The following is a 575,334-nucleotide window of genomic DNA, read 5'->3' as shown; positions in this document are numbered from 1 at the left end:
TATCAGTCTCCAAAGTCCATGTGTCTATAGCCACGCCAGGCAGAGGGGCAGGACTCGGTCTGCTTGACACAGCACTGCCTTTCACGCTGCTCCCAGACCTGAGCTGGTGTCTCCTTGTGGGGCTACGTCACACCCCCAGGGTGTCCCCAGGGTGGGTTCTGGGTGCTCCCAGCATAGACGTGGCACGGCTGTCCGAGAAGACCCCATGCAGCAAGCGCCGCAGCGGAGGAGATGAAATCAGAGTTTGCCCTTTGCAAACCAAAGGCCTGTGGCAGACTGCAATGCTCTGTCATCGCAGTTGTTCTTTGGAGGAAGGGCTTTAAATGAGGATCTTTGGTAATTTTATGGGTCCAGAAGGGAAAATTAATATGCGTGGAAGGCCTGGGAAGAGTGTCTGGCTGATGACGTGGTATCATTTAATCCAGCAGGATCGTGCTGTTGGGAAGACCAGAACACCAGTGCGGCCGGCTGTAAGCTGGCACGCACAGCAGGAGTCACGCGAACACCGTGTGGCTGGGTGATGTGGGAGACGGATGAGTGGTACATACCATTCCCACAGTTTGACAGCACAAATTGGCCTTCGCAGTTAGTCACCACATGCCTTCCTAAAACTCCTCTTCGATCTCATAGCTCCACTCTGCATCTGAGTCATGTACTACAGGAGAAAGTCAAGTGTTTTCTGGGGAGAGCAGAGACAGAACAACATTTTGTCTATTCTCAATCCTGTAACAAATGTCATTAAATCAATAGTCCTCACCTCCTCTGTGCGAAGCCAGTATTGTTACACACATTCAAAGATCAACATTTCTAAACTACACCTTGATCTCAAGGTGCCTTGTTAAAGTGAGAAAAGCATTTAAAAACACAGACCAACTGGGAAACTTTTTATTCGGTTGACTTGCGCGAACCCACAGCTGCAGCTGAGGCTTGTCCACCCAGACCGGTTACCACAGACCACTCAAACCAGTTGTGGTCCACTGAGGCTTGTCCACCCAAACCTGTCAGCACATGCTGAAGTCCTGCAGTGGGGCCCTGAGCGTCAGCCTGCTGTGACGAGGACACCCTCTCTCACCCAGCGCTCTGGATTTGTTTTAAAGCTTGGAAGTAACACGGGTGAAGCACTGTGATCCAGAGGGATGGCGTAGCAGCCTAATCCCTGATGAAAACATGAAGTGAAGATGGAAGAGGCAAAGGGCTGAGACACTCCCGTATCCTCAGGAGCAAACCAGTCCGACGTGGGCTTTTCGGGGGCACTCCTCGCCGTGTCCTTATGTGAGACACGCGTCCCACGCCTGTACAACGGGGTGTTCACAGCAGCGGGACTGCTTGTGTCCCATGGAGGTGATTCCCTGGGGAAGCGGGAGAGGCCTTCGTCTTCATCATCACCCCCTCTCTCACCCCCACCGTGAACTCATCTCCATGCCCTTCCCCACGCCCTGTTGCCTTCCATTCCTGTTCCCCCATCCCCATCCCATTCCCATCCCCGTCCTCATTCCCATTCCCGTCCTCATTCCCATTCCCATTCCCGTCCCCGTCCCCATTCCCGTCCCCGTCCCCATTCCCGTCCCCGTCCACATCCCACTCCCACCCCCATTCCCATTCCCATTCCCATTCCCATTCCCGTCCCTATCCCGCTCTCCCGCCCTTCCTCCCAAATCTGCCCCGTCACGGCCCCGCCCCCGGCGCATGACTCAGCCCGCCCTCTCCCCCCCGCCCCCGCCCCCCGGCCGCCGATTGGCCGCCCGCCTAGAACGCGCCGCAGCCGGCGACGGAGGGCGGGGGGCGCCATTGGCTGGGCCCGCCGCGACGTCATCCGCGGTGGCCGGGGCGGGCTCGGGAGCGTGACTCAGCACGTGGGCGCGGGCCGGGACGGCGGGAGGCGCATAAAGGCGGCGGCGGCGGCGGCGGCGGCGCGGCGACGCCGCCGCGTACCCGGGGCGAGGGTCGGCATGGAGCTCCCGGGGCTGGGCGAGCACTGCTCGGAGCGCACCTGCAAGCAGCTGGGTAAGGAGCGGCCTCGGGGCGCGGTGCAGGGCTCCTGCGCTGCCCCAGGGGAGCCGTGAGCGGCGACCGGTTCTCCGGGGCGGGGGGGGACTGGCTTCTCCCGACCCCGGGCAGCAGCCGTGCGGGTGGCCTTCGTCAGGGGTGGGTGGTTTGTGTACTGGGGGGGTCCAAATCCTGTACCCCGAGTCTGTACAGCGTGCTCTGGTTAGGAGCAGGCACCACTGCTGCTTCTGTAATGCCCCTCCACGTAGGTCTAGTAATAGAGTAATAGTTGAGCCCGGTGCGTTTTGGTTTCGTGCGTTGTTAAACTGTTAAGGGATGCCTTTTAAAGAATAAAAAGACTTCCGAGTCTGGACTTTGGGTTTGTACTCGAGTCCTAGCTCTTGGCTGGTGCCTCACTAAAGCGCCTGCACTCAAGGAGCTGCCGGGGTGTTTATGGCTTGTGTTAGTCTAACGCTGTGGATAAAAAGAGGGAAAACTTATCACTCCTAGTTTTTTAGTTTTAATGTTTGTGAAAAATGATGTACTTTCTCTAGAGGTAGTTGGATTGTGACTAGGCAAAAATTACTTGCTTTAGAATTTATTTGTAGTCTTTTCTAAGTACTCTTACAGCTCTTGGCTCTGCTCTGTGAGAATCTGTTTTTTCTTTTTTTTATTATTCTCCCAGACTTCCTTCCTCTGAAATGTGATGCGTGCGGGGAAGTCTTCTGTAAAGATCACATCCGTTACGATGACCACAAGTGTAGCTCTGCCTACAAGAAAGTAAGTTCCTATATGTGAGTCAGTAATTCACAGTGCAGAATTGCTAAGTCATGGATAAAGGCAGCTCTGAAACTTGACCTGTGGTTTCAATAGAAGCAGATGGGACAACCACAAGATGCAAGTTAATGATACAGCTGAATTTCAAATATATAGAAACATAACATTTCAGAGGTCAGTACTGCTAGATTCTAGTTTCTTTCACTTACACCACATCTTCCCAGAGAGGAGTGCTTCATATTTTAAGTAATATATCATGGCCTAAAACTTTCTGCAGTCCCAGCCCTTTAAGTTGAAGGGCAGCAAACGTGAACCTACAGAAGACATAAATAGAATAAGTCGGGCCTAACTTTGATCTCTGGGCTTTGAAGTGTTCAAAGGCTGTAATTCCTGAAACCCTGGAAGCATATTTAAAGTCAGCTTACCAAATACATTGCTACAAATTGATTTGGCAAAGCATGTCTGAGTCCTTTTTGGATAATGGTTTGCAGTTACCTTTGTGAAGTATATATTTAAAAACACTAGTAAATGAGTAGAACATAAACCACATGTGAATATACTGCTATCACCCTTGGGTAAGAGAAGGGGAAGGACAGAAAAATAATTGAGTTGGACTTCTAATCGGTGTTGTATGTTCTTAGAATGTGCAGGTTCCAGTGTGTCCGCTCTGTAATGCGCCTATCCCAGTACAGAAGGGGGAAATACCAGATATTGTGGTTGGAGCCCACATGGATCAGGACTGCAGATACAATCCAGCACAGCAGAAGCAGAGGGTAAGGAAATGGCTGCTGAAGTCTAAACTGCCTGCCTACTGCTTGTGAAGTTAGGTCTCCTAATGACAGAATGTGTAGAAGCTTGCTCTGTTTCATCTTAATTCAAAGGGCACTTGAGCATTCATGCTTCAGCTTCGTCATTACTTGGGAAGCTGATCGCAGAAAGCAAGCATTGCCAACTTCGTGTCCTCTGTTATTTAGATCTTCACAAACAAGTGCTTAAAGCCAGGCTGCAAAAGGAAAGAGATGATGAAGGTAGTTTGTGAACAGTGCGGTGGCAACTTCTGCATAAAACATCGGCATCCTCTGGATCATGACTGTAAAGGGAGCAGCCATCCCACCTCCAAGGCTGGGTAAGATCTATCTGTGATACTTTGAGCTCAAGCTGCAATTTCAGAGCTAGTGTTAGGGATTGGTGGGGAGCTCAGACAAATAGGGAATTGTGTGAACTGCTGGTCATGTCAATAAAATAGCCATTATTTCCTCTTTGTATCTCGGGCTTAATTTCTGAAAGTCTGTGAGCCAAGATAAAAGCTTGTCAAATGCTTTCCTAAAATTCTTTCAAGCTTACCTGTGTCAGCCTCACCTAATTAAGAATAGGCATTGGCCAACTCAAGTACCCTTTGGGGTCTGGATTTAAATACTAGAATCCTGAAGTTCTGCCCAGTGCATTGAAGTAACCAAGAACAATCAATACCCTGCCAAGCCAAGTTTAAATGTAGCTTTAATAAAAATCTGTCTCTTGCAGGCAGGTGTACCTTCATTGTTCTGTGCAATAGGATTGTAAGATTTGTGTGACAGATGCAGATAATTAAACCGGATGGAAGAGTGAAACTACTGGCAGTATGCATAAGAGATACTGAGCCTGGTTGTATTTCTTTGTAGATATGCAGCTCTGAGAGCCCCTCAAACTGCCTTCAAGTCAATGGGAGCAATTGGAGTGCCATCTAATGGGAGTCTTCAGCACAACAGGTATAAGCTGCAGAAGGAGAAAAGACAAACATTGTTTAAAAATAGTCTTGTGTCAACACAGTGTAGGAGTGTCACTGTCATACCTAACTGCTCTAGAGTTTGTAGTTGACCTTTAATTGGTGTTGGGAATGCTGCAGAGGGGTTCTGACAGCACAAGTAAATCTTTACTTCTTCGTACTGTAGTGATTAAAACAGCTATATAGACACAGGCATTAAGACATCAAGTTGTTGTAACAGCAGGTTGGTCTCCCACCTGCTCAGTGTGAGGCTTGGCCAAGTTCTGGAAAAATGATGTGTCATCAGAATGTTGAGGAAAGCATAGCAAGCATCTGAATTAACATAAATGGCCCAAGGCCTTTCCTGCTATGTTGTATCTCCTTGTGACTGAAAGTTTTAGTTGTGTAACTCTTACAGTGCATTCTTATGTCTTTCAGATGCAGATAGTAGAGACTCTTCACATCGGGATCAAACCTTTTGTCTACTTTAAAGTTAATCTTGTCTATAGCTTGTTAAAATTTTCTATGCAATTAACTTATTTTTGTATCATAATGTTGTATGCATTCAATAAACTGTTGCCCTTTCCAAGCCAACTTTATTTGTTCCTATACTTGGAATAAAACTTCTAATACTTTGAAAAATACTTGGTGGAGGAAACTAGGGAATGGAGGTAGGAAGAGTAAAATTACTATGAAACACAGCTGGCTTTGCTTAGGTCATGCTAAGTCTGAACTATGAGTCTCCTAAGATGAAAGTCTAAAATACAAGCTACTGTTACATGTCTCAATCCTGTCGGAAGTGAGCTGGCACACAGTGCAGCATTCTGCTTGACAGACAACATACATCAACATGAAGTGAGTTTTGTATAAGCTGCCTCTTGGTTTCTGAATGTCATTGGAAGTACTTGATTTATAAAGCCATACCTATTTTTTCTAGGCTCTCCCTAAGCAATTCATTGAAGGCTAGCGCTCACAGAGGCATGCACAGTATAATTCTTCATAATTTATTGCCCCTTAGATTGAAACCTGGATTGGTATGGTTATTTTTTGCAGTTGGGAGGAGGGGAAAAAGAAGCCAGAGAAAGTAGCATCAACTGTTTGTGTCTCATATAATGAGAATGAGGCCAAAATAGAGCATTGTCTAGGGAGGCTGTTCTTGCTGTCTTCCTGAAAAGCGTAAACAAGTGAAGATATAATAGATATGCTCCATCTATTATCCTGATCAGCTATCTTGGCTCTTTAAAACTGCATGAATATCCAGCTGCTTAGCTTGAGGCTTGAAATACTGTAGGTTGATGAAATGGAAATGTGCTGTTAATGAACAATGCTAATTCCCCAGCTGGGATCTAAGTAGACCTCTCATCCAGCTAATTGTGAGAAAAATGCCAAGGCTTACTGATGATGTCAGGGGGTCAAGACCTCAATTTCATGTGTCATTGGAGCTGTTCCTCTGCACACTGGGGCTGGTGGGCTGGAGTGTTGGCTTAGGACTAACTGAAGGGTAATTGCAGTCCTTTGAATCACCTGCAGCTATGAGTGCCCAATGCTGTTCTGCTGAGGTGGGAGGATGAGCAGTTTGCATAGAAGAGAATGTTGTGTTCCTTGACCTGGGAAAAATAATCTTTGATAATACTGTAAGATATGTGAGCATAAGTGCAGGTAATGCATATGCTTTATACAACCTTGAGGTGTACTGCAGTTGTGCAGACTGTTGTGTGTCTCTTGTTTCTCTTTGAAGAGGTAGAGTACAAATGCTGCCTAAAGAGGAAATGTGGATTTATGGTCCTTCACAGGGATAGCACGTAAACAATTGCCATATTGAGATGCAGGCTCTTCATCAGAAAGGGCAGAGAGAATGTGATTTCTGGCCAACGTGGAACAAAATACCCGTGCTATCCCATATTCATGTTTGGCCCAATGTGATTTCTTCTCATCCAGGGGAAGTTCTGGGGGAAGATCAAAGCTATATGGAAGGCTGTAGTTGGCCAAACTGAATATGTAATGTAGGTATGAGTTACCGCTGCTGATTCCATGTAGTCTAACCTTATGCAATCGTGATCAAAATTGTGATTTGACAGTATCTGTAATACTGTGTTTAACCACAGGATGTCACAATAGGATATGTAATAAAACAATCATTATTTTAGGAAGTCTAAACATCGAAAAAACATGCTTTCCCTATCCACATTGAAAGAAAAGCTTAAATTACAACTCTAATTTTAGATGCCACCACCTACTGATTATCCTGTGTGCTCTAATGCCATAACTCAGCCCTAGCACATTGCTACAGTACTATAGGACTTTTATAATCTCTCTGTATAATACATAACCGGCCACATGTCCCCGAATGATGCCGTGCACCCCACTGGTGGTCTGGGATGGGTTTTCCAGTGGAGAGCAACAGCAAGTGCTGACTGGCATGAGGACACAGACCAGAGCCGAGAGGCTCTGCCCAGCCCAGCAGGGATGGGTGGGCGACGGGATTAGCACCCCGCAGTGTGGGGAGGAGGTGGAAGGAGAGCGATGGCAGAAGGTGTGACCCTGCTTTGGGCAGGAGAAAGAGGCAGAGGTGTGAAGGTTTACCTCTGCCTGTCGGTGCGTATAGCGGTACAGGGGGTCGTTGGCACCAGCATCTGCTGCCACAGCCAGCAGCTCAGCTGCTACTGGGATCAAAGCAAATGGAAACAAAAACCCTGTTTCAGGTTGTCACAAAAGAGAAAATGCTCCATCTATGTGTGTGTTTGTGGTAAATATTCCTGCCCTTAAATTACCAAGGGAAAGGGAAATGGAAATGTTTGTGCACATGGTATTTATAGAAAATGAAAACACAGAAACCAATTTGTTCCCTGGAAACCTCGTGCTAGGAGATGGTTTTCTCGTCCCTTCAAACTGCAGCGTTTGCCTCTTCCCAGCGCATTCCCTCACCCCGATCAGGACAGTGGATAACACTGTCTCAGACACGGAGCCTTTAGGATCTGCTGGTTGAAAGGAATCACCATCATTCTCCAGAGAGCCGCATCTCACTGCGTTAGCAGCTGGCACGGCACCCACGGGGCAACATGTCAGCCTGCCGTGGCCAGTAGCACCCTGCCTTGTGTGGGGAGCAGCCGGGCTGGCCTTCCACCTGGTGTCCGTCATGGACAGAGCAGGGCTGGGTGCTGCCAGGCCCTGGGGGGTCCCTGTCAGCGCGATCCCTGTCAGAACCTGGGGAGTCCCAGTCAGAAGCTGGGGGGGTCCCTGTCAGAACCTGGTGGGATCCCTGTCAGGGTGCGGGAGGATCCCAGTCAGAACCTGATGGAATCCCTGTCAGGGCGTGGGTGGATCCCTGTCAGGGTGCAGGAGGATCCCAGTCAGAACATGGAGAGTCCCAATCAGAAGCTAGGGGGTCCCTGTCAGGGCGTGGGTGGATCCCAGTGAGAACCCAATGGAATCCCTGTCAGGGCGTGGGTGGATCCCTGTCAGGGTGCAGGAGGATCCCAGTCAGAACATGGAGAGTCCTAGTCAGAAGCTAGGGGGTCCCTGTCAGAACCTGGTGGGATCCCTGTCAGGGTGCAGGATTCCAGTGAGAACCCGATGGAATCCCTGTCAGGGTGTGGGTGGATCCCTGTCAGGGTGCAGGATTCCAGTGAGAACCCGATGGAATCCCTGTCAGGGTGTGGGTGGATCCCTGTCAGGGTGCAGGATTCCAGTGAGAACCCGATGGAATCCCTGTCAGGGTGCAGGAGGATCCCAGTCAGAACATGGAGAGTCCCAGTCAGAAGCTGGGGGGTCCCTGTGAGGCCCCGGGGGCGGTTCCGAGCCCGGCGGGGATCACCCAGGCAACGGGAGGCGGGGCACGTTCTGTGGCCCCGCCCCTACGCGGGAGGCGGGGACGTCGTCTTCCGTGGCGGCTCTCGGCGCACAACGGTGACGTCAAGCGCGCCTCCAAAAGCCGGCCGAGCACTCCTCAGCACGCGTGTACCAGGTGGGCGTTTGAAGTCCGAGCGTGACTTCCTATTGGTCGCCCGCCTGATTGGCATCCCGAGGACCAACCAAACGCCTCCGTTCTCTCCTTGTAGCCAGTGAGAGGGAGGGGGCGGGCTCCGGCGCCAAGCGTGGGGCTCAGTTAAATGTGCAGAGGCGGAAGGGCCGAGAGGTGCGTGCGGGCGGGGGGTGAGCGGCGGTCGCGTCCCCTGTGCTCCCACCCCACGGGGCCGCCGTTGGGCGCCCGGCAGCAGCCTCGGGGGGCGGCGGCGGGAGCCCCGGGGGTCTCCTTGCCCGGCTGGGGGCTGCGGGAGAGTCGGGGCGGCGGTGACTGAGGGGCTTGCTTCCCTCTCTCGATCCCCCAGCCGCCTGCCCCGACCCCCGCGGGGGGTGGGAGCTCGGTGCCGGGCCTGCGCTGCGGAGGAGCTGGTGGGAGGTGCTGGAGACGGGACAGTAACGTTGCTTTTCCCCTGAAAGACGCTCTGGTGGCTGCTCTTGAGAACCTACGGCTCAAATTTATGAACTTCTTAGTCACGAAGTTTTAACTCGCCCCTCAATAAAAGGAGAAGCAAACCCAGAGGTCTTGTGTTGGGAAGCCAGCGAGTAGGTGCCTCCCAAGTGCTGCCCGCTGGCTGAGGCGCTGCCTGCCCGCCCGGGGCCTGGTCGGGTCTGGGCCTGGCAGAGGTACGGCTAACGAGGTGCCACTGCGGCGGAGGCGTCGAGCACTTGGGTCCCTGTCGCTCTGTCAGGCGGCACAGGAGGCTCCTACCCATCGGTTGTGCGGGTTCAGCTGTAGGCGTGCCTACCCAAGTGGGTTGGTGGGTCGTTTTATCTTTCAGAGCATGTTTCAAGCTAAATATTTGTGATTGGGTCAACTGTTGCGCTTGTGCTGTTATCCAGAAAGTGACTGTGTTGGGGCAGCCGTTGAAAGCCACTTAAATCAGATTTTTCTCTTGGAGAAATAATACACACTTAGAACTAGACTTGGTTTCAGAACCAGGCTTTCTCCAACTCGCCTGATGCCTTCGCCCTTATGTCAGTGTAAAATGAAAGGTAAAACTCATGAGATATAATTCTTTAAGCATGGTTTTTCCACATTAATCTATATGAAAACAGGAAAACTTGCGGTTTAAACAGAACTGATCGTTTAAAACTACCTGTTTAGTAATGAAGTAGGCTTACTTTTTGCTTGTGGGCATGCACACATATGTATATTAATGAGATGACTTGAGAGTTGCATTCATGTCTTTTGAGAAGAGAGAGGTCTGATTGGTGTTAGCTGAAGTAGACAATTGATCAAACAGTTCAGTGTGGTGCGTTATAACCTACAGAAAGCACAGCATCAGTTATGGGGGATCACTACCAGGAGGGTCAGTGAAGCATTTTCCACAACGGGGCCTGAGAGGACAAGAGGCGTTGAGTTTTCTACAGGAGAATGACGTTTTAGTTTTACAGTAGCTTAACTGTAATGTATTGCTAAAGGAAGCATGATGAAAATTCTCCAAAATGGATCAAGATTCAGTGCAGACATACATTTCATAGTTAAGTAGTCACAAACAATTGTCATACCAGTATAATTATAGTATAACACTGTCTGTATATGAGACTGACCTTAAATATAAAAAAAGATTTTAACTGCAGTTTGCTGGTTTTTATTACAGAACAGTTCTATTTTAGAATGCCGAAAATGAATGTGGAAAAAAAAGAAAAGAAGGCGGAAAAAAAAGAAAAGAAGGCAGAAAAAAGAAAAAAGCTAAAGCAACGTGTCGCCCAAAAGGAAGAGCTGGAATTGGATACTGAACCAAAGAAAAAGAAACAAAATCTGCAGGTAGGTTCTCCTAGTTTTGACTGTTTAATTCAATAAAATGTGGATATATTGATACCCATGATGTGATGGGGTTTAGAGATTTAGTACTGAATCTGAATGTACAATTTGATTCAGTTACAATGATTCCTTGGATACGATGTACCTAGAGTGAAAGTTAAAAGGAGGAGATAAATTAAGCCAAATCTGGATATGATTGTAGCAGTCAGAGTACATGATCTCTGTTTGTTTTGGATGCTTCTGTGAAAGACAGAGAATGGGTGAGAGAATATGAGTGAAAGGCAAACCAAATGGCTTTAAGCAACTGTCATATGGCAATACAGGCATAGCTTAAGTCTTCATGTGATCCTGAGTGGTTGGAAAAACATGAAAGATGTTTTCTTGGAAATGCTCTTGATTTTTGGACAGAATGTCAAGTGGCCAGAAGGTGTCAGCAGTCTCTTTGTATTACTGAACATTTTATGAATTAATTTTATGAGAATGAAATTAGCAATATTGAGATGTTGTTTAAGTGGAAACCTACAGCTGTAGATTTTTTGTCATGGTAATGGTACATAAACAGGGTGATTCAGTTCTGCTGTTCTGGGTGGTTACTGTAGAAGGTGGACCAAAGAAATATGAAGCAGTTTGATACTGTTGAGAAGTGGAAAAGGAAAGGAAAAGGTTTTTTCCTCAGGAATTCTTGAGGTGATGTTAAGCCATGGTCTTAAAACCTCTTATGTTTCCTGGCCTAACATAAAATAGATGTGAAAGCTGCTTGCTATTTCATTTATCATGAGATGTATAGCTCAGTGGAGATCATATAATTAAAAAGTAGTACTTCTTATTTTGTTATTAGACTTTATTTAAGCTCATTGGTAAGAATATTTTTTGAGAGCTTTTGCATGCATAAGTGTCTCTAGCTATTACATTTAGAGTTTGTGAAGCATAATATAAGAAAAGCCAACCTATTGGCAGTAGCTATTCAGAGGTCTGTAAATTTCTGCAGTTTTGAACTCAGCAGAAACGTTCCTAACTAAAGAAGGGAAAGATTGCATCTTTGTCTGTATCAAAACAAAAATGGAAAATCTGGTATTCATGGCTTAATAAGAGGGAATGCTTCTCTTTTCTGTTGTAGGGTGTGTATTATAGACTTTATATTCACAGTACTATAATTCAATTTGAGTGAAAATAATTTTCCAGGATGAAGCTGTGAAATTGAAATGTCAAAATTAAAATTTTATTGCCTGTGACATCTGTATAATTTAATGTAAAAGCAGAAAAATTCCCAAGTGGGCTTCAAACCCATAGCAGGCAGGGCCTTTTTGGACCATCTGATGTCAAGTGATAAGTTTTTAGAACCCCCAAGTTTTTTTTTGTTAGCCATGCAGACTGTAGGACTCTGAAAGAAAGAGCAAATATTAAATGGAAAGAAGAATCCTTAATACTATTAGGGAATGCCACTAGGCACAACAGTTCTTAGAATTATTAAAGTTGGTGTCAGTGGGTGGCTTATACATGTATATAGTGTTAGTTTTAGGGAATACCATATAAGGTCTATGACAAGCCATTTTTTGGCATCAGCTTTCTAAACTGTAACTGTTGATAGTAGGAAAGTGTAAGTTAGTGGACCACATTTTTTGTTTGAAATGGCTGCTGAGAATGAAAAATGTGGGGCAGATCTTAAAAAAATTTTACTTCAGAAATGGTTAATGAAAGTTAGCTGCTTACCAGTTTGATTGTTATTCAGCATGTGTATGCCCAGCTTTGTGTAAAATACTTGGTTAAGTCACAATGGCATTTACACTTCAAAATGCTTTTCATCATCAAACCTTGTCAACATAGAAAATGTAGTAGAAAGGAGTGTAAAATTGCTTTGTGTGTACTGGAGGAACTCCGAGGCTGCAATGATGTGTTCAGTTAGTCTGTGTAGTTCTAAGAAGAAATTTGGAACAAAAATTAAGGCAACTGCTGAGAGTGTTTATTCTACAGCCTTACGTACTTAAATTTTATTTCTGTTACTTTAAAATAGGCTAGAACCTTGATAGATGTACAGAAATTCCTGAAGCATGATGACTGGATTCTGATGAGCTGTGATTGACTTTTAATGCAATAACTGAATTAAAGAAAATTTTTTTTTGGCATTCTTAAAGTAAGGATGGGTAGACTCCAGTTTCTCCTAAGGAGTCTCGTATGTGATGGCAAGAAGTCAAAAGATAGCTATATAACTTCCTGCTTTTGGTGGGAGAGAGGTTTCACTGGTTCATTAAGTCACTTCCCTGTGATTTACTTCTTTTTCTGTTCTAGTACAGCAATTTTAGTCTCCAAAGTGGAAAATGTAAATCTCTAATTGATTTTGTTATAGAGCCGCAGGCAGGCAAGTTGAAATGTGCCTTAAGTGACTGGATTTAGTGTACATTGATCATTCCTTCATGAAAGTTGTTTCAAAAATTCTTACCAGCCTAAGACTAAAGCATTTTTCCTTGGAACAACTTGACCTTTCAGAGTAATCTTGATGTTTTATTGATTTTCATCTACTTGGTTTCTTCTGTTTACATTAAATAACAATGAGCAATTTAAGACCAATATAAATGTTTTCATGAATGATCTTAGAACCACACATTTCTAGTGGAGCTGAGCAATAAAAGTTTTTAAACTTAATTCAGCCTTGTGGTTTTTCTGACAGATTTTCATAATGTTACTGTTTTATTTAGCTACTTGGCAATAAACCCTGCATTTTAAACATGGATTTTTATTTTTTTTAAAGGCCTGGACATTAGTTTTACTTGGGTTTTAGTGATTTTGTAGTTTACAAACATACTTCTGATAGTTTGAGTTTATTCTTTTGAATTGTCATGTAACATAGGCATAAGGAAAAGAGACTGGTGGTCTGAAGTACTGGAGGCTTAAATAAAAACTTTCTGAATAACCTTGTCTGAACACAAATTAATTTTGTTTCAGTTCTCTGAAAAAAATATTTACAATACTGTTAACAAATAACAGAAGCGTTAGAAGTGCTTGCTTGCAATTACCCCTGTCTTGCTTTTCTTTGTGAATTTCTTCACCCTTCAAAATTTCAGCAGCCTTAGTGCCACAAAGCTTATCGAAACAGCAGTACTGACACTTGCAACACTGTAGGTAGGGAACAACATGTTGTGGTTGCTTTGTTTATGAAGGCTATTTGAGTTCTACCCAGAATGACCTTACTGTATCAAAGGATCTTTTAACCTTGTAATTTCAGGGTAGATCTCGTTTCTCCAGTGCTGTTTTCAGAGCTGCAGGCTTTCTACAGAAGAGTAAGAAATGATTCCAGAGTTGAACATCTATTAGGCAAGACTCAAAATTCATAATCCATAAAAACCAATATTAATTTCCTGTTCCTTCCCAATTTAGTATAGTAAACATTGTAACTTTAAGGAAAATTACTATGACTAAGAGGCAATCAATCTTTATAAATTGAATCCTGTTGTTCATGGTTGAAGGGTACTTTAGGTAATGCTCATACAGTCAGTGGGTGTTTCCTTGTATGTTCCTTGTTATCTTCAGCATTGCAAATGGTTGGAGGAGGAGGAGGAATCAACATTTTCTCCAGATAAAGGCAAAATCAGTGGGAAAGGAATTTAATTTTTGAGATTCCATACAGATAGTACAAACAATGGCAAATAAACAAGTAGCTCATGGTGTTTCTTTAATCAGAGGGCTAGCGTGCAGGTGCCCAAACAGTAAGATCCGTTTACTAAAGGGAAAATGGCAAAATTAGCAGGGAAGAGGTTTTTATGTTTGGCTTTTTGGAGGTTATCATAAAGACCACTAAGGAGTTATTAAGCTAGTACTACAGCAAAGCAAACCACAAAAAACAATTCTTTAAAAGCATTGTTTGCTTGTAGTGGTGGAAAACCCCATAAAATTATGTTTAAGCTGTGAAGATAAATGTTTTGGCATGAGCTTAGGGGAATAGCTAGGAATGCTACTTTGATACGATCTCTAGTGCTGCTTGTAATCAGGTAACTGGGATAGTAATTTGAACGTTTAATGAATGCAAACCAGACATTCATGCTACAAAACCAATCAAGCAGATACTGTAAAGCTAAAGTATATTTATTTATTTGACAACCCACTAGTTCATACCAAAGCCTGTTGTTGAAATAATGAGTTGTGGATGATTTGCAACCAAACTCAGTAATCCTTTATTGTTCCATTAATTTATATTTTTTAATTAATAGGAAGCTTATCTTGTAACCATCAAAATAACTTGTTTTGCATTTTCCCATCCTAAAAAATGCCACGAAGTTACAACTTACCATGATGTTGCAAGATTTTCTTCTGAGTACCAGGCTACCAATATTAGCTGTATCTTAGATATATTACAAACGGAAACTGCTTGCATTGCAATTCCACTGTCAACTCTTCCTGCATTTGTTTGGTTTTGCTTTACTAGCTTAATACTCTGTTGTATGCATTAGTGTTATCTGGGGGTATTACTTTTTGTTTAAGAAATATGTAGAAAACCAATTTTAAATATTGAAAAAAGGAAAATAAATTCCAAAAAGTTAATTTTATTTAGCATAACCTCCTAAAATAAGAATCTTGTCTTGTACTGGGTTTTTGGACTGCTTTTAATGTATCTCTAACATGCAAATAGACTTTTGTCCATGTTATGAAGATGACATAATCTTTCATCTTCCCTCTATCCCTCAGTCTCCCCCCCCCCCCCCCCCCGCCCTGATGTAAAGATACATCAGCAGTTAGTAGTTTTCTAGTGATAAAGGAGAGGTGCTAGCTATTTCTCAAAATGGTGAAGTTAAATGTCAGTATGGATATTAGTGCGCTCTTTTTACTCTGCTGGTTTTGGTCAGTCTATAATTGAAATGTTGGGCCTACTTCTCTTTTCTTTGGGCTACCTTTCAGTTGAATGTTTATTTGTTTTGGTGTTGTGTTTTTTTTTTTTTTACTTGCACAAAGAGACAAATTTGCTGGCCCATTGGCTTCTTATTGCTTTGTTGTACGATGGCCTTCTGATAGTTGAAAAAAAATTATGAAGCTATAAACCCATTTGGCATTTATGACTTACTGTGTGACATCTTACTTGGTTTGTCTGCTTTCTTATCATCTATGCAATATTTCTCAAATTAGGAAAAAGAGGAGGAGAAAACCCCCAAACTTTGAGGGCAGCTGCTTATGGGACTGAAACATTTGTTTCCTGCTAACACTTTTTCATCAGAATATTGATGGAGTTTCTTTGAATTATTTCATTAAATTAACCATGCATTTATTTATTTTTTAAGAGGTAGATTAGATTGTGACACCATATAGTGTTTATAGAGAATAGTAGGCCTTTTGTAAACAGACATGTCTAAGAAGTTACAAAATAGTGTCTGAAATATGGATATGCATAGATTAGGCTGAATAATTTTACATTCCTTTGAAAATTATTTTTGTAATGGTAGGAATAGATTTCCCAGGAAAGAGTATTCACAGCTGGGAAAACAGTTGCTACTTTGAAGATGGTTTTCCCAGGCGAAAGGCTCACGTCTCCAACTGTGTTTGGTATAAACAATATGTGGTGTATTTCTTACTTTTGTTTAAAGGAATTGTGCATTCTTCATTACATATTAACCAGGAAGAGTTTCATGCTAATTCCATGTATTTGCCTTAATCTGTATATATTCGGTTAATTCCTTACTTTTATTAATATAGCCAGGGTATTAAAGTGATGGGCAGGTTGGTGGTGAAATGCAACCATACTTTCTTTGCTATTAAGAAGGGAAATTCTTCCTTCTCTTCTTGGAGCACATACTTGATGTTTCCTCTCAGTTCCCATTCTTTACTTAGTGGTGAGACCTTCCTTGATGGTTCTTGTTAGGTTTCCAGTATAAATTCTTGCTTCCATGACTTAGCAGCAATTACCTTCACAAAATTGAAATTCAGCGTAGGATTCCCACTTGTGGGCTGAATTTGTTGAGTAACGGTCTTTGAGCAGTTGTTGAAGTAAGGAGCAGAGGCTAGGTCTGCTTGACTACGTGTCACCCAGCTCCAGTCCAGTGAGAACACTGTTTTCTGCCCTTTGTCAATTACGATTTTTTCAGGTTCTATGTTAATGACTTCTAACTCATCATAGAGAGAGGCATCATAAATGAAAATTGCTGGAAAAGGCCCAAATTGCTGAATATAGAAAATGTGGCATAAAACCTCAAAATATGTAGAACTTCAGTTTAAAAAAAAAAAAAGTCCCATTACATGTTTGAATTCACAAAATGCATTCCACTTGGCAAGAAGTTAAGTTGTAAGCTTGAAAGGATATTTGCTATGTTTTGATACAGGGTAGAGCAGAGAAAAGCATTCAAAAGCAATTGTTCTTGACAGGGCTCGAAACTTGGAAATGCATGCAGTATAACATATTAATGTAAGCCTGATTCTTGTGGATTTGTTACTTCCTCTTGGTATTATTTTGTTAATGTTAATTTGTTCAAAAAGCTAAAATGGCACAGATTTGGATATTTAAAATATGTTTATTCTAAAAGCAGCACTTTTCCCTGTCCTTGACAGAATGCTACTGCTTTTTTAAACAACGTGGGAGTCTGGTATAAGGATTTTTATAAAATACAAATTATTGTGTGTTGATGGAATAGATTTAAAAACTTGAAAAAAACCAAAACCACTTTTGAGCAGAGAAAAGGGGGACGATGGCTATTTCCACAGTATGAATGAGAAATTAGAAGTATTTCACCAGAAATACCCTCCTCCAAAATATCTTGTGTTTCTGTGCAATATGGTGAACCACATGAAAGATTAGTGTATATTTATGTATGTTAATAAGTTACAACATAGATAAAATGGTTCTTGGGTATTAGATCAAAGCCACACAGATTAAAAAATACTTGCAAAGTGCTTGTCTGTTACATCCAACAGGTAATTAGAACAGAAAATTAATCTTTTGACTTTTAGAAGCTGCTTGAAATAACGAGGGTACAAGCATGAAGAGGGACCTCTCTTGCTTAAGGAACCAGACTCCGTCTTTGAATGCATTTACCTGTTTCTAATTGAATCCCACAAGAGTTCTGCAGGGCATCAAACAGAAGATCATCAACCAATGTTTTATTAAATTTCTCAGCATTATCTTAATAATTTGCATCTGTAAACCAGGCTTTCGCAAACAGCATATATACACATGGGAAGACAAAGCTCTGCTCCTGCCATCTGACGGTTTGAAACATGTCAAAACTGTTCAGAGAACGTACCAAAGACTTAGAGGTGCATTGCTTAAAAAGGAGCAGGGAGGTTATATGAAAGAGAATAGGAAATCTTAAGTATGCTTACATGCTTTTAAAAACTGTCATTCTGTCCTACCTTTACAATATGTGCTGAATGATAAATGGGAGTTACTCGTATTTACCCACTTGCAAAATAACTAGGTGGTTACAGAGCTGTTATACTGAACTGTAATGCAAAGCTCACTGAAGTTGGTCATGGCCTTTTTGTGGATTCAGAGTAGGCTTTGCAGCCTCCATGTCCCTCATTCGCTGGTTCTTTTTTTCTAGTTACCTTTGGAATAGACAAGTTTTTCCTATTTTATTATGAAAGTCCCATCTTTCATGGCTATTCTTGCATCCAAGTCTGCAGCTCCATGATTTTCTAAAGGCATTTTTAAGAAAATTGTAGGGGTTTTTTTTGTTTGTTTGTTTTAATGGTAAAAGTTTACCATGCTTCGTTTAAAACATGATTATCTTCTTTACAAAGATTTGTCTAGATTAAGTCATGGTCTAGTTTGGACTTAGGAGTGGCCAACGGTCCTGATCCTACAGGTCTTGTAATAAAATCTTCTGGCCCAAAAGGTCTCACTCAGTAGCAGTGAGACTCAAGAAGAGCACAAATCTAGCAAGGGATAGTTTTCCATGGATCCTTGTGGACCCCTTGTAATGGGCTGAGCGTGCAGCTGGGTTCTGCGTGATCTGATGTCACCTTTAGCAGCACCTCCGCCAGCAAGTTTGCCCTTCTGATCGCATGATACTGCAACTGTGTCATCTGTCATCAGGCATCTTTACATTAGAGTAAGAAAATAATGTCGCATCTCTCACTGTTCTAAGAGTAGTAAGCTTTTAATATCAGAAGTAATTCTTCTGACTTTATGCATTTGAAAGCCAAGCAAGTTTATAAATGAAGTTCCCACAGGTGTCACTATCTATCTGTATCTTCTTCCTGTCTTGCTAGTCAGTCATCAGATGGATGTTTGGAGTATCATCACATCTTTTAAGTAAGCTCTTTCCTTGATTTCTCTTTCAATTTGCTCTGTGCACTTCACTCATAACTAAGTACTGGAACACAAGAGTTAAAAGGTTTCTTATAGTCAGATAAACGTTATTTCTCTTCTGTAGTTCTGAATGGAGAGAGAATGAGTGGAAGAAAATCTTATTTGCCATTATATTACTGTTTCTAGTGAGACAATACCTGGGAAAGGAGATGTTTCTGCTGCTGAGGCAGAAAACAAATCTATTTCCACCACTACTAGGCAATTCTACCACTGAGCTCTTTCTGTAAAAAGAGCCTTAACTCCAATTTCTAAGGATAATTCAACAATATTCCAGTAATTTTCCTGTTTCTCTAGTATGTCTTTTTTTCACAGTTTTCCTAAAGTCCTTCCAGAAAACACATTCCATGCAATTTGAAAAGGTTTTAAGCCATTTCAGTGTTTTTGCTTGCAGGTCAAGTGAGTTGGGACTTGTAGGCAAAGCTGCTGCTTTGGAAAGGCTTACCCTGCTGCATTAAATATTTATTTAGAGTAGGTATATTTAAAAAGTTAGGTTTTACTTTTTGATAATGAACAGTTCAGTAGTTTGTTAATTTAGAACTTAAAGACTTCTGTATATACCTGTAGCAGACTGTTTGAACAATTTGAAAAAAGAAGTTGGAAACTTGCATATGGTTTTATCACCACAGTCACACAACTTCAAAAGCCATTCTAAACACACAGGTTGCTTTGTGAGACTCGGACAGTCATCTTTAAATTTTGTAGTGGAATTCACTGGACAGATGTAAAATAACTGAAGTAGCATGTAAGAGACTCAGTTGAAAGTAATGAGCTGATCCTGCACTGTCTGAAGTCCTGAGAAGGCATTGCTCTTTTGTTGTCATCTTGGGTGGCTGTCTCAGTATGCAACTGTTTATTCTTAGCTCCTGGCTGTGTCGTGCTGCTGTATGATGGAATGGAAGTCTAAAAGGAAGCCAAAAGCAAGGGCTAAAAGTTTGGTGTATCATATGTCAATGTGGAATAAATAATTTGGACAATATTCTTGAAGAAAGGACACCTAAATTATGGATGCGAATGGAGGGTGTTAAGATTTTCAAATCCAGCGTGTCTCTCTTTAAAACACAGCGCAGGCCGTGTACTGCAATGTACCTCCCTGAGAGCAGAGCTTAAGAGTATACAGAAAAGATGGTCTGTATGCATGTCTTAAAAATGACTTGTTCCCTATCGCACGTGGTTGCAGATTTAACATAAAAAAGATAAAGTGCAATTCCAAGGTGGAAATGGTTTATTGGTGACATATTTATTAAACAGAATGCAAAGATCATAATAATTTCTTAATGTAAACAGTCTCTGAATGAGGAATGGCTAGGTGTAACTATGTACCCATGGGCTGCTATAGATATAATTGGTAATGTAAGTGTAAACTTCTATTGCAAAGATATAATTCAATCTATTGAATTAAATAATGAATTTGGCCCTATGCTCTTCTATGATGAAAGTTTTAAGTATTTGTCTGATGGTCTGAATGGGTAAGCAAAGACTTTTGGAGTAGAAGGGAAGGATACTGTCCCTTAAAATCAAACCCTTATCTTTGTTGTTTTCAACCAAAATCAAATTAATTCATTGATTCACCTTCATGAATAGCTATTAAAATTCAAACCTGCCTTCTTCATACACTCACTTGTTTTTCCTACTTATGCAGAAACAAGTTCAAATGGAATTAAATGATAATCAGCGTTGAACTTGACATGCTTTTACTTACGGTAAACCACTTTTTAACACTTTTTTTATGTGACAATCCTAACCGTTTAAAATTGTCCAGACAACCTTTTTCTCTTTCACAATCTAGTCAACAGCTGAGAGAATACAGCAAAATCCTTACACGGGAAAAAATTCAGTTAGCTTCTAACATAACTTGATGGCTGGAAAAAAGATTAGAGCCTGCACTGTACAGCCAGTGAGTTTTGTTTAAAACACAGATACTTAGTCTGAAATGCTAAAAGCATTTTCTTGTTAAAACTTTGTGGTCTACTTTTTTTTTTAAAGATTGCCTATTTGCAAGTTTAGTAGAAAGGATTTTTTTATGCCAGATAAGCCATCTTCAATTAATAATATAAATGTCAGGTTACATTAGGGGAATATAAGATGAACCTGCATATTTTTCATTTGGTAGAAACAATATTGAAGAAAAACATGTTTTAAGAATTCTGTTTTTTCTTTTTTTAATATATTAATATTTTATAGTGTATGTTGTCTTTGGAATTGGTGGATTGACTGTTCTGAATGCTAGTGTTCTGATTCTCTGTGGAGCTGAAGGGGGAAGGGAGGGGTGACTTTTTTTGCATCTTGCCCGTATTATGTCAAAGTCTTGCACAGAATCTGGGATCGCTTGACTCATTGATTCAAATGCCCTGTCACATGCCCTCACATCATGTAATGCTTTTCTTAAATTAATCAAACTTTATCTTTAGGCTGACTGACTTTGCTTTTTTTATAGATGTGGATGTGTTGTGCTTGCACAGTTGGTATTTAATGTATCTCCTAAAACTGTTAAAAGAATGCAAAGTTACAGCACCTCTTTAACATATTAAAATGGTCTCGGATAACTATTTTTCTCATGAGGGAAGACTTGCTTTAAGTTGCATCAGGTTCAGCCTGGTGCTAGTTTGTGCTGTTTGGATTTGTTTTGTTACTAGATATTCAATAATACTCTGTGCATTCAAGACATTTCTGTGTTAAGGTATTTTCAAAGCAGTTAATGGTTTCAGGGATTCTTTGATTTCCCCCCCCCCGCCCTTGTGCTTCTCCTAATGCTAGACTTTTCTTGTCTGGAGACTTGATATAGATTATTATAGCAAAGATTGTAAGCATCTGTGATAAACAGGTTTTAAAATCTCATAGTTGTCATCAGTTCAGCAATTTAGAAAGGCATATGGAATCCTTTCCTTAAATTGAACAATCTGTGAAAGACCAGAGAGAAAAGTGAAGAAGTTGTATCAAAATTCTTACTCTCATTTCCCCTTTCCCCTATGCTCCAGAAAAGGTTTTGTTTGCTGATGATCACGCCCTTTCATTTTAAAGGAAACTACATAAAGCAGCGGTCTTTTTGGTTCATGGTAAGCCACGGTAATGAGTTATTGCAAGATGATGGGCTGCAGAAAGCATGTTGTATGTATAAATACATGAAAGCTGTATGGCATTTCTGTAAGTATTACTTTGTACATAGTTACTGTTAAAAAAAAAGTGTTAGGCAGAAGTGTGTAATTTTTTTCATCTGGGAGAGTATTTTTTATTTAAAGTAGTATGTTTAAATTTAGTCATTTCAGGCACAGTTCATAAGCCTGGACCAAAATATCAACAGTAGGAAATTCATCAGGTAGTTTAGATTTGTAATTTGGTTTTAAACATGCAATAGGTTGTTTCAGGTTGAGTAAATACAGTTTTCTTCATACTATAGTAATTTGATCTTTTCTAGATTTCACCATGATATCAGGATATTGCTGAATACGATCATGTAGAAACAAACTCTTTCATAGTATGTATGAGCAGGCATTTGCTATTACTGTCTGTTTATTATTATAAGCTTCTGAGCAAAGACACTTTCTTGATTTGTCTACAGTGCGATGAAACGGCTTCTACCATAGCCATGATCAAAACCCATATTCCTATATTGGAAGGGAGGAGGAGAGGAAAGGAGTTTACTCCTATAAAACCAAAATAAGCAACAACTACAATTGGGAAAGTGTATTCCTGTAACTTCAAATAAATTATTTATTCATGGCAAGTGTCAAGATTACACAAACCTAATATATCTGTAATCTCAGAAGTTGTGTCTTACTTCACAGAATTGCATTGCCAAGAGAATTATCCATTCCTTCCCTTGTGTTGTCTGAAATAGCTGTCTTTCAAGGTGTGATTAATGTACATTGGCAGTCAATAGGATATGAGTAATTGTGGCTAATTCCAGAAGTGAAGATAATGAAGAAAAAGGGCTATGTGTGATGTAGCACAATGGTGTGAGGTTTCTTGCTAAGTGGGGTTTAACAACTCGTTTTATACAGAGAAGGCATGGCAATGCTTGCATCTTTCTTGAGAGAAGATATATTTGGTGTTCTACAAGGAAGATGTGACTAAATAACATTTTTCCTTAGACTGTGATTAGCAGTCACTTGCAAATAATCAGCAGTTGCTGCAAACTCCACCCTGCAGTTCCTGTTTCAGTTGCAGGAATATCTAGCTATCTATTTCAAATTCAGCCATCATCTTGTGGCCTTTCTGTTTATGGGTCAAGTCTTTTGTGGCCAAAGCTTCCACTAGGAAGCTCGAAATATTTCATTAGAAATATGAGTGGAATCATTGTTTTCACTGTTTTCTTTATTACTGAGTAACTTCAGTCATTGTTTAAGTGTCTATGTTTAAAAATCCTTTAAAGTCCATTCATGTGCTAATTAATTCATATATGACATTTGAAAATAAGACAAAGCATCTTATTCTGCAGAGTTCTGGTGCTTAAGTCAATGAGCACAGAGGTGAAATTAGTTTGTTACCTTCAGAGATGCAGCAAGTGATGTTTTAATGATCTTGCATACTGATCTCTAGGAACTTTATAGCTTCTTCTGAACAAGTTCAGCAGTAAACTGTGCCAAAAATCAACCAGATTTAAAACCCAATTATTTTCTAGTAGAAATTAAAAACTATTGTTTTCAAGTATGTGGTGCTAACATTTGTTTTCTTAGTATAATTAATCTTCAAATGAACAAAGCAACCAAGATGCATCTTAAAATCTTGAAAGCCCAGTGGTTTCTGGAGGTGGGATGGACGGTGCACGAAGTGCAAATCTGGTAATAGCTAATCACACTCCCTATTACGCAAGTTCTTCCTTTCTAAAAACTAAGGCTTCTGTTGTTTTCATAAGCAATTTTTATACTCTTTTGTAGGATGTGACTTTTTTCTAAAGCCACAACACTTTGTTCTGGCAAACAAAATAGGCCTGCTAAATGTAAGGAGATCTCATGCAACCTGCATTTAAATCTGAAGGCAGATGTGAATGTACACAAATGTGCACAGGCATTTTTGACAAAAGGCCCAATTATGTCTGTCCTGGGAAAGATTGTCTTGGGCAATCCTTAGAAGACAGAATGAAGCATTACATTTTGCTTCTGTGAAGTTCTTTGAGATGAGCAATATAGTTACAGGTGATTTCAGTTTTGATCAAGTACTGCTGTAAACAGTAGATTACATTTGAGACGAAAACTCATCACCATGCTAGATTATATTAAGTTTTTAAAAAAGTTAATTGTGGAAGACATGCTAGAATACAGTGACGATAGTACTATGTAGTTCTTCTAAGCAAAGTCATTTATCTTAACATATTTGGATGAAAAAAATCAATGATTTCTGCATCTCCACATCAATACATTGTAATGATTTTTCCCCACTGCTATGGCAGCTTCATTATTTCATTGGAAGTGCCTTATATACACCAGCAAAGGTAGCATCTCTGATAATCAGGTTACATCTAGAGTCTTCCTAACTTGATAAAATTTTCTCCTATATTGTCATTCATACATGTATAATACAAAATAAAGCTCCTTCAGTGCTCAGCTTTTAATAATCCTGTTCATAATTAAATATAAATCTGACTAAAACATATTCTTCTACATTAAAGTCTTGTCATAAAAACATTTTGAATAAACCTTCAATACTCAGTAGAGCGATACTATACATATACAAACGCACTTTTTTCCGTTAGTAGCAAGCATTTTGTTCACTATTTGCACAACTTCACAGTCGTATGTTTTAGACAACAACTACTTAATCAGACTTCTGATTGCTCATTACTGTCAGGAATGACAGACGTTAAGGCAGCCTGACAAAAGCGATGTAATGTTGACATTTTTGTTTTCTGTTCAATATACAGTCGCAGTTTGTCTCTGAAGGTTTCCCCTAGAAAACTGTAAATTAAGGGGTTCAAACAGCTATTAGAAAAAGCTGCTAGGTTCACAATATGTCCTGTTAAAGGATAATCATGTCTGAAGGATGGGCTGCTTGAAGAGACAGGCTCGCTTTTCTTTTGAAGAAGTTGAACACTAATGAAGACGTTTTCAGGTAGCCAGCAGATAAAGAAAACCAAGACAACAACAAAAATCATTCTAAGAGCCTTTTGTCGCCGCAGACGAAGACTCCTATGCTTGTGTGCTTTTATAAGAACTCGAACAATTAATGAGTAACAAAGACCGATGATCACAAAAGGGATAATAAACCCCAAGGTTATTTCTAGCCACTGGATTTCTTTTACATCTGCAAAACAAAAATAGACCTCTCCGGTGTGTTGTAAATGCACAGCTGTAAATGGGACTAGTGCTGCAGAAATAGATGCCATCCATATGAGACCACAGCTTAATCTAGCGTGTTGCATAGTGCGAAATATGTTGGACCTCATTACTTTTGCCAGTGCTATGTATCTGTCAAAACTCATCCATGTCAGAAAGAAAATGCTGCTATACATGTTGATCTGAAGGAACAAAGACATAAAGGTACAAATAATAGTGATATCATAATACTTTTCATCAAGATTAAAAACCTCAATGAGAGAATCAGCAACTAAAATGAGATCAGCTACTGCAAGATTTATAAAGTAAAGGTCTGGAATAGTCATTTTTTCACGAAAGCTTATGTTGACAACCAGTATCAGAATGTTTCCTACAAAACCGATAGGAAAAAGAAATATCGTGTAAAGACATGATAAGAAAAGACCAATAACATATTGTTGGTGTTCTGATTTATCTGCTAATCTAGACGATATGCTTTCATTACACAAATGTGATCCATTTAGGTTAAAAGTTGTGCTGTTACATATAACAGGTGATATTGAGGCAGAATAAGTTTCCATGGTTAAAATATTTGCAGAAAAGTTATTAGTACTCACAGTTTGGTGGTAATGCAAAAAAAATCAGCTTTTTGGTTGCTTTCAGCTAAGTTCATAGTAAGCATTTTGATTGGAATGGAAAAAGATGTACACTTTTGTATAGGAATAAAAATTCTTTAGAAGTCAAATTAATTAGACTTAAAATTGACTGAAATATAGCAGTACAAATAGTAAGTTTCTTATTGTTTTTTACAGGACACTATATACATTGCAAATGAGAGAATTTGCAGTTCCTGTATGCCTTAAGATGTAGAAATCTTTTTACCATTATGGTACTTGGGTCTCTTTAATAAAAGCTTTTCATCAACAGTGTTTCTTCATGCAGGTTGGAAGGTAGTAGACTTTTAGCTCCATTTGCTTTCTTTTAATAATCAATGAACATCCTTGGACCTGCAATTTGTAAATGGAAAATGATTAATCTCATACTCCAGCATTGTACCATATGCTTCTGCTAACTTAACATACACAGCTGAGGTTGTAAGAAACATCATGTTTGAATATATATACAAAAGTTCAGTTAAAGGAATTTATATTTCTTCTGGATGATAATATAATGTGAAGGCAGATCTGTTAAAATTTTGTGTACCCTTGAGGGATTCAGTATTGGAAAATGAAGAAATATAGAAAATCAGATGACTGAGTTTAGCCTACTGAAGAAAACCTTCATTTTTTTAATATATATGTATAAAAATGTATGTATTTATTCCATCATCAGCTTGTAAGGCTATTAAGTAGCAGAGTCTTCGGCTGAGAAGGCAACGGAGATGAAAAGCAGTTTGTTCCTTCTGCTTTCAGTGGGAAGGAAAAAGCAAATTTTAGAAATGAAGGTATTGCAAGCAACATATTGATTTACACCAATGTTATTATACTCAATTTGCTTTTCTTTGTGATTAATTATATTGCACTGACTTCCGGATAGGAATGGAAAATATTGGTTATCTGATTTGTTTACTTATAAATGTTGAATGCTATGGACTTGAAGCATTGCTAAAAGTTTATTTAAAAGAAGAACAAACAAACAAAAGGCACCCAAACAAATAAAACAGCAAGAAAGTGATATCTCCGGGTATTTTGTGTTAAATTTAAATATTTTGAATTGCTTTAATCTTCATCTTACCACCAAAACCTTTATTTTAATTATACTAAAACATATTTAAAAAAAAAGTTAAATTGTTTACTAGTCAAGTTTATGCATATTCATGCATATTTTAGTGACTTTAATCCTGCTGATACACATTCTGGGGAGAAAAAAGGAGCAAACCACTAATAGAGTAGGGGTGTTAAAATATTTTCAGTTAGAAATACAGCTCTGAGTTTGCTTAAATGTGTTCAAGTTATTGGAAGTAGCTGGCAGATACTTAAATAAAGATATCAGTTCCAAAGCTTTTATTTCTTAATGAAATAGGCATAAGTACACAGTAGCTGTTGCTATGTTTTGAATAATTTTCATAATGTAAACCTTTATGCTAACATATCCGTATGAAATTACACTTATTGAAGAAGGTTCGGTGTTTGTTTCAAGCAGTTACGGAAGTCAGACATGAACTGTTGTCTTTCATGTAAAATCCTTTTATTTTTGAATGAGGCAGTAAAACTGCTTTAAATACAATAAAAGATAAGTTAACAGTCTAAGCAATTAATTTTAAAAGGTCGGTCTGTGGTCAGATTTTAATTTCATCTGAAAGGCCACCAAAAGCCAAGCAATTACAAGCATTACAAGTAACCATGTACTCTGAAACACTTTATTTTACCTTAATTCCATTTCTCCAGAGCTGATTTTCCTCCAGACAACAGAAGGCTGGTTCTTGCTCGGGTACACGCTTAATGGATGTGTCAACTTCGACTGTCGTGTCAGTAAAAACTTGTATTTAGGTGTGCAAAGCTGCAGTGAATGCCACCTGTTGACGATTCAGCAGTAAAAAAAATCATATAAAAGTCTATTCTGTTTTAAAACGTCTTAAATAAAGGATAGTTTACAACAGCAAAATGCAGATCTTGCTGCATGTCCTTGGCAATAAAACAAGCTTTATAGATTCCCAGGGTTGTTCTAATTTGTGTGCAGTTGAAGTGCTGCTGAACAGCCTTATAAGGCTAGAATTAACCCCGTTTCTGCTGGTTTCTTTTTTACTAGAACTAGTGAAGCATCTTTCCTCTCATTATTTGTCAGTTTTATTTTGCCTAATGTTCATTTCACCCTCTTTTCTGCCTCCAGCATTTTTTCAAATTATATAGTCCATTCGAACCTACAGCTCTGCTGATCAATAATTGAGATTTATTTGCAAATTGTAACTAACCATATTTTATAGAGCTATAAAGCAATAATTACTGTTATACATGGTATTTTTTAAAAGCTTCTGGACAATCTAAAGAGAAATACTTGATTGAGAGAAATCTAGCAGCTGAGAAGGGTCATTTGCTAAACTGACAATATAAATTTCAGTTTTCCTACCTTCAAGTCGATCCCATTTTGCCTGTTTGTATTAAAATTTTCAGGTACACATCATCATTCTCACACTTCTTAGAATTGCTCAGCTCAAAATCACATGGATATAATAAGCTTATTTTGTAGAGCATGTGGAGCCTCAGTCTTGCATAAAAACACCAGTATTGCAGGTGGAGTTTTGCATTTCATCTGTAGGGGGGAAAAAACTGCTTGACATTTCCAGAAACACCACCTACTGGTGGCCAGAATGCTTGGAACGGGAAGAAAGTTAAACCTTTCTCATAAGAGAAATATTTAATTTGTGTAAGTTGTTTTTTATGATTATATTGATCTGATACCTGAATGTTAAGTGGCATGACTGGATATGCTGTACATTGATGCAGCATTCTACAGCTACTGGAATAAGATGAATGGATCTCAGCATTCAGGGTTTTGAGAAGACAATGTTACAGCTTCAGAAGCGTGGAGTAAACAATTAACATGTCATTATAATGGATGTGTTGCACATGTTACAGTGGTCAAATATTTTTAGACTACAATAGATCTCGTATGTAGAAAAGCGAGCAAAACGTCTTTACAAAAGTGGCTTTGGGAATAGAAGGCACTTTGCCTTCTAGTGCCAGTGAGGCAAATGTATTATTTGCTGATTTTTTTGTAACGTGCTGTGCATAGGAACACAGGATTTTGGCAGTGTTACTCTGTTTTTTAAGATGTTCTTACATGATGGCTCTTCATAAATAGTTTTGGAATAGATTATTACTTAGCTTAAAGGAAAGTTTGCACAAATTAGTGTTGGTGAAGATTTTCTGGACTTCCACTGTGTGTGGATTGGCTTTCTGGAGTATCTTTCTACAGAGTTATGAGGGCAGAGAGCCTGAAGTGTTTTGCTTTGAAAGTGTACAAATATGATTGCGTTATAGGACTGGAATAATTGTAATGTTGGAAAAAATCTTGTGATACCAGCTTTGAAGGTCTTAATTTTTTGCTGTCCCAAAGAACAGGATTATAAAGAGTCTTTATTGTTGTTTGTTGATCATGTGGTTTTCCTGTACTTAATTCTGTCCTTCAGAGCTTTCACTGATCTTGTACGGGCCAGAAGGATTTTTTACTTTCCCTTATGTGTAATGTTAGCTTCCGGGTGTTAGTTGTTTGTAATTATGGGGGCCTGGATTTGTTAATCATCTGGTCTGTCTGTCCTTGTTTTCCTAGCTGTGAATATCAGCTGATTTGCTATTAAAATGTATAATTCTGAGTGCTAATTTTCTTGTTTGAATTAACGATAAGAAATATGTCACTGTGCCATGCTTCCAGAATTGTTAGGAAATTCTCTTTTGAAAGACCCACAAAGTAGCTGTTTTTCCTGCTAGTAGAACTACGAAATATAAGAGGACAAATTAGTATTATTATATTGTATTTTTGTATTGTAATCAGTGAGTTCTGTATTTCACTAAATGTATTATGAGAAGATCATGTGAATCCTGTTTCCTAAAACAGATGACAACACCTTCAGGCTCTTGCTTATGCAGTCAAATTATTGTTACTGATTAATCTGTCTTAATCTCACCGTTCATCACTTCCATATTCCATAAAATGCTTAAAACTAATTTTAGCAGCTTCTGAACATTGTACCCTTTTTCCCTGTCAGTTGCTGATATTCCATGGGGACTTTATAGGGAGTGCCTTAATGATCCATACTTAGTCACAGTTGTGAGAGTATTAAGTATTACAGTTCAGCCTGATGTACCTTATCTCCATTGTCGCTGAGAACGTGTGAAAGCAGCTGGTGCGATAGCATTCATATAATGTCAGACCTCAATAATCCAGCATTTAAAGTTTTCCTAGCAGTTTATTTTTAAATCTGTAGTAGTCAATATATACCTAATAGAAGATATTCTGTGTAATTTAGCAGACTTCGACATATGTGCCTGCTATTCTGTTGCAAAAGGGTGACAGCTGAAGAGGAAGAAAGTGGGAGGTGTGAGTACAGGAGAGAACAACGTCAGAGGTCTGGTGTATCACAGCTCTTGAGCCACCACTCCACGGCAGCCTCTCCAGCGGGACGATAAGCAGGATAAGCCCTGTAGGATGTAAGAGCTGTTGGATTCTGTCAGAAGTGTGGAAGTGCTTTGGGTATGAAGCTGTTGAGTCCTGGAGAAATTAGATCAGGGCCAGGGTGTATAAAGCTGAGAGAAAGTAAGGTACTGTATTGCTTGGAAGGGGAAGGAAGCATAAATTAAAATTGTGTTGGAATGCTTACAGTGTAACATAACCATGTGCAGAAGAAATAAGATGTGTTTAAGAATCTCTACTGAAATTATGTCCAGAGGAAATACAGATGCTGTTGTAATGAAGTTCATGAAGTTTTGCAAGCAGATTCATCTCCTCCTCCAAATTCTCTCAACTTTCTATTAGCGTGGATGCTGACTGTGACCTTTTTTAACCACTGAATGACATCTGTCTGCATCCATTACTTTGTTCTAAAGCACCCTCATACTTTATCCTGTCCAGTCTCAGTAACTTTCCCTGTCTTGCAAATAACCAAACTTAGTTTCAGTTGGAATTAATTGTGTTCTGTGCCTGCAGAAAAACTTGGATGGATTGTATTTTGTGTGTTTAGGCTTTTTAGTTGCCAATAATTCTGAGAATGCATTTTTTTACTAAAAATAATTTTTAAAAGTTCAGCCTTTTCTTTTGCAGGGACAACACCTGTATCCATTCAAACTAATCTGGTAAAAACTTTTAATTTTTCTTAAAGTGCAAATCACAAAACTCTTGGGATAATATAACAATTTTACAAAATTGGACCACAAAATGTTGTATAGTGAAAGATGATTGATCATAGGACTTCAGGCTCTATCCAAACGCGATTAAAAAATAAAATTCATAAAGTATCACTTGTTTTTACTTTAGTAGTTGAGTCTGGCAGTCCTTTGCTGGACACTTGTACCGTGGAAGTGAAATGTATTCTTTCATTCTAGCGATTAGTGAATCAATTTGTCATGCAACATATATGGTGTAAACTTTATATAGAGGATTTATTTTGGCTGAACTGCTTGAGCTTTCACTGTACCCCAGATATTCTGCAACTACCTCAAAACTGAGATAAATAATGCTGTAGCCCTTTCGGGGTCTTTAAGTTTGAAATCAGAATGTAACTAAGGCCAGGCTTAGTAATACATGTAAGGGTGTAGCAGCTTGAGTTATGATTCAAGTGTGCAAATCCAGTCTCTCTTTAGCTCAGATGTTGTTTTGCAATGGGATCAGATCAAATCTGAGCCAGCTGGTTCAGCAAAGATGAGTCCTTACTCTCTACATGTTCTTTTCCAAAACACGTTACCAACTCAGAAATTCATGCTTAAACTTAGGCAGCCTGCTGATTTCTCTTCTTTTACTGAATGGAAGGTTTTTTTCAAGAGCTGGCCAAAGTCTTAGAAAGATACGAATATTACCAGTACAGAAGTAAAATATTCTTCTTTGAATTTTCCAGTATATCCCTTTAGTTAATTTTGACAGCATGCCTATAAAAATATATGCTCTATTTCTGCTGGAACATACTGTTCAAAACTAGGTGAAGCCTGGAAGAAGTAAGTGTTCAACAAAGCTGTTGCTGGCATAGGGGGAAAAAAAAAAATCTCCGAGCAGGGAGATTTTATTTGGTTCTTAAAAATACACTTCAAATTATTAATAATTTAAAAATTATTACTTTTAATCTTAGCCAAAGCTGCTCTTTTCTTCCTCATATCAGACTATTTAGAATGCATTTTGGGGACTGTTTCTCTTCCTTCCCCTACTGCACATAGGGGCATTTGCCACCATATTCCATCTAGGTGGATGCAAGTAGATTTTCTCTAGAACTGCACATTCCTTGTCCTGAATTTTAATGTAAGCTCTGAATAAACTTATCAAGAACGATTTAACAAAACATTTCTGAATTACTGTAAGTTATATTAATAACTATCTGAATTACTGTTCTGCATTTTTCAACCTCTTCTCTCCCATTTACCTTTGTTTTCTCCTATTCAGTTACAAAGTCTTTTCATTGTACATTGAGATTCCTTTATGACTATATAACCAGCCATCCAGAAAATACTCTGTTTTTTTCCCACGACAGCAGCCGTGGAGAGGGAATAGACCAGAGTACATTCGCTCGGATTTCACAGATGGCAGCCAGAAGCTATACCCAGAAGTACTCACAGACTTGTACAAAGCAGTTCATTCTTGACAAGACGTACTCGTTCCCAAATCCTAGACCTGACAGTAGGCCCCTGCAGGTTTTATTTCTCTGAGACATTTGGTTATGGTTCTGCTTTAGCTGTGTACCGTGCTGAGAGTATCGTGAGGCATCCTTCCACCCATGTTGAACCTTCAGGCTCCTTACAGGTGCATTATTGTGATTCACTCACCATTAGACGAGTTTCCAAGTCCCAGCCAACATTAACTAGAGCCAACATTTACTGACTAGGTTTTCTTTTAGGCACCTTTAACAGTAACTCAGGACTCAGAAACAGTACAATATTTATTCTTTCATCCTCAAATATAAAATATATGGAAGCAGGGAATAAAGTAGAATCCTTTGTGCATAATTCCCGTACTAGAAGATAACCTACTTATCCGTGGCGCAGCTGAAGCTATGATACTCTGTCTGAATTGGGATAAACAGCTTGCATCTTCTGACACACTCTTTCACTCAGTCTGTCAGCTTTTTCACCGACCTACAGCTCTTGCAACTCTTCTCTTCAAACTTCTTTCTGCAGGGCTGATCTTTGGTCCATGTTGTTGAATCTCCCTCTTCTCAGGTACAAAACAAAACCTCTGATGCCAGCTGAGAATCCTTTCACAAGTATGAAATTGGCTCCAAAGAGATCATTCTTATCTATGTACTTCTTTTCTGACCAGGTTCTATAATGATCTGTTTATATGTAGTGTTCTTTAATAATCCATCTGTTCAGGCTGGCAGCAGAATAAAATTGAACTGGAAAACAGGCTGACATAATACAATGCAGACATCCTACCAGTTGAGTTTTACATCTTGCAGAAATGTTGATCCTTATGGTCATAGTCTACATATTGCCCTTTATCTGCATGTGATACAGTCATGGTCCATAAACTTCAGGACTTGGATGTATAAGACTAAATCCATATATCTAGATCCTAGATCTACATACTGTATTATTATTGAACAAATGTCCTTTATTCTTCCATTTATGCACTTGGCTGTTGTTTTGCGGAAGGTGTTCCTCTTGATCAATCAGTGCTCACTTTTCTCTGTCTTAGGCAGCCCATGCTGATTTGCACCACCCATCCACGCAAATCTGGACCCCGTCAGGAAGACCTTCCAAAGCACAGAACTGCAAAAAAAATCTAGCAGTTCCGTTAGCATCCAGGTGTCATGCAAAGGCACATATTTAAGCATTAAAGTGGCTTTTCTCAGAAGCCTTCCATGTCACATCACTGTGTTTTTATAACTTTGCAATCTAAGTCTATGTATTTATCCAAGATCTAGTACAATTTTGTGCCTTCCCTGTTGTTTCTGTTCTCTCCACCTCTATGAGAGGAAAAGCTGAAACTGAAGCCAAATGTGTAAGATGGCTCCTGGCCAAATTCGGTTACAGTAACAATGTGCTCAAAGCAAGCATTTAAAACTCTGCACCTACATCTTGGCCTGCGTTGGCTACTGATTCTGCAGGGCTACATCTGAACTTCTATCACAGCTGTTTTATTCTCCGATTCAGATTTTTTTCCCCATTTTGCACCATTTATGAATTCTCATCTAATTGTATGATGCTCCTATCTTGTCTCCAGCAGAGCCCTGATTTCAGTTTGGAACTGGGGCTCTGCTTTTGTTGCCTTCTTAAAAACATGCCTTAGTTATACCGTTCTGGGCTGGCTTTTCTGGTGCTGTTTGTTTGTTTGTTTGTTTTGTTTGTTTTTCCCCCGTTTTGTTTTGGTTTTATTTTAGTTAGTATATTATTGAATGTGACTCTTCCAAGGCATGCACCTTCATACTTCTGAATGAACTCATCAAGAATGGCTTAAATCAATAATTGCTGTAAGTCTTAATGCAAACTTGAAGCTGAGAGTACATTAACAAAAAGCTTTCATTCTTGCACAAAATTTTAATTAGCCATCCTGTTGATCGTTCCAGTTCAGTGCCTCACAAAGAACCCAAAGCTTTCCTTTATGGACCAGTGTTTCCATTAATTTGAATCTTTTTTTTTTTGGCACAAGAGTTGAGACAAAAACCTTAGGGGTTCAAACAAAAGTAGAAGAGGAAAATGGAAAAAGGGAAAAAATGCTCAGTTTGTGTGCATGTATATATATGTAATATATAAAAAAGTAAGAGCAGACTTACAGTATCACATACTATTTCAGAATCCTAATGGGTCTTAAGCCATACTTTGCTGTTGCTGCTGGAATTTACCAATGTTATAAAAATAAGTAGTTTGTAAAGTAAGAAGTCAAAAGAGGAAGCACACCTGGGAAAATGCTTTGGCTGCAGATTTTTACCTTTGTTCAAAGTTGCTTTCTGCTGTTTTTGTTTGCATCTTTGCTGGTGAATTGATATTATTACAAAAGCATACCTCTATGGCAACAGTACTTTTCTTTCTGCTTGGCTTTGAAGTAACACTTGCAGAAAATAGATGATTTAAATATATATATGGAAAAAAACCACACCACCGAAAACCAAACAACCCCAGACCCTGCATGTTTTCTCATAGATCACTGCAAATACTAGAACTAAATGTCTTTTTTTTTTTTTTTTTCTTCCAGCACTGCTAGCTGTAAGATAGCCCAAGTTTGGGTTCTAAAGAAGGAACAATTATCCTTTTTTGAAAAAGTAAAAAACCAAACCAAAAGCAAAAGTAAAGTGGATTGACAGTTCTTCAGAACAGGAAGTATTACTGAGACCCACTTTCATGGGTCATAGTTGTTACTGGTATTTCAAGGTGATTGTTGGCAGTGTTTTCCCTTCGGCAGTTCTGTATGACTTTAAGTATTTCATCCTTGCATGGTTTATGAAAACAAAGTATAAATACCAAACTAACACAGCTCTCGCAGAACAACACTATTTCTGCAATATTCATCACAAGCTCATTCTTTGGAGTTCCAATGCTCTTCTGTAATTTGAGCGTTGTCCTGAAGAGAATCATAATGTTATAAAATAGGTGGCATATAAATATTGTTATGCTTATAATGTACGCAGCAGGGTAAGTACGAATGTGTTGTTGTAAGGCTGGACCTTCAGCAGGCGCTTTTTTAGCGAAAAGAACAGTAAAACAGAGTATCTGAAGAAATGATGGGATTCCAAATCCAAAGGTGAATTTAATGATCTCATATTCAGGCCATGCAAATAATGGATCTAACTGGCAGTCTGTTTCCAAGTGATAGTTATCTGTGCCAACCAGTACTGCCTCAGTCAGTGACAAACAGAAGGCATATATAAGTACAAATCCAACACACAATATGGGTCTTTGCGTTGCTTTGCTAAGAGCAGTCCTTGCTGGAAATCTCTTGAGTAATAGTATGAGAAGCGTCAAAATCAAAACATACTGAGAATTGAAATAACTGAAGTTGAAAAAAAATGACAGCACGTTACATGTGTAGTGGGTTGCTTTTAAGTAGTCAGGTCTAGTAATGACAGTAAATGATAAAAAAATCATTATAATATTGCTGATGGTGAAGTGTAGAAGAAGTAAGTCTAAGTTTTCTATCACTTTGTACTGCAGATAATTCTTTATGAAAACAATCAGAATACATATGCCAGCTATTAATCCTGTTGGTACAAAAAAGGCGATATAACAGTGCATAAGTCTTGATATGATGTTTTGAGAAGCTATGAAGGCTTCAATTTCTTCTGGGGAGATGAAAGCCAAGTTCTTGCTTGGGTAGCTGATCCATGTCATGTTGTGAGAAGTCATCCTTCCTTCTACACTGTGCTTATTTCCTGTTCAATGGAGTTTGAAACTGAAATGGAAAAGGAAGGTGAAGCAGGTTTTCAAGTACAGTTTGTAATGTCTTTAATTTGTGCGTTAAATATTATGCGCAGCCAGGAGTATGAACCATTTGTTCAGAAGAAATGTAGTACTTTTTTGGGTGGATTTTATGTTCATGTTAATTTTAAGCTAGCTTGCAAAATATTTTTAGCTGGAGAAATCTGCCTTTTTATTTTTTATCTGGTTCCTGCTCTCACCACTACCCCCTTTTCTCACTTGATACAGACAGGACTTAACTGCAGCTCAGCTTTGTAGACAACAGCCAGGATTCAGTGCACTCATGTCGCCTGTAGAATAAATGGAGAGTTGGCTGTTTAGCAGGTGAGGAAGGAAATGGCTCTGTGATTAAGCGGAGCCGCTTTTCCTCACCATCTTGCCAAAAAAAGATAAGGCAGTACGCAGGGCAACTCCTGTGCGTGGGTTCCAGCTAGAGCCACAAAATAGCTTCACTGTACTGTTGCAAGGTTGGGAATTTTGTATAATTTGAACCCAGCTGACAGTCTCGGGGCTCACACCGCATATTGAGGAAAATGCAAAGATAATCACAATATGAGGCAAGAGTCACATTCCTTTCTTTGTTTTAGTTTTGCTTCCTTTCTGTTATGAAAAAAAGCCTTTCATAACTGCAGTCTGCACTGAGGAGCCCATATAAAATTAATGTGGATGTTTAAGAACTGTTATGAACAAACTGCTTTCATACTAAAACATCTTTATACATTAATAATACTGTCATTTTTAGATGTAGCTGTTGCATAAAACTGAAAAAAAATGCTTTTCTGCATACACGAATTTGAGAAAATGATTACTGGTGCATTATAAGCCTATTGATAAAGTTTTAGCAAGGGACATTTTTCTATAGCTGAGTTGTAAATTCCTGAAAATAGGGAATTTTAAGAGTAATATGGATAGGCTGTGAGCTGTAATGACGCTATGATATTTTGATATAATAATTCTGCTACTATATAAGCATTTGGAGGATCCTTTTTTTAAGCCAAAAAGCTTTGTAGGAGAACATAATATGTACTCATGAAAAACTTGAGTGTAATAGATACGGATATATAAATTTTACAGACCACCTAAAAGCATAATTAACTCAATTTCTAAACAAAACTTTTGTGTACCTTGTACTGATTGATGCAGAAAATAACATATTTTGGGGTTTTAGTTACGAAGGATAAATATTTTTAAACATAAGGTAATGAATTCACTATTCCTAATGAATTTTGAATGTCTGATTAAGGTCCTTAGTACTGGACTAAGTTAAATACATAGTCATTTTTACAGCGTAGAATTTTGTTCTCTGGCAAAAAAAATATATCCTTCTTTATTCACAAGGATTTAAGTTTTGTGTTAGATTTGAGTTTGGTGGTTTTACTTTGTTGTGTGCAAAGCTGGTCTGTACAAGCAATGTACGTAGACAGTACATCAGGCAAAGACAGAGCGGTGGAGTTCTTATAGAAGTTTCTATACAGTTGTATTAGTAACAAGACTGATATACTTAGTTGTACATGATGCATTTTCCATAAAGGGATTCTGGTGATGTTAACTCTTAAAGTGAAAGTAACTTTAAATTGGTAAAAGTTCATAAAGATGCATTAATGTTTTTAACCAGTGTTCATTATAGATAAGTCAGTGTCTTAATACTGTTTGACAGTTCATTTATGGTTGTTACCTCTGACACTACTTCATATTTCTGATATTTCTAATCTCTCCTCAAAATTGGAATTCTAATACTGGTTTTAATTAGAAAAGTTGACTTATCAAAGTGGCTTGATTAAGTGTGTATATATAATCCTATATAATTATAATTTCATTTATATAAAACCGTGGAGTTATGTTTTGATTCAGCACTGTTCTTTGTCCTATTTTAAAGGCACGGTTTCTTCCTTTCTAGAAAAGGTTATTTTTGGAGAGATTCCACTACAGGAAGGACTGACACACCGAGGCAAGATTTTTTTTTTGTGCTACAGGTACACTTGCAGGAGGGGAAAAGCTGGCTGGTCAAACTCTGGCTGTGTTCTAACCTCTGAGCTGGAGTACACCATGTAGGAAAGCATTGATGGGCAAAACTGGTGGAAGTCTCTGAAGCAAATTAAGAGTCAATATAATTTTGAAGCTTAAAAATAGATTGTTAAATATGACCACTCTTAAGAAAAGTGGAGTGACAATCTTTTCAAAGATGATAGGTGTTGGGAGGAAATATTGTTGTCCTGTTAATTGAGGAAATGTATCTTAAATGCTTGCAGTAGAGCTTTTGTTTCTGTTCAGCTGATTTTTAGTATGAACCACTAAGAAGGACTCAAGTTTGTACTAAAGTGCTTACATTGAAGAGTGAGAATAATTACAAAGAAAAACAAAAAAACCCCAAACCACACATGCAAAACCTGACAACTGTAGTCAACTGGCTGGCCTTTTGTATTTCTTCATACTAGTGATTTCCCCCTTCTAGATTTTAATTTCAAAGTGTCTCTCTTGAAATAAAGGTGATCAGTCTGATTTCTAAATTACATTTCATGCTTAATACTGAAACACTGGGGCGGGGGGGAATATTTGAATTTCTCATTAATGAAGTAGCACAAGTACTCTCTACTTCCCTTTGTCTCTGTGGCTGAAAGTGATCTACTGTGCTATTCAGTCAGCTGCAGCCATGGAGCTTGACAGACTTACTTCTTCTGGCTTCCTTCTGCTGCTTTGATTTCTCTTTGTTTCCTGGAAATCTAAAGACCATGAAATTCTAACTTCTACAATTGATCTCTTAAATACTCAGGAGAAATCTCAAGAATGAAGGAAACTGTAAGTAAAATTTTGGCCTTCTATTAGAAGAGAGGTTTGAAGCTTAATCTGGTGAAGGACAGGTACTTTGTGATGGATAGAGAAAGAGAATGTGGGACCACTTGAGCATCTGCAGAAAGCTTGTTGTTACCATCCTACACAGTAGTTTCAGGAGGTTAAGAAATATTTACACTTTGAGCTCTTCCACCAGAGTCTCCAGTGTAACCTTCTAGTCCCGTCAGGCCTTTTGCAGGGCTGAACATTTGAATTTAGTTCTGGTATTGTGAAAGTCTCCATTATCTTCTCAACAACTTTTACATGATGGGCCAACTAACCATGCTTGGTGTCCTTGCAGAGAATCTCAGAATAGCTTAGCAACATTGGACTTCTATGGTAGCATAATTGCAAAGGAAACAGAGGACATAGTTTAGGGTTTCACAGGAAACCATATGGCCTTACATCAAACTACAGGAAAAACAAGATGCCAAAACTTGGTTAAATTTGCTCAGGATCTGGCCTTGGTACTGATACTGGGTTCATCTTTAACCATAGCAAGGTATTTTTTTATTTTATTTAGCTACTCTTTGGGCATTTAAGACAAAGTAAGGACCATTAGACTTAATGCAGCATATTCCTGTAGTTGCAACGTGCTGTGTAAGTAAGTGCATCATCTTGGTTTCTCTTTCTGTACCTGCCAGTTTGCATGTTGTGATATTTAACGATGGACCAGCACAGTATGATAGAGATGCTACCGATGTGTTTAGGCCTCATTTGTCACAGGTGTCAAGGAATGCCTGGAATAGTTTCAGTTGGGTTACAACTCTTGTTTATAACTACAGATCATTATTTAACATTACTGTTAAATAATAACAATGTTAATGTCACTCTTGCTCTCCACGTAGACATTGTTATTCTAACTTAAGTGTGTGTCTTTTAACTTGCCTCATCTGGGGAGAGATTTAAACTGAAGAAAAGCTATTCAATCTAGAATTATCGTACTCACTTGGGGGGAAATAACAGTGCAACTTTATGTGTATGATTATAATCAGTGTAAGTATTAAAATTCTGACTTAGGGAAAAATTTCTATGTGTGCTGTTTTAAAGGGAACTTCCAGAAAATCACCTTAAGGTTACCCACACAAACAAAATTTAAACAAAACAAGCTGTTTGCAGCTATGCTATGGTTAGCCAGTATGAGCATAATGCTTGCTTGAATTCAGTAAAATGTTCATCACAGAAGAAAAAATATCTGCTAGCAGTTTGTAGCTCATTCTGAAATATTTTTGGTTTGGCAAATAAGATTAAAGTTAATGCTGTAGACATTATTTCCCCCCCCCCCCCCCCCCCCCCAATTATTCCTAGAAGTTTTTATTCTGCTTTAAAAAAAAATAAATCACAATGATAATGTCAGACTATTTTCTTATTAGGTTCTGGTGTCTCACTAAGTATTTGAAAGAGAACAAATGGCAATTTTGAGTTCAGATTGTGGTAGAAAAGGCTCATGTGCAGGTGGCTGCAATCAAATATGCCTAATACATTGTACAAGCTAATACATGTACATTCTTCTCTCTAACATGGTCATACCACCTAGATATATCTTTCTGACTTATGATCTTATCCTACAATCTAATTTTTTTTTGCAACGTTTTGTCTCTTCATAGCTATTTCAGTGAAACTTGAGGATATATAGCACTTTACAAGATGTATTGCTTATCACCTCATGAAGTCACTGCATTAGGGTTTTCTAGCTGAGATTATAAATTGAACCCAGTCAGAAAAGCCTGACTTCTTTGCAGCCTCTGCAGCTGCTTGATTGAATATAGTCACAGATGGCATAACCTCTCTATACATTTGTTTACATCAGAATGGATAGCTTTAGAAAGTCTTATGACTGTAAGGTGCTCATCTGTCATGTAAAGCAACTCTTAGAAATTGTAAGCCTTTACAGTTTTAAAACATTCCCAAAGTGTTACGTTCATTCCTTACACTAAAGTAAATGTATGCTTAGAATAATAATGGGATGAAGGAGCTCACAACTTTTGCTGTAGTAAGATGAACATATTTGCAAATTTTTATAGACTTTTGGTAGTACTAATTTAATTTAAAATAAAAAGATATGTTCCATGGGAGCAGCAGACCCCCGGAGAGTTGTTTATTTCTCACATCTTTTATTTCATAATCTCCATGCAGCCAACCACATTTTTTGTCAAAATACTTTGAGTTTCCATCATAAAAAAAATAAGGAATTTATTATGTCATTTTCCTCTGCTGTGAGAAAATCTGGTATTCCCTCAGTTCTTGCTGGTTCTTGGATTTACTGCAGGGACATAAATTTTATTTCAAACTGCATGTAATGTTTATGCTGTGCTTGGTGGGGGAGCTTGAGTCCTTTACTCTTTTAGTGGAATCTGCCAGCTTAGAGTGCAAACACCTCAAGACCTGAATTAATTTTCTTTTTCTCACAACATACTATGACATAAACTGACTTTGTTATTTCTATTTACTCACTGGTAACTGAGAGTAATATATAGTGTGTCAAAGCTCACATGTATTGAAGCTATGGCAGAAGCCAGGCCTATTCCTGTTTCTCCTAAGATTAATTAATGAGGGAAATTTGCAATATGCTACTTGCGTTATCTTTTTCTGTATTGTCATGTTCCAATATTTTGTCCCTTTTTTTACCTTTGCTCGTCCTCACTTTGTTTTAATTGACTATCATTCAAACATGAATCCTTAACTTCATGTGGCCCCACTTTTTTCTTGGTTCTTTTTTTTTCTTTTTCTGGCCCTGTTTCCCCACTATCATCCACTCTGCCTTTTGTGTCAGCAGTTGAAGCAAATACATTTCATTTTTACTTTCTGAAGCACAGCAGATAACATTATCCTTCACTTCCAACAGATGGAGCTGAGCAAATGAGCATAGTGTTCAGCAGGCAGTTTAAAAACAGCAAGTTGTGAAAAGACTACTTTCAGTACCGAGAGCACCTAGTCTCTAAGATTTCCTTGCTTTTGGTCCCCCATCCCCACTTTGATGGTTACCTCTTGCAAATGGAGAGCTTGGTTTCAAGGAAACTTTTGTTTATTTCAAGTCTAGAAAGAAGAGCTCCTAAAATGGGGAGTTTCTCCCTGGCAGCCAGAACTCTTCCTCTATAAAAGGTTTGGCAGGGCAGACTTTCTGCGTTCTGTCACCAGCCTTTAGAAGGAAAATATTCTTTCATCCAGTCATAAAGCAATATGCATAATATTGCTTGTGAAACTCTGCTCTTGGTGGATGTGTCCTGCATCGACCCATGAAAACACTGCATATAATTTGGGGGGTGAAATTGTCCTTTCTGTTTGTAGTATGTCTGCCAAGTTAAAAGATGGGGGCAGCTTGCTGTATATGAAAGACTGAAATGTAAAATACTATATTCATCTTTCTTGTAATGTCAAAATTCCTACACGTGAGCAAGTATTTGCAGTTGTAAAGATTTAAGAAATCCTACCCTTAACTTCTGAAAAACTACCCGTTTCTGAGAAACCGAAAGCTTTTATTTTTACTTTTCCAGAATATAAATGAATCGGCAGTAACTGAACATAATCTCCAAGCAGCGTAGCTGACGTGTTTCCTGTCCTATACAATTCCTGCAGTGTGGTTAGGATTATCCAACAATGTCCATCCTTTAAAAGATTGCTCTTAGGCAATGGTTGGAGTCTTTTGTCCAGACCACTGACCAGTATTTCATCATCTAGCTATCATCAGTTCAATGGGAGTTAAGTACTTACCAGAAAACAGTCTTCACATTTACTCTGTTTAATGCTCACCTTTATTATAAATTTCAGCTTTTTTATAAATTTCAACTTTCTGAGGATGTTTCCCAGATACAGTATTTTACTTTGTGTACTTCAAATGTTGTTAAAGAACGGGTAACTAAAAACTTTAAATTATAGCCTTAGCTTCACAATTTGAGCCTCTTGTGATGAATAAAACATTGCATTTTCAAAGTAATATAAAGCACTTACCTTTTCAAGAAAACGCTCCACAGATACAATGGGCTGAGACTTCACCGTGAATAGTCAGATGAAATACAATTATTGTTTGGAGCATATAGCGCTTTTTATTTATGTAGAAAGCTGGGTGTATATATTACAGTAACTTCTTTAGCTGCCGTACATCAAGATGAAAAATCCAGACGCTCGCTGACTACAAAAACATACAGTTCTGTAAAGGAAACAGGAACTTGGTTTAAGTCATTCAAACCATACACGTTGCATGTTTAGCAAACCTATGGTTTCATCATGTGACTTTAAAGTTCAAATTATCCTCTGCAGTGAGATATTTTAGAACAGAAAAGTAGTGTTTATCCCTGCCATTTCTAAGTATGTGAGGCCATCCAGTGGATTTTTTTTCCCTGTTCATGAAGTAATCCTACGCGTATTGGCCAGCCTTTGCAATTACATTTTTTTCTAGTGTGCTGTTTTAACTGCTAGAGGTCTAGGAAAGGAACAGCCTGTTGAATAAATACCAAGCAAGGCCCCTTGCTTAATAAGACAAAAACTCGACACAAAAGTAGTGCATGTCAAAAATATTAGGATCCCTTCTTAAAAATAGGGTATATTTCTATTTTTCCATGGGTCTTGGCACTTAGAGCGCTCCCAGTATTGTACATATGCAATAAATTATTTTTCCAGATGCTCTGCAATGACCATGAGGTGTTAAAAGACAGGATTTTGAGTCTGTAGTATGTTTTGGGTCTGGCTCAGCGTCAGTTTTCTTAGTGACTATGTTGAATAGTGTTCTTAAAACCTCAGATATAAATGAGCAAGAAAGGGTTTGCTCATGTTTGTTGGTTTTTGGGTTTGTTTTTTTTTTTTTTTTTTTTTTAGTGCATGCAGCCTTGCTGTCTGGAATGCATTGGTAGCATCATGTTTTCTCATACCAGCACATGGGGAAGAACAATTTTTATTGTAATCTTTTAATAATCTGCAGTGACTTTCATAGGTTGAGAAGGTAACTTGTGAGCAGTGTTTGATCAGTCCTCTGTTTTCACAGCAACTAACTTGTTGCACTTTAACAAGCTTCACTGAAAAATATGTGGAAAGAGCCAAAATGCTTCAAAGAAATGAAATAAGACAAATGTGTGAGTCCAGATTTCAAAATTGGAGTTGTGGGTTACCTGGAGAAAATATTTCAGCATTAGGTCTACATTTCCCCCTGAAGTTTAGCATTACTGCTCCAAATACTTTTTTTGAAACAAGAGATGCACGTGGAGGATCTTGGGTTGCCGCAGTGGCCCAGAGACATTTCTGCTTTCAGGCTGAAGGTGCGTGTTCTTTGTGAAGCAGCTGGGCTCCAAAACAGCTCTGCTGTAGCTCAGTGGCTCTCTGAAATGTGGTTTCCAATGCGCTTACACATGTTATTCAGAATACTGTAATTCCCATACTGACTTTGGTTTTGATCCTCCTAGCATAGTAGTTTGTTGGAGTCCGTAGATTGTTTTATTTACAGTAATTCCTGCAAACTGTTACTGAAAAAATTGGATAAAGCTGGCAGTGTAGTGTGTGTGTTTTGTATATACCATTCACTTTTGAGGTGTACCCAAATCCAGGTTTATTTTGTTGGTATTAATTTCTCATAGTTAAGAATGGTGAATTAAAAATACACATTGTAATCGTATGCAAGTCAGGTGATACTTTTTTTTTCTGTTGATTTTTCATGAAAGATGCAAATTTGAAGTGTCACCTTATTCTTTCTAGGACTTAGGGCTGTGCAGAGAGCACACTAAACTACGTAAGCATAGTCCAACGATTGTTTTTGAAATTGCAGTAAAATTTCAGAAAGTATTTGGTCATTAACTGGTAGATACTAACTTGACTTTTTAGCTTCCAGAATGGATGAAGTGTGCACGTGAGGCAATGCTAAACAGTTACGGCGTCGGTTTGTTGCTGTACTTTCCACTGAAGTGGGCTGAATAGACACTTGATTGATAACCATGGCTCTGCTGGGGGGCAGGGAGGGAGTAAAATTATTTCTTGGCTGAGGGCCACCAGCAAACAGCTGGGTTTTGTCCTTTTTTTGAAGTTGCATTGGGTGGATGTACACAAGGTTATCTGGCTGTGCCCTCTGTGATTGTTAGTAAAATAAAAGCAAATCAATGGCTGCACCAAAAGTTTAAGGAATATTCAAACCACTCTTTACAAAGGTTTAAATTTTTCTGAGTTAATTAGCAATCAGTGAGCAAGGAGTAACTGAAGTGAAGATAAACTCTTAACCACAGCAGTGGTAAGACTCGCTTCCTGTTATTGAGCCACCTCCTTTGTGACAATGCAAGGTGTAGTAAAGCAGAGAGCTCCCAGGGAACTTACCCTCTAATGAGAAAAATTATATTAATAGAACCAGAAAAGCAAAAAGAGGAAAGCTATTTCTTATGCCTCCCATCTTTAAAAGGAAAAAATAAGCTTAGAGAGAGTTCCCATCTTCAAGATTATATTCACATTTACAAACATTGTATCATACTTTGACTGAAATCTGTATTAAGCCTCATTATTCAGTGGTATTTAGAGGGCGAGAACATTTATCATACTTTGAATCAGGAACAAGTAGCACGTTACAATTCCAGAATGTGTGAAAGTACCCCTGTTTTACAGGGAGAGAAACGTGGTTACTGAGAAATGTGTTCTTCAAAGTGGATGGAATAAATTGGAAGCCAGAGGAGAAATAGAGGTTAGAAAATCAAGGTTTCCCAACTCTGGATTCTTTATTCTGTTTAGACCGTGCTGATTCCCATCTTGATAGCTGCCATTCTGCCTCCTCTGTGGAAACAGACAAAACTTAGTCTGAGGTATCTTAACAGCTATATGGTGTGGTTTTGGCAGCAGCTCACTGTGCTGTTATTGTCACAGTTAATGCGTTACTAAAAGCAAAGCAAGATATTGCTGTTGTGTGACCAGCTGTGTCTTTCCTTAAACAATAAAACAGTTTAGTTAATTTACTTAAACGATCACAGGGTGCAAGTCATGTGAGGACAGCGGCAAACAGTCTACTGTTTCGTTGTAGAAACGTTTCATAAAACTGCAAAAAATGGCGTTTAAGGGACTGTGTTGGGGATGATGCATAATTTTACTATTATGTTTATTAGTGATTTATGGATTTATTTCATGGTGATTAGTATGTATTAGTATACATGCTCTCAGTGGAAAAGGTTGATGTATGATAATGATGTTCTGGATAGGGCAGAGGCAGGAAAGGTAAAAGTTGCAGAATTTAAATAATTGTGAGATGCTGTGACAGTATTTAAGGATTGGATGATACCACATAGAATTCCACTAGCCATCTACAGTATGCTGTGGTGGGCAAAACTCTTGTTTATTTTTTAACACATCTTATTGTTCCTGTGGCAAAATAAATATATCTAGTACTGAGTGACAGATGTTGTTATAAAGAAAGCAGATGTGAGCCTCTCTTCTTCTGACCAAACCCAATAATTTCTCTTAATTGACCAATATTACTGATGTGTTTGGCAGAGTACAGATCCCTGACAGTAGGTTTCATTTGAAGGGAAGTCTCTTTCTCTCACATACATGTATGCCAGATGAGAGAAACTTCTCCCTCTTCCGTAACAAACATCGTTCAATGCTCCTGGCTTGTGAGATGCTGAAACCATGGAGATTTCAGTCTTTTTATTCTCTGGCTTAAAGCAGATCCGTCCAGTGAGGTATTATGGAGATGGTGATTCTGCCTTGCTCACCTTCCTCTTGAATTATCGTGGTCAGTTGTTCAGCAGAGAGTCACAACATTCGGGTGAGCGGAAAAGCTCTTGTTTGCTTGGGCGCAGCATCAAATAGCCACAGTCATCAAGGACAGAAACCAAAGGCTGCAGTAAGCTTGCAGTTAGTCTAAGGATTGGACTGGATTGCTCTAGGGTAATTATTATTGTTAGGGAGCTAATACTGCATGAGAAGCCTGAAGTCTGTTTTTTAGCCTATGCTGTTGTCTTCTGCTCTCAATCAGGATATCTTTTCTTGCCCTTTTTATGTAATGCTATTAAGAAAACTGTCCCTGTGTAGTACGATAGGATTGTTTTGGAATATGAAATGGCTGTTATTGCCCATTCCCCGGTGTATTATGATGAAAAGCAATTGCTGTGTTACTGGAATTTTGAATTGTGAAATAATCTACAATTTTTTTCAAAGGTCTTTCCCATAAACTACTGTGTATTTCCATCCTAATTCTTTCTCTAGTGTTGTTATGTAACAAAAAAACCCCAACTTGAGTGTGGGATATTAGCTACAGAGTTAGTCAAAGATTGCTTTGACTCTATTCAAGGGCTGAGCTTACATATTGGAAGCTTTTCTTGGTGGCATTTTAGCACCTTAAGGCTACTTGTATTAATGCAATAACTCAAAATTCCTGGAAAAAAAAATTTTGAGAAGAGCATCTATTCTAAGGCTTTTGTTACATTGATGCATAGTTGCCAGTCACTCTGTAAAATTGTTCTTGTGAAAGGTCTTGCTTTTAATTTTATACATGTTTAGTCTTTTTTTGCTTGACAGCAAGGAAATTTGCATCCTTGATTAAATCACCATGGAAGATTAGGCCTTTGACATAAAAAAATAAGGGGGGGGGGGGAGCAGGGAAGTTGTACATAAACCCAGGAATTGCTAGCTTGAAGAAAGTTAAAGGAATTTTCTTTATGGATGAATTTTAGAACAAAAAAACCTTGCAGTATTATATTCCCTGTATGTTTGGTTTTGGAGGGGTTTTTTGAGTGTTTTGTTTTTTTGGTTTTTGTTGTTTTTTTTTTTTTTTTTAAATGGAATTCAGGTGCTTATGCTGATTTGTAAGGTACATGGAGCTATGTGAATTTGTAACATTGGATAGTCTTACTGCCTCTGGTTGGAACTCTCTGCTTGGACAGGGTTAAAAAAAGCACAAGTTGGAAATGTGTATACATAAGCATTGGTATTAATAATTACCTATGCCTCAGAGGCTGGTTGTAAATCAACATTTCTTCCTTTTATTCTAGAACAGCCATGCTCTGTGCTGTGTGATTGCTGCCTTCACATCTCAGGGTTGCTTGCCCATGATTCGCTATTAGTGATTTTATACTGGCTTATTTGGGCACTGTTTGTAATGTAAGTTGTTTTATAAAACCCAGTATTTTATTATTATTACTATACACTAATATTTCTATCAATCACAAAATAAATTCCTCAGTATGGGTAGATCATCTACATAACTCAGCTATGAGAGCTCAAAAATTGCCTGTATTTCCAAATAATACTCTACTTCTATTAAAGGGTGGAAAGAAGCTTTTCCTAATGGCAAGTTTTATAAGAGATCTGATCTCTGCATAGCAGTGCAGGTGCTGGAATGATTATTTAACTGCACACAGGATGACCTGAAAAATTTCAGAAACTGCTGTATTAATTAAGTATGAAATCTATTTCATTGTGAACTAGTGAAACCATAACTTAATTAGAAAGAATTACAATGTTCTGGAGCTGAATAGGAATGGCACTTCCTTTGATCTTTGAGCATCTTGTCAACCACAATGACTAGTACCAGATGTTTCAGAAAACAATACAAGAAACATATGCTTTTTTGTAAGTATTTTTTTTCTTGTGAATAATCAGACCTAATAGCGTGGTTAAATATGATTCTGTGAGGTTCAAAACCAAAATTAACCATTGTTGAGATTTGTTTCTTGCAACAAAATTTTTCCTCTTACCTGCCTCATCCTCACAGCAGCAGTTTGTTGTAGAAGGTACGGTTTATTTTGTTTCTTCCTACAAATACTTGCAGCAATACCCTTACTGCCTGCAGACAGGACCAGCTAGTACGAATCTGTGTTTCACCAGAAACTGGGACTGATTTTTTTTTTCCTAATGATTAACTTAAATCGTTTAATTAGTTTTACTGATCTTGTTGCTTTTGGGAACTGCAAGAGTATTCCGCTAGTGGCCACCAGATGGAGTTTCTAAAACAGCTTTGATAGCCTAATACCAGAATTAATTCCAAAATGATCTTTTAAAGGTTTTGGAGATGAGTTAAGAAATAGTTGTGGAAATTCTACCAGCTTCAAGATAAATTTTAGCTTAAATTTGCAAATGCTGTTGCTAAAATTAGGCTTTTCAATTCATTTTGTAATTGGTACTTGTATTGGGTTTGTGCGGCAAGGGTTTGGTAGCGGGGGGGGGCTACAGGGGTGGCTTCTGTGAGAAGCTGCTGGAAGCTTCCCCCATGTCTGACAAAGCCAATACCAGCCGGCTCTAAGATGGACCCGCCGCTGGCCAAGGCCGAGCCCGTCAGCGATGGTGGTAGTGCCTCTGGGATAACGTATTTAAGAAGGGGAAAAAAACCCGTGCACAACTGTAGCCAAAGAGAGTGAGAACATGTGAGAGAACCAGCCCTGCAGCCCCCCAGGTCAGTGCAGAAGGAGGGGGAGGAGATGCTCCGGGTGCCGGAGCAGAGATTCCCCTGCAGCCCGTGGGGAAGACCCTGGTGAGGCAGGCTGTGCCCCTGCAGCCCAGGGAGCTCCACGGTGGAGCAGATCCCCACCTGCAGCCCGGGGAGGACCCCACGCCGGAGCAGGTGGGTGCCCGAAGGAGGCTGTGACCCCGTGGGAAGCCCGCGCTGGAGCAGGCTCCTGGCAGGACCTGGGGACCCCTGGAGAGAGGAGCCCACGCTGGAGCAGGTTTTCTGGCAGGGCTTGTGACCCCACAGGGGACCCACGCTGGAGCAGTCTGTGCCTGAGGGACTGCAGCCCGTGGGAAGAATCCACACTGGAGCAGTCTGTGAAGAACTGTGGCCTGTGGGAAGGACTCGCATTGGAGAAGTTCGTGGAGGACTGTTTCCCACGGGAGGGACCCCACAGTGGAGCAGGGGAAAAGTGCGGAGCCCTGCCCCTGAGGAGGAAGGAGCGGCAGAGACAACATGGGATGAACTGATCCCAACACCCATTCCCCGTCCCTCTGTGCTGCTGGGAGGAGGAGACAGAGAAAATTGGGAGTGAAGATGAGCCTGGGAAGAAGGGAGGGATTGGGGGGAAGGTGTTTTTAAGATTTGGATTTATTTCTCATTATTCTACTCTCGTTTAATTTTTTATCAAATCGGTTTCCCCAAGTGGAGTCTGTTTTGCCCATGACAGCAATTGGTGAGTGATCTCTCCCTGTCCTTACCTCGACCCGTGAGCCTTTCATTATATTTTCTCTCCCCTGTCCAGTTGAGGAGGGGGAGTGGTAGAGCAATTTTGATGGGCACCTGGCACCCAACGAGGGTCAACCCACCACAGTAATGCGTAGAACTTCCTATCGATATCAGTGAGATTTGTGATAAACCCACTTTAATTTAGGAGATTAATTCTGTGTTTTTGAAGGTTAACTTTATCCAGAGTTGAGCACTTTCTCTGCATTTTTATGGGAGAATTATTCCGACTGTTGGGCAGTATGCTTGCAGGTGCAGTTCCTGCAAGAGGTCTTTAATTGTAAATCTGTTTCTTTTCTTATTAGTCTTCTCTCCAGGTCTCTGAGTTGGGACTATTTATGCTGCTGCTTATTTATTTTTTTAATATAATGCATTATCAAGTACTTTTAAACTAGATAAAATGGATTGTCTTTCTGGTTACGAATTATTTGTTTTAAAGAACTTTTGGTAGGAAGTATTTTTCTTAAATATAATTGTATATTTAATTCATAAATAGTATATTAAGAATCTGGTGTTTTAAAAATCTTTTACTGTCATGATTTCTAATAATACAAGAATTCTGCCTGCTGTAGACTGTGAATAATTTTGACCATTCTTGTGAAAGTAATTAAAAGTGCCAGTTCTTTAGAAGGGAGGAATATAAGGAAATCACATGGACTTCCAAGGTAAGGAAAGGACTTGGTGGGAAGAAAGTGGAATGACAAAGTAGATAATAGATCCTCTTCTCTCCTGATGGAAAAAGAATGTATTCAGCATATGTGACAGTGTGCTGATATATACTGGAAAGCTAAAGGAAATGCAACAGAGGAAACATTTCACACTTCAAATTTGTTGCCATGGCAGTCTGCACAACTGGTTTGTATGTTTAGGTTGCTTTCACTTGGAAAAAGTATTGTGTGAGATAGTTAAGAAATACCCAAGGTTTCACTTACTAAGAAACTGGAAAAATTAACCTTAGAGCGTATGTTTCAGATTCATCAGTGCATTGAGCACTTTACAGCTGCAGAAACTTAGGCAAAAGTCAGTATTTCTCAAAGTCCTCGGCTAACAGCAGAACTGAGAGCAGCACTTGGCCAGATTCTGCTTTTGTTTTCTCTCACCAGTCCTGTGCTGCTGCAGTAAAGCTCATGAGAAGGTCTCTAGCCTGAGCACTGTACTGCTTTCATTTTTAATGAGCAATGATAAATGAGGTTCTAGCTATGTACTTATCCATAGCACAAACCCAATTTAATTGAATCTTTGTTTTTTTTTTTTTTAAAAAAAAGTGTCACTTCCCTTTGAGTTTTTTCTGGTAGCAGTGTCATATTTTCTTGGCAACCTTGGGGCCTGTTTTCCCATTATATAATGATAGTTAAATGTGTATTTTCTGCAACTGCTCCAAAATGTGGTTGTCTTCAGTGAAATCTCTTTGTATTGACAGAAAAAGGCAGAGTCTGATGCCATGTTGGCCTGGTTTGTACTAGTATAAACCAATTGACTTGGTTGTACCTGTTAACTTTTTTTACTTGCATTTATGTAGTTCACCCTTTGCAGACCTGTAGGCTTGTTAACTTCCTGCTTATTAACCAACTCTGTTCTCGTTAAGATCCTTCAAGTCTATGTTGTATGAAAGGGGTTTTACTAATCCAGACATAGCCTTTTTATGTATGATGGTTATATCTTAAAGCTTGGAGGAATGAAGCATCAGAAAATCACTACTGTCTTGTTTAGAGATGCTGGCTCTCCAATTAAAGCAATAGAAAATACTCTTTAAACCATTGTATGGAGGTACGGGCATCTTGTCAGATACTAGGCTTTGACTAAATGATATAATACTGCAACTTCCATTTTCACAGTTGCTATTTTCATTTATTTCTCACTGAAACTTAACACTCAGCGCCTTGGACTAAGTTTTTTTCTTTAAGGAATTCACCAATAACCATTTTATATAGAGTTTGCTTTTACTTGCTGTCTTCCAAGACTTTACAGAAAATTTAAAGGGAACAAATTAATGATTTTGAAAGTATAGCCAGGAAAATATTTTCATATGTGTGGGGTAAACTAACTGATCCATGGCGGGTTATCTTTTGGCTATATGCACTGGTTACAGCAGTAAATGTATTATGAGGTGCATTATATTCTTAAGGCTAAATTTTCTTTGGGATGCCAAAGGTATGGGTTGTTATGTTATGTTCTTCTGGGAAACAAGAGAAATTCTACAGGGAGCTGACTTCCGAGATCTCATTTGTGGCAGCACAAAGGAGAGGAAGTGACAAGGACGTGGCCGAAGTGCACATTAATCACCAGCCTTGTATTTCTGTAGTGCATTGTTAGTCTAGTCTATGCAGGATTCTTTATGCTGAAAAAGTTGGAGGGGATGCGCCTTCTTGCTTTCATCTCAGCTAACTTCATGCTGATGAATAATGAGATTTTAATGATGTCAAAATTATGGCCTGGAAAATCTGGTAACACGTCTCCTTTGACATCCAAGTCATGCAATTTGTTGTTTTGATTCAGTGAAGCAACACAGGTTTAACCTTGTCTAGAATATGTTTCTATCAAAGCCAAAAAAAAAAAAAAAAAAATCACACATCTTACTGACCAGATACACTTTAACACTTTTTATTAAGAATTATTATGAGTCAATAGTTCCTTTGTGAAGCTTTGCAGAAAGTCCATTTCTATAGTATTTTGACATAATATTGGAGGCTACATCTCTTCATTTTAATAGAACCAGAAATTTTCTAGTGGTTGATCACTTTCTTTCATTAACTGAAATTATGTCTTCAGAGACCAACTCAACTTGATTCTCAAATGGAAACTTTTGAAACGAGGACCTCTATTAGCTTAGTCAACAAGGACCTGTCTTGAGCTTGCTGTGTTAATAATTCAAGCAGAAGCAGAGCACAACATTATTTTAGTTCATTGATTTGACTTAATTGGCAGTTCAGCAAGAGGGCTATAAGCCATAGATCAACTCAAATATTAAGTTTAATTTTGTGAGAAAATAACACTGTTAATAATGGCACTTAACTAGTGCTTACTTTCTAGTATACAGTATATACATACAGGAACATACATTACACTTTACTGTTCAGAGGTTTAAATGATACACTTTAAGAAATAATTTAATAAATTCTTTGCAAATTCTTTTTACATCAGTAGGCTGATTTTTATCTTGCATATATACAGTATTTTATTCATATTTACTTAAATGCAAAATAGATAAGCCCCTATTTACAGTCATCAGAAACCTTCAGGTATTTGAAATGGAAGGGCCCCATTCTTGAGAACTTTGTATATTAAAGATTTGTTCATAAAAGTTCTTCCATATTTATGATGCCATGTATTTCATTAAGTATTTCACTGCACTTGCTCAGCTACCGTTCTTTACATAAATATTGGAAAGCTGTAGTTTTTTGGGATACTGCTTTTTAAGAGATACCATGTGAGGGTGCTGCAATTAAGTTCAGAATTTCCTTAAGAGAATAGCAGTCAGGCAGCTCCGTGGCACAGTTTCTTTGAGGCAGCTAATATATCAAATTAACTCCTAAAAGACGTTGAGCGGATATCAGTCTTGTTTATTAAATTATGAAAGTTGTCTATATGATTGCCATCACATTATATTATCAAGGATACACGCAAACGTACTTTGCATTAAAAAAATTAGGAGAAAAAATAAAAATTGATATTTCAAGTGTAAATTATATAAAAACTTGTTCTTTCTCCATCTCTTAAACAGCAGCTTCCATTTTACTACATAAATCCATTTGTAATGTCAAATCATTGAGTAAGATTTGGGTCATCATAAAGGAGTCAAGTGAGTGGTGAACGGTACCGAGTGTACAAGACCAAGCGTGGATGGAAACAGAGCAGCAGAATGAAAATTAAATAAATAGCACAGAGAAGTGAAAAGATAAAGAGAAATTATAAGAGCCGTGACCTGAAACTGGGAGTTTAACATGGAGAGAAAGGAACAGAAATAAATGCAACAGTCCTGTTAGAAAGTATGATGTCTTAGGAGAAGGGGGAAATGGAAGTAAGAAAGCAACGTGGAAGTTAAAATTACATTTAATGCTGCCTGTTCAGCCACACTGTTCTGGCAGTATTCCAGTTCTGGAAGCCTCTACTCACACCAGATAAGCCAGTTCCTCCCTGCTGGAATTTTTCCTGCATAATGGGACAGAATTTCTTTAACAGATTTTACATGAGAGATTTAATGTGGTGTATTAGGAAACCTAATTTTCTTCAGATGGGAAGAAGAGGAGCTTATTTGCTTGACAGCTGTAAGGAAGGATTTCTTTCTTAAGCACTTCTGTGTAGAAGTGAGCTTGAATGCTCAAGATGCATAGAAATCCACAGAACACCTCTCAAGGGGAAGAAAAACCAACCAAAGCAGCCAGTATCCTGTCAGCATGGAGGCACTCTAAATTAGTGTGTGAATCGGACACAATGATAAAGAAAGGCTTCGTTCCTTAACAGTGTTTTCATCAACAGGCTAAAACAATAAAGTAAATTGATGTAGTTGTGCTGGATAGTTTTTGTGTGGGGAAAGCGCCACAGAAATAGATGATTTACTGTATAGGGCTTAAGGGTTAAAAAAAAATCAATAAAATATGAAAAGCTATTAAAAAAGTAAAGATTAATGGAGAGTCTCCAACCAGGATGTTGATAACTTAAGAGATGCTTGTGTATGAAGAAGATAAGCAAAGATGGCTATGAGAAGAAATTACTTGAATAATATCAAAAAGAAGGGAAAAGATCTGAAAAGGCTATTCCTCACCTGCTTCCCATTTAGAACTTAGAACTTGCTGACAAATTAGGACCAATTATCAGATGAGATCGTGCTATAAGCAAAGGAAAAGGTTTAATTCTGGTTTTGCTCCATGTTTTTTCTATACCAGAGGCTTGAAAAGCCACATTTTTTGAGTAAAGTCATGCGGAATTTCAGTTATGACAGATTAAGCAATGAAATGATTCTGCTGTGTTGCAGGGCGAGTGACAAAGATGTCTTACTGCCCCAAAACCAGTGGGAGAATGTGAGTTTAACTTCTACCCCGCTCCGTCACTAATAATGCAACAACAGCATAGGAACAGGCAGTTCTTGGGTCAACGTTTCATAGTTTGCTGTTGTGGGTAACTGTTAATTTGCTTCCCGCAGCACATTTGTGTTTCTTACATATTTCATACACTCGGTAAAATTTGGCAATCTGGATTGGATTTCTTCATCCCCGCTGTGAAATACAGAAACTGTACTTTTACTGTGTATTCAAGAGTCACATTGGGAGGCACTCATCTCTAAGAGGTCAGCAAGAAGCTGATGCTGACTGGGATTCCTATATAATACGCCCATTCTAAAACCTTGTATGTGTTGAGGGATCTTGTATGGCTTCCAAACCTCCAGTGATGCCCTAGGTTAATGAGATTTTAATGTATTTGTTGCAAATATATCCCTTGAAAATACAAAATGTTAATCATAAACGTATTTATTTTTAAGATACTTTTAAGATTACTCTCGTTACATGAACATACGTGGACCATAATACTTAGCCAGACAATCTTTACTAGATAGATTTTGATTTAACTTTGTAAACCAGCGTCCTTCATTTTAATATGTGGAACAGACATCTCTCTGTTCCCTTAGAATTAGTTAATAAATATTTCTGAATTCTTGAAATGTTTTAGGATGCAAACAAAGTACTGGAAAAATAAAACATGTTTTTGTTAATTGTTATTTCTAGAAGAACTCAATTTAAACATTAAAACTTAGTTTAGCTTGTATGAGAAAATATTTTCTGGAAATGGTAAATTAGGCTTCTTTTAGAGGGGATTCAGTGATGGAGAAAGAAATTAAATAATTTATAATTAACATTTACTATTTGGACATGTATAATTGGATATTATGATCTTTAGTAAAGATCATCTATATCATCTTCATTGAAAAAAGGTATTTACTTCATCAAGGATAGCACTATTCCTTCTTTGTACAGAAAACAAGGCAATACCTTTTTCTATACAAGATACAAGGTGCTGTGTCTTCGGTCAAGACTTCAATAAACTGCTTAGTGATTTCTTCAGACAGGAATATTAGAGCAATGAAGACAGAGTTTATGCTTTGTAACTAATTCAGTGCACGGCAAGTATTAGATGTCACAGGTATTACAGCACATAGGCCAGAGTCTCACAAGGTTTCAGCCAACAATTAACTATTTGAAAATTAAGACTGTTTCATTTAACTGTAATGGAAAGCTCCTTCTAGCCTCTTGGTTGGGACTCTGACATTAATGACTCCGCAGCAGTATCACAGTCCCAGTACGAAGTAGGCGAAGTACTGCAGTAACAGAGCACCAGAGAGCGTTCTTTAATACCTACGTCATAACTTGCTGTACTACTGTGCGTTCATGAGAACACCCTTGATTCCCACAGTGTATCTTTTTAAGCAAGCGTCGTAATTTGTTGGGAAAGTTTTTGTTAATGTATCTGTAGAGCAGAGGCATTACAAAGCTGCTTGAGAAAGCCAAGAATTTTGATAAAATCTTGGTAAAATGTAATATTCGACTGTAGTTTTCATCTGCAATTCTTCCTTGTGCATTAGTGAATGTGCTTACCAAAAGAATAACGTAATAGGGTGTCCATAACGTGAACTGTGTACAGACTGTGGCAATCAAAAGCCTGTGCACCGATGGATCTAATCGTCCAGTGTCTTGATCCAGTGGTGTAGCCTCTTTGCGTATTCGCAAGATTAATGTAAGTGCATACAGTACAGCGATAGCTGGTACAACATACCCGATAAAGACCATAATGGCATCTGCTGCTTCTTTGTTCTGCATCTTGGAACATTCAATTATTTTAGTGGATACATGATTGCAGACGTAGAACAGGAGAGATGAAAAACTTGTAAGCATGGCACCACCCCATATGAATCCACAAACGTGTTTGGTGTTGTACACACTCGACATGTAAGTTCTAGGTAGAGCACGTTCAATGTAGTAGTCCAGACTGAGTAATGTAGTAGAGTACATGGTAACTAAAGATGAGACGTTGAACAGAATAAGTAAGGTAATATAAACTTCATTGTTGGAATTCCAGATGGCCCACTTCGTATTGGCAAGACCTAGAAGGTACACTGGTGCCAGAGCGTTGATGATGAGACCAGCAATGGCAATGTTGACAAAGTAAACATCTGGCATAGTCATAGTAGCTTTGTTATAGAGATTAACTAGGACCAGCAAGCCGTTGTAACAAAGGCCAATTGGGAAACATATAATGAGGTAGAGTAGGGAAAAGATGGAAAGCACAAGGTGGAAGTCATGGCAGAGGTGCTGGTCCTCGCTGTTCTCGGTACTGTTGTTTAAGGTTTCACAGCTCCACATAGTGATTTTAGCTTTTGTATCTTCTCCGCTGGTTACCAGCAATTCTGCAGAGAGAGAAATAGTGAAAGTATTGTTGAAATATTGTATTCTAAGTGAAAAGCAATGTAGTATGAAGAAAACATTTTAAAGATGGAGATTACATGCTTCACGTAAACTAATCAATTTAAGGTCAGTGACTGAAGTGCCGTTTGGTCTTGCTAGTCTAGAAGAAAGTAATCTGTGATTCAAAATTTCATGGCACTAGTAAATGTTCTGAAGTTTTAATTTAAATTAAATTAGTAGCAAATGAGTTGATACAGGACACTCAACAGAAGTAAATAATAAACTGTGTATCTTTAAAATAAGAACCAATGTAATATACATGAAGATTAGTACATTTTTAAAAAATATTAAACAATACCTTTTATATAGCTAATACTATGTAAGGGTAGCTGCTGAAGAATTGACAGACATAAGCTGAAGCACAAATCTTAGCAATAAGTTGGAGACTAGAGTTCTCGAAGGTGTTAAATAAGCTCTCTTAAAAAGATAGTTTCTTAGGAGGCATATCCAAGGCAGTAGGGTGGATGTATACTGGTCACTGATAAAATTGACAAAGACTAGAGGAAACTGGGAAATGAGGCGAAGGGGGTGTTTCTTATAGATCAGTTTGTATTCAGACTTCCAACCTATAACCATTTAGTTCTGAAAAAACAATGGACCTCTGTAGTACAGGGAACCTAATATCAGGGCAGCCTGACTTTCCAAAAAGGCAAGAATTATCTATCATTTCCTCTCAAAACAGCTTGAATTCTTTAAAAAGTATGCTAGTATCAGTAGTTATTGTCCAGCTATCTTTGCTTTATTGTCAGTAAAGAGATAACATTTTAAATGAAATCATTGATCTTCAAAGCAATCATGAAAAGTCTCTTTCCAAAATGCAGAAATAAGAAGTAATCTCTGAAGTGCAACTGAAAACATCCACAGCCTTAAAATCATGGTTATTCTTCCTGGCAGGCCATTTTTAGGACAGTGTAGAATTTATGCAGCAGGTGATTTCCCATGTTACGTGTACTCTGATACTGTCACATACTCAGCGTTGTATTGTGTGCTTCCCTTTTAGCACGTATGGGAAAGTATAAGTACACCTACCTGCATTCTTTCCAGAGAGACAAGATTTAATCAAATCCACAATAAATATTGTGCAATTAAAATGAATGTTACCAGACAACATGCTATACTCCATGAACCATATAGCTAAATTATACAGTGCGGGTTTTGTAAGCATACGGATATGTGCTTGCATCTCTCTAGTGCTGCCAATCCTTTGACACTTCAGCCATAGTACAGAATTTGTTCCAGAATCGTGTCAACTTCCATTTTTTTTTATCTTCCATTGCCATTGTTTTGTGCACAATTTTTCTAAATACCATAGCCCGTGCCAGAAAACAGGTTGAAAATACAGTAATTTTAGCTGGGCAAACAATTTTTTATTCCACTGTCGTATTTTGGATTTCCTCAGAGAAGCGGCTTCTGTGGCAGCAGCACAAGATGCAGTTCTGTTGTTTTCAAACCTTTTTTTCACCTTTGTGGAAAAACTTACTTTTTTTCTTTGTTTTCTCAAATCAGTTCTTCAGCTACAGTAAGTACTGCATATGAGTAGAAAGTATAGTATCTTTATGTTGCCCTTCAAACCTCATACTATTTTTGAGCACTGAAAACAACCCAGTTTTATTTTCAGGAAGCATCTGTTGTTTTAAGAAACAAAAAGAAAAGCTATTTTGCACACTCGAAGGCAACCGAAATCACATCTCATTGAACTGTTATGACTTGATTCGACCAAAGCAGCCGACTGGAACCAGATATTGCAAATGCATGCATTACGGTGAGTGCAAGGGTGACTAAGCACAGGCATGGATACGATCACGTAATTCCATTATGTAGGTTTATCCTTAAGCATGTAGCTTTGATTACTCCAGACTGAATTACATCAGCCGCAGAATACTTGCCTCTATATTGTCTCAGAAGATCAACAGTCTTTGCTACCACGCTTTATATTTTAGAGGGCAGGGGGCTGTCTGGTTTCCAGAGTGTTTTTAGTAATTACCTCTTTTTTTCTTTACATCCTCTAACGGCAGTGACATACGGCAATTCTATTTTAATGACAGCAATGGTAGGTAACTCATTGTGCTAAACAGTCATCTTACGAAATTACCAAACCTTACGAACACATCTTATGAAATCACAAAACTTACCTCCCAAACGAGCAGAACTAAACTCCGCAATGACACCATTTTCTGAAGAAATTTTGTTGACTGACTTCTGAACGACCAGGTGAGCTGGCTTTGCCCAACTCGCGTGGAAAGGACCCTTTTCAATTGTCACTTACCTGTGCCGGCACTGAACCTGTCCGCTGTGCCGTACGGGCCCGGCTCAGCATTCCTCGCGGGGCCGTGTCTTTTGTCATTTCGAAGGAAGTTTTCTCCCCGCAGACCGTGCCTGCCCCGCTCCTCCCGACGCTTCGGCCGCGGACCTCTTGCCCTCGGTCGCCCTCAACCCGCCCCTTCCCCAGCCCCGAGCCTCGCCGCCCCCGCTCCCCTCCCGTCAGCAAGGTAACGCCGCAGCCCTCCCGTTCTCTGTGCCCTGCCTCGGCCCTCCCTCACGCCTCCCCTCCCCTGCTCCCCTCCGCTTTTTTAACACTCGCGCCGGCTCCGAAAGCCGAGCTCGGAACGCGAAGCGCCGCCGGGCAGCGCGCCCTGCCCGCCGCCGCTCTCCCCCGGCCGGCAGCGCGCCCTGCCCGCCGCCGCTCTCCCCCGGCCCTTCGCTCGGCCCCGCGGTGCTGCCCAGCCGCGTACCTCCAGTTCCCGTTCTCCGCGGCTCCGCGGGCGGTTGCTAAGCGGCGATTCCGCGGCAGGCAGCCGGCTGCCGAGCCCCGGCTCGGTTCCCTTGGAAAACATGGTGATGGCCCCTCGGCAGCGCGCTGCTCGGCCGGCCGGCCGGCCTGCCTGCCCGCCTGCCTGCCTGCTGCGCTGCACTTGTTTTTCCTCTGGAACTTACTCACAAGTTTCTGCTTGGCTTGGCAGGCGGCAGGCCCCTCCCTTTCCCTGTTTACAGCCAGTTTCCAGCAGTGAGAGGCTGTGCTCGGAGGAGAGCGAGCGCGCAAATCCGGCTGGGATTAGGCTCCGCGGCTCAGATTTACTCCTTCGAATATCGGGGTTGGTGACGGTATTGTCAGCCGGGCTGGGCTTCTCCAGGGACGCTGGAGAGGCCGCTCCGTTCCCTGCAAGGCCGAGCGACGGCTCTCGTTCGAGAGCGTGGCTTTATTTTGAACGTGGGATGAGAACGCGTAGCTTTGAGGTTTCGTTTTTGCAGGCCCTACGTCCTAAACAACCGCTATTTAAAAATCGTCGTGCTGCGAAGCGCGCAGGTGCTTGCGCCGCTTGCGAAGGTGAGCCAGCTTGTAATACAAGCTAGGAGAGGAGTTTACTTTGAATTTGGAGATTTGGTTGGGTTGTTCTGAAAGGGCGTTACGATGCGAGCCTCATTTGGGGATGCTGTTATGGATTCCATTCTGTTGCCGTTTTTGAAAAGTTGAAAAGACGGCTGTTCTAAAGGGTGTTTGCGTGTCAGTGGCAATTAAGGGATGTGAGCGTCTATATTCGACGCCTTTAAAATGGATAATTCCTTGAAAGATTTCTTTGAAATGTAGGGTGATCGTTTATCCCGTACTGAATTTTGTACCGTGGTTGGTCTGGTTTTCGTACGGAAACTCCTCAGAACTGAAGTTACTACCTTCAAAATATGTTTTTAACTGATCGTCAACCAAAACCAAGAGCCGCCTTACTTTTTCAAAATAATTTGTCTTATATTTAGAGATTCTGAAGCTTTATTCCATAGCAAATAAACACCAATAAAAATCCCTCAATTAAAAATTCAGCAGGTGTTTACGGAATAAATACCAGAGAAGCACTAAAAATGGTTACTCAGTTCGTGTTGACTTACTCTATCTGACTCCAGTTTGGGTTTTTTAGGCACGGTCTGTGCTTCTTGGTTTGTATTTAACAATTCATTATGGATACTGTAAAACCCCTGCAACTCCCAAATGGCAGAAAATTCCTACGTTCCCATTTGATACATAGTCTGCAGACAGAATTGCATAGGTGCTATGGATAAATCTGTGTTACGAACTGTGGCATCAAATCTTTGCTGCCTCAAAACTGCAGAAGGACTTTAATCATCATGAGTTCATTGCAGAAGTAGCAATGTAGGAAAGGTGGGAGCGCAGAAGTACTTTTAGAGTTCTGATACTTGGCCGAAAGCCAATTTCATTACATGTCATAAAAGTTGAAAGGGGTTTTATTTAGACAAAAAATTTGCGTGAAGTGCTTAAGAAAAACTCCTTCCAACACTGTAGATAAAAGTTAAGAGCACTTGGTGGCAAAGATTATTTTAGAAAAGATGCGTAAGATGAACTTCAATTAATGAGAAAAAATGAAGTGCTGCTTAGTTGTATTACAGAGTCCATGGCTGCAGTCTGGTTTTTTTCAGACATTTTTATTCACAATGCAGCACTAAGTTGCAGAGCAGGTTGGTTAACAGTTTCAAGCATGACCATTCTATGAGCTGATTATTTTCTTTGACTTTAAAAAAACCCAAAGCTTTATCCAGCTGCAGTACTATCTCTTTTTTTTGTTTAGACAATAAATGATTTGTCTACTTGCTCTCCTATCATCTATATGTGAAAGAGGTTTTATCTAGATTATCTGACCTCCGAATATGTGTTTTCACAAGCTGCAATACCATTATAAACCACGCATAGCTAATAAAGCTGTTGCCAACAAGGTAAGTCTCTAAACAGGCCTAAGACTCCTACTTCATCAGGTGTTCTACAGTTTCCACAGATCTCTTAATTCCTAGAGAGACTGAAACCCGAGGATACTTACTGCATAGGGGAAGGCTGAGCGCTACAGAGAGCTTTGCGGGACTGCACAGGTTTGTTTCAGATCAAGACTGAGAAAACCAAAAAGCTTGGCCAGGAGTGTTGCATATATGCATAAACCACGACTTAGTAGATTGTCAGCTGCTCGTCAGAGTTTGCAAGGTGCTTTTTGAGAGTGTCATGCTAAATATTACTTATGGATTATTTCTTAAAACTTTCAATAATGGATGATTGGTATTTCTGGAAAACAGCATACCTGCAATTAGTTGTACCTCAAGGGGAACACACTCTGAACTCTCAAGTAGGAGAAAATGAAGTGTCACGCTGCTCTTACCTCTCCGTCTGGGTAACATGACATTTTTTTAGGCTTACTAGCTTATATACATACCATAGGGATTAACAGAAGACTTGTTGGCTGGATATACAGAGAACTAGATTGCCCAGATTGTATGTGAGGGGAAAAAATGCAGCAGTGCAGGCAAATAGGTTTCAGAATATACTTTCCTTATGCAGTTAGTTGCTGAGTTGCTGCTGTTTATAATGTAATGATACAGCTCAGATAAAGTGCTTTTAACATTAGTGGAGAAGAAAATCCTGCTTGATACTGGGTGCTGGGCTGAAAAACAGGCCCCTTCCAACCCTATCATTTATGTCTCTGTGGTGCAATCATTGACCAGTTTGGCAGGCGGTATGTTTATAATTGATATCACTTCCATTTTATAATGTAGTTAATTCAGTACAATATAATGTGAAAGAAGCCATGACTGAATAACAAGAGTAATTGATATAAAATAGCGTTGAATATAACCCTGTCTTGGATGTTTAATTTTAACGTGCAAATAAAAAAGCAAGAGGAGGTCAGTTGGAAGAGGGGTATTTTTTTCTTTCTACAGTAGCACTGTCTGTCCCTGGTCCTGTGAGAGGGAGCAAGGCGCTTGCCACCCTGGTGAGTGAACTGATGGGAAGAGCAGGTGCCCAGCCTGCTGGTCTCACTGGTTTTACCCTCATTAGGCTCAGGTTTTGGTTTTCTAAACCCATTCCCTCTGCAGTATGAACTGCCTTTAGTAGCAGCATAACATTAATTAAAACAAGCTTTAAAACCCCCCTTTGACTCATACCACCCAACTATTGCCTACTCCTGCTTAATTCGGCACAGTTTCGAGTGCTGTGAGCCCACTTCCAGTTTTATAGCTTATTGCCTCCCCTTGCTCCAAGTCCGGTGTTATTCCTGTCCAGACATAAATGCTTACATACATTTCCCCATTTTTTAAAAAAACTTTTTTCCACTCTGCCTGGCCCTTGTTTTTTCTTTATCTCTCCCTGATGACTCTATTACAGTTAATGCTGCACCCCCATCATCATTTGCTCATGTGACACATACATGATATCATATCAGACGTATCACAGGGTTTCCAAGTATGGCATTCTTTCCCTTCTTACTTCTCTGTTACTTTCCCCTGGGACATCTCGGGCTGTTCTTGGGCATGTTGAGTCAACAATAAAAACTGAATTTTCAAGAACTAATAAGGGTGTATTTGTTACAAGTGGAATGAGTACAGGGATACTCATGGTTCTGAAATCAGTTTTTGCATTTTGCTTTGGTCATCCTTTGAGGTTGCTCACTCTCCGATTTTCCAGAAATTCTGAATATATGTTGTCTTCAGAGCGCTTCAAAACTTAGCTCCTTCCTGTGGGCCCCTCTCTCACTTGCTAGGTGACTTTTTTTATTGTTCCACAGATGTTGGCAACCACTTGTCACTTGTTTATTCTTCCATTCTTTGTGGTGAGTCACCCGTATAGCAACTACCTGGTCATTCAAATCCCACTTGTGCCATAATAATCTGCTTACTGCCCCTGGCCTCTTGGCAACCTACTAAATAGATGCAAATTTTTTTTTTCCTGTTTTAACCTTTTGTTTACATCACCATCACTATTATTATTATTCTAATAATTTTCCATATAATATAAAACTATTAACAATGTCAGATGCACTCTTTGTTTCTATTTAGATTGTTCATCTCTTTGGGAATCTGAGTTTGTGTAAGGCCATGTCAGAAGTAAGTCTCTGCAAATTGCTGTCACAGATCAGTAAACATCAACACATGAGTTCAGATTCTCCTTTGGTTTGGAAGAAAGAGAGGAAAACTTGATTTTAGGTTATGGTAACTGTTTTTCACGAGGCTCATTTTCTGTATATTAGGTTAGAACTGAAGAAATTACTTCAGTCTTCAGAGTTCATAGAAGATGGCTCAAAACAACGTGTGTGAAACAGATAACTGGATTTGCTTTCTTTTCTTCCCCCCCCCCCCAATTTTTAAGCAGCTTAAACCTTATGAGAACAGATAATACACTCCAATAAAGACAGACAAAAAAGATCAACTACTCTGGAAACCAAAATAAAAACTGCCCAAGCGTGTTCTTAAGAGACTGTTATATCTGTTAGAAAGTGACGGTGTGGTAGTGGTCTGGCAGGTTGTAATAACCAAAGTGCTGTGGGGTAGAAGAGGCAAATGAAATTCCTGCAAAATGGGGAGACTAAGTTCTGTAGAGAGGAGATAGTCCGGCATTAAGGCCCCTAAAGGTCTGTGTGGAAGGAGTCCCATGTTCAGACACAGATGCTGTCTGCCACTCCAGAGAAATCCTTCTCCTTTTATGCTGTTTATTTCTTTGTAATAGAGCCTCTGCAGGAGTTGGGTTGCCGATGGCTGTGCCCTCCTCAGCTGCTCAGGAGCAGCTGCGCTGGGGGCTCTGCATGGGTTAACTCTATAAACTCGATCATGTTTTGTTAACTTCTCTCAGTGTCCCAGTATCAGATGAGAGTGACTGGTCTCCTGCTCCACCTCTTCCTGACTTAGCTTTATCTCTGAATTCCAAAAGAGCCTCTATATGGAAAACCTGACATATCTTTTCTTTTTTAACATTTATGCACAGCGAGAAAGGATTCAGCAGAGAGTGAACAGTGCAGCTTTTAATACATCGTAGGTGTTCTGATTTAAGATTTCATTGCTGCAAAAAGTGAAATATCTTATTTTTGTGCAGTTCTAAAGACAGGGTATTCCATCAGGCAGAATGGATTTATGCAGCCGTTACCTGTATTTGTCTACAAGCCTTAGCTGACTGGGTTTCTGAAATGAGATACAGTTTTGAGATACCCAAATATCCACTAGGTAAAACTCTTCTTAAAAAAAAGGAGTTATATGCAAAATAAACCCCCTGTTATTTTCCTAGTGTTGGTATTCATTTCCAGTAACTTACGAGTGTATTAAATAACAGGAATAATTAGAATGAATGTAATATTAGAAAATAGGCTTCGTAAGATGCTTCGAGTTCTGGATTTTGTAAAGTTGACTAATTGGAATACAAGAAGTGACAGCTTTTAAGCATCAGCAGAGCAGACAGTGCCGTTCAGGGTGGCGAATACGAACAGCCCATTAGCACTACGGTGGTTCCTGGTCCGTGTTTTCAGAGCGCTTGGAAGCTGATTTTCATGCAGCTATTCTACTTTAAAACTAAGTGGCAACAAACTTAAATAAAATTCAGTATCAGGATGATTGAAAGTTGCTATATATATTCAGGTTTTTAACTGATTCGGTGAAAAAAAAAATTTTAAAAAATTTAACCTGTGGCAGAATTTCCACTGTGCTTATAACTGGTGAGCCACAGGAACCAAAAGACTTAATTAAACCATGCAATTTCAGCTTCTTGGGGAGCACACAAGCCCATTAACTGTAGCAAATATTTTCATTCAATTTAAAACTGAACGTAAGTTGCGGTTTCTCTTCATATGAAATATTTCAACTCAATGGATCTCACAAGGATTACACACACCTTCAGAAAGCATTCCTACTATCGTGATGTTGATGTTCAGAGTAGCTGGGACTTAGTAGATTTATACACTAGATACACTTTGTCCCGCTGTTTGTAATGAAAGTATTTAGTTCATTTTTTCTGACTTAGGGAGTTGAATACACTAGGTGGGTGATTTCATTAAAGGCTTGACCTTATACGATAATCATCAATGTTTAACTACAGGGTGAGTATCTACCCAGTATCTACAGACATTTAAACTGTAGAACAAGTCAGTTAAGACTGGTTTTGGGGAAAAAATGTTTATGAAACTTCTACGTTCCTTTTTTTATGTAAAGATCATCAGATCATGGAGACAAATTCAAAATTTTCTGCTGAGGCCTTCTAAATATTTGAGAAAATACAAAATTACAGGATAGGGTTTTTTTTTATAAATTTCTTTGCTTAGCTAATGTTTTTGTTTAGATCATAGGTGCAAACAGATCATTTGCACCTCTTACTAGATGGCAAGTGGCTAGATCTCTGCATTTCCAGCATTTTGGAGTTGCTCAGGTTCCAGGTAAGGAAGGTATATGAACTGAACATTGTGCTTCTGGTCCACGTAAATCAGCATCACTCCAGTAAAGAAGACAAATTCTTGCCAATCAAAATCAATGGCAATTATCCCTATTCTAGATATTGCAGCCTGACTTTATCCCAGGGACGGAGCATCAAAGGTACGCCGACTCTGATGGAATCACTCTCGAAATGAGTTGGCTCGTTGCGTTGGCAGGGTGGAAACAGCAGCTCTTATCTTAACCCGCTGTTTGTTAGCTTCCCCCCTGCTTAGGACTTGTGGCAGGGAGCGTTGCTGAAACTTGGCAGTACGAAAGCATTCCCCACAGATATTTTGCTGCCAACTGTGAAGACTGACAGGAGACACAGATGGTAGTTTTCCTGGAAACTATAATGTAATGCCATTTCCTATTAGAAACATTGGTGAAAGCTGACCCGGTGACTTATCAACAAGCCATCACGCGGACCATGTAGGAAACTCTTGTGAAACAGACTCAGGCTGCAGGGACCAGGTTTCCAGTAAATGCAAAAATACCGACATAGTTCTTTCTCAGATAACATTTATAAGAATGAGTATAAAACTGGTTTGAGCTTAGAGTTTGAAGGGGAAAATTGGCCCTCAGCAGAGTTGCGCTAAGGCTGAAATGACTTCAAAATTTGTCACATCCGTTGGAGATAAACAGGTATCTTTCTGATAACTGTTCATAAGTCTGAAACATCTTGTTCTTGATACTCCTGTGGCTTTTAATTTCTATTGCTTGGTGAAGGAAATATCATTTTCTAGCTGCCTCTTGGATGAACTTGCATATTTACTGATTGCATCTTATTCCATTTATAATGTCTGAATAAAATAATTTTACATTCTAGGAGGGCTAATATAATATTAATTCTGATCTAAGGGTGGCTATTATTAGACTGTAAGATTTGGAGTAGGAATTTTCATTTACCAGGGGCTTGAAATTAAGAGGCATCTTACTGGTACGGATGGCTTCCGATTTTTCCATCTACTGCTCGTCATGTGCCACTCCCACTCCACTTTATCAGTGACAGGGGTTTTTTACCCCTTATTCATCAAAATTTCCTACCAATAATCTTGATTTCTTACAAGGCTCCCCATTGCACCTATATGTATGGAATGACCCTTCCATCAAACTTGAAAAAACCAGTAATAACCTTTAGCACTTTTTGGTCTAGGATGCTGGCAAAGAGTTTGACAGGTTTAAGTATTTGATGATTTGATTTGAGTCCTTGGCCATACTTTCACAGGTGTGTGTGTGGGGATGCTTCCTTAGATAGTCTTTAACAGGTGGTGTTTTTTCCAGCCCACTATGAGACTGGGCAAATGTTTCCAAGGGCAAAAAAACCAAAAGTAATTTTGGGGGAAGAAATGTGGAAAGGAGTCTGGGACCTCTATAAACCAGGACTCTCTAAACCTGAAGTCTCCTGTTACAAAAACATCAGTGAAGTTATACCTTGAGTATACTACCTGTAGCCACCTGTTATGCACATTCTGTCCAATCCACAGGATTTTGGGAAGCCATGGTTAGGATTTGTACAAATTCCTGGGACTACAGCCAAATAAATGACATTGAAATAAATACTAGTGCTTACTAATTGCAGCGTATTGACTCACATGCCATACAGCGATTACTGGTTGTTTTTTTAATTTGAACAGATTCTTTTTTGAAGATTTCTTAGTGTCCTTGATATGTACACACATTTTTAAAAATCTTGCACACCACAGCAAGAAAGCATGATTATGTAGCAGATTTTGTTACTGCAGGAGCTGTATAGAGCCTTGATATATAAAATAAATTTATAATCTGCTTCCTCCTGTGCTAATGGGTGGAAACCTGAGGAGTAATTAGTTTGTCACAGAGCCAGCTTCTTAGTAATGATTGATAAATGGTTGTTTTTACATAGCCCACACAGACACAGAGTGCATACCAAAAGTAAACCGCAGTTTGTAGGGAGGTCACTGGAGCCTACTAGCCTATCTTCACTTAAATGAGCCTTACATGTTTTAGCTGTTGTGGAAAATATGCAGAGTATTCTGATAAACTCTTATCTGATGTTCAGATCCTGCACGCAGAAGTTCAAATGAATCATTCTGATGTGCAGATCACAAACATAGACGTTCACATGAATCACTTTGTCCAGACATTTGATTAACTTTTTTTCATCCTTTCAGAATCAGTCCAACTTGGGTTGAAATCCACGGGATACTGCTTTGACTTAAATGAAGGGGCCAGTCAAGTACTCGAAGGATGTGATGCTGGCAAGAGAAATAGGGTGCTGCCTTTTTATGCTGCTTTAGCATTCATATAAAAAGGGCATAAAGTGCACCTGACAGAGCCCTAAAGGAAAGTAGGTCTTTTGCTAAGTAGAGTAGAAAACAGATTTGCAAATATCATGGTGATTAGCGTAGTTAAAAATGCTTATGGAAGCTGAAAAGGACAGCAGTCATTCTGCTTATTCAAAGCTTCTGCTGAAAGCAGTTAGGAAATTTTTGCTGCTTTGAAGTTTGCCTTTGGCTTACCTTCTTTTATAATATAAATGAAAATGCAGCTTAATTGTGATTAATTAGTTAATTAGTTACTGCTGTGTCTTTTAGCTGCTTTGCAGTAATATTTCACAGTATGGTTTGCTGTGTGTTTTATTATTATGCTGTGAATAGAAGATTCATAAGTATCTCAGTTTGAGAACTTTTTTTGCTTTATTAAAGACTAATTAGATTAACTTTTGATCAATTCCTCTGCTATACTTTGGCTATACTGTTATACTTCTAGATTTAATACACAGAAAAACTGACATTTCATCTATTCAGAGCAATTAATAAAAAACTTAAAAGCACATACTTAGTACGTAAAGATACAGTAAATGACAAATCCAGCCTAATGTGCAAGAGCATGAAAATTGATACGCCTAAGAAAAAGCCTACTGTAACTTTCTTTTGGACAACCAGAAAAAAGTAGGAGCATGACAGATTTAAACAATGACGGTTTTCCTAAAGAACTGTCATCTAAAAACTGAACATTGGTTTCTAACAATGGCACTATTCATTTTCACTGATTCAGGGTTTATATGCGTTAATGTAAATTGTTTCTAGGCTCTTAAAAACCAAAAGCAATCTAAAAGGTGAACTTCTTAAAATCTCACCTGGTAGGCAGTGCCTTGTTGTTCCTTGATGGTTGGCAGAACCATTTTGCCCATCAAGTCACACCCTTTTCAAAGCGAGCTCAGCAGAAACTCCAATATCTCATTTCTCTAGTAGGAGGAAATAATGGGAGAGCTTAGAAAAAGACCGCTGATGCCGCTGCGCTGCCCTCGGTAGTGGCACCGAACTTTGTGTATACATGTGACTTCCCCTGCACATAGATGCACATAATCCTTTAAGCTTCGGCTGCACGCTGGTATTGGCGCAGAGGGCTGTTGCAAAAACAGGGGGCCTGATCCCGTCGTAAGGACTATTCTGCGTACCACGTTCATAATTGTGAAAGGGGTTTTTAGGGGTCGATTTTTGGAAAGGACAGACTGAAAGGACGTTACTGTGGTTCGAGAACAGTTCAACCTTTGGTATAGTTACGTAACAGCAGACAAATAGTGGCTGCATCGAACAGAGAGAGCTTTTGGGTATGAAAAAAAAAAGAATTTTTACTATAGGAGTACTGTTCTGCAAAGCTGAGCATGTTAACAGAGTAATAAACTCGAAGCAAAATAAGCTAAACTGGCAAAAATATTATGTTAGTAAAACTTGATTTTCTTTGGAGCTACTCATCACAGCTGTGTTTGTCAGGAGTCATATCCCTTCCCGCCTTTGAAAAACAATGCTAGTTAGCAAAAGCCTGTAACATCCACTTGGTCTCTGGAGAGTTTAGACAGTAACCAACATTAGACCTGAAAAAGAGCCAATGTAGGCTTTAAAAAATACTTTACTGTAAACCTCAGAATTATTTTAAGCATTCAAAAAGAACGTTTTAATTAAAAGAAAAGAAAAAGAGTTAAGGAAGATGCTACTGCTATATCATCTTGTTTTAATGAGATGGTAGGTGAATGTAAATTCTTTCCATTTGAATAAAAAGCATGTAATATGATTCTGTCTACTTAGCTTGAATACAAATAGTCCTTAAATAATTTGCCTTTTTAAACTGTAATGAAGTACTAATTTATGTGTTTTCCTTCCTCCCCAAAGCAGTAAAGTGTAATATATGCTTTTATTTATCAAGCAAAAAGGAGTTGACCCTTAAAATGGATGAAGAATTTGTTATTCATGTTGGGCATGTATGTAGCATGTGTATTTTCTTTAGTGTATGTAATACACGTGTGTTTTCTTATTTTATACCATTACTTGCTTGTTTTTATTCTTACAGTATCTTATAAGCTAGAACTTCACAACAGGACTCTAAGATAAACTCTAGGGTTAATGCCTGGGAACTTTTTTCATTGTCAGTATTTACAATCTAAGTATTTCGTAGACGCACAGAATGGTTCGGGTTGGAAGGGCCCTTAAAGATCATCTAGTTCCAACCCCCCTGCCACGGGCAGGGACACCTTCCTCTATACCAGGTTGCTCAGAGCCCCATCCAACCTGGCCTTGGACACTTCCAGGGATGGGGCATCCACAGCTTCTCTGGGAAGCCTGTTCCAGTGCCTCACCACCCTCACAGTAAAGAACTTCTTCCTTACATCTAACCTAAATCTACCCTCTTGCAGTTTAAAGCCATGAGCCCTTGTCCGATCACTACATGCCCTTGTAGAAAGTCCCTCTCTGGGTTTCCTGTAGGCCCCCTTTAGGTACTGGCAGGCTGCTATAAGGTCTGCCCAGAGCCTTCTCTTCTCCAGGCTGAACAACCCCAGTTCAGCCTGTCCTCACAGGGGAGGTTCTCCGGCCCCCTCATCACCTTCGTGGCCCTCCTCTGGACCCGCTCCACCACGTCCATGACCACCTGATGTTGGGGGCCCCAGAGCTGAATGCAGTACTCCAGGTGGAGTAGTTGCCTAGTTCAGTTATTTTTTTTGTTGCCTAGTTCCGTTCTTTTTTTTGTTGTTGTTCCTTTTGGCTAAGCTTTTATCGTTTATATTAAAGTAAAAAACCCCCAAGTCTCTATTTACAATCTTTATAACATAGCAGCTCTGTTTGTAGGTCCTACGTTAATATTTCCATTAAATGTTCTATTGTTGGACTTTGGTCAAATTGTTAAATAAACAAGCACTTCTTTAATCTCAGAAGTAATATTTCTATGAGGAGACGATGTGGAGCAGCCCAGGATTATGCTTTTTCCTTTTTTTAATGGTTTGTAATATTTCATGCTTATCACTCGTTTGGTTAAGCCATTATGTATGGTTTATATTTTGAAACACAGAGCAAAACCCCCAAACTGTGTTGATTTACATTTGATAAAATACTAGTGACAGTTGGGCATAGAGTTTAAGGTGAAATGTGCTTTCCTTTTGAAATTCAGACCTCATAAACTTAAGCATATAGGCTTTTTGCAGGAGAAAAATGCAGAGATTGGGAGATGGAATAGTGCTCCTTCAGTCTCTAGGGAGAGCAGAAGGTAATAACGCGGCTCCTTCAAGTCTGGTGCTCTCTTGGTTTTATAGAGGTGGCTGCTTGCTCTTACAGGCCCCGCCAGTCCGTCACTTATTTCAGTTTGCAGTGCCCACAGCCTAATAGTTTTTACATTATCCTGGTCGGGTTTGTCTAGCACACTTTCCCCAAGGCTTGTTTGAATGTAAAGATCTATAATCACCTACACAATTATGTTGTGTAAGTATCACTTGTCCCTGATTGTCTGGAGTAACTTGGGGTAGTTGTGGGGCAAAGGAAACTGTCATGCTTTGACCAAAAAGGTCCAAATTTTAACGATATCCATACTTGCAGATCTAGCACAGGTATTTCTTGTGGCAGACCCAGGGGAATTTGTGCTGAGACTCAGTCCTGGCCAGACAGCTGCAAGGGGACTGAATGAAATGCTGAACAAGGATGTTTGAGGTTTACTTTGGTGACTTATTTTTTAACTCTGCCTCATTGCAAAGTAAGCAAGTGCCAGCCTCAGTGAAGATGGAGCCTCTTCTGTGACCTGCCAGGAGAATTAGCCCATACTTAAAACACCTTTAAACACAAGCCAGATATTTTTTCTGTGCACACGGTAGAAGTTCAGCTGGATAGGAGTCCAGTATGAGCATGAAACACATACATAACCCAGTGCATTTTTTCTTTACTACCACTAAGCATCAGGGATCACAGAAGCCTTGGGGGTCTCCTCACATGCTTAATTTTCAGAAGCAGTATACTGTTGCTATTAACTTGATTAATATGCTGAATTAAATACGGCAGGTCCCTGACCGTCCTCCCCCAAATACAGTTCTCATTGCTCATGGTTCTGTGAAGTTAACGTACAGTCCTGAAGTTCGTAATTACAAGTAAGTTTGTTAATATGAAAGTTGTATTTGAGCAGTGCAGGGTTTTGTTTACAGAAAAATTTGTAGTAGTTCAGATGATGAAGCCACCATGTGCTTGAGGTGCTGATGTTTCTGACATGCTGCTACATCTGATATGAATTGATAGATAATTCTGATAATATTTTTTTACTTACAGGAACTAGATAAGGCAAAACCTAGGAAGTTCTGTTCAATTTTGTTTGGCAATACAATGACTTTCAAAAGTTCATCTTTTAGGAGTGCTCTGTGCAGTAACTTAGACTTAGGTAGAGTTACTGATTCAGATGGATTAAACAAATCACAAGGTTAAAGTGAAAGTAGTTATTTAGGATTGTGGTTGCCAGAATATTATTTTTATGAGCTGAAGTGGTTTTGCTGAAGCATCACTATGACATTAGTGAATTAGTGGTGTACATTTGGGCCCTTCATACCCATGTGTAAATTGTCTATAAAGAATAGTTATTCCTATAAAAGGATTATCCAAAATACTCCTCAGTATACTTTTATCTTGAGCTGAAATGATGGTACCTTCAGAGGAATGCAAACAGTTGGTGGTACACGATAAAAAGACTGTGCTGTGGGCAAAGATCTCCTCGTTCATTGCACAGAATGCGGCCAGTCCCCACTGACATTTCTTCTTATTTTTCAGTACTGTTGTTTTAAGCGTAGAAGCAAGATGTAATATTAATGGGATTCATTCAGGACTGTTTATTTGTGTTTTATCTTAGCGTGAGTATTCAGCAAGTTCATATTTGGTCATAACATGCCCGAAAATGCTTTGGTAATTACTTAAAAAAAAAAAAAAGGAAATTGAATGTGCGAATCAGCTGAAGTAAGCAAGACTTACTTGAAAATTTCGGAGTAGTTGCTTTAGAACTGCCTTTTGTACGATCCCAGCTTTTAGTCCCTTTCATTTTTTAATCTGCTACAATATTTCAGGTTGTAAGAACTTCGATGGAAAACTTTAAAAAGGCGACCACAACTGTACCAGCGCTGCAATCCCATTAATCATACATTCATTCTTCAGAACCAGCGTCTCTGGTTTGAGAAATTCAACCAGCTTTCCCTAGGGGCCGTTCGCAGATGAGCCCAGGTGAAACTTGCTGCGGTAGCTGGATGCTCGGCGGCCCCAACGGTTCGAGGCAGCCTCCGTTTTGGTGAGGGTTACGGGGGGGCGCAAAGGTCTGCGCGCTTTTAAGGGGCGTTGCAGTGAACTCGAGCTGCTTGTGATTTTCCGCGTGTCACCTCCGTCGTTACAGGAGTGGGACCCTCCAGCAGAGGGTCGGTGGCAAACAGGCTGGGAGGGGAGCGATACCATCTGGATCCATTGCAGCTCCTTCCTCTGCTGACGTGACTCAGGATCCTCATGTGGTTTTAGCAAAAATCCCTCAGACCTGCTAACCCAGCTAATGCGGAGAAGCTTTCCAAAAGTATTCAGAGCTTGTGATTCACTTCAGTAGCATGCCTTTTATTTATTTGTTTTGAAAAGACCGTGATTCTGTTTCAAAAACATGGGTCTGTGCTGAAAACGTAAGATGAAAACTGATAGTTGCGTACAAATGGGAGTAATGATAATGGCGAGGCACGAGTGTTTGAGCCTTTTCTAGTCAGTAGGCTTTTTAACCTGGGCTTCTTTGTATTTGACCTCTCATTTGAACGGCCAAACTGCTGAAACTCACTGTTAGATCGTTGCTTGTGTGGATGTATTAGAGACGTATTCTGGTGCATCTGTGTGCATCTTTTGTCTCTGCATACTTTGGATAATTTTATTAGCTATTGTTTGAAAATGTCGTTAGACATTAAATCAGTTTATTTAGCTATTGTGGGCTAATCCAAACATACAGAATATAATACACTGCTCCTGACCTTTTCCTGTTACCAGGCTTTCAGCAGCTCTTCCCTTTGCAGACCTCAGGTGGTGGGGACGGAGGAAGGGCCTTAACCCTCTGGGTGTATTTGGGGAAGACTACAGGACAGGCTGAAGGCACTGCAGCTGACTTCACAGCACAGGAGAAACAGGAGAGGAGATGTATAAGAAGGGACAAAGTCCGGGGCCTTACTGTCTTCCTTACTAAATGCTTGGGTGCAGTCTCCCCACGCCTCAGCCCTTTTAAAAAGATGTAAAGCAGCAAGATTGCATGCTCAAGACTGTGGCTAGCTAGCAGGATTTCATAGCCAGCTGACCACGAAGCACTCCTATCTTCTGAAGTCTGCTTGACTGAACATTGCTTCTTGAAGCCTTCCAGATTTTGGTGAAAATTCTTGCACAAATATCTTTTAAGATGAGGTTGCATGGTTGAAGAACTATTTCTTTTACAGGATGTGGAGAATGGAAGTGGAGTTAGAACATCATTTCCTCTAGCTGTCCATTTTAACATTGCTACTTTTGATCTATGTTCATTTGAAAATACGATTTCTTAATAAATCTCTACCCCGACAGGTATTTTGATAGCATAAATCTATTGTGTTTGTTGTTAATAGCAAATTTTAAAGGGAAGAAGAAAAACAGAGGAAGAATGCAACAAAAATGTTGACCTCAATGAATAAAAATTGGACTGTTTGTACTGTGAGAAAATGAGGTAATTATGGCTATAAAATCCTGTGCTCAAAGAATGAAAATAAACAACATACACGCTATGTGGAAATGGGAGAGAACCTTTATATTAGGACAGATTCACTGAAATCTTTTCTCCATAATAATTCTTAATAATGTGGGGATATTTTTTTAGTTAAGGACTAAAACTATCCTGGAGAGTGTTCCTGGAGTTTGGCAGCAGTGCAATAGGATAGTTTACAAACATTCCACACCAGGAAAATATTTGGAAACCAGTAATGTGGTGTTTGGCCACTACTATTGTAAGCAGCATTAGATGCATTTTTTGTTGCACTAAAGCCATCTGGCAGGTAAGCAGTCCGTTTGTCTGTTAAAACACAAAGATTTCCTATTCAGTCTACTTTGCAATCATTCCATATAAAATTTAATTTTAAGCTTACTCTTCTTTTTGGGGGAAAAAAAGTCATAAAAAAAAAAAAAGGCATGTCAGAACAAAGGGTTAAACCATCAGTTAAATACAGCACAGTAGCACTGCAAAGTAGCTAGAGCCATTGTGGAGTTTGACTCTTTGTTTCTAGATTTTGAGAATGAATTCTTCCTTTAAGCAATAGCTAAATGCTTTTCTTAGATTGTTTGTGTGTTACACGAACCATATCAGATCCGTCTATAAAGTTCAGCATTTTCTCCAGTGTCTGAAATCCTACTACAAAGAGGACTTGCGTCTTAGAGTCTGACACCAAGGAGAAATAAAAGGCTGAAATAATAACACCACTAACTTGCTTTAATTAATTGTACGTTTCTGCATTTAAGCTGAAGGGTGGAAAGTATTGCTTTAAAGACTACCTACAAAACTGGTGAATGAGCAGCCACTTAGGGTGCCACTTCAAAGAGAAACACCCAAAAGAGCAACAGAAGGGAAGCTGCTTTTGAATTCTCTGTTCCTCCTGGCAGCCCAGAGCTTGCAAAGGAAAACAACCTCGAAATGGTTATTTTCTCTTGTGTTTGTTACATAACCAGCTCCCAGCAAATAAAGCTGGAGGTGGAGCAGCCCTACAAAGATCCACTTAATAACCTGGGCCTGCCGTAGCTGCTAGAAGAGTCTTACCTGACTTGAATAGTTTTTCCTTCCTGGCTAAGGGAGATTCTTCACCCTGTCTCCAGATAAAAATCTGGTAAAATTCAGGAGCCAGTTGTAGCTCTCAGTTGCACTGGTGCCTATTGTGGATTCAAGCCTTTGTGGTTACTCCAGATTTATACTTTATTGCTGAAGCAAACAGGTCTTCGTTTCTACCATTTTTTATTTTTCACATTTCTCTGTATGCAATATTGCTGTAGTTAATGCTGAAGAAGTAGAAAAAAGTATCTGAAAATGGAAACCTGATTTAATAATTTAAACCTGATTTAATTTTACAAGAGCACTTAGTCTTTCCTTTAGGGCCAGTTGAAGCTCCAAGAATTGCGCTTTCGTGCTAATCATCCTATGCTGTTTTTAAACTTTGCCTTTGCAGTCATGCTGTAGCTTCCATTAACCAGCATCCGAGATGCAGGCTGGTACTTTGTTCCTGTAGATGACAGCTCCAGCTGGTCAGCGTCCTTTGTTTTGGCAATTGTGCTTTTTGCCTCCCTGTTCGCGTCAGCCATCCTCCCTGCTACCCGCTGCACGCCATGCGTTGACCTAGTCAGCTGGCAGATTGCTGTCTCTGCCACCCTTGTTATTTTCTTCCCACAGCTCTACTAGTGGCCTTGTCTTAGCTTTGGGACTTCAGTTTGTGATTTACTAGTTATGAAATTCTGGGATTACTTGTGTGCTCTTACAGCTGACACCTGAAGACAATGAAACACCACTGCAGAGATGTTAAAGTATAGTGCCATCATTTAAAGGATGATTAGGAGACCTGTTTGAGGGTAGCTGTTACTGATGATATGACAGGTAAAAAGGATTGAGAGAATTTATGCAGTTGGCAGTTCTGACCATATTTTACACTTTATGTGAAATTAGACCTGGAAAGGAGGGACTTGTAAGAAGTATGAAATTCTAAAATGTCACCTGTGCTCAACTCTTATGAACTTTATTATTGTTACCTCTATAAGAATTAAAAGTCAGTTCATAGATGCACAGAATGGTTTGGGTTGGAAGGGACCTTAAAGATCATCTAGTTCCAACCCCCTGCCATGGGCAGGGACACCTTCCACCAGACCAGGTTGCTCAAAGCCCCATCCAACCTGGCCTTGGACACTTCCAGGGATGGAGCATCCACAACTTCTCTGGGCAACCTGTTCCAGTGCCTCACCACCCTGTTCATGTAGTCCAGAGCAGCAAATATTGTCAGACAATGTGTAATGGAAGTTTATAAGAGGCAATATTTAACATCTTGAAATGAGACGCAACCAGGATAATTTTTGAAATCACTTGAATTCAGTATATATTGCAACAAAATATGAAGGTCAATATTAAGGTTTTTTCATCAGATGGCTTTAATTTAATCTCGGGAATTCCTTTAAAAAAGGCAAATAAAGAACCTTTGAGTAATGGAGAAACAGGATACTCTTCACATGGCTATCACTCTGAAGTATGACAGTGAGAGAAAAATTACTTAGAAATAATTCCATTTCTGCGTTTATAGCTCTGGTTATTTGAGTCTAGAATGCTTTTAAATTATCTGTTTTAGGCCTTGATACTGCAAATTAACTTTGTATAGCTAGATGCATATATAGAGGCAGAACAAAACCCCACTGAAATTAATAGGTCTTGTGTGGCCTGGGGTTCTGTCTCATAGCTGTTTGCAGTGCTTTTGTTTATTTTTGAAGTGTTCTAGAATGCTTTTTCCAACTAAATATATGATGTTCCGTATATGACAGATGACTAGTACCAAACTTCAAACCATCCAACAAAGCAGCTTTCCTTTGCTTTGTTTAGGAAGATCTCTTTGATTCTGCTTGTATTTAAAGTGTGCTGCTGGGTAATCATGGAACATGTATCTGTTTAAACCAAATTCAAAGAGTATCACGAACTGACACCTGCTTAAGTCTTTAATTAAAAAGTGGCTTAATCTCTAACAATCTCTACATACATAAGCAGAAAGTATCTGTGTTTAATGTGTACTTTGAACTGCCATTCATTTAGAAATCAAAGATTTGTAAATGAAATACAGTATGCTAGACATGATGATGTTTGACTGGAATCCCTTCTTGTTGGCATAGCCTAGTTTTCCTGATGCTGTCAGCCCCTGAGAATACATTCTTATTAAAAATTATGTATGGAGGGAAAATATAAAAGGCTATCTTAAAAAAAAGTGTGTGTATCAACTTTATATAAAACATATTTCAAATAGGCAAATCTCTCTCGTGTAGTAGAGAATTGCTCTTCCTTGGAAGGATCAGCAGAGGCGATAGTGTTTATATTTCCAGATGTATATACCCTATAGAATGAAACCTATTTTCTGTATTTTTCCCCAACTGTGTGAATTTTGCTGGGATAATAGTTCTTAAAGACTGATCTTAGTTTAGTTAACGTTAATTAATGTTAGTTCATATTCTTGTTCTCAAATCTCTCCGCTTTCCTTTTCCGAAAGACCTCCCCAATGTTCGTGAAACAAATGTATAGACAATCTTGTATTTTCTTTCTTTTTTTTTTTTTTTTTTTTCCAGCTGGGTATGGTAAATGGCAGTAAGCGATAATAAGCATTGATTTTAACTATTGAAGAGTATTGGCTGTGGGTGGGAAGGTGGCACAGGTACCAAGCCAACGGGGTGAAACGGGAATGCGAGGGAATCCCTAGTACGGGTAGTGATCTCGGCTTGCGTGAGCTTAGAAGCATTGTAACTCTTTTGACATGCTCATCTTGTCTATCTTGAATTATTGCAGTGTCTGTGTTATGTATGTGTTGAGTTAAATTACTAGTAAAGATGTGTGGAAATGCATCCGGAAAGGAGATGAACATTCCTTGAAAACATTTCAGTGCTGATGTTTGAGAGTACAATGTTAAAAGCATTTGCTTTTGATTTGCTTTTGACCTCCTGCAGAGCTCACCAAACTAGTTTTGGGTAAGACAAGACAGCACGAAGAACTGTGGCTTCATTTAAATGTGGGTAGTTGTGCTTTTAGGATAGAGACTTAAATTCTGAAGTGTTAGGTGTTTGATTATTTTTTTTTTTTTAAAGAAACTTTCTTTTCCCCTTACACTATGCTTTGTTTGTAGTGCTAGTTTTAAAATATTTGGGATGTTGTTTGGGTCACTGTTACCTGCTGTTTGTAAGTACGTTTGTATTTGCTGGGGCCAGTTTATACCGTGTTACAAAGAATCCAATGTGACAATCAAAGGATCATGGTACTTCACCCTAAGAAAGATTAGACCTAGCGTCTCTATGAGCTGCATTCAGGGAAAGACAGCTGAGGTAATTTTAAAAAAACCACTCTTTTAACTGTGGCACTGGTATTTCAGTATGGAGTTTATTGATGGCTATTGTCATTATATGTCCAAAACTCATTAAGGTAAATCTTTGTTTGCCCTCTTTTCTCTTGTCTGAACTTTGCTTCAAAAAGCTATAGCGACCAGTGGAAGATTTCAATTAAGATTTCAGTTAAGAAATTGGGAGTCTGAGGTTAAATGCTATCCACAGCTGTTTTTCTATGATTATTTTAAAAAAATTATTGCACCACAGTATTAGCAAACCAATATGCCTATGATTATAATAGATAGTGAGAAAAAAATAAAAAGACAGTCTGAATAAATTCTGGATGCATGCTGTTTCTGGTATTTAAAATCTTAACTATTTTTTACTGGCCTGAATCAATCATAGAATAATTTGGCTTGGAAGGGACCTTAGGAGGTCATCTTTCCAAATTCCTGCCCAAAGCACGGTCAGCTATGAGATCAGACCACATCCTGAAAATCTCTGAGGATGAAGACTGTGCAATCTCTGGACAACCTGTTCTAACACTTGGCTGTCCTAATGGTAAAAAAAATATAGATATTCCCTTATATGTTGGAATCCCATTTGTTTTTCAACTTATGCCCGTTGCCTTTTTTCATCCCACCACGCATTGTTGTAAAGAGCCTCTGTCAGGCCTCTCAATAAGCCTCCTGTAGGTGCAACGTGGTGGTTGTTAGGTCCACCCAACACCTTCTCTTCTCCAGTTCCCTCAGCCTCTCATCACAGGGCGAGTGTTCCTGCCCTCTGGCTATCTTGGTGTTCCTCCATTCAACTTGCTCTAGTTTATTGAAAGCTTTCTTGTACCGGGGAGACCAAAACTATACAGAGAAGTATCAGGTTGGTCTTCATGCAAAAAAAGACCTTTTTGTAATTCTGTTACCTGGACGCTTAGGGAGGTTTTTGTACATTTCATATCAGGTCAATGGGATCAAACTTCTTTTAGTTGAGTGTCTTGCAGGTGTATACCTTAGAGGAGTCTTTTCTAGGCCTACTCTAGGTTTTGGGATAATGGACTTTTTTTTTTTTTTTTTTTTTTTAACAATGGCCCCTAAAAGGATGGCTGTCCATGGGGCTGCATACATGTAATGGGTTTATGATTGGCCTTCAGTGAAGAATTTAAACTAGAAGCTCGTCTTGCTGTAGCTGATATCTTACTTAATATATCCTTTCTGTCTTTATACATAGACTCTAAGATTAGTGTGGTTGAGTATATTGAAAGTAATAAAAAACAGACACAGAAAAATTGTTGCATGTTTAAAAAAATCATAAAATGAAAGAGGAAGTGCATCATTTATTATAACACCATGTAGACTAATGAAAAACATACTGCAGTCTGGAAATTTGTTAAGAGCTGAAGTCAAAAAGTTTCCATTCCCAAAAATGCCTTGGGGCCTCTGGCTGTAAGCTTGTGGCTAAAGAGGCCCTGTGGTAAACTGGCATAAAAAATAACTACTCCATAAACATTCAGCTCCTGTTTCACAATAGTTGGAAATAAGTTTTTAAAAAGTGTTACCTATTGATACTGACTGTACTTTATCAAAGGGAGGCAGTGCATTTATGACTAGAATATTAAATTGGGAATTAAACACTGGGGAGATGGGCACTGGGCACAAAAATGTTACGCTCATCGTACATAGGAGAACATGAAGAAGATGAAGCGACTTGCCGAGACCCACAGAACAGCACTCAGTACTGGCAGAGTTGGTGTTAACCTTAAATAATTCCTGGCTTCTAGTCCTTTGCTCGTTAACTAGACAGGGGTGAGCAACTCACCTACTCCCCACCACTCTGAGCAGGTGCCAACCCTTGCACTTGAGCACATTCTTCAGGCTGCATGAAAATACACCCTCAGAATATTGATGGTATTTGCATCATCAGTGCTCAGGTGAATGGTATCGACCGCGCAGAGAAGACCAGGTTTTGTGTGTGTCTCCTTTTAATCTGTTTGGCTTTGTTAAAGGTGCACCTTTCCTGCAGGGTCAGCCCAAGCTGATTGACTAGGTGTTGGCTTTGCCTTTCACCTCCTCCCTGATCGGCCCTTGTCAATCTGTGAAAATCTTTGATTCCTTCCTCACATGGGTTGGCGAGCAGTTTGCAGAAATAATGCCAATTAAAACTCCCGAGTGCTGATGTTCCTCCTGTCTGTTTCTGTGGTTTTTCTGGATGACAGAGGTTTCCCTGCCTGGCAAGGAGCCCTGGAGCGCCTTCAAATCATGGGATTCTTCCATGAAGTCCAAATTTCACAACCTGTAAAGATGTAGTAAATTGGATGTATCTTTGTGTCAGACTACTTAGGTGGCCAGTTTGTGATCTTTGAGAAGAAGGACAATCCGGGAGTAGATACTGCTTGCCTTTGCTAACTTTTCAGTGAGGATTCAGTAATCCAGTACCTTTTCACAGAAGTAAATAGCAGGGCTAGAAGTCCCAATTTTGGTAAATATTTGAACTGTTGTACATTGGTGAAATAAATGCATACAATACTGGTCACACTGTATTGCTATAGCTGTACTTACATGAGGTGCAGCCCAGGAGAATGTCAGTCTGAGATTGAGCCACTGGGAGGAAAACAGAAAAGAAAAGAAAGAAAAGGTGAAACAGTTGCTTGTAGGTGATTGAAAGAAATTAAAAGAAAATGTAATCAATTCTGATAAATACAGATAACTTTCATTTTTTGGTCTTACGTCTCACTGTATCATGCTCTGTGTAGCGTTTACAATACACAATGTTTTCATCCAGTGATTAGAAGAATCTATAACATAATTGTTCATAATGTTTGGTGTTGAATTGCTGCATGTACTGACTTGGCTGTTGCTGAAAAGTTGATAGAATTAATGCATCACAGTGGTGTTGATGGTTTTATTTACATTTGTAAAGGTGAATTGAGGATCTTGAATAAAAGCTGTACATTGATCTAAAAATAGAAACATAACTTTCTTCTCCTCATTGAAAATGTCATGCTTGGTGGGTTAAAACTGACACATAACAGTCCTGATAGGAACTATTTGTCATGTAATATGATACGATGATAAATGCCAGTTTGGTTTGTTATTGTAAAAAGTAGTGGTTTTGGCATACTGTGTTATGCTAATTTACTTTGGTTACTGAGTATATATTTGCTCCTTTGCACATTGTGGGGAAAAAAATGTGTGGAACAAGTATATTTTATTAAATTATAAAAAGAAAAGTGTAATACATCTGACCACTCAAAATTTGTAACCATATTTCAATAGGCAGATGTAACTTATCTAAAGGAGAAGAAAAATGAAGTAAAGCACTAATTTCCCTATGTCTTAGAGTGAAAAAAAATAATACACATACAGTCATTAAAGAGGTTTAAGTGTTTTAGCGTAGATAAATGACTGAACAGTAATATTGGGAGAGCAAGATAACTTTTAAGAATAGATGAGTTTTCCCCTAAAAAGCAAAATTAGCTAGTTCAAGGGTACTTAATTATGACTGAATTTTAAGGTAAGCAGAATACTTTATTTGGGAAAAAAATGGTTTAAGATAGCAGCCTGTGCCGCTTCATTCTTTTTATATTAAGGTTTTATTGAGAGGTGCAGTAACGGTCTGTAAAAGATCTGATCTCTTTCTGGTGCCCGTTTTTCCTTCCCCTTTTCTCTGCTATCGCCACAGGTTCTGGTCTGTACCACCACGTGTTTCGGTCAGAGCCACCCAGCTCCCCGCCCCGCTTGGCCTCTCTCTGCCCTCTCTTTCACAGATTGTGGCTGGCGTTTAAGGGCCCAAGAAAAATAAACAGCGCAACCAGTATTTTGCTTGCAATTTTAGTCTCATAACTTGATGAAGAATAGTAAATAGAAGCACAAACTGTTACTATTATGTGGTCTTGACCTTAAGAGAAAGGGATTTCCATGGCTAATGTGTATTTGTGGTGTGTCACAGGTGGAAATCGCCCAACGCCGGCTCTGCTGGTCTCCAAACTCTGCTGCAGTGGCTGGCTGTTTGGTCGCAGTCTCTGGCTGGCCCCTCTTCTCAAGAACAAAAATGAATGTGCCACTCATTCACGCAAAGAAACAGCGGGTCTTCTGTTTAGACTTTCATACAAATTTAAGTTGTGTTCAAGGACCTACTGCGACAGCTGCCCTGTGCATTAGAGGAGAAAATGGGCATGGATAACTCTCGTCCTCTGTGTTTTTAGGTGGGAAGGAGGATTTAGGTAGTTAAACTGGCTGATAGCTCTCACTGCCGAAGTCCCACCTGTGGAACAGCTGTAAGACCTTCTGGAGCTTTGGGAGCTCCTGCCGTGTAGGGACAGGCCGCAGGAGATGGCTTCTCCTGACTAATGTGGTCCTTCGGTGCCTTGGTTGGGGTCTGTGCCGTCATGTCCGTGTAGGTGTGGATATGACTGGAATTAGGCACGTGAATCGTCGTCGAATTCAGCTGGCGAAGTTGCACGAACTTATTTACGTGCATGGCAAGGTGCGATCCTGAGGTCTGCGTCCCGAGGACTGCTGTCGTGGGCTCACGGAGCAGTTGGGAGGGGGTTGGAGAAGGGTTCTGTCCACAGCGGTCAGACACCCAAGAGAAGCTTTGCTTCTGCTGACCTCCTCCAGATTGACAAGGATAACGTGTATCTCGTCGCCTTCCTCCTTAGTGATTCAGTACCTCTTCTGGATTGATCTGGTTTTCTTGCTTTCCGATCCTTGTTGTCGGAGTACAGTTTCTTTTATGTAGCAAACAAAGTTTCAGGAATGATTAAATCACAACATGAATCATAACTGAAATGCTGAGCTATACACACTGCTCTTCACATCTATAAAGCCTGTGGAGATGAATAACAAGTTTTGTAGTGACAGCCTTAAAGTGGGTTTGCAGTTTTGCTGGGAGCTGAACCTACTGGTTTTTGTCTTTTAATGTAAGCAACTTGAGGGGAATAAAAAGCTGGTTAATAAGTTTGAAATGAAGTTGTAGCACGGACAGAATGAGCATAGGTAGCTTAAAGAACGGAGTATGTTTTCAAGTGCCATATGTAATATATAATTTTATTCATGAGGCCTGTGTTTTCTATTCTATCAAATATAAATCATGTGTTGTATTAATCATGTATAATTCTGAATCACAACATAAAGTTTTGCAGTGCTATAATTAAGAAAAATGAAAGAGATAAGGAGTAGCAGCTGTATAGCTAATGAAGGAGTTAATTTCAACATGTGTTTTAGACCATTAAGTACTACAAAGCAAAAAAGCATTGCACTGCCAGCACAAACCAAAGGAAGGCGGTTAACTACCACTCCCTTCCCCGGACCAGCATCGCTGGGGATACCGTAGAGCTCAGGCTTCACTAAAATTGATTCATTAGTTCAGGCAGTAGCATGCACTAGAAATGTGGAAGAAGATATAAATCATTGTTGCAGATTGTCTTTTAGCATGGAAAAATCTTTTGTGTTCTGCATGTGAACATAAATTTTTCTCTATGAAAAGTTTTTATCCTTTCAGGTTGGAATACATTTTATAAACTTATTTAACAGTTTGAGAGCCAAGAGTTCAGGTGGGGTTTTTTTCTGCCTGGCAAGACTCTCCAGAGGCTGAGATCTGCAGGCCATCCAATACATCATTGTTCACATTGTACTTTTTTTTTTTTTTTAACAAGTCTGAAACGTTTTCCTTGTGTGGTTTCGCAACCCCATATTTTTTTTTTCCAAACAGCGTGAGTCCTATCACTAGATCAAATTTAGAATTCACTGCTTCCAACAATTGTCTAAAGGATCCACATGTTTACACAGCATGACATTGGCATCCAGATAGTGTCCTGAAAGTCTCCAATCAGCACTACTGTTTCATGCTTCCTCCCTGCTTTAGAGAAAAAAAAAAGGAAAAAAAAAAAAAGAAAAGCTACAGGCACAGTTATTCTGGTATTCAAGGGAGCAGTGAATGGTCCCTCTACTTCAGCCACCAGTATTGTCTTACAAAGTTTAGAAATCGAACCTTTTTCATCTGCTGTAAAAGAAAATGCCAACTCTTGGGTATCTTATCAATGCCTGTTGTATCGATAAATAGATCTTAAAATGATACTGAATGGGAGACTGGACCCAATCCTTTTTTGTGTTCTGAGATTCCCAGACTGAATGAAAACTTTCATCTGAGTATGCCCCTACTACCAGCACGTGTACCGCTGCCTCGATAAAGCTCCCAGCTACTTCTCCCTGCCGCTGTGTCTGTCTCTGTGGTGGTACTAGTGGTGAATCAAATCACTAAATCGATCTTTCTGAAAACTAACCTACCAAGCAGCAGGCTCAGTTGCTTGGCATTTGCACAGTATGGGAAGACCTTTTGTAATTACTTGCCCATGTATTTTGCAAAGTGTTTAATTCCTGTTCTCTGCGATTGGATGTAAATAAATCAGTAGGAATTACTTGGCAGCAACCTTCCACAGTCATTTTCTCTGAAGAAACTTAGTCCCTGGTAGCACTAAATGAAGGAAGAGGGGTTTGGCTAGGACACCAAAACCTTTCTTTTTTTTAATGCTCTCATGGGATCTTTCACTTCCACACAAGCAACTGCCTGAACTGGCCAAGTGGTCTTGATTTAATATTGCTTTATGAACGCTACTTGTCCCAGCTGCAGGATGTCATAACCTCTATTTCCTTAGCTTAGATTTGAAATCTGGAGCCATATGATTCAGACGAACCACAACTGCCCTAGCTTTAACTTGATGTATTTGTTTTGAAAATACTGTTGTTTGCTCCAAGTTTTAGCTGCTCAGCAAATTAAGCTGATCTCCACCGGTAAATGGGCAATACTTATCAGCTTGATTAAAAAAACCCTGAAAACCTGCAAATGAAGCTGAAGTTGTTTTTAACTCATCAGTGCCAATGAAGATACTTCATTAGTGTAAACTTAACAAATGCAAAACTTTTTAAAAATAAAAATACAGATTGTCCCTAAGATAAAAATACAGATTGTCCCTAAGATAAGCGTAGCTATGATGCAAAAAAAAAAAAAAAAAAAAAAAAAAAAAATCTTACAAATATAGTTGCATGTTTTTCAGTATTTCAGTGAAGGATAGTGAGCTCACAAAAAACTGTTGCTGCACACAGGATTCAGAATAGAGGATGATGAGCAGAACTGGGTTGGCTTTGCATTCAAAATTTCATTTTACGTGGGCTCCTGTTCTTGTGCAGCTTAGAAACGAGCTTTTGGATTTGAAGTAAAGCCAACTGGATTTGTAAAGATGCTTATCTTATTCTCTGGCCCTGTTCAAATCACCAGAAAATATTAAGGCTGACAAGCCTAACTCGATATGCTTCTCAATTAATATTTTTATGCTAGATTATAGTACACAGAGATCTGCACAAATGCTGGGTTTGTAGTCACTCAACTGGTATTTCTAAGTGGCAGATGCTTGCTGCCTTTGTTACTGTGTTGTAGCCCTGTATGTCTACTTTCCACAAATAAAGTCACTGCAAATATTAGTGTCAGTTTTGTGCCTTTGCATGTAACTTGTTGCATTACAGAAATCTTAATTTCTCTGACAGACAAATTTAATATGGCAGTAAACTTTTCAGTTCTAGGCTCATCTGTACACTGTGTGTCAGCTCCTCTCAACTCCCTGTTCTTTTTGGCGTTTTGCCTCCCATTGAAATGTATGCACTTATCGAGCAGGGCATTATTTGTTGGGTTTTTTAATAACTTTTTTTAAGAGTAACTTAATCCAGAGTAAGCAGGCAGAATAAATGCTGTACCACATCCTTTCTGAAGATACTTGATGGCATGCTTTAAAAACGTAAAATTAAAAAAAACCCTGGAAAAACAGTCTTTGCCATGGCTGTAGCCTGTTTAAAAAAACAAAACTAAAACAAAAAAAAAAACAACAAAACCCAAACACCCAGAAATAAAAACCAAAAACTTGCAAAAAACCCCTCCTTTTATTAAAAAAATTGAGGCATAGCAGAAAAAATGGAGAGTCATCCAAGAGGGTCTGCAAGTGTACCCCATTCCTGAAGATCAGTCTAAATTGCTATTATGTCCTATGAGGTTTTTGTCATTACTCGTTATATAAATGAAGATGTAGAAATCTTTTACAATTAAGCTTATAAACTTCATAATCTAATTACCTTCTTTCCTTTCACTTCTTATAATTGCCATTTTGTAGTGGTTATTTTGTGAATTTTCTTATTTATTTATTCATTCATAAATACTTGGAGAGACTAAACAGAAAGTTTGAGAGCTGGGGTGCTTTCCCAAATATCATTTCGAGCTGTTGGCCAATCAGTGAACTGCTTCTGCAATCTGAAACACAAGTAGCCCTCGCAGCACCTGCTAGTACAGCAGGATGCTAAGTTTGGCAAATCAAGATTTTTGTTCAGGTAACATGCAGAGGCGGGTCAGTCTTAGGCATCGGCAGAGTTGCTTCTACTTGTCAGGCATATCTTACGGATCGGAAGAAGTATTGAGGAAATTGCATTCAAATACTGAAAATGACCTTACAATTAAGATGCAGTTTTACTTGATGGATTTAGGCAGTTCTGCTTGCTGCCAAACTGCAGGGACTGAGTGAGGTTTTTCTTCCTCCTTTTATTTCCCCTCTCTCCCAGGGTAATGCAGTACACTGGTGTATTGGGTTTGTGCGGCAAGGTCAACCCACCACAACTGGTTCTGAGTTTGGTTTAAGACGGTGGAGCTATTCCGGATTTAAAAGCTGGTTTTGGTGTCTGAAGGCAGTGCTGTGACCCAGGGACATGAGCTGAACTCCTTAGCAGTGGCTACACGACCAGCCGGAGCGGTTTCTTGCACTTCGCTGTCTATTCTTTTTTGACAACGGGATTTTGCCCATCCCATTTTTATATTTTGCGCAATGTCCCGACCTCGTAGGCTGACCTGACTTTATTTATATTCGCACGCGTACACACGCACAAAGCTTCCATTTCACATCCGAGTCAGACCCGCAGAGCTGACAGCTAGAGGAATGTTTTCTCTAACCTCCCAGCAGCTGAGACCCGGCGGGTGCTGTTGGGCTCGACGGCACCATTGCTGGCCAAGTGGCTCCCCAAAAGGGAATATTTGCGCCTCCTGGCTCGCGAGCTGATTTGAACGTGGGTATGTTTTTGCCAAGCAGCTGGCCCATCTGAATTTGACCACCTCCTGACAAGCTGCAGCTGGGATGTCTGCATTGCCTGGCTTTCTGGTATGTGCCTGATGGCATGAGATTATTTCTCAGCTCACCTGCTGCTAGGACACGTAGCGAGAGAAGAGAGCTGTCTTTGTGTCTTCCATTAGTAATCAGTATTTACTGGAGGTAAGGACTGTAGAAGGGAGGCAGAAGAAAGCATGCCGAGTGCTGTAGTGCTGGTGAACGGAGAAGCCGGAGGTGGGCTGAAAGCGTTGTTCCGACAGAAAAGAGTGGGATTTTGCAATGAGGAGGAAGTAGTGTGGTTGATATTGCTGCACCACAGTTCTCAGTAGCCCACCCATTTGTTTTGAGATAAATACCTACTACTGAGCTATGGGGAGGCGTGAAGAGTAGATGCATACATTCAGACTTGTGGTCTCCGGGGTTTGTTATTACTCCTTGAAGCTTGAGCTTGATGTTCTAATATTTTGTGTGGAGACTTAAGCGTTTAGATTTATAATTCTGCCCTTCTAGCCATCTCCTTGATTTACCTTGCAGAGTGAACACGCTTTCGTTCTGTTTTCCAGACTTCCTTTTCCTTTTCTTTGCTGTTGGCTTAATTTTAAGATACAATATTCAAGTCAGAGGTAAGTGTCTCTTTGGGAGCGAAAGAAAAAACCAGCTAAGGATTTGAATGAGCGAACTATTTTCTCTGTTGAGAAGCAACAGCTTATTTTTCAGTATTCTGCAAGTCCTCAAGCACAGGTCCTGCCAAAGGCACTGACTTTAACAGCAGCAGTGCTTAGGAGAATGTGCTCCGGTTTTCTGGCAGCGCTTACAAGCCACTTAGGAAAAACAGGCATATTGCTTGTAGCAAGTGCCCCACGGTTTGGAAAGCACTGCTTAAGACGAATTTGTAAAGAATTTCTTTTTGTCATTATAGTTTTCCATTTTCATTTCATCTAGAGTGGGCCCAGTTTCCTCAGTGTTTGATATCGAGGATCTTAACATCAGATCTGTAATTAGTACAGCTGCATTTAGAGACTAAGACATTTGCAGTGTTTATAGCAATAATTCACAATGTGGAACTCAGCATGTTTTAAACATTCTCCACTTGTGCATGTACAGATTTTTATAGTTGAATTAAGATTTTATAACATGCTGAGTCTCATATTCCAGGTCTGTTTGTTTCTAAAGCTATACACAGAACTTGGACGAGGTCATAAATTTCTGTAGATGAAATGAAGGCTGATTAGAATTTTAATATTAAGGAAGGAAATGGCCTTGGGTAGTGCACTATGGAGCAGAACAGGCCTTCTGTTAATACACAAGAGTATTACTGTTTTCTTGAACTTTGCCTTCCAATCCAATTACCACTTGTGCCTAGAAATCATAACTCTGATGCCTCCCATTTGATAATGTTGAATGTTATCCTTGTCCAAGTTTATATAACTTCCAGTAGTAAAAATGATCTTGATTATAAAACTGCTAGATAATACACTCCTAACATTGAATTATGGGCAGTAGTGTGTGGTATTTGTTGATAAACAAAGCAGAGTCGTGACGGTATATCAAATTGACCCAGTTCTGTCTCTTTTTAAATTAAATGAAATCAAGAGGGTTTTCTTGTGACATGTTTTTCTTGTGATAACTTATTGTATATTGCACTCTTCGTGATATGAATGAAGACAAAGCTTTCAGTGTAAATGATTTTTTTTTTTTTCCGGTCAAGCAAAATAACAGGAATCTGTGCTGTCGGCTTTCATTTTAAGCACTTCTGTGATAGCATCATGCTCACAGTATGTAATGAGCTCATACAAGGAGTAGTTCCAGCCAGCTCCTTTATCAGCGTAAGCCATCATAGCTCAGTGTGTGTCCTCCTGTGTCCTCCTCCCCTGCCCTCGCTGGTAACTGGATTGGACTAGATGCTGCATAATTCTCTGGATCTGTATTACCGAGCCTTCACTGCACACATCTTTGCTGCACATTTACAGCAGAATGTTATTACCAAAGTGTGGAATCACATTCTGGTATTATTACATGAAAATTGATTCTGATTCCTCAGTATTTCAGAGTATATTATTAGCATAGTACAGCTAATCATTTTCTTACAAGGGGAATGACAATCGTAGCCTTGTTTAGATGCCGCATGTGTATTTATAGGATCGTGGTGCCCAAATATGGTGGCTAAACTTGGCTGCTTCTCCTGCTGGTTTCTGTGGTTTCATTTCATTGTCCAGAAAAAGTGACAACATTCTCAACTCTGTGGCATCCATCACCAGGATCCCTGTGATGTCGACTTTTGGCAGGAAAGGAAAGGTGTATATTTGTTTATTTGGTCCTTTAAAGGGTACAGCAGGCTTCACAGTTTATTATCTGTCTTTAAGAATTTTGGTTTATAGTTCTCACAGCATTAAAACATCACATTAGTGGTACAGTCTGAAACATTTATCCCACTCAAAAGACTCAACCGTTTATGCACAGTCTGTTATGCAAGTTGCTTTACTTTAGATGTCTTCCTTTTTCCCTTTGATCACTTGTGTAATGTGTTTGAAATGTATGTCTGATGTTGATTCTTTTTTTGTGTTCCGTTGGGTGCATTTGATTTTGCAGCTAAAAGGATTGAATACTAAATGTTCTTTTTGCATGTGTACATAACAGCATTTTAGTTTTCTTCTTTCAGACAGAGCAAGGGCATTCCTAGTATTTAAGGCCTGATAAAGTAATTAAAAAATACAGCAAAACCAAAAAGACTGAAATAGAAATGTATTTTTATCATTTGGGGGCTTTTATACTGTAAATTAGAGCAGAAGGAACAAACCGTATCAGGGATAATATTGAAAATGAAAAAATTCAAATCATTATATCATGTCACCCACATTGTAAAAACAGTATGGATAAACTCTGACTTCCTTAGTGCATTTTTTCCCCCTATATTAACCCACCAGTGTTTCAGTAACCAGCAATATACGGGTTTATGGTGACTTGGTATAACGAATCCGGTGCTGAGAAAGGGAGTTTTATTCAAAGATTTTTGTTTTGCCCTTCTTTCTTAAAGTAGAAAAATGCTAATGTTTCCTTTCCTTTCTGAACTTCCAGACTGGAACAGTATTTGATAAGCTGGCTCCCAGGGTAAAAGTGCCCTTCAGAGATCCTCTTTGTAGAGCATATGAATTCTTCTGTTTCATTTGTTGCAGTTTTTAGGCACGGCACAGCAAGTATACTTTAGTTTTGGTATCTGCATTAGACGTAGCATTTCAATAACGTTCCTGTTAAAGGGTTCTGTAGTGATTCAGTGCTGAATGTGCAGTGATTCTACAGCTTGGGAGAGACTCGTTTCTTTTTGGTCCCTGCTATCTTTAATCAGGAAACCGTTTGAACTGTGATGCCTTCAGATATAATATGAGCAAATACAGACGTTCAGACCTTACTAGACAGTTTTACAAACTGCAAGGGAAGATCCAGTTGTGGTTTTGCCAACAAACGCTTTTTATTTGTTGAGTTACAGTTTTTAATTACTCACAACTGTGAGTGATTTTATGTCAGCCATGCGAGCTGTATGAGCGTTCAAAACTGAATTATCATTACAAGTTTTCCATGTATTTTTACCTCTTCCCCCTCCTCAATTTATTTCACTGAAAAGCTGAGAAGAAGGGAGCACTGGCCTTGAGCGACTGGAGAGACACCTCTTCCTTCAGCAGACAAAAATGGAAAGCCTTAATGCAGTGATCCAGCTGACATCCCATACCCAAAGCTTCTGAAATGACCGAGGCATCATACAAAATGCTAGCATCAAACCAGCCAGTATAGCGATACTCAGCGCTACCAAAACTGAACAGTACTGCTCTTAGTGAAAGACACCGAGAAGCCCTGTGGTACATCACGTGCCTGGAGCGGTGTTCCTAGTGCTAACCCTGGAGATCTTCCCACCCACCGTGGGACCTGCCCTGCTGGACATGGGTATGAAACAACCAACCAACTGCAGAACCGACCAGGCACGTCTGTGCGGACCGGAGCGCTCCCACGAGCATCGGAAGAGTATTTGCGGCTTTGTCAAAGGAATCTCCATCTAAGAGTTTACAGAAGAACTGGTGGGAGCACAGATTATACCTTCACCCATCACTTCTTCCTGAAGGACGATGCTACGTCCAACGCTTGTTCTGGCAAAGCCATTTTAGTCTTATTGTAATAGTTTCTAATTACTCATTTCTGCAAGATCGCTGCCGGAGAGTCACCGCAAGCCAAATACTCTGTGAACAATTATCCCAAGAAGTTGTTAATTACTGTGGTGCCACTACAGCTCTTTAAAATGTATTGTCTGTACCAATACCATAAATCCACTTTCCTCTCCGCTTTTTATGGAGCCCTTTGTATTCTGGATTCTGTGTTAATGAAGGTACTGAAGTGCTGCTGTGGCTTACTCCTCGTGCTGCTGACGAGCATGTGAGATGGAGACCCAGCTACAAAAGACCCTGCTAACCAAGCAAGTTGGGTATTTCAAGGTCTAGTTTTTTTAATTCTGATTATCGCTCCAGAGCCACAAAAATGCTACAAAATTTTCTGTCTTTGTAGTGGATTTTGCAGCCTCCTGTTTGCAACATTTGTTGCATGTAAATTTTTGCACTTTGGCCAAAACAAGACTGTTTTTATGACTTTACTTGCAAATGTGTTGAAAGCATATGTTGCTGGATTATTTATTGTGCAGCACTTAAATAACTTTATATACTGAACATATGCTGAAGCAGAATTCACAAATGGCATCTCTGTCAGTGTAACTTTTGAAGTATTTCAGAGAACCTACAGTTGGTGTCCTGTTGTAACCATGTAACTTTATAAGGAAGACAGACCATTAACATTTTTTTGACAGAATTATGAAAATTATTAATATTTGAAATTATTACAGTACCAGGAACATTAAGCCTAATTTGATTGAAATCCAAATACAAACCTTATTCTAAAAAGCTAAAAAGAAAGCAATGAAAGTTTTAAGGCGTTTGTTATGGGTGAAAGATTTCAGAAGCCGTTAGAGGTCTGTGTGCTCTTTTATGTTTCTGACACCTCTCAGTGTGGGATTTAAAGCAGTTTTTTTACTTAAAAGGCAAGATAGACAAACAGTTTGGCAGTAGATCTACTCTTTGAACAGATAAAAATGCTTAAAAAACTTGACAATTGCATGTAAGAGGAACTGTATTAGAAAGTTATTTTTCTGCTTTTATTTCTAATAAATTTATAGGCTGAACAGTTTATTCATTTGGAAGTAACAGCTCTTTTTCAGTCTTTTGATCATGCTTCCAGTCTTAAACTGAAGACAAACCTTGAGATGATTATGCTTTTCGCTTCTTTAGACTTTGTCTTTTGCAGCCTGTCAGAAATTTTGCATAGATTTAAATATGAATGTTTCTACTGTCAAATGTTTCTTCCTTTCACCTAAATGGTATAGTGATGTATTCCACTGCAGTAAGGATGGGTGTTCTCTGGTTCAAAATTTAGCAAGTAGTAGCGTATACCCGTGCTTTAATAAAGCTTCAGGAGTACCTGAGCTGCGTGTTGTTAATTGCTTCTTTCATTTTTTTGTGGAAACGTTATAGGTTTGCACTTAAAGTGTTTACTTGTTGAGTACTGTATTGTTGAAAAAGATACTTATTTAAATATTATGGATAAAAAATGCCTAGTAGAATAGTAACGTAATAACTGATGTATAATTCCTTTTCTACTTGGGCCAAATCCCCTCCCTAGGAGGAGGTCGCCAAGGCGCTGGAGCCAGGCTCCTTGCTGAGATGCACAGCGGGAGAATGAGAAGTGGTCATAAAATGAAACAGGGCACTACATCTGAATATGAGGAAAACATTTTTCGCTGTAATTAAGCACCAGAGCGCATTGCCCGAGGAATCTCTCTGCTCTGGGAGGCATTCCACACCCAGCTGGAGAAAGCCATCTCGCCCGCAGCCAGCACTGCTGGACCAAGAGTGGGGACAGGATCCTGATTTCTGCACGCCCCTTGCTCAAATTCCCCGCGCGTCATCTCGCCTTCACACGGTTATTATCGAAACTGTCTTTAATGAAATCTTGTTGCGATGTAAAACTCTATCCCAAGAATTGGTCTGAGACCAAATTTAATTTTTTGTTCTTGGGATACTGAACTTTGCCCTGACATGAGGGGAAACAGATCAGCTGCACAGGTGGAGACAACCTGAAAGGTGTAAGAATATCATGGGTGTGCTTGGAGGGGAATTACAAGGAGCATAGAGGCTGAGCGTTTCTTTTAAACAAAAGGACAGATTTTACTTGTGGTCATGACTGGAAGACATCATGATTCCTCCAGATGTTACTTTTACAGCAGAATTCATCATGGAGAACAGCTCATACTTAATACCTATTCAGGGGTAAAACTAGTACCTAAATTAAGGGTAAAACTAAGCCTTGGTTATTTAAGTAGTAGATGAAGAGTGTTTTCCAATATCGGTTCTTATAGCATATCTGTTCTTTCCTATTAAAGCACTCCTATTCCTAAAGCATTTCTCATTTACCACTAGCGTCCTTACAACAATAATCTGTTAGGAGGGGTCTTATCTGAGAGCAGGTGAAATAATCTTAAAATTTGGTGAGCTCGATCTAACTTTTGTGCTATGGTGACTGAAGGGAAAAAAGTAATTTTAAATAAATGTGTTCTCTTTCTAAATAGATAACTAGTCAAATGCATTTCAAATATTTGCTCAACTGATCAAATATTGGTTTAGGTTTAGAAAACAAATTAACCTAATGTTTGAAGAATTAGACATTTTGTACCTGAACACTTTACGTGTCATTACTTCTGTACCAATGACCCTAAGTACTTTGGTCAAAATAAAAGACCCTTCTGCATTCACGTTAAATAGCACAGGTTTATGTTTAAATTCTAGTAGTTTCACTAGGGCAAGACCAGTCAAATTGTAGCGCTGTCTAATGCTGGTAATGTGGAAATTTCTTTCTGAAGGAACTGAAAATTGAAAGAATAGTTAAAATTGCAATGTTTTGTTAGTCCGTCAGTATTGGGTGAAATCAGTTTCATGTGCCTATATGTAACATTAAATGAGAAAACAAAGGTGTAAGATGGAGCAATTTTATAGCAAAGGTGAATAAAATTACTAAACTAGCTTGTTTACTGATTTTTCTTTTTTTAAAAGTTCTGCATAAAACAACTAAACTATGGAAGTTCTTACTCATTTTCTTTTACCCTTTTGCTTATGAGGAAGGCACATCAGTGTGTCAAATTTAAATTATTACTTCTGCTGTAGATACACTGATTCGCTGAGTTACTTTTATATTAGCTATATATTTTTGGCAAAAAGATAACTTCATAGTTGAACATCAAATTGATTTTGAGATAAACACACTTCTAAGTGGGTGGGTTAAGAAGGCAAAGCAGTCTTCTGTCCTGACACTAAATAAGAGCAGTTCCCAGGTGGAAATTCTCCATATTGTTTTTTTTAGAGGGGTGTTGGCTCTAGATGTCTTATTACCTTCTATTTCAGTGGCTATGCTTCAAGATCCTGGTAGTATTTAAATTGTTAGTATTAGATACCATTCCTCTTCCTATTCTTGAAGTAGAAGGTGTGAACTCCTTTTCCGCACTGGTAGTGTAAGACTTTGTACTAAGTAGCTAATAATGTGAGGGTACTCAGAGACACATAGGCATGTAAAAGACATTTTTTTCATGCTTCCCATGACTAAGAGTTTTAAGTAGACCAAATTAAAGTTTTTGCAATAAGATTTCAAATTCTCAGTTGATTCTTACGATTTCTGTGCTCTGTTCTGCTGGTAGTATAGCATATCACAGTGTGTGTCTGCTTCAGTGATTATTGTGTGTTCTGTTTACATAATTGTAAGTCTTTTTAAAAGGTTGCTAGAGTTTAACTTTGAACAGGGTACTGCTGCTTGCTTTGAGGAATTGCTGAACTGAATGATGTCTTCAGACATGGTGCAAATCCAAGAGGAAATGCAAAGGGAAGGACAGAGTGTGGTGATGCAAATTGCTCTCCTCTATCTTCAACTGCCTTGACCGCATCTTGTCATGTATTTGTACAGTATGTGAAGATAATTTATTTTCTCGATTAGATATCTTAATAAAGTTATGGGTATGGGTTATTATTAGTTGCCAGCATTTGTTTATTTAAGTAGCTAAATAATAAAAGCAAAATTTTTGTATTGAACACAGTCATCATCTGTTAAACTACTGGAGCAATTTAATAATTGACTGCTACCATTACCCATCCCAGAATTAGCAAGCAAAAGCATGAATTTTTGCAACAAAAGCAAAAAATTGCTTCTGATGTGTTTGTTGACCACTGATCACTAAGGGGATTTTCTTGCTCATTCTAAAATGCAGGAAACTAACCAGCATCTTCTCACTGCAGGTATAATTTGAAAAGGCTAGAAAACTTGACAACTCCAATTTTAGCCTGTCTGTTTCCCTGGCTGTTTGTTTCCTGGCTATGCTTCAGTTTTTGATGGGCAGGAAGTCAGTGTATGTGCTGAACAGTTAAACACGGAGGTTCAAGGAGGAACAGCTCTAGCAGCCAGAGAATGTCATCTGAAGGGAGAATGTAATTGAACAAGTAGCTCACCTAAGAGGATGAAGAACAGAGAGGGACTTCTCTTTTATACTTTCAGTATTGTGAAAATGTGAGTTCTGTACACTATAAAAATTTCTAAATTGCTATACTGGTTATCTGTTGATTTTTTAAAAATTTACTTTCTTGTGTCTCCAAGAAAAATATCTTTATCAAAATTATCAAATACCTAGTGAAGGTATTTGGTCCACGCTGTTACGGTCCTGTGGCAAATGCTCACCCTCTGTGTAGAAGGAAAATGGTTCTCTTGGATCCCCAATAGACTGATTCTTGCCTAACACATTTTGAATAATAAAAACATGAAGCATATGTTATTGGTAGCCTTGGGTTAGATCACAAATTGGAAATCATACATTTAAAAATACCACCTCATTGTTTGCTTTCTGGTTTGCTTAACTTTGAGAAATAGTAGCTGCCTTCTGGGTGATGTTCTCAGATTCTGTACTTGATGTTAAGTATCCATATCTGAGCAACGAGCAGGGAGAGCTGCCTGTTCTCCTTTTGAAGGTGTTTCTATTTACCTGCTCTGTCCTGTGCTTTGTCTGGGGAGATGTCATTTTTACTCTCGACCATCTCTCTAAACACAGAAGAACAGCAGCTATTCCAGTCATATTACGTATGTGCTCAAGGGTTTCATGTCCTCCACTTTCTCACGTGTTTACTTTTGCCTTTGTTTCCCTTTCTTCCACTGCACTCCCCCTTTGTGGTATTTCGTGTGGTTTAGCACATCCGTCAACCTTGTTTTGCTTCTTGTATTACCCCAGCTATTCCCCGCGGTCCCCCGTCCTGCCCCGCAGTGCCCTCCTGTGCAATTTCCAGATACTCCTCCTCCTCCTTGTACTTTCAGTTCTCCTTCTGTTCCTCCCGTGTATAAACATTAATTCTTCTGACTCCCTTCAGTTTCTTGTTCCTTTTTGCTAAAACCTTTCCCACTCCCTGCTGCCTCCTTTGTCTTAGTTTTTTGCAGCCTCTGCCTGAGGTTATTGGAAACGTTATCACCGGTCTCGACGACGGAACGAGACTCTTGGTGACTGACGTACCCTCATGCTTCATGGGAACAGCCTGAGTTCAGGCCCTCGGAGGCAAAAATTGTTTGCTGCCTTTACTAGGCCTCTACTGTCATTTTGAAATTAGAGGGAAATAATTGAAAGCCCAAAACCGTGCAATGCATGGCACTCCTGAAAAGCAGCAAATGCCAAAAGTTCTGTGATAATTTGAGAGTTGGCAAGCTGAAGTTCATCACCCCTATACGTAAAAGGTAGGGTACACATAGCAACATTACGTATTTTACACTTATATTTATTACACTATGTATTTTACACTTATTTATTTTAAGGAATGGTGCCTTCAGCCAGAGGCTGCAAAAAATGGGATCCCACAAGCAGCACAGGCACTTGCTTCCACCTTTCTATCACCTCCTCTTTTTACTGGCAGAAATACTCACAGTGAATCGCATTAAGGAACTGATTTGGTTTTAAAGTAACCTTTGCGGGGGGATAGAGAGGTAATTTTAACCTAGATGAGTTTACAAGACTGTACAAGCACTTGTGCCAACCCAAGGAAGAGGTGGGAGAAAATGGAGAGTGTGTCTTTTGGCAGCAGTACTAACTTACGCGGGTTTAAATTGTGCCTGAAACCATTACCTGAGATTCTTTTATTCCTGAGTGAAGCTTTCCTTAGAGCCTAAACAGAAGTATTTGGTTGTGTAGTCTTTCACTGTTAGCAAAATATACGACATCTAATTTATAATCATATTGTTTGTACTGCTACAGTCACTGTATTACTATATTTCTTCCAGTAAGTTAATAATTTCTATTATATATAATGTGGATATTCTAGTGTAGGGCGGGAAAGGAAGAAATCAGAGCTCTGTGTAATGACATTAAGCTTTTAGACGTATAGACAGCTTAAACGGACTCACAGCTGCTTAACATATGCCCTCTGCCTGAACTCGTTTTATCATTTGGTATCTGACTTCTCTCAACATATAAAAAGTTGATGTGATTGATAGTTGGTTATACCATATTTGTCAGGGTAAACTGAATCATTACGTGTATAGATTCAAGAATATAGAAAAATAAAGCTGAAAGAACAACAAGAAAAAAGCTGACATTTTTTCCATTCATTAAGCTTACTTAAAGCAACTCTTTTTGTTTGCTGGAGTTAGTGGTTGCTGGTTTTTCTAAGCAGAAATTGCTGAGTGATTTAGAGTACGTCTCTGCTCTTTTGTTTGGATTTCATTTGCGAAACCATTTAGAGTTATAAAACTGTCAACTTAAGAACATTCTATATATTTTGCCAGTGAGGGCCTCATGTATGCAGAGTTTATATTTTTCGCTCTATTTTGTGTGCTGTTTGAATTCTCCAGTATATATCACCATTCTTCTTTGGGCTGGTCATTAGAGTAAGTCCCATGGCCTTCTTTAGAGCAGCAGGAATCTTCACAGTAATTATGAAATTGCATCTCAGATTAGTCATTAGATAAACGAATGTATAAGATCTGCCAACCACAACATCTCGCCCTTGGCTAAGGCAAGCCTAGCAGTGTAGTAATAGAAGGCTCTGCTGATGCGTAACAACATATGAAAATTAGAAGGCCTGACTGCAACTAGAATTGTATCGTACCCCTAAGCTTTAGAAAGCATAGACCAGAACTGTTAGTTAAGTTGATTACCATAGTTAAAACACAGTATGGTACCTTTCTGAACTCTTGGATTCCCTAAAACCACTACCAGCTGAGAGCTGAAAAATGTAACGCAAACTGTATTACCTACTACTTGGAGTTTTGCTTGCTGTGTTTTACTCCTGCGGAATTCCCCTGGCAGCTAAGCTCAGCTTTACATTGGGTGGAAGTTGTAGGGCCCAGGTCTACCGTCATTCTGCACGAGGGTCACCTCTCGTGGCCTTCCTGCTGGGTCTGCGTGCAGAAAACTCTGCAATATTGTCCAGGTGGCTTCATGGATTTGTTTCAGATTTTCTAGTCCTACTGTTCATAAGATATGGCGGATTTAAGATATCAAGTTCTTAATCAAATTATGTAAATGTTGATATGACAAATCTAGAACAAGAGAGGAGCTGTATCACCTTTGGGGACAGAATAGCATCATAGCTAATTCTTTAAGGTTCTTTGATTTATTCTTTTTTTTTTAATTTTTAAAATTTTTTTTTAATCTCTGAGCAGCGTTTCCACCTTGTTGAAGAACTCTCTCTGTCGTGTTGCCAAGCACATCGGCACTGTAGGCTTTGTTGCCGTATTTCCTGAGCCGAGGGTTCCCTGCGAGGGACAGGGAGCGCAGAAGCCCCTGGGTGGGATGCAGGAGCGATGGCTGGCAGCAGTGTTTGCCACATCGGGCCATGCTAATTGCAGCTACGTCGGGCAGACACGTAAATGTGCAAAAGAGCTGACATGCAAAAATGTATACAAAACAAAATAGTTTGGGAATGTTTATTCAATTGGAGGCTCTAGGAGCTGTAACCCTTTTTGATTTTATGTATGTAAAAATGAATACATACTGTATGAAAGGAGAAAATGTTGTTCTGTGATATATTGTTTTGCTGAACATGTGCCTGAAAGCTAGAAATTTTTAAGCTGAGAAGTTCCACAATTGGTTTAAATTTATGTTACTTTGGACAAGTTGCAAAGTTTGGCTTAAAACTGCCAACATGAACCATACTTCCTGCCATGAAAGTTGACAAGAGTGTTTGAAGAATCAGATTATTATCTTTCATTTCCAGTTGTATCCCAAGTCTAATCATAGCAAGATCTGGGTGTAGAATTAAAAAAAACCCACAAAACTGCTGTAAACATTTTCAAAGCCAGGAAAAGTATGAATCATGTTCCTTCTTATAACTTGAAAGTTGGAATTAATCATGAATTTGCACCTCTTATTGTTACTGGATGCCTGGTTGGTCATGTACAGTAGGAGATAAGTCAGTGCTTCAAAACTGCTTTAGAATTTTTGGAGTCAATTAATAGAAGTTTTTAAGGGTCAGTGACAGATTTTATGAAAGCATTAAATAAATGAAGAGTTCATTTAGAGAATCTGGAAGAATCCTGTGCAGGAACTACAGTGTTTTGCCTTTGCTATCTTGAAAGAAAAATAGGTGCTGATTTTCCTGCCTTCTCTAACTTTTCCAGTGTTCCCTATTCTCCTTGACTTCACATTTCAGTAACTATGCTGCCTTCATCACTGGGAGGAGGTCGTCTCTCCATTTCTGCCTTATGACATTCCAGTATGATTTTAGCTCCTAGTATTCCAAGGGAAAGTACTCGTTTTTAAACAAAGTTTAAAGAAAGAAAAGGAAAAAATGAGAAAATTTCTTTGTCAAACTTGGTTTTGTTTTTTTTTTTCTTTTGGAGATTGCAATTTTATGTAAAGTGTTTTAGGAGACATCTTGACTTTAAATTTAAGCTTCAACAGAGAAGTGTGACATCTGCTTTCTCATTTCACATTCATAATACCGGAACATCTCATGTTAAGGTAGAATCTTCATTTTAATTTTGGTTTTACTTTGATTTTTCTGTTTCAAAGTATGTTGTATTGTTGGCAAGTAAAAAAAAAAAATAAAGCTTTTCTGTTGCCATTCAAAAAAGAATTCTGATGTCTTGGCTTTTTTCCAGACCAGTTAAAATTATTTAAAAATTTCCTGACGATCAGAATCTCCCTTGAGATGGACCTTCCATTTGCTATTAATCTCTCTTTTCCTTTGGTCTCCTTTCCTTCTGCCAAGCGTAAACTCCTTCACTTCGAAAGCTTTGCAATCTGTTCCCACCCTGGCCATTTTCCTGTATGCGCTATGGAAATCCTGACTCTTCTTTCACTAACAGTTCAAACATTTACCTTTGGCGGTCTGCATTTTCTAATGACCATCTCCAGTGCTTTTTGTTGGGCTGCCCTGTGTGCAATGAAGAGGTTGCTTGTTGGTCCTACCTTAAAACTTTCCTTTCTTTTGATCCCTGCAAAATGACATGGTAACAGAACAGGTATGTGATAAACTTAATCCTCCTGTTAGTCTGTTGGTCCGTGCTTTCTTGTATTTTACATGTTATTCCATCTGTAATTATCCACTCTATTTTATACTTAACTTTAAAATCATGTGGCCAACTGCCATTTTCTGTTGTGTTTATACTTGGTTTGTCAAAGATCTAAAATGTAACTTCTGCATGTAAGCTTGACTTTGAAACTAACATGAGTTGTAAATTCAATCCATGTAAATTATACTATGTATTTTACAGATATGTGTAAGCTACTTATTATTGAAATGTAAATTAATACAATTTTATTTTAGGATAACTTGCTATGTTCCTTAATTCCAAAATAAGCAAACACCAAACACCGTCTTTTGTGCTGCTTTTACAATGATATCCTTCAGTGTGGTCTGTTGAAATACAAACAGGTTTTATGGAGTATTTTTACTAAACAGTCGACAGGTTTTAATTTAGGGTCTTAAATCATAATTGTTTTTCAATTTTCTGCTCTGCCTCACAAAAGCATAATGAGGGCACACCTGATGCTATAAAAACCAGATGTCATTTCAGTATTCCAGGGCTGTGTGATAAATCTGGAGAGCTTAAGAGTTAGTATCATAGATGTATAGTTATCAGGGAGCTCACAAGAACAGAAAGCATGTAAAGCGTTGCTAAATAAATAGGATTTGGAGAATGGATTGTACTTTAATTTCAGCGACTTTCAAAATGATGAAAATATGGATGACATTTTCTTAAGGCACTTTCAGGAGACCATTTCAAACTGACAAACAATATATTCAAATTCTTTCTTCCTGCCAGTCATGTTTAATGAGACAGTACTACTTGCACTCGATCATTGTGATTGGAAGAACAGCAAGCAGACCCGAAGGAAAGCTAGATCGTGTAATTTGTGCCAGCTCTTAGAAACTTTATTCCTTTACCTTCCCCCTTGAGATTAAACTCCTTAGGATAAGATGTTCAGTGGGAACTGAACTGTACATGACATACAAGCGGAGCTTTAGAATAGTTTCTTGAAACAGGTTCAGATTCTGCACACAGGTGTTCAAAGGTCTCTTCATGTTAATTACATATATTTACAAGAATAATCATTTCACAGAAATTAACTGTCACAGTCTAAGTCACCCATCTCTGGTTATCACTGGGCATAAAGTCAAATGCAAAAATCTGTAATGTCCATCATATTTATTCCTTATTTTGTGTTAAGTTGTCTCTCTTTTCATAACCAAACTTAGGGTCCAATTCTCTGTCTCCCAAACCATTTATCCTATTGTAAAGCAAATCAAGCGGCAAACCGTGAGTTGAGGTTGTTGATACCCTTATGCTCGGTTGTCATGGTATGAACGCGCAGGACAGTTGAGGTCCTGCCTGTGTTCTGGGTGTTGCTGTGGTTGCCTATTTTAGGATCGCTGAATCATGAACACATTCTGCTAAAGAAATTAATCCTGCCCACTCCCTTTTATTGAGTGTCTCCTTTCGGGCCTTGTTCATCACAAATTGAAAATTGCATGTTCCTGCATACATGTGTGTGTGCAGTTGAGTGTATCTAAATGTAGGCATGTATGAAATACATTCTGGAATATTTAGCTAGTTTTTTTAAAAGATCTTAGTATAGCAAACTACAAGTGATGCTAGTTTTATTTAATAATAAATTAATGAATAGAAGTTTTGTTGAGGTCTCGGAGAATACAGAGGGTTTGAAAGTAGAGTGTATATACACCAGGACATTAATTCCCTCTAGATATACATCCTGTTGAACTCTGGAGCTAATGACAACTTCTTGGTAAAGAGGTCTGAAGTTTTTCTACAGGTTTTGATGGCTTTTTTGTTTTTAACAAAAAATGTCTTCCTAAGTCAAACATAAGGGTTCCTGTTTGAATTGTAAGGAAAGCCACCTTTCCCAGGGATTGATAACCATTTATTTGTTTCATTTAATAATTAGTCTTCTGCTTCACTAGTCTTTCCCATAGATGGGGAAAAATGTACCTTCTCCAACTGTATGCTTAATTGTGTTCCATTTTTGAGTCAGAATGAGTATGTTACAGAGAAACTGTCAATTTCAGCAGACTAAATATATGCAGCTGAATGAATCCAGTACTGTGAACATGAACCACTGGTGCAAATAAGAAGGGAGATAACTTGGAAGCTTTAGAGTATTCAAGAAGTGTCAGATCACGTTCATTTGAAAGGGATGGCAGCGCTTTTTCCACCAGTGCAGACACAAGTATTGTGTTTCACCCAAGATGGGCTATCCAGGTGTTTAGCAGACCCTGATGTTTGCACTTCTATTGTGGAATTTCAGCATTTTTTGAATAGCCATTCCACTTGTTTTGTAGAATCCCAGATCTTTCCCTTCATAAAGATTTAGATAGGCGAGATTAAAACAAAATGTCCTTCCACCTTTAGAATCATTTCATCTACTTTGCTGACTGTTACAAAACCTTATATACCGTTTTCAAGAAGCTTTTTTACCAACATGTTGCTGTGAGGACAATTGGCATGAACTATTAGGAGCTCTTGACTATGCTGAAGATGTGATTTGTTGTTGAGGATAAAGTACTCCTGATGGTAATGGGACTATCAAGACTAGTGGAAATGTGAGAAATAGGTTCCCATTAGTTCTGTTTTGTTGTATCCAACTCGGCAAAGCAACGTGGGATTCTTCCAGATCTCCATACTCTAAAGGAAGAGGCTGAAGGACTGGGTCGCTGTTCAGGGAGCCTGCTTTAATAACATCGGCGTAACTGAAAATCTCTGACAAGGCTTGCCTTGTGGTGTGACTGCTAGAATATCTGTGTTGGGTCAAAACTTCTGAATGAGAAAATACTTTTTTTTCTATGTTCTGTGTTTGAAAAGAACACGTTCCATTAACAGCAAATACTGTGGAAACTCATACTCCTTAGCTTCTGAAAAAATGCATTACTATGAACTAAAATACCCTGCACTCTGCTTTAAAGATAATATTTATATTTTCTGCTGAGGGAGTAATGGGGAGGAGTATCATTTGAGCTTGAGAGCATTGGTACGAATGATATGCATTGTCTAAGTCCCACCTAAGCTTTCCTTGTTTGAAATTTTAAGTAAAGGCTTCAGTGAGTTCCTCTGCATAGGGTTAAATTTAGCTTCAAGAGCAGTGCAAAACAGACTTGTTGATTGGTGTGGGAGTGATTGCTGTGATTCCTGAACTATGAAGGTGCTGTCATTTCTCCAAAGGATCTGTGCGGGGGGGGGAGGCAAAACACGGAACAGATTTTGAAAAGGTGAATTGTGGGTCTGTGGATATGCCCAAAACCTCATATCGGGCCGTATTCAATTATGAATCACAACTTTGCTTTTTTATTGTAAATTATTCTTCTTTAATTACATCTTCAGCTATAATTTTGCAACCGTTTTGTGTGAAGAGTTCAAAACTGGACTGATAAAATCAGCGTAAAAACTTCTTACTATTTAAATATTGCCTTAGCTATTTTCATAGCTTGATCTGAACAGTTCGTGCTTTAAAAATGCTTAAACTTCTGTGCAAAAATAGCAGTCCCTTACTTTTGCCATGGAGGTGTTCTCCAGGGCACTCTTCAAGTGTGTGGGTCATTTCCATTTCCATGGGATGCGAAAATAGTAAAATCACCCTTAAAAGGCTGCATTTTCCAAAGAAAGAGCAACATTGCACCTGCAGAAATACATACGCACTTGCTGTACTAAATTCTTGCGTTCTCTCTGCTGGTACTGAAATGGAGGAGATGGTGGGAAGTCTCTTCTCTCTGCCATCGGAGTCATCCAGACTACGTGCCCTACAGGTTTTGGGATAACGAGGTGCCGAAACATTGAGTGGAAGTGGAGGCATCCAGTCCCTCCCCAGCCTTCTCTGGCAGTGAGTGTGTGTGTTGCTGTCAACATCTGACGATGACCAGCATGGGGGAGCAAGCAGGGTTGCTCTGGCTCCACAGGCACCTATTTATTATCTGTTCCACTGAATTCCTGCCACTGCTGGAAAAAGGATGTAGCTATCATCGTTTTTGCTTGCCTTGCAAAAGGCAGGCTTCGATTTCACCTTTTGTGTCTCACTGAAGTCTAGATAAATCATCTGAAGTTGGCCAAAAACTTGAGAATGTTGTGATCGACAGCTGCGATCTGTGTCTTCCCTATTTTTATAGGCGCGTCTGTATAAAAACCATTTTATACATTAGGGTATACCTGCATTAGGGTAATGGCAGAATATACACGTGCTGGGTAAGCCTGTGTTGGTTATTCCTAAACAACGTGCCAGAAATCCCCCTTGGCTGTATTAACAAGTAATTGCAAAGTTCTTTTCGACAAAACAATCGGGCGAGCCCCTGTGCATGCAAGTTGCTGTAATTCGTAGTACAGATCAGCGCGTGGAACTCTGCAAGTATGTACTGTATGTGGCTGCTATGGTGATTAAAATACATAAATAAAATAGATAAATATGGGCCGTATTAGAAATTCATTACTGGCACTCTCTCCGATCACAGTCGGCTCCAGCGTGCGGTGTCCGCCGTGTTCCCTTGCTCCGAGCGGGTCCTCCCGGACCAGGAGCGTGAGCTCCTGGAGGGGCTGCACTTACGCGACGGCCCCGTCCTACCTTGTCAACTGGCACATTCAACGCAAAAATGGTAAACAAAGGGCCTTTGTGCGTGTTTTACAGTTCAGTGAGGATTAGCGGCCCGACACGATTTTCAGACGGGACGAGCTTAGTGTTAACTTGCGTGAGGTTAATGAGGAGGGACGTGGGGCAGTCTGCAGAGGCTGAGGCAGAAAGGTCTCGCCCTGATTTCGGACGCGGTACAGGGAATTGTTAAAAGCGGGTTCTGCTTACCTGGGTCGGTGCGTCGGTCACGTGTTGCCTGATGTTTTGGCCGCTTTAGGATGTGGATCGTGCCAATTTCAGGCATTTGCTTGCAGTCCTTCCCGCGGTTCCAGAGGTCCCCTCTGCCGGGGTGGGCATCCTAGCCTGTACGTGGGCTCTGGCTGAATCAGATTCCTGCTTTTTCTTTCCCCTCTCACCTTTTAGCGTTCTCCGACTGTAAAATCCATCCCTTTCCTGAAACGCAGAACGATGCACTTGTCCGATGAAGTTTTTCCAGGCGGGATTCAGATTCCAAACAAGCCTTTCATTTCCTTCGCGCCGGGGGCGGGGGGGCGAAGCGGGGAGGCGAAGGAAAGCGCTCGCTTCCTTTAAATCCCCACCAGCGTCTTCCCAGCGCTGGAAGCGAAGTAGCTTGTCATGGTGATCTTCGGAGTTTAACTTTAGGGGGGGAGGGAGAAAGTGGAAAGCAAACTGAATGCTGTAGCGGAGATTTCTCTCTTCCCCCACTGGGCCCCTTGCCGACTGTTTTTATTGATTTCAATCACTGGAGGCTAGCTGGTTCTCAGAAGAAACACTGTGTAATGTGTTCTTTCCTGGCTTTCATTAAAGAAACTCAATGCAGCGCGGTCACGCTGCCGAGCTCGCCTGGCAACCTGCCTACACCCTGTGGTACCTCTTTCATTGGAGGAGATCGAGCTCGTGGTTTGGGGTTGCTTTATTTTATTTATTTATTTTTTTTTTAATCCTCCAGCAAGGATTTCAGAACAGCCTATGCTCTGCTTCTACCTCCTCTTGCAGCCTCAAGCCTTTTTAAGCTTTGGAAGAGATCGTCGGCACCCCTGAAGGGGACGACTTTGGTGGCGATGAAAATGCCGAGCGCTGCGACTGTCTCGTGCTCCTTCTATTAAAATTCCTCTGTGCGTTTCTGGGGAGGGGTTGAAAGGGCTGTGTGTAAGCCACAGGGATGTGGATACAAATTATTTCCGAGGGGTTTCCTTTTTTTTTTTTAATTCCATCTTCTGCTGATTGGTTAACATGGTTTAATTAAGGGTAAGAGAGTAAGCAAAATCCTTCGACAAATATGTGAAAATTCCTGGCAGTGCTGTAGTTGCAAATGAAGCAAAACTGCATTCTCCAAGCCTGCAGTCGTGGTGTTGTCTTAAATATTTCTGTTGTACTCAGGACTGTGATACTGGTGAAGAAAAATGAGAAATAAAATACGGTACTAATTTATGCCTTAGAACTTAATCTACTACAGTATGTATTTTACAACAGGAGCAAACAATCTATAAAGTGGAATTCAATGAGCTAGGTTCTGTAAATCGTATTGTTCCGTGTACCTATAAAAGCTTTCATTTAATTTGGTAAATTGTTCAATTTCTTCTTATTCAGCAGTTCTTAATGATAACACTTTATGTGCTCTTCACAATTGGCTGTAAATCTATGAAATATGTAAAGATCACATACTTGCAAATTAAGCCCAGTTTCAAGCTAATAAAGGTGCATCTATTCTAAATTACAGCTGCAAATTTAGGGTGCTACCTGATACCTTGTGCTTATGAGATATTATAGCTGTGTACACAAGGCTGCTTTTTTTTTTTTTTAAAAAAAAAACACAGCATTTACACAAGCGTCAGGAGAATCCTTTCCTGGATCAGAAAGATAAAAAGCTTGTTCTTTTTTAAATCTGGCTTCTTGCAGAACTTGTCTGAGGCTTTTCTGCCTGGGTTGCCTCTACAGAAACCTTTCCAAATCAACTTATTGTAAGTTACTCCCAGTGTTTTTGTTGTGAGGAATTGAGATTCTAAAACCACCTAGCTTTTATGAAAAATTTTAATTTTTCCTTTGAGCAATGTATAATTTTTTAAAAAAATCTTCCTCTGTGAGTGCTACAGACTTGATGTAAGGAGGTATACTTCTACAAATCTTACTTTTCATTCAAAATTTTCTTTCTGCATGGTAATGAAATTTCATATGCCCTCTCTGGTCATACTGCTACTTCTCATAAGGTGCTAAATGATAGAAAATAGTTATTTAAATTCAATATGGCCATGAACTATTTTATGCAAATTCTATAGCTGTAGTTGTAGCACAGTTCTTTGGCAAGCCTCCAATAATAAATCATTTGTCAATCTTTCTTTTATGAACCTTGCATCTAAGGATTTGCCAGCCTTTCTTCTTTATAGGTTTTGAACTGTGTTTATAGATTCCGCTTTTTGTTTTTGAGCTGGCAGATGGCCAGTTATTTATCTGGGTTCGTATGTATTGTGTAAGACAGAAACAGAACGTTTTGCATGCTGATATCGTGCACGGGGCATTTTTGGGGCAAAAGGCTACTTGTAAGCAGAATCCATTATGTGACGGGTTGGTAGCTCTTCGTCAGCCCTTGGTCAGGGAACAAAGCACCTTTTGACATTTCTCTATGTTAAAAGTTATGAAATAACATGAGCTTAATGAACAAACAAGGCGATACAATGCCCCTACTATGAAATAAGCCGTATGATCCATTTCCCCATCTTTCTCTTTGGAATTCAAAAATTTGATGCCCTTTTTATACGTTTGTCGCTGTTAGTTGAGTTACAATTTATTCCTCCGAATTTCTGATGTTGCTTGCTTTGCTCTTGTACAGACTTGTGTTGCTGTGCTGGTAGAAAAGGACAAAAGCCTACTGGCTTTTGGAGGAGCTGGATTCACTGGTACTAAGAAATAGTAAATTTGGTGGTGTGGCTGATCAAGGTGCTTCAAGAAATCCTGTCTTGGGTACATCTTTCTGCCAGTTTCTCTTGCAGTTATAGTTACTTTTTTACTGTTCTGAATTGCTTTACACTATTAAATGCTGTACCTCTCTTTGAGATGGCTCCCCTTTTATGATGGGTAAGCTCATTTCTAAAGATCACTTACAAAATATTACAAGTTGTGCAATATTTCCAGATTACAAATAATAATGGAAAACTTTAACTGGTGTCTAAAACTGCCACAGCTGAAGCCTCGGGATATTTTGAGTCAGATGTCTTAGACTATTTACAGTATATTACTATGTTTACGTCCAATTCAGAAATTTAGAGCCTGGCATTGACGAAAGGCACTGTACGGGCAGTCACAGCGCTTCGCATGCAGACGGACATGGTGTGCTGTGAACTTTGGGAATTTGCTGGAAGATGTCTGAGCTCACATCTCCATACCCTTGCAAAGATGACATGGGTTTTTATGAGCATAAGTGTTAAAGACTTGGGGTTCTGTCTTTTACTCCAAATGTGGCATCCAGTGGCAATATGCCTTTTAGCACCTTTTGAGGCCTTCTGGAAAGTTTCCAAATAGAAGACTCCCACCTCCTTAATCACGAGAAAACACTGGCTCTCCTCTGAATGTCATTCATTCAAGTGTACTGACCTAGCCTGACCTTGTTTAGATTGAGATCTAATGAGCCCACAATCCAAGGTGGTGTGGTAGCTCTCAGCAGGCTTTGCAAATAAGCAAGTGTTGTGTTTTTCTGCATGCATGTGGTTTAAATTTATCACATCAATAAACAAGTGTCTCACACGCTCAAATAGGGACTTTACAATGTTGTAGTTAAGACTAAATTGTGGCACTACAAATTGTGATGTCACTTTATAAATATAGAAGGAGACAACGTGGAATATTTATGACCTCAAAACAATGAAGTCCTGTTGGTTGGGGTTTTTTTTAATTTAAATAATGGCATAATACTAAAACTCTTAATCCAAATGGCTCACAAACTCTGGACACATCTTTCAGGAAAACAAGTCACACTAATGGTTCAGGGAAGGAGAAATTAAAAAATAAGGCTGTTGATTTAAAGAAAGGAGAGATGCATCAGTAAAGTATCATAACAGAGGTCATCCGAGTTAAAATAAATACAGCTAGGCTTTGAATTCCAGTGGAAGGTTTGGTTTTGTTTTCTTTCGAGTCCCAGGTTTTGGGGAAGGTTGGTTTTGGTTGTGTTGGGGTTTTTTACGTTGCGATAAAACTACCCTCAGCTTCAGTGGAGAATATACCACCAAGTGTAGGTATTTTATGAAGCACGTAAAACTTGAGGCTTTCAAATTAGAACCCAGTCAAGGACAGAGGGTGGTGCGTACCACTAGATTAATCAAGTTGACGTGGCTGGATAAAAGTAGAGTTGCACCTAGAAGAGTTGTTTGAGCTGTGAGGTTGCGATCTCTTTCACGGTGTGTGTGCTGGGAGTCCCAAACAGAAGCCTGATGAATCCGATTTTCCTTGAATGATGCCGTGGACTAGCAGAAGGTACCTCCAGCTGTAAATCCTGACTTTTTCACGGCCGGGACAGCCCCAGCCCCGCAGGGAGAACAATGTCCTCGTTTCAGACAGCCGACGGTGCAGCAATTGCGATGCTGGAAACAAATGTTGTTAGGGCTCGGTATTTACGTTGGGACCTACAGGGAGGGAGCAACTTGTTTTGATTTTAATGGAGCAGCCGGGGAGGGGGATAAAAAAGCTTTTTATAATGCGAGGAATGTGGGGGGGAAGGGAAAGTACAGAGATACGCGTTTACTGTAAGTATGAAGAAGCAGAGGCCTCTTTATCAGACCGGCTCTAATGATGTGCTACAGTCACTTTATTTGAAAGCTTCATGGCTCACAGAAAAGTAAACAAATTCATTACATTATTTTTAAAGGAAGATTAACTGTAGTGTGTCGTCTGTTGGACAGCTGCTGTAGTAATCTTTTACAAACACTTTATAAATGACCACCCTCGGTGTTTTCCTGGGCTTTGTGTGGCTGGATTGTTATTTTAGTAAGTACCAGGGTGGCTTTTCAAATGGAAACGTCGTTTCCTGTGTAACAATTACGTACCTACCTTCACCCTAAATATTATTATATTCTCAGCATGTGTTACAAAACGTCTTCTATACAAATGCAACATATGTTGCTTTTTTGCATGTGTTTGCACATGAATGCTGGCTTTTCCACAGAAGTAGCTAAAAAATATTTTAAACAAAAAAGGCAAATCCCCTTTACTGTCCCACTCCCATTTATTCTAATTTCTGCTTTCTTGCCCTTTTTTGGTCTTTGAAAACAGCAAGTTGAAAAGATGAGTCACAGTAAACTTAGATGATACGTGAATTGACACTGAACAAATGTTTAGTCCTCAGCAGGTATCTTTGGCAAATAAAATTGTGTTCAGGTATTATCTTCTTGAACCATCCTTTGCTCGAATGTCAGCAAGAATAGTGTTATTTAGCACCATGTCTGGATTTTCATTTGAAAGCACTTGACTAACGTGAATTGATGTAACACTAAGGATTTGTGAGTTTGTAAAGCGGTTTTAACCACTCTTTCCGTAAAGCAGTTGATCTTGTGCATTCAGGTTTCGGTTATGGGTTCCTCGAACAGGTCAGGAGGGAGCAGAGAGAGGAGGAACGGCGTTTCTTCTGCACTCAGTTTGGCCTCCCTGAGTTTCCGATGCTCTAGCAGAGGACCTCACCTGCCAAGTACGGTGCTATATAGTAAAGCTGCTGGACCTGAACCAAGTCCGCTCTGTGAACGTCATTCTCGTTCTTGGGAATGTTGTTAGACTCCTTTATCTTCCCCAGCCTTGGGACGTGAGATGCTCATACAGCTGCCATAGGCACGGGTGGCCTCTCCGGACTGCCTTGTCTCTGTATACTCCACCTTCATCAGCTAATAGTTGAAGTGTCCGAGGGCATGCAGATTTGGCAGAAACATCAGAAAGCGTACTTCATTTATTTTCAGCGGAAGAATTATGGATTTAAATAACTCAACAAACGCTTGCATGCAATCTCCCATTTTTCTGTCCTTGTCATATAGGAGCCTGCTTCAAAGTCCACCTGGGCCACCTTAACATCCGTGCCATTTCCACTGCGGTCGGTGGGTGGGTTTTCCCTACCCAGAGACCCCATCTTCTTATAAATATAGCCTGGCCTTGCAGGAATCTGTTCCTTGCTCAGGTTGTCTTAACAAATTCGGTACAACTGTTGCTGAGGGAGTGGATTAATTAATGGAGTCATTCACAAATCATTACTGCTTGGGCAGCATCTCTATCACATTTCACTTTACTGCAAACACTGTTTCCACAGCGTTGTCCACAGCCCCATCTCTTCTCATTAAATGTCACGAGGACGATGTTTAAACCATCTTGACAGAAGGTGCTAAATAGGGTTAGGTAAAAAAATGGGAGCCTGATGACCTAGTCCAGTCTGAGCCCGTAATTTAGAAGTGCGTCAATGTTTGCAATTTTGAATTGGCTACAGATGATAGTAGGGAAGTAGTACAGCACAGCAAACAGGAGCTAAAAGCCCCGAGCTCATCAGAAGAGCTAATAGGTCTAGTATTTTTGCTACTGGATTTCGGTTCTTGGAAGAGAAGGTGATACCTAAATGGTCCTTGTGCGTACCTTTAGCCTGCATTTTATCGCAGTGCCTGACCCGGGGAGGTGGCTGAGAAGCAGCAGTTCCTTAAACCATGATGAAGGTATCTAAGTTTTATTTGGGACTGTGTGAGATCTGTAACTATAAGCTAAGAATTAGCACCACCTCTTCAATCTTGGACTTGGAAATATCTAAAAGCAAGACCAATACAGCGTAAGAGTCTTGTTTGCAGAATTTCATACTTTTTTCATTGCTCAGTTGTTACTGGGAGGTTGTACAGAAGAGGTGGCTTCATAGTGTCCAAATCCCTTCTGCTTCCTGAGGTACATTGGGGTTTGGGTACCCAGAAACTACTTTTTCTACGGTTTCATGAAGGTCTATGTATGATGATCATCAGAGTAGTTAGGGTTTTGTAAAGAGTGAATCTTTTATCTCAGGGAAATCTTGGGGAGGGCATTGAATAGACAGCCATCTAGTATTAGACCAGCTGCAATTTTTATGTTTCTAGTTGATACTTAACAATTTGGTGAGACTGTTTCCTGGAAAGATATGAATGAACCTCTCTCAAATGTCTAGGAGTCCCAGGAGTCAATCTCATCTTGCTATGGAACAACTTTTTATTTCTACACTGCGTGATCTCACACTGGATTTTCCCTGATAAACTCAGTATCTGTTTAATGCTCTTCATCTGTGTGTGAAATACTTTCATTAGGGGTATGCTTATGCATATATTTATGGTAATATGGTTTTAGATGTGAATAGTTAACTGTACTGTCTGCAAACCTAAAGCAACTTTAACTTTTGTGGGATATATGTGTGTATGTTTATTGAAGATCGTGCATATGTTTACCCAAGATTGCTAAAGGATCTCCAAGAGGTCTTGGATGAAAATGGTAGTTGTCACATCTCCTTTGGCATAATGGAGATGAAGCCCCTGTGTGGCAGACAGAGGTTTTCTCTGTCCAGGGAGGTGTGAGGTTACACAACAAACAGCCCCAGAAGCTAAGAATCTTAAGGAAACCCTACTTCTACTTAAATGTGTGTATGCTAAAAACAATCCACACCCTCCCTACACTATGAAACAGCCTCTGCTGTTCACATTCCCCCCCTCAGGTTTGAGTATGGGAGAACAAACAGCACAGCAAATTTGAGATACGATGTTTAATACATAGCTAGAAGGTGCTCACATTACTGTACTGCTGAGAGCATTATAAGCATCTACAGAGGGCAGTTCTACAGATTTCTGCAAGTGCAGTATTTACAGTTCTGTGAATTGAGCGGAGTAGAGAGGTGATGGAAGTATAGTGAACAGTAAAATTATGAAGCTTGAAGCTTCTGGTTTTAAATATTACCTGTACCTTTCAATTGCATTTATGCATATTTTGTTCACTTTCCTATAGAAATATAAACACTTTATTTAAATGTTGATTATTTCAGGTGACAAAAGAAGAGGAAGAACTTACCCCAGAGGAAAGGAGGAAACTGGAAAGAAAATTAAAAAAAGAGCGCAAGAAGAAGGAAAAACAGCTGATGAGGGAAGCTGGAATCTCTACTAAAAAGGTGGAACCCAAAAAGCAGTCGGGATCTGAGCTGGCTCTGGCCTATTTAACCAGGTAAGAATAGTAAAACCGCTGCAGGTGCTCCCTACGAATTAGGCTGTAAACCGTGCCAGAAATCCAGAACAAGCTGAACCAAGTAATAACACATTAAAGGAAAGTGCTGCAGTTAAGTGTTAAGTTAATGTTTCATCTCAGTTGACACCCTCGGGTACGGCTGATCACCCCATTGTATTTATATCACAGGAACAAGTGAGAGATGTTAAGTATGGTGCAAACATTTTATCGAAAGACAGCTCATGTCCTGAAGATCTTGTAGTTGATATATAAATACCGCTGGGTTAGCTGCACTTACAAAGATGAAAGGCACATGGCAGAAAAGATTGCATTGCGGGAGTTAGTTTTGTTTCTTGAGTACGCTGTTCTAAGCGAAAGAGTTCCAGTTATTCTTTTTATATAAGCAAATTGCATGAAATGGTTCAGCATTACGGAGTCTGAACTTAACCACCTGCATAGCGTTTGGATATTTGTAACTTGAGATGGGATTATGCCACTATTTTTAAGTTAATAGTGTACAATGCCTTATTTTTGCATACCAAAGTATATGGCAAGTATGGTGGCCGATTTCAGATCAGAAGCAATTACTTCCTCTAGTTAGTGCACTTATGTATAATACTTTAAAATTCCAACATAAAGCACAGGCTATGGTTAAACTAAAGAACTACAGGAAAGCATTCCTAGGACCCTACAGACAGTAAGAGGTCATGTATAAACAGGACGATAGTGTTTATTTTTTTCCAAACTGCAAAATATACCCTGTCTGTAAGACCTCCAGAAGAGGCGTGTTACAAATACTGGGTTACCACGTGGAACGATTCCAGGGTTGCATCTCTGGCCATGCTCAAAACTGAAGCATCCAGACTGTCTGAATTGTTACTTACCACTCTCAGTGGGGAGGGAGGAAATTAATTGCATTCCAGGCAGAGGGACATGTGCATTTTTGTTACATAACCCTCAGCACGCAGCGATAGCAAAATGACAATAATATTTTTGATCTGGAAAACAGCTGGAGTAGTTCACCACTGTTTTGAACTGCAAACGGATTGACAGTTAGCTTTGAACCATCTGCTCAGACTATACTCTGGTATGTGTTCTACTAAGTGGTGGATCTCTGGATAACGGTTTGGAAAGCAAAGGAACAAGCTATGGGTTTTTGCTCGATGTTCCACTGTTATCTGTATGGATTTTTGCCTTCTTAGGTGAGAGAATGTGAAACTACATTTGAACTAATATTTGAACCAATTTGACTCTAGAGTTTCACTTAACCTATACCAAATTACCTTGAAATAGTAAACCTGCAATGTCATTTGGTCTCACACAGAGTCCAAGGGCTATATATACAGCAGTAGGTTGTGAGGGTTTATTTCAGCAACAGACAATTTGAATTTTATAGACTTAACAGGGATAGTTCTAAGATGCTGAACTGCCAAGCAAACATAACCGTAGACACCATTCTAGCCTCAAATGTGCTGGAACCATCTTGCACCATTGTGAATTACAGAAAAACTGCTTAATTGTTTTACACCTCAGACGTGTTTTCAACCCAGCAAGATTGGAAAAAGAAACAACTGGATTTAAAGTAATCAAAGAAATAATACATTAGCTGGGGAAAGGAAACTAAAATCCGAGCTCTGGAAGTCCACTGCAAAATCCCCAGCAACTTTAGTGGGTTAAGGATTTCAGTCTACATGTTTTTGTAGGGCTACAGGTGTGAATAATATGTGGGAGGATAAGTTAATCTCAGCGATGCGAGAGATTAATATAATTGGAAGTAAACAAAAGGGTGCTGTGGATTTATGTTTTGACCCACCTACAATAAAAAGCCTTGCATGACATAAGGGTTGCTAAGTGAAGTGGCATCTTAATTCCCTGATGGCATGTGAATCTCCTGTAGGACAGGTGGAACTTGAAGTACCGTATGATAACTAAAACTGACATTTTTATTTATTAAGAGACTATTCGCAGTGTGAGAGCACAACTCTATCAGGCTTTAGCCTATGACAGGAAAATACTGGATTTGTTTTAGTGAAATTTTGTTCGATAACTTTTAAAGAAAAATGTTAGAAAGCATTCAGTGAAAGATATTTTGTAACACACCTAGACTTTTGATGTGCAAGGGAAAATTAAACTAATTTTGTAAGTCATTCGTATTTTAAGAGGTAGTAGTTCCCTCAGAGTGCAGAATCATCTTTTCTGGTATGTGGAATTCTTCGCCAGGAGAATAAATTTCTGTTTCAAGCAGTAAGGTCAGGGAGAAATAACAAAATTTTTACTTGGAGGAAATAAAACATAGTGAATAACAGTTACTGTTTTGTGGGGGTTCCTGTGCTTAGAAAGCCCTGCTTCTGCGACAGCCTTCTATGTTCCGTTTAAAAACTAAAATGGAAGTAGCAGGCAGCCCACAGGCAGCGCTCCTCTCTTCGCCGAGGCACAAGGTGACTTTCACAAAGCCGTGCCTCCTCCTTTTAGTGGAGATGAGTTAATGAGGAGAGCAGGGACGAGAGGGAGTAAGGCATGCAGGGTGCGGGGGGCAGGACCAGGCTAATTGCGTACTGCCCTTCCTGACGGCTTTAGGAGCGGCATCGCAGCAACGGCGCTAGAGTCGGAGCGATGCTTCGCGCGAGGAGCGGCGGCGGACGGAGGCACGTGGCTGCCTTTGATAGCGCTGCCGATGCCGGGGGGTCTTTGTAAACCTCCGTGCTACAAGCTGACCAGTTCTTCCCATTTTCCAGGTGCGTTATTTGAGTCTAAAACCAAATGGCCCCTGATGCTTTGCCAGCCTCCAGAGAGGTCAAATGATCGTTTTATGGGAGGGAGGACCACCCTAGCAATTGAGAGGTGCTTTTTTCCCCATGGGTATGGGATGGCCACAGGCAGCGGCGGTTGATGCCAGCTAGCAAACCGCAGCCCCCAGCTAGACCTGAGGGTGCTGAAGGGTTTCCCCCGTGAGCGGGGTGACCTTGATAGCCCAGGCTTTTCAGCGGCTTTCTCATTTGAATGAGACCAGGACAAGCATGCGCCAGGTTTTGCACTCCTGATAGAGGAGAAGCAGCCAAATGGCTCCTGGTTTTTTCCTCTCTCGCTTTCTACTGGCCTGTTGGGAAAAAGAAAGGGCGAGAAAAAAATGTCTTTGCTTCACCGATTTTTATCTCAGCTTTTCCCTCGATGGGATAAGCTCAGGCCGTTTCCCAGTGCTGTTCTGTCTAACGCAGCAATCACAGCATGCCTGGGGAAACAGAAGAAAGTCTACTACATCAGATTCTCCAGCTTGCTGGGGGAGCAGAGAGGAAGATCTGAAGTTATACAGAGGATTAAAAATAGGGAGCTAAAGCAAAAAAGGAAGCAGAAAGGTTATGAAACTGTGAGAAGGAAAAAAGAAAATGTGTAATAATGAAAAAAATCGGAGTGCTACTGAACAGAAGAGAAAAAAACCTGTAAAATTACTGCAGAGGAATAGGGAAAAGCAGGAGTGAGGAAGTATTAGTGGTTCAATAAACTGCACAAATCTCTTCCTTTTAATGATGACAAGCCTTTTTTCTTTATGATGGTAAGTGGTGATTCAGGTTTAAAGCCAAGATTAGAATGTCTCATTACTGTGCTGCTTGGAAAATATAAAATAAAAATTCATCCTTTTCTGAGCACTAAGCGCCTTCATGTGAAAAGTTGTTGCAATTCATGAGAATGGTAATTAGACTTAATTATAACCTAACTGACCTTCTGTGGTGTTAAAATGTTGGCAGAACTTGTTTGTCTTGGCAAGCCACTCTCTCCTAGAAACGCTTCTGTTCTTGTGTTTGGCTTAGAAAGTTCATTGCTATATGGATCTGCACATATGGTTTTCTCCATCACCCATCAAAGGAATAGACAGAGATCTGAAAAGATGTCACTAAAAGTCTGTGGAATTACAAGATTGATATCATCTGAAGTAGAAGTAATAGGTAATATTGTTATCTGGATATTGCCGTGAATTACCTAAGCCCTGCAATATTATTTATCACATGTTAAAATTTAAAAAATAAGCTGCTGGAGTACATTTGTTTTCTTTCTGTAATGATTTATGTTATAGTAGTAATATATGTCACCAGAATGTTTCCCAAGGCATTGTCTTTTCAGTTTTCTTTATAGATCTTACTGTCCTCAACCCTAATTTAAATTTAGGTGAGATTCAGAGAATGTCAGAGACTTCTTTAAAGAAAAAAAGATGCTTACAAGAGTAATGCAAAGCGAGGGGACATTACAGAAATACGAAAGTGAGAGACAGTCAGAATTGCCCATCCAGTGGGGAAATAGTCTGACTCTGCAGAACGCAAGGTGTTTTTTGCTGAGCGCAGTGGCAGTACTGCTGAAAGCAGTGTACAACCCAGGGCGGTTGTTTATCTGCTGTGTTTGCAGGATGGAAACAGATCCCAGTCCCCGGTCAGACTTTACTACAAACGCTGCCAAGCATGGGAGATTTTAAAGCTGAAACATTGTTCTTCCTTTCAAAGAATACAGAAATCTGAGCTGTGTTGCTGTAAGCATTTATTTCGATACTTTGATATTTTTAAATATATGTAATATATTATATTATCTATATTATATAGATATATATGATATTAATAAAAATAACATGTATAAAATATATCCAGTTTTCACTCCTACCGGAGCAGAGGCCAACTGGAGAAGAGCATTAACAGGTAGCATAGAGTTCACTTTGTGTTAGCATCTAAGAAGTTTCTGATTTTTGAAGGAACTGGGAGATGCTTTTTGCTGGGCTGTAAAGAGGGCAGCAGCATTTGAGGTTTGTGGCCAAACAGCTGAGATGACGGTGGCCCTTCAGTAAATCACAAAACCATTCATCCTACCGCATTTGGGGCCAAGTGACTCTATTGGGAGAGCTTCTGCGCAAATACAACCACACTCATTAACGTTGAAAAACAGTTTCTAAATTTAAAGTACATCGAGTGGGCTTGTGTCAGATTTAGTTTACTTTGTTGATCCATACCGTTTTGAAGCTGTTTTACCTTTCACAGGTTAAGTATTTGTTTAGCCGCGGTCTGTGATGACTTTTGATGTTTGGTTCTGAACTTATTTAAGTCACTCTCATTGCTGCTGGCCTTAATCTTTATTAACTTCAAACTTGGCACTGGTGTTGATGTTTCACCATCGATGGCTTAAGCTTTTAGATATTAAGAGTAACTGAAGCACTAGAAATCTAAACATACGCAGATTTTTTTTTTTCTTCCTCCAGAGACAGACTCCTTCGGTTTGATAGCAACTAACATTAGCACTTAGTGACATTTCTCCTTCCCCCACCCTCCGGGATGGAGAATCAGTTTCCTTCCTGATAGGGAGGTGCAGCATATATAAAAAGCTCATCAGTCATCTTGAATTTCATAAAATATTGGAGAGCTGCTCAAGTGATAAATCTCAATTAGCCAGTAGCAAAACCAGTATGTGAACTTAAGAGAAACCATTGTAATTAGACACAGAAATGTTGCTGAATTCCCTTCAACAAGTGGGGCTTTAAGGTGTCTTGAAAGAGCAGCTTTTCCTTGAAGATTAGGGGAATAGCGATGGAGGCTAGTTTTGCTTTAATAATCATAGGACTATTGGTTAAAGGTTCTGGGGCAAGCATTAACTATGGATGTAATTAATTAGTTCCATAAGAAGCCTCATGAATCCAGAGAGTCACATACAGCATAAATTTGCATTTGGTGTTGTTCTGTCGCTGTTTTATATGAACTCTGGCAGGCACTTGCTACCATCTGATTTCAAGGGCTTGCATGTTTCCTAATATTCTAGAGATCAGTGAATTTGTTTTAGTACTTCTCCAGCTTTCTGTGTTGCTTGGCTTTTAACTTCTACCAGGGCCTGACCTGCCTCTAAGTGGGATTCCTCTCCTTGACCTAAATCAGCGTGTCTGTTAAACTGAATGTTTTCTAATTGAGGTTAATAGTTGGACAGATCTTCCTCATTTTAAAGGAAGCCACTGTCTCTGTGGCAGAGAAAAGTAGTCTTGTCTTATTAAGAGAGAGTTACCTTATTATCCTACACTCCCTTGTGTAACTTAAGTACCCCATGGCATCTGATGAAGCCACCTCAGTTTGTTTGCAGTTCCCTAGCAGCCCCGGCGTTACTCAGAAACTCTACAAAGCTCTCAGTTGCAATGCCCACACCTTCCTATTTTTAGGGTGCCGGTATGCCAGCAGTTATTCTTGGGGGGGGGGGGGGGGATGTGGTGTAGGTGGAGAGGTCCTGTTCACTCTACAGATTTGGTGCTGCGTAGGGCTATTCCGTAAAGATACTCAAGCTTATTATCTTCTGCAGAAGGCAAAGCCTGCTGTTAGGGTATATGAAGCAGAAAAATTGTTCTGCTGTGTTGGATCTGTTATTCAGCAAGATTTTCTAGATCGTTGTATTGCCCCACATTTTGTAAATGACTTCTCCCTGTCCTGCTGTTTACATCCTTCACGTGGCTGTTACTCGTTTTCTCAATCTCACTGCCCCTTTGGTGAAGCAGTACATCTGTAATCCTTCATCTGTTGCTAGTCCTTCCAGACACTGATGTGTTCTATTGCTCTTCTTTGAACTCCTGTGTCTGTGATCGTTCTGGAAAGGCGAGACCTGGAAGCAAGCACGCTGTTTTACTGGAGGCACCTTCCAGCTTCACGCAGAAGGGACCGAGAGGCTGTGATTCCTTCCTGCTCCCTGTCACTCTGGCTTGGTTTATGATGGGCAACGACGCTGGATTCATCTTTGAGCCATAGCGCATTGCGATTTCACATTTAATTTGCTGCACACTAAAATACTTTACTTTTTTTCCTCCCCCCAAACTATTCAGTTTTGTGTTAATGACAGCATTGGCATGAACATGACAACTACAGCCATAATAAATTTTTCACTGACTGTAAAAGGGACAGTGCTTCTCATTCTACTTCAGCCTGGCTGCAGCAAGTCAGATACTCTGCTGTTTCAGAGTTGGCTTTATGATATATATTTCCAGATGTTAGTGTCCTCGTTATCATCTGATTAGTCCAACTATGCATTTAGGATTCTGTGGATGTCACGTTACAGTCTCGGTAATAGCAGCATACAGCTTTTGCCTGTTTAATCAAGATGTCTGACGGCAGCCCAACTCGATGATTTTCAGTCCCTATGATACACTCATTGACTTCTGGATTCACTTTTCTGTGTCTTGATGGCAAGTGATATGTTGGAGCCATGCCTGTGTTTTTCTAACCCCCGCGTGACATCCACAGGATGTCATATTGTGCAGGAATTGCTTTTAAACCGTTATTAACTTCTTGGTGGGTTAGCTTCTTTTTATGCTTCTAGTACAACAATTTCACTGCTGCGCAAGAAGCACATTAACATCTTACTCTTAGTGAGTTCATGCAGATTACTGTTCCTTATGTAGATCTCATCTCTTTTTCCAGCTATAAATATTACAGCTATCCAGACTGAGAGATCCAGGCTTTGCCTGACGAAGACTCACCAAAAAAAGGAAGGCAACAATTTTGGTCTGCAACTCTTCCATGCAAGTCCAGCTTTGCAATGCAGATGGTGAAAGAGATGTCTGCGCCGGTGCTGAGCAGCAGAAGGTGCCTGCACGGCACAGCGCTGTGCAGAACTACTGACTCGACTCTGGAAGCTGAATAACCAGGTCAACACCCAGATGAGCCTGAATTAAGAAGTCACGGCTCTCTGCAAATGAGCTCAGGCACTGCACAGAGGTCGTTTATAAGTTACACCGCTTCCAATGCCAGAGCGGGCACCGAGGCTTCTTTAGCTGTTACTGAAGAGAAACTTGTCAGTTAAAGTTAATGCTGACAAATAATAGTATTATTTACTACATAATTCTAAACACAGCAACCAAAAGTAAGAACAAAAAACAACTTTAAGTAGCTCAGAGCCAATCTTAGCTATTTTTACCACGAATTTCTGGGAAGAAAATGAACCGTAGGAATATATTCTGGGTATCTGTAATACTACCCTGGAAATGCTCCAGATGGACAGAATTACTTTTTTTTTTATATAATGTCAGTCATTTCTAGCAAGTCCTCTCCATAGTGGTGTATCAAGTCATCAAGATCCTAGGTACTTACAAGTGTTTTTGAATGTATTTTGGCATTTCTAGCTTGCTGGACTCTGGTTTCTAGAGACAAAACAGGTGATTGTTTTGAAGATACTGAAATGTCAGGTTCTAAGACTTTTAAGCTTAGTTATATGTGGAAGTTCTCAGATGTTGCAGATATTTCTGTGGTATTTTCAACTCATTCAGAAGTAGGAAGTTTTAGAAACATCAACGATTGCATGATTTCCCAGCCAAATTAGTAAACGCTTATGATGCAACTCATTCAGCTGAGCTTTGGAAAAGCAGCTGGACTAGCACAACTTTCCCTGAACCAAACCTCTTATGGTTTAGTTATTAATAAACTTCTTTCTACAGGGAATGGTTTTGGAGTAGCTTTCTTAACCCTTTGCTTAGCGCTAAGGTGTGGCTTAAGAGGAGGAAGCAAGGGAAGCTCGTGTCCGTGCTGAATTTGTCTCAGTCAGAGTCAGTAGCTGTTCTATCTTTCTAAATTTGCTCATTGTCCTATTTAGTTTATGGCGGAGGAAAGAGATTTCTTCTTGTAATTTCCATAACCATAAATGGTCACTAAATTTAACAAAAAGGGACAAGTAGATTAGCAAATTCTAATCCTGCTTTATGGCTCCAAATCAAATAATTCATCTTTCTAAATCTTTGAATTAATTTTATGGAAGGTCACAAGTACACATCTCAAAGCATATTTCAGTAAAAGCTGCAGAGTGATTTACTTTGAAATTCTCTGTCTCTTTGCACTTCTACCCTTTTTTCAGTGTGAAACAAAGCTGTCAAAATATTTACTTGGGCATGTGGTTCAAACTTTCTCATAGGGAAATACTGTATTTAATAGCATCATTAACATGAACTCACAAATCCTTTCATCTGACATCTATCATTTACAGGATCAGCTGAAAAATATGTTATCGACTAACCAGCCCCATCTTTAAAGGGATTTTAATTTTTGTTTTTTAAAAAATATTTTCTCTATCTTCTCCCCGTCATAGTAATGGTAATTTGCTTTTCCATAATACCTTTCCTGATAGCATATCATGACTGTATTTTGACAAAGTAAATGAAAAATATTTTGACGCTAATTTATTCACTCTTGTTATGACAGCTTTTGAGAAATTGTTCTATTACTCTGTTTTTCAGATGGATAAATTAAACAGTGATGAAGTTTGTCACTCACCCAAGTCCTTGTACTATCCAAAGGTCTCCTTTCAAGCAAGTGACATAAGGGAAACTAGACATAGCTTTCTTCTCATCTGAACACAAGCTCTTGTTTTCTTTGGCCCTATACCAATGTCTCGTCCCAACAGACCTGGAGGATTTCTCTCAATTCCTTATTTTGAAAGAGGAGTTTGCCTGGATTTTTTTTCTGTAGTGGCGTCTCGAGACATTCCTAAAGGCCACTAGCAACTCTACTAATCTCAGGGTGGGAATGCAATGTATGGGTTAGTATTCCAAAGCCTTTTAGCTACTTTGGGAGAGATTTCTGTCTTCCATGGTTGGGGTCTCCTTGCAGTTGTGGTCCTTTGTGGTATTGCTGCAAATGACCAGAGCAGCTTTGTTCCATCTTATTGCTGCTGATAAAACTAGGAACAAAAATTCCCGAGTTAGCCAGCCAGCACTTTCATTATTCTCAGTCACATATATAAGATTTTTCTCCTGCATGTGATCTTGTATCAGATGAGATTGGTGGCTCCTAAGACGGCTCGTTCTCACGTGCCTGAGGAGGCTTCCCATGCATTCTTGGTGAATTGGTTTTTTTCAAAGTTTAGTTTGCTTTTATTTGTTTATAATTTTTTCAGTAAGGTTTTTAAGATTCCTCATAAATTTTCACATATATGTTGTCACAGCTATAAATTGTATTAGTGGTAATTAACCATTGTGCTGTAAAGTGCTTCCTCAGATGGGGAAAACTAGATTATGTGTGTTAACCGCATAAATATTGGGGCAGAAATAGTTAAGGTTTCTTTGCCTGATTCTCTTCCCTGTAAAATAACATCTTTATTTCCAAACCTAGTTAAGAAAATTTAATGCATCCTTTCTTAATGACTCTCATTTCCAGTAAAATAAAATTTAGTATAAATGAATTTTCTTAACAGTTTATTAAATGTAGCCATTAGATATTTCTCGCTGAGATCCAGCTTTCATCTGTCCATAGTATTACACAAAAGAGATTGCATCTAATTGAATAATTAAGCAGTTTTAAGATATTATTTCATCTGAAATGACTTTTAGAAACCTTGTGAGATATATTAGGGGGATTCAGAAGCAGAAGTCATTAATAACAGGCCAGTCTGCTTCAGGACCGTATCCTGACAGTAACTAGACACCTTCATTTCTCACTGAAGTTGTGAGTGCTCAACACTTCACACAATCGCTTCGACCTTTTCCATTTGTCGTGAGGAAAACTTGTGCACTATTCAGGCCAAATAAAACCAGAATAATTAAAATTACCCGCTTCACATATAACTATTACAACAATCTACCTCTTGATATTTTTAAACTAAAAGCAGATTGCAGGGATTATTTACTTTATATTAGTAAAATTTCGTTTGCGGTGAGGCTTCGTTGAAGGAGCGTGAGGCACAGCTTTTTCGTCCCAGCCTCTGAAGCCTGCTTTCCCCCACCTCTCCAAACTCCTTGCCTAGCGCCTGGCTCTGAGCCCAGGCATCCCATCCTTAACCCATCTTCTGGATCTGAGAAAAGGCATTTTGTACTCACCCATCTTCTCCATGGCAAAAATGCAAAAGGAAGGGTTTATGTTTTCTCTGTGTCATAAAATTTAGACCTAGGAGAATTAACACTGCTGCTCACTTCCTCAAACACATTCAAACTATTCATCCAATGCCCAAATAATCAAAATAGTGGCGAGTAGTTTCATAGCTCTAGGGAATCATTTAGTCTAGTCAGCCAAAGCCAAAATTAAAATTTAAAATGCAGTTGGCAATGATTATTAATCAATTAGCTCCAGGGAGCCATCAAGGCTTCCTAGCCAGAGTTAGAATAACAAGCAATATTTTTGAAATAATAAAACTGGATCCTTAATAAAACTTGTCTCCTGCTCCACACATTTATTAATATGATGATGCCCAAAAAGGTATCAGTAATTACTTTTATATGAATAAAATTGAATTGGAATGAGAGCCATCTGCAGGAAGCAGTAATTGGCAGATCAGTTTCTTTAAGTGTAGATTACTTAAAACCTTAATAGTGCAATGCACGTGACAGGATATTAGAAGAGGAGGATCTGATGCTGTCCTGAATGCCGTAGTGCAGCGGCAGTTTTTATTATGCAATGAGAGATACCTGACATATCAGCTAAAGCAAGAAAATGCAAGTGGGCTGTCAACGGGTATGCGCTTTTAGGTTGATCTTGATATTTTCATTGGCTTGTCCCTCTTTAGAACTCTTCTGCAAAAAGAAGAGTAAATAATTCTGTAACGTTACAACTTAGGAGATTCAAATGGCCAGGAGGCTGTAACACTCTCTCTCCTTCTGCCTCTGCTTTACTTCTTAATGAATGCAGCCACCAGATGTCGAAATTGGGATGTAAAAAATGACAAGGATGGTTGATGGGTCTTTTTTTTTTTTAAAAAAAAAACAACAAAACCCTTATATATAGGTTCTTGCTGTTGGTCCAGAATAACCCTCAATGTGGTATCCTCTCAGATGCGCTGTAAGATGTCTGCGTGGTGCGTTATTTGAAGAGGGCTGTGCGGGGCTTCCTGTAACAAAGATGAGCTACGCCTAATTAGCCAGCAATAAAAATACTTGGATTTCATTTAAAAAAAAAAGAAGCCCGCAAATGTAATTTCTGTAACTGCGCCTCTAGGGCTGGTATCCAAATTAATAAATACCTGTTCTTCAGTAATGTCCTAAGAGAACTCAGGTACGTAAAGGGGCTAGGTAAGAATTTGACAATCCAGAATGACTTCTGTGTGCCTACAGAACATCGTCACCAGAACAGGCCAGCCTGTGGAAAAGAAAGGTATGGGGCCAGTCCTGCAGCACAGGCTCCAGGTTCCGCTTGCCTTTGAGGGAGGGATTTCTCCTTGCCTGGAGGCTTCGGCTAGAGCCCCTGGATACCCCAACGGATGGGGTTGATTTGAGGCCAGCTGTTTGTCAGCGTGAGTATCTCTGCTTGTCAAGGGAGGAGAGGACACGGGAGGTACTTCTTCACAGATGCTGCTGGCACTGGCCGTCCTCCAGGTCGCAGTGCGGGGGTTGCACCCCTTTTGCATCCCTCAAGTTCAGTGACACCGCGCTCCGCGGTCTAAGCAGCTCCCGTTCCTCAAGGATGCGGGGAAGCCCTGTTGGGAAGTCTTCAGGAGCAGGATTTGGATCTTGTGGGGAGGAAAGGAGGCCAGCTGGGCTCCATGCAACTGGGGCTAGATGTCCTGGGTGTTGAGAGTCAAACGGGAAGAATATGCATGGTGCGGGGACTTAGCGCAGGTGGGCATCTCGTTAGCATAATGAGAGCGCGTTTCTTTTTCGTATTATAGTCAAATGTTACTCTGGAGCTTGGAACTGCGGAAATGCACATCTGATCTTGCTGGCTATGGAAGTCCACGAGGTATTTGCAAAGGTAGAAAGAGTGCAGAAACACCCAACCTGAAATTAAATGAGAGACATCTGGTTACAAAAAAGCAACGCATTTTCAGCAGCGTTGCTCATCAGCAGTCCAGCTGGATTAGACACCTTCATAGGGTGCCAGCTTCACTTTGCAGCTTCAGGGCTTCCTGAAATAGCCCGTGCATAATAAGTAAATAACACAAACTTTCAACTCGGTATACTGAGCAATAAATTGGCACTTTGGCATCCTGGCTGGTTCAAAGCAAAATCGATCAGCCAACATCTTCAGTATTCAAATCCTTCTCCAAGTGGTCAGTTCTTCATCCCTCCTCAAAAACTTTCACTGATGAATTTTCACATGAAGTTGGTTTCTCTTCCACCATTTTCTTTCACCATCACTGTGCGGAAAACCATGACGCTTTCATACATTTCTGGTGTTTTCTCATTAAATTTAATCATTGCTAGCTTTGAGATAGGCCTTAAAATTTTTCAGACTTTTAAAATTACATTAGTAAATATTTGACTTCTCATAGCAGCTTTTTGTAGCTTGTCTAATTATTCTTTAATTAACATTGTAATATTCTAAGTCTGGCTAGTATACGTATGACCCAGCAGTGCTGAAACTATAGAATTTTTTGTATTGATACCCAGAGCAAGATTAGGGTACATTAATGCTCCGCGAGCTGTATATCCATGACTAGGTGTTACTGTTGTAGTTTTGTGGCACTGAACAATAGAATTGAATCTTCTAGATCTGGCTTGAAAGGACTTGCATTGCTTATGCTGGTGAGCAGTGAAATCCAGTGATTATTTGCTCTAGCTGAGAACTACTCCAGAACTTAGTCTTCTCCCAACAACATGGAATTACAGAGTCACAAGCAGTGATTTCAGCCTGATTTCAATCTACATGCTCTTCAAATCCCTCCTTTGAAATGCAACAATTAGTTTAAGATTAAGAATTTTTTTCATTTGTTCTTAATTGTTTAATCTTGTCTATTACTCTTTTCTTCTTTGAGATGATTGGGGGGGGAACCTTTCAAAGTTCTAAAAGCTGATTTAAATTTTTTTTTTAAAAAAAAAGCAATGAAAATGAGCTACTGGTTGCAACTTAGCTTGAATCCATGCCTTGGCAGGAGTATTCTGTACCACAGTTGGACTTTATGTGGTGTAACGGTAAGGCAGAAGAGAAGTGACTGTATTTTTTTTTCCTGGGTCTGGTAGCATATCCCACATCTGATCATCAGAAAGCATTTATATAAATGGATTGTTGCCAGCTTTTGAAAATTATTTTACTTGCAGCTGGCTTCTTACATGATTTTCATACAGACTATGGGGCCCTCTTTATCCCCTCATACCCCCCAGGATGTTCGTCATGGGAGGGAGGCATAACAGTTGTTTCCATTTTCTCTTTGCCTTATTTCTGGTCTGGGCATCAGTGTGACCAGAATTAAGTGCAAGAAAAGATGGACATCTGGAGAGGAGATGGGACTTCAGCACAGCATTGGGATAGCACTTAGTTGTATATTCCTTGCAGGAGCAGAACAAATTGGCTGTGAAGGGCTCGAATTCTGGTTTTTATTCTTCTTCTGTGATAAGTCAACTCCTGCTTTGCCTTCCTTTTCTGAATGTATGTAAAATAAAAAGCACATTTAGCGTAATAATATAGTAACATTAGCTGTGGGCTTTCAAGCCTACTGCTGACCTTTTTGTTATTACTGAAAACAACAGAAAGTTCTCAGCATATTATTACTGCTGAATATATATTTTCAGATCAAAATGCAATTTTGCTGCAGGCAGGGTAATACAGATACAGCAACTAAATAACTGTACTTGAAAAATAATTAAAAAAAAAATTGTAAAGTTTTTTTTCGCAGTGGAACGCTCTTGGCATTTGCAGGTGGGTTGGTGTCTATGAAAAGTTGACAAGTTGAATCACAGTAAGATACCCTACGTGTATTGTACCATATATAAGAGATAGGAGCTCTCCTGATGACCTGCTGTATGATTTTGAAGCATTGTTACAATTTTCTGGGTCAACTTTCCTTTCCACTTATCATCTGTCTCATCTGTTTATACTCGAAGCTCTTCAAGGAAACATCTCATGTTGCGTTTGAACAGTGCCTATAGTGGGGGAGGAAGGGGATTTCTAGCTTGGCTGAAGCTTCAGGATGCAAACACAATATCAAACGTTACAAATAATGGCAAGTGATAAAAGTACATATAATAAAAGATACACTGTGATAAACATTTTATGTAGATGTAATCAAAGCTTTGCTTTAAGGCACAAAGGCCCTTTCCTTTTGCTTTATAAATACTTTCTAAGAAAATTCTGTGACCTGTGTAGTGTGCTGTACAGACACAATCAGATACAATCTGTCCTTATATTTGACATCAGGACAAAAATGGGACACTAAAAAGCAAGTTTATTTCTTCCTGCATGTGTGATTCCTAAATTTAAAAAGATGAAAAATAAAAGCTTCCTCCCCTCGCCTTTTCGCAAGTCTTTAGTCATTATGCTGGTCTAAACCAGATGGAAGAATATATTAAAAATTGTTTTTAAACCACAGATTGAGAAATGGTGCCAGGATTTTCAACCAAAAATGTGGCACTGATTCTAAAATCTGTTGACGATTTTAGAAAGTTTTCTTCTGGCAAAAGAGCTCCATTAGTATCACTTCTTCTCTTCCAGGAAAATAAGGAAAATCTTTATCTGAGTCATAATTTAATTAGCTTCCAAACTGGATTTGAGAATATCAGTATAAATATATTAACTGTCCCCAGGAATTGGAGTTGGGAGATAAACAGAGTCATCCATAATGCGAGAAAAAGACAGTTAAGAATAAAGACTATGACTCTCTCTTACGTCTCTATCTTAAGTCCTGACACAGATTAGCGTGCCTAAGATTTTAACAACGGCCACTCCAGTCAAGTGTTTGAAAATCTATTTTGAATTTAAATTTTGGATATTTTTTTCCAAATGAGGAGAATCGGCATCACGCACACTTGAAATGAGATTTCTCCTTATCTTCCACTGAGCACTGAAGTGCACCACAAGGCGGCTTTCTGGGCACGCAAGTATTGACAAAGACAGACATTCAAAAACTATCTGTTAAAAAGTAAATTCATTTTAAATGCCTCTGAGAGAAATAGAAGAAATTCTGAATACCCCCAATAAAAATAAACACTTTTACATTTCCCTTTAAATAATTGTAAGTGTTATAACTGGACAAAAAATTATTATTCCTACTTCACTATATGCACTATTGGACATTATAAAACTTCCATCCACATCCATATATTTTTCATATATCCATATAAAACCTCCATCCATAAAATGGCTCTTCTCCCACAAGAAAGAGCTTATGCCAAATTTCTACTCCCTCCGTGCTGCTTCCAGTGGTTCCAGGCAGCCGCTTTGAGGTGCTGGGTTCCCGTGCTCACCTGTTGCCCATATGTGGCATTACACGCGCCGCCGAACCGACTTGATAACAGTGTTCAGAGTTTCCAAATTCGGGCCTTATAAGGGCAGTGAGCTTGCCTTAATCATAAGTGCATGGTATTTTAAAGTCGCTGCTATTGTATGTATGGCATTGTGAAATACTACAGCAAAGCGCTTGAGTGCCAAGTGTTTCAGCAAGGCTTTAAGTGTCTTTAAGGGAATTTTGGTATGGTCGTTCTTTATTGAGGAAGCACCTGTTATCCACATTTTAGGGATAGGGCAGTGAGGGCAGAAATGATACCTTTTACATTGTTTGCAGAGCGCTTGGGGAATAACGTGCTTAACTTAATTCCTGCAAGCCTTAGTCATGTGCCGTTACTTCTGTTCAGCCTTCCTTGGGGGGCACGTAGAAGAGCATAGGTGATCCTTAAAGGCAGGTTTCAGGGCGACGAGTAACTGAGTGCATCAAATCAGAAAAGTACCCAGATAAATGAGGTGGGAAGAATGGGACAATTTTTGTATAGTGTTGCAGTATGCTGCTTTTAACGTTTTCAGTAGATCTTTTCAATGTAGCCTTGAATGTGGTCTAATGGACCAGATCCGTTGCTCTGTCCATCCTTTGAGATTCAGTGAAGCTTGAGAGCGTGAGACCTACGGGTCCTCGTGGGTAAATCACAGGAGAGCAAGAGGAGGCTGCACCGACCTGGTCCTCAGGGCTGGAGAAACCTTGTCAAATTAATTCCCTGATGCTAAGCCTGGGCGGTATGCTGGAGAAATCTAAATTTGATGGCAGTCGACTTTACCTTGGACAGATAACCCGGGCTGGAAAGTGTATCCAAGGCGGGCTGGACCGTCAGCGGCACAAAATTGGAGCAGTAGATGTAGGGGAGTCTAGGTGTCCTTGCATTTGGCATGCAGCCGTGCCCTCGTGTCTTCTGGAAGGTTATCGGCAGTCACATGTCTGTCTGTCTGTCTGGTTTCTTGAGACTTGTCTCCTACCCAATAATCTTTTCAACTTGAATGAATAAAATGGTTGGTTCTCAGCACAGTGCTTTTCTACGCGTAAGACGTTATTTTATAATTTTGACAGCTTTGTAGCGTTTTGTCCTGGCCAGTAGTCTAAGCAAATGCATTGTGTTGTCTTCCTGAATCCAATTTGTAACAATAATGTTTTTCTCTTACTGTGTTTCTGGAACCAATTTGACTGCTTTCCCTTCCCCTTCTCTTTCTACTAGGACATCCGTCTGCCCTGCACGCTACCAGCTGTCACTGCCTACTTGCGCTGCCCGTATTCCCACGTTTTGGGAATAGATCTGGGTGAAATTGCTTTAATGGAGAGACTCAAAGTCATTTCTGAGATAGACCACTGAGAATCTTGGGCAGCTTTTCTACATGAGACTCGCATGCTAAAAACCAAAAGTCCAAATGTGAAATTCCCTAAGCCGCTTGATTAATTTGATTCATTTCCTCCGTATCTTCAATTTCAAAGCCATTTAGGAAGATCATTTGCGCAAACATAAAAGTTCTCTTTAACTAAAGTCAACCAATGTGTTTTTTCAATGAGCTAGAGCTCATAAGAAAGAGTCAAACATAAACTGTGTAAAGAAGGCAATTAGAGTTTGTACAATATATTGAAAATTAGCCTGAGGCATACTGGAAAAATACATGTTTTACACATGTATATTTTCCATCCAATTCCATAGTTTATGTTAGATCTGGACATAGATGCTTCTGAAGGCTACCAAATTAATTCAAACTGTGAAAGGGGTTGTGATTGTCTATAAAAAGTTTTTTTTAAACTATAATGTAGTTGGTCTTACTCTGTATATTTAATCACTCAAAGGAAAAGCCTCTTCTACTGCTGTAGTATGTCAAGGAAGCTTATCTGCATATAAACAGCAAAATGAGACCTCTCTCATGTTACAAAGCTTTAACTTTTGTAACTTAAAAGTTGAGCACTTCTAAAAAGGTACTCATTATGTCATTCTGATAAAAGGAGATAGCCCTCTCACTTTGTCACGGAGTGATACTTTCCATAGGTTTTAAAGCTGTCATAGGAGTAGGAAAAAAGCAGTCATAGGAATCGGTGGAAAACTTTTATTTTAATAACTGTTGGGGGGTCCAGTTGCAGGGAGCAACTGCCACGTTATTTGTCTTAAAGATTGTGCATCTCTTATCGTGAGTGGTTTGCCCACAGGTTGATAGGAATTAAGGTCAAGAGAAGGATCGTTTTCCTGAAGGGGGAGAAACAGGAATTGATTTAACCACGGATAGAGTACCAGTTAAAAACTTGGGAGCATTTTCTGAAAATATGAGTACACCCATAGCCTATTAAGGGAAATACTACTTTTTTTACCATACTCATTTAGCATTTGATTCTAATAGGACAGAGTGCAAACCAAAAGAAATGGATTTGTGAGGCTCCGGTGCTATAGTGAGCACAAATGTACTTTCTGCAGTTGATTATGTTAAAGTATTTGTTGTTTATATGAATTACTATGATGCATATGGAGTGAAACCTTTCAGGAAGACTAGGTGAAACTTTTGTTTGTTTCTACAAGAGAATTCGCTAGAGTGAGAGTCAACGTGGGATCTTAGATGCAGGAATATAATGGCTTGCCTTAACATGTAGAAGGGAGCATATGGTTTTGGTAATAGGCTAATAAGAGCAATTAACCTTACAGTGCACTCATTTGTTGGTCTCAGTTGTTTATAAACTAGGTAATAAAGATATTTTAACATCCTATAGCTTTATAGGAGATTAGTGAAATCAGGTTGTATTTTTCAAGTTAATGCCTAACGGTACTCAGGTGACAGCGTAAGTGATAGAAGCATAAAATTAGCAGAGACAAAAAGTATTCAGAGTACTATGTGGTGTGTCTAACCAATGAATATAATCGCAAATGTATAAATACATAGTATAGTTTAAAGAAATAAAAACATGTGTTAAAGGTTTTCATTAGAAGACGGACTGTTTTCACAGGATGCGGTCACGGATCTGTCATTCATCTTGTTCTTGTCACCTTGCAAAGATTATAATGTAAACTGTTTCCAGGCTTATTTAATGTCAAAAAGAATTTTAAACTTACCTTCTTCTTTGTACCGTGTAAATAGACAGCATTTCTTAAACATCTTCCATGTAATTTTTTCAGAAGGATGAACCATGTAAAAGAATGGGTTTCTTTTAACAGCAAGCACCATCATTATCGCCTTTTTTTTTTTTTTTTTTTTTTTTTTTTTTTAAGGACTTCTAGAAGTTAAGCCAATTCCTGCAGAAGTTACAGTTTCTCAGTTAGGAGCTACAGCATTCGCTTGGCAAACAGAGAGATTGGGTACAAATGAGCAAGTAGCACCCTCAAGAAAATCCCTTTTTACTTCATTCTTTGTCAGCTCCTTGCATTACAGGTTGTAATTTTGACAGTCATTGTCCGGTTGGGCACCTGGCTGCGAAGACAAGTGACACCAAGGGTTGAATGATCTTTATTTTGCAAGTACTTTGGTTGCTAGGTTGGTGGTGATGGGAGAAGGGTGGTTTCCCCATAATAATATTTTATTATTTGATTCTATAACTTTTGGCAGTCGGCTTTTGGGCTCCTGCTTTTGTGCAATATTTGTTTTGCAAACTCCTGCCTGTTTATTGACAATGTGCCAAAAGAGACATCTAAATCAGTTTGTTTGTGGATTTAACTTGAGCATGTAAAATATGATGTATTGTGGTTATTAGTGTTTTGTCTGTCCTTCTTGGTTTACTGTTATTTGCCTGATTTTTACTTTGTGTGTTGGTTACTGACATTTTTATTGAGTTTAGCTAGTCATAACCGTAATGAGTTGTTGCTGCTTTTTCTTTATCCTGAATTTGAAAGTCAAGACAGTATATTTTTTTTCTTTTGGGTTTTCTGCAGAGGCTTCTATGAAACCCTTCTGTACAAATTTGTGGTCTTTGTTTTTTCTCTTTCATTGAATTGACTGAACAATGTATTTGCTGGTGCAGCATTCACCGAATATGAGGACTCTTTTGCTTTATTAGACTTGACAGTGTTTAAACAATACTAATTCTGATACCCAGCTGGCTTTTCAATTGATTTCTGTGCTCTCTGTTGCTGTGTAAAACAAGCCAGAACATTAAAGACATCTTGCATGCTACCCTCTGGAGACTTGTTTTACTTTACAGAAAAACCAAATAAGTGTAAAATTTTCTGGGTTTTCTCCTCATATATTTTCTTCTGGTTCTTTAAATGATATTTCAGTGTACTGACAAATTTCGTACATGTTAAGATGCTAATTTTCAAGCATATACTTTTAAAACGCAGCGTTCCTTTTATAGTGAGATTTGCTGGTTTGCTCATTTGTTTATAGAAATAAATGTCTCTTTCTTCATCTAAAACAGAACACACCAGCTTTAAAATCATGTTCAAGATGTACATAAATGTGCCATTTTAACCCAGCTAAGATTTTGCATATTTAAAATACGTTTGCTAAACAGTCAAAGAATATTTGCAGATGTTAATCATTTGTTTTACCCGCTCACTTTTAACAATATTGAAGCAGCTTGAAGTTTTGAGCTAAATATTGGAATCAGGATTCCTGGGGAGACCGAGACATAAAAAGCATTTTTCTATCCTGTAAACGTCAATATTTAAGTCACACCTTTAGACAAATCCAAGCCTTAAAACATACGCTCCTGAAAAATGAATTTTCTCTGCTCTGGAGCAGGCAGCTGGGATGGGCTTCAGCCCGGTGACCGTCATAGCACAAGACTCTCCTTCCAGTCCTTGAGAGGCCGCTTAATTTCATATGAATTTCGGTTTATTGTGAAATACCAACTTTCTGAAACGCAAACTTGATTCCTCGTCCGCTCCACATCCCCAAATACTCGGACAGCCCTGCGGCCGGGGTAAGGATTTGGGGTGCTCGGGTGTTGTGGGTCAAATGAGGGCAACGACCCCTCATAAAGGGCTGGTCAAAGCTGAGGAGTGGGACTTGATTTTTAACTTCAAGGAATCAGTGCTTTCTGATGAAGATTTGTAACGTTCTTGGCCGCAATGTCCTCCTAGAATCTTTTCACTCTTTGCACAGAAGCCAGGTAGCTGTCCCTTGTGTTCTTTTTTGCCACTTGTACAAAATGTGTGCTAGTATCTGTTTCGCACAATGCCGTGTAACTCCGTGTCGTGCATACAAAGTCACTTGGAGTCATTGTAGGAAATATTGTATGAATAATGAATGTTTTGATCCCACGTATTTCATTTAAGCAATTTTTTTTTTTTTTTTTAAATTTACTACAGCTGGTCTGAAAACCCAGAAGAATGGAAGTTTCAAAAGACAAGACAAACCTGGCTTCTCTTGCACATGTATGATAAAGAGAAGGTTTGTATTAATGCTGCTTTTTGTCAGAACAAATATGACATAAAGTTTTGTACATTAGTTGTACCTATTCTTTATTAACCAAAAGTCGCTAGTACTAGCCATGCACTTTTCTAATATTTTTTTAATAGTTTATAAATCAGATTATTTTGGTTTTAACCAAAATGCTGAATTATTTTAATTGCTTGTAATTAATCTCTTTATTTTGTTGGTGACCATTCTCTTGTGTATGCTACATTTTTATACTTGATATATGTCAAGCATAAAGAAAGCAGATTCATGTTTTATATAAATCTGGAGCTTGCTGAGAATTTGAGTCATATCCCTAATTTGAATTTCTGAATGTGGAACCCAATACCGTAAACCAGGATTCTCATATTGCTTCAGATATCTCTGGCTCCATCTAAGACGTACAGCCATATTGCCAAGATGTTAAAATAGCTTTCTCATTAAAACATAAGTGAAACCTGATGTTGATTGTAAAAAGCATAAAGTATAACCAGAAGCTAGGCTTGCATCATTACTGAAATCCATTCATTTCATAACTTAAAGAACAACATAGATTGACTTTCCAATAAGCGTCTGACCATGGTGGTAGTGAATGGGGGTTTCAGGTCATTCATTTTGTTGTGTAATAGAACAAACATCTAGCCATTTGCACAGTGCCTTTCTTATTGATTCATTTAGTTGACATTCAGTTAGTTTTTGCTGATTTTTTGTGTGCACTTAAACACTTAAGCATACCAATCTTCCTGACCCAAATTACTCCGCAGCTCTTAAGCCAATCACCTGACATAGGGTGTTAACTTTAGATTAAAAATACTTTTAGAAAACCAGATAATTAAAAGCAGAGTTTCATGAAGGCAAAAATGTTCACACAGTATAATACTTTAAAAAGATTAGTTGCAGAATACAAATTTGATTATAGGTAACTAGGTTGTTTGCACGGTCTTCTATTTTTCAGTTTCTCCTTTAAAAGTCTATATCAACCTTTCAAAATCAATGTATGCTCTTTAAAGCTACCTAGAAATTGTTTTACAGGCAGAATGATGTTTTTACTTTTTTACCTGTTTACTCTGGGGTTTGTGTTGAAATATACTGGGAAATAATTAACTGTAAGTAGCATTTGTTTTATGTATCAAAATACAGCTTAACTCCTTATTTCTCAACACTAAAATGAAACTTCCTTTCCATTGTTTTTTTTTTAAATCTGATGAAAGTGCTATGATTTATTTAAATCACATAGTTTGTAGTTTAATAATCAGAGATGCACTGAATGTGAGCTTTCGATAATGATTAACATCTGCATCCAGATTCAGTAAAGTTAGTAGAACTGCTCAAGTGCTTATAATTAAGCATGTGATGAAGCCTCTTTCTTCATCAGGGCTGTGGGGAGGGCAGACCAGCTTCTTTTGAATATTTTTTTTATACCCAAATTCAACTTCCTGTCCATTACAGAATAAAATCTGTCGGATATCCAAGCATGACTAAAATACAAAAGGAGACAGGAGTTCTTTCCTTCCTAAGCCCCATCTTTGATCTCCTGGTGTCACTTGGATGCTTACTGAAAAGCCATGCAAAGGAGCGAACTGAGCTTCCCGTACTGATAGGCCTCCTTCTGTAAGAAATAAGTTGAGGTTTTAAAGTTCTTTGCGGCGTGGGTTGGTTTGGTTTTTTTTTTTTTAATTCCCTTTAATATCCATCTGGTGGTTGGCTGACAGCTTCCAAGCCGAGCCTGTGTACCTACCATGTACATACTTCTTCAGGACCCAGTATAAAATAATCACTAGATCATTTGTTGACCTTTGTCCTCTGGCACAGCATTTTTAGAGAGTAGCTGTATCAGCCCTCTTCAGCTTCTGGACTGCAAGGCCCTGGGGGGGTTTCTGAAGCTCCCTCGGAAGGTAACTGAGAAAAGCAAGCTGGGCAGCAGTAAGCTGAAGTTCTCCGTGCGGATATCTGTATTTGCTTTGCAAAAGATGTGGGGATCTGCAAGTCTGAAAAGTCGGAAAACTCTTGAGTTACATAGTATAATTTGAAAGTGGTAACTGTTCTTTTCCTGCTACTATTTTGCAGCGTGTTTCCCCTTTTCCCCACGACGGTAATTATTTCACTTGGGGATATTTCTGTGTTAGCTCCAGTGCACATTGGCTAGTTAGAACAGAGGCAAGGTTAGTCTGTGAGAGAGAAAAAGAAACAAGAAAAAGGTCAGAACAGTTTAACACAAGAATAATAATAAAATCCCGTAAGCACCACTTCCACTAGCCAGAGCTGTGGTGGGAGATCTTGATACCCGATTTCAAGCCAGCCCAAAAGGTGATATGAGAAGGATTGCGTTCCTTCTTGTAAAACCTCTCCAACGGTCCCTGAAATTTCAGCTCTTGTCCTACTGTCTTTGAAGAATTGAAATTTGGATTTCATTAACTTTTTGCTGGCACTTTCTATGTTCCAGTCCTTGCCATGGCTCTATTGTATGTGTAAGTTAGGAGGAAATATGATATTATCTTGCCTACCTGGCGCTGTATTGTAAACTCTTGCTGAAATAAACCTAATAGCTGTGTTAAAGAAAAAAATCAGACTTTTTTTTAACACTTGAGCACTTATCCTTAGAGCCAAATGCTAAATGTTTTCTATGCTTCAGGCAGCCACATGTCTGTCTGCACACTTAGTATTTCTAAGTTTAGAGTAGGCTTTTAATTGCTCCTTCAAGCACTTTGCTTAAATGATATAATAATAACTGTAATTCCACAGAGTGAGTTATGACTATACTATGAGGTCTGAGAATAAGAGGTGTAAATTACGTAGATAATTTGGCTGAGGTTTGAAACACAGAAATGTTGCTGAGCTTTAAAAACCTGGTACTGAGCATCTGCGCTGAAGGAGCACTGTCATGCTGAAATTCTGTCTGAATGTTTTTGTCTGTTATTAGTACCAGTTTACCGTGAGTAAAAAGGTTTCAAAACTATAAACATTTTTCATTATGTTTAAATGTGTTTGATTTGTATATTATAGCAACACTTCATATATCATCCATTTCAGTGTTAGTCGCCCTAAAATTAATATTTTTTTCATATCTGTATTGTTTCTTTAATGCAAGAGTGTTTGTGTGAAGAATTAGAAGGTTTTCTGTAGCGTGTAAGTTACGAGGCTGAATGCAGACTTCAGTTTTGATTTATTACTTTGTAATATCCCTGATTGATGAAGGCAGTGTTGGAATATTCTTTCTTCCTCTTCTTTTGGAGTGATAGAAGTTTTAGTGATCAAAGTTATGCTGCCAAATGTCAATGGAGAAATAAGTTGTAAATTAAGTATCTGTTGAAGCTCTGTCTTCTCTGAAATGTTGATACTTTGCAAAATTGAAACAGCCCTCGAATAATTAGTCTCCAATCCTTTAAATACTTACGTATGTGTTTAGCTTGACTCATGTCAAGTATGCCTTTTAAAGTTATATGTGTAAAGTTAAACATGGAGAAAAATACTTGCAGGACTAGGTCATTTTAACATCTCCTGATTCACAGCAAAAATATTCCCTTATTGGCTGAAACCTGTTCCACAGATATACAACATAAAATTAAGATACGCTTCAACCTGGTACTTTTGAAAATACATTGGTTTGAAATACTGAATAAATCATTCAGAAGTTTTTGCTAGGTTATTGCCAAGGTTATTTAATGTAATGATCATTTAAATTTTATATTGTACCAGATAAGCTGAAATTTAACATATGACTAGTTAATTAGAAAGGGAGTGAAATGGGGGTAATGCAACTGTAGATGACTAAACTGCTTTTAATGTTAGACATATTAGTAAAGCCTATCAGTTTTAGTCAGCATAATTTAAAAATTATTTCCATATGTCTGAATTCAATTTGTTTTTCAAATTAAATTCTATTCCTTCGTATAAGCATTCTGTCAAAGTGCTTGATGGTGGGTGGTATCTCATCTTAGCAAAGGAATAATTTTGGGTAGGGGCAAGGGTAATTCCAGCAAAATTCTTTCCTCAGACACATGCGTGCAATTCTCACTGACTTTAGCAGGTTTCCACACATATTTCCAAAAGTAGGATTTGGCTAGTGCTTTTTTTTCTTCCAGCATCCCTCACAGCCTTGAGCTCGCTGTCAGGGAGTGTTTGCATTTGCTGATCAGCATTTCCACATCTGCTTAGAATTTCCTTTCAGATGCTTTGCCCATCTGAGCACATGACAGTCTTCTCACCACGGTCCGTCCCTCCCGGCAGTTTGAACCTTGGCCAGAAACACTTCCACTCAGAGGTGGGCATTGGCAAATGCAAAAGCCCGTGCCGTTCTCCTAATGATCTTCCAGGTGGTGGTTTGACATGATTGTGAATGAGTATTGAGAGAGAAGAAAATAAAGCAGGTTTTTTCCTTCCTTGTTTTTTTTCTTTAAAGGTTCCAGACAAGTATTTCACCATTTTACTGGATTATCTGCAAGGGCTTCAAGGTGGTGCGCGAGACACAACTGTGCAGAAAGCTGAAGCTTTTATGAAGGAATTTGATGGTTCTGATGCAGAAGACCCAAACCTGTTGGAGAAGTGCGAGCGCATACGACAAGTTCTGCAGCTGCTGTCCTGAGAGTATTTTTGTGTTTTAATGACTGTCTGGTGGAGAGAAGAATAGGATGTCGTATACAGAGACTGTAAATTAGTTGTAAAGACATATTTTCTAATAGGAATCCTAATACTAAATTTTCAGATGTTCCACCCATATTTTTTTCCAATTGCAAATATTTATCATGTTTTGAAGTGATGAAATAAAAATAGCATTTGGTCCGTAGATGTGCTATTAAAAATAATCTTACCGCGTATCTTCAGAAAAATAAAACTCTCTTTCTTATTAGTTTTTCTCTACCTCCCTCTAATTACTGTTAAATAAGAGGAGCTTTGCAGTTCTTAATAGGAAGAGCAAAGGAACCAACAAAAAGCCTGGAGGGTCTTTTACAATGGCAGATTTTAAAATGAGCATACAGTACAGTGCTTGCTCAGCCAGCTGTAATCTATCACTTTCAGCTTTAGAAGTATGTCATTTGGATTTGGGAAAGATCATTTTCAGTCTGTTGAACATGGGTTGTATAACACAGTTGCTTATTAGTACTTCACACAGCGATCTGGAGATACCGTCAGCTTTGTTAGTTTTCCTTTTATATTTTAAAGTTTTCAGATGCGTTATGGCAATTGTTTAGATATTCGGATAATGCACGGATGGGAGCAGATCAAATCCTTTGACTATATGCAGCGAAATCATCTGGTTGTACATAAACTTACCGGACGATGCAAAGTGCTGTGCTGCAACGTTTCGTATCTAGCCTGCCGATACTGCATTTTCATCTTTCTCTTGTAGTTGGCATCCAAAAGAGTTAATTTGTGTTCATTCACTTTGACGTGGGACATTTGTCTCCTATGAACATGCTGAAAATGAGGTTTTCAAGTAAAAACCAAGGACATTAATTACTCAAAAGTCACATGATTGGCTTATTTAATAACACTTGTATTCAGACAATGTTCTTGACCTGATTCTTTAATGTTTCTGCAAACATTGTTCATACTTTATTAATAACAACCGTATAAATGTGTAGTGTTTTGGAAGAGTGGCTGTCTTGGGGAATTACAGCTTTAATTTGGATGGGTGAAGGAGGGGAGGATCTATGGATATGCAGGCCTAATTTTTCAATAAGAAGCATTTGAGTGGATTTGACAGCCTTCACAGTCGTGGATTACTACAAATCTTTAAAAGTATGAACCGTATTACTAGTAACAAATAACATGCTCTCTGACTTCTTGAAGATGATGTTTTCAGCCGGAAAAAAAACTAGACAAGAGCGTGCCCTGCTCTAACACCGTAACTGTGATGGGAGTTTAACGCCAACGGCGAGAGAATTCAGCAGCAGTGGCCAGCCTCTCCGCTGAGCTGCCGATGGCTCGTCAGCAGCTCGGGTGCTGGTCCTGTACCTCGGGTGCTGGTCCTGTACCTCGGGGCGATGGTTGAAGAGGGTTCAGAAGGTGCGTGCATGAGTGCCAAAGCCTTTCTGAGGCCCAAAGCTGTATAAAACTGATCTTGCAGTGTAAAAGCTGGTGAAAAGGCTCTGTAATAAAAAGAAGCGATACTGACATTTGGTGAACTCGTAAAAGATCATTGGATCCTATATCTTATGTCTGAGAATACGCAGCTGGGAAAAAGTACTGTCACTCCGAGCAGAAGCTGATCCTTTTTTCTTTCCATCAGGAAAAATAGGAATTTCTCAGGCATGAAGTTTGCAAAGTGTCTTTTTGTGACTTTATGATTCCATTTTAGGTGTCAGAGAAGAGTTTGTATTCTTTCTTAAGAAATTTGAAAATCACCACTTTTGATTTCTCTATCACACAAAAATGTGGGTCCTCATTGCGCACTTAATATACCCTGTAGTTTAAAAGCAAAAGCACATTGCAACTGTATTTTGGAAGAGACTTGTAAGAAAGAGTGTAAAGGTAAGGTCCGGGCAAAAAGATGTGAACCTTTTATGATTTTGACAGATTTGGCAAGATTTGCCTTTCTTGGACCTTGGTTCTGACCACGTGTAAATGTTAACAAATCTGTGAGAACAGAGGCTTTGTAGATCAAGAACGTCATATTTGTTTTTGTATCAATTAATATTAAAAGCACATAAGGCCTGCCAATCTGGAGTCCATGTGAACAATAACATTTGGAAAAGAAGTTAGAGACTCTCACCAGTGCAGTAATAGACCTCTGTGAGTGAGGTCCTGCTCCGCTCTCCTCTTCCTCAGCCACAGCTCTCACTTTCCCTTCAGTGTGACTGATTACTGGGTGAAGGACATGCTTCTTGCTGTTATGGAAAATTCAGAAGCTAAAAGCTAAGGTAATTGTTGCTATGGTTGTGCTTGGTAGAGAAAGCAAAGTATAATGTTTTCTGCCACATGTGTCTTGGTGTATGGTGCTGTTCAGTGGCCAGTGGTGTGTCAAAATTGGGTAAAAGGCTTGTAAAATTTCCACCTTTTATTGTTACTGTATATGTCTTGCGTTTCAAAGCTCAGTATGAAATATTTTAAGTGTTCTCTTAAACTTGATGTTGTAGTGCAAATAGGAAAGGACGCTTAATTGCATTTTGCTTTTTTACTTTGCCCCTTTTTCTTAAAGAATCTTCAACTCGTTGGCAAACAAGTCATCTTCAAAACACCCATGAAACGCAAAACCACTGTTTTGGGAGACATGTATTGCTGGGCCCATTTTAAGGACAAGATTGTGAGGACCCAGACAGTTTACTCAACACAGCGTACAAATGCAATAATGTCTCTGGCAGTCAAATTCTGTCTTTTCCATGTGCTAGCCACCAGGCCAGCTTCTGCTTCCAGCTCAGCTTGACATTTTAATCTAGGGATTTACATTGCGTGATGCATAAGTATAGCAAGATTTCCTCCATCGTGTATTTTAAATGATGTATTTTAAATTATTAAGTTTATAATCAGTTACTGAATTTCTGTAGCTGGTCAAAGCTGTACAGGAAGATAGAATCTGGCACTTCATTCACTTTGTTTTGTCATTTGGTCCCGTAGAATTCTCAAATCTCAACGTCGCTTGTAGCTTAGGCAATCATGGATACAGATAGGAAAAATCATGTCTCTGCCTCCGTTTAAATCAGTCTACTGTGTTAATAAAAACTGCATCCAAGGCTGGAAGTAACAGCATGTACAGACTGACAAATTACATCTTCATCTGCCTACTCTAATTGTCTTCTAGTTGAGTTAATCTGTATTGTGTAGCTTTGGCTAGAAGAATTCGTATCCTAAGAGAATGCTGAAGTCAGGACTTCTAGGCAAAATCAAGGAACATTAATTACTTAGAATTGCTTAAAGCTGGAACTGTGCCTCTAATGGAAGCACTAATTACTCAAAATTTGACGACGTAAAAAGTTCCCTTTAATTTGGCTGATGCTTGCTATGGATTGTGTATCTTCTTGGTTCTCTGCTGCCTGCCCACAATTTTAATTTGTTATCACCATTGTAAAATTACTGGGTAAATTAATTCTCTGTTGTTATTTGGAAAGGGTGTGTTGTAGTTGAATGGTGAATGTACAGTTTATTTCCTTATTTCCTCTCACTGGAGAACGGCTGGGCTGTGTTTCTGTTGATTTTAAAGCAAGGTGAGTCTTGACTCATCTCCCATCATTTCAAAGAGTTTAGAAATGCACTTTGGTTTGAGCTTGGGTTTGTTTTGTTTTGTTTCGTGTTTTTTAAACTTTTGCCACTGAGTAAGGCAAAGTAACGAACATTAAAACCTACTCACATTTCTGCAAATCAGTGTCAGAAAAAACAATCATAAAAGATTTAAGTTGCGAAGTCAAGCACTCAGAAAATTAGAAAACATAAGAATGGAAATTGTCTGTGTAATTTTAATTTTACTCCTTCACGCATATGTAGTAGGATGCAACTTCTAATTATGTCATCAGTGCTGTATTTTCCAGTGTGTATAACTGATAAGCCATTTATTCAGTGTTTTACTTGCAGTTCTGCTGCTATTGTCATTTTCAGAATTTAGGTCTACAAAGTAGTGCTAAAGCTAGAGAAAAGACTTTGCTGTGTGGATTCAATCCTGCACAGAAGAAATAAGTAGGAACTTTCCTATTCATTTGGTATAGGAACTAGTCATAGATGTTTCATCACAAATGTTCCCTTTAAAAGATGTTCTAATGTTCTGATTCATTTACAGTCAAAATACTGAATTCATGTTACTTAATTTAAATCCAGTTTTGTTGACATAAAACTTTCCAGTGGCTTATTCTGGTTTAGCCTTTGGTTTCCTTTTATGTCTTCCTTTCTGTACAGCTGAATGAGCTAGTTATTTCTGTCCCTGCAAATAGGAATATTAGTTGTTTACAGTGATTCCAGTCATACAAGGACACAATTAAATGCCCTTGCCTTTGCAGGACAAGCTCATTTTAGCAGCGATTTATAATTACGTTCTGTTTTGAATTCTTCATAAGAACATACAGAGTCAACAACTTAATATAGCAAAAATTAATTATATTTTAAAATATGTTTTTTCCCCCTACAAGGAGCAGGGAGTACCAAAGTAAATAAAACTAATGTGTAAATGGTGGAGGAAGGGCAAAGCAAAACAGTGGTTTATCTTTTTTTGTCAAAACAAAGCTGAATAAGAAGCTTGTGCTACTAAGAAAGTTTGACTGGTGTTACAGACACAGAGGGAGGGCCCTTCGGTTAAAAACAGAAGAACAGTCATACAGTTGCTCTTATTGATTTGTTTTTTTTCCCCTACATGCAGAAAATTTTTGGCATTCCCCAACAAAACCCACGAAAACACCTACGTCAAAAAGTTGAATAGGTTTCAATATGAAATCCGTAAAGGTCAAGAAATGCCACATGTAATTAAATGGCCAGAAGAATTCAAATTCTACTTCTCTGTGCCTCCAGCCTGGAGACTGAATGAAGGGGGATTGTGTTAGAAGCAAACAAGCAAAAACCCGTAAATTATGTGAGCACATAGTTAAAGATTACCGGTTACCCTCCTATTCATAGCAAGGTGGAATTATATTTCCTATTAGCTTTAGTTACTCAGCTTTTTTAAAGAAGGTTTGCTGCTAATTGAAATATCACATAGCCTTTTTGCTTAACAACTTACATCTATTCTCCTCACGGTCCCACGTGTATAAGATTGTAAGCCATGGGACGCAAGATCTGTCGCTCTCATTTGCTGATAAATAGCTAGACCTAGCTACAGCGCTGTGAAAATCATCATTTGCTGTCGAGTTCCTTTGGACCCAAAGAAGAATGTTGACACTGTGTTTCCCTGTACTGGTCCAGAGGTACAACAGGCTTTGGCAGCATCCTTTGTAACAGCCGGGCTTCCTTAAGCTCCGTGAAATTGCCCGAATCTGGTACATTGATGCTGCTTATGGAATTTGCCGAGTGAGCAGCGGCGTTTGTCTGTGGAGCACTTTGAAATGTGAGGCTGCAGGGTCTCGGCCGCTGAGGATGCTCAGCCCAGAGCTTAATGCCTCCCTTGGCCTTGCTGCCCGTTTTCAGTCCTGGGCTGCTGAGAGTTGCAACCGTTTGATTTGTCTACTTTCCGCGGGCTTAATTTGACTAAACAAAGTGTTTTAAAGCTATTTTGCCATATTGAAAGCTTAAGCTACGGCGACGGTGTTTCTCTGGTAGCATAGATACGTGGAAATAGACTTTATGGATTTCACAAATATAGTACTTTTTATTAGAAGCAGAAGCTCTCGCAGGATCCTGGAAATGACTGACCAGCACCCTGATTTACCTTGTTAAATAAGACTGGTATTTCCGTGAGCTGTCACAAATATATGCCAGCAGACAGACACGACGACAGACAGCCAAGAAACCATGTATGGGCATCAAATATACCAGAGGGCAAGGATGGCAGTCGGGAACGTAACCTCCTGAAGCTGCCTGGTTAAGGCAAAATGCCACCTGGCACAAATCCTGGCTGCTATAAGGTTAAAAATAACAAATAGTATCCCTATTACATAAGGAAATCTTTTGTCCTTCTTTAATAGGGCACTATGATATGCCGGAAAGAATAAATACAGAACTTCTCTGAACTCTTACTTGTGGTTAGTGCTTGGGGCCAAAACAGCTGAAAATACCAGCGTTGATTGTAAGCAGGGCCCCGTGTACAAACTGCTGGCGTTAAACAGGCAAAATCTGGGTGAAATTCCAGTGTCTAAGCGTGCTCTTCAGCAGCGTCCAACCAGTTCACTGCACCGGTGACATCTCAGCCCCGGGTGGACTTCTAGGGCCTTTTTGTGACGATTGTGTTACTGTAACGTGAATACAGAGTATCTGTGTCTTCCAGGCAGCCTGTAAACCCTCTGGACGGCTGCAGTCCATTGGCCACGTTCTGCTGCTTATTGCAATAAAATGGGTAATGGAGAAGCTGTTGAAGTTACCGTGGATGAACTTGAAACTCCCCCCCAGAAGCGCGATCTGTTTTCACCCACCTCCAGTCCCACGAAGGAAGTGCCTGCTTTGGTTTCAGTTAAAGGATTAGTCTGAAATGATAGTAATGCTCAAGTTTTCCTTCGACTCCTACTACCTTCTCCTCCTTCTGATCACGCTCAGGGTGAGACGCTGTCTGTAATGAATCTGCAGCCTGCGTCCAAGCCAAATTCTCCCGTTTCAGTGGCAGCTTTGAGGACTGCCACAGGCAACGCTTAACTTCCAGCTTGACTGCGCAGCTCTGCCTGTACCTGTCACCTCTTTGGGGGCTACGATGCCTTTTGGGCCAGTACAGGTGTTACTTGGTAACTCTTACCAAAATTTTTTGGAAGCTTCCAGCTGTAAGCAGGAGCATTCATCAGCAGGTGGTCCTCACGCTTCCCTTCTAGGTCCTCGGCTCTACTCACACCGTCTCCCTGCACCCAATGATCTTTTCTGTGAAAAAGTGTTTTCTGGTGCTTGCCACTTCAGCTGGGATAGCAGAAGGCATTGGGGATTTAAAGGCCTCAATATATCATAGACGGAAGAACTGAATTATCCTTAAAGTTCACCCCAAATTCTTTCAAGATGGCTCTGGATTTCCACCTCCATCAGCTCTTCCCTGCAGAGCTGTCCCATCCAGCAAATTCAGACCTTACATGTGGATGTATAGGGTGCTTTATGTTTGGAAGAGAAGATGCCAGCCTGAGCCTCATCCCAGACTGCGTGTGACTTGTAGAAATGGGGGGAGATGGCAGAGATTATTCAAGCACTTTTAAAACTGCCTTAGATGACTAAAAAAGAAACCTTCGAACAAAAGGTCGTCAGTGCCCAGATAACGCCTGTGAGCATCTGCCTCTTGCTTGGGCAGTGAGAGGTGCCGGTGCTTTCCTGCATTCAGTCCCTGCCTTTACCTCCCCTCGCTCCTTGATTCAGGTTTCCAGACAGCATCACCTTCAGGAGGATTGTTCTCTAGACTGTCCCTTCATATAAACGAACTCTCACTGGCCAAATTACCGAGTTGCTAATGAGACCACTCCTCCCCTTGTAGAGTTGGCTACAGCGGTTTGAAGGGTAAACGGGGCGAAGGTGCGGTCAGGGTGAAATGCCGCTCTTTGAAATGATGATCTCCTCGTACAGTTTGTATAGGGCACGCACCTCAAAGAACTCGGCCTATTGTCGGATATTTTTACTATCAGAAAGAAGAAAACCCTTTAGATAATTTTAATTTCCAGTGCTTTTAGTATGCTGTTTAATCTCAGAAATGGAAATTCTGCGCTGAGCGGCTGGTTGCATTATGAATATTGCGCCAGCATCCTTCTTTCCTTCCTGTACGAGCTCCTGAGCAGATTATAACTCACTTTAACTGATACACAGAACAGTTCAGCTGACTGAATTAGCAAACAAGATGAGGAGGAAAACAGCCCATCAAAGTTAGGAAATGCAGAAGTTAACTTTTATTTCAAAGTAGGCCAGGTATAGCTATCTGGATTCTGAGTCTGTGATATTTAAATAAAACGCATTCAAAAATTATCACCTATGCAGCAATATGGCATGAAATGGCTCTCTGCACTTTTTTATATTGTATTACTTTTCTTCTGAACAGCCAAGACTGCCAACTGTAGAATACAGTATGTGGAAGGAGAACTACAGTGAACTTGACAATTATTTCCAGAGATTGGTTCAGTCCTAGAAAATATTCCTTGGCTCTTTAAAAAACCCAGGGCTTCCCCTTTTGTTTTCTAAATCCTTTTTTTTATTATTTCAGCTGTCTTTGGACAAAGGGAGGGGAAAAAAAGTGACCGCAGAGAGATCAAGAGTACATCTTTGACATTGTTTAATGAGAAAATATGACTCTTGTTGAATTACCCTGTTAATGCAGAGCAGACAAAGTGTCTCAGTTCGGTTTTGTTTGGGGTTTTTTTTAGGGGGTCCCAGTAGAAGAGGAAAGCATGGCAGGTGAGTCTTGGTTTATGCTGCTCCCCGCACGAGTGTTACAGATGGTTGCTGCTTCGCGAGAAGAACGAAGGGAATGTGACAAATGCAGTCCTTCTGCAAACAGCACGTCTTGCACGCTTTTCTGCTTTACTTGTGCTGATGTTCCTCTCGCTTGTTCATAGAACGGCGTTTCAGCCAGCAGAATGTATCAATCAACCTTTATTTGCATCATTGCTGTGGCTGTGGGTCTTGTATACCTCATAAAATTGCTTTAATGGTCAAATTAAACTTTTGACCTGCTATACAGCTGTAAGCCACTGGTGGTTTGAATTGTCTGCAGGAACGCTTCGGAGGATCCTCTGTGGGCTCCAGCACTGGTCCTGGCAAAGGGCAACTCAACGCAGGTAACGGAGAACACAAGCTTCGGGCATTTTAGACTGGAAGCAAATTTCACTGGAATGTTGAACTGTGTGAACGGTGATTGAAAATGGCAACTACAGCATGCATGCCTTGATATCAGGTGCCATGTAAATTGCTGATACTTGTATTTTTCTTTTTTTTTTTTGAGAGAGAGAGAGCTGAAAGGTATTTCCAGTTCAGCCAGTTACAGGAAGATAATTATCGGTCCCACGAAGTTATTTGCTGCAGAGGTTTGAAAATGACAAAATACTGTGTCCTGTTAGTGCAGCCTCACGGATTAAAATGTGCGGTAGCGTTTCAGAGCGATTTTTTAATATTTGGAAATGATAAAATAATTGTCTCAGAGGAAGGAAGACAGATGTCTCAGCTGGCTTACCTAGAAAATCCTGCTTTCTCTCAGACATGACCTTTACATAGGTCATCTTATCTCTCTTGCAACTCGGCTAGATCATTATGATGGGCACTGGTTTGACATACCCTTGAAATGGATTCAAAATCCAGCCCAAGCTGTTTTGTGGATAGAAGAAAGTAAAATGCTTATAGTCCTGTTCTGATTGTCAGGATGCTAAGGCTATAATTCAAGTCATTAGGCTTAGTATATAAAGCCCTTCGTAATCCAAGTCTTAAGAATCTGAAAGGTCACTTGTGGTCCAATAATCCTGAACAGTAAAGGCGACGAGCTAGCGGTGACTGTCTTGATCCTAAAGCACCTCCTAAAATAAATGCTGGTCTCTGCCCCAAAAGCATATGCATGTTATTTCAGCATGCTCCAAGACGCTGTGCAAAGAATAAACAGCTTGCCTGTTGCACAGCGTCGTGCAACGCTGATTTTTTGGAAATAATTTTAATAACTGGACCGAAGGAATAGACGGGAGGATGCTCAAGGATTTAAAGACACACCCTCCTGCAGCTGCGGTGGTCCGGTGGATCTCTGCTGCAGACTGCTCATCACCAAGATCCCCCCCCAATCCTCCCCCAAATCTGCCAGTGCAGCTGCTCATGTAAACAAAATGAGCAAAGGTGGCTTAGCTGGTAGGAACAGCCGGGCTTTGCTCATCCCCTGGTCCTGACAGCAGCGTCGGAGATCCTTCATGCGAGAGAGCGTTCACACAGAGGGATGGGGAGGGTAACATCTGGCCATAGGTGCAGCAGTGGGCATTAAGCAGGCGGGGGACTGAGAAGATCTGGCAGATCCCAGGTAGCCGTAACCCAGCCGTGACCAGCTTGCAGGGATCCAAAAGGCAGCGGCTTCGCGGAGCAGCCCAGAAAGGGGGTTTGGTACCTGGCAGCGCGGGACGGCTGCGTGGAAGGAGCCCTGGGGTAGTTCTGTGGGAGGAAAGGACAAGCGGCAATGTGGCAGGCGTGGAGGATGCAGGCATGGGCTGATGGCGTAATCTACGGGGTCGATTCCACGGGAGACTGAGCGCATGCTTTGCTTTATCGCAGCTAGGGACCTCAGTCCTTTACCCGTCCCCTTGATATCTTCTCAGAAAGATGCCAGAGGCGTAAAGAAGCGGAGGACTGGGAACACTGAACCATTTGCGGGACCACTTGTAGCGTCCCCTCCGGGTACCTGACGCTCCTTTTCATCCACGTTTTTGTGTTGAGGGCAGTTAGATGCCAGCTGGGAGGAGGGCTGGGTGACTTTGGTTTTCCTGTTTAATATCTCCTTGCCTTTCAATTTGTTCGGTATTTGGAGTGATTTCATCTTTATATTGTATTTATTCAGTGGTGCTCTGGATATGGTTATTTTTGTGCCCTGAAGGGCCTACTTTTCCATTCCGTATTAATATGTAACTTCTATTAACATCAAGGCATGGTGCATGCATAAAGGAGCACTGAATAGCTAAACTGTACTTAAATACCTGCGACCTCTTGCCTTTTCTATATGGAATGATTATTAATGCTTTGTCCTTGCTGTGTTTCATCAGAGGATGCTGCCACACAAGGCATAGCTGGGGAGGTCTGATCATCCCTTTATTACAGAAGGGAAAAACAGAGGGAAAGAGATTAAAAGATTTGCCAGCAACCCAGAGCAATCAGTGGCTGTGCTGAAAATAGAAACCAGGCTCCTGGTTTCCATTCCCCAAATCTGGCCTCTAGACAACATGACTATATTAAAAATGTAAATGCAAATATAGAAAATATTTCCTTTTTCAGACCTTCCCCGCTAACACTTTGTGTCCTTTTGACTCTGTGCTTCACAGCATAAGCTGGTAGTGCGTGGATCAAAGATTCAGCAACCAGATGGGCTGCGCTCACTGAATATAGCAAAGAAAACTGGACTGAACCACCGAAACCTCAGAGTGACCAAAAAGCTCATGGCAGAAGGTGGGAGGAGGCTTGTGTCTATTTTGAGACAGAAAAGTATTCAGTAGCTGTAGGCTACTGTTCAAAATACTTTGATTACCGTATTTAAGGAAGCCAAAAGTGATACTGTTGTGACAGTCGGTCCCTCAGCTTTTGTATTCTAGAAAATACTCTCTCTTATAATGTACTGCAGATATGAAGCTGGCAGCTTAAGGACATGCAGGCATTTTAACTGTTTGGTATTAAGTTTGCAGATGATGGGTAAATCAAACCCAACTGAGGTTTGAAATACATAACCAGAAGGGAGTAGTGAGTTGAGTCTCACTGAGATACTGCACAGCTGGAGGGCCTCTTGCTCTTCAAGCCAGAGATGCTGGCAATACCATTACTGGTCTCATTCCTTTGGGTTTGTCCCAGCTTTATTTCTGTTCCCATATTGTTCCTCTATGCTGTAAACAGGCTTCATGATCACAAAGTAAAAATAGCATGTGGATGCAACCCAACCAAACAGCCAGGGTAAACTTCATGGGAGAAACTGGATTTAGAAATGTAGCCCTGAGTCATGCCAAAGAGAGTCCACGTTACAGGCTTTTTTAAGAAGCAATTAGAAAGCAGTCTCCTTTTAAAGACACTTCCCTGTGCTCATTACAGGGCCGTAACTCTGCAAATTAGGGCTAAATTCAGCCTGTCTGACTCTTGCTCACGTCTTCCTATGAGTAGGGTGTGAGATGTAGCTGCACTGGTTCAGAAATCCCCCGTGGGGCCGGTGACAGCAGCGTGCGATTCACCCTTGTGTCCAGCAAAACCGTGAATGCCGCACAGAGCGATTATGGACACATCTGGGACACCTGGAAGAGAAAGGGGGTGTTATTGGAGCCTGTGTAGGGCGTTGAGCCCCGCTGCAGCGTGCCCCAAATTCCTGCTGTTGTTAATGGCAGGCTGGAATATAAACTAATGGTAAAATTCAGCTGATGTCAGAGGGACAAGAGTTGGCCTTGGTGAAGTTGATGCATCTTCCCTAAGACATGTCATCCCAGACCTTAGCTCCTTCTGAATCCCTTTCCGCTCAGCAGAAGCCCAAAGTAAGTGAGATGAATTTTAAACCATGGTGGCAAGCTGAGGACATCCCCTGTTCTCTGGAATTAGGAAGCTCCTTGATCTAACGAGTTCTGGGACCCAGTGGTGCTTCTTGCAGGTCACTCACCTGCCCGGAGAGCGGGGACATGGTGGTGATGTGGGAGTGACACCTCATGGTTCACAGGTCTGGGGTAATAGCCCGGCCAACCTGCGGAGATGTGCCCAGCTTTGTCTGTGAGGTCAGTCAAGAGCTGAGATAACGACCTCGGAATTTCTTCTTGCAATTTTTTTTTTTTTTTTTTGAGGTTACAGTGGGGTCTTCTTTATAAAAGGGAGAATGCGTGCAAATACTTCGCAGTGACTTAGAAGTTTTTATTACAACAACTAGATTTACATTATCGTAACTATAGAATTGCAATGCATAACGTGTGCTGACTACTGGTTTCACTTCCCATCATCTCCTGTTTCACTAAGGCTTTGGAGCTCCAAGACTTTTAAAGGCTGAGAAAAACTGGTTCAGAAAAGGTCTTTTGTGTCATCTTCATGCTCACAGTTGGCATGATGGCAAGAAAAAAGCAGTTTCATTAGCAAAACTGTTGCCTTTTCCTTTCATGCTCATAGTTGGCATGATAGCAAGAAAAAAGCAGTTTTCATTAGCAAAACTGTTGCCTTTTCCTTTCATGCTCATAGTTGGCGTGATAGCAAGAAAAAAGCAGTTTTCATTAGCAAAACTGTTGCCTTTTCCTTTTTTTGCTGGCTTAGGAGAGCAAAAGTTTCACTGATGAATACTGAACGTGACGCAATTTTCAATGCTCAGCCAGCAGCTTCTGAAATACATCCACATTTCGTGAGGTTAATAACATTGTAGCCACCAATGAATTTTTTACTGGTTCAAGACCATATGTCTCTGACCTAATTAGACTTTTACTGGCTAATGGTTTATGGAGCAAACCTCTTAAGGATTTTTTGCCTGGTTCCTGAAGAATCACTAGCTAGAGGGAAATGAAGCTGGCTAGCGCTGCAATCCTTCTTTAAAATGGGCAAGCGCCTCATTCACTTACTGCAGGTTGGTAACCGTCCATGCTCTTAAGCTCACCAGGTAATACTACTACGTTTTAAGTTAAAATTACTGACTGGATTAAATATTAATCTGTAACCTCAAAAGGAGCATGGTACCCCTTTGGCTGGTGATGCAATGCGGCGATATGTTAGCATCCCTGAACCCCACAATTTGCAAATCCCTAAAGTGCTTCCAGAAGAGGTCTGGGTTCATTTAAAATGGCTCTCGAACGGAGATGGGCTCGTTTCTCAGTATTACTACTGCTGAGACTACAGGATTAAAACTACAGGCTGGATTTTGCAACTGCAAGTCATGTACATTTCAAGTGCTCCATGGGTGATAAAATATCCAAATTGTGATAGATTGAGTTACTTCCTTATCTGCTGGGGGCACGTTTACTGTGTTGCCCTTTTTGGTATGCCTGTTAGCAATGATTGCAATTCTGCTCATCACTGTCTCACGCGGCCTTTGAACTAATCTTTTTTCTTTTCCATCTGGATTTTCCTTCTATAAACCAGGGATAATGGCATTTCTTTAGCTGGAGTGCACTTCACATTCAAGTGAAGGGTGAAGTGCTGCCGCTGGAGAGCAACTATCATCCCTGCAATGAGTGATGGACCCCAGGAACTGAGAAATACGATGGGGCTTTTTAAAAGACAATCTACACAGGACCGCAGAAGCCCGTATCCCACTTAACACCATTTAAGCACTTTAACCCTCCTCTGACAAATGCCTGGCCTCCAGCTCTGAACAGAAAACCCCAAACCTCTCCAAACCCAGCAAGAGCCGGTGCCCCCGAGCTCTGTTATGAGACACAACTTCACGGTAGGCGGCTCCAACCTGGAAGACAAAGCCTGCGCAGGGATTAATGACTTGAAGGCGCTTGCTGGTTTCAGGGTCGACAGCATTTTGGCTGCGCAAGGCGTGGAGGGGTTTGGGCCGTGGGGTTTGGGCCAGAGCTCGCGCGGGGCCGCGCCAGGCTGTCACGGCTGTCGGCACGTGTTAATTAGCTGAAGAGAAAGGTCTGAGGCAGCTCGTGCTGCTTCAAAGGGCCATTCAGGGTAACATTTAAAACACAGCTCGCAAGAAAAATAAATGGAGAAGGGCTTAGGTTTTTTTTCCCCGTGGCCGCCTCCAAGCTGCGGCTGCGGAGCAGAGAAAGCGCCGCCGAGGCCACCCACGCCGGAGGGTCGCTGGCTCCTTCCCGGCTGACCTGCCCTCCCCGCGGGTCCTGCAGCTTCCCGCTGATCCCACCGGCTTCCCAGGGCACGGCTCCCCCCGGCGCTCTCGTGTTCGCTTGAGGGGGGCTGCGTGGAGGTGGGGATGGGGAGGCAAAGCCCGCTCACCGAGAGAGGGAATGGTGTTTTCAAGGTCGCAACCTGAAAAACCCAACCTGGAGACCTGACCTTTTTATCTTGGCTTTTGTTCGGTGTGTAGCAACGCAGGGCTGTGGAGGTGGGAGGCTTTGCCTGCCCGTGATTTCACGTTTGCTTTGGAAGAACCGCCAGTTTCGGGCTCTGTCGATGCCAGGAAGGCAGCGGTCGCGTGAGGATCGTCCCAGGCTGGAACGGGGCGATGCGGGCAGCAGAGGTGGCTGTTCCCACGGTGCTGGGGACGGCAACGTGGCTTTGCCACCCAGGCACAGGCTCAGCCGTGCAGAGCTTTCTGCGCAGGTAAACGTCGTGCAGGCAGGGCAGGGCTGCCCACGGGTACCATCAGGGAGCAGGTCAGGGCGGGAAGCAAAGTTTTTTTCAGAGAGAAAAGGGAGGGGGAGAAGCTGAAATCTTCGTGCAGGAAGAGAGGAGCGAAAAAGTATTTATCTTAACCATGTCGCGTTTGTGCATCATTAAGCACCGGCTAAAACCTGGGATCGAAGCTTCAAGGATCAGAGAATGGGCAGATGGGATGAGAAGGCCAGGGAGGGAGAATTTCAAAAGCATGGCAAATCTGCTTTAAAATGTGCTGCAGCTGGGTTTGCCAGTGATGCTGGGGAAGGAGGAGCCCAGTGTGATGGCGAAGAGCAAACCCCGAAGCCTCAGAAAAGAGTGAAAGGTCTGAGAGCAGAGTTTCTGCCAGGCTGGCCCCTGGAGAGACTAAATGTCTCGGCCCAGCGCTCATCAGGTAAAGCAGCTCCAGACTGGAGCTGCCAACTGTGCCAGGGGAGGGAACGGAGCATTCGCCTCTGCTGCGAGGTTATTTCATTGTAATCACCTCGAAAAATGTTCCAGAGTCAAAGAAATGGGCGGCCTGGCTTGGGACTGAGGTCTTTTTCTCCAAAGCAGAAATTAAACTCTTTCCTACCACTAAATGCCCAGAAGGGACATTAATTCGTCAGTGCTGCCCACCTACGGGAAAGGCTGGGGACGCAGTTGTGTGTGACAGGGACTTCGCTGCAGGGTGGGAGAGCACATCCCGACACGCTCCGTGCGACCGCTGTGCGTGCTGGTGAATAACACGGTGCTTCTCAAAACGGCCGGGTGATGCTCCGGGGGACAGGTTTATCCACCTGATAAATGTAGTCCTGAATACCACAGTGCAAGATTTTGAAGGTTCTCTCTCCGATTCCTGCAGGAGCAGGGTCAAGCAGTGTGCTGTTCCCGAGGCCCCTTGCTATGCAAAGTTACAGTAGGATACATCCAGAAATGGTCATTATTACAGTCTGAATTTTAACCCTGCCTGCCTGTTGCTGGCTCCAAGGGCAGGTGAAGGGAAGGAGACCTTGGTTTCTGCTCTCTAGTCCTCTTTGCCCAGGAGCGGCTGATTTGGAAAGGCTCGACCTCCAAATAATTATACACAGCCCGAGGAATTACTTTCTTTCCCAGCTAGAAATCCGTGGGTGGTTCAGTGTTGGGCACTTGTGTAAGGGCTTTTCTTTCTGTGCTTCTCTCTCTGTAATTTCTCCTGTCACTTGTGACATGACCCTGCCCTGACTGGGGAAGTTTTGATTTTTTTTTTCTTCAGAGAGATCATTTACTCCTAGATAAAGATTAATTTTCATTTTAATTTTTAACTTAAATCTCTTCGGTGAAAATGTTTTTGTAGGCCATCTAAGATGCTGTTATCTTTCCCCAGCTTTGCCTCTTTCACGGGTTGCTTCACCCAGCAGGTAATGAGTAACCTCTCCTCCCGCTGGGCAGGCTGAGGGCAGAGAGCCGGGTGTGCGTGGAGAGGTGGGCTGATTGCTTCCTTGCTCCCTTCTCTTTGGGAATCAGAAAGACATTTTCAGTGTCAGAGTGACATCTCTCTGCCTCTAGCTTTTGCTAATTCTTACGGTGTGAGACGATGCCATTCCTACACCATGTCCTGCTTACCTCCTTTCTGCACGGAGCCCCAAAGATCTCCCAGAAATGACTACAGGGAAGGGGTAGGAGCTGAGTCAGCCCCAGGGGAGCGGGGTTTGGGCACAATGGCTGCATTCACAGCCCAGCCCTGACACATCCCGGGGCCGTCCCGGGACACAGCCCTGCGCTGGGCTCCTCACAGCCACATAGACAACTCATTGTCCAAGCAAGGCGCGTATCCAGACTCCCCGTCTCCTGCTCTTACCACAGATGCTGTTGTTTGTAAAGCAAGCGGGTTTGGGATGGTTGGACGGTTCCCGGGCTTGAGAGAGGACTGGGTATGAGCTGAGATCATGTCCTCTCCAGTCAGTCCGTGGCTCGCCCAAGAGGGATGGCAGAGTCCAGGTTTGAATGAGCGTTGTGTCCAGTGTAGTTGTGAACATTGAGCATCTTGGAACAGTCCCAAAGCATCCTCAAGGCTGATACCATCTCATACCACAGTATGGAGCAGTACGAAATCCTTGTGATCTAAAAGGGCTAAAAAAAAAAAAAAAAAAAAAGATATCAAATGCTCTTTTCCTACCTGTTGCATAATTTGTGAGATCAGGGTAGTTTTACAAAAGTGATGCGTGTTTCCACTAATGTCTCTGACAGGTCTCACTCTCTTAGACATTGCCAGAAACCAGGGGGAACAGCAGATCTTTTACAAAGCCTTCCACATTCATATTGATTCAATGATCCAGCGCTCCAAGTCATGGTTTTTATATCCCTTTTGTTGTGTATAGAGCGAAAGTGGTACCAGTTGACACTGGATGGGCAGCAGGAAGAAATGCCCCTCACTAAAAGACCCACTCGTGAAAGAGGGGGGCATGACACTGAATTACACCTTTGGAGTTTGCAGCAGTGAATTAGTTTTTCACCGGCCTCTGATGGGGAAAAAACCAAGAGGTCAGCAACTCTGCATTTTATTGAGCTTTCTCTACCGTAGCCTGCAATAAGGAAGAGCAAGAACTGTTCGAGTGCCTTGTTAGGTGTTTTACACTGGGCTGGCGAATCATTCAAGCCAGGTTATAGGGCTACCCTGACATAAGGAGCAGCTTTCTGTCTGCATACTACGTATGTCTTTAGGACAGCCCAGATTCAAAGTGTCAATAAATAGGAAGAGCACAGAGATAAGCGACAGAGCTCCCAATCTCCAGAGGCAACAAATGGGTCCTGATTTTTCTGCATGTGAAGATTGCCCAGTTCTGTTTCCCTTCACTGGGAGAAAATGCTTCACTGCAAGGACACTAGAAGGTGGAAGAGGAGGGAAGAGGCTGTCCACCGAACTTCACGCATGGCCTGGTGCAAGTCTCTTCACCTGCAGGACCTGCTTCTCCTTCGCTGTACCACGGGATGAGCAACGCTTGTCTGCCCTGAAGGATTATTTGGGCATCAGCATTTGTAAGGTAAAGAGCTAGAAGGCAGAAAGTAAATAGCTGTCTGTGTTCAAAGAAGAATTTAGATGTGAGAGAGATGAAGTGGAAATCTTAAGAGAACTTTCATGATCGATGCCTCATAGTAAAGCAGATATAGGACTCTCAGGTTCTGGGAAATTATTGCAGGCAGAAGAATCTGAGCTAGGCTTTGGAAATGAAGCAAACCTGCCCTGCTGCACTCGGCAGGGAACCTGCAATCCTGCACCTCCACCAGTTGTGCTTGGACTTTGCCTTCTGCAGACATAAATTCCAATTTTTGTGGAGAGCTGGGGGTGGAGGGGAAGATTGTGCAAAGCGCAGCAAAAGCCCTGACATCATTTACTCTGAATAAATATAATGAGATAATGCGAGCATTCTAATAAAGGTGTCTCGGTGGCTTTCCAGAAAGGCAAGCTCCACCAAAATATGGCTGCCTTCACAGCCCTCTTCATCTGTGGGGTGTGCGCATTGCTTTTATCAGCTGCACTCTATGTTTTAAAAGTTTTTAAGCAGCCAGCTTTAAATTTGCCTCCCGGTCCGTTTCCTCTTCCGATCATTGGCAACCTGCATTTGCTGGATATCAGAAGGCAAGACAAGTCACTAATGAAGGTAAGAACAAGTGTCCTTTGTTTCTAGGGTGTTGAACTTCAGCATGTACCTATTTAAAATTCTCCTCTGGTGAGAGTTCTGAGATAATTTTCAGTGCCAAGTGCATTCTTAAAAAACTGTGGTGTTTTAAAGGTTTCAGAATGACCAAGGAAACTGTTAAACCCCAACTCTGCAAAGGGTGATGTTAAATATGAGCAGCGCTTACATGAGAACTACTCACACATTGAAAACTACAAGGATCCGCATCAGATCAGACCGATGGACCTTAGTTTTGGCATCTTCCTTGTGTTGTGAAATACTTTAAAATATTTGAGTGTCCATGTAGCCAAATTGAAAGATGGATGCTTAATTGTGGTTGCCAAAATAGCTTGTATTTCTTACTTGTGTTGCCAGTTTTTCATGAGAATGGGAATTAATGTAGCAAAGCCCGAAGAAGAAATGTAGGAGAAATCATTTGAAACAGTGAATGACTTGGACTTACGCAAGACAAGGTTCTCTGTAGGAATCACAGTTGCCTCACATCTGTCTTCCAGAAAAAAGGAGAAAGTCTCAATGTATTTAGTCTCTCAGAGCCAAAATGTGGCTCAGCGGGCATTCCCCATGTCAGGACATGTGTGTGACTATCCTGGACCTTACACCAAGCCTTTTAACATCAGGTCGCCAGCAGCCCTCTGACCTTCTTAGCACTAGGTTAGGGAGAGGAGCTGGCTTTCCCTGTCTCATTCCCATCACCGTGCCATGCGAGGGGCCTCGGAGATGCCTGTGGAAATGCGTCTTCATCTAACCCCAGCCAGCTCACAGTGGGCTCAACAGCCAGAGCTTGGGAGCTGGGAAGTGGTTTGGGCTGTGGTTCCTGTTTCTGGCAAGACCAGAAATTTTTCTGCCGAGGAGGGTGGGGGGGACAAGGGGTTTTGTGGTGGGACATGGACATACTGGGAAGAATAAGCAAAGCAGAGGCTGGAAAGGAGGTGACCTGAGGACCTGGGAACAAGGTGAGAGCGCCCTAGTGAAACACAGACTTGGGGGAAGGTATTGGGCACATGGGCCAGACCGATGCCTTCTTTCCCCCATTGAACTATAGGATCAAGAAGCCAACTGGGAAAGGGATCTACTGCTGAAAACAACCAGGAAAGGGGGCTACAGCTGCAGCCTGGGGGACCCTCTTGCTGTCCTCTGCCCTTTGCAGTCAGCTATGGGTAGGGGGAGATTTTCTACTGAGCTTGTGGAACTGCAATAATGATCTCACGCCTGACTTGCCAGAAGTCTTTTAAGGTACTAGCAAACAAGTGACCTGGAGTAGAAAATCCTCCCCCAAAGGAGAATCCCTAAGGGATTTCCCCATGAAAGTTGCACGGTAGATGATGCAGCAACCAAAACATTATTTTGAACAAATGATTGAAATCAGTGTCCTGTGAACTATTTTTTTTTTTTTTTTTTTTTCATAAATAAAACAAGTCTGGCTATATTGCTGAAGCACAGATTAGACTCTGCCAGGGCTACCTGTTTGCTTTGGTACAGCAGCAGGGGTTGCTAAGCTTTGGACCCTCCTCTGCTTTACATTGCCAGAACCGGTCTCCTTTTATGGGACGCCAGGGTTGATCTCACCATAGCTTTATGCAGTTTCAACTCTGTTGCTCTCAGTCAAGCCTTAATTCCTTGTAAGGCCTGGCAGGACCGTGTTTGTGAGCCTCCAGAGAGCTCCTGCTACCCACTATCTCGCATCGCACTATAAAGTCCTGCTGTGCAGTGGCTTGAACACTGCGGTATAGCAGAAATAAAAAGTAGAGTGTGGTATTGTAATTTTCTAAGGCAAGTTGAAAGAGCAATGGTTTCTTATGCCTTCATGTGTCCATCCTTGGTGAATCATATTATATACCTCTTTGCATTAATTACAACAAAGCTTTTATTTAACTTTTTATAATTGCCGTGGTTTAACCCCAGCCAGCATCTAAGTACCACGCAGCCGCTCGCTCACTTCCCCCTACCCAGTGGGATGGGGTAGAGAATTGGAAAAAAAAAAAAAGTAAAACTCGTGGGTTGAGAAAAAGACAGTTTAATAGGACAGAAACTAAAAAAATAGTAATGATAATAATAATAAAATGACAATAATAATAACAATAGAATCACAATATACAAGACAAGTGATGAAGTGATGCACAATGCAGCTGCTCACCACTCACCAACTGATGCCATGTCAGTTCCTGAGGAGTGGTCCCCAGCCAGCCCTTCCCCCCAGTTTATATACTGGGCATGACATCACATGGTATGGGATACCCCTTTGGCCACTTTGGGTCAGCTGCCCCGGCTGTGCCCCCTCCCAACTTCTTGTGCCCCTCCAGCCTTCTTGTTGGCTGGGCATCAGAAGCTGAAAAATCCTTGACTTGGTATAAACGCTACTTAGCAACAACTGAAGACACAGTGTGTTATCGACATTTTTCTCATACTAAATCCAAAACATAGCACTATACCAGCTACTAGAAAGAAAATGAACTCTATCCCAGCCGAAACCAGGACAATAATAAATAAGGCCACCTCTGCTCTTCCATCCTCTTGTGGTATGAGGACCGGAGCGTTACAGCCTGCCCAACCAGTGCTGCTCGGTAGCTGCCTGGCAGATCTCAGTGATGCTTTTATGCTGCTCATGGTGTCCAAAGTGTCTTGTTACTTTCTGCCTTTTTAACCCACTGGAACCTGAGTCCAACCAGCTCAGAATAACAGTAGTTTTATGGAAGCTGTTGGGTTAAACAGACCAGTCTTTATTTGCTTTGATTCCTTTTTCATTTAAGCGTCTCAGGGCTTTATCTCTGGCATCCCTCCATCCCTTCTGGCCCCAGAAGGACGAGGGCAGGCAACTCTTCAGCCACCCCAGCAGGACGTACTGCTCCCGCTGATGGCTTCCATGCTCTGATTTTTCTTTCCTTCCAGCTTTCAGAGAAATATGGCCCCGTGTTCACCGTCCGTTTGGGTTTTCAGAAGGTGGTGGTGCTCACTGGTTACGAGGCAGTAAATGAAGTCCTACTGAACACGGCGGATGTGTTTGCGGACAGACCAGCTATACCCATATTCTATCACATCCAGCGTGGAAACGGTACTTTGGTGGCAGGTTGAAAAGATAAGGACGTGCTTGCTCTGCTGTTTCTCAAATGCGTTGTTTCAATTGCACCAGTACTTAAGAGTCTTGATCTGTGTCCTTATTGTCGAAGGCTACATTTTATGGGGCTTGGGGGTAGTCATTTGTTTTCTTAAGAAAAACACTTCTGGGGATCTTCCTATTTGCCTTATCAGTTTTTTGCTTTTAGTGGCACTTGGGTCACATTTCAAGGGTTTTTTTTTTGCAGCGCAGAGGGAAGGAAATTATTTTTCACAATGTGAAGGCTGAGGTCCTTATGCAATCTCTTTTCTACAGTTACTGGGAGTTCAGACAAAGCGTGGATCACGCATGACTCATGATGAAGACTGCAAGAACTGGCAAAAGTGCAATAGCACGGGCTGTTTGTACCTCAAACAATTATTTCTGTAAACAGATTTTTGGCATGTTTCTGAATTGCATGCTAAAAAGTAATATATTGCCCAAGACTAGACATTGAAAAACAATGAAGGGAATAATCCAGGGCTGAAAGGAAAAGATTTGATGACCTAATATGTATATAATGCATACAGCGTGTGGGGGTTTTTTTAATCTTGTTTTTAAGAGTGAGGCCCAGTGTGAGGAAGGGTACACTACGCTACTTTCCCAACCACCGTATGAAGATGTAGGCTACGTTTGGCCCTGGAAGCCCTCCTGGGGGGGGGATCTTCTGAATTGTACCCAAACGCCTCCGTGCCCTCTTGGCTGAGCACTTTTTTTGGCCGGTGGGTTAGCCAGCTGGGGGGGTATACCCAAGCTGTAAGCAAAGGTACCTCCCTGCTACCCCTCCTTGTCCCCCTGCACAGTATACAGTTCAACCTCTACAATGAAAGTTGTTCAGTAAAATCATTTGTCCTGTTCATGACAGGGACAGAGTGGTGTCGTCTGCTCCTAGCCTTGCTCTCTGAAACAGCTGGTTCGTTTTTTCTAAGGAGAAACAAGTCAGCCTGAGACAAATAACATGCATGGAGCTTTTTACTCTGCGTGGCTGCAAAAACACAAAGCTATAAACAAGGCAAACCTGGAGCTTTGGTGTGAACAGCACCCAACTGTTTAAAATATCGCCTGCTGGCCTCCTGAACCTACCTGGGGCAGTACTTTCCCAAGCCAGCCCCCCACAAAGCCCCCCAGTCCTCTCCCCAGCAGGATCCTCCAGGTTGCAAAATACCTGCACTCCCCAGCTGTGCTTTTGGTGTTTCTGAGAAAATCTCATACCGCCTCAGCAAACAGGGCATGCAATCCCTCCGTAGGTGTGTTCTTTTCTTCTCAAGAGCTCTGGAAGACGACACGGCGGTTCACCATAGCCACCATGCGGGATCTTGGCATGGGGAAGCGTCTTGGAGAAGAAATGATGCTCGAGGAGCTTCAGTTTCTCATTGAGTTGATCAAATCCTTTAAAGGTGAGCTGCAGGTGGCAGCGGGTGTTTCATGCTACTTTACAAAGCCGCTGTGAAGACCTCTGGGTTGCTCCAGAAATGACCAATACAGTTATGACTTTGTTCATTTCTAGGTGGACCTTTCCGATTACGATTTTTGAATATGGCTCCCACCAACATCACCTTTGCTATTCTCTTTGGGAGAAGGTTTGATTATGAAGACCCAACGTTTCTCACTCTGTTAAGACTCATAGATGAAGTTATGCACCTTCTTGGCTCTCCCTTCTTGCATGTAAGTTACCCTCTGTGCTGAGATGCTCCGGTATCTCATCAGCGTTGGTAGGTCAACCCAATTTACTATTGCTGGATGGTTTTGGAGACTCTTTAGGTTACTGAAACAAGATTCATAGAATCATAGAGTGGTTTGGGTTGGAAGGGAGCTTTAAAGATCATCTAATCCAATTCCCCCCACCATGGGCATGGACAAGATTCTTTGTTTTGGGTTTTTCTTCCTTCATGAACTCCGCCTGTGAAGGAGGTCCAACATCATGTGGTGGCACTGGGCTGAGGTGCTGATGTGACCGTGCCAGCAGAAGGGATGTGCTTGATTCTTCTATAGCCAGAAAGTGCAATAACGGAGGTTTCCAGCACGGTGGGACTTGGGGTAGGCAGTATCCAGGAGCATTAATGGAAATCCACAGAAGTGCTATTGATGCTGCCCTTTACGTTATTATTTTTAGTCACTTTATGTAGCAAACTTTACATTTTATGGCAAATTGTAGTCTCCCGTGAGGAAACAGACCCTAATATGGGACTGGGATCTGGGCAACTTTCTGTCTTTGGTGTTTCACAGCAACTGCAGGAAAATGTTCCTGGAGTCTGTCTAAAAAATGTTTGTAGCAGTGTTGGCGAAGAGTTCAGAAAGATTCTGAACTTTCCTGGGTTTGGAGGTGTTTTTTTTTTTTTTTTGTTTTGTCAGTATTTTTCCAGCAGTACCCGTAATAAAACACAAAATGCCAGCATGTTCAACTCCCTAGTAATTTCAGTTCAAACAAGGCTCAAGTGGCAGAGACAGGAGGGAATCAGGTCCCCCTTGGAAGGCATGGCCAGAGTTTCTTTCTTTAGAAACACACCAGTGATAAAACTATTGAAATACTGACTTTATTTGTGGATGTACAAAGAAAAAGAGCCACGCTCATTCCAGTTATTTCCTGCTGGATGCTGTGTGAACATCCCAAAAGTAACCTCTTGCCTTAGGGGCAATTGCTTGTGTATTTGGGGGTTACTAGGTTTTCGTCTCTTGCTACAGTTTCTTAAACTAGTGAAATTACAGAGTAGTAGTACCAAGTACAGAGCTGCAGACATTATATACGGACCTCTCATACCTCCTGTCGTGGCACTAAATCAATACCTGCTCAATGGAGCTTCATAAAAAGAGCATTCCAGCTAAGAAGCTCTCATTTGAGCCAAGAGCTCTTGTTAAACTTAATCCTCCACCACAAGGAATAGAATATTAGTTACTTAAGGTACTATTGAAAGAGTCATTCAAAAAGCTGTTTTAAAAAAGAAGATGTCGATGAATTTATTTTTTAGTTTTTGCAGAAAACAGCAAAAATTATAACCAGTTAGCACAAGCAAGAGATTTGTGGATCTTATTCTGCAGCCAGTTTATTTATAACATTGAGAAATGGTGTAAGTAACCCCCCTGCACATAAAATGCAACTGTTTATTGTGCTGTGAAATTTAACGATGCTGAGAACTGAGTGTAATTGATTTATAATTCATGTGAAAGTTAAAAATGATGATCTAACAACTTTAAAACGTAAGTATTTTGGCTTGCTAAACATTTGGAATTTTCATTGCGTAATGCGTAATGCTTTATCTTTTTGCTTTATTGCCTCTTTAAAAATGTAATTTCATTGTTTCATGAGTTTACTATCACTTTCCCTTAATTGTATTTTTTTTTAATTCATGTTTATAGGCTCTGTCTAGACAAGTCTGATAGGCTCCATTCATTTCTGTAGAGAATTTTTAATAAGAGGAGGCATTTTTATACATTAAAACTTTTTATTTACCAAAAAAGAGAGACTCCAATGACATGTCATTTGGTTCTTCACATAAATGACTTCTTCATTATGATGCTTGAGTTTTACAAGGTAATGGGTGAATTAAATTTTTTTTCTGTGATTTTTTTTTTCCTTTTTTACTTTTTAGTTATTTAATTTCTACCCATTCCTTGGATTTCTCCTCAAACCTCACAAGATGATACTGAAAAAAGTAGAAGAGGTGTGTGTGATCTTAAAGAAGTGCATCAAGGAAAGCAAAGAAAGTATTAATGAAAACAACCTGAGGAGCTACATTGATGCATTGGTATTCAAACAAGAGGTATTTTAACAATACGACGATTCCTAGTGCAGTATCTTATACAGAGATTCTCTGTGTTGCCTGTCTAATGAACATGTTCTACTATAGTCTATATAAAAATATTTAAATTTGGGGTAAACATCCTCCTATTTTAATATGTTAAATAGAGCATACTGAAGGAAAAGCAAGAAAAAATTAAGCAGACTGTATCACGTGTATGTCTAAAACTTGTCCTCAGGTGTCAGCTACAGTCCCTTCCTTGCTGGGGAGAGAGAGCTAATGTCATTTTTCCAACACACTCCAGGCAGACGCATCCCTCCCTACGGGCTTGGGAAGAGGCAACACATTCCCAGCTGCAGAGATGCACAAGTTCCTGTGATGTTTGTGCAAACGCATCACCAGCTCCCACGTAGTGGATTTACCAACAGGAATGATAGTGTGGGAGGGATAGAAAGGAGGGACTAGTCTGTATTTGCCCTTTTTCTCCAAGCGTTTGCATCCACGTACTTGAGGCGGGCGGTGGGCAGGACGGGTTCTTGGGCTTGACGCCTTGTGCGAGCGCCTCGGCTGTTGCAGGCAGGAACAGGCAAAGCGTTTCCCATCAGCAGCGTGAAGCAGAGACGGCGGAGTTGATGTGCCAGTGGTGTCCTGGGTTGTCCCGCGGCTCCTGGAGGGCCTGGCACGCACCTGGGCAAACCCCAGCTCCCCGGCTTGGGAAGGCACTGTCCTGCACCTCTCATCAATTTTTCCAGCTTCTCAGAATCCACGGGCAGGGGCTGGAAGTCCTGAGTCGATCAGATAACGACTGCCCAGAGCAGATAAATGTCATGTGGTATTGGAAAATCAGTGAACCTGTCCAGTGAGCTCATTTTTTGGGGACAAAATCTCAAGTGTGAAAATTTTTCTGCTGGAAACTGAAGGATTTCTGTAATGTATGTCAACACGGTGCATCTTGGCGCTAGTAATTCACATGCATCCCACTGTAATGTCTCTGAAGACTAGGTTACCTGTCCTAGTTCTCTCTTTCCGTGCTAACAGCAGTGGGTTTTTTTCTTTTTATTTCCCTAAAGGAGCAAAATAAAAGCAATACACTTTTTCATGATGCAAATATATTGGCCTCTGCGCTCGACCTGCTCATGGCTGGCACTGAGACAACATCTACAACATTGCAATGGGCCGTCCTGCTGCTGATGAAGTACCCAGAGATTCAAAGTAGGACACCTTTATGGTTTTGCTTTTCTTACATAGGGTACAGAAGTGCTCTGCAGTGACTTCATAAGTGATGCTCACCTGTAAAATCTTCGTAGCCTCTCATGCATCCAAAATCTGAGCACCTGGGACCTGTCCACCTCTGTCCAAGCATTGTATGCTGCCACTCAGGACCGAAGGATCTGAGGGTTTTTTCTCTCTCTGCTCCCAGGGGCTGGGCAACCTCCTAACAGTCAGCATGAGTTGGGATCTGGAGGTGCTTTGCCACTGAGGGAAACTCACTTTGTGCCTTTCCTTTGCCCTGCAGAAAAGGTGCACGCAGAGATTGAGCGAGTTCTTGGCCCTGGCTGCTTGCCTACATATGAGGACCGGAAAAAAATGCCATTTACCAATGCGGTGATCCACGAGGTGCAGAGATTTGTCACCCTCCTGCCCCATGTTCCGCGGTGCACCTCTGTTGACACCCACTTTAAAGGCTACTTCATCCCCAAGGTACTTGCTGCTCTCCAGACCAAGAGAGAGGGGTGCAGCACACCAGTGACCCACAGGGCAAAATGTCACAAGGAGTGGGGGAGCTTGAAGCACAGGGCTTTTGGTGGGGAAGAGCCAGTTCCCTAATCGCCCGTCTCCTCTGTGCTCACGCTGATGTCAGTGTGACTTTAGCGTTACGCGCACAACTTCCCATTTCCCATAGCTCAGTCTTTGTGATCTGGAGTCTGTTCCTTATCCTCTCCACTCTCCATTGCCATTCATTCCCTGCAGAGCACTTCTGCCTCTAAAGTCCCACGGCATTGTCTCGTTGCCGTCTTAAGGCAAGCGCAGAGCAGCTGGGCAGGAAGGAAGCCTGGCCCACGTCTTTCTTCTGCTTCGTAACTCAGGAACAGCCAACAACCATTGTTGTTTAATTGCATATTAGTCAGTAATTCCAGTGAACTGGGTAGCCACGCTAACTAAGGGTCATTTGGTCATGTGCAAGTCCAGAAGTTAGTTCTTCAGAGATAGAAGTTTGTTTGCAGACGCAGCCCAAAGGGAGGAACGGTTAGGTGGCTGAATGGGCAAAGCCAGAAGTTTGCTACATCCACACATGCTAAAGCAGAGCGTGGTTGTGCTGCAGGGAACAACAGTGATTCCTCTGCTCACCTCCGTGCTGCTGGATAAAACGCAATGGGAGACACCAGATGAATTCAACCCCAGCCATTTCCTTGATGTGGATGGGAACTTTGTAAAGAGGAAAGCGTTCCTGCCCTTCTCCACAGGTAATGAAATTGTTTGATCCCGCACAGGGCACTGAGTTCCCAGTGCCCCTCAGAAGATATTGGCCAAGTGGCAGGATCCGAGACTCTGTTGGGAACAACCCAGACATCAGTGGTGGGGATGGTTTAGAAATGCCTGCCCTGGGTTTTGATGACTTGCAGAAAGCCCCTCAGCCCACACCGGGAGGCACACCAGGCCCGGGTGTTTAATGGCACCACTGGGACCTACAAAAGATTCAACACCTTCAAGCAAGAGTTCAATGTTCCCTCTGCCTTGGAAAGGCTGGTTTCCAGGGTGTCCCAGATGAATTCCTTGCAGGCTTGGAGTGAAACATCTCTGTTCAGATGCCTGTAGGAGACCAATAGTGACGGCTGCTGAATATCACGCTATGCTATTTTGCATTTCTGAGGCCTATACTGTCCTTCACCCTATTGCTACCAAGTAGCAGGCAAGAGGTGTTGGGTTGAGCTGCCACTTACCCAATCATTCCACCAACAGCCATGCTTTTGGCATTGCAGGGCGGAGAAACTGCATCGGAGAAAGTCTTGCTACGATGGAACTCTTCATCTTCTTCACAGGCTTGATCCAGAAATTTACTTTTAAGCCTCCACCTGGGGTCAAAGAATCTGAGCTGGACACAACCGCGGAGGCTGGATTCACCATGAGACCCCATCCACAGTGTGTCTGTGCTGTGCTACGCCAGTGAGGCCAAGGCTCTGAACTGAGACAAAGCCACGTAGTAGTTTCGTACAGAGCCTAGCAGACACACTAGAGACAGGTAGTGCCTTCTTACTCAAAGCCTTGCAAGTACTGGCTATATGCTTAAAATACCTGTTGAACAAGTATTTTTCTAAGAAGCAGAGGAGGGCTGGTGGGTAAGGTTACCTGGAAAATTCCAGCCAGATACATGACAGGACAGCCACTATTTTACACATCAAATACAAAACATAAGAAAGTTACTCTAGTTCTGAGCTTCTGGGAGAGGACGCTTCTCAAGAGTGGATCGTTTCTTCGTCTGCAGAGCAATATTAGATACAAGTGTTGGTCGTCATCTAACCCCTGCTCTTTTCCCATTCCCTACCGCACATGGGATAAATTATTCCCAGATACTTGCTCTTTCTATGTCTGATGGATGCTCTTCCAACACTTTCCAGACTTCTGGTTTTGAATCCCAGATGCCAAACGCTGGACTTTTTAGGTTCCCCTTGCTCTGAGCAAGGTTCAAGGAACCTTAGCATGGTTCCTTGGGAGTCTTTGGCCCTTTCTGGGTACAGGCTCTGCTACGCCTGCACTGATGTGGGACTTAACAGCTCTCCCCAGAGAAGTGAAGACACTCCCCTCCCTCCCCTACATTTTTACAAAGGTAGCTCGGATACATAAGCACAACTTCTTTTCAGAGCACCATGTGTGAACAAGCAAGAGTGCAAACATTGCAAAGATACTTCTAAAACGCTCTTTCCTTACGCAGCACAGAAGCCAGGCAGATCCAGGCAAAGTAACAGAAAACCTGTCCATGTCCCCTTTCCTTACTTCTCCCAGCTTTCTGTGAGATTTGTCAGGACCCTATCTTTTCCCAGCATTCCCATCTCTTCTTCTCCTCCTCTGAGATGACTAGAGATGGAGCCTCATCGCATTCCCTCATCAGTGAAGGCAACACGCCGCTTTTCCAGCCGCTGGCTTCTTCCTTGGTCTGAAATGCTGATAGGACTGCAGTGGGAGGTGGGTTGAGCCATTGCTCCACAGCGTTTGAGCCAGTTAAGCCCTGGGAGGGATCCCAGGCTGCTGTAGGATGGGGAGGAGAAGATTCCTCCTGTTCCCTGCATACTACCTGATTCTTCTAGGTCCATGGTAAAGAAATAGTGCGTATGTCTGTGCTCCCAGCCTTGCTCGCAGATGAATGCAGTTGGACTGGAGGTCCATAAAACCTCAAGGCTTAGCTCTGCCCTCCTTAGTGGGAATTTGTGGCTGGCAGGGTGCTTTACCCCAGAAAGGACTGCAGGGCTGGGCTCTCTGTGACTCAGAGGGATCGTGGTGCCATCTCGTGGCAAAAAGAAAATAGAAATTATATTCTGCACAGCGCTTTTTGCTCTGGCCAGCGCGCAGGGGGGCTGCAGGTCCAAGGCAGCCCTCGTTTTACATTATCTGTACGGTTGCTGCAATCCTTACACCTGCTCGTTGCCCCTGTGAGAGCAGGAGCCCCTGGTCCCAGCATCATCCAGCCTAGGGCTGGCAGGCTGGGCTGTGGGACGTGCTCCCCAGCTGCATGTGGCATGAGTCGGATTTGTACTTTAAAAATTAAGCCACCTTGTCCTGCCCCAAGGTGTTTGCCTTCAATTTGGGTCAGTGCATCGCAAGGCATAAATGTGTTTTGCAGCTAGAGGGAAGACCCTTGGGGCCACTGAGGAATGTGGAAATGGTGTTTCCACCCCTGAGAGCTAATGTTTTCTGCTAGATAAATATGTAGCTGAGTCATAATCAATGTTCTGCCATCGTTTGGCTGAACAAATAAATGGGAGGCAGGCAATTTCTTTTGCGGAGATATATTCAGCTGTCTAATTCAGCGTGCTGGGGAGTCATCACTTCCATCCATCTGCTAACGCAGGCACAAGGAGGATGCACTCTTCAAAGGAATCAAAGAAACCTGTTTTCTTTGGATGTTTGCACCTGGCAGCTCATGGCTTTTGTTGAGGCACGGGTATTGTGCGGTCTGCTGAATCTCTGTACGTGGCCAGCACCGCTGCAGGCTCTGTTCTGCCTGCTGGGGAGTGCCAACGCAGGAGGTGATGTCCAAAAAGAGCAGGATCTGAAGGCTGCTATGCCGTAGAGGAAGGGATCCATCTCTCTCCTGCAGAGCCAAGAACCCGAGAGCCCATGGCAAGGGGTCAGGTCTGAGGTTCCACCAGTAAATTCGTGCAGATTTGAACCCAGCCCAGTTTTGTCCCCGGAGCACCAGATTGTTGCCATACCTGTCTTTTGATTTCATATTACTTTTGGAGGGGCCTAGAGCAGGAAAAGTCCTAGCCTCTCTGAAGCCAAAGGCAAGTCTTTTTTTATTTCAGGAAAGCCAAGATTTCCTTCACTGAGTTGATACGTGGCTTGCTCCTCAGTTGCTTTACCTGTCTCTCCCTGCCTTCCCTGAAGAAGACCCCATCCTGCTGCCACCGCTCCTCAAGAGCGACATTGCCAGCAGGTGACACTTTGGGAGGGCAAGAGGGGAGAGACTCAGGGTCCCAGCCACCAAGCAGAGGCACCAGCATCAGTGAAGCTGTGGTGACAACTTTTCATTCAGCCTCTGCAAGCAGGAGTTGAAGACATAAAAGTGAAAACCAAGGCTATCCCCAGGACTATCCCCATAGCTAGGCACATAGCTAGGAAAGCTCTTTGCCCTGGAGAAACTACTCTGCAGATATGGAGGGTCTCCTGTTGAGCTGTTCTTTACTAGGATGAGGCTATGCAGAACCTCTCACCTGTAAGATACAAGTAACATTATAATACTCATTGGCACCCTGGTCTCAGGATCAACCTTTTGTCGCATTTGCATTTCTGTGTAATGCAAAGTTGGGTGGCAGGCATATGAAATACAATGAAGGCATGGGATTAAAACTTTATTGGGCTCCCATGAAGAGGGAAACAAATGGTACAATAAAGTACATGATAAGAAAATGCATAAGGAGAAGTGGCAATTCACAGGCAGATAAACGGATGAAAAATCGCCTGAGCTATACATCAACTGGAATAAGATTGTGGAATATGATGGCAGGTAAGAGTGCTACAGACAGGGACAAAAGCCAGACAAAGCTTCAGCGGAAAGGAAAACAACCAAAACTGGGTCTTGTCTAATCCCTGATCCCAATTCTCCTTGTGTACGTGTGTGCAAGGCAAGCACTGTGAAATTAGACGTCATTTGCAGGGAAATTGCATGGCTGGTTCCAATGGCCAGACCATCCCAAATACCAGATTGACTGTTGATGTTGGCTCTTAAAATTAACCAGGAGGTCTGAAGAGACAAACAGTGTTTGCTCCTATTTAACAACATCAGGAAAGAGATGCATGAGACTAGAAATAGGTCTAGTTTATTTTTCTTTATGGTTAGCCTTTTATGACTGGTTGCTGGTACAAATCTCACGTGGCCTTATGATTTAGACTGCAAACTTAAAAATGTAGATTTTGTTTTCGTTCAGACTGTGAAGCAGTGTTGAACTTGGTGGTAGCAGCACTTGCTTATCTAAATAGGTTTGCAGATTCTGAGGCATCTTTCAGGACACTGTTCCAAGGCGGAAATAACTTTGTCCTCAAATCACATGAATCGATCTGTTTTTTTCATTCTCAGTGTTTGACTTGGCTGCCTAGCCTGGTAGGATTTTGCTAGAAGCTATGGATTTTTAGTGAGCTTGGAAAAGTTCAGGAGGTACCTGTGGATGGTTCAAGTGTGTGACCCACAGTGTATTTCTGTGGCTTCCAGCAAACAGCAGCGTGTCTTTCCTCAGGATTTGGGCACATTTCTGTGATGTTACGAACCTCACTGCTTTGCCGTGGGAGCCTGGGTGACATACCTACTACTCATGGGCTACTTTCCCTTCACCAGACCATCTCCGTGGTCCTTCCATCAGCTCCATGCACAGTCTGTTTTGAGAAGAAACGTGTGTTTGTCAACCACCATCATGGTTTCTAATTGATCATATGCACCTCCTCACAGCGCGGGAGCGAAGAGGGGGTCAGCAACCTATGGGGCAGATGTAGCGGTGGAGAGCAGTGGAGTGGGAGTGGATGGAGACAGTGGAAAGGGGATGTGAAAGAGGGTGATGTGCCAGGATGGGGGAATGGCGAGTCCTAGCATAGCTAAGTTGGGTCTAAGCAGGTTCCCCACTTGTTGGGTTGCTCTTCAGCAGGGCTGTGGTTATTCACGCAGGACAGCACAGGTTGCCTGAGGCTGAGGCCTTAACGTGAAAGTCGTTTGGGGGACGGTAAGGTCCAAGTCAGACTCTGAAACTCCTGGCTGGGGTTGAAAAGTAAATGTCTGAAGCAACCCCACAAAGAAGACAAACAGCTCCATCTTGGCCAGGCTTTCTCCAATGCAGTTCCTTCGCCCTGCAGATGAAAGCAGTGTGTTTACTTGATGGAAAGACCAAACTAGAATGTTTGCCATGGACGTGTTAGCATCTGAGATGCTGTGATGGAAGCAGGAGTGAAACCTTGAAAGGCACCAGAGCATTTTGGAGTAGAGGAGCCTGTGTTGCTAAAAGAAGCTGTCCCAGTCCCACTGGCACGGTGTGCCTGCCTGGTCTCTCTTGTCACACAGATACCTGCAGCAGCAAGTCACAGCCATGTTACAGGGTTATTATGCATTTATGAGGTACTCTCTCCTCTCCTTAGCTCTTCCAACCCTCTCAGCATCTTTAACCCTTTCTCTTTGAAAAGCAGCCTGATAGAAAAATGCCACCTCCTCCCAAGGTGGAATGGTTTGAAACTCACTTTTCCTGTGGATTTTTTCCTAACACCCCACTTTTAGAAAAGACTGTGTTTCTTCTTTCCTACCCCCTCTTTGTGCTAGATTCCCAGCCCTTGCATGGTGGTCTCTGTACAGTTGAAGCACTCGGTGACAGTGAGAACTGGCTTCTTAACGACCAAAGCCACTGCTGAGGGTCTGTGGTTGGAGCATGTTCTGGAATCCCTTCAAGCCTTCCTTTCAGAGGAACAGCTGGAAGGCGTAAGGTTACATGGTAGGATTTGTAGGATTCTGCAGGAAATCTCCCTTTATAGTATTTACGGGCTCCTGCAGTGTTGGGATTTGTTAAAATCTCAGCAAGACTACTCCATCCAGCTGTGCCCTCTTGTAATGCACGCTGCTGCAGCCATGGAGGGCATGGGCTGGGGGCAAGCATTTCTGGAAATAAGCAACCTTTGGAAACATTTATGGCTGTCGGGAAGGCACTGTGGAAGTGATATTTCTTCTTTTAGGATGGCTCAGGGGAGAGTTTCTGATATCTAACAACTGTTCCTACCATTAGCTCAGTTTAAGTCCCAGAGGGGGTTGGGTTTATAAGCCTCCAGGGAGAGAACGTTAATTGTATTTTGCAGGTGAAGTTGGGATTAAAAAAATAAAAGAACTTTGTGACTTGACCAAAATGACATTTGGAGGTAGTGTCAGGATGCCAAGTGTCCTATCACCTCCCCGAACCCCAGGGCTGTGCTTCTTCCTCTAAAAGAACAGGTCGTGCTGGAAATCCTTGTCAGCTCTCAAACGTGCCCCTGGAAGAATCACAGTCCAAGATGATTTCTGGGAACAATCCTGGGCCTTGGATTTAAGATTTCACAGTGAGAGCAATACGGTTTGGTGTACTCTGTCCTATATTGGGTCTCTGCTGGCTGTAGTACCCAGCCAAAGTGCAAGGCTTATTGGGACTCTCTTCCTTGGCTCTGGTGGGCAGTGGATGAGGCCTCGTCCATCAGACCCACTCACACGTGAGCCTTGCCTCAAGACAGGACTTGAGGGTCCCTGGATTGTACCCTCACTTCCAGGAGAGCTCCTGAAACCCCATGCATAGCTGTGCTGGCAGCCCCACCAGTCCTGTCTGATTATCCACCTACTCCTGACAGCTTTCAGGCATTTTTCCACCTTCTTTTGGATGCAATATATCTCTCTGTCTTGTCTCTTGTTGAACCTTTGGGAACCAACATGGGAGAGGTGTGCTCTGAGAGCCATTTGCCTGGATGCAGAATAATTGTCTCCATTGCTTATTGACCGAGTTAAAGGCAGTAATTGGCCATGAAGACCCTATTCGTGTATATTGTAACAAAATGGTCCTGCCATACCCTCATGTCTGTGCAGACCAGCCCTTTAGTTACCTGTGGAGAAGGGCAGGAAAGCCTCTCTCTTTACAAAATTCCCTTCGGCATCAAGGAAATGGTTGGGGTTGAACTGATGTGGTGTCTCCCATTGTGTCTTATCCAGCAGCACTGAGGTGAGTGATGGGATTACAATTATACCCTGGAAGAAAAGTACATGAAGGCATAAAAGAAGCAAAAGTGCTCTGGTTTTAGTTCACTTTGTGACACAGACTTCAGTGTCCCAGGAGATTTGCTCCACCTGGGGTAGGTGGAGACCCTGAGGGTTTTATCCCATCAGCCAGTAGAGAGAGAAGGCAGTGAGATTTTCCCAGCAGTGCCAAGGATTGAAGCCAAACCCCATGAGGTGCTGTGAAAACCTCAAGCAGAGGGTCAGATCCTGTAAATTCCCTGGCAGATACTTCACTGTGCAGAAGGCATGAAGGAGGTAAACCAGAGTCACTCGTGGAGTGAGGAACGCCTTGGCGTGAGAAGTACTGAATTGAGTCCTACAATACCAGTCTCTCTGGACTCAGCATAGTCACTGGAGAGGAAGAAACTCTTCTGGGGTGATTTTGGATGCTTGCTTTGGGCTTCAGTCCTATAATTCCCTTTAAAGAAACTAGTCTTTAATGGCACTAGCAAAAATGAGGAGGGCGGTATGTTCCTGAGATGGAGCAGTTACCTACCTTGGGAAGGAAGTAGCCCCTGAAGTGGGTGTCAACAGCAGTGCAGCGGGGAACGTGGGGCAGGAGGGTGATAAACCTCTGCACTTCATGTAGCACCGCATTTGTAAACGGCATGTTCTTCCTATCTTCATACGTGGCCCCGTTTCCAGCTTGGATGGTTCTCCCAATCTCCTCCTGCACCTTTTCTGGAAGGAAGAAACAAAGGGGATGTGCCCCAGCAAGGAAGCCAACTCCCTCCTCAGATTCGGTTTTGGGAAAAACATATTTTTCCAGGGCCTGGGGGGAGAGGATTCTTAAAACAACAGCCTGGGTTTCCCCACTCTATTTCTAGTTCAGGCACATGGATGTGTTGTTTCCCCGACATCACACCTTGATCTCCACTCATCCTCTCTCCTAGCAAGGCAAAGGGACTATTTTGTTGTGACTTTGATCAGCATCTAATTACATCAGGAGTTCATAACAACAAAGAGATGGGATTCAGCTCTTATGGCAAAAGAGCTTCTGTGGATCTGAGGCCAGGCCTCTCCCCTCCCCATATCAGCCATGCCACAGACCGGGAGTAGGTACAAGAAGCTCACTTTGAATCTCTGGGTATTTCATCATCAGCAGGATGGCCCACTGGAGCGTTGTGGCTATAGTCTCAGTTCCTGCCATGACCAGGTCAAGTATGGATGCTATTAAGTTGTCATCATGGAAGAGGCTGTCTTTCTTGTTTTTCTCCTTGAAAAACACAAGTGGTAAGAAAGGTCTTAAAACCATCAGTCTTCGTATTCAGCAAGCTAGGGAAATACTGCATAGCCTACAACACTGTTGACTATGAACTTGTGTTTGTGAACAGGGTGATAAAATAGACCTGATCTTGAATGCACAGCATTCGCCAAAGATGGGAGCGCCAAAGATGGGAGCACCAAAGATGGAAGGTTTGGAGAGGAGTTTTGGTTCGGCATCGACCTCCACCCAGAAGCAGGCTGAAGCCCAGGGCCAGGTGCTGTTCACAGACTCCGCCTCACAGGTTTGGAAAGAGCCTGTTCTCTCCCCTATACAGAAGATTCAGCTAAGCCTAGCTGCGAGGAAATCCTCCTGCCCAAGGGCAGGTTTGAATCCTCAGCAATGTTCAAAATGACCTTTCAGGCCATTTCTGCTGGCCTTTAGGACTGCACTGATCCTTCCTCCACATAGCTGGGTAGAATACTTAGTGCCTAAGGTTGGCCCAGATCCAGTTGGAAAGAACAAAAAACTCAGAGCCCAAATATTTCGTGTTGAACAAAATCAACTGATGTGTGAAACTGCTGAGTCTCTACTAAAGCAAGATGCAGGGCAGGGCTAGGACTTGTACTGATGATTTATCATTCAAGTACTTTAAGTGTATCATTCATCTTGGAGCAACAGTGTAGATGATTAATTGATTTGGTGTCATAAAAAGAAAGGCAGAGTCAGCTTTCATGTGAATTCATGCATTTTCTACTAGGAACAAGGAGTTGATCTCACATTATTAGTGCTGCTGTTTCAGGAATGGACTGAGACAGTGGCTTTCATATCTTAACTTTGATAGAAAAATCCGTGCAGTAAATAACACCAACTGTAAGAGACTGGCATCTGATTTCAATACCACCAGAATAACAGCATGGATTTCAAATAGGTTTACATGCAATGGCTGAAATCAAGACTCAGCAACTGTTCTAGCTAGAAAATCCAAAGGAGACATTGCAAACAGTCAACAGAACTAAGCAGTCAAATACCTCTTGTTGCTTGAATATCAGTGCATCAATGTAGCTCCTCACGCTGTTCTCATTGATATCCTCCCTGCTTGCCTTCATGTATTGCCTTAAAATGACGCGCACATCTTCTATTTTCCCAAGCATAATCTTGTGGGTTTTGAAAAGAAATCCAAGGAATGGGTAGAAGTTGAAATACTAATGAGGAATTAAAAAAGAGAAGCATTAAGTCTGCAGGAATATCAGCATGCTGAAACAGCTTCTTCTGAAGGCATGACAGATCAGTTGTGTTTTGTCTTGTAGTAGTAGTATCTTAGCATTCCAGGGACTTCCCGGGCAGATTTTCATAACGGAGGGCTTTGCAACCTTTGAGCCTTTATTTGGTGCTACCTGATTTTAAGCATTTATGCTGTTCTGTGGGAACAGATCCTCTACCAGTAACAGCCTGGCCAGCCTCACAACAGCTGGGGCTCCAGTGTGCCAGGCCACCACCCAGTTTAGATCAGTATGAGACTAGTTAGTTTTTTCCAACATCAGTTATGAAGGACTGGGTACAATAGTTTGAAGATAAGCAAAGTTTTCTTGGCAATCTCCAAGGAAGCATTTTTAATGCAGTGTGTGAAATCTCACTCACCTAGACATCAACACTAAATGTGTCTTTTCAGAAAATGCAGCAAAGGCAAAGAAAGCCTAGATGGTGTAATTATGTTGAAGAAGCCAAAAAAATATCTGTGGAGCTAAAATAACCATAGGTCAGTTCTCATTTTAGCTCCACACAGATGTGCAAGAGGGTTCAAATGGAGAGTAGCAAAGGGGAATCTGGCAGCACATTTGTGATAACCAAGGTGGTACGTGGAGAACTGTCACATTTTAGGTGTAATGGCTGGTTCTGAACATTTGAAAACTGCTGAACTAAGTCCTATGGTTTGTGTGGCTCACAAATGTAATGTGCCGGTGTCAAAAAAAAAAAAAGTTAATCCGTGGGACAGGTTACATACGCTCAAATATGGAGATCCCAGAAGAATCATAACTTCATCTATGAGTCTTAAGAGAGTGAGAAATGTTGGGTCCTTATAGTCAAACCTGTCCCCAAAGAGCATGACGAAGGTGATGTTGATTGGAGCACAGTTGAAGGACGTTAGGCTAAAAGGTTCCCCTGCAATGGGAGGAGGATGGAAATGTTAGTGCGACATTGCAGCAGCAGTGACGCATATGAGGCTGTAAAGCGCCGTGGTGGTCTCCAGCTCACCTTTGAAGGATTTGATCATCTCGATAAGGAAGTGAAGCTCCTCAAAAATTCTCCCTTCTATCATTTTTTTCCCCATGCCGAGGTTGCGCATGCTGGACACGGTGAATCTCCGAGTTGTTCTCCACAGCTCCCCAATAGAGAAGAACAAACCTGGGGAGGCCGTGAGACGTCGCCGCTGGGCTCATGCACAGAGGACCCCCACCGCACGAAACAAAATAGGGGACTGGATGAGGAGGGATATCCACAAGTGTTTCTGCTGCCCAGTTTCCCATGGATTTAGGGACTACAGGTCTCCCACTTCTGTGTGCCCCATCCATATCCTCTCAGTTCCATTCTCCCAGTCTCACTGAGCCTGTAGTTTAGGAAAAACAAGCTCCCACCCAACCCAGTTCGCCCCAGCCCTCTCCTGAGCGCAAGATAAGCAAGTATGGCTTTCAGACCAGTACGGGTTGGCTGTAGGGCTGGGTAGAGATGTTGGTCTAAGTCAATCATGCAACATTTCTGACCCTGTTTCGTTGCAAGTCTAAGGCCTCAAGCAACAACCTTGTATCTTTGAAGCTTCTCCTTTTGTCCTATTCCAGTCATAAAGTTATTTTGTCTATGTGGGATGGGATAATTCAGTCTCCTCAACCCTGGTCAGTGCTGAACTGTTTTATTGAGATTCACAGCAACACTGTATTTTCAGCAGTGGCAAAAATACTATCATTTTGTGGAGGTTGCTGAGCTCATGCCTTGATGATCACTAACACCACCAAGAAGGGATGGGTATTTCATGCCATCAGAGTGTTGGAAATAGCGAAGGAAAAAATTGTGCCAATAACCCAAAGATTATCTCTGATTGTGTCAATTGAAAGCCTGGACTCCAGCACTTCACATCTCCATCTTGGCTGCAAGGTTTTAAAAACGTGTTTGCTTTTTCTAGAATAAGCACTATTTTAAAGCAGTGTAGTTTTAATTTGGAAAGCAAAACTTCTTGCTCTAAAAATGTCAAAACAGATTTCTAAACTTAATTTTTAATTTTTCTTTAATTCATGCAATTTTATCTGGATCATTCCTTTTCTGCGAACAGCTTCAGAGTCAACAAATTGGTGTTTTCTGAAGAAAAAATGTTTCATGGGAAAATTTGTGACCATTGTTACTTAACAGTCCCTGGGAATTTACAGCTTTGGGTCACCTCTAAGTGGCTCAGTCTTGGGCTGAGAAGGTAAGTGTGAAAGGACTTCTAGCGCAATACTGACAGTCTCCCACAGGGATATTTTATATGTAAATTAGCTCTGAAAAATGCTTTTCTCCCCATCGATTCCTTTTCCTTATGTAGCGATAAATTAATCTATTGATATTATGGCCGGGTAATTTAATTTCTAATTGTAATCCCAACTTCAGCCATGACCAGCATATAAAGCTGCCTTTTGGATGCTCAAAGCTAAAGCTCCAGCTGAAGCAGAGGACGGAAAACTAAGGCAAAAAGTCCTCTGAAACACTCAGGGATACAGAGTTGCCTTGGAAAAACCATGGGATTGTTTTTGGAGGTGAACTGCCAGCCTCAGCCTATTGCTTCTGCCTCAACCTGTTTCACATCGGTCCACCCAAGAGCCTTTGTGGGGAAGCAAGGCGCAGGGCACTGATGATGTCCAAAATTGTGGCACCTGGCAGTGGGAGAAAGGGAAAAACCCTACAGCTCCAAACAGCCAAACCAGTTAGTCCAAAGTCCCCTGAAACCGTGGGGAAGGTCTCCAAATGTGGTGGTGGCGGTGAGCCGCTTTCATTGACATCTTATGGAAATTAACCCCAGAATTACCACAGTGCCTTTAAAAATCCCACTCCTCACCCTCAAACGTTTAGGATATGGATCAGCCGCAAGTGTATTAGCAAAAACGACGAAAAGCCAGAAGGGCATTGCATGCAAGCGAGGAAAGCCAAACGTTTTCTGTCAGCTTGGCTTCAGAAGGGTCCAAGGGGGATGTTTAAAAGCCGGGCTCCAGGGATGCACAGTTAGGCTGGCACTAAGCGACGGTGTCGTCCCTCCCACCCACCCCCGCTCATTTCTCTAGTACCGTTTCCGTTCTGAATTTGGTCAAATATTGGGATGGATGGTCTGTCTACAAACTCCTCTGTGTAGTTCACAAGCGCCTCCCGCACAACTTCGTACCCGGTCAGGACCACAACTTTCTGGAACCCAAAGTGGAGGGTGAAGATGGGGCCGTATTTTTCCGCAAGCTGAAAAAGAGGTGAGCTGTGATGGTCAGGAAGGGAAGGAGCGTGCACAGGGTAAACGCCCGTTGCTTTCTAAAAGGACATATTACGTCCTGGCATCCTGCTGGGAACGGCTGCAGAGCCGCTACCTGCAGAACAGCACCTGTAAACCGGAGCTCATCACTGTCAAACACAAGGCATTTTGTATGGATGCCTGGCTGGCATCCATATGAATTTTAGGCTTCTTGCCATGAAAGAACCCCCACCCCCATCAATGCATTACTAATCTGGTTTTGCTGTTAAGGAGAAAGGAAGCGAAATATAAAAAAAACCAACCACCTAGAGTTAAAGACTGGACCTCAAATGGCAACACAAATTGGCAAACCAGAGAAAGACGAAAACAGAGAAGACATTTCAGTGTAAATGATGATGCTGTTGCACAGGAAAGCTTTGGTACGATGCTCCTCTCGTACCAAAGCACTCCTGCATCTCTGCCACTAGACCAGAGGAGCTGCTTGCCCCATGCCAGGTGTTTAGTTTGCCCTGGATGACCACAAATTGCAAATCCATGCCTTTCTGCTCGGACCTGGCGTTGGTACCTATAGCTTAGCTGGGAACAGCAAGGAAACCGACAGCAGGAGGAGGACGCTGCCCGAACTGCTGGCTGTCCCCACGCTTGTACACAAAATGATGCTCGTTTTGCACTGAAGAAGGCTCTGGGTGTATCTTTGCCATAACACAGAGAGGCTCTTTCACTGCCATACACCCCAGGACAAGTTCTCCGCAGCTCCCCGCCAAAGCTCTGCCTTGCTGGGCAGTTTTCAAAGGCAACACAGTGCCCCAGGGGGATGAAAATCCCTCCAGGAGCATACAGTCCCGCTGGCACATCCTACGTGTGCTCCCAGAGCCGCTGTCTGTGGCAAAACGGGGCAGGGTGACGGAGGAATCCACGCTCCGTAAGGACCGTCGTGTGTGTCCCTGCTGCTACATGCCTGTGTTTTACAAGGGTGAGACTGTCGTGTGTCCCCCAGCCCCTGCCTGCGGATCTCCTCGGCACTGCGTTGGGGACCGTGGGAAGCTGACTGCTGCTGCCGACCTCCACCGCTGCGGCTGCGCCTTGCTCCCCGGCGGCTTGAAAACCATACTTGGGGACAGCCGAGAAGAGTTTGGGCTGGGCACGAGCAAGGCGATGGGAAGCCACAGTCCCAATCTGCTGCCTAAGCGAACGGAGGGTGTGCGCAGGCACCCTCAGCTCGCGCCGAGTCCACCGTCAGCTTTCGCAGGGGAGAGGGCAGCACCCATCAGGGTGCCCAGCCAACAAGACACTGGTGCCTGCTGCTCAATGCAATCCCCATTTTTTTGCTCTCTGTGGGGTGGGATGGAGGGATAACGCCTCTGGAGTAATCCAAAAGTAAAGGCAAACACAGGCAATACCAAATATAGCCTAGCAGGTGATGAAAGCATGCGGAGGTAATTCCAAAACTGCCGTTCGGAGGCTGCAGCATCGCCTGCCCAGCCCCGCTGGGTAAACTGACCCCAGCCCTGACATCGCCCGTAACAGCACCAGGTGCTGAGAGCCTCACCCCACGGCAGGGCTAACCCACCGCTCGGCTGCTCCCCGAGACCCGCCGGTGTTTGCTGAGCACCGGCGTTACGGGAGCCGTGCCGACGCCTGCTGCTCATGAACCGCCGGCGTTTGTTTGCTCACTCTCTCCCTGACCCCGGTGCACGTCGATCCCCGAGGGTGCAGTCTGCTAAAGCAAGGGGGGAGCGCTCGGCAGCCTGACATAAACACCCCGGGCTGTGCCAGCCTCGTCTTGCGCCGAAGAACGGTTTACCACCGTCAGTGGGGTAAGTTGTCTTAATTACAGGTTACTAGAAGAGCTTACGGGCTATTCATTCTGGTTCCTTAGCGCAACTTGTCCATCCCTCGCTTGCACTGCCGTCGAGATTTTAATGCATATCCAATTCATCAAGAGGGAACTGGATTTTGCAGTGGGGCATCTGGATCTGGCCTTCTCCGAAGCAGTTTTGGGGTCACTGCATTGTAGAATTCCCCTTGCCAGTTCTCCAGGGCGGAGGAGAGGGAAGCAATTTCACTTCATGTTAGTTATGTCCTAATGCTTTAAAAGATTTCTGGGTGTCCGAGCTGTCAAATTAATATTTCAAATCCCACAAGCATTATATACTTCATGTACCTCATCACAATTACATGAAGAAATCCCATATTACCCAGAGGTCTTTTTTTAATGGTTCATCGCTCATAAATGACATCGCATCAACACAGACATTGGCTAGGAGAAGCCCACAAAAATATTACAAAGCAATTTTCACACCTTTACAATTTAGTTCGAGTTAAAAAAAGACAAAAAGCTTTCATTGATACATCTCAGGCAGCTTTAAAATATATGAGGGTCTGGGTTTGGGAGTTTTTGTCCTACCTTCATTAGTGATTTATCTTGCCTTCTAAGATCCACCAAGTGCAGGTTACCAATGATCGGAAGAGGAGTTGGACCAGGAGGAAATTTAAAAGCTGAATTTTTATAGCCAGTTGAAAAATAGAGTACAGCTAATAATACTGCTGCACACAGTAGACAAATTGATGCAGGATCAGAGATAAATGAAATTAAAAAAGACATTTTTTTTTTTAGTAATAATCTGTTTTGGGGGGGTTAGAAGCAATAAAAATGCAGTGGCACTGTTCAGTTTCTGCCAGCTGGCTTTCTGTTTGCTCTCTGCGATTGCTACAAGCACTCGATTCTTATTAAGGTTTGTAGAGTACCTAAATAAATACTGCATACTCCACCCTCTTTAAACACCTCAGAGAATGTGGTCTAAGCAGTTTGCAAAGCCTGTCCAGAAGTAAAGAGAGTTTCAAATTACAAACCCATGCATGTGTGTGCAAGAACATATACATGGGAAAAGGTGCTTGGCATTCCTCTATAACCTCCTCCTCCCCCTGAGACCTCAAGGTCCTTTATTAGCAGTACTATGACCCTCCAAACACTCCACTGACACGGGGAAATAAAAAGGTTTCTTTGAATCCTATTAGAAACCTCCACATTCAGATTTGGGTAGGGTTTGAGGTCTCTGTGTTACTAGAGAGAAAAATAGTATTGTTATGGGAGACTTAAGCTTTCTTGATGTCAAGTGGAGATCAAAGGTTGTTAATAATGGTAAAGCCTATGTATCCCTAGGGGTTGTAGACCATAAACTTCTTCATAAAGTCGGCTCTGAACTGCCCAGAAGGGATGTGATTTCAGACTTTGTGTCTGAAGTAGAGGACATGTAATAGCTAGCCATGGAAAATTAGCTTGGATCAAGTGATCATGACTGGATTCATGAGTGGAATGGAAAGACAAAATTAGATTTGAAACTTCTGGGAGGATTCTTCATTTTGCAAGAGCAGCTTCTAAGAGATAGAGGGAAGAAGTTAATGAAATTAATGAAGCCAGCTGACCTGACAGGCTTCAGAAGGGGACCAAGACAGGAAAATGGCATTATTTTAAGTCAAAGATACGAAAGACCTAGAGCTTGCATCCCTCATAAAGGTTTAAATTTTGCACAGAAAAAATTGAGATCTACCGGGTTGAATGGAGGTTTTCAGGAGGATATTGGGAATAAACAGCCAATGGAATAAGATTGTTCAGGGAAGAAAGAGCTGTCTTATATGATCAGGAAGTGCAAGGCTAAAGGTACATTTATACAAAGGTTAGCTCATATAAAGGCCATTATTCAGCAAATATGGGTCCTCAGCCTTGCAAGTGCAAAGCAGGTAGGGAAGGAAGTGAACCTAATCTGAACTGGGGCATAGCCATGGTTAGCACGGTCCCAGACCAAACGGCTGCTTGGTTGCACGCTGGAGCTGCCTGCGTGGAGTGGAGATGTTACAGCACACCAGCTGCCCAGAAGCAGAAGCAAGTGTGTCGCAACATTTCTGGCATTTTTTTTTATTAGTTTCCAAGAAATGGGCTGGAGGCAACGGTTTCCCCCAGAGCGTGCCTAGGATGACTCAACCCTGCCTGCTCAAGTGAGCAAAGCGGCAGAGGGGCTGTAAAGACAGGCAAGGAGGATCAGGGCTGGCACAGGATGGAGAACGCGGGCACCGCGATGAGAACTTGCAATGGCACATGCTCTGCGCCCTGTGCAAAATGTTTGTTCCTGCAGGGTTTTGTTTGACCGGCAGCACCCTGCAGTGCAAAAGTTGCTGCCACTCTCCCGGTATTTCATCCTTGCCCTGGGAGCTGCTGAAATCATAAAAAGGCCTTTCAGAAAGAGACTTAAATTATCTCTGAAAAGCCGGGGGGGGCGCGTATTGGTTTTTTTTAAACCAGGCTCTGAGTGCAATGCATTAAAATGACAAAGGTAAGTCAAGCTCTTGCGATGACAAGAAATTCCTGTCTCAGTAATGTGTCTGGTACGTGTTTCGCTCTGGAGCAGCGCTGCTACGTGCTCCCCTGCCCGAGCACACAGAGCCGAGCACAAAACACCTGCCAGGCACTGACACCCCTCCGGGTGCATTCCTGGGGCAGCCGGGCCCCTCGGGGTGCTCGAAGCCGGGTTGTCCTCGGTCCCCCGTGCCCCGTGGCAATCCCCTGCCACAGGATGTGAACCAGGTGGTGCTGGTGAGGACGTGGAGCACAGGCATCAGCTACCGACCCCGAAGCGCAGCCACTCTGCTGCCAGTTAGCCAGCCTGGGGAGAGCCAGCCAGTAAAGCACCAGCCCTGCATCCTTTAAATTAACTTAAATCCCCCCAAATCTCTCTGCCTTCCCTGCCAGTCCCCTTCTTGACCAGCAGTGCATCCAGGACTGCAGCCTCAGATAACTCCTGCTGGCTTTTACTGTGATGAGTTCCTTTTAAGCAAGGGCAGGAATCACTGTAAGAGGCCACATCAGAGAGCCCTCCAGAGCCATGTCCTGTCTCAGACAGCAGTTGTGATTTTCTGGAGTTAGAAATTCAATTATTTCCTTTGAGCTGTCTGCAGCTATAAGTACTGCTCGCTCTTTGCATTGCTAAACACGTCTTGGCTGCGTGCCGCCCAGGGATCCCTGTGCTCGCCTCTCTAGTGTGAGGTGGTACAGCCCAACCTTATCAGTTTGACCCAAAATCAACTTCATCCTGCAATACCAGATAGATTAACAGAAACAGAGTAAAATATTTGTTTATTAAGTAGGAGATGAGGTTAGGCTTGCAGTAGTTAGACTGCAAATAGAGCAACAGCAAAATAAACGTAAGCAAGTGTAGCAGCGAAGGCTTTCTTATTAAATAGCTTGTCAAGCAGACTCCTTGAGATGTAACCAGAAGCTGGAGCTGTACCCATGGTACAATGCACGTAGAAGTGCAGTACCCGTACAAGTACAAGGTACAGTACAACTATTAGAGTGCTGCCTTCATTTGCGTGAACTAAAGCTAGTGTGAAGAGTCAGTGTCTTGGCCAAAGGCTGCTCTACTTTGTCATCCCTTCATATTCTCTTCCTTTCTTTCTTTTCTATTTGCAGCACAGGTCAGCTTTAGATGACAGCAATTTTAGTTTTATGTTCTAGATTTACTGTAATTGCCCCCTCAGTCTCTGGAACTTTCTGTTTCTCCCTTTTTTCTTTTCATCCTAACCTGCCTTTCCTGCCTCCAAACCAACACAAAAGCATCTTCAGTGACTCACTGCTCCCTAGCCCACATGTGGTTTCTTGCCTGTTTCACAGCACATGAAGCAGCCTCCTCTCTTGTACCTGCACCACCATTCAGATTTCACATACATATCACACTCACCTCAGTGGGTGTAGCCTTGCGGGTACAGCTAGTTGTTCCTACTCCTAATGGCTGCTACATGAAATAAATCATTAATTGTAGTAATCAAACAGCTGCTCTAGGACAGCTGCAGTCTCTGGGGTGTCACCAGCTTTCCACAGAGACCCCCGTATGACAAGTTAATGGTACAGGTGAGCAACTTGGTAACAAAGTCTAACCTGCTTCTCCTTCCAGACTCTATTACCAGTTTTTACATCTATTTTCACAGTGACTACATTCAAAATCCTATTAGCCTTGAGAGCGATGCAGGATCTCTGCTGGCAGAACATGAGCGTTATCAGCTCTGAATTTGTTGACTTAGGTTCCTACAAAAGTGGCCAAAGCACTTTTTGCAAGTACCAAAATTTGGCTTGCAGTTCTTATTGCAGTGGCCCTGCTCCTGCTGAGTACTGAGCACATATAACTTCCATGGGAGCCTGTGGCAGTGGTATTTGCTCAGTAGTGCAGGCTGATCTGTTACTCTGCCTGGAGACCTTGCTGCCTATCCCTGACACAAGGAATGTCTGGAGGGGAAGACAGCTTGAAATGCCAGGGGCTATGTATCTGGTGTAGAGCTGAAGACAGACAGCAACATTTTCTAAAGAGTTGAAGCCCCATTTTCAGTCAAATGGAAAATATTGTCCCTATTCATCTCAACACACCTGATACATGAGACTGAAGTTTGAATTAGGAGCCTGTGGATGATGGCTCACCCTGCAGGCAATGGAGAGAGTGAGCAATTCAGACCTTATGGCAGTTAAATCATCCACCGAAGGGTCTTCTCTCTCTCTGTGGAGGGTAGAGAGGATCTAGAGAGCAACTACGGCTCCTAAGGTGCAAGCAGAGAAGAGGGCTGAGCCTCTCTCAGCTCTCCGATGGGAGCATGGCAGTCCTGCTGTCCAGCCCCAGGCTGCATCACCCTCACACTGCCTCGGGCTTGTGTCCAGCTTTAGCCACGCCGATTCAGAAACTCCTCACTTTCTGTGGCTGGTCATTCTTTGCCAGTTTAGGGATCTAAGATGGCCCAGTAAGGGATCAGACAAGAGCCAGAGCCAGCATGAAGCCAGGAGAGGTGATGGAGTGGTAGAAATGCCTTTCTTAGCAGAAGCAGAAAGCTGCTAGATTGGCCCCATCATAAATAGGCTCTTCAGCATAAAGTGCCTAGTGTGAGTCGGAATGAACCCGCTTCCCAAACCACTTAGATGTTTTCTGATAACTGTCCCTTGCCTGGCTCTTGGCATCAGCCCATGTTACACCCTCGTGTCTGGGACTCTGTAATAAAGATAAGGCAGGTTGTATCGCACAATGGAAGCTCAGTCTGAGGCTCAGCTGAACAACCGTCCTGGGGAGATTTCCAGATCCAGTAAGTGTCTGTTGTCTCCAGCTGGGCCATCGATAATCGGCTCTGCTATAAAGCTTGGACTTTGGGCTGAGAAATTCTCTGTGGAGGCTCTCAGGGGAGAGCCTCTAATGGGTTACATCTATAGAGGAGGCTTGAAGCCATTTCATTCTTTCAAACAGCCCTGAAAACTGCATCTCTGATGGACTGTTCCAGGAATGAATCACACTGTTTCTGAGAGCAGTACTCAGGGTTGTCTGAAGGGTTTGCCTTATACAGACACCGCAAGAGCTGTTGGAAAGAATTGCATGAATGAGAGAAAAAGAGCAGTGCCCAGTGTCTTCATTCCCCTAAAGCTCAGGTACAGACAGCTTTTTTCCCCTGTAACTAGACTTGCTTTCAAGCTTGAAGTGTTCACTACTCTAACTCCATGTCATCTGATCATTCGTAGGGCACAGCACAGACCAGGTGAGGCATGGGGTTCAAGGTAAAACCAACATCAGCAGTGAGATCTAGGTCTGACTTATCCACTCCAGGAGCAGGTTGGAAAACAAATTTGCGGAGCAAGCCTGCAAAGAAGAGGAACAGCTCCATTTTGGCCAGTCCTTCTCCAAGGCAAGCCCTTCGTCCTGAAAACAACCAGGAGAGAAGTAAACGATCAGCACCATAACTGTTAGTGTTGATGTCTGAGACCTTCTAAACTGGATGTACAGTCTGTAAGAGCAGGCTGCCGAGGTAGGAAATTTTTCCTTCCTTCTCTCTGTATATTAGAGGTGCTACTGACTTGGTCTCAAACCACACAGAAGCCTGTAGGTATGTGAGACCATTCAGTGACCATGGGTAAACCAGTGTCTCCCAGATCTTCCAAGGGAGAAGTGGTTACCTACAGCAATGGTTGACAGGACAAATTACCAGAAAACCCTTATCCTATGTTCTGTGTCCCCCAACTTGCATACTTTCTTAAAATCCGTGGGAACTGTGCCCCAGGTGGTGCACACATTACCCCTCTCACCTATGGAGAATGGAATAAATGCCTCTCTCCTAATGAAGTTCCCATCAGCATCCAGGAAATGGGAAGGGTTGAACTGATCTGGGGTTTTCCAGTGTAACTCATCATTCAGAGCAGAGGTCAGCAGCGGAATGATCTCTGTACCCTAAAAGGGATCAAAGAAACTCAGAGTAGCTGTTTAGAGCAGATCACTTTCCTAGTTGATCCAGGCTGCTTTCTTTTTTCTAATGTGAAGAGGCAAATAAGATTGAGCCATGGCAGACAGAACTGGGGGATGTTTCCCTGCCCCACTGTGGCTCTGCCTGTTATCAGTAGCTGCTGCTCTCCTTTTGGACCACAAAACATTCCCTTCTTACAGAGTCAGATCTTTCAAGAAAGATACTGAAGTAGAGGTTCCATATTTGGCATTTAATTAACTCTCTGGTTATTCTGGATTCAAACAGCTGTAACAGACCACAGTCCAGCGCATGTTTATAATAGCTGTCCTGGATCTAAGACAAGGGATCACATCATAGATTAAACCACACATCATGCTATCTTTAGATTTTTATATTTTTCTTCCTGTCTGCTTTAAATAAAACTGTAAGGAATCTGTGCAGTGCAAGCTGCTAGCCTCAAAGCTCACCTTAGGAATCACATAGCCTTGGAAATTCACATCGGTAGGAGTTGATCGTGATACACCCATTGGTACAATATTGGCAAACCTTTGTATTTCATGTATCACTGCATCTGTGTAAGGCATTTTTTTCCGGTCCTCCAACTTAGGCAGCTCTCCTGGTTCAATGACATGGTCCATTTCTTCCTGAATCTTTCCTTGGAGGGAGGAAAGGATTAAGAAGCTGATAACCCTCTTATCTTGTAACTGAAATGGCCTCCAGTTTGGCCAAGATGAAGAAAAGCAAAAACTTTAAGGGGTGTTTGGGAAAAGCAGAAGTGGGTAAGTCAGGGCATGGTGTGGTTTTTTCAGGTTTGTTGTTGAGCCATGGGAGCTTGAATGGAGTCACTACAGCACACACCATGCCTGATTCTGATCACACACCTTTGTTACCCCACAGCCTTCAACAGAAATCAGATCAGAATCAGCTCCTGAGGAGACCTTTAGTGACGTAAGCCCATAGCCTGCAGGAGAATAACGATGGGGGAGCTTAACTGTAACTGTAGACTGGCCCTTAGCCTCTCCCACTTGGCTGGGCTGGTTTATTGCAATCCAGCTGAATAAAATTCCTTTGTAAAGTCAACGGTTGTTATCTCTCTCAGAGTACTCAGAATAATTACTCTAGACAACACTGAATGAGTTACACTCCCTTCCACAACCAAAGCTTTAAGCATGCAACAGTATATTGTACAAGAGGACTTCTCAGCCTTACTCTGAATTTCTGGGTATTTCATCATCAGAAGAAGTCCCCAGCGCACAGTTGTAGAAGTAGTCTCAGTCCCAGCGGCAAAGAGGTCCAGGGTTGAAAACAACAGGTTTCTGTTATTGAACATAGTGTGGGGTTTCTTTGACTCCTTCAAAAAATACAGGTAATAGCCATAAATTCTACAGCAAGTGATACCAATATGTGGCTGTGTTGCCACCATTTTTATCTGTATTTTTAGCTTTTTGTGACTTTATATGCTCTGGGAAACTAAATGTTTAGTATTTTAGCATTAGGGCCTATGCTGTATGGAATTTGTCTGGTCCCAAGCTTATGTGCAATCCCCAGGTCTAGATATTAGGTTAGTTGGAATTTAGTTACTGCAATGAAGTTTATCACTGTACCATTCTTGAAGGAAGGTTTGGGATGATCTCCTCCCAATAAATGGTAACTTATTTCCCCCACACGGGACATCTTGACAATTAGATCCCTTTAACCAGCAGTTTCAGTGGAGCAAGTACAGCGCAGCTCACTGTGAGTATGAGCTTTGACATATTCTGCTCACTGCAGTTCTTCTGTTTCCACTCACTCCCAGTCCCTGACAGATGGTCAGTCCTAATATTAAGTCAGAGCTAAGAGAATAGAAAGACTCTGGGACTTAGCTTTAAAGTACCTGTTGTTGCTTCATCAGAAAGGCATCAACAAAGCCTGTTAAGTTATTTTCATTAAACTCTTCTTTGTGTTCCTGGAAGAGCTTCTGGAGAAAAGCGTTCAGTTCACTGACATTTTGTAGCACAGTCTTGGAAGCTCCAGAGAGGAATCCAAGGGATGGGTAGAAATTATATAACTGTGGAGCAAGAGAAGTCTTACTGTTAATTGGCATTTTGAACACATACTGATGTCTCAAATCACACTGCTGGTCCCTTGTCCCACGCCCTGGCATTTCAGGCTGTAATTCCCTCACATTCTCTTGTACAGTCCAAAGAGCTATGAATTGCTGCAGGAATAGTGTTTTCTCTGTTACACCTCTGCATGGGTCCTTGCCATGACTTTTGGGAGACTCATCAACTTACTCTTCTTTCAGGGCTTCCAGCTGTGTAGGTGGTGGGACAGAGGGTCTCAGATGTGAAATATTGGAAAGTGAGCATTGTACCTATTCCAGGGAAAGCCCTCGGATGTGTCACATCCTATGGCAGAAGGGAGTTGAACTGGCCACCTCCACAGACAGACAATATTGCTGGGTCAACACGGTGCTTTCCAAGCCAAGTAGCTTAGGCACAGCACCGAGCTGACCCAACTACACTGTTCTAGCAGCTGGACTGGGCACAGCGTTGCGGTATGTCCTATGGAGATATGTGCTGTCAGGAGAAAGGAGGGGTCTCACCCCCATCATCCCATGAGAGCTGTGCACATCTTCAAGGAGACCACTAGCTGCCCTGCCAGACAATTAAACAAACACCCGATGTTAGCTGGTGCCTCATCCTGGGATAGTGTCTGTACATGGTGTGTAACTCTGACCTGTGCTCAGGTGGTGCTTTTTGGGCTTAGCTGGTCTGGAGTTACAGCCAGCTGCAGACTTCAGTGCAGCTCAGAAAGACGACTCCACTGGAGTTCAAAGCAGAAGCTTTGTGTCAGGAAGGAACAGGCTTTATATCAGCTGTTAGTTTGCTAAGATTGAGTTTCAGTGGCCAAAATAAAAGAAAAAGAAGTTTGTCAAACCTGGTTCTAGGGGAGGCAGAACTAAGACAGTTGCTGAAGGTGTAATGGAGGCAGATTTGAGATGGCATTTCAAGGCCGATCTCTGATATGAAAGACATATTGTGCTTCTGCTCTTCAGAGAGGGTAAAGTAGTTCCTTTTGTGAAGACTTTGTGTTTTTTCTTTTACTAATAAGCTTCAAAGACTAAGCGCAGGACCCTGGGAATATGTGCATTGTGGATACAGAACTGCAGATGTGTTCTGTACAGGCTGCTGGCTGGCTGATAATGTTCTTGTTCTCAAGAAGCAAGACATGGGAGGCCAGGAGGACAAACATGGGCAACCGGATATCCCCCCGAAACCTAAAAGCTAAAACATAAAATCAAGCTCTTACCAGCACCATAGGGGAGCCCAACAGCTTAGTGTTTTCATTTATCAGCTTCAGCAAAGTTAGAAATACAGGATCATCATATTCAAACCTCTCTCCAAACAATACAGAGCAGATGACATTGGATACAGCATTGTTGAGTATCATCTTCGTATCAAACGGTTTCCCTGTATTTCAAGCAATGAAAACAAATGATGGTGTGATTATGCTTATTTCTATATGGTTTCCTATGGAAATGTAGTCCTGAGCTCCCAAAGAAAAAACTCATTCACCACCCAGAATGCATAGCAGGGAACTCGGTTTCAATGTTTTAAGGCCTTGGTTTAATAACCTACTTCAACGTATGCTGAACTTTAACCATGAGATACCATTTGCTCCGAGTTAAACTTTCATTAATCTTTATTGTTCTGCTAGACAAGTTTTCTGTCTCTGGATGAAAGTCTTAACACTCACCATGATAGGATTCAAAATATTTGATAAGGGAATTTACTTCCTCCAGGATTCGGATCTCAATGGTTCTCCTTCCCATTCCAAAATCTCTCAGTGTGGACAAGGTGAATCTTCTCATAGTTTTCCATAGCTCTCCATGGCTGAATGCTATGCCTAAAATAAAGGTGTAACATCCTTATGTTACCCGTGGTTAATAAACGTTTATAAGGCCTTCTTACACACTGGTACCAAAGCTGCTTGATACACTGTTATATAAACAAAAAGCAATCTGTAAGAGGATGATACTCTCTGCTGTAAGAATATAATGAACGTATACAAACTGCAAGAACTAACCAACCAGAAGGTCACTTACCATTTCCTTGTGTCATTTTCCTGAATATGGGTATTTCTGCCCTCTCTCCAAATTCTTCAGCGTGATTTAAAAGGGCATCCTTGATGGTTTCATATCCAGCCAGTACTACAGCTTTCCTGGGTCCAAAATACACAGTGAAGACATTGCCATATATCTTGGAGAGCTGTCAAGGTGAATAAATATGTTCCTTCAAAACCAGATCTGGACCCAAACGCTAGCACTAGCCACCCCAGATGGTTTCTAGCCCCAAAGGAGCCTCCCAGCCCTGCCTGAAGTCTCCAGGCGCTGCTGTAATGCAACTAATGAGCAACAGCTATCAATTGCCAGCATCTCTGCTTGCACCCTGTTTGCACAACAAGGTGTCTGCTATCACTGCTTCTATCAGAGAAGTCAATAAAATGCCATTGCATTCCTGTGGTGTTCTGCAGTAACAGGCCAGCGTAGTGATACTACCATTCAGAGGCTGGTTAGAAAATGCTGTAGCAGGCAGGCCTGTTTATTTTAATGCTGTTGACCTGAGGCAAGCAGGCGTGCACACATCTTTGAGGCTGAAGCCACAAACACTACAAAAACAAAGCTAGACAATAACTCTTTCTTTCAGGACAGCACTTGTCTCTAATTATGGCAAGGCGGGTAGTGTTGCAGTCACTGCAAAATTATTTGCTGGCCACCAGAAACTTGAATCCAACTAGGAAGCATTTTCTTGTAGATAATGTCACAGGAGCTCTAGGCTTTTATAGCAAATTAAATATGAATCATCTGTTACACAGAAGGCTGGCTTTGACAATCTAATCATTCACTCGGTATTTTAGACTTCGTTTAAACACACTGCAAGCCATCCGCTCCAAATGTCTTCTTGTTTCCGATGTGCCTGGGTTACCATTTGCTATGCATTAGATACATTCCGAAAATTGAATTTCAGATTAGAAGCAGCTCCTGTTATTACACCAGACAAATTGAATTTGTTTTCATCAAACGGTGGTTTGACGGCTTGGGAGATAATATTAACACTGGTTCTTTCATCCCCATCAGCTCACAGAGTGTGTGGCAGAGCCAGAGGCAGGGAATCACAGCCGCCTCGTAGCCTTCCTTTGGTCATTTCTTTGCATTAGTACTTCTTGGCATCAACCCTGTTTTTTCTCAGCAACATAAGTATTGGATGTGGCAGGCCTGAAAGCCTAAAGAAAGCTGCTTGGCAGATTATAGGAAATGAGTCTGGTGCCTTCCTGTGACATTTGTATCATAAAATCCTCCAGTATCACCAAAATCAGTTTTTCTTCCATACCAGCAGCCTCAAACATACATATGATCAGATGGGAGCTCAGAACCAGAAGCCCATCAAAACTGTGCTCTGCACAGTCCTCTGCACCATAAATCAAGGCAGATGAACACTGCATGACTGTTATAGGAATTCTGTACTTTTGCAGCCCGGGATACCCTTTCTTCTATGTCTAACTGGAGAATCTCAGTGTTTGCACTGCCCCCTCACTGCAGCTCTTCAGGTGGCTGAAGGAGTTCACTGGGGACTGGGTTTCCCCGGTCATAGATGTCTGGTAGGCACACACACAGGTCACTCACAGCACCTCAACTGTCCCTACAGCAACCAGAAGAAATCTGAATTCACATTGGCTTGTCCCCACCTCCCTATGGGAACACAGCAGACACTTTCTGAAACGAGCATTGCACCTGGCTTTATACTACTGAAGTATTTTTTTTCTCTTTTAGAAATATAAGTATCCATAGAGCTGCATAAGAAAAAGCAATTTGTTTACCTAGACATATAAAAGCCATGCATCAAGTCTTAAATAACCCTGGCCAGTGTGTGTGTGCAGGAGAAGGGTTGGGGAGGCAGAGTTGAGCTTTGCATTGCAGGGGATGATACCCTTCCTCCCTTCCTCCCTTCCTTTCTTCCTTCCTTCCTTCCTTCTTTCCTTCCTTACTAACTGCCTTCAGTGGGAGAGGTCTGTCTGCAGTGAGACATCTCTTGATGGCAAATAGTCCTGATCTGTCAGCAGGCTGGCCCAACTCGGGTCTTCTACCTGCAGCCTCTGAGGGGCTCAAAATACCAACAATATGGAGCTGATTGCAAGAGGTGGAGGTCTACACTTGTGTGTGTATGAAGGAAGGAATGTGTGTATTATGTTTATATATATAAATATATGTATGTGTGTATACCTCTGAAGGTAAAGTCACCCTGCCAGTCTGCCTATACGCCAAATATCTCATTTCTGCCCTCCACACAACGCAAACACAATTACATCTCCATTTCCTTAGTTGCATTTCTTGCTTCAGGAATTGCCTGTTTTCCTCCTGCCTGCTCACTCAGACCCTACCTCTGTCAGCGACTGGAACGGCTTTTTCAGGTCCACCACATTCAAGTTTCCAATCAGAGGAAGAGGTCGTGGCCCAGGAGGCAAACTGCAAACCGATTTCTTCAAGCTGGTAAGAAAGTAAAGAAGAGCGACCAGCCCTGCTGCCAAATACAGCAGCAAGCTAGAGCCCACGTACTGCAGCAAACTCTGTATGGCCATGTCTAAATCAAAGTGTGGGTATGAGCATCTTGGGTTCCCTTTATAGCCCTTCTGTCATTGCCTGAACACACCTTCTGAGGAAGTGGCTTTACACAGAGAAAAGGACTCTGAGGTCTTGTTTACTTCCATTTGGACCCGATGTACTTTTTTTCTTGCCAAATAAAGCACCCTATTTTATTCTGAAACATGGATTACCTTAATCTGGAGCTCCTATTTCATCTACAACACTGGGGCAAGGTGTTTGTTTCCCAGTGAAAATCTGTGTCATGGACATGTTGTGGTCTATGTGATTTCAAGGGCAGCATTAAGGGACAGGACCCGTGCTGGATTGCTGTCACGTGCCAGGTCACAGGACTCAGCTAGACCACTGGTGATGCAATGGGGGAAGCAGGACACAGGAGGGAAAGCCCACAATAATGCATGGCCCAGAGTGCAGCTGGCAAGAAAGTCCTCACGGAAGAGAAGGCTGACCAAGGAGGGGTTGGAACGATGGTGGCATGAAGATGTGCTAATTCAGGACTGCAGGCGGGAGTAGGTCTACTTACAGGTGGCAGCTCTAATTCTCTTTGCTTGCCTACCACCCCAGTAAAATCACCTCCTTGAGCAACACAGTGTTTTCATTGCTGACACTGTTACTGATCTTTGTCCCCCAAATCCTCTACCGGCAATCCCCAAATGCCCCTGAAATCACTTCAGTCACTATTTTGCAGGTTACTGTCCAGAGAAATGTGCGTCTCGATGTCCATCTCTGTGTCTGAGTTTGGTGATGACTCCTTCCCCGCTGTCCTGCCTGTTTATGAGCAGATGCATGCAATCCTCTAGCAGAAACCATCCCCTCCAGGTAATCCTTCTGCCCAGATTGGGAAAGAGATCCCGGATCTTTGTAACCTGGGAGGAGCGAGGACCAGGCTCTGCAGCTGGCCAGGCAGAGTACTGAGGACGGGGGCTGCCTGGGCAGCTATTGCAGAGGGGGAGCCAGCCAGAAGGAGAACACAGCAACAGCGTTGGCACTCCGGGTGTACTGAGTCATGCACCATGCCAGGGCAGGGTCCTGCAAGAGCCCGCATGCCTGGGCGACAGCTCCCCAGCAGCCACCCACCTGCATCCTTGGGGGATGACAACAAAGCAGAAGTGATCGTGAACAGGAGGCCACAGTTTTAAATGGTGGCACTGAGGGAAGGAGTCAATTTGATGCTCTATCACATATTCTCAGGTGGGGATATTTTGCTCCCCAGCTGCAGATTCTGTCAGATTTCTCAGCCATGCTGCTGTTCAACCCTTTAGAAATCTTTAGTTTTAATAATACTTTTGCTAGAATCCTCCAAGGCTCCTGGGTGCAGGCTCCACTGATGGAAAAAATGATGATTATTTATTAATAATAATAAAAGTACATTAGCCGAAGGCAAGGGAAATCAATAAACTCTAACTAGATTGACATGAAAAAGGTGCCTGCATGTCTGCCTCTTCTCCAAGGCTTGTTATCAGGAGTGGAGTTTTTCACAAGGGGGAATTACCCTGTGCAGAAGAGGGCTAGGCAGGGTGGGCAAAGAAAGGAGGGTAATGGATGGTCATGTCCGTCTCAAGATTTGCTGCACAACTTTGAGGTCTTGGTCTGCACCCTCTTCTCCCAGACATTTCCAAAAATATGCTGTTTTGCCAGACTCTTCTCTGAGAAAAAGGAAGAAACTACTGGGACACTTGAGACTTTATAAGGTACAGTAAGAGTGAGGAAGAAAACCTTGCATGAGCCCAATTGGGTACCAATGGAAGAAATTTATTGTTTCTGTTTAATATAGCCATCACTGCTCTGATGGAGTAGAGCTGGCTACGGCCACAGAAAGCAAAAGCACCTTCTCAAGGGCTTTCAGTCTGTTTAAAGCTTCAGGTTGTACCTGCTGATAACATAGGGTGAAATCCTTTCTCAAGTAGTGAACCTATGGACTTGCACCATGCTGGACTGATGCATGCACTCTGGGAAATGATGGGTGAGTTCTCCAATGGGAGGGAATCATTGCAGTTTTAAAATCCAACTAACATGATGTCCTCACCTCCATTTCTTCCTCACATACCTTGGCTTCTAGTATGCAATCCTGAACACAGCCTGCAGCTGAGTTGTTGGCTTGCAGGTGAGGCATCCCACACAGGACTGGGGAGAAAACATTGCTCCACACTCACAAGTCTTTGTCTATCAGCCCAAGCCAGAACCGATAGCATCTTCAGGTAAGCAGATTTTGTGGGCATAGGTCAGGCAAATGGTTCCTCCTAGAAAATGAGCCTGTATATTAAACAGCCACAGAGTCATCTAACTTCTGTGTGCTCATTTGGAGGGCATATAATCTTCTAATGGGACATAGGTCAATAATGCTCCAGTAATAGTAGGATAACACAGAGAAAGAGCTGTTATAAGGCCATAATTCAGTCAATGAGTTCTGATAACATAATAAACCATGAAAGTGAACAGCAAGTGCTTGTGTGCCTTGCAAGGCTCTGCCACTGATTTACAACCTCAAGAGATTCCTATCAGCCTGTGCATTGTTACCAGGGATATATAAAGCATGAGCACACCCTATTAAACATTAACATTTTTAAAGACTCAGATGTGTTAAAACTCAGGCTGCTCTTTGCTAATGGATTTTGCTCACCTTGACAAATGCCAGTGCAAAAAGAAGTCAAGAGCTTTCTGACCTTGACCTCTTTCAATTTTTTCATAATTATTGCTTTGTTTTATTGGATTACACCCGCTTCTTCCCATGCTGCAAATTGGTATTTCGATAGGATCACTTCAGGGTAGTGATCAGTATCTCAAGTGTTCGTTACTTTCATTTTGATACAAATAACTTGTACTGGATTTCTTTTGATTTATCTGTCAAATCAGCGTGTGTTGCACATCTACTTTGGGAAGAAAGACTCCTGAAAAATACTTTAAAAAAATCATTATTTCACTGTAAAATTTCAATGAAAGATTCTTGGGTTTTCACCATTCTGAGATGAAAGATTGTATGTGATGGGGCTGGTCACTGGGAGAAGAAAATAAAATCTGTGCATGGTATTAGTGCATTGTCTCTGTGCAGAGCCTAAGGTGACAGTATTTCCCACTTGTGTTAAGCATTTACCCCTTTTAGCAACAAACCATTCTCAGGAACTTTGTTGCTTTTTAAAGCCTTGTTCTTGGACTGAATAGATGTCATTCCTTCATGATTCTCACTCAGTGACAAAATACGTGGGAGATCCTGGGATTTGGTGCTGGCAATGTACTTTATAATATGCATATCTATAAAAATATTTGCAGTAAAATCCATTGTGACTATAGCCAGAAGCATGATCTTCCAGACCGCACACTTAGGCCAACAAGCCAAGGCAGCCTGACCTGGGAAGTTAGCAGTGACGAGGTCAGGTTATGAAGAATGTATTTTCAAAATATAACTGAACAGACCAAATGCCTCAACATAGCTTCAAGACTATCTCAACACAGTATTGCAGAAATTATATTAATCCAAGGGCAATTTGGGGCATATCACAAAGGATGATTAGTTGGTAGGTATCTACCAAGCTAGGGTCCCAGCATCTTACTTTTGGGCCCCCTGTCTTGATGCAGATAGATAGAGATGTGGATTTAGATGTAACAGAATTGCAACTAGCAATGTCAGAAAAAAGTTTTCTTTAGCTTTCAGCGCAGTGTTACTATTTCTACCACATTACCCTCTAACCTGATGAGGCTTTGGCTCAGTCATAACAGAAGATGAGCTATCATTCTGTACATCTTTGTAGAGCACATAACGTATTAAGGCCCTGACCTTACTGGCATGAAACTATGATTTCCCTGTAAGTGCAAAACAATAATATTTCATTAATCATCCACAACAGAAATCCCCATTCCTCAGACTATTCTGGCAATATTCTGCATTTTTGCTTGTCTAGGAACCTGAATTAAAAGGGAGAAAAATGGTTTACAACAGCCTGTGGCAGTGATGTAGCAAGAGACCTTATGTAAGAGCTGGCGGCGTGCTCGCCGCGCGAGGGTGAGGCGTAGGAATGAGTGATCCTGGAAGGATGTTTCTCTGAGGTGTGTTCTGTGCCTGGGCTGGGAACAGCAGTCTCAAGGGCACAAATTCCAGCGTCTGAATGTGCTTGGTCTTGTTCAACTGATTAATTTCTTACAGCTATCCCAAATCAAGCTACAAAATCCCCTAGTACTTCACTCAAAGCCTTTCATGGCTTGTCAATAAATTATTTTCAAATTAACTGCCTGATAATTTGAATCTGAAGGCTCTTAAAAGATGCAGCATAGTGAGAGAGGGAAAATAATGAAAGTCCCGGACTTCACCCTGCCTATAAAAAGGAATAAAGGTTCTGCTCTGATGTATTATTCAATTTGGTGCTTCCAATAGTAATGCTGAGTGTGTAAAAACTCCTTTTGAGGGTACATTTGATGCATAAGCACCAATAGTGGAATAAGTTTTCAGTGTGATCTGACAACAGTGTAAAAGAGCAAACATTTTTTTAAATGTTACTTTAGTCCATAATTAATGACTCTTTCATCCATAATTAATGACTAACAACTCTGATTCAACCAAAGGAATCTTTTTTTTTAAATCTATCAAGTTGTGTAACTTGAAAGGGGAAGATCCAAGATTTTCCCTAGTTTGGGGAGCCTTTTAACTGTTGGAAAGGGCTCAGGACTCCAGATGAGAGATACTGTAAAACACTGCATGTTTTACAAATTATCTGATCTCTCTTGTACAATGGGTACCTTTTTACTGAAACGGCTATTTCAGATTTCCCTGATGCTGTGAAAGTCTCTCAATTCTTTGAAAGATAGTATGTGAAAAGCATTTAATTCTCTGTTTGTGGTACTGCTCTTTGTGGCACTGTTTTTACTGAATTCTTTTGGAACTGGTTGGCTTAATCTGCAAATGAGATTTTTTTCCTTCACACTGATTATCTAATGGGGGTTTCATTTGATCTCCTTGGGAAAAATACATACTAAACTGCTAAAGTACATGTATTAGATTCTAAGACAAACTGTACTTTTAAAGGAAACTCTAGAAGACACAACTGACATTTGCAATAAAAACATTAAGTAAGCATAACCAAACACCTGCTACTATACCTGACCTGAATTTGGGTAACTACAAAATTTAAGACGTCAAAGAAAGACACCAAGTTAATTAATAGGTAATCAAAACATTCGAATATAATGTAATACAGCAAGTTGATATAGCCTTTGCATAGGATTGTCGTTGTTTGGGAATAATTCCGCTGTGGGATCCCTGCATCTCTTTTTCCTTTGATTTCTTCCTTCATCACATGGGCAATCGGCAAGTCAATCACTGTGCCAGAAACTAAGGAACGTAATTTGGGCAGCTTGCTAAAATCAAGTGCCTTGACACTTCAGTTAAACTTGTCCAGATAAACCAAAGCTGCTTCTCTGCTGCTCGGTCCTCCGAGATCCGGGAGAGAGTTTGCTGCATGTGTGTATGAAAGAGGAGTATCTCCCTTTTACTGTTAAGTGTTATAACGAAGTCAAGTGGAAAAGTGCTATTTACTGTATAATAAAAAAATCTATTGTTCATAGCCCTGAAAACATAATAATAAATAAAACCTTATATTTCAGGCTGTGTAAACCAGTTGCTTATATAATAGAACATGGTGTAATTTTCCATTTACAATTTCAATACTGTAATAAGGAAGCAATCAAAGCATAAAAAAAATGCACTTTAAATGGGGCTGCAGGTAATATTTCCATAATGGCTGTCCTTAACAATTGCAGCTGTTTCTTTTTTTTTACCCAGCCTCAAATTCTTTCTACTTATCTCAGTCATTTAATTAAAAGAAAATCAACTTAAAACAGATGAAAGACCATCTTAAACCGATGGCAGCTATGGGCAAAGAAGAAAAAAGACTCTAACAGTAATCCACGGTTAACACTCGGGAGGGTTAGATTAACACCATTTCTCATCCGCTTCTCAGGATGAGATCCGAGGCTCTGCAGAGAGCATGCTGTAAACCTGCGGGCAAAAGGGGTGTTTTTCTTAGTTATCTGTCTTGAGGATCTGGAAGTCCACCATTTCCCAAGCATCTGCCGATGACCGCTTGGTTTTACCGACCTCATCGGCGTTTGTGCTGCGTGATGGGCAGCCGCCAGCTCACCCATCGCTTGTAGGAGGCATAAAATAACACGGTGCTGTCCGTCAGGTTTGCTCACAGGTGTCAAACCGTGAGGATTAATGAGGGACGAACAATCACGTCGCTGCTGCCATGGCGGCTGATGGCCGAGTTCACTCACTCCAGTGGGACGGGGCTGGCTTTTCCGAAATCCTGCTGGATTTCTAAGGGAAGTTGGTCCTCGCTTCCCAGGAGTGCCTCAGCTCTGTGTGCTGATCCCCGGGGCTCTCGGATCACACCGCCAGCCACAGCGGGGTCCTGGAAAATGTGGTTTTAAGTCGAGCCCCGTTGCTCAGCAGTGACGGGTGAGGAACTTGTTCTTCGTGGCCGAGGGGAAGGAGGAGCCCGGCCTCAGCCCGGGCCCTGTCCGCCGGCTCCCGGGCAGAGACGGGAGACGCTCGGATGAGGCTGGATCCTGTATAAACCGATTTGCTGACACCACGTTCTGAGTTTTGCTCTTTTCCCCTTCGTTTCTAAACGACCACACGCTAGAGGACAAACCGTTTTTCCCTGCTGCCCGTGACCATCGCTCTCACCCTTCCCAATCAGAGAGTCGGGAGGCGAATTAGGAGAAAAAACAACTGTTTTTATGAGAAGAAATCGGTTTATTTCTCAGACGTTGATCGCGCCCCGGACGCCGGGGAGGCGGAAGGACAGCGGGACCGCCACCGGCCCGACCCTCCCGCTCAGGTGGGACCGACCCCGCCGCCCCCGCCGGAGGCCGCCGGCCCGGGCCAACATGGCGGCCAGCGGCGGCGTCTCCATGGTGACCCGCGCGGGTGGCCGAGGCCTGCGGCAGTGACGTCACTCTTGTCCCCCCGCCCGCCCGGCACGGGTGAGGCGGCGGCCCCGCTCCGGTTGCCATAGCAACGCCGATGCCGTTGCCAGAGCGGCGTGGCTCCGCCCCCGCGGAGCGGCAGCGGTCACGTGTCCCGCTCGATGCGCTCGGCGCTCGCCGGAGCTGCCGACGCTCGGTGTTCGGCTCCCCCCGGTGGCCGGTGTGTGAGCGGAAGGACCCCCGGTTCGTCCGTGTCCGTCCCCTCCACCGCCGGCGACATGTCCACCGCCATGAACTTCGGCACCAAAAGCTTCAAACCGCGGCCGCCGGACAAGGGTGCCTTCCCGCTGGATCACTTCGGTGCGGTAACGCGGGCCTGGCCTCCCCGCGGCCTAGCGCCGGGCCTTCTCCCCCCGGCCTCCCCTCAGCTCTCCGCGGGCCGGGTCGGGGGGACGCGGGCCCGGGGCCGCCGTCCGAGCCCCGCGGTAGCGCGGTCCTCGCTTGTCTCTTTCAGGGGAGTGCAGCGCCTTCAAGGAGCGGTTCATGGAGTGCCTCCGCCAGAGCGGCTACGAGAGCGGGGCCTGCCGGCAGCGCGCCATGGCCTACCTCGAGTGCCGCATGGAGAGGCAAGTGGGGGCCCGGGCCCGGCCCGGCGGCGGAGAGGGGAGGGCGGTGAGGGGCAGCCGGGTGGCCCCCGGGGTGGGGAAGCAGCGGGGCTGCCTTTGCGGGGAGGGGAAGGGAAGGGAGCCCGCAGCGGAGGCGTTCGTGCGGGGGGCTCGTGTCCTTGTAAGGAGCGGGTGTCCTTTGCGGCTTCAGCAGTTTCCTTGGCTTATGTTTTTGATGGGGTGTAGGTATCCTGCCCGAAGGGTGGGCTAACTGCGAGACTTAGCCAGCTTCCACTGTGCACAACCGACTTTCTCAAATGTGAAGCTTGATTTTTTCTTTTTTTTCTGGCTATAGTTACAAGTTAAAAGTTTAACTTGTTCCTCAGTTCAGGGGAAAAAAACGTTGGTCGCTGGTTTTCTAGGGATGTTTCCATTCTTGCATTGCTTTGCAATGCTTTCTGTTCAGTAGTGAGTCAGGGAGCTCACTGGGAAATGCATGAGGGATGTTATTAAGTGCACTTCAATACAAGGACGCTTGCATATGCTGCATGGGCTGCTGGTGAGGAAGGCTGCAAATCAAAAACCGTTTGAAAATTACTACAGCAAAGTATAGCAGCACCACAAGTGCTGTTCCAAACCACATTCACTTAAAAATGTAGTAAATGGCACAGGTAGAATCTTAGGAAGCTTTTATGTGGTCTGTTAATTAAAGATAACCAAGAGTCAGGTTAGTTTGTGAGGAAACTCTTACTCAGTATCTAATATTGGGAAATGACAGATTTAATTGGAAAACTGCTGTTAAGAAAAAAAAATATCCCTGAATGTTGCTTTCCCAAAACTGAAGCTTCTGAGGCTTTGCCAAATGGCAGTCACTCCTTATGGATGTCTTGGATTTCTATAGAGGAAATAATATTACATGAAAGAGAAAACGCTGGTGTTCTCTTGCTTATAGACTGTGTTCTGCATAATGTTTTTGTTGTTTTATTGTTTTTAACTTAGGCAACTTATGGCAAATGAACCACTGGAAAAATTGGGATTTAAAGATCTGATAGATGAGAAATCAGAAGCAAAACCTGAAAAGTTGTAATGAAGACAGACAACTTCACTCCTCATGTATGGAAAGCATAACTCTTATGTAGTACATATTGTACGTTCTGTTGCAATAGGAAGCGTTTCCTGAAGGAACCTTCTTTCAAAGTTTAGTTTTCTTAAAATAAGATATTTTTTTTAAAATGAGCAAAATTACTGCCTTTGTCTACTTTATTCAAGTATCTCTTAACTTTTTTCTTTTAGTTTCTCTAGCCTACTCTTAAAGATCCATAAGAAAATTTTGCCTCGGAGTAAGCAATTATTGCCTGAAGTGTTCTCCATGTCTTTGTAAGAACAGCGAAGTCTTTATTTTAAAAAGACAAAAAAACCCCAAACTCTCTATTGTGTAGATCTTGAAGTATAGATTAATCTCATGGGGGCATTACTAATATGCTTACAGCAATTACTTGTCAGGTGGAAATAAAGCTATTGTGGTACTTGCAAATTGCTTTTTATTAAATATGGGTATTTATCCCCATCTTTGGGGTGATCTCCTTCTCACCCTGTTATAGAAAACACTTGGGGTCTGGGGTGGGGTTTTTTTCAGTCCTTTAACCTTCATCATTGTTGGGAGAGTATTTCTAGTTCCAGACAAGAGTCATGTAGGGATTCTGCTTTTATTTACCATGCCAACAGTGTTCACTGAACTTTATTTCATCATTTAACTGGGAATCTTTCATTATGAATATATTCATTTCTCCAAGTAGAGCTGCCATATGTTTTTTTAATATCTTTGTGGGGAAATCAGTGTGGAGAGAGGAATGGTATTTATTTGCATTCTAAGCAACTGTGAAATGTACTTATTAATGTGATTGGACAGTTTTATTCTTTTAAAAACAAATATTTTATGTTAAAAACCAGAGTAGATCAAGAGTTAGCTATTTAAGAAATGTAGTATTTCTTTCCAAAACACACAGCTGCAGCCCGTACACTGAGAAGGTAATGCGGCAGGCCATACAGTAGGTGAGTTATCAGGTCTGAGTATGTCTTTAAGATCCCTGATAGGTGTTGTATAACTTCGTCATGAATTATCAGAGCCCAGTGGCATTTCTAAGATGCACTAATGCAAATCATTCTTTCTTAATTAATGCTGAGTTCAAGCCAAAATAATTTGGCCTTTTAGCCCCCTAGAAATATGTTTCAAGCAGACAATACATTTGTAAATCCTCTGGATGTATTTTCCACTGTATTTCCTGCCCTGTCCCCCCTGCTTCTTTTTTTTTTTTTCCTTCCTTTTTTTTTTAACCCAGTGAATCATTTCTCTGTGTATCTGGCTCTCAAACGGCAAGCTTTAGGGTCAGAGCCTACAGATAATGATACACGCACTGTTTGCGAAAGCAGTTCTTCTACACTTTCTCCTTTATTTGGTGTCCTCTGTTTGATACATCTCACCTTTCCTGCTGTCTGCTATTATTCCTTTTGCTCCTGCTTCTCTCCAGTGTGCATCTGTTCACACAGAGATGCAGGAAAGGGTAAAAGAATGTTTTCTGCTCTTCATATTGATGATTGGAGCTGGGATTTAAATTGTTGCTCAGGTCTAATCTGATTGAACAGACTGCACATAGTTCAGAGCGGGTTCATGTTTGAAAAGAATGTTCGCTTGCTGCTGCATATTTTTATTCTACTTCATTCTACTGTTTAAATTATATCCTTTGGTGAGATTAGTACATTTATAGAAAAGAAAGCAGAGATTTTATTGCTGAAACAGATATTAAAAGACTTCATATTAAACCACTGAACAAGAGCTTCCTTTCATTGATACCAAGTAAGAATTATTAAAATAATCTCCAGCATCTTTGGAAGAAAGAAATCAAATTTCATGCTTCTGTGCTCCCTGAATATTAGAAGGTGAAGTGAATCCCTGGTAGGTATGAAAGAACCCACCAGTGGTGGAGTAATCCGGGCTGTTACCAGTGGTAGTTTCATCTTCTGGGTGTTACTCTGCACTGTTGTTTGGCCAAACAATTACTTCAAGAGTTAGATGCATGTTTTTCCTGAGACGGTTGATGCCAGCTCTCTCCTCTAGGTTATTATAGAGTAAAAGGGGTGAAGTTTTTGAAGTCTTGAGTGAGTGAATTTTGACTGTTGAGCTGGAGCGATAGTTGCCATTTAAATGAAATGTCTCAGATTACACACTGAAGGAAGGACCACTGGGGACTCTGTTTATAGTGACCAAGGCCCAAATTTTGGACCTGCTGCAGGAGGGATGGTGGGGAAAAAAGCGGTTTCAAAAAACATGGCATGCTGAAGTGAACAGTGCTCTGTGCTACTTGCAGGCCTGGAGTCCTCCTGTAGCGTTACAGCGATGTAGCCAGTGGGACCCTGCGTAGCGCAGACTTGACTGCTGCCGAGTCACCAAAACAGCCAGAGCACGCTTCATCCTTCACAAAATAACTATAGAAATAATAATTGCCACCCTAATAGGGAATGCTGGGGTGAGGGTTTTGCACCTTTCACCAACCCAAAGAAGAGAACATCCTCATTCTGTCCAGATCCATGGGCATGTTTCATCCTGCCTCCCAGCATGGTGAGTGAGCTTCACAGCGCTGTTCCCTTCGTGCCAGAACAAGAAAAGGGCTGTGAGCACATGGTTGAAAACTCGGGGAATTGGCAGAGGCACATACTTCTGGCTGTAAGGCATTAGCTGGAGAAGAGAACATTTAGTGGAACTGTAAGGTGAGCTCAGGGCTGGTGAGGAGGGCCATCAGTTGATGGTGATTGAGATCTAGTGTAACTGAGAAGTGGTGGAAAAACAAGTCATTAAGGCTGAGCCTGGGGTCAAACAATTTTCCCAACTTGCTCTATGGGACAAGTCCGTGCAACACCGGAGTCATCTGGGAGAAGAGAATTCCCAGTATGCTCTTCAGTTTATTCCTGCCAATGTATAGTTGGCTAATTAAAGCCTTCCCATTTAAAACCTCTTTATTTTAGCTTTGCTTGTGGTATCCAGGTTTGTGCTCCTGGTGTATAAGCCAAGGGAAAGCTGTACGTTTGTAGCTATCTCTCCTGTTCCTGTACCAAGGAGGAACCTTTCCAGAAGCCTGACGCCCAGTTGGGAAAAATCTGTATTCTGGAAAGGCTGAGCTGAGGCGTGTGTGCTGTGTGGGAGGTGGTTTGTCAGGGGCATTGATTTCTTTATGGAGCTGTTTGGAGTTGATGAGCTGCTCTGCTGCGTGTGGCACCGGGAGCAAGGTAAGTCCCACACAAGTGCATTAATCTTCATGTGAGAAGCCTGCCTGCGTGCTGCCTCCACCCGCGCTGCCGCAAAGCACCACCTGCTGACAGACCCTGGGAGCTGGAGAAATGCAAACAGTTGCGAAACAAGGTTTGGCTCGGACTGATGTACAAACTGCCGGCCTGGATGTAACTGTACAGGTGTGGAAGGGATAGCCCGAAGCGGGAGAATTGTTGACTGTGTTGGAGTGAAGAGCTGTGTAAGTTGTTAACACAGTAATAGAAATCAATAAGCAAGGGAGTTGTAATTGTCTTTCCTGTAGCTTTTCTTTGGCAAAGCCTCGTTCACACCATGACTCCAGGCGCCCTGCTGCTTGGGATCCTGTCCCGGGGAGTCCCCGGAGGGCTCCGGGTCAGCAGAGCTTTACATATTGGCACTTAGGAGAGCCTTGCCCACACATTTCCCCTTTCTTTGCTCAGATTAGAATCTGTTCAGCCGCAGAGAGCTTAACCTTGACCGCTGCATTTATTTACAGAGAGAATATTGCTGCAAGCCAACCGTCGTCATGTCTTCCTGGGAGACTTTGAGCTCTAGGTGTATGTCTCCAAACAACTGCAATGACCTGCAGAACGAGGAAGAAAGGGTTTAATAAATATTTCCAAAGCTCTGGGTGTTCTTTCATAGAAAAGCCTACACAAAGAGAGCCTCCTGTGCTTGCGCTGGAAGTGGGCCATGGTCCAAAGTCCTTTGTAGGAGCACAATGAGCCTGAGCCTCTGTGCTAAGGAAGGATTGTTGCTGCATCTGCCACATGGAAGTGGGATACCTGGTGTAGCAGAAGGGTCGCATCTCTCGGCACCTGTAAAGTGAGTGTTTGGGGTTGAGCACAGTTGCAGGCAGGCAATGGGTGTAGCCAGCTGACCTTCACGCTTGGTCCTCTTCCAAAGCATTCTCCCCAATTTTTCCTGCCAGCTTCAAGGCCACGCTGAGTAGTCACCCACTTGGTTTCCTTTGGAGACTAGACTTGCTGGCCTTTGCTGGTGATTAATTGCCCTTTGTGGCAGCAATCAAAATAGCTTTCACTTACTGCCGCTTTTGTAGGCTCGGCTTAACCAGCGCTAACTGTGGGAGGAACTAGATCAGTTAGAGCACCTCTTGAGTTTCACCCCGTTGTTATCTCACTCCAAGCAGGCCTGGAGAGCACTGGGAGGCAATCCCATTTCCACTGAGCTGCTGGAACTAAACCTTAGATATTTGAGGCTATGAGAGAAGGAGCAGCCTGCTCCCCACGCAAAAGCTGTCTGTAGCATCACTTATTGCTGTAGGCTCTGAAAGGTGCCTTGGGGGTTCTGGTTCCACTGGAGAGCAGTATGTTTCTACATTTCTCTTCCGTGATTCCTGGGAAGGGAATGATGTATCCGCTACCAGGCAATAGTGCAGTCATTTCTGGTAGTATATCCAGTGACCCCAGAGGACTTTAGTTACTTTTCTGCCTGGAGGAGATCCCTTCTGGAAGAGATCCTTCTGCTAAATTGGGAACATTGCATATTCTATCAGGTTTCCCACAAAAATCAAAGCTCTAACTCAGATTAATTAAAAAAAAAAGACTGTTTGGAAGGGCACATGCAAGGGTCCATTTCCCCTTCCAGGGTATTTCAATGGAAATTGGATGTCTGATTAATCTTATCCTGGTTCTCTTTTTTTTCTCTTAATGATTCTGCTTCTGTGAATAGCTGGCAATGCTGCATTTCCGTCAGGATGCAGCAGATTTTCTAGCTTACAGATTTCAGGACAAAATGCCTTCCTTCTGGAATGAAGGTGCCATATGGCTTGAAATGCATAATTGATCACTGCTCAAAATAGGAGCTTCATAGAAAGTCACCTAGAAGTCCAATGTGTGTGTGCAAAGGACTTGATAGACCTTGATGCATTTTTTTGTTTCCTGGGCCTGATGATGATACAGGAAAGAGATTTTTATGGCTCTTCCTAGAGGTTGTGATGCTTGTGCTCTCTCTCCAGCATTGCGCAGACTGTTTCACCACTGGATTGTTTATTCCCATTATTCTAGGAGATCTTGGGACTTGCATTAGCAGGTGCATCGATCTTATGCTTGCTGATTCCTGCTGGGCTTGGCTGAATGAAAAACACCCCAGACAAACCTGGCGTTCACTGTATAGCCTGGCAAAGGCCACAGTTCTCTCAGAGTGTAAAACAGTTCAGGTGCATCAGATCTGGTGGGCTGAATCCAGCCCTTACTCTCCCATGCTTCCCTGCCTCCGGTGGGATGTGTAGCTGTCTGCACAAGCAGCCTTTCCCAGCTCCCACACAGAGTAAGGCAGGTTCCCACTAGTGGGGGGAGGATGTTGTGGTCCATCTGGCTGCGTGTCCTGCTGCCTGGTGAGGAGCAATACCTTAAACCATCCAGTATTGCAGATGCTTTTCTGTTCAGGTCCTTATGAATTATGGCAAACTCCGATAGGAGCAGTGGTGGAAAGTAGTCTTGCAAAAAGGGCGTGGGGGTGTGCGTGAGGAAATCAAGGACACTACCCAGAATGACCCAGGCTTTTAACTTCACCTTGACGGTTTTAAAAAGCAGGCAGTGGGGGGTGCTTCTGCAGCCCCTTTGGGCAACTGAGTCCTTTGACTATTTTAGTAACCTTCTAGGAGTTGACAGCTCTGATTTCTGGAGGATTTCTAGTTTCCTCCCTGCTAGCAAGCCCTGCTCAGCAAGAACCTGCTCACACACCTCCTTCTGATCTTGCTTGCAAAGCTGCTAATCGAGGATAGCATGTGGGAAGGCAGTTGCATGGGAGAAGGTGCTCTGCAAAGGAGTCAGGCCCAGTTTTGTTTGCTCAATTTACATATCTCTCTTATCAAACCATGTTCTGGGTTTCAGCAGGGTTTGGAAGCACTCCCTCTCTCCTTAGTGGACAAGGCAGGAGAACGATAGCACTGCAGAATCTGGGACACCAGGACTACGCTGAGGATTTGATGTGATGCTGTGTGCTGCAGCCTGCTTAGAGGAGCAATCTGCCGCCAATCTGCAGAGGCCTTTTCTCTCTGGGTTGCTCTGATAGCCTCATGGTAGCACGGCTTGCTGGATGGTCAAAAGGATTTCACCATACTACAGAAGGCAGGTTTTGGGCACGCAGACCCAAAAGGGGAAAAAAATTCCCGCTGCCGATCAGGAATTGCAGAGAAGCTGCGGGTCAGATCAGTGCTGAGAAAATTGCTGGCAACTCAGGATGCTGAACCAAGCAGGAGCAAACCCCCCCATTGATAAATGAGCCTTTGCATCCCCATGAACAAGTACCAAATAGAAAATCTCAGGAGTGTAATGAGGCTGGTCGCTTTCATCTCTGGGGTTGCCTCCCTCAGCTTTTGCTCTTTAGCGTGGACGTGGGAGTTAGGCTGTGCTGACTTCGACCCTTGGATTTAGCAGGCTGTCTTTAACCCCTCGTCCTCACCTCCCATCGCTGCTTCCCAGCCCTTACAGAGCACACGCTCCGGGGTGTGCCTGTCGTTCGGCACATCTCCGGTGTGCGTGTGCATGCTCAGAGCGGTTGCTAAGGCAGCGTAAGTCTGTCCCCCTCTCTCTCTGCATTCAATTTTCTGTCTGATCTAGAGGTATAGGTGTACTGGGTCCATGCAGCCCAAACCCAGACCGGTATCTGTATGGGAGAGCACAGGCGATGCCACGGATCAGGTGTTAACGGTCTGTGCGCACAGACATCAGTGTGCGTGGTACAGGTGAACGGAGCGTGGGTTTCGATTTAGTTCCTCCCCCCCTCCCCAAACTGTGCCGCGGAGTCCGGTGGAGCAGAGGGACTGTCCACTGCCACCTCCTAGGATGCAGCAGGGAGGTGAACATCTCTGGCAGGAGATGCATCCTGGCCTCCTCGCGTGGGGAGATGCTCAGCGTGTGCACGTGCGGCACGGAGCTGTCACGGGAACCAGGTCACTGCAGGGCTTTGGTGATAGGAGATGTGCGAGTTCTGGTCGAAGGGACAGAAACACCGAGGTTACCGGCGGCTGAAAAAGAACCAGGTGGGTGAAAAATGAGAGGGTGTCTGGAACATCTACCTCCATCCTTTCAGCATGCACGGTGGGAGACCTGCAGGTGTGGTGGTGCCAGCTAGGAGGACTCATTTGAGCAGAGAGACGTCTGGATTGATGGCTTTATTTCAGCTTATTTTAGCAAGTAATAGGCAGGGGGTTGATGCTTATCACTGAAACCAGAGCTGGCTAGTCACAGCTGTAATCGGTTGGACTGACTTAGACAGTAAATCACTTCAGCAGCACTAACAACACAGAGTGACGGGTATAGTAAACCCTCTATTGCAGCAGTAACCTGGTCCTGCTGGTTCTTTGACTGAGGTTGGTGTTTCTGCTCTGGTTTGTTTATTAAAGCTCTTTCACAAAAGTCACCTGGGTGGCTGCTCCGACTCAGCCATCAAAATGGCTGTTCTGCCATTCCCCAACCTGGCTTGGACTCTTTTTATAGCCTGCTATAAAATTGTTTATTTTTGCACCTGTTTATAAGGGCTTTTTGGCCACAGGGGTCTCATGATGTTGTTTTCATGGCTTCTGGAGCAGGCCTGCTCTGTTGTTGCTAGAAATAATTGCTGTTAATGAATTCTTTGCTGATTTTTCTTTGGCAAAACATATTGAAATAAGTAAGTGAGCAGCATGCTCTGTATCTCGATGTTGTGGGAGCTTTTAGGAGGCATGCAGTGACATCCAAACAGTTCCATCAGCAGCCAGAGGAAGGGTAGGACATGGTCCTCAACTTTCTGTGGACAAAGTTAATTGGGGGGAGGCTTAATTACCCTCTCCAGCTGTTCTGCAGCTTCCTTCAGGCCATCATTTCTAATCTCTTTCGAGAGAAAAAACACAGCTTTGTTTCTATCTAATGCTTTATTCAAATCACAGCTGAGCAATGTTACAGAAAGTGATGTGGTCTCAGATGTCTGAGCCAGACCAGCAGCTGAAGGCAGCAGTCCGTGATACGAGACTGACTGCTGGGACCTATAATTGCACTGTGTTCTCTTTTCCTCTGTGCCCTTTTAAAATGGTTTATCTTTCGAGGGACTCGGGCTCTGCCGCAGAGACTTCCAGACCAGAAGTGATGTGCTGGGCTTCAGCCCCTCTGTCCTGTGGTCCTGCCTAAGGTGTCTCCATCGTCCTCTCTGCACTGGGTCCCCGGCGGGAGCAGCCGCTGGGTCCCAGCACCTTCCGAGCAGGCAGCAGTTGCTGGGCTGCTTCTGTCTCCACCCTGAAACGGGACATCACGCAGTCCAGGCTCCCGCTTGAATGTCTCCAAGCTGTTCCTGGAAGGATGAGCCATTTGAGCCAGGAAGAGATTAAATTATCGGAATTGAGCAAAAGCAATTTCCATGATAAGCGCTTACCCTGCGGTTTGCACGTCGAACCTGTCCTGCTGCTGTCTCTGACTCAGACTGAATTGATGATGGCCAGCTCTGAATAATCACTTTGACTTTTCTTGGAAGAGCTGATACCCTGACGTATGAATCTCTTCACACATATGTTGGCTTTCTCTGTACAGAACTTCCCCAGGCCTAAGTCTTTTAATTAGTATAAATCAGGAATAATGCTAAAAGCAGTGGTCTATCACTGGCGTAGGTGAATTATTGACTTCATTGGTCTAATTTCATCTTCTCTGAGAGCAGAAGAGAGCCTGTCATTAGGCTGTAGAAATCGGCATAGCTCCAGTCAGGTGCCTGGTAGCTGCCATGGAGCCGATTCCCCAGGTGCCCGCTCTGTGTCATATTTTACATCATATGAAACGGGTTCGGTACAACGGCAACAGGACTGTCGCAGCGCGGTTTTCCTTGCATTATTTCCCTGTGTGCCGTGGAGCAGACGTACAAATATCCAACATCCTCAAGCTATCAATTACCCCTTTGCTCTCTGGGATGTCTCTTGGCTCCCGACCACCCTGTCAGAGCAACTAAGCAGCCTCCGCAACCGTGTACCGATTCCCAAACCAGCCCATTGCTGCAGCGAGCCTGGCCAGAGCGCAGGCGGTAAAGAAACTAAAAGGATGTCCTGAGCACATGATGAGCAGACTCGGAAAAGTGGTTGGAGCTACTTTCCTTTTTGCCGCGGCGTGGCCACGAGAGAGCAGTTCCCAGCTCCAGGATGTTGCAGAAGCCTAAAAAAATGGTGTTAAAACCAATCAGCAGAGAGACTTTGCTCTGCACCCCCTTCTTGTCCTTATTCTCCCCATGTCTTCTCCCTTACAGATGATCTCTGTGGTCTGGTCTGCATGATGTTACTTGCTCAGCTATTAGATCATGGGAGTAAAGGACTCCCCTTTTTTCACACTGGTAACACTGGGCTTTGCAACAGAGTTAACCACTATGCAAATGTAATGAAACCCTGATCTGCAACTTACCCCGCAGCGAGGCACTTCTGGAGTTGCACAACACCTTTTTTTCTCTGAGGGTCAGTGCAGGTGCAGAGCAGCTCTGCATACGTAGGACTTCAGTCTGTTATTTCTGCACCCTTGCATCATTTTCTGTGGCATCATCCTCTTCAACTTGACCAATGCATCCTAACCATGCAGATGCAGTGCGTGTACTTTTCCTTGTTCTACAGGAGAAAAATCCCACAGGGTCCATAAAGCAATTTTCTCAAAATCAGAGAAAGTTGGCATCAGTATCAGATTTTCAGTTCAAGAGTTTTTAATTGCCCTGGTCTGAGCTCTCTGCTCTGTGGCATTCCTCCCTCCCAGCTGTAGCCACTCTTGATTTAACTGGATAACTCAGAAAATAAGAGGTTTGGGGTTGTTTTTTTTTTAAAGAAAAACCTCTAGGATTTCAGTTTCTTTCTTTTTTTTTTTTTTTTTCTTTTTCTTTTTTTCTTTTGAACAGGAAACCATACTGCAGCGGAAACTAGCTGCTTTAGCATGGGTGCGGGTGACCAGTGCTATGGCTTGTTCGCACAAACCTCCAGCTGCGAAAGCTGCCTCCCCTATAATGTTGAGGAAGCCAAAGGGATCCAGCCTGGTGTATCTACTACTCCGGAGAGTTTTGCTTGAATGCAGTTGCGGTGGCATGAATTATTGATATTTCTGTTAAGGTTTGCTGTTCACACAGGAATTTGTAATGCTTCCCCACGTTACACTGTGAATGTGCTCCCGGGTCACATAAAGCGTTGACACCCTTTTACTTCCATGGTTGTGACATTGATTTGGCCATTTCAGGGCTGGGGCTGCAAAATTAACTAAAAAGCAGCGTAAATGGGTCTTTCGTAACAAAACAAAACAAGGCAGTCCTGGGGTGAAAGGAGCTAATATGGAGGGGCAAGGAAAAGGTATAGTTACATCTGTGCATTTTCAGGATGTCACCACAGAGATGACGAAAAGGTTTCCAGGAATTTCTGAGCATCCTTTGCCCTGACCTCAGCGTCTGGCATTTCCAGAGGCTGCCCTTGCCGCCACTGTGCTTAGCACCTCGGGAGATTGCATTAATAACGTCCGTTTCTAAGGCAACAACCTTGCGATTTAGAAAAGACTGAGTTAAAAGTGTGCATGTTTACAAACAAACACATTTTACACATAAATATGTAAGTATTTATATACGTATGTATATAAATTTATATCAGACTTAACAAGTCGCTTAGCAGTCGAGAGACAGAAAGCATCTGAATGAGGGTGATGTATTGACAGCGACAGCCAGTCTCCAGAGAGTTTGGCCAGAGACTTTGCGAGAAGTAGAAGCAAATTCATTAAACGTTCCCTGACAGGGCGTACCCACAGGCATAGTGTGGGGAAAAGCTCAGACGAGGTGTCGGCTCCCGCGGGCACAGGCAGGAGGGAACAGTCTGCCCTGGACAAGCCTGAGCAGCGATGCCCGTCAGCTTCCCGGGAGCCTCCGCCAGCCCTGCCGGGACAACCTCGGCCCTTTACCCTTGCGGGATGGTAAGCTGTGACGCTGTCCCTGCTCTACACCAGGAATCACAATCCTTAGGAGCCAGTGTCCATCAGGAGAGCCTCGCTGCCTGCCCTGGATCAACGCTGTGCTGACCGACACCGGAGCAACACCCGGGCTCTTAACCTTGGATAAAGCATGAGTAAAACTTTGGAGAGACCTTTGTGTATGTGAGATTGAATCAAGCCTTTGATTTTCCACTGAACAAAAGTTTATCTTCAATTCTGGCTCATTTAGTTCCAACTTTTCTCCTTCCCTCTCTGCGTCCCCTCCACCCACGTGGGCTGGTTTTTCCCCAATGCGAAGTCTGGAGTAATTGTGATGGGACTTAAATGTTGAGGATCGCTGTTGATCGACCCTTGCCAGCCCTGTTCTTCTGCTCCGCCTGTCCTTACGAAACACTCCTCTCTCATCATTGACAACAGGCTCTGTTATATTTGATTTTATTACAAGATATAAATTTCTGTCTGCAGCCCTGGCTTCCAGCACGCGGAGGAGAGAGAGGGATTGCCTAGCAACCAGGAGAACAAAAAATTAAGAGAATCAATAAATCTTAATGGAAAGCTAAACAGAGACTTTAAAGCCAACCCCTCTCCCTCCTCCCAGCCCCTGCTTTCGATAAGTTCATGATGATGTGCAACATCCTGGCTATGGCATGACAAATTCAGCAAGTGCATATTCTGGAAAAGCCGGAACGCAAATGAAAACCTAACCTAGCTTGGGCTTAGGTAAAGCTCTGATCCTGTAAGCACTGGCAAGCTTGAATATAGCATGGCTGTCGAGGATTAGGGCTAAGGCACTGTGCTGGAGCTGGCTTTACTCAGTGGATGTTAGAAGTCAGTGCTCTGCTCCAGGTAGTATTAGTGACTCGGAGGTTGAAGAAGGTGAGAGTCTGGATGCAGCAGCTCAAATTCTCTACAAAAGGCCCGTGTGTGGGATTCCGCCTTTGGGTAGCATGCGGACGAGTTTCCAGACATCATCAGCCTACGCGTGTAAAACCAGCAAAGCCAGGACGATGTGTAACGCTGCATAGAGTCAGCAAAGAACAGTCCGACGTCAGTTGAAACCAGTCAAAAGTCAGTTTGTCTGACAGCGCAAATGCAAAGGTCGCTTAGGAAAATGTATTCCAGGCAAGGGGGGGCACTGTAAATGTACCAGGCCATGACTCTGCCCGTGTTTAAGGGGTGTACAGTATTTTCTCCCACAAAGCGTTCCCTGGAACCTGCTCCCGTCTGTATGCTTGCAGGACCAAGATGGTGATTTGGTTGTGGAAGTTTTCCTGGAGCTATGGGCACCCTCCTCCTGCAGACGCTCGTGCGCACCCTGAACCTCGTGGGGAGCGCGAACGGGGTGCGCTGAGCTTTGCAGGAGGGTGCTCTGCTTTGTTGGAGGAAGTGGAGATGGACAATCTGAATGGGGAACTTGCTTTGCAAAACCAAAAACGTTTCTGTAAACAGAGCTGTATGAGCTACAAATAGGCCGTAGCAGCGTTGCAGATGCCTGTGACCCATACCTGAGAGGAAGGTTTCAGGAGGGGCTAGGGCAGCAGCCTACAAGGCTCTGAAGCCCTCCTCGGCCAAAGGCTTCCCACATCACACACCCCACCCCCCCCCCCGAGCCACCTTCTAGTCCTTAGGGGGTAAAACAAGGACAGGAGCCTTGCCCCGGAGGTGACGGGAGAAGCATGAGCTGCTGGAGCCCTCGGTCCCAGCAACACAGCCACGATGACGTGGGGAAGCTGTGACCCTGCCCCGGGGGTCTTTTCTCCCCCAATTCTCCCTTGATACCATGGAGGGGGGTGGAAAGTACAAGAAGACGCTCGGGGGACGGTCCTGCCAAGACGCAGCCGTGGAAAGCGGTGGCGATGTGTGCTTGGAAGGCCAGCGGTGAAGGAGGAGTGTGTCGGAGTGCAGGTGGGGACCAGTTACACGTTTACCAGGACCCCGAAAAGATGCTACCGTTCAAGAGGCGCCCCGAAAGCGCTCCTCGTGAACCCACCAAGGCGCTTTGAGCGCCAAGGCCCCATCCGACGAAGGCCGGGGTGCTGCAAACCGCAACCTCCCCGAGGCGAAGCCCCCCCCCCGACCCCCACCTTCACCCTCACCGGGCGGCGAGGCCAGGGCGCCTCCCCAGTCCTCCCAGTTTAAACCTAGGAAGGGACCGCTGGGCGATGGGGAGCGCCCCGGGGGCTGGAGACGACCCGGAGAGGGTTCCGTGGGAGGGATGCCCTGATGGTCGGGGACCCCCCCCCTAACCCCACAACGGGGACGGGGCGTCCCGGCGACAAGTGGCCACTGGAGGTCGCGGGCGAGCGGTTTAGGGAAGCCACTAGCCCCCCCCTCTCCGCCCCTCCGGGCCCGGCGGAAGGCGGAACCGGCTCCGGTAACCGGGCGGACGGCTCCGGGCTCCGGGTTTCCAGGTTTAAAACCTCCCCGGCTCATCCTTCCCCGGTAAGGGGGGCGGGGGGGGGGGAGGGGGGGGGCTCGGCCCCACCGAAACCCGTTCACCTTGCAGCGGGCGGAGCGGAGGGGCCGTATGGAGGAGCCCGGCCTCGCCAGCGCCCCCCCCCCGCCCCGCTCCATGAAACTGGTTTAAGGGCAGCGGAGCCCCGCACCGCCCCGCACCACCACCATCATCATCATCACCACCACCACCACCACCACCGCCGCTGCCTCCATGGCGAAGGAGAGGAGCAGGAAAGCGCTGGCCGAGCTGCTCCAGCGGCCGGGGAACGCGGTGTGCGCCGACTGCGCAGCCCCGGGTGAGAAGGGAAAGGGGCAGGGAGGGTCGGGGGGGGGCGGACGGAGGTGGGGGGGGGGGGGGGGGGGGCGGCTTTGGGGGGTTGTCTGTCCTCTCCCGGCATGGTAAGGGGCTACGCCGAGGGGTTGCTTTACCCCCCGCCCCGGGGAAGGGGGGATGCAGGTAGGGATGCTGCGGGGCAGGGCGGAGGGCTGGGGATGCGCTGCGGTGGTGGTACCCGGGGAGCAGCCCCGGTGGAGGTATCGTCACCCCCCCATCTCCATCTCCATCTCTCCCGGGCCAGGCCGTGGCAGCGCTGATGTCATTCCCCGGCAGGTCCCCGCGGTCTGCAGTGCAGCCCGGGTGGCTTTAAGCCGGTAGCGAGCTGGAGGTTGGGGGGGCGGGGGGGGCTCTGTGTGTGTCCCCCCCCAAGGGTGGGAGCTTGTCCTCCCCTGGCTTTTGTCGGTGCCCTATCGGTGAGCAAATAGATGGGGGGGGGGGGAAACCAGAAGCGTTGCCGTGGGCATCCTGCCCACCGACCTTTGATCGTGGGTGGGTGCCTTGCCTTAGCCGTGCACCGGGCTGAAATGTCCGTAGAGCTGAAGGGAGAAAAATCTGAGCTAGGGGCATCTTCCTCGCCCTTTTGGGGGCTGAATTGTTGGTGTCAGGGTGTGAGCGTGGGAAAGGCTTTGCTCTCGCTGAGCAGAGGCTGCGTGGTGTGGTGGGACCTGCCGTTGAGAAGAAAGAATCTTAGAGAACTGCATACCGAGTAACTTTCCGTTTAAAAAAAAAAAAATAAAAAAATCACCACGTACACCATGTAGAAACACCTGGATTTATGCTAGCTTGGGCAGGATGGCTCTGAAGATGTGCAGAGAAAGGATGTCTTTTTCAGCCCCTCATTCTATAGGTTAAAGAGAACCCAATGCTTCAGCTGAACCTTATTTTTCTGGCTATTGATTTATTTCGGATTTCAAGACCTATTGGACACCACCCCCCAGCTCACACCAGTACCAGTGGTTTTATGTCCCTAATCTACATCTCTGGACACTGCAGTTCACTTTCAGATGCGTTGTGTCCCCCGGTACCCAGCTGGAAAGGACAAAGAACTTTCTGCATAGTGTGAACCGCTTTGCAGCGCTGCGCTGCTCTGCCTGCTCCCACCCAGCCGCTGGCTGGTGTTGCCGTCTAACTGTACCAACCCACCTTTGAGGTATCTTGCTGAGCACCGCTTGGGCTCGCCGAATAGGTGTCTGCCTAAATTATTCCTTCCCAGAGAGGGCTTTCCAAGCCTGGGCTATTCAGATCAATGGCGTAATTCTCCCTTGCCCTGTGTGTAATATAAAGCCCCTCTGCAAAATGGGAAGTTTCTCAGCATCAGCAGGGTGGGGATGAAGCTGTAGGTCAGTAAAATAGCTCGTCGGGGAAAGAGGGTTGTTGTTAAAAGCTCCAAATGGGCTTGTAAAACAACAAAACCGTATTTTGCTTTTGGTGACGTTTGCATGCAGAGATGTGTTAGTGAATCTGAAACTCGGAGGGGAGAATTTGGGCCAGTGTCTTTTGTAACACAAGATGTGCTATATTAATACCGTTCAGCCTCTCTTCTGAACTGTCACGGCATTACTTCCCTGGGATTGGATCTCAGTTTGTCAACCCAATTTTTTTAGTGATCGCTGTACTTCAGTTCCTTGAGCAAACGAGAGCTGCTCGTGGTTGCTGTAATGTGCTCATCTGCCTGGGAGTGACAATAAACTTGAGGTGCTCTGGACTACTTGGCATAAGTTATTTAACTTGTGTCTGTAGGTAATATATAAAATATTCAGGTTGAATTCTGTTGTTCATCCTGGGCAGGTGTGGCAGGCCAGGTCCTTCTGGGTATGAGATAATGCGGGACAGGTGTCCAGAGAGCCTTTGGAATGGGGTGCAAGTATGTTCTTTGCTGAGAAGTGGGATGCCCAGAAAGATAAAGGTGAGAGCTGGAACTGGGTGGGCAGCTAGACACTGGAAAAGTACCAAAGCGGAGAAAATAAAGTGGGAATGAAAGAAGAGGAAGGGTGGGGGAATGACCAGGAGAGGAGGAAAGCAAGGTGTGCTTGTGCTTTCCCACATGTGTGTATTGTCATAGTGCTGAACTGGTACAGCTGGGGGGGAAGCAAAAGGTCAAGTTCTCTGATTTATTATTGCTGCTTCTCAGGTGGGCGTGTTTCTTTCCCTGAAATCCCTAGTTAATACAGGATCTATGATAAGAGGTAGCCATTTAGCTCAGGGATGCTGATAACAAAGAATAGGTTGGGTCAGAAATGTAACAGGGAAAAATTCTCTGTTAGTCACTTTAATTTCTGTATTTGGAAGCCAGCTGGGTTACCTTTTGCTCTTCAAATATTTGTTTTACAAATCAGCCAGTCAGTGAAAGTTGGTTTTGGTTTTTTTTTTTCCTTCCCTGCTATTTTGGCATTTGAGTGAGGCTCAGTAGCCATAGCCCTGAAGTAACAGCTCGTCCCAGGTATTACATACTCATGTAACAAAAGCCTGGGTTCCTGATGCAAAGGAGGGAAATAAAAAAAAAAAAGAAAAAGAAAGCTTGGCATCATTGTGGCTAGGCTGTGACCATGCAAAAAATCAAAGCCTCGGGATGGACAGGGAACATCAGGGGAGGCAGTGCTTTTCCTCCTAGGCTGTGTAAGTAACTTCATCCCCTGCAGGGTCATCACATCTCCTTGGGGAGATCTAGGCAAAACCTGCTGATTGCCCGGGTCTGGGCCAGAATTTGCCACTTAATCGTGACTGAGGATTATTTAAGTGGCCAAGTCCTGCAAGCAAGGCTGCTATGTTCGAGGCATGTGTTCCCCTGGTTTGTCCACAGGATATGTATGCTTGCAGCTGGCTGGAATGTGGTATTGAATGTGATGCTCAGGAAGGTCAGATCTGTGTCTTCCCCAGGACTGGCGTGCGTGTCTGGCAGGAAAAAACCTCCTGTGCAAAAGCAGAGCTTTCAAACACTCCTCCCGGATTTTGAGGGCATGTTTCAGGTAGGGAGAACAAGCTTACAATGGCCCTGGCCACGACGGCTGGGAATGCAGAAAGGATGCTAAAGCAGAAGTGGAAAATCAGAGTGGAAAAATACCTGAGAGGTTACATTTTTCACTTGCAGGTTGTTGGTTTTTTTTTTTTTTAAGTTTCTAGTTAAGTTTTTATTAATTGTATCTCTACAAAACCTTAATTTGCAATGAAAGGCTGTTTTGAATAAAAAATGTTTCAGTTGCAAAACTGTCATCCATCCATAATGAATAATGAGATTGCATTAGCTACATCTTTAAGACTGAATTCTGGGGTAGGAGCCCCTGTAACAAAGTCGTTATCTGGGGTATTGGTTCCCCTGTCATTACATACTTCTGTGTTGGAGTCAGGGTCCTAGATGTTGGTTTGCAGAGTGTTTGTTTTGGTGGGTTTAAAGATGTGCTTTCACAGTGAAGACAGCATGGTAAATGTGGTCTTAAGTGCAAACTGAGCAATCTCCCTGAATTGCTGGTGTGTAATGGCTCTCCATGTATTAGAATAATCTTTTTTTCTTCAAGACTAATGTGGCATTTCAGCCTTTCTTTTTTTTTTTTTTTTTTCCCTCCCCTAAATGATTCTTTGTCTCAGGCAATCTTTCCTCACATCATGAGACGGATGGTTATCTCAGGGCATAACAAGACCTTGAGTATTTCTCTCTTTACTCCATTTTTCTATGACTTAGGCTTGTGTTTCCATGGAGCGAGAATCATTTTACATTGTAGGAGGACAGTGAAGCTCTGAAGACAGAAGTGGAAATCCCATCAAAGCGATCCTGCAGTTTAAACCCTCTGGCAGCAGTTTATGTGGCTTGTTTTTATCGCTTTCATCTCTCTTATTTGGGATGGATTACTGGGACGTGGACCCTGGGTAACATCGGCCTCTGTGCCCGAGGCTCGGAGGGGGACAGGGGGCGGAGGAAAAGCAAAAGGCTCACGATGGAGGGGACTCCGGTATCGGAGCTTTGCGCTGCAAAGCCAAGCAGATTTGGTATAACAGAATATATAAAAGCCTCAGGGTGGGTGGTGCGTGGCTGAGGTGGTCGTAAACACCTTTCCTGCAGGCCCAGCGTCTTCTCATTTCTAAAGCAGGTGAAGCTTTTCCATTCCCTTGATGTCCTGAAGTGAGGGTGGTGGTTCGAGGGAAACACACAAGTGCCGGGGATTGCTTGATTCGCTCAGGATTAAGGAGGGCGCTGAAAGGATTTGATCTCAACCCTTTCCTTCCCTTATCCAACCACCGGTCCTTAAAAACACAGATCGGGAAGACAACAGAGTCATGGGGTCCTGTCATCTGCACTGACATCTCCCCAGCCCCTCCTGGAGCGATGGGCTCTGCCTCGCAGCTAGTTCTCTCTCTTGCCCCCACTACCTCCTACTGGAAAGCTGTTCCAGAGCTTTGCCGCTCTAATGGCGTGAAACGGGCTTTTCGTTTGCAAGCTAAAAGTGGAAACTTGTTCCCGCACCTCCATTGTCCTCTCACTTAAATTGTGATTTTTATTTTTAATTCCCCCCCCCCCCGGGAATTTGCCAGCCCTTCTCCCTGAACATAAGCAGGACTTTTTGAAACAAAGGAGGTTTAATGTGACGGTGTTTTCTGACCAGCACCGTTGTGGGCTGCAGACAGCAAGCAGAGGGGGCTGCTGAGACCTGCCAGCTGAATAAAAAGACCTTGGCAAGTTTAGTGCCTTCACTGAGAAATTTTCCTACTTAGAGAGGAGTGTTGGTGGGAGGCTGTTTGGCTTCAGTTTTAATGGCTTTTATTGTTATTTTTAAACATGCATGACCAGGGTCTGTTTATTGACCTCCTAATCCTTCCCCAAAGTAAATAGCAACAGAACTTCAGTGCCGAACACGAGGTTCTCCTGGCTGGGGCATTTAGGGAATCAGCAGCAGCTGAGTGGCAAGCAGAGAAGGCTTTTTTGCTTGTGTTGATTGCACCAAAATCCCCGTGATTATATCCTGTACCGTAGGGCGTGAGTTATCTTTCTAGGGCAGGGTAAAAAAGGCTTTGCCTACCTTGAGAGGTCCTCCTCTCCCCTCTAATTAGTCTCTATCCCCTCAAACAGGGGAGAGAGATCAGAAAAATCTGTCGAATCTCCATCCCAACAAAACACCGGCTCCCACCCAGCTGGTGTAGCAGGGATGCAGCCAGGCAGCTAATTAAGGGTCAGGCCATCGTTTGTGTGCTGGAGGATGCGTATTGCTGTGCCTTGGCCACGTTCTCACAGATATTTGCCTTGGTCAGCAATATACTGTGCCGTATGTAGTGATAATTGCAGTTTAAGGCAAAAGGTGGAGTTGGGGCATCCGAGTAAGTTTTGAGACTCTTGAGTTCTTGCTCTTGCCGCGGGGCTGCTTTGAGCCTCCTACTGCTCTACTTCACGTGATTTTACTTGGGTTGATGCATCTAGGGAATTATCAAACTGGAACCCTATCTTTATATTCTGGATACAGGAAATATTGATTATTTATTTTAAAAAAAAAAAAATTCCACTGCCATCACACTTCCAATCTTCTCTACTCTCCTTTTGGTTTGTATGAAATGTCCTATGTCTTATGTTGTTTCTTTTGTTTATTATTTTTCTGGGTCCAGTTTTTCCCTCCGTGGGCTGTTCTTATGCTCAGTAACATTGGGTTCAAGCTGCAGAATTCATTGTTCTCTGCACTGGCTTTTCCTGGGGCTCATGGTGGCAAAAGAGGCTGGGTGGGGAAGTTAATTTCTGAATTTAGCTGTGTTGCCCAAGTGTTTTAGTTTTGCTCTGGATGCTTCTGTAATCTCTGGCTGTGCCTTCCCTTTCAGATGAAGGAGATGGGAAAATACCACCCCAATACCCTTCTCCTGAGTTTAGTTTAGCTTTGGTTATTTATTTAATTTTTAAAATGAAGTTGCATCAAGTTTTTATTTTGAAAGTTGTTATAATCTGTTTATAAGTGACCAGAAATCTCTGCCACATTGAGCAGTGAAAGCTGCATAGAGCTGACATCAGTTGTTCTGGAGCAGTGATGCTGCACGGTAAGAGACTTTCTGCACTTACAACACTGTATTTGATTTAATATTCCCCTTGCTCCTTGTTAGTCTTTATTCCTTTTGGCTTGAAATAATGGAAGAAAGTAATTTGTGTGGAACTTAGGCATGCTGGAGAGTTTTCATTAAGCTTCACTGCTGTTTGCTTGAAACTCTGGAGGCTTAGGAAAAAAAAAAAAAAATCTTTTTTGGGCAGTGCCCTAAAGGTCCAGATTATGATAGATTGCCATTTCAATGCACTTTTTTTGGGCCTTGCCCAGATAAAATGGCTTAAATAAAATTACTGAACTCCCCAGTAATGTCCAGCACGGAGAACGTGTTCCAGCTGTAGAAGTGTCTAGCAGCAAGGTGGATTTCACCTAGCTGTGGAGACCTCAGCTTGCCAGCCGTACAGCCTGGGGTCACTGGTTCATTAAACTAGCGGTGCTGCCCCAAAACTCACTTGTCTCATATGAAGATGCTTATGTGAATTTATTTGCGTGCTTGATAAGATATTGTCTTATCTTGAAGCAATGGCGCAGTCATCTGAAGGGTTGGAGTCTGTGATTATGCCGACGTCGGTGATCCCTGGCGTTATCTGCCATGTTCCTGAGCTGAGAATTTTTCACATCGTTTGTGCTGGCGAGCAGAAACGAAGAGAGAGGCACTGTGATGTGCTGGGGGAGCGCCGAAGCCACTGACAGCCCCAAACCTTACAAAAGGGCTTTGGAAAAGCATCCCCGCAGAAGCGGGTGCTCGCCCCGGCTGGCAGCCATCTGCCTGGGGATCTGTCACCAGTTCCTGCAGAAGATGTGTGGGAGTAGTGGTCTCATAGCTAGGTTTCTTCAAAAATGGTGTCACAAGTAGAGGGAGCGGGTGAGAAGGGGTAGTGGCGTTGGCAGAGCCCTCCAGAAGACGGAGTCAGTGAATTCTCCACCCTCCTCCTCCTTGTCCACGGGCAGAGTGGTGGCACGAGGTGTCGCAGGGTTGCACCAGCCCGGGGGCTCGCGTGGGTCCGTAACCTTCTGGCTTGTTCAGATGATGCTTAGAAGCTCCTTTTGGCCCTCAGCTAAAGTCCAGGAGAGGCCTGGGCTGGCTTGTTTTCTCAGTCAGATGTCTTCAGCCAGGAGAGCAAGTGCCATGAGACCTCTCTAATAAATTATAACAACAGTGACATTTAAGAGAGACTTCCCCTGGTAGATGGGTTGGTTCTCGGGGATTTTGCTACTAAGCAATTTTTTGGATGGGGGTCACTCAGTGCCCGAGGCCTTTGAACTCTCCTCCTGCCTGGTATTGCTTTTGGCACTAAAACCGATTGCCAAATTTGTGTAGTTCTGGGCTGTGGCTGTCACAGGAAAGCAGCACGCAACCAGCTGCGCATCTACAACTCTTCCATCCACCCTTGCCGCATGATTTTGAATTTAAGAGATATGCATTTTTAAAACAAGAAGAGCAATGAAGAGGAAGTTGCTATTAATATATGGCAGCAATGCAAGCTGCTAGTATCAGGTCTGGTGAGTCAAGTGAAATGTGCAGCTCCGTCACGGTGCTCCTCAAAGTTTGCTGTGTGGGATGCTCTTGGTGTTGGATGGATGTGGAGCTTGGGTCAAGGCAAGAGAGGAAACACTGAAAGGAAGGTGACCAGGAGGAGATAGCTAGCAGGTGTGGTTTTATTGAACAAGTTGAGAGCATCCCTTCCAAGGGTTGGGTCCCCACTGACCCCATCATCTCTGTGTGCTCCTCTCAAGTACTGTCATCTGCTGGAAACCATGCACCTGTGACCCTGCATACGTGATTCTATGATATAGTCCAGCTTTTGCTTTCTTTATTAGACATGGGTTGACATGGTGTGGAGGAGGGGGGAAGCATCTTTAAGAGTCTTGTCTAAAGAAGATACTGTTTGGGCGAGCAGAATGCTTGAAAGCCCCGGTTGTGAATGAAACCTGTTGCTTGAGGGTCTGTTTACCCACGTCAAGAAGAGATGGCTTGGGTATGAGTTGGCTCAGTGTCCGCTGGAGTTGGAGTCTCCTCTGTCTGAGCCTGAGGCTCTTCTTGCAGGATGTTCCTCCACCAAATGTGTCCTCATCCCTGGCTGGAGGAAGGTGTGATGTCTCCTGGTCCTGTTGCACACAGCAGTGCGGGCAGCGGAGGGGTTACTTCTCCAAGGGGACTTTGGAAACCTGAGTCTAGGAAGCTGCAGGCAATATGAAGAAATCCACCTGCATGCCTAAGATAAATCTGTTAACACAAAACAAGCGTCGGGGCTTCTGATAAAACCTGTGGAGGCCCATGCATGCTTTGGTAGCCATTTCCCTGAGTCGGGCACTGCTTTGTTCGGATCCCATTACACCGGGAAGGCTTGAAGCGCAGGGAGCCGGTGGCCACATCAGCTCACGACTCCAGACTTCACTTCCACGGCTTCCTCTTCCTCACTGCTGCCACTTCTCTGTGGCCGCCCTGTCCTCCGGACCCTCTCGCCCTTCCTTGTGCCTGGTCCTCTGCGTGGAAGTCAGAGATGGGTTTTTCAACAAGATGCCCTGATGCTTTCACCTTGCCCGACTCGCATCGTTTGGCCTCGTGGTCCTGGGCTACCCTGGGCCAGCAGTGCTGCACCTTGGACTATTTTTGCGGTAGGAAGTTTGGCAGGTCCCAGGCTTTGATGACGGCCACGTGTTCGGAGATGGGAGAGGACAACACGAGGAGTTAAAGCACTGAAATGTGCGCGAGCGTGCAAAATTCTTGATTCTTTCCACCCTATAACCCGATAACTGGCAGCAATCTTTGCGATCGGAATACGTGGGGGTGCCTGACCTCGGGTGTAGCGTGAATCTGAGTCACCTGGAGTGGGGTGAGGGTGGGGGGGTCGGGGCTGGTGGGGCAGAGCACCCCGTGTCCTCACGGGCAGGGCTGGATGCGGGCAGCACGCGGTCGCTGCTGTGGTGCGCTTAGATCGACTTGACTGGTTTGATATTTGCCAGGCCTGAGCTGTGGTTGTCATGGCCTCGCATGAGGATGGGAGACCATGTGAAACAGGAAAAAAACCGCCCAAAACCCCCACCTTTATTTGCGGCTGCTGGTCCCAGCCTTGTGCCAAGGGAGCTGCGGTTGACGGGACTCGTAACAGCTTGGGAATTTTCTCCCCTCTCCCGGGTGGGCACCCAGCCGCGTCCGATGAGGCTGCCCATTTAGCTCTTAGGTTTATATCTGAACACCACCACCTCTGGGGAACCGAATTTGTCTTCCCTGGGGTGTGCTGGGGGAGGCTGGTGGCCGTCCCCGCGGGCAGGGGCTGGTAGCAGACCTCGTTGCCCCACGCCAGCCTGCTCCCGCTGCGCTGCCATAGCCAGACCATTAAATATGTATAAGGAGGAGAAAGCACATTCCCTTGCTTTTTTTATAAATAATTGCTGCGCTGTGAGGAGCGAATGTTTAGTGTAATTACTGTGGGGGAGTAAACAAATGACGACGGTTTGCGAGAAGGGAAGACTTGCCCTTACCCCTTGACAACCCGATGCGGTGGGGTGGTGGTGGGGGTCCCACCGGTGAGGGTTTGGGGGAGGATGGGGCGAGGGGACCTCCGTTGGGAGGAGGTGGAGGATTTAGTGGCTGACTTGGTGACTTGCAAGGAAGCTCTTTCTGCTGGGGCGCAGCTGGAATAGCGGGCGCTGACATTTGCCAGTCGGAGTTCAAACAAAGATCCCTGTATCGGCTTTATTAGGGAGGCAGCACTAGGGACACTGGTGGATGTGTCCTGCCCCCAGCCCCTGCCCTCCTCCGGGTCCTCTCCTTCTCTCCGTGCTTCAGGCAGCGCCTCTCCCGAGGAGGAATTTGGAGGCGAGGGACTTGTGTTTAAAGAGCTTTGTGCGAGACGTCAGCTCTGGGCTGTAAACAGCGCGTGGTTTTGCTCAGAGAAAGTACAGAGCTGCCACTGGCAGCATTTTTCCATTAAGGCAAGGGCTGGAAACCTCCTGGCATGGAGGGCTGTGCTGCTGGGCAGCCGTAGCTGTGGGAGGAAAGACTCTCTGTGGAGCACTCCCACTGTAAAAAAGAAATAAAATAAAACGTAGCAAGGCAAGGGAGCAGCATAGCGGTTTCCCTGAGCTGTTTGTTTTAATTGTGCAATTTCTGCTCCACGCAGTGCTTAGGTGGGATTTGCTGGTGAAAGAGGGACATTAACCTTTTCTCTTGCTGCGAGTGTGGAGCGGAGCGTTTTGGAGGTCTTGGGCATATGCGATTGTCTGTATATTGGGTTTTAATGAATAACAGCTGCACTTGAGATTGCAAATCTGTTGTTAGTTTAACTTGTATTGCTATCAATATAAACTAGCACATATCTCTAGTTTCTTGTATATTTATTTGATGTCTTTAAAATCAGGGAACTCGGACCTGTTGACTCCTGAACTCCCCTGCCATGCCGTGCGTTGTCCTGCCCCATGTCTCCATTCTCCTGCGCCGAGTCTGATCGACTGGTCCAGTGCAATTCTCTCTTTCCTTCTTGCTTTCAGACCCAGACTGGGCATCCCACAGCCTAGGGATCTTCATCTGCTTGAATTGTTCAGGAATCCATCGTAATATTCCCCAAGTCAGCAAAGTGAAGTCGGTCCGTCTGGATGACTGGGATGATGCTCAAGTGGAGGTACGTGAGTTTGGGTTGCTGCGTTTTACCAGCAAAGCTGTAAAACAGAGTCCTTTCTAAAGACGCCACAACAAATGTGATTTCAGAAAACACACCTAGATATTTCCTGAATGTGGGAATGAGGTCCATGATGCTGATTGAAAAATGGAATAGCCATTTCTTGAAGTTGTGAGGGTTTCCCCCAGCCCTATAAAAATGTCAATGAACAAGAGTGTGTAGAAATTACTAATTTTAAATGAATTGTCTTCTCCCGTTTTTTTACATTACCTCTAGCCTAGCCTAGCCGGTAGACTAGATCTCTAGCCTACCACCCCTGCCCAGCTCCGCTATTTCTGGCTTTGTTCCACGTAGCAGTGAAGACTCTTAAACTCACATCTTGAAGAACTGAACCCTCACAGTACAAATCCTCTCTGTTTATGGCACATACCTGCCTAGTTTTGGGTGCTGTTGCTAAAGGCAAGCCTACCTAGGAAACCTATCTGCTTTGACTATTGGTGTCTTTAAAGGCGTGAAGAACGCTACCAGTCATTGATCTTTATCCAAAAAAAGAGAAAAAAGCTTGGCTGCTTGTTATGCTTGTATGCTCGGCATTTGATACAAGACAAAACATATTTAGGATGGCTACCTGGAAAAGAGTAGGTTTTTTACACTTACAAAATTACTTTCATTAAATAGAATTTATGAATAGGGAAATACATGGTTTTGTTTGCAGAGTTCTCAACTGGCCATTTGTATAAGAGATCAGAAGGAAAGGAGGGCTCTCAGGGCAGATAGAATTTTTATTTATTTATTTATTTGTTCAATACTTCAAACTCCTTTCTGAGGTTGCTGGCATGGCTTTGCAAAAATGAAATTATCCTTTTGGAACAAGTGATGTGATCCAAAGCAACGGGCATATTGTTGAAGACTATTACCTTGCTGGAGCTGTAATACACGGGGTCTTAAAGTTGGCATCAGGTTTTGGCCTCTGGTTACCTAATTTCTGTGCTGGATTCCCTGGGAGCCATCTCATTCCCAGCGGGAAATGCCACCATGTGCTGCCTTCTGCTCCTGTGGGGATTGTGCGTGTGTGACTGCGATGTGGACCTGTCCCCAGCATCGTATTAAGCTGGGAGAGCCCTGGCAATAATAATCAATATTAATTTCTGAGCACTGGTTTGCAGGCACAGTCTTTGCAGCATCCCTTCTGTGCACAGTCCTGGGGAAAACCCTCAGTGAGTGAACAGAGGCCCCATCCCAATAATTTTATTACTCTGTAGAAGCAAAAGAGGACAAAGGAGAATATCGTTAACATTTTTAAATTCTTTGTGTTTTTTCTCTTTTTACAGTTTATGGCCTCGAATGGAAACAATGTAGCAAAAGCAAAATATGAATCTAAAATGCCACCGTTTTATTACAAGCCAACATTTCTTGACTGTCAGTAAGTAAATACCTTTGCTGGTAAACAGCATTTATTAGTTTGTGCAGCTGCAGTGGCTGTAATATTTTAATTTTAGCATGATACTTTTTTTTTTTTTAGCCACAAAGGAGGTTTCATTTATAAAAGGCCCTGAAAATCTTTTTTCTTCTGCACGCATATGGTAGAGTTTATACAACGTATGGGATCTTATTAAACAAGTACACTTGAGATGATGCAGAGAAGTCAATAGTTTGTCTGTTCCCCAGACTCTTCCAAGTTTCTAAGGCTACAAAAATGCCAATTTCTACCCATTGATTTCCTCTGCCTTTTCAAACAACCCTTCTGCATCAAAACAGAACTTGCTTATCTGCTATATGAGATGCTAGATTACTTGTAATGCAAAATGCTGAGTTTTAGTGCCAAGGTGGTGAATTTTCTTTTTTTGCCTAAATGACAATCTCCTCCATGAAGGCAAGTGAAAAGGTATTGTCTCCCATACAGCGTAGAGTAAGCTGGCGTGGACTTTGTAGACCAAAGAGGGCTGAGCAGCCAGAATATGCTGTACCATCCAGGGAGCAAGATGATGAACTGAAATTGGTTTTTTGCTCGCTGCAATCCTGCAGAGTACCAGGGGGGGTTTTGTATCTTTGTGAAACCAGTCTTTGCAGAGGGTCTGGAGAGCATAATTTCCAGAGCCACTACTTTAGTATTAGCAAACCAGTGAGTACTGGTCCCCGAGATGCCTCCCAGTATTGCTGCTTTAACTGGGTGTCACTAGTTGAAGAGGGAGGTGTGGGTCGGTGGTGTGAAAATGGTGTGCAAGGCTCTGAGCAGCCAAATGATGTACTCGGGCATCATAAGAGGTGCCCAAAACAGAAGTACTGGAAGGGTTTGTAGGGCTCCCTGCGTGAGGTGTTAGGGTAGGAAGGCTCTGCTCTGTTCCCCAAATCTGAAATCATACTGAAGGTGTGCCAAAGTGTTCATGAGTACCTATGCTCATCCTTGAAGTGACTTTATCTGTATTTTTAATCTTCTTGTAATAGCTGTTAAGAAGAGTTATTGTCTTCCTATGTCATGGAAAAAGCCTTTTATAGTAAAGACAAGGGAGGGCACCTGTTGTGCCTGTGAAATGTATCAGCGATGCATCCCTTACCCCCTACTTGATGATGCTCAAATGCTACGACTGGGAAGGCCCAGGTGTGAGTGGCGCTGCCTGACCTGACAATAAAAAAAAAGCATCCATTTATGCGATGTTCCCAGTTCTTGGTTTTGATCTAAAATGGCTTTTGGCAGTGGCTTCCACCGTTCCTACAAGTACAGAAGTGATTTGAAGATTGGCAAAGCCACCGTGTGTTGTGGAAGGGCACGTTCCAAGTGTGTTGTGATTATCTGCTAGGATTATTTTTCTCCAGGATAAAAAGCCCCAACCTCTTATCTTTCCTATTTCTGGAATACCTCTGCTGTTACGGGAGGTAGCCCAAGGAGAAGTCACCGGGAAGGTGCTCCCAACTGGAGCAATCCCGCAGTCCAGGGGAGGAGATGGTGCAAATGCAGCTGAACATGGCAGCACCTTTGTTTTGGTTTTGGTTTTTTTTTTTCCTTCATTTCAGAAAAACAGCTTCAGCAAAGTGACTTTTTTTTTGTTTTTAACCCTGTCTCTCCCCAGAGAGACAGAAGGGCCTGCATATGTTTGACCTTGTTGGGAGTTTGGGACCCTTCAGGTTCTCTTCCCACCTTGAACTGGTCTTCAAGCATCACCCCCGAGTCCTGGCTTAGGGAAGGTGGGGAAGATGCTTCATGTGGGGTTTCCTGAGGACTCAGAAGTGCTTGTGTGGGTGAGGATCTGAAAGATCAGGGCTGTGATTTAGTAAAGACTCATTATGGAAAAGTAATGCCTCAAACCCGATGGCTGGAGGAGGTGGAGGGGACTTGCCTTGTGACAGTCAAGGACAAAACCTGCCTGCTCCTGCCTGTCTGCACTCAGACAACAGGACTGCTGTTCCTCCACTTAACGCAGGCCAGGCTTCCTACTTTTCTTGAATCAACGTTCACCCATCCATCTCTGTGCATGAAATCATGCCTCTGCTGACCAGCAGAGCTGGCAGCCCAAGGACAGATGTGTCTTGGTACTGCAGGATTTGGTGGCCAGAGTTTTATGATACATGTCTCAATGTCCCCATGGGATCTGTGGTGTTCCTCGCAGATGGCTCTAGCATCCTTCTTATCCCTGTGCATCAATTGCTTCTTGCATCTTGCTGCGTAAATAGATTGCACTTCCTAAGATGGTGCATCTACAAAAGGAAAATCACTGATAATTTCCCTCTTGCTTCTCCACAGACTTGTGTTGAAACAAAAAAAATCTTTTGGCAGAGTGTTATTTGTGCTTATTTCCTTTGCCTTCTCCTTAGCGTCTCCTTGGTACAAGGAAGAAGAAGGGTTCCCCAAGCTCTGCGCACTACCCAGGTGGCAGGAGAAGTTGCTGGCTCTGCCAGCAGCTGGGAGGTGGATGCCGTCCTTGGTGAACAGACAGCTCTTGTGAACTGTCGTGGTCCTGAGAGGATCCAGCACCATGTTTGTATCGCTGAGCTCCAAAATCCCAGCAGTCGGCTGTGACGTTTTGAGACTTGCATGTACTTGTGGTCTTAAGGATGGAGAAGTGAGATTTTTCACCGAGTTGTCATTGGTAGGAGAAACACAATTCTAGGTGATTTAATGTTGTTTACTCTTAAGTCTCAGTTAAATTCAATTAGATGTTGCACTCCAGCCTTAGCTGCTGTTTTGTCCTTACAGGGCAGGGCCCTATTTGAGATTCAAGTTGTTCAGGAGCAGAGTCCTGGCTCTTTTCCGAGGGGATGCAGAGCTCGTGCTGGGAGAGCCTGGCTGGAAGCGGGGCAGGTCCCTCTGCAGTTTTCGGTGTCCTGAGATCTGCGTGCAAATTGTATCCGACTGTCCTTGTATGGGTCAGGGTGAGAGATAACGAAAGCTTGCCCTGCAGCTCAGGCAGCTTAGAGACCACAAGCATTTTCATTCCTTCTGCTGCTGGGCTGGCAGAAAAGTCTGCGGCTGGGTCTGTGCTCGGTTGGTTTGGCTTCCTTTGATAGCGCAGCTCAGGCTTTGCCGACACAATATTTTTCTTCCTCCGTCCTGCGGTGCAGTCGCACTCTGGGGAGCTTTGCGAGCCGTGGCTCAGCTCCAGCCGCAGCCCTGTCAAAGCCGTCTGCGAGCGCACGGGGACTGTGCTGGCGCTGGGGCGGCTGCTCTGTCCATAGCCCTTCCCGATTCCTGATGGAGAGGCAGGTTGCTGGGCTTATAACCTATGAGAAACAGGAGCAGGAGGGTTAAGGGGTGGTTTTTTTTTTTTTGGTTGTTGTTGTTTCTTTTTTATTATTTATTTATGGATTGATTGGGAGGATGAGGCAAGGCTAGTCTTCCCGCAAGCGCCTGGAAGACCGATTTCTGGCCCTTTTTGTCCTCCCAACTTGCGCGTATTTTGCACTGGGACAATTTTCAGCCTGGATGCCCTGATTTCTGAGCTGAGCCTGGAGCTCTGCTCATGGAGGTGTTCTCCGGACCAGCGCTGCTGGGTCTCTGCAATAGCAGCAGGGTGCCTTGGGATAGATGCGACCACCTGCAGTAACAGATCTCCTTCTGACACTGCTGCAGTATAAGCAGCTGTGGGTACGTTGCATGTTGGGAATGTTTTGAGGATGGTGTGCCAGGTTGTATTTTTCTTCCTCTAGTTAGAGGCTCTCTATGCCTTTGAACAGATGCATGCTAAACAAGAGCAGGGGAGTGTTGCTTCTTAAAGGGGGATATATTTAGCTTTCTTCCCACCTCGCTGCAGTCCAGTCACTGCAATAGCATGAGTGGTTGTTACCCAGGGCTGTAAGCTGGGAACATCGCGATGGATGACACCTCCATCCAGCGCTGGCGCCGTGCCGTTCTGTGCCGACCCACATTCTGCAGCATCAAGAGGTTTAGATGCTTCTAATTACGACAACCCGTGCTGGCCGGCAGCAGCGGCTGGGCAGGCTTTGTGGGAGCTGCCCTCGGACTTGGCGCGGCAGGACGCTAACGTACGAGCTGTAATAAGGACAGGCTGTTTGTTCATTTGAAGCTTCTTTATTTTATAATGCTACTTCTGCAATCCCTCTACTTTGGTTGCTTGAAGAACTGCAAAGTTCAGAGCAAGAGGGAAGAAGTGCTGCAGTGCCAGGTTGTCCTTTTTTCTTCTTGCCTACGATGTTGTGTTTGACTCCTTGGGAAATACGTGGTGTTTGCCTGCTGCATCTGGCTTCTGCATCCTGCAGAAACCCCATTGTGGCTTCCTGGCTCTGTCAGACACTTGGCGAAGGTTAGAGAAGTTGGAGGGGTGCTCTGGAATTACCCAGGGAAAATTTACCAGCTGTGCATAGGCAAAAAACCCACCCACCCTAAAATAAAAAAAATCCCCTTCTGTCCTCTCCTCTCATCTTGTTTCTGCCAGTAACTTGGCCCACGCATCAGGAGCAGTGAGGAGCAGAGCAGCCAACTTCTGTACCGCTGGGGAGTCCCTGAGGCTGAAATGAATCCCAGACTCCGGGATGTTCCTACGCCACCGCAGCGTTGGCCCAAAGAGCCTTGGGTGAGGAACTTAAACCACAAAACCCCTCTTTGGATGTTCACGAGTGGTCACGGCCCAGCTTTGTACACCATGGCAGCAGACTGAGAGCTGTAAAAAAGCCTTTTCTGGGGCAGATACACTGCAAGCACAGGGTTGAGTTTTGAGTCACCAGTGAGCAACAGGGGTAGCATCATTTTTGAGTAAAAGCAAAAGAAAGGCTTTGTTCAGTCATAGGCTTGGCTGAAAATTGGTGGAAGAAGATGGAGACAAGCGCTTACTGGGCTTTTGCAGTACTGAAAATACATCCATGTCCCTGCCCAATACTTGATGGCAGTTTCTGTTGCCTTTTGGCTTGATTTGGGAACACACAGCATCGTTCTGCGGAACTGCATCTGAGCTGCAGTGCATTGCTCTGCTCCTCTCTCTGTGCTTGGGTAAGTGGGAGCTACATCTGCTCCTTATGCAGAACACTTAAATATCCGGACTGCCAGTACATTTGAGTACCTTGGTAGGAAAAATGGGGCAGAATGAAATGGCATGAGTTGTACTGGGTGGTTGTCTTATCTGGAAAGCGATGAGATGTCAGTCAGAGAGAGGATGTATCCCAGTAAGGCTCACATATTGAGAAGTCATCTATACAGTCATCTGAAGAAGAACAGTTATTAGCAGAAGTGGCTTGTATTACAGTACAGTTAAAATGTGCAGAGAGGAAATTGCCTAGTAAATACCTGGATTTTTTTTTCTTACTTTATCACTCAAAGTTTGGCTCGTTTGGTAGAGGAGCTACCGAGCCCACCACCTCAGTCTGGTGTCCGAAGGTCAGTCTGGCCCCCTCCCATGCATGGGGCGTAATGATGGTCAACGATGCAAACTTCTCACCTGGTCTCCTCTTCCTCTGCCTCCTTCTTTTGCTGGTACCTTATCTATAAACTTCTTTAATGCTTAATGTCCAGAGGGGTAAAGTTGAGTGTTTTGCTCCAGCCCCTATTTATTAATAAGGGTCTTCAGATTTTACATCTGTGGCTTGCAAAAGTGCCTGATGTCTTGGGTGTAAAGCTGGAGGTGCTGCAGTGTGGCCTCTTGGAATGGCTCCTCATCAGTTCCCAAGTAGTGGAGCCTCCTGTGGTGGCTCAAATTGGGCACTCGGTCTCAGCAAGTCTCTGCCTGAGCATCGCCCTGCCATCAGCCGAGTGCCTGAGATCTGCCCGCTTCTTCAGTCCGAACCGGCCACGGGGTCTTCTCCGCTTGTCGTTCATTTTCTCTTTGTTGTTAGCTCGTAAGCATGTTAATTCATATCGATTCCTTTAATTTCCAAAGGAAATTGCTGCAAGGTTAAGATAGTACCGACAGAGGCTGTTTCCTACATGTTTTTAATCTGTGTTTAACCATTCTGAAAAATAGCGTTGTGGTGAACTGGACCGTGCGTGTAAAACAACCAAACAAAAAAGGAACCAGTTAGCATTTTAATTAAGCATGTTATGATTTTGCATACTCAAATTCAGCTTTAACTTCTTCAAATCCATAATGCAAGATTTTTATGCCTCGATAGCCAAACCCCCCGTCTTCTAGCTCTCCTCCAGAAGCTTGCTGTTGGCCACTGGTCTTGGGGGGTGGGTGGCAGATCACTCCTGGGGTTCTTCAAGCTGAGACGACGCACAGAGCGCCTGGAAGAAGCCCCACAGCTGTCTCATGCCTCCATAAAGCCATTTAAAAGCAAGTCCTCACAGCAAGGGCTTACCAGATAGGAAAAAATGTGGAGGCGGGTTGTGAAGCTAGGCAGGCTTTTACTCTACGCTGCAGTGGCTCTCCTTGCAGTATAAGCAAAAATTTGGACTCGGACTTAAAATTTCATTAAAACAGTTGTTTGACAGAAACTTGGCGTAGCTGCGTCCACAGAGCTGCCTGTGGAAAGCAGATTGTTTTTTGCTGGAAAAACCTCTGACAAATTCCAGAAACTACAAATTTGGGTTTTGGAAATGGTGTTCCTGGATGACATTCATTTCTTTTGTCTTTGTTGGACTTGATGGTGGCTCACAAAGATGCAATTAGAGGGTGGTAGTAGATGGTGTTTGATGTTTTTTGGGCTGCTTTCACCTCTGGCTGGGGCTTCTTGTCTGTTGTATGTCTCCAAAAAGCCATAACAGTCACGCAGCCTCTGTGGTGCATGCACCATAGTGCGTCCTAGGAAAGCCAGCCCAGCTGAGGGTCTTGGGTAACAGTAAATAGGAGACTATAAATTTGGCTGACCAGCACCTCCGTAGAGCGCAATGAAGCCACACAGCCACAATTTGATATTAAACTTCTTGAACAGCTTTTCCTGTGGTGTTTTTTTGCTGTGAACGAAAGGCTTTGAGTATGTGGGACCAAGATGAAACTGCTCCTCTGGCTGCTTCTGAACCTTCCTTGCTGGCCCTTTGACAGAGAGCACTTGTTTTCAGGTGGGTGGCCAGGCAAGCGAACAACTACCTAAAATGAGATTTTGAACTCTTGGCGTTGGCGGTGCTTTGTTGGCCTCTGGACCTGCCGCCTCCCCAGTGCAGCCCAGTTCTGTTCCATTTTGGGGATGAATTTTCCCTTATTCTGTTGGAAATGTGGTTTTTCCTTAGGGCTTTACTTTTTGGTGGTGTGGGTTTTTTTGTTTGCTCCCAGGTTTTTATCTTGATAATTACAAAGACCTTTCTGTTCTAATTGCCAAAAAAAATGACACATTCCCTGTAACCAGCAGCCTGCCAGACTTTAGGTGGGCTGTTAAAGCTTTTGGAGTTCATCCCAAAAGCTTGTGCATCTCTGCAGTTTAGGAATGATGCATTTATATTTCTCTAACAAACACAAACGGCACATTTGCTACGTTATCCCATCACCAGAAATGCAGTAAAATGCCACGAGTCTGTTGCTACAGTCCTTTCTGTTCACAGAACTCCTGTCAAAATCAAAGGCGGGGTTTGGATGGAGAGTCCAGTATTCAGCATGTGATGTCCGCCCACGGTTATTTACATACATATTCACCTCAGGAAAAATACATTTCAAGTAAAACACAGCAACAGATGTTTAAAAGGCCCCTGAAGGCATACTTAAAGTGAAATGGAGATCAGGGCTGAAGTCCACTGAAAATGGTGGAGAAGACTGTGTGGCTTGAGGGACCTCAGGATGGTCCCCGCCCTCCAGTTGCTCTCGGATCCCAGAGATATTGGGACAAATTCCTGCTCCTGTTTAAATTCATCCAAGCTGTGCCAGTGAAACTAGGGTTTAACACCAGACTCAAAAGCAGCTTTTTATGGCAGGATTGCCTCCAGTCCAGAAGAGTGAGCATGGTCAAGTCCCTGCTCAAATTCTCTGTTGAGTTGAAGGGAGATGCCAGGCTCCTCGCCATCCTTGTTGGGTTTTTGTTTCAGTTTCTTTTGCTGGAGTTTTTCTGCTTTCTATAAATAACCACTGGAGCAGAAGCTGCAGCTACTGGCCTCGTGCTGAGTGGTCCTAGTGGTGGCCTGCTCTTGGTGTATCTTGGTTTTTGGGAAATTGTTTCTGAAAGAGGCTGGGTTTGTGATGATAAGGAAAAGGGAAGAGCATGTGAGCTGTCAGAAAGTGCTTGCTGTGAGCTAGGAAAACGGCACGGCTGGAGTCCTGTCTGCTGTGGGAATTGCCATCGGAGCCACTCGTGTTCTGGCCCAAATGTTGGGAGAGGTCATGGAGAGCATTTTACAGCTTCTCAGGATAGCCCTTTGGGTGAGGTGCCTCCCAGCTGCCCAGTTTGCGCTCTCTTGCACAAAAGCTGTGGTGATATTGAACCACCGCTGTTGACAGCGTCATGGGAAATAAGTCACTGCAGAGCGGTGTTCCCTAAGGCATGAGACCAGCAGAGTGTATCTGTTGTAGTATTTGCATTATACAGCAAGAGTGTTTTCCCACTGCTGCACATGAACCTTAATTTATACTGTATTTAAGCATTCGTACTGGAAGGCTGACTTTCAGAGACTCAGAACAGCTGCAGCGCCTGCTGAATCCACTGAAGTCAGCTGGAGCCGAGGGTGGTGTGAATTTGCTTCCTTCTAGTTAAATCCCTAATCATCTTGTTGAAATGGTCCAAGTTTGGCTACGGTGATAACAAGCTGTCTGCAGCAGCCGGGCTGGAAAAATTGCAAGAAGGGTAACAAATTCAAGCATTTGTGTTGATTCTATGATTAAATTTTGGTAGCTTTGTTGATGAGTGGCAGAAGTATAGAAACAGGCAATTAAGTATTACCTTTGGGTCATCAGTCTCCTACGTTTGCAGGCTGCCATGTTGTGGATATTGGATCCAGAAAGAGCATCCTGCTCAACCTAGAAGAGCCCCCTCGCACACTTCTACAAACTGATCTGAACCTCCGGAGATGAACTGAAGAGGGGTTGTACCCAAACCAGAGCGTACCACAGGGTGACAGCAGAAGGGAGATGGGTGTTCATCCTCGGAGTTCACAGTCAAACTTGCAGATGTGTGTGTAACAACTAAAGATCAGTCATGAAAACAGGAACAGAAGGGGGAAAGGCAGAGTTGGTGCATTATTTCTGTTACAGCAGAAACTCACAGTTGAGTTTTGGGTGCAAGGAAGCGATGGTGCTCCCTGAGCCATGTGGGAGAGGGCTGGCACCCCAACCAAGGAGGCAAAACAATGGGTGGGACAAAATATACGTAATTATTTCCTCCTTTACTGCCAGGAAACCAATTATAGCCACAGTTGTCATTAGAATAGTGTCTTGCAGATTTGATGAATGTGTTTGCTGTATCTGCAGATGAATTTTTGTAAGCAATGTTAGTGCACTTATCATCTTCGAGCATTTCTGGAATGTGTCTGCTGAAAAGATAGCATTGAATTTGTATTGTCAGCAAAAAAGAAAAGGTACTTAGGCATATCAACAGTTTTCATTGCCGGAGAAGTTGATGTGTTGAAGTGTGATGGGTTTTACAGAGCACGCCCAATGCTGGGAGATCTTTTACTGTGATCAGTGTAGGCCGCTTCAAAACGTCTGCTGTGAAGCTGGGATGACACATGTCTTTATTTCTGCGTGTGACTTCTGCCTGCTTGGGCTATTTAAGGTTCTAGGGCAATTAAGAACTAAGTGCAGTTAAAAATGGTTTGAAGTAATTTCTAGCTTATTCTACATCTGAACTACTTCATTAGTTCCAGAACTCATGCTAAAATAAAATAGCAAAAAAGTATTTATAATCTTTGGGGTATTTTTTCCTTTTTGGAAGTTAAGGTCTTGGTCTATAAATCGTTGGTATCACCTTCAATGTGAAAAGTAAAGGACTTCGTAATAGGCACGTTTCCTGCCACGCACCTTGGATTTCTTTCTTAGACTTAGCAGTACAGGCTATGAGTTCGGAAGAGCTCTGCCAGGTGGGTTCTCACCACCCTCCGGTGTTTAGGTCCTGTGTTCCACAGGGCTCAGCCCTTGCATCCTTACCCAGCCACGTTCTCCTGGTCTTTGAGGCTTTTTCACTTTTCACACCCCAGTTCCTTCCAAGAGGTTGGCTAGGGCCTGGGATATGACCGTCCAATGTCCCTTTCATTTTGAAGAGGTCACCTCTCGCTTGAATTGCTGTTGTTCCCTGTTTGGGAGGTGTGTGACACCCTGCAGCAAGCTTCGTGTTCACCGAGTCACGAGTTTCACCCATCCTTGGGCTGGGCTTCCCCTTGTTGTTACAAGTATAATTTTAACCTGACGCATCACAATTTTTTTTAATAGCTGTCCATGTGCGACAAGGAGACAATATCTCTGTAGCTTCGACTGCTGAAAGGCCATCGTGTACATGCATCGCACCAGGCATACCTAATTTCTGCTTTCATATTGATAGCTTCAGGGCAAAGATTTTTCTTTTGTATGCAGTTTGTTGGCTTTTTCATTTACTGATCCCATTTACTGAAGAATATAGTCTGAGGAAATTAGGTTTAAAATCATTCATATGCTGAGGGAATTTTGTACAGATGCTGATTGGGTGGGTGGGAACAGGCTATTCTGCTAAATCTATAAACTTTATTACATAAGTTTCCAATAAAATTGGATGTACAAGGAAATGATCTATTGTTGTCCAACAGTAAACAGAAGAAACCCTTGACTCCAGACTGTACAATGCAATTTTGGAGGACTTTTAAATCACGCTCGTATTTTGATTGAAGAATTAATGATTCTGGATTCTTCCTTAGTGTATCTTGGATCATGTTTTCTTTTCTCTGTAATTTTTTTTTCCCAGACTGCTGCGGGAACAGTGGATCAGAGCCAAATACGAACGAAAAGAGTTCATTCACAGCGAGAAGCAGGAGCCTTATTCTGCAGGTAGCGAAAGACACTTTTGGCAGATAAGTTTTTTGATGTCCAACACGTTACATTTTTTTTCATATCTCTCTGTTTGTATGTTCTTTATATTGATTATTGCTCCTATGTCACTAAGTAGGAGGAGAAAGTGTGGTCTTTTGGGAAGAGTCCCTCCTGGCATTCCCTGTATTTGATTGGGAACACTGGGAATTTTAATAACTGATGGAAATAAATCAGTTATCAAGAGTCTTTCTGTTGACTTCCATGGGCTGTTCACCAACAGCAAGTCAGATAAGGTACCAGTGAGTTCGTTTCTGGTAGCAGGAGGCACGAAGCTGCATTGAAATGGAGATAAGGGTGTTTGTCTCATCACGGTGACTTTTGCTGTGGAAAGATTATTAGCGTGGTTTGGCTAACGATAGATAAGTGTGCCAGGTCCCGCACTCTTCCCAAATCTCTGTTAACTGTCTTTCCACAACCCTTCAAGCGTTGTCAGTGGGACCTGGTCTCCCTCTAGTATAATAAATGCCCGGTGTTTTGCAATTGCAGAGACCCAGTACGTGTGACGGAGCTCGTTTCAGCACTCCCAACGCGATGGGCAGAGTGACGGTGGCCTTGCAAAGGGGTGGCTTAGTGGAGCAGTGGATGGGATGATTTTCTTGCAGAAGGGCAGGATTTGAAGAGGAGACACAGGGCTCAACCGTGTTTGTTGTGTTGCTGTGCCAGCACGAGGACTGGCATGAAAGTGCATGAAATTAGCTGGGTATTTCTTTGCTATATGTAAGTGGCATTTAATTTATTCAGCATATTAAGTAGTTGACACCAGCTATGTGCTTGGATGACTCGGGGATAATTTTATTAGCAGAGACCATGTTACAGATGAAAGGTTAAAATATTATTTTCATGCTGCTTTTCAAGACTAATAATAAGCAGGTAGCTCCAGCAGTTTGCTGTTACTAAAACCACAATTAAAATCTTATCTCATAGATTCTCAATTTATGTTTAGAGCATTTCTGCTCTGCTGTTTTGTATACATGAAGCATGCACATAGGGTGTGTGTGGTATCCATATTCATATATAGTACATTATGCATGCTTTTATTGCAGATTTTCAAAGCGGTTTGCTGGAGTTGAACATGTTCTATTAACGGTAAATAGTTTGATTTCTTAGATAACTTTGGAATAGATCTGCCAGCCTGTGTATAACGTTCATCCAGGAATAATGTTTCCAGTTTATACCGTGCGACTTCTAGATACAAAAGCTCGGATTCAACTAGGTACTTCAGGCAAATGCATAATTTTAAGCACAGGATTAGTCCTTTCGACTCCAAGAAGAGAGTGTACCTGGTTAAAGTGAAGTAGGTGCTTCAGTGCTGTGTGGGAAGAAGGGCAGCGTGTTCTGAGCTCTCTGAAAAATGTTATAAGAACAGTTCAAACGGGAGTTTATTTTAGCAACATATTTTGTCGGTGTTCTTCAGTAATGTGGCTGTATAGTATTTAGCTGCATGGTGAAGCGATAGGGTTTTCTCCCCTCTCTTTGAAGTTCAAAAGCCATTAAAAGCAGAATAGAAGAGAACGGGGTAAGCCGTTTTAAATGAGCGGTGCTCTTGGGAGGAGGAGGGGAAGGGAAGGCAGGCTGGTGGGCATCTTGTAGGCTGTGTATGAGTGCTTTTAGGTTGTATATTGTCTTTGAGAATTGTACCATTTGAGGTGTGCAAATGACCCGTGCAACTGGGACACCATTTGCTGATTCTTCTGAACAGTAAATTCAAAGGGGAGCTTTGGCCAGGTGGTTCCTCCTTAGAATGGTGTTACAGCAAAACAAAGCCGGGAACACACACCAGATTTGCAGTGCCAACGTTTTGCTTATGCTGAACCTTAACAGCCCCCAAGTGTGGTTGCACACCCGTACTTCACCCCGTGCCAAACGGTGCTCCTTCTTCTGGACTGCAGGATGTAACTTGGTTGATGACCCTGTTTTCAGGACTTGGGCTGTTACGCCTGGAGTTGGTTGTTTCCCAGCTTGTGGCTTGAGCAGGGAGCCCAGGGAAAATCCCGTGTCCTTTAGGAATGCAGCATGCTGGAGATCATAGAATCATTTAGGTTGGAAAAGACCTTTATGATCATCGAGTCCAACTATTAACATTACCAAGTCCACCACTAAGCCATGTCCCTAACAGATGTTCCTCTGTGTGTTGGGACAGTTCTTGTATCGCTCGGGTGAAATGGGGTGTTCCACCATTGTGTCATATGCGGTGCTGGACCACCAGTTTGCCCAGCTGGTGTAAACCAGTGCCGTCAAAGCTGGTCTGGACTGCTCTGTCCGTGAGCCCTGTGGGACAGGCTGGAGCTTGGTGCTTGCAGAAGAAGCTCAGCCACGCCACCCGTCCCGGCTCTGCCCTTCTTGCCGCTTGCAGGGGTCGATACAGCTTTGTGGCCACACCAGCGGCTTGGAGGATGCACCCCGCGTGGGGCGGACCTCCCGTGCCCGATTATGCTGGACTCAGCGCGGCTGGGAACCGCAGAGGATCTGGGCCGTTGCTTTCCACTAACGACCTCCTGAACTGCCTGCGAATGCACCGAGGTGGGACCCACACAAGGACGCCTTCCTGCCCACCCCGCATCCAGTTTGTGTCTCACTTGAATGTATGCATATTGCTTTTTCTTTCTAATGCTGTCTTAGACCATTTTTTCTCACCATTCTGAATTCCCTGGAGGGGTGTTAGATTACCAGTTTCTAAGCATGAAACATTTAGTTGCTAATAGAGACATCAGTATCCATTTTCTCATGTTTGTTGGAAGATTTAATTCCATTTTCCAATCCCAGGGGCAATTTTGCATTCTGATATTTATTCAATAATTGCATAAAAAAGGAGAAAATGCTGTCTTTGAATAGTTTTGAGCAACATCTTTTTCCAGGCAGCCTGATGAAACCCTGGTCAGAAATTCAATGTCTTTCAGAATATCCTTTGGGGAGAGACTGTCTGGAGCCTGTAGATGGTGAGCAGAAGCTATCACAGCCAAACTGACAGACTTAGGAGAAACGAATCTCAGGACAGGAGTGTCAGATGTGCGGGTCAGAGCTGAGAGAGTCACGCAGGGAAGCCTGGCTGGAGGATGTGGCGAACTCTTCAGCTGCTGGTGAAGAGTATAAATAAGAGGTGATGTGGGATGCGAAGGCAGCAGCTGCCCCAAAAGGGCTTGCATACCCCCCAGGCTGATGGGAAACGTCTGCCTCGTGAGATACAGAGCGATGTGAGGTAGCAGAACCAGAACTGGGAAACAAAGACACTTTGCGCGTGCAGAAATCCCCAGTGTGGGCAGCGCTGAGTGTTGAAACCAGCTCTCGATTCCCACCCTGGAGAGGAGCTGTGGCTGTAGATCCATGGGTCTTGGCTCAGTGCCCCCATCAGATGTCCCCTCTCAGGGATGTGCTGTTATACATGTAGTCACAGCCTCTTACCCTCAGTAGAAGATTGCAGTGGAAATTCCTCTAAGGGAATTTTTAGAGGGTTTCTTGCTCCCTCCCAGGAAACCTTGGAGCACAAGCCCATGCGCTAGTCTCAGCTTTCAGCTTCTCTGCTCCCAGTTAGTTTTTCAAACTCTGATGGCTTCACTCCTCTGAAAGAGCCTTCGTTAATGAGTATATTAGTGCCATTGATTTTAGTGTGAGGAGTTGGTTTGAGTTCAGATAGTGCAGGGAGATTAGTAAAGCAGTGATTAAATGTTTCGGTGATCCACTATCGATTCTTAGATACACCCTTTTATACGTTTGAGCTCTTAATTCAGCTGTAGTATGAGAGCTAAATAATTTGTTCGCCCTAGCCAGACTTTATGAAGCAAAACATTATTTACACCCCAGCAATCCCAATTAACGCCGTGGTCCGCATCCCTTCCGCTAGCGATACGTTTGTTGCACAACAGCACAGAATAATACCAGTTTTAAGACCCTCACATTAACGTGTTTCAGGTTGGCTTTATCCCTTCTGATAAATGAATGGTTAAGTTACTGTCAGTCTCCAGCTAATTATCCCTTTTAACAGAGTTTAATGGGGCATGGGTGCTGTATTCTCCTAGAAATGGAGGATGGTGGTAATTGCTATCGAAATCCCGATCTCGATCTCAAGGTAATTGAAAGGTTTGATAATTTTTAAAAATATGTTGATCAATTTTAAAAAGCTTGGACATTTTGCCCCGCTGCTGATAGGCAGCAGTAACGGCAGTGCTTCCTAAAAGTCCTGCTGAAGATTAACTCATGCGGGTGCTTTTGATTCCTCTTAATCAAATGGCTTTATGTTAACCAAGGGAGACGTGAAGGAAGCAAAGGGGAACAGCATTTGCAGGGCTGGAGCTCTGTAATACTATGAACTGGTCAAAGTCCAGCTGCTCTAATGCATCTCAGGCCACAGACAAGAGAACGGGACATGCATGTGGCCAAGAGAGAGCAAAAGGGAGTTGTTTGCTCCTGTGAACTTGGCTTTGGCTCCTGATGGACCCATCTCGTTACTGCCAGGACGCCAGGAGGAATCGGTGCCCTGTGACAAGCTGAAGCCCAGTCTGGGAGGAGTTGTGGGCAGGGATAAAACATCTTCAGGTCTTTGCTTTAACGTTAGCAAATGAAGTGGGAGAGCTCTTAACACCAGGCGTTTAATCTCTTAATGCTTGTCAGGAAAAATGGCTTAACTTCAGTGTTGGGACCGTGAAAGCATCTATCCATGGGATGGACGTGGCTGGTGCAGTCGGAGAGGACTGATGGGTATCTCCAGCGACAGACGGAGATGCTGGGCTGTGCAAAAGCAGTTGCCACCCTTTCCTTGAAGGTGTTGCCTGAGATAGTTCAGCAATGATTTATATGCTCTTAAACCAGGTGTAGGCGCTTTGCAGCGCAATATGCTTTCCAGCGAGGCACGGGGTAAACTGGGCACAAGCAGCAGCAGCATCAAGTGCAGCTTTCTGCCACTTTGCTGCGAATGCTGCCTTCCTGTGTTTCCCGTAAATAGGCCAGTAAATCCTATTGCTGTTAACTTATCAGATGGTGGAAGAGCAGTCAGGAACGGGAGAAAATTCACCATAGGGTACAGCTGATAAAAAGTGCTGCTACCGGCTCCGCATGCCAGTACGATTCCCTTGCAGTAGGACTGGGAAACAGTGGTTTTCCCTCGCTCGTGGCAGATGCTGTTGCTTATCTTTCATGTTGAGACATTTGGTTCCCAAGGGCATTCAGGATGGGAATGCATCATTTGCAAGGGAGAAGGGTGATAAATGCCAACAAGCATCACTGCTTTCATTCTTTAGTTATAGGAGGTTGGAGCTCCTCAGCTGATGTGAATTGTCATAGGTCCCATAAAAATGGTGGAGGAATTCAGATTTACACCAGCTGAAGATTTAAACCCTGTCCTTTGGGGTGGAAGTTGGAGGAGTCTTTGGTTATTTGATTGGTAGTTATATGGCTGGGTGGGATGGCCTGTTGGACCGCAGGGTAAGATAATATGGTATTACTGCAACCTTAGATGGCCTGAGAACTCCCACTGGAGCAACTGAGAAAGCTAGAAGATACAGGCAAGATTTTGGGCATATTAGCAAAGTCAAAGATGATTGGGGCTTTAGCCTCTGTTGGCTTGTATTCCTGTATTTATAGCACTATGGTTCTAGATCTTATTGTCATTATTCAAGTGAGCTCTAGGTTTACCCGGGTGGTTACAAAGGGTACCATTTGTCTGAAGGTGCCTATTTGCGTGTACTATCTTCTGTCAACACCCTAGAGATTACTTGGCTTATGTGTTATTTTGTATTTGTCTGCAAATATGATGGCAAAATAAATTACGAGACATGAAAGAATACCCTAAATAGTAAAATCTGTTAATACGCACTTTCCATTCCATGTGGCTCTTGCATAATTTGGGCAGCAGTCTGAATTAATTTTCCCCTGCACTTGCACAGTTGGAAAGAGCTCTGACTGCAAAACACTAGAGAAAATGCACAGGACGTAAATACGTTCTTTCTCAGTGTAAGAAAGATACCCTTATTAGTTCAGTCTGACCTGCAGTGATGTAATGCAGTTTATTTTGGGCCTGATCAGACAAAGTGGTGAGCCGCGTTGCAGTTAAAACCTAATTATTTTAACTGACAGACCTCATCCTCTGCTGTCTCTTACCCCATTTCAGCCAGCTAGTGGGGAGCTACGAGTGTCAGAGTGACACCGGCTCTGCCATGGGTTTGTTTTGGGTTTTTTCACAACCTCAGAAGCAAAGCTCCTCTCTCCCACTGTGCATGCTGCTGAATTACAGGGCTGAGCAGCACCTGGAGAGTAAACCGGTGCTAACAGCAGCCTAAAAGGGCACGGGGTTTATTGCACATCAGGCAGCCTGTGGCACTGGGGGGAGTCTGCCAGCTAACCAGAGCAAAGAAATAAAGCATCGGCTTGAGGGCTTCTGGTGTCATTTGCTAAGCCCTTAATGCATATGTTTTTTTAAGGAGATGTTCATGCAGAAGGGTGTGTGAAGCCATATGTGAACCATCCCCTTTGCTTTGCGAGCACATGCAGTGAAACCTGATGGTGGATGTTGCACAGGGGAGAGGAGATTTGGTTGCATGGTGTTGGTGGGATGATGGGTGGCTGGAGGCAGGCGGTGTCTTCTGAGCTGTGGTTGTTTGCGAAAAGAGAGGGTGAGAGCCCAGAGGGAAGCAAGGAGATGGGAGACCACAGGGTCGCAGCTGCTCACAACTGCAATGAAGGGGAGGTGATCAGGAATTTCCCTGCAAAATGCTTTTTGTCCTTTTTTTGTCAGAAATTTTTGCAGGAAACGGCCAACTTCAGTGAATTCACAACTTCAAATTGTAATTAGAGAATTAACAGACTTAGTATTTGCCCGCTTTTCATTTGTGCATAGAAAAAAAGTGCATAGAAAAAAAGTGCATAGAAAATTTCAGAAGGTCAAATTGCTGACACAAGAAGCGTCCAGTCTAATGGTTTTATCTTTGAATTGTGATAAGTTGAGAATTTCTGAGAGGTTGACTTATTTCTGTTACCTTCTTTAATGTCTCAGAAATAACACCCCCTCTTCTCTGGCCAGTGGCACTCCCTCCTCCCAGTTGTTAGCAGAGCACAGCCTGGGAGGGTCTGGGGAGAGGAGAGGGGCTTTGCAGGGGACGAGGGCTGCGTCCCACGGAGCTGGGACGAACGGTTCAGTTTGTGCTACAGCCTGCTCTGGTGGGATGTGGTGCCAAGGACGGGTTGTCCCCATCAGCCAGGATCAGAGGAGGTGAGAGCCCATCCCAACCCTACAAAGACGTGCTGGTGCTGTGAGGTTAGGAGGGTTGGTCTTGGGAAAGACTGGAAGCACATCTCCCATCGCTGTTCTTGGGGATGGTGGCTCTCTGCCTGAGGAGGAGTAGGACTTTCACACGATATATTTGGCATTACAGCCGTTCAAAGAGTCCGTGGAGCGATCACCAGTTAAATGCTGTGCTTTGGGGCTAGCAGAGCCTGCTGTGAGTTTGGTGTGGGGCTGCATCCCCTGACCCTGCGAGAGGAGGGGGGTCCTCGCTGGGCCCGCAGGCACAGGAGATCAGGGCGTCTTCTGTGCAGCCAGCAAGATTTTTATGCTGCAAACCACTGGGCATAAAGTAGTGAAAGAGAGCACGCTCCTCAAGGGAGAGGCGTTTTCTCCAGCATCCTCTCACGTACACATGCTTACCTGTGCCAATAAATCACTGCCCTGCAATCCAGCCTTCTTGGGCTTGGCTGCAGCTCCCTTGCGGGGAAGGACGGTTGAAGTGAAAGAAAAATTGATGCTGGTGAAAAAGCTTAAAGAAAGAGCCATCTGCAAAGTCTCAGTTCAGGGCACTGTAGCGGTATCAAGGTCGTGGCAGCAGGTTGTTCCCGGATTCGGGCTTCCATGAGGGGTGCAAGAGAGGCAAGGGTGGGGTGGGTTTTTTTTCCTGCCCTATTTCTACCTTGGCTGGTGTGAATCCGCATTGCTCCATTGGCGCTTGTGCTGGTTTATGCTGTCTGAAAGTCTTGATGTGGGAGACTGCTCCGTCCCGTTGGACCTGCTCCGTGGTCAGAGCATCACGCTGTGGGTAGGGAGATGCCGTTCCTCACGCAAGCCCTGGCGACGTTCTGATCGTACTGTGGGAGCAACTCGATATGGGCGATACAAAGCTGTTGTGTGAAACCATCTCCTTGCGAGCGGGGAGAAGTGCCATAGGTGCTTCCTGTAGCAGACTTCAACTGCTGACGAGAGAAGCACGTTAAGTAAAATAGTCGAATCGAAACTCTGCTCTTGCAAAGGCATTATCAGCTAAATCAAGAGCTGCTTTTAGCACTGGGGAAGATTTAAGCCAGCTAATGTGTGCGGTCAGGATGGTAGCCAGCTGCCATCTCGGCTTCTCTCGTGCAGACCAGTGTGAAGATTATTTCATCATTGTTTTTTCCCCAAATGCAGCCCGCATCTTTGGCTGATGTTCCTGTATATATTTCCACCAACTCCAGGGGAGCTCTCCTGGCTTTTCCCAGGTGAAGATCTGCAGGTGGTCAAGGTGATGCTGTGCTAAGCACTGTCCAAATGCGGAGCAGGATGGCAGTACAGTTGAGTGTAAGGTAGGAGCAGGCAGTTGCTGGCCCATCAGAGAAGAAGCAGCAGCACCCTGCTACAGGGGTGGTTCTGCAAAACGCAGGGATGAGGCTGATTTTTTTCAAGTGTGTAAATTATCCTTGCTTTATAAGCAAGAAAGAGTGGAGTGTTTAGCAACTACGGGGAGCTGCATCTGGCTGAAATGGTCCAAGATGCTGAGAAGCTGGAGGGAGAGATGGATGGACAACGCTCATGTAAGCTTTGGTTCCTTAGGAGACGGAGCTCACGGGAGCAATAAGAGAAACCATGCGGTAAAAGCAACCATTTCTAGGCTTATCCGCAACAACTTGCCGGGCTTTGGCCAGGTGCTGGTGCGTGCCGTAGGAGAGGCGTGCTCACCCCTCGGTAGCGGAACCTTGCGAGACACGGGGTGCACTGGTGTGTGCAGGAGCACCCTGCTGCCTTTTGGGGCACGGGGGGGTGGTTTGGCTGGTTTGGTGTGTGTCTGAAATAATCTACTGTCATTGCCATGCCGTGCCTGAACACCGGCACGGCTGCCGGTGCAAGCGTGGGTGTACCTGGCCACGGTGCAGAGCAATCCACCGCCTCTCTTGCACGACCTGACAAGGTATATAAATACTTTAGCATTTGTTTTTTTCCCCCTTCCACCTTCTCTCCCTTCCCCCAGTCCCCTACATGCTTACAACATCTCCTCGTGATAAAAATAGCCTTTGGTGTCAACGCGGGGCTGAGCAGAGCCGCCGTCGCTCTGCCTGCCCTTTGATGGAGGGGCTGCGGCACAAACCCAGGGGCAGCTCCCGCGAGTGTTTGACCCCAGAGCAGATCTGCTGACTAATGTGACTGGCTTTGCAATAGCAGCTCGGAGCGCTTCGTAATTGGGCCAGAAGCACTTTGTTAAGAAAAATCGGTTTATAATTTCCACTACCTGTTCGGTCTTTTGAGCAGTGGAGAAATCTTTGCAATGGTTTGTATTAATGTACCCCAAACCTAGTAATGGCCATGGATACACTTCTGGTGACAGCAGTGAGATTTAAAATGTTACTCTCTAAACATTAAGTTACATTAGACACTGAATACCAGTTTTAGATCCACATAATGCTGCAAAATTACAGGTTGCCTTTAAAGCCCAGCCTGCATTATGTGTCTGTAAAGTGAAGACTACCATACAAATAAAGAGTTTATTTTCCCCTCCTTCTGTTTTTTTGCTGGCACATTTCCCATGATGCCAGTGACTTGCCTCTTGATTTACACCATATATAGTAATTTAGAAAAAGCCTAATTATATCTGGCTCTTCTGACATTCTTTGAGTTGAACTTCTGAAAACACTGGCCACATCTGTGATCTCGATCACGGGAGTTTCTGTGAGTGTAAATCTCTGTTGAACCTCAATGCACATGTGACTGATGGGCAAACAGAGCTGTCAAAAGCTTTAGCAGGCCTCAATCTTAGTCTGTAGAAAGGAATTTTCAATATAAAGAAATCAGTTAATTTATTTCTACTTATTAGCCTCAAAGAGGAGTTGCTGCTTTGCTCTGACTGCTTTATAATGTCACTGTTATCTGATGCTAGCTGTAAAAAGGATTAAATCCTCTTCTGATGCTTGAAAGGCTCAAGTATTAGAGCTGGGCTTTGAGAGAAGCTCCGGCATTTTCTGCTGCTGTCCCTCTTTGATGGGAAGTGCTTGTTTTCGTGATGCAGGGCTGCAGTGTGCATCGAGAAGATGCGGCTGTCACGAGATCTGTGGAGCATCCCTCACCGTGAGGTGCTTTTTGGTACTGCCATCTTAGCCCCTCTCTCCCATCCCTCTAAGCAGATCCCCCATAGACCTAGAGGTGGAAGTAAAAAAATAGTCGTAGTGCAGCTAAAAAGCAGGAAAAATCAGGGTAGCCCAGTATTTTGTTGTAAATTCACGCAGACTTTTGCGAAGCAGAGATTTGGACATAAAGGAGGAGATGTTTTGTGGTAGGAAGTCATGACACCAGTTCCCTGCAGTGTGTGCTGGTGCTTGGTGTGCATGCGAGGATTGCATCACTGGTGCCTTCTGTTAAATCACAGTTTCCAGTAAATTCCCAGCAGCCGGTTCCGGTATTTGGCTGAACCAAAGCACCAGGTTCGACTCTTACTGGATTTCAGCAAATTTGTGTTACAGTTCTCCACGCTCGATCCTGCCCTTGTCTGTAAGATCTTCACTGCTCGGTCCCAAAGCCTGGCTGCATTTTTACTCTCCCCAGCTGAAACCACAAACAATTCCTCCGCTTGGCACTGATACCCCCTTGCAGTTTGTGCTTGCGCCCTGGGAGAGCTGGAGATGAGAAGATGGAGGCGATCTCAGAAGGTGGCTGGATTTGTGTCTGAATGAGGAGCCCAGGGGTGCTGCACCTCTTTGGTATGGACCTTTGCCCTGTCCCAGTGTCCCAGAGTATGAAGTGACCTCTGCCGACGCATCTCTCGTGGTCGTTGGAGCAGTAGGGAGCGTGGCGGGGAGGTTACGGGAGAGCAGGCAGCGAAGTGGCAGCCCTCTCCAAAAAGGATGCAAACCTCATCGCCGTTTGCACGTCAAGGGAGCATAAGAGCGTTTTTGCATTTTTTTTGCATAAGAGCTTTCTGAGCAGATTGCACCCAGTGCTGTACAGCTGCACTGAAAAAGCAGCCCCGGTCCGGAAAGGTTACAATCGAAGAGCATTTAGCAGGGAGGTGGGTATGTGCGTGTCCTGATGGGAACTGCAAACCCTGCAGTTCTCCCAACCCAGCATGAAGGTTCCTGGAGGCTGATGTGCTGTTGTCAGGAGGGAGTTAAAGCACGAGCATCCCTCCAGCGAGCAACCTTGCCTGGCACAGAAACCTCCTTCTCATGCTGCCGGAGCCACAGAGAGGGCTTCTGTTCTCCGGGCACTGACATCAGCTGCCGGCCAGGACGTGAGTCACTCGGGGAGCCAGGCTCGGCGGGCACTGGTCCCCGGGCGCTGCCTCCCCGCACCCCCGGGTGGGCTCTCCTGTGGCTGGAGAGAGCTGTTGGACATCTCACTTGCGCTTTGCAGAAGCACCGTCTCCATTCCATGTGCTCCTGGGCTAAAACGCTGCTCGGCGGGCCTCGCTCGGTGGGTCCGAGCCCCCGCGGCTCCGTCGGTGCCGGCGCAGCCCCCTGGCACGCGTTGGGTGCGACGCCCCAGCGGGTGGGCGCGAGGTCTGGCGTCTGCACCCACGCGCCGATGCTTGTGCTGTGGGTTTTGGGAGCGGAAAAGGGGGACTAAAGGCTGGGGTTCTTCCCCCCGCCGAATTTTTTGTCTAGATTAAGTTGAAAGGCTCCGGAAAAAATTGAAATGGAGGGAGGAGGAAACCCTACAGAAAATTATGTTCGGCTGAAGCAGGCAGGACGCTGTTTGTTGATACTCGGTCTCCTTTTTATGTCTTCCCAGTACGATCCTGCTTTTAACAACATTACACAACTCCCTGTCAGGACTTGCTCCAAGAAACCTTTCCCCGTCCTGTCCTTGGACATTTGAGGGAAACATAGTCATTGCTTTAAAACAAATGACTACTTCTTCTTCTTCCTCGGTGTGCCCTGACACAGCTCCCACGGGGAGCAGACGGGAGGGTGATGCTGTGCAGGCCACCTCTCCGGCTCTGCAGCCTCGTCTGGAGCAGAGTAAAAAAGACTCCCGCAACAGCCTGTCTGCAGGGTGACTAAATACTGAGCCAAACTGCCTTGGAAGGAAAGGGATCCATTTGGAAAAAATCCACTCAAGAAACCAGCAGCAGATATAATCCCCAGGGACGGACTAACACCATCAGCCGGGAGTCCAGGCGAGGCGGTGGAGAGAACGGGTCCTCCTGGAGAGCTGCTGGTGGTGGGTCCTTTAAACGTCAAACGTGGACTTTACCGCAGTAAAGACAAGGTGCATCAAAGAGCTGTTCAACAAACTAAACTAGGGAGGAGGATGCAAGGGGAGATCACAGGGTGTTTGTCGTCTTATTATTTTTTTTTCTCCTGCGAGGGGAGCAGGCCTGTGACAGGGACCCACGCGTGGCAGCGTTCCCGTGCCAGGATGCGCTGATGTTTCGGCAGGACAGGCATCATATGACCAGGAACCGGAGCAGCCTTTCAGTGCCTTCCAGTAGCGTTTGGAAGTGCTGACTGAGACTCAGTGCAGCCCCTCCAAAAGAGTAACGCCGCCTCCTGAGGCTCCGTTAAAATCAAAGGAAGACGCCGCACCATTTCCCAGCCTTGCTAAGGAGACACCACACAAAGTCACCACCAGAAGGCAAAGGAAGAGGCTCCAAATGCAAAAGCTTTTCTTTTAAAGAGAACTTTGGTGCATTTTTTTTTTTATTTTTTTATTACCTCTCTGGGCTGTGGCAAGAGGCCAGCAACTGCTGTTACGCTCTCCAGGAAATTCATGAATGTTGCAGTGGCGATGTGATGGGGTGGTGATGGATCTTACAGATAGCTGCTGGAGGAAGAAAAACATCTGGCAAAGAGAAATACGCTGATGTCTTCAGCTCCCCTAAAGCAGAAAAGCATTTAAGCAGCCAAAACTCACGAGCAAGGACCTGTGGGTCTGAGCTGGAGTGGTGGAGGAGGAGGAGCAGTCGGCCGAGCAAGGTGTTGGCAGCCGGCTCCGGGGAGGGGGTAGCACCACCGCAAGCTAAAGCTGGATGTTCACAGCTAGTTTAGGATCCAGCTGTAATTTTAACAGCTGGTTCTGTCAAGCTGCCTTCAGCGTAGCTCTGATCCAAGCTTCTATAATTAGCCAAAGAGCAGCAGCTCTCATGTGAAAATTGAAGCAGCAGCGATGCTCGTTGCAGGGAAAGCAGAGTGGCACAGGAGTGAGCCTTACCGAAAGGGAAAAGGGCTGGCCCATGAAATTTTAAATAGTTGGGGTTTGGTCTTTTTTTTTTTCCCTCCATCTAAGCACTTTGTGCAAAACATTTGGTTAGGTATTTTCCCCTCAAAAAAGCACACCTAAGACATGTTGTTTCATTTCGCATCACCCTTAACAGAAACATTTACATTTGTCAACTCAAAAACGTTTCATTTGTGGTCAATCTGAGGTCAGTTCCAGTTGCTGAACTCATACAGTTTCTCATGGGTGAGATGGTCTGAGACCCTCCTGCCCCTGGATTCCCTCGGCAGCTGAATGCGCTGCCTGTGTTTTGGGATGTGCTCTGGATGTTCCCTGGAGATGCCTTGGGCTGTTGGTGTCCCCGGGACAGCCAGTCCACCCCGTGAGTATAGGCTGTCAGAGCAATAAGTGTGTGAAACACCCCAATTATAATTAGCGTGAGTCACTCCTGTCCTTGAGCTTTCCCTATTTGAGGTCAACCAACTTGTATTTTGATACTGCTCAGGCTGCCTGTTCCCGTAACCTTGGATTTTTACAGTCAAAAAATGGATTTATACTAATTGGAGAGAGCTAAAGAGAAGTATCAGGCTGGTTCTCCATGTTTTTGATAACAAATATTTAAGGAAAGAATAGGGGAACCATCCCTTTCTAATTCTGATGGTTTATGAAGGTAGTTTTTGGTGTCCTGGATCTCCCGGTGTTTCTCGATGTTTTTACGGTGTGCATGTTCGTGTTCCCTGTGTAGTGACACCGCGCCAAAAGGCTGGTGCATCTTTCTTCTGCTAATGAGAAAGGAAAGACTAGGAAGCAATACAATAACAAAGTACAGGGAAAAGGCTGATTCCGTGGCAACTTGTCCTAGCTTAATTAAATTTCTATTAAAGAAAAATCCATTTTACGTTGGAGACCTGCGCAGGGCCAGGCAGTTTCTGTCTCTCACCAGATAAAGAACATTTTTCCAGAGTGAGGTCATGTCTTTTTCTGGAGTTTGCCAAAGATGTAGTTGAGCCTTAGATCAACCTCGACTGAGAAGCGTGAGCATTTGCTGATGCTTCTTTCTGACCAACACCAGCCTGTCTCCATCTGCATTTTCCCCCTATAGTGAGCTCGCCCGAGTTTTCACCTTGAAATCTCCAATGCAGCAGAGAAATCTGCAGCAGCAGAGTTGTCCACACCCCACATCTTGGATGCTTACGGTGAAATCGGACTGGGAGGTGCCTCCCCAGCTCGCTAAATAGGACTGGTTTTAAAAATATTGCTGCAGTTGAGGTGCAGACACAGCAAGTACCTCGATGAACCAGGTCCATTTTCCTAACCAGGGCAGCCCTTGAGGGGAGCAGCTATGTGGCACGACGGTAAACAAACAGTTTATCCCCAGAATACCTAAAAGACAAGGAGGCTGCTCAGCGGGGAGTGGATTTCAAACTTTCATGTGTTGCAGAGGCTGGGAGAAGAAATTTTAGCATAGCAAAGTTGATGGGAATTTTTGTCGATGATTTATTGGGACAGAATTTAGTCTTGATTTATATAATTACGGGAGTTCATAAAGTGGGATTGCGCTGCTCCAGGGGATGGGGCGGGGTGATAGTTTTAGAAAAAACGAGGTGTGCAAATGTCCTTGTGCAACCTGGAGGTTGTGGCTGTGCCGCTGAATGTCCCTCCCTCGATAGCACAGCTGCCAGCACATCCTATATGAGCTGATTTCTGGGACAGCTGTAAAACCAGCAGCCAGGAGAGGAACGAGTCCTAAATTAAGAAATTCTCCTTTCCCTGCATAAAGCAATAGTTTTGACTGTAAACGTGTCGAACACTCAATAACAGAGGATCAGGAGCCGTTAGCACCGCAGCAGATGTGCTCGAAGCCATTTGGATTTCTCTTCAAAGCAAACAAAGAGGAATGTTATGTGTGTGCGAGGACGGGTTTCCATGATTTATGGTTGTACGGTAATGCTGCCTACGTGGGGGGAATGTTTTATTCCAGGATGCCCTGTAGAGAGGGTCCCAGACCCATCTGAGGTCAGTGGTGAACTTCTCTGCTGACTTCTGTAAAGCTCTGTTGGGGGATTAAATTCATCTCACCCTTGCTTGGATTGACCTATGTAGGCAGCTGCCAAGGCTGAGAGTTTATTTATTGGTGTGGGTAAGAGACCCATCTAAAACTATTCAGGGCTTGGAAGATATTTTAGCCTGATCCCATAGCTGTGGTTTGAGGCTCTGCAAGATGCCTGTATGAAATCCAGACCTTCAGGAGGTTCCTGGTGCTTTGCAGTTGTTTGGAGCTGAAACCTCAGCAGCCTGTAGGTTGGCATAGCCCCGTGCAGTGCGTGTTGAGGGTGTAAAGGCTCTTCATCCCCAAATTTTTCGGGGTCTCACCTCTTTGCTTTCTGTATAAAAGTCGTCGTGGTTGCATGTGAGGCTGTAGGTGGGTTCTCCCTCAGCTTGCAGAGGTCCAGGCAGGACCAGCTCTGTGTGTGGGCAGCACTGGGCTGGGGTTGATGTGCGTGGGACGGCGGCAGCGGTTCCTCCAGGTGCTGAGCGAGAAAGCTGTAGTACGTCTTCCTATGCAGCTTGCGTGCAAGTAACTCGCAATGGTTGCGGCGAGGATTTTTTTGAGTGTTTCTGTCTTGCCCAAAGAGGATCCTGGTTTTTGGTTTGGGAGTGGTTTGGCTGGCAAAATTCAGCTTCTGAAGCGTACTGCTCTACGGATATTATAATGACTTAGTACTGCATGCTTGTCCTTAAATGTTTTCTCGCCCAGCTTTCCAGCTAGATCAGGCTTCGAGTGCATTCAGTGCTGGTAAATGGAATGAGTATCGCACTGGGAACCTCTCAGCTTTCATCTGCCTTTTTATAATAAAAGGCTGGCTTCAAAAGATCAAAACCTGAAGGTTATTTACCTGTACTGGATTTTTTTTCTCTGAGCAGCCAGCAGCTCCCGGGTGGGCGTGTGGGGATGCCACTCGAAGAGGAAGCATTTGATTTCCAAGTAAAATTAGATTCCACATTGAATTCTCAGTAACGCAAGCACAAGACTTCCAGTAAAGACATTTTCTGCAGCAGAGGGTTTTAACGTCTCCCAGCAGATACAATCGAATTGCTTTGCAGCAGCCAACTATTGTCTTATCTTTAATATGTAAAGACTTGCTCGATAATTAAGTTAACCATGGAAGTTGTACTGTATCGATGGTCAATTATAAGATAAACCGATAAAAGGGAGGATGTGGCGCTGTTTTCTACAGTGGACACCAAACCTGATATGCCAGCAGCAGTCAGGTGAAGAAGACTTTGGAATGTATATTTTGGTCTTTTCTCCTGATATTTGTTCCCACGCAGTGTTTTCAGGGGAGGCGAGCGCTCACTGGGAGATCACGAATCGCTCTACTAAAAGGAGTTTTTTCTCTGGCGAGTGTCCTTTGCCACCACCTCACCTTGCAGTCGCTTGCCCAGAGTTTGTCACCTCCTGCTGCCTCGATTTCCCACCTTTCGTCCCGCTGACGCCTTCCCTGTGCTCTGCGGAGGCACCTCGTGTGTCTCGTTTCTGCGGCAGTCAGTCGGCACAAGGGCCAACGTGATCCCATCCGAGATACCTTCTGGGAGTATGAATGACTGTATTAATGTCTTTGTCACCTGAGAGCTACTCCATAGGGAATCATAACATGTGATTAAAGAAACCAGTTAAAAACAGCTTAGGAAGATGGATTAGGTACATGATCTCTTATTATGGCTCCTTTCAGCTGACGACTCGGTGAAAGAAGGGGGGTCTGGATTACACAGGGAAACATCAGACCTGACAGGAGTGTTTTCTGACTGTTAGGCTTAGTGGTGTCGTGTACGATTTTAATCAGTTTTAAATAGTGGCAAACATCACAGGCTTAATGGATTTCAGCTTTATTATTGGGGCTTTGCTTAGAAGCAATTTGGATTTTCAGCTGTGAGCCAGCAATGCAAGGTATTCACGATGACATTAAAAGGGACTGGAAACCAAGGGACTGACCTTGCATTTAAATACCACATGCCTATGTACGGGGTCAGATCTTGTCTTCTTTCTGTCAACCTCAGGATCTTGATGTGTTGTTAAGCTCGCTCCCATGTTTTTTCCATAGAGACGATGTATTTAGCTCCATTTCATGTATTGATCCCAGCAGCTGGGTAGCTGAACAAATGACTTTTTCCATTTCAAAGGCTTTGTTGCTCAAAATGAAGCAAGATGACAACGTATTTTTGCAGTGATCTGGAGAGTTTGTTTTCCATGGTTGGCTTCAACCTTGAAGTTATCCTACCCATGATCTAAAATGGTCTCTGTCCTCTGTTTTAGGGGGCATGGGTTGTTCTCCTTGACCTTCCCATGGTGAGGCTTTGTCTTGGCTGTGCCCGTTTGGGGTGATTGGTCTAGAGGAAAAACAGTCATTGAGGACACTGACACCCGTATTTCTGCAGAGCCACGGTACTGCCTCCAAATCCAGTCCTTTTGGGTGGCTTTATTGCGTAGTGGGAGTAGATGCCTTGCAAGACTTCAATATTGAAGATGGTTTTGTAAAACAAGTTTGGCTTTGCTCAGAGGATTGGTAATAGGGGACAACCTTGTACGGCCAGCACTCAGGGATTAACTACCTAGAGCTGTCAGGAACAAAAGTTACCATTTCATGACAGTTTGTCGCTGAGGTCTGTTTGACTGGTCAGTGCTCCCAGTCCTGCACGAGCAGTAAGAGAGGGAAAAGGGGGAACATCGATGCTTTACAAGTTCCCCTTAGGAGCATGTGGCGTTGTTCCCTTTATCAGTAAAAGGAAATGTATGTGTTCCTACTCCCCTGTGTTTTCTGTGCCACCTAAAACCACCGACCTAATGTTTCAGCTACTTCCAGCTCTGAGCTAAGCATTAATGACGATGTTTTCCTTTGGAAGGCCAAGAGATGTCTATAAGGTGTTATCTCTATCATCAACTAAATCTTGGCTTTCTCTCTGATGTACCCATTCAAGTGCTAATTGCCTTTGATTAAGTCAATCATTTGCAGAGTGTGTTAATTGGGTATTGTGGAAGCAATCAATCTAATCAGCTGCTTGCATCCATAGCTGAGGCGCTACAATGCGGCAGGACAATAATTGTTTTATGAGCTCCTGGAAGGCAGCAGAGGCAGACTGGATGGCAACAGGAAAACCTTCTGTGCAAAAATGGCCTTTAGGAAAGGTAATTTGGATGCTAAGTGCTCATTAAGAGAGGACTGATTGATTAAGAGCTGGGAGATTCTCCCCTCTAAAACTGTGTGTGCGTGAGAAAATGGTTGGTGTGGGTCTTGGTGTCTGCGTGCCGGCACACGGGCAGCCTTGGGCTCCTTTGCCTGGGTGAGATGTGATGAGGATGTGTTGTCTTAGAGGGGGATAAAGAGTTGCCTTAAGGGGGATGAAGGGAGATCACTCCCTTCTCACACCTGCGAGGGAGCGTGACATGAGACATGCCAGGCACCCATCCTCACATAAGATGCACCAAGAGCTTACCTCCCGGGTGTCCTTCTAGGAGCAGAGAGACTGGTTTGCAGGATCACTGAACGCATTCGCTCCTTGCTGAGGCTTTTATTTCCAAAGCACTGAACTGTGCTTCAGCAGTAGCAGGTCTTGGTGGCTGCTCGCCTGATCAGTGCAGGAGAACACCTGGGGGAAAGGATGCCCATCTCATCAGCAAACCTCCGAGGTCCCTCTGCCTCCTGCACGTGTGGATGCTGACCTTTCCAATATGCCTGTATCCGCACTGCTGAACATGTAACCAGCAGGAAGTGTATTTATCCGGAGATGACTGCAGAATTATTTTTCAGGGATGTTATAAGCTCCTCAGCACAGCTGCAGATGGGGCGGGGGGGGAAGCAAGCGGCTGGTGCTGTGCAGTGGAGCAGTTGCAGCCTTGACTGAAAGCTCTAAGTTGTTTGACCAACCTTGACACCGCTTGCAGGGGGACTACCTTATGTATGGGGAGGATGAGTTTGTCTCTGGACAAACAGTGGTGTTTTCACTCCGTGAGAAAATTTAGTATTCCTTTGTTCATAATTTTTTATTGGAATGCAGCTGCTTAAAAAAATTCAAATGGAAGTAATTGAAATGTTGTGCTTTGGCGGCGGCTAAATGCTACAGGAAGAAGTATTACAGCTCACAGCAATCAAACCAAGCAATTTACACTGACACAGCCAAACGAGAGGTGTACAGTTCTTTTTGCAACACTATTCAAAGTCCAGTCCGTAGGGAAACCTTAAAATATGCCGCCTTCTCCATCTAGCCCTCTGGCTATGGGCAGTGTGGTTTATTTCAGAAGAAATATCCTTCAGACTCTTTGTTTTAAAAGAAGGTTGTGACGTTGGTATAAGTGGTGATGGAGGATGTCAGGGATTCGCCACTCAGCTGCTCCAAATAATTATACAATTCCGGAACCTTGCAGAAGAAGCGGGCACATCCATCTCCAGTAAGTACCTATCTACCATTCTGGTTTAATTAACATCTTACAGCGTTAATATAGCAGACTACTCAGCTTCTGACATACAGAGAAGTGGCAATATATACCCTGCAATTTTAGCAGCCAAGTGATGAGGTTGTATTTAAATCTTCTCCAAAGCTTGGATTGGGCTCACAGCACTTTAACTGATCGGAGGAAAGAAAATCTACTTCCGTAGGTGGAGGTGCCCTGCCTGAACTCTAGGAAAATGTGATTGCTCTTGGATTACACACACACACACACGAGTAAATTTGTTCTCCTATTTTAGCCTCCCATGCTTTGTCTTGCAGTGAGACAAGAAGGCAAGAAACAACACAGTGATGCGTTTGGGCTCAGGTATGGTATTGGCTCTGTTGCTATGCTCGGGTTTGCATACACTAACGTGTTTCTCCTAAAAGCCTTGGACCAGACCTGGTTTTACCACAGCCCTAGAAACGTCATGGCAACAAGCAGTTCTGACTCCTCTTTCCAGGTGAAATTGCAAAATGAAGGGCCAGAGAAACTGAAGCGCAGATGTGGTTTAATTCCAAGTTTATAACGTTTTACTTGGGATGACAGAAAGCCAAGTCCATGCATGTATTATTATTTATTTTTTTTCCAAGCCAGTGGATCTGATTGTCCTCCTCGCAGGAGGGTTTTTTTCTTCTCTGAGAACAAAGGCTGAAACCGAAAGAGTAATTTTGGGTACTTCCTATAATCCACATTCTCGGAGACCAAAAACCCCATCATTAACTAAGCACCATAACGGCTTTCTGAGGTGGGGAAGTAACAATACCCCTCTTCTTAAAAAATGGGGAACTTGAACAAATTGCTGGCAGAAGTCGGATGGAAAGACAGTGTCTGCATCAGATTGTCTTGATAGAAAATCCTCTCCCTCGCTTCCTCTGCGGCCTCTCAGACAGCAAGAAAGCTGGGCTAGACTTGCGTGCCCAATGGGTCCTGCCAGTTTTAGATGCTTGGCTTGGAGGAGCTCCAGCTGCCACCTCAACGGAGCTGACAAGGCCATGAAATATCTTCTTTTCAGTCAACCAGCGTAGCGACCCTGTTTTCTTTGCCCCACAGAGTTTTAGCTGGTGCGATGAATTGAGCGTGGAAATGTCAGTTCCTCATTGTACCTTGGAAACTACATAATGGGTCAAAAATACCCATTTGGGCTCTGTGATTTCAGGTTATATTACGTGCTGTTTGTTGGCTAACTTTGTCACAACTGCTTGATGGTTTTTTTGCAAGTGTCACAGGTTTGCGCCAGAACTGCCTACAAAAGCAAGCGATTGGTTTTTCTTCTTGGCAGGCGGCTGAAGTGACACAGAAAACTTGACGACCGAACAGCAGCGGTGTTAGCAATGCGAGAGGGGTATTTCTAAAGGGTGCCTGTAGGTGATCTCCAGCAGGTCTTCACCAGTTGGGTGCTGGTGATCGAGTGGGATGATGACAGGCGGCCGCATCCCTCGTCCTGCACCTCGGGAGAGGAACCAAACGTGTTGGCAACGCGATGCTGCGTGGTCCAACGCCAGCCGTCGGCAAGCGTTGTAGGGCTAGCGGTTGTTTAGCTTCAACATAAGCAGAACAGCCCTCGCGGAGATCTGAATTTGTCCAGATGCCTCCTAATACGAAGCAGTGGCTAAGGTAGAGCAGCTCACAGAGACGCGGAGGAAGCGGTTTAGTTCTCCGACTCCAATGGCCTCCGTTGTGAGATCCCATTCCCTGTTCAGCCTCCTGCAGTTTTGTTTCTCAACACCTTCTCTGGCTGTTTTCACGATCCTTTAGATCGGGACATTGAGGACACATCTCGCTGACATACTGTTTGCCTGGGGAACCTGGGTGGGTTCATGTTGGGTTCAAGTCCAGCTCACGGTGGTTTGCACTGATTGGTGTTGACAGGGGTGCAGGTTTGGGCTGAGCACAGGAACAGCTCCCGAAGATGCAGCCCTGGAGGAAGGAAGGAAGGAAGAAAGAAAGAAAAAGAAAAGAAGCAAGCAAAGGATTTGTCACAATCTGTACAGAAGTAGAGTGAAATTAGCAGCTGGCTTTGTCAGAGCAGCCAGGAGCTCTTTTGCAGAGGCAATTGGTCTGGGAAGAGCTGGCATGCGAAGTATGGAAAGGGATAACGCTTAGTGTTGTGTTGGGTTTTTTTTAGTTCTTCCTTGGAATGGAATTTGGATATTGTGTCTTGCCACAAAAGGTTGGAAAGGAAAGATCACATTGGTGAAATGTCGCTATGTAAGGCGGCAGGGAAAGCTGGGTTTCCAGCCTGACTTTGACGCTGGCTCACAGTCTTGTCCTGGGCAGTTCACCAAACCTCTCTGGGCTTCCCTCTCTTTGTATACAACCGTTACGATTCCCATCTGCCAGGCATAAGCATTAGGTGGACTTTAAAGATTTGCAATTATTTGAGATCCTCTTTGGGGAAATGCAGAGCAATTTTATTCTTCATCCCATAAGTGTTAAGAAAAATCACAAAAAATGTGTTGTGGAAGGGAACAAGTTTAATAAGGAATGCCTGGGGCATCCTTTGCCATTCAGATGTTCGTAATGAAACACTCGAGATGAATGGATGGATGAGACCCACAGCCAAGACGTGTGGAGCTGAGCTGCTCCGAGGTGGAGCTGCAGAGAGCTGAGCTCTGTATGCCCAGTGCTCTGCTGAACCGAGCAGAGCAGGCAGGGATTTCTGAAGAAAAAGATGAGCTTTCCTTCTGCATAACCCCACATTTGCATTTGGGGATGTCTCTGTCCTCCTTGCGTTGTCTCTCCTCTCTCTCGTTTGACAGTGATGCCCTTTCCTCCAAACCCAGCTCCCTCCAGCCCCCCCCGAGAAGTTAGTGTTCCCCAAATATCGGGCACAGAGAGGTGGCGGAAAGGCTCTGAAACCGTCTCTGCTGTTTAATGGAGTGAACAGAAATGGCTTTTGAAGTACTCTCCTGTTGCTCCGACTGGCTTGGCATTAAAATCAGCACCCTTCAGGAACAGAAACTGCCTGTCCTTGCTTTCTAAACCACACACTTTGAGAGCAAGCTGCTTAACGTTTTGCCTTTCAAGAGAGCAGTCGGCAATCGCCAGCCATCAGAGCCCCGGCAGCAGCTCTGCCTTACATTAAGCAAATCCTGCATTTTATAAACGTATCACCCACTGCCTGTCTGTCTCCTGTCAGAGAGACAGTATTCCTCTTCAGCTCTGTCGTGTACGGTCTGCTATAGGCTACGTAGCAGTTTTGCCGATACGAGCCTGGCAGGTAGCAGCATCTGACTCTGAATCAGTCAGAGCTTCGGTTCCCTGGCATTTAATTCCTACCGCAACGGGGATGTGACTGCATCAGCCTGGGCCTTTCCCGCGCCGCTGTCGGATGCGGTTGCCCTTGGCTGGGTTTTGTTGGCTTTCTTGGCTGCTTCCCCTTGCTCAGGCTTCGGATAATCCTGCTCCCTGTGGGTTCTTCTCTTTCTGACACTGCAAGTGCCCTCCAACGGGTTAGCTGTGTCTTTTCACTAGAAAAAAGTATATAGCAAGCCCACAGTTGGACTAGGATAGCATTGATGGACCGAATTAGCTACTTCTGCTCATGGCTTTGGGGAGGTCTCTCCCTGGGTGGAGGGGTGGACCAGAGAAAGAGCTTCAGACCCTCTCATTCCCCTGATGTGTCCAGTACTGGTCCTCTGGGTTACTGGGCCGGTGGACCTGCATACAGCTGCCAGTGCACGTGGGTGACGATGCTCCGCGTGGGATGGAGCCCTTGTCCTGCGCCGGAGGGATGGGGAGGGCTGGGAGGCAGAAGGATTAGGCATCACCAGGTGGCTGCGGCCGTGGGATAACTGAGGGTTTGGGCTGTCCCGTTCGCATCTCTGGGCGCTAAACACGGCCTCGGTTGCTGCTGGGTCTGCCTGGCCGTGGGAAGCGGTCGGGCCGTGGGAGCGCAGGCAGCGGGGACTGCCGGACCTCACGGCGGGGATTGGCGCGCGCTCTGCTCGCGCTGGCGCTCTCGTGTGAGCGAGCTGTAAATAACGTGGGGGGGGATCCCTGCGGGCTCTGTAACGAAGCGTGCGTGCTGCGTGGCAGCGCATCCCTATTTGGGGGCGGCAGGATGAGCCCCCACATTTAAAATCAAGCCCTGCTGCAACATATGTCCCGTCTGGAATAAAGAAACAAAGGAAAGGGCTGCTGACAGCTTTAAATATTTCCACCGCTTCCATCTGCATCAAGTTATCGGCCCATTTGCAGTCCCACGTGCCAGCTGTCGGATGCGCTGGTCGGATTTATGATGCTCTCTGTGGTTAGCATTCAGCATTAGCAACAGCACGGGCTTTGCCATTGCACTTATTTATGGCAGACGTCGATGGCTTTGCCTGGTGTTCAGTAAAGCCTCTTTGAGGACCTGGAGAAAGTATTTGGCGTACGATTTCATAAGTCCAGACAGAAGGGGAGGGGGGATGTGTGTGTGTGCATGCATTTTTTTTCTTTCTTTAGTTTTTTTATGTCATGGAAATATTTTATATTGCTTACACCTGTAGAGTCAGTGTTGAGGAGCTGGTTGAGGGATTTTTCTGCATCTTTTCATCTGTGGTTTAAATCAATCCTATATCAGGGTGGACAAGTGAAAAGCAGGTTGAATGAGGAATTTCTGTACACCACTGGTTTGTAGCAGGCAGGTAAAGGAGAGGCTTTAATATGCCACTTGACATAGTAAAAAAAAAAAGTTTAGCTACTTATTTGAAAGTTGTTATAAAACATATAGCTTTTAATTTTAAAATCCTAGCTCCTGAGAGCCAATAACAAAAATAGAAAAGGGGTGAAACTAAGAGAGAAAGGGAACACTTTTTCAGTGGGACTTTTGTAAAATTATATCTTAAATAAATGGAAGACGACCATCAAACTGCTCTGTTAACATTCACAAAACCTGGTATTGGGCAGTTCTTGGGGTTTCTTTGTTTTGAAGCATTTGAAATAAGGGCGTCAATTAAACTTGTTGCGAGGTAAGCTGAGCAGCGTGGCTGTTGCAGGAGGTGCTGGCACCAATTAGCTGTAATTACTTTTCTGATTTGATGAGGTAAGATTTTTAGATTCTTTTTTCTCTCTCTGGCTCTTTTGAGTTTTACATAAGGCACGTGTATTTTGAATAGCGTTCTTCCCGAGCAGCAAATCCGCCCATGGGACTGATATCCAGGGCGAGGGAAGAGGCAGCGGGTGGCCAGCCGGGCTGCCTGGGGGCTGGAGGGACCCGCTCCGAGGGGAGACGATGCTGAGTCTGGCTCAGTGGCTTTCTGAACTAAAGTGCCCTGAAGTCAGTGGGAAGAACTGCAAGCGTTTTCCCCTTTTTCCATGTGAAAAATGTTATTTGTGGCTTACTCTGATACATCCATCCGCCCTGAGTCACTTTACCTGCACGCACACATCCCGTTTTTCAGTTTTTAGCAGCATCAGCAGAGGAGGCACATCTCGCCTGCCTTTCCCTTTCCCCAAAAGTGCTACTTATGGGAATAAGTTGAGCAGCATCCCTGACGCCGGGAGCTGTGGCAGCGGCTGTCCTTTGGGAGCCCACGCAGGGACGCAACCTTGGTCCTCAAGTCTTCAGCTGTATGGCAGCACAGGATGCACGGCAGAAATCCCCCTTTGCTTGCCACAGCACGCTGTCAGAGCGGGGGCATCTGAGGCACAAGCTGTTGGAAAAGAGCAAGAGCAGAGTGAGAAGAGCAAATCTGAAGGAGAAGGCCTGTTTCGTTCGTGTCTTGAGCAATCCAGCCACATATTTGGTCTGCTTGGTTTTGAAGTTGAAGCTCTTTCTCCTTTTCTTTACACTGTCTCTTTTTTTTAAATACAGCATTTTATCGCTGGTTCTCAGCAATTGCTTTCTGCTGCAGGGTACCGAGAAGGATTTCTGTGGAAGAGAGGACGCGACAATGGGCAATTCTTAAGCCGAAAATTCGTGTTATCGGAGAGGGAAGGTGCACTGAAGTACTTCAACAAAAACGATGTGAGTACTTGGGGTTGCTGTATGCAGACAGGGGATCGCAACTGTAAGAGCATCTTTGAACATGTGATTCCTAGGCCACCATTTTATTTAAACAGTTTTCGTAAGCGCTGAGTCCCCAGTCACTCCAGGACAAGGGTGCCAGGTACAGCTCACCGCTCTCTTTAGTAGGGTTTGCTCTTGGTCCACCACCACCACAGTCACGGTGAGACACCCTAACTGGCCATTTTACACATTCCTGCTCTGTTGCCCTTTAAAGGCGATAAGGCTTTTCTTAAACCACCAACAAAGGAATTTTTCTCAGCTCTGGCTCTGCATCATCCAGCTGATGTGGGTTTCATATTTATGGCTAGCTTGTGATGAAGGTGTCACCACCTTGCAGTGGTCACTGGGGTCTGAAACCTTCTTTGCATGGCATGGCAAGCAATTCAGAGGAAAAGCTCCCTGGCTTTCTGTTCCAGCATCAAGCAGTATGGAAGCATTTGTCTTTTTCCCCGGAGCACGTTTCATTTATTGTAAGTGAGAAAGGGAGATATTACCATGAAAATTGCATTTGTGATGAATGGATAGACCCTCTACTATTCTGCACCACGTAATGGAGGAAGCCAAGGTGTTTTCTCTGACCTTTGAGTCTTCCCTAAATATTGCAGCTGAGAGCAGCCCAGACCAAGACGCCAGACAGTTTTCTCAAGTAGTTGATGCAATCGTGGTGTCATGATGAGCCATGCTGTGCAGAGGAGGGGAACATCCATCCGCACTTCTCCGCAGCCAGCTTCAATAGCACCGTCTTCTCCTTCGGCTTGGTGTGGTATGGTGCAATTGCATCTTGTGGACAGGAGAGATCCAGTCATTACCGAGGGAGAAGTGAAAGTCCCAGCAGCCCCCATTCAGTTGCTGTTGACTGCTCTGGTAATTTAAAGCTGCTTTGCTTCATCGTTGACCATAGCTGTGGTGGGAATGGCACTGCCTAGATGAGACGGGACCTCTTTGCTGGGACTTCCCTGCTGCGGTCACCCACGATGGCTGTGTGTCCATGGCAAGCCCCCAAGTTCCCAAAGCGGCACTAGCATCTCCACCAGCTCAGGGACCTCTGCGTGGTGCTGGGGACCATGGCACCACTGCACGACCTTCTGCTGGCCCACGGCTGTGCCCTAAAACTGGTGTTACCAAGAGCCTAATCTTTATTTTTTGGGATGTTTTATTCATGCTTGCTAGTTCACTTCTCAGTGCGGTCCTAAACGGTTGGTAAACTTCTAGAGGTGTTTTGTGGGAAGACAAACAACGCTATGAAGTTCAAGTGACCCGCCACAGAGGGGGCAGGTGGGATTGGTGCCTTGGAGGGCCTGATCCAGGCTCACCACTGGGCTAACCCACCCAAGAGGTGGGCTGTAAGGTATATATTTGTCCTTCCGAAAAGAAAGCTCCCAGTTTGGAGGACAAGGGGAGGAGCAGGGTCAGAAGCCAACGGCTCATGTGAGAGGATGGGACTGGTGGGGACATGGGCATGGTGCCCCTGCCAGCCTAGCACCCAGGTCTGAAGTTGGCAAGGGGGATAATCCTCCATCTTCTTGGGCAAGGATGAACTGGCTGTGGGTGCTCAACATGCAGAAAGCATCCTGGCCTGTTAGTCAGCGGTCTGATTTTTTTTTTTTTTTTGTCTGGCTGAATGGTTTTCTTTCTTCTTTGATAGTGCTCATCCCTGTGTAAACGCTGGTCACTTATCGTTGGGTAAAGATGCTGGAGGAGATCTAGGTCAGGAGACAGCTAAACAGAGGCTGAGACAGGAGGCATGGTGTAAACGCTTGTCTTTATAGCACAACATCCTATCATGACACTTGGCCTGTCCATCTTGCTTCTGGGCTGAAACCTTTCTCCCCTTGAACTCTGCTGAATTTTGCAGAACAGAGCATGTTTCCAGGCTGGCAAAGCCTGAGCAAAGTCTCAGATATCTCATCACCAGTTTTGTGTGCTGGGAGTCAGTTTTTTTAGCTAATGGCCTCAATCAGGAGTTTTTTCTGACCAAGTGAACTGCTTTCTGGTTTGAAAGCCAATTCTCGGGTGTTTGCTCACTCAGCTGTGTTTTCCAGGCAAAAGAACCCAAAGCAATTATGAAGATCGAACATCTAAATGCGACTTTCCAGCCTGCAAAAATCGGGAACCCACATGGACTGCAGATCACTTACTTGAAGGACAATAGCACAAGGAACATCTTTGTCTATCATGAAGATGGCAAGGTGAGAGTGCGGAGGTAACAAGAAGGGTTGGGTCGTGGTCCTGGGGGTTGATGCTGCTCAGAGCCAGCCTGTGGCACACCAGGCTCTAACGGAGCTGGGAATTGTTGGGAGTGTGTGGAAGGGACGGGGGTACAGGATGCACAGCCAGCTTTGAGCGTGTTTGTTGTGTCCTTCCAAGCGTGAAGGTTGACAAGCGTGTCTTCTAAATAATGAGATGCAAATGGAAGGAGTTACTGTTCTTCTGCTTACAACTAGACGCACGGGCAGAGGCATTTTTTAAGGCAGGCTCCTCGGTGCCTGGAGAAGGAGATGGGGTGAGTGGAGCAATGAAAGGTGTGGGGACTCGATCTAAGGACTTGCAAAAGGGGAGTGAACTGGATTGTAGGAGAACGGAGGAACTGGTTGTTTCTCTGCCTGTCTTGTACTTTATAAAATTCAAATATGCATGTTTGCGTTGAAATAAATCCCCTTGCTTCGATGCCCTCGTGCCTCTGAAGGGAGGTGGGAAGAAGAGGGCTCGTGGGTCCGGGGCGGCCGTTTGCACAGCGAGGACAGTGGGACACCTTGGCCAGGGCAGCGAGGGGGGTCCCAGCCCTCCTGGAGGGTGTCACAGGGGTCCCAGCCTGGGGGGCCACCGTGAAGAACGGCGACATGGCCTGGTGTCCATGCAGAGAGCAGACCCAGGTGAGTTTGCAGTGAATGCCATCTCACAGCCTTATTTTCATCTCTTTCTTCCCTCCCCCAAATATTTGGGGCTCCCCATAAAATACCAGCAGCCCTGGAGCGGCCACAAAATCAGAGCCTAAAGCTGTCGTGTTGACATCGCATCTACTTTCCTCTGGCCGCCATGGTGCCTTCAGCCTTTGAAGTTGCATCGTGTTCGGCGTCCTGTCTGTCAGAGAGGCTTTCTGGGAGTGATCCCTCCTGGACCGGCATGGCAGGGATTTACAGGATTGTCTCGGTGCACAACCCTTCCTAGCTGTTCACCCAGTCACGGTGAGCCAGGCAGCCCTGCTAGGGATAAGCAGTCTGTGCTCACAACAGTGGCTTCTCTCCAGACTGTATAGGCCAATAATGCCACCAAAACCCGAGATATTTTTCGCTTGTGGGTGAGCAAAGCTGATTTTGCCTCTGCTGCCGTCAGGCTCCAGGCACAGTGGAGCAGGATGATGCCTGTGGTGCTCACAGGGCTGCGCTGGACAGGCTGGATGTGGTTCCTGTGTAGCGCAGGCACTCCTGGCAGGAGGCAATTAGTGTGTCAGGTTGGGTTAATTAGTGGCATCGCCTGGTTTTGTACATGCACAGAAATGCGCATGCAATATGCATGCACACACATGCATATATGCATATAATAGACGCGCATAATAGATGAATGCGTGCCTGTGTCTGCGCTGCTGTATATAGATATATAAAGAAAATCTCTCTCTCTCTCCCCTCATGTACGTGTTTGGCTATAAAAAGAAAGCAATGATGACCACTTAAAACTAGGCAGGTCTTGCCGCTCAGTAGGAAGCGGCACAGCGTGGTCGTGCCTGCGTGCCTTCTGCTTGCTGCATGCACAGCGATTTATTAGCCGGGCTGTGTCTCTCCAGCCCTGTGCTCCAGACCAGCCTGTCATGCCTGCAGCACCCTGGGGTCTTGTGCGTTTGTGGGCTCCAGGGAGCTGCTCCGGCAGGGCTGCTCCCGAATTTAGCCTCCCCTCCATCCGCTCTGCCTGGTGGGATATTCAAGTCCCCTGATGCGGAGTAGGTGCTGCTTGTCACCAGGTGCTGCTTTAGAACAGCAAAGTATTGCTGGGCCGCTCTCAGGTACCTCCCTGGGCACAATTTAAATCAAAATCAGAGGAAGAAGTTCTTTCCTGTGAAAGCTGCATCCCACCATTGGGCTTGTGTCTCTGGTTTGCTGGGCTTTGGTGGTCCGCTCAGCCCAGCTGTGAGGGACGGAGTCAGGGTTATACTGTTACTTGGTTTTTTGGGTTTAAAAGGCTGAGCTTTCTGCTGGGAGCTCGTGGAAGGAGCAGTCTCACGGGTCTCACATGGTTGCTTCTGCCTTCGTGTCGGTGGTTTGGCAGGACACGCTCTGATGCCATCTGATAAGGCCCAGGTTGAATTTCTTTCGACTTCCCTGAAATTGGTCTGCCCCTTCGGCTGAGCGAGGGCTGCAAGAAGATGACAGCCCCTGGGGTAAGCTCCTGCCCTTTGGGACCGGAGGCAGCCCCAGAATTCGCCTGCGGTCCCCCGCTGCCCTTCTCTCCCTCCCGTACTCCCCCAGCAGCCCCAGGGTGTCCCCCTGTACCCCAGAGGTGCTGCCTCTCCCCGATCTGAAGCCCTTGAGCCTGATTTAGGCTCCTGTCTCATATTTCTGGGGTTTGATCCCTCCCCACCTAATCCTGTCACCGATCTGGCTTGCCTCCCACCAGGGCAGCGTTTGGGTTTGGGGTTTTTTTCCACCGAGAAGCTCGGCAGTAATCCAAAGCATCGCGTGCTGCTCTCCCCTTGGCTTTTTTGCTGCAATACCCCAGAAGAAAGCAGGCTCATCTCTTGGGTGGGATAATCCCACAGGTGCTTGTTCAACCCCTGAAACGGCTGGGAGAGCCCTGCTGCCCCGGATGCATTTGCTGGAATAAGGCACCCAAAGGGATAAAAGACGGACGGACGAAGCGGATCGCCGTGCTGCCGTCCCAGAGCTTCGTGGGGTGGGACAGCAGGACGTGACTTGCCTGGAGGTGTAGTTCCTTCGTCGGCTCCTCGGTGTGTCCTGATGGCAAACGAGAGCCTGAAACCAGCCCCAGCACCCTGCTCAGAGTGGGCGTATCTGGGTGCTTTCGTGATGTGGGTGTCTGGAGGGGGAGGGCAAGATGTGTCTTGGGCGCTGACTATTTTAAAGGATGTCAACGTGGTCCCTTGTTGGCACTTACCCACCACCGGAGCCACCCGGGGGGATGCGGAGGCACCGGCTGGAGCTGGAGACCGATCTTCTGCGGAGGACTGGCCCGTGTCCTGGGGGTACCCAAACTGTCCGTCCCTCCTGGGGGGCACAAGGCTGGAGCCAGCCTTACCTGTCCCCACATCTCCATCTGGGCGTGGGAGGCAGAAAGCTGCAGAAGAGGATTTCCCACCGCTCCCAGCTCCTCTCCAGGGCTGAAGCTCCCTCTGCAGGGCTTCGAGAAGCCATGGCAGGAGCTGTCGTCGGCTGCTGCCATCCCCCGTGTCACCATCGCCCTTAGGATGACGCTCAGAGGTGGGCTGCGGACCGAGGGCTTTGGAAGGTCTCTGGATAGATTAGCAAAATGCTTTTTTCCCAGTGCTCCTCCTTTCCTGAGCCACGCCGGCAGCTTTCAGGATGGGAAGAGGTGGCATGAGGGATCGATCGGAAGAGTTCGTTGCTTGAGCTCCAGGCGTGGATGAGCGGGAGGTATGGGGAGACGAATCTGCATTTTTGTCTGGGCTTGTCGGTCTGAGGCTGCCACAGCGATGCGGGTGGCTCTGGTGCAGGATGGAGACTGCCGGGACACCGAGGGGGCAAGCGGAGCGGGGGTCTGCAGCGGCACCGCAAGCAGACCGGGAGGAAGCCGAGAGCCTGGAAAAGCCATTTGCAAAGGTGCAGGCAGTAGTTCGTTTTCTTTCCTTGCTCCGAGACATAAATCGGTGAAAGGAATCTCTGCTAATGAGCTACTGAAGCGGCACCTTCCCATCTGAAAACACCGAACGGTTTGATGTTGGTTTAATACATCAGATATCATCTCCTCACTCTATCTGTGGCATTGTTCATAATTATACCCACAGAAAATTTTTAGCAACTGAGCCTTCTGGCTTTGCATGTGCAGATATAGGTTTGTATAAAGAAAGGCGGTGGTGCCCCTTCCTCCGGCGATGGATGATCAATATTCTGAGAAGCAATTGACTGCTGGGAGTCAATGAGGATTTTGGCCTCTGCTTTTCTGCAGGGTGAAACCCTATCTCGCATCACGATCATGAAGGAGACCCATATGTATATAGCCATCCAGTTGGTGACTGTATGAAATAACTTTTTAACATTACAGCTTATTGTTCATCACTTCCAGTCTGGTTTGGTCACCATTAACTTCAAACATTACAGCTTATTGTTCATCACTTCCAGTCTGGTTTGGTCACCATTAACTTCAGGAGCCAGTTCCTCTCACTGATCCTCTTTGTGCTGCTATCTGGGGTCTGCTTAGCTGCTTAGGGTAGAAAAGCAAGTGATAAGTAAGTAAAACCTCAGACAAGTAGGTCAGAGTTTTCCAAAACATCGTTTGTATATCTCCTATTATGCTCTGTGGGTTTTTTTTCCTTTAACTTGAAGTAGATTAACAAACCAAAGCAAAACGTTTGAACTTTTAGAGGGTGGCTATTTACCACGTTCGACCATTTTTGAGATACCCACAATTCAACTCCTTAAAACTGAGATCTCCAAAATTAGACGTAAGAGCCTTCCCCTCCACCCCCCCAATCATTTTTTAAAGCATAAAAAGTTAAAATTTTACTGAAGGCTGACTTCTACTTTGATATGGTCTTTCCTACTCTACAGCAACCTCACCTGAAAGGGTTGACAGCGTTTATTTTAGGATCGCGTCTGGCTCATTGAACCTGTCCCTGACGTGTGAAGCTTCACGTGCGATAACGACAGCCGGATAGTTCAGCATCCGTCTCCCCGTAGCTCAGCATCCTGGTGCAGGCAGCTCTTGCATCTCCCTTCCAAAATGCCTTTCCTTTGCCCATATGTTTAGACTGCAAGGCAGTATTTGAGAGCTCCCTGTGTGGATCACTTAATGTGGCATTTCTCAGTGAAACCTTCAAAAAGGCATCCAGCGCAACACAAGCTCTGTGGGTCTCACCAGAGACAAATGAATAAATGAGTTTTAAAACAAAGAAGTTATAAAACAACTATTTTGTAGGGAAAAAAACCCACCAACAAAACCCACAAAAAAAGGAGAGAAATTTTTGCCAAGGAAAGGAAGAAGTGCCAGAGCTTCTGGGAATTGAGCTGGAACTTCAATGTCACTGTGCTTATCCTTCAAGGACTTGCAGATATGACTGATAGACCGGAGTACAAAGATTAAGAGATATTTAGCCACTCTTTTAGCAAAACACTGAAGTGTGTTGCTAAAATTTGGGTGGGATTCAGGTGTTCCTTGCATGTCCTGCCCACAGTCAGCTCGTGGCTGCCGGCGGTACGGGGCGGGCAGGGGGTGGTGGTGGGCAGGCTGCAGAGGGGTCGGGCGGCTTTTGTACCCAGCCAGCACGAGCCGAGCAGTGTTTGCAGGGTCAAGCTCAATGCCAGGCTCAATATCTCCAATTCTGACTTGTTGCTGGTTTTGCCAGGTCGGAGACATGCTTAAATCCTTCTCTCTGCAGAAAGCCCCTTGAGGGCTGCAGAGCTCCATGCACGTCTTGCAGCCCGGGACAGCAGCTGGATGTTCCCCATCCTTCACCCATTTGCTGCTTTCTTTTATGTCTGTATCTTATTTTTTCTAGGACTGCTGCTAAACTACGCGCTGTCACTTGGGACAAAGCAATGGGAGAGATGAAACGCAGCAGGATCATGTTGTTTTATGTGCAGACTGTTACTCGCTATGCTTTTCTTTCTCGTTATTAGGAAATAGTGGATTGGTTCAACGCCATCCGGGCAGCACGTTTTCATTACTTACAAGTGGCATTCCCTGGAGCCAGCGACGTTGATGTGAGTTTTCCTGCAGTTGTTTTTGGTTGGCTTTTTTTTTTTCCCTCTTGCTCATTTTTAGCATCTTGTTAACAAGCTGGAAAGCTTGGATAGTGTGCCATCCTTCAGAGCGTTTTGCAATTACTGGGCTGAAATGATTGTGGTGGGACGTCGAGCCCATGTGCAGCACCTGCTACCAAGATCCAGCCTTGGAAACCGCATGCACGCACACATGTTCACCCTCAAAATGTGAGTCGCGTGTATAAGTAACTCCAGTGCTGTCACCTATACAGAAGCCATAAGCGTCTTTCTCAAAGATGGTTGCTATAATATTAACAGCTGAAACAAAGACTGCGAGGTAGAAAAGATGAAGGCAAAAGAATGTCAGTGCTGTACCCAGGCCTCTGGGATGAGTTCTTGTGTGCAGGTCAATGCAGCCTGTCTTACGAATCTCTGTCTTGTATTTTCCGGGAGCTGGAGCTGCTGATTGCATTACCTTTTGCTAATATGATCCTAGAGGCAATATTAACGCGAGCTGACAGTAAGTGCCTTGTGTTGCAGTTGCGCTGCAATTGGTGCGCAACGTCACTGGTGGTTGTTGTTGTTGATTGCTCTCTGTTACCTCCTTGACTTTGTAGATTTTGAAATCCAATTGCATTACCTGCCTTCTACTAATTACCTGGGAGGGGCCCAGTCGTGGTCCGGGGCCGGCTCTGAGCTGCAGGGTGGCTCTGTCCCCCGGCTGCCCGTGAGTCCCGAGGACCCCCGGAGCCAAAGCCTTTCCCGTCGGACCCATGCACCGACATTGTCCTAATCCGTGGGGAGAATAAAGAAGGACGGTCCCGTAGCTGGTATCTGATCCCCAACATGAGGGGCTTCAGTTTTCTGACAAGAAGTTAAACTGGGCAAATAGCAAAAAACGTAAGAAGAGCCTCGTTAGCCGGCTATAGTAGAGTCACTGTACAGCGTGTACTTGCCCTAGTCATTTCTACCCCTCTCCATATCCTCTACTTCTGTTAAAGTTGGTTGACATATCTGAATCAAATTGCCCCCAAAAACCCACAGACCTTAACAGAGTTGCCGTTTGTCCAGCGGTTGGTGAAGAGTGTTTATGTGCTCACCTGCTGGCAGTTTTGGTGAGAGATAAGCTATTTATATTTTTACTTATCATCCTCTTCTCATCTATTATTCTTTGGAGGAAACAGAGGAGCGTAATGTTTAGCGAGGTTTAATTTACGACCTTGAAATACTGAACAACGCTTCATAGCGTTCAGCTTGGGGAGACCTCTGTGGAGACTGGGTGGGGTACACCAGGTAGCTCCATCCTGGGTGTTGCCATCATTAGCATCTAATTTACGATTCCTTTACCCTGTCAGAGAAATGAAAAGGCATTAAATTTAAACAAGAGCCAGGTTAAATGCGGTAGAGGTATAAATTGCTCACGCCACTCTAAGGATGCCCAGGCTGCCTCTGCAGGTCCGGGGAGCGAGGGTCTCTGAAGGATGCTTTGGGGACCCATCTGCAGGGTGGAAGAACCTCCCTGAGCCGAGGGTGATGAGCTCCTTGCTTAGCAAAGAGTCCTCAGCCCCACCCTAGGAGCAAACACCGGGGCTATAAACGCTGCAGAGCCCTTCGCGGCCCACGATGAAGCATCCAAGACGAAGATGCTCCCGGCCGCTGCAAAACAGCCGTGCGATTCTTCGGACTGTTGTATTTTGGGGTGTCGTTGCCCTACAAGTACATGCCTGCTCGACCAGAGCTGCTGTTGGGCAGAGTTAGGTGTCGTGGGAGCGCGGTTTGGCAAGCGGAGCTGTTGATATCCTGTTTAAGTGCAAGGCAGGAGCAGGGGTGGGGAGGCACGTGGCCAGGCTCGCCGGCTCTGGTTTTGGTGAGACTTGTCATCTTTCAGGAGGCTTTTAGAGGCATCTGCAAAGATTTCGCAGCTACTGCCTTGTCTTTGCTAAGCAGCGTTAAAAATATCCCCGGCGCTGGTAGCTGTTGTCAGTAATATCTGCAGGGAAGGGGGAGTGTACAGGCAGCACGTGTTAATGGGGTTTTACAGGCCAATTATACTTTAGGGCTTGTGTGAGGAGCTCCCACTGTGTCTGGTGGAGGAGATGCCTCGCCAGAGCTGACCGGCGAAGTGGGATTTGGCCCAGGGGCTTCTCCTGGAAGCTGCTGGCTTTGCCGGTGAAATGCTTACAGGTGCTTCGTGTTTCTGCGCCCGCCTCTTCTGAGCGCTTTGGAGGAGTGGGACTGCGACACTCGGCCAGAGCCGTCGGGTGGGCTCGGGGCCGGGGGCGAGCTCGACGTGGGCTTTCCTTCCAGTGCACCCCCAGCCCTGTCCCGCACGCCCGGGACCCCCCCAGTGCCCTCCATCTGACGCTGCTCTCTTTTCTCTCCTCTTGGGTTGCTCCAGCTGGTGCCAAAGCTTTCTAGAAACTACCTGAAGGAAGGGTACATGGAGAAAACGGGGCCAAAGGTAGGATATAAAACATTTCTGCAGTCCCTCTAAACATGAGTCTTGCTCTGTACAGGGCTGAGAAGGGTCCGCTGGTGGGAGAAACCCACCCTTGCCGGAGAGGCAAAACCTTAACGCCATGAGTGTGTTACTACACTTCCCTCACCTGGGAGCAAACGTTAAAAAAAATCCAAAACCACTTCGCAAACCAGCCACCCCATCTCCCCTCCTGCTGGCCCGGACCCTGGTGGTGTTCCCAACTCCCCCAGCCCGTCGGGCTCCTCCGAGTGCCTTCAGACTCCTGGGTCGTGCCTGGTAAGAGAGGACCTGTGCCGCTTTAGTCTGTAATCCGGCATTTTTTGATTCTTCAGCAAACAGAGGGATTCAAGAAGCGATGGTTCACCATGGATGACCGACGGCTCATGTATTTCAAAGATCCCCTGGTAAGATGAAGGTGCCTGGGCTGTCTGTTGGGAATTATCTGCAATAATAATAATAGTAATAGTGGTGGTAGTAATAATAGTAAGTAATAATAGTCATCTGCAGTGATGCTCAGGCTGGTGGGAGAGCCAAGAGGGCACTGAGCTGTCACCGCCAGGGGGATCTGCCTGGTGTCCAGCCCTGTGCCTTCACCAAAAATGCTTTGGAAACCCTGGTGCAGGTTTTTCTGCATCTGGATTTTGGATCCCCGGTGTTGGTCCTGTATCGTGGGTGTCCCTGGGAGGAGCTGGAGCGGGACTTCATGGGGTGGCTGGTGCTTTTGGTGTTTGGCCGCTGCGCTTTGCTGATGGGGCTTCTGGATGGAGCAGGGTGAGCCGTGTCCCGGCTGCCCGGGACGCAGAGCTCCCCTTCGCGATCCCTGCCTGACCGCTCTGCTGTCTCCTAGGATGCCTTTGCTAGAGGGGAAGTTTTTATTGGGAGCAAGGAAAACAGCTACAAGGTCCTGGAAGGGCTCCCGCCATCCACGCAGGGAAACCACTGGCAGCACGGGATAACCATCGTCACCCCGGATCGGAAATTCCTCTTCGCCTGCGAGACGGAGGACGACCAGCTGGAGTGGATTACGACTTTTCAGAAAGTTATAAGCCGGCCAATGCTGCCTCAGGAATACGCAGGTGTGTTTGCTGGCGAGGGCCGGAGGCCAGCCTCGGTCCCTTGATTTCCCGCGCGTGAGAGGACGGAAGGGATGGAGAGGGATCCGGGACGCGGCGGCATCGCTCCCTCGCGTGTGGGGAGGACGCAAAGTCTGTCCAGGCAGAGAGGGACTCGCACTGGGAGGAGGAGGATCGTATCCTTCCCTCTTCTTCACCTCTGGCGTGATGTCCACGCTGCTCGAAGGACGATGGGTCACCCAGTTATAAGGATAATCGGACCCCAGGGGTATCGGCAGGACGAGGACCATCCGCAGGGTGGGCTCGCGCGGGGCTGTCGCCTCCTGCCAGTGCTTGTCCTGGTTTTAGCTTGGTTTTCTCTGTTGTTTTTTTTCTTTCAGTGGAAGCCCATTTCAAACATAAACCTTAGCTGGGACTGGCTGGGCAGACCTGAGGAGTGAGCTTCTGTTTACAACACAACGTGGTTTTATTTGAAATGTTAAAAATAATGAATAATAATAATAACAGTAATAATGATAATAATACTTCCCTTTCCCCTCATCATTCACTTGATCATGTCGGAAACCAAGAAGGGCGGCAGCGAAACGTCGGAGAAGATGCTGACCCAACCCGAAATTCGGCTCTGCGGCCGCTCCACAGGACGGGTGGTCCCGCGACCCCCCCTCGTCACCCCACGCCCGCCGAAAGGGACGTCCCACCCGGCTTCGGCGGGACGGCGAAGACTTTCGGTGGCACATCTCGGGGTCGAGACGGGGCTTTTCCCCACGAGCTGGTCCCTGGGGGGCTGGAGCTGAGCATCCCCGCGGCCCCAGCTCGCTGCCAGCCCTTTCGGCGGGGGGACGCGGGGGGCTGCGGGTCCCCGAGCGGTGACGTCCTCGTGAGATGCGAAGCATCGACCTGGAAACATCCGAAACGGTGACGGGCGAAATGGCCGAGCCTCCGGACGGCATCGGGGTAAATGAGAAGTAAATTGCTTCACCTGGGGAGCGGTGGCGATGCCGTACCCGGGCTAGGGTGGAATGGGTTTTAGAAATAAAGGGAACGGGCATCGTCGGCCTCGTTACCTGCTTAACGAAGGGCACGGGTTGGGGGGGGCACCGAGCCAGGAGGCGATGCTGGGGAGGCAAAGCTGTTGGGGTGGGGTCCCTTGCGCTGCTCCCCGGGTCATTCCCGTTTCATGGTTCTGGGGGATTCACATCATTTTGGGAGCCCGGCGTGGGCTGGGGGGGTTGAGCTGTAGGTGCAGTTTTTCCGACGGGAGACGTAAAAGCCTGTCCCAGCGCACCCCTGGCAGGCACGGCCCTCCAGCCGAAGGCACGTTGCTTCTCCAGACTGGTGGTTGCACTTTTTTTTTTCTCAATAATTCTCTTGATTATTTTTTTTTGTTGATTTTTCCACCCCCACCCCCCGCCAAAAAAAAAAAAAAAAAAAAAAAAAGCTGCTTGAAGTGACGTTTCAGCGCTGTGTTGAGCACTGTAATTCCTGCGGTCGGGGCAGGCAGGCTGGGACTTGCACACCACGTGCTGGATTTTTACCCCAAAATGAAATTTCCGGTGTCCGCTGAAGTACCAGCCCCAGGCGCGGACCTGTCCGACGCGTTTCTTATGTTGGTGTGTGTAAATGAGAGCATCTCATCGGCTGTATGCATTCGTTCTGTCACTGGTAAGACAACTGTGGTACTAAATGTCATTCGAACCAATAAATTATTATGTCGGAGCCACCCGTGGCTGTGTGGTGCTGGGGCAGGGGAGGGAGGGGGTTAAAAAAACCCGATAAATGAAAAGAAGTAGGTGACGGTGCTGGTAGAGCCCTGGGGGTGTGGGACACCCACAAAACCATCTGCCCCCCCCCGGGCTGCTCAGGGCAGGGGGGGAGCAGCTCTGTGTGTGTGTGTGTGTGTATACGTAGAGATCAGGTAAATATATTTTGTGTAAACTACACACACATATTTATGTCTATTATATAACACACTCCATATTATACTTATTTGTGTATATGTGTATTATGTAGTGTATACTGTATATAGTTATTTTATGTAATACTCATATTTTATATTTATGTATGCACACATACACAAAAGATATAGATTTCTTAGGAATATAGAAATTAATTCTATGAAGGAGTTGCTGACTATTCAGTCACAACTATTGTGCATAGTTGTTATAGCATAATATGTAATACACTTTATGTGTGTGTTCCTATGAACACATGCATGTATATATGTAGCCACCAGTAGCCATATACATTTATTTTACACATATATAAGGTAAATGTAGTTCATGCACGTCTGTATATGTATAGAGAAATTTTTATAATTGCAAAATCATAAAATATTTATCTATTATAAACATACACATGTGCATGCTTTTTACATAAAGTATATTATAAATTTAAGATAAATATATTACACAAACATACATATATCCACATGCATATATGTATGCATAACTATAGATAGATGTTTAAAGTAATTATAAATATGTGTTTTACACACAGTGTCACTCATTCACACTGAAAAACCAAGGCATGTTAGAAGCAGGGGGCGGCCAGGCTGGGCTGGTTGTTTGTCTTTATAGCTAGCTATAAAGATTGTTTATGTGCACGTATAATTAAGAATAATATAATCAATATTACAAATGATATGCCATACAATTATTTAATTATAAGTTATTACACACACAAAAGGCTGTTTGTTTGTGTGTATGTAGTATGTATATTTCAATATGTATTTTATACACACACCTATAGTCAGCAGCCCGGACCTGGCAGAGCCGAGGTGAACACGCAAACTCCCTTTGAGCTGTATACGCAGGACACGGGAGGGATCGTTGCTGCTGGACACCTTAACCTGTCCCAAGACAGGCACATTCGCTGGCAGCCAAAGGCATGCAGTGACGTGGCTTTTAACTGCTGCTGGCGTCCCAGAGCATTTATTGAATGTCTACAGCATCATCCCAGGTAGGGGGTTCGTCCCTGAACTTGCTGCAAATCAAAGCAATCCACATCTGCTCCAGCCATTACAATATGCAACTGAAAACTGCCTTTACTGCACAGGCTGCAGCACTGAGCTCCAGATGATCCACAGTCAAATGCAGAGGGGAAAAAAAAAATAGGAAGGAAAGTAAGATCTCTGCTCGTAAAACTAGAAAGCAGCAATACCACATATCCTGGTATAAAGTGTTTATTTGAGACTTCACAATTAACACAAAGTCTTCCTTTCAATGCCTTTTCATACAGTCAATAAATTTGTATTAATCCCTCCCTCCCCCATGCATGATTGCTGTTTATTAATCTAAGCCTTTTTATTTTCATCGTGAAAAAATAAAGCGTTTCTCCACCAGTTCATCTGTTCACTGTACCACTGACATCCGCTGTGCTGGATTAAAGAGGAGGAGAAGTAGAATGGCTATGCCTACCACTGGGGTTGAAGTTACTCCATTATTTATTGATTTATTCTTTTTTTACAGAAAGTGTTAAATGAATCAATCACCAAGAAAAATAAATATATCATAAAGAACCAAAAGTTCTGCAGTATCCCTTTTCTTTACATACAACTGCAGTTCAAACACATACATTGCTCGCAGCAAATCATTTCATTCACTATAAAGCTGTCACCTTTATGTATGGTTGTGAACTTGCACTGAAAAAGAATCTATTCCAAAGGAGTAGAGCCACAAGCCAGAGGAGGTATTTTAGATGCCAAATTTTTATACCTAGGCAAGAGAGATCCACATGGCCGCCAATTACCTATGTCCCACTGATCAGCTTTTACGCAAGAGCAATGCAATCTTGTGCTTTTCAGAAGTATCGGCTAAACACACACGCATGGACTCAACCAGAGCCAGACCTTAAGTAGTGTGAAAGGCAGTACGAATGGTGTGCATGTTACTCACAACAGTGGAAGCGAGTTCTTGGGATCAATGTCTCTTGGATGTGCATCTCAAATTATGCTGCTTGGCTCATCTCACAGTACTTTTGGCACCAGCCTCATGAATAAATTATTCAATTGATCACCCTGCCTTTCGAGATCTTCCTTGGAGGTGGTAGAGTTCAAGGAGGCTTTCTCATAACAAAGACAGTATTGGGTAGGCCATGAAGTACAAGACCCATATTTATGCTTTATTGAATTACTGTGCAAAAGGGAATACTGCGTCAGAAACCGTAGAAGACTATATTTTAATCAAAGTCACCAGCCGCTGTATCGGAAACCTGCTAACAATTGCTCCGATTGGCTACTTTTTGTTGGTTTCTTTCTTTTTTTACATAAATAATATAGACCGAACATTATAAACATTTCAGCAACCATTTCTAAAAGACTGGAGGAGCCCTTTCAGGCGCCAAGAAACAACTGCAGGATTCAAATTCCAAAACTGTCTTTGGAGTCATCGAATCATCAGATTTACACGGCACCCAATGACAACAACATTCAGTCGAGCTCAATAGGACTGCTATCTTCCTGACCATCTTCTGTGTCATCATCTTCTCCAGTTCCCATCAGACTGTTCAAGAGATTTCCTAGAATAAAATACAGGACAGTCAAAATTGCTAGTTTTACATTCTCATCTCAAAACCTTTAACTATTCTCCTACCATCCTACTAGGGTGCAGATTTCAATAATGAAAATTTTTTTTTTTTTTTTTTAAAAAGTGAAGAATCTCAGCAGAACATTAGTATTCCCACACTGGTTTTCATTAAAGAATTTATTGATTGGGAAGCTGTATTTTGATACTGTTCCTTCTCTAGGATTACACTGAAAAAACCCTAGTGAAGTCATACACTTAGGTACTATAGTTGCTGCTTGAGACAAAAGACAAAAAACAAACCACCAAAGGAGGAAAGACACACCTCCATCCGTGAAACTGTCAAAACCCAGCAATGGTCTGCATTATGCTATAACGAACTTGTTTGAGGCATTTATGCATTCTCCCCATTTTATTCAATTTAAAGATGCTTGAATTGCTGAAAAGCTGTTATTTACATATGGGATCTACGAGATGCTCATGCTTTTCATCAAACTTTGGGTATCGGTGAATTCACTTTTGCAGGTAAAGCTTCAATTCAGTTTACAAACAGAGAAGCTTAGTTCTCAAGAAAAAACAATCAATTTTACACAAGTAATCCAGTTCAATTTGTTCACGTTTTATTCAAGAGCCAGGAAATGAGGGCTGAATGTCTCTATTCCCTTTCATTTTTTGTAGAAGGGCAGTACTAATTTCAGAACTTCTACTCTAGGAACATTCATTTTATATCAGGACTGATTAGGTCTCTACCAAAGTCCCAGACTTGACTTAAAGAAAATCAGCCACTGAAGTCTGAGGAAATTAAGCTTTAATACAAACAAGATTTTTCTTTACATTTGGAAGTCATACCGTAATGTCAAAAATTAACCATAAGAGTAATTTACAGAGTCTCCTCTTCCCAAAGATGAAAAGTCTACTAGCTTCAGCAAATTAATTTCACATGCAACCAATTCATCTTGTATTCTACAGTAGTGACTGTTTCAACAGGCTATCAAAAAACTCATACATTCGTTAGAACAAATTATCTGTTTCCAGCACAGCCATTTTGTATAAGCCACTGCTCTGAAAAGACTGGCAGTACCTATAAACAATAGTCAGCATAAGCCTTACCTAGTAATCCTCCATAGGATGATGTCTGCTTGGGCGGAACACCAAAGAAAAGCTGTCCTATTCTGTCTAGGTACTGAAAAGACAGAAGATGAAGAACAGTGTCAGCTACTTTGTTTACAGGTAGAAATACTATGGGCAGCGGTCAGGCCACACAAGCTACATGGCTGACTTGTATCTACAAGTCACAAACCAGAAGACAATCAGCTATTATTTAACTAATTCTGTAGGTTAAATCCTGTTTACAACTAAAAGTAACTCACCTCATTATACATGGGATCTCTTTTCAGTGAAGGTTGATACTGTTCACACAATACTGTAAATACTGTTAGTTTTCCTCTAGAAAGGAAACAACCAAAAATGTAATCTCAGAAACAACTGAAAAGGAAACCAAGAACAACATGAGAAAAATCAGACTGTACCCATCAACCGCCAGCAACAGAAACCAGATGAAGTTTAGCAGTGGTTGAACAAAAGGCGGACCCTTTTCTATTGAAGGATGTTTCTGTGTGTATGTTGTAAAAACAACTGATGCGCTGGTCTTATTTTTTAGGCAGAGAAATCTGAAAAAGGAAACAGAACAGGGCAAGTTAAAAATAAAAGGCAGAGAAGTAGTTTTACATGCAGAAAGAAAAAGGGAAGCCAACTGCTCAACAATCTCTACTTCATTTGTGCATAGACACCATCTTGGGCTTAAACTGATGGCAAAAACCTCTAACTGGTAGAGGTGTACATCTTTGGCAATGGTTTGGCTATCAACTGAGGAAGGGGAAATTCGCTAGTAAACTATATTGTGGAATAAGCAGGTTGGGAGGGAGAAGTGGCATGAAGTATTAATAGAATGAGTTTAACCAAGACCTAAGCAGATTGTATACAGGACGGTTACTAAAACAAGGCATCAATTAAATCAAAATGTGGAAATACTGTCCACCGCGCAATTCAAATTAAACATGACATTGCATTTACTGGTCCAGAGTTTACTATGCTGAGGTAAAAACCTAATTAAAGACCTCTCTCCTGGTCCCATCCACTCCCAAACACATCTCCTTTTAGTACGTATCTGCCAGCATCCGATGACTCTGTCATTCTATTAGCAGTACCTCAAAATAACATGGCATCAGGATCACTAAAAAGTTTGACACACATGTCTAGAAGTCTCATAACAAAGCTACACTTCGAGCTCCCAAGCCATTTGTCACCAGTTAACAGATCAATTTCCCAAACTGATCAAATCTTTGTTCAGGTCCAGTTAATTTAACTGGCAATCTCTGCAAGTCCCATAGGCCTAACAAGAGGGTTTATCTGGGACAAATGCTGTCAGCAAGCACTGGGAAGGCTGCCATGAGCAGTCTCATCCTTGGTCACAGGCTGGCCTCTAATTCTGTACCCTCACATATGCAAGGGCATTGGGCTCTTTTGCCTTACTGCTGAACTGCAATTATTTTCATGAGAGTATAAACTGCTACGTAAGAGGATTTAGTACAGTATTTGAGACATAGGCCACTAAGGGATGCAGTAGTAGTGCTATATAAATACTGAAAAAATAACCCCTTACTAGTAACTTCTCCCCAGAATTTCCCCCCCCTCCAGAAAAAAAGCCCCATAAAATTCTTTTAGAGTTCTGCATATACTGGATTTCCATAAAAGATCTTCTACTGCTCAAAATCACTGCAATCTATATCAACCAGCTATGGAAAGCAGGACAAATCTGATATGACAGCTCAGCACTGCCAAAAGAGAGACAGACTTGCTCTCACCTCCTCCCTCTCCCCCAACACCTACTCTCTCCCTGACTCCCTGCTGCAGAGTCCTGTCTCCACCTCCTCCTCAGACTCCTCCATGAGCTGCTTTCTCTGACTGAAGAAAGCCATCAGCTGATTAAACACAGTAAAATTGGCTTTGTCAGCCTTAATTGTACATGAGCTCTGCAAAGGCACATAATAGCTTACATTCCCACCTCCTACAAAATAAATGCCCAAAGTAAATGAAAGCCACAAGCAACTCTGTCAAACCAAGAACCATCGCACTGCTGCTCACAGACCAGGGTGACCCAAGACAAATTGTCTCTTAGGACAACGAGACTGAGAGTGAGTACTACACTAAAGGTAAAAATAGAGCCTACTTAGGTCCAGTCTTAGTTAAAACACCAAGGTAAGCCCTAACCAGACGTAAAGCAGTATTAACAAAGCTAAGAATTGTGCTTTCAGGGTCAAACAGATTACATTAATTTTTCAGGCAATTAACATGGTTCCAGGTTTCGACCTTAATACGTTGCAGGGGTTTTTTTTCTCTCCCCAGTCTGACCAATTCAACACCAGTTTTGAGATGGTTTTCTCCTGTTGTTACCATGTAAAGTGAGTTTCAGAAGCTCTGGCCAGTTTCACAGTTTCTTTTGAAACGCATGCATGGTTAACCCATAGTTACCGTGATTAAATTAGATGGGCCTCCAACACAGTGTCATCTCAGCAAAATAGTAAAAAAAAAAAAAGTTTAACACCTACTGTAGTACTGCCTGTGCTACAAACATGTCCACCTCACTGCGATATCCCCTGGACGAGGAGTATTCTACTAGCATATTTGCACATCCTTCGCCATCTGTGGAGTGCAAGAAGTGATACCGAGATTCACTATAGTTTTGCTCTATAAAAGGAAAAAGAAAATGGCTTTTAAGAAATCAGTTCATCATACCTGAACGTAAAAACAAATCTGTTAGGCTTGTACACTACAGCTGGTAAAAGAACAAGAGCTACACACATGGTATATAAACAAGACAACTAGCAAAAAGAAAGTGGGCTTTTTCCTTTGTAAGTTACAAACAATTTATAAAGGGACATAATAAATATGTTATCCTAAATACATTTGAACAACTGTTATTAAATACAGTTTATTCAATGCCACCACAAAATACAGCTACCACTGGGACAAACAGTTTGAGCTGCCATCATATCATTTTAATTAACTGCATGTTGACACTTCATGTGCTATCATCAGTGCTTGGGAGAAGAATCAAGTAGTTCCATATTAGACTGTGCAGCAAGAAGTCAAACACCACCTTCAGCGTCCTTCTTTCTAAGTGCACAGAAAAAAGGCATTTCCTATTTTTAGCTTAGCCCACTCTTGCTATCAAAATTAAAATTGCTTCCATATGCTGAATAGAACAGCAATTATAGAGGGGAAAAAAGGTGTTAAGAAATAGCAATGATTTGTTAGAACTTAACTTGAAGCAAAGCATCATGCAAAATCACTGCAGTGACAAATCAAAACGGGATAGCTGATAATTTTTGGAATTTAAAAGCTTTGTTTTAAAAATCTGAGCCTTTTGTGATGAAACTCTCAAAAACTAGACTAAGAAAACGCATTTTGCTCTTCAAAAGAACAGTGAGCAGATGGCTACAAAATGAGGATTTTTTTACTTTCAGACTGCAACCGTTTCTTATCCTAATTGTATCTCAGCTTCTAACTTAAATGCTCTGAGGAAAATCCTCCCTTTCTGGCTGGCAGCAGCCATCAAGCTAACATAAGCCCCATGAGAACAGCTACGGGATTGCCCATGGCACGCAGGAGGGCAATGAGCTGGAACGTTGACCATTGGGTTAGGATTGTTCTATGAAACCACTATCATCACTTTGCAGCTACTGAAAAATTTAAAATAAACAACCAATCATCTTGCACAGCTATTAACTCACAAGAAACCACAGAAGAGATGGCATTTATTCAACTGTTCTCACTCACCTTTGTTATGTTTCAAACCTAAGACTTTAAAAACTAGCAATCATCCACAATTAAAATTATTATTTAATGCATTTTTGGTTTATCTTACATCCCATCACAAGTGATAAAATTCCACATAAATCAAAGGCAACAACATTCATTCTGGAATAAGCCTGCTGGTCAACATCTCAAAAAGTACCTAATTACAGATCCAAAGACTGTTTTGGATGCTAGGTGGTGTATTTCAATCTTTGTCATGTTTATACAGGATTTTAAAAAAAAAAACAACCCACAACAGAACAGCTTTGCTTGCCAGCAATTTTCCTTCTAATGACTCCATCAAACTATCTCAGTGTCTAAAGGATCAACCTTCCTTTTACAGAGAGCAGCAGTTGTGTTTTGGGTTTTGCACTAATATAGAGTTACAGCCCCAGGGTTTTTTGTTAGTAACGTTAAGCTAAAGTTATTGCAAAAATCAGGTAATAGCAGAACTCAATCTTCAGATTATTTCCAAAGTAGATCTCTTACAATATCATACTTTCAACATTTTCAAAACAAAGCACAGAAAAGCCAGTTAATTTTTCTTACCTTTCCACAGGGTAATTGCTAGTAACTGGTGTAGTTTTGGATGTCCAAGTTTTCCTGATCCCCCGCTAGACCATTTTAGTGCTCTGGATACGAAAGCCACTCTTTCGGGAGAATTTGGATCCATTAAACTAAACAATTTAGCCAAATTTTCTAGAAGCAATAAGATTCACAAATATTTAGCATTAACAGAAATAGATGAACTGCTGCTTCTAGTGCATCTTTAAGTTACAGTGCTATTGTGTCTTTAACCTCCCTTAACAGCCTCCATAAGCTATTTTAAAAAAAGAGTGACTTTGAACTTGAGCCACTTCTCATACATCAAGTCAATCTTGCATCTATCAGCCAGCCATATTCATATGACTCCTCCACAGCCAAAAGCTGTGCCTTGCAGTCAGCTGGTGACAGCTTCCCTGTCTCATCATTTGGGACAGGATATCCCAGAGGACCATGCAGTTCTGTCCTGGTTTCAGCGGTTAAACCATGACAAGTTCCAAGGAGGAGGAAAGACTGCAGGTTATGGGACTGCTTACCATTCACAGGGAAGTTGTGAGGGACAGAGGGCTCTAGTTTGGAAAAGCACCACCATAAGTCATAGATGGGATACAAAATGTTAGATCCAATCTAAGTAAACAAAGAATGGCCTCTGTCTGTCCTGTCTCCATCCACAGGTTGTTAATAGGAGGAGTTCACCCATGCTGCAGCAGTACTCTGGCCAGGCAGCTCTTAAGAAGGTCTCCCTGAATTGCCTGTTTACCAAATCTCACAGTCAAACAAGAAAAATTTCCTTGTGAACAGCTGAATCACAAATAATGTGCACACTACCACACTGCTAGGGTGGGAAACCACCACCCACCAAAGCCCTGGGGACATCAGTGACTGTGTAGACAATACGTTACTGCTGCATTGAGGAAAGGACAATGCCACAAGACTGCAGTATTTGTCCTAAACATGCCCACAAAGTTATCAGGAATCCATTATTCTCTAATGAAGTTTTTCCCCAGTCCATCTCTATGATGAAGGTAACCCTTAGCCATGTGAGAGGGCATACAAAAAGGATTTCAGGTTTCAAGCCTGTTAACAACAGTCACTGTGAAGTGAAAGCACATCTAAACACCATCAAACTGAGCGTAAAGGTCACCTCACCTAAAAGGTCATCTGCTACTTTTGCATCCGATTTCTCCAAAGACTCCAAAACCAGCATGGATAGATCAGCAGCACTGTTTTGCTACAAAACAGACACATACTGGTAGTGATGAACATATCAGTACATAAAAGAAAACATCAACCAGAATTTTGTTAGGAGGCAGATTTAATACTTGTATCAACATCTACAGCTAAGGCACAGTATCACGTCTTAACCTCCCCTTACACTTCTGCTTTATGTTCCAGTTTGGCATAATCCTTCTTTGTGGAGAAAGGCTCAATAAAGAGATAAAACAGAAGATTACAAAGCAATTACCCCAAACATTTATCATCGAGAATTCACCATTCACCCCTCAAAAACATGGAATAATGACCCCTGCTCAACCCACACACACAACCAGTGACTCACCTGGTTATGACTGCCTTACCTGGTTATGACTGAAGAACAGCAAAGCCCCTGAATACATTAGTTCTCTTGCTTCTGCATGTTTTCCTTGTGACATATACCTGAAAACAACAGCAAAGCCTTGATAAAAATTACCACCAAATAATTTGTGTACACTTAAAGTTACTCACATTTAAAGGATTAAAGATCACTACAATTTAAAATAAAGGCAATAAGAGATTTATTTTTAAACCAGGTTAGTTTCAATAATGATGTAACTTTTACTGCAAGTTACAATTTTTTTTCTGCTCCAGACTTGAGCGTGTAAGAATGAAAACTGAGAGCTTCAAACCTGATTTGGGCTGGAACAAAGAAAAGGAAATGATCCCAGGAGTTCACCTGTGCAGAAGATGCCAACGCACTGAACTACACTGCTCAGACCGTCACATTAGAGCCTTTACCAAAACCAAAGCCATGACAGTGAAACAGTTTTCAGAACGCACCCTGGACAGCTCGCACACCCAGCGCTGCCCAACCCTCTCCTCACCGCTGTCTCCTTTCCACTGGTTTAAGTCTCTCTGACCACTACTACTGTCTGCCAGGAGACATCAGCCACATACCAGTCCTCTGCTTGTCTCTGACGGGTAAGAAAAGAACAGCCAGCAAGATATACCATATAACACTTTACAGAGTCACCAATTAATAAAAGAAACAAGTCTGGTCTCTCAATACAGTGCTTCAAAACACACCTGCTGCAGCTTCCACCTTCCTCACTGTCATAGTTTAACCCCAGCCGGCAACGAAATACCACACAGCTGCTCGCTCACTCCCCCCCAGTGGGATGGGGGAGAGAATCGGACGGGTAAAAGTCAGAAAACTCATGGGCTGAGATAAAGACAGTTTAATAGGGAAAGCAAAAGCTGTGCAGGCAAGCAAAGCAAAACAAGGAATTCATTCCCCACTTCCCATGGGCAGGCAGGTGTTCAGCCATCTCCAGGAAAGCAGGGCTCCATCGCACCGAACGGTTACTTGGGAAGACAAACACCATCACTCCAAACATCCTCCCCTTTCTTCTATATGCTGAGCATGACATCCTACGGTCTGGAATATCCGTTGGGTCAGTTGGGGTCAGCTGTCCCAGCTGTGTCCCCTCCCAACTTCTTGTGCCCCCCCAGCCTCCTCGCTGGTGGGGTGGGGTGGGGTGAGAAGCAGAAAAGGCCTTGGCTCTGTGTGAGCCCTGCTCAGCAATAACAAAAACATCCCTGTGCTATCAACACTGTTTTCACACAAATCCAAAACATAGCCTCATGCTAGCTACTGTGAGGAAAATTAATTCTATTCCAGTCAAAACCAGCACACTCATTTAAGAGTTAACCAAGAAATGAAGAATAAAAGAATTTGTTCCTAATGTTTACCTCAAGAGCAGGAGCCTCTTACCATGGTGCTGTGATTGCAGCCTCCTGCACATCGTCACTATCGGTAACTAACGGTCTTGGACAGTCACCTCTCTAGATTATAAGTGCAGCATTTCCTATAAAAGCAGTTAAAGTGTGGCAGCAGATACAGATTCCAATTTCCATTTCTCTTTACTGCTTCTCCGAAAGTCTGTTTTCTGAGTAGTTAATAACAACAGCCAGTTTGCTCATATCAAAAAGATAAGATGTCAGTTTTACCACGATGCTTTAGTATCTGCAATATGCATTTTGTCCTCTACAACACCTGGCCATGCTGTGCCCCTGCTTCACCCCTCTCGGTTCTCAGCAGCCAGAGCAGCCCCTGCTCCTGCAGCGGCAAAGCCTCCCCGTACAGCAGATCCGATGCACGAGCATCCCCGCGGGGTAACAGAGAGGGGTCGGTGGTTCTGGGAGCGAAGTGAGGCAGTCAGGGGAGCAGTGGGACAGTGCGGGCATGGAGAGGGTCACGCCAACCAGAGGGAAAACGAGCAAACGGTGGATACCGTGCTCTTGTGCTGCAGCGAGATTCCTGTCACACGTGACAGTTCCAGGGACAAGTCCTACTGGTAAAATCAGATCAGACAACAAACAAGGGAGGAGACAGTCCTCCAAAAACCCCAAGGTCTTTTATCTGTAACAGTTCACAGAACTGTAATAATGGATGGCATGATGGTGGTTTTTTTGCAGTACATATCCTCAACAATGCAGATCTGCAATCACCACCGTAAATGCTCTGCGTGTTAGTCAAACAGATGGGCAGCTCCAACATTTTTATAGTTGGCGTCACATCCAGGTTTGCTTCTTTCTAGGCATTTGATTTCCGATCTCAGTGTAGACCCACTTCCACAAATTCTGCTTCCAGTAGATTCCCAAGGCTATTTGGGAGCTCCTAATCTGGGAATTACTACAGCAGACACTAAAAGATGCTGAAAACAGCTCTACAATACAAAATAGATTTAAAAGAGTTGTGGTTGGGTTTTTTTTTAAAAAAACCTTTTATTTAAAAAGAACTTCTAAGAAAAATAAATACTCACTATACTGATCTAAACAGCATTTAGAACAAGAGAGAAACATTTTCATAACTGAAATCCTGGAACAGATCATTCATACCAGAAAAAGTACCTACAAGCAGCAGGAAAACAGACACCAATGTAACAACAACAGGGATGTTGAACTTGGAAGTTTGACTCAATCACCGAATCATAGACAGAGAAGAGTTCAACCCAGCCAGCCCGTACAGTAACAGTGGTCGAGGTACTCCTGGTCAGAGGAACACAGGACTTGCTGCTTGGGGTCAGGCAGGAAGAACAGTTTTCCACCTGCTCCATGGATCACAGGCAGGGATAAGAAGTCTGCAGGAGGCAGGCTTATGGTAATCTTTCCTCCTCCACTTCTTCCCCTCCTCCACCCTCAAACACATCTCAGTTTATGACTTCTGAAACTCTGAGTCAGGATTTCAGGTCTAACGTGCAACTCGTGACAGAACAAATGTTTTAGAGGCCAGTGTTGTTTAAAACACGGTAAACACTGGCTATCCCAATTACAATTCCACAGCTGAGATCATCTCACTCTGTGTTATTATGTCTCTGGAAAACTGTTGACATTAACACACATTTTACAGAGGCCAGACAAGACTGTCCAGGACTCTTTTTTGAGTGACTTTCCAAACAAGTTTCACAGTCTCATTACATCTTTTTGCCTAGAAGGAAACGCTCTTCCCAGCTATGCAAATGTTGCCTTTTTATTTAACTGAGCACCTTCTTTCTCTTGAATTTAAAGTGGAAGAGGCAGGATCTTCGATCCCAAATTAATTCAGGGAAGCTTAAGCAAAGTATGTGAGTTAATACATTCAGAAGACTGGATGAGAAGCGACCTGCTGAGCCAAGTCATCTTCCGCCACCGCAGCCATCACATCACATAATCCTTACTACAAAATAGGCCATACTTTGTCTTAAATTTAGATTTATTCTCAAATACAATTTAAGTCTTAAAGCCTAGATGGTGCCCCTGCTGATCCCATCAGAAGGCTACAGCAAAAAGACAACTGCTTTAATTTAATGGTGCTTGGTAGGGCAGGCTATCTAGCGTACGCTGGTAGCAGAAGCAGACGGTGCACAAGGACTCTCTTCCCCACATACCTGGCTGCTCTTTTTCCAAGGATACCCACAGGCCTGTTCCCATTCCAACTCAGAGGAGCTCTGAGGACAGCTGACACACAAGTGAGCTACCAGGACCCAGACGGCAGTTTCCCCACCTGTCCTCCCGCAGGAGGACCACAAACAAACAAAGCTGGGACCCACTGAGGAAGCCCCTGGAAGAAACACTTTATTCTGTGCCCCTGAAAGCAAGGGTCCACCTTCTAAATTTTGACGAGAGAAAGGGTGACCACTACAAGTTATGGTGGATGTGAAAAATAAAATAAAAAAAAATAAAAAAGCTTTGCAATAAAAATCAGTTTCTTAAGACAGAACAGGCAGTAGTAGTATATTTCTGAAGAAACGTCCAGGCCTGCTCTACTTAGCCATTGTCACGTACACAAACATTACACCAACTACAACCTATTCGAACGGGTGATCCTTGCCATTGCGAGAGCTGCCCCCCCCCTTCCTAAAAGCGGTACTGGAGGGTGACTGCCGTGCAACGAAGTAGCCCTGCTCCTCGGCTGAGCAATCAAGCCAAAACCTTAAACAATGTGCTTCGCAGGCAGGCCGGCCTTTAAAATAAGCTGGCAAACCGTAGGCTGCCGAGAAGGCGCCTGCTTGAGACGCTCAGGGACGGCCCTGGGGCCAGGGGCACCCAGCCCCGAGCCCCCGGGGAGGCCAGGGGAGACCCTTCCTCGGCCTCCTCGGGACATGGGGCCGCCAGGAGACGTTTGGGCACGGGGAGGGAAATTCAGCGCTGCCCGTGACCTCTGCCGAGCATGACGCAACACGCCCCCTGCACCTCAACGGGACGGTGTGCTCCCGGGAGGCGGCGGCAGGGAGCCCCCGCCGTGCCCAGCTGCCGCCGCCGCCTCCCTCTCCCTCAGCCAAGTCGGGTCGAGGTCGGGCCGCCGGGCCGCGGTCGGAGTTCACCTGCAAACCCCGGCCAGCTAAGCGGCTCCCCGCGCCGGCCCTAAGCCCCCGCGCCCCTACAGCGGCGGCCGGGCCTGAGGGAAGGGGGGAGGCCGCCGGGCCGGGCCGGAGCCGCCCCGCGGGGCGCCCGCTGCCCCCGGGCCCCCGCCGCTCACCCTACCCTCCACAAGCACGTACCCGCCCCCCCTCCTCAAGGCCCAATGAGGGGCCAGGAGGCGGAGATGGGCAGAAGCGGCGGCCAATGGGGAGCGGGCGTGGGCGCGGCGGGCGGCAGCAGGGTAGAGTGCGTGGGAAGGCTCTGGAAGGCCGGGCGGGGGAGGGGCAGGGCGGCGGGCCGGGCCGGGCCGGGCCCTACCTGAAGAAAAGCGTCCGGTACATCTGGTGCGCCTCGTAGTAGTCGCCCTTCTCGACGCTGGCGCGCAGCTTGCCCTCCACGCGCTGCACGCCGCCGCGGTTCCTGCCGCCGCCTTTCGCGGCTTCCTGCTCCGCCGCCATAATCGCCGCCGCCATCAACGCGGAGGAGGGGGAGGGGGAAGGGAGGGAGGAGAGGGGGGGTGGGGGGGGGGGAGGGCGGGCGCAGCCGCACGCAGCCCCGGAGCGGCAGCACGTCTCGCTGCCCGGCTTCCGCCCGCTCTGACGGCGGCCGGCGAGGCTCACGAAGCGCGGCTGCGCGGGGCGGGGCCCCTCGGGGGGCGGAGCCTGGGGAAGGGCGGAGCCTGGCGGGGCGGGGCCTCGCCTGCTCGCGGGGCGGGGTCGTGTTCATCTGCAAGCTCCACCGAACGGGGCCTGGGGGGGGGGGGAGGTGTGTGTGTGAGCCCGTCCACCGGCTGAAAACGGAGATAAAGAAACGCCCAACGGTCTTTGGGCTGTGTCAGAGATTGGTTTCGGTATGGAGCGAGCTCGGGTAAAAAGTAGAAAAATTAAAAAAAAAAAAAAAAAAAAAAAAGCAGAAAGGGTGTGCGGATCGCGGACAGTAACACCGAGGAGTGTAGGGCTGTGGCTCAGGGACAAACGCAAGGCGGAGGAAAAGGTTTAAAAAAACAAAGGCCAACCCCCCAACACTTCAGAAGGGCATTGTACGCAGCAGAAAATCATCCAGCAACTACTGACATGTAGTTGGTTTGGGTTTTTGGTTTTTTTTCTTCTTCAAAAGTTTCAAGGTGCGCTGAACAGCACAAGACAGGGCTGCACAGAAACGCCGAAGGAAAAGCGAGGCGCGGGTGGTGTGTGACTGCGGAACGCGGACTGCTCCCAGAGCTACACTTCAGAGTTTGGGAACAGCCCTCAGCCCCCACACACTTACCAGGGAGGATCGCTTCTGGAGGGAATCGGGGTAGGGGCAGAAAGACATCGAGTGTATTTGGAAACGAGCCATGGGGGGAAAGCACTACGCCAGTTGTAGTGTTAAGAGTTGCTCCTGTCCTCAGTTATTCAAGCAGGTGATCAAAAATACAGAAAAGAAGCTTTATTTCTTGTTTCAAATATTACATGCACTTTTAAAAATTAAAACTCTTTATTTAAACATCTCAATAGCATCTTGTCAGTTTGGAGGCAGCAAAGAATAACAGACATCTTGAAAAGCATTTACAAAAATACATTGCACAAAGTCCTATCTTGCTTTTTTTTAAAAATAAGTTAGTGTTATTCAAAATATTCCCACCCCAGCTACCTAATTTCAATTTACACAGGATAATTCTAATTTTAAATATGTAACCTATAATATGAAAACAGCTGTACATGTGTAATCGAGCTCCTCTGCGTAGGCCATAGGTTCTGTCTCTAGCTGAAGTGAAAAAAGTTCTTCACACGGAGACTTTTTTTTTTAAAAACATTCGAGGACTGTTGTGCAACATACGTAACTCTATTCAGAAAACCAGTCAGCAGTTCCATGTGTTAACAGTTCATGTATAACTATAAAATGCATTATAACAGCAAGATAAAAAATTCTGCATACAAGTACATTTCAGGAATCTTTTCTGAAAAAGATCTTCAAAGTAGCAGTCCCAAGGGGGCCAATAAGCAGTTTCATCTCATTCTGCATGGAAATTTTGCTTCCGAGAGCAAGACATCACCCTAATCTTCTCACACCCGACTAAGGTTTCTGGGGATGATCTAAAGAATGCCCGTATATTTCAATACAGCAGTACTGAGCAGAAGTCCCTCTTGTAAATGTGAAGTAGCAAGGTTTATTCCACATACTGCATTCTCACAGTACAACATTTACCAAGTATAACAATGAACCAGGAATTCTTCTCTCAAAGAGATCACTTCTGACAAATTAAGATTGTTTAATTGCTGTATACTAATGTTTACCAAGCAATTTAGCAGCCTTATCAGCTCCGATCCAGTTAGTCAGTACATCAAGGTCAAGTTGGAATTAACACTAAAGAACAAACTGGCCAAGTTGCTATGATAAAACCCCTTAAAATAACTGCAGTTAAAGTTATCCCTGACTTTTAGAGCAGTTCATGGCCACAAATCACAATAAAGCATTCTCAGTCGCTGGTGTTTAAACTAGTTTTGGTTGTGTTAACTTTCCCTGACAGTAATAGTTATTTTATTCAACATGTATCAAAGCCACCCTTTTGGATCCACCAAAAAGGTCAAACCTAAGGGTCAACTGAAGGACACCTTTTGCCACAGTCAGTCTTTAAAATGTACCACAGTTTTTGGCTTATGGTGCCAAACTAACAGAAGTATGCAGTTAAGTCCTGGATTTAAAAAAACCAGATTCCTAGTTGCAGAAAGTGTGGTTTATTCTTTTAAAAAACCTATACATTCATTTGTAATAAAATAGGTGTCACCTGTTTGCCAACTGGGCTTTATGAACCAGAGTAGTTTGCATGCATTATTTCTCTCAGCATGGACACAAAAATATAAAGCTAACTGGCAATTACAAGCTGCACATTAGAGCAAATAAAAATTATTTTTTATACAGTTCTGCTGACAGTCTTCTGCCTTTATCAGAGGATCAATAGCTCTGCAGTACATATCTTGTATCCTCGTCCTTTAAAGAATCCAGTGTTCTAGGCTTTCCGGTATATACAAATTGAGAACAAAATGTACAACAACAAAAACAACTGAAGCTGTAGTGTAGGAGATTATTCGGCAGGTTTCCCATGCACTCTGAACCGATAAAGGCATGTATATTCTGCATGTCCCCAGTTAGAAAAAACTCTCAATTCTACTATTTGGAATGCGTTTTCACTTTTCTCCTAGAGAAGGAAAAAGCAAACACACAAACCAGAGTTAGGTTTCTAGTAGGAACAGGTGCGACTGAAGTTGCTTTCTTAGATTCCTGCAACTACCAACTTTTATTAGTAACTGTCATGCCTTGGGAAGTTTCTGCCACTTTGAACAGAACCTTCCTTGCCTTAAAACTGATTATTTGTGAAGGGAGTCAGAAGCAGCACGAAGCAGCACGAAGCAGGCTCTTTATATATAGTTCAGCATCTTCACACCGTTTGTGTCCAGATGGCACAAACCTTTCCTCTTACTTATTTAGACCATAGGTTTTGAGGCAGATGGGTAGATACTTTCTACCTTAGTTTCTACAGTGCCCAACAGAGAACGAGACCTTTGTCCTTCACTGCTCATTGTGCGCTACCATAGAAAACACGAGTATCTTTCTCCTGACGCTTTAAGTCTTACCATCAAGACTTACCATCACTGGAAACATCTGCAGTGGTTCTCCTCCTTGGTCATAGACATACTGTCCTAGAAGCTTGCCTTCTTCTTGATATTCATCATCTAGACCCTATAACAACAGGATAAAGATTTTTGCTTCTGTCAAATTTGAAGTAAAACCAAAACCAGAAGCTTGTCTGCATAACTGAGTATCAACAGACAGCATTCAGAAGTCTATCAAACCAGGATCAAACCATTTCCCATGTAACTTAATGCTTGTTCCGGCACAGCTCTGTATTTGAGTTTCCTGCACTGCAAATACTTGTGCTATGTTTATATATTTTCATGGTCAAACCCCTTAATTTCCATGGCAAAACCACTATCACAGTGTACCATATAACCTTCTCAGGACAAAGAAGAATGAGAAAACATAAAGGCTAAAAACAAGACAGAAGTCAAGATTCAAGATGCTTGCGGATGGATGATTGCTTAAGCGTTTAGAAGAATAGACAAAGTTCTTGGGTATCACAACTATACTCTGATGTAGCCTGTGGTCTTCTGTTCTGCAGTCACACCTATGCAACTGTGCTGCTAGTTAAAATGAAGAACCAAAATTTGGGGGGAGAGGGGGAAGGGAAGGAGTGGAGGAAGGATGGAACAATTAAGGTGTATGAAAGAACTAAACCAACCTAAAACCCATCATCTCCCTTCAAAAATGTTTACTACTATATAAAGTAAAAGAAAAGAAACTCCTCAAAATTAGTTGTAACACTTCTTATTCTTAATCTCAAAGCTCATAAAAAAATATAAGCAATTTTAAGAGCAATGACAGAAACAGTTTCTCTTCTTAGCTGTCCTCCCCTAAGTCATTATTTTCCAAGATATGTAACACAAATATTCTTTATGCATACAAACATCAACTTAATTTCAGAGACAAACTTACATATACTGAAAAGTTCCTAGGAGCACTGGTGATATTTCCTGTTGGTGAAAGTGTTTTTGGTATGTGTTCCACTGTAAAGGCAGTTGGATAGATCTTCATTGAAAGTCTAACTACAAGATACCCCTGTGATCCTTTGAAAGCCCAGCAGTTTCCTGGATACATGTCCGGCTAGACAGGAGAAAGGGGAGAGAACAGGATGGGACATGACAACAACAAAAAAACAGCCACAAGCATTTTGTAATGAAGTTGTAATGAATTCTGAATTATTATAGGGACAGCCTTAGATAGTAAGCAGCAGAACATAATCTATTTGGTAGAACTCTTCAGGAAGACAGCATACTCACCTGAACTACCAGCAGTGTTTTGAAAACCCACCTTGAGATTACTTCTCAACAGGAACCCTCCCAGTGCTCCCACTTTACAGAAGGCCAATACACTACCCAAGCCTCCTATAAGGCTCTTAATTTTGCTAGAGTAGGACTTAAGCAGTGCCCAGGAACTACCAGAAGAATCCCACTCTTGGTAACATAGCTCAAAGTACCCACACCCCCAATATATTACAGACCAAAACATCCAGCATCCAAAAAACCAATCCAAATTACTCAACACAAAATAACATTGCTGAATTTGTTTACTCTGCCTTTAATTACCTGAATCACCACTCTGGGAGACTGAGAGAAGTACCACAGAGGAATTCCAAAGAGGCTAATTAATGCTGTTTTAGTCTCATAGGTTTCAGAACAGCGAGTACTCAGAATACTGCCACCTCAAAAAAAATGCATCAGGTTAGCAGAAATAATTACTCATTTCTTCATGAAGACTTTTAAGGCAGAGATTTGTACAAAGATTAACTAATATACCAGTTATTTTCCTCATAAGAAAACTATTGAAGATATTGTTAAAGTCTAATAATTTTCTGGGACACATAGCTTCTATCAAGTACAATGTTATTTTAAGAAAAAGTTAAGGGTTTTTCATTTAGGAGGGCTAAAAGATACACATTTTTCCCTGATGAGTTCAGTGGTGTGTACACCCCACACAAACACATCTGTGGTTCTCTATTATCCAGTTGCACACATGCTTAGAAGAACTATTCTATCCCTATCCATGCATACCTAGGCTGATGTATAACTCTGTAAAAAACAGGCATAGATTGCAATAGTCTGATGATCAGGCAACGCGCAAGGGTACTCTACTAACCTTTAGTCTTCATCTTAAGATTTTTTTAGTAAATAACATGAATATAAGTAACATGAATAGTAAAAATGGTATTTCCTCTACTATTTACCTCCAGATTCCAAGGCAAAATCCACCATACCAGTCTTGTCTTGAGAGTAGAGTTTCAGTGCATTGTTTACAATAATTTGTGCTTGCTACAGATGTACACATAGGAGAGGAGAACGGAAAGAGAAAGACTTTAATATCAAGTGATAAAACAATTGATACATACACACCTGTGAAGTTGCAAGCTTCTTTGAGATGCTGCACTCCATCACAAGTCTTTTAAAGCCTCTGTCAAGACAGAGGCCATTTTTAATGCACGGTTGTCTGTCTTAAAATACAAATTCATACTGCATCTTGACTAGTGATTTCTTCAAAAGTTGCATTCTTTCCCCCACCTTCCCAACACCCTGAGCTGCATTTTTTGGGTATACTTGTTTCTTGCGAATTCTTCAATTTTCAAGATAGCATACTTTGAAAAAAACCACAAAACGTTCACAACCTGCAACAGCTAATGCTATATGCATACACCTGATAAAGCATTTTCTGTCATTCTCCCTATTTCAATTAATGTTCCCAACATCTCTTAAAATCATTAACATTTATATCGACAGTTATGCTCCACAAAATGCCTATAAAAAGGACTCTCTAGTTTCAGTTGAACTTTTGAGACCTTGAAGTCACTCACCGCTTCCGTGATTCCAGAAATCCCTGCATTAGTCACAGCATTTGTTACTACTTCAGATGTTAGTTTTTGGTTTGTAACAGACATATGGAGAGTAATATTCTTGAGGATCTGCAACTCCAGATCCCGCAGCAAAGTCTGCAGATCGCTTTTGCTCACAAAATTGGACGTCAGCCATTGGAGAAGTGATTCGGGAAAGTCGTCTCGTTGATCACCAAAAAGCATTAGCTTCACAGATTCTTTGACCTGGGCATCTACCTAATAGAAGCCATTAACAATTATGATAGAACTTATTAGTCTTTATAAACCATTAATACTATAACAGGAACATGTGAAATCAATACATACGTTCAGTACTACACAGAAGTCTAGCTTTCACGTGTGCTTTAACTACATTGACTTACACTGGAATAACAGACTAGTCAGGTGTGCAGAAGAACACATGGGAACTCTAGACATTTCATCAGTCTGGTGAACAAGACACACCTAGCAAAGCTCTAGCAAACTATGCAGTTTACATCAGTGGTCTGACTAACACTTCAGAATAAGAAAAGTTGACTGCAACAGTTCAAAGAAGGCACCATAGCAACTCTAAGGGGAGCAGTGTACTTGTTAGGCCTAGTTAAGCAAGTCTCTTGATCACTTACTTATGGTGTGCTTTGATTCCGTATAAAATAGTTAGATCATATTTGAGTGTTATCACAAGATGGTGTTTTAGTCAAAGTTGATAATCCCATATCAATACTTACTGTTGTATTTTGTTGGCTACATTCTAGTCAGACCTTATAAAAGGCTTCAGAAGAACTTAAGCATGATTTTTTAAAACAACTCTCAGACAACAAACCTAACTTGCTTTTACATAAGTTTCTTTTCCACATTTCTATGGGTTAGCAAAATACACCGGTGAGAACAGCAAAGTACTGTATAGAGAAGTGCTATTGCATCACATGTTAAACGCAAAAAGCCCTGCCATTGTAGAAAAACAAGCCATGAACTCCTGTCTAGTAAAGCGTTATGCACTAACGGAAAAAAATTTACAGTACCACTACATAGAAAACTACCATTCTTGCAAATGAATACTACCCCCACATTACTTAGTACAGTGCATTTCAAGAAAGTTAGTGATCAAGTAGTACCAAGTTTTACTGGGACAGTTACAGAACCTACTTTTTCATGAATGACATCTATTTTCTCACAACTTGTCTTCATGCTTTCCCCAGTTAACAGCTCCGATTTCATCTGAGACAACTCTAGTTCTAGCTTTTTAACTTTGTCCAAAAGTTGACCATGTTCACCATCGTCTCTGACAAAAGCAAGGAATCAATAATTAGGAAAGAGTAGTTTGAATCATTCCATCAATTTCCAAAAGTGTGAGAACATACTTGTCTAATGCAAAGTGCTTTCCTAGTTCAGTTATTCACCATGATAGGTGCTGTGAGCTTGCAGTTCCTTGAAGATGTTATTTAGGGCATACTTAGGATTAATATATTCAAAGCAAAGTATTTTGAAGTTGTGCACAAATCCAGCAGTGATGACTTTAGAACATCACCAGGCTGACAAGTTAATAACTCAAACATATATAGATTTTGGGGAATCTAAGGTTTCTGGCAAACTAGTCAAACTTTATTTGCATGAGTTTGCCACTAGTTAGAGCAAGTTTCAGGTTACCCTGCTTAAACCAGAGTAACTTCAGAGGCAGGTGTCAAATTGAGCTTAAGTAGCAGGTCACATATGACCAATATAGATCAGTGTTCAGTGCGTGCTATGGAAAAAGGTATCAGCCGTCATTCTAAAGCCATTTTACATTTAGATCCAATTTAAATGCAATTCAGCAAATAAGTGTTTCTCTTCCTCTTCCCAACGGGGAAACTACTTTATGAAGTGCTGCAGTTTTTATCCTGGTATTACACAGTACATGAGTGGAAAGTAGCATAGCTGGCAAACCAAAAACAGAGACAAAGGTTAGAATTGATACAAGTCAAGAATTTAAATATAAAGCCTATCCAAAAGCACTTACTGTATACTTCACTGAGCAATTTGAGGAAATATTCTAATGCATTTATAAGACAATGAGAAGTCACTCATTCTCCTCCTCTATATAAATAGCTTTCTCTAGTAAAAAATGCAGTTGTAGGACTGCTCACACACTGAAAATGGGCCTTGTGCAGATGTTCAGCATCACAGTTAAAGTCTACTGTAGACAGAAGTACTCCTGCTGACAATACAAACTCTTAAGATCAGTTAATTGACACAAAGAAAAAGGATTGTTGTATTTCAAAGAACAACATGTATATCACCATTGATTAGCACCAGGATTGAAAAAGCAAAATATTTGAAAAGTGCTTATACCTCACTGTTTTTGCTTTTGCCATGTCAAGCTCCTTCTGGATGTCCTAAAAAATACAAAATTTAGTTTTAACAAAGAAACACAAGTGACAGAAAGAAGATAAAGAACGTTAACAGAAAATGAGAGATTTTAGCACCATCTACTACACAGGACTCTGTTCCCCACATGCATGTTTGTGCCTCTATAGTAAGATTTTATTCCAAATAGAACCTGCCTCACTGGTCAAGTGAATAATTTTTAATCTTTGGACTGAAACCCCCTCCAAGAAAGGGGAGCAAAAACACAAACAAGTTTTTGAGATTTAAAGAACTGTAATAGCTAGAGTAAAGCAAACTGGGGTTTGGGATGGCCAACAAAAAACTTGATTCTTTTATCAACAGGTTACAATTAGAGCGAGTTAGCAAAGCTAACTTCCAATACCTTGGATTCAGCAGAGAGTTTTCCAAGAAGGTCTTCCAGTGTCAGGATGCGCAACTCATGTTCTTGATGTAAAGCCAGGAAGTCAGTCTTAGAAAACAGGGAAGAAAGAGGTGGTGTATTTTCTTTTGGAGTACAAATAGCATAATTGATATTTTCTACAAAGCATAATTTTTATTTCATTCTAAGTGCTTAAGTGATTTATCCTGCATGTAGTGTGAGAAATTATAGAATCTGTAATAAATGTAAAGGCCTGATTCAGCAGTAGTAGGGGTTATATACAGGGAAGTTTACCACAAAACCCCTTCTTTGTCACTAGTCCTTCCTATAGTCTTCTTTCTCTGTAGGAAAACAGGATAAATCCAGCTGCTTTTCAGCAATGGAAGACTCTACTTTAGACCAACTGTCTGGAATTAATTCTGTCAGCAATAACAAAGGAGGAACAAATGCTAATGACTACTCCCTAGCATTTACTACCTATCAGTTAATTCTGTAACAGAAAAAGAATGCTAAAGTCCAATCGCTAATAATCTGCATTATTAAAACAGAATACTTTGATCAGGATCAGAAAGCATCAATAACTGACTGTCTTACCTTTTCCTCCAGCTTCATATCTTTAAGATGTTGACCGATCACATTTTTTATTAGTTTCAATGTTTCACTTTTGTCACTCATCTGGGCAACCTGATCTTGAAGATTATGGAGTAGGAGCATTACTTTGCTATATTCTTCATCATGGTGATGGCATCTGTCAGACATGAAGGCCATTTGCTTTTCCAGCTCAGTTATACGACCAGAATCAAACGTATTTATGGTATCCTAAGGCAGAAAGATTTTTAATATATAAAAATCAAGACATTTATTTACATTACCCTTGTGTGTCAAATAGTTATTGCAAAATATTGAAGACATGGGAGGTAAGAAGTCTTAAAAAGATGCAGAAGTTCTTCCCTAGACTGTTGTCCCTTACCTTTGGGGGGTGCACAGAGTGAAAAAAATCATCCTGTGGTTCAGGAACATGAATAGAGTCATCTATTCTCTGTATTCTATCAATTCTTGTCCAGTTCAATGATGAAATGAAGCCATCAAACCCCCAGAACCATATACCTATATCAGAAACAAAAAGCAAAAATGGTGTTCAAGAGAATTCTCCCTTAAGACTGCTTATATCTACAATTTGTCTTCCTACTTAAGGACAAAAGCTACCTTAAGTTTGCAAAGTAGCCTTCACAGTGGACACTACTCCAGTCTAAAAAAAAAATCAGTGTGAGCCAGCTTTAAAATTGTTAAGTCAAGCACTCCAGAATATTAAAGAAGATCCATCATCAGTACCACTCATGCAGTTGTATGGCAGACAACTTCATATATCTTTAATCTCATACTACTGCTTCCCTGGCACATAGATCTCATTTACTGATTAAGACAGGCCATGCTTACTGAAGGCAGATGGAAATACTGCTTTTTGTCTCAATGGAAAATATCTTGCCTTATACCCTACTTACTACATACCACATTGCATAATATCTAATAAAAGTTGGAGGAAACCTAGGCTTCCATGAAAACAATCTAGCATTTCATAAAGATTACACTTATTTTTGCAATATCTTAAGTGAGAAGTAGCAGCGTTTTGCACACAGGGTAACTTCTTCCTTTCTTATTCTTCCTAGTACAGAGGATTTTGAATCTGCACTAAGTTTCTGAGAAGCTTCTGAGAAGCTTCATCTTCTCCCCAAAGTAGCTACAAGTTTTTAGGACACAAAGACATGAAACTGCTTTTCAGAAATGGCCCAGCACTTCCGGTGAATGTTTTAAACTGAATATGTTTATTTCAAAGTAGACAGCTAGCCTGGAATATTGTCAACTAAACAGTCTAAGGAGCAGTATTTTAAGCAACTAAAGCATGGTCTAGAGCAAAGGAAAGACTTAGGATGAGTTGGTAAAAGAACTTAACGACACTTTTATGAATATTGACAATAATCAAAGCAATCAGTATGCAGCCTACTCTTTACGACCTCATTACTATTCCTATGAAGGGAGGTTAAAAAAAAAAAAAAAAAAGGACTTCAGTGCATTTACTTACTCACCAACTTTCTTTGTCTAAAGAGCTCTATGAAATTAAAACACCAATTTGTATTATAACATACCTAGTAGAAACAGGAGTGGGATAAGAAACAGTAACAGCTTGTAGATCTTTGGAAGGCATCTAGAGAAAGAGAGAGGAAAGTTTACAAGAAATAATACATTTATCATATTTTATTGTTTTATAACCAGGTAAATAATTTGCTCACAAAACAATTTTTTCAAAGGATACACACCTTCTGAGAAGAAACACCTTGAGCAAAGACATCAGAGCAACAAGTTGATACCACCCTGTTCCAAGCAACCTGAACATGCCAGAAGCTGCCCTCCCTAGAAAACAAAAAGCAGTAGTGTGAAATGTAATTACTGTGGCACATGTTCAAAGAAACCAAGCAGAGGAACATGCAACTGTGGCCAAGAATACTTTGCGCAGCAGAGAAATGCACGAGTACAGGCAACATGCAGCTTGTTAACATCTAGATTATCACAAGTATGACAGCATTATAACATCAGCTACTCAACAAAACCAATAGCCATGCAAAAAGATGAAATGCTCATTTGTTATAACAATGCTATCTTGCCAGAAATTCAGTATTATTAATATTTGAATCCAAGTTACCACGCACTGAAAACCTCAGTATGTTTCAAGAAATGCACAGATTAGCAGCACCAATTTTTGCCAAGAGGACTACCAATATAGGAAGTGACTACCAAACCAACCACACCCCATTATTCTTGACACCCCATATTCTGTGCTATTCACACACTCATTCTCTCATGAAACAGTCTGGTTAGTCTCCCATTACGCCTGTAAACAGAAATATACCCTCTCATTAAGCCTATTTTGGTCAATAAAGAAAGTAAGGCAGCACATGCATTTCAATGTACAAAAGCTACAGCATAAGCATAGCTGAAATTAGTATAAACCATGTACTGCAGATTCCTGGTTTTATCAAAAGAAACAGTCAACACACACACACAGATTAGGATAGTAACCTGGAGAAAGAATGGCCAGCCAAAGTAGAGACAACACCTTCTGAGACACAAGCCATCCCGTTGCTCCCACTGTTTGCAACGCGTGAAGCATAAAGTAACCTAGATTATAACAAATTAACTCTATGTGGTAACGTACATAAATCAGCTTAAGGTTCTTCTGCAGTAGATGCAGTAAACCAGACTCAATCCCCTGCCCATTACATGTTCTGTATAATTTTAAAACATACCTTTCGGTAATCTACAAACTTGATTCTTCACTATTTAAAAGCAAAGCAAGCCACTAATAAATATGAAGCCAAGTAAAACCAAGACAATTTAGAAACATAATTCTCACATATAAACAGAATGATCAACAGCATCTGTGCAGTAAGAATATCAGTTTTTTCAAAAGTCAAAGTTTACGTTTTGTAGCACATTTATCTAACCATGCCAAGTATAACAGAGAATAGCAAAAAAAGTACTACCATAACAACTTCTATGCACATCATTAACTTCAAAAGCATCTTATTTGATCCGTATTATACATCGAGTTCATTATCTAGGTTCATGTGTAGCAGAAGGAACAATTAAAAATTTTAAATCCTAGTGAAATAATTAAATCATGATGTCTAAGAAATACTGAAAAATAATACAAAATATTCCCTACTAAAAGTTACAAGCAGTAAATTTTCATTAAACTGAATGTTCCCAAGGATCTTCAGTATGTCAGTTTTGAGTTTCTTTTTAAAAAGAACAAAACCAACAACAAAAAACCAATACACTATAACAAAATGCTGTAACAAAGCCCACTGAGGCCAACAGTTACAATATCCAAGACTAGGACTGTTTTTTCTACAGAACAAACTACGTAGTATACATTTAGAAAATAATCCTACTTTTTAGATTAGCAGATATGTCTGGGTTAATCTGAGGGATTATAGATATACCAACCCAATATTTTGCAAAGCATTTAGGTGACTGAAGTGTCTCAAATCATATTCCTTTGCTGAATAAAGAGCACTCAACAGATTCTTGATGCCTCTGTCATTCAAGCTAGGGAACGCTCATCTCATAGGGAAGATTTTATCCCTATATAAGAGTCCTGTAAAAATTGCTATCACTAGAACAAAAATAAAATGTTAAAACCCCTTTATTCAAATAATCTGTATACCAATATCTCGTATCTTGCTTTCATTTAATGGCAGCTTTTCAACCTATTGAGTGTACAGACTTCCCCAAAGTGCAATAAATTAACAATCTGACTTGTTCTTTCTAACATACAAGATGTATGCTGGCCCTACACCTTGTTTTTACTAACAGGTAAGCAGTCTGCCAAGCTTGTACAAAAGGCAGTATCAGAGAAAGAAGTCAAGCAGAAAAGGTGTTAAGTTAATCTTCTAGACTCTTTACGCTTTTAGTCTACTTTGATAGATGAAGGTAACCCCCCCAACAATATGTATGATTAACATTGTGAGATTGCGATGCAAAATAAAAGCAAAAGAAAAAAGGTCCAAGTCAACCTGCATAATAAAAGGTGTGCCAAATGGTCCTTGCTACCCTTTTAGCCCATGAGGATTGCATGTGGTCTGTGGTGTATATTTCAAGATGTTTCTTCCCCTTACAGTCATCACCTGTTGGTTGTGGTAACAGTCGGTTAATGGGACAAAGCCAGGATCAAATTAAGATTGTTACAAGATAACTTGAACAAGTCTATTTCATAACATCAGTTATCAAACCAAAAACCGCTAAGCAAACTTCAGTGGAATAAAACTTGCTTGGGGAAATACTACATTACACCAGGCAATTGCCATTCTCCCCCATACAACTAAGTTGCAAAACAAACGTTTACTTTGTAGCTTCTGTAAAGTCATGGGGTATCTGATACTACTATTATAGCAACAACCTGGTGTACAGCCCAAAGCTAAAAGACAACATCAATCATTATACTTACATATTGATTCCTCATTTACACCAAGACGGCTATCTTCTCTGTAAAACTCCTTTACATTCATGCTTCCACAGTAGTCTGAGTGAGCTGCAACACATTCAAAAAGCACACATGTAATGTAACTCTCAAGTTCAAAGCCTTTCATATAGGCACACTTTAGCTACCATATATGCAGATTTCAGCTAAACTGGCTTAGTTCACTATTAAAGCCAGGTTACTCACAGGAAACCTGAAAAATGATCAAGGAAGAAGCCTACTCTTTGCAATCTTTTTTTCCTTCTATAAATAACGGCGGAGCCTTTTTGTTCAAAAATCTTTCTGCTTCTTTTCAGATAGCAAAGTTAGTAAAAAAGCCCCCAAGTAACAGCTCATCAGATCTTGAGCCCCTATGCCCATCATTCTGTCAAACAGGCGAACCGTTACATCCTTGTGCTGGTTTTACCAGAGATCTTAAAAGACTAAGAAGAGAGCATTAGCAAGTCATAAGGCACTGAGGCAGAGAGAACAGGAGAGAAAAAAGTTTTATTCACACACAAAAAACAGTTACCTTCTGCCTATGGCAATTTAACTTTGCTCATACAGTACGTATTATAGAAGAGAAAGCACCGAAGAAGAATCAAACATTTTTGGGAGAAACAAGATGTGCTTTAGAGTAGTGCAGAGCGATGATGGCAGTTTCAGTTTTGCAAGACTGATCTAGTCAAGCTTTAAGTGCACAGTGGGCTTAAGGGTAACAAGATAGTCCAAACCTAAAGACATTGAAAAGTTAGGATTTGACACTATCACACCAAACAGTTTTAAAAAAAACAACTTAAGTTTCTCCATCTAAACATTAACTTCTACGACTTCCTAGTAAAAATCAACAAGTGAATCTTAACTAACACAGATCTCATGTGTGAATCCTGTTCCAAAACAGGAGGAAAGTATGAAAAGGGTAGCACAACTGAGAGGAAAAAAAGTGATAAAGATAGGAGCCAGTCAAAAGACTATAGAAAAAGAACACCATAGTGCCAAAGATGAAGTCCACAAGGAAAAAATAAACCCAACACACACAATCTGGCTCTGTGTGGAGACCAAGGAAGACAACTGAAAAGGTACCTTTAAATTCATAACCCAGCTTCAGCAAAACCATTTGAAATAGTTGCACTAATAGTGATGCAAAAGATGCTGCAGCATGTTTGACAAATCGCAGAATCTTACTCGTGTAGAAATAGGTTCCTCCTATTGAAAAAAAACAGTGTGAACACAAATTATTCACCTGCATAAAGATGTACTTCTATTCTCTGGTGACCATTAGCTTGTGGAAGAGTGAGGACAAAGCATGGAAAGCCAGGAATATGAAACTTAAGCAAGCGTAGTTTGAAGAGTCTGGATGCGCTAGATATTACAGCAAAGCTTTTGTAAGAACCACACATCCTAGGGAAAACACATTCAAGATGGAATGTATGACTTCAGCAAGAATACCTTTTCTTTGTGAGAATTAAGAACTCTAAATAGCAATGAATTCCTTGCTTACAGAACTCAGGATTTCTCAGTGATGAGAGCTGTTGATACTAATTTTGTGGGTCACAGCTCCAAAGAGAAAAACTACGTTCTTATTTTGGATTTGAAAGGGTGAGGACTTTTCACCATCTCTGCCTTTACATTGGAGGAAGTCACTGCAGTGGTCTGCCTCAAGTGCTAGAGACACACACTTCTTCAGAGCCACGGGAACAAAGCTGCAGTTCCCCATACTGCTGCTTTCCTAGAATCAGTCACATTCCAAGAACCTGCCATGACTGTGTGCCCCTTTCCCCACCCTCCCCACGTTTGACCCAAACTACCGGATTCAAGTTCAAAGGAATGTACTGAGATGAGTTCCTTGTAGAATTCTCCTGTATGAATACAGACTCAGGAGCACAGAAAACAGCTTTCATACTATGTCAATTTTAGTTCATTATGCTAAGCCAACAGAACTCCTATCTGTGCTACACATTTACCAAGAAGAAATACTTGCCTCAAGGCATTTAAAGTCACACCCTATAGTCCAAACAAACTGATTTCTTGTTACTGAAAACATACTTCATTCAAGAGTAACACACCTACAGAATCCCAAAATTGGTTCCTCTCTAATTCAAGGCCTCTCAAGAAACAACTTCTTCCTGATAACTGAGAATTACCAACAATCAAGAAATTCAAGATGCTATGCAAGATGCAGGCAGACACAGTCAAGACAGGGAGGACAACCATCCCTAGAATAGATATTGCCTTGGAAAGTCAGAACCTTATTTACAGCAAATTCATTTGGTTTTGAGCTTTAAGAATGTAGTCACTAGGAAGTCTATTGGGAATAAGTTTTTCCCTTTGGAGTTCCATTTTTAAAATTAGTTGAAGTTTAGCTTCTAAAAACACTCTGATAAGCTGCAAGGTTAAATGAGGAGAAAAAACCAAAGCAGAAAGTAGGAAGGTATCTTTCAGATTTCTTGGATAACAGAAGTACTACAAAGTAACAATTCTGCTAAATCGTGAAAGTTCCTGTAAGAAAAAAAACAACAAACCAAACAACAACACAACTGGACCGCAAAGAAGTTTCTGTCTGAAAACCCTGACCAAAACCCTCATAAACAGACACATATAGATGCAATACCAGATTAGGAGACTCTTACGATCATTGCTGGTTGGAACAGCCCATTGTGTTCCAAATCAGTTTGGAAATGTAACTTGTTAAGATACCATGGCATTTTCATTTTGAAATTGTTTAATTCCTACAGCAGCATTGGAAAAAAAAAAGTTGATAATTATACATAAGAAGCTGACAAGTACATAAAGTTTCAACTGATATAGAAAAAACGGTATTTCATAGAAGCTGATCTCTAGAATTTAGTTACTGGTAAATTTGGCAGAGTAGGAAAAGTGTTTAAATAACATTACATGGAAAATGCATCAACTAAACTATAGACCATGCTGCTATCCAGGTAAAACACAAGAAAAAGTAACTTACTAGATGCATGTTTCTGGCTCCTATCCCTAGAGTAAATTCTGGAAGATGGCACATGAGAAGCCGAGTATGCTGTAAGAACCTCCTTCCGATCAGAAAGCATGCTGCAGTCACTGCAAGTGTAGCCATTGATCATTGCGGTTGGTGTTTCTGCTGTTGCGATATCACCATTTCCCTGCATCGGTGTAGTATCGCTACCTAGCAAACCAAGAGTAAAACATTCAGTGCATTGACATCAGTATTGCCATCGCTAATTACCATTAAACAGAATGCATGTGGAAGGAAAAGGAAAGTGTAGTTACCTTTAGGGTCACCTTCATCATCAAGACCTTCAAAGGAAAAAAAAAAAAATTTGGTCCCAAATATAAGGAAGTCCCATAATCAACTATGATATCTGACATGAACTCGAATTTAAAGTCCCACTAATTTTAAGACCACAAAGAAAAGCCACCTTATGATTAGTATTTAACATATTTTGCAGTCCACCACATGAATAGATCCATATATTCAGACATTAATGTAGTAGGGTAACAGTGAAAAGCATTCTACCACAAAAGCGGCAGACAATATAACATGAATGACAGCTACGCCTTTTCTTAGCTCCCATGTGACTTTAAAGCAGCTAATTACAAGCTTACGTTGTTTCTGTTGCTTGGTAACTACTTTGGTACTACTGTATCTTAAGATTCTGTTTTAAGAGCCAGGTAATCTAAAGTTGAGAAGGTGTTCTACTAAGATTGAAACAATTCTTTACATTAGGACTCTGGGAAGGTCACAAGCATACCGACTAGAAACAAAATAGTCTGAATCAGGAGATATAATAAGTTGTTGATCTTCTCCTACACGACATTTTACATAGACAATACTTTATGTAGACAACTCCCGTATTTTCCTCTTCAGTGAAAAATTAGGTTCCAGAATAACATACTTGTACATACTTGCAAAAAGAAACCAGCCAGCCACTACTTTGCAACTTTCAGATTAAGGTACATTAAGTTGAAACACACTTGACTATAAACAAACAAGAAAATGCTTTTCCTTTGGCTTTTCAAAGACAAGTTACATGTTTACCATTCTTTAGATACAGTATTCTATGCACATTTTGAAGAACATAATGATAACAGATAATTGCATCTATACAAGTCTATAGCGCTGCATCACAAAATCGTATACATTTGCCTGGCATATTAACTTGACTGTGCAACATGTCCTGATGCTGACAATGCCCATGAATCAAGTTTACACACTGGACTGAATTTCCAGTAGGCATCTTAGCAAGCAGACATCTACAGCAAAAGAGTAAGTACATGCACACATTTGAGGGCAGGATGGAAAAATGGATGGGGAAAAGAGGGAAGATGTGGGCATATGTTTATACACACCAAACCACAAGCAGTTTACACAGTCTGATATGAGCAATAGCAATGATTACCTACCCCAGAAATGATCAACTTCTGTCTGCTCCCGAATCAAAGATTCATCCAATACAGTAGATACCATTGATGCATCACTGGCATGGCTATTGAAACTGCTTTGGCTAAAAATGGAAGAGCTGGACAGATTTTTCCTTGGTGTGTGTCTTACACTGCCAGATTGTTTATTTGTACTTTTGCATTGCTTCAACATCCTAGGAAACAAAGCAAAGACAAATAAGACATAGAACTAAAGATGCAAATTTCTCTTCGTCTCTCATTTTAAATGAAAAAAACCCCAACAGTCAAGGTATTTTAATACCAACGTGACTAGACAACTCAAATCAGGTTTTAAAGAAAATCCTCATTCAACCATCTATACTCTTGCAAAGACTTCATTGCAAACCACACACTGAACATAATTTTCAAAGTATGATAGTAAACACTGAGAACAAAGAATAAACCAGCAGGTAACCTATGTTTGTGCTACTGTGTTCAAACAGGAAGTTTCAAGACTCCAAACGATAAATTAACTTGTGATGATAAAAAATGCTTACTTATAAGACTGTTCTCTGAAGGACATGTTTCCAGCATAAGAGCTGTCATGAGGGATATCATTTTGTGCATCATCTGATTTATTAAATCTTGCAGCAGCTAACCGTAAACTACGCCGTGACATTCTTGGTGAGTCAAATACTGGATCTATTTTGTTTTCAGTCTCAAAATCCAAAGCAGATGAAGAGTAACTTGAACTGCAACAAAATAAGAACAGCAAAGTTACCAGAGTTTAAGAGAAAATTCCCCCAGTAACAAACATGCCCTTCAAGCTAGACTAAGTTTCCATTAAAAGCAGTTTATCCAGGGTTATGAAGCAGTTCCCACAAGATATGCCACATAACCTAAACAACTTAGAACTACATAGATATTCAAGGTTCCCTTAAGCAATTCATATTAAAAAAGTTTAACTGAAAGCAAGTCACAGTTAGAAAGAAACAACCACCATGGAAACCACATTTGAAGTTGAGCCAGAGCAAGTATCGGTTATACAGCCTCGATAGTTCTTTTGGGACCAATTTGAGAGGAAGCCATTCATGACACAGTTTCTTCACCATGCCTAGCAGCAAATTAAAAATCATGATGCACTCTAAGTTGCAAGTTAAAGATTCATTTATAGTCAAAGGAGTCTTTTTTTATTATTTTTTATTTGCCAATTCCTTGTTTTGAGAACCAAAGACCCATATGTCACACTACTCTGAATTTCCATCTCCCAACAAGTAGGAACTTCCCCCCTTTAAGATACTTAAAGACTTCCCTACTTTAGCTACATTAGTTTAACTACCATTACTTTTTAAAAAGTGCTTTTAAAAGATTTCTTAATTTAATGCAAATCATTAGAAATATTTAACTCTGAACAAATTAAAAAAAGAAGTTTAGAGTCTTTCATCCATTTTTTCTGTTTCATCCTACAGAGGCAAGTTTACATGTAGACAAGCCTCACATCATTACCCCAGAACTCTACTCCACACTTCTGCACTTGATTTTCTGAGAACCTCCATGAAAACTTACAGTGAAGACAAAGCAGCAACACAAGGCAAACACAAACAGATTAAACAGAGGAGTCAGTAAGAAATAAATTTACTATATCAGAAGTCTAGCCTAAAGCAGAACACTTATCAAAGGAAACATTCAGTCATGTAACTGAGCAGAGCTTGCTGTTACAACATATTGCACACAGGAAGGCCAGGTCCTAGAACCACTCAGCACTATGAGCGCTCTATGTCAGCTTTCCTACAGAGTCTGTCCCCTCCTGGACCACAGGGATATCCAGAGCTGTAACAACAGTTACTTTAATATTCCTGGGGTATTTGTTTGGGGTTGTGTTTTTTTTTTTTAAAGAAGAGCTGAGCAAGGTATTGTTAACTAAAGCAGCTCCTTCTCCCCAAAACCCCAAAGAAAAACAAGCAAGCAAATTAGATATGAAGGAGTAGATTCTACTGTGCAATCTGTATTTGAAATGGAAGCTTTCCCTTTAAAAAAAAATATGAACAGCTACTATAAAATGTAATTGTGCAAAAACAATTTAATGGAAATAATTTTCTTACACAGTAATTAAAAACCCAGAACATTACAAAGTAATAATATGATACGTATTGTATTACTTTGGCATACAAATAAGTTAACATCAGAAGGCCCAGTAGCTACACTTACAGTAATGATTTAATTCTGACAGGGTGGGTGCTTTTGAAGCGAGTTTCTTGATTGCTCCACAATGCAAAAAGTAAAACACATAAGATGGGACTGTGTCAGAGCACATGAACAGCGTTTCTTTCAGCTAAAAAACACCCTAACCCAGGCAATGCACTGCAGGAAAACACCTAGCTGCTTCAGCATCAAATGGGCATTCAGCCCACAGAACCAGACTAGAGCTTGTCCAAAATAACTTATTCTATCACTCAGAGGTGCACAAATTTGATGGCAGGTCTTCAGCAACACCTGCTTGATCTTATTGGTCTGCCCTGCTAATACTGCCACAAGCAGTGCAACCCTGCACAGGGCAGGAGTCTAAGCTCAGCTTAAGACAAACCCAGCATACATTACTATACACATTACGCTTATTAATCCTTGCTTACATTTGGGTGGAAGGGGGAGAGGAAATAAGATGGGAGCCGCCTCATGTGAAAACAGGTTTAGTCTACATTTGGTTAGGTACAAAAGGATATAATTTTCACAGTTTTCAAAAATATTAAGTTTAGATAGCTTGCATTCTGACAGATGTGAAGCGAGAAGATAAGTTAAATACAGCTCCTGTTGCTCATTCTGAAAGGGTCGGAGCCACAATAGTTTACTATTGAGTCCCTCCCTAAACAGTTGTTTCAGCACTCAGTTTTGCTATTTACACTTGCCACTATGCATTTGCTTTTCCTCATCTTCACCCAATGTTTCTTACAGACAGTCAATTCACAAGAACACAAAGTACACAGGACAAGCTGACAGCTGTGACCAGCCTCAATTTGTTTCTGTTTATGAACACTTGCTGTTATTATCTCAGTGAACATTTATATCAATTCGGGTTGAATACATAGCTTGGAGTTGGGCTCTACTATCGAAAAAAATAATAATCATGGCATCTTTTCCTCTCTAAACAAAAAGACAGCTTCTCTCTTGCTTATGCAGGATAATAATTCTCTTCACACTGGAAGTGTATTACCTGTCCTCTGTTGGCAGGACTGTATCTAGAAGCCTCCTAACTTGCCATCTCACTTTCCACACTTTGGAAGGCAGCCTTTTTTCTTCTACAGAAGAGACTACAGTAAACAAAACCCCCCTGCCTTTCCTTCCACAGGACAGAAATGAACCTGTACTTTTATGCAATATGTATGGCTAACGAAAAAACATCTTAAAGGTGGGATGCAATTAGCCTACACTCCTAGATAACCCACATAAACAGTGCAGACTCTGGTTCCTTCCCCTGACAAACAGCTCCCATGGCTACTGGCAGATCTGCTGACTGGATCTAGTCTTACATTTCCAGCTTCTTAATTATTACCTTGATACCTCCTTCACATGAGCTTCTACAGAATAAGAATGTCCTAAACTTCAGTGGGTTAATTTTCAAGTTATATTTTTATAAGTGGAATGAGAACAAAGTCTGCCAATTTTAGCACACCAATAGCTTTGTCTGGAGGACCTTGAGTTATTTATTTTACAAGTATTCCTTGGAATGAAACAGGTAGTAATGTTCTTGATTATTCAAGATAATAATAAATGCAATACACCTAGAGAACTATAGCTAAACAGACATCTTCTAACACAGACACAGGCATATCATCAGTATACGAACTTTCATATGCTTTCTGACCAGGGCATTACTTTAACTGACCGAGGACACTACCTTGAGTTGTTTAGCCATTGCTTCGATAAGTCCCAGAACACATGTAAAAAACCAAAGGATTTTATTAAACTATTTTGCAGAAAGTTACATCCTGATTTAATGCTCTGACACATGGGGGGGGGGGGGGGGGGAGGGGAAGAAAAAACCAAACTAAATTCTTATCAATTTAATCTATATTTGTGAAGAAAAAGTGTTAAAAGTACGTGAATTAACAAAAACAATGCAACTCAAAAGTTGATGGTGACTAAAAGGAAAGATCAGCCTGAAGAGGGGGGTGTAAATTTTATGTTGACAAGTGGGTGAGATTCACAAGTTTGACTTGCATTTTGAGGAGGATAAAGGTTGTTTAGCTATATCAGTTTAACACTTTTCTGATTTGGGGCCACGAAGAACTACAAACAGTTAAAAACACACAGTAATCTCAGTGACTATTAATATAAATTCTATTAATAGGTCATAACCAACTCTATTAATAGCTTTATGGTATCTAACTTCACCATACTACTTTCTGCAGTGCTACACACACAAGCTAATTTCTTTAAAGAAACTCACGGACAGACTTTATAAAGACTGAATTGTCAAAGGCAGAACAAGCCAGATCAAAATATAAGCAAACAAATACTGGTGAGGTAGAGAGGAGGAAGAATGAACTTCAGCACAAAAATATTTCTGATTAGCAACTCTGCCTAACTCACCCTTTCCTCAGATTCTTCCAAATACTGCTTGACCCAAGGTTGGAAGAACTACACCAATAATACATGGCATTCTCCACAGATTCAGCAAGCAGCCATACAGCAAGGGTCTGCTCAAAAGATTGTAGTTTATTCTCTTGACACCCTGAGAGCAGGCAGTGTACCAAGTAGTTTTCCCCCATCATTTTAATATTTGGGGCTTCACAGAATTTTTCAAGAGGAAATTTTAAAGAAAGTGCTTGCTAATCCTTCCTTTCTACACAAGGAAGAATTAAAATGAATTCATTTCAACCTAGTTTAACTAGACTTGCCTTCATTAAGTCAGTTATTAAACTTCAGCTTATCCAGCTCTATCCATTTCTGAATACCTATATGTAATACAGCTTAACAGCAAAATGGGAGGCTGAAAAGTTTCAAGACATGTAACCCTCCCCTTCTACAAAGGCCTCTTCACAAGTTCTCAGTTTTGCAAAATGACGATCTTTATGTAGGAAATCAAGCACTCCCATTGTCTTCTACACAAAACCCAAAGTCATAATGAACTATCCTCCAGACTTCAAATAGGATTTATCATTCTGCATCTTCCTTTCCTGGCAGGTTAATCTTTGCTCCTGTTGTATTCTTGTTTGCTTCAGTGAGAAACAAAACTCTTGCCTGACAAAACAGTGGGCAAGAAGAAAAACCCAGCTCAGAGGGTTTTAACCCCAGATTAGTTTAAGCAAGCCATTGAACTTTACTTTTTCTTTTTCTTTTTTTTTTTTTAATATGTGTATTTCCAATAGTATTAGTATTAAGAAATTAAGATTGCTAAGACCTACTTATTCCCCCCTCTTGTCTGTGAGAAAGATTAGTCGCTGTGGAGAAGATTGTACAGTAGAACATACTAGTATCATTTCAGACAAATACAACAACTAAGGAAAAGAAATCAAATTAGATGACAATTTCACAGCTTGTTTTAAGAAAGATATGCTCACAGAGACATAAACAAGTCACTATCTAAACCTGAAGAATCAAAGTCTATTTGCATTGCTCACAGTAGGGAAAGTTATCCTCTTTAAAAGAGTTAAAGTATTTCAGCCAATCTAAGGTACATTTGCAACATAGAGCTACTTAAACCAGCAATATAATAGTGAATCTTCTGGCTGCTATAAGGCACATAAGTCATCCTTCATTGTCCAGCATGCCTTTTCTTGAAATTAGTAAACCCGCCTGTATTTACCTAACATTTTATCAATGTTTTTCTAAAAATTTAGGAAGAGTTGCAATTTAATTGATTCAACATAAAACATATCCCATTTTGCAACACTGTTGACATCGGGCCATAGCTAAAAAAAAGAAAAAATCCACAAAAAAACCCAAACCCCAAACAAACCATGACCCCCAACAAAAACTGACAATGCTACAGTTTTAGAGTACACAAAATCAAGAATATTAAACTCGTGCTCTCTTAATTCTACAGTTTTGCCAACTTCTGTTTTATTGGCAAGTAGCCAAGTATTCTCCAACCGAAATACTATATTTTAATACACATTAAATACATAATAGTGATTTACAGGCACAAAATACAAAAGCAATCTCATACTGCATCCTAATGAACCATTTTTTTTCTCCTAAACTTAAAATTAGCTAAACCAATAAATCAGGCTCACTGATGTATACTTGCTTCAAAAGACATCTACTAATTCAACAACAGGAAAAGCTAGATAAATGAAATCAGCAGCCACAATCTGCTCTAGTAATGTTAAAAAAACTCAAATGGGCATCACAAAATTTATTTTGAATACACAATACTAATAATGGTCAGTTTAACAAAAAGATACAAGAAATAGCAAGTTCATTAGAATACAGATTTTAGATTCACACAACAAGCAGTTTTGATAAAACAAGTAACCAATATGCCACTTCCAGCCAAATTCCATATTAGTAGCAATGAGTGCATATCAATCAGTGTTTTAAAGTGAAAATGGCACCAAGTCACAAAAGAAAACACACACAGAAGTTACAAGACATACCAGAAAACATCTAATAATTTTGATGACATACTTGTAGAAATAAAACAGCAATTGTAACTAGGTGGAGACTAGTTATTCATAGCAACTAATAAACACTGAGTCATTATCTTAGTCATTGTCCTGTTAGTTCAGCATGTATTCCTTCCTTCATTTAGGACACAGCAGTTATTTTCAAAACAGACCAGATAAAGCATGCTTCTTCAAAGTAGTCAGCTACTTACCATGAAAACTAAACTCTCCATAATTAACATTCAGAGAACATATAGTTTCTCTACAAGAAGAAAAGAGTTCTCACCTGAGTGCATATGTATAGCCAGTGTTCTCTGGCAGACATTGGGGAGGAGTGTACGTGTGTAGACGTGAAAAGTCCATGTTGACTGTTTCAAATCATACTGTAAAAGGTGAAAATAAAGTAATGCAATGACTTAAAATTACATAAAGTCAATGTAGGAGCCCTTGCATTGTTCAGCCTGTATTATGACATATTGAAAAAAAAAAAAAAGCTACTGTTACCAGAAATAGGGAGCTCTCAATATTTCAGCAGTATTGCTGCTAGCGCTAGATATCCCTTATCATTACTGCATGAAGTTCAGTGTATTTCTGACCATGACTGTCTTTACGATACTCTATTTTCTGCAATTTCCGAGTTCTCTGGAACATTACTGTAATATGAACCAAGCTCTTATCACAACTCTACCACAAACACTTCCACAGGAACTAAGTTACGCTAGCAACCCCAAAAGCTAAGCAAGCATAAAAATTTAATAAAACTACATAGCCATGCTTTCAGAGACCTCTTCACAATGAGTTTTGCTTTGAAAGCCCATTGAGCAGCACCCAGGCTGTTCTGTGCACCAACAAAGTGTAACACAGATGAAACTTGAGAAAGTTTTTACATATAGTCAAATCATTTTACTCTACAACCTTTGAACACCATCCACTACGCAGCAAGGGAGTTTCCTTCATTTCACATAAAATTCTAATATTTGGTATCGGTTAATTTATTCCTGTCATAAAAAACACTGAATACACACCCTAGCAGAAAAGCCAACTGCAAAATGACTCACATGGCTAGAATTAGGTACATTTTCCAGAGTGCCATCCACTTCCAAAAAAACCCCAACAAAAAAACCACCAAAACCACCAAACCAAAACCACCGAACCAACTCTCATAAAACTTTCCATGGGGTCTTTGAAAGGTATCATAGCTTTAGGAAGAAAATAAAAACTGATGTTGTCATATTGAGAAACTGTAGGGCTGCATGGGTGACTACTTGTGGCGTTATGTACAATTTGACTTTAAAGTTCAAAATATTTGCAAAAAACCTTGAGCCCTTCTCATTTTTTTTTAGCCACAAGAAAAGTTTTGCTTTCTAGAAAAGATTCCTAGATAGCAGGTTATTCATGGTTAACAAATAGGAATTTGGCTATCCTGGATTTGCATGGTTAGCAAAGCAGAATCTTGGCTATTTTCAGATTATCTACAGCTCCTGTTTCAGCAGTAGTAAAAGATATTCCACACAACTGTGATGACATGCCTAAACTAAGGTAAAAATATCCCTAGCTATGCTTTAATTCTTATAATCAAAACATCAACAAGTATCTCATTTTGGGGATGCACTTTGCTATGCTGAAATAGGAGCTTTCATTTGTATAGCTACATATACATAAAAAAATAGACAAAAAACAGCAAGGTACAGGTAATAGCAGCTCAAAAAGAAATCTCTACACATAACATTAAAATGCTCTTAGTCAGTCCACCTGTAGCCTCCAAATCCTGATGTCAATAAGGCAGGAGGATATTTCCATTACTACTGAAGACAGAGTTTCCTTCTTGTTTTTAAAAATCAAAACTTGCAGGCCTAAACATTGTAGCTTTCTGAATGCAAGCACCTCTCATGCATTTGTGGGGTTAATGAAAAATAAGGTCTCACCTCTGCTATTTACGCATCTTTTAATATCATAGAGAAAGCATTTCCACTAAGTGATCTTTCTCTACACTTAGTTCACTTGTCCCAGAGCTATGATGCTTCCACTGGCTTGTATATGAAATTAGTTGTTTGTTTAGAGGAAGCTTAAATCAGTAGTGCAGAAGCATTAGCAAAGAAGTCTTCTAGTTCTCTTGCAGCAAATACTGCTCAAAGACATAACAGCTGCTGCCATACTTTGAGAACAAATAAGAGCTCATTTTAGAACACAGGAAACGGGGACCAGAGAGTAATGATTCCCCAGTAATGAAAGTGGAAATACAGTTAATTTCAAGGTGAGGGATACTGATAACAGAGAGCACTTGTTTTAAACAACAGCAAAACAGATTTCTTGGACATATGCCAGTTGAAATTCAAAACAATCATTAAGGTTGATCTGTTTAAATTGGTCCATCCCAATAGAAAGATTTTGAAACTGCAAGCTAGGGAAACCTCTGTTTAGTTTGCACCGGAGCTGATCTTGACTGCTCAGCACACATCATTTCATCAATAAACCTAGTTTTTAACTGGCAACTCAATAGCCGATATCGTGCTTTTGACACCCAGCAATATTTTCCCCACATGGAAAGCTAGGCTATGTGAGTGAGCTTTCAGTAGCCACCCAACTCCTCCCTCTGCCTCTGCTACCCATATGGGCAGGGCAAAGGCAGACCTTGAAAAATAATATATTGGCTCAGTTTCTTTCCTGTTCTTTTTCCCTTCCCCATCAGTTCTCTCCTTACTTGATTTCTGAAGAAAACAAATGCTAGAATTTACATCATATTCCTTATTTAATAAGGTTTGAAATATAACATTAAGTTAGTACTAGTTAAAATATGTACTTGACAATGGCACTGCTAACTGAAAAGCCTTGAAGGAATTTATGCGTAGGTCTATTAATAGCTGGTTTTCATAGCACCAAGATTTCCAGTAAAGATAAAAGGTTTGCCATCTGAACACCACACAGTTAGAAATCACTCTTAGAAAATTTAGGGGCTTGGTGTGATTCACTGGTTGTCTGATGCTCTAAAGTTAATTCAGACTCAAAGGGAAAAACCTTTACTCAATTTTTCAAAGCAACAAAACAGGCTTAACTGACTTAAACAGAACTTGAAAATAATCTTCAGAGATAACCAGCACAACTTTCAAAAACAGGCATCTAGAATTTACTGTGAAACTAGATTTAAAAAAAAAACACCAAACACACCCGGCTACTAGTTCAACAGCTTAATTTCTTCAGAACAAAACCCACAAAACAAACGATCAACCCAATTTATTTAGAAATATTCTACGTACTTATTGCAGCAGAACTTTAACAGACCAGGGGTGGGTGGAGGACAGTAACTCCCTCTAATTTGTTCACTCATGTTTAACAGCACTCCACCTTTCATATATTAATTCTTGTAATTTATGAAACTTTCATATACAACTGGAACAAAGAGACATGTTTATAAAATATTTTGGAAATCTAAAAATGACGAAACATGGCAGAGAACCTTAGAGGTAGACACAGCACTTAGTTCCAGTTTAAACACTTCTGGGTGCCCAGCAGGTTTCTGATTTAGGTACCATAGATTTTTGTCTGGACTCAGATTCATGGAGGCCTTTAGTATCAGCTTTGCTGCAAGCATTACTGGGCCCAAACTTTAAGTAGCCTTTTTTCCTTCTTCAGAAGCCCATAAACATCGATTTCTAAGTACAAAGGGATATATAGTGAAAGAACTAAGCATGTAGTTACATAACCCCCCCCAAGTAATAAGAATACATTTATAAGACAACCTAAAGGCAATTAAAGAGAAGCACACATTTCAGCCAGAATGCTAGCAGACACTATGTGCACCTCAACTTACAAGCTAACTTTCACATTCCTGCAGAGGAGACTGCTGGATTATTTGCTTTTTTGGGGAAGCAGACAACTACCACCATCTCAAGTATCCTCTCCCCCTTGCAATTCAAATGAATCAGTGTTAGGGCAAGTCAGCAGAGCAGAAGGGCAGGAGAAGACACAGATTCTGACTTGGTCAGAACAGAAGGAAGCACAGGGACACCTGTATTCAGTGCAGCAGAATTTACCTTTGCACAAAACCCCTTGGCAGTCTCCAGAGAATGTGAAGCATCTGAGTGGCATGAGACCGCATCACTACCTCATAAGCCTGTTTATCTGAAAATCACTTTCAGAATCAACCAGCCTCAACGAAACCCTAGTACCGCTGCAGCAAAATTCTGGCTTTCATGGCAGGTGATGAGATGCTCTGGTAGTGGCCTTTACGCACAGAAGCGTGGCAGTGGGGGTGGTGCCAAATACACATTGTATATACACTACAAGCACCTGGCAAGGACAAGGATGAACCCCCACTTATGTCTTTTGGGGTACACAGACTTCCACAAACGTACTATCTAGGCATTTCCTCACAAACACCTCTTGTGATAAAGGAAGTGGTAAATCTCCACTTCACAAATGGGACCTTGGCAGAGCAGAAATATTCACCATGAAGTCTGTTAGAGAATGAGAAAATTTGCAAGAAAGCATGTCTTATATTTTACATTACAAGGGGTAAAAAAATTATACATTTACAGTCTGAGAGAGATGTTGGTAGTACTACTTTCAAGCAGAACCTATTCTATCCTTACCTTTTAAAGCAAACGAACTAAGTTTAAGTCATTATGATTTAACATACTAATGCCACAAAAGCTAAACAGACCTTTGGGCAAGTTATTAATAACAATGAAACTGGAACATGCAACCCTATCAGCTCCTGAGAGCAAGCCATTTTTTACTTGCAATTTCAATTTTTATGTTCTACTTCTTCAGAATAACCAATAAGATTACTGGTTTTGGTAAAAAAAATAAATAAAAAAAAAAGGCGAATTCCCAAGTAAACGTACTCCACGAAGAATGTTTCCACATACCCAATTAACTACTAGTTTAAACAGGCTGAAGAGCAAGGAGCTCCGAGCTAAATCAACATTTTATTAGAACACACATTCTTAAAACGTTAGTATTCCTTTAAAACAAAAACACAAAAGCAAACAACCAACCCCACCCCCAAGTAATAAAATTCGCGTTGTAAACCAGGTGTTACCATTGAGTACTACGGCAAAGATCCCCCGACACAGGTGTCAAACTGTAAGGCTACTAAGGAAAAAAGAGGTTCTCCACAAAGCAGTAACATTGCACATTCACATTAAGTAGCCCCTGAAGCGGTTTTTCAACGAAGGGTTGATAGAAACCAGCTATACCCTCGGCTACGGCGAAACAATAAACACGCCTGTTCATTGTTTACACGCAGGGAGCACCTGGAGCGCTACGTGACAACCCACCGAGTCATTTTACGAGCCTGGAACCTCCAGACCGCCCCGCCATTCAATACCTACGAGGAGTTCGGTGCGCAGGCCTCCGCATTTAAAGAGGCTCGGCGCCTTGCTCGAGGCCTCCCCCACCCGGCTCTGCGACCTGCCACGGAACCAGGCAGCCTCAGAGCGCTCCGGCGGCTCGCCCGGGCAAGCCTCCGGCCCGGCGGAACGGCCGGGGACGGCTGGAAGGCGCGGCCGGTGCCCAGCGCCGCGGGCTGCCCCGGCCGGGGGGCGGGGGGGGCCGGGGGGCCGCCGCGCCGCGCCCGCCGAGGCGGCCCGGGCTCAGGGCGCGCTCCCCGGCCGACGGGACATGCTGTTCCATGCCACACCGCAGGATCCCAAAATGGCTTCCCGGCCCCAACAAAGCCCGCAGGATCCGAGGGATCTGACCCAGCCTCCCGGAGCCTCCCTTGTCACTCAGAGGCAGAGTTTGAATTCACTGGACGCGGCCGCCTCAGCCAGCCCACGGCTTTTAACCCCTTGGTTGCCCCCGCGGAGAGGGTCCGGCTCCGGAGAGCGGAGGGGACCCGCCGCTGGCGCTCGTTCCAGCTGTAGGCTCGCCCGCAGGTAACCAACAGAAGGCTAGTTGTCCGACTTGGCTGCCTCGCGTCCCGAAACCGCTTCACCGGCCCGCGGAAACAACCTCAGCATTAGCGAACCCCACAAGACCGACCCAACGTCCTACTCGTCGTAACTGACGCCTACACCTCAACGCCCGAAGCGCCCGCAACTCTCGCCGCCACCGAGTCACCAGTCGGTCAAGCTGCACAGATTGAAGATATGCGCGCCACCACGCTCACCAATACATCAACGTAAAAAGCCTGCTAAGCTTGTCAATAAAGCCCTCCATACAGATCACCGACAACAAAGCAGCCTGCGACTCACTTCCATAATATTATTATGAAAATTAGCAAACACTAATACACCCCCGCAGGCGAGAGGGGGAATTAGACATTAAGATTAACTTGGAAATCCAACAGAAGCATTAGCCTGCAACAGTCAGTTGCAAAGCACCAAGAGGGAAAATTTTAACAAAATGAGCAAAGATTTCACTTCCTTTTTGCGTGATGTTAAACTGAAACCAAACTGTGGAATAGCGGGATTGCACATACTGCAGAAACATGGAACCTGGAACTTGCTAGCTAAGATTTTCATTTCCTATAACATATTATAAGCAATACCTTTTTTTTTTTTTAAATAAATAAAGAAACATAAAATAAGGCAAAACAAGTACATTTTCTTTCCAGCAGACACAAAACTTCTCGAGGCTGCCAGAAAACAGGCGCTGCCTCTAAACAGTTTCGTGTTTCAGATGCTTCTACCCCTGTGGTCACTGAAGAGCAACAAAACACGATCACCACACGAGGAAGACAGCTCTACCATCTCAAAACGAGCACAGTACTGAAATAATCAAGTTTTGCAGTACAACTATAAGCAAGTACTGATTCGGTCAGTGATGCCAAACTCTTTTACAGTAAAACCCTACCTGTTTAACAACACTCCCCACAGAAGCAGTTCACTGGCAGCAGCTGCCCTGAGGTGACAACCGGGGGAGGGAACGCAGCGAGGACAGGTTTGGCATCACCCAGCACCTGACCACAACCTCATTACAGTACATTACCTTTGGACTAAAGCTGAGCGAGCGCAGGCACTACAGCACGCTTATCAATTCTTTATCAGAGTGGAAAGCTGCAGGTTGTAGTAACTTCTGACAAGAAAATGCTCCAAAGGCCAGGCCCAGAGGGCACCCAAGCAGGCGGAGATTTGTCTTTCTCCTTCCAGCTTAACAGCAGCCGATCCAAGCAACTTCGGGCCCTGAAGAGAGCTCCGCGCTTGACCCAACAACTCCAGCCCGACGTCCTCACGCCCTGCCGCCTTCCTCGGACCACCGGCCGAGCTGAGGAAAAGCCGATCTCCGACCCCCCACCCCGGCCGGGAGGAGGAGGAGGATGCAGACCGAAACACAACGCCCCAGGGGCTCCCTCACGGGCAGCTGCCTAACGCGGCCCTGGCCGCCGGAGCCCGCCTTTGCCCGGGACCGGCCCTGACGGCGGGAAGCGGCGGGCGGGCGGGCCGAGGTGGGAGCGGGCGGCAGCAGCCGCCAGTCAGATTGTGACGGGTAAACGTGGGCGGGGGGGGCGGCGAGTAGCGTGGCAACGGCCGGAAAGGGCTGGCGCCGAGCCGTTCGCCAGCCGCCCCCCGTTCTGAGGGAGGGATGGGGGGGGGGGGGGGAAGGAACGCGGCCTGACCCCTGAGGGAAAGGGGAGACCCTCCACCCGCCCCAGCGCGGCCGCGGGGAGGGAGAGGCTCCCCCTCACAGGCGGAGGAACACCGCACGCACAGCGAGGCCGGGGCTGCCGGTTACCTGGCGCCGGTGGAAGGAGGAAAAGGCAGAACCGGCGGCGGCGGCGGCGGCGGCGGCTGAGATTGGCCTCGCCCCGCCCGCTTTGCTCGAGGCCGCCGGGAGGCCCCGCCCCGCCCCGCCCGCGCGGCGCGTGCCGCCAGCCCCCCCCCCCCAACTCCGCGCGGCTCGCCCCGCCCACCCGTCACCGTCCCTCACACACCGCCCCTCACACCGCCCCTGCCCCGCCGCGCTCATTCCTCCCCTTCTTCCTCCTCCTCCTCCTCCTCCTCCTCCTCCTCCTCCTCCTCCTCCTCAGCGGGCACCCCTCGGTGGCGGCAGCGCCCCGGCTCCCCCCGGCCCTGCCTCGGGCTCTTCCCTCCGGTAGCACCGGCCCGCGGGCGGCCGCAGGGAAACTGCCCCCCCCCCCCCCCCCCCGCCTCGGCTTCCCCCCTCCACAAAATGGAGCCGTGGATGCCTCTGAGGGAGAAAGGCGGGAGAGATGAGGAGGGTTACCGCTGATCTTCGCTTCGGCCTCTGTTGCGTGGATCCTCACTGACTTTCTTTTTCCCAGCGTTTCTGCCTCTCCCCTCGCCGTTTCCTTCCCACTCGGTCTTTTTTGGATTTTCTTTCCCTTTCGCTTGCCGTTCGCCTCCAAGACTTCTGGCGCTGGCACAGCAGGATGGGAGGGCTGCGGGTCGCACGCTGCGCCGGGGTGAGCTTCACCCACGCCAACACCGGGTAACCGCTGGACAACCGCACGAAAAAGAAATGTCACGGGCCCGCTCTCGGCAGAGAAGTTGTGGCGTGAAAGAAGCCCTGTTGTTCAAATATTTGGGGAACGCACACAAATAGGTTCAATCTGAAATCTGTGTCGGTCATGTTTTGTTAAAGCTTTAGTCTCCCCGAGCCTACAGTTTTCTTGCGGGCATCGCAGTGCTGTGCGCTGCGGGCAAGTTTACTGTTCAAATGGCAGTAAACAGAAGAGTAGGGAATGTGTCACTTGAGAAAGGGTGATCGGGCCAAAAATTGTTATTTACTTGAGCATGCAAGAGAAATGACTCAGCTTGCTGGGAAAGAGTGGGTAATAAATGCATAATTGTCAAATAAATAGACTCTGTTTACTTGTCAGATACAAAGTGGGTAAAAGTAGCTAATCCTTAAGAAACAGAAAAAGATGCAAAATAAAGACATTCACTTAAGATGTTAGCTGACATCGATGTAGCACTGATTTTAGGCAATTACTGTTTATTTCAAAAGAGCTTTGCTCTAGAAGTTTTAAGATGCTGCAGCCAAAGTTGAGCTGGTCCCAGTAACACTTGGAAGCCAGCACATAATTTGGTAAGACGCGCAGCCCCTCACCCGTCACCTCCTCCTGGCATGTGGCTGAATACTTTGCAGAAAGGTAAATCCCCTCACTTTTCTGACCACCCCTTCTCTTCCTGCACTTAACTCCACACCCATTTTCTTGTCTTTAGAGTAGATAATGTTTAAGGGCTTAAGATAGCCAGGGAAAAATCACTTCTTAGTTTAAATCTCCCTGAAATTCTTCGGTGGTTTAAGGCCAGGCCTTCTCAGGGATATCTCTCCCCCTGTCCCCCTGGAGCCCAGCCAGGGCAGGCTGCGTTCTGCTCTGGCAGGACCAGGCATGTCACGCTCCCCGGGCGTTGCTGCAGCTCCCCAGGCTGCTCTGACTTGTCCCGAGCAGTTGTTTTTCCATCAGGACCAGGCCGAGAGGCTGGAGGAGGATGTCTTAGACTCCGCTTTGCCTTCGCTCCTCAGCTATGAGGGTTGGTGATAGTGCCGTTGCCTTCTAGTTTTTAAGGGAAACTTGGTCGGATGTCCCAGTTTTGTTAAAAGAAGCTGGTACATATAGGGAGCTAATTTTTTTCATGTTTCAGAAGAAACTGGTCTGAGGCAAACACAAATTCTTTCAAAGTTTTTCAGCATCCAACAATGAGCTCTGAACGTGAAGTGGGCTCACTTGATTTTGTCGGCTAAACTGAAGTGTGTAGAAAAGCGGCCAATAAGAATAAAAATTGATCATATTAAAAATGTTTCAGTTTTAACAGTGTAGAGAGCAGTCAGGAATTTAGGGGAAAAAAAAAACGTTCTTAACTAACATCAGGTATAAAGAAACTGCAATACAAGGCCAAACCAATCCAAGGTCCACGTTTCTCTAGTCCTACCTCTTCTTTCCTTCCCTTCCCTTCCCACTGTGATTCCCACATTTTTGCTCCCTTCCCATTCCCAGTGCACTCCTGCACTCACACCTAGCAAACCTGTTTTGCTCCCTGTTGTGGTCCTTGCTATCAAAAGGTACAGGTCCCCACAGTGACTGAAGGTATGGACTGAAGGTGACAGAAACCAGTGCAGCAAGGTGTTTCTGACTGGTAATACTGGGTCCTGGGCACAGCATGCTGCTGTGCAGGTTGGAAAGGGTGAAATGCTTCCCAGCGTTATGGAGGGGCAGCATTCCATGGGTATGTGCATCGCCAGCGCAGGGGTGCCTGGAAGCCCTGGGCGGGCTGGGGGATTTGCTGAGGACGGGACACTGCTGTGCCAAGGGTCAGTGAGGGGACCAGATCTCTGCTTCGAAGTCTGAAGGTTGTGGGGTTGGGGAAGCCCTGAAGTGAGTCGCAGGGAGCTCGGCAGCAGCCTGGGGAGGGATGCTGGGGTCGGGGTGCTGGGGTAACGCGTGGCAGGGATGCGCTGGGCAAGGGGGATGCTGTGGATTTGTTCCTTAGTGTGAGGAAGCACGGTGACCTTTATGTCCAAGGCTGGGGATGTGATCATATATATGCAGTAGTATGAAAATAGCCTAAACCACCTGGAAATCTGTTTTCTCGCTCATCAAAGAAAAAAGTTTCTCGCCAGCTGCATCACACTTCATGGTTAAACTTTCTCTACACCATCATTACTGTCAGCCAAAGGCAATGGGTGCTCCATACAGGGCAATTAGGTTATCAGTTAAAAGGGGGCTGCAAAGAACTTCAATTCAATTTTGCCACTAGATCCTGCCATAGTCCTGACTTACAGGGGATTTCAGACATTAACAAGAAAAGCCGATTACATACAAGGCAGGCCGACAGAGCAGCCGTTCTCCTCACAGCTCTCATCTGCTGCTTCATCTCAGTTACTGCTGTTTGTGAGCTTCCCTGGGGGATTGATCTCAGTAAATGGACACAAGCCTGTTAACTGTAATTTTTGTTGATCCTTCAGCTGCCTAATAATGAAGTTTTTTTGCTTTATTTTTCTTTCTCTCTTTTCAAAACATGGTTAGAGCCTCACATGAAGGGCTGAGGCACAGAGCAGTCCTTCATGTGTCCACCAGGACCAGCTCTGATCCACTCTTTTAGCCAACAGTTGCTCACCTTCCCATGCAGTGACCCTAACACAGATTCTGCAAATGAAACAGAAACCTGGCCCCTCTCAAATCAGCAGTTGACTTCCACAGGCCAAGATGTTACTTTATATCTGGGAAGATGCTCTAGTGTTTGTGTTGTGCAGACAAGGGACTTCTCCTAAGTGAGATAAAACCTATGCAGTAACCCATCAGAACTCTAATCTCTCTCTCTCTAACTTTAGCTATTATAGAGTAATACCTTAAATACAGTAAATAAAATAATAAATAAAATAAATTATAGTATAATAACATAAATATTATGGTTATGCTATACTATAATAGTATAGTTTTATTGTAGTATAGTATATAGTATAGTATAACTGTACTGTACTATAATAGTTATTTCCAGTTGTAACAGGAAAGTTGTTATACTATAATAGCTAAAGTTCTATATGTAAAGATTAGATTAGATTACAATTCTGATGGGTTGTTATACTTTATTCTAACTTTCTGGTTATAACTGGAGGTTAGTCTCTGGGGAGCACACTGTGTACGCAAGCAGACAAGGTGCATTAGTGCATCTTTACCGTGGGCTCAGATGACACAGCGCACTGCCGGACACCTGCGGACAGACTGTCTGCAATCTGCCTACAGCATTTCTGAGGAAATCTCCAGATTGCCTGTAAGGACCTGCGTGGATGAGAAGTGGATGGATCTGGGAACATACTTGACCTCCAGTCGCTCCTAAAAATGCTGTCTAAGGTAGGCTTTCTCTCAAAGTCTAGGTGCCTCATTTGGCAGTGCCCTCTCAATGTCTAATTAATTGATTCTATTTAAGGTAGTCAACAAATATTTAGAAGATTCTATATTCAGTTTGACAAATGCATGCACTTACCAAAAACTTCGTTTTGCTGAGAATCCAAGTCCCAGGATCCTCCACAACAGGTCTTCTAGCTTACAAGGACGAAGACAGAAGCACATCTGTTCGTCACAGGAAGGGCAGGGCTAAAGCCTGCTTATCTAAAGAGTCTGAAAGTTTGAGATAACTGTTTTGCCCCTCAAAATTGTCCTTGCTGAAAAGTTACGTAATTAATATGATCCTAGTAACATTATGCAATGAATGCAAATAAAATCTAGTACATATAACAGCTGATCTAGCAAAATAGAAAAAAACCCACATTCATCTCAATTGTGTTCTTACTGACGCAGTATAAGGCTGAAGCTGAGAAAGTTGAGTCTCAAAAGTAACTTTAAACCCCCGGCTTATACACTATCTGCAGGAGACTCGATAATACTACTTCTTCATAAAGGGATTTGAGAAATTTGGGTTATGTAAGTTGAAGTATGTTAAACTATAAGCAGAGTCAGCATATTGTTGAAGTCCTATATCCAGAACACTAATACAAGGATGTAGTGGTAGATATCTAGTTCGTCATACGTGCATAAACAAGATCAGTTTGCTGTTTAATGTCTCTGGAAGGACTATTAGAATATTCAATTCAAAAAGCTCTCCTGCCTCTGAAGAAAAAAGCTGGTTTGCTGGATGATGCAGAGATTTTTCTTTGGGAGGCATCCCACAATGGACTGTTCTAAAAGATAAAAAAGTGCTCAACATAGGCAGAAGAAAATTTCCCCAGCCTGCTGAAGATACCAAGCTTGATGAATACTTCAGCTCTTACTAGTTGTGTACCGGCTTTAGAACATCTTGAAAAACTTTGACTAGATTTCACTTCACCTAAGAAGGTTCTCTTATCTTCTATAATCCCACATTTGAAGTCAGGTTTTCAAATATCTCTTCTTTAGATCACAAGAGTAATCAAAAGCACCTGCACAACATTGGCACTGTAGCTATCATGAGGTTGCAGTCAGTGGTAAAGAATCTAAATTTTGCCAGCATAGGAAGCTAAAAAAATGTGCCTGTAGTAATGTCATTAAGTAGTATTTAATTGGTGGATTTTTTCAAGGAAACTTTAAAATAAGAACTGGGTTCTTGTTGCTGAAGCAAAATTTTACGTTACATTGGAAGAACCTGCTGCCTTGCAGCGCTTTGAAACACTATTTTTTTTGAAAACAGTGTTGAATGAAAACTCTAAGGGATCTGCTAGGATAGTTACACAGTCTATTTCCAGTCTAATTAAATTGGCTTTTTAATCATTGACTAGACTAAGGAAACAATTTCATGGAATCACAGAACAGCTGAGGCTGGAAGAGGCCTCTGGAGATCAGGTAGTCCAAATCCCTGCCCAAGCAGAGTCAGGTAGAACAGGTTTCCCAGGACTGTGTTAAGTCAGGGTTTGAATATCTCCAAGGCTGGAGACTCCACAACCTCTTCACTCCATTTAATGCCTTCTAGAGATTTTTATTTCACTTATATTGCACCTTCTAAGAATTTCAGCTGACCCTCCAGTTATAGTGAGTTAAAGAGTTAATAGTTTTTAGTCAACTAAAATGCCGCTCAATACAGGAATGGTTATCTTTTGGCTTTTCATGAAAAGTCAAGTCAACTTCAAAGACAGTATATATGATCTAAAATGAGTATCCTTTTCTACAGGAATGCAAAATAGCTTTTAGATCCATAAGAAACTACTCAATTATCCTGTATCATTAGCATTATTGTCCCTTTTTGGTAGAATTTTCAAAGCAATCTAGTATTTTGTGGAGAAGTGGCCACGAGTTTACTTGGCTGCTTTTAAGCTAGGAATAAGACTTGTCTTCTGTATCTAATCTCTCTCAAATGTTTCTTTGAGAATGCAAGTAGATAGTGCTATAAACAGGTCATGGTTTCGTTAACAATTATGTCACAAGTCTGAAAAGGTAAAGTTAGCTCAGATGGATAAACAAACATGAGGACTTCCTACAGCATAAGGAGTATTACCAAACCCCACTGAGGTTGTTTTTAGATTTGATACATAGCTGAGGCACTTGGGAGTTAGAAGCCAAAGAGCACTTTTTGTCTGTAATACAGATAATTGGGAAAAAAAAAAAAAACCAAAAAAAACCAGGATCCTGATTTTCCATGTTTTGTGTGCAATAAATAGCACACTACCCCACAATGACATAGACAAGATTTGAGGAGCTCATTTACTTTATTACATAGCTGAGAATATAAGACAACACTAAAACTTATACACTACATGGGTCTTCTAAAAAAATAAATCAAGCTTTAACCTAATCTTGCAGAATTTCATTTCAAATATGCAAACAAGAGTTGCTTGCTTTCCAAGGCACAATGGTATAAACATAAAAACTGCAGATGCAAAATATTTAATACAAAAATATAAATACTGTTTCTCTAAATGCCAAAACAGCATATTTCCTCTTATGTATAAACCTTAATTTAAAAAAGGCTAGCTTTATTGTCAGTCATGAAATGTAATACAATGACAATAAAAACTATTCCTTCAGTGACACCTGCTCAGAAGATGTCCCTGTTATACCAGCATGAGTACTCAAAACATTATCAAAATTTTGCTGCATTATGCAAGGGAAATTTGGCTGGTTTTTTTCCTGATAAAACTGATCCTCACAGACCCGACTCTGTAAAGTCTGAATATTATACAGACTTTGAAATGCTCCTTGAAAGACAGTCTTCACTGAATTACATTAATAACTTTGACATTAGACTATCACTTTGTTAAATACATTATCTTTCTCAATTATAAATAGCGTCAAATTCCTGGAAAACACTCCTCCTTTAAACCTTGTATCTGAAAAACTTCCAATGCAAAGTGAATTAAAACATTGTTTTATTGCTAGCAAATACAAAGAACTGTTCAAATGGCAAAGAACAGAGATTTGTGCCAATTTGACTTTTAAATGAGCTAATAGTGAACTTACAAAGAAAAAACAATCTATTTATTGCTCAGCCTTTCTTAAGCAAATGAAAATACAAAAGTAATCCAGATCATACAGATTTCACATACAGTTCACTAAAAAGAATTTCAGCATTGATTCATAAAGCTGATTCTTTGGCTGACTGAATGTGATGCAGTAGTTGATTACAATAGACTGGTGTTTGATGCTTATGTACAACCCCTTCAATTTCTCTCACGAGCAGTTCTGGATATAAAACGCTTCCTTCTTTTAAAACTTCTGTAAAACAAAAAAAAAGTTTTAGAAATCATTAGCCACTCTGTGTTTCTCTATTCAAGTTCCCTCAAAGTAGCCAAAACCTAACCTGGAAGTTGTTCTACAAGTTGTGCAGTCATGACAACCTGATTCCTCCCTCATTTGCCGAGGTCTGTATTTTGACATTTATGTGCTTGAACACAGACCAATACACTAATAACTTCCACAGAATCCATCAAGCAAGCTAGGATATGGTCACATCCTGCAATGGTCAGCGTCGACGCTCCATATCCTGTTTACCATCTACAAAGTCTTCTGGTATACCAGATGCACTGATATTTCCCCTCTGGTGAATGCTAGATAGAACATTACATTCTGCATACAGGTAAAAGGTCTGAGCTCATACTCAGTGAAATCCAGAGGAAAGCTTCCAGCCTGTTTGGATTAGCCTCTAGTTAGCTGCTTTCATATAACACTTGAAAACACAATTTAAAAAGCACTGTTAAAAATAGACAACTGAAAGTCTTACCTAGGACTGCATTTTGGATATTTTGATCTGGGTCATCGAGATGTATCAATAGTTCTTGATACAGAAACTCAATATGAGTTTCCATTGCAGATTTGACATCACTGTCCTTTAAGCATTTAAACCAATTAGTTAAGGTGTGAGCAGCTGCCAGTCGTACATCACATGAAGCATCATCCAGACGCTTCAAAACTTCTGAAAAGGAGCACAGGCATAACCAAATAGCACCGTGAACAGCAAAGTTATCTTTGCATTTGAAAAAAACAAATGTATTTTGTCATCACTGAAATTATTGTTGCATTTATGACATATTTCTGTCCTTTGAACATTGTGAATACATGCAGTACATTGTTCCTAAAAGCACGCAGTGCACTGTTATTGGGTTGTTATGTTGTCAAACACATTAAAAGAAATGTACAAAATTATGTAGATTAGTTGAACATTCTCTAGCACTCTTTCTAACAAGGCACTATGAATGTCTATTAATGCATTACAGAAGTAGAGTTTAAGTATTTCTATGCTCTATAAAACACAGTATTTCTATCAAATATTAGTGTTTCACTGAATGACTGCATTGCAGACTATTTGAATATCCAAGATGCAAAGATATACTTTGACAGTTGTCAGATTGGGTATTCTCCAAAATAAAAATGTTTGTTGTTAGATTTCTACTGTGCCATGTAAGAAAAAGTATCAGTCATTAAGATGCTGAGTTTGGGAAAGTCCAATTTATTTGTATATATCTCCGAGAACATAAATCCTGTTACATAGTATAGACTGTCCTTCTCCTGATTCATTGTTTAGCATTTAAACATCATCCTAAGAAGCATTACAAATAATAGCTCTATTTGACATGACAGTACTGTATATTAAGGTTTTCTTCTCCCCCCCCCCCCCCCTTTTTTTTTTTTTTTTTTTTTTTTTTTTTTAAGAAAAAAACCCAACTCGCTACCTATTCAGCTCTATTTATGGTACAATGAAATGGTTTGCTCTTGGCACTCTGAAACACAGCGAGGAGAACAATGTGACTACCATTTATATAATGCATTACTGTTCTGCTTTCACTATAGTTAGAACATTATTTCATATGGTCTAAACTAGGAAGCAATGCAGATGAAATACTGGCAGGCCTTGCAAAGACCGTAATATTGAGTGAAGTTCCACCTAGTGGTCTAATGCATAATAATGTTGGGAATACTGCTCAGTTCTGCTCGACTGGGAGTGAGGGCATTTCCAAAGGACATTAACTTGTCTGCAATACAATACCTCAGTGAAATGAAATTCCGCAGTTAAAAAGCTACTACCGCAAGGTCTTGCAAGAGACAAGTGCTGTTGGAGTCACATTCAACAACACCTACTCAAGTGTTAACACCTTGATTTTCTGAAATGTGTATGTATACTTTATATACTTTAAGCAGTCTCACTTAGCAGTTTAAGACCATGGCTTAGTCTCTGCAGGATTAAGACATTAAATTGCCTCTCATACACAAAAATGCTGCTAATGGTATGATTTTGTGCAGCACTTTACTTTTTCCATTTCCTTAATATCTATAAAATTACTCTGGGGGAGAACTACCCAAATAGTTAAAATACCAGATAAGAGAACACAGAAATAGCATTGGAATACATGTATGGGAGTGAAATAAGGATGGTTGAGAAACCGAGCCTACATAAAATCTGCCCCTATTTGTATCTCAAACTGTTTAAAAGGCTTTTTGCTCTTTACATAGGATTAAAGCCAGATGCCATAGTGATACACAGCAGTTTTTTTGTCATTCCCTAGCCTGTATTAGTGCTTTCACTGCTACCAGCTGCACTGAATCTGCAGGTGAAGTGGACAACCTGCACAGTGAATCCCAAAGCTATACAGTGAATCTGCCTACTGCTTGAGCACGTATCCTTATCCTTAAAAGCTAAGCTAACTATGATACTTCAGGTAAAAAAGCAACTGTGATTCTTCAACATGGAGATCTTGGTTAAAAAAACCCAACCAACCAAACAAACTTTTACACTTACCCGTGTAAGTGTTGGTAAATTGATCTTCGCCAAACTGCCTCCAACAGACTTTTAAAAAAACACCAACAATACGACAAGCCATCAGTCGAGTAATTTTAGAGTCTTCATCCATGGCAGCAATAATTTGGGGCATTAGCCCATCTTTGACTTTTAAGATCTACAATTAACAGGAAAAGCATAGAACAGCAGCAACTTTTCAGTCACTCTAAAACAATATGCTTATTGGTTACATCAGTTACCATTAAGTCTGACCGATACTGGCTTGCTTAACTTATAGTTAACTTTTTCTTTTTAAAAGTTAACCCAAAATCTTGGAAGTTACAGAACTCTATTTTTACCTCTAAGCAAGCTTGGGAAATGAAAATCCACCAGTCGATCATCCAGTTCATGAATGCTCAGTATATATGCAGATGAGCTTTATGTAACTTGTAAAAGCTTTAAACTTACTTGTCTTTTTATTTTTAAAAAATTGCTGGCAAGACTTTAAATAATTTGGAGATGAGGATTATGTGTAAGCACCAGTAGATGGTGCTCTTATTCTAAAAGGAAGCTTTTAGGTAAAGACTGTTGTAATACAATGTTTTAGTAAGTTTTGTAATTTGACTTTAATATCTAAATTTCGTAAACATTAATGCAAAAAAGGCATTAAGGCACTGATTAAAAAAGTTTAACTAGAATAGTAGTCTCTGATATAAATGTTTTTGTATATGTGAACTCAACCAGTTACGTGTGTTTAAGCACTTTGTTCAGTTAAGATCTGTTCTAAAGACAATAAAGACTGTGAACATTTAATAACATTTTAATTGCATTTATTTTTTAAAAATGCCCTTATATTTAACTATTTCCAGTGCATCATTTCCAAATGCTATTTTTGTTAGCAAAGAAGCTTCAAAAAACCCCATCAGATTTAATCCTTAATCACTATGGTGGGTGTAACATTTCTTTAAGGGTACTCCTTGTTAGCTCTCTACTTCAGTTTCTACAGATACCCTTCAAGTTCCATCTCAAGTCCTCCTGCCCTTTCCAGGAATCTTTTAGATTTTTTTTTCCTAAATGGACCTGTGGGCTCCAAGGCAGCCAGTCAACTTGTCTTTGCCACATTACACAAAAGCATGTGCTGGCTAGCTCCTGTGCTGCTTCACAGGCGCTGGCTAGGGGTCCAATAATGTCAGGTACCCACGTTGTGTGCTAACAGTGGCTAGTATTTTGTGCTACAGAACTGACGTTATGCTAGAACAAAGATCTACAAAATTTGACAATGGTGAGTTCTACGGCTCACCAGATTGCTGGCCTTAGGTCTCTTATCAGAGTATCATCATCCCTCCACTATTGATCATTTCAGTTGTTAATACTCAATTACGGTTATCTAATTTTATTGTGAAAACTCTATGTCCATTTGAAAATATTACTTACAATAAAGATTTATTCTTCTTTTCCCCCTGCATTTATTTTGTCTTCCTGCCTAACATTTCAAAGTACATTTGATGAGAAAGAGAGAATTTACCTCTTTTGGTGAAAGCATTTCACAGTGAATAAGAGCCCAAAGGCATGATACAGCTGTAGTGCGGATGGCAGCTGCTGTTCTTCCAGCATGCCACTGCAGATTAGGAGCCAGTATGTCTTTTATCACAGTCTCAAGGTAACTAGGGAACAGCCTGAAGCCAAAAATAAGAAAGCAAAATAAAGGTTCATGAGAAAGTGATAAAGAGACTGACAGGATGTAAAAGAGAATTTTCTGTCACAGAAACATAGGCAGAAAATGAAAAAAAAAAAGACTCTGTAAAAAATAAATAAAATCTTATAAGTCAGTGTGATTATAATGTATGTGATAAGCTTTTCATAACTTAATTTTTCTAGATAATATTTAAACAAATACCTAACATTCATGGAAAGGGGAGGCTAGACTTTCTCCCACTTCAGACGATGCCCATGACTCACTGTGTTATCTTGGTAAACTACTTACCTTCTCTCTGTCTCATTTTCTCCGTCTGTGAAGTGGAGATAACACCCCATATGAATGCTGTGAGGATTCATTAATACTTGTAAGGCTCTTTGAGACTGTCCAGTGAAAAGTATTTATAACGTGAAAAGTATGAATGCTATTGATGAGACCTGAACTACTGATACTGCAGGGAGTTTACACAGAATACTTCAGCTTTCCCTTGGCTCAGAAACTTGTCTCCCTCAAGGATGAGAGGTCTGCAGGATTTTCTGATGGTGCCAGTCCCAATACTAGTTTGTTTTCATTACAAACACATGAATCTGTGATATGTAATGGTGCTGGTGCTTCTTCCTCCTTCTCTATTGAATGGGCTGTTATAATCCTAAAAGTTGCTGCAAGAGGCAGTATTTCCTCACACCCATTTAATTCCAGGTCAAACCATTTTAAATAAAAAGATACAGATCTTACACAAAAGTTAAAAAAGACGTTGCTGCATCAAAGAGACATGTGTGCCTGGCTGTGACTAGATAACTAAGGCTCAGGTTATTCACTGTGCCTTCTTTGGCCTTAACAAGCAGCTGGCAGCATGCAAAACAGATTGATAAATAACAGGCTAGATCTGCCTTGACTCGTGTCCCACTATATTCAAACTTCCCGCAGACCTGGACTATGGCCACCTGAGTGCAAAACAGCACATCACCGCCCTGGTGCTTGGCAGAAAGGGAAGAAGCTGTTGCTGACTTTTCTGAGTCCTACGTTTCCAGAATGACTAAGTGGCTCCTACAGAGATGTGCCAAGCCACAGGAGGAACATAACGGGTAATGTTAACAACAAACAATTATCACTAAGTACTTTTAAAAAAAATGCCAACAGCAAACCAAAATCATCCAGCAATAAAAAAAATCCATAATACTATTGTATCAGTGTAATAAGAAATGTAATTGTATCCACTTCTTTCCAGTAACTACCCTTTACCCACTGCAGTTAGACCATGTCACCTAGGTGTAATCTGACTGAAGCATGACCCCCTAGCCTGCCAGGCCTTAATTATCTATTGCACACACAACAAACTGAAAATCTCTGTCTTCAACATGATGAACATAGATACACCTGGCTGCTGCTTAGCCTCTTGGCTAAGGGAGCACTCCCTGCCCGAGAAAGTCAGAGATCCATTCTTGCTTCCTGCCCAGCAGATGGCACTTCAGATTCAGTAATAACGTGAAATCTGATGTCCCATTAGACCCATCTAAATTTGTCAAAAACCTTTAGATTTATTATTTTAAACACATTTTTGAGAATTAATAATTTTCTAGTCAAAAAGTTGCCTGAAAAAAACCCCTAATGATTACCATGATCCCAAATTTCCTTTTAGCTCCAAAGCTAAAAAAAGCTTTGTGCTATCTGCGCTACTGTGTTATCTGATCAGTTTTTAATAAAGCCTTCTGTTAAACTGCAGAGAAAAACCACTCTGTCAAAACATAAAGGTAAATTTCATCAGCATTATATTAACTGTAACGCTATGCTATTTGTGAGAATGTTTGTTCCAGTGCCTTGAAATAGAATCAGTAAAGCAATATCTGGCAATTATCTGACTCAATCATGTCGGACTCAAACAAGATTAGATGACCACACAACTGTGTTTAGCATAATAACTGAAAGACTTCCTATCTAAACTGTTAGAATGTTTTTAAGGAGCTAAACAAATTACTGCCAGCAGTGAATGCGATTGTGTAACCAGAACTACTTACTACTTTACTACACTAGCTCTCATTACCATTAAGATGTATTTTTTGCTGCTGCTGCTGCACTTAAGTTCTCCCTCATTCCATTTTCAGATGTTACTGTTGTAAATCTATGTAACTTAATTCTAAAAGTGAGTCATTTCCATGAAAGAACATACCCTGTCTGTGCTATTTGTATTTACAGGGTTGAGACTTTATTCTCAACAGGGTATGAAATAACTAAAACATGATCTGTGCATACAGTAATACCTAGCTCTTATGCAGATATAAAAAGCAGAGCTTGGGTTTACATCAAAATTGCTACCCCCATTTTATGGACTTATATACTTAAACTTTCATTCCATGTTGATTATTTTTTATACATGTTTGTTCTGGATTGGCTCCTTTTCTGCTTTTATGGCACTGCTGCACTTGGCTTTATATGTTTGTGGATTGTTGTGTTTTGGTTTTTTTGTGTGTACGTTTTTGTTTTTTCCAAACTGAACATCCTAAATCCAGGTATTTTGAAAGAAAATCGGATTTGCTTTTACAAATCAAAACCTCCAAAATTTTTTGCAACAATGCTTCAAACACAGAAACTTTCCATGTTACTTCCTACGTGAAAGGATTTGCTGTGATAATGGTAAGCAGGATTGAGACTTTAAAGAGTCATTTAACGCCCTCTACTGATTTTTAGTCTCTGAAGATAAACCTACTGGTAAAATTCATTGCATTCCTCTTGTTCTCAGAGGACAGAGCACCTCATTATGAGTTAGACTGGGCCATCCTTAGCCAGGAGTCTACTTCATACAAACAGGTCTATTAGCGTCATTGGATGTATCTAATCTTGACAAAAGGACATTCACTCAAACTGCCCTAAGCGAAACAATTTCCATCACTGCTATCTGTGGAAAGCTGGTGTGATGTGTGGCTATATTCACCAAGAGTATTACTTTGAAACGTATTCTGTTTTTTCCACACTGATAATTTCCCTTTCCTGGGAATCTTAGTGAAGCTGGCAGCTCATTGGGTTGGTTTTCTTTTCCCCCCCCTCTTTGCCTCAATTATTTATACAAATGACTGGGTTGCAGATGAAAGATTTTGTTATTCATTCTATTTACTTTGACTACTGCCAAACCAAAAGTTTTCTCTCTGATGATATTCTCCATATGGTCCTGCACTGATCACCTCTCTCTACCAGCAGTACCTGCATGACCTAACTTAATACACTTACCTGAGCACTTCAGAGACTTTCAGATAGAGAAGTGCTACCAATCCTACTGTACATTTTACAGGTGAGAAACAAAGAGCAAATACGGCTATACGTTAACAGAGAAGTCCTTCCTACCTCCTAGCAACCCTAGTCATGAACATTGCGGGTCAGCAGACTGTAGCATGCCACGTAATGTACCTGTCATATTGCTTAGATGCAGCCTAAATGATTTTCTGTAGGTCACAATGAGAGGCAGAACAGAGAATTTAACTCAGTTCTTCAAATTCTACTCTGCTGTAATCTGTAATGCTATTTCTGAGGAGGAAGAGCAGGAGATCAGATAACTGAAAATGTATAGAGAAGAAATGCCAGTGACACTAACTTGTTGACCAGGTCTGAATTTGATTAAATACTTTGAAAGAATAAACATATTTAATGTTTTTAAAAAAACGTAGAAAATAATAAGTGTGATTGTATGGTCAGTGCACAGGAGCTAATAATGTATTCTGCAGTAAATAAAGGACAGTAAAATTATGCCATAAAAAAATAAATAGATGGGAGAGAGTTGCATTATCCCATTTTTAGACTGAAATACGTTATTACACACTTAATAAGCATTGATGTTGTGTTCAGGGGATCACAGAACACATGAGATACCATTTCTTGGCGCCACCATTTTTGCATTCTCAGTTAGATGATACGGATCTGAGATACAACAGATTAGCTTACAACAAACAGTCCGATCCTGGAACACTTAAAATAGTTTTCAAAGGGCTTTTCTTTCAGGAAGATTCTTGCATATCTAGATTGATCTTGTAACTAGCACTCAGTTATGTGATTATTTAAACAAGTAATCCACTGACTACAGAAAGAATTTTCATATGAATGGGGATTTTAACATTGGATCCTGAAAATATGGAAACAGATAATACCACAGTTGGCACAAAAGCTTTCAGTTAAAAAAGGACAGCTTCATTATATTCCATTTTAAGCACACTAGCTCAAAATCTATTTGGGGATGCATTAGCAGATTCTTCAGCTTACCTGGAATACCCCACTGAATGGGAACACCCGGGTTCCACCGTTATAGGATGCAGGACATGCATATACTAAATATATCTAAAATTGGTAACAATACATCTACATTCATACTAACATGGCCTCATGGAACCCGAATGAGTGTTCAGCATACCAGAATGCCCACTGAGTGCCAATTTGCTCATCAGAATAACGAAAAAGAAACTTTTAAGTATAAATGACCATTGCTATTGAACTACTTTTAGGAAGAATGCTTCCTGTGATTGTTTTTGTTTTGTTTTGTGTTTTTTTTTAAAGAGTTAAAAATGAAAAAAACCCCAAGCATCAGAATACATTTACATACTACATGCAGCAGGCACTAGGAAAAACAGAGCAGATATGGTTTATGTATTCAGGACAACTTTGCAGAAGTGTTTGCACTACCAGTAAGACTAAATTAATAATGACAAAAGAGCCTCAGTGTTGCCATTGTTATAAATGGAGGGGTTTTATGAGCACCATAAATTATAGTTAGATTGTACTTGTAATGCATAAATAGAGCCAAGCAACAGGAGACTTCCATATTCAGTCACTGAGAGTAATAATGATTCCTTATCAAACATTTAGTTTAATGCTTTTTAAACACCATGCTATATCATGGGCATTTTTAAATGCCCATTTTTGGGGGTGTTTTATTGTTTCCTTACAATGACTACAGGCAAAGTTTAAGGATTTAGGAGTTGGCTGGGAGGAAAAGAAAAAAACAGAACACAAGTACCTCTCCTCCCCCCCATTTCTTCCTTAAGAATCCCCATTTTAGCTTTCAAACATGTATTCTTTTCAACTATAGCTCTTTATTTTTTGAAAACTATCCATATCTGCATGACATCCATTTTAATTCTCCACAGTGGCAGAGGAGGAAGACTACAGTGGAGGAAGTCCAAACTTCCATTTATTTTTTTTTTTTTTTTTTAATTATTGCACTCCACCCTTCTAAGCATTGTTAAAAAACGCAGCAAGAAAAATATGCTGTAGAAGATGGTGGGAAAGTCTTTCTTCTGCCAGACATGCTAACATGGACACAATTATAGGGGTTAAATAACTACCATGGTCATTACTTTTTAATGCCATGGTAGTGTTCAAACAGCTGTGTGAAATTAGAACTCTACTTACCCCTGAGAATTGACAGTTTCACTTGCTTTCTGGAGCAACTGTGATAAAACAGTGAAAAGTTTTAACCGCATCTGGGGATCTTTGTTTGGCTGAAGACACGTCGTAAGAATGAGAATAACGTTATTTAGAGCTTCACCTATGACAGGACCTAGAAAATAAATATGTAAGACTTATTTCAGAATCCTAATAAGTTCTATTTAGATGTTTAATATGTGAGTGTATTAGAATTTGTAATATGCCTGGTATTAAAACAGTACTTAACTCTCCACTCTTGCATGGCAGCTGTTGATGTATCCATGTTACATTGCATTAGGTGGTGTACAAATACTCAAGCTAACTCTCCATGGGCTCAGGTACCCACAGTCTTAGCCATGGCAGCATGGTGCTCCCTGAAGATCAGTTTACATCTCATTTAGCCAGCTTGGCATTACTGTACTACACTGCATTATGTAGCATGGACATACCAATGACATCCGCTAGTTGCTGGGACCAACAGTACAAGATGACATTTTGGGGGGGACTAATGCATTTGCGCAGGGCAGGGGATTAATGCTGTTCATGATGTAGCTCTGAAAGCTTGAGGCTATGCACAAGGTTTTGGTTTTATTGAACTTAATGAAAAATTATACTGAATCTGGTATGACCATGACACCACTCCAAACAGCAGCATTAACTATGCTTTTTTCTTCTTTCAAGTTTTTCCATATGCAGCATTCAAAAAGATGTTCATGACTCCCAGAGGCACAGGAAAGGGCACATTTGAAAGGGTCAGCCTCAAAACTTGGATAATAGAATTATTGCAGCAGTATTCTTTCTCCATGTTTAAATAGCGCTTATCTGCCTTTTACAAGAGAATCTAAAATATGATGAATTTCAGAAGCTATTTGAAATAAAAATATTTTCCAAATTCATTCTCTAGTTTGTTAACATTTTCACATCCTATGATGAATTCTGTTTTTACCACTAAACAATAAAGAAAGAACCCCCACTGAGCTGTTATCCCAACATTTGAAGAAATTATTTTCCCAAAACAGAAGAAGTTTGTGCCTTTCTCCTTAATAATGATTAACATCTGCATTGTTTTAAAAAAGGAAGAATACATATAGGCTATACACATGCTTTATTCTGCAAGCTTCTTGCCATAGAATGCTCTTTCTGCTCTATTTTTGCAGTAAACCACTTTCCTCTAGGAACTTCTTCAGCTTTGCATCCTTGTGAAACACATTCCGTTCAACTCCAGTCACTCAGAAAGTCCTCCCAGAAGGAGACACAACACTGGTATTTCTGATGACAAGAATATTCCTCACACATAGAATGGACAGATTGAAGTATTCAAGATTCCAAAACAAATTCAATAGCATTTAATAATATCTGGAAATTTAATGTTTAAAATAATAATACACCCCCCCCAAATCTTCACTGTCTAGACTGAAGAAATACAGGGTGTTGAACTGCAGTTTGCTAAATTTCTGTGCCAAATAGGTCTCTATTTTCACAGCATTTATTCAAAATACATTGCTTTATGTGAGTTCTGAGACATTGAAAAGATACTACCACTATATCAAACTGATAATAGCAAATTCAACAGATGGAAAATAAACAAAATTAACTACATTACTAATTTCAGCTTAAGCATACGTTCCTGAAAAACAGTAAAAACTGAGAAATTTGAAATTAGTAAACCTGATTCATTTGATTAAAAACAACATTATGTGTGGGAATGAAAAGAAAGAAAAAAAATAGCTCTAGGAGCTGCTGTGTCAGACAGAAAACACAGACAATAGCATATTACCAGTGTTGGGTGCAAGCCAAAATGTTTGCCCAGACAATTTATGATTTATTTAGCATTAAGGAAAACAGAAACAACTGTCTGGAAGTCCCTCAGTCATGGAAAGGGGAGCACAAATATACAGAAAAGTTGCCCTCTCAGTTCTCGCACAGAAAACATTTTGTTCTTTCCACAGATGAAAAAAAGAAAAAGTACTCATGGTGGTTGCTGCACAAACCAGCAAGTGAGTGCTTCATATAGGTTTGTTGAGGCTTTTTTTGAGATTCAAGGATTAAATGCAGAAGATACAGTGCCTTAAAACATACCTGCCCACATTTAACTATCTGCAGTAGCAGTAATAATACTTCACCTGTAGCTGAAGTATCTGTGTACATCCCCTTTTTAACTAACAGAAAGAAAAAAACCAAATAACCAGGACTTTCCATTTCAATCATCTTAAAATGGGTGTCTAGGTGAAAAGAACGGGCTGTCACTGCATCCGTTGCCTGTAGATGCAATCTGGACAGCTGCGTCAGAGGAATGAACGTTCACTGTGCAGATCTGAAGTTAGGCAAAATGTATGCCAAAGTGTTTCACTAACCTATACACATCAATGTGTTGAAGAACATAAGTGAGGAAATGCTTGTATAGAAAGATAGTATATTTTATAAAACTAGTGAATAGATGGAAAAAAAGAGATAAATTTTCTGGATGCATAAGCTATATCAGTTCATCTCCCCATAATCCTTACCTATTTCATTTACCTGAAAGTGTACTTTTACATAAGTGCTTTTAGTATGCTCCTTGCAGCCGAGAAGTCTTTTGGAATTTGAGCAGCTTCAACATTTTCGGTTTTGCTTTCCATCATATTCTTGTGAAGTTTCTGAATATTACACTATTCATTATAAAACACAATGTGTCTGCAGGCTGTGGAGATTATTGCTTTTTTTTTTTTTTTTTTTAAACTACTAAATAAGTTGTACCTGAATGAGTTGCGATGACATCTAATTGTAATATTTCTGGAGAATAGCATGTCCAATCATCACATGATACTGAAACCCATTCCATAAGCTGAATTATATGCTGTTTGTAGAGATAAAGAAAACTATCCAACTGCTGCACTTGAGCTAATGAAGACATTGTTTCCTCTACCTGTTAAAACAGAGACAGGATACTTTATCTTAACTGAAACAATGTTAAAAAAAGAAAAAAACTTTTAAAGCTCATAATTATACTATAAGAACAGAAAGGACACAAGAAGATTTCCCTAGTTTCTACTTGGACAATTAAGATTGATATTTAATGTCTGCCTATACTACATCCATTAACTTTTATTTGAAGTGAAACGTTTGTCCCAATTTCAAAATGAAATCATAAGGAACACAGCAACGTAACAGCAAAATGAAAGAATCTCTAATCCATGTGAAATCCTACCCAAAACCTAACCATAAAAAAGCTCTTACTAGTTTTAAAGATGTAGTGATTTTTCTCCTTAATTTAAGAATGCTTTAAAACATTGACATAGATGGATTTTCTCACAGTCCCCATCTAGCAGGCTATGGCAGATTCCAAAAAGCAGCTTCAGAGAAGACGTGGTATTTCCACACCCCCCCCCCCCCCTTTTAATTATGCAAGATGCTTTCTCTTTACAGTAGTTGGGCAGGTTCATTTTGAAATTCTCAACTTCTGTTGCTTAGAAGTACCAAAATACACTGTTACATTTGAAATACCTTCTTCATTATTTACATTTAGACTATTCCATGAGACAAGCAAATAAAACATGTACAAATAAAACACGTAAAAAGGACTACTAAATGAATTCCAGGCACGATGATGCTTGGCAAGGAAACTATATACAGTTTCTTAATCACTTGTAGCAGATGTATTTCAAAGCAAAGGAAAATTTGCTTTTACAATTTCTGAAGACTCCTACCAGAGGTACAAAACTTCTCTAAGGAAGAAATAAAAGCATGCTGGAAGCAGCATCTATAGTCCTGGCGATTTCAGTGGACAGTGAATCAAGAATGGGGAGTAAGACACTGTTAGAAACCCCATTGAGAAATACCATATGTTGTCAGCATGGCCAGTTCTACCAGGGCAAGATGTAGTGCGGCACTGAGTGACATCATTTGACTCTAACTGGTTCAGTAGAACTACAAATTGTAGTCATATTCTTAGTATTTTTAAGCTGAACTTCACCCCACAAGTTAGCTGAAACATGTCTAGGATCTTTAGAATTTTACAGACTAATCACTTGCCAGACAAAGATGCTATTATGGAAGTACCAGATGTGGAGAAAATAAATGAGATTTCTAGGGGGTGGGGGGTGGTGGTGGTGGTGTGTGTGGAAATTTAAAAAAATAATAATAATACTAAAAAATAATCAGGATTTGCTAAGGACAAAGATTACTCAAAGAAGGTTTGCCTGCCTCAAGCACAATAGATTTCTCCTTTCTGGAAGCATTCTGCCAGCCAGCCAAAACAACTCGGAATAACTTACATGTGAAATATTAATTTATCTGTAAATTAATTGGAATATTTTACATGACAGAATGTGTCAAGACAGAAACTGTTCCCCATTATTAATCCCACCACAATCTGCAAGATTTTTTTTTTCCACTGAGAGATACAAAAGAATACATTGTTCACAGGTGATTTAAAATAAACTCTTCAAGTAGTTTCAAGAGTACAATTTAAAAAAAATAATTAAATATGCCAATAGACTAATGCATATCTTCTCATTAAGAAGTGTATCTCAGTTAAAAAATAAACAAAACAGCAAAGGTGATTTTCCTTCCTATATTTGAAAGCTAACAAGTTTAATGATACATCATCTTCATGCCGAAAGAAGAGCCAAGATAGCACAGGCTACTGGTAATGAAAGGAAATCTTATCTTTAGGTCACCAGTTAAATCACTGACAAGCTCAATACATGCTTAACAGACTCTAACAACTGATACGGCTTCAGTCTATCTGGGGCTGTAAACATACTCCTCATCACAATACCCAAGTACTCAGTTGGTGGTCTTGATTTTTTTCCTTAGCCCTAAGCAACCAGAAACACGGAAGAACACAAAGCAAAGGGGCCAAAAATCAAGCAAGACTGAGTGTTCACAGTCAGGTCACAATAGTTGTGGTCTCTGCCATCTCTGTGATCTTCTGTCCCCTTACAGTAAAGCCTGAACTGAAGTTCTATAATGCAAATTTTTGAATAATTTATGTTTATACTCAAAATCTTTTGATCCTGAATACAGACTTCTTTTCTGAACAACAAATTTATACTTGTAAAGCTAGCTGTAATACATTTGTTCTATATGGCCTTAAGCTATCTTAACAAGGACTTCTTGCCTTCTGCAAGTTCTACAGCTCACTTTGAGGTTTTAGAATAGTCAGTAACTAGGGGGAAAAAAAAAATAAATTAAGCCATATTTGTCTTTGTGACAAATTTGAAATACTGCAATTATGTAACCTCAATGCCAGATTTTCTATCTGTCTAGCTGAAAGAAAGGCTAATGAGAAAAAGGATTCTCATCCAAAGTACTGTCAAATATAAAAATCATCTGTAACTGCAGGAACATCTTAAACCTTTAATAATCTTGGGAGATTAACTTCTCCATATATGAAAACCAGGATTTATCTCCATGAAACTGCTTTCTTTGTAGGAGTATGAATTTGTAAGGTTTTAAATGGACATTGCTTTATAGACCACTGTAGGGCTAAATGGACAAGATACCGCAATACACACCAGATCCATCTGTCCAAGGCTTACTTGGACAGATTGTTAGTTAAAAAACAAAACCAAAACACACACACACCCAAATCCCACCCTCGTGCTGTATCTCTTTGACCTGCAAAGTCTTTTCAGTACTTGTTTCAAGCTTTGTTCTATTTTACTTCTTTCAGAACAGTTTTCTAAGTGTCTGCCTTCTTGGAGGCAGCCTGTCAGCTATGGGGCCATAAATGATGATGCTATGCAGGCCTTTGGAATACCATGCCTGGGAGCAAGTGAAAAGGAAGTAGAATAGCCATTGCATTTAATGCGCACGTTTGAAAAAAGACAACTTGGATAGGTCATAATTGTACTACACAAGGACAGCTTGCTGATTTATTTGATATTTAGCTAGGGAAGAAAGGGCAAGAGAGAAATAAGGGGGTGAGATAATGTTTAGCCAAAAAAGCTCATCTATTATCAGGGCATCTACAGATGTCCTTGATTTTAAAGGATTCCTGCAACATTTAAACTTTCGGTTCTGGTGGGGAGGTAAAAAGGTCAACTACTGTAAAATCAGTCTTATATTTGTCTAAAGATAAAAAAAATTGATTATGAAACTTTCTTTTTTTAAGGCTAATAGTTTTGATCTATAGGTGAATTGTTCTTTAATAGCCAGAAAATAAATTTGAGTTCTTCCTGGCCACTTGGGTGCTCTTGTGTATAACCTAACATTAACAATAATCCAGTGACTTACATCCACCTAAAAAGTATGCATCAACAGTTCAACCAGCACCAACAGCATGCCCTAGGCTTTGCAGAATCCAGCAACAAGCATAAACCCTTGAACACCTCCTGTCCCAAAACTTTACCTAAACCACAGCCCAGTGATTAATTCCCACCCAAGTAAAGTGTTCTTCTAGGCCAATGGCAGCCCTTGTCCAGCTGTGAGCTTCCCATGCTCCAGTAATGTACTTCAAGCCATCTATTCTGAAACTTAATCGAAGCACACTTTAAAAAAAAATAAAAATAAATAATCCAGTTGTAACTATAGCCTACACACCCTATGCTGGGTGTTTTGGGCCATAAAATAAAACCGCATTCTAGGGCCCTTCTCAGAACCAGCACATATTCTAACTCTACAGGCCTTCAACCAAAATTATGAAGAAACATAGTTATCCAGGATCTGCTGTCCCAAATTGTAAACCCAACTCCAAACTTAATTCTGGTATTAATCATATACAGTATGTACAGTAAAAGACACAACCTTGGAATAGCCACAAGCCATTACTCCGCAGTGATAGAGCCCACAGCCCATGAACAAGCCTTACAAGATGTACCAATAAGGCCAACTCCTAAGTTTCTTACCCGAGTAATATCCTTTCCTGTTATTTCAGCCAAACTCAGATATTAACCAGATTTCTGCAGACCACACCTATGCAGGAGCTAGTATTTGCCTTAGAAACATCAGTGTACATTCTAGTCTTATAGTGTTCGCAAGATGCAACAGTACATTCAGCTCTTCTGGCACCACTGTTGCCATAGACTTTAACCTCAACTTTAGTCCCACCCTAACCCTTGCACAACCCTGTCTTCCAGTTCCATAAAAGAAATAACCTATAAGACCCCAGTCTTTGTTGCTGCTAATCGTAATTACAGCCCTGTGGACTTGCCAGATTCAACATTAAACTGAGATCTTCAAACTATTGTCTGAAAATAGATGTAGCACCTAACAACTATGAACTGTGATCTGGCAAAGCAGAAATATCAATATTTTGACTAACAAATTATACATTCATAGATCTTTCAGCCTTCATAGTGACTTCTAAATATTAACTAACCATCAGAACAGTGCCACAGGGATAGATCTTTGCAGAACAGTTTTATGACTAAACACAGAATCCAAGTATTCCCTCATGCTCCTTTCATTCTAAGAGTGAATCTGATGAATTTGAAGTTATATATATCTAAATGTTTAACTATTATGATTCTATATAATTTTTTGAAACAGATTCCTATATACACACACGCGCATACAGATGAAAAATAATCCCCAAACAAACTAGTAGTATTGTACAAGTTCTTAGCTCTTACATAATAAGATTTTAATTATTTATTCTTCTGGAGAAATTGCCTTTATCTGTTTTAAACAGACTAAACCCAAAGTAATTTCAGCTATAGAAAAAGATGAGGAGACATACAGAGGGTACAGTCATGGTCATGGAACACCAAATAATTTCAAACTTCACCAACCTTTGTGGGTGAGCTTTTAGTTAAGGATTTCTGTGGTTTCAACCTAACAGCAAGACAAATAATTATGGTTCTGTTCAGCCAAAGCATCATATCAATAGTAAAAACCAGAAACACAACAAAATATTAAACCAGCTCATAGTTTACCTTCTCTTTAAGTTGCTGAGAACATGGTATTGCCATTACTGTCACCAAAACTTTCATTAGCTGGAAGCTAATTTCTTTGCAGTCTTCCTGGCATACTTCAATCAATGCTTGTACACAATAAAGCAACTGCTCCATATAAAATACCTATTTTTTAATAAAAGCATAAATTTATTAAGTTTTGTTAGAAAATGTAACATTATTTTTAAAGGAGAGATATGGGAAATTACAATAATAAAATCTGAGCACTGTATAATCCCCTAAATTGGTAACATACTGATAATTTCCTGTTAGTTCTTTTGATTACCTACAGTCTTCTTTTTATAACCTACATTCTTCTTTTTATAGAATACAAGATAATCTTCCTCCCACACTGTTTGTATTTACCTTGTCCTGTTAGCAAAATAAATGACTTTGCTCTTTTTCACACAATTGGTCCACTGTGAATAAAAACATGAAAGCATTTCACATTCTGAAGTGCAATTTGTTAGTTAATAACATATTTGTTATAACTTTTTCAAATATTCCATGTTTGACTATTTTGAATGGAACAATAATGGTTAAATACATAAACCAAGAAAACCTGAGCATCTGCTTTTATCTTAGCCAATTTATCTCATTCGATGCAACATAACACATTACCTTGATTCAACTGATAGCAGTTGAAGTCAATATTGTTAGAAGTTATTGCAAACTAACTGACATGATAAAATTCATCAGACATTCAATGAAGCTGTCAGATTACACTGAACAAACAGAAGGGGCCACAGTCACAAGTTTACTTCCGATAAAATAAAGCAAGTCTAGGAAAAAGTCTAGGAATAGGTTAGCTATAAATGCTATTAATCTCATGGACATGGTCAGTCCTTAGCTAAACAGTGTCTATGCAGCATTTGCTATTAAAATAGAGAAAGATTGTTTTCCAATGCCAAAGGCTAGAACAATACCACCAAATGCTTCAGCTGCAGATGAATGCGTCTGCTGTATCTAATGCCAAATTGAAGTGGTAAGCTTAAGACCTCATAGTAATCTTGCAGATATACTTCAGGGGATTGTTATTTGAACAATCAGGTTATAGTGCTTCCAGTTATATGAGTTCCTAATCATCACAGGCTTCATGGAGATTAAGGTTAATTACTGAATCACTGGTACATATTCCATTAGGGAAGAAACCTAATGAGGGAAGAACTTCAAACGTATTTCTTACATTGACTTGAAAAGACAATTATGCTAGATTCAGTCATGAATAACTGTTTTAAAGGGAAGTCTGCACCCAACATGAAGTCAGTTTTCTGAAGGCACAGCACTGGCCCTTTTTTTGGTCATCTTAAGAGCAGAGGCCTGACAAACTTTTGGTGGAATGAAAGCTAGAATTCCATTTGTGAGGGAAATTGTAGAGATTCTTCCTGTGCATCCCTAACAGATCTGTTTCCACATCTGAGCAACTGAAGGGGGAAAAAATAATCCTAGAAGTTAAAAATCTCCATTCCACACTGAAGAGAATCTCTCACCTCCTTATATAGCAATTGATGAACATTCTTAAAATGCTAAAATGAAAATGGTCTTCAGGCTCAGCTGTTAGTTAAGGGTACACTTGAAAGCAAATTTCTAGTTTATAAAGGTCTTCTTCCTAGATTCTCACTTAAAGACTTAAAGAGAAGTGACCAGGCCCAACAGTTTACAAAGCATGCTCCTAACCATACACGTAAGAGCACTGGTACCTTTGTTTTAAAGCGGAGAATAATAATAATGATAAAACCCAAAAATAATTAAGAGGAAATCTTTCTTGGGAAACCTGACATGCCAATTACAATGGACTGTGAAAAGTTTTCGACCATTTTTACTGATGAGGATCAAAATACATGATCTTGTTTGGATTGTGAACACAAAGCATGTCAAAACATGGGTTAAATTCTGCCTCTGGATCAGCCAAGGTAGTCGTCCATTAGTACAGTACACACCAAACAGCTTCTCCTCTCCCTGTCATGCCTTTTCATTTTCCTCCCAGTATCTGAAGCCTTTTACAGCAGTTCTCAAACTTGAGCCCACATCTGCTGAGACAATGGACTGCTAGCAAGTTTTGGGGAACAGCAGATTTGACCAGGAGACCACAACATGGCCCAGGGAGGATAGCGAAGTTCCTGTTTTGTCTCAGACACATGTCCACAACTATATCCTGAGATAGGGTGAGACAGATGTGCAAGGGAGGGATAGGAATGGGAGCGTTCAAGGAGAACAAGGGAAAAAATAAGTTGAGAACACCACAGTCTAAAACTTTGGTCGGCTGTGTATTTTCCAGTTAGCCTTACCTCTTCAGATCGTTGACAAACTCCAGCTTGTGACAGTGTGTTGCCAAGATCAGTCAAATGAGGCTGTAAGATTTCTTTTGGGCTACCTCGAATGACAGCAGTTAGAACCATTATACAAGATGGCTTAGGTGTCTTCCCAAAGGCTGATGTGATTAATCTCAACGACACCTTAGGGCTGACAAACGTTCCAATCAATTCTGCTGCTTTCACACACTGAAAAAAAAGAACAGGAATAACTTGAGGATTTTCCTGAAAACACAGAGACCATTCAACATATCACGGGCTTTTTCTTTTTATGATTCCAGCTGTTATTTTAAATGCTTCAGCAGTTGCCTTGTAGGACTTTTCCACTCACTCAGTAATGATTATATGCATGAAGAAATTTTCTTGACATGTGTTCAGCAAGCACATAATAAGGCATGCAAGCACTCTTCTCAGCATCAGACGAACTTCCATGAGAAAGTAATGCACAGAAATGAAGTGTAAAACTCTCAGTGTAATAAAGTCACCAGTTTAGAATAACCAGATTTAGTGGTTTAGCATTTTGCCCTGCAAATGCTGCTCTGACGCATACTCTTAATGCACCCACCACCCATCTATTAAAAGCAACAACAATGAAACCTTGAAAGAGGAATTTTTTTGTTATTGTACTATATTTTGACACTGACGTTACAGGTCTGGTTTAGTGTGGAAGCACTGCCATGGAGGAACTGCCCACTGCTTTCAATTTCTTACTTCTCCAACTGAAAAGGCTTACATTACTATGCATTCCTCATGATACTCTCACTCTTTGATCCCATCTCTGCCTAGCAGACATATCAGTATGTTGTATTCCACATGAAACACCATCAAACCAGAGCTCACTCCCTGACTAATGCCCAATATTTACAATCAGGTGCATGAATAAAGATATAGTCAACTACTGCACCATTACCTGTGCAAAACGAACATTTCTTCCTAACCCATTTATTTAATGGCTGGCTCATTTCCCCAAACATGCAAGCTTATTTCCCTTTGTATATAATTTTTAGTCTAGTGATTTAGCCATGGATTTTTAACTGCACTTAATTAATACCTGAACCATCCTATTTTTTTTTAGTCTCAATGGAAGCATGCAGCCATGAATTCTGTAGTTTAAATCTGCACTATATATAGCTATTTCTTGTCACAAGGGTGGAGACTCAAAACAGTTATAACAATCTATGTAGATGTGAACCCTGTCCTCCTCCATATTTGTCATAAAGAAAAAGACTTAGTGCTCTGACAACTGGAAAAGGACAATACAATTAAACAGTTAAAAAATACGAATTGATACTCTTATATGGGTCAATTTATCTACTTATTTTAACAGGTGAAAAAAGGACAAAAAGAAAATAAAAAAAAGAAAAAAGGGTAAGAGACCATCTGGTCTTTTATACATCACCTTTGGTATTATTAGGCTGGAGAAAGACATGTACATTTTCCAAGTTGGTGGCTGCTCTGAAATGGGTTCTACAGTGACAAACAATAGAGGAGATAATCACAGTACCCTGAGAAGCAGCATTACGAAGGACATAAAAGGCATTCACAAACAGAAGTTGCTGAATCTTAAATTTTGGCACAAGGAAGAGTAAAATTAAATACAGAAACATCTAACTGGGAATAAATCCCTTGGAAGTACCTGTGAGAAGATTAGTGGTTGAATTCTAAAAGAAAAGTATGGTCAAAAAAAGGCAAGGGAAAAAAACCTGTGTGTTGCTTGAACACATACTTTTGAATTTATATTTATAGCAACAAGCACTAGATAGGAAATTTGATGAGAACAGCAGTGCTGCATGAGTTTATTCTTCTAATTATTTAAGTTTTCTTATATATTTTATACCAGCACTGAGTAACTTGAAAAGCTGCATACCCACAGTGGCACATCTCTTACTTCAATCCCGGGACATTGATTTTCTAAGGCCTGTATACCCCTTTTTGAAACAACGAGATGCCTTCTGACAGTATTCCAGGTTTACTTCTGTCTACTATTGATTGGTGTGTGACTGGCTTAGTTTACAAGCTCAATCTCACTGTAAAGCAATATGGCATAAAGGTCAGATGCTGGTTCTGAAATGGGGGTGGAATAGCTACAAGGGGATAACAGAGTAGGAATTGGGGGAGAGGAGGAACAACTCAGGAAAAATTAAGGGAGAGAGACAAGTAGTACTAAGAAAGACTAAAGACAACAACAAATTGCAGAAAAAAAAAAAAAGAAGATAAAGGATAATTTCAGAAAGGGATTTCATGATCTGTACAGCTCAACTGATAGCAGGAACTTAAAGAAAAGTCTGATTTAGGAAATCAACTTTTCTGACATTGGTTGGACTACTTGCATCCAGTAAGCAGAACACATTCTTCCAATTTCCCAAAGCAATAAAATTTGTAGCTCTAAAGTTAGTTACATGGATTTTTTTTTTTGTTATACATATGTTCTCTTCCTTGTATAGAAATATGAACAGAAGATTTTATCTTAAAATTGTAAAAACATTTGTATCAGCTGTCTATCTTCTGCTAAATTTATCTGTCTTCAGCTATATCTGTTTTATTGATTTATTGTTGATCAAAGTGTTGAGAGCATCAACACTAATACTAATTATTCCTCACAAAAACACATTAAAAAAAGGCATTTTACAAGCATTAAGTCAAGTATTCAAACATCGAATATGGATATCACATGGAATAAACATACCTCAATATTTGATCAGAATTATGGTTGAATTATGCAGCAGGGAGAGATAAGTGAAATTAACCTGAAAGGGCACGACCTACATATTTTTTTTTAATTGAATTTGTTGCTGCAAGGCTTTTATACTTTAATCCACTGCTTATGATTTTTAGAGAGATCATTATCAATGCTTCATGGGGTTGGCATATAAACTAAACAGTACTTAAATAACTTTACTATTGGTCTTCATACTATGTTAAAATAAATGTATTCTTGTATTACTGGTAAGAGAGTAAGTGTCCTGGTTTCAGCTAGAATAGAGTTAATTTTCTTTCTAGTAGCTGGTATAGTGTTATGTTTTGGATTTAGTATGAGAAGAATGTTGATAACACACTGTGTCTTCAGTTGTTGCTAAGTAGCGTTTATACCAAGTCAAGTATTTTTCAGCTTCTGATGCCCAGCCAACAAGAAGGCTGGAGGGGCACAAGAAGTTGGGAGGGGGCACAGCCAGGACAGCTGACCCAAACTGACCCAAGGTGTATTCCATACCATCTCATGTCATGCCCAGTATATAAACTGGGGGAGTAGGCCTGGGGGGTGGGATCACTGCTCGGGAACTGACTGGGCATTGGTCAGCAAGTGGTGAGCAATTGCATTGTGCATCACTTGTTTTGTATATTCAAATCCGTTTATTCTAATAATAACAATAATAAAATGACAATTATTATTTTCTTTGTTTCTGTCCTATTAAACTACCTTTATCTCAACCCATGAGTTTTACTTTTTTTTCTTCCTGATTCTCTCCTCCATCCCACTGGGTAGGGGGGAGTGAGTGAGTGGCTGCGTGGTGCTTAGTTGCTGGCTGGAGTTAAACCACGACAGTAAGTATAATGTTCATATGTTTTTAACATCCATAAAAACCTGATCCTGATCCTTCAGTCATGGGCAATTTCCAGTGACCTAAGGTAAGGTCAACTGTCAGAAGACGGACTCAGGACTCTAAGGATAGGGACTTTATTCAGTGTACAATAGATACTTAAAAAGATTAAACTTACATTTTTAACCACATCGCTTTCCTCATCTAAGCATGCCTGGTATAGAGTTCTAAGCAGTAGCTCCATGTGTTGTGTTATGTGATCCTCTGCATGTAGCAATAACGTATACAGAAGCTGGGACGCTTTTATTCTTGTGCTTTCAACCCAGTCTGTTATATCATGACAGAGACCTGGAAGAATTTTGGAGAGGTTTCTTGACACAAGTTCCCGACAACCTAGTCCTGGTCGAGTCACTAGAAGAAAACAAACAAACAAACAAACAAAAACAAAACAAAAAGAAGTATCAAAGGAAAAGCCAATGCACATTAATCTTTAGAAAATTTTAAATGCTCCAAGGTAAGAGCTATGGGTGTCTGCTTCAGCATGGAAAAAAAAAAAAAGTCAAATGCTGCTGAGGAATTTACCTGCGCAAGTTGCATTCTTTAATATGTATTAAAGAATTTAAACATATACATAAAAATATGTATAAAGAATTTAAACTCCACACAGCTCTCTGAATATTTACGTATTTATTACTGGATGGTGATTTAGATTACATGTTTTAAAATGTTTACAGAGGGGGAAGAGAAAGAGAACTTAAACGAATATGGGACACTACTCACTTCGGAAAACACAGCTTAATAATTTCCTTTTAATATTTATAGCAACACAAATCCCATTAAAAAAATAAACTGAAACACACAACACAGAGATAAAATGGAAGAAAGACTTTCGCATGTAAACATTGTGGTATCACTGAGTTAAATATAATTTGGAGGGGAAAAGAAAGGTAGAAGTCACAAATAGTACAGAGGACATGAACTGCAGTAAAACAGACAATGTCAGTTGTGCCCTCTAAAGGAAAAGGTTAAAAATGTATCTAGAAAATTAAAAGTAGAAAGGGTACTATGACTTGTACAAGTGCTGTCCAATAGATCAGGCCAAGGAAATTAATAGCATTTTAAAAGTCACAGCTATTATATGATCTCTGCTATGGCCTTTTCAGGAAAAGGGGCTCACTGATGTGTCTCTTCAATCTTTGTCCACTTTTTATGTTAAATAACACATTTCAAAATAGTATGAAAGATTATACAGGAGTTAGGGGGAATTTTTTTTATTTTTTTTTTTAGCTTGAATTTAATTTGTAAAGACCTTGTAGAAAAGTAGTGTTTTGCTGTTATCTTTTGTTTTTAAGCAAACCCTGAAGTGTTATAAATACATATTCCCTACCTCAATAAAAGATGCAGACTTCTAGAGAACTAATAAACTTACCTTCCTCAACAAATACTTACTGTCCTGTCTTGGTAATCATCAAATTTACATCTTAGCTCATTTATAAATGACTGAGACTCAAAGAAGCAATTTGACCAATACCACAAGCAACTATCCAACCTCCATTTCTGTACTTTACTCATAAAGCTACGACAGCACTTTCCAAAGAACTGCGATAAACTTTTTAGTTACTTTCTCCACAGGCAGATTTTTTTTTCCTTTAATTGTACATGCTTATACAAACAAAATCTGAAAAGTTGTTCTCTAAGAACCACCATCTTATAACTGCCACACACTGTGTTCATATACTGTTTAAGAATTAAACATTATTCATTATGAAGTGTCAAAAGACACTGACTGTGTGAGTGCATTTTTCATTTCTGGTACTGAGTTCTCCTGTAAAGGCTCAGAAAGCAAATGACTGAGTTGTCTCAGGATATTTTCCTGCATTGGCCTGTGTAACTACAAATGCTAAAAGGAAAACAGACTAAAGTAAATGGTCTGAAGAATACAAAAGGCTTATAGAAATGCCTATGAAATACCTAGAGTAAGGGGCGGGAGGGAAAGAAATTCAAGCATCAGGACACAAATTACTGCTTCTTTTGTCAATGGAGGATAACATTTTGGATTATGAAAACTGACAATGAATAGCAAAAGGTCAAATAAAGAAATCAACTCGAGACAGCAAATACAAACTGGCATCCTATTCAACCTGAGGCAGAATTTTGTTTAAAGAATTTGGACCATCCTTTATCAGCAGCTCCTTCATTTCAGATGTTCAAATGCAGGCATTTATCCCTGTAGCTACTCCTGTCAAAGACTTCCCTGCTATAAACTGTCTGCACCTGTATCCTAAGGCAATGACTGCTGTTGCTCAATGGAAAGCTATTTGGTTGGTTGGATGACACCAGGTATGAGGTCTAACTCTACTCTTCCTCTGACCTGCAATATCTGTCATTGTGAGATCAAAGCACAGGGGGGGTCATATGTCAGGTCCATTATCTTAACAGTTGGACAAAGATAGGCAAGTAAAATGTACTATAAACCCCCAGTTGTAAAAAGATATTCCAGTACATTAAGTAAGTCAGAAGAAAGGGCAACAAAGTGTTAAAATACATCTTTACCATATTAAAAAAAAAGTACAAATGTTTGTGGAGGGGAATGACACACATAATAACAACTCACCCATATACAGTCTGTGGCAGGACACCACAAATTATTACTTGAAACTAAGGTATACTAGCATCTCTAATAAATTTTCTTATCTGTAAGATTAGGTAGCCAATCATCCTTTCCTCTCATTTTTCTTCTCTTTTGTCACATAAAGACTGTTAACAAGACATACAATTTGGAAGTAAAGATAAGCAGCAGGAAATTATATCTTAAAGTCACTGTTAATTTGGAACTCGAGTCCAAAATTATCAGGTAATTTTTTTAGAATATTCTTTAGTTACGTGTGTGTGTGTGTGTGTGTCACATTCAAGCCTTAACTGCATCATTCTACCAAGCAAGATGCAGGAAAAGTCAATTAATTGCAGGGCTGGAAAGTTTCCCAAATTCATGGAGCATATTTACTGTGCTAAGAAGATTATTTCAGAGGTACATGTCATTTAATTATGAAGTAATTTATAGGTGTCCCTTTCTAAAAAAAAACAAACCCCAAAAACCAAACCCAAACAACAAAACAGTGTACATACACGCAAATCCCAACACACACCTAGAGAAAACTGAACAAGATAACAATATTAGCAACATAAATGGTAACAACTTTTTCAAGGACTAGCATGTGAAGCCCTTTATGACCTTCACTATATCACGGGTCATTGCAAAATAAGTTACTGGAGCTTAGACACTCAACTTCATCAGTTTACACATGTTAAAAAATTCTCTGACTGCCAAAAAAAGAAATATGTTTCTGCCATCACTAGTAGAAGTAAAAGCATTCTTTACCATTTACAAACCCCTGAGGTAATATTATATATAAAATAAGGAAGAAAGAAAAAAAAATTGGAAAGGATAACAGATCAACTTGCTTGTCTTCAAAGCTAAACAGTTCTGTCAAACCAGTCACCATTATGATGTGCTTCCCCTTTCATTCAAGCATTACTGAGTAAAACAACTTTAAAGGGGGTTAAAAAAAAAAAAAAAAAAAAAAAAAAAAAAAAAAAAGTTTAATTTCAAATAATAAAGGACTCCGGAAGCCACCATCATGGAAAGGATTTTGCTGCTGGGTATTCTGTGATGTGATTGTCACGTAGGCACAAGTCATGCATGAACCTGTTCTTTCACACCAAAAGAGGTTTTGTTCTGTTAAATATGAGTAAAGAAATCAATAAATGACCCATTTAAACCCTCTCTCTTACCAACACCCATATGCATATTTTTAAACATTAACTTTATGAACCTGAGACAGGAAACAAGCTTCAAGCTACTGCAAACATAACATTTTAAAGCTACCTATAAATGGTACTAAAAAGTAATCTAACCATGCTGCGTATCTTGCTTTTTGTGTATAATAAGGGAAATTATTGTTTCTATTCCCGCATTCTTCATGTACACTGGCAGATTTTAGTTAGCATCCCAGTGTCTCACAAAGACATTTGAAATCATTTCACTGCAAATTTTTCTTCCATGCCAATTCTGTCGATCACTAATGCTGTGTCTAGTTCTCATTATTCAGGGACTCAGCTCACAGGTTCTTCAGCCCTGCCTTCCTTTCTGGTCATCTCTATGCCTGTTCTCCACCTGGCTGTTGGCTAATGGAGAACTTTCTGCTGCTTCTGCAGCACTGCTTTACCTCTTTTTCAGCACAAGCATTTTCATTTACTCTTTCTCCAAAATACATTTTGGGATTAATGGAAAAATTGAATGTAGTTACTGAACAAATGTTTTTTTAAATTTAAATTTAATATAAATAATTTAAATAATTTTATATATGCTATATATTTTTATATATATATGCTACCCCTATATATTAACTAATATTACAACTTATAATGAATATTACACATCCTGCTCTGCTGTCATTACTGCACTGCAGCTCTCAGGGATTATTCAGGAAGTAAAAACCACTTTCAGTGCAACACTTACCTCCTTTGGGATAATGAGACGGTGAAACACTAAAATCCATCTTATCCTTCAGATCTTCTTCATTCTCTTTCTCCCACTGCAAGCCTATCTTTTCCCAATAAGTCCAAGCCAGTTTCCTAGACATAAAAGAGTTTTATACCATCATGCCCCCAAAAGAAAAACATTTTAAAATGAGACTTCTAGAAAACCTGACTTCTTAAATTCAGCTGGAAGGATGGGAAGCATTCCTGTCAGTTAACCTAGGCATATAGTTGAGAGTTTGTGCTTCTTTGTACTCAGTGGACAGAGGTCACCCTTTCCAAAGGATAATTCTGTCTCTGTCTACCTCTCTGTCTTCGTCTCTCTCATACTTACTTGAAGGTATCATAAAAGGGCAATATAACAAAAGTTAATGAAGATAATGCTATCATTTCGGGTTTAAGAGAAAACAAACAAGCAAATGTGGTAACGTGGGTTTTTCTCCTCCAAGCAATACATCTATAAAACATAGAAACATTTCCATGTATGACAACTATTTAGGGGGAACAAAAAAACAAAGAAAAGAAAAAACCCAAAAACGTGTTCTGCTTACGTATTTTCAGGAATTTCATCAGTAAAGCTGCCAAGTAACAAAGGGATCAACTTGTGAAAATATGAGTATCTATCTTGTAGGTGCAACAACCATTCTCCAATGACAGTTGTTACAGCGTGCCGAACCTACATGGATACAAAAAGACTATTTTACATATGTCAGGAAAATACTAGGGAAAAAAAGAAAGATTTGCTTTCAGTATTTAAGACTTGGTAAACTGCATCAAGAGACTCAGAAGAAATTACAAGAATCCAGGATTTCCTCACTTGCAGCAAGCATCTTAAGTAATATGCACGGTATCATGCTCCCTCTTGTGTTCTCACTCTGGCTTAGTTAAATCTTAGCCTATTTGCTGCATAAAAGCATATCTCTGAGAGAAAGACAAGATACAGATCTAACTCAGAAAACTCTAATTTTCACGGTTAATATCTCTCTGAGAATGTAAGAAATGTACATTTCTCTGGAATTTGAAGCTTTCCAAGCACATGTCCAGAAGACAGTTTTCTCTGTTCACTATAAAGGAAGCCTAAATTAAATAATGTGAATACACCCACTCAATAATAAAAATATTTTAGTTATGATTAAGTTACACATTTTAAAATTACTGCCTCGGTTGCACCTTATGAAGGGACCAATACCAAAAGTGTTTGTTAAGCATCTGAAAAGGCCATAGAATCAAGTCCCAGAGATTTGACAGAAGAATTGAAGACAGAATTGAAGACACCCATTAAAATAAAAAGGTGCCTACAAACTTCAACAGCCTGCAGAGTTAGACAGCAGCTGAATAGGTCACCAGCCTTGGTTTTGGATAGCTTTCAGTTGAAAAAGCCTGTATGTGACATATTTACATATCTCAACTGAATGAATGAAACCTGAAAGTTGCAGGGGATGAGGAAACACCAAAAAACCCACCTCAAAGCAGATTTAAAGTAAATCCAGGAGAAGAGAAAAAAAAAAAAAAAAAAAAGGCACACCTTGGGAATCTCATCAAATAATCGCTGGGCCAGATGAGACAGAACATCATCCACAGACTTTCCATTTCCAAACTGTATCACTGCTCCAGTAGCCTGAATTACATCAACACGAACTCTGTAGTGCTGGTGTGAAATTGTTTGCATTAAGGGTTTTATCAGAGATTCTGACTGCATATGGAAGTGCTCTGTTAAGGCAGAGAGACAGAAACTTCAGATATGCCTTCCTCTACATGGGTGACAGATCTTGAGCAACCATGATATCCATAACACTACGAACAGCAGCCTGATGAACGTCGCTGCATTTATGTAGCATGCAAATTTAACTTTATACCATATTAAAACCGAACACTAGCCCACATGCACTCCCCTAACCCCCTCCTCCCACCACTACCCACATGTTGTAACGGCACAGCATCCATCCCTGGCATGGTTCTTCTCCAACAGATCCTCCAAGGCCTGCAAGGCGCACCTGTGAGGGTGTGTGCAGCTTCTTCCCTCTCTTCCACTCTCCTGGTAACTTCCTACTGGTCCCCACCTCAGCCCCTGTCCCCCCAGAAGACTACAGGCTCACATCAGCCCACCGCTCCCCCCTCTGCCCATCTCTAGGCCCCACCTGGCACGGCCTGGGCGCAGGCCACGGCACACCTGCAACTTTCACGCCTGACCTCGGCAAAGTGGTCGAGGAGGGTGGCCTGGAGGATGCGGATAACGTCGGTGAGGTAGGGGCCCACGGAGGCCCCGCAGCGCTGCAGCAGGAGGCTCAGGAGCTGGACGAGGCCGAGGCGCAACTCCTCGCTGGGCTCAAAGCCCTGCGGCGGGCAGAGGCGCTGGGCTAGGGCCGGCAGGAGGACGGGCAGCGCCTCGCCGGGCCGGTCGCCGCGGCTGAGCCCGTGGCAGAGGAGCTGGAGGGCGAGCTCCCGGCACCGCTCTGCCGCGTCCCCCGCCAGGCAGCGCGCCAGCGGCCGCACCAGCTGCGCCCCGAAAACCTCCTGCACCACGGCGGCCGAGAGCGGCCGCTCCTGCACCTCGGCCCGGATAGCCTCCAGCGCCCGCAGCCGAGCCGCTCGGCCGCAGTCGGGCTCCCGCAGGCAGCTCAGGGGCCGGCTCAAGGCCTGCGCCACTTCGGCCGCCCCGGCCGCCGCCATGTTCCGCCGTCGCCACGGAAGTGCGGCGGCGTTGCTAAGGACGCGCGAGGCTTTTACGACGGCGGGCGAGCGCTTTACGGCGAGGCCGAGCTGTGCCGGGTTGGTCCCGCCTGTGACAGGGCGGGAGGGGACGGCCCCGCTGCGGCCGTGTCTGCGCCGCTCTGAGGGGACGCCGCGGGCCCCACGGCAAGGCACCGAGGCGGCAGGGCGGTAGTTTCAGCAGGTACGATAGCTACCAGCAAGAGAGGGGCCCGTTGTTCGCATCACGCGGGGAGAAAGAGACGCTAAACCTGAGAGAAACCCGCGGGTGGAAGGACTGAGGGGAAAGGCGAAGCGTCCCGGCCCACCACAGCGCAGCACACCTGCTGGGGATGAGGGTGTTACTGTGTGGAAACTTTCGCGTGTAACACGCTCTTGGCATCGCTTTTCCCTTCTCCGTTTTTCTACGGAGGGATCAAAACTGCAGGGGCACCGGTTTCTGCAACGGCTTTACACAATTTTTAGTGTTCATTTGTATTAGTTAACGTGTATAGATACTGTGCTCGTATTGTGCTTACACGTCCTTTACACAACATAACTTTTGTGTGCTATTCTGGTGACTGCAATCAATGCCCATCAAACCAAAAGGGTCGTCGGGGTATTTTCCTTGACTAATCATACTTAGTTAAAAGTGCAATAAACTGCAGAAATAATTCATATTATCCTTTTAAAATAGCCTTGTATTTACCAGCACGGAGTTTATTCTCTTGTTATGCAGCTCCTAGCTTGACTGCGAACATCTGGGGTCCTTATTCACCTTTTATTCTGTGGGAGTCGCGAGCGTGAATTCCCTGGGAACAGAGGAAATATTACCATCCGTTGGAACACTGCTGGCAGCGCACACTGGTGCCTGGCCCAGCAAAGGCGCTGGCCCGTGGCTGAGTCCCAGCTGCGACCACGCTCCTCACGGGCCTTGCAGAGAGGTGCTCCTGGGTGTGATGGCTTTGCTTTAAATACCCAAGCGACCGAGCTGGTGAGCTGCCCTGCCCAGCCCTTCCAGAGCTGTGGGGTGCAACAGGCCTGGCAGCTCGTGTGCCACAGAGAGCAATGGGGCTGCCGTGCTCCTGCCTTGACTCACCAGCCCGTCCTTCATGGCCAGGCCCATCCTTTGTGGCCAGCCCATCCTTCATTTCATGGCCAGGCCATCATCCTTCACGGTCAGGCCACCTTTTATGGCCAGGCCATCCTTCATGGCCAGCCCATTCTTCCTGGGCAGGCCATGTTTCATGGCCAGGCCATCCTTTATGGCCAGCCCGTCCTTTGTGGCCAGGCCATTGTCCTTCATGGCCAGGCCACGTTTTATGGCCAGGCCATCCTTCATGGCCAGCCCGATCTTCCTAGCCAGGTCATGTTTCATGGCCAACCCATCCTTCATGGTCGGGCTATTGTCCATGGCCAGCCCATTCTTTGTGGCCAGGCCACCTTTTGTGGCCAGCCCATCCTTTGTGACCAGGCTGTTGTCCTTCGTGCCCAGGCCGTCCCCTGTGGTGAGGCTTATCCTTCGTGGCCAAGCCCATCCTGCGCGGCCAGGCCGTTGTCCTTCACGGCCATCCTGTCCTTCGTGGCCGGGCCTGTCCTTCAAGGCCAGCCCGTCCTCAGCGTGGCGGCGGGGCCGGCCGTGCGGTGCGGTGCGGTTCGGGTCCGTGCCGCCTCTCCCGCGGAGGCGGTGGGGAAGGCCGCGCCCGCCGGTGAGTGACGGCGGCGGGACTTCCTGCGGGCGAGCGGCGGCGGGGCCGGAGCCTTTGTGCGGGAGCGGCGGGGTGCGGGAGGGGGGGGGGTAGGGGGTCCCCGCGGCGCCCCGCGGCCCCGGGCGGGCAGCGAGGGGAGGAGGCAGCGGCGGCGGCTGCAGTGCGGATACCGGCGGGGGAGCCCCTTCCTCCGCCTCCACCGCCGGGGAAGGAGAGAGGAGCCGCCGCCGCTCAGCCGGCCCCAGCCACCCAGGTATTTACCGGCCCTCTCCGTTCCCGGCGGCCCCGCGCTCCCCCCGGCGGGGGTGGGCAGGGAGGGGGCCGATCCGCCAGCCCGGGCCCGGGGGATGCGCTGCCTCCGGCACCGGGGGATGCCCGGCCGGGCCCGGGGCGGGGGGGGGGGGGGGCTCCTCCTCGGCGCTCTCCCGCCTCCCGGAGCCTGCCCCGTTGTCGGGGCCGGGGTCGTCCCGGCCGCCGTGCCCGGCTCCCCGCCGCCCCCCCCCCCCCCCCCCGCTCAGCCTCTGCCGCCCCCGGGGTGCCGGCGTCCCGGGCAGGGGCGGCGGGGAGGCCGGTGTAAAAGCTGGCCTCGCGGTTTTTGGTTTCTAATGGAGCCGTCATATGCTGGCCGGGGGAAATAAAGAGGGGTTTGGGGTTGTCCGTCCGTCCCCCCCCCCCAGTTACCAAACTTCCCTTTGGGCGACTCTGCCCCCTCCTCCCCATCTCCCCAGGGACTGGAATGGGTCGTTCGCTGTGAACGGGGGAGACGTTAAAATTTACCAAAAATCCTTCTGTTGCGGAAAACGGGGTTTCTGGTGACGGGCAGGGAGTCCCCAAGGGGATAGGAAAGCATGGCTTTACGCCGTCATTTAATAGCTGTCTTTGAAACTCATGGCCTAGTATGATTAATCGCACCGTTATTTCCAAAGGCTGACTGCCGTCTGGGAGTTAAAATGCTCTTTTTGTACTTACTGGTATGTTGGTCGTACAAAGATGACATGGTTCGGCATTTCCACCTACAGCCCCAGAACATTAAAACGTTCAGAATCGATAGCTCTTGAATAGGCAACAGGCAATATTAAAATGTCTTTGCTCCTCCAGAGCTCTCTGACAAAGGATTTGGGAACTGCCTCTTACCTCTTTCTTGCACCATTTTCTTACCTAGGTCTGTTTTCTGTTTACAAGCCTGAAGATGGCTGCTGCTGCTTCTTCCTGCAATGTGGAAGAAGATGAGAGCCTGAAGGGATGTGAACTCTATGTTCAGAAGCACAACATCCAGCAGATTTTGAAAGAGTGCATTGTAAACCTTTGCATAGCAAAGCCAGACCGACCCATGAAGTTCCTCAGAGAACACTTTGAAAAATTAGAAAAGGTCAGTGATTTCCAGGTGACTTACAATTTTCAATTTTTAAAATGAAAAAGATTGTTTAAAAAGTTTCAAATATTTTGGTACATTTTTCCTTTTAAATTTCAAATTATCGGGCTACTGTTAAAAAACAGTCTGGTAGAAGAAAAAACCCAAGCCTTTATTTGCTGGTCTACTATAATATTGGCTATTGTATAGAATTTTTTGTACGTAACACCAGAATTATAATTTCTTATCAAACTGCACTTCTTAAAAATGACCCAAAATGTTACGAGCATACTTTGTGTTATGATACATGGTGTCTTGAGCTCTCATCTATGGCAAGAACCTGTCTGCAAGAGCAAAAGATGCTGTTCCCTCTTTATTCCAGTGCCAGGTGATGTGGTTTTCCCATCCCCTAAAACTGAACAAAATCAGGGAACCAGCAAGTTCTGAAAATCATTGAACACTTTGCCATTTGATTACACTGCTCTCGCCCATCTGCATTGCTTATCCCAGGATCCTCCAAGAGAGACTTCACATACTGTGACTGTCTTCAAAAGCAGCGTAGAGGGGGAAACATTTTAAAACATTCTCAGACAAATTCTTACTAAAGCCTATGGGTGCCTTTTGCAGGAATGGCATGTTGTGTGAGCACAACTTTTCTCTGGGGATGGGGTTTCTCCAGAAATAAATGGGAGCACAGGGCTGCAAGTTGTTGGTTAGTCCTCAGCCTGCCAGAGCCTTTATTTGTATACTTAGTTTAAGAAGAGGATTATTCACTTTTTTTGAAGGATATGTCTAAAGTTTGTAGGCTTCAGATACCAGTTTTATGTAGGTTTTTCCTTCTAGAGACAGAATATTGTAAGGACAGAGCAAGAACAATGATAACTAGTGAATAATACATAGAGCTGATATATTACAGGTGATATAAACATTTTATACATCTCATTGTCTGCTTTTCTGATAAATTTTTGTATAGGTGAGTATATGCCAAATTTGTGTAGCTTTACAAAAATGCAAATGTAGCATTTTGGTGGAAGCCCACTAAGAGTGCCTGGAACATCAGGAATGAGTAGGAAGTACAAGATATTTTTTAATTGTAATGCTTGTTATTTAGAAAAAAAAAATCTTAGTTCTGCATATTCTAAACTTCTGAGAGCCAAGACCCATTTTGAGAGAGTGAAATCTCTTGAATTTCCTTTACCGTGTTATGAATTGTTATCTGTGTTAATGTGTGCAACTCTGGACTTTCTGGCAAGAAGGATAAAGACCACTTTTGCAAAAAATGTTAAAATATGCTGTAGTATTTTAGGCTATTCTCCATAGCTAGTGGGATTACTTGAGGAATTGTATTGGGGAGTTTGGCTTTATTGATCTAAACACAGTACACAGAATTGAGACAGGAAGTCAGTTCCTACCCTTGAGAAATTTAATATATTCTTTCATGTAATCTCCTGTTATTTCCCAGAGAACAGCCGATACCAGAATCCTGTAGTAGGGTATAGATCAGGATGCAAACACAGAAGCTGATGGATATCACTTTTCTCAAAATGCAAGGAGATGATTTAGAATCAACCAGTCTCAAGGCATCAAATTCAGTGAATATCATGCTTAGTACAGAAGGAAACAATCTTGCCACTGACTATGTAGAGCAGTCTGGGAGCCTGTGGAGTCTAAGGGCTTTAGGATGCTTCTGGAGATTTCCAGCACTGTAGTTCTTGTTCCTACAGCAGTTTGACTTCTTTGCCCAGGCATCTGCAAGGACTATCTTGATATGAATTGCACTGTGGAGGATTTTCTGCTGTAGGATAGTATTTTGACTTGATCGGTTGCATACTAACAGTTGAAGGAAGGCTTGTAAAGATAAAGAAATCATTTCAATAAGTTCTATCCTGTTTTTAGAAGACATTTGTCATATGTAAGTACTTTGAGGAATCTTAATGGAATTGTGAATTTAGCAATTGCCCATTAGATTTTTGTATGTGAATGAGCAATACACTGATATGGCACGTTTGCTGTTAGCTCCTTTAATCTTTGTCTTGTGCAGGGAGAGGAGTGAAAATCTTTGGGCTTAAGCACGATTTTCTAAGCAAAGTCATGCATTTTCCCACCAAAGTGTGGTATTTTGGGTTTTTTTCCCAAACTCATTAAAATAGACAACATGTTCCACTGAAGTGGAATAACAGTTTATCTGTCAAAGAATCATGTGGGCAGTTTAGAGATAAAGTGTGGGATATTTTTCAAGGGGTTCAAGAAGGAGCTTATGGAAAATGTGTAGAGCTCGATCCACATCAATGTACTGGAGCTACCTCAAAGGTGAATAAAAAAATAAAAGTTTATTTTGTTTTGCTAATTCTTAACTACATCTCATAAAATCAACTCAGAAGTGAAAGATTTATTATCATATGCAAGATCAGACCAGATCATAAATGCTTTTCACCTTAATTCTGATGACATCAGAGTTAGGTCCATTGCCTTCAGCCTACATCTGTACTGCTAAATGAAAAAGGGCCAGGGACTAACCCCTGACCCCACGACACTAACTGGCCCCAAATATAATTCTTAGGTCTAACACGTCTAGGAGCAGGTTTGTTTTGGCAGGAGTCAGTAAGAGCGGCTCAGAACAGAGCCAGGGAATGAGCTAATAGTTGAGGGATGTGGACTGTCTTGGGCTAGTATTCATGTCCATGGCTGGGCCATTTTTTATTTCACAGTATAGACACGGCCTGAGAGGCCTGTAAAGTGAGAACATGAATAAATACTTAGGAAGAAAGTGCTGGAGATTGAGATTTGACGTTTGATTCTGTAGTCGTCATTTTCAGCTGGAGAAGTGCCAAGGTTAGAAAGAAAAGCCTGATGACTTTTTAAGTTTGCAGCTTATTTATGTCAAGTATAGTATTAAAAAACGTAACTCTGAAAATAATTGTAGATATGTTTCTGTTCACTTAGTACTGACAGGACCTGCTTGTCTTAAGATGCCCATAATTGCTGGGAATCAGCCTAAGTTTCTATATCCTGAAGTCTGCAAGTCAGTTTTCATATGCTGTGACCTACAAACTTCAAGGCGACATCTACTCTGATTATGTTAACAGTTACTTTGTAAAAATCTCTTAACATTCCATCCAGCACAGAAAAGATTTGAAAACAGTTTAGATACCTGAGATTTTAAAAAAATATGTAAAGTTCTCTTTTGAATAATTTGTTTTACATTTCCCTGTGACTGTATAGAACACTTTGTTGGTGGATGGGGTGAGGAAAACCTTTCCCTTAGGGGTATTAACTGGCTTTTTTAGAGCAGGGGAATAGATGTTAGCTAAGAAACTCTGGCACTATTTTAATAGCTGTAATTAGGTCCTGTTTACTTGTGGACTAAAGAAGGCATAGCAGAAAAGACAGGGAACCCATCTTTTATCTCCATTTCTTACCTTATGTAAAAAAGTTAATTAGTAAGAAGTTACAGGCAAAGCCTTGTATTTTCAGCTATACTGAGACTGCAAAACTTTCATTAGTGTCAGGCTGTTTAGTGCTGTGATTATATGATCAAAGGTGGAGTTGTCTTGCCAGGCTAAGCTAGACTGTTGTTCAGTGGAAAAAAAATTGTTATAAAGAGTAGAACTAATGAAGAAAATGACGCAGAAGAAGGGGAAGCAGCAGGAACCTGCAGGATATTTTCAGGCATTACCAAGTAGTTTGCTGAAGCCATCTTGCATGCAGTGTATTTCAGAGCAGTGGCTTTGCTGGCTGAGCAAGGTGGTCTTTGGTGATCCCTTCTTGACCTGAGCTCTCTCCTGGTCCCTTCTATTGCTCTGCACACATACAAGAAATACTGTCTTGCACGTACTGAACTTACTGTTTTGCATTCCTGTGGATTAGCAGTGGTTTTATGGACCCAGGCCGATGCTGCATGTCTCCAGGTACCATCCAAAAAGAGAGTTTTAGGAAAACCTGTACTATAACCTCTGTAATTAAATCAAGGAAAATGACATTATCTGCTTCGCTCCACCTGGTGATGTTAGACAGTATTGCACGCAGACCTGGTCAGAAAAATAAAGGCATTTGTGCGACAGGTTTGCTGTAAACTAGCACTGAAAAAGAAGTGTGTAGTAAACTACAAATTCATTCACTGTTAGTAAAATAGAGTTTATTTATTTATCATAAAGAGTTTCAGAACCAAAGGTATTTGAGCATCAGAATTTGAACATCAGGCTTTTCTACTGCAACAGTAGTCTCTCCCAGTATTACATTTTGTCACAACAAGAAATTTTTCAATCGAGTTTCTGCCAGAACCTGCCCAAAACAATGAAATTCATTCTTATAAGTACAGGTGATTATGTGAAGTATAACTCATTCATTTAAAACAAGCTGAGGAGAGATTACGGATTGGAAGGAAAATCCTACAGAAGAAAAACTATCAAAAAAATGCATTAACTAAGCAGTTTGATAAAGACTAATACAACAAATATTTCTGTATCTTTCAAAGCTTGCAAAGCAGTCGGGCGGTATCTGCTCGGTGGTCAGAAATTTTCCTAAAGCATGTGGGAACATACCTGAGCTAAGACGCTGATAGCAATGCAATGATGGGAGCACCGGTGCCCTTGCTGTGTGACTCTTGTTCCGAGTAGGCTTGGGCAGCCTCTGCTCCTGCCTCTGATAGCAGTACCGGAGAGAGCTGGATGAAAATCAGCACACATCGGACTTCTGTCATTGCCATAGTCAGCCACAGGCAGTGTTATAAGAGGTGACAGTTTTCTTTGAACAGGTAAAGGAAAAACGAGGTGAATTTTTAAAACCCCTCAGGCAAGCTTTCCTAAATGCAGGAGGTTCAGGGAAGGGTGGAGGGATGAAAGGGGTAAGAGCAGTAAGAGAAAAAAAGCTTTTTCCTAAGAAATAAAATTGGTTATAAGTGAAGCTGTGCTTTTACGAGCTAGTGCAGAACACGTTACAGCATTGCTGAACTCCCTGGTTACTTTGTATGTCTACAAGTGTGAGACACTTTCCTGGTCACAAAAATCAAAAACTAACAGCAATGGAGTGCAGTGATGGAATGAGAAGAGAAGTCAGTCTGGATGTTGTCTTTGTTTCACATCTCAAGCTATCATGTTTTACATTCACCAAGATACTTAATCCATGTTAATCTTTAAGCATCTGAGTGGCTTTAAAGAAACAGGTTCATACTTAGGTTTAAACACATGAATGAAATACCTTGCCAAATTCATGTAAAGTTAAAAATGGTGCTGGAGCAGGCACTGTCTGATGGCAGATTTCACTAGATCACTACAGACTTTGGGAAAGCTCTTGATACTAGCGGGCCTTTACAGCTAGGAACAGGTACATACGCATATTTGCCCCCAGCTGACTGTAGCCTATTATAGGCTCCCAAACAGATATAGGGGCCTTCAAGCCTTATTTTACTAATCGAGTTTTGAAAAAAAAATCTTGGGCTTGGGCTTAAATCGTGTCTGTGTTGGAGTCTGTGGCTGCAGAACTGGCTGAGCACCTACCCTCCTGTTTGTCTGCAGCTCAGCAAATCCCTCACTAATCTTTGAGAGGCCAGTTGGACTGCATAGCAACTTGCCTCGGACAAGGTAAAACTCCACATTCAGGGATGTGAACGTTTTGAGGCTGTACTGCTGCAATTCCTCCTCATTCTCTCTGTTTTACAGTTATCAGAGCATTGGGCAAAGTGCTCCGACAGCTACCGACCCTTTCCGTTACAACTGATTGCTTAGCCAAGGCGAGGCAGTAGCTTTTCTGGAAGGCAATGAATTCTTTTCAAAATTATTTCCTTTTATTCTCTTTCAGCTGTAGGAGGTGACTTGAGGAGCAGAGGTAGTTAAGCCTTTTCTGTCTTCTCACAGTAATTATTTTAAACTGAGGGGTATCAAATAGGAATGATAGCAAGGAGAAAGGCTGTGTAAAAAATAATTATGTGAATTAAACCATATTTCCAATACGAGGATGAATTTTGGTTTTGCTCTTGTTTTTGTTAGTTTTCAAGTAGTTCTTAATTAATTAATTAATATTCTCCTAAATGCAGAAAATGATGACTTATTTTTAAATACCTTTTTAATGCTTCATGAATTCATTTTAATTAGGCTCATAGGATGGGGGTTGAGACTGTCTGACTGGACACCAGTAAGACTGGGTGGAGAACTGGAGTTTTCGTAGCAGATTTAAGATTATTTGAGATTTGACTTTGTTTCAATTAAGAAAAGGCCCTTAGATTTTGAAATGCTATAGGCAGAGGAATTGCTTTCCGGTGTGCTCTGCTGAGGTCTGCACCTCGGTGGTTGCCTGCTTGGCAGCCTGTGCTGGAGCTGTACCCTGACAGCTTTGTAAGCTCAAGCTGTTGAGGATCTGCAACTCCCAGGAGCTCAGCCCACCTGCTGCATCACCCCTGGGCAAGACGCTAAGGAACTGAGAAAGTGAGCTATGGGGAACTTGAAATAAAAACATGTCCATAATTATTTTACCTTGGATTTATTGGCAAATTGTGAAGAAAAAAATACTTAGTGAGTTGTGAGCATCCCACTGAAGGGTTAAGGGAGACACATGAATTCTTGCCAGAGCATGCAGTTCAAATTGCTATCTCACCTTAATACCAATGAAGGCACTCATAGCACACGGAAGTTGTTTTACGTTTCAAAAATGAAATGCATGTGGAAGGGAGGAGGATAAAATAGAGAAAAAAAAGCTGAGTGTATATTTAAGGTGGGCAGTCCACACACATATTTTCATATTTGTATTAACATCAGATAATTTCTTAGAAGAGAGAATAAATTGAGTAGAATTTTATTGAAGAGTAGAAAATGTAGAAATGTTTTAAAGACAATTTCCCCTCTGAAGTGACTGAGGGAACACAAGATTTTGTATAACCATCCTTGCTGTCAACAGTGCATTTGATCTAAGGGCATCACTATGCTTCTGAATGTTAAGTGGGCCTACACAACAGAAGTATTTTAAGGATCAAAATGGCATGCTAGCATTTATGATTCCCTCTTTGTTGATAACCTCAATTAGCAACTATCTCTTCCTATGCTCTGATGGTCCATTTCTGCCTCTTACATGTAAGCCTCACTGAGATTGGTGATGTTTCTCTTGGATTAAGGGTCTGCTGTGTTAGAAGGCTGGAATAAAAAATAAATAAGCAGCTTTGGCATCACATACCCAGTGATGAAAAACTTCAGAGTGACTTAGGTGTTCTGGTTGTTGCTGAAAAATATGGCATAATATTTAGTATTTTAGTTTAAATTATATTTGTCTCGTAGAAATAGAGCTTTTCTGTGGGCATGTTTCTTCTTATACAAGGTATGCGTGCATACATTGTTATTTGGCTGCATTTTAAACATCAGAAGTGTTGGCTACAGTTTCTTTGATTATATAAGCTTTTAAGTATCAAAAATATGGTCTGTGTTTTGTAACATAGCCTCTCTTACTTTTCTGTGAGGCGTATGTAGGAAAGTAGGGAAGAGGTGGTGATGGGCTGAGATACTGCAAGACACTGGAGGGGAAGACAAGAAGTGTTAACATGTTGCAGGAGGTAAAAGGACGCCAGTAAAGGGACTCAAGAAGGCAAGTGATGCAGTCAGAGCGGCAGAAGAGTAGGCGGGTTTTTGGCAGGAGAATTTTGCCTAGACTGGGAATTGGGAATGAACTGAGATGCAGAGAGGCCACTGAGGACGCAGTAGTAGTAGTAGTCGAAGCGGTGGATAACTATGGAGTGGTAGGAGAGGTGGATGTTAAAGATATTTTTTAGTGATTCTGTAGAAGAAAAGGTGGCATTTCACGTCAGGAAGGCAGTGGAACAATAGTTGAGATTGGGTGAAAAGTCTCTAATTACAGGGCTAAATGATCATAACGATAGTAGAGTTGTCCATCGTGGCAAAAATAAGACTGGAAAGTCTGTTAAGGCCGTCCAAATTTCTCCTGCTTTCAGTGATGGCATCAGTCAGTCCTGTGCTTCCAACAGAGTGCTTTGCCTTTGGCCTTTATTAGTTGCTATAAACCATCACGTCAGCCTCCAGGAGTGATGGGGCGGTGTTAGAAACCTTCCTGTATTGAGAGCATCTCCTCTGGGTCAATTCCAGTGCAAAGAGAGATTAGTTATGTGCGCATGAACTATTCTGCACATTTTCTGTGGATAAATAGAAAGCAGATTCCAGGTCTATCAGTCAGAAAACTTTATGAGTGCGCTTGAGGAAAAAAAAAAAGAAAAAATATTTCATTTAGAGTGTACTTTGTGTTGTTGCTTTTGAATGCAATGAATAAATTGTAGGAGGCACAGCAGAGATAGTGAGCAGTGATAACGAACAGCTGACTTGCTTTTAAAAGTCTCCTTGGGATGTTGTTGTAAAGCTGCACAGTGATTTGGAGCCTCCTTAGGTGCTGTCCTTCCTTCAGTGGAAACATCTGAGTTTCCAGGTGGTGACAGAGCCTGAAAGCAGAGACCGGGAGAGGAACTACTGGAAGAGAATTTCTGTTTGGAAATGCTCCAGCTGATAGAGAAGAAAGCTTCTGGGTCAGGAATCACAGGTGCTCTCCAGCAGCAGTCTGAAAGGAAGGGTGAACCTAAAAACTGTCTTGGCATTGTGGCTGCTTCACTTGCAGTGTTTAAACTCATTAAAAACTTATGGAAACATTAATCAGGAAAGGCAATGACCCCGTAGGCTGAGGACAGCATGCTAAATTCCTGTGTTTTATACCTCAGCCTCTTGTAGCACAAATGTCTTAGCCGAAGGTGAACATTCAAAAGGTAAATGGGTCACTGCGGTTGTATTTATTGGTTCTTCTTTCCTTTAATTTGAGGCAATGATGGTAAATTTTCTTTTCTTTCCAGTTTATTATCATTGAAGTCAGTAATGGTATTCCAGTTTCTCCATCCATCTCCCCAAGAAATCCCAAGAAAGACTTTTGTTCACAACATTAGTTAGGGTTTTGGTCATTTGCACCATGGTTTGAAAAGAAGTAAGATTAGATTATTTATATATGAAATAGGGTGCTATTGTCACACAGCAGTGTTGGTTTGTAGATTTGGGGTGTGTTAATGTATCATTGTATTGGACTGTGGCAGTGACGCTGGAGGCTTCAGTCAGCGGCGCCCACATGGTCCCCTACTGCCATTTAAGACTCCCTAAATTATATGCGATGTCCACTGGGGCTGGTAGGTGTGACACAGGACAGAGTGAGACTTCTGTCCTCCTCAGCTGGCAGCTGAAAGCCGAGCAAGGGCACCCAAATGGCACTGGACTGTGGATAACTGGATCAGACCCTATATGTCCTACAAGTCAGGAGCATCTCCACTGAAGCCAGTGCAGATACTGGTGTGAAGGGAAGAACAAGATGCTCACGGGGGCTTGCTCAAAGGCAATTACACTGTTTTGCAGTTGTGTCCTCCATGTGTTTTCTCATTTTAAGGTGGACATAATTGGGCAATATCATTGTGAATTATCTGTGCCATCCAAATAGAGTGAGATCGCTTGTTGTCATGACGACAAAAAATGGTGAGGTGTTTACTTGAAAGTGAGTTCTGCACAAGCGTTCACATCAAGCTGTGTCTGAAGATCAGTGTTTGAAGAACTGTTCTTCAGAGAGTACATTCCTCCTTTAAAATATTGGCTGTATTTATGCAGTTTTACCCCAGGATATATGGAAGACGGCTTTTTGAAAGCTTAACCCAGGACAGAGCATATGCTTTTATTTTCAAAAGGCACTCTTTAGTTCAGTAATGGAAATCCTACCTAGACTACAAATAGCGGCATATGGAAAAGCCAGCCAGTCAACTATCTGCTGTTTATATAAAAGGAGTTTGTAGTGAAGAGACTTCCTTTTAAAATGAATCATATGGTAACTCACTTTTATAATCCTTTAATATCTTTTTGGCTTTAAAAGGTATTTGGGTTTAAGAGCATGCTTTGTGATATTAATTTTATCTCACTGAGCTTTCTTTCGTGTATAAATCTGTGCTGGGGCAGAGGAGATATTATTTATTAATTCCTTGGAAGTGCCTTTTATACAATGTGTACTGAAAAAGAAGTATGTATTTGATATTCAAATGGGGCAAACTACTACTCTTCTCTATAAGTAAATATGCTATGTATAAAAAGAACTGTGTGAGTGCTGCATACCATTAAATAGTTACCTGACTGCCTTCTTGTTGTAGTTACTTTTTAGTATACTTTCAGCTGCTTGCTGTCCAGAAAGGTCTTCATTACCTTTCAGTTAACCTTATGAAGAAGGTGCATTTGGTTGTGTTCATTTAATATAAACAGAGAATGTTAACCCTATCAAAGAGATACATAAGCTGCAAGAGCCAGTAATAGTATTTTAAATTCTTCAGTCATAGATTTGGTTTTGATGACTAGATATTAAATATAAAGCTAGTATGTAGCACACATATTTGTATTTTAAATATTTGTGTTTCTACAAGTGCATAATTGTAGTTGAGGAAGCTAGAGACAGTCGGGAGTAGGGAAGAAGTTGGTGAGAATGCTTAAATAGGACTTGCAGTTCTTACATGATAGAAAAATCTAGCTGAGTCATTTTTTACATATCCGGTACTGCTATTTGAAATTTGAATTGGAAATGAAAAAGTTTCAGTAAGGATTTAATACATCCGAAATCAGTTTTTTTTCTGGGTTTTTTTGGTTACAGCACCTAGCTCAACTGTGTTACGGCCCAGGAGTTGCAGTCTTGTAATCCCAATTTAAAAAAAATACTAATCTCGGAAAGAACTTGGCACTTTCTGAGGCAGGTCAGGATCTTGACAATTCGGATCTTTAGCCAGCCCTCTACATTTTATCTCTGTGCCTGTCTGTTATGTATTTCAGGAGTCCCTTAATCAAAACAAGAATGTGACTTGTTACTTTGAATTATGCAGCATGGGAAATACTATTTAGTTATTTATTTCAAGTAGCAATAATACCTCAAAGATTGGTGTCAGAGGCTCTTTAGATGAATGAAAGGGGCAATGTCAGTGACAGTGAGGAAAGAAACTGGAATAAGACAAGTGGCATGACTGGATTTGTCAGACATTTGTAAACATCAATGGCAAAACATATATTAATCATCTGTTTTTCTTGCAAGCTTAAAAATTGTGAACTTGTGCCAGTTTTCTGTACCGCTCTTTTCTGGTGTCATACCTGATGAGTTAACTATAACTCATTTCCTCTGTCAATAAGACCAACTGGCTGTGTTGGTAATCTGCCACATGTCTAGCGCTGGTGCTCCCAGATCCTCCCTCCTCCACTGACTTCACGTATTAGCTCTGACTGGAAAGTCTCACTGGAAATTAACTGTGTAAGACAGAGGCCAGGTTCTGGCATCCCTGTCAAAGGAACGTTGGTTTTATTCTGTACGCAGGGACCTCAGCATTGCTGCGTGTTCTTTTGGATAGCCTGCAACACTGCTAATCTGAATTGTCTCAAAAACACTGGAGTTTTTCAGGGAGTTGTTGGATGATAGCTGGCTGCGTCTATGTCGATCAACATAACCCTGAGACTGTTTGCCTACGGCAATATAGTAGATGACATCAAAAAAAATTACTGAACTACTGCTGCACAAGATGGCTTGCCTCCTCACAGTGCTCATGTCTCTCTTGCACTTGCCCTTTGGTTTCCTGTATCAGACAAGGACACGTGGTCCATCCCACCTCCAGTTCTCCCCTGCCTTAGGCAGGGAAAGCGAAGACTTGAATGACCAGCTAAGAAGGGACTGAAGAAGTAGCAAAGGCAGTGTGGTGTGTTGTGAGGTGGTACCAGGGGGTGAGGAGGTGGGCTGGGAATGAGCAGATAGGCCCCCGCTCCTTTGGCTGAAAGACATGGATGATGCAAAGGGAATTTTACTCCTGTGTGCTTTCCCTTGAATCTCGGGAAGCTAAAGAGTAGGAGTGGGGCTCTGGAAAAATACTATAATTATGGGTAATCTTGTTTGTCTCCATTCTTTAGAAGTCAAATAATTCAGTTTATGAATTGACAAAGCCTTGCAACTTCCTTTCTTGAAGGTTTTCTATACTGTTTCCTGCTCTTGTTACTATCTCTTTAGGGATTCCCCTTTGTATTTTATTCTCCATTCCATGAGTGTGAAATTTGGAGAATAACCTTCCTATTGGCCAGCTGGTGCTAGGCCAGCCATCATTTTTCACAGTTCTCTGGAGCCTACCTTGGATCTTATTTGCTTGGAAGTAGTCCCATTGATTGTAAATCTGTTATATGGCAGAAATTTTGGGATAGGGAGCATCTTTGTTCTTTCTGGTGCTGGTAAGCCTGCAAAACAGAGCAAGATGAAGAAACCTATTTAATATATTGATTTGTGACTTCTGATATGTTCTCTGTACAAGAGACAAAGATATGTACAAGCCAACTGAGAAAATAACAGCTGTGATGTTGGAGAGTAAGCAAAAGAGGCTTGTTCTTTTGCTTTCTCAGCCAGGAGTAGCTGCAAACATATGTCTGCAGTTTATAATATATTAGTTTCCATTATATGTAAGAAAGAGTTGAACAGGTCAAGTATTGGAGTGATGATGCCTGTACACACGTTGTAGTTAGTGTCAATCCTTCGTGCTGCTCACATTAAATTTTGAATTTTCTTTCAGCAGTACACATGTGTAAATTGACAGTCATCCATATGTAGAAGTGAAGGGGTTGCTGACAGTTGTAAAAGAAGAGTGAATTGAATATATCCAGCAAGTTAGCTACATGGGTAAGAGATGTTTCATTGTCTTCTTTTTGCCTTGCAGGAAGAATGCAAACAAATACTGGCTCGGCAGAAATCCAGTTCCCAGTCTGATTCTCATGACGATGAGATTTCCCCTCCTCCTCCCAACCCAGTGGTAAAAGCCCGACGCAGGAGAGGGGGGGTCAGTGCAGAAGTGTACACTGAGGAAGATGCTGTTTCTTACGTCAGAAAGGTAATGTGTAACAGTCTACCTGATTCTGAGATGTATAGGACAATCAAGTGACTCACGTTTTGCTCATAATTTGGACTCACGGGTCAGCCTGTAGGATGGTGTCTTCATGCCAGCATGTGCATGGCTTGACCATCTTCTTCACATTCAAGTTCTTTTGCTGCCTCCTAAGTACTTTCCCCATCAATGTGACTTCAGCATTCTCTATTCTTTCTTTTTTGAGATGTGCTGCTAATCTGCTTTCCCCCTATGACAGGGTTGGTAATTCTCAACCATTTTCCTGATATTCACAGATTCTGGCAGCTTCTCAGTTTTGTCAAAACCTCACAGTTTTGGAAAGCAGCCTTTTCTGTTGCTGCATTTCCTGCCTTTTCTTTCCAAAAAGTCACTTCTAGCTCAAGTTTTCTTCTAACCTAGGTCATTTAGGTTCCCTAGACCATTCAGGCATGTTGTTCCCATGTTGATTGGGTACCACCTAACCCATGGGTTTTCGGAAGTCTGTTGACCATACTTGGGGAATTTTATGGGACAGTTGTCTTTGAAGAAATGCCAGTCCCAAATTAGGTAATTTCTTCAGTAGGAGCACTAATTTGGGCTTCTCTTTTTTTAACTGCCTTTTTCACAAAAATATGTAGCTATGTTATATCCTTGATATCTCTTAATAACTCTGCAATTTTTTTTAAACTGGCCAAAGCTTTCAAAGGTTATTAAAAGACAGACATTACAATAGCATATGTCATGTTTGTTTAGGAAGCTAGGCTAAAAATGCATTTCATAAGGTTGACAGATGCTACTAATGTGCTTTTGTGCACGCCTGGAGTAGCTTTAACCCAAAGAGCTTTTTCTTTACGGGAATACGTTTTGTCAGTCACTGTTTTTTGGCAGAATACTTTTTGCCTTTGCAGTCAGATGCGCTTTTGTCATCTGCTTATGATACAAGTTCACTGGCTGCTCTGGGGATTTCTGTCCCAAGAAACAAGAAATTAGGAGAGCCTTTCATCCTAAAAACAGGTATGGAGGAGTATTCTTGTGGTGGTTAAATAATGCTTGCAAGTATACAGTAAATTTTAACAGCACTGTGGTCAAGCTATTAATGCACTGCACTGTTAAAAAACTTGCGTGATATTTTAAAAGCTACTTTCAAACACTTTTCTTTCTGTGCAGCTTGCAATATCCCCCTTAAAAACTTCCATGAAGAGATCACATTTGTCTCTGCTTAATGTGGGCTCCATGTGACTCTTCTGTAAATCAAAGGAAATATTCGTTCCCACACCCTTGAGTAATTCTTTTATGTTTATAATGGAACCTGAAGTTAACTTTGTTTTCTTCCTTTTTCAACAGTGATGCCAATAAGCCCTGACAGTAGCATGGGTAGGCAAGAACCAGAAGAAGCAATACAGATCATGTTCTGTGTGTTCTGTGACTAGGGCTGTTGTGATGTTAATTTCCTAGGAACTGACTGAGCTTAAATAATAGTAATGTAGGGGATGGTTCTGTGTCAGGCTACAGATGCTGCAAGGAATATAGAACTAGCACTGGGAGGGTTTGTGTCTTTGTCTTCTGCCATCAGCAGATGAATCCCATGGTGAATCCCATGGATGTGTGTTTGTGACAGAGATTTGTAGAATGCAGAAATAAAGGGAGACACTGAAAGGACAAATTATGAAACTAATTTAAAAGCGTAAAAAGCAAGGCAAGGGTTGTGTTAGACTATTGCAAACAGATGGAATTTTAGATAGTAGCCAGGAAGAACTGCTGGATTGAATTCAGGTGTTGGATAGAAACACATCTGTGTCATAAGCCAATTTAAAGGATCTCTTGAAGGGGTGAGCTGTGGGATGAGTAGTGCTAAAGGCAGTGCAATGAGTTGTGTCACTGGAAAGAAAATCAAAGGAGATTTAGCTTTGTGATTTGAGCAAGCACATGGCATAGCTCCATTCTGAGGAGCACAAAGGAAGATCTCTGTGGAGGGTTATTTTATTGCTTCATTCCTGAAACTAGAGAAAGCAATTATTTGTCAACATATCTGACATAACATATAGTTAACAACTAACAGAATAGGAATCTTGCTGTAAAGAGGGTTATCGGCTTGAAGAGAACATTCAGTGATTACTTGGAAGAGTGATGTAAGAAATGTTCAAGTGATTCTTCCTAACATTTGATTTTGGTCAGATGCCTGGTTACTGTGACACCTAAAGAATCTCTCCTGTGTTTCCTGTGTCCCTGCCCCAACAGACCCGCTTCGGTCTCTGCCTTGTGGCTTTCATTGCTGCAGATTTAGACTGAAAAACGCTAGTCTACGCTATTCCATATTCAGCCAGAAAGGTTGGAGTTGAATGTCTTAGTGATTTCATTATCTACTCTTTTGGCTCATCAGCAGTAAGCTGAACAACTAGGGTATTCTTAATAGAGCAAGGGTTCAGGACTGCAATTCAATTCAGGGTTTGTTTGATAGGGTAAAAACCAAGAATAAGATACTGGCCAAATGCTTATTTTATTTAGCATTGAGGAATTTAAACTTTTAGATAAATTAGATTATGATACAAATATGCAGTTTATACATACACGCTTCTCTAGACTTAATTTGAGCAGTCTAATGACTATAGCAGTCAAAGTAAGTGATGTTTGAAGCCAGAGTTTAGCTTTAGGTCTTCACAGTGCAGTATTTTCCCTTGAAATAAATCTAGATCAATTCTTTGTGAGAACTGGTTCTGTATCAGTTTTCCCATTTGAGACATCCTTCTTCTGGTTTGATGGGTAGCATCTTGCCTTTCCAGGGTGAGGAAAGGAAACTACCTACACATCAGCATACGTAGTAACTTAAATAAGACAGATATACTATTTCAGTCATAAGAAAATGTGAAAGATAAATGCCCATTATCAGACCTTTTTTGTACAATAATTAAAACAGGCAAACAGATGTTGATTTTCAGATTGGAGTAAGGTTTATTTAACACCTAAAACTTTTGCTAGGCTTGATTCTGCCTTCTTATAATGAAACTATTAAGGAAAATCACATTACTAAAGTCAAAGAACATCTTTTACAAGTCATAACCTTGTTATAGATTTTTTGTGTCTCTCGTAATCACAGAGTCTTTGACCAGCAGAAAAAGATGCTTGGCAAATACAGAGATACAGTGCCTTTACTAGTAACTTACCAAAATGCTTACCAAAAGGGAAAGTCTAACTTGCAAAAGTCTTATAAAAAACTTCACCCAGTATGAAAACATAGTCTTGAATTTCAACATCTATTTTGGACAAATTCATGTACAACAGGACTTCTGCTACCTCTCCAATTAACAAATAAAAATGCCTCTTCATTATCAAATGCAAGTCCTGTGCCTTTGTTTCATGGCAAATGAGAAGGATTTTGACCCAGGTGGGCCTCTCAGGATCTTGGCTCCTCATACCACAAGCAGTACTGAAAAGTATGATGTAATCAACACATTTTTACCTTTTACCTAAAGAAATGTTGCTCATTCTCTAGTTTGAAAAGTAGGTTGCTTCTGTTATTGTTTGTGGGGGAAGAAGAATATGAAATATGTTTTCCTCAGTCCAAAAGATTTGAAAGGAGACTACACAGCTGCCAGTACCTGCTAATTATAGTATTTTATGGTTATCCTTCTCCTCACTCATCCCAGATCTTATATTTCTTTTCTGGTTGTCATATTGAGAACATAAATTCTTATCCTCACATTATCAAAACTGATTTATTACTTTCCTAGTGGCTTTATATTATAGTCTAAACCTGTCTCAGTGTTTGAAATCAAATTGCATCCATTATCTTAAATAGTGGAATTTTCTATAGATTTCAAGATCTATGAAGAAATACAACCAGGCATGTAATTACCCTTTGTTCTTTTCTATACAGGTTATTCCAAAGGACTATAAAACTATGACTGCTCTGGCAAAGGCCATCTCCAAGAACGTGCTCTTTGCTCATCTTGATGACAATGAACGAAGGTATGAGTTACTTTATGATTTAAAGGAATCTATAGCTTGACCTGAGGACAAGAAATTATATTAAAATTTAACACAGGGATCAGAACTACTCTCTCTGATGCCTTTGAGTCATACTAGATGCACCCTCACACACACTTAAGTTATTATGATGGAGGGTAAAATCACAAGCTAAAAAAGGGCAAGAATAAGTTAGAATGTATTTAATATTTTCAAATCAGCTGTGCCTGATTAACTTTATTCTAGGTTACTTAAGAAATTGGCTAAAGAAATCTCAGAATCATTTGTAGTTACTTCTGAGAACTCAGGGAAGACAGATCAAGTGCTGGAAGAGTGGGAAAGAAAAAGCCTAATGTCTATAAAGAGGTAAAAGAGAATTACAGGCAAATTACTTTGTTCTGAAAAACTGGAACAAACAAATTATATGTAAGCACCTGAAGGAGACCAAGAAGTTCAGTAACAGCCAACATGACCTTTAAAAACTTGAAAATGTCTTTCTACAACTGAATAGCAAGTCTTGTAGCTAGGGAAGGCACAACAGAGGCCAAACAGTTTGTAATGGTTTTGACATTAATGTGTGTGACAGTTTCATAAACAAACATGGGAAACATGTCTTCAGTGAAACCACTATGGAGTCTATGCAAAACTGGTTGGATTGTCATACCAAATAGCAGTTATCAATGGTCCATCATTCTAATGGAAAGATATATTGAAGTGTGGGAAGGGTTGGTCTGGTTTTCAGTATTATTGTCATTAATGACCTCAGTGGTGGAATAGAGTACAAGTGTTGAATTTTTAGATGACAAGAGGATGGGAAGGGCTGCTAAAACATTGAGAGACAAGCCTAGAATTCAGAATTAGGCTGACATGTTGAAGAACGTTCTAGTAAAAGAAGGATGGATTGTCACTGAGCCAAGTGCGGAGAAGTATAGTTAGGCAGGAACATCTTTGTAACTATAAGATGGTTTTGCAGTTTTGGTAGTTCTTTGAAAAACTATATGGAGCTTATTGTGAATGATGGTCTGAACATTAGTCACTAATGTCAAGCTGTTTTAAAAATACTAACGTTTTACTGGGGTAACTAAACAGGAGAACATGCAAGACCTCCCGGTGTTGGAAACATTTCAGCTGGAACACAGTGTCCGGTTTGGGCACTGCACTTCAAGAATAAACAGTTGGAGGAAGTTCAGGGAAAAGCAGTGGAAATGATCACTGATCTAGATAACATCAGTTCTGAAGAAAGAGTGGGATTGTTTGGCCTGCAGAAGAAAAGTCAGGGGCAGAGGGACGCGATAATAGCTTATAATTAGATATGAATGATGGCATATGAGAAATAAACTGCAGTGTATGCTGAAGGGTAAAGAATAACAGATTCAAAGTGCAGCAGGGAGGAATCATGTCAGATACTAGGAAGAGGTCCCTGCTTTGCTAGGTTGTGCAGTCTCCACCACTTGAGGCCATTAAGAACACATTAGACTGGCTTGCCAGGAATGACAGAAGTAGTATCAGTCCTGCCTTGCCGCAGGTAGGCTAAGTGATGTCATGAGGTCCTTGCCAGCCCTACTTTTCTGTGCTTCTGTGGTTAGAAAGGACAAAGACTTTGTCTACACTGACATTTTTAGTACTGGCAGAACATCAGCAGTACAGTCCTTTGGTGGGGCTACTCAAATGCTTTCAGTTAAAGCACATTCCAAGTGCACAAATTTTCCTCCCTCTTGCAGGTGTTTACACAGTTTAATTACTTTGCAATCCTAATTATTTTGATATCACATTAGCATGCAGATTTCTGGAGTAATTAGAAGAGGATTAACTTTGCACATTTCTAGCTTTTTCACTCACAGCAGAGAATTCTTTTACAGGACTGCTATCAATCTTAATTATACCATCAGCATGCTAACATGACAGGCACTGAAAGGACAGGTTTTTAGGGCTGGAAAAGGGACATTTCGGTAATATGTTATCAAAGTAGGGTGAGAGAGAACAACTGAAGGAAAAGTGCTTTTTCTTGCACTGTGGTGATTGTACATCATGGTCATGGTCTTTCCTATCCATTCCCTGTGTCCCATTTACCTCTGTCAGCCAGACTGTCCTGTTATGGATACGTGTTAGGAGTGAAGTGATGTGCACAAATTCCCATGTGTGTGCTGCAGATGGATTGTAGACTATCTGCTTTTTTAGTTCTCAAACTATGGCTTGACCAGGTGTATACTGCCTTTGCTGTCAAAAGATTTAGAAGCTTCTTGGTTTCTGGGTTGTGCACTGGAACATATTCAGCTATACACCATCTCCCTTGCTCAGGGATGTGTCTAGGTGCCTCATTCAAGCCTCATGATGAGCATGGCAAGCTATTGATGACATTGGGGGGAAAAAAAGGAACTCACAGAACGATGCATGCATTCTGCTTTTGCAGACAGGATTGCAATGAACGAATATATTGTTCTCTCTTTGCATTTAACTGAGCTCACTCTTGACATCATGCTATTGCCCTTGTCTGGTTTTGTTTGTCAAGTGTGGAGAAGTCAGCAAGTTGAAGCATATCATTGCCATCACTTCTAGTTTGCATCTTGTTGATGCAGATATGTAGTTCAGGAAAGTAAGTGGTATATGACTTCATTTGGGTTCTGTCCTCTTGGAATGGTGGAAAGCTAGGTGAGGATATTTAATTTTCTGTGCTTTCGACAATGAAGACAGTATTGTTGTCTCATTTAATTTCGTGGTTGACCATTTGCCAAGTTGTAGGTGTTCAGGTAGGGGAAGGATGGACTAGCAGGGCTTAATTCCTCATTTACTTTTTCTTCTTCTCGGAAAAGATATTTATGTTAATCTGCTCTATGGCTGTGCAGGCCACATGGCTTGTGTGGCACTTGCTGCTTGGCAGCTGTGAAGGTCCTTATGTCTGACATAAACCCTTATTTATAAAGGCAGTGTGTAGCATATTATCTCTGTGTCAGATATTCCATATGAATGATTAATTGCATGAGAAGTCACAGTGAGGTTAAGGTAAACAAGTATCTTTTTGCACTGGTGTCTGAAATAGTTTTGTTCAAGTCTTATTTTAGATAGCATGTTTTCATGTGCCATGCTTAAAAAAGGGTCGCGATCTATTTCATGCATACACACACACGCACACACACACATACACAGAGTGTCTGGTGTAAAATCATACTGAAAAGTGCAATAAAAGGGAAACTGTAACTGCATCAGCACTAAAAGCAGCAGAGCTAGTTATCAGCAACCTTTGCCAAAATGTTCATTTCAAGAGTTGCTAATATTATGAAGAACAGTGCAGCTCTGCAAAATGATGTGGCAGTCCACTGTTTTCTTGTGAGACTTTTCCATTGACTTCAATAAGATCTTGATAAAACTCTGGAGTAGGGTCCTTGTTCTCTCAAAGTCAGTGGCAAAATGCCCATTATCTGAAGTGGAAATGTGCTTTTAACTCTAAGGGAGCTGTTGTTCTCATTTGCAAAACCAGGAATGCATGGCTTTTTAATTGTGTTTCTGCACATGTGCACCTGATGTATATTTTATGTGCGTCCTCCTTTGCCTAGAGCTGGTCTGTTACACGCTCACTGACAGCAAATCCTCATCTTCAGATTTATGTGGATGTGTCATGTACTCATTATCCAAAATTTGTCTGAATTGATGAGAAATTAGCTGTAAAAAGTTAAATCAACATCAGGTCTTCACAAAATTAATTTCCTATTGTGTTTTAATAGGTATAGTTTGATTTTGATGGTTTATTAAAATATTGCATACCTAACAAAAATACTGGACTATATTAAAAATTTCTGTGAAATACAGACAGGGTAAATATATGAGCTGTGGGGAAAAGAGGGATGTTAAGGGGATGATAGGCTCAACTATGAACTAAACAGCTTAGTGAGTTGCAGAGAGTACATGGAGGTGTATCAGCGTGCCTGTCTTTGGGCTCATCCTTGTTTCTTGTCTTGTTATCAGCCCAACCGCAGTTGCAGTCTTCTCAGAGTAGCCTTATGTCCTATGTGCTTTGACAGGGTTTGTTTCCCTGGTTGGGATGTGTGACAAAGCCCTTTCACTTTGTTTCAGGCTTTGATGTATTTACTCTGCAGGTAGGATGCATTTAATGTCTGGGTAGTTAGGCTTGGATTTTGATAGTGCTGTTATATCATACTGCAGGTCCCTAGGCATGTGTGCTCTAACTTCTCTCTCCTCCTTTCTCCTACCCCATATGATGACATATTCACTGGCTTATGTTCACATGGGAATTTTGCCCTTCTTTCTGTATTTTTGCTGTACTCCACTTCCTTTGTGACTCCACTCAAAAACTCTTGGAAGAGACTGCTCAAAGGGTTTCATTAGGTGGGCTAATTAAGCTCAGATGTAACCACAGCAAAATTTTCTGGAAAAGCATAGTTCATACTGGTGTGCAAACATGTAGAAGCTGTGGAGATGACCATCAAGAGGACAGTTTTCCCAGGCAATGAGCACTCTAAAGATCTGCTAGTTATGATCACTGCAAAATCAGCAACTCTGGTCCTGGCTTGGTGCTCACCAAAGCCTTATATATATATATGCGCAGTCCTGCAAAACAGCTTCTCATGTGACAACTCTGAAGGAGCTCCTCACACCACAGAACAACTTCTGATACAGAAGACAGCGCTGTGCAGGCTGTGCACCCAGAAGAACTAGGAATTGCTCTGCAGCCTCTTCAAGGATGAACAGCCTTGAGAGAAGATATCACTGGAGCTGGATGTTCAGCCAGGTAAGAGGTATTCACCCTCTCTTTCATTATACTGGGGAAAAGCGAAATGGCAACATTAACTGTGAGGGAATTTCTGCATTATAAACATAAATTTATTTTTTATAGATTATGTTCTTTGCAACAGTTTGTCTTTAATGTCAGTTGAGGGCAGAAGCCATCTTGTTTCTCTGCTCTTCATTGCACCTGTAATCCAAGAGGAAGTCCCAGCAAAAAAAAAATAAATAAAATCCTTGGTTATGGCATTTGTACCTAATAAAAAGATGAAATTACAGACCTTGTAGAAGTGCATATTTCAGAAGGTGCATCTGTCTTTGTAATGTCCCTCTAGAATGCTGGTGAGAAGTTACACTTAATAACATTCAAGTGTTGTCTTAGGTGGCCTGTGCTATAGATTCTAATGGCTGAATAAGGGGAAGAAGTTCTTTGCTGATCTTATCCCTCCTGGTTCCAATGTGATCTCATGGTTCAGATACATTCTGAAGACTGTTTGCATAAACTTTCCCCCTTCTTTTCGTCTGTGACGCTGAAGAGTTTTGCATATGGAAGAAATCAGCAAGGCAGTGTGCGTGATACTGATGCCCTCTCTGCTGCTTTGGTTTTGTTCAGTCAGCAGGCAGTGAATGATTTCTATCTATGCAAAGACAGAATTACACCCATAACTTGGCAGCATTTTACTTCCTCTCCCACTCTTGGATATCCAGCAGATTAACAACCTCTAAGGCTTCCTAGTTGTGAAATGGTGTATAAAGTCAAAATGGGTGACAAGGGGCTAGTCTGATTGTCCTAATCTCTTCTAACCTGGCAGTGTTGCTAGTAAGAATTTTTATCGGTTCAGCATGTAATGCTGGAATACAAGTACACCCACTTGGCTTTGCCATGATCTTGAATAGTAAAGGGGGAAAAAAAAGGAAGAGATTGTTCATTTTCATTCTCTGGATAAAAATGAAAGATATTTTTTCATCATTTTATTGACAGAATGTTCTATCTCTACTGGACAGGGGCAGCCACTGAGATGGGGGCAGTGAGACGGTTCAGAGGTGACCTGCTGTGGGAATGGAAGATGGACCCAAAGCTGATGATTGTCAAGGAGGAGAAGGAAATATAACTGAAGCACAACCAGTGGGTGAGAGAGCAGGACTTGAGAGCAGCAGGAGTGTCAGTCCTTGCTCCAAGATGTCACCAGTGCCTGTCTGCTCTGCTGTGAGTCACAAGCCTTGTCTGCCAGTCCCTGTTCAGAAGTTCGGCAGCCTTCTGACCACATAAATAAGTGGAATGGTTAAACGTTCACCATATCTGTATGTAAATACTAGGTAAAACTTGTATGTAAAAGCTATGTAAAACTTGTTCATCGAGGAGTAAAGAGAGTAGATAAATATTTAACATGTACTTCCAGACTCCACTTTTGGCATTTTCACTAATATCATAATTATTACAAGCATTTATTCTTTATTACTAATGTAGAGGCAGCTGTAATGCCTACAACAGCTTTCAGAATATTTTTGTATATTTTATTACTTGGATTAATAATAAACTGGTTTGTTTGAACAGTATACTGGTGTGAAACTGCTTTGGAAACAAAGAGTCAGGAAACTGTATTTAATGCTTTTACTAGAATATTGAACTTTTATAAAGGTGCAAAAAAAGCAACAACAAATGAACTAAACAGTAAAAAAACCTACTGCATTTATTACAGCAACATACAGCATTGCATTTACTCTTGTGTGTTGCCTGCATGGCAAAGGTATGAGAATAAAGGGCATTTTTTATTTTCTATGCTTGTCAGGGCCAAGATGTAAAGATGAAAATTGGCACTTGTACTGGGCATGCAAGCCAACCAAGAGCTTTCCTCAAGCAAAAATTCTTACCCTTTTCCCAACATCCTCCCAAACATTGTGGAGAGCACATGCTGCTGTGATACTGTAGATAAAATTGGAGGCAAGTTGTAGATACCATCATCTTGCTGTTAGCATTTCAGAAAAATGTTCTACTACCTTCTTACAAAGGTATTTTAAGTAACCTGTGTTCTGCAATTCAGGCAGTTTTGTAAGCCATGACTGGTGGCAAAGTAGGGTCCTATAGGGACTCACTGGGCATAAACATATTCTATTTGAAAGACATTAGTGTCCAAATTAAGATTTCCTCAGCATTAAGACACAATAACATTCTTAACTTGTATTAAGGGCTGCCACAGAAGGGAAATGAGTAATCAGGTATCTGTGTTCTGTGAAGACAAAACATCAGAATTAGGCTTAAATTATACAAGATGGATGTAAACTGGACACGTGGAAATACTTTCTAGTGGTAAGGATACTTCAACAGCTTGTAGAATCTATAATTGTTAAGAACAGGTTAGGCAAATCTCTTTGAACATAATTTAGTTTGTCCTCTGGATGGAAGAAGTCTCTTAGCTCTATTTTTTGAATTCTTGTATCCTCAGTAGTCGGAAACTGGTGTATTCTTCCTCTATACATTTTTCTTTTCTCTTTTTCTAACCTATTTGAAGGGTTATTGTTATTTCACACATCTTCTGTTTTCTCAGCTAGATGAATCCAATTCTCCCCATCTTCCTTTGCAGACCAGGTTCCTCAGACCACTGACCATTTTTGTTGGTCTCAACTTTCTCCACTTGGTCCACTTCTTTCTTGTTTGTTTATATTTTTCACAGCAACAAGATATTGTTGACTCCTACTTAGCATGTGATCACTGGAATCATTGGATCCTTTCCTGCAGAAATGCTACCTTGGCAGTGAATCTTCACCATGTATTTACACCATTGATTTTTCCTACACAAATATACTTAGCTGTTGTGTCTTTATTGGAAGTATATCTTTTTTCTCAGACCATTTCTTCAATTTGTAATAATTTTACATCCTAATGTTGTTTTATGAAGTGCTTGCAACTCTTTTACAGCTAGGTATTGTCTTCAAATTCAGAAAACATACTCTTTATCCAGGTCAATAATGGTTTGGGTAGTTTTTTTAGTACAGGCATAGTCTAACATGAGAAAAGTGGTTTTCCATAGCTAACAGATGAATTTTAGTTGTTGTCCTGTTGATCTCATATTAAAATGTTCGTGAAACTTCTGGTGATTAGTGAATTTCAAGGACGTTATTATTGCTATAAGCTGTATTCACTTATGCATAATACCATGTTTTATTAAAGCACTGGCTGCAGGCCAGCTGGAAAGCCTCATACATGTGGAAGAAACCTAAGACGGCACCATCCAGGAGCAAGATATTTTAGAAACAGGATGCCACAGCTATGACATAGTCATTACACATCCTGTATTTTCCTTGCATTTGTAACTTAACTCTTTTGTTAAAAAACAAACACAGATCTGGCTTCTGCCTGTGCTTCATATATGCCTACAGTGTGCAGAAGAGTGCAAGAAAAATGCCCTTTCTGTGATACTGCATTAGTATTTCTGTATCTCCTGGAGTCCGTGTTGTGCTAAAACCACATGGATGTTAAGGGGGGATATTGACTCTGCCTGCTGTAGGCATCTAAGTTAGCTGGTGCTCAAAACACCTCAGTTAAGAGCCTCAGGGTATGGTTTCACCATTGATTTAAGCCAAATTCTGAGCTGGTACCAAAGGAGGAAGTAACACAGTGAGTGCCAAATCTTGGCTGCATGGTCCTATTGCTCTCATGGCCAAGGTTAGCCAGATCAGCTCTCTGAAAAGTGATCCTCCCCTGGAGGGTTAGTTTTCAGTCAGATCAGGTCCTTCCTCCCACCCCCTACCTGGCTGCAGAAATACTTTGCCTAGCTGAAGGGAGGAGAGGGCAGGGCAGGGCAGGACCTTCCCTTTTGGCAGCAGCAGGGACCGAAATCAAATTAAGTTATGGCAAGTCTGCACCTTAATTTCCCTTACTAGTCATTGGACAGTCAGAGGATGGAAATAGATGGTGTGAATACTTTTGTAATGAGCTATTGTTCCTTGCCAAGAGTGCTCAAAATGTAGAGCTAAGCCACTCAGAAGATGAGAGATGAAAAGAAAGAATAAGATGAGAGAGAAATTGCACAGCAAGGCATGGCAGAGTGGGGGGTGGAGGGCTTTGTTGAGTCAATAACATGACTTCCTTGGGTTATATTAGGATTTTTTGGGACCAAATTGTTGGAGGGGTTTCTTTTCCCTCCTTCTTGGGAGTAGCAACAGAGAGAGAAGGATGACAGCATCATGCCAATGCACTTTGTGCAGGGTGCACAGTGGGGCGGGCTCCATCCCGTGAAGATTTGTAGAGGCATGAATGTCCCACCTGTGCTGGAACTCCAGGAAATGGTCAACAGACTGTGGTAACTTGGGGGCAGAGGAGATGTACATATACAAGTTACATGTATGTGTAACAGATTTGGTACTAAAGAGACTGGTCTCTGCGTGGGAGATTTTTTTCATATTAGATGATTAGCCTGTCCTTTGAATTCTACTTGTAAGCAGCCAAGAAGAGGAAACTCATCTCTCAGATCAACCAAGGCATGCTTGACAAGGCTTTCCCTCTTTGGATGACACCAAGGTATTTTCCAGGTAAACTGCCTGGCAATCCAGCTTTTCTTTGTGCCTTTTATGCCTTGTTTATGGCCTTGATTCAGCATGGTATTTAAAAGCGCATGTTTAACTCTGAGTTGTTCCACTGACTTGCTATGGATGTCAAAGGAACTATTCATGTGTTTAAATGGAAGCACATTCAGTCCTGTTGAATTGGAACTTGCCAACGCAAAATACTACTTAAACTAGAAAAAGTTATGGGTTTTGGAGGCAGCAGTCATCTGGCAGCAGAGATGGAAATGAAACCAGGTAGAATTGCCCAGCCGTTTGGAAAATAAACGATCCAATTCTCCATTCAAGGATTAGCCATGAATTTAACACTGGCTATATTTTCCAGTACATCCATCTCATTTATCCAAGAATTATTGTCTTTAATTACCATTGTGGTGCCTGCAGGCAGCAGTCTTTAAATTAGTTATGCGAAGTTCTGCTCTCAGCAGTCATCAGGAGATTGTATCTGCTTTAGTATCAATCCCTTTACAATAGCCTGACAGCATACAGAGTTTGTACTAGGGATGTACTTTTTGTGTTGTCAATATTTGGCCTGGTAGATAGGTTATTCTCTTAAACATAACTAAAAGCACACACATTTGGTATTTATGGATAATTTTATCTTGAGAAACAAATACTCTCAGTGTTTTGTTAGACAGTTTATATTCTTCATCACAAATACTAGCGGTGCCATTCCTAATGGTAGTTATTTTTAATTCTGCATAAAGTAGTGGTTTACATATGGGCAGTATGTCACCCATTCTGAAAAACAGAGTTAAAGTGGAGAAGTAATTTACATAAATCCTTTTTAGATCTAGAAAAAATAGCCTAAGACAAATAGTATTCATGCATGCTTATGAAAAAATGTTGAGTCTAAACTTACCTCTCTCTCTATAAAATAGAAAAAATAAGACCACTGCCAAATTTAACAGGCCTTGTAAATTTTTTTTTCTACCACTGCAGTATGTATGACCGTGCCTTTGTGTGCTTCTGTACACAACAATTAGTTGGCAATGGTTCTGAAAATGCATTACTCAATGCTAAGGCTTTCCAGAATTAAACACAAAGGTTGAATAAAAGAACATCCACTCATCTCAGCAAGTCTTTGTCTTCTGCATCAGAGCAGCTGGAAGCAGTAATTTGCCTTTGTGCACAGGCAAACAAGGGTGTATTTCAACTAAGGCTCCTTAAAATCATGCTTCCTCCCCCCCCCAGCTCCCCCAAGGGTCGTAGGTAACCTGTCAACAGTTACTTCTACTCTAATAAGTCTTCATTAGGTGACTGATTCTGCAACCTTGACTGGCTTTGAAAGCCTACGTGTCCTCAAGTGGGAATATTGCTGGTACCGGTACTGGAGGATCAACTGTACGATTAAGTTGCTTAGTTATGCATTTAGAAGAGGATGTTCAAAGAGCTTAAAGGAACTAGATATTCACGTTGATTGATATATAGTGGGAAGTGAACATTTAACTCCTATAAGGTTCTCTTGAAAATCCCCATCTTATGTTCTGAATGGTTAGACCTGTGCATTTTCATTATGAGATGACATCTGCTTAGTAACACTGCATTTGGAAAGACAGAAAGAAACCAACCCAAACAAAAAATAATCTATAATACTACAAGGTTTAATGGTGGGTTTTGTTCTTATAGAAAAAGAGGATTCAGCTCAACAACCAGATGAAATTTCTCTGTCATTCCAGCGCACTTAATGCAAATACCAAGTGTAAGTTATTTGACTGTTAGGCTGCTAACTCTGTTTTAATGAAAAAATATCTGAAAAACCCAAACAATGATTTAGTTCTTGTTTTACAAGTTCCTTACTAAAAACTTTGACCTGAAGTACATCGCATCTTGTGAGGTAACAGCTGGTCTATCATTGTCTTCGGAAAAAAGTAACAGTTGCTAAGATTTCAAGAAACAAAGATGGTCTTTGAATCAACTGGAACAGCTGTAAGAGACTGACACACCATGCACTGTCAGCTGCTAAATTCAGATATTCAGACTGCCCGAAATGGGATACTTTAACCCTTTGGCACCACCAGATTCCTTTTCTCTCTGTTTTTCTTTAAAAAAAGCCAGAAAAATAAGTTGGGTTTTCAATTTGCCTTTTGCTTTCAGAAATTAAAAAAAAAAACCTCACAAAACGATCACTTTCTTTGTAGGGATTTTATTTTTTATATTTATTCAACTTCTGATTTATAAGCAATATGAAGACATGCTTGTTGACAGATGAAATTTGCATTAGAAAAGTATAACACACTCCTCCGCGTGGTGCATTAAATAGAAAATATAATAGCATGTATCCAGAAAACAGCATTGGATGCTATTTTAAGGCAGTCAGCATCTTCCAAGTTTTGTATGTGGAGAGTGTATTTAGTTTAACAAAGCAGAATGAAGGTGAATTGATCATGTCTAGAAGAGAAAGGTGGGTGATAGCAACAGTGTCTTTAATAGACAGAGGCATGCGAGATCCAAAAGCTGGTGGCTGAAGTTGGGCACATTCAGACTGGAAAAGTTTAGGTTTTTCTTTTAGAGTAATCAGGGAACTGATCCATAATTTAAATTAGCTCAGGATGTGGCAGATTTTCCATTGCATGAAGCCTTCAGATCAAGCTTGGCTCTCCACTGTTGCTAGTTCTTGGAGCACTTTCTGAAGTGCTCCAGAATATTGTGGGGTGTTTTTTTCAAAGATGGCAAAATGTGACGACATGAAAATTTATTTCACTTAACAAAGAGTCAGCAACCATCTCTTGTGAACAAAACGTTTGTATGACTTCGGTATGCCTGAAAGCCAAGCTGTTATGACTTGGAGCCTGACTGATTTTTGGACACCTGAAATAGACACATTTTAGGTCTCTTGCTAAACTGTTGTTTTAGTTCAATTACAAAGGATGGGATATTATTCAGGAGCCTCTGAGATTTTGTAGTCTGTGTTAGTAGTTAGTTATTAGGAAAGCTGTAGTTGCCTTAGCATCTGTTCTTTGGTTAACTCAATGCTGCACAGCATGACTGATCTTGCCGCTGATGGAGAAGGTGAAGCACGCAGCAAGTGGTACCCTGAGCCTTCTACTTTGCTTTATGCAGGGTGCTGCTGATCAGAAGATGAGACTGGTGCCTCAGCACCGAATGCTGTGTTTTCTTGCCCAAAGAGCCATGCTGGCTCAAGCTTGCTCCTGAGTTATTTACTTCAGTATTTCCAAGCAGTGCATAGTGATGGCTTCTTATAAAAAACTCTTACTCATCACATATAACCTACTTTCTTGTGCCCTGTACTCCTAAGTCCTGATCCTGTGCCATCTGATTGGCAATTATCATCACTGTTTGCAGAATCAAGTTTAGTTTATTCTTCTGTTTGTGGATATGACTGTGTGAAAAAGTAGATTTATATCACGACCCCAGAGGATTTGAAAGTTCTTTGTTAATGTGAATGAATGTCCTAGAGTAAAGGCTGAGATAAATAGATTTTCCAGATGTCATAATTGAGGTAAGCAGAATAAACTGTGCAATCTAGAGCTTTAATTCTCATTAATAGGAAAGCACTTTACTGTCCTGGTAGACTATTTTATATTTACAGTTACTACAGGTCCCACATTAAGGCTAGATCTCGTGACAGCCCTCTCTCCATTTTGCTGTCATTAAGCCAAATTCCAGCTCAGGTTTCCACATCTTTGTATTTTTCATATGTCTGATAGTCTGTGGGATCTATTTGTCAGGAAAAGTCAAGGAGAAACAAGAGAAACAAACCAACATATTTACATATTTTCTGAATTTAATTTTTACTTTTTAAATTCTTTGTTTAAAAGATTTGTAAGAAGATGTTGAAATTCTCGCTATTCTTTTCCCTAGCAGAGGCACATCACTACCTTATGAGTTGAATGGGAATTACTTTTTAATATCCAGTAACAGACCTTGGCGTTTTGACATCCTGATAATTCCCAGAACAGACAACTGAACCTTCACCACAATAGACTGGATTTACTATGTTAAAATATTGTAGTGGTGCCCTAATTTCAAGTCCTGACAGTTTCATCACCACAGTTGACCCGTGTTCCTCATACAGCTGCTTTCTGCAACATGGTTACAACATCCATGCAGATTCTCCTTTGCTTTTAGAAACTTGGTTTAAAATAGTGATAAGTTGTGTTTCATCCAAGTTTACTTGCTGTTCTTTAATGGTATGTCATGTGTTATATTTAATCTCTTATTTATTAAATCCCGTGCTTTGACTAGAACTTATTTCCAAGAATATGAAATTATTGTTCTATTATTAGAGCACAGGATTTGATTCCTTGACAGGTTGACAAGAGCTTTGCAGCACTTTGCGGAAACAGCCCTTCCTAATCAAAACTGTCCTCAGCAATGTCAGTCGGTTTACCCTGGTACTAAAACATAGCTTGAAATAAAGCTGCTCACTTGCTTGGGCAATGTGTTGTGGGGTCTGGGACTTCAGGCTCTCCTTTTCACACTCACCCCACCCTCTGATACTGACAGTCCTCTTCAGAGCAGGAGCTAGCAACACACACCTTTTTAATGTCTGATCCCTTACATACATGTCCTAATTGAGTTCTTCATAGATTCCAACATTTATCAAGTTTTCTTGGCTGTCATATACCATATTTATATAGGTTCATGGTCATCTGACTCCTCGCATTTTTTTGGTAGTAAGTAAACTGCATTTAGACTAGAAAGACAATAAACCTACTAATTTAGTGGACCTTGGGATCTTCCTTATGTTGCAGGTTATTTTCACTGGCTTCTGAGTGTTTTCATTTACTGTGCTCTTTGGCTTTGGGACTTTATTCCCTTTCTGGTTTAGGATTTTAGCCAAATTCAGCACTTGAGATCTGATCTTCACTTTAATATGCTCAGTGTAGGCTCTTTTTAATTGGCTGGGCTATATATCATTATGTCAGAAAATTTAGATTTGTTTTGCAGCAACTTCCTATTAAAACAATTGCCTGACGAATACAGTTATTGTGAATGTGAACGATGTGCACTGAGAATGGTTTCATTTTCAAAGGATGCTTTCATGGAAAACAAGGTTAAATTGTGTGGGAACAATGGAGACTCTGCAAACAGCTCTAATAGGTAGTTCCTTTCTTCCTTCCAATACTTTGTGTTAGAAATCAGATTAGAGCATAAGAGATACAGGGAGGAAAAGAAAATAGAGTTATATTGTTCTTAGACTCTAGAACCGTGTTCTTAAAGCCCAGGGGTGAAATGATAAACAATTCATGTGAAGGTTACATAGAGCTTATTTCTGCTGAGCTTCTTCACATTTCTTGTTTATCCATTTTATTTGCTTTGTTGCTTTGTTCTAGTGCCGTAGTGACACCCTCTGGCAATGGCAGGATAGTTTCATTGTCATTAGGGAGCTCTTTAGCAATCAGTGAGTATTCTCACTGGAAAGGTATTGGCGTACCCTGTGCTTCCTTCCCTCTCAGAGCTGGTTTGGCTCAAGACTAAAAATCACACACATGAAGTTAATTAATGCTGTGCATGAACGTGATGGCTAATTGATACAAATTAAAGTACCGTGTAATAAATAGTGTTAGGCAGCTTTTTTTTTTGGTGAGCAGCTTGAAAAGTCTCCCTTTATACTTAAATTAATTTGTTTACATCAACTCTAAAGCACGCTTTTCTCTTCTGGAGTGCAGTCTCTGAACAAAGCCTTACAGATGCTCTGGCTGCTGCGTGGCTTGCACAGAACAGAGATGACTCACTGAGCTGTTCTACCTGTGAAATAAAACAGGTTCTTAAAGATGGAAAAGCTACTGTGAGTTGTCTGCCTACTGTTAATGCTGGTTTACACTGTTGGTCACAAAATGCAAACTTCTTGCAGCTGAATTTTTTTCCAGGCAGTATAATGAGAAAAAACAGTAAGCTGTTGAGGCAGCTGAACAGTGAAATGAGGCAGCTGAGGCTTGGAAAGGCATTAAGATGCCCAAGTCCTATTAAAATCAAGGTGTTGGAGAATACTTAACATTTTTTGTTGGATCTAGACCTATGTCTCATTTTGATAAGCAACTTTGTGCATGTCTACAGAGCAAGCTGGTAGTACAGAACTACCTAAATGGTTGAGTTAGGGCAAAGCAACTGCCTGGCCGTGGCAGTATGAGGATCTGTGCCGGGTACCTCACCTGGCTTCTCAGCAGCCTGAATTAGCCCAGATATAGAGGTTTGTGCTGCTGGACTCCTTCCAGCACTCAAGTAAAGCTGAAGGCTGCATTATTAGAGAAACCTCCATGCATAAATGGGGAATGGTTGTTCTGAGATAAAAACCTTAACAGGACCTATTGCTCTGTCATGTAAGGACTTTTACTGATCTGCTTGGAATGAACCCTTCCCCAGTCCCATAGCAGGGACTGAGCTGTCCTGGACTGGCACTGGGGACTCTGTGTTAGGATACAGACTTCTCAGCCTTGTGATGAAATATGAAGGTCTGGCTCGGCTTCTGAAAGCAGCCATCGTTGTATCTGCCACCTGGGGTCACTGTGTTCAAGGTTATTAAAAAGGAGAATTATAAAGTAACAAAGAAAATGTAAGCAGTAAAAACATTTCCAAGCCCTAACCCCTGGAGGCTAAAATTGAGATTGCCGTAAGTATACAAATTACTTGAAATTTTTATTGTGTGTGAAAAAATGAAGGCCTATATTTCAGTGTGTAAACAGAAGTCTGCTTTAAGAGGTCAGAGATTTGTATAAAGCAAGAGATGAACTAACACAAGAAAAGCATTATCTCTCATAGACCTTTTCTTATTGCATTCTGTCTTAGCTCTTCTACCTGATGGTTCATATGGTGTATTGCAACTGACTTTGAAGATTGTTGTAGCAGTGTAATTTTGTGGTTGAGAAATCTTCAGTGGTCTTGATGCTGATCTTGTTTTACACTGTAATTACTGCACATATCTCAGTGGCTTTTCATATTATTTACACATGTGAGATTGTAGGTGAGTCTAATATATATTTTGAACCTGCACCCATCTTACAGAATTTCTCAAGGGTGCTGTTATTTAAACCTTTGTCTCAGCTAACCCCATATGATATATTACGTACCTGCAGTACTTCTAGCTGAATTTTCAAACTGGTTAGGCTTAAAGTTGTCAAAATATGTATTTATGTTAAAACTCCTCAGAATGCTGTGTGAATGTAAATCTTGCTGTGGAGGTGCTGCATCTTAAGAGAGAAAAGGCTGGTTGTGCGCTGGGAAAGAGCAGCTCCAGATGATGCAAATGCTATTTCAAACCCCATTTATTGTCAGAGCAGCATCAGCAGTGCGTGTGCTGCTTGGAAGCTGGACATTCCCAGTGCTCTTTGAGAGCTGTCTCCAACAGCAGCTGCAAAATTCCTGCCTAGTAGTCTGAAAGAAAAAGTCAAAGCTAAAGCAGTAAGGCACAGAAACCCTTTTCCCACTCTCATCTCCTCACAAATCCTTTTATAAAGACCCATAGGTGCCCAGAGAACATATATCTACTCCTGTACCTGTCCGCTGGGTGGCCTCCATTAGAGCTGAAGAAGACAACATACATCTGTGGAGTGCAGCTTTTTTGTTTTCTCAGCTAAATATTGCTGAAACTTCTGGATTATGGGGCTATACAAGACATTGCATGCAATTCAGGCTGTTCTTTAGTATGAAAAATTGGTAAATCAATATTTTGACCCTTTTTTTGTCATTACTACTTAGAAATTATGCATATAATTTACTTAATGCTTTTGTTGACATATCTGTGCATTTGATCAGATAAGAAATACTTCAGTTATAGGTATAGTTGAAGGAGAATAGGATGGTGAAAACAGTATTGCACAAAGTAGTGTTTCTTCTGTGGCTCTTTGCAAATGGAAATCATTCATTCTTTGCACCACTGAAGGGTTATATAGTTAGAATTGCCTTACTCCTATGACTTTTCAAATGAACTTTGCATCACTGGCACCACCTCTAAATAAAATTATTTCGTATCTTTCGTAATTACATGATCTTTAAAGCATCTCTAAGGACCACATTTTAGTCCTATTATAATCAGTATTCTTTGGAGTAATTCATTACTCGTATCATCATGAGGTCAGAATCAGAACATTATGTTTTCATCTCTTAGAATGAGATAGCTCCTTGTACAGGTTATCATGCTGCTGTACACATAATTAGTACTATATGAAGAATATAAATTAACATGTTAGTTTTGATGGGAATGTTGATGAGGTTGGAAAGGCATCATTAATATGCTCAATAGTGCAAAATAATGCTTCTGATTTTAGCTTCCTTTGCTTTTCCTTTCAACTAGTTAAGCTAAAAATACGGCACAGCTGCTTTTCCCTCTACACATGTGAAAATGTGTGGAATGTGAAGTAAGAGAGAGAATTGCAACCCTTTGGGTGAGAAAACGTGATGTTCGGTGCTGAGACACCAGTCTCATCATCTCATCGTGAGAGCAGGGCAAAAGGGAGGCGTGGTGGTACCACTTGTTGCTCTAGGGACTGGAAGGATTGGTCCTCCTGACACAGCAAAGCAGCATGGCTGCAGTAGAACGCACCAGGATGGGTTTTGTTACTGGTTGGTTACGTTCAAGATAAATTGCTAACTCCACATGGAGTTGCTAACTGCAGTTTTTCTGTCTCTGTGGCCTAAGTTGTTTTAAGCGCTGTTGAACTTGAGCAGTCCTTCGAAAGCACATCGTCTAGTCCTCAGTTAGCTGCTGCTAATGGATCAGATAGAAGATTAAGGCAGAAGTAGAAGATCCTTATGGATGTAAATCAATACTTATTAATGACATCTGATTGTGTTAAGTCTCAGGAGAAAGGAGAATCCAGCTGTAGGATCTGATCTGTAGCCTGATAGGAACTCTGTGCAGGAGACCAGTAGAAAGGATGAATTGCAGTGAAAAGCAAATGGTGGAAAGCTTTGTGAAGTATATTTATATTAATAATAGTTGACTCTTAAAAGGTGCTCTTTGCCTGTTGTGCTTTGGGCTTTTTATTAAGAAGGGTAAATAACCATTACCTATGTTGAACACTTTTTTTTATATCCTTTGCTATTGCGGTTGATAAATAAAATTACAGAGTATCTGATCCTGAAAGTGGATCTATGCAAAGAAGTTCTTAGAATCTGGAGGAGCTTAGTGGCTGTCAGTGGGAGCTACTACAAGCAGGAGGATTAATCGATATTAAATTGATGGCCAAAGTAAAGGAGCTGTGGACTGGGAGCAAAACAACAGAAAATATTGGTAGGAGAGAATTAAATTGTGCTCTTAGATAGCTCTTTTGTGAAACTAACTCAATCAGAAAGTCACTAATTAGTTTTTACAAATTCTGGGAGCAGTTTAAACTTGGCTGCCTTTCATAGTTACTGGAAGTCTCACATAAAATAGAATATATTTCTAAGGTGATTGAATTAATGTTTTCTTGTTACTGAAGCCTGCTTTTTCCTTTCCTTGTTTTTGTTGATTTAATCTGCAGGAGTATAATATTGCATCAGTGCAACATTGCATAGATTGCAAGTACATGACTTTAAAACCAGTATATTTTCCTAACTGTCATTTTTGAAAGTTTGTGGTTTTTCTTCTAGTTTTCTTAGTGTTTTTTAGTTCTTTGCTCCCTGATTCAGCCTCTTGGTAGTAGAGTGACCCAGCTGTCCAGTCCCAGAGGCATGAAAAATCAGCATAATTACAAGTTGTATATTAAAGCAACTTTATAACAGTTTGCTTTTCTAAAATGCAAATATGATATGAGAGAAGACTCACCCATGTTTGCTGTGTATGTTGCGTGGCACAATCCATCTATTGCACTTGGAGATTTGGTGATTGGTAGGATACTGCAGTTATTTTTATTGAAAACTCAAGGTTTAACTCACAGGACGTTTTCAGTTCCTGACTTACATTATTGATTATAATTTCTGGCCAACTTGGATTCTCTTCCTGTCTCTATTCCCCTGGTATTCACAGTGATGCCACTCTGCCTTTCTCTCTTAAATCTGTCAGTTTTACATTCTGGTAATTTTCCACTTTTCTTCTCCTCCCGGCCGTCGGTGCGCTGCCTTACATCTCTCTTCCACTTTGCAATTTCTGATTTATTTCTGGCATCTGTTCAATTCAGAAAAAAAATAATTCTAGCCCATAAGTCTTGAAAGGCAATATAAATTCCATTTTTATCAACATTGTCAATTAAAATCTGATATTACCAAGCTTGTTTATAACTAACTTGACTATTCCAATTTTATGTTGATAATACCTTATACCATTCATTCCATATATATAACACTTTCATATGACAGATGAGGAGAGATGTTTCTGTGAGACTATATACGTTTACAAGTACAGAAGTAAAATCCATTGACTACACCCCAGTGTCACACTCACTGTGTGTATGCTCACACTTACACACATGTGCATATAAGATGCTTGGAAAGATGAACTTGTATATGAATATCTGATAAGATATAAAACTGAAGCCTGAAATCTGGGCTGATCTCTTGCGTTTTGATTCAAGGCCAGATTCTGGAAAATTATTTGAGTTCTGATTCAGGCAAAATCCCTTGAATATGTTTTTCTGGCAATATTTTTGAGAACAGCTGATCTTTTCACATTTTTTCCATTTGGGTTAGAAATCTTAAGAGAGTAACCAAGATGCCACTGAAATACTGCTGTTTGCTGCTCATTGAAAGGAAAATGCAACCCATATATATGGTGCCATAATTTTGGCATTTTCCTCTGGTGTATCTCAAAGCTCTAGATGATAGATAATGACATTAAGGAGAGTGAGTTGGAAGTTAATTGCAAAGCATTGCTTATTAGGTTTGAAAGAGATATAATCACAGGGCATTCTAATTTCTTAAGACACTGATTAATATAACAGCTACAGAGAAAAAACTGGCAGTGAATATGTTTCTAGGGAGTTTGCAGGATTGCTGGTTTATGCATTTTCTTTTACAGCCTACACAGTTGGAGATAATTCAGAATCTTACTGTTTAAGAGTAAGCCAAGTATCTAAGATCTTGTGACCATATTTAGGGATGGATGAAATGTTTTGGTTAAAATAGCTCACACTCCCCTACACATGCCCATATTTCTGTCCGGTCTTCAGACCAGTGAAAGGAAGAAAAAGGGAGACCTCAGAGATTTCCTTTGCTTTCTTTTAATCCATCAGCTGGGTGTTAATGATCTCACACTGCTTATTCCAGTACCCAAATGCCTGCCTTCCTTCTTGACCTGGTTGAATCACCCAGTGCATTTACCAGTTACTGTATTCATCACAACTCTATTTTGGTTTAATCATCCCATTAGTTGAAGCTGGAGAAACACTTTGTGGCACGTGGCACTGGATTGTTCTGCATCTCATCCAGCATGGTGCTGGGCTATGCCAAGTAGGGTTGTCGCCTGGCAAGGGTGGAAGAGTAGGGCAAGAATTCAGGAGATATGGGAACGATAACATTATTTAGGGCTTACACCTTTTTTCTTGCAGTCCCACTGGTACTGACCTTTCCCAGTTACTGTCATTCCTTGTCCATCCAGTGTGTTTGTCTGGGTAAAGGCTGTCTGCATCTCTGGTGGGAATGTGCAAAATATGGAGAGGGCTAGTGCAGTTTAAAAAGAACATTTATTAGCAGGTAAAGGCTAGCGAAGCATGTTTGGTGGAACAGCAAGAAAGGCAGTCCCAAGCTACATGTGTAATAATGAAATTCTTACAGTAGTCTCAGACAATCTGTTCCCAGTATGTACCAGGACATACAGCATTACCCGTGGCTGTGCCAAGAGACGGGACTCCACACATCTCCTGATAGTCAGTAATTCAGCACAACGCATGCAGTTAGACGGATTGTCCAGCTCTAGTTGAAATCTAGAGGATGCTCAAAAAACTCCTAAAGCAGGCAAAATTAAACAGGCTTCAGCTACATAGGAGGTGGATTCTGAAAGCTACCAGTGGCAAAATGGAAGATTGTTTTTGAAGAACAAGATGTCTCATTCCTGACCCCGTCACCTTCCGTGCGAGCCAGGGGGAGAACACTGATGCCAATCCAATAGGCATGCTCAGCAGATGTCCAAGTCTCTGGTTTATATCCAGTGATACTAAAGGTTGTTTATAAAGGCAAGACGTTATTGTTTTGAGTGTTTGGCACTGCCTCTCATCTTTTAAAAAGTTGAGAGGAACAAATCTGATGAGGTTTCCAGCTATTTCGTCTCGGTTACAAGAGTAGGCTGTCAGAAATCAGTGTGTCTTCTCTGACAGCAATCCTGCACTTGTTTTACTCTTCGTTGCCCTGCTAGGAAACATCTTTTTGCTTGTCCTTGGGAATACAGTCTGAAAGGGTTCTCTGGAATCATTGAGTTCAGCCATCTGACACTGTAGAAAACGAAGTCATACGATCCCTCAGATAACCTAAATGAAGATATTTTTATTTTCTCCAGTTTATTGGTCTACAGTTGTTGGAAAGCTGCTCTATAACACTACTGTTCCCATGGCAAGAGAGCATCTCATTTCCAGACTAAATGTTTATATGTGTTGATTTTTCATGCCCTCATTGTCCATTAGTTAAAACAACTCTTTTTCAACTCTGATATTCACCCTTCCCCTTGCCTCTCATCTCTATGGATTTATAAATTAAAATGATAGCTGTATTTTACTTACTTTACTGCTGTAAATGATTCAAACCCTTTTCTTCTTTTATAAAAGATAGGCTCTCCATTACATTTATTACCCCACAATACCTTTTTCTACATCTTTTTGAATCAAATGCATCTTGTTTCTTTGTTTCTTTTGTACACGGTCGATTAGAATTGTGCACGATATTGAAGTGAGATCATTTACAGAAGTGCTTTTTACAATGGCATTAACGCTTCCTTGCTCACTTGGAAGAGACCCAGTTTATACTGATACAGGGTGGTTTTGCCTTTTTTCCCAGCCAAGGGTAAAAAGGGTAGCTTACAGTTATCCAGTGATCTAATAAATTCAGATTAAAGTAGAAATTGTTGCTGTAACTTCAACATGCATGGCCTTTCATGTTAGATTACTGAATTTCATTCCAACTTTATTACTTCAGTCATCAAAAGCATCCATTTTTTTCCTGTGATACTCTGTGCAGTACCTCCGAACACAGCATCTCTACTTCTTAAGACTAGGCCTTGAAACATTCTTAATAAACCTACCTCTGGGCTTGTTCTTCTAGTTCCATTATCAACTGTTGTTAATCTACCTTAAATTATTGCCTTGAACACATTATGATTCTTCTTTCTAATCAACTTTCCCATTTTAACCAGCAGTTTACCTCATAGCACCGAACATGCTTCCTTGAAGAATTGATTGATTTATTTTGTCTAGCATATCAGTTATCAAATAAAGGGGGAAGGCAGATATTGCAGTGTGTTTCATTTTCCAATTACCTCTCTGACTTTCATTATTCTTGCCTTCAAAATTTGTTTCTAAGCCTTGCATTACTGAGGTTGGACTAATGGTGGATCTATAGCAGCACAGGTTACCTTGGGATGACATCAATCTATAGCCATCAAAGATGATGAACAAAGTGCCTTTTAGTTCAGTCTTTTCTGAGTTGATTAATAAAAGGTCAGACATTCATGCTGCAATCCTGATTTCACATCAGGAAAAATATACCTTCCTGAGCCTTTCGGAATAAGAATTTCAGACTGTGGGATGTCTAACAGATTTAGTTTTCAACTGCATGAAAACTAACTACTAGGCTATCTCCCCCTCAAAATGCTAGTGAAGTAGGCAGTATTTTTAGAAATCTCTATTTCTAATTAAAAAAATCAAGCTGAACGAGGTTTATGCTTCTCCATTTTTTCTCCCAGCAGGTCACTGAGTCACTATTTCTCTTAAAATCTCATCCAAAACTTTCCTCGTTATTTCCTCATCATTTTGCACGCTGTGAAATAATTACCATATAAAATGTTTCACCATATAAATGAGTTTACCATATAAAACATGTATTGTGTAGCATTAAGAATTCATAGTGGGCTCTTCACAGTAGCCAAAAGAACTTCAATTTTAAGGGAAAATTTTTGGCAGTATTTCAAAGTGAAAGTGACATTAAATGTAAATATTCTGAATATTGTAATTGTTATACTATTCACTGATAGTCTCTTTTACAAGCATCCTCACAGGGGTAAATAGTTCGCAAGAAACAAGATCTGCCTGTTCTGGACACAGCTTATGCTCAAAGGAGACAGCAGTCCTTTTGCTGAGCATTTCAAAGTTGTACTTATTAATTGGGTCTATTCTGGCATTATATTTTCCTGAACAGGACTGTCCTGAAATTATCAGTTCTTCTGAAAACCCATAAATGTGGATTTTTGGCTTCTAATTTTGAAAATCTTGGCTATAAGTTTTATATAGTGATTCTGTCTGTCGAGAGAACACTTAGCCTGAGATCTCATCTGGATTTAGAAGACAGAGTTCAAAGACATTTTGTCTTTTGCTTGTCAGTTTATTATCTTCCTTCCATGTTCCAATTTTTGTATAGTTGAAAATCACTTTTCCTTTCTTTGCAAACTAAGAAATAAATCCTGCTTAAGAGTGCAGCCATTCTGCCATTCCTTGAACTACTAAGAACGTTAATAAAATTTAATGAAATACAAAGTGTTCCTATTAATGAGACTTCAGAGGCTTCTAAAATATTTGGAGCAATAATATTTCATGGATTGTTTTGGAGTACTCTCTGTAGAGGTCAACTGTGATATGATCACTGAAACCTGTGGCTGTACTGTAGCCTTAGGAAACGTGCGTAAAAATAAACCACATTACTTTGGTAGACCAAAACAGCCAGCAGGAAATAAGGGCAGAACTGTACACCACCAAACACCAATGGCACGAGAGAGGCCGTTAAAACGAATAATATAAATGAGCCTGAGATGGCTATAAGACCTGCAAGGTGATTAATGCCTGTGGTGACAAGTTGGAGGCATAGGAGAAGATTAAAGATTAAGTTAAAGGTAACAGTGCTAACAGGCCTTTTCCTGCCCAGCGCTTCTAATTGCTCTTCCTTCCTGCAAACCCAGTGGCCAGCACTGCCTGCACAGCACCACATTCCTCCCTGAGTCTTGTCACACTGGTAGATAAATATTTTTTTAGAGCACTTTGTTCTCTCTTGTCTTCCTTTTTTTCTTTTCTCCTCTTTTTCCTTTTTTTCTTCCTTTTTCTTTTTTGCCTGTTCTGTCATCCCTTGGGTGCATAGGAAAAAAATCAGAAGTCTTGTGGAAGCTGTCCGTGTTGGCTTTAGGCAGTATCCTGCATTGCCATGGTAAGTATGTGTTAGTCCAAACCAGCCTCGAACTGCGCAAGCTGGTGCAGTTTGCAAAGGGGAGGCCACCAGAAAGCGTAGGTAAGTATTGCAAATTTTTCTCCCTTGGCTTACCAAAACAATTGTTCAAAGCACAAGAAAAACCTAGAGTATCAAAAAAGCCCGGTCTCCTGAACCATTAAGGCTTAGTTGTAGCGTATCTACTGCCTTATTTGCAAAAGGTTTTAACACTTGACCTGAAAAGTCAACAAAAGAATCACCATCTCCCATCTTAATAAATTAAGTTCTATCTTCTCTAATCACTTCCTACAAACACACAAAGTCATCTGTTTCCTTTTGGCTTAGATCTTGTATACTGTTTGGAGGAAGAAGGTCTACTTTTGTCAGCACTCCTATTAAATTTATTTGCTTTTCTAGTTCAAGGAAAAAGCCTATAACTCTGAAAGTCATCCAATGCTTTTATTTATTTAATTTGCTCAGTTTGATTGATATGTCTTTGTTCTGAGGTTATACAAAATTGACCACAACTACAGTAAAAGTGCCTCTTGTTAAAACACTTCCAGAATATCCACGTGTTCCCCTCCTGCGCTTGCCTTGCATGGGAAGAAACTTGACCTTAGATGAAGGTGCACTGAATTCAGAAGTGCTCCATCGGAAGCCTTCCTGGCTGCTAAGACCAGAGCTTAACAATTATTCAGACTACTTTGCTGTATGTAACTCTGCTTCTTAAGTTACGAGCATGGGTTCTCAAGCTAAGATGGAAATAGGACAGCTAATTTGCACTTAAGGTCCTGACTTCCCATTGTATCTTAGAAACCTTTCAGCCAGCTCAGTGGGCAAAAGGAGTCACTTGGAGAAGCAGAAATGTCACCCTTAGATATCTTCAGTGCTGACATATGCAAATAAATGTATCTAACACTGGTTCATAAATGTTCATTGGGTCTTTCTAGCATGATTAAGAAATCATACTGTAAAAAATGATGTTGATGATCATTCTTCCAAATGATTTGTGTAAATATCTGTAGACATTCTTGTGTCTATGAATGTGTATATACATATATATTTATTTATTTCATGTTTCATAGGCCACCAAGATTTATTGTCCTTGGTAGTAAATATTGACCTTGGATTTATCTCAGTCAATGTTTACCTCTTAGGCCAATAAATCTTGAGGTTCACCTTAACAGAAGTCAATATCTGCTTAGTGTTCAGCTCCATCATTAATATAAATCTTTTAGTGACCTTTGCATGTATTAGTCTATTTTTTAAAGTCAACTTAATGTTACAAATGCTATGGCACATCGGTAGTTTATTTTTCAGGTCTGGGGGTTTTTTTAAGATTTTTTTAATAACCTGTGATATTACTGTCGAGGTGTTGCAGAAAGTGTGTGGTACGTTTTTTGAGGAGAATCTCAGGAATGTGAGTGCAAGTTGCTATTTCAAATGGTGAGGGAGGTGGCCCGTAGTACCAGTGTATATTTGTGCGGTTCATCATGTATTTACCTACTACCAGGGTGTAAGCATTGCTTTGATAGCTGGCTCTTTTCTGGTCTTTTTTCAAGACTTTCTTTGTATCAGCAAATCTTTCCAAGATCAAGTGTTTGCTTTTCTGTATCTGTCACTGAGTTTAGGGTTAGCAGGGACCTTTAGACCATCTAGTCTGACCTTTTTATCTCCTGCCATCTTTATCTCCTCTATTTAAGAAACACTTTTTGCAGCCTTCCTCCTCCTCTCTCCTTTGACCCTCACCAAGATGAAATTTCTCTGCAGTATTCTTATTAAAGTTTTCTTTTTAAATTGCATTTGATTTAGTGTGATAACATCTCAGTCTAGATTCAAACTGAAGTGTCCCAAAGTCTGGAGCTTTGCTTTCTGAGTCTCTCCAGGCTGTCACCCCTAAAGGTGGATAGACATTGCCCTTTCCTGCCTATATACTTAGATGTGAGCATTGCATCTAAATGTTATCTCGAGCTGTTCAGTCATGGGTGGGGTGCCTCCTGATGTCCTCCCCCTAGAAAGTGAGATACAAAGTGGGGTTTAAATGCCTGTGAACTTCTTCCACCTCCTCTGGCCACAGGAACATATGAATGAAGCAAATGATGTGGGTCCACAAGTTGTGAAACCCTGTCTTTAAAATAAAGCAGCCTGAAGGATCCAGGACAGTTACTTAATTCAGGCACTGAGCTCAACATTTTCCTTATTATTGCATTACAAAGTACATATCTAATACTTGTGATTACAAGCCACTTCACCAGCACAGATAAGAGAGATGTTCTTCATCCCAGAACATTCTCACTCCAAATCCCTGATTCTACCACCCCCTTTTCTTTAAATTACTCCTTTTATTTCAAGTATGAGTGTTGACTGTTCACATGGATAAAAGCTTGCAGGGTTAAACCCTTTGTGAGCCTACAGAAAATGTTCTGTGAATGTGGAGAGGTTTCTATTATTCCTTGTAAAGGTGCTGTTGGGGTAAATGGTTTAAAAACGTTGTGCTATGGAGAATTCTGATCCCTGTCACATGAAACGGCATAAATGTCAGACCAGGGATTTATATGAATATTCCTTGAAGAGAAGCAAAGACAAGGCATTAATTGTTCTCTTGTCCTATTTACTCCCTTTAATTGGATTTATTTTTAAGTGGGCTTTAGTATAGAAATTTCTGCTTAATTTCTGTATTGTATTTTGGAATTTCATATCAGCACAGATAAAGCCTGCTTGCCCTACATTAAAAATATATTTAAACCAGTGGAGATATGTTTCTTAACAAGCAAAATACTCTATTTTTTTAAACTGTTTTTTAAACCAACCTAAATCAGTTCTCAGCTTACAGACAGAGTATTTTAAGGTGCCAGTGTTGGAGCAGTTCACAGCAGCGTACCCAGCCAGGATTCAAGATTTGGAGCAATTATACCTGCTGATACATCAAGTCTTTGAGAGAAGGAACCATGAAGCATATTTTTTTTCAGAGGGGTTTTTATGCTACAGGCCATATTGTATCTGGTTTATGCGAGAGACCTGATAGAGCAAGCACAGCACTTGGCTGTTTTTCGGTGCGTGCCTCTAACTCAGACTGAAGAGCAGCTTACTGTTGTCAAGGTTTGATTCATAGAGTTGTGTAAATGGGCAAAAAATTCCTTTCTGTCATGCCAGAGGCCAAATTAAACAGAAATCTGTGAACCGGGAGGGTTATTTAGTTGGGAGGAAGCAACATGAGTCGTGTGATAATGTACTCCTGCAAGTTTTTTTTGCAATTTGTTTCGGGGCTGAGTTTGTCCTGGTTTATTTAATGCCATAAAATATAATTCTTCCTGCTGAGAAATTGCTTAAAAATTATACCGGTGTGAAGGCAAACATGGAGTTAGCAGAGCCAAGCAAAAGGTGTTTGAAGGTTTGGACTAAGAGTGACCACAAACATCTGCGTTAATAGTGATCCACCAGCCTGCCCGACGAATTCTTCATGTTCCCTTTCAACTAGGCATTTAAAAAATGTACTGCAGATATGCAGAAAGGCATATACAACACTGCTTTTTCCCCTCTCCCACCCAGCAATGCTAACGAAAGCCCAACATAGCTGAGATTTCCAGATTTGCTATCACCGTGGAAAGATAAAAGTGCACATTACATTGCAGAATTTAATGTTGGGCACTCTTGATTTTGTTAATGTTTCCAGCAGAATGCAGAAGAGATTAATGCCATGTTTGCTAGGCAGGTTTGTTAGACAGGTTTTTGAAACAGAGCAAACTGTGAGGGAATTTGTGCAGTGAGGTTCGAAGTAGCAGGTGTTGCTGCCAGTGATATTGCTGGGTGCCTTCAAGATGTCTTTGATGTACCTTTTAGTGGTTGGTGAAGACTTGGAAAGAAAATTACTAAGAAAGATGGAACAAACTAATGTAACTGCATCTGATTTTATTTATATAGGTATGACAAAAGTGAACCTTTAGGTCTCTGTGCATCTATAGTTTTAAACTGCTCTTCATGCTTAAAAAGCTCCCTGTCCTTCAGACCCCTGCAAATACAGATCACTTAAGGAAAAATGCATGTATCATCTGATCTGATCGATCTCTATTTTCTCCTCTTTTGAACTAGCAGTGCTGTAAAAAACCGAAGCTGCTTAATTGCGATAGTTCACTGAAAAGCTCCTACAAAAGAAGTATTTATTGTCTAGGGAAATTTTATCTCTAGTTCGTTTTATTGTAAAAGATTCTATCTCAGAAATGCTGTGAATCAGAGATGAAGGGGAGTAATGATAAACTTAGGGAAAACATAAGGAAAATGTGTGGGTGTATGAGTTTGCACATGTCTGTAAGCTATAATAGATATGCAAATAGAAAAGCAAGTGCTTGTGGACATGTGGTTTTGTGTCAGCTACGAATTTTTTTCATCAGCTATTTAACACTAGATTTACACACTTTTAAAAAGTAATTCTGACTCATTCTAGGGAACCTTTATCAGCTATTTTATAATGATTTCATTTACTGATCCAATTATAAACTAAATTGAATCCTATCCACTAACACAGGTTAAAATGTTTTTATTATACACAGCTGTTTGATATCTCCAGGTGTGGGAGCACACAACAAGGATGGAAATTAATTAAGCAAGATGTGGGAGATGGTTGCAGCCGTATGTTATGTGCTTGTCAGCCAGAGGAGACGCATGTCAAACACTGCTTGATTAGTTGCAGCATGCGTTCTTCTGACTTGCCGCTGAGTGACTCGGGAACTACAACTCTGCAGAGCCTTGGCTTCAGTCTCTAATTGCTTCCGAGCTTTTCCAGTGGCACTACGTATTGATACATATATTAACGAAATTACCCTAGGAGTTCGCTGAGGTACAAAACTATTTTATATGAACACTATAAAAAACCCCTCTAACTGTATTTATATTGAGCACCTTGTCATTCTTTAGCATCGTGTCATTCTTTAGCATTAGCATCTTTAGCATTCTTGCAGTATCCTGATTTTTATGTTAATGGCAAGGGCTACCAGGCATGGAAAGGAAAAAAAGATTTTAATCTAATACCTGATAATTCTTATCTTTTATCTATTTTTGTGCTGATATAGTTGCCAGGCACAGGTGCTGTCTTGTGGCACTCAAGCCTTTCTTCTAGGTGCAGAAGCTGTAGTCATAAAAATAGTGCGTAGGAACAGTAAGTATATGATTTGAAGGAACAATCACAATTATCAAATATGATTTAATTTTCCCATATGTATAGAAAACTGTTAGAAGTGATTCTTGCACAGAGTGCAAAAAAAAGTAAAAGAAAAGAAGAGAATGCAAATAGGTGAATATTGTGTTCACACCCAAGTTCCTACAATCACAACAGTTTGTAGGCATGCTCTGAATAGGAAAATTGGATGAATATTAGAATAAATCTTTGTCTGTCAACAGTTTGCTAATCACAGGGATGTAAGAAAACACAAATATATATAATTTCTTTGTCATGAAAGAACGGCCTCCATCTTAATCTCAAAGGCAAAACAACAAATGCTATTACTGTAGTGAGGGAGATATTTCTCTTCACCGCATAATGTGAAAAATGGGGTAATGTACATGGTATGTTTTTCTTCATCTTTACATATGGACACGTGAAATACAATTTATCCTAGTTCGTTATTTAATATAATGGCCTATATCCCTATATAGGTGTATCCCTAGGGATATAATGTCCTGTGTCCCTATGTTGAGAGATATCTCCTCCGTCATCTACTCCAGGAGGTCACATAATAGTGCCTTTATAACTGCAAACCTCTGGGAGCTCTTTAAATCTCAGCATATACTAATATATTTTCAAAGTTGGGCCTTGTTGATTAGTGATCTATATCAGTGCCATTTACGAAGGGCTGCTTTAGCTGTATTACCTGAATACTAAAGGAAGGATGAGGAGTAGTGTGTAGTGACTCTAGCTTCATTGGGATAGTCCAGAAGAGGGAGCTTGAAATTAAAGAGTGAAAAGATTTAAAAGTGCCAGAAGGAATAAATTGTTCAAATATGGGAACTTTGTTATGGTCACCCTTTATCATTGCTGAAATTTGCTTCATAAAAATAACAACACAGATGTATTTTGGGGATGATAGTTACTCTTGTGGTGGTGTGTTTCTGTCCCACTAGAAGCAATTTTCTTTCAGCTATTAAGATAAAATATTTATTTTTTTCAGCATCGTATCCAACATTGCTTTTCTAGAATGTTTGAGAAAGAGACAAGTAATTAATTATGCATAAAATGTAAATCATATATACTCAGCTGTGACTTCAAGGGCTGTCCTTTAGTCAGCTCAAATACACCGACCTCATTTCAGTGATGCCAGGGATGAATTTGGCCCACTTTGTCTGAAGTACATGGTTTGTCATTCTGCTAAGCGTTTCCCCAGGTCACTTCTACAGTGCCAACGCATACAAATAACGCCTTTGACTTCGTTACAGTGCCCTTCTGTGCTTCTAATAATAATATATTTGGAGCTTTCTCAAAGTAGGAGCTTCGGTAGAATATGCTTGCAGCAATGCTGTATTCTTACAGTATATAACCTCCATAAATGTCTCTATCTTTACATTAGTGTCTGGTACCTGCTGGCTAAGGAAAGAGTTCCTAATCACTATCCTGTACCTACTAAAACAGAAAGAAGCCTGTGTAGTCTAGTATGTGTGTTTCTCTATATGTGTGTATATATATATTTGTACATCATAACCAAGTAGGAAGTGTATTTTATTGATCCAAGTTTCTCTGGTTTTTTTCTTCTTGTTTTTCTTTTGGCATTTACATTTTTCCCCCATCTTGAATCTTAGTTCCAAGATTAAAATCTTGAGAATGCTCACATACAGAAGACAAGCAAAGAAATTTGATTAACTTCAACTGAAATATCATTTTCAACAATGCCTTATTTTGATTTTAACCTTTTACTGAGAAGCTTAATTTTGAAGTAATTTCATGGTGAAAAGTAGATCCTCTGAAGATATCACAGTAGGACATTTAGACAGTTTCAAAACTTTTAAAACATTTTAAATGGGAAATGACATCAGCCATTTTGCACAGGACTGTTCAGTTTCAGCAAACTGTTCCCCCCCCCCCCCCCCCCCAAACCATGTTACCCAATTTCTAATCAAGGCCTCCTGGTAGACACAGACTCTGTTGATGAACAGTGGTATTAGTGATGTGAAGTTGGGATACAGTCTCATAGCAATTATTCATGCAGAAGGGCGCAGATATTCCTACATCAGTACACAGAGAGCATATTTTCCATGCATTATGCATGGGATTTCCTCCAGCTGGCCTCCTGACTCACGCTCCCCCGCCTCCCCCGTGTCTGCGGCTGAGGACAGGACCACCTCATCTCTCCCACTGGGAGAAGCCCAGTGCCAAACCCTGCGCTGCCGGCAGGTGGAAGGGGCTTCCAGACATCCCTACTCCGACATCCTGCTCAAAGCAGGTCTGGTCAGAGTCGGCTGCTCTAACCAAGAGCCTTGCCCAGCTGAGTTTGGAAACAGTCTCCTTCCCTGGGCCGCTCTTCCAGTGTTTGACCACCCTCATAGTTAATATTTTTTTTATATATGTCAGGTGGTAATTTCCTCTGTTCCCATTTGTGTCTGTTGCCTTAACATCCTTCTGCTGTGCACCTCTAAGAAAAGTCTGGCTCTGTCTTCTCTACACCCTCCCGTTAAGCACTTATAGACAGCAATAAGATCCCTGATCGTCTTTTCACAAGAGAACACACACAGTTCTCCGATCTTCTCTTCATCTGCTGTATGCTCCAGGCCCTGGACCATTTTGGTGGCCACTGTGGACTCGCTCCAGTTCGTCAGTGTTTTTCTTGTATGGGGAAGCCCAAAACCGGACATGGTACTCCAGGCTGTCTTACAAGGGCTGAACAGAGGGAAATAATCAATTCCTTCAACCTGCCAGCTACGGTCCTATTGATACAGCCCAGTCTGCAGTTGTCTTTGAACTACAAGCTATGAAAACCTATGAAACTCGTCTGCTGTGAAAGACTCGAGAGCTGCCCTGGGTTCAGCTGGGTCTGCTAGAAGGGATGCTGTCTGGCTGCCGCCTGGCATTAGACACAGTGTGATATGTGGCTTAACGTGCACGTTGTGTAATGTCCTTCTCTTGCCTCCCACCATCCATCGTGTGCCTTGCCACAGGGCTGCTCCTGCAAACAGGCTGATGGGTCAGGAACTGGGACTAGCTAAAGGAAGCACGGGTCTTCCCTCAACCTCCTGAAAGGTTAGGCAGAGACGATAGTAAGAGACGGACCCGAGTTACATTTCCACCAAGCCCTGCTTGTGGAAAGCAGTGGGGGAGGATGTGGGATTGGACCCTGTCACTCTTGAGCCACAAGGCTTGGCCCCTTTTTTACCTCTTATTGCAGTAGGCCATGGCAGATTGTTTTCCAGATGAAGATCCCTGCAGAAACTCTTTCTCTTTGAAAGCTATTGTTAACACGTGGGAGATGATGTGAACCATTGACATGTAGATGTGTGGAGTCTGTAAAATGAATTGATGCTCTGCTCATAAAGTTGCATTCAGTTCTTTCAGTTTAATAATTAATGAAGCTATTAAAGGACTTCATAAAACAGTAAAAATGGAAATACTTCACAGAAATAGAAGATGACCGTTTTTTATTTCTTTCTGTTTCACAAGTCTGTTAGTTATGTGGACTTGTGCCTTAATAAATGTTACGGAATTAGACATGGACTTTAATGTTAACCTGCCATTCAGAATCGCCTCTCATGTCTGATTTCAAAGACTTATATGGTCATTATAGTAAAATTAATGCATGTCTTAACTGTAATAATAACTAAATATTGGCCATTATAATGAAGTCATGAAATATTCTCAATTTTTAATAGCTTTGTATGCTGCATTTATGATTAATTTGTTGCTGTCCTAACAGGAAAAGAAATTAACAGAAGTAGATGGGTAGTGTTTTTGTTAGGGCTTCGGTACTCACTCTCTTTCTTAGGTACGTGCCTGCGACACCATGTATTTGATTATAGCAATTGTAAGCTTGGGGATGTTAATTTTAAATACCTCTGAAAGGGAATCTTTTCTTTTACCTGGGTGCATTACTTTTCTTCTCAGTAGTCAGTAAATAATAGTATTATTTTCTTGGTGGTTTCGGTATAGTACATCAGCAAGGACTTGCAGCGTTCTAGGAACAAGCAGTATGGATTGAAGCCTTATACTTACATGTAGCATAGACCCTTGCATTTTATTCAATGGTAAAGTACTGCAATTATTCCTTCACTACACAGATGTTAATTGAAGCCAATTTGGTTTAAATTCTGTGCTCTTCATCCTTACAGGGCAGGAGAAGCAGTTGTTAGAATGATTGCTAGAAAGTTATCTTTTCAGGAAATGAATCATAAGAAAATCTTAGACATATGTGAGAAGAGACCCCTCCCAAACTTTAGAAATCTTAAAATAGTACCCAGATATAAGAGCTACAGCTAAAGAAAGGTGGAGTTACTATCAACCTTGTTTACTAAGCTTTAAAGGTATGTAAGTAGGAAAGGTTTAAAATGCTGGAATGCTCCTGCTAGGGCAGCCTCACTCCGAGAAAATGTTGCACGTCTTTTGTTGAATTATGCCAGCGCAGCTACATATCTTTTAAAGTTATCCTCAACAATACAGGGCTTGCTTTGTTTTGCTAGAGAGATAGCAAAAGAAGAAAAAACTCTGTAGAGCACCCACATTGAAGGCTTTCTGAGTCTGCCTGCAGAATGAAATTGTTCTGATTGAACTCTTGACAAATTATAACCTGCAGGTATAACGAGGATTTTCCATTTTTGCCTAACACGTATACATTTTGCCTCTTCCATTTTTCCTTTCCTGCAATGCATCCAGCACAGCAAGGGCTGGAAAGAAATCTGATTGTGAAACTGATAAATTGTCTTACATAGTTTCCCTATTTTGGCCATTGCCGTGGTCTGGTTCTGAAAGTGCTTGGAATCCTCCTTCTCTCGCTTTGTTTTAACAAGCTGCTTCTCAGTTGCCCATTGCCAGTGCTATGTTACCTACAGTGCACATTATATTTTTGTCTATCATATTCTACGTCGACTCCAAGCAGCCTTGGTGTAAAAGCAGATGAGATGATTTATTTTTATCGCTAACTTTTTCTCATGAGAAAGAGAACCCCTTGGCCCTGCCCTCTCTACTGGCTTCTTCTTAGCACAGTCATTTGCATCTTGGCACAAGGGGTCTATAAAATGCTATTGAATTAAATCAGCAGAGTGTTTCATCATATTTATTTTGCAATCACTGTGATAGACTCTTTGCTGAGCTGAATAGCTGCAGTCTCATTGATTCGAGTGGAGTTTTCCTTCTTTGTGTGAAAGGGGAATTGGCTCAACCTGGACAGGTGGCCAGAAGTCATTACAGATGACAGACAGCAGAGGATCAGCCCCTGTGATTTCAGGTCTGATTGCAATTGTTTGCAATTCTCCTGTACACTCACGGAAGACACTTTATGTGTTAAAACTTGCTGCAAGCCTTTGATATCTTTGACCTTTTTAAAAAAGTCTTTTAAATTTTTATATTCGCTGAGAAGACAGATGGTATTTTTTGATTGAATAGATAGAGATTTCATGTCTAAACACATTTCTTGGTTTCACTTTGTTGGACTAGTTGACTGCTCTCTGTATGTTTTATGCTGCTCACAATCTTTTCTTGTAATTTGCTTTTGAATGGTACTTTCAAAAAGTTACAAAGAATTAAACATGCAAAAATCCCCCTGGAAAACATTAGTAATGCCCTGCTAACGTCTCCCTTTGGATCCACATGTGGGTATTCAGGTACATAGAGTCCCACCTGCAACTACACTTCCAAGCCAAAAATTGCCCTTGACACCTTCTGATTGGAACAAAAGTTTGACTCTATGTGCCATGAGTAACCAGATACAGATCCTCTGGAAGTAGGTAGGGAAGCTGTGAAAAAATTGCAAAGCCTGTCAAAAACTTTGGTTCTGGAGAGGATGAGACAGAGCCCTCCAAGCACTGATGCTGAGCTTGGGACATGCTGGGTGCAGTGCATCTCTCTTGGTTGCAGTCTCATGAAACAACAGCTGAAATACCGGAGCTGGTGCCCTGTTTTCTTCTTCCATCACCTGAATAAGTCATCCAGAAACAGGGCAAATGATACATTTTCAACAAAATAAGGAAATCCCTCTGAGCCGTTCTCATTTACAGCACAATCATAAAAATCCTGGCAAAAATCAAACTGTTTCCGTATCAATTCAGTGCACAGCATTGCTAGCACGGTCAGTGTCAACAGTTAAATAGTTGGTGCAGGGGCAGAAGACAGAGGCTGCTGTGTTCTTCGTGCTGCAGCTCAGACAGAAGATGAAATCATGGTAGTTCAACATTTTGTGAAGACTTAACTACTGATTTTCTGGCTTTTTGTTTATGCTGGAATAAAACCTGCTTGTGCTTGAAAAAAATTTTGCTTGTTAGGAATGTCAATGCATGTGTTTGGCCCTAATTATTTAACAAAACCTTCAAACCCAAAAAATACGACTACCTACTTTTGCAGAGCTGTAGGAGAACATAACTACAATCTCTGCTTGGTGCTGAGATTGTTGCAGCACTGTATGAGTAAGGGCTTTTTTTTACTGTAATGGTCAGGGAGTGATTTAAAATGTCTTAGAAACAGGTGCATGGTACAGGAAATAAAACAATAGGCCATACTTTTGGCCTTTGCCATATTGTTTATACCTTTAACAAGTGCCATTTCTTAACTTATTCAGTATTTAAATTTAGTTTCTTTTCACTACATAGTACAGACCCAGGACATATGGCTGAAACTGAATATGGAGCATCAGCAGTTTATTGGGGAGGTGGAAAATTGTCTGTTTATTGTAGTTTCAGATTTTGGCTTGGGTCAGGAACAAATTTTTCAAATTTTCAAAGTATTGCGGTATATTGATCCTTGTGACATTTTTGTGATTATTTCAGACACTGAGGATAAAGGCAATAAGAAACTTTTCCAAATAGATTCTACACTTAGTCTGAATTAAATCAAAAGCCAGATTTCATACAGGGACCTTAAGCATTTGGTACTTTAGGAGATGATAATTTCCAGAAGGGTGGTTTTCCTTGGTGGTATTCTGAATGTCCCAGTTCTTGGCTGCCAGACTTGTACGTTGAGAAACTTTGAGGCTGCCTGCTGATCCATATCATCTGAGATCTGAGACTATTTAATGAATCTCAAATTGAGCATCCAAAAGCAGAAACACTCCAACTCATTAATCACTGTGAGAGATCTTGGCCTAACCATATCGATTAAGAACAGTAGTTCCCTAGTAGAAAAGAAACATGACGATATGTTTGACATGTGACAGTCATGATATTGTTGGTCACTTACATTTATCAAAGATATGCCCTTGTTTCACTTAGGAGATGTAAATCAACATCACCATGACTCTGGGTACCTTGCGTGTCAGTGTGTTCATATGTATTTTAGACTAATGTTTGATGATATGTCCTTCAAAGGTCTCAAAAAATCCAAGCCTTGGTCTAATAAGATTAAGACTTTGCTGAAACACATCGTTTATGGGGTGCTAGAATATTTGCACTAATATTCTTCTACACTGCTACACAGCAGAACATTAGCGTAAAACTGCTGTTGTTGCTGATTCACTTTGGGTTCATTACACTGTCAGCTGGAAGTTTTAGTCTGTGAGTTTTAAAGAGGATTTTTTTGGTAAAACTAAAAGGTGTTGTAGAAATGAAATGTGGAACCTTTTAGAGAAGGGTGCAGTGCTATACGTAATTTATTGGGCACTGTTTATACAGTCAGTTGTTAAGTTATAAATAAAATACAGCCTTAAAACAAAGATGAAACGGTGAAACGGTAGGTAGTTATTTCCTTTGTATTTCTATTTTTAAAAAGTTTCCAAGTTTGTTCAAATAGTCACATTTTGGTTTGGTTATTGATATTCACGGTGTCGTGCCTATTTTTGGATGTATCACATTGAAGACTTTCTTCTCTGTCACTCAGAGTGCCTTTTCCTCCAGTAAATCTTCTGCAGGCTGCAGGACTCTTCTTAAAGCTCAGTGAAGTGCCCAGGCACAGCCAAGGGAAAGCCACAGGGAGGCAAACGAGCCTCTGTCATACTGAATTTCCAGGTCCCAGAGCTACTGTGAAGAACAGCTTGACTTGCCTCATCGACATAAGGTCCCTCGGTGGCTGTTCCCGTTCAGCGCCTACCTTCGTGGTAGTTTCCCCCATCTCATCTGAACCTCAGCTGCCATTTCTTTTAGGTGGAGGGCACCGAGGGTTGGCACAGGGACCAGCTCCACAGCCTGCACCAGCCAGATGCTTTCTGCCAACAGAGGAGTCCCTTGAACTGGAGAAATGCTGAACCCATTTAAGATCATTAAAAATGAGTTTAGTGGATTTAAGAATACAGTCCATATACTTTTCAGAATAATTTATTATAGGTCTTTACATTGGTGCTCAGAATGAGGTGAGAAAGAGGTTTCTCCTTAGAGCCTCTGAGCAGGCTTTTTATCCGTGGTGGAGGTATTTCCTGAATGTGAGTAGAAATAGCACAGGCTTGGCCTGATGAAACAATAGGCATAAAATATATCATTTTATTATAGGTCATGGGGTAAGCATCCCTTGCAGGTACTGTGGAGCAGCAGGAGGTGCCTGGTTTGAAATCTCGCAGTTCTCCTACAAGCGGTGCTGACGCAGAGCTGCAATACTGAGCAAAAACATTCTGGCTGCTGAAGAGGAAAGACATGACCAATTTGAACTTAGAAGTGAAACATTTCCTAGAACTGAGCCTGAATAAATTCTGGAACAGTTGAACAGGAAATAAGCTAATAATGGGATTTTACAATATGCATTTGCCATATAAGGCATTGAAATGTAGCATGGGGTTTTTTGCTGATCTTCTGGCTATTTTGATGAAAATTTTAGGTTTCTTCACTGCTCGCGCTCTGTTAGGATTGTGAGGTCTTTGCTCCATTCCAGGCTGAAGCGTTTCATCTCGCCGCTGTCATCGGTGGTCCCTGGATGGACCATTCCTAGACCAGACCAGGGAAGAGACTAGTTAACAATTCCTCCTTGCTGCCTTTTGTTCGCGTCGGGGAGCTATTTCCTTTAGCCCTTGAGACTGACACATAGGAAGGGGAAGAGAGGTGGGGAGTGCCCGTCTCGATGTGGTTCATGCTTCTCAAAATAAGCTCCCCAAAATCTGATGTGGGGAAAGGAAGCCCTGGCTCCACAGAGCCTGCTGTTTCCCTCAATAAACAAAGGACTGGATTTGGGCAAGTTGCCCAAAGTGTTGGTGCAGGGTGCATTCCCGTCCTTACTGCTCTGCCTGGCCTTTTAAGGATATGTGACAGTATGCTGGAGACCACAGTAAGGTGTGTAATTCAGCGATGATTAATGAGCACAAGGCTCTTCTGCAGCTTTGGTGTTTCTGTAGCATTGGTCGAATTCCCTTCTCACGAGTAACTCACGAAGATTTTCAGAGTTTGGCCTCTTCTGTACTGTGAATGCAATCTTTTGCCAGGTCTCATGCTACATTAATTTAGAGCCATCTACCTTTCCAAATGTGCTCTGTATTGTGGAACAGGTTTTGCTTGTAAACGCGAGGCCAGATGTTCAGAAGAGGAGAGCTCCCGTTTAGGCATCTAGCAATTACTGCTGTGACACATACTGATCGCAGCTGAAAATCTGAAATCTGTCTGCTTAGGCAATAAAATACGCAGGCTGGCTAGTTTGTGCAGTGCTGTAAGAAGGGGCCTATATGCATATAATTCAGGAGTTTTTTTCAATATAACATGCACTGAATTGTGGTCTCACTTAGTTTTAAACCACAGCTTGTGCCTAACTAGTTCTTTTGATTTCTTGCCAAGCAGGGGCTCATTTTCCAGTTACAACTACCATTTTCCTTTTCTTTTTCTGCAAAATCTGTTAATGAAAGCTAAATGAAACAGTGAAGGTAGGTCTACTGACTAGATAAAAAGTAGGTCTGATTCATCAATAAATGTTTCTTTTTTTTTTTCTCCAGTGACATATTTGATGCCATGTTCCCTGTCACACACATCGCAGGAGAAACAGTCATACAACAGGGTAATTATTATTGTCATTTTTTTCCCTTGTATGTTTGCGAAGATTGTACAATTTGCATCTCTCCGTTTGAGATTTCACCCTCTTTGCTTAACGGGAAGAATAACCACATTCCGAAAGCATCTAAGTGTGTAGCTATATCATAAGTTCATGGATGCAGGTCTTTTGCTACATGTGCAGAGGTCTCTTACAAAACCACACCGGTAGATCTCCAGGGTTTCAAAGTGCTGCAGTTAAATGTAGATAAATAGCACTTCAAATTAAAATGTTCATTCCTTAACTGAAGATAGTCGGGAAGTAAACCACATCTCAGAATGCATAAGGGTGGCACGGGCTAGCTGAGAGTACTTAGAAATGGAAAATATTTTTATGGTTGTTGGGAATATTCAACACCTCATTGTGCTGTATCATAGTTATCGCACCTGGCAACTTACCTGCGTGCCTGCAGCATGTTGTGGAGGACTTCATGACCCTCAGGCTATATTAAAGCCTCTGGTGTGTTTACACTGAATGAAGTGTTGAATCAATCAGAAGAGATAAATTAATGCAATTGAAAGATATTAATAGGAAGAAATCATAGCAATATTTTGATTTATGAAGGCAAATAGGCAAGGTTGTTTCAGAAAATGAATCTCTCTGTAAGTAATCTGGTGTACAAACCTGTGCAAATATGTACAGGATTAAATATAGAGACAGGAAATTATTAAACAGTTTAGCAGACCTTCAGGAAACAATCACCTTTTGTATTTTGCTTCCAGGTGATGAAGGAGACAACTTCTATGTGATTGACCAAGGCGAGGTGGATGTAAGTACACTCTTACGGTATAATATTTATTCTGAAGCTACATAATAAAATTGTATGCTCTGGCACACAGCTTGATCCAGCCATATGCTGTGGTTCTGTCTCCTTTCTTCTTGAAATAGATTTCACAGGATTGGTCTCATTACTTTGCTTTTGTTGTGTTAAGTCATTTGTGCATAATTTTATAATTGGCATGTTTTACATCCTAGCTTATTTGTCCATTCCAAGCAGGAAAATACGGTATCAAAACCAAGCAAATGACATTATCTACAGAACCCTAACCACACCTGGAGGTGTGCAGTCTTTGGCAGAGCAGGCCACCGTGCTGGAATGCACCCGAGGGTTCAGATCAACCATAAGGAAAATATTTTCTTTAATCAGTTATCTTAGCTCATGTGTTGTTTTTTTTTTCTCCCCAAATTGAGATACAGCCTCAGGCAGCGAGTTTCATCTTAGAAACCTTAATTTGCTTTTAAAATTAGGTCCAAATATATGAACAATGCAGCATATTAATAAAGCAAGGATTATTATAAGTGTAAAGTGATCTGTTAGACCACAAAATGTTTACAGGAGTACGCAGTGGTTTAATCAAGTCTTTGAGAAGAAGCCACTTTCTGAATCTGTGTTTCAAATCATAATCTATTCACCTCTTATCATTTTTATCCCATATGAAACTAACCCTTTTGCATTTTTGCTACAAGTTCCTCATTTGACTGAATTTTGTATACACATCTTACGTATCCACAGTTGTCAAATAGGACAGGCTTGCTCATTAGCAACGTTGCTCTTCAGATGCCCAGATGAGTTTTGTTTGGTATATTTAAAGGAGAAAGTGATTTATTTTAAATCTGGGCAGGAGGCATCCAGTTATTTTAGTGAAAGTTATTTTTTTTAGCAGTCTGTTTGTGTCAGGAGACCATCTAATTGGTATTGTTGGGAACTGAGAAACCTCACATGCTGCCTCTGCCTCTGGAAGTTGCTCCTCAGGAAATCCGTCTGACTCACTGTTCCTATCAGGCATACCTCTCAATAGCAAACATTGCCACATCCACAAGGCCAGAAAATAAAAGAGCAATATTTATAGAACAGCGCTAAAATTTAGTTTTAAAATAATTGGTTAGGGCCCGATACTGAGCTTAATGAGTTCACTGGCTTTGAATCAGACCCACAAACATACGCAAATGCACATGCTGAAGTTATAGATTAATCCTCTTTAAAAATAATTTGTCCTTGCTCAAAACCTTTAGGAAAGCTTTCTTCAGCGTTTGGCTCAAGGATAGTGGGGACCAAATAATATCAGAAAACAGCCTGCAAAATCCTTGCAGTTAATTGCAGAAAAGATAATCTTCCATGTCCACATATTGTCTTATAAAGCAGTGACAAAATGGGGAAAATAAAAGTCCAGGGCCTAGCCAGCTTTGTGTCTGCTTGTAAAACCATTGCATGAGGTGGTTTGTGTATTTTCTTTGCCATCAATCTCCAAGGTGGCTGTGGCTCTGCAAATGTTGAGAAGGACTTGTTTAGAGCACCAGTTGCTGTATTCTCTGTTGGGTAAGATGGCATCATAGTTCCCTTCCCAGCTATATCCTGGCATCTACACAGAAACACCTTTACTACATCATTTTAGCTGTGTATCTGACGTTCTCTGTGCTTTTATGGAAAGTTGAAATCCTTTCATAAATAATCTTGACCACAAATGGCCCAAGAAGAGACATGTGTCCAGATCATTTTTCATTAATGGTTTCTCGAGTGCATGAAAGTCTGTTGCAGAACAATCTTATAGTTCCCAGAACAATTCAGGGACCTGTGAGGCTTCTGAGATAGGATTTGGGGTAAAATTTGAAAAACTGCCTGTCCTGGTTTTGGCTGGGATAGAGTTAATTTTCTTCTTAGTAGCTGGTACAGTGTGTTTTGGATTTTGTGTGAGAATAATGTCGATAACACACCGATGTTTTAGTTGTTGCTAAGTAGCACTTACCCTAAGTCAAGGATTTTTCAGTTTCCCATGCTCTGCCAGCAAGCAGGTGTGCAAGAAGCTGGGAGGGAGCATAGCCAGGAAAGCTGACCTGAACTAGCCAAAGGGATATTCCATACCACAGAATGTCATGCTCAGTATATAAACTGGGGGAGTTGGCTATGAGGGGCGGATCACTGCTCAGGCATCAGTCAGCGGGTGGTGAGCAATTGCATTGTGCATCACCTGCCTTTTCTTGTTTGTTTGTTTGTTTGTGTTGTTGTTGTTGTGTGTTAAATTTAATTTTATTAAATTCCTTTTCATTATTATTATACTTATTATTATTGTTAGTATTACGTGTTATTTTACTTTCGTTATTAAATTGTTCTTATCTCAACCCATGAGTTTTATGGGTTTTTTTCTGTTCTCCTCCCCATCCCACTGGGAGGGGGGAGGAGTGAGCGAGCGGCTGTGGAGTGCCTAGCTGCTGGCTGGGCTTAAACCACGACACTGCCACAGTGACTAAATGGCCTCAGTGCCACTGCATTGCAGTTACACGTAGGCTTTTAAGCCGTATAGATGCTTTTGAAAATTTTATCTCAGACCCTTGATTTGACAAACTAAGCACCAGTCCTCCTTTAAGAAAATGAGCGATTCTGTTGACTTCAGGGGGACTTGCTGTTTTGCTAAACAAAGAGCATAGTGCACAGCTTTTTTTACTCTATTAGAGTTGAAGGCAGAAGTTTTCTTTGTATTCCAAGTAGTTTGCAGTCCTCCAGTCAGTTATGTATGATATAGGATATACATTTTTCCTGCCTTGTCTTTGAGACTTGCAACAGCAGATTTTCTAAGGAATGAATGAAGTAACTGGGTTTCTTTCAGTAGATTGCAACTTTGATTTCACGAGCATTCTCAATCCCTACTCCCCTAATTGCCAAAATCAGCCTCTAGCTGCTAGGACAGATCAAAATGGACAGATCCACAATAATGTCATCCTGACACTTCTCAGACACAAATATGGACAGTTTTCTGACATGACCTGTAGGACAAATACATCCTAACAAGACTTAAGAGATGTCATTTGGACTGAGCTTATTTCAGGGACAGCCAAAGCTCCTGACCCTCTAAGTCTTGCAGAACTCTTCTGTGACCAGCGCTCATGCTGTCCCACTTCAGCATCCCCCTTCCTTCATCCGGCTGCACCTTACCATCTCCTCAGCTAGATACTCTCTCCTTCCTAAGCTTTTCCTATATCTTCAGCCAAAACACACACTGAATTCCTTTGCAAGGTACCGTAGAAGGCACAAGAAACGTTCACGCATCCAGGAGCAAGTTGCAACTACACCCTGGTAGCTACAGAAGTTACCTACATTAACTGCCTTTTCGGGGAAGCTGCAGGGAGGTGAGCCCATTTTCCCCCCACAGAGTAAAGTCTGTACCAGGGCAGTTGGTGCAGAGTAACTTGCTCCTGTATAAGGCAGCAGCTCCCAGACCCCCTGGGTGTGCACTATCACACAGTATGTAGAGCTCCCCAGAAAAGAGTTTTACTTTCTGGGCAGCAGTGCTAAAATCCTTATTGTCTGAAGAAAATCCAGACCGCTAGTAAGCGAGCTGCAGTTCATTTAAGCCTTGCCAGATATTTTTTGGCATGCTTCCACCCTTCTCCAAGAAAAAAAGCAACTTGGAGAGTAGGCAATTGACCCCGAGACTTAAAGCCTCGAGCCATTTTCTGCCTAGTTCAGCTGGTGTTGGCCTATGCATGGAGGCTTTTAACGCCTGGCCGGGCTATCTGCCTTCATCATTTCCCTGATCTGCACAGAAGTGGCAGGTATACCAGGACTGGTGGATTCAAGGAGCAATTTACTCTGAGAACATCATGACTGATAAGCACCAAGGTTTTGCATACACATGCACAGATACACATAAAGGAGGTTGCAATTGCCGTTATACAATTCCCGTCCTCTGGAAGAAAGTCATTGCAAAACCGAAAAAAAATAAATCTATCAACCAAGAAACCAAAACCAAACAGAAACCACCAACAAAGCCAGAATAACAAAATCAGTGTGTGGTGTTTTGAGTTTAAAGAGCTGCAACATTGAAAAGTAATTTACTGTTAGAGTTTTGGCATAGGCACCCCAGAGAGTAAGTAAAAGCATTCTAATATTTTCCCCTAAAAATAATCTGAGTCAAATTAGAAGTACAATAAAATATTTTTAAATATAATAACACTTTATCTTCAACTCTTACACTTTCTTAGGGTATAAACAAGCCTTGTTAACACAGAATAAAGTATCTCTACATTTCCTTCTTGGTATTACTATGGACAGCCAAAGAAGACTCAATACCCTTCCATTGGCAAGCACACTCTGCATGGACTATGGGGCAAGGGAGGAGGGCACAAATTTTCATATGTAAAAGAAGGGGGGTTAGAAATCAGGAAGAGGTAGGTCCTGGAGAACCTGGGGTTTTCCTCTCATATACTGTATGCTACAAACCAGGTATACTTTGACCAAAGCGGCATTGGATGGGAAGGGACACTATAGCGTTACCAGTCGCAGTCTTCCTCCTTAGCACTTCAGGGCTGATGAGAACTGTTAACTCATGGCCTGGCCCTGCAGATGCATAAAGTTTATACAAGGTAGATGATGGCATGAGGTTTGAAGTCTTAGAGGTCAATTGTCTACCGGAAGCTTTTCTGCTCCGACAAATGTGAACGTATGCCAAAAAGTAGCTGGCAGAGCTTAAATTATAGTTTCCAGTAAAGATGTTGAAAGTACCTGCTAAAGTATGTGTCTTGCAAAAATCTCTAATCCATATTTCTAAATATAAAAATGACTTCCTGTTTATTATTTTAATCTTATAACCTCACATTTTTTACTCTAAAAAGCACCATCAAATACCCTTTTAAAGCAGATGTATTTTTTTTAGACTGAACAACTTCCTATTCTATTTAATGTCACAGCAACTTTCTTTACAGTCATTCTCAGTTTTTCTTCTTGTAAAACAACAGCAGCCAAACTACAGTATGATGAAAATCAAAAGGAAAACTTCTCAGTATTTTTTCATATATAGGTTCTGTATTTACTGTATAAATGTATATGTGGAGCTATACATGAATATTGTGGACAATAGATAAGATTATCTTTTAATTGTAGGTCAAATCTTCTTGAAGCCCTTATTCGTATACAGAAACTGTCTAATTTGTATATACAAAGATGAAAATTACATGGTGGTTTATGTGGGAATACTGTTGGATTTTAAAACTAGTTACATTTTATGGTTAGATTCCATAGATTGCTTTTGGTTTCAATTCTTCCATCATTAATGATCTTTCTAATTTCAGAAGGATGCTTTTTGAAATTTGAAACAGAACATTTTAAAGTTTGGAGGTTTTCAGCTTGAATTTTTAAGGATTCTCAAGGCAGGCTCCAAGCTCGTATATTTATATTTAAGAAAAGCAAATTCGTACTACAAATAAGCACTGGCTTTATTTGAGAAAACTACCCACATATAAATACCCTTCATGTCTAAGACTTGCTTATTTTTCCAAGAATAAATAAACCTCATCTTCATTTTTGGATAACAAATATTAAGGCTTGAAAAGACACAAAGCACAAATTATTACAAACAGATCTGAGTGAGGGGATTTAACAACTAAAAGTTGCAATGCCTGAAACAAATGAGATTGTCCACATAGATCACAAAGTGGCAGCAAAAAAAATGCTAAGAGTTAACTTGAAATCAGCAATACAGAATTAAAGTAAAGGTAAATTCACTCCAATGAAGCTCCGAGATAGATGTTCATATCCTGCCTTCAAAGTAAAATGGCTATATTACTGCTTGTGGTAAGGTTACTTGCTGCTTCTTTAGACAACATGAAGATGAATGAGGCCAAGATGCATTCTTATTGCATTGAGCAGTATGTGACTCATTGCATTTTCTCTCGCAGTTAGCGCCTATGTATATTGCAGCCCATGAAGAAAGGAGCTGCTGATGTTCACAGGAGATTTTTCCCATAATGAAATGAACGAAGTTGTGTGATTTTCAGGCCCACAAAAATTGCAACGCTCATACTACAAGATGGATAACAATAGAAATCTAAAGTACTTTTGATCTGTGGAAAGTAGATGGTCCTGATGGCTTGGTCGTATTTGGGCACCTGCAGTTCTACATTCCTCTTCAGCTGCATGAAAGAAGAAGGTTCCAGCTATTACAGAGCTATGATCAGCAGGTCAAGTAACAATTAGGAATAATTCACTTATGTACTCGCCACTTTGGTGAGAGTTCACAAATGCCTAAAACTGCCCGAGCCAAAACCTCAGCCCAGCATTTTTTTGGATAAAGGAGATCATCTGAGCTGCTGCCATATAACATTGGCTTTCATAAGCTGTTCTGAGCCTAAAATAGCTTTACTTCCCACACCTTACAAACAGAGCTACTTTCCTTCCTACTTCTTTTTATAAAACCTATTTTAAAGAGATTCATAGTGGAGCTGAACTCTCTGTTAAAGGGCAGAATGGCTTTGTAATGTGCCACCAATGCACTTGAACTTCGTCACGAAGACAAAAGTTGATTGTTGACTTAGGCCTTTGCAGAGAATGTAGTACAATGGTTTTCCTCCTAGAAAACAACAGTTATTCTCAAGCTGGTTTCTCCTTTGGAGTTTGATATTGGAAATGGCATTTTTATCGGGGGAGTGAATGCTGGCCCCAAAGACTGTCAGATCAGTGATTTGGTTTCACCTCAGAGTACTTTAAACCCGGTGGTGGGGGGTGGCCATTCGCATGAACTGTTTGCAGGCAAGATGTCAAACACGTTTTGGGGAGTCTTGTCAAGTAAGTAAGACGGCAAAATTAAAGTCTTAGAGCAGTTTAGTAGTAGCCTCTTTTTATAACAACTGTGCAACAGTAAATGTCCATCCTTCACTTGCTCTACCTTGAGTTTTACCAGCATAATTCCCCTCTCTGGGCTGCAGTCATATCATGCATACTGCCTTAACAGGAAATGTCACCATATTGCTTAAAAAAATACATGTTGGAATGAGTTTAATTCCTGCTTACAGTTCAGACCCTTCTGCAATAATAAAACCTGTGCTTTTGAACAGAAGAGCATATCGAAGCATGTGTATTTTTGGTGTGCTGAAAAAGAGTCAAGGATGCAATGTCAGTTGATGTTCAGGATGTGGTCCAAAACTCATTGGAATTATTAGATTTTCCCCATCATCCTTGAGACTTTTTGCTGAGGATATGAATGGCTGTACTGTAGCAAACCCTGGATCCATCCAGTGAAATCCCCACAGTAAGGGGATATCCCTACATCCAAATATGCATCTGGACAATTTTGCAATGGGTTAATTGAGTTTAACATTTTTCATACATTCTCGTTATGTCACAAGCCTTTCAGAATCCTAATTTTACTCATCCATTTCTCCTGCTTGTCTCAAAAAAAAAAAGATCCACAAGCCACAGTATTACCTGCTTGTTTCACCAGAAAGTGCTTGGGTTTGCCTGGCTTTTTAAAACTTCTTTTTTTGCCTTCATCTTTTTTCATCATGAGGAGAATCAAAAGTAGATTCAGTGTTCTGTGAGATTTTCTTTCTGCAGTGAGTGTAAAAGTTTGAAAGGAAATGCTGCTGTTGTTCTCTTGTGTGATATTCTCCTATGTGACATTCATTCTGTCGTGGCGAAGAAATGAAGCTACAGATTTTGTGGCTTGAGCTCTTTCTTGGCAGCCTGCTACCACCTGCCTGTTTGGGATTATTTTTATCCTTTGTTTCAGCCCCTTGATCCTCATATGCTCCAGGAACACCAAGAGCCACGACATTGCCTGGAGTTCAGCAGTGATGCTAATATTGCTCCTTTTCAGCTGATACCCAAGAGGTCTCTTGATCAGCTGAACTGCTCCGTGGCCTCATCCATCTCCTACTGAACCAGCATTTCACTGGCCTCAGTAGGAGCTGGATCAGAGCTTAATTGAATATTGGGAAGATAAATTGGGATTGATTCCAGCTGTAGTTTGTAATACGCCTTTTCATCATGAAATGAAGATAGAAGTAAAATTAATACTGACATTTTGTTGAATTTTGACCCCAGTTCATTTACTTTGGTCATCATCTTTTCTCATGCCCAGCTTGAACACAGCTCTAATTCATATGTTTTTTAAAAACTGCTAGTCTGTTACTCAGTAATTGGTAATAGGTTATGGTCTTTTCCTTTGCCAGAGTTTTCTGCTTAAGATGAGAATACCTGCATATTTTCTTCATATTATGTTTCTTCACAGAGCTTCCAAACAAATGAAATTCATTCTGGTTGATTTCTGCTGTTATCAGTCTGTAACAGATTGGGATATATTCTGCACTGGGTAAATGCACACAGCCTTTCCTACCCTCTAAACTCACAGACACATTAACAGAATGAAAAGGGTTTATTGTGTAGGTTTATAACAGCAAGCCTACAAGCAAGCTGCAGAATACACAATCCATACCAGTCTTTGAATACACTATTATGTCTCATGAGCTGTATTGTCCATGAATAGTGAGGAAAATGCAGCCCAGCGAAAAGCACCTGCATGAGTCCCCCTTTCTCCAGTGAAGGTTTAACATAGCACTCAAGTGTAGGAATTCTTCTCAGATTAGAGATCATCCAGGAAAAACAGTGTGATAGTGGTATCGATCCGTACCATCTTTCGAGAGGTTATGTTATCTAAATTGACTGTGGGTCAAATACTACTTCATAAGTTCTGTAGAGCTGGTGTTAAAGACAAAGGGTAATTCTGCACATAGCTTCTCAGGTCCAAAGCACTTAGTAGTCTTCACTAAGGGAGAATGAGATCTCTGTAGTTATATTTAAATGGTTGTTGGAGGCACTAGGCTTAGGGAAGAAAAAAATCTTCCTTTTCAAAAGATGTTTCCCTGTTTTGACTGGTTTACATTTCATGGCCATGGTGCTTTTCAGCAAACCTCATTACACATATCAACAAATCTCCTTCCTTTCAAGTTTGACAGTGTTAATAAAAAGCCAAAGTTGTGACAGTTCTGCTTGTTGACTGTCTGAGACTTGAACACAACAGGGAAAACACGATGCCAGTTAACCATGGGAGTTGAAAACTCGGAGAGTAAATACGGTCATTGTACTGAAGCAAGACGACTTGAAATTCTGTCCACAAAGCAGGTTGTTGCCCTCTTTGGGGACCAACTGCGGAAACTGTATGCTCTTGTTTTCCTTCTGTGTCCCCAGCATTGACGATTAGAAAGGAAATTACTAATAGCTTTTTAGGTAACTGGCAGTAGGAGGAAAACTGCGACTATGTCCCCAAACTGGTTTTGCATCTTGTTTTGTCTTGTGCTGTGGTAGGTTTATGTCAACGGGGAGTGGGTCACCAGCATCGGGGAAGGAGGCAGTTTCGGGGAACTGGCATTGATCTATGGAACACCCCGGGCTGCCACCGTCAAGGCCAAGACAGATCTCAAGCTCTGGGGCATCGATAGAGACAGCTACAGACGCATTTTAATGGTAAGTTTATGGAGAACGGCTTGTTTATGGAGTTGATATTTTTTACTTTCTTTTGTAGCGCCAGCACTTCTGTGTTCAGAGTACACTGATGATAGAAGGCTGCATAGTCTGTGTTCCTACATAAAAGAAAGAGGACATGAGAATAACACTGAGTAACTAAATTAAGTGAACTGAAGGAAAAGGGGACAAGATTCAGCAGAAAGATGCTGAGTAGGAAATGCAATTGAATAACATGATGCATAACTATTATGCATGAATGAAAACTTCAGAAGGCCTCCGTTACCCACCGAAGCTATGCAAATCCTCTCCCTATTGTGAAACTCAAAACATCTTTCAGCACTACCCCTTGCCTATGAAGTCTTTGTCTGAACTTGTATTGTACTCCTCAAGGCAGGCAATACAAGGTAAATCCAGCTCTGCTAAAAAAAAAGTCTCAGTTGGACTGTGCCTTCCATCTTTGCTAGCCAGCACACAGCCACACATATCATAGGATGGTAGCTGCAGAGTCCCTGCTAATGATTTATTGTTCTGCTCCTTTCAAACTCCCTCATCCCTGCAGCACAGCTCAACAGACCTTCTGGGCACCTGGGGTGTGTGATAGCTTATGGATTTGCTGTTGGTTCTTGAGTGGTGAGTTTATAATAGAAACTTTGACAGATAATTAACTTTAGCAATGTCATTACTTTTTTTAATGAGTTTGTTTTCGATGTCTGTGTGCATATCTTCCTTCTCCATAAAATATTCCTTTCTTTTTGATAACTAACAGACGTAACGCTATGTAAAGGTTTTTTCTTAATAGAACTTGTCTCTGAATGCTGCATTGTTTTATTCTGATGTGAAGGAACTACACTATGCTCTCAGAATAATAAAGGAGTGTGCATTTTGAAATCATCTATATTTCCAGTGGATGTCATGGATAACAGAAAAATTAGCAAAAAAATTGAGTAGATTCTACACTTAAATGATTAGTTCTTAAGCAACAGAGTGTAAGAGCGATCTTTATTTGTACTGTGTGATGACTGTTGGGTGTCTGTATGAAGCACTGCTGTTTTTCACTTTGTTTCATGGGTTGAGTTCTGTATCACATAAACGAACATCACACTGACATCTAGGAGAGTACATCTGATGGAAATTTACTCTATCCCTAAATATTCAGCCTGATTGCTTCAACACAAAATAGAGGAATAATGATGAGAAGCGTACTGTCTTCTCTCTTGTGGATAAGCAAGCTGAATAGTTTTTGAATGCTTACCAGTGCAGGGAAGCAGGCAGTAGTAACTGAGACCTTTCTGCAAGGTGTTTCTAAAACATAGGGCAGGAGAATTTCCTAACAGATTTAAGAGGCACACTCAACTTATTTGTCCCATGTCCTGCGTGGATGCAATGGAGCAGTGTCTGGGATAACTGGTGTGATGAACCTGCATGCTGCAAGGAAGAATGCAAGGTATAAAAGAGAAGGAGTGTAGGAGGGAAATAGATGTCAGGACAAGCCACATACTCCTTGGCTTTTTAAGCATAGCTTTTTACAACTGCCTGTAACCTTGCTACAAAAGAATTGACGGGACAGATTCACAGGCCTCATAGCCTAGAGGTAATTTCAGTTTTAGCGTTGATGAAAATAGTGGTACCTAACATCATCCAACCCTGTGAGCTTTCAGGTTTGGTCACATGTCCATTACCATCTGATAGCAGCCTTCAGAAGATGAATATTTGATGCAGAGACAGGATTTTACTAAAAGGGTTTAAAGTCCCAAGTGGAAAAGACTGTGGTTTTAGTGCTATCTTTAGCTATACATACAACTTGAATATCACGGATATACATCTGTTTGATTCTAGTGTAGTGCTAAGTGCTTTTCAAATTAATTTACATATTCTCTGAACCAGTGATGGCTGAATCTTACCTAGCAAGCTCAGCTTCTGCAGTTGATGAGACCTTTAACTTAACACAGAGGTGTTTTCTCTCCCTCTCTCTTTTCTTCTGGTTTTTTTTTTTTACAGTTAGAGCCATTAAAAATCAGTGGTCTGTTGCATTACATTAGATACCCAGACAGTGTAATTGTAGTATTCCCAATACTTAGTTAGGAAATATTTCAGGTAGCATGGTGAATTAATTGCTGCAGGTATAGAAAATGTCCAATTTTAAGTGCTGTCCACGGTGAATGCAATTTATGCATCCAGACTATGTGAATTCTGTCATCTTTTCATTTATTTCTAGGTTCAGCATGCATAATTTCTTTGCTGTAGGTGAAATGAGACACCTGTCTGTGCATTCGTGTGAGGGCAGGTTACAGTGGCTCTCTGCACATTTCCTCAAGCCTAAGAATTAATTACATCATGTTTCAGTGGCTGCATTTCATACTTGAAGCTAACTCCACCATTACGTGGCTGGTTTTGCTGTACTCACTTTCAAGATGTAGTAGCAGCTGCCTCTCAAGTCCCAGAAACACGGTTTCCTGCCATTTAGCCTCTAACCTTATGTTTCTAGAAAGTTGCTGGATATTTTGGATGTAGAAATGCTTCTGCCTTTAAATAAGAGGTAGTAATGTTTAGGATATCTTTTGAAATATATCATTTAAGATGGTTTTAAAACTTGAGATTGAGCAGGTTTTTCTTTTTTGCTTTCTGTTTGCAAATACTTTTGTCCAAGGGATGCATGACCTTTTTCTCCCCAAAATATAGGGTTTTTTCTGTAGTCAGATAAAGCCTTTCCATAACCTGAGATAGTTTTTTCTTTTGTCTGCATTCCTTCCTGGCCATGACCAGCCCCATGTTTTCTCAGTCTAGTGCTGAAATTTTATTCAAGTTGTAAATATTTATTTGCAAATCATGCTTTCAGATCCACACTTGCCAAAAAGATTTTGCCCTGTCATGAGACACTTGACTCTCTACCTCATTTTTCCTTGCAGGCTCTGTTTTGGTTCTTTGCTTTGCATTTAGTAATTTCTAGCTTTTATGTCTGCTTAGTGCCATTTTCCCCACTTACTTCTCATTGATCCTGACTGGTTTATGGTATGAATAAAATGCATCTCAGGAGGTTTGGGAGTTTGGGTTTTTCTTTTTTTTGGATGGACGAAGCCTGATGCAAAAAGTTCCTGCTGGCTTTTACACTTTTAGTTACACTTGTCATCCATTTATTATTTAGCCTGTCCCAAAGGAAGTTTGTTAAAACAGATATATTTCTTTATGTTTCATTGTCTCAGCTTAGGTACCCTGATGGCTTGAAGGTCACATTCAAGTTTGTTTTAGCAGCTGTGATGATTGTAAATGTTGGGATAGTTCTTTTTATCAGGATTTGCAGTGAAATTGCTTGGCTTTCATTGCGTCCTTGACAAAGTATTGAAATTCATTCTACTAGATGGATTACAAAAAAACACTTCAACATGTTCCCCCCTCAGTACACTCACAAATTATCTGTCCATCTGTGTGTTCCTTTTTTTTCATAAAATTATCTGTGCTGAGTTGCATACTTTTCACTCTGTTGCAAATTCTTTTATGTATATGTTCTCTGTGTGTGCACACACAAGTACACACACATTTATGTATATATTCTGTATTTATTTACTTACATTCTTCTGGGAGAGATGCAAAGGAATTTTTTTGCCATAGGTTTCTCATGTAATTCAGTTGCAGAGCCCCAACTGCTCTCTTCTTTGCAGTTGGGATTCAAGAGCATCACAGAGTGGGGAACATCCCAGGGTAGTACAATATTTGTATTCTAAATATAGCAAATACCACAAATACCAGAGAAGCAAATGTCTGTATCCCAACATCAGATTGATCCCCCAGACAATTCAGTTCCCAGACTGAGGAAATTTGAAGTATTAATTTCTTGTAATTTCTTCCTTAAGAAGGCTTGATTCAGGATAATTTAACTGTTCTCTGGTTCCCATGGTCCAAGATACCTGGCTCTAGGAGTGGACTTGCATGGGATACAATACTTTTTACCTATTTGGCAAACTTTGCTAGCAGAAAGTGAGTTATAATATTGAGATGTAAGTCATGACAAATCAAGGTTAGTCAGTTCCTAATGCTATGCCTCATTTTATTTATGCTATTTTGGCTTTGTTTTACCATCTTTTCACAGCTCTGAACCTGAGAACAAGTTCTTTAACAAGTGCCTTTTTCTACTCAGATAAAATAAAGTCACAAGGACTTCATGTTGCCATAAAATGTAGGTTGCATGGTGGCCACAACATACAGCAAATCCGAAGCCTGCAATCCGTCCGACGTCTGTGCAATATAGCACCGGGATCTTGCAGCCTATTTTGTTTTCATGGCCAGTAGGCATGGTGACTCTTTCTTTCATGCTCCTGTAAGAATGTACACCCAAAACATCATTCAATATCAGGTTTATGCAGGGATTAAATGGGGCTGGAGCAGTCCAGGCAGCCATTCCAGCACCTCCTGCCAGGATAACTCTTTTTATTTGAAATGTGAGCTATGCTTTGCCTTTCGGTAGCCATTTGTTTGGCTTTTTACTGAAGGTGGGGATTTCTAGGAAGGACCCAATCAACTCCACCTGAAAAAAAATGATGCAAAAAAGCAGACATGAAGAGTGCAGGAGAGACAAAGCAAAAAGAGGTGAGCAGAGGGGAAGAAAGACAGAGACCAGACTGGAGCAGTGGGAGGAAAAACTGGGACAAAACAGGGACAGAGAAGAAGGGGCAGTTGGAAAAGAGATGCAACAGTCCTATTCAACAAGACCTGTTATAATCTCTGGGGCATTCATTTTTCCTAGACTGTGTATTGCTAAGTCTAGGGCTTGCTACATTTTTAAGGAGTCCTAAAACTGGCTTTGAGCTCTTTTCTGGGTGGATTTGGCAAATGCAAGTGATCTCGTTTCTCCTTGGGACTGTTTCAGGGAGGAGCACTGCAGCTTAGAATATTAACGAGTCTTCGTAGTTAGTGGGAACCACTGTCTTTAAGAAGATGAGCTTGTGCATGACAGCTCAGAACCAGGGAGAAAGTGAACAAAGGAAAGGGGGAGAGGGAGAAGCAGTGACTATTGAAATAAGATATTAATAGGTTAGAAAAAGCAGAATTAATAAAGACTTTTTAAAACATGCCATCAAGAACCCTGCCAGTACAGAATTATTCATGTACATTTACTATTGTTTTTATCTGGCTCAAGCACTAAGATTTCTACTGCTTCCCTTGGGAAACTTTTCTGCAAGAGAATAATTCCTACGTTGGGAAAACTTTTTTGGTATTGATCTTAAATTAGATTTTCTTAATTCTCCTCTATTACTTTGAGTTATGTCAAGTTATGCTGTACTAAATTGCCCTCTCTTTCTGTCATATATCTGTAGATGATTATCACTGTCTACTTAAAATCCTTGCAATGATGCATGCTAGCTATGAGCATGACATACCTCTGATCCCAGTGTTGAGCTAACATACCCAGGCTGAATTTGTTTTGCTCTTTCCTTATCGGCTCTCCCCAAGTGTTTTAGCATGTCTTCAGGCTCTGTTTGGTTTGGGAGCACTTTTCTGGAGAAGAGGTATTGAGACAGAGTGTAGCATGCCAGGTGCCGTCACATCCAAGCCATGGAGATGGAGTCTCTAAACTTCATTCCTGGATGATGTCTTTGAGTATACAGACCAAAATAGCTTTGGCTGGATTTTTTTGTTGCAGTCTGATGTTGCAAACCAGGTCTCACCTACTGTCTGTAAATCTCTTTCAGCTTTACAACTTTCCAGTCTTCTTCAGTTTGTCAAACATCTGTGCTTTGGATTTTATTTTTTTTCTTTGCATTTCTTAGCTGTATTTTCCAAACGGAAGCTCATTCTACTATTTTCTACTCCCATTTCTAATGTCACCAGGTCCTTTCTTGTTATTTTCCTGTTCTGGCAAGCTTTCATAGTATCTCCTAGTCTGCAGATATCGTTACTGTCTGATTTGTTGGTGCTTCTAGAAGATCCATGAAAATATTGCATAAAACCAGACTTAGCACATGTCCCAGGGAGCATGCCAGTTGACACTTCTGCAGAAATTACTTGAAGGGTAGGAGAAGAGGTTATGGTGGTGTTCATACCCATGGCCTCAACAAATTTGGATGAAGCGACTAAACCAAATAAAACAAGTATAAAAAGGACATCAGGAGTCAGAGAGGACCTTATGCCTATGGGAGAGGATGAGAAGGGAGTATTAAGCTGATCAAGGAAGGTGGGAAGTAGGCATGTTCTCTGTGTTTCCTGGGGAGAAAAAGAAGATTAATGCCAACTGAAATAAGCACATGCTTTGGTTGGTTGTAAGATTTCTACCACTGGGTTGTTTTTAGCTTATATTAGAGTATTGTTCTCTCAAAATCTCTTCCCCTCACTCTGCTTGAGCAAGCTTGAGCAGGAAAACACACTCAGGTGAAAACAATGTGTGTGAGGGTGAGCCAAGCTTCTCCTTTCTGGAAGAGAAATTGGGATCTGGTTGTGCCAATTGGGATCCAGCCTCGTGTGCTCTGAAAATGCAGAGAAAGCTTTTGTGCCTGCCTGGGCACCCTTAGGTGAAGCTCTGCTGTCAGGTGGCTTGTGCCATCCTGGAGGCTGTTGTTTGTCTCCTCCAGGAGAGATGAAGGGTTGGATGGAGCCATCCTGCAGGTTGAGTCATGAGCCATCGGTTGGGTCACCTTGCATTTCAGTGCCTGTGCTGGGAAATAGGACTCTTAAGCCTCAACCACTAGTTCTTCCCTAGGCTCTTGTTCTCCCTTACCTTTGTGGTATTATAATGAGACATGGGATGTTTAAGACAGTGTAGCTATGCATTAAGTGGAGTCCCACTGAGGTTCTAGATACTATCACAACACAAAAAATTGTAACAGCACATTTAATTAATTCTTTCCACTTCAGTTTTGCTTTTGCACTTGTCTTCATGGTGGATTCTGTACCGCTGCCCTGGCTTAGTTTAGCCAAGGCATAACACACCCGTTTTGCTGTAGGAAGTGATGGGCTTTTGCTCTCCAGGCCAGGCGGGATGCCTGCAATTCTTACCTTCCTGGGTCTTGTCTGCATCTCTAAATACTCAAAGTTGTGGTCAGGCGTCACTTATGGCTACTGATTACTGCTTCTTAAAATTCATCTGTGTCCGCAAGTCATTTAAAAAGCATTTTCCACGTCTGTCCCTGGGTGCCCCAGCCCATCAAACTAAACCACCAATCTGGTTTTCCACAGCTGTCAATTTTGCTGGTCTCGTTTCCACTCGATTGCAGGGAGGAAAGCAACAACTGCGCAGTGTCCAGTTTTCCATTCTTTGTCTCGCAGCGAGCTGTCAGGATCTGGCGTGGTTTGCAGAGCCTTCTCTGTTTGAAGTTCTTTTTTTTTCTTTTTTCTTTCTGGCACTTCAAATGCTCTCAGGGGCCCCCGAGGTTGAGAACCAGGTTTGTCAGACAGAGAGGTCAGACAAGGGTTACCGATGCTATCGCCGAGAGGCGAACTGTCATCACCAGACTCGGAAATTATGAACAGGGTGCGGAGGGGGAGACCTCGGTAGCTGGTGCTGCTGCTGATCCAGAGATACCTGGGAAGAGTGGCAGCTCCTGAACAGTGCTGCGGCTGTTTCGGAGCAGGGGTGGCCCCAGGAGAGGGGCACGAATGGGAGCTGCCCCAGAGGAGAGCACCCCCAGCTTCTGCTGGTGCTGGGTCAGAAGCTGGAGCCAAAGCCCGTTGATGTTGGTGGAAGGATTCACGTTGCTTTGGTGGTCGTTGAATCAAGCCCCACTTGCACAGTGCATGTAGGAAGAGGGACGATGTTTAATTCTTAGTTATATATATCATTGCACTTGAGTACACCAGCCTTTCCCTTTTTCGTACCTAAAGCACTTCTGAATTCTTTCACAGTGGAGGGTAGAATGTTTCTTCTCCTTTTCCTTTCTCTATCCCCAGTTTCTGCCTCTGCTTCCAGCACTTACCAGTGCTTACTTGGAGAAGAAAGAATAGACAACTGACATTTGCTTCTGTCTTCTCTGTCCAGCCTGTTAGTAAATGCCATCTTTATTTCCCCTTTCTTCAGAAGATGAATGTACCGTCTTTGTGCTGTACTCCTGCCTTGTAGGTTTGACTAGCAGGCACCAGGCAGCCTTCAACATCCACAGGGAATCTACCCAGGCAGAAATGATGCAGGCTGTCATATAACAGTGTGGAATAAACTGCATAGTACCAAGGAAGACCCTGGAGTTCCTCTTTGGTCCCTGGGAAGGTTTTCTTTTCAAGTCACTTGTGTCACTGCAGAAGGAGTTAAAGATGAATTAATTATCTGTGTGTTGGTAAAACTGCATTGTATTTATTCATACCTGAATCTCTTTCAAAAATGTGTGCTGGAATGGCTACTTACAGTTTTTGTCTATGATGATCAAACACTATGTAAGCAGAAAGTTTCTCAGTAATTTATCACACAATAAAATCTTAGTAGGATGGGAATGACTGTGCTGGTGGCTACACATACATTGATGGATTGTCTGCTCCAAAATGCTTAAATTTTGTTAAAATAATAATATGAATAGGTTGCTCAGCAGTAACAATACATACAACGCTATACATAACATAAACCGGACTTACAGATAAATGCTCTTGGCATTAAAGAGGTTTTAACCTAAAAGGATGGGACCCATGAGGGAGACATTTTAAGTTTTATCCTACTTGGTAATTGTAAATTCTCTTCTAGCAGGGCCTCATTGGTAACTAGATATATATATTGAATTAGCTAGACAGTTAATTGATGAAGCTCTGGCTTTAAAATGAGTGCCTGTAAATAATGGATACAATTCATCTGCGGTGTCCAGTAACACTAGTGAAGTCAGTGAAATTACACCAGGATTGAGTTTGATTCCTTCTGTCTTTGCTTATCAGCAATACAACTTGCCCAGACATTTTATGGGGAAACATTTGCCTTAGGCTGTTTATACTGGCTATGCTTAAGATTTGGAATGGGAGGGGAAAAAAAAGAGCAGCTGTAGGAAGAAATCACAAAAATACTTTGTGTAATGTTCTACCTCCTTTTTCTCTCTCCTTTAATAACAGGGCAGCACGCTGAGAAAGCGGAAGATGTATGAAGAATTCCTGAGCAAGGTCTCCATTTTGGGTCAGTTGCCCTTTGGACTTGCCTGTTAGTTCCTCCGTTATGTGTTGGCAGAATGAATTTTGGTCTTTGATGGCACGATGAAAGCAATGGTGGTCAAACAGAAGGTCTCACAGTTGCATCATTTCCGAAGGAATGAAAGAGTAAAGGGCCCTTTTTGGGACTTGTTTTTCTCGTTTTTTAATATGCACTGAACGTGTGTTTGAAGGACAAATCTTTCCTTAAATATGGGAGCAGGCATGCACTGGTAACCTTTCAGTAGCTGCTGTTGTAGCAAAGATCATATGGATAGAGGTGAAAGCAGTGCAGAGGTATGAGTTTGTTATAAAGTCTAGTTACAGCCTTCCAGGTGACAGGTGAGAAGCTTTTTCCTGCAAGAATACTGTATATATGTGCACTGAATGAACTAACCTTGCAAATCAGAACAGACTGATTTTTTTTTTTTCTTCTGTGTATTTTACAGCCCCTGTCTCACATTCTTAAAACATCTGTTTAGCTTCTTGTCCTTGGATTTTGTTTCCCTTTGATTAATGTGATAGCCACGAAATTTGGACATGTTCTTGATGGCCTTCAGTAGGAAAAACAACAAACCCATAATGCCTGACCAATCAATCACCATTAGGAGAACAAAAGCTTCTAATAAGGAGGACAGTGTTAGACAGTACAATGAAATGTTGATGCTGTAGGAGAAACACCATGTTTCTACTGGGGCTATTTTGAAAAAAACAATTCAGGATTAATTTGCTATATAATTAAAGTATTTATATTTCTACTTAAACAATTTATGTTTCTTGTTTATGGTTTTCATCTACCATTCGAGCTTAGGTACCTGAAATATGAAAGTGTCTTAGTGAAAATATACTTGAACTTCTGAGAGGTGCTATCCATGAAATTTTCAATTACATTTGTATGCTTAAAGTAAGGCCAAGTATGTTGCTCACTTATTAATGAAGTTTTCATCATTTAAATGACTTCTTTTATGCCTAATTTAAATCTTCCTAAATTAAGAGCACAAATTATACCAAATTACAATGAGTATTTAAAGAAAAAGGATCTCTGCACCTGCACTAATGAGGAGCAATTACAACAATGAGACATCTCAAAACAATTTCAGAGTAGAAAGGTTATTCAAAGATGTGCTTCCTTAAACATGCGGTTTGCAATGTAATTATATCCTAGTTTGTAGTATGGCTTTTGAATCTCAGTAAAAAAAGAGGAAGGACTTCAAGATTTGAACCTTTTTTAAGTACGGAAAAGCCGTGGACAAAATAACACATCATTTCAGGAAGATGGAGACCTTAGGTGAAACGTGTAAGGATCTATTTCGCGTGTCTAAAGAGCAGGTGGCACCTGGGAAACAGAAAGGTATTTTAGAAATCTCAACACAGCACTGAGAAGTCAACTTCACTTCATGCCTTAATGTGGTCAGCAATCAGTGATTTCTTGGTAGAAGAACCTCTACCTGCTGCTTATGTATATTTTTTCAAGGCCTGTCTGGTGTCTGTAACTAGCCATATAATTGTAAGGGTCTTTTTTTTAAAAATCTAAGGATTTTTTTGATTATCAGTAGCTGCTTATAGTGTATCAAACAAAGTATTAGAAAACTAATTGTTTTAACTCTTTCTTCTGGAGTTTAATTAAATGTAAAGCTATGAATTGATATGTACAATTTAGAAATTGCAAAAGATTGCAGATGGTCTACTTTATGTGTTGTTTGACTTTAATTCTGCAACAAGAACTTTAGGAGTTTTATCGTTTACAATATTCTTTATAATGCTCTGTTTGCAAGAGTCATTAACCAATGTATTTGTAGTGGTACAATTCCCTTAGACAAAAGAGAGACACTTTGTGACTAGAGCTAGAATTAGCTTTGAATTTCTCATAAAGCCAACTGAAGAAGAAGTTTCAAGAGACTCTTTCTTTTCATTGTTAATTACCGAGTTCTTTTTTAAAAAAAAGAAAAAGCCTACTCTAGTCTGTATGAAAGAGTTTTATGCTTATTTTTAGTGAAACAGAGCACTTTTTGAATGTTGCATTGACAATATGGGCTTGGTCTTTGATATTAATGCTTCTGCAGCAAAGGTCACAAATACACCAGGAAAGTGCATTAGTGATTATAGGTGCGGAAAATGCTAGAAGTAATCATTTCCCAAACAGCAACACAAAGTGGCATAAACCCATGAAGACATATGTGTGTCAGGCAGCTCAAAACTTACCTTTGGTGCATTGATCGCTTTGATCTGGTTTTGTTACCAGACTCAGTGTGCACTTCTAAGCTCAGCCAAAAGGCTTTTTAACTTTTAAAGAACAACTCTTTCACCCTCACACAATACTTCTAAGCAATATTTTGAACAAAATGGCGAAAGCAGAGTCTGGAGGGAACAGCCCAGATCCAATCCTGGTGTCAGAAGCCGTGTCTTGGCTTATATTAGTTCAATAATTCATAATAAGTAAGAATCAGCAGAGCTCTAGTACATGAATTTTAGCCCAGCTTTTTGAGGCAGTGAAGGTTATATCATTGTATTATCTGTTTCTTTTAATAACTTTTAAACTGTCACTTCTTTCAGTCGAATCTGATAAAGGTACGAAAGTTCAAGTACAATTCATTGTCTTGAATTCTCATGCAAATGGGTAGAGGAGAGAGAGAGACAGGTTGGCAGCCCTCCTCTCTGCGAGAGCAGGACAGGTCAAATTGATCCCTTAGCAGACGCGGGAGGAGGCAGGCAGTGGGACAGTGAGCAACCCTGGATGAGCCGCTGTGCGGGCTGTCTTTTGCCGTGTAGGTATCCCAGGGGATTTGTGGCAGCTGCAGGTGGGTGATAAGGACACCAAGCCGCAGGAAGCAGGCTGTATTAGCTCCATCACTCATAAAACAGACCGGTAATTTTTTCTTATTGAAGTTTACTTTGAAGTTTTACAACTTTTCTCTCCAAGTGGGGGAATGAAAAGAAAAACACTTTGTAAACCATCCCGCTGGCAAGTGAAACAGAGGTGCCACTTCACACGTCCATGCTGAGCCTCTAGTCTCACTGCCACCCATGCTACCGGGGTCTTGCCGTTGGCTTCAGTGGTGCGTGCTCTCACCCATGGGGGAAGAGTCACTTTTTAGATCGGCACTTTTGCATCGCTTATCTAGCAGGCCATCAGTAACCAGCTGAGAGCAACTCTGACGAAAAGAGAGCAGGACTTGTTCTGACATCTGGTGTGGGATGTGGTAAGAGAATCTCGGCACTCCCATATCACTGGTATCTCCAAAACAGCTCCTAGGCTGCTCCAATCCACTGCAGCATCAGCAGCACTGCAGATCAGATCGCAGGCATAGGGAACCACAGCCAACTTTTCCTGTCCAACTTTTAAGATTATTATCTGGGTGATTATTAACTCTAAGACACAATGAATAAATACATACATGTTTCCCAACTGGAGGTTCGTGCAAAGTGCCTGGATGAAAGAAATGTTTCTTTTATAACAGAACCAGGCACAGCAGAGCTGTCAGTTTAGATACAAATCTCAGCCAAAGTTAGAGTCTTCTTATAACAAAGCTTTATGATCTTCAATATTTTAGAGTCCCTGGACAAATGGGAGCGGCTGACAGTGGCTGATGCGCTGGAACCTGTCCAGTTTGAAGATGGAGAAAAAATTGTTGTGCAGGGAGAGCCCGGTGATGACTTCTTCATTATTACAGAGGTAAGATTGGCATCCTGATAAGTTCTGTCATTTCCTGGTAAAGATCAAGACTTTGTATTAAAAGACATTTAGGTTCAGTTTAATCTCTTACTTCAGCATAAATCTGAACTAACTCCACTCACACCAGGAGAATTACTCAAGTGAATTCAGACACCAGTTCCATGGAAATGTCTTAAGTGGGACGATCCCTAATTTCCAGTAAGTTGAAGATGCAGAGGAATTTTGAGGTGTGTCTAGTGTCTTTACTGTTTGAAGGTTTGTTTTCTACAGGAGATTTTTCTTGTTCCAAATTGCCAATACTTCAATGAGGCTGGCCAGCCACACACTGCATTGATCATTGTTCCCAAAGGGACTTACAGGGGAAATCACAAATGTACATCTGTAAACTGGAGCAGGAGACCTGATCTGAAAATGGATAATTTGTTCTTCATTTTGCCTTAAGCTCAGTCCAAATGGCTGAGCCATTTTCTTGTTTACTCTCACGCAGGCAGACAGATCTGTCAGGCAGCTGAAAATGCTGACATCTTTTTGGGAGATTATCTGACACTTCAGTTCCACCATCTCACTTCTGCAAACAGATGCTGACGGGGTTTTTCCTCCTTCTCTGACATAAATATTTGGATCCTTGGTATCTCATACAGATACCTAGGCGCTGTGATATAACAAGTTTTAAAAAGGTATTAGAGAGTCTCAGACTAAGAATAACAAGACAGCATTAGGATATGATTGTTTATGTATTGAAGCAGGAGCTTTTCAGTGCCAGCTGTGAGTGTTCATACACAAATATATAGCCTGGGAATGACCAACATATGGCTGTGTGGTGACAGTTCAAGTGCACATGCCAGGCCAGATGTTACGTGACCAGCAAGGAGGCAGTGCTGGCACAGGAGCTAGGAGGTAATCTGAATCCCTCACTGTGGGAGAAGGTGTGTCAGATGGATGTAAGGAAGCTGGTATGATTGTGTTGCCTTGGGATCCAGTTTTATGTAAACAGAATACATCCCTGCCTCCATCAGGCTGCTGTGTTGTGACGTGATTTAGGAGGAAAGAGACCCTGCCCTGCTCAGGTCATAAAGGGCTTGTACAGCGCCCATTCCAGATGGTTTAGAGCCCAACAGGTTTTTCTTTGCTTGCTCCTTATCTGTGGATTTTTGGACAGCTGCCTCTATCCAAGGCAGCCAGAATTTGGTTCATAATAAATATCTGAAACTTAAAATTCCATCCTTCTTTCCTCTTGAGTGTTGGAAATACGCATTTGATTTATGAACGTAGTTTCTCTTCTGATGCTCACAAAATTGTCAGTGCAAATAACTGCACCTGTGTATCACACAGACACTTAAGGATCTTTAAATATGTGACGAGCAGTGCCCCTTCGAAACAATAGTGTCAGAGTGAAAGAGACTAGATATTACATAGGGAAATTTTTTTGTTAACAAGATATTTAGCATATAAGAAAAATTTACGAAATACAACTTTTTTGCAGAAATAGGGAATTTTTATTTCTACTAGTGTTACTGAGTGTGGTGTTATTCCTTGCAGCAGCATGAGGCTAGGAAAACCTGATTTTCTTAGCCATTGAATCCCATGTGGAAAATTGGCAGCTTGGTTAAGAGTTACCAAGGGCCTTTATTTTCCCCCTCTTGATGGAACAGCTGTTAAGACTTGAATGGGTAGAAAAGTATTAACACTGCATACTGCATAATCATAAAGTACCTGCTCACCTCACCCTCCCACTATAAATCTAACATAGTTTCTCACTTTGGAAATTGCCTGTATTTTTCTACATTAAAGTAAGAACATCCAGTATCAACTATTTCTTGTGCTGCAGTAGTATTTCTGCCTGCTCACACATAGTTTAAGCTTTGTATGTTAAACCTGATTTTACAGGAGTTTACATCTTTGATGTTAAACTTTTCTGCAGGAGAGTTGATGCGAGCTGCCAGGAACACATTATTCTACAAACTAGTTGCAAGTAGTTTTGGCTGGTTTGTTGTCACAATACATTGAAAAGTCATTAGCTTCTTTCATATGTTTTTTGATGTTTGTGACCTTATAATTGAAAACACTAGAAATGCAGCCAATTTGTTTGGCTGCTCTATATGCAGAAACCATTTCATGTATCAACAGAATGCAGTCTCCTTTGGAGCACAGTATGTCCAGTAGTACAAAGCTAAACTTTGCCACACAATTTTGGGGCAACATACTAATTTATTACAAACCACAGTCATTCATGGCATGCCTTAGACAAATCAGTTACCAATTTACAAAGCTTTGGTGCACCAGCATCCCAGATACTGCTTCCAAGTGGGATCTTGTGACTCCTATCGTAAAAGCTTCTCTAAGACACCCAGGACTCACACATGGATTTTAAATTGTTAGCACAGTTTTGTATGAATTTCATAAATTAATTGTTCATTTCTGGTTAGCCTGCAATGCTGCCTTCCTCTACGACATCCTTTTGGGATACCATCTTTTAATTATATTGGTCCTGCAGAAGGACATAGCCTGTAAGTGAATTGGCACCTTCAGGATTTGCAGACTGAGGAGCAACCATTAAACCCTTTTGAAAGTGAGACTTCCAGCCTCAGTGATGATCAGAACAGCAATTCCTGCTTTAAAGCAGGAATATCATCGTGGTTAGTAAGGACAAGAATATTTAGTCTCCCCCTTCTCAAACAAGCACATTCACCTTGTCTTTGTTTTTCTTAGTATAACCTTTTTTTCATGGCTTTCTATCCACCATCTTATCTCCAGTGTTGCACAGATTGTATTGGGATGCAGGTTATTTGAGGTGCAGTCTGTATGCATGAAAATGCATAGTGCCGCATGAAGAGCGAGGCTGCGGCAGGAGCTCAGCCAAATTATTAGAATAACAGAAAATGTGCACAGGGAAGAGTCACAGGAAACCAGGGCTTTTTAAGTTCACTGCTCACAAAACTGTTTATGGTTCATCTTTCGTTAAAAAGTCTAATGAGAAAAGTATTATCCAGAGATTCCAGGACAGCTACAGTTTTTCTGCCATCCCAAATATTCACAGGCAACCAATAAGATGTTTACTTGCAGTAGGTTGGGTGCTTTTCCATTTAAATCTCAAGCAGCCTTCAACAAGATTTAGTTTTAATATTTAAAGGCTGTGATTTTTTCCAGAGATAGAATTATTTTAATGTTTATACCATATTCCTTAATTTGAAGATAGGATCAGAAGTGAATGTCTGCTTACAAAAGCAAAGTAATCGCTTTTGTGAGATTGATTTACTTCACTTGAAACTGGTAATTAAAAAAAAAAAAAGAAAAAAAGAAGCAGCACTGCAGTTTCTGTATTTTCAGATATTTCCAGGTCTTATTTTCCCACTATGGTTTTCACACAACAAACTCGGGCTTTCCCAGACCAGACAGATGTGGAATGTATCTGCTGGATTCCAAGGTCATGGAATTATCCCATATGAGATTCCTGGCACAGAGGTGAAAAACTTTAAGCACCATGAAACAATTGTTGCCATAAAGAATTATATTTTGGCAAGCGTAAATCATAACAGATGTACAGTTTCTAACAAATAAATTTGCAGTTGTATTGTACACTGCCACACTGTGTACCCAGCAGTAGGGAGGATTTATTCATCTGACTTCAGATAACGCAAATATTTTTAGCTAGTATTTTAAAGTGGTAGCTTGCAAAGGCATGTGAGCTTTGTGGAGTTAAATATCCCAGCAAATGTTAAGTCCCTTTAAATGAAATGCCAGTTGAATGGGGGCTGATTTTATTCCTGACTCGTGCTTTGCCACTGACTTCAGCTCAAACAGTAGTTTAGACTAGTATAGTAGTGCTCTGAAACTGGAAAGAAATTAGGTTTTTGCTGTTGTCTAGGTTACTGAGAAAGGTAGTGACAATAGTATTAAAAACAGTGGTTATGATCATGTACCACTTCCTTAAGTTTAGCTTCAAACTTGGCTAGGTGGCATAGTACGTCGAAGTCGGTAACGCAGCTGCCAAAAATGCAAGGACCTGCAGCTGTGAAGTGCCCTGCTGGGTTTTCCAGCTCCCACCCCTCCCCACGTCAGATCATTTGGATCTATTTGTCATGACTGAGCACTGTATACGGCACACGGATATTGTCACGGGACTCCACCGACTGTGCTCAGGGAGTCTTTTAATCTCAGGTGCATACTGAGAGCTTGCTGAACTGCTGCCATATGGCCCTAATACTCCATAAAGTTTGACATGGCTTAAAAAAAAGTGTGCAGAGACACAAACGTATGCAGGTGTAGGAGGAGAGAACAGCAAAAGGTTTATAATAGTGCCACACTGCACCCAAAGAGCACAGCTTGTAACTGTCCTTTAAATGTGCTCTCCATAGCCTGTCATCTCCTTGGAGGATAGTTTGGTTCAAGTGATGCAGAAAGCAATGAAATAAAACTGCATGAGAAGTAAAACATTTCCAATTAATAGTTGGTTGAGCTGCCCAGCAATAGTATGCAGCAGCCTAAAAATAAAAGATCTAAAAATAGAAGATAATTCACAGGAGAAAATTCAAGGAGAAATGGACCCATTGTATCAAGTAGTTTCACATTAGATTTTTGCTGTTGACTTTAAAAACTAGTATATTTAATTGCAGATTAGTGCTAAGTTACAGGGGGCAGTTGCACCCTCCTCTGCAACTCCTTTGTGAAAAACATTTCAAAAAAAGCTGGGGATTTGTGTTCTTTCTCATTATCCTGCTGGTTAAAGAGGAGGCAGAGTCAGGCCATCAGATTTTCAGTCTCAACTGTATTATCAGTCCAGTCTGTGGGCAGGACGTTACCCTCCCTGTTTCCCCATCAGTGGGAATAATCCTAATGACACTTCATAAAGGTGAGCAAAAGCTTAATGGCAAAAGGCATAAAGTATCTGTCGGTATTGAAACCAGGCAATGGCAGTAGCAAAATTGACAAATAAGAGAAAAAATTTCATTGATAGCGCAGAAATCCTTCCAGAATTAATGCACAGAGCTGCTTCACTGACAGAAATGAATCAAATTAATGGGTAATGATTACTTATCCAGCACTATTCTTGCCTGATCGTATTGAAAACAGTCTTGTAATCCTCGGGGGGCTGCTGGCTTTCATGCTGCTGTTGACATTTCAAGTCAGGGCCACAAACTGGCTCCGGTCTGGGCAGGATCCGCTGCGAGTTCTTGCTGAGAGCCTACTTGAGATACTGTCCTGTAGGTGAAATCAGTGTTTCCAGCCCCGCTGACACTCTTGGCACGCTGTGGAGCGTCCCTGCACAAATGCAGTTCAAAGCCTTGTTAGGTGGAACAGTGTTTGTAAACTCTTCCTACCATGGTAACATGCACTGACAAAGGAAGGTCCTCGGACTAACTCGGAAGGGCGCTGCGTTCTTCACAGAATTGGGCCTTTTTGTAGGAAAAGTCGACTTGAGTCTTAAATTGCACAACAAGCATCTGAAGTTTTATGATTTAAAAGCTCCTTAAGAAGGAAAAGAAAAAAGAAAAATAATAGCCCAATTGTTTCCTGCTCTAAATTGTTGCTCTTTGACTTTCTAACCTAAGAGAGACCCCTTTGGCACCTACCCCTGTGACAGGCAGGAGAACTACAAAGTAAACTTCTTCCGTATGGTTAATGAAGTCACTGCCTTAGGCACACTCTGCTATCACACCTGATAATCTCTTTAAAAACACAGTGCGATTAATTATTAATTAGGAAGATGAATGTTGTCTAGAAAAGGAGTTTCAAAGACTACAACCCGAACTGCTTAGTGTTACCAGGATTTTGTTGATACCGAAAATGTTTGTCAAAGGCAGTCTACAGCAACTCCTAATATACCTAATAAACAAAATATACCGAATAAACAGAGCCAGCAGTCACTGAGGGCTCTGTACTTTGCTTATTTTTAACTGCAGAGACATTGTTTCCTGTAGAGCTCTTACAGGAAAAGTACATTCAATTTTCTTGCTATCACCTAGTTGTGCTGGAGCAATAGCCTTTCCATTGGCCCTGCTTCAAAGTTCATCTGTGTTCAAGATGGCGTTTTTAATGGCCAGCTGATGCCAAAGATTGAAAGTTAGGTGTGTGATTGGGTCCCATCCTGACTAGGGATGGAGTTGAAGTGTTTTGCTGAGTCAAAGGAACTAAAACGTCAACTTAGTCCAGCTCTTGTTAAACTCCATATAACTTTGACTTCTGTGGGCAGTGGATCAGGCGGCGTACACATGCAATATCCATATACATGCAATCTGGAGCGTGCCCTTATCTCTCCTCTGTCAGAAAGGGAGTGTTTCATAGAAAGCAACTGGCTGCTCCCCTTCTTCCCACCAGCCATGGAGGACCTGTCGGTGACTGCAGCTTTTGGCCCTTCCTTCCAACTCTTCTGCCGGCCCCACTAATAACCACCACAGTGCAGTCACCTATGGTAAATTCTGCAAAATCTGAAACCTCAGAAGTGATGTACGATGGAGCATTTTCTTAACAATTTTGTGAAACTTCAGATTAGCCAATATTTCTAGTCTATTTTAGAACTTTGCAGATTTTGTTCCTCATTTGTGGCAGAAACCAGGACAACTGTATGTAAATTCTGTGAGTTGCTATGAACCCAGAGACTGGAGAATAATGTATAATAGTTTAAAAATGTACAGTTAAAAAAATACTGTCAAACCCAGTCATGACTCAGTCTTGAGTCCACAATCAGAATTAAGTCCTCTTGCATCATCCTTCTCCAAGACCATTAAGATCAACTAGTTTTTATATTATGAAAATGAAGCTTTTTAAAAAAGAAGTCTGATGGGTAGGAAAACAATGTAAAAGCAGCGTACACAGCCAATACTTTGTTACGGAAAAAAATTCTTACCTGGATTGGCACATCCATATAGTATGACCAAATAATTTTAAGAGTCTAATAACTGTGGTATATAATTCCTTTTCTTCTTAGCTACTTCTCTGTCTTATATGAACATCTCATGAACTTCACAGGGTTTATACTCACTACACCTGTTTGATGAGGTGTGTGAAGAAACCTCCATGTTGCATGGTGCGGTCTGAAGCACAAGCACAAGAATTAAGGTAGTTTTTTATTCCTGCTGAAAACAGTCAACGGGTATTAGGCACTTTGAAGGTCTGGACCTTCATGATTTTGCTCACAGAAGGTCCAAGGCAGAGAAGCAGTGTTAGCCCTATGGCCAGCATCCCAGGCTAACACATCAAGTGACCATCTTTTTTCCTTTATGTTAAATTTTACCACCCGAAAACGATAGATATTACTTTCTACAGCAGGTTATGTGGAAGTCACTTGCACTTTGTATTGCTGACTGAAATTTGTTTATTTCTTCCCTTGTTTTTGTATAAAAGTCTTTCATAAAGCAAAGGTTGGCAAATAATAAAAATCTGAGACTATTTACTGGCTAAAAGAACATTTGCAGTGTCTTTGGCTACGAAGTTCAAAGGATTTGTCTTCTCTTGGCAAGTAGCCCTAGAATTGCTGATCCTTAGCTGTAACATAAAAGCTGTCCCAGGAATGATGCTATCAGCAGTCCCAAAGGGCTAAAATGGCAGCTGAGGAGTGATATGCTAGTGGTCTTCCAGGACATTGCGACTGAGAACACTGCTTATGCCAGCTTCATGAGGTAGATGCAGGACTCACTGTGTTACTCTGTGTCACTGGGACGTTGGTAAAACCACCGGGAGGATGCAGTGTAGCCGTACTATTCTCAAAGGCTTAAAAGTAGTTTTCATAACCTCTCTTTTGCACATGCTATACCCAGCGCAAAAATGTGTATGAATGTTTCCCCAGTTCACTTTTGACATGACAACTTGTGTAGGAGTCTTCAGTCTCATTCAGCTGTAATTTAAAACATCTGATTTGTAAACCCATAAAATTGAAGTTTATGCTGGAAATACAGACACACCCTGGCCTCTTACCACTATAGGATACATGGAAAACTGGGAGAGCATTTGGTATGCAGAGAAGTAAAACCCAAAGTTAGTAATTGGCAGTTTCATTCTTAATATATATACATGCTCCATTTGAATTTTCATAAAAATCAGAGTGCTAGATTTTCTCCATGTTCAAAGCAGCCTGTGACTTTTTACTTAGCTAAGGTATGGTTGATGCTTTGACTCTTCTCTCTTTACTCTTGTCCAGTAGCGTCTTCCTACCATGGAAGTCTGCAAAAGCAGCAGAGGTTCCCAGGTAACAAAACACCTCTCCATGTAAGGAGAGCAGCACAGGCTGTTTACCCCTCAAGGTTTTCAGGAGGTTCTCAGGATCCTTATAAGCTCTTTTGGCATTGAAGTCTGAGCTCACAAGCCCTGATTCAAAGCACTTAGTCAACATGACCAAGAACTCTATGGCCTGAGGCATGTTAAATCTAACCTGAAATTAAAGGCATCTGCTGTCTCAGGAGCTAGGAGCCCTGTCCTGAGGAGTGCTTCTCTGCCTTTAAGCAAAAATACTGCAATATCAACAAGACCTGAAATATAGTGGTGTCCAACCTGGTGGAAGAGGAATGGATAATCTCCTAATCCCTTTTGGAGTTCATCCCTTTCTCTGGATCATGTTAAAGCTGTCCCTTACTGGGATGGCTTTTGTCCCTCTTCTGCAAAGTTACCGTTGAGATGACTGCAGATTTGCTGAAAGTATATACGCCTTAGGGCTCATTCACTAGCTGTGTAGTGTGGCTTCTGTGGAGCATGCAAGGCTCTCTGCAGTGTGCTCCAGGAAGAGGCGACTTTGAGCGCATCAATTTTTTATTTCTGAATTTCAGGATTTGGTCCTTTGAATACACAAGATTCACCAACTGAAAGGACTTAAAGAGCGCTTTCTGCGGGGAATTTTTCTGATCTCTGTGATAAACTCTCTTCTCTCCTTTCTCCAGTTTGCTCCAAGTTTTACGTCTTGCTCAGAAGCTGTTGCCCTAGCTGGCCACAGCTGCTCGCCCAGCCCTGGTCACAGCATTAGTTATGAGACTTTAATGACGATGTCTGTCTCAGCCCTTTGCTTGGTCTGGTTACTTCAGCATCTACAGAATGTTTTCACAAAGAAGCAGATGGTGGTAGGAGTAATTGGGCCGTAAAACAACATTAACAGCTAAAAACGATTTTCACCAGAAAGGATTTTGCGGGCAGGGTGAGGGAGGTTCAGCACTGTTTTCTTGTTTTCTCTCCCGTACATTCAACCCTGCCCCTGCTGTAGGTGGTAGCGCTCTGCACTGTCTGCTTCCAGGAGATGAGCCCTGTCAGGTCAGTCACAAATATGAACAGTTGATGAATAACCCATTATAGAGTCACTTTTATGTTGACTCAGTGGACGTTTCCTGGCTTCAGAGAGAGTCAAGATAATGGCTAGCTTTGTAGAAAGAAAGAATCTCTAAAATGCAACATTTTTTTTCCTTTGTGACTTTTATTGCTTTGTACGCTGACATGTCTGAGGGAGGAAAACAGTGCCTTGTTGCCAATAATCCACAGCGCTTGGCACAGACAGTCTTTAAAATCTGGCACCAGGATGAATATTAATTCAGTTGTTTTCCCACAGAAGCTACTGATTAGTCAAGGCCAAGTATCACTGAGATGATTCATTAAAACCCAGCATCTGAGCCCACCTTTACTGAGTGGATCTGCTTTTCGTCACCCCTGCGACAGGTGGACTGAATGTGTAATAAAAGGGGCAACTCAAATCCTAGGACGGAGTAAAGATAAAAATGCAGAGGGACCCAAAGGCTGGGCTGTGGTGCAACCACTTCCCAGCTTTCTGGGCATGGAGCCAGGACAACTAGCCAAGGAGGATCACACCCCAGGCAAGGGGCTCCTCCCGTGGCTCAGAGCTGGTATCCCTATCCCTCTGTCACCATCCCTCCGCTCCCAGGCTTCCCAGTCCCACTTGGAAACTGGTGGTATGGAAGAGAAGCATGGGACTACCGTGGCACCGAGGCTGGGGAGCCACGGTGGTGCCCCTCCATCTGATGGTGGGGGATGATGATGACTGTCCATGAAGTCTTGAGTCCCCCAACACATGGATGCACTTCTGTTGGACACCTGCGTGAGCAGAGCCTGATGAGCTCTGCTGCTGTGGCTCAAGGGAAACATTTTGAAGTCAAAAGACTGTAAAGCTTAAATGTTTTCATTCGGAAAAACCTTTCAACAGAAAAGGCTTAACAAAAAAAATCCCTATTTTTTATTCTTTGTGCAAAACCCACTTTGTATCACCTAAGTATTGCATGCATGAAGCAAATTGCAGTTGGTGCAGTGTATTCTGCTTCTTTTGGCTTTTTACTGTGTTTACTGGTCTCCCTCTGCCTACATCTTGTCTTCTTCCATCTAATAACAACATTTCTTTTACTTCAAGGGCAATACTTAGGTACAGCACAGGTTTAATGCAGACTTTATCAAAGAAACACTGAAGGGGAAGATTGCCTGAGATACTGCAATAGGAGGATGAACAAAGTGATTGAAAAGGTCTTCCCATGTCAGACATCTATGATTTTAAATACTGAATGATCAAGGCAAAGATGTTTCCTGGTGATTAATGACGGGCTGGGTGTAGTCAAGTCTGGGCCTTAACCCTGGCCTCTCGTATATCCCTAGGAAATGCCCTGTGGCTTAGTTGTTTCTGCTGTTTTAAGCTACACTTGGTTTATGATTGATTGTCATTTTTAAAAGTACCTTTATGTTTGTGGCTATTTTGGTGACTGCTGTAGACAGCTTTGTTCCTCTCTCTCGGGTCTGGATGTTATTCCTAAATTAATACAAATGTGCCTAAGTAGCAGAAGTGGTGGAAGTTTAGACATACATCTGGTAGTCTTATGCAGGTGTGATATAGCGGGTACACACGGCAAACTGCAGATTGTTTGATACCGAGCGCGGCTGTAAAGCTAATGTATAGGACCTGTGCCAGCTGGGTAGTGATGTTTGCTTTCCATCTTTGCTCGACTGCAGTGCGCATTAGTGTTGTTGAGAATTATGGTCAGTAAGAATATGATGTTATAATGACAACATAATTATAATCATACACATTGACTCTGCGGTTGTTGCAGTGTACAGGCACTTTTTGCAGCACTGCTTTCTCTCAAGGCGATTGTATGGGTATCATGGTGCACATGTTGTTACTCTAATGTTGCCCTTTGAGCTCATTTGATCTTGCATTATTTATCCTAACAATACTCCCAAGGTGCTGGCTTTCTGAAAATCCATGGAAATCAGTGGCACTCAAGATTTCCAGAGCCACCACCAAATTTAAAAAGCTGAATGTGTAAAATGTTGTCTATTTGATTTCAAAAGCTCTCAGTAGCTCATTATCTTGAGTATTGTCTCACACTGTAATCCGTAGTGAACCCTAATGGATGCAGAAAAGAACTCACTTGCTGGAGATAAGCAAACCAAACAACCACTTTTTCAGTCAATGCAAACCTGGGTCTGTTCTTGCAGACCTTACCCACTCAACAGTCATTACAACAGGTGTATCATAAATAATAGTCGCAAAAGTAAAGTTTGCTGAACTGGACCAAAGTTCTTTGAGGTTTCACATCAGACAACCGAACTGATTTAAATGATCATTTTTTAAAGTGGAGGGTGAAACACTAGCTGACAGATCTTAGCAGGTCTCACAGATTCACCAGGCAATCACTATTCTCAGGAGTTTTGTAGCATCAGGAGCTGTAGCTTTTGACCCTCCTTAATTTAAGGCAATGATTTGGAGATGCTCTATGAATGATTTAAACGCATGCAGGAACCAATAAGCAGGCAGATATGTTTAAATAAGGTGCAACTTATTATGGTTGTAGCTATTATAGTGCAAGAACATTGCCCAGACAGTGTTTGTAGATAGACAAATGGTATATTTTATTAGATGTATCTGGTGAAATAGGCAACTTGAAGAAACCATGTGTGCCCAAAAGCTCTTCACCCTTTTCTAGCTATGCTTGTTGGTCTAATAAAAGATATTACTTCCACAAACCTCGTCTTGCCTGCAATTAAATAAAATACTCCCAGAATCATACTGTGTGAAAGATCTTTTAATTCATTTCAGATCTGCTATAGCTTCCATTCAGTCCCGGCTGCTTTGCTGTGTGAACAGGAGCGTTTTATACCACTTCACAGCCTCTCCCTTCATCTTTTGTAGTAACTTTGCAAAGATTTAATAGCAACATATAATGAGGGTTTGTGTGACTGTGGAGTGAGGGGAAACTTATCTTTTGAATGTGTGAATTATGGAGTGTGCGGATTAACAAAGTGAGAAAGAGCAAAGGTATGTTCATAATAGCAATTGATAGAGTTAATAGCAATAGCAGATGGATTGGCCTGACCTTTTCCATCTCTAATTCTATAGACTGCACTGCTCTTTTCTAGTGGATGGTGAAGAGGAAAACAAAATAGGCTAGAAAAATTTTCTAAGCTCAAAACTAGGATAAAAATGTAACATTTTGAGGGCATGGGGAAAAAAACCTGTCTTCTGTGCTTTTCTTTAAAAAAGCAGTAAGTAAAAAAGTATGACATAAAAATGGAAATAGAAATAGTAGCTTCCTGCTTATGAAAATTAAATTATTTTTCTTTAAAAAGTAGGAAACATTCTATATATTTAGTGTATCAAAAGGAAATAGACATTGATGTTGCATGCACTCATATTCTTCAGTTTTAATAATCATAAATATCCTGTCCTTTGTTACAGATGGAGCCTCACTGTACTTTTTACTGATTGCTGTATCTTTAAAATGGGAGGTTAGACCAGCAAAACTAACACATCAATAAGATTGACTTTTAGGGCAAAAAGTGTTTAAAACAGTGCTGAATTTCCCTTCCCACCCACTGCCCCTGGTGAAGGACCATAGTGCACAGCCCATCCCACCCAGAGGTAACACGGACACATCACTATCCACCACATTTCGCCTTGTGCTGTCCGGGAATGATCCCATCCGATCCGCTGAGCTGGAATAAAGGAAAAAATACAGAATTTCAGTTTTTAGCATCATGAACACTTGCCTTTTGTAGCCAGGCTACTTAGGCCATGTGCTGGCTATAGGATTCATACTTAAATATAAAAATAGGGCTTCTGAAGCAATTGGTGCTTGTAAGTACATGCAGGATAAGACCTGGGAATCTCAGTGTTGATCCAGATGGGTCACTGTCTTTACTCTGTAGGATGTCTCACTCATCCATGTGGTCCGATAGTTTAAAAGTGAAACATCTATCAAAATCTCATTACTTTGGAGAGGATGGGAGCTCATGGATTATAAACCTTAATTTATTTTTTATATCTTAAATTATGGTACCGTATCAAAGCCATAAATTTTTACAAAACAAACTGCTGATGCATTTGAAAGAGTTGAATAAATATTCTCAGCACCGTGACAGAGCAGCGATAGAGGGAGTGAGCAGGTGCGTGGGGTGAGGATGGCAGAGAGGTGGTGATGGCACATTGCTTTTGGAACTGCTACTCTTGTTGTTTTTGCAATAAGAAGCCTGTATTTACTTGGAGGAGAGGAGAGAAGGTTAATGATATCGGTTCCTGGGAATACAGGCACTCCCCAGTGACTGAAAGGGAATATTGCTGGATCCACCAAAGATCATAATTTCACTCCCAAGTGTCTGCTAGCAGAAAGACATGCCTGTCTGCCTTCAATTTAATATCATCACAAAGTGCTGATTTATTAAATGGTGTCAAACTTCTTGACAGTCTTTGAGCCTGTGCTCTAGTTTTTGCGTGGTGGTGTAGGAGGCTGAAATGGCTATCAGTGTACAAGGCAGTATTTTAAATTGAGCACCACTAAATAGCCTGATCCTGCAAATCTAGGATTGTGCAGTTTATTTCAGAGAGACTGATCTTGCCAAGTTTTGTGTGCCATTTAAGGGCAAATCTTTCCCACCGAGACCAAATGCTTTTGGGAGTGAGAGTGATAAGCCTCTTGAATCCTTGCTAGATAATGCCCTTACCTCCCGGGACAGGGCTCGGGAGATTTATTCAGTCATATCATTTATAGGAGGTAGGGTTTGCTAAAGCAGAAGGATAGAAAGCTCAAAAACTGCGTTGGAAAGATTTGACAAATAAAAGTAAAATGAAATACAGCCATGAAACTTGTGGTGGGAGCAAGCGTAGGGGTCAGCACCGAATTCGTTTAGTATGACAACTTCTTTAAGGATATGGGTAATAAAGGATTGTTTCTGTAGTATTTTATTCTCTATTATTTTATTTTATTCTGGATTATTTTATTCTGTATTATTTTTGCCCTGGTTACACCGGTCATCTACAAGTGGACTCTAATACAGTCAGAATCGCGTTGCTTCCAGAGATAAGACACGCAAAGTGAAGGTAATAAGACAGATAATTATAAATACATCTTCTTTGTTTCATGGTGTGGACAGTCTTCCCGTGAAGGTCACTCTGACAATGCTCCAGGATGTACTTGTGGAGCTGGTGACTGGTGCAACGGGAGGGCAAGCAGCGTAATCAGATCTGACATCTGGGTGCTCACTGTCAGGGTTTCAGGAAACTTCTTTTGCTCCGTGATAGACCTGTTCTCACTGGGCAACGGGAAAAGCCTATGTGACTGTTAAAACAAGAGTGGAAAAATATGTATCTGGAATATGCATTGCTTTATCCTGCCAAGCCAAGTGTTTATTGTGGAGGCCAGACACATCTGTCCTCCTCCAACAGATATCATGGTGTTTCTTGGATTAAAAAGGCCGACTGTAGTGGAACAGTGGAAGAAATTGCTTCAGAAGACTGACTTATTGGAGTCCTCTATCATATGGACCCTGTCAAAAAAATATTAGCCACAATAAAAGCTGACACTTGGGGAGATGAAAGCAATATTGCTTGACATTGTGATTACCTTTACGGCAACATGCTCAAGGTGGGCAGCGGGGAATTGAGTCCTTTCTTCGTTTGACCTGGGCGGTCAATATGATTACTGTGGGGATTTCTTTTTGTTTTATGTAATAAAACATCTGTAATAAAAGGTTTTTTTTAAAAAAATAGTTTTGGGAAAGAGACTGGAGACATGGATTGCAGACAGCTATTTGGGTCAAGGGGTTAGGTTTTTGCCAGGCTCCAGATGGGGATGGAGAGGAGGACAGGGGCTGGAAGTGATTCTGAAGCTGAAGCCATCTACACTGTGCAGGCAATAAGAACAGCATCAATTTAGTGAGCTGCACCTGATCTGAAGTTTGGCAAGAGAGAGGCTGATACACGCATTATTCCCTGTATGGGGTATTTCCAAGAATGCTGCTTATGAATGTGTGTTTGTTCTGAAAACTTGCAGTAAGCGTGAATAACAAAACTCATTACACTATCTTTGCATTTTCATGCCCTTGCAGACTTACTGGAAGATCTTGGAAAACAGCAGCTTTGGCGGAACAGTTTAGTTAGATCAAGGATAAGGAATTTTTGCTGGAAACTTGACAGGCACCAAATCACTTTCTTATATCCAGTTCTTCCAGTTACTTCTCCGGATAGCCTTACACTTCCTGTGGACAGTTTTGTGTGCATGGCATGTTTTAATGGTAGATAAAACCCCAAACAAACCCCACAAAAGACCAAAGCCAACCTTGCCCTCTATGTTTGGCTTATTTTTGAACAGCCTTACCCAGTTCAGGTGCCCTTGCTCATGCATGTTATGCCAAGCACATGGTTCTGTATCTTCTGCCATCAGCTGCCTGGCATGTTAGGAGTGAAAGAATTGAAGCGGAGAAGAGTTTTGTGATTGTTTTCAAATGGACCTGGATTTACAGCCGTGGTGTTTCTTCAGTATTTTTGTAATACTGATACGGCATGTAGCTGATAGGGTGGAACGGTAAATTGTCATGACCAATGTAATGTGTTGACAGTGTGATATCTAGGGATTTATGCTAAGCACAGGTTACTGCTAATGGGCATAATGAGAAATTATAACTTTTAATGTGCCAGATTAATTTGATATACATCCAAATCTGTATAAAAATCATCAGCTGCTTAGCATGTATCAAACAATACTTGCACATTATTTAGTTTTTGTTTCTGTTTCCTGGCATCAGCAGAAATAAGATTTACCTCTTCATTTATATAGCACATAAATTAACCTAGAGTCACCCAGCAATTTGTAAAGTAGATGGGCTTAAAAATAACCCTGTTATGAAATAGGACATGATGCAATAAAACGGTATTACAGCAGCTTAGTTGTGCTTGTTCAGAAGAAAGCAAATTATGATCATTTGCTACATAATAGTGGATATTTACTGCTCTTGGTTATTCCTGGGCCCCCAGGTCCTAGAAGAGCAAAAGCCAGACCTGAAGCAGCCTTACTTTACTGTTCAGATTTGCAATTCAGTGACGATGTTTGAGATACTATAGGGTGTATTTAAACATATTGCAAAGGTGAAGGGCTGGTTCTGCAGGGTGCTGAGTGCCTTTAACTGCATTCAAGCCAAGGTGTTTCAGGGTGCTCAGTGCCTCCTCAAGCCCCTCACCATACCTGGAGGCACACAAGTTTCTTTTGGTGGAAGGAAGGTGCAGGATATTAGCAGCCAGGGAATCTGCACTGAATATTCTGCACCGGAGGGAGGTTTATGCTCCAAGCTGGGGTGGTCCTGCAGCTGGTTACAGCCACCGACAGCCAAGCAATGCAAAACTTGGGTGTTCAGCTGCAGAGTGAGGGCTGTGGTATTTTCCAGTAACTGGCATCAACCTTCCAAGCATAGTCCACATTACTGTGTCTCCTCCCCTTCCCTGTCCTGGTTGTAAGCCCTCACTTCTTACTTTCCAAGCTGAAAATCTTAAAAAAACCATTGAAATATTGATGCTCTCCAACTGCACTGTCAAAAAACAGCTCTCCGGTCTATTTAAAAATCTTGGCTTTTAAAAATCTTTTTAATTTCAGTTAAAATCAAAATATGTTAACATTTCCCCGTGCTTTTGGTTTGGACTCAGAAGATAATTTCATATGTTACTGTAATTTTTTTCCAGAAAAGCAGATACCTTTTCTATTCCTCTACAAAAGCTTTATGCCACTATAATTTAAGATTTCCTCCAGGTTAGAATATTTCTGCATGTAAAACCTCTTTGAAGGTTTAAATAGGCTGTAACTGAGTTTTGACATGTATTAGCACGTGTCAAGTACAGCAGTTATTAAGGGTAGTGGAGACAAGACACATTCCATCTCTCCAGCAACTGACTCGCAGGTGTCCAGATCACTACAGGCCACAAGCGGGCAAAGCCACTAAAAAAAAAAAATAAATCACCCTTTGTTGCAACAAGCATTAAAAACTCCCTTTACCAACCACTTCAGCAACAGATCCAGTGAATGATCAGGTGAGGAATGAACTCCAGTTGCTGTCTCACAAAATCATGTCACAAGATTGTGACTGGGAAAATTGCCTTTTTATTCCTTTTGATGTAAATCTTTTCTGTGTCTCTGTAAGGTTATGCATCCACCCAGAACATATTTTTAAATTATATTAAAGCATACATTTTCACAGCATGATGTACATTAGTTAAACAGGAGTTACTGAGTTCTGTCCTGTTCCTCCTGTCTTCTCTGTGAGCTGAATCTGTCTGCATCCAAACATCTCATAAGAGAGAAATCATTTGCCATACTGATGGATTTTTTTTTTTTAATCTTTTAATTGCCTTCATTCATATATAAGGAATTGACTGAAATTGTCATCTCTCCTACAGCAGAACTGAAGGACTGTGACATGCGAAAGGAAATACTCAGGACTCGATACTTTTTAAAGCGTAACACGTTTAAGCAAAGCCAACTGACTTTCTGCACTTCTCTTCCCAGGGCACAGCTTCTGTTCTGCAGCGCAGGTCCGACAACGAGGAGTACGTCGAAGTTGGAAGACTTGGTCCATCAGATTATTTTGGTAAGAAAATTCAGCTTAAGTATGGTTTGGAAAGACAGGCACATGGAGTTGTATCAAGTAGTTATTGTGTTAATTAGTGTTCTACTCTTTTACAAGCAAGGGGTTATGCATAGGTCAGCCGCTGCTTTCAGTGATACCAACAGATTTCAGTGAAGCTGAAACCATTCCTTGGTTTAGACCAGTGTAGCTGACAGGAGACAGATCCAGAATCAGCAAAACAGTCTGAAAGCATTTGTTTCCAAAGGCATTTTACATGCATGCATTATGCATGTGTAATGCATTTGTAGTGTCAACAGAATTATGTAAAGTGTCTATCAAGAGATATATAAAAGGGAGATGCTCTACACCCAAAGCAACTGGATGGTGGCTAGAGTATGCACCCTCTGAAAAAGAGGCACAGGGTGTGTGACAGCGTATTTATCCCTATTTCCAGGTGAGATAGCGTTACTGCTCAATCGTCCCCGAGCTGCTACGGTGGTGGCACGCGGACCCCTGAAGTGCGTGAAGCTGGATCGGCCCCGCTTCGAACGAGTGCTCGGTCCTTGTTCTGAAATCCTCAAGAGAAACATTCAGAGATACAACAGTTTCATTTCGCTCACCGTCTAAATGATTCCTCCTGGAAAGCTGCCTTTGTGTGACCTTGTGCACTTAAATTTGCTCTGTGCAGCTCCATAGCTTTATGAAGAAAAAAATAGAAGATGTGCATTTTATGTGTATTTTTTCTGTTTATGTCACGTACTGGATGTCAGTTCAAATCTCGTGTATCATCTAAGTAGGAAGACAACTGTTTGGATAAGACTAGCTTTGGGGAAGATTAGGCTCTTGGCTTGCAGGCAAGATTTTTACCTATTGTTGGATCATATAGCTTAAAACTGTGTTTTTAACTATTTGAAATTCATACGAATTTCTATTTCCCTTATTATCTTTGAAGTTGGTCTTATTAACCTTTCGTCAAGCTTCTTTGATCAAGTGTTGTCCCTCTGCCCGTCACTTTTAAAAGACTTTTCACTGGTTGTGGACTGGAGGTTTCTGAAATCCCATGGGGTGAGTGGCAGTTGCCCAGTTTAAGAAGGAAGGTTGGAGGAAGATTTTGATCATTGCAGCAAGCCAGCGAAAAGTAGAGCTTTTGAGTCATTTTGTTTGTGGCTTAGATATAGGGGCCGTACTCCTCCGTGTTACGAGCCCTTTCAGGTCTGCTTTGTAGGACATGCTAAGCCAAACAGCCTGCGCCAGTCTTCTGGGTGAAGAGGTCAAGGAACAAGGTTTTGTAAGAATTCAGGTGGAGCCTTTAGGACCTAAGTTATTTGTCCTCAGCTTTTTTTAAATGAGGGTTTGCATTAGATCCCTTAAAAGTCCAACGGGAACTTCTCTGCTGAATTAAGTGAGCTTTGAAACATTTATCTGCAGCAGAGTGTTCTCAGCCACTTCTCTGAATATTATATGACATGCTGAAGAGATGGTGCCAGGTGTACATCAGGGGCAACAACAGCAGTTTGTTTTTAATAAAGGTCCACTTAATTAAATTCAAATGCCTTTCTTTTAGTATATGACTGAATTTTAGGCTTTTTTAGGATTTTCTGAAAGCCAAATACATGCTGCAAAATGCTGCCTCTCCTCCAAAAGACACGTATTGCATAACAAAAAGCACCAGGATCTTGCAAGAAGCTCCTAGAGCCCAGGTCCCTCCAGGGCCGTGCAGCCTCGCTGGCAGTTGTTGCTGCCCTGCCTAGACATGGATCCCCTCTTGAATGGAGCGTTTTGCAGATCCAGACTTTAAATCTGCTGCACAGCCCTCAAGGATGGGATCATTTAGATTATTCTTCGCGAAGCTTTTCCTTTGAAGGCAAACTTGTCTTTGCTAACGGCAGCGAGCAAAGGTCTGCATCTCAGCTGCCCTAAATAGCATTGCCCACTTTTCAATTGTGGCAAAACTCTATTTCTTCTTTATGATAACATTCTTCTGTGTAAATACGAACTTGCTTTACATGCCAAAGGTCATGCCATGAAATAAGGCAGCAATCTCCCTTTTGAAACTAGAGGAGTTAGGGAAAAACATGGCTAAAATGACTCCTACTGACATGCAATGTGCTTTCTTCTTTGGAATTAACAAAAACTCACTTGGGACTGTCCTACTGACTCCCACCAAGAGGGCCCAATATTCCAGTAGCTGCCCACAGTGGTTTTTACAGAGCTAACTGCTTCTTGTCTTCAGACTCCTCTCATCACTTCGAGGTGCTTAATTTGTTTCAGCATATTTTCAGTGGTCCTGTCAGTGTATATTCGTTGCTACTATTTATTATGATTATGTTATGCTTCTTGCACGCGTTATTAAATATGACCATTCACATTTTTCAACCTTGCAATTTTTATCACATACATTTATATAGGCAGGCCCCCATTATATATATATATAGATAAATGTATATGCATTTGCAAAACTTTTGATTTGCTTCACTGTTTTTGTATTCTCTTGTGCAATTTTTAAAAGAAATATTTTTAAAAGGTTACCAGTCACTCATGTACGTTCTTTTACCTATTGCATTTCTGTTGTATTGGTAAAAAATTGTGAGTGTTTTGCATAATATACAAGATCTATTTCTTGTTAAACACCAAGTATTAGCCTCACTGTTTAGAAATTACTCGAGCACACACACACAACACAGATTCTTTGCTGTAAACCTTTACAGCTCATGGAAAATACATTTGAATTATGGTTCTGTTATAAGCAATCTCAAGAGAAGTGTAACCATTTAACACCAGGATTCCTATGCTTTAAGTGGGACAAAATGATATTCAATGACATTTTAAAGATAATTGTAATATTTGCAGTGGATGATGGGACAGGATTATGGTATGAATAAAATTCTTCTACGTTATATGCAGCCGTTGTGAGTTTATTAATAATGGAAGTCTGTATGAATAGAAGTCATGGTCTAGTTAAAATCTGCATATCATAAAAAGTTTGAACTCTACTGAAAATGATGAGATGCAAAGGGACAAAAAATAGACCAAGAATCCCAGCACTATATATAGTAATGGAAACCAAACTGTTTTTCTGGAGGATTAGCACGAAGAAAAAAATTTCTTCTGTTAAATGTAACCATATATGTCTATATAAAGAAGTAAGGGTTCAAGGTGTCTCTCAGACCTTCATGTTGTTGTTTAGATGCCAGTTTAGCCAGGCGTTTAAGCAGATGTGGAACACGAAGCATGTGAGCTGTCTTGCTGGTCGTAGGGACCCTGTGTAGAACTTCAAAACCCGCAGGACTGCTGATGGGTCTGTTGCACAGCCAGCGGGAAGACTCGGGGAAGAACAGGCTCCCTCTTTCTCAAATACCAATGCCGCTCCTTTTCCCCCCAGTATCATAGACAAAGTCCATGGCCCCGACCACACAGGGGATCTGTCCCAGTTGTTCCTCTCAACTTCTGGCCGTGCATGGCTTTGCAGAAGTGCAGCTGCCCTGGGACGGAAGCACAAAGCCATTTTTGGCACCAGAGATGTACCGTGCTGCTGCCACGGCGTGTGTTCGTGCAATGGGCTGGCCAAGAACTATGCTGAGGACAAACTTCTCAGAGAAGGCAGAGCCTCCAGAGGAACCACCTGTATCTCATGCATCACGGTGAATGCATGGGTTGAAGGACTGGAGAGTATGGCTTCTGGGCGAGGAAGAGGCGTTTAGCGTGTTGTTAGTGCCCCACAACCTACGGTAGCCACCAGAGCTCTGGGTGGCCACCTAAGTAGGTAAGTTGTGGTCCCAGCTTGGCTCCGTCACCCCAGAGCAGCGTGCAGGGCTAGCGGACTCGCCCCATGCAGCTTCTCTGTGGTGGCCCCTGCACAGGAATCTTGGGCGGCTCCCGGCATCCAAGGGCTGTCCAGCTTTCCATTTTTGGAGTGTGTTATTTTTCCCCCCTTTGCTATGATTCAGGCGGGAAGGACTCGTCTTTCCAGAGAATTACTCACATTATGTAGTAATCAGAAGTGACCACTCTCTCTGAGGTTCTTCCAGAAGGACATTACCAGCCCACGCTCCCCAGAAAAGAGCATCTCACCACTCCTCATTGTCATTCTTTTTTCGGTTGGTTTTAATTGTGTCGCAGCCATTTCAGGACTCCCAAGACAAAAGAAAAGACTTTTTTTTTAATAGAAACTAATTGTACCTCCAGTTTTTTACAAGGCCCATGTGGCTGACCAGGCTTTAGCGTGTGTATCGGATTACTGTAAGCTCTCTCAAGCATTCCCCCTGCTTTCTGGCAACGGGCGCCTAAAGTTGTGGAGTCGTATGAACCCTGGGAATCCTTGATCCTCACGCAAGGACAGTCTGACACCATGTTACCTGTTCAGGTGTTGGTGGAAAACACGAGCTGTTGCAGAGAACCAGGTAATCCCAGTGCACGCCAGTTTGGTCGTTGGCTGCTGGTTTGTTTTCTTGCGGCGAGCGGTCTTCAGAAGCGAAGTCGCCACACGAAGGGTGACATTTCTTCCGTTGTGAAGGTTGCACAAGGTATGTGCATCGTGTTCAGTTTTAAGTCTTAAATGGTGCATAAATCCTTTCGCTGACCTACTTAGGGAAGAGATCATGTTTGTTCTTTGTGCGCATTTCTCTGGAGCAGCCGAGAGAGAGAATATTGTCTTCTGCAGAGGCAAACCCGTGATGATCTCCTTAAAGAGAGCCAGAGATCCTATATTGCCTGCTGTTCATTGCGGTGCCGCAGGAACACAGGGTCACTGTAACTGCAGTAGTGTCCCCAAAAACTGTTGCAGGTGGATGGGAGTTAGCAGAGTAGGAAGACGGAGTAGGTGATGTTGCACCAGCGACCCAGCGAGCACTAACCAGTTTAAAAGCTCACACTTGATATTTCAAAGACCAGCCCACCATTTAGAGACTGAATTATCTAGTCGTATATTCCCAGGCATGTTTTTTTAATTTGTTTCTAATGATTTGGCAACTCTGACTGGAGCTCATTTTTGCCTTCTTCAAATGCACACGACTGCTCAGAAACTCGTGTTCCACAGCCAGAGTCACTTCTGTAGGTCCCACTTCCCTCTGGAGAAGGAGAACATATTTGGATATGAGCGTATGCGTAGCCTTGAAAACCCGATGTTACGGGAATGCATTGGCTTCGCTGCTCCTCCTCCTCCTCGGGTTTCTCTATGGCTCTTTGCTGCTCAGCAGAGTTTTATCTGGGATGCAGCACTCGCACAACAAGCTGGCCTTTTCTCTGAAAAAGCTGCCTGGCCGAAGGAGCTGGCATCTGCAGCCATCTGGTATTTTTGCGAAGGCTGAGGATGGTTTTTGTGCTTGATCAGGCTCCAGTACCGGAATGATTCTTCTGATGTCTAAAAATCTGGATTCAGCTTTTAGAAAAGAGGCTGCGCTTTGCCTGGGAAAGGAAAGCAAAGCGTGACCATCTCCTTGGGTGTACTCTGACTCCTGTCTCAGAAGCACATGGGTAACTTTTCGCTTCTGAGTGCTCCAGCCCCTCCCCAGCCGTGTTTTATTCCTTGTTTTCAAGTCACTCTCTGCAAAAGTATCGCGGGGAACCTCGGCTGCCCAGACAAGCTGCAACACACGTCCCATCCTCTTGTGCTTAGGCAATTTTAAGCGTGCAGAGTTCTCTTTAAAAAAGTCATGAGCTCTCATGGAGGAAAAAAATCATCATTTTACCCAAGAAGACTGCTCCCATTCCAGTATAAACTGTCTCCAAACATGGAACAGCGGCGTGCCATGTTGCTGCATGGGCCAGCAGTGCTGAATGAATTGGCAGATGCTGCGCTGCTGCGTGATCTCTGGTAGCTGGGCTGCGAGAACGCTGCTCCTCTCTACTCACAGCTTCGGTTCGAAGCCAAAAGAGTTGGTTTGCCAAAAGAGTGCCCCTCACCCAAGCCCCGATGGGATAAATGGAGCCTTGCGCTGCCAGGACTTGCCGGGTGCATTCACCTTACCCTTGGTGGGTGCTAACAGCCTCCACTCTTTGCAAGAACTGGCAGTTGGAGACGGGACGTATAGACTGATGATGAGGTAGGGATTTTCTCACCACTGCCTGCTGCTACTGGCGCTCGGGATGTTCATACTGCTGGCTCTAGGGAAATCAAGCCTTTCTGGGAAGTGGCTACTCCCTATCCTCTTTATACAGAAAATGTATTGTTATTATTTGAAAGCACTTTTGTATTGCCCTTAGACTACAAGCATGGCGATTGTTCCATTAGAAGACATCATGGTGCATAGCAGTGAAATACGACGTACAGTACCATGCAGTATGTATTTTCCAGATAAACTGGGAAAATAGTGAAATGGATCTGCAAAGTGGGGGTACAATAGCTGCTTTGCGTTCCTCCACATGTGTGGAATTCATATGCGCTACAGAGTGACTCTGTTTCGTTACCATGTGTTTACGATGATCGGATGATTAGTCGTATTTCTAGCCGGTTTCATTTTCTTAGTTGTATTTGTGGGCCAAGCACAAAGTCGCAGCGACTTCAGATCGAACGCGGCATTGAATTAGTGCTGGCTAAACCCTCCCACCATTTATTTCCACTACGGCAGCGAGAGGGAACAGACTTAGCAGCTGAAAAATACAAGAGATTATTTCTCCTTCTCATCCAGGGGCAGCCCAAGCAATTTGCCAGATAGAAGTAGTTGGCTGCGTTTGCAGACTCTGGGTTATTTGATTGAGACTTTCCAGCCTGGAGGTGCATCTCCTCCGCACCCCACCCTGCCCGGGGAGCCGAACGTGCCGCAGAAGCGCCGAGCGGGGAGATGCGTCACTGCTCACAGTTTAACTTGCGTAACGATGACTGCGGGAATCGCTGCCGGAGGAGAATCTGCATCTCTTAGTGCCGGCTCCCGCAGAGATGGAAAAGCCCCAGTCTTGGTCCTGCGATCCGGAGGAAAAAGTCATGCCCTCGCGCACGGTTCGTACGGTTCTTGGCGAGGCTGAAGGTATCTGGGAAAGCAATAGAGCTGCTCCCGAGCCTGGCAAGCCTGTAAGTCGCTGCTAACGGCCACCGGCAGCATCACGAGCTCCGCTCCCGCTGACGCGGACGCTCAGATGCGTCCAGCACATGCTACCACGGGCCAAATTCCCATGAGATGGCAGGATGGTTCATATCCTTGACACGTATCCAGTAAAGCATCACACCCTCTCCTGTTGCCTTGCGTTGCTGGCTCTCAGCCCAGGAATTAGCTTTTAGAGAAATACGGGATTAGCCAAGGAGGGCTTTTTAAAACTTGTATTTGCAGGGAGCAGGAGAAGGTACCGAAAAGGCCAGAGGTTCTTGAGGAACGCGAGAACCAGCCCAACAAAGGCACCCTTGTGCGAGCGGGGAGATGCAGCAGAACCTGTGTCCGGATGAAAGCTGCCCTATCAAAATAGCCATAAACAAACCCGCCTCCTCTGCTACAGAAAAGCTGTTGTGCCAGGAGCATATTAAATTGTATATGCTTTTTCTCAAGGCGAAAGAATTGCAGCAGTGACGGCAGCTGTGCGTGCTGGAGCTGAGCCACCGTATTCAACTAATGAAGGCCTTGCTGAGGACGGGGTGGGGGAAGGACTGCGGATGAATGTATTATTCAGAGGAACCCACACTGAAATAATCTACCGGCACTGGGGATATGTGGTAGGGGGAAAAAAAATGATTGCCCCGACACCGAAAGCTGATGCATTTGCCAGAGGGCAGCACAGGTGACGGGCCGGATCCCTTCCCAGGCTGGGATCTGCAGTCCTGCTGGTGTTGCCGTTTACGGGATGAGGCAAGATGTGGTTTTCCTTCCCCAGGTTTCCCTGGGGAGATTCTCGGTCTCAGCCCCCCAGGAGCAGAGCTGGGCTGCAGCCGCCGCTCTGACCTGGGCGGAGGAGCAGGTTAGAGGCAGGGGGGTGCCCAGCCTGCCCAGCACGGGGTATACTGGGGATGGGATTTAAAACCAGCAAGGAGCGGGGAGAAGCAGACAACCTTGTCCTCTGTGTCAGTGGGCTCTGCTGACGGCCACCTGGCTGGTCCCAGGTGTGGTGGGTAAATGGGAAATAAAGTGGCCTCATACCCACAGGGAGGATTGTTTCAGCCCGTTTCTTCCTCGACTGAGCTGCTCCCTGCCCGGCTCCTGCCCGTGTCCCGGAGAGACAGGCTGCAGGGGGCTCAGGGCTCGCCCACGCCGCAGCCAGCACGTCGTCTCAGCGAGGCCACCTCCGCGGGAGCATCCCCGCTCCGGGGACGGGGGCTCAGAGGGATCCCTCTGCCCCCCCCAACCTCCCAATGTTGGTGCGATGTGAACAACCGCGAAACGGGATTTCATCACCCTTCGCACCGGCTCAGCCACGTGTGAAATGAACCTTCCTGTTGCTTGGTCGGAGGAGGATCTCTGCCCACGCTTGGCTCTTAACTCCTCGGGCTATTAGAGGTCCAAGACTGAACCTTGCAGCCCTGCACAGAGGAGACACACAGGTCCCACGGGAGCCCAGATCAGCCAGAGACCTTCTGTGAAGTACGGCGAGTATCTAAAATCTTGTTCCACCTTCAGCTGCAGTTCCCTCGTGAGCAAAGTTGAGTTGTGAGTAAAGAATACAGGACAATTTCCCATTCTGCCCCAAATCTAGAAACATCAAGAAAACTAGCAGGATGCTTTTCTTATTAACTCTGGAGCATGCTAGCGTAGAGGCACCTCGTGTAGATCCTCCTTAGGAGAGAGCGAAATAAAACAGAATAAATTCAGAAAGGACAACTTCTGTGCAAGCATCTTGCAGGTGCCTCATCAAAGATCAGTTTATCCCCAGGCGATGTAGTTCAAACGCTGCAGTGAGGAAATGGGACAGAAGAGCCTGACACCCATCTCAGCTTAAATTCAGTCACTGCAGCTGTCCCATTCTTTAAGGCAGAAGAGGAAATTTATGGCTCTCCTGCAATGCGAGCAATGCTCTGAGCGCCCACAAGGTAAATGCCCTTTTGTGCTTGAATCCGTTCCCTATCTGAAGTCACTGCGCACATAGGGCTAACGTGATTCAGTGAAAGAAAACCCATTTGGGTTGCTTTTTAAGCAGATTACAGCAGATTAGCCGACTAATCTATATGGAATCCTCTCTCCAACAATTTCAAACTGTAAACAAATCCAGCCACTTTTGTATTGCATATAAATATTTACTGTGGATTATATGAAGATTAACTTCAAATTATATTTGCAACAATGGCTTTATTTTGTGACTTGCTACCTTAAGTAATGTAAAACCTTTTGAAAGAAATACACCTTCAACAAAGCGTGAATTTAAGGCCCATCAACTGTACAATAGCACGTACAGAGCATGTACACAAACAGAAACTGAATATGTTATTGAAAACAGATGAAGGAAACTAAGAACGAAAGCTACTGGTGCAGAATAAAAATGCCTGGGATTACCATAACATGGAAGTAAAATCTTCCCTGTAAGATCTGACTTGGTGTTAGTAGCTGACACCTCACTGCTACTCACAGTTGGTTCTTTAGCTGCAGAAAAAAATCGTGCATGCTTTGCAAGCAAAGGGCGTTTGATGGATGTTGTTTAATACCCTGAGATGTCACCCTCCTCGGGTGGCCAGCGTGAGTGACCCTGGCCCTGCTCGCTGCCCAGGTGGCTGGTAAAAAATGAGGCAGCCCACGTAACAAAGCAGATCCGGGCTTTTCATCGTTATCGCCAGCCCTATGGAGAAACCTAAGAGCCACCAGATCAAAGCTTCAGAGGCTGCTGCTGACCCCGGTGAGATCCCTGCAAGCCCAGAGACTCGCGGTGTGAAAGCTCCTAGGCTTGATTCCCAAATTTAAAACCTCGCTGGGGAGGTGAGGGATGGGCATCGCTGTTGGTATCGCACAGCTTGGGAGAGGAGGGAACCAAAAGGTCGAAAACGAACGTTTCTTGCTCTGCCGCGTCGCCTGGAGCCGGACACGGTGTGGGAGGGCAGCGGCAAGCGGAGGGAGAAAGATGCGGGTGGGTGCCCGCAGCAAAGCGCATCCTTCCGAAACACAGCAGCCCAGAGGCCACTGCTGAGGGACCACGTGCAAAAACTAGCACGGGACCGGGTTTGGCAGCACGTCGCGTTCCGAATGGAGCGTTTTCGGGGGGCAGCCAGCACCAGCCTGCGCGCACCTCTGATCCCCGTGGGTCTCCAGGCTGGCCCCCTCGGGTACCGCCGCTCCGCAGAGAGCAAAGCCGGCCTTGCGCGGCATTTCGTTGGGACGTGGGGAATGTTGTGTCTACCAGGCTAGGAAAGGAATGCTCGGTTTACAAGACAATTACTTTTTAGGAAGCCAGAAAAAGTTAAACAGCCTCCCCAGATGGAAGGTTGTCCCTTTCCACCCTTTGTATGATTAGGGCAGCTTCATACTCCTGTAAAGAGACAATCTGTTTAATATAAGAGATTTCCAAAGTCTTAGCAAATGAGTATCTGAGAACTGGCTTCTGATGTGGTTTAGGCTCTTTTTGATAGATTTAGGTTATGGGAATGTTGATTACAGAGGCAGTGAGTGATTCATGCTGAAACCATCCGGGTGCCATCTGATACAGGCTGTCCACCCGAAGGTAGAGGAGGCTGCTGCCTGTGTTGTATTAGTGTCTGCAGTTTAAGCTGTTCAGTGGTAAGTTATAATTGCAGAAAAAAATTACTACAGCAGAGAAAAAGAAAGGGCTGCGTTTTGCAGAAGAGAGGTAATCCTTACCAGATCAACATTTCCATAGCAAGCTGGGGTCTTACAGCGATGCCTTGAGACCTCAAACCGACGCGCTCCGTGTAAGGAGCTGTACCGGCACCTTGGAAAAAGCAGGTCTCCCCGGAGAGTCTCTGGCTGCTGCCTGACACGCACAAAGCAACACAGACAGGAGCCGATTGCTCTGTGTGCGCTGCCCACCTTGGAGCCGTCTTGGAAAACCTCTTTCCCCCACTGACTGCAGTTTTGTCTCAGTACTACTTGCAGGATCGAGCCCTTGAGCAGATGGGGGAAAGAAGCGGGGGGAGAAATAGCATTCTCCTCTACATTTTTTTCCCTATAGTCAAGCATTTTGAAATTCTGGTTCCATCTGAAGAACATCAAAGCAAGCAAAAGGGCAGAGGGTGGTCTCTGAAAAATCGCAAAGGGGAGCTGCTCCTCGGAGAAGGATTGTAGTCCTCCAGCTTTGATGTGCTCCCCGGAGCCCATGTCCCACCAGGTGACCCTTTTTGGCTGGCTGAGACTGGACCTCGCTGCTACACAGGCTGCCAGCTGAAAAAATCACTCACGGACGAACCTTAGCACTGCAACAGGAGAGCGGACACTGAGCACGGAAAATTGGGTGAACAAAGCCACGGGGTGCGATGTTGGGCAGCGGCGAAGTGGTCACGATCACCCAGTTGCCTTGCAGCACATCTCCCTGTTGACTCCTGTCACGAGGGCAGGAAAGGTGGGAAGCAGGGATATTCCTCATCAAAACTCACAGATTCCTGTCGGACTTTCGTAACTTCTCCAGGACTTGTGTGAGAGTAGGGTGAGGCCACGAGCCAAGAGCTTTGCAGCATCACATACCTTTGTGGCCGTGTAATAAGCAGAAGACTCGAGGATACTATTTTTGTTTGCAGGTTTTTCCCCCTCTATTGGTCGTGTTTCAACTATACATAAATCTGGAAGGAAAGTTTCTGTCTTCTTTTAGATCAAATTTGTAGCTGAATTATGGGGGTTCCTTGGCCACTTACTCCGAGTTTATTCATGTTAAGATAAATTCAGTCGCTGGGGATCAGTGGCTTGTGCAGGCATCAGGAAAACACTCGAAAGGGTGGAGGTGGGTGCTAGTACTGGCGCGGCAGCCTGCAGCCCACCCAGCCTTTTGGGTGACACGGGAGCACCAGGACCGCGCTCGATGGCCTTGGAGCGGCTCCATAAGGGGCCGTGTGTCCTTCCCCAGCGAAGCCACCCCTCTCTGCCTCCTGCTTTGCGATGTTTTACTGGCTGTGTGCCTGTAGGGTTGGTTCATAAACCCCATTTCACCTGCAGCCGTTTCCCCACGCAGAGCGTCTCTGATTAGGAGAGAAAACAGCTGCGGCAGGACGGACACCTATCTTTTCTGTTTCAGCATCCCTTTTCTGTTGCAAGCTGGTGGCCTTGGCTGAAGGCCGACACTCCAGATAAGCGGGGACCGAAGGAAGCCTCCCCGGGCTGGCAAAACACTTGCCAAAGAGTAGTGCCAGCAGCTCCTGCCCGAGATAACGCAGCGTGCTTTCAAGATTTATTGCCTTTATCCCCATTTACTGCCAGCCTGAATGTTTCAATTATCTTTTTTCTGTTTTGGCATTTCCCTAACAAGCAGTGTTATTTTGTTGCTTCTGTTTCAGCAGGGACAGACGGGGCCTTGTTTTCCAAACACGACACACATACATTGAAAAGCAAGCGGACGATGGCAAAGCATATTTGGTCTGCCTTGGTGATTTGAAAGGTTATTATCTGACCTCCCTCTTGCCACCTTAGCCCTGTAAATCTAGCAAAGGGGCCATTCTTAGCCCTTTAGAAAAGCATCCTGTTTCCTCTGCGACAGACTCATGATTTCATTGCTGACCTTACCAATTAATTCCCGTAATTCATTCACTCTGAGTTTCTTAGAAGTTAATCTGCTCCCCAGCTTGACTCTCTTGAAGCAAATTCAGCCTTGGGGTAACTTCACCCATAGCTAGGAGTAACATCAGCGCTGACTTTGGCCCATGGTTCCTGCTTTTTGGTTCTAGCAGCATCTCAAATTGCTTATTAGCATTGGATGGTTGTTTTCAAGATCTCGCATAGCTTCAAGTCTTCCTCTCTGATGCTACTTAACACTGTTAGCTAATCCCCCATCAGGATTCATAATGTCAGAAGAAAAACCTGGTAGAAAAAACGTTCATCACAGTTTGTTCTGCAGTACAAAAGGTCATTCTGGCTGAATAGTTTGTCAGAAAATTTCCATTTGGTGTGGAAGTTTTCAGGGAAAATTGTGAGTTTCTCCTCTGTGACAATCAAAGTATTTCCTTTTCCAATAGCTACCAACTGTCCCCTGCACCAAAGTGCAAAGCAAGATGCAAACATGAAAGCTCACTTTGTCCAAAAGTGCTCATGAAAAGCTCTGCACGTGTCTCCAGCAGCACTTCTTGTGACCCTAAGCTACCCGTTACCCTCTGAACCCCTCCAGATAGTCTCTAGACCAGCGCGGCACCCGCATCTCTCCAGCTCCCACAGGCAGCACGCAGATTTCCACAGGGCACGACTAGGGTGGTGTTAACTGGGGGAGGATTATCCCTATCTGGAGTCCACACAGCAACGTACAAAATTAGATTGTTAAAGGGAAGAAAAGCAGAAATATAAACTGATGAGAAGTCTCCTTCTGTTGCTGCCAAATGCGATCCTTTGGCATTAGCAGATTAACCTAAAACAATTCTGGCCTCTGGTTTTTAATCTGTTTCACGTCCCACCCATCGCTACAGGTGAGGCTGTCGGCAGACCTGGATGTGTGCCTGAAGCGATAGGACCGGTGTGTGTCCTTCGCAGGGGATGTGTGTGTCACATGGGATCCCGAAAAAACACCATCACCTTCCCACCGAGCAGGGTGCGATGGAGACAAGGGGCTGGGATGGGAATGGACGAACCTGAGCTCTGATTTCAGCCCAAGCAGCAGGTGGGGAAAGAGAAACAGTCCGCGCAAGGCTGCTGCTGCACCGTCGTCACCAGCACCCCAGGGAGCGAGGGTTATTCGATGTGCTTCAGAGCGAGCAAAGCCGCACGCTGCCCGTTAACCAAAATGTGGGAGAGCATCTCAGCAGAGCCCCAGGCGAGACCTGTCTGTCCGCCATCCAACATGCACCCCTGAAAACAGCCTTGCAACAACCTCTAGAAGCCAGAATGCTTCCTTTTGCCAACAGAAAAAATAATGACACGCCAAACCTCAGTTCCCAGGAGGGCATGATTAAAGGAATGTATTTTGGCCGAAGGGTGGGAATGGATCAAATCCGCACGTTTGCACCCAGCGGCACGGTCTGTTGGGTGCCACGCAGGTAAGGGGAGGGCTGTCTGCGGAACAGGGCTCGCCTGGAGCTGCTGCTAAGCTCATTTTTAATGCAGCAGTTTCGATTATTTCCTATTCACTTGATACACCACCAAAATAGATCCAGTTCTCCCCTGTTTTAGCCTCTGCTAAAACCCTCAGACCACATCTTCTCCTATAACAAAAAGTATGTGGAATTGGCTAAAAAAGAAACATTCCTGTTCTCACAACACTTGAAAAAAAAATAAAAAATCCACTCCTTTCCTAGAGAAAAAAATAGCACTTATAAGACTTTATAAAACTGCTTCTGTCCAGAAGGCTCCTGCGTCAGATCAGCTTTGTCCCTTTAACCATTGCTGTGCCAAGCCTCGCTGCAAATTATTAATCATCCCAAAATAGCTGCTGAAAATAGAGGCGAAAGGGAAGGCTCGATAACAGCAATGCGTATGACATCATTTATTTCGATCTTACTGAAAGTCTTTAAGAAAATCTTTAAGAACTTGGGGCAGGACAAGGGAATGATAAAGCTGTAGGGATGCATGCAGAAACCCAAGCACGAGACCATATGGCCTGCTGGGGGGACGAACGCAGGACGCCTTCGTTAGACTCGGTGAGTAACTGCGAAAGGGAGAATGAGAGAGAGGGAAATCAAGCGATGAGCTGAACTTGCAAATGTTTTTGGCATGAAATCATGAGGGCAAATGCAAAGCTATCCGCCCACCAGCACATGTGTGGAGCTGCCACTTTATGGGGACAATCCTATATATATATATAAGGGAGCGTATGAGATGGCAAGGGGCTTTCACGGGCTTTTCACCGCGGAGGAGAAGACTCGTGGGCCACGCTACCCCGCTCGTGAGCTCGGCACAAGACGCAGCACTGCATAACAGCAGATGCTGAAAGGGCGATAGGGGTCTTGGGATGAAAGCTGGGTAAAAGCACATTTTTGCAGCCATGCGGTGACTCTGGGAAGGCACCCGGCCCCTCGCGAGCCGGGACGAGCCCTGCGGATGGGGACGGTTTGGGGGTGCTTTGTGCCCAGCCATGGGGTAACCCTGTCGCCTGCAGCGCCGGCGAGAGCGGTGCTGAAACAGACTCTGCGTCTCGGTTGCGGGGGAGTGTTGGGAAAACCGCACCCAAGCAGAGCTGCCGGGAGAGAGAAGGACATTTTGTTGTGAAGGGGTTTTTCTTCTTCTTCGATTTTTTTTTTTTTTTTTTTTCTTTCCAAGCTGCATTTCTTTGAAAGGCTTTGTGGACAGTGTGGGCAGAGCCAAGTGGAAGGAATTTAAAGGCAGAAGCCAGTTCAGGGTCATAGCCCCATACGCGAATATAAACCAAACAATTGCTGATGGTACAAAGCAGATCCCCAGAGCCAACGCGGGGCCATTGACGTGCGACGTGGGACCGGCTATCGGGGGGCACGCGGGAGCAGCAGCACGCTGGCCGGCTCCGTGCATTTAACAGCCAGGAACACCAAGGGACGTAGGGAGCGTACGCAGCCAAAGCGAAGACGAAGGCACGAGATGGACCTGCACGGGGAGGCGAGGCAGGGCAGAGACCTAAATAACAAGCCTGACTCAGCCGTTTTGGTCTTGGCCCTTAAACTGGGGAGGGAGATTCTGGGCAGCTTTCCAGCGGGGGCAAGGGGAACCCGGGAGAGAGCAGCTGAGCGAGCACGGGCTGAGGAGGGACAACATCTAAGCCAAGAAGCCTTGCGAGGAAAAGCAGTCATTTGCCCTGTTGCCTTCACATACGGTTGAAGACTTTACCAGTAAGGGGTCTGATCCGCTACCAGTCTATTATGGCTTTAGTAAATGAAACCTGGAAGGCTGGATTGCTTTTCTTCTGCTCCGTGTGTAATGACCTTAGTGCCATTTCATACTCACCTCTTCTCTGGCACCTGCTTCTTTCTAATTCATGCACAGCTAGGTTAGAAAATAACTGTCATCAGGAAGGAAGACTATGCCGCAAGAAATTGTAGGTTAGTTCACTATGGCTTTTGGCTCCTGCGTGCATGGCCAGATTTTGTTCTCACACTGTTTTTATCCTAAGGACACTCCAGACACAAATTTCTTACTTGGTTCTCACTCTTCCTACTGATACTTTGGCAAAGTGTCCCTCACCTCCGAGGAGTCTTTCATTAGGTACACGTGGGATCAAAGTCAGACCTCTGGGACTGCAGAGTTACAGTCTTCATGAGACTTAGCAACAAGGCTATTTTAAAAATGGCTTGAAAGGTAATTTGGGAGAGAAGGAAATGTCTTTCCTGCGGAAGCCGGCCAGGTGGGCAGCACTGCAATTAGAATTTCCCTTGCCACAGACCATGTGTGAGTACTGCTAGAGCCGCTGTGACCACGTCACCCTTGTGCAGCAGGTAACATTTCACTCTGGTTTGAGGAGACCACCACGTACCTCTTCAGGCCTCCCAGCCAAGGCAGGTGGTGTTTTACGGGTGAAGTTTTTCTGGCATGACCATACGTACACTAGAAATTGGACTGAGACTACAAAGTTCACTGTGGATCAGAGCTGCATTTTGAAGCAGTGACGTAGAAGTTAAAGACTCCATCGCTGATTCCCAGTCTCTTGAGCCATCTGGCTCCCTATCACTGTTTTATCTTTCTCAAGTGCTGTGAATGCTGAGGCCCTGTTCTGGTGTAATGGCGTTTCAAATTAAATCGACAGCCAATTTGGATTACGCAACCACGAAGCAAACACAAGACGCAATGCAGAAAGTTCGTCCCAGCGAAAGGTTTCTGATGACATTTATGGGAGTAGGTGGCTCAGGGCTGTCAGGGGAAATTCCAGATGAATGGGAAAGTAGCAGTGATACAGCAAACCCCTACGGAGGGTGGGACCAGGGGCACAGGGTGAACCATCAGAGAAGATGTGGTTATGAGATCAGTCGGTCGGCCTGGGGAAAATCAGCGGAGATGTGTGGAAACCCAGTGGGCAGCTAGCAATGTGGAGCTGAGATGAGCATGAGATGGGAAGGGTGTGGTAAGGCAAACACCAAAAGACTAAATGCTTGCTTAATGCCATGAAAAGAAGCAGGTCCATCCTAATGGCATCAAGAGAACACTCCGTGCTCTGGGTTAGTCATGCTCTTAAGCGCTGGGCTGAATCTAGGCTGTGTTTGACCCGGCCTCTCCATCCCTCAGAAAGCCAGGGTTGAGTAAGACCACACATCACACCGCACACCTCCAGAGGGAAGTGATTAAGCCATGAATAAGAGATCCACCAGCTGTTGTGCTTTGTGTATGTGCATACACCGTGGAAGCGCTACAAAAACCTAAACCTTAGGCCAAGAGAGCCTGGGACCAAAGGTGAGACCTCCATGAAGGACCATGACAACAACTACAAGACTAAAAGCATGAGCCATGGAAACGGACACTGTGCTAGCATGGATGTTTGAATTTGGCATCGTAATTTTAAACAAAGGAGGATAGAAGAGTATTTTTCAAATCCTTCTCATTAAGTAATGCCCCCAGCTTCCATTTCAGTGGGAGTTGAACATGCACGCTTCTTTGATGCCCTTGGGAACTTCTACCTAACTTCAGTATCAGCCCTGCAAAGACAGGTGGGTTTTTTTGGTAGAAGTCTATGATAGCTGGCTTCAGACTTGGCCCATCCTTGTTTCTGAACAGCTTTCGTGCCTGGCCATGGAATATTTTTAAAGTCACTGATAATTACAATAGAAGACTAATCCCCAAAGACTTCTACCGCTGACTTCTGTAAAAGCAGGACTTTACACTGGGTGTTGCTAAGGGCACGTATTTCCCCCAGTGGCTTTGGACTTGGGCACAGATCCATCCATCAGTTATGCTTGTTGCCTGCATTCAGAGTAGAAGTGGAGCTGGCACTCAAACAGCATCAGTCCCTGACCTGGCCTTTTTCACTTCCACAGCAGCCACCAAGAGCATCCAGAGTTGAAATGGTGGCATCCCCAACCAGCAGCCCTCAGAGCACTCCCCCGGACTCCAGACACGCAACGGCTGGAGGAACATCCCATCGCTCCGGGGCTGTTGGGTGTGTTGGAGCAGTTGGGGCTGGCTGGCTGCAGCTTTCTTCTTCTCTGACATCCACAGAAACTGAAATAAGACAGGAAAGCTACGGTAAAAGGTGGAGAAAATAAAGAGGTGGAGGTGATCTGGAAACCACAAACTGGGGAAAGGGTGGGCAGGAACAAGGAAAAAATGCAGCAAGAAGAAGAAAGAAAGAAAAAGTCATAGCGAAGGAACAGCGGTAATAAACCCTGCAATACAAAAAGAAGCAGTTTAACGTTTGTATGCATTATGGCTGGGCTGTTGCCCATGGTATTTAACTTCACAAACTAACCCAGCCATTATGCACCGAACGATCGTTAATGCAGCAAATGCGGCCAGACATACGCAGGAGTGTGTTAATATAAGGCCTGATGTAAAAAACACCTGCTAGTTTGGCAGGGTGTCTCAGGAAAGATACATGTGGCTCACGTGATTGTGCAGTATTTACAAAGGTATCTGTTGCTTTCTCATCCCACCATGTGTAATTCCCATTTGCCTTAATGGGAGCTTCACACAATGACGGTGTAACAGAGACACCGGACTGAAGTTAGATGGAGCTGGTCCCATTTACACTAGCAGAGAAGCTGACGTCTTAAGTGTTCTTCTTTTTTTTTTTTTTTTTCCATCTGAAGTATCTAGGACATGGAGAGGAATTCTCTCTCTACAATACCTAGGCTCCAAGGCTGGCTTGTTTACAATGGCTTAAGCTTTTATAAGCCTGGAGGAATCGCACTGATGCCACGAAGTTCCAGGGGGAAGAGGCACTTTCAGAAGCTTATACCAACATGGCTGCCTTATCCTAGTCCCCGATGCCACACCACTGAAGAGACGTGTGTCATTACTGAAGTCTTAGAGGGGCTGACACACTCTTCTGGCATGAGAGGCTCTTACAGACCGAAGCCCAGGCTGGTACGGGGCAATGTCGCAGCAGTACGGGGCCAGGCTCCTTCCAGGAGCATCCCAGGGATGGCGGGCTCTTGACTCACGTGCAGAGAGCAAGAAGCTGCAGTGGTTTAAGGTGTTACCCAAAGCTGTCCGTCCAGGCTTTCTGTGGGAGGATGCCCACGAGCAGAGGCAACTGAATCGGACGGACGCCTGGGCCTCAGCTGTCCCCGCTCAGGGTCTGGGGGGAGGCAGGGAGAGGGTGGATGGAGAAGTGGAACGGCTGCAGCGTGGGCACCGACCCCTCCACCACAAGCTGGGGAGGCACCTCTGGCCCAGGGGCAAAGCGTGATGGATGGAACACCATAGACTGTCCTAGGAAAACTAATTAGAGGACTCTCAGCAAACAGGTTTCTTCTCTGCTTCCCCATTGCTCCATGGGATTTCTTTCCCAGGGTTTGCCCACTTTTGCCTCTCTCCTTGCCCAGCTGTCCTTACTGCAGCTCCAGCCTCTCCGCAAGGTGCATGCACAGGAGAAAGCCTCCAGCACAGGTAGCCACGTAATGGGAGCAGGTGGTGGGCAGCCAGAGCTACGGCCAGCCCTAGCAGTTACCCAAGACACAAAGCAGGGATGCGGAGAAAGCTGTTCTTTTGTGTCCCGTCTCTTGGCTTTCTTCTTGGCATTTTAAACCTTTTCTGCTCACCTTTCTCTTTCCAGATTTTCTTCTAGCCCGAAACAGCTGCAGCAACACAACCCACTGCCTTGCATTTCGTTCTCAGTCTCGCAGTTGCCACTTTATTTTGCCTTTTCCCAGTTTCATGAAAGAACGCGGTCGCATGAATAACAGGATTATTTATCATCCTCTCCCTCCCCTTCCAGGATGACTTGCTGTTTATGGAAAGCACTCGAGTGCAGGAGAGATCGTGCTACAGTTAAACAGACAATGCTTAAAGGGCCATTGCCTGTGCTCTGGTTTAACATTGTATTTCTCACTGATTTCCAAGAAAGAAGGAGTTCTGTATCCAGATTGATGGGTACAGCATCACAAATCACTGCTGAAAGCTAAACAAATGCTACATTCAATAGGATGGAGAAGATGGTTCTGTACTTCACTTTTTGCAAGAATCAAGAAATTCACTTTTGGTGTAAATGCGGGTACATGTCCCCTTTGCAGCCCAGCAGCATATCACGGGCAAGAACATGCTCCTAGTGAAAATGTGATGGTGGCTACCAGGTGACAGACCGAGCTAAGACGTCTACATGTGACACAGCCAAATGATGCGACCGCCGTGTGCTTCTACGAGGTCTGTTGGACCTGGAACACAGCAGGACAATGCTAAAACTTGCCCTGAGGTGGTGGGCAGCTGAGAAAAAAGAGCTTTTGAAATGGTTGCTCCCAGCTTCTCATCTGCAACTCGGCCACAGTCACGTAGCAGGTTCACTACGTAGCTTCACTCTGTCCTCTCTGCGTTTCTGATTACTGATGTGCCCTGTGGTTATAGAGGATCTTTATCAGCTTTTAGTAAGAAATTGCATAAGTACAAAGTATTGAGAATAGGCAGCTGGAAAGCACTGAATTCCCTGGGAATTGCTGCTGAGGAACAGAAGACACATCGTGGGTTGCCTGCTCTGGTCTGGCCACCACCGTTAGTGGGTCTGTGCGTAACAGCATGCTTCGAAAGGATGGAAGTGCTCAGAGAGGATTAGCTTTGGGGGGCTTTATTAGCGTGGGCTCTGCGAAGCCCTCCAGAGAGATACTGCACTGCACGGGGGACTTCATGCGTGGTCCTTTGAACTACGTGCAATCACTGAGGCCATGGGAGGACCAGGCCGCTCTATCCTTAGATGTAAGAAAATGAAAAGAAAAAGGTCCAGAACTCTACACTGGACTTTCTGTTAAAAAAATAAAGCAAACAAACCCCCAAACCCCAAACCAATCCTTCTATTTGCTCTTTTCCTTCCCCTACATGAAATGGGTTTCCGTGAAAAAAAGGGTCAGAAATTCAATTAGGAAACTTCACAGCCATTACAAACATCTGCAGCTCAAACTAAATTAGCAATTCCACTACAGCAGCCTTCATATCTCCTTTGTCCTTTGGGTACTGCTGGATCCTGCAGTCTCTGGTGTGTGCAGAGCTGAAAATGTGTGTATCATTCTCATGAGTTTTTATTGTAAGGCAGGGAATCTCACAGGACAAATGTGTAATGTTGTAAGAGCAACAAGGTTGCATGGATACAAGAACACAAACGGGGCAGCTTGCACTTTGAGAATACAAATACTTCGGAAGAACAACTATCTCACTGTGTTTGGATGGAGCTTAATAAAATGGACTGCTCCAAGCTAGGCCTCTACAGGCTTCCAAGCTACAAACAATGAAGAATAATATCACAATTTTATGGTACTTAGCGTGGCTGAGTTACATCCTGGATGGTCTCCACAGAATCCCTGCGACTGGCTTTGATTTGAGTCAGAGGAGAAGAGCTTTACACCCACGTCGCTGAGGAGACATGAGCACACCACGCACAGGACCCCGGAGGACGAGCCCGGACCGTACTGCTTTCATTTACCATGTGTATCAATATACCTTAAGCTGGGCCGGTACTTTTACAGTTCTTCAGCTGGATGAACTAAGTATTACTGACAAAACACAGCCCATTTTTAATAGCTTTATCCACCAGGCAGAGGATATCCCGCGCTCGCAGCAGCTCCCTTGTCCCATAGGGGTGGAGAGCAGGGAGCAACTTCATATACCCACTAAAATAGCGGCCCGTGCTGGTATGCAAGTGCCCTAGTTTAATGCCTAAACATGGTATCTTGCTACCCAGGCTGGCAGGGCTGCCAGTTCGTACTCCAGCCCTGAAGGTGAACTGTGTGTCACTCGGCAGTGGCTCCGGCGGCGGGGGAGGTCACACAGCCCCTCGCGTTCGGCCGTGCTGCTGAACCTCCTGGGTGAGAAGGAGCTGGGCACGGCGGGGAGAAGAGCACGTCAACGAGAGCGATGCTAACTGTCTGTCTGTCTTTGCTATTGAACCAAACCATTTCTCCAGGGAGAGTTGGGTCTAACGCCCACTGCAGTCAAAGGGGCAGTTTCGGGGGGAGGATCAGCTCTGGTCGGACTCTGCCCCATTCGTGGGAGGGCAAAGCATCTCCAGAAATATTGTGGCTTTTAGGGCCGGCCCGGGTGGGTGGTGCGGGCCATGGCTACCCTCTGTGTTCAGGGCCAGGGACACCACAAAACTTTGCCGAGCCCCCTCTGATCAATCCGCTTAGCTGAAACCTTGTAGAAGGTTTACATCTTATGACTATTCAGCAAAGTTATCAACCGTCAAAGCGTCTGGAAAGCTGCACCAACAAAAGGTTCAAAGAAAACAAAGCTTAGCCAGAAGGACGGAGCCAGTGCAAGGATCCAGAAGGAAGAGCTGGAAAAGAAGGAAATAATGTTTGTAGGTGTACCAGCTGGAATAATAACTGCCTTGCTTGTTCTCCTTGAAGCTTTCCTTGTTGCTCTTTATGGGCCAAGTTTCAGGAAAGGGAACGGTTCGCCTGCCATCAGCGCTTTCTGCATTTGTAATCTGCCTGTACTTCACCTGCACCTGCGACAGCTTTGTGCCTGTTTCTGTAGGCGGGCAGCAATCGAGCTGCAGAGGGGGAAGATGACCTTCCCCCACCGGGGCCACGTGCCCCTCTGAAGCTACAGGCCAAAGAAATGTTCAAAACCAGTGAGAAACCACCCGAAGTGGGTGAGCTTCCTCTCTAGCTTTCTGGATTTTATGTTCTCAACTTTTATCCTTCGTATTATACCACGTGACACTGATGCTGAACGGTGCGGGTCCAAACCGCCGAGACTATTTCTTATGGTCCCTTTCTGGAGCCAGGACACTCTCAGCTCTTGGTCCTTTTTCAGCTGCGGTGGCAGGACGTTTCCCGCGGAGCACACCGAACCACTTTGGCCAGCCCCAAAATAGCCGCTACGACAAAAGCAGGCCACCCTTCCAAAAACACCCCTTACCCACCTTACCCAAACTCGTTCTGTGTTGTTCATTTCAACATGATCACCAATGAAGCAAAATCCCTGCTAAAATCGAGTCTGAAAAAGACTCGGACAGGTTTCCCAAGACTCTCTTCAGCAGGAATGCGATTGCGATGAAATGATTCCTTTTGCAACTTTCGAGCTTGTCAGCAGGGCCAAGCAAGTGTCAACATTTCAGCCTGACCCCTGAAATAGTTGCCACGGGTTGCAGGCACCATTTTGAAGCCAGCCCGGTGCCCTCCGTGGCCGCAGCCCCCTCCCCAGCAGCGCAGCGCCTGCCTGGCCGCCCATCCCCGGACCACGCTTCTCCCAGCGACGTTTCCCGCGGCCGGGCCGCTCTCGCGCGTCGCAGCCCTGGCACGCTTCTCTGAAATGTGAGTTGGTCCCGCTACACGGCTTGACCTGCGTTTCTAACGACGGAGCCAGCAGAGATTTAAATGAGCTCTGTAGCCGGTGCTGGAAGCCCGATTTGGGGCACCCTGGCTTCACGCATCACCGCCTGCAGAAAGCGCTGGTGCCACTGAAGTAGTTTCATTTTGTGTCAAGGAGCTTCTGCATCCCTTCCCCCGTGCCAAGTGCTGTGCAAACCCTAGGAATCCTCCCTCTCGACACTGTGGTAGTCTAACTCTGTTATAATTCCTGACATTTGAGGGACTTCTAACAGTACGTGCTTTAAATTAGACAAGCAGTATCTTGCTCGCTGCTCTCGGATAAATAAAAAAGTGCAAAACCTCATTTTCTGGTGCGCTGTTCTTTGTACCGATTTTCTTTTAAACCTATAAATACCGTCCTGTCACTCTTTCCACATGTGTGCCTTGTAGGTATTTCATAAAAGATGCTATTTCATGTTTGGTGCACGCATGTTTAATAGACTCGTAGACTGCAGGAAGGTGCCATGCCAACGTAAAGATGCACTCGTGTGACGTTTTTCACACAGACATATTTTTGCATGCTTGTAAGGACTTACATGGCACAAATGCATTTTTAGATCAAACAATAGACAAGGAGAAAATGTGTTTCGTAAGCAGACAGACAACCCAAGTATAAAGTTATCTGCAGGATCTGTGTGAATTTTATTTACGTTCTCTGGCCTCTTCTGGGATCTTACATATTTTGCATTATTATCAAATATTTGCAATGATCCATATAAACAGTCTAATGTTAAAAGCTACTCCAAGTGTAACTCAACCCAGAGGAAAGATGCTTATCTGAGCTCCACAATGACAGATTTTAAAAAGATGCTGATGCAGCACGTTTCTCATAAAATGAAGGAAATGTAAGAAAAAATCAAAACTGCATAGAGGTTTTTTTCACCAATAGATAAAGTAGGCGTTATCTCTATGTTGGCTTTCGTAGTGGAATACCACTTGAAAGAGCTACAAATACCCAGCACTTCTGATCCCAGACACACGTTAGCCAATGAAGGAAGGAAGGAGAGGAGTAAATGCTCGGCGAGCCGGTACTGTCAGAATCTATTTCACTGTTTGGTAATTATTTTTTTTTATTACTATGACAACACAGACCGTACGAATTGTTTGTCTCAGCCCAGCAAATGATAAGTGCAGATGAGACTTTTTTTTTTTTAACTAAAGCCATCACTTTTACTTCTGCAACGTCAAAGCCCGTGTAAGAAAGCGATGGCAACTACCAGGATGACTCGCCCTGGTTTGCCTCCCGCTTGCCCTGCTGCTTGCCAACGCAGCCTGCGTGGATGGGTCTGCTGCAGTGTGGCACTCGGACCATTTTTTTTTTTGTATGTCAGGAGGCATTTGAGAATGGCTCCACACTGGCTCAGCATTTTCTGTCTTAAAAAAAAAAAAAGAAAAGCATTCTCCTTTTTAAAGTGCTTCCAAATCTTTTACATCTCTTTTCCTTTTCTCTCTTTTCAACCCCCACCTTTCTTTTTCCCCCCTTGTGGTCCTGGAGACCACCCTGTAAGCCTACATGACATCATGAGAGAGAATTAAACGTACTTGAAAGGCCACTTCTGTTTTGGTGGGAACTTCTATGCAATTGCAAAGTGCCCATTAAAGCACAGGTTGTTTCCTAGAAGCATGTCCAAGCCAGTAGCGTGCAAACCCCTCCAGGGCTTCTAGAAAGCATTCGCTTTTGAAATGCTGAAGGAAATTCAGAGATGAAAGGATAAGTCTCCCTGGCTGTGCATTTACAGTCTATTGTCTTCCATGAAGGATAGTATCACTCCTCAGTTGTGTTATTGCAGTTAATCCACTTAAATGCTATTGGATTTTCAGATGAGCCGAATTCTTTGCATCTGCTATTAAGATGCTTTGTTTAGATGAGAAAGGGCTGTTATTTAAATCACAATGAGTTCAGGGAGATGTCAGGGTGCAGCAGGCACCTTGTGCCAATCTGCGCCGGGGAAAAGGGGGCATTTTCTCTCCGGGGCGGCGGGGAAGGAGGGATGCGAAAGGAAAACCAGCCGCCACCGCCCGGCTCCGGCACCGATGCTCCGCGGGCTGGCTGCCGGGGCGGGGAAGCGGGAGGGACGGGCGGGGGGGCACCGGGGCCGGTTGCGGCGGAGCCCCGGGGCGCCGCGTCTCCGCGGCCGCGGCGGGGAGCCCCGCACCCGCGGATGCCGCAGCCAGGTGCCGCAGGGCGGAGGGTGCCCGCTGCCCCCCGCCCGCACCGCCGCTCCCGGCTGCTTTTTTATTATTTTTTTTTTTGGGGGGGGGGGCGGAGGTGGGGGGTGCTTTTTTATTTCTTAAGGGAGGTTTTTCTCCTTTGCAAGGAAGGCTGCGTTAAAAAAAAAAAATAATAACACAACCCACCGCCGCTCTGCCCCTCCCCTTCTGCAAAAGGGTAAGCCTCCCCCCCCCCCCCCCAAAAAAAAATAACGATAGGAAAAAAACCCCACGCAAACCCTCCGTGGTCATGGCGATCTCTTCCGCCTTATATAAAAGGCAGGGGCACAAGGTGGATCCCGTAAGGTTACGCGGCGGCTGTTGCGCAGCAGCTCCCAGCCCTTCCCCGCTCCTCGGCTCCCCCGCCCCAGTGCCGCAGAGGGCCGGGGTGGCGGGCAGGCTGCCCCGCTCCCTCCCCGGCCCCTTTCCTCCGGCTCTTTTAATTTATTTTTTTTTTTTTTTCCCCCCTCACATGTGGGCAGAGCCCCTCTCGCCCTCCGAGCAGGGGCTGCAGCTGGCGGCGGCCCCCACTACTTGTTGTTTGTGGGTTTGGTGCCGGGAGTACCGGGAGGAGGGACGGGGGAGGCGCATGGCTGGGAGGGGAGCGGTATATGCTGCTCCTCGCCGGAGCCACGCTCCAGACAGGCCACCGCTTCGGAGCGAACCCGGGAATCCTCCCTCCGCCAGGAGTTGCAGTTCGTCTCCGATCCCCTTGGGATTTAAACCTTCTTGCCTATCTTTTTTTTTTTTTTTTTTTTTGTCCTTCCTCCTCCTCTCTTCTCCTCCCGTGCAAAGTGGAGAAGGAACTGCACCGAGGCAGATCTTGCCGTACTGCTCCGCTCTATCCCTGCTATTCTTCGTAATTAATTATTATTTTTAACCTCACCCCAGCCGGGGAGGGAAGCGGGACCGTTCTGAGCAAGAGAAACATTGCGATCCGTATCAATAAAATTTTTTTCTTTTTTTTTTTTTTTCTTTTTTTCCCCCCTTTTTGAGAAAGGGGGAGAGGGTGGAGGGCAAGCACAGCGGGGTGGGGGAGAAGCCGGCAAATCGAGCAAAAAAAAACCCCCCCTCGGTCCCGGCGCGGAGCGGGAGGCCGCGGCGGCGGGGGGAGGCGGGCCCCAGCGCCGCCCGCCGCGAGGGGGGCCAGCCGCCCCAGACAGGTGATGGGCGTTTCGGCTGCGCTCCGGATCGACTCCTTGGGTTTCACTTTGGTCTGATCTAAGCAAATATGCAGAAGTACCGGCTGGTCTAGTCCTAAGAGCCAAGAGGAGCGAGCGAGAGCAGTAGCAGCGAAGGAGAGCGGCCACGCTCCCGTGATAGCGAGGGGAACGTTACAAACAGCGGCAGCGCCGTCATTCGGTCCGCGGCAGCCCCCGACCCACCCTGGATGCGGAGGACCCCCGAGCCACCCCGCTGCCTTTCCCCTGAGGGATGGTACTGAATCTCTGCGCGGCAGGAGCCGGCCTGCAGCTCCTCTCCATCAGCCTCGCCTTCCCTCCGTGTCTAAAGTGCACTAGACCGCGATGAGGACCTGGGCTTGCGTTTTGCTGATAGGTTTTGGCTACCTGTCCTTTACCTTCTCCGAGGTAGGTGAGAGCGGCTTTTCCTGCGTTCTCGGTCCCCGGGGGACGCCGCAGCCCGGGGGAAGGTGAGGGGGGGGGGGGGGGCGGTTCGGGACGAACCGGCGGCGGAGGGCACGGGGGGAGGGAGCGGGTTGCCCACCTGGGCTCCGCGGGCATCTCCGCGCCCTGGCCCCGCCGGCAGCTCTCGCCCTGCCCCAGCCCCTGCGCGACCGTGGCAGAAAGCGTGTTGCCATTTCACGCGTGCCACAGGCGAAGGGGAATGACCGTGCGTTCCGCTCCGGGGCTGCTGGCTGCCCTTAAAAAATTCTTCGACATCTATCTATCTTGTAATATATATATTTTTGTTTTCACGCCCCGCGGCTGCGGCGATTTGCAAACGGAGCGCTGAGCGGAGCCGCCCGGCAGCGGCCGCCCCCGGGGCGCACGGCGCTGCAGGCAGCCGACCGCGGGCACCGTTAGTGCCGCGGGCAGAAGTTGGTTGAATAAACCGCCCCAGCCCCGTCCCCAAAACGCCCCTGGCCCGGTTTTCGAAGATCACCGGGCGAGGGGCGCGGAGCCGCGTCTTCGGGGTTGCTACAGGTGGCCCCGGGTCGGGGCGAGCGCCGTGCTCGGCGCTGCGCGGCGACTCTTTTAACTTTTCCCGGCACCGGGTTTGCTTGGCACCGGGACCCGCGACGTGGGCGCTGGGAGGACGGCGGTTGGCCCCGCGGGGCACGACCGTCCTCCTCCCCGGGTCGGGGGAACCCTCGCCCGCGGCGGACTTCACGCCCGCCTGGGCAAACTTCAGCGAGCCGCTTGGCCGGGGTGGGTTTCCAGCCCGTCGAGCCGGGCTCGGGGGAGAGGAGGCTCGGCTCTGCCGGGCACACGCTCCGCCAGGCCGGGGCCGTGGCCGTGGCCGTGCCGAGCCGCCCGCCCGGCTGCGCCGTGGCGCAGTTCAGCGGGCGGCGGGCGGCGCGCAGCCCCCGCGGGCGCGCAGGAGGGGGCGGCGGGGAGCGCTCCAGCGCCCGGTGGAGCTTTGGGGGGGGGGGGGTGGGTGCGAGCGTGGATTTTTCCCCTGCTTCGTCCAAACACGTCCAGCAAACACCCTGCACCCTCCATAACCCCCCACCCCCAGCCCCGGAGCGCTCAGTGCCCGGTGGGGCAGGGGCGTGGGGGGGGGGAGGGGGGGGGAGCGCTGCGCGGGGCTGCGCGGTGACCCGCGGTGTGTGTGTGTGTGTCTTTGAAGGAGGCCGAGATCCCGCAGGAGCTCATCGAGCGGCTGGCGCACAGCGAGATCCACAGCATCCGCGACTTGCAGCGCCTCCTGGAGATTGACTCCGTAGGTAAATTAGTCCCGTCCTCCTTCCTTCCGCGCCGTCGGCCGCCGCCGCCCCGGGGGGGGAGGCACCGCGGGCGGCCGCGGCGCAGCGCCCCGCACGCCTTTCGCCGCTCCGGCGGCGCGGCCCGGGCTGCCTCGCCTCGGGGACGAGAAGGCGTGCGGGGACCCAGCCTGAAGAGCCAGGCTGGCCTGGGCAGGGGAGCTTTATTTCAAAGGGAGGCGGCGGCCAAGGGGCCGATCGGGAATTAAAACTTCGGGGGGTTCAGGGTGGAGAGGGACCTGGTGACCCTCTGTGTTTTCAGACCTCTCCGTCTCTCAGCGGAGAAGAATTTCCACAAGGTTTGTTGTTGGTCTTGCACTGCTCTGTTATCTTTAAACTACTGTCCTAGAGGTATTTAAAATATTTGAAACAATATTTATGAATGAAGTAATGTCTCTTCAAGCGCTGGGCTTTATTAAAAGGAAAATAAACCGTCTACGCTGATTTTAAACAGGAACCTGCGTATGAAGCTTACCCTTAAAAATACACTTTTTTTCCAAAAGAAAATAGCACAGGGTTATTTTCTGCATCATTAGGCATGCAAATGGGTGTAGTGAGAACGTGCAGTTCAAACAGATCGTTGCAGCAGTAAATGAGATCTAGAAGCACCGTATTACTGGGTTTCTTATCATTTGGTTTCACTTGATGCACTTTGTTCCTGGTGATTTCTTCCCTTAGTTGAGAGAGAATAAACCCGGCACCTTTGATGTGCCCAAGGGAAACCTGCATCTTTCTGAAGAGCAAACATGGAGAAAAATGAATGAGTTCTTGCTTGCGTTGGTACTGGGCCATCTCCTTTTAAACCATATGCTGTGTATTTTTGTAAAATCTGTGCCAGGTTCAATCACCTTCATTCAGCATTGCAGGATCCTTCTAGAGTTTAACTCAGTGCTTTTTGTATAGTGCTGTATTAATGAGCAGGAATGCACTAAGAACGTATTTTACAGACATAGCTTTCAATTTTCATGTGATTAGGGAGCAAACGGTTTCCCATTACACTGAAAATGGGAATATTTCTCTCTTGCACAATACTTTACCAGAGAGGCTAATTACTAATTACCAGATTCATTGGCATCGGTTTAGTATTTTTGGAGAGCAGTGCTTCATCATTATTGCTTATCACTGCAATTAAAGAAGCTTTCACAACAGGGAAGGGGTATGCAATACATATTTCCCCACTGAAGACTGTTTTGGACCAGACAAGTGCACTACTGCTAAAATCTTTTTCCCAGTGAACTCAGTGGAAGGCTTGGCTGCTGTTGCAGAAGGGCTGGATCTGAGCGCTAGCGTTTTAGAATACTGCATGCTGCTTCTGCGTTTGAGTCGATATTCTGTAGCTACCAGAAGACATTATTTTTTCAAATGCCCCAGTGTAACAAGCACATGCTTCATTTTTAAATACCACTTACAAGGAGAGCAAAAGTTCACATGGCTCCATTGCAAGAGAATCAAGCAGGCAAGTGGAGCAATGGCGGGAGCTGAATAAATTCGTAGATGTAGCCAAAAAAATTATTTCAGAAAATAATTATTTACCTCGTGGCTAATATTAACCAGAAGAGGATGCATGACCAGAAATGGAAGAGGTCAGCTACGAGTTTACCATTTCGTTTTGCTGTTTTCATGCAATTTGTCAGTTTAGAAACCATTAGAGAAACAAGACACATAAATATTTTACTATTTCAACATGAAACAGTAATGCCTTAAGACACAAACTCAAACAGTATTAAAAAATAAAAAATATTCAGCTTTTCACCCTGTTCTTGCTTATGTGAGTGCTCCTTTTGCACGCCTGCTGCGCTTTATTCTGAGCTACACAAGCAGGATTGGATCTTCATAGAGAGTAACTGGTCTTTACTACCCGCATTTACGTTTTCTGGGCACAGTCCTGCAGTCTTTACTGTCATGAGCAATTCTTATTAAGGGTTTATCAGAGTGACTAATCGAACATTGAAATTGCCATGTTTTCTTCAGTAAACAGGATCGGGCCTGTTTACTATATTTAGTATTAGCTTGGATTAGCAAATCAAATGTTTTCTAGTTGTCACTGGTAAGATAATATTTCTGAAATGTATTTCCTTAGGGCCGTAGTTGCATTTAGGGAAGGGCTAGTTCAGTGAAGGCTTGTACAGTGGATGTATTTGTATTTTATAGCATACACTCATTTAAACTGAGGCTCAGAATAAAACACTCCAGTGATTATTTTCTCCCTCGTTTTAGTGCATGGTATTGCCAGTCCTTCTGCATGTGAGTAGCCCTGTTTAAACTCAGTGGGTGGACTTGAGAATTAAGAATGGTCTTGTAGGGGAAGAGTTTGCAGGATCAGGCACGCATGCAGAAAATATCTGATATTTCTGAGTAACAAGACAGAATCTGTGGAAATTGAAGGAAGAACAGTCATTTTCTCTCCTGCAATGCAAAGCATGTATTTTTAATTGGAAAAGTAAGTTTTATAAGTCAGAGTGGGCAGGTTTTTCTTCTATTCTGACAGATTTGGTCTCTATATTGTAGCGCAGAGATGACTGATAACCCCCTTCATAAAATTAGAAACCACACCCCCAGACCATCTGGCATATTACTTAAAGAAAAACACTACCCAACATGGAGCTTATCATTGTATTCAAAACCGAAAATCCAGGCCAATTTGTCAGAGCCCAGTGCTGCATGTCCGATTCAAAGAGAAATCCCTGTAAAGGCAACATGAAAATTCCTTGTTTATGTGAGAAACAGGGTCTTATATTAATTAATTTGCTGTGATTGGGATCCATAGTCAGCGACAGAGTTTCATTGGCGTGACAGAGAGCAGAGCCTGACCCTGTTTAAAACAGAAAGCATGCACGATCCCAGGAAGTAGGCAGCTGTAGCGTGCAGAGTACAGTTTTACTACTAACAGACTAAATCACCGAAACGGGGGCATTTCCTATATTCTGCCCGTGAAGTTCTCTTTGGCTTAGCAGCGTGGTTTTTCTCCCCGCGCTTCACCTCTCCCATCTGTCCTGTGGGAGGTAGAGTTCATTTCATCACCTATTATGTTTGCCTCCCGCTGGGAACAGATTTTCCCCCAGTCGTCTCCCTGCGTGGGGAAACGCAGGGCTGAGTGTGCTTCTTTGCATGGTTTGAGGGCATCAACCACAGGGTCACCTTAGGCCATGTGAATTTAACGGCCTGTGATTAAGAACTAGCAGAGCAGCTTTTGTTAAGTGGAGAAACGTTCTAAATTAACAGTATACTTTCATGGAAAAGTGTTAGATTGCTGCAGAGCTCAATCTATTGGAAAATCTTCTGCTGACTTTGTGCTTTTGGTGTGGTGGTGCTCAAATTGAGGAGGTTACAATGCAATGTGTTAGCTTTCCTTGCACCTCTTAAACATTATGAGAGGCGGGCATCTGCCATGTGTGTCCTGTGTTTTTCCTGAGACAGATAGAGGGAATACTCCTCCTCCTTTACAGTTGGTTGATCACATCTAGGTAAAGGGAAAAAAACCTAAACAAAACAGGATCTTGCAGGCGGCTACTTATATTTCCTTTAATAGATCAAAGTTGAAAACTTAATGACATCTATCTCTGCAGTTGGATGTCAGAAGGGCATATTTTGCATCAGCCAGAAAGAAGATCAAACAAACAGATTGACGTTGCCTTGGGCTTTCTGGCTCTAGGACCGATTTGTAAGACAGACCATTTCAGTTTATTGTACCTTACATTGAATTCCTGAAAAAAAAGAGAGAATGAGAATTTCCTAAGCTGCTGCTGTTGGTACTAGAAGTGTTGGACCTACATTTTTTTGGATGCGCATCAAAGAGACATGTAGAAGGTTTGTGTTAAGACCGCATATACTGGGGATGTACCTCGCATAAAATTGTTTCGGAAGGAGATAGCAATGCAACAGTATAAATTGATAAATATAACAGTCGTCTTAGGATGCTTTCCACAGGCTTATTTAGTGAGAAGAGTAATCACGTATTGGCAGAATGTCATAAGAACTCTGTGATTTATACTCCACGACCCAGTGGAAAAATGCCAATCTGACAAAAAAGAACAATTTCAGCTACAGTAATGGATTGACCAAGGCTAATTGCAAGAGTTTTTATACCCATCATTGATATGTTGTCAGTACATAAAAGATTACAGAGAAGGTTCTTGATGGGCTGCCATGAAAACTTTTATTATTAAAACGTTAAAAGAGAGCTGCATTAATCTGGCTCCGTGTAGCATCCTCCATCTTCACTTCGTGACAAGCAGTGTTCAATTTATAAACTAAGAACCGTCCGTTTCTAAGCTTTCTGCTCTAAGCCTCATTTTGTGCGGCACTAAGCACCCATAAACTCCCATTTCCTTTGCTAAGAGTGTATCCTTATCCTGCAACTTCATGCTCCTAAATCAGTACATTAGGGGAAAAAACCTGATGCAAATTAGGTATCGGGCTTCTTTAAAGTCAAACTAGAGAGTGCTATTTGTAATTATTGTATCATCGTTGTTTCAAAGAAATAAAAGAAAGTCTTCTGGCCACACATCCAGAGTCAAGTCTGGGTTTCAAAGCTGACTTTCTGTTTTTTGGTCCTGCTTTGGGCAAGACTTCTGGTGACTTAAAGTTTGCTTGAACTTCAGTGATTTTCCCATTGACTTCACCGGGAAATGGAATTCCTTCCAAATGCCTGTGGGGATCGGGGGGGACACCAAGTGCCTTTAGCATTATAGTGTCTTCTGGCTCCAGCCATATGCTCCATAATTCTGTTTATTAAAAAAACCAAACACATCGATGCTGTGTCGATAGAAATAATACAATATGTGTTGCATAATGCATTGAGGTTTGACTGGAACTTATTTTGCAGTCTGCTGTGCTAGCTCTGTAGATCTCTTCTTTTAACCCTCACAGCGAGACATGAACTTAAGAAGTGATGTACATGCCTAAGATATGTAGCGAGACAGTGAGATACAGTATGAGCCAGAGGCCTTCTTCACCTTAGAAATCATCTTATAAGCAACACATGCTCCTCGACATGTCGTTTTGCTTTATAAACATGATGATAGAATATGGCTAATTGCAGCTGAGTTGAGCAGTTATATATAAGCACATGGCTTAACATATTGGTTAGCTGATCATACTATTCCTTTAGTCTTACCAGTTTCTTTAAACAAGACAGCAAGAAATCAGTCATGTTAGAAGGGAGCTATGCCAGCGTGTTGAATGTGGGATTAGGACCTGTGGCTCGGGCCTGCCGTACAGCTGGCATCATCGACGGTTTCTCTTTTCAGCAAGATGTCTGTGCCCACCAAGCAGTTTGGATTAGAGGCATTAGTTTTGTGTTTAATCTTTTTTAAACACTGTTTGCATGTGGACAGAGATGCTTCTTGCTCTGAGCCTAGCTTGGATCTTACACTGAGCAGAATTCATGCTGCTTTCTTTTGAATATCACTTCATTGCCTCAAACTGAGGGAGAGGTTGTGACAACTCCAAGCTGCCAAAAAGGAGGTCAGTATTAAGGTGTTGGGTGGCTGAGTGCTAGGAAGCAGAAGAGGGCTGGAGGAACATCAGAACGGATCCTCATTTTGCATAACACCATTTGGGGTCAGGTGGATAGCCTGGTGCCTTTGGAATGGCATGCGGGAGACCTGGCTCTGCTCCTCAGCTCGGTTGCAAGCTTCCTGTGGGGTCTCAGGCAAGCCATTTTATTTACCCCACTGATGAGTTTTCTGGAGTATGGGGTACAATAAAAGCAGAAATAAAATCCATTAGTCATCGCTGTGTTACATTACAGGACTGGGACTGCAAATAAGGCTCACTATCAGCTAATCATTTAGGTTCCAAAATTTCCCATCAAAAGCAGTGGGAAACAAGCACTCTACACAGGAAGTAGGAGCCAATTTATTTGGGTAAATTGAGAGTCTGGATTTCACACTGACTTATTTCAGACAAGGATCTGTTCTGCTGATAAGGAGAATAGACAGGACCAGTGGGTGATCCTGGCACTACCTCTTGGACCTCCCCTTTCATCTTCTCTTAGCTACCTACGATTGTATTTTCCAAGAAGTGAAGCTAAACCTTGAGGCAGAGAGCTCTTTCTGAGATGCTGAAGATACCACTGTCTTCATGTCTTTCCAGGCTCTGCAGGTGATTCCACAAGCTGCATGCTCTTTAGGTCAGGATTTCTTGGAGGGAGGAGAAAATTAATTGGTTGGTTTGTAGAGCAGACTCTCATGATGTCTATTACTAATAAAGCTGAGAATAAAACAAGCTCCGGAGACAGTCAACTGTGCATACAAAACAAACTGGAAGCAGGGAGCGTGACAGTGCAGAAGACAGGAGTGTAGGATGTTGGTAGCTTGTAGAGGGTAACTGAGTACTGTATAACAGCCATTTATATTTTTTAGTGCACATCACAGTTTTCTTTGGAGCCAGCAGTGAAACCTTGAAACTGTTCAGCGATCTTACAGAGGGCACTCCAAGCAGCAGAGTGCTAAAAATCTTAGTTTCAGTGTACTGGAATCTCTATGCAGTCTTCAGTTTGCTTACATCTTCCTGATCCCCTGTTTGCAGATTGTGCTTGTCATTTTCAGAACCCTACTGCATGGGACACGACCTGCACTGCTTCACTTAACAAAACCAAATAGTTGGAGCAGTTATTTTGTTGTTTTTTATGATAAATGAAATGCCAAGTTTTCCATCTTTGCTTTTTCTCATGGCCCTTTAACCCATGTGGTAGGCTTATTTAGGGAACAAGACAAGCCTGGATGCAGTCCCAGAGTTTGCAGTAGCTTCAGATGCCCCTCCAAAGGTTAGGATACTTCACAGGGGATTTGTTCTGCAACAGAGAGGCTAAAAGGAAACCCATGCTAGTTACTTTTTGCTTTTGATTCCGTCCTAGTACTGCCCTGAAAACTAAGCAAGAGAAAATTTACAGAGGCAGCATTGTTGCTTTTGGGTGTGTAATACCATATTTTTTACCATAGCCTCATAGCAGAACTCCAAAAAAACTTAGAAGAAACGTTTCACGTGAAGTATAATTGTTCTTATTTCTACACCTTTCCAGTAAGAAAAGCTGTATTATGCCTTTCACGTAACAATGCAACTGTTTTACTTTAGATATGGTTCTGTGTCACAGACTGTGCACTGTTTCTGGGGGCTTTCAGTAAAGTGGATATTAGAATTAAATTGTGCATGCTTATACGTGACATTTAACGTCTATGTCTTCCCTGCCTTATGCCCTTGCAGTTGCAGTGGCAGGAGTTACGTTAGACTAATTGCAGCAGGATTGGGTTTTATGCATATGAACAGTGCAGGTTTATATGTATGGAACAGCACTGTAGCGACACTGATGCGAATAACATAGCTGAGGTTTAATATTTTGTTTCCTGTTCTAGGATATGATGATGTTTCAGAAACAAACTTGAGATCTTATAGTGTTCATTCTGCTAAACATGCGCAAGAGAATCGTCCTGTGCCCATTCGCAGAAAAAGAAGCATTGGTAAGAAACAAGCTGTTTGTACTTAGGGAGTAAAAACAGAGGGGGTGCTTTTGGTCAGCCAAGCAGGACATTTCACTGGAAAAACGCGACACACACAAAGGGAAAAGGCCATTTCTAGTTTCTGCCTTTCTTTTTGCACGAAACGAGCCTTGCCTGAGAAGCTGTCTTCTGGAGGATGTCCATAGGAGACAGACAAGCACAAATTCTTTACATTCACTTTCCTGTTGCAGCATGTTAGAAAGCTAGACCTTGGTTAGAAAATGCTGTGATATTCAATGTATAATTCATAGTGTGGGGAACAACTACAGCAGTGTGCTTTAAAAAACATCAACAGTTGGTAGAGTTTTCAGTACAGAAGCTCCACAAAAGGAAACAGCTTGACTCTTTATTCACAAGAAAAAACCAGCTTATCCAAAAAATTAAAAGCCATTGATGGAAATGCTGGGGCATTGATTTCCATCATTGCGTAGGGCACCATGCATGTTTACAAGGGATTTTGTTCTTGCTAAACAATAATGATGGTGATCCAACAAAGCCCAAATACAAATTTAAAGAGATCCTTAGTGAATTTTAGAATAGGATTTGTATGCAGTGCTTGTTCATCTGTTTAGATCTGAGTGTTTTACCATTCCATTTGACTGTGGAAAACATCCATGATCATATCTATTATAGGTAATTCAGAGTTCATATATTTGTACTTTAAGCTATGGTGGTACGCGGTAGATAGCACAGCATGCTGTCAGCCTGGATTTGCAGTGTGAATTGGCAAGCGCACTCGTCACATTGAATGCCTCTAGAGAACAGCGGTTCTGAAACAGTCTGCTACACTTGGCACCTTACTCTGCAAGGTGTTGAATGCCTCCCCATAAAAGTCAGTGGGAACTGGGTATACTCAATAACTTGTAGGAGTTGCCAGCTATCTTGCAGTATGGGATCCGTTAATTTTCTTGAGGTCACGGCACTGGGGTTTGAGAAGAAGAATTTTCACTCTATTTAGCTGACTGAAATGCATCTCTTTCAAAACTAAGCCTAGATTTTCATGTTACAGGCACAGGTCAGGCCTGAACTTCTTGTACTTCAGAAGTAACTGAAGAAGCACAGGCAGTATTCCAGTTCCCTGACACGTCTAACCCAAAGCTATCACTGCTTCTGCTGTAAGGCAAAAAAATCCAGGCTGCCTTCAGAGAACTTACCATCAAACAAGTTGTCCCTGCAATTGCTATTTTCTGGACAGCTTTGAATTATCAGCTTGACTTCTTAGGCAGTCCCTAGGTTGAAAACAATACTTGGTTTGGATTTTTCATGGCAGCATCATGCAGCAGTACAGAGTTACTCTTTATGATCCTCAGGTGGCTGAAACTTGTCTACAAGCTCACCTTACCTGAGCCTGACAGGTATTGGTTTAGCTGCAGGTTTTTCAGTCATGCTACTTTTGTGGTTTTGCCTTATTCAAGAAAGACCCACCACGTACAGACCTTTGATAACTTCATTCAGAAAAAATGGCAGCTGCCCTTTCGGATGGCAGATGGACCAGACTCCCTGATGTGGGGATGTTAAGGTTTTGGAAGTGGAAAGTTTCAAGGTGGCACAGGTTGTTTCCCAGCTCAACCAATTTGGGTGTGATCTAATTTTCCTCAGTGCAACTTCTGTGGTGGTGTTTGCCAGGTATTGCATACTTGTGTGATAATACGTGTGTGCAGTGATCACCCCGATGTTGTAAAATAGCAGCTGCTGTTATGCAGTCGCTATGAGGCTGTATTAGAGGATCATCTAATCTGGAGAAGCCCCTGGCTTGCTGTCACTTCTAAAGAGCCGGGATTGTCTTATCTAATGGTATGTGCTCCGAGCTATGTTGGGAGCCAGGCCATTGTAAACCCTTGTTTTAGGGCTGGGCTTTTGGGAGTGAGTCAAGCTTTTCCCTAGGGTAGCACACACGGTTTGGTGGTAGGCAAACAGTACTCAGCACCGACTTGTCAGTGAGCAGTGGGAACTGAGAACACCATCTCAACCCGCCAGCTACGGGTGCAACTCATAAATCAATGGTGTAAAGTATCTGGGTGCTCTGAGGTGAGAGCAGCTGCTCACCTGGAAGTGTGAATTTCTTGTGTTTGCAGAGGAAGCTATCCCGGCTGTCTGCAAAACACGGACGGTTATATACGAGATACCTCGGAGTCAGATTGATCCCACCTCTGCCAACTTCCTGATATGGCCGCCCTGCGTGGAGGTGAAACGTTGCACTGGCTGTTGCAACACCAGCAGTGTGAAATGCCAGCCATCGCGGATACATCACAGAAGTGTCAAGGTGAGCAAATCGTGGCTGCGGAGCCCTAAGAGGGTCCCCTTAAGTCTAAATACTCCAGGTATTCTTGTGGCCGTTCTGTATGACCTGGTTCTCTGTTATCCATCATCATAGCCACAGGATCAGGTACAGTGCTCCTCTCCATTTTGAGTGAGCAGATGGCCTTTTCAAGTTGCATGATTACTGGGAAATCTTGGGTTTGGATTTGGTGTTCACAGGATTCCCTTTAGGTTTTTCTTCTTTTGTAATGAAAATAAAGTTGCTTCTCTGTCTTTCCCATGATCTCGCACAGTACAAATCTTAAAGTTAAGAAGATAAAATGACTCAAGGGGCATTGGACTTAAAAAAATAAATAAATCACAGTATGGAATGCTGTTTTCTTAATTAAATATTATGCAGCCTAAATTGGGCTTTTATATTTGACAACATAACACTTTTGATCTGAAAAAATGTGTTTCAAATTATCTTACCCCAGGGATAGAAGACTCAACGGCTTCATGCTGTATTTACTCATTAGAGAAAATCCCTGTTGCAATTTTCCAGTAAATATTACGTGAAATATTTCCTATGTTCATTTGGCTTCACTATGTTCTAATTTTTATCAGTGTTTAAACAAGTAATGCTGATCTACATCTGTGTGTAGGAGACTGGACTTACACTTAGCATTTATATTGTTAAGACTCTGAGTTCTTGTTGTCCTGAGTATTTTAAGAGCAGAATTTAAAAAAACCCCACCACATTCTTGAACATAAAATTGCCCAGCACAACACACTGATTGCTGTACTTGCAACGGATTTCTTATTGAGAAAGGTGCTGTTAATGTAGCGCTGTATGTCCTAAACACAAAATAAGGCATCTAAGGCATTTCATTGTTTTTCATACACACAGGCATGCATCTGAGCAGGATTTCTTTTTCTTTTCCATTTCTGAACATCTGAAAAATGCTTTCACACCCAAATAAGCTGGACAACCACCTGAACAGATTCCCTCAGTCTTTCAAAAAATAATTATACTTTACACTTGCTTGCTGCCTTTCCTTTGTGGGCTACACTTTGCAGTAACAATTAAAAATGAGGAAAAAAATTGGGATCAGTAATTATTCGAGGGCTGAGAACAAACTGGGGAAGTTGAAGCACTACAATTGCAAGCTGTTCAGAATAGGAGTTAAAGAGCAAAGTGCCTCAGGGTTTTAATATCTAATGCTGTTCCCTTTGGGTTTGATACAGCTTCCAGTTAATTTTGTGTAGCAACTAATACACACAAAGCAGGCGGAGATGCCCAGCAAAGAGTTGAGCCATGTATTGTGAACTTGCCATTGGTACTTGGGTGTGATATTGCAACCCTGTGCTTTTTTCCTACACCTGCAGTGATGGGGAAGGTTATAGACAGAAGTTTGGCTGTCGGAAGTCCCCTGCTGCTGGGGACACTGAGGGTTCCCTAGGAGCTGCAAACTCCACAACTGGCAGCAGCTTTGTGGGATGTCATTGTTGGGGCTGCTTCCCTAGCACACCGCCACATTAAAGAAATCTTAGTTTCTCATTCAGTCCGCTGATGCGGTTTTAGTGCTTTTACATTTGCATTCATTTTAGTAGGGTACAAGCTAAAAGTAGGCTCAGCTGAGCAGCGGCTTTTTGTGGCTGTGTAAATATATTGCAACCAGCAATATCAATATACGTCGGCCAGCTTTGGAGGACTTTTTTTTTTTTTTCCAAGCTCCAAGACTGCTCCAAACAGTCATTAAGTAGAAGGGAAAAAAAAGGACAAGAGGTCAAGCAGGAACAGGATGTTCATTGTAAAGGTTGTAGGCTGACCCCACTGTCACACCAGAAATCTCTGAACAGAATCCATATTTATGCCCTCCAGAGTCAGATCCTCTTGTAGCTTTGATATAATTGATGGTTTTATGAGCCTTTTGCCAATCCTACGTTCAGAGCTGAATGTCTGCTCATGCCATTAAGCAGCTGGCCCAGAGTGAGGGTCGCTGCAAAGGTAGGGGGAGTGGTTTTGGAGAGCCTTCTTAGCTGTTCCTGCAGTGCGGTTGGAAAGCCGTCTTGTGTTTTCCCCTGATGTCAGACTGCATAAAAGCCCTCTTTTGATTTAACATTGAAAAGGCTTTCCCCACTTCCTCTTCATTGACAAGGTAGTGAGATCATAGCTGGCCCATTCACACTAGAAAAATGTTCATCCAGAAAGGTCAGCAAGTGGGTTTGCATCATCCAACAGGCGAAAGCAAAGGGTGTTTTCTTTGTCTTACTGAGGGCTGCTGTAGTCAAGGTTAAGAGACGGCCGTGGCAGTGTGGGAGGAGCAGCGGAGGTGCTTGTCTTGGGGCATTCTGTTCCTGGGACATGATTCAAAGGCTGTAGGGTTCGGGGATGTCCTTACTTTGCCTTCAGTGAGCTTTGGTCAGGGAAGTACTGTTAATGGGCTTGTGGAATTGGAGCTGTAGGAAAGCTCCAAACCAGGGGTGATGGTGGAACGGCTTCCCCAAGATGGGTCCTCTAAGGGTTCCCTTTCATGGGGGGAGTTAGTAAAAGGTAACACCATGACAGAGTGAGCCCATGAGAGCACAGCCCCTTGTCCTAAAGACATCTCTATTCAGCAAGCTGTACCTGTACAGCCCTGCAAAAATCGGACTGAAATAAAGAGGCTGGTTGGGAGTTCCTGTTTGATAGGAAGGAAAGAATTGCATTTCTCTCCCAATAGAGTAATGGTGACAAGGATTGGTGAGTTAGGGTTGTTGGTGTCTGTTACAGACATATTTCCTCCCCTGTCTGCAAAAGCATTTCGGTAACATCTGCAGATTCTGTTGCTTCTGCACAGCGAGACCAAGTATTTACCAAGTACCAGACCATAATTTATTTGGGGGGTTTCTGAACTGAATCTTCCCAAGAGGTTTTTCATAATGTTGATCATGATGTTCTTAGTGTTTTTGGTCACAGAAGCAAAAAACAGTTAATATTATGGAGCAAATCCTGCCTATACTGCTAATTTTGAATAACCAAGCTGAGTATTACGGTTGTTTGCAGCAGTGCTCATTTCCAAATTAAGAAACGAGCTAATTCACTCCATCTACCTCAGCTTTGCCTTCTGCTTGGGCTTCAGCCATAGCCATACCAGCTTCAGCCATTTCTGAATATTCAAGGTTGAGCTGATTCGGGGAAATTGAACGCAGTATATTCTTACAGTAAATTAGTATGAGGGAAGGACAGAGAGAAAAGAAGCTGGAAAGGAGGGAATTCAGGAGCAGCTCCTCAGTTGTCATCTGGGAGTTGTGCAGAGAGGTTTCGAAGAGACAGAAAAAAACGCAGGCATTCAGAACGAGTTGTTCAGCTGAGCTACCCAGCCTCTGAAGAGGTTAAAAAAGCCTTGCAGAACAAATTGCATGCGTAGGTAAAATGGCCGTATGTCGTATGTCATGTTTGCAGGTTTAAGAACGTTTTTCTTCAGTGACCGTTTCTATGATTAGGACAAACAGCACTTTGATTTTAGCTGTGGCTCAACTGGAGATTACTGCCAGCACTTGGTGGGACCTGCAGGCAGGACCAGCTGACAGGTATCAGAGCTCAATTTAAGGATGGGAGAAACAAGGGAAACCCCGATACAGGCGGAGACGGAAAACCAGAGAGGTGCCCTCAGCGCATGAGAGGAACCCTGTCACCCCGAGTCCCCTGGCAGAGGGCAAGGTCTGGCTGCTCCCGCTCAGGGAGAAAGGACGTAGAGACCCCACATCGGCCATCCCCCTCCCGTAACGAGTCTGCTGCAGCACCCTCCGGTTCTGCCGCCGGACCCTTCCTCCCGCCGTGCCCTCCCTGAGGCACCGCCAAACCGCCCTCTGAGGCGGCTCCCGCCGCCGCTTCACCCTCCTGCCCCTCCCCCGACGCCTTCCCAGCCTGCCCCGCGGCCGCCTCAGCTTCCCGCGCCGCGGGGACTGCGTTTCCCAGCCTGCCCCGCTGCCGGCAGAGGGCTTCCCGCCGCCGCCCCCCCCTCCCCCCCCCCCCCCCGGGGCTATGACAGGGCTTCCCGCCGCCCCGGGGCTTGGCAGGGCCGCAGTTGCCCGACCCGGGGCTGTGACAGGGCTTCCCGCCGCCCCGGGGCCTGGCAGGGCCGCAGTTCCCCGACCCGGGGCTGTGACAGGGCTTCTGCCTGACCCGGGCGCTGACAGGGCAGTGCACCCCTGGGCCTCGCTTCCCTGTAGGTAAAGCTCTCCGTACCCCACACCCTAAATAACCGGGAACGGGCTTTTCTGAGGTAGGGATTTTGCCAGAGGAGTGCCCTGTCAATGTCTTTAATGGGTGTTTTAGGATGGGTGGCTGCCAGGCTCTGAGGTGGCTGGCCTCCCCGCTGCTTCCCATGCTGCCTGCGCTGCCGAGGCATGCACAGCTGGCGTGGTTGTGTCCTGGAAGGCATCGCGCCAGCCCTGCCGTCCTGTCCCTGGAGCAGTGGCTCCAGGCCTGCGAAACACTTGGTGACTTGCCAGGCCCCGCGGGATCCCTGGTCCCTGCTCAGTCGTTGTGGTGCCTTTATGCCCTGTTGGCTTACGTCTTCCTTGCAGACCTGAGGGCTGCAAAGATCACAGTTGCAAGGTGAAGGCAGGTTTTCCCTCCATCTTACCAGCACACGTTTATTTTAAGATGGAAGAAACAGATGATTCCAAAAAGCATGCTCGTTCAGTTGCTTTTTGGTTTAATTTCCTGTCCTGTATTTACCTATCAGCCACATGAGTTTTGCTGTTGTGAGGAATTTTCTGCGCTGCAACTTCTTTTGCAAGTTCCTGCCCACGATAAATTTTGGCTTTGTGCTAGTGGTGTTTTTGTCACTTCTGCTTACAGTCTTGTTTTTTTTCCCGCTGTTACTCCCTGATTTCATCTCTGCTGGAGATGCTCTAGAAAAGGTGTTCCCATGATGTTTCTGTTAGGCCATATATTTTTATCAGATTTTATTTTCATTTGTACTTAGCCACCACACCGTACCGCAGGATAGTAGCTAGAGTCTACGGTGATGCAAGTATGGTGCCAGCAATTAATTATACACCATTTAACTAAGCTAGTCAGTTATTTCACTGCCTTTCTCTTAGAGAGCTTTTATATAGTGATATTTTGTGGTTTGGAAGATTTGAGGATTTTTAGTTTTGTTGCGTTAGGGACAAGCAAAAGAAGCTGATCTTGGTTTGTTGAGGACTGACCATCTCGGAGCATTCGGCACTTGAGAATAACTGTGCAAGATAAACACCAGGGAGAAAAATATAAAGAAGAAAAAAGATGCTAACACAAGGCCAAATCCCATGATGTTAGCATAGGTATCTCTGTTTATATCCACTGAAAATCTGAACTGCAACCTTCAACATTTTAGATTAGCATCCTGTGGGCCAGCAGGTGTTAATAGATGACACAAGCACAGCAATTTATCTGGTTTGTGCTGCTTCAGTTTGAATATATGCAACATCTTACAAAATGACATTCCTTTAGCTTGCGTAGCATGAAGTAGGGCAGTGGAATGTATGCTGGATTGTATCTTAACTACAGTACAGTAAAAACCAGCTTTAAATTGCTGCATAAATTCATTATGATCCTATTCAAAGTATTATCGTTTTCAGGTTTTTTTTAATGTTGTTTAATACCAAATAGCCACAGGAACTGTATATATATTTTAGCTTGGAAAACCAAGCAAAACAAGGACAGACTTTAAAAAGCTTGATTACAGTTTATTTTTGTTGCATGTAATTTTCAATAAGACTGGTTTATTCTAACAGCTGTAATAAGCATGGCAGATCTGAAAGCTGTTTTATGATTGCTGGGTCTCTTTCTTTGTCTCTGATGATGGAGGTGTCTTAATTACTGTTTGTTTTCGTAAATTTTAAGGATTAGTCATCCTTTGATGCCAGATGACTCAGCTGTACCATACATTTTCAAATCTTTGCATTCAAAGACTTGATGGAGTTGGGTTCTGATAGGAGATTTTGAAACATACTGCTTCGACCCATAGCTGGTCTTTCAGCAAAAGCATTCTTGTATGTCACGGCCAGCTCTTAATCTGTTTATATGGAGATCTGACAGTTTTGGAACATACCTTTTAATGTGGACACTTTAGTTACTGCATCTGTCTCTCTGCAACTTTTGTTTGCTGGGTAAATGAAAATTGTCTCCAGATCCTGTTGACACAAGAGGCAGTGACTAAAATGTGGATCTGAACTCCTTGCTCCATGAAAGCTATGGCAGATTTCCCATTGACTTTTAATAAGGCCAGGATTTTGCTCTAGCTTCTGTTACTGTCATTTGGAGGTCCTTGGTAGTTTGTGTCCACAGAGCCACAAGAGTGTTTCTGGGAACTTGGGAATGTGATGTTTTTTTCCAGCCACCACTCTCATTTTGTGACACTGTTGTTCCAGTTTTGGGAGCACCAGGGAATGATTTTCATAGCGTGAAGTTTGATGTGGAGTATTAAATCCCTACCAAACACACAAGTAAACCATTACCAGGAGAGTCTAGTGTAATTGTGGATGCTTTATTTGATACTAATGGGAGCTTTTGGTTGGATCAGACTTAATGGCTTTGTCCTGTAACTTTTGTGGAGACAACCAGCCTCTCTTGTCCTTCTGCTCCCTCATCTATCTTATTTATAATGCATACCTGTACTATGTAGTCTTCTTGTTTGCTGGGACAGCCACATTGCAGCCCCCTTTTGTCAGATATTAGATAAATCATCAGTAGGACTGAGAAGCCATGATTTCATTTCAGTGATTTCCATTTCAAGCAAATGATTATCACCTATTCATGCAGTGTTTAACACAACTGTAAACTAAACATTGGACCCCTTACACACTGTCTAGCACTCTCTTTGCCCACATTATGCCGTATTCCCTTGCACAGCTGTGACCATTATGCCTGTTACACTTTGTGCAAGTTGGCACCCACCATCCCACAACCCATTTCAGCACCGCAGTACAGCAGTGTTCTTGCCCCCTGCGCTGTTCCTCGTCTCCTGGCTGCCAGCACCAAGTTGGTCAGGATGTCCTCACGTTCAGTATCCTCCCCACCCCAACATCCTTCTTCTCTGCATTGCTTTCCTTCAGATGAGAGACCTGCATGTAGCCAGAGCTTCTCCAGCATGCTGCTTCCTCTGACCTCACCTTCCCTCCAGACTTTTTTTTTTAAGGATACCAGTGCGTTGGCCCAAAGTGGAGCAGTGCAGTTGGAAGCAGTTGGATGGACTGTAGAGAAATAGCATACCTGCCAGCTACCCACAATAAAGCCAAAGGCTGGATCCAGTTTGCGAGTGGTAGTTCCCTTGGACCTAAAAAACAGTGCATGGGAGCTCTTGTAAACAAGTCCCAGGTCATTGCAAGTGAGTAGGATTGAGGTTGCTGCTTTCTCAGCTGATATTCAGATCCTGGTTCTGTATTATTGAGGACACTACGTTCAGAGGGGTCTGGAGACACCAATTTGTAAATAATAAAACGTATTACAAACCAACCTAATGCCTTCACTGTTAGCCTTCAGCTTAAGAACAGTGGTCAACCTGTACGGAAGATCAGGCTAAAATTGGCAGTCTACAAGAACAACCACTGATTGGAATCTGTATAGAAGCTTATTGTGATATATGTGAAAGCTGAGCTGCTTACAACTTCAAACCAAAATGAATGGGAAATTGTTTTATCTCTTGGGGGAAAAGAAAGTTGTTTCAAACTGCTGAACTTGAATAAACAAATAGTCTCTGCAATAAATAGTAACACGATGCACAATTAAGATAAAAGATGATTAGTGTGCTAGCATTTTATATGGGTTTGGCTACATTAAAAAATAGAGGTATTTAGTTACCTGTCTTCAGTTCTGAACTATAACTATGTTAATGTGTCTCAGTACATACCTCATCATATTTTATAGGTGGCAAAAGTGGAATATGTTAGAAAAAAGCCAAAATTAAAAGAAGTTCTGGTGAGATTAGAAGAGCATATGGAATGCACCTGTACATCATCAAATACTAATTCAGATTATAGAGAAGAAGAAACTGGTATGTTTTCATTTTATTTTTGCATTTATGCTGATTTCATATGGACCTTATTTTTATATTAGTAAAGAATGTAAAGCAAACTTTGCTTCCAGTGAACTCAGTACAGAAGCTCCCAGCTACTTCTCTGTGTGTTGAAGATGCAAAATTAGGGATAGTTTGTGCTGTATAAAGAGTTTGGATTTGAACTTTAAAGTGTATCAATTCTCATTAAGTTAACCTTTAAATAAATAAATGTAAATGCCCAGTAGTATTCAGGTCTTGCTTAACTAAGTTAAAGGTTGTCATGTTCAGCTTATTGGTGAACTCTCTTGCCTAATTTCTTTAGACTGTGGAGACAGGGCTAAGGCTGAGATTTACTTGACCTTGGGGAAAATATTAATGAAATGAACGTAAAGCACTTAGGAATAAATTCAGTATTCAAGAGTAAGGAGTTCTGAAACAACATTGCCTGTTCCTGTTGTTTTCTTACTTACATATAGTCAAGAATTTATTGTCAGTTGTCACATTAAACCTAAGTTTGCCTTACCAAGACAACATTGAAGTTACCATGGGGAAAGATTTGTGGGGAAAAGCATTTACTTTAAATCTGACTTTCATAAAACCACCTAAAATAATTAGCTCAGATCCTCATACTAGGGTGCAATCAATGCAGAACTTGACACTTATTCAGAAAACCCACTACAGTAGAAAGGGCACCTCCCTTTCTCCTGATTTTGGTTGAAGGAAGCCTCAAAAGTTTGTTTTGCACCTCTGCTAGGAATTTAAGGGTGCACTAGACCCAGCCCAAAATTAGAATCAATGAAAAGCAGTTAAATATAGGAGGAAAGCTGCCCAAAGGTGATGGATTTCGTAGGTGGCTGGGTAAAGAAGGGTTTTCTGCACTGTCTCCATCCAGCATGGAGAGATAAATCTGGTGTAAGCAAATGTAAACTTCAGTTGCTATGTACAGAGCAGAAGAAGTATAATTTGTATAAAAGAAAAGTTAGGCCTCTGCTGTGATTTTTTATTGGACATCAATTTATAATCTGAGCTGAGTGTTTTAGCTGAAACTAGGTTGAGTTATGAGTAGACAAAACCACATTGAAAATGGTTATTTTTATGTGTGTATGGCTTGATATTTTTTCTATGTCTTCTATTTGGAAAAAAGTTTCATTAGATCAAGTCCAGCTTTCCAAAAAGTCTTTAATTGCCAAAGACTAAGCAGTTAAGATTTTAAGATGAAAACCTTTCTTTTTGAAGTGTGTGAAAAATGGGGTAGAATTGTCATGGAAGAATATAGATTTCTAGGATTTAATTACTGATAGGAGCAAAACTTGCACCAGCAAGTGGATGGTGAGCTGAAAATAGCTTAACTACAGAGCTGAAAGCAAATGTTGAATACTGCATGGTAACAGTAATTATAGATGGATCTTGGAAATGACGTATGTAATGCCAACTTCGTTTATTATTTCTTTGCTTTTGTATAATTACTTTGTAAATGGAATGTCAAATCAGACGTTATAAAGTTATTACTTTAATGCAAAGGACAATGAGATTTCTTTTGAAATGTAAATGGTTTGAGTATTTATTACTTCAGTGTTCAACAAAATGCATTACCTTAGGGCTTTTTACCAGCCCTGCCCTTATGTTAACAGGAAGGCCTAGGGAATCAGGTAAAAAACGGAAACGAAAAAAGTTAAAACCAACATAAAATCTACTGGAACTATTTGATATTCAGGTAGGACCTATATGCTGAACACCCTAATAGCACAAGTATGGAAAACTTAATCAAATATCATCACTTCAACTTAATCACTGTTCAAAATCTTGACACTTGCTACCTCAAAGCTGCAAAGAGATTAGATTTGATTGGCTTTGATAATTCTACCTGCTGGTATTTTTCCTTTAAGCTCCACATCACCATCAGCATCTTACATTCTTGAGCTACTTCCTTTTCTTGCCTTTTTTATTTCTTTTTTTTTGGAGGGTGCTAATACTTCAGCTTCTGAAATCTCAAGTTCCATTGCCTCTGCTTTTGTTTCATTATTATTGATTTCTGAGGTCAAAGCATCACATAATAATGCATGAATGAATTGCCAGGTTACAAATTGTCATGTTCCCAGTCATTGGCTGTAAAACATTGAGTGTACATACAGCAAATACTATTGTATGCATGACCATCAAACCCATGTTTTGGCATGAACTGGGATTGATTGTACATGCACCTGAGATGGTCTGATGATCTGCCTACCTGACAAGGAAGATGCTTAGAAATACCATTTTTTGTGTTGCAGGGCCCTGTGTTACTTATACCAGAAAATTAAGATCTTTTTTTTCGTCTGTTCAGTCTCAGTAGGATGTTGACAATCAGTCATTGAAATTCATGAGGTTTTCAGTGTAGTGAAAAACTTAACACCCTCTCAATGCAAAAACGGCTGAAATCCTTTGGCCAACGTATTAGCAATGTATGATGATGGCGATACACATTCCAAATTAAATATGGAATTTCCATTTCTTAATGACTTGAAATAATGTAAAGTGCAGCACTTGCAATTGATTCTAGTATTTGGAGTGGGAATGATTTGGATTTTGCAGTGTATGTGCCTAACGCCTGGATGGTGGTGAATTTAATTTCAAGCACCTATTTTTTGCACATAAACTCCCAATGGCAGTTTTCATGTATACTGATGTATCATTTCTAAAGAATGCTAAACTTGATATCCTGTTTCAGATTAACAGGTATTTATTGGGAGTAGTATGATAGAAGCAAAGATTTTCTAAAATTCAACTTTAAAAGTGAGCATGTAAACTCAATCAAAACAGCATTTAGAACTTCTTGTCCCAGGTTAGTGACTCTTCATGCAGAACAGTTTTTTTTTTTAAGTCATCTACTTAGAGGATAGGACCTTTGATTCTAATCATAGAGTTATTGTATCTTTTTTCTCTCCTGCAGATGTAAGGTGAAAATAAGCTAGAAAAAAAACTTCTCTCTGGGACATGGATGTACATGGTTTGTTACATTCCTGAACCTACTATGTATGGTGCTTATTGACTGTATACTTTATTTGTTCTCCTGTGTGAAAAAACTGGCTCAAAAGAACACTTAATGAGAACAAAGAGACAATGTACATTTGTTTAATGTGACATCAAAGCAAGTATTGTAGCACTCTGTGAAACAATAGGAAGCTTCCCTGTCCAAAAAAGAAAAAAAAAAAAAGAAAGAAAAACAGAAAAGAAAAAAAAGACAGTTGAATGAATGGAGGATACCAAAAGTACTCAAAAACATGACAAAAATCTAAGTGAATAGTGGATTTCTGTCAGAGCAGTCAACGGTGCTTTACGTCAAGAAATGTGCCTGCGTTCTTGATGAAGATGGATGGACACTGGTGGACTTCAGGCACAAAAAAAGCAGGAATGTATGAAATGATCAAATGCCACGCAAACACTATAGAACAATACATCCTTGCTTGGTGGTGTTTTAAAAGTCTATACAAAAAAACCTTCTGGGGAGCCTTAAGTGGATTTTTTTTTTTACACCATAAAGTGATTATTAAGTTTTCTTTTTACTCTTTGCCTAGCTTTTTATTATCTCTTGGACTACATTTGCCAATAACACATATAAAAGACTGGTATAACAATAAGCAGAACACAAAACATTACGGTATTTCTCCTAGTGGGATGCAGACTAATGAGATGTATTAAAATAAAAATGGTATACCTATGCATAATTTTCTAGACGTTTCTTGGTTTATGTTCCCCAACCTCCCCCGTAATTTAAAGCATTACATAAAAAGAAAAAAAAGAGAAAAAAAGAGAGATGTGCGTAAACAAATCATAGGATATCCATGCAAAAATCCTTTTTTTTTCCTTTAAGAATTATGCCAGTTGCCTACTAGTGATATTGTGTTAGCAATTGTCATTCTTATCAGTATACAGATACTTTTATTTCACATGTTGGAGCTGTGTGAAATGTACAAATTCTTGTATCTGCATTGTACAATGTCATGGTGGCATGGGAACTACCTTGCTGCAAATATTTGAACAAAACCTAAAATTCTTTATTTTTGGTAAAATGTTATGCTTTATGTGTATTCAACAGAAATATGTGTTTTTGTAAAGGTGAAGTTTGTATTTTTATCTAAAAATTAACAGTTTTATATACCTGAGAAAGCCTGCTATGTTTTCTTGAACCAAAAAAAAAAAAAAAAAGAAAAAAGAAAAAAAAAGCATTTTGTGGTCATATTTTTGTAGTAGAATAGCCCAAATAACATCAAAATCTATTTTAACTATAGCAGGGCAGATAAAATAGTCTGGCACCAGCTCCTATGTTTTCAAAGTGCCAAAGGATTAAATGTTCAGTTCCCCATGGATTGCAGTGGGAGCCACACGGTTGAATCCTTCTGTACTGCTTTGGAAATGTAGGGCTGTGCCAGATATGACATGGCTACTCATTTGGCCAAAATCACTGCCCCACCCCAGTAGTTTGGATTATGTACCCTTTGTTTTATTTGGATTATCACATTGGATATGTAAAATGAACTACTGGATTCTTTTATTTGTGAAACATCTACAGAGAGATGAAAGAGTTTTCTTAGTTTGGAACACAAAAAAGTTTGTCTTGAAGACAGTGTTTCCACTCATAAAAAATATCTTCAAATGTGAATGAACTGCAGAACCTTAAAACAACAGAAGAGAGAGAGATTTTTAACTTCTCAGTTTCTTTAAAAATAGTTCAAACATTCCCCTCCTGTTCCTGTAGCTATGTCCAATTTCAACCAAACAAAGCAATGTTAGCTAACAGGCATTATTGGCTTCAGATGCTAATGCAGAGATAGAGTTAGTCACCGTTCTATTTTGTGATCATTTTCCCAGTGTATTTGTTGAGCACCAAAACTGGAAATACATTTAACTAAGATTGTCTGTGCTTGTTTTCCACTAAGTGTACTGTTCACAATGTTATGCACATGAATGTATGTGTCTGCGTTTAAAAAAGTGTATAAAATGTAATTTATATATTTATGTTTCAGTGGGATGCCAATAATGTTGCTCCGTTCCTTTTTTGTCTAAAAGATATCTAATGAAAAAAAACCCCATATATCCATTAAAATCATGTAGATGAAAAGCATTATGTGACCCACTCAGACACTGTGCAGGTATGAAAGGATGTCAAAAGTCACTTAAGTGGAATAATTTGCAAAACCAACTTTTTGAGAGTCCTGTGGTTGCACTGGCATAAGAAGGTTGCATTCAGATCTGTGGGCCAGCTTCCCTGGAGTAACTCCATCGAGTATAATGGAGCTCTGCTGATTTACATCACGAGAGAGTCTGGCCCTACAGTATTCTTGGAAAAAAAAAGCAAACTGAGAGGCATGCATTTTATTGGTGCCAGGAAATAAGTGTGTTATGCCAAATTCAGAAAACCAGGAGAGAATGAAGACTGAATGGAGTCTTTTCCAGTAGTCATTTGTTTGAGACTTGTGGTCTCGAGTTAATTTATTACCAGGAATGAAACACACGTGAGTCGTTGTTCTCAAGCACAGTGTTTATATGGCATGCAGCAGCAAACGCAAAAATCTCAGGGCTATATTCTCAGCTAGTATAAATTGGCAAACGTTTTTGACTTCAGCCGCCCCTAAGCTAATTTACATCAGATGAGGATCCAGTCCACGGTTTTTACGATATGAGGAGTAGTGTCACGATGTGAGCATCACTTACTGTAGTCCAGCTGAGATATTACCTGCCAGCCTTTCGAACATTACAGGCTATGGTGTTAGTCCTTCTTCTTCAAAGTGGCAGATACAACCAGAAGGAACAGTAACATTAAAAGTTGTGACACAGGAGACATTAATTCAAAGTTAAGTTGGACATTTCAAGGGCCATATCCTCAGCTGGTGTAAATCACCATCACTCCATTGCGTGCAATGGAGCTGTACCAGCTTACACCACTTGAGGGGCTGGTCCCTCATTCTTGCTCATCCCTTCCACTACTCGGTCCTGCAGGGATCTCAGATTGTCGTGTACGGTTAATGTAATCCTGTGTTCTCTAATACTTAAGCACAATAAGTGAATATAAGAATGAGTGTCAGACTTAACTTTGAATGTCCAAGCTCTGAAATGGTTTGTTTCACCATTGTGGCTGTAAATTAAACAGTTCTCTGTGCATTTGTGAATGCTGTGTCATATCTTCTTCCACTGTCTACTGGAGGTGGTGGACTCCATCTGGACTTTTAAAGTGCTGCATTTGGAGTGTTACAGGGAAGGGTGTGAGCATTTGGAGCTGCAAGATATCTGATTGACAGTTCTTTTATTTGTGGGGTGGGGGTCTAGTATGGGGGCTTAATGAAGGAGTTGAAGATGATAGTTGTAAGTCACGTTTCCATGCAATCCTTTAACACCTTGTCGTTTTTGTCCTTGCACATAGAAGGTAGATATTTGGGGATAAAACGTTTTTCTGTTTTACGTTCTGCAGTCACTTCCTCTGTCCAGAGATTCAGAAGTTGTTGGTCTGATTTAATCTTTTTTGAGATCTTTTCTGGTCAGAAAGTGTATATGTAGGGGACTGCCTGAAAACAATCTCAGTGTTATAATATGGTGCACGATCACTGGTTCTCTAGTCAATTCATTACATCTAATCCTGTGCTTCATCTTTCCAGAGCTGCCCTTCAGTTGCTTTTGTTGAGTGAAATCAAGGATTACGTGCCAGTTTGCTTTCTTTTTCTCCTGTCCTCCGTCCTGCTTGGCATCTGCTTTATTAGACAGTGCGTGGTGACTACAGGCAGTTGCTCCTCTCCAGCCCTGGAGGTTCCTGGGCAGCTCCAACACTTCCGTGTCTTTGAGCTTAGGCTTTTAACTCTGCTTGGAACAGCATCTCATGGGTCTCCTCCCTCCAGCGGGCTTCAGCATTCCGGCTATGAGGTTCTCTTGGCTGTCCTCCTCGGTTCCCTGTTGCATTGCTGTGGTCTACTTTCCAGCTATTCTCTGCCTGACTTTCCCATCCCTCTGTTTCTGTCTCTCAAAATTGATTTTCCCTTCCTAGGATCTGTCTCATCATATCTCTCTTCTCTCTCCTCCTGCCTGACAGAACAACCTTTTTTATCTGTTTATCTCCAAATCAGTTGCTTTATCTAGGCATGTGCCCCGAGATCCTGTCTCCCAGGCATACAGGCCCATAACTGACCCCCATAGGAAAGACAAATGCTGTTACATAGACAGGTGTTTGTGGAGAGAAAAGGATTCATCTTTGCATTTGGAAAAATACTCATTACTGAAGGCTCCCTGCTAAAGCTCTGTCCAATTCCAGCAACAGTGTAACTCTGGAACAGTGGCATAGAAGCTATTCCAGACATCTGACAGTTCAATTAAGATCAGTGGCCCCATTTATAATTTAATTTGAAAGTGTACCCAAAAGCAAAGATGAAGTTTCAAAGCTACCTCAGATTTGCATGCTCATATTTTACTGTAAATTGAAAGAAATCATGTTCGTAGGCCCCTTCCATGGCTTCGAAAATCTTACTCAATATTTATCTGACCCTCTTTTGGGCTGGAAATCATGGTTGCTTTAAAACAGAAACAATGTGGAGGTTTTCAATGAAGTAATTTTCTTGGTATTTCTTAATAACACAGCTTCTAGTACTAGCAGATCTCAGAAGCAGAGTCAGGTAAAAATTGTTTAAACTCATAAGAATCCCACTTAAGTTTGCTTTAATTTCAGGTAACAGAGAAAAGCCTATCAGTGTTGCCTTCCTCAAAAGTCAGCCTATGTTTTGTATTTATTATTCCATTTAATTGCTGTGTATTTTCCCACATTTTAATAGCAAGGTATTATTCCATGTCTGAGCTTTTCTGTGCCACTCTTTGCTGTAGCATCTCTGCGGCACAGCCTTGAACTGGTTTGTACTCCTATCTCCTCTGAAATAAAGAACTATTGTTATCCCATTTTAGGCGAGACCGAGGCATGGAGAAATGACTGTGCAAGGTCACACAGCAAGGCTATGGCAGAACCAGGGATAGGACTCAGATCTGAGTGCTCTTCCAGTGCCCTAAATCACACGACCATCTTCCCTTTCCAAGAATGAATCCTTGCACCCTTAGAGCTAAATACTGAAAAGATTGAGGGTAAGTCATTTTGCCTAATTATTGTGCATTGGATACATGATCAAAAACCACTGCGATATCGTCAAGAGAATGTAGTGACTGATGAAAATCCAGCTTTCTGCCCATGCAATTATGCAGTCTTTTATGCTATCATGAGCTAGTCATTTCCTGCATCTCTAAGGCGTCAACCTTTCGTGACTTGCAGTGAAAATTATCCACATAGAACAAATCAAGACTCAGATTTTATGGGAATTTACAAAAATTCAGTAGACAATTTTCATTGTACGTCCCTTCAGTTCTGTGTCATTCACTCCTTTTATGGTGTGGGTAACATTTCCTAAGGGAACTGTTTTTATCATGGGCCCAATCCTGATTTTTTTCCCAGGCCCTAACGTGGAAAAGCACTTTAAGAGGTGCCTGTGTTTGCCCTTCTTCAAACCAGTGCCTAAGCATGCTTGTAACTTTGGACAAACATCACATTGACCTCAGGCAGATGGAACAGAGTTGATGCTTTATTACTCTTCTTAAGTAGGGTGTGCCTTCCTGACACAGGATCCCAGTTGTGGGATGGGGGTCTTCGTGCTCTTAGGGTACTGAAGTATGTTGTAAGCAATCCCAAAGATGAAGTAACAAGACTAGAATATACAACTAGAAAAACAGCTGGGAGAATTCCTCTCTCTTCTACTCCCATGGAGGTTGCCATTTTGAAATACATGTTTGTTCTTTTTTGGGAAAGTACTTGCCTGGCGTGGGTGGATTCAGGACTGCAATTACTAGTGCTAGTGAGCCCATTTAAGATTATCTGTTTGGATACCTCAGAGAATATAATTTGAAAACTCAGAGTCATACCAGTAACAGACAAATTTGAGATGGGAAAAAATACTGAGAACAAATTTCCTGTGAAATTTGGCAACTTTTAGTTTAGGGGAAAAAAAAAAGTAATTAGAAGATAAAATGAAAAAGATCAAAACTTGATCATTAATTTTTCAGTTGTGGAATGTTACCTGTCCCTTTAGTCATTCTAATTATTTGCTGTATCAGGCTAAATTATGTGCTGAAGTAGCTCAGAATTACTACAACATGTAAAAAATTATGGCTGCTTCTCATTGAACTGCTACCTATTATCATGGCATATGACTGTGAGGTGGGGCCTGCAATCACAGTTGTAAATCAAAGAACATAGGTTAGGTACTGTTTTCCTTAGATATTGTCTCTAAGTTTGTTTTCTGTATGCTAGTCTCTTGAGTGACGTTTGGTGAGCTTTTCAGTTAGGTGTAAAGTCAAGAATATGTAGTTCCCAACCTGAAACTAAGGACGTGATAACTCTTAGTCTCGTTCATAATCAATACATGAAATTCTGGTGACGTCCTGGTGATAGAATTTCTGTCACTGAAGGTTTCAGTGTCACATTCTTCCAGTTACTTCTTCTCCTAGAGGGGAATCCAATCATTATTGTATTTGACTCATTAGCAGGCCATCAAATCTGACTTGGTTTGAGGTTTTAGCATCTAAAAATTTCTGTTGGGGCTGATACTTGTGCATGCCAGATGTCTTCCAGGATCTTAGATAAAAATGCACAAAGAAAGGCTGACTTGTGTGCTTCAACAGAAAAGAACTCCACATACGAAGGCTGGAGTAGTCCCTCAAACAGGGAAATAAGGAGCCAAGTTTCTAACAAGTGTTGCACACTCATCTTCCCAAGATCAGACCTGGTGTTTTGGCCTCTACGCACTATCTTTCATCTTGCATAATGCAGGCAACTGGTTTTACCGTCCATCTTTGAAATTGAGAGTAGCTGTTAAGATCAGGTATGCAAAAACCAGAAGCACCCAGAGATGCAGTTGAGCCCATAGCACTTGAAATCCCCTGGGGATTTTGCAAACATCTTGATTCTTGAAAGCAGTCACAGATAAGTAGAAGAAAAGCATTTTAAACACTTCTGAAAATCGCACCCTGGTGTATTTGGCAGGTGAAAAAAGAATCCAGGAAGTATACTACATATATTGATCATTCACTGACAAAGTAGATGTTCGTAGAAAATGCTCATGCTTAAACCTTTCAGCAGTTAATGATGATCTTTACAGACCATAATACTTGAATACTTCACTTATCAATACATCAGGGCTTGGATGAACTTTGAGACTTATGAAAATGGGACACTCCTTAGGCCAATGGTAGCTCTATGTTCCAGTAACTGATCAACCAATTACATAATTGGCCAGATCACTAACTTGCATAAATAGATTCAACTGCATTGACTTCACTGGAGATGACAGTTACCTGAGAATTGACCCGAAACTCTTGCCACGAAGCAGATAATGATTTCATATTTTGCTGTTTAGTGTTGTTGTAAAAATAGACTCATTTCCTGGAGCAGTTAAAACAAGAAAATCTGGAAAAGCAATTTCCCACAGAGACTCATCCACACTGGAATTTGCCGAGGTCCCCGGATGTGAACATGTGCTGCTAGAAAACATAAAACAGCAACTTTGTTTAGGGAAGCCTCTGACCTGTCAAAAATGCAGAGCATTTGTTACCAGACTTTTCCTTGGCAATTAGTGGGTAGAATAACTCATAGAAATTGTTTTGTTTGCTTACAAGGGGCGAAGCAGGACATAAATTCAAGATATCCCCTGTCTGACCACAAGAAAGAAGACTGTTCACAGAGGGTCTGTGGGTGAAGTGCTGAGCGGCCTCAGCTCCCTTTGGGGATGAACTCAAACTTGTAGACCTCAGTGAAGCATCAAGAGCTCGCCAGAATTGCCTGACATCCCTAGCTGTGATTTTTTTCACTAGTCTAAGCAATTTGGGCATCCAATTTTAATTCATTTTTACAAGACTTCTAAGAAGCCTCAGTTGGCTTCAGAATGCCTCTGTCTTTGTTCTGCAGAGAGACTAATTTTGACCCAGGGATGTCACCATGAGTGTTGCCTTCCTTCTCTGGGTAGCAGCACTCAAACCTTAAGTTTGCTTTCTGCTGTTTGGTGTAGGTGTTTCCCAGCAGTGACTTTTCAAGTGCCTGTTGCATGCCCTGTTCGCTGCTGGGACAGCCTGATCTTTCAGGTGGGGAGTCTGCCTTACTCCAGCCATGCTTCACCTTTTCCTTAGCACTTCGGCTTTACGTGTCTGTTCTATATAAAGGTGGTGCTGGTTCAAGCTGAAGACCAGGGAAGTTTCGAGAGGTCAGGTTTTCTGCTATGGGCCCTGTTCTGCTGGAGCCTGTTGCCCAGCTGTGTCAGCTGTGTGGGGCCAGAGAAGGAGGGAGAGATGCTGCAGCACTTCAAGGAAGCCAAGATAACGTCTTTTTGTGCTCAAACAGTCCTGTCTGAAGACACATCCTCCCTGGCTCCCACTAAGCACTGCAGTTTCCCCCTTTCCCCTTTGCCTTGAGGGCTGATGTTTCCCTGATGCCAACATGTCCCTCGTGCAGAGGAAGGTCTCATGCTGTATTGTGTGTGATTGAGAGACGTATCTGCTCGACAGCAAGATTCCTGTGCAGACCGAGGGCTCTGTGCTCATGCACGTGGGAGTGAAGATGTTTCTTGGTCCAAACACACCCACAATATAAAGTAAGATGCTCAGAGGTCTCTTTGGAGCCAGGAAGCTACTCAAAAATGTGTTCAGGATCTGAATTCCCCTTGAATGCAATGGGTTTCCACAACAAAAATGACAGAAGCAATTTATCCCAGGTAGAGTGGTTTCTTCAACAGGCCACGTACGAGTCCTGCAGGTTAATGCTCAGCTTGCATACTTTACCGATTGCCACAAATACTGCTTTTAAATCAAATTGTCACTATTTATTGAGGGATATGTTTCTCTTACATGTGCTTCAGAAGAGGTTGTGCAACAGCTTGTATCCATTTGTTGTGCAGAGCCTGCTGGCTGATCCAGAACGGTTAGGCTATGTCTGCATACCTAATAGGGGTTTGGGGACCTTGCAGCTGCAGTTAGCAAGTGCGAATGTTTCCCATTAGCTCCCAGCATTCCCCTAAGTTGTGATTCAGCAAGACAGTCAGTGGAAGGCTGAACTTGAGGCATGTGAGATGTTTCTTTGAAGTTACTCTTGCTTAAAGTTAGGCATGATCTGAGTTGGCTTGCTAAGCTGAGGCCCTGAAGAGCCTACTGGCTAACGCAGTGTAAGCTTAGTCTTTTCCTCTTATGCATTGCCTGGAGTGATGTTAGTTTCAGAAGCGTTCTGCAGCCTTTCAGTAAACTATTCCATAGTATTGAGGGAAGGCTTTAACTATTCAGTGGCTTTCTACCAGCAAGCTCGGCTACACTAGAAAGCCTATAGTAACGCTTGCCCTCTCTGGGCCTCTAAGGTCTCTTCCTTCCTTATTTTCTTCAGCATGTTTCTTTTCTAAGGCAAGTGAAAAAAAAAATAGTACCTTAAAAAGGTGGGAAATTAAGCAGATCATATCATCTTGATTCCTTTATCTCACTTAATTAAGGAGAAGTTTGCCAATAGTGATCTGGTATTTCCTAAAACAAGCATACACGAAGAACACTTTGAGAAACTTCAAAAGAATTTTCAGGCTAGATCAGGAAAAGATAAAACCAGAAGTGGAAACTTCTAATACACTTTATAGCTCATTACTTACAGGAAGTACATTGTTGCATAGGATACTAATGAATTCTGCAGGATGAGGTTTGCTAAAGAAAAAAAAAAAGGCACCTTCTGTATCTTAGAGGAAGAGTCTCAGGGCTTTTGCAGTTACCATAGATAATGCAGTGGATGTGTATGGTCATATCACCAGAAAAGAGTCTACCTCTGGGAAAATGCTTTTGAATGTTTCAAGTGTGTACACTATTGAATTTATGTAGCAACTTCCTAGTCTAGCTGCGAAAACTGATAAAGGGAATGCTAAAAGTTTATCTTGTTTTCAGTTGCCCCGTTCTACACCCTAGAAGGCAGAAATACTGCACTGCATCTTACTTAGCTGCAGGGAGGAGAGCAGTAATACATTTGAATGACTAAGGATGAACACGGTAAAGACGATGCTGATGTTCTCAATCAGGTAGTGAGGCCAGCAAAGTGAGAATAGCAAAATGGATACTCAGATTTACCAGTGACACTTGTCTGGAGAATTAATATTTGACAGACTCTTAATTAGCTCAATTGAAGAAGTAATCCTAAAATCCTAGTTTTGGACAAGGGCCTGAATCCCAAGCTACTGGATTTGCTGTTAGTGAGTTGGTGCTCTCAGAAGTGTTGTGAAACAGGAATATTTCATATTTGTAAAGCACCCAGAGATCCTACGGATGACAAGTAATAATTTTCTACTGTTTAAAGAGTTCCCTGGTGCAAGCAGGCCCCTCGATGGTGTCTAGAGAGCTGAGGGGATGTGCCCCAGGCTCAGCTCATGTTTTCAAGTCCAGACGTGCTGTCCCCAAGTTAGCACCAGCCAGTGTTGGGTGCACGTCTGTCACGCGCAGAGTATTGCGCACATGCCGCTTACCTTGCTGTTCTTCACCACGGGAGATGTGTCCACCTGCCAGCTCTTGTATTTCGCTCAGATTGTAAGGACAGCTTTGCTGTATGTATGAACATACTGTAGGCGGCAAGGCATTCCCGTCAAGACCGAAGCACACGGGTAGTGAAGCTTGAACGTTTTTTTCTTATGTACAGGCAAGATACTTAAATATTGGGTTGGTTGCTCTTTGTATCTTTAGGCACCCAGTACTTCTAAACTTGTGGTCTCTGGAAGGCTATGCTACTGAAAATCAAGAGGCGATTGCCCTTCTGAAAGTTTCTACTCATGCTTGAAAGTGAGATTTGGACTCCTAAGTCACAAAGATGCTTTTGCAAATGTTGTATCTGTCTGTCTGCTTCTCTATAAATCAACCTGCTTGGCCTGAACTGAATGTTTAAATAAACAGCTGAAAGACAGTCTGATTGCTTCTTTCTGAGTGTTTCCCTTATGGAGCGCTTGGGGTCACATGGCATCTGCTCTGACCTTAAGGACCTGCTTTCTGGAGGCTTTTTTACGATGCTAACAAACCCCACATTTTAACTAGCTGTTAAATAAGCCAGTCAGTGGTAACTATTCAGGACAGAGATTAGAAGAGTATTCTTACTGGGATACAAGATGGCTCTGTCCATGTGCTGGCCAGGGATGAAGGGCTGGAAAACTGTGTGGTGGAAGAGACGATTAATGTGATTTTCCACAACTTTCCTTGCAGCTGCATTTTTGAGGAGAGAGAGAGAGAGAGAGAGAGAGAGATGGCTAGGCTTGCAGTAACATGTTGTGCCGTCATAAATGCTACAGCCACCATCTGTTTCCAGCCCACGACTTGAAAGAAAACTGAGCAGTAATCTCATAATTCACATGAGCATTTTACACTTGTGAACCCTTCCCAACCTTTGTCTAATAATGAAGGGAGTGCATGGTGCTAAGGTTTGTATTTTTCCTGCACGTATTAGTGTTTATTTGTATGTCTCTTTCTGTTTTGTTGGTTTTTTTTTCCACGGGCCCATGAAAAACATTTCTCTGGGAGGAAAATCAGACCAGTTCCATGGTCAAAAGAAACATAATAAAGGTAAAATCCCAATTCCATTGAACTTGCTGGCAAAATTCTCCAGGAGGAGGTGCATTTAACATTCCTCGCTGTGTCTGTTTTAGTTACTTGTTGGTTAAAAGAAAGAAAGACATTAGAAAGTGAAGAGGCGGGTTGCTGAACTGCCCTTTCCCTGCAGAAACAGAGCTGCTAGAATAGCTGGACATGCGCATTTTAAACCCGCACCATCAGATAGGATGGTAATGGTAGGTTGGATTTTAATGAAAACAAATTCTTCTGCTAATCTTCGCTTCGGGCTGGCCCTCCTTGGGATTAAGGATACCACCTGCTGTGCCAAAGACTTGCTCAGGTTCGAGGCTGCTGGTGGGTGGGAAGAACATAAACATCTGAGAGTGACTCTGGTGAGCGATTGCAGTCTGTCCTGTTGCGGTGCCCTCAGGGAAGCCAAAGAGTTCAGATCATTTAGTTGATGGAAGTACTGCTCCCCTCCAGCCTGCAAAGCAAGGCTAGCATCATTGAGGATTTCTTTTTGACTGTTCTGCAAAACCAAGGGCTGCTGCTTCTCTGGGCCTCCTCTTGTCTTTGGACCCAATTTGCACGCTTCCTCCTAGCACAGCCGAACTGGCTGAATGAACTCCTGCTCTCCTCTGGCCTTAGAAACAATGACTTCATCATCTCGACCAGACTGCAGAGCAGTTTAAGGATGAAAGGGCTTCTCATTTTATATATCCCACTGCTGCTAGAACTATAAATCCTTGATGGACTGAGTTTATAGCAAACTGCTACTGCAAGCAAGTGAAATTTATTTTGTCTTGTCATATGTATGGTCAAACTGTCCAAGTAGTTGCCAACCAACTGAGCTGCTGATGGGTGACCCATTCAATCTCTTCTCCTTTTATTTAAAAATAATAAATAACTACCAATCAAAGAAACTTATTTTGACATGTGCTACCTGTTGGGTGATCCTCAGTATCTCCAAGATGTGTCCATAAGTGGAAGAATGCTGCCAGCTGTTGCCAAGTCCAGCAGACATGACATGAAGTTCCACCAAGAAAAGGTTTGTGGGCTCATTAGGGTTGGGGACACGTTAACGGCCACCTCTTTTTTTAGTACTACTTGCTGTTCTGAACATGTTTGGTCAGGCAGCAAGGGTGCACAGAGGCCACATCCAACCACGTAGACCTCTGCTTCAATCAATGACAAAGCTTCATTGACCTGTATATGGTGGTGGTCCTTTTTCTGTCTTGCAGTTTGATCAAAGATGGATTGTTGGTGGATCTTTGGGGTCTAGAAAGCTGTCCTGTGTCTATTTTGGTGCCTTGTGATGGTAGATGAGCTAAAAAGGAGATAGTAGCGACTCTTCAAGCTGATGGAGTCTGAATCACATATATTTCTGTATCATTTTCTTACAGAGTGAAAAAGCCTGAAAAGTTACCTTATTTTTATTTTTCACCCAGGCTAATTAATTATAGCTGGGGGTGTTGGGAGCTGTCGTATTAAACAGCCTTTCCCCGCTTACTCCTCTTGTCCTGCCGAATTCAATCTCTGCAGCCTCCCCCCACCCCCGCATCTGTAGTTTATGGTCACATCTGGAGTGTCTGCCCTGCACACGTGCTGGTAGGAGCCTTCTCCCTGCTGGCACACACATCGTGGCCTTTGGTGTCCGTGGAGTCACAAGCATCTTTCCTGACACTTGTTTTTTGTGTGAAAAGGAGAGTGAGAGGGGGCACGGGAAGAGCAACGGCAGGGAAGGCCTCTGACATGAAATTCCCAGGAACAGGATTTGCACATTTTATGACCGTTCAGATGGAAATGCAATGGAGCTGAATTACTCCTCCTTAATCCTGCTTTCTCACTTTCCTCCCAGCAGCCTCCTCCCCTCGAGCTTAGGTAATACAGAAGCTTATAAACAAATCCCACCGCATGAAAAATAGCAAAGGGGGGAAAAAAAAGGACCTGAGTTAGGGCTATGATGGATAGACAGGTGGAAGGCAGGCACCAGAAGGGAGGATGAATGGTAAAAGCCTTTGATGGAAACACTAAAGAGCTATTGAAAATCCAAGGGGTGGGGGGAGGGAGGAGAAAGAATAGCAGGAGGAGGGAAAGCAAGGGAGCCGTGCCCCCCTTCCCCCCCGCCCTCTTTCTCAGGATGTTGAAAGTATTTGTCCTTCGTTACAAAATGATTGAACTGCCGCCAGGCCAGGCCACCCTTCCAGCCATTGCACTGGGAAACTGGCACTTCTGAAAGCCTCGTCGCCTCTCAAATTTTATAGCTTTCCCTTTTTGTGGGAGTTTTTGTGTTGCGCTACTTGCAGGATTGTTTTCAGATTTGCCGCGTATCAAAGAAACTATATTTTGTTGCTCTGACAAACACAGAATCCAGGTAATGAAAGGAAGAATTAAAAAATAAAGGCCCATTTTTATCAGAATACCCAGCTGTCTGCCTTTTATTGAGTCAGAATTTCATGCATTTGGTATTCATGATGTTGCATTAATATTCCTTTGGTTTATCTCTAGCGCTTTTTGAAGGAGGAATTTCATCCTGTAAATAAAGCTTCTATTTTACTGATGTCTCTGTGTGCACAAATGCAGCGCCTGTTCTTGATAGTCAGAGTAGTGGGGATGGTCCTGTTCTATCATAATTAAAATGGTTTTTGCGTCAGGCGAATGCAAACAACAGGGAAAAGATAATCTTTCCCCTTTTCAGAATGGTCCCTGAAGTTCTGCAATGTCCTTGTCCTGCAAGATCTACAGATGGGAAGAACTATTGAAGATCTGCCTATGAGACTCTTACTGCTGCCGGAGGCCGTATCTATATCATGTATTTGTGTGTGTATGTATTTATATAAGCCTGATGGCTTGGGAAGGACTGAAGCCGTGTGTGTTCTCAAGAATTAGATCTGGGTGACTGTAGACGCATCCTCCGCCCAGGCTCTTGTTAACCAGGGGAGGACCCAGGGCCGTGTTTTCTGCCTGATGCCACCCCCGTGCCGTCGCTGTCAGAGAGGCGCATCTCCGGCAGAGCTTGAGCTGCCCCGGCCAGGCGGGGGGAGCAGGGTCCTGGCTATCCCGCCGGCAGGTACCGGCTCTGCGTGCTTCCCCTCGGCTGCATCGCCCTCGTCGCAGCCCCAAGGGCGCTCCTCGGAGTAAACGGCGCAGACAGTCAGCTGTCTGGTGCCTCCAAGATTAGATCCTGGGATTAGGGCTCTTGACGGGCTGGCCGTGCCGTATAATTAAAATAGGCCTAGGAGAGCAGAGGCAATATGCAACCCGTACGCAGCTGACTAGCACTTTCCACGTAAACATCTCCAGCGCCTGGTTTCGTTCATTAATGTTTGCAGTGCCCCGAGAGAGGTAACACTGCCTTCATCCCCACTTGCAAAAGAAGAGAAGGGGTAAGTGATCTGCTCAAGGTTAGATGGGGAGTCACTGGAGATGGTGCTTCGGTCTCCTGCCTTCAAAGGAATTTGCTGCAGTGACCAAAGCAAACAGCCCCTGCTGTTCCGAAGCTGGACCGTGGCGTGTCGTTCACACTTTGTATCTGAGATGCTGTGTCTGGGAAGGTATCGCTGTCCTTGCAAGCTAACTTCTAGTTCTTGAGCGTGGGTGAGCGCTTGTCATTGTGCCAGGATGACACAAAGTCTAGAAATTATGATGGCAATTCAGGTCATGGTATAACAGGGGAAAAATGCTGCCTCAGAAGTGTCCCCGTCTAGTGTCACTGCTAGTGATTATTTAAGCTGTAGGACACGGCTGTGGCAAAGATCAGGTCGTAGCTGATATGAATCATGCCTTGAAATAACACTTGCCTTCTTACATTGTGAAAATTGCAGAGGTATGGGAAGTGAGGGAAAATAGGATTTCCCTGGAGGTTAAAGATTTTCCTTTAATCAGCTTTCATAATGTTAATTAAACGTTTGGAACAATGGCTCGGTCCCGGGATCCGCCCGCTCTTGCATAACTATCTCACAATACCGTTTTCACTTTCATGTTTATTTGCCAGCATGATTCAAAGCGAGACCTGAGCAAGGCTCCCGCACCAAGGAGCTACTTGAGTTTTGGGAAAAACTCCCTCTCCTACCTCTCCTAGAGAGAGAAGACCCAAACTCCCCCCTCCTGAGAAGGAGCAGCCTAGAGGCATCACAGCACTTTGTCTGTCATCATTGCCCCATTTGCAGATGGGGCTAATAAAAACTTACGGGTATTTTGAGACTGGTACATACAACTATATACCCACCCATATGGAGAAATGGGTGTGTTTATAGAGGTTGGTACATGGATAGATGTATTCCGGGTAGGTAAGATATATTACAGTGCCACTTGTTCCCTGAATTTTTCTTTCTTTCTGTAGCGTAGTTGCTATGTGCCCATGGGAGCCATCGTTTCTGGTCCTTTGAGCAATGGGCTTAATATAACCCAGGCTTGTATCACACACACACAAGAGTACTCGGGGGGGGGGGGGGGAAGAGAAAATTTGGGGAATGGCTCACAAGCAGGGGATGACATTGATTTCCCCAGGGGCCTCACCCCATGGGAAGGAGAACTATGCTGGGCATATTTCCACAGCCCAGGAGGTCCTCTTGGTGCCAGACTGGGATGGCTGTCCTGGTGGTCTGAGATGTGTCGGTATGTCCCGGAGCTGGTCTAGGGATGTGCTGAGGGCACCCACCAGCCACACATGTGCAGGAGGGTGCACGCACATACAGAGCCACAGGCTGGCCACCTTTGTTCTTCAAGTTAGAAAAGGCTTTTTTCAAAAAGAAGGTATTAAAACTTAAAAATGTCGGACATTATCAGAAAAAAAAATGAACCTATTATATTTTAGGTCAAAGTGTTATCTAGCTCAAGATTTTTAAATATGTGCAAAATGCAGTTTCTGCAGAAGGACCATTAATCAGCTGCTGGAAGAACTGCCTGTTTTAAGCTGGAAAGATGAAAACAAAAAGCTGTGAGTGCTGGGGCAGCTCCATTTTCCCATTGTACAGACGGCGGGTCTCGGTGCAGGAGGGCACCTATATCCGTGCAGCCTCTTGCTTCCCTAGCAACATGTTAACATCTTTGCAAAAGCTGTTTAAATACGCCGAGCCACTTGCCACGCAAGCTCTCTCCATGGCAGTTTCCCTGTTGACACATGCTTTTGTCTGCTTAGAGGAGGTGCTCTGTAAACATAAATGTTAGACGGTTTTTATGTTACTTATTTCTGATTCATTGGTTCTAAATTAGTAGCCCAGAGGCACATACCTTTCATACAGGCAGGGAAGGGATTGCCTCTCTTCTCCCCACCTTTGGAAACTTTGACCTGCTAAGATCACAAACTGTAGGAAATCTTGGAGGCGAAGTCCCAGGTACCGCCAGAAGTAAAAGCCTGGAGTAAACAGATTAGGTGTGTTTGAAAGATGTTTTAAGGGAGCTTGGACTATCTGGCTCAGTTTCCATATACCACAGGCAAGATTAATTTCAAGACTGATTTTGGTACCATGAAGGCTTCTTCCTTTATATAGGAATTGGCTGTGTAATTAATATATATATATATATATATTTTTTTTTTTTTCCCCTGTTTGGCAGTGCAGGACACAAGGAATCGAAACTTCTTCTCCACACCCCTTTGATTAGCACAGGAGTGGCAGGAGGAATTTTTTCTCTCTTGGTCATTGTGGGCAACCTTTGAGCCCAGGCCAGCTTTTCCACCCTGTTCCCATTAAGAAGCCACAGAAGCCATGCGAGTGAGCCCCCAGCCAGCTGGGAGCCATCAGCTGCCTTCAAAGCCTTGGCCAGCCCTTCTGTGATAAATCTATGGCGAGGTGTGTAATGTGCATGGTATCAGCCCTGTATCCCACACAGTTCCTGTCCCAGCAGGGATGATTTTTTTTAAAAAAATTAGAGTACAAAAGGGAAAACCCCATTTTTTGAACTTTTAAGTCACTTTATGGAGCCCTCAAGGGTGTTGGGTTTGGGTCTTCCTCTTCTTTAACCGAGGGCTGCTGGCTGTAGGTTTTATCATAAGCCCCTTTTGCAGGGGAGGGTTGGCAAAGCCCTGAAAGCTGAACTGCTCCCTCCTGGATCCTCCTTTGCAGATGGCAAATGACATTATTAATTTACACACGAACGAAATGCAGAATCCTGTCTGTACATTTTGGGCTGAGACAAATGAAAATTTTGTTGTCAGTCTGGCTTGGCATCACCTTTCCAATTCTCTTTTGTTTTCTCTCCCCGTGAATCATCTCTCCGTTTCACTTCTCTTTTGTTTGTTCCATAATTGCTGGCTTAACCTGGAGGCACGAGGCTTCCTTGTGGAAACATCACCACGCTGTCAGTCAGCAAAGGAGAGGTGGTACAGCTGGTACAGTCCTTCCTCCCTCTCAGGAGTGAATGAATCATCCCTTGAATATGCAATATCATCCAGGACAGGAGCCAGGATCCTCAACAGGCACATGAATTCCAGCATCTCTGGAAACATTATTTCCACATTTTGGGCAGACTAAGAGACAGTAAGTAAATAAGCAAGCTGTGGCATTTGCCATCTCTGTAGTTTTATTTAAAGTGACTGTCTGTGCTCTAAATGCTTGTGTGGGTATTAAAAATACAAAGAGAAAAGCATGTATCCTTCATCTGATACTGCCCAAGGCAGCTTCACGGTATGGCCCATTTAATGCCATTGAGCAGTCATTGAACAATTAAGAACCCACCAGAAACAGTAACTGCCTGCTTTCCTCCTGAAAACTCACACGAACCGACGCATCCCAAACCCGCTGGCCTCCGTATTTCTCCTTTGAAACAGTGTCAGTGCTGTCTCCTGGTCCCGCGTGGAGATCTTTCACATCGCCCTCGCACAGGAGCAGCGAAACGCTCGTGGGCTCCTTCCCTCAGCTGGGCTCTTGTTCAAAAGTGTTTCCCCTCCAAAGAAAAGGCTAATTTCCCATGGCTGCTCCTGGGCTGCGGGTGGGTTGTAGCCAGGGAATCAGGGAAGATCCACCGCACGATCAGATAGTCCATGATACAGCATTTTATAACATCAACTGGTTTTCCCAGGCTCTTGTGTGCTGTGCTCATGAATTCGATAAAACTGCCCCTGAATGAATATACAATTAGATTTCACTGTTGAATGTGTGAGAAATACAATGGGAGAGGAACACTGATCTGATGGAGCAGAGAAATACCGGTCAGAAGGGCTATGATATTGTTTTCTCTACTCTTATTAATACCAATAGCTAAGACTTTTTCTGCTTTGTTTTCATGCCAAGGTTACAGCTACATGTTAACCTTCATCAGTCCTTCTGACGATAATGGTGAAATACCATTAAAATTATCTTCCTATATGTTTAAACCACTCTGGCACTTTTCCAGGCAGTATTTGTGCCCCTGTTTATGCCGCAGACCCTGGTGACCCTAGAATACTTTTATTTACGACAGCATAAGCATCATTTCCATGGCAACATGCTTTTCAAGCTGCAGATTGAGGATTGCAATTTCCTAAGCAATAGAAGAAGCAATGGTGGATTTTTTTTTCCTAATCAGCCAGTAGCAACTTTCATGTGCAAAATGATCAGCCACCACAAATCATTTAAAAGCTACATTATAATCAAGGCAATTTTAAAGCTCAGCATGGTTAGCTTAAAAATAAAAGAGAGTTGGATCCAGTTGTTTAATGGAAATGAAGATCATGCAATGATATCCTCACTGCTACTCTAGTAAATTGGCTTCAACTTGATCTGCGATGCAGCCTAATGAGGAGCAGAGCAGTTTACTTCACTAGAATGACACATTATTTACAGGAAGACTACTACATAATTATAATCCTATATGGTTTTGGACAATGCTTTCCCATATTGGAGGAGACGGCAAAGCCTGTTTGAAAACGGTCCAAGCTATCAACAAAGGAATGTTATTAACAGATATGTTGGTTAGTGGCGCACGTGAAATTGCACTTAGTGCTTTCTGCCTTCAGAGAGCACTGGGGTGGAGCTGATCCCCGAGATGGAAAAGCTGCCTGTGCATACGCATACGCCAGCGGAGCCCTTCCCACTGTTGCGGGCGGAAATACAGAACCGAGAAGCGTTGCTTCCCTCCCCAAAATCAATTTTCAAAAGTGCTAAGCGTTGCCACTCCACAAATAGGGAAACCGAGGAGCAGAAAGATGCAATGATGTGTCGGCGGTTGCCCCGGTTGATGGTCAGAGGTGTTCCCTGGAGGCCCAGGACACCACCCCGTCTGCCGGGGGCCATGTCCCGTTTATCAGAGTAAGGTGTCTGAAGGCTTGAGCCGTCCCCTGCTCCACCAGCTTGGTGCCCAGCATCGCTGGGACCATCGCTACTCACTGGAGGACAGCACTTCTCACAGCTGCTCTTCTCCCTATCTCTCGCTGGCAGAAAATTTGCATTAAAAATACCGCTTTAAGGAATTCAGAAAAAGGTGAGGGTGTTCTTTCCTGTTGGATTGTCCTTGAGAGAAATGAAATCTCGCTTCATACCCAGGCTGGTTTTGATGCTGACCTGGCCAAGCCCAGGGAAGCGCTAAGAACCCAAATGGGTGGGCTTAGCAGAACTGACTCAAACCTCTCCATAATATCAGTTACTCATGTCTCCGATTTCCAAGTTAGACCTTAATGGTGAGGTTGTCACTATAGAATTAGCAGAGATAAATTGTCAAAGTCATGCTAGAAATTATTTCAAAGAATATCGGAGTTGCTGTTGGTTTTTTTCCCCAGAATTATTTGGGGTGACAGGTAAAGAAATATTAACTACATTCTGTGACCGTAGACGTATGTTGCTACTTGATAAAAATTATGTTCATACTGATTTGCTTTGGGCCTCCAATATTTTTGGGGGCAAAACTTCCACTGGTTTTGAAAGCATTAAGACAGCAGAGGGGGTCGCCACGTTTAAGGGACCCCCACGTCTTGCAAGGTACAGCTGGTCATTAACTTGCTTTGGGGTAAGCTGAGTAAAGGCTACTTTTAAACACTAGATTTTCCATACCAGGGACCGATTAAGTTAGCATTCTGGGGTGTTAGTTATTGGAGCAAGCATGCTGCAGGGCTCAGTGTCAGAAGTTTTCAGGACATCAAGAACTGCAAGAAGCCCTGGACTAGCTGACCTTTAAAGGTCCCTTCCAACCCAAACCATTCTATGGTTCTGTGATTCTATGACTAAAGCCACTGTGTACTAGTGTGTAAGACCAGCCTTAGCACCCCAGCATCCTCCACCCTTTGAAGTCGGTTGTCAGACTTGATTTGGAGTCCGAGCGCCTGGGTTAGGAAATCAGGGAACCACTAAACATATTCTGCCCTAGGGAGAGCGCTCACCCTCATGCTGGCTGGCGATGGAAAAGGAGGAAGGTTTTTCAGCCTGCTCTTACGGTTTCAGACTTGAACTTGGAACTGTTTGTTTTTGCTACGCCACCCCTTCCGCCCTAGTTAATAGTCAACTTTGAAACCCAGCTTTATGTCCCATGTGTTTGATTTACATTTCAAATGCAGGGCCAGCAGGGCAGGCTGTCTAAATCACTTGTCAGCACAAGGGAAGGAGGTGACACAGTGGGAGGAAAAAGTGAGACGCGGCTATGGCCCAGTATAAACGCTCAAGCAGCTGGGCAGTGCTGTTACTGGGAGAGTCCCCGGCAAGCGACAACTGCTCACCTTGCTCAAAGGTTGAGGTCTAACCCAGGCAACACACAGGGACCAGCTTGTCTCCTTTGATTTACACTCGATTCCTCCAACTCTACAACCCTGCATCCTGTTTGCCTTATCCACTGCAGCTGTACGTGGAGGTGAGGGCTTGAAAAGACCTAGCGAGAGAAGTTTCTTTTGAAACCAAAAATAGCCCGCCATGATTTTATTATTTTTTTTTGGTCAGCATGTCGCAATCTTAAATTTATCACCGATCTGTAGCTGAATTGACATACAGGAAACCTATCTAATCGCAAATCGGAGGGCACAGGGCAGAGCAAGTTCACCGGCCACTCTTGAAAACCGTCTGGCTGGAAATATCATTTTCAGCTGCTCTTTGATGAGGTAACATCAAGGAGCAAAGTGACTGCACACACCACACGGGCCAATGCCAAATGGTTTGCAGGGCCAGCCAATGCGGCATTGAGGAAAGGGGAAACATTTGCAAAATCGGTAAAAAATGACTTAGATGGGTTTTACAGCAATTACTTTCCAGACTGTTTACTCTGAATGACACAAATATGATCGGCCCGTCCTTAGAGACCTTCACGGGCTTGACCTGATGGATGTGGTGATGCCTAATCCTGCCCTCTCCGATGCTGCCCGGAGTCGCGCGCGTGCGTGTTTCGACAGCTCACGAGCAGAGTCTTGCTGGCTGCCGTGTGCTGCCCTGATGCATTTGTACAGCAGGACGACCTCTTCCTTTCATCTTTTTAAATTAAACACAAGATCCTCGGGCTGCAGAGAGAACAACCCCTCGTGGAGACGGCAGGTGGAGGAGGCAACGTGGAGTCACAAACTCAGCACCGTCAGAGGCTGGTGTGAGCGTCGTGTCTCTCCAGCGAGCCCACCCCCGCCCCCCAGCTTCCCAAGATTTTACTGGAAATAGCCGTGGCTGTTTCTTGCGAGCATGTTAAAAACTACCTGCCAGGTCCAGCCGACGTAAATCTCCATAAATTCATTCACCAGCCTTATTCCCGGAGAACTGCCGCTTAATGCTCTGTTTCTTCATAGCTGCAATTTCTCTCAGTTTATTTTAACGACAGTGCCTTGCTCTCAGTTTCACCGCACACGTCCTCTATATTGCTAAAAAGGCACTGACGAACATGAGTTGTATTACCAGAAATCACATTCCTGTTCCTGTTCCTTGGCACATTGCTCCCTCATTTCCCATTACCATCCTATTTTAAGACTGCATGCATGACATACCTGTCAGCCAGATCCTCTCAAATATTTATCCAGTAATTTAATCAGTGAATTTCACGGCAGGTTGCTAACTACATTGACGATTTTCTCCTCATTCAAGCTTGGGTTGTGGTGTGTTAGGGAGCTGGAAGGCTGCAGGTTCACGGGGCTGTATGAACTCAATGAAGTTTATAAACTGTAAAGAATTTCTCCCTTTTCTTGCAGCCCTCAGCCCTGCGAGGTGCCTCGGCTGCGTGCTGCACTGAAGGGGAAGGGGAAAGCGCCGGAGACTGCTGACACTTGGGCATCGACGTGACCCTGCGTCAGCCTCAGCTGTGGGCCAACGTCCTGCACACGCCGAGGGCAAAGCAAACAGAAGAGGGGCAGAGTCCACTGAAACAGAGAGTGAGGGATTTTAGCTTTAAATTTCAGAGGACACCCCCTTTTTTCCCTCCTAATCCCCAACGTGTCTAAAGCCAGTCATTCAGGAGAGATAAACTACGGTCTTTCATAGGAGGCTACTCCCCCCCCCGAGAAAACTATTTCTTAAGCCAGTCCCAGCTTCCAGGCTAGAAAAACTTTAGGAGATGCACCAAACCTCTAGACTATGCTCTTGAAGCCCACCATGATCCCAGGCTGGAGCAGTCCCAGTCAGAACGAGCTCCCCAGAGCCAGGCACCAAGGCTGAGCCCCCCAAAGCCATCCTGCTGGGTGCCCCGGGGTTGATAAGTCCTGGGGTCTAGTGGTTTGGCCAGTCAGGCCTTTCCTCACCTCAAAACGGGGCCTCAAAGAAAGGGAGGAGCGAGAAGTGACACCCTTTTATAGTGTGAGTAACAGCTCAGCAATATGTTCCCCTGGGGCAAGGTATGCTCCACACTCAGTGATTTCAAAAGAAGTTTAAAAAAAAAAAAAAAAAAAGAAGGAATGAGGAACTAACTCAACACACCCTGTGGGTAGGTTCTGGCTTCCCTGGGGAGAATTATAGTCTAAACTTCCAAATAGTATCTGCTTAATGTGTTATAAACAGCTTTTCCTTTCTCTTGTTCCCCCTCCTCAAACGTGAAATCACTGCTTCTTTACCAGATAATGCTCTGCCTTGACAGGACGGGAGAGATGTTGTATATGTGTAGGTATAGATACTCTATCATCTGTTTCCATTAATAGGTATTAAGAATAGGGATAGAAATGATAATCTCACTCTGTTGCATCCTGTGCCCAGTCTCCAAGAATCCTGTTACTTAATGTTTGAAACATCCTTCGGAGGTAGACGCATATAATCGCCCCCCACTCATTCCTGGCTCTGGAAATGCCAGCGCACTTAGAGACACGCTTACCGCAAGCACTGGCTTTGGCTACAGCAATTCTGCACCGAACGTGCCTATACTTAAGGGCTTGGGCGGACTGGCTGAGCTAGTGTGCTTGATATCTTGCAGGATAGGGTAGGAAGGCAGAGAGAGATTAAGGATTTTATCATGTTCCCAGGAAAGTTCAGTACAGAGTTTCATTGATTTCTGTGGAAGAGGAGCCATCCCTAAATAGTTTGCACAGCTGGGAAAGAAGCCCAGGAGATCCCAGTGTTCCGTCCTTTCCTCTAAACGTTAGGCTACGCTTCTCCTCGAAGAAATATGGGACATGGCGGAATTTACACTCTCTTACAACCATGCAGGTTGCTCCAAAAAGAAGCAATATTCTTATAAAATAACTAATACAAATCTATAATAATTGTGTAGAAATACAACTAATCCTGCAGCAAACCCTGCAGAAAGGCTGCATTAAGTATAAGTGCGAGGCCGGAGACCGTGCCTTTCAGAATACCTTGGCGCTTTTACCAAAACACCAGATAAGTGGAGATTGATACAACCTTGTCAGAAGTGTGGATTTTTTTTCCCCTGTAGTACCCGTACTTAGCTGAAATTCCAGAAGTGATTGCATTTTACTTGGGTATATCTCCCGCAGAAGTGGCACGAGCTGTATTATGAAATAACTTTAAACTTATTGAAAGTCAAAGCATTTTTAGTATATCAGTAACCTCAAAAAGTTCTTATTAATTGCTGAAGTAATACTGCCTTCAGTTTTCAAACACCAATAGCTGATTTTAGCCAAGCTAGGAACATGAAAAAATTCTAGGCTGGAACACCTCTCCTTAAGATCTTTGTAGATGCAGTCAGACTAGGTAGCTCAGTGTGTCCTGGTTTTCGCAAAGCTCTCTGAAAAAAATTATAATAATAATTGCAGTATATTAGTTAGTCCTCAGGGATAGCTCCATTTTCCATGCATGTAACCTTTACTGCTTTGGGATGCAAGCTATTTGTTTTGGCAGCCTGAAACAGCCCATAACTTCACCATGATAACCATTTTTAGTTTGGCCTGTAGATATTATTTTTTGTTGTTTTTCAAATCCATCTGTCCTGAGAAGTCAAATTCCTGATTTTATCTTGCACCACCCACCCTCTTCATTTACAATAGGGACCTCAGAACAATCCCTTGTCCTCTTGCCTTGCTCTCTGGTTTTCCCTTGCCTCATTCTCAAAGAGATTCATGTTTCTGTTTCACTATGTCTGTGTGAAATACTCCTGTCCCTGAAATTTCTGGACTCTGAGGTAGGGAGATTCCATATTTATTACCTTGCAATAACATCTGAAATACTTTTGTTGAATTTACAAATCTTAATAAAAAGAAAACACAGAAATCATTTTCCTGCCTGCCAGCTCTGAGTATGACATGTAGGATTTGGATTGTTGGTTATTGCATCATTACTGGGAAGAGAGATTCTGTTCTTCGGACTTAACAAAGCTGTCGATGATGGGTGGGTGCATGAGAAAAGAAACCAGCTCTTTCCCCCATCCTTTTCTATAGCTTTCAGAGGAGAAAAAGAGCTAAAACATCTCTGCAAGAAAAATCGTTCAGTCTAGCTGGCAGTGGCTTGCCATTCAGCAGGTTCATTCAGGCTGTTTTCATGGGTGATTCTTTTTTCAGATGTCCAGCATCCAAATATAGCAGATGTGGGTGTTTTCTGTCTTTGAAAAGAGAAAAATAGCCATTTTGACGAGGACAGTGGGACTGATGCAGAGCGTATGCAAAGTGCAGAGTGAGACCTGAGTCCCTGGTGAGAGCCCTCAGTTGATTTTGATCTTCACATCAGCCTGGAGGCAGCTGTGGGGAGGCTGTAATTAAACTATAGCAGAACATGGGGCTATTCCACGTTGCCCCAGGACCAAGTTCAGGCCAGAATCTGCATAAGGTAGAAGGGACATGGGTCTGTCTTTGCCCTGTTCCTTCGGAGTGTGTCCCCCACGAGCTACATAGCCTCTGCGCTGCCTGCTCTCAGCAGCTGCCCGATTGCAGTTAGACCCGAGCAAACCCAGTGGTGGGGGGAAGAATTATGTTGAAGAATTGTCTTAGAAGTGCTGGGAAAGTGGCAGAGATTTGAGAGACACTGGAAAAAATGCCTCAGGTAAAACACGTATTTCTTCACCAGTATTTTAGGTGTAGCGACAAAATGATGTTGAGTGTTTTTTGCTTCCCACGGGGTGAAAAGCTGTTCCTTCAGGTTCATCCCAAATCATCTGCGTGACTAATTCCCTCTTGGAGTTAGCAGGGAGAGACGCATTGGCCTGTTATGTAGAGAGTTAGCAGGGATTATTTGGTTTATCACAGTCAGCTTTCCTACACTCCAGAGCCACTCTTACTCCCAGCCAGATGTTCAGAGGTGGGCCTGGCATCTGTGTGGTGCTTCACCAGACCCTCTGAGTCCTCGCTGACAAATACCTGCAAAAATATTTTTTATCTGCTTGGCTTGTCACAGGGGCCGTACGAAACCGCCTCACAGGCTGGATTCAGCTACTTGGACTCCCACTTGGCCATCCATGGTGGGTAGTCGGGAGCTTTTCTGGGTTTTGAGCCTCTGCCTCCTTGAGGGACTCATGTAATTGCCCGTTTCGCTGACAATCAAGATTGCTCAACAAACTCTGCTGCTTTTTGGGAACTGATGTATAGATATTCTTCAGTAAGTATACTCCTGTGATTAGGAACAGATGAACATTCAAATAATTAATATCAACATATTAGTATTAATATATTTCATATTTTAATAACCCAAAATATAGATATTAATGAGTTAATGTTAATTTCTGGCTAATTGGCATCAGGTTTCTTTGGTTATGGGCTTTACTCCGTTGAAAGTCTACTGCTTCTGGGAGTTACGTTTGAAATAGACTTGCAGGGTCAAAACTCTTTTTTTTGTGTGTGTGTGTAATTACTATGGTTTCCAACATCCCAGTCTGAGGAAGTGTCGGACTGGTCTTTCCTAGCCGTAGCTGGAAGGCGTCCTGTGTCGTTTGAGGGGGGGTTACTGGGTGAGCGCAAACACGCCGTATCTCAGGGGTGGTTTCCACCACGTGCACAATAGCAGAGTCGCGATTAGCCCAAGAAGAGCGGGTGAAAACACTCGATCCTCATCCTGGCCCCAGGGACACACAGCGTCGGAGCCGATTTCTGCACAGCGGAGCAGCTGGCTTTGGGGCTGCTGTCCCGGTTCCTCAGTTTCCCACCACCTGCTCCAGTGCCTGCCCCTCCGCTCCTCCCTTGACTGTTTCTTTTCTCATAGGGAAAAGTATATTTTGCCCCTAATATTTAGAAATGACCCCATTTTTATTTAAATCTGTCATTTCCTATCCCCATGGTTACTCCTAATTCAACGCCATAAAGAATTTGCCTCCTTGATGATGTCTAGGAAATGTCTTTGTTTAATCCTTCTCTGCCAACCCAGTGACATAACCTAAGCTCTCAGATATCTGTTTCCTCGCACACAGGTGTCATTCCTCTGGATCTTTTCAGTTCTACTGCTAAACTGTATCCCATTTATTCTGGTTATCTAGAAATCCTCCCTTCCCCTCCAGCCCAGTCCACCTTTCATCCCAGCCATCTGGAAGACTGCTGTTAGGCAATGCTATCTTGGTCTAATTTGTAAGAAATAATTGATTTATTACTGCTACATACCTTTCCTGATTTTCCTGGGCATGGCAGAAATAACAGGCTGTTCTAGTCTTAAAGAACTTCATATAAATTGCATTCACATACAACATATCTCAGCGATAAGGAGACCTGAGCTCAAAGGAAGCCGTATCATATCTTAACTCTCTGGAGTTTTGAGGGGTTTATTTTAATAATATCCTGACTTTAGCATATACAATCCACGGTATTTGCCAAGCTTAAAACAACAGCCACAGGAGGATCCTGTCGTACGTTTTGCAACCGGTTCTCACATCAACAGAGTGCTGATCCTGCATGGAATTCATTCCACATTTTATTCATTATCTGAATGAGTTATCAAGACAGCTCTCTGCCTGGCTGGAGGTACCAACATAGTGCAGACAGATTTTTTCCCACAGAACTCTCCGAAGCGATACTGTCAGCATAGCTATATTTAATGGGCTCTACCCATGCAGTCAATCTCTCAGTGCAGAAGAAATAGTTTACAGTCTATGAAACCCTACACTCCTCTCTGCCACGGAGCAGGAAAAAGTAACATCTACCGTCATTCCTTTTGCATGTCACTGGATCCAGGGGGAAGAGAAAGCTAGTAAGACAATGAGGACATTGAAAACAATATTCTAAGAGGCAGAGCAAGGCAAAGAAAATAAAAATCAGTAGTCAACATCTGCAAGCAATCTTTAAACACAGCTAAAGACTGCCTTTAAATTCACATATGTCATGCCCTACTTACCTTTGCTTTAGGCTTAGTATTAGTTTAGAAATAACCTGTGATCTTCCATATATCATTGCTATTGCTGAGTGAAGAGTTAGGACAAAGAGTCTTGCACGCAAAGAGTCTTCCCCCCAAGTTAAATGCTGTTAGGCAGAAATAACTGACATTTTGGGAAGATAACGTAGGGCAGCTTAATGTGCCCTCAGAGTTTTCTGTGACGTACCCCTTCAGCATGCCTGAAAGAGCTTTGTGCCACATGCGTTAAGGTAAAGGTCATCTGTCCTAAAGTGATTTCTATGAAATAAAATTGCCTGTTTCCCAATTTTTTAAAAAAGGTCTAATTCATGAATATGGCAAAGAAATGTCATTACACGCTGATCAGGGGACTGAGGTAAGCAGTGGTGTAATGGTGTGACCTTCACTTCGCATCTGAAATAAAAGCCTCTCTAAATAAAAGTGTGGAAGAGGGGTTGGTGAGTGATGTCTGTGAAACCTGGGGCTGGGGTACGAGTCTGCTCGACACTACGCGTGACATAAGCACCATGGGGGGAAAATAGTCATTTTAGTGTGGTTTGGCAGGATTTAGCATCAGAACAATGACACTGATGAAAAATAAAACGACCAGACGACACGACACAGCATGGACAGCAGTGACAAGAGGCATAGGAAGCACCTTACCTGGGAATGAGCAGTGGCACAGCCGTGTTGGGCAGCTCATCGTGATTGAAAATGCAACACGGTCACGGCAGGGAGAAGGCCAGGCGGTTATATGACGACATCTTCCATCTCTGTCAGGTCCAAAAACCTGTTTCCAGTGTCTTATTATTAGAAGTGTTACTGAGTTGGGAAGTGTGGAGGTCTTGAAATACAAGCATTGAAAGACTACCTTATAGCTCAGAGCTTTAGGATCAATGCTCATTACCTCTTACCATGCTGTATGTGGTAAGCATGTAAGTCCCCTTTTTAAAGTCATAAACTACATCAATTTTAATTGCCCAGCTCAAGAATTGCCCTTCTACAAGGCGTAGGTATAAAGTTGACTGCTCTTGTGACACAGTTCAATTCTTAATTCTTCAGTTAGACTGGAAAAAATCCAGAGTCTTCTTGCCCACTATGTCCTCCTCCTCCCCCCGTTATAAAAAAATACCAAATGTGCAGGTTATAAATAACGCAAGTTATCTAACATTTCACCATATAAGGAATGAGCAGAACTGGAAATGCTGATTTCTTTTTTGCCTTTAGCACTCAAATTAAATGGACAATGTAGCAAATTGAATATTCCCAGCAAAAATGGCTCACGCGTAGCTCTGGCGTTCTTGTGTCTTGCTCTCAGCTTTGTTGGCCCATTTGCCGGTACTTCGACAGCCAAGAACCATAAGTTTGACATTATATTGCTAAAGCATATCAGCCTCTGATCATTTTGAAAGCAAGAGAACCAGAGCTCCTCCACTCTTGCATTACGTCCCGTGTAAGGGTAGGGAGCACATAGGAAGGGACTGTTTGTTAAAGCTTACGGGACGTGTGTCTACACGCCAAAGACTATCGTGAACTCAGTAACACCATCTTCATTGCTGTCTTTAGCCAGAGAACAGGTATTTTGAGGGCAAGCACGGGCAGTTAGGTCTGTTGTCATATAGATTAATTTGGGGGTAAGGACTGAAGCTAGTCTAGGGCTAAAATTGGAGTCTGAAGTAATTGGTTGGTTTACACCATTTTTTTCCCTATTAAATAACAGGTATCCTTCCAGACCCCCTTTTCCCTATGAGCAGGAGCTGATTCAGCTCTGGCAAGCAGCCCCCTTCCCTCTGCTCTTCTCCTCTGAAGCCTTACTGGCCTCCAGTTAATTCATATGGAATTAAAGAAGGGGATGAAGATATGAAGCTGTTCTGAGCCTCTCTCTCTCACTCTCATACAGGGCGATATCAGCTACTGAAAAGCAGTTTTGTATCCCCTGGTAACACCAGGCTCAAGAAACATTTCACGAATAAAGAATCTGGCTACCTGGGTATTAACAGCCCAGCACTCGCTTCCAGTTATCTCCTACCCTATTTGCTCGCAGCCAGGTATGAAAACATTTCTGCAAGTAACTGAAAATAATGGAAAAATTCACTGATTTTTGAAGCAAAGTGAGTTAAAGCAATGAACCGCAGTACATGTTCTTTATGCATGTACAGAAGCATAAGGAAACTGTGGGAAGCTAATTTGCAAGCCTGTTTACTGAATACCTGGAACAACTCCCATTTCCCATTTAAATTAGCTACAGGAAGCCAAGTGTCTAATTTGCTTCTCCAGTACCTGCTTGTTCCACTCATTTATGTCCTTACCCTCACGCATTTCAGTAGACCATCTCTCCTGGCATTTCAGATGTTTATTGCTGTATCTATAGTCTGTTGTAGCCTCTCCAGGGGAAAATAAATGCAGACTGCTAGCACACCGGGCTGGCTGGCTTTGTACCTGCTTTGCACTTCGTGGGCACAAACAGCTATTTGGAGTTCAGGAGAACAGCAGGTCAGGTTGATACCATCCAACAAATCCCTGGGCCAAAAGCAGTATGCGTCTCTTGCAAAAACAGAGACTTTGAGGAACAGACAGTCTCCTTTTTGCGGTCAATGCTAAACCTGTTCCGTATCCAGAGATGTCTGGCTATCCAGTGTTAAAGCAAATGATACTTAAGCAGCGTAATAGTATTTAAAGTAATCCCTTCCACACACAACAGCATCTCAGAGCTCCTTTCCAACCTCATCTGCTCAGGGCTAACCCAAGCTGTGAAGAAAGCCTCCTATGTCACCAATTTTGTCATCTCCTTGGAAAAGGAGGGGACATGGCTTTGGATGTGAGAATTGCTCATGGAAAATGTCCTGGTTTTAGTCCCTGTGCTCTGGTCTCCAGAGCCTGTGAGCTTGAAAGCTCAGCTGTGCGTCTCTAACCAATTACGGGCTGTGTTAACATCGCTGCTTGCTTTTCCAGAGGTAGGTTTCTCAATGGAAAATTGTGAGAAGTGTCAATAAATAATGACACTTTTGAGAGCACCGGGCCAAGGTTTTGTCTTGCCTATGAACATAGTTATATAATGGTTCTTCATCATCTGTGGCCTTTTCTTAACCAAAAGTCAACTTGGAATATGCTGGTAATGCAGGCAGTGGAAGGTAAATGCCTCTTGTTTAGCAGTTGAAAACTCTTGTTTACTCATAATAAGATTTGTAATGGCACAAAGCATGTGGAGCAGTATTTTGAATGCCTTCTCCAACCATGGCTGGTAAGATACTTTCACCAGCCAGCCTGCCCCTCTGCTTAGAGGCTGACTTTTCAATAGAATGATAAATGCCAGTTCACCCTCATACATTTTCTGCATTTGTTTTTTTGCTATCGATAAGAGAAGAAAATTCCTTTATTCTTTTCTCTCCTCTCCCTCCAGAGAGGTCAGGATTTATCCCTGAATGATTACATGATCTTTTTCATGCTAATTAAATAGAAAGCAAGTAAGAACTATCGTTTATGGAGTCCTTAAGCCCAGAGGTCTTATTTTACATTTCAGAAGGAAATTGAAAACATTATTCCTTAGAGAACTGAGATATAAAAACACTGGGAAATATTCATGTAAGCAGAGCACACAGAAATATCTTTCATTTATGTTCCCATTTGTTAAAACAAAGCGGTACTTTTTTAAGCAAATGATGAAAATTGAATACTTTCCTCACAGTAGGAATATCACTGGTATCAGTCTTATAGCCAGAATGACCATCTGCCCCCTGGCCCTGGAAAACATCCTTTACAGTACAGCGGAGTCAGAATTTGTCCCAGGAGGTGACCTGTCTTCTTAAAGCCATTGTAATTTGCTCAGCATTCTTCTTGAAAATAATCATCTAAAGTAGGGTTGGAAAAAAGAACTGTCATTCTTTGAGTATCAACGTTTGATCCACTGTTTTGACTCTTTTAAGCACGTATCATTATGTCTTCCTTAAATACCATACATAGTGAATGAAATGCCTAACCAGTAGTTAAGAACGGCATATTTTTAAATCAATGCTGAACACTAAGTAGTTCAATGGAGTTTTAATAAAAAAACCCCAACAGCTAGCAACCTGGAACCTGCAGCTGCTTCTTCTGCTTCCTCAACGAATTAGGATTAATTCTACAGGCTTTATTACATTACATGATCTCACCCTCTCCGTTCTGCAGGTGGATGAAAACATGTTCACTGAAATGATCTTCCCATGAAGCCACAGAACTCAGTTTGGTGGAGGAAGAATGGGGCATAGGTGGTAAATGTTTCTAGGACTGAATCACCTAGCTCTTGATACTACTGCTAAATTAAATTACAGTTCCTATAGAACCTGCCTGGGGAGAACAATTTTAAAGCAAGGCTTATAGTAAGACAGGTAATCAGTGGAAGGAAACCTTGTGATCAAAGTACTGCTGGAGAAGATGAATTACGGAGAGATTTTGCCTTGGCTTTGGATACAGTTATAGGTAAAAATCCCCCTCTTAACTAACTAAGGTCTTAGTTGACATATATGAACAATTCTTTCGGTGAAAGGTGTATGGGGAAGGCAGCAACAACCCATGAATGCTACACGAAATAGCCAAAGCCATTTTTTCACAGTGACGGTCATTAAAGAAAGACCAGAAAGTTCCTTTCTCCAGTGGATGGTCTCAGTGAGCTTTGAGATATCAGTGCAGTCACCCATACCATCCCCACAGAGCAAACTGAGGGTGTTTTTAATAACAGCACAGGGCTGAATGAAGCCATTACTGCGAAATTTCACAGAGTTTGGAAAACTAGACCGCGTTAATGTCCTTCCTCCAAATGTGGGAAACACTAGCTCAGCCATACTATCCTCCATGGCACCTTCTTGGAGGATTGTGAACGTACCTATCAAAATCCCCTCAATTTCATGGGTTTTCACTGGCTACTGATACCAATGAAGTGCTTCAGGAATCCTTCTATGCCCAAAGCAGCTGTTTTGCACCTGGTTTTATGGGAAACTGTGAAATGAGATTTTCTCAAGATTTTTGGGGGGTTGAGGGTGGGACTAGACCTGATGAATTTAAAACAACTATAAGAAGCTTTATTACTCAAGGAAAATCATACATTCTGGAAGAATTCATTACTAGAAGTCTAATGAATGATCAGGACCTCACATTTTATGTTTTGATCTTTTACTGATTTCCAATAAATATTTTTAATCAGGAAGGCTGACTACAGTGACTAATCTTGGAAAAATCCCTCGTACCAAGAGTAAGCCCCAAAAGATTTGCTTTTCTGTAAATAAATAACTCACAGAGAATAAACATAATACTATAAACTGATTTTCAGTTATACAGAATACTGTGCTAAGGCTGCTGGAAATTTTTCCATCAAGATGGAAACTGGATTGTTAGTTGAGCATTTTTATTAGTATCTGCTTTAGTTACATTTCCATTTTCTGTTAGAAAACTGATATTTTTTTGGCTGAAAGTTCTTCCCTCCTCCAGTTCCCAGTGCAAAAATGTCCAACCATTTTCTATGAAACAGGCTTTTGGCTTTCAGGTTTCCAAGAAACAAGGCAAATATATCCACCGTATCCCTTGTCTAAGCCACTTGATTCTACTACGGCACCGGGTAGGTTCACAGCTCTGGAGAACAATAGTGAGCAACGCACGCCAGCAGATATGTGGGAAAATTATGTCTCTGCCCCCACAGCTTGCAGTGGGCAGAGAAGAAAGGGAGAGGAAGGAGAAAGAGGAAAGATGTGCATAAGCAGACCTTTAGCCATATTTTATGAGCCTGGTTGTTCTTTCCCGCGTAAGAGCTCCAGTGAGAATATATGCCTTGGGGTGAAGTTTGGAAGAGGATGATATGGGTGAGGTGGGAGGGCAGAACGGTGGAAAATTAACGGTGGAAAGAAGGAAATGTGTGAAGGGGGAAAAAACTGATGGAGAGAGGGGAGAGATCAGAAGAGGGCAGAACCCCCCCAGGTGAGGAGAGCGATGGTAGGTGGTGGGGGACCTGAACAGGTAGGAAGGAGCAGGACAGAGGGCACCCCGCGGTCAGTGTCACTGCAAGCAAGGACAGCAAAGCCTGGAGTTTCAGAGCCGAGGAGGTGGCAGGGGCCCGGCGCAGTGCCTCTCCCCACGGCTGCTGCTTTTCTGCGTGGGGGCTCACCCAGTTTTGTGTCCCGGCCAGGTTTCTCTAGGCAGGGAAGGCAGGAACTAGAAGGCTGTGAGTTTTCGCCCTCCCCATCCGCTGCTGTGTTGATCCCGGGGTTTTTGCCGCTGTGGCAGATCAGTGAAGGGGTGGCCGGGAGCTCTCAGTGGGGAGCAGAGTGCCGTGTACGGTGTGATTAAACTGGTAGCTGCAGATAAAGTATTAACTGCAGTGGAAAAAGATACACAGATGCATTTCATTCTTCTACTATTAAATCGGTAACAGGCAGCGTGGCTGAGGGAGCCAGGCGATCCTATTACATTTCAAAAGGTAGCTCTAAGGATTCATCTTCCCCACACTCCGCACTCCCATATGTTGTGTGAATGAGATGGCTTTACTGAAGCTACTATCTGCTATTGGCAAGATGGGTATATTCCAGGAAAGCTATTAAGTGAATCGTCTGAGTCTGATGCCGCTGGTATTTTTCCTTCCTGCTCCCCCCCCCCCCCCCCAAGGCAAACTTTCTTTCTTCTCTCTGGCTGTCTCGTGTATTAGCACACATGAAAATTTTACTGATATGAATTATATAAATCCACCAGAGAGGCTGTTCTGCAGTAGCACAGAACAGGGAGGCTCTATTGTAACAGGCACATCATGGATGAATGAATATAACAGAACAACAGAAAATCATTAACAGTCCACAGGCCAGCTAAGTGTGCTGACCATAATTTATTCATATTTGCTTAGGTTTCTCTTCTCATTCTGACCAGAAAACCTGTTCAGCCATATCATGGATCCCAGGGAGAAATGCACCTTAAAAAATTGATGACAGAAGTGACTTCTCTTTGGCAAGCCCCGCTGGCTTCGGGAGGGCGACAGACATCTTTTGGTGAATTGCATCCAAGTGGTGTAAGGTGTCACCACCTCTCTGGTAGCAGAAGGTATCACCATTGGTCAGGTAGTCCCCAAACCTCCAGTGATCTCCTTCATTGCCTTCTTCATACTGATACGGCTCAGACATGGTAGAGCAGTGGAGTGAAGAAGAAAAGAGGGTGAGGGGAAGACCCTCACCTGGCAGGTCCTGGGGTGCTTGAAGTCTAGAGGTCAGGGCCCAGATCTTCCACATCCCCTGAAGGAGCATGGGCAGCTTGAGAAGATTTTCGCAAGCAATGGTGGAGGAAAGCCCCATCCCAGGTGGGTGTTTGGACAGGGTGCCCTGGTGCTCGCCGCATACCCAGCCTGCAGGAGGAAGCAGAAATGCCAGGAATGTTCCTTGGAGCAACGATGAGCCAAGTAACAGAAACACCTGTGTTTAAGCCATCTTCCTGAAACAGCTTATGTGGAAAGGAGCAGTCACGGCTCTCACCAGCACTCCCTGGTAAGTCATCGAATTGCTCCCCAACTGTCCCCAGGTCACGCTCACTCAAACACCACTTAGACGCACCATTAAGGTCTTGTTCCTCAATAAACATTTCCCTCTTCGGGAGGAGACAGAGCCCACCCAAGTCTGGCCAGACGGTGAAAATTTGCTCTGTGCTTGGCCGTCTGAGTCAGATACAAGAAACAAATCATTGTGTGCATGAAAGTCCTTTTTGTCTTGTGTGTGGGGGTGGGGGGCCCTGCTGGCATTTCGATGAGCTTTTCTGTTTTCTTGCTGAAGTTCTCATTTATGTGCCATGCTCTGTTGATAAGCTGGGGACACTTCTGAGACGCCTCATATGGAGACAGTCCCATTCATTTGCTGCAGCACGGCCAGACACAAGTAAAGGGCTGCACCCTCGGTCTTTGCAGAAGATCTCTTTCTTGCAAGGCATTTGGGATTTGGTTCCCAATATGGCTAAAACAACCAACCCCTTCTTCCCCCAAGAGGAGGTCAACATAGATCAGTGGGGAAAGGTGGCACTGGCTCACAGAGCTTCATAGGGGAAGGAACTGCATTTCATGTTCATGGTCTTTCCACCCTATAGGAGGACAGCTGTGACATTTGAGGGACAAACACGTTATTAGTTCTGGGTCATGAAAATCAAAATGCAAACCTACTTTTTCTGAACGTAAAGTGCCTTCCCAGGGACTTTTTGTGTTCACTGGTCGGCTCAGTTAGTTGGGTAAGACCACTGAGGAGAACCTGGCTTGTACTTCAGGTGAACATGCTGCCACAAAATCCTTTAAAGTTAACCAGCCTATGGTATCTTCAGCTTTCTAACTGAAAACCCTCCACGTCTGCTGAAAGAAACAAGGGGAGCATATGTGAGGGAAGAACTGAAGTGAAATTTGAGCTAAGTTACTGAGTGTTTCACGGTCATCTTCCCCGCCGCTGAGGTGGTCAGGGAAGGATGTTAGTGTCAGTGACACTCTCCAGCTCAACCTCTGCTCCTTTCCCTGGACCAAAGCCAAAGGCAGAAAGGGAAAACCAAGAAGGCATCAACGCTACGTCTCTGCCAATAGGCATTGTAGCTGTGCACAGACAGGGGACCACGAGACGTGGTGGACAAAGAAGAATACGTGTTGGCAGCGAGCGCTCGATTCACATTTTAAACAAAACGCAGCAGGCAAGTTTCCCGATGAGTTCAACATTTGGTCAGGGGATACGAGTTCCTATAAACATATTTGTAGTTCTGCTAGTGACTAAGTCAACCTCCTCCTCTATCAGCAGGCTAATAACAGCAGAAGAACAGCCAGCTTGAGCTGTTTTTGGAGCCACTTTCCCGAATGGAAGGAGAGGGTCCCCCGGCGGGTGCGGGTCAACAGCTGCCTCTGCCGTCGAGGCCAGGATGAGGCCAAGGCAAGGAAATAAGAGATGCCACTGAGACAAAACTTGGATGACTAGGTTGCTTTGGTGATAACTGGGATGTGGGGTCCTAATTGCTTTAGGTGACTGATGGCATTATTTGGAGTGGCACAGGTAGTGAGCAGCCTGGTTCTCATGGACTTTGAAATCTGAGCCACGGCACAAAGAGTTGGGCTGTTCTCAGCTGCTGATCATCTTTTCAGCAAGGCAGTCCTGATTTCCAGGCCTCTTTTGAAAATAGGTCTTGAGAGCCGAGATTAACATTTCCCAAGATATCTAAATAACTTAGGGGCCTATTTTCTGATATTAACATTTCTTAGCAATGGTAGTAGGAGCTTGGATGATAGATTTTTTGCTTTTGATTAAGAAATTACCTAGGTAAGTCCTCCAAAAAGCCATGCAGCTACTGTTTGAAACTACTTCTGGATTTCCAGGGAGTTCTGCTTCAGTATCTTCTGTGTAGGATCTGTGGTTGTCTGTCCCCAGGGAGCAGGCGACCACCCTTCTTTTCTTGATGGTTACATGGATAAGGTCCCAAATTTTCCTCTCTTAAAGTATGGGGTCATGGTACAGAAAAGGCTGAGAACCACTGGTCTATATTTAAAATTTCCTCTTTTGTGCCAATCCTGTTATCATTCTCCTAACAGCACTTTTATCTTCCCAGGGGTCTACTTCCTTTGAAATATTTTCTTGGTCTTTTTTTTTTCTTCTTCACATTTTTGCACTGACATCATCTGATTGAAAATAAACTTTTTTATTTTGTTTTGTATAAAACTGGCTTTTTGGAAGAAAGATATTGCTACATTGCCTAGGACCTAATTGTATTTAAGTCTGATTGTTCTTTATTTAAAAACCAAGGCTAAATTCCTGTCCACTGAATAAAAGCAAGCTTTATAAAGAAAAAAAAAAAAAAGATTTATAGCATTATGAAAAGAATGAAGCTTATTATATAAGCATTTTGTAAAATGGAAAGAGGTAATTAACCAATTGGAGTGGGTTTGCATGGCCTATTTATCTATAAGGTATTGTGAACTTTTCAATATGTTTCCCTTATTCATTTCTCTTACCCTGCTGAGCCAATAATATTTCCAAAAATACTTAGGCAGAGGGTGAATTCATTGGTGTCCTACTAAATGATAGCTTGCCTATATTTTTATGATCCTGTCACAGTAGGAAAGTTAGCATCATTTAAAAAAAAAATAAAAAAAAAAATGCCAAAATCTATGTAATTGTTCTCCTGCAATATCTAGGCCAGAGAGTGCAAATCACACGATACAGAAGCCTCGTGGGAGAGTCAGGTGGAGGAGCAGGAAACCAAAGCACAGCAGCAGCGTTGATAATGACAGTCACTGCAAGGACCTCTGACATCACCAGTCACTCCTAAAAATGCAGTTAATAAATATCTGTGATGAAATCACTGCTGAGTCATGGTATAGATACATCCCCTTTGGCCTCATCAGGGTAAGTGGGAGCCGACTTCTGCTGTGCAGGTTTTGGTGTAAACCAGTTCGCCATTAAGCAGGTTGCCATAAATGAATTTGCTGTGAAAGGGTGCTCAGAGACGGATTTTGGCTTCGGTGACTGCATCAGACATTTACTGTGTGGCTGTAGGTGCAGTCAGCTGGCTTGCTACCTAATAACCACAGCAGGATTAAAGGTAGTTAAAAAAACCAAACAAACTTTGGAAAATGCCTAGGTGGGGAGTAAGTATCGATTTTCCAATACAGAGGAATTAATTAGGAGACCGTGATAAACTCTCTCTCTTGCCCACTTTCCTTGCCATTCAGGCTTGTCCTTTGGGTGAAGTTCCGTCACTTCCAACGCACGGTGGGTCCCTGCCTTTGCTCCTGGTCCCCGTGTGCTGCCCTAACACGAGTGGCTAATGGTGAGGGCAGCGAGCAGACTTAAAATGATTGCAGCCCAAAATACATCCCTTGCATCAGAGACGCTGTGTTGCAAAGGGGATACCACGTTGCTCAACGCCCTTAGTGACCGTCGACTTTTAGAAAGTTGTAGCAATACTCAAGTGTTCGAAGGCCTGGGCTGGCAGCTGGACCCAGTGCTGATTTACCCTTCCCATGCGTGGGGATAGGTCTGCCTGTGTCTTTTGTTCTAAATTTCCATTTTTCTCCAGTAGTGTCAGCCACCAGGACACAGCGTGACAGTGTAGCCCGAAGGACAGAGCTGCTTCTGACCCAGGGCTGAGCATTTCTGCTTTTATTTTATTTTATCCAGGAGTGACACTGTAGGAAGTTAGTATTGAAACAAAGTCACGTCACTGGTCCACTGCGCTCCCCAGTAAGTCGTTCAAGCAGGCTTTGTTTATTCCTCATGGAGGTGCTCACACACACAAGACCATTAGGTTTCAAGATACCAACACCGAAACAACCTTTCCAAAGCATCTGTAGATAGGCCATCCTTTTGTCCTCCTCCCTTCTGCCACCCCTCACCGTTGCTGAAGCCTCCAGAGAAACGACACTGTGAAAAATTACGTGGAAAACAAGCAAGGAGCCGTAGACACCGCTTTCACCTGCTGTGAGGTGCACAATAGCCGGAGGCTGAAAAGACTTTCTTGATCCTTCTAGGAGGAAAGTCTCATGTGAGCTCTCAAAATAGGATTTTAGCAAGCCAGAGCTGAATTTCATCCCAGCCCCACTCTCTGCTGGAGAAGGAAAAACTTGATATTATTAACGTAAGAGGTGAGGTTAGCTTAGGAATCTGTGCCAGAAGAGGCTGAAATCCCTGCTGTACGTTTTGGAGAGCTGGAGTATGATGGTTACAGGATGGGTTAGATGCCCAATTCTGTGGAGTTTCAGCTGGAACCGAATGGCTGATGTGCCCTTGAAAATCCCAGCCTGCAATTCCTCCCTGCTGCAGTTACAACAGTACAAAGACAATGTGGTAATGTCTGCTGCGTTACAGAATCTCTTTATCTGAAAAAAAAAAAAAAGTTCTGTCAGACTAATCAGGGAATTAGCAGTATTACAAAAGTGCTCCTCACAAATGCTAAAATGCAGACATGACTCAGATTAATTTTCAGATCAGGAAACTTATCTTTCTAGTGTGCAGCACTAGCCTGTAAGAGAAGTTTCTGGCTTTAATATGGATTTGTTTGGTGGCACTTGGCAGAGAAACAGAGAGCTTTTTTTTTTTTTTTTTTTTTTTTTTAAAAAATTATTATTATTTAAAAATCTACTGGAAAGGATTTAGCAGCCTTTTGGAAACATTATATTTTCTCTATTTTAGGGAGATTTTTGACCTTTCTTAAGGACTTTAATTGTCCAGGATTGTCACATCTGATTTCTTTAAATACCCATAAGAGGAAAAACTCACAAAGCAAATGAAAGGTTAGCGAACTTTGCTTTATTTTGCTCACAATGCGAACTTTCAAACGATTGGAAAATAATTTCCTTCTATTTTGAATGATAGAAGTTAAAGATAGGAATGACCTATTAGATCACTGTGAGCATTTCCTTGACAATGTGGTTCTGTTTCACTAATCGGAAGAAAGGAGCACAAATTTCGGCGGCTGAGCAGTTCCAAGGGCCAGTAGTGGTGTACGGAGACCCTCATGGCGAGGAAGACCTGAGCCAAGTCAGCAGCGACCGGATGCCTTCACCACCCGGCTTCTGTTCGGTGGCCTTATGAAATGAATGAGTTGCGTCTGTCTGATGTAGAGGGAGCGGGCATGAATAGCACAAAAAGCACGACTATGACTGCTCCATTTATTGGCCATTTTGGCAGCATGGCTGCATAGCAAATGGATGTGGAAACTCCTCAGAAACTCCCAAACAGGGACCTAGCTATGTGGAGGAACCTGCACTTCCTTCACCCTTTGACATTTTATTATTAACTACTAATTTTGAAATGCATAGTCCATTTGATGAGCACAAAGAGGGCTAGCTTAGCACAACAATCATCTTGTTGGTTAAAAACACCCGTCTATCCTCCAGCACTCACATGACAATATTTGTTTTCCACAATGTTTCCTGGGCATAGCTTAGCTGCAGGATAATTTTCTTAATCGTTTTTTTTTTTTTTCTTTTTTTCCCTAAACCAGTATTACACTAGTAGAATGTATTTCAGATGGCAGGAAAAGACTTGTTCTTGTCCGGTTTGGAAGTAATCATGGAAAAGTCTGTTAGCATATCTCAAAACTGGAACAAATCGTTGCTCCGCAGTGTGCAGCTCCTGCCCACTGGCTCTCCAGCAGCTCCTGAGGACAATCTCATTCTGTTGAAGGATTTTCCACGGCCAATCTGCCCTGCAGTTTAAAGGTCCTTAAACAGTATCAGAGGGTTTTTGCTTTCTCTACACCTCCAGAGGGTGACGGACACAATTACTGCTATTCCAGTTAAAATTTATCCTGAGCCTTCATGCCACTTTATTGACTTTGGCTGAGGCTGGCTCAGTGCTACCGTGTAGCAGGGGTGATGTATAAGGCATATATTGCAGGCTGTCAGTCCGATGCACTCCAGAAGCTATGATGGCACCTCCTCAGTAAGCTGACTGAGTGTTAGGTATTCAAACACTATTAATGTTAATCTTACAAAGCTGAGCTGTATCCCATAAGCGCCAGCAGAGACCTATCTCTTCTTCTTATGGATCCAGCATAAAAATCCTCCTTCTTTTAGGAGATGGGAGAGGAGTCGGATGCTGTCCCAAGTGTGCCAAGGGTAGGGAGAATTTAGTGGGAGCCAAACTGTCATAACGTACTGGTTACAGCCAAACGCAAGAGTTGCAGAAGCAGCCTTTTCCTTATCAGAGACTTGAGTGTGATATGCAGAGTTTGGATATGTAATACAGCTGTAGAGGATCACATCTGAAATGCGGTAAGACCTAAGGAGGCTGAGGTTGTTCAGGCATCATTTCATCACTGGGAACATCCTGTCGGGTTAAATCCAGACCTGTGGGCCACGCTGCATCTGCAAGCACCGAGGAAAAGGGGAGAAAGTCTGCTGAGGGGTGGGCGAGGGGGAGGGCTGTGTCCAGCTGCGGCACGCTGTCCTGGCTCAAGAGACCTGCCGGGTGGGACACGGGCAAGCTGACCCCACACATCCCTCACGTGGCCTCCACCGTGGGGCTTTCTCGGGGGTTATCACTCCGGTATCACCGCTTGCTCCAAGCGGGGCACTTGCCCATGCCGTAGGAGACGCAGCTGATGCAGAGCTTTTCCCAGCAGCTTGAAAAGCAAGCTGGTCTCAATGCCTGTCCTGGGTTCTCCTCCCTGGTGGCCAAATCCAGGTCGTGGTTGAAAGAGGAGACAGATCCACCTGTGCTGAACCCTGTGAGAACTGCAAGGCTACAGGAATTGAGAAACGCAGGGCTGGGAAGTCCAGCCTCCTGCTGTCTCAGGTATCATACCCAATAGTCCCCCACTGAATTTAGAAATGCAGATTTTTATTTTTTTTCTCTCTGTCCCCTCTCCCTCTGTCTCTCTTGAGTGTGGTACCAGAGAAATGCATAAAGACACTGTTATAAGGCAGTTAGCCGAGATCTTCCGAGGCTGTGTGTCTTGTGGGGTGTCAGTCCAGATTTGTCCTGGGGCTGGGGACACTTCTCCACATGTTATCTGCTGCATCTGACGGTCTTTGGTGGTAGTTCCCCGTGTTGTGGCGTAAATGCCACGCAGATGAAGATTTATTTCCATCTGTATAATGCCTCCTTAAAAGACTCAGATGGAAGAAACAAGCAGAGTGACAGAAAAAACCCTTTTAGCCTGTGCGTGCCCATTTATATGCCTGAATAGAAGTGCCCAGTAACTTCTGAGATGCCTTTGGAAACTTTGGCCAAACTATTTCTTAAAAGGCCTTATAAAGAATTCAATTTGACTTGGAGTTTTCCCAGCATGGTCTTAGCTGTAGAGCATTTAATTCTCTTGAAATAGGTAGAGTTCATTTAGTCCTTTTGCATTTGTGGAATTTTGCATGTCCTGGAGAAACCCTTCTATTTCCTAGATTTTGAGAATGCTGTTCTCGAATAAATTTCTGCTATATTTATCTCATCATTTGTATTTTCTCCTTGTTATTCTTTGCCCTGACACAAGTTGTTTTCGGGTGGGTCAGCCCTTTGAGCTCTCTTGCTTTCCCTCTGTTGCTCGGTGTTTCTTTTGAAATGTTATGCAAGAGCACAGATTTCACCTTGGCATTTGGCAGCCCCTTCCCCTCTTATCTTATATTCATGAGCTTTTAGAAATATCCTGCAGAAGCCTTGTCTGACTGCTGGGTGTCTAAGTCTTTTAATAGTCCTGCTAAGTTTAATTTTACTTGATTTTGCTGCTTTGGTTTTATAAGCATGCCAGACAGCTCATCCCCTCAAGAATGTCCAGAAGGCATCCTCTGCCATAATAAATAACAGAAGTGATAGTTAAAGTATACATATATAAATAATGTTTGCTCTAGTGTGTGAGTTTGCCTTGCAAATATGAAAATGTGACTGAAGGCCTGCACCTCTGCATTCAAATCCTTGCTGTACGGTGAAATGAACTGGAATGTGCTACAGCGATTTTCTTTGATAATGTCTGGCTTATAATTTACTTTTGGCTGAAGCAATCAGTGAAGGAAATCCATTTGAATAGCTTTGTAAGAACGCTTTATTTTTCTGGTGCTGCAGGCTGTAAGTTTCACACTCTGAGACTAAATCCTTTTCGTATCGTCCAGGTCCTGGGGAGAGACATTTATTTAAAAGTAGCTGAAATGAAGCACAGAAACAAACTGTAAGTGATTTTTGGCATTAGAAGCTCAGTGACTGTAAAGCAGTGGCTCAGCTCCATATTTTAATAGGCTTTAACGTATCAATTATAGTGCTGAGTGGTAATTAGGGCTATACAGCAAAATGCGGAGTGACCTCTAAACTGTTCCAAAGTTGTGGGAGCTGGTGGGAAGGGGGATTTGGGAGCAGACTGAATTCTGGTAATCATACCACAGGGTACGAAAGAAAAAAAGTGACTATTAGAAACTGAATTTTGTTCCAGCAATGCAGGCAAGCCTTGCCTACCCTCTGAAGGTGAATTCTCCCCGCAGCATGAAGCTAAGTAAATGGGCTGAGCAGCGGATAACTCTTCGGGGACCACAAGCAACAGCGTGCTCGTCCTACCAGCCTGCACAGCCTCCGCCTGCTTCCATTAAATGAAATGCATCTAAAAGCCCTGCACCACTTGACTGTGCTCAGCTGCTCGGGAAGCCTCTAGGGAGGGAGGATGAAAGCTGAGAGCTGGGGAATGCTGCTTCTCGTTTCAGCATGGCCTAAAGACACCCCTAAAATTCCATGGTACAAAGGGATGCCCAGCCTCCAGATACGCTCCTTCCACTCTGCACTCCACCAGTGAAACTGCACTGGTTCTGGCTCAGAAAGGGCACTCCAGAATTTTGGAGGACCAGGGGCACTGCAGCTCCTTAGTAATAATTATGTTAAGAGCGATGCAAACCACAAAATTACAAGTTTTCTTCCCTTGCTGCTTGTTTGCTGCTCAGATTGCCCTCAGTCAGAGTGAAATGTCCAGGGGTACCGTGGATGTTTGGTCGTAGGGATGGCAACCTATATCCACGTGAGAATGCCTGGTCAGTCCTGTAATCCTGAATGAGCCAAGCCCCAAACCTTTTCTTGTTTTCAGGGTGGAGTCAAAGCCACAAAACACTTCTCCCACATTTGTAGCTAGTGATCAATTGTAAGCTAAAGAAATATTTATTTTAAAGCGTAAACTGAGCAGTGTGAAATTTTTGCCCAGGATATTCCTCTTGATGTTACTATTTTGATATGCCTAAGTTCATTGGTATAAATAGGGTGCAGTTGTCATCACATTTAACTAAAAAAAGCCCTCCTCAGTTGACAGCATAGGTATCATAAAGTCACATCACCCCTACTAAGTAATTTTCACCCGAGCCGTATGCAAGCGTCTGAATGACAATTCTGCATTTCTGGCCTTGGCTGGCATATAGTTTAGGAGCAAGGGAAGGCTTTCAGAAGCAAAGATTTGTAGGCTTGACGTAGAGCACCGATGAATCATATACTTGAAAACTTTATCCACCATAGCTGAAAACAAAAATCACATACAAGCCAAAAATGCGAAGTGGGCCCCCTGGATGTGACATGGCTTGGCTTGCCTCCAGGAGGCTTCAGCAATCTTCTAGCAGGGTTGGAAACGCGCCAACAAGTGTCCTTCATGAGGGTGGAGGGAATGAAACGTTCACAAGAACTCATTTCTTCATGTTCAGGTCCCACAGAGAGAAATGGCTGTACTATCCTCGTGAAGAGTGAGATGAAAGTTTATCCCATTTTAGGAATCGGTCTTGTCTATCCAGCAAAGTACTTATAAGGGCTCCATTACTGTCCTGCCTGAGCGAGTCGTAGTCTTTCATGCATTTATTTTTGTGGGTAGGAAGGGCTGATATTGTGCTTCAGATGGTGAAGACATGAATGGGGATGCAGTATTACACCCCACACTGAGAGAATAGATATTAGTCTTGCTAGTCACAGTAAGTCAGGAGAAGCTTTGCTTGAGTGTATCTGAGCATAAAAAACTAAAGGAGAGGAGAGTCAGTCTGTATGAGGGTAGGGAGAGCTGCCAAGACTCAACTGGATAAGTAACACGTAGTAAATGCTTAGAGTCACCTTGCCAGACAAATATTTGCCTTTCACTTTGAATGAAGACCAAATCATGTTCTAACTAGCAGGACCAAGAAATTCCACACATTTTAGTAAGTTGAGTGTCCTACAGAAACTCCCATGGTAGGTGTATGAGGGCACTTTGGGGGTTTGCTGGACAGACAGATGAGAAAAAAACAACTCAGGAAGATATTTCAGTGTAGGAAAAAAATCAGAGGGAATACTGGAAGCTGGGAACAGGGTGGAAAAAAGCTTTGTAAATGAACGTGGCTAAATACACCACTGTACTTGGTGGATAGTCTTCATATTTAGCAATGGTCAGAGGGGTGGAATCCAGGAGCTGAAGAGGTCAAAGTCTCTGGGGAAACACTGGAGAGGAACTATGTCTCCTCCCTAAATCAGATTAGCTCTGAAAAATATGTTATGAGAAGAATTAAAATCTAGAGTAAAGACCACAGTCCCTGGACATTTCCAGTAATTTCTAACAACCATGTAAACTTCCTTCTCTTGTTCAGTGAACCAAATGCAGGAGACCACAGTAAACAAAGGACAGCAGTAGAGTTGTTATTCTTGTGACAGATGTGACCTTGGTGTCATTATTTAAGGACTACATTTAAGGGCAATATTCATTGTTCTTGGGTCATTTGCTCTATCTGCTGTAATAGCCTTTTATGACCAATTTTTGGAAAGAACTGATTTTATCAGTTGTTACTAGGTGAGTAGCTCTGGTTGAATTTCAGTGCAACTAACTCAGTTTTAATGAAAATATAAAAAATAGAGGAGGAAGGCTGAGATGGACTAGCTACTTGATCATTGGGCTAAGCTAGAGCAGAATTCAGACACTGTTTGTGACCCCTGTTTAGTGCAGACTTCTCTTCTGCAGGTTTTTGTTGCTTTAAAATGAGCCAGAAATGACGCCTTCACGATTTCCCTTGGGAAACCTGGGTTCCAGAGCTCTCTGCATTCAGTAGGAATCTTTCCATTGACTTTAATGGCCTTTGGACTAGACCCTATATTTCCGTGGCATTTCTAGGACACGTGTCTGAAATTCGCTTGCTTTGCTTGAGCTTTCTCATGCATCGTTCTGGCTAATATATTCACTGCCATAAATATAGCACGTTAAGAAGTTCTCCAGTTTTCAGTCAGTAGGAAACACTGTCTGATAGTCTGCCTAATTTGCCTTTCCAGTTTCATCCTATTACAGCTCACTATATCCCCTTGGGCCCCCGTGATTCCTCTCCTTTCTAACACCTGTACAATCATGTTTTGTTACCTTGTATCATGTATGTAAACATGGAAAAACTTAATTAAAATGAACAAATATATCAAATTGTTTCACAATATACGATCTAAGTACTTATGTACCCTTCAAAGGCATATCTGAACCACCTGAATAAAGCACTGTTTAGCAACTGTTAATTAAGTGATGTTTATACAATGCTTTGAACATGTAAAATGGTGAGAGTTTCCAAGTGTATCAGGAACATTGTTATCACTGTTACACAAAAATCAGGAATGTACTGAACTTCTGTGAATCCCTCCCAATTACCAAAGACTTTGTGAGTTGAAGAGAATCAGCCACGACAAACTAACAGATAGTCTTTCTTCCAGCCGGTTTGTCCTTTTGTCTCCAGAAAATGGCATAAAGTGTAAATTTTTTTGGCCGTCTTGTTTATTTAAGCACATTTGTCAAAGCCTACCGCAGAATGGTTATTCTAGCTTGAAGAAATCCTTCCGGGTCAGAAAGTCCTTTGGATGGCTCAGATCCAACTGCTCTCCCTTCCCATTCCTCCCTTTTAAGTCCTGAAAGTCTGTCAAAGTCTGGGCTGAATTCCTGAAAGCAGTTGGAGTGTAGCTCTTCTTTTGTTCCCTGCTGCCAACTGCAGAAAGCTACGTTCACCGTTTTTTGTAGTCACCAGCTTTAAAATCCCTAAGTCCCATTGCTTCCTTTGAATGGCCAGATGCAAAGCAATGCTTTAAACCTAGGAATGACTTTACAGAGCTTTTCACTTGTGCTGTTGGATGGACTGCTGTGCTGTCTCTGATTTCAAGGAAGAATGCCTTAAGCAGCCTGTCTGTTTCTTAAGACTATCAGAGGTAAGGCTAAAACTTGCAAAATAACATCTGGAAAGCCCAGATCATTCTCTAATATAGAAATACTATTTTCATCCTTGAGGTTTGAAGGCTATAAATATAGTTCTATCAGGGTAATTAATTCAGCTTAAAGGGATGTCTTCCGTTTTTGAGGTATATACATTTCTTACAGAACATGGTTTAAATGGAGAACTGCTTCAAGTGCTGTAGGGCTACTAACGTTTTTTTACACTTGAAGGTACTAGATGTTTCGTTAATTTTTGTCCTCCTTCTATTCATCAGTGAATTAAATTACTGTTCTGCTTACAGATAGAAGTACAATCCAATGCATTAATCATATTGAGATTTTTAAACCTGCACTAGTCTGTTACGACTTGTTCTTCATAAGGCTGGAAAATATTTCTTTCATCAAAATGGCTTAATGCCTATAAACATGTTCTAATTATATTTTCTTGGAATTAATCAAGTTCATTATGTTAAGTTTGGGAGCTACATCTGAAGTGAGTCTGAATTGTGAGCGTCTGCCACATTCCCTTCAGACATTAGTGATAAAAATAATGGTGTGGGATTTTCAGAAGTACTCGGTTTTGGCCTAATCCTGTTCCTGTTAAAGTCAGTTGGAGTTTTACCCTTCCTTCAGTGGTGTGGATTTCAGCCAAATCTGAGCACTTCTCAAAACCTTACAGTTTTGGCAAATTTTTCAAACAACCTAAGAGAAAAAGTCTACACAAGATGTCATTTGATTTAGAATAAGCAATAATTATCCCTGTTTGCACTTTTTTTTCCCCTCTCCCCCCCCCCCCCCCCCCCCTTTTTTTTCCCCTAAAATAGAGGCTTAGTGGGCATTTGGGATGAAAAGTGATTAAACTTCAAGGTAGTCTGCTATCAGAGCTTTGGGGATTTTTGCATGAGAAAGTCTTTCAGAAACCTACAGAATCCCTTCCGGACTCAGAAAGACAATGGGCCTATATAAAGAAGCTCCCGTTGTACAGAAATGAAGACAATCTTTTTGATTAAAAGCCCTCTGAGAGGGTGATCTTTATCTCATTAGTTCAACCACAGTTGTTTCCATTTTGGTTTATTCACAAGGACCAAGTTTTGAGGTCCTTAACTCAGAGTTTGGTCAGGTCAAAGAAAGTTTTTTCCTGAGTAATGGCCCCAGGATGCAGCCTATCACCAATTCCTGATCTTCCCGTTGAAGAGAAATGAAATCATCCTTTCAGCACCGTTTAATGTTAAGGATTGTACAAAGGCAAATGGTTGAAAATGAAGGAAGACACTCTTCACCCACCAACCCATCATCAATATTATCAAATTCTGTATTTTAGCAAGACCAACCTTATGACATGGTCAAACAACATCCAGAAAAACGCTATCTACCAATTCAAGTGTTTCTTGCCCTTGGTTCTAGTTGGTTTAAGTACTATGGAGTCAGCGGTGGAAGTGATGCAAGTGGGTGCAATTCTGGGAAGTCAGGGAGCCAAAGAAAATTCATTTCCCACCGACAATTGGGCCTGTCAACGTTTATAAATCTTACTAATTGCAATCCAGTAACACTGAAGGCCCCTAGCTGAGATCAGTGCCTGCCACTGTAGGCAGGTACATGGGGTGGGTTTCCTCTCCCTTCACTGTCTCAGAATTGGCTGTTTATCTGCAGATAGGTGTCTAGACTCTCATTATATTCCATGGAGAGAAATACCTGCCTCCAGAAGCCAACTCACCGTATCTGACCTGTAACTGAGGTGTGGTGAATCACCCTCCGGCTGTTCTTACCTCTCTCCATTGATGACAGAGAAAGCCCAGATGTGTAGACAGCTCCGTGTTAGGCAGCTGAAGTTGAATGAGAGGGATCCCACCCAGGCTGCTTACACGTTGCTAATTGCATCTCGCAGCGGCAAAAGATCGTGCAGCAATACATATATTTAAAATAGCCAGCTCAGGCACTGCAGGGTGGGCAACATGATGTAGGGTGTGGGTTTGGGGGGTTGGCCTGGCTTGAGAAGTTGTTGTTGGAGACCACACTGGGAATGTCCAATGGACCTTCCTCAAAGCCAACATGGCCATGTCACTGTGAGCTATGTAGCTAGCCTAGCTGCGGGGGCTCAACTTGAGAGACCGTTCCTTACAACCATGACGGGGGGGAGGAGCAAAGGGTGAAGGAAGGACCAAAAAGCTCATGTACGTGAAGGTGACAGCAGCTGCAGCACCCAAAACCCTCAGCTGTAACCACCAGAAAAAGCTTTGGCTTTGCCTAAGTGGCAAGACAGTTGCATCCAAACTCAAGAGCTCCCAGGACGAAACCTCTCGTCTTGATCTTTCCAACACGCAGCTTCTAAATGGCTTGGCTGCAAACAACTTACACAGCTGATGCATAATTAAAAAGCCATTTTCATTCATTTTGCAGGCAGCGTACAGATTTCTCAAGTGTCCATTGGTTACAGACTATCACTGATAGACCGTTAAACTTGGCCCTGGGCTTTACTTCTGTGCCTGCCTTTTTGTTAAACACATGCATTTCGAGAACTGTCTGTCAATAATTACAAGGAATTGAGTCTTGGCTCTTTTATTCTGGGAGCTGCCCTGCTGCTGGAAAAAATCTAACAGAAACATACTACTGCAGAGTGTTCAACATTGTGACACTGCTTGGCATGAGAGATAGCTCTTTCTGACAAGTTAAATGCTAATTTTTATTGAAGGTAACAGTAAAATGTGAGATTGGTCTCTGCATTACACTTATGCAAGAAATTAGGAAGAAAGCTGCCAGCAATTGCTGTTTCAACATTATAAACTTTACAACATGCTGCTGAACCAGAGGAAACCCTTTGATTATTAGAAATCCATGTGGATTGCTGATCACTGGGGAAAATATATTATTTTTTCCCTCCACAAAGAGACAAATACACACTTCTTTGTGGGGAACTGAAGCAGTAATTATCATAGTTATTGTGATGCGGGAGTGGAGTAAGCCTGGGCCAGTGACCCAAGATTTCAATCAATCTGTGGCAGTACCTTCTGCAGAAGGAATAAGGTTTAAAGGAACAGTCAAAACCCAGGAGTTTGCTAGCTGAACCTGACCCAAAGTCCTTTGAAATCAATGACCATGGGTTGACCTGTGTGCTGGTGTGTGCGGCTGCTCGGTGCAGCTCCAGCTCCCGGGTTTCTGCTTGGGTGCTCAACAAAACCCAGGAATACTTATTCAAAGTCTGCTAGTCTAATGCCTAAGCTGTTCATTGCCCCCCATTATTTTACTTTGTATTTTGATAATTACAATGAACATTCATATCTCATCTGGCAGGTCTCCAAATATAATGAGATGAGTCTAGAAAATGGAGACAATAAATACAGGGTGCGAAATATGGGACTCCTTTTATTCAGCTTCTGGATTGTTAGAAACATTGTTCTGGTTTTTCTTCATAGGCACCAGGAGTTAAAAACTTACAGTTTCTTCTATTTTAAGAAAAAGCTCTGATCCTCATGCAATCACTTGTCTCCAGGGAGACCATTTAAGAAAAACAAAATACCAAGAGATGAGGGACAATTCAAAAGAGTTAGAAGCAATGCATTTGTGTTAGAAATATTGATTTGGTTTTTTGGGGATTTAATTTTCTGCTCAGAACTCCAAAGGCCTTAGGTATGGAAAGGTGCTCTGTTACTCATTTTATCTCTAAAGCTCTCCCCCTCACCACATCCTGTAAAAGCACTCAGGGTGTTGTATGGTAATTAAAAGGTGATATTAATATTTCCTGACATACACTATAAAACATCTCCAATCAGCTTCCTGTAGCTATCACACACATAAGAAAAGAAAAGGAATATAGTATAAACAGAGAAATAAAATGATTGTGAAGGTGGTTCTGTATCAGACTCTGCAGAGATTCCTCTGACTTTCTGCTTGAGTGTCCTTTTTTCTTCCCTACAAAAAGTAAATCATCTTGGTTTCCCTGTCTGCTCTGTCTCTTAGACCAAGACAGCTAAAATCTCCAGATGCTGATGTTTTTCAGGCTTGTTTCCCATTTGGAGCCTCATGGGTACATTACCCTGTCATTCAAAGATTTTCTGTAAGAAAATAGGGGAATTTATTCCTCAGAGTTCCGTTTTCTTCAGCCTTTCTGCTGTCCCAACCACTGGCATCTGAGATGCCTGATTTGAAGCGCAGCAGTAATTTTTTGTGCTTCTGTTGTGACGTTTTGTGATCTGGGCTGTAGGCAAGGTGAGCTGCCAGACGTTTACATCACTTGGCCTTCCTGGAAGAGAGAGAGAGACGTCTCTCAGAGCAGTGCTCTGTAAAAAGAGCATGGTTATAAAATAAGGTCACAAACCCAAATTGGTAAAACACCCATTCTTGCACAAAAGTCCTAATGCTGTGTGGGGCAATTGAAAGTGATTTTTGCTGCGGGATTTGACTTTCTGCATTTACTTTGGGTCTTCTGCAAGTCTTACTTGCCTCTTTGATATTTTTCTCCCTACACTGAGTTTGGTATCTGCTGCCCTCCTTTCCCCCAGCCTCTTCCATGGGACCTGCATGACATCTATCTGTCAGCAATTTGCAAGCAGAATGGTGCCAAGATTAGAAAAATAACTTCTAGGAAAAACATCTGAGCCTAACAGACCCAAGGACAGGTTTGGTTACAGATACAGGTGCATGCAAGCCTGAAACATGCATCTACGTACGGACCCCCCCCCGAGCTGTTGTTTTTGTTCCGCACTTCAGGAAATAGTTAAGATCTTGCTTTTATCAGCATGAAGACACTTTGAAGGAATAGGATATTTAGAAAAGTGGGGATATCATTCAGGGTATTTTATAGACATGAACGTTGTCTCACTGGACTTCACAATATCAAGCCAACCTTTTCTAATGCAGTCCTGTGCTCCAACCAACACCCATTAACTGCAGAAGCTTGAGTTTTAAATTAAAATTCAAGGGATTAGTTTGAGTCCTGAAATTGTTATAGGGTTTTTTACATACCAAGGTTCAAAAGGATGGCCACAGAGATGGATCCACACACCAGTTCAGTGTGAACCTGACAGTGGTTGGTACCAAAAGTTTCGGAGTGATGGGAGGGATCTGAGCGCAGGCTGCCGTTGAGGTTACCTGCCCTCCCTTGCCATTTCCTTGTGGGTTGCGTCTTGATTTCTAGCCATTAGAAACTGGCTTAAGCCTGAAAGAAGGATGCTGAGTAATCACACCATAATTTCCCCTCTTGGTATTATTTTTGACACTCTCTGGATATCCTCAGAAATATTCAACCTCATTTTTGATACTGTTAAGCCCTCTGTGACTTCCTGCGGTGGTGATGTCCATAAATTCATTGCATCTGGATTTAAGCTATGTTCCCTTTTATTAGTTTTGGATGTGCTGCTTTTCCATTGCGTTGAATGTCACCTTGTTCTTCTGTGGCAGCAACAGGGAGAACAGAGCACCTACTCTTGACTACTGGGATATTTACAGATATCAGAGATACCTGTGCAGGTTTGTTTCTAATCCTTCCAGTCTCTTTTATTCAGCTGAAGTTTCAGCCATCCCTTGAACATTGTCTTCCCTCCCTTCACCCTTCCCTGAATCCATCTTTCTTCTGAGCTTAATGCTGCGTATTTGGTTTCTGCTCTGCCATGCTTCATCATGTCAAGCCCGACTCTGTGCTCAGCGATTCAGCAAAGCACTTAGGCCCAGGGTGATCTTTAAACTCAGCACATGCTGAAGTGCTCCACTTAACAGAGATCAGATTATTCATGTGCTTAAAGATAAGCATTTGCTTAAGTACTTTGCTGAATTCAGGCCTAAACACACGCAGTAAATTCATCAGCTAGGACCCTCGACAAATTTTACCACAAAGGTGTCTATCTCTCCCCCTTGACTATAAAGGGAGTCTAGACGACTAGTTTAAACTAGATAGCTAATCTTTAGACAGCTAAAATTAGGTGAGAGGAATCCCACCCTCTATATCTATCTATGGAGTCAGGCACTGATCTCTGTTGGGGATCCTCCATGTTACTGAAAGGCAATTAATGAGAATCAAAAATGGTGATGGGCCCAAAAGGTTGTGGGGAGTGAAATTCTGGCTCCCGCCCTTCAGCAGAACAGCACTAGTTGCAGCAGGTCAGAAAGTTAATGTTTTTTTTTTCATTCTCAGACCTGAATTCTGCTCTGCAACGACACTGGGTAGTTTTTAAATGATCCCCTGGAAAAGGTGAGATTTTGAAGTCTATTTTCTTTGAAGGCAGCTACATGGCTGTCCTTCTGAAAAATTCCCCGGAAAAACTTTCAGCCTTGACCTAGCAGGTCAAAGTTACAGAGATTGAGCTGAAACGTGACTTTAATGTTATCTAAGCTTTTTGTTTCAGTTTTGATCATTAAACTCAGGGTTGCCACACAGTCAGGAGGGATACTGGGTTTCTGCCAGACCCACCAGTGGCACAAACATGTGAGCCATTACATACACAGTAACTCAAGAGTGTTTTAAATGTTGATGTGCCTGCAGAGTTGCCATCTCTATATTGTAAAATGCAAGTGAGAGCTGTCAGCTACTTACTTAAATGTGCCTGCGTGAAAGAGCATGGTTTTGCGTTGACCAAGATTTGCACCTTGAAGTCCAGACTGTGGGTCCAGAGCGGCTGATGGAAGGGATGTGCTCAGATTTGTGCTCTCTGGCTATAGGGTGATACACGGCACTCATGAAGCTGCTGAATTGGCGTGTGCTTCTTTTTTTCCTGAAGTGAGATCAAGGGAAATAAAAAAGCCCACCAATATCCCAAACCAAGAGATGGTGAGCAATTCCCTATCCGGGTTCTTCATTTTGTCTCATATCAATTGCCTTGAGAGAGTTATTGTATTACCCAATACAGTACCCAAGCCCTGATTACCCAATCCTGACTTTGCCTAGCATGATCTGCTTTGCCATGAGCAGAAGAGGCTAATTCTGGTGTAAAGAAAAGGAAATTTCCGAAGAGATTCCCATTCTTCTGCTAAGTTAATCTCTTAAGAGTGACCTATCTCATCAAGCTTCCAAAGCTATGTCACAGCTTTAGGTTGATTCCCTCATCTAGGGCTGCTCACCAGGGTAGGACTATTAGTAGTCCACAGCCAGGCATGCAATCAAAGCCACAGCTTTGCAGCCATGCCGCGAAGGGCCTAAAACCAAACACAAAGCTGTTTTACGTGGGGACATGCCTGCAAGGTGCAGAGGAGCCAGTGCTTGCTGCATGGCAGTTTCTATCGTAGGCATGCCCTGCTTGCAAAGGCCCGGTCTGTCCTATCTCCATGGAAATAGGAGTCTGAGTGTTTCTTCCTCTTGCAGCATCTAGTCTCGCTGTGTTTGCAAGCCTCAGAGCTCACCGAAGGCAGGGGAAGTAGATAGTCTACTGCTCTGTCTTTGGGAGTTCACCAAATTTTTTTCTTTCTCTCTTCCCCACCCTTCACTCTTTCCCTCCCCTTTGCATGCCTCTGTTTCTTTGCATTCGCTTTTCACTTCTGTCCTACTATCTTCCCTTCTCCCACCAAAAGCCCCTGCTCTCCAAACAGGAACCTTTCCTCTTCTGTGAGCAACGGTGGCATCATGAATCTAGAGATCATGCTTTTCACCCTGCTCATCCTGGACAGAAGGACCTCCCTACATCTTCTTCAACTGGCTACCCACACAAAACAGCGTGACCAGCTTGGATCTGAGATAGTATTTTGACCTGTGATAAAGGTTGCCCTTCCTTTGTGATACTCAGCATTCCCTTACGTAACTCGTCACTAATAATAATGGCAATTCTTGGAGTGGAAAGACTTGGGGTTTCCACCATGCAATAGTTCATTTAAAAATAAAAACGAACCAGAAACTCACACTTCTTGAAGCCAAGAACATTATGTTGGCACTGGTGTCTAAGAAGGGAATTAGGGAAGTCTCTCCTGGGCTGGAGTGCTTCCTGGCTGATCTGCAGGATTCCTGCGTATTCCCCACTGGGTCCTGCTCCAGACACAAATGGGGTAATCTGACAGCGGAGGATCAGATCACTCGGTCTGTGCCCTAGCAAAAAAAACTTGTGTCCTGAAAATGTATCTGAGGAGCCCACACTGGGCAATACATTGAGGTATTAGGCTGAGCAAGAAATGGAATGTCATAATTACTCAGATTTGGAAAAAAAAAAAAAAAAAATCAGCAAGGGAAAAAATTAAAACCCCTCCTCCCCCACCAAAAAGCATGTCATTTTTTTAACTGTGCCTCTGAAGTGTTAGTTTGCTTTTGGCATTTTTCCCCTTTATCTAAACCTCTCAAATAAGCCATAATGACAGCATAAGTTGCATGTTACTTCATGTACTGCCTTGCAAAGCGCTGGAATTCCTTAGGTGTCTTAAATTATGGGCTCCTTTACGACAAATGACTTATATTCTGCCTGATATTTACTAATATGCTGCGAACAGCACATTTATTGGATAGAGTTCATATCATTATTTCATAGGCATTCATTAGTCCATGCACAGTTAAAGCCTCACATGTTTTATTGAAAACGGATTTAACAGTCTAATGAACTCTCACATGGGACAAATGCAATGAAAATGCTTGTAGATATGTAAGTCAGAACTGGCAAAACTAACTATATAAAGTAAAGGGCAATCTCTACCAAAGCTTTACCCCTAATTTAAGCTCAAACCTGAATGAAAGAATTTTTGACATTAAGTTAAAGTTCTTAAAATTTCCTTTAATTTTTCTGCTTGGATCCTTTTTCTGAATTTCATGGAAAAGTCTGACAAAAGCTATTTCCAGCATATTTTCATTGGGTTGGGACCAGAATTTATTAGAAATAATACAAGCAAAAACTAATCTCAGGGAATTTTTCTTCCTGAAAGAAAAAAAGAAATAGATCTGGGGAGTTTCAGTTAAATGACTGTTATTATGGGGTCGATTCTCCCCTGGCCTATAATATGTTTTGTCATTTAAACTTTTAGAAACTGGGAAAGCAGGATAAACTTTTGGAAACTGGGAAAGCAGGAATATTTCTCTGCTGCAACAGAAGTTTATACCTACTTTGCACATGTCTAAATGAGCACAGGAGGGACACAGTGGTGGGAGTCTGGACTGTGGGTCTTGCACAGTCTGGATCACTAAGCTTTTTCGCTGATTCCCAGAGTGAAGAATGATTGCTCTGACATTTTCTCCCTCCTTTCAGTACTGAAATTCTTATGAGAAATCCAAAGCTGCTATTTTTGGCAGTCATGAACAGTATGATTTTTGGTACCTTACTTACAAATGTAATCATTTTTTTTTTAATTGCCACAACAGCTTTATGGTCCTTGGCACTAATAAAATGTTTCAAACGTTAAAAAACGAGTCTGTAAACTAACAAAGAGGGCCCTCAGCGTAATGTCCTGCTCTCCACAAAAGCATAGTCACACAGAATATTAAGCCCTAAGAGATCATACACTTAACACTTTCACTGATACGAAGCCAAATTCTGCTCTTGTTTGAACTACGTCAGGTTTAGGCCAGTGTACTTGAAAAATACCCCAATCCTGTAGTTTTCATGCCTCTGGGCACTACTTCTAGACCTCTTCTTTTTGAGTTCCATCCTGATTCAGTAACATTGAACGTGATCTTAAATGTATGGAGTTGCCAGCTGTGCCTCTAAGAACATAGGTCATGAAAAGTGCTGTTGTTTTTTCTGGGTCTACATATTTATTTCAAATAAAAGAAACGAATGGGACTTAAGCACACTATTTGAATGGAAGCAATTGCTTATGCACTGTGCTGTGCTGATTTGGGGCTAAATGGGAATCTCAGGAACTTGTCATTAGTGGGTATTGACATTTTCTGAGGTATTTGTAGGTGAGCTTTTATTAACAGCTCTGTCCTTCAATAGTGGTTAATAAATCACCATTGAATTTGCAGGCACTCAGAATAGATAGGAAGCCAATTGGGCTCTGAAAGATTACTCTTCTGTTTGTTTAGCCACTGGCTCTTTGCTTGTAACCGATAGGTTTAAGAGCTGGGAACGTTGCATTTCCCTGTATGCTTTAGTTGACTTGTTAGAGATAGTTGTTTGTGTTTGATAAAGGAGAGGATGACGAGGGGGTTTTTTTATCTGCAAAAATAAGGGACGGGAATTCCTCAAGTAGGCAAAGCTGCTGGCTTCTGGCAATGAGTAACTGTTTTGTCTTGGATGCAACCTGAGCTCGTTGGTGCTCTCTCTTCCTTTCACACACGTCTTCTTGGGTCTGCTCCAGATCCGCATGATGGCTTAGGGGGAGGCAAACTGTTTCTTCTCTTCACTTGCCTTAGAAGTCTCAAAGAGTGTAAAATGCCCTTGTATATCTGTGAACCCCCAACTGCTTGAAAACATACTTGCTTGCGCTGGAAAATGTGCAAAATTGCAAATGGAAATGTGCTAAATGTGCAAAAAGTGGAAAACATGGGGAAAGCGAAGACCTCTCTGAGGGAGCCACTGCAGCTTAGTGAAGTGTCAAAATGGACCGGGCAAATTTAGGGACCAGATTTGTGTTCACGTTAGGTAACCACATGAGCAATTGCACACAGTTTGCTGCAGCACTAAACAGAGAATAGGTATCTGGGCATAAATAGCGGTGTGGACTTGGGTCCTATGTCTTGACTGCCTGTATGGGGGTTCGTATGTGGATACCTAACAAAAGAAATTGTATGGACAAATTATTACAAGGAATACCCTTGGCTTTTCTGAAAGTCTGTAGCTAAGTGCACATCACAGGAAGCATTTCAGTTTAAAAATCCCATTGCAGATGCTGGGATTCTAAGCAACATCTCTCAGCTCTGTTCTTGCAGATTTATATTTATGGTATCTCTTAGCAGAGGTGACCGTAGGCTTTCGCATTGGGGTGGATGGTACCCAGGGGTGCCATCTAACCTCAACTATTCTCTGATTCTGTGGCCCCACTCTTGGACATTGCCGTAGTGTGAGATGGTTTGAATTTGCAAGTTGTCTTTGGTTTGGCTTTTCTGGCTTGCATAGAAGTTATTTTTCATAAGTGCGTAATCTAAAAATAATGATTTGAATGTAATGATTAGAAGTGGGTCAAAGACGCTGGGATGTGAATCGCGCCATGGGAGTGTTTGGAGCTAACACATTAGCTGGTAGCTCCCCAAAGGCTCTTTGAATAAACAGGCAGTAGCTGCAAAAAGATTGATAGTTTGGCAATTGGAGTGGCCAGTGATCAAAAGTTGCCCCCTATCATTATTGGTGGAAAGGAATGGTTTGAGTTATGCTGGGCTGTGTATGCTTTAATTGTAACCTGTCTTAATGAAAAGTAAATGCGTAGTGTGCAAAATGAAATAAAACAGCTTCTTTTCCCTGAGGGTTATACAAAAAAAGATTATTTCC

General features: G+C 42.5%; 15 protein-coding genes across 46 annotated transcripts; 7 read left to right on the top strand and 8 right to left on the bottom strand.

Moving 5' to 3' along the window:
• The first annotated feature begins 1,834 nt into the window (after nucleotides 1–1,834).
• On the top strand, nucleotides 1,835–5,116 carry ZFAND2A (zinc finger AN1-type containing 2A). The gene is made up of 5 exons (XM_049791642.1): nucleotides 1,835–2,004; nucleotides 2,672–2,766; nucleotides 3,405–3,536; nucleotides 3,738–4,508; nucleotides 4,943–5,116. The coding sequence occupies exons 1-4, from the start codon at nucleotides 1,950–1,952 to the stop codon at nucleotides 3,891–3,893; spliced, it is 438 nt and encodes a 145-aa protein (XP_049647599.1). The 5' UTR covers nucleotides 1,835–1,949; the 3' UTR covers nucleotides 3,894–4,508; nucleotides 4,943–5,116.
• Nucleotides 5,117–8,420: 3,304 nt separating this feature from the next.
• On the top strand, nucleotides 8,421–143,552 carry C33H7orf50 (chromosome 33 C7orf50 homolog). The gene is made up of 5 exons (XM_049791628.1): nucleotides 8,421–8,468; nucleotides 10,129–10,295; nucleotides 115,201–115,376; nucleotides 136,753–136,834; nucleotides 141,240–143,552. Exons 2-5 carry the CDS (start codon nucleotides 10,146–10,148, stop codon nucleotides 141,420–141,422), a joined length of 591 nt encoding a protein of 196 aa, XP_049647585.1. The 5' UTR covers nucleotides 8,421–8,468; nucleotides 10,129–10,145; the 3' UTR covers nucleotides 141,423–143,552.
• Nucleotides 22,381–28,133, bottom strand: GPER1 (G protein-coupled estrogen receptor 1). The gene is made up of 3 exons (XM_049791614.1): nucleotides 27,894–28,133; nucleotides 27,196–27,342; nucleotides 22,381–25,834 (listed from the first exon to the last, which is right to left on the bottom strand). The coding sequence occupies exon 3, from the start codon at nucleotides 25,406–25,408 to the stop codon at nucleotides 24,335–24,337; it is 1,074 nt and encodes a 357-aa protein (XP_049647571.1). The 5' UTR covers nucleotides 25,409–25,834; nucleotides 27,196–27,342; nucleotides 27,894–28,133; the 3' UTR covers nucleotides 22,381–24,334.
• On the bottom strand, nucleotides 33,919–42,818 carry LOC126034184 (uncharacterized). Its single transcript, XM_049791615.1, has 2 exons — nucleotides 42,656–42,818; nucleotides 33,919–35,852 (listed from the first exon to the last, which is right to left on the bottom strand). The coding sequence occupies exon 2, from the start codon at nucleotides 35,804–35,806 to the stop codon at nucleotides 34,787–34,789; it is 1,020 nt and encodes a 339-aa protein (XP_049647572.1). The 5' UTR covers nucleotides 35,807–35,852; nucleotides 42,656–42,818; the 3' UTR covers nucleotides 33,919–34,786.
• Nucleotides 52,424–108,027, bottom strand: GPR146 (G protein-coupled receptor 146). Of its 6 annotated transcripts, XM_049791618.1 has the most exons (4): nucleotides 107,403–108,027; nucleotides 82,416–82,457; nucleotides 69,630–69,737; nucleotides 52,424–57,234 (listed from the first exon to the last, which is right to left on the bottom strand). In XM_049791618.1, exon 4 carries the CDS (start codon nucleotides 57,188–57,190, stop codon nucleotides 56,186–56,188), a length of 1,005 nt encoding a protein of 334 aa, XP_049647575.1. In that variant the 5' UTR covers nucleotides 57,191–57,234; nucleotides 69,630–69,737; nucleotides 82,416–82,457; nucleotides 107,403–108,027; the 3' UTR covers nucleotides 52,424–56,185. The 6 variants fall into 6 exon arrangements, with proteins under 6 accessions (XP_049647575.1, XP_049647573.1, XP_049647576.1 ...); XM_049791616.1 differs by lacking the exon at nucleotides 69,630–69,737; XM_049791619.1 differs by lacking the exons at nucleotides 82,416–82,457; nucleotides 107,403–108,027 and having other exon boundaries at nucleotides 69,630–70,022.
• A 15,843-nt stretch (nucleotides 143,553–159,395) lies between the features above and the next one.
• LOC126034198 (cytochrome P450 2W1-like) lies at nucleotides 159,396–170,240 on the top strand. Its single transcript, XM_049791644.1, has 9 exons — nucleotides 159,396–159,951; nucleotides 162,877–163,039; nucleotides 164,329–164,478; nucleotides 164,589–164,746; nucleotides 166,669–166,839; nucleotides 167,889–168,030; nucleotides 168,335–168,519; nucleotides 169,142–169,283; nucleotides 169,800–170,240. The coding sequence occupies exons 1-9, from the start codon at nucleotides 159,769–159,771 to the stop codon at nucleotides 169,985–169,987; spliced, it is 1,482 nt and encodes a 493-aa protein (XP_049647601.1). The 5' UTR covers nucleotides 159,396–159,768; the 3' UTR covers nucleotides 169,988–170,240.
• A 57-nt stretch (nucleotides 170,241–170,297) lies between these two features.
• Nucleotides 170,298–184,591, bottom strand: LOC126034176 (cytochrome P450 2W1-like). The gene is made up of 9 exons (XM_049791600.1): nucleotides 184,394–184,591; nucleotides 181,814–181,976; nucleotides 179,760–179,909; nucleotides 179,509–179,666; nucleotides 178,535–178,708; nucleotides 177,374–177,515; nucleotides 176,796–176,980; nucleotides 176,128–176,269; nucleotides 170,298–174,369 (listed from the first exon to the last, which is right to left on the bottom strand). The coding sequence occupies exons 1-9, from the start codon at nucleotides 184,589–184,591 to the stop codon at nucleotides 174,179–174,181; spliced, it is 1,503 nt and encodes a 500-aa protein (XP_049647557.1). The 3' UTR covers nucleotides 170,298–174,178.
• A 4,928-nt stretch (nucleotides 184,592–189,519) lies between these two features.
• Nucleotides 189,520–196,863, bottom strand: LOC126034178 (cytochrome P450 2K4-like). The gene is made up of 9 exons (XM_049791604.1): nucleotides 196,666–196,863; nucleotides 194,333–194,495; nucleotides 193,984–194,133; nucleotides 193,537–193,697; nucleotides 192,119–192,292; nucleotides 191,455–191,596; nucleotides 190,713–190,900; nucleotides 190,091–190,232; nucleotides 189,520–189,707 (listed from the first exon to the last, which is right to left on the bottom strand). The coding sequence occupies exons 1-9, from the start codon at nucleotides 196,861–196,863 to the stop codon at nucleotides 189,520–189,522; spliced, it is 1,506 nt and encodes a 501-aa protein (XP_049647561.1).
• Nucleotides 196,864–203,951: 7,088 nt separating this feature from the next.
• LOC126034190 (cytochrome c oxidase assembly protein COX19) lies at nucleotides 203,952–209,543 on the top strand. Of its 2 annotated transcripts, XM_049791630.1 has the most exons (3): nucleotides 203,952–204,166; nucleotides 204,321–204,432; nucleotides 205,411–209,543. In XM_049791630.1, the coding sequence occupies exons 1-3, from the start codon at nucleotides 203,968–203,970 to the stop codon at nucleotides 205,496–205,498; spliced, it is 399 nt and encodes a 132-aa protein (XP_049647587.1). In that variant the 5' UTR covers nucleotides 203,952–203,967; the 3' UTR covers nucleotides 205,499–209,543. The 2 variants fall into 2 exon arrangements, with proteins under 2 accessions (XP_049647587.1, XP_049647586.1); XM_049791629.1 differs by having other exon boundaries at nucleotides 204,321–209,541.
• A 9,479-nt stretch (nucleotides 209,544–219,022) lies between these two features.
• ADAP1 (ArfGAP with dual PH domains 1) lies at nucleotides 219,023–281,125 on the top strand. 4 transcript variants are annotated; one of them, XM_049791609.1, is made up of 12 exons: nucleotides 219,023–219,078; nucleotides 219,225–219,389; nucleotides 229,933–230,063; nucleotides 231,392–231,483; nucleotides 242,295–242,377; nucleotides 268,122–268,234; nucleotides 270,319–270,465; nucleotides 276,082–276,165; nucleotides 278,564–278,626; nucleotides 278,977–279,048; nucleotides 279,492–279,720; nucleotides 280,098–281,125. In XM_049791609.1, exons 2-12 carry the CDS (start codon nucleotides 219,305–219,307, stop codon nucleotides 280,124–280,126), a joined length of 1,128 nt encoding a protein of 375 aa, XP_049647566.1. In that variant the 5' UTR covers nucleotides 219,023–219,078; nucleotides 219,225–219,304; the 3' UTR covers nucleotides 280,127–281,125. The 4 variants fall into 4 exon arrangements, with proteins under 4 accessions (XP_049647566.1, XP_049647567.1, XP_049647569.1 ...); XM_049791612.1 differs by lacking the exons at nucleotides 219,023–219,078; nucleotides 219,225–219,389 and adding an exon at nucleotides 219,808–219,843; XM_049791610.1 differs by lacking the exons at nucleotides 219,023–219,078; nucleotides 279,492–279,720; nucleotides 280,098–281,125 and adding an exon at nucleotides 276,242–276,393 and having other exon boundaries at nucleotides 219,096–219,389; nucleotides 278,977–279,049.
• A 1,757-nt stretch (nucleotides 281,126–282,882) lies between these two features.
• On the bottom strand, nucleotides 282,883–296,260 carry GET4 (guided entry of tail-anchored proteins factor 4). Its single transcript, XM_049791622.1, has 9 exons — nucleotides 296,055–296,260; nucleotides 291,215–291,293; nucleotides 290,787–290,868; nucleotides 289,644–289,793; nucleotides 287,846–287,984; nucleotides 285,767–285,907; nucleotides 285,608–285,683; nucleotides 285,348–285,420; nucleotides 282,883–284,232 (listed from the first exon to the last, which is right to left on the bottom strand). Exons 1-9 carry the CDS (start codon nucleotides 296,207–296,209, stop codon nucleotides 284,144–284,146), a joined length of 984 nt encoding a protein of 327 aa, XP_049647579.1. The 5' UTR covers nucleotides 296,210–296,260; the 3' UTR covers nucleotides 282,883–284,143.
• An 889-nt stretch (nucleotides 296,261–297,149) lies between these two features.
• Nucleotides 297,150–332,931, bottom strand: SUN1 (Sad1 and UNC84 domain containing 1). Of its 15 annotated transcripts, none has more exons than XM_049835440.1 (24): nucleotides 332,830–332,922; nucleotides 329,105–329,336; nucleotides 321,222–321,318; nucleotides 314,888–315,082; nucleotides 314,355–314,545; nucleotides 313,221–313,247; nucleotides 312,922–313,116; nucleotides 311,040–311,162; nucleotides 309,945–310,028; nucleotides 309,514–309,624; nucleotides 308,015–308,113; nucleotides 307,255–307,348; nucleotides 307,084–307,142; nucleotides 305,910–306,046; nucleotides 305,534–305,758; nucleotides 304,943–305,029; nucleotides 304,525–304,568; nucleotides 303,343–303,478; nucleotides 302,179–302,433; nucleotides 301,558–301,642; nucleotides 300,920–301,035; nucleotides 300,270–300,437; nucleotides 299,364–299,456; nucleotides 297,150–298,914 (listed from the first exon to the last, which is right to left on the bottom strand). In XM_049835440.1, exons 3-24 carry the CDS (start codon nucleotides 321,296–321,298, stop codon nucleotides 298,801–298,803), a joined length of 2,715 nt encoding a protein of 904 aa, XP_049691397.1. In that variant the 5' UTR covers nucleotides 321,299–321,318; nucleotides 329,105–329,336; nucleotides 332,830–332,922; the 3' UTR covers nucleotides 297,150–298,800. The 15 variants fall into 15 exon arrangements, with proteins under 15 accessions (XP_049691397.1, XP_049691396.1, XP_049691406.1 ...); XM_049835439.1 differs by having other exon boundaries at nucleotides 329,105–330,590; nucleotides 332,830–332,914; XM_049835449.1 differs by lacking the exon at nucleotides 321,222–321,318 and having other exon boundaries at nucleotides 329,105–330,590; nucleotides 332,830–332,914.
• Nucleotides 332,932–335,011: 2,080 nt separating this feature from the next.
• DNAAF5 (dynein axonemal assembly factor 5) lies at nucleotides 335,012–366,665 on the bottom strand. The gene is made up of 13 exons (XM_049790981.1): nucleotides 366,031–366,665; nucleotides 365,418–365,602; nucleotides 364,444–364,568; nucleotides 363,873–363,988; nucleotides 359,532–359,764; nucleotides 355,791–356,003; nucleotides 353,485–353,628; nucleotides 348,362–348,530; nucleotides 345,611–345,758; nucleotides 340,049–340,199; nucleotides 338,545–338,701; nucleotides 336,532–336,723; nucleotides 335,012–336,026 (listed from the first exon to the last, which is right to left on the bottom strand). The coding sequence occupies exons 1-13, from the start codon at nucleotides 366,560–366,562 to the stop codon at nucleotides 335,887–335,889; spliced, it is 2,505 nt and encodes an 834-aa protein (XP_049646938.1). The 5' UTR covers nucleotides 366,563–366,665; the 3' UTR covers nucleotides 335,012–335,886.
• A 9-nt stretch (nucleotides 366,666–366,674) lies between these two features.
• On the top strand, nucleotides 366,675–469,803 carry PRKAR1B (protein kinase cAMP-dependent type I regulatory subunit beta). 5 transcript variants are annotated; one of them, XM_049790982.1, is made up of 11 exons: nucleotides 366,675–366,785; nucleotides 369,452–369,658; nucleotides 382,368–382,538; nucleotides 386,407–386,498; nucleotides 426,035–426,096; nucleotides 426,852–426,898; nucleotides 436,202–436,360; nucleotides 445,370–445,430; nucleotides 448,993–449,114; nucleotides 466,856–466,937; nucleotides 467,371–469,803. In XM_049790982.1, exons 2-11 carry the CDS (start codon nucleotides 369,479–369,481, stop codon nucleotides 467,541–467,543), a joined length of 1,149 nt encoding a protein of 382 aa, XP_049646939.1. In that variant the 5' UTR covers nucleotides 366,675–366,785; nucleotides 369,452–369,478; the 3' UTR covers nucleotides 467,544–469,803. The 5 variants fall into 5 exon arrangements, with proteins under 5 accessions (XP_049646939.1, XP_049646940.1, XP_049646942.1 ...); XM_049790983.1 differs by lacking the exon at nucleotides 366,675–366,785 and adding an exon at nucleotides 368,214–368,289; XM_049790985.1 differs by lacking the exon at nucleotides 366,675–366,785 and adding an exon at nucleotides 368,238–368,289 and having other exon boundaries at nucleotides 369,472–369,658.
• A 23,373-nt stretch (nucleotides 469,804–493,176) lies between these two features.
• On the top strand, nucleotides 493,177–530,163 carry PDGFA (platelet derived growth factor subunit A). 5 transcript variants are annotated; one of them, XR_007504540.1, is made up of 7 exons: nucleotides 493,177–494,120; nucleotides 495,343–495,439; nucleotides 502,831–502,935; nucleotides 505,050–505,237; nucleotides 513,116–513,242; nucleotides 515,953–516,066; nucleotides 516,175–518,970. XR_007504540.1 is itself a non-coding variant. In XM_049791313.1 (7 exons), the coding sequence occupies exons 1-6, from the start codon at nucleotides 494,058–494,060 to the stop codon at nucleotides 521,294–521,296; spliced, it is 714 nt and encodes a 237-aa protein (XP_049647270.1). In that variant the 5' UTR covers nucleotides 493,177–494,057; the 3' UTR covers nucleotides 521,297–521,336; nucleotides 527,499–530,163. The 5 variants fall into 5 exon arrangements, 4 of the variants coding, with proteins under 4 accessions (XP_049647270.1, XP_049647271.1, XP_049647269.1 ...); XM_049791313.1 differs by lacking the exons at nucleotides 515,953–516,066; nucleotides 516,175–518,970 and adding exons at nucleotides 521,163–521,336; nucleotides 527,499–530,163; XM_049791314.1 differs by lacking the exon at nucleotides 515,953–516,066 and adding an exon at nucleotides 514,877–514,959.
• The last annotated feature ends 45,171 nt before the right edge of the window (nucleotides 530,164–575,334 follow it).

This window comes from Accipiter gentilis, chromosome 33 (genome assembly GCF_929443795.1).
Source record: "Accipiter gentilis chromosome 33, bAccGen1.1, whole genome shotgun sequence".
Classification (NCBI taxonomy): Eukaryota; Metazoa; Chordata; class Aves; order Accipitriformes; family Accipitridae; genus Astur; species Astur gentilis.
The sequence above is the reverse complement of the archived record's forward strand: the minus strand, read 5'-3'. Positions and strand labels throughout refer to the sequence as shown.

Excerpts from the sequence above, each read along its gene's own strand:
- ZFAND2A (XM_049791642.1), top strand. The coding sequence starts at position 1,950 with ATGGAGCTCCCGGGGCTGGGCGAGCACTGCTCGGAGCGCACCTGCAAG. Across the intron at positions 2,005-2,671 it reads GCGCACCTGCAAGCAGCTGG|ACTTCCTTCCTCTGAAATGT; the intron begins GTAAGGAGCGGC and ends TTATTCTCCCAG. Across the intron at positions 3,537-3,737 it reads CAGCACAGCAGAAGCAGAGG|ATCTTCACAAACAAGTGCTT; the intron begins GTAAGGAAATGG and ends TCTGTTATTTAG.
- C33H7orf50 (XM_049791628.1), top strand. The coding sequence starts at position 10,146 with ATGCCGAAAATGAATGTGGAAAAAAAAGAAAAGAAGGCGGAAAAAAAA. Across the intron at positions 10,296-115,200 it reads AAAAGAAACAAAATCTGCAG|GTGACAAAAGAAGAGGAAGA; the intron begins GTAGGTTCTCCT and ends TGATTATTTCAG. Across the intron at positions 136,835-141,239 it reads ACATGTATGATAAAGAGAAG|GTTCCAGACAAGTATTTCAC; the intron begins GTTTGTATTAAT and ends TTTTCTTTAAAG.
- GPER1 (XM_049791614.1), bottom strand. The coding sequence starts at position 25,408 with ATGGAAACTTATTCTGCCTCAATATCACCTGTTATATGTAACAGCACA.
- LOC126034184 (XM_049791615.1), bottom strand. The coding sequence starts at position 35,806 with ATGACTTCTCACAACATGACATGGATCAGCTACCCAAGCAAGAACTTG.
- GPR146 (XM_049791618.1), bottom strand. The coding sequence starts at position 57,190 with ATGTGGAGCTGTGAAACCTTAAACAACAGTACCGAGAACAGCGAGGAC.
- LOC126034198 (XM_049791644.1), top strand. The coding sequence starts at position 159,769 with ATGGCTGCCTTCACAGCCCTCTTCATCTGTGGGGTGTGCGCATTGCTT. Across the intron at positions 163,040-164,328 it reads TCACATCCAGCGTGGAAACG|GTGTGTTCTTTTCTTCTCAA; the intron begins GTACTTTGGTGG and ends ATCCCTCCGTAG. Across the intron at positions 164,479-164,588 it reads GTTGATCAAATCCTTTAAAG|GTGGACCTTTCCGATTACGA; the intron begins GTGAGCTGCAGG and ends GTTCATTTCTAG.
- LOC126034176 (XM_049791600.1), bottom strand. The coding sequence starts at position 184,591 with ATGTCTTTTTTAATTTCATTTATCTCTGATCCTGCATCAATTTGTCTA. Across the intron at positions 179,667-179,759 it reads GATGATCAAATCCTTCAAAG|GGGAACCTTTTAGCCTAACG; the intron begins GTGAGCTGGAGA and ends CTCCCATTGCAG. Across the intron at positions 176,981-177,373 it reads GAAATACCCAGAGATTCAAA|AAAAGGTGCAGGAGGAGATT; the intron begins GTGAGCTTCTTG and ends TCTTCCTTCCAG.
- LOC126034178 (XM_049791604.1), bottom strand. The coding sequence starts at position 196,863 with ATGGCCATACAGAGTTTGCTGCAGTACGTGGGCTCTAGCTTGCTGCTG. Across the intron at positions 194,496-196,665 it reads CGTTCCAGTCGCTGACAGAG|CTCTCCAAGATATATGGCAA; the intron begins GTAGGGTCTGAG and ends TCACCTTGACAG. Across the intron at positions 193,698-193,983 it reads ATATTTTGAATCCTATCATG|GGAAACCGTTTGATACGAAG; the intron begins GTGAGTGTTAAG and ends CTTGAAATACAG.
- LOC126034190 (XM_049791629.1), top strand. The coding sequence starts at position 203,968 with ATGCGCTCGGCGCTCGCCGGAGCTGCCGACGCTCGGTGTTCGGCTCCC. Across the intron at positions 204,167-204,320 it reads CTTCCCGCTGGATCACTTCG|GGGAGTGCAGCGCCTTCAAG; the intron begins GTGCGGTAACGC and ends TGTCTCTTTCAG.
- ADAP1 (XM_049791609.1), top strand. The coding sequence starts at position 219,305 with ATGGCGAAGGAGAGGAGCAGGAAAGCGCTGGCCGAGCTGCTCCAGCGG. Across the intron at positions 231,484-242,294 it reads CCAACATTTCTTGACTGTCA|ACTGCTGCGGGAACAGTGGA; the intron begins GTAAGTAAATAC and ends TTTTTTTCCCAG. Across the intron at positions 242,378-268,121 it reads GCAGGAGCCTTATTCTGCAG|GGTACCGAGAAGGATTTCTG; the intron begins GTAGCGAAAGAC and ends TTTCTGCTGCAG.
- GET4 (XM_049791622.1), bottom strand. The coding sequence starts at position 296,209 with ATGGCGGCGGCGATTATGGCGGCGGAGCAGGAAGCCGCGAAAGGCGGC. Across the intron at positions 285,684-285,766 it reads CTGTTGCTGGCGGTTGATGG|AGGAAAACTAACAGTATTTA; the intron begins GTACAGTCTGAT and ends TTTCCTTTCTAG. Across the intron at positions 285,421-285,607 it reads GAGATCCCATGTATAATGAG|TACCTAGACAGAATAGGACA; the intron begins GTGAGTTACTTT and ends CTGTCTTTTCAG.
- SUN1 (XM_049835440.1), bottom strand. The coding sequence starts at position 321,298 with ATGGACTTTTCACGTCTACACACGTACACTCCTCCCCAATGTCTGCCA. Across the intron at positions 315,083-321,221 it reads GGCTATACATATGCACTCAG|TTCAAGTTACTCTTCATCTG; the intron begins GTGAGAACTCTT and ends ATTTTGTTGCAG. Across the intron at positions 300,438-300,919 it reads CTCCCAGAGTGGTGATTCAG|CCGGACATGTATCCAGGAAA; the intron begins GTAATTAAAGGC and ends TCTCCTGTCTAG.
- DNAAF5 (XM_049790981.1), bottom strand. The coding sequence starts at position 366,562 with ATGGCGGCGGCCGGGGCGGCCGAAGTGGCGCAGGCCTTGAGCCGGCCC. Across the intron at positions 356,004-359,531 it reads AAAGCGATGTGGTTAAAAAT|TGTGTGAAAGCAGCAGAATT; the intron begins GTAAGTTTAATC and ends CTTTTTTTTCAG. Across the intron at positions 338,702-340,048 it reads AAATGCTTTCACCAAAAGAG|ATCTTAAAAGTCAAAGATGG; the intron begins GTAAATTCTCTC and ends TGTTAATTGTAG.
- PRKAR1B (XM_049790982.1), top strand. The coding sequence starts at position 369,479 with ATGGCTGCTGCTGCTTCTTCCTGCAATGTGGAAGAAGATGAGAGCCTG. Across the intron at positions 369,659-382,367 it reads ACTTTGAAAAATTAGAAAAG|GAAGAATGCAAACAAATACT; the intron begins GTCAGTGATTTC and ends TTTGCCTTGCAG. Across the intron at positions 386,499-426,034 it reads CTTGATGACAATGAACGAAG|TGACATATTTGATGCCATGT; the intron begins GTATGAGTTACT and ends TTTTTTCTCCAG.
- PDGFA (XM_049791313.1), top strand. The coding sequence starts at position 494,058 with ATGAGGACCTGGGCTTGCGTTTTGCTGATAGGTTTTGGCTACCTGTCC. Across the intron at positions 494,121-495,342 it reads TGTCCTTTACCTTCTCCGAG|GAGGCCGAGATCCCGCAGGA; the intron begins GTAGGTGAGAGC and ends GTGTCTTTGAAG. Across the intron at positions 502,936-505,049 it reads TCGCAGAAAAAGAAGCATTG|AGGAAGCTATCCCGGCTGTC; the intron begins GTAAGAAACAAG and ends TTGTGTTTGCAG.